This window comes from Carcharodon carcharias, chromosome 4 (assembly GCF_017639515.1).
Source record: "Carcharodon carcharias isolate sCarCar2 chromosome 4, sCarCar2.pri, whole genome shotgun sequence".
Classification (NCBI taxonomy): Eukaryota; Metazoa; Chordata; class Chondrichthyes; order Lamniformes; family Lamnidae; genus Carcharodon; species Carcharodon carcharias.
In genome coordinates, this window is record NC_054470.1 from 147,497,027 (window position 1) to 148,055,732 (window position 558,706).

General features: G+C 43.2%; 1 protein-coding gene across 1 annotated transcript; it reads left to right on the forward strand.

Annotated features, from left to right (window-relative positions):
* The first annotated feature begins 22,308 nt into the window (after nt 1–22,308).
* On the forward strand, nt 22,309–341,303 carry LOC121276884 (EGF-like repeat and discoidin I-like domain-containing protein 3). Its single transcript, XM_041185494.1, has 11 exons — nt 22,309–22,423; nt 92,940–93,068; nt 119,575–119,604; nt 151,275–151,403; nt 174,458–174,571; nt 194,580–194,761; nt 268,786–268,941; nt 289,400–289,544; nt 299,880–300,064; nt 337,393–337,548; nt 338,997–341,303. The coding sequence occupies exons 1-11, from the start codon at nt 22,354–22,356 to the stop codon at nt 339,141–339,143; spliced, it is 1,443 nt and encodes a 480-aa protein (XP_041041428.1). The 5' UTR covers nt 22,309–22,353; the 3' UTR covers nt 339,144–341,303.
* The last annotated feature ends 217,403 nt before the right edge of the window (nt 341,304–558,706 follow it).

Genomic DNA, 558,706 nt, shown 5'->3' on the forward strand with positions numbered 1-558,706 from the left:
AGGGAACTTTCATTGTACGCTCCCCCGCGCATGAGCACACTTCAGCGCTTGCGCTCCTCCCACACCCGCCCCTGAGCTTTCGAGCACACGTTTTACACTGGCCGGGTGTTAATTGGCCAGCCAGCGTGAAGTTGTGCTCGGGCCTGATTGTAGGCAGCGGACTGTTGCGTGGCCGGTCCTGGGTCCGATCGTTGCAACCGCCCAATAAGTGGAAAATCCTCCCTTATGCATGGAAGCGGGGAGGCAGCAAACAGGGAGGCCAGGCGTTGCAGCTGGGATGTATATCAGTCAAGTCTTTTCCTGTCGTCATTGTACATCCATGAATTATTGTCATTATTTTATGAGTTAATGAAGGATCTTGCCCCAGGTTTCCCTATTTACTGGACCATTTTCGAGGTGATATAGCTCTCAGAGCAGACATGAAAGAATAGCATGGAGTGACTTATGTTAAATACTTATTTTGTCTGAGAAAATATATGACCTTGGCTTACACCCCACCTGCCCTGCCCCCACCCCCCCTCTTATTGGCAATATAGCTTATATTTGAACTTCATTATCTGAAAAATTTTACGTTTGAACTTGTCACACTACTCCAGAGAATATTGTGTTTAACTACCACCATTCTGGCTCATGCACTGCCTAGTATTCCTATATTTGAGATATCTTGTCAGAAAAGAAAGGAGCTATGTTCCGTTAGCATCTTCGAGTGCCAAAGGGAAAAGCATAAATATAAAAATATATATATAAAAACAAAAAACTGTGGATGCTGGAAATCCAAAAAAAGCAGAATTACCTGGAAAAACTCAGCAGGTCTGGCAGCATCGGCGGAGAAGAAAAAAGTTGATGTTTCAAGTCCTCATGACCCTTCAACAGAACTGAGTAAAATTAGGAGAGGGGTGAAATATAAGCTGGTTTAAGGTGGGGGGGGGAGGGGGGGGGTGTTGTGGTTGTAGGGATAAGCAAGCAGTGATAGGAGCAGATAATCAAAAGATGTCACAGACAAAAGAACAAAGAGGTGTTGAAGGTGGTGATATTATCTAAACAAATGTGCTAATTAAGAATGGATGGCAGGACACATAAGGTACAGCTCTAGTAGGGGTGGGGTGGAATAAGACTAACGGCATAAAAGGTATAGATTTAAAAATAATGCAAATAGGTAGGAAAAGAAAAATCTATATAAATTATTGGAAAAAAACAAAAGGGAGGGGGAAGAAACAGAAAAGAGGTGGGGATGGAGGAGGGAGTTCAAGATCTAAAGTTGTTGAATTCAATATTCAATCCGGAAGGCTGTAAAGTGCCTAGTCGGAAGATGAGGTGCTGTTCCTCCAGTTTGCGTTGAGCTTCACTGGAACAATGCAGCGAGCCAAAGACAGACATGTGGGCAAGAGAGCAGGGTGGAGTGTTAAAATGGCAAGCGACAGAGAGGTTTGGGTCATTCTAGCGGACAGCCTGCAGGTATTCTGCAAAGCAGTCGCCCAGTTTGTGTTTGGTCTCTCCAATGTAGAGGAGACCGCAATGGGAGCAACGAATGCAGTAGACTAAGTTGGGGGAAGTGCAAGTGAAAGGCTGCTTCACTTGAAAGGAGTGTTTGGGCCCTTGGACAGTGAGGAGAGAGGAAGTGAAGGGGCAGGTGTTGCATCTTTTGTGTTTGCATGGGAAGGTGCCGTAGGTGGGGTTGAGGAGTAAAGGGTGATGGAGGAGTGGACCAAGGTGTCATGGAGGGAACGAAATCTACGGAATTCCGCTGGGGGGGGTGATGGAAAGATGTGTTTGGTGGTGGCATCATGCTGGAGTTGGCGGAAATGGCATAGGATGATCCTTTGAATGCGGAGGCTGGTGGGGTGATAAGTGAGGACAGGGGGGACCCTATAATGTTTTTGGGAGGGAGGAGAAGGCGTGAGGGTGGATGCGCGGGAGATGGGCCAGACACGGTGGAGGGCCCTGTCAATGACCGTGGATGGAAAACCACTGTTAAGGAAGAAGGAGGACATGTCAAAGGAACTGTTTTTGGAGGTAGCATCATCAGAACAAATGCGACGGAGAGAATGGGATGGAGTCCTTACAGGAAGCAGGGTGTGAGGAGCTGTAGTTGAGGTAGCTGTGGGAGTCGGTAGGCTTGTAATGGATATTGGTGGACAGTCTATCACCAGAAATTGAGACAGAGAGGTCAAGGAAGGGAAGGGAAGTGTCAGAGATGGACCATGTGAAAATGATGGAGGGGTGGAGATTTGAAGCAAAATTAATAAATTTTTCCAGGTCCCGACAAGAGCATGAAGCAGCACCGAAGTAATCATCACTGTACCGGAGAAAGAGTTGTGGGAGGGGGCCGGAGTAGGACTGGAACAAGGAATGTTCCACATACCCCATAAAAAGATAGGCATAGCTGGGGCCCATGTGGGTACCCATAGCCACACCTTTTATTTGGAGGAAGTGAGAGAAGTTAAATGAGAAATTGTTCAGTCTGAGAACAAAGTTCAGCCAGATGGAGGAGAGTACTGGTGAATGGGGATTGTTTGTTGTTTTGTCATGGGCAATGTTACACTCTACTCTTAATATTGTTAACATTTCTTTATCTTTGACCATGAACCAGTGCAACCTTTGATTGTGAAAAAAGAAACAATGCAGGCATTGTATAGAGCTCCCTTCCTATGTATCATTGCAATAGGCGAGAAGCTGTCATCTCGCTGACATAGAATAACAATCCCAGTGCACAAGTTATGAAGAAAGAAAGTGACTGGTTTCCTTGTTAATGTTCCCTTTAGGAAATGTCTTCCCTGACACTTTCAGGCCTTGTGTAAAGGAGAGATGCAATCTCATTAAACTACTCTGCTTTAATCTGTTCAAATAATGTGATTAATTCTAAACCTCAGAAGACCAACTCTAGCTCAATCAGCCTGACTTTTCCATCGGCGGAGAAGAAAAGAGTTGACGTCAACTCTTTTCTTCTCCGCCGATGCTGCCAGACCTGCTGAGTTTTTCCAGGTAATTCTGTTTTTGTTTTTGTTTTGGATTTCCAGCATCCGCAGTTTTTTTGTTTTTAAGCCTGACTTTTCCGTTTTCCAATTTATCCTTGTAGTTGCTCTGAGTGAGATTGTCCCTTAGTACTATATCTGTAAGGGCACTTTTGCTCTCTAGACCTGAAATCATAAAGAAGTTGCTGTGAATAGTAATAAATTCATGTCAACAATTTTGATAATCTACAATGGATCAAAGGCGTTATCAGCCAAATAACAGTATATTTCCTCATGGTTATTTTTCACTAAAATTACTTGAAAGAAAAATGTAACCCAAAGCTGCCTATGTCTGAGAGGTGTGGGTACTTTACTCCTGAACCTTTGCCCTCCATTGCTCCATGTGTGAACTGCGGAGTAGCTATAGGTGTGACGCCACCTTTACAGGGACTGTTTTCATAGAATTGACTGGCAAATTGCAGAACCAGCTAACAAATACAGTGAAAGTTTTTCATTTTACTTTAGATATTGTGCTGCTCGGGTGGCAACATTTTCCCCCCGTCAGGGGGGATTTACGGCAGCGGACAAGGGTGGGCATGTTCCCGATTGGTGCCCCCGGTTGGGGGAGCGCCGCCATTTTATGTGGGCAGGACAATTAAGGCCCGCCCAGCGTGACATCCTCTAAGAAGCGCCATGCGCTCCCTGTGCGGGCGGGTGTGGGGTTCCCTCTTTCATGCATGCATGCGAAAGGACGCACAGATCTCCCTGAGGCAAGGTGCTGCCTCAGGGAGATCGGCTCAGATGTTAAACTTTAAATAAAGCTGAGAAAAACATCTTGCTGCCATATCCCCTCACTGTCACACGAGTTGGGTCATGTCCATATCTTTTATTTTGAATTATTCTTACACTTTTGAATCCCTCGTGAAACCTCATCCCGCCCGTGGATGAGGTTTCATGCTTTTTCTAAAGGCCACCTGGCCTCCTCACCCGCCAACCTTAAGGTTGGACGGGCAGGTCCATTAATTACCTTAATTACTTTTTTAAAGGCCTTAAGTGGCCATTGACAGTTCGGCAGGCGCGTAGCCGACTGAGCTGCGCGCCCACCGAACTGGCAATCTAAGTGACGCATGGTGATGTCGGGACGCCTGCCTGACGTCACACCACCTCATTTCACATGTTGGCAAGCGGGCCCCACCCCCGTTCACCAACCGGAAGATCCTGCCCATAGACACCATTCCTTTCTGACAGTAGATCAGGGTTCTAGATTCAAACTGATCAAAGGAAATTTGGAAAGAATGTCAGATAAACTTTCTTTGTACACAGCTAATCAACATTGGAAGTGATTTTTAATTTGGGTTGCAGAGGCTAAAGCCTTAAAGCCATTCAAGAGGCAGTTGGATACTGTGATGAGAACTGTTAGTTTTATCTCAGGCAGGAAGCTAAGTTGGGCCAAGGAACTTTGTAATATAAAAGCAAAACACTGCGGATGCTGGAAATCTGAAATAAAAACATAAAATGCTGGAAAAACTCAGCAGGTCTGACACTATGTGTGGAGAGAGAAATAGAGGGCAGAATTTTGCCATCAGCGAGCGGGGGCGGGGCCCGCTCGCCATTGCATAACATGATATGGGATGACGTCATCCCGCCCTATTTAAATTTTCAGAAAGGTGGGGCTCAGCAAAATCAGCTGCGGGACCACCAAACTGTCAATGGCCAATTGAGGCCAATGACAGGATCATTTAAACAATTAAAGGACCTGCCTGTCCAACCTTAAGGTTGGCGGGCAGGCCGGGAGCCCCGGCGGCAAATAGATAAAACATGAACATCATCCACCGGCGGGATGAAGTTTCATGTAGGGTTTCAAAAATTTTAATAAAGTTATTATGTAAATTATCAACATGTCCCATCTCATGTGACATGAGGGGGACATGTTAGGGATTTTTGTTTTCAATTTTTAATATTTTTCAACTTGGAAGCGATCTCCCTGAGACTTAGCCTCAGGGAGATGTGGGCTCTTTCGTGCGCATGCGCGAAAGAGCACATTCTCGCTTTTGGGGAATCCTCCCCGCCTGCACAGGAAGCGCATAGCGCTTCCCGCCGGACGTCACGCTGGGTGGGCCTTAATTGGCCCACCCACGTAAAATGGTGACGGGGCCCACTTCTCCAGCGGGGATTGTCTCCCTGCCCGCCAGAGATTGGTTCGGGCCCGCCCACCTGACAGGCAGAAAATTCTGCCCAGGGTTAACATTTCAAGTCCATGTGATTCTTCTTCAGGGCAAAAGAGAAGTAGAAATATGATGGAATTATACTGTTTAAGGGGGATGGAGCAGGTGAAGCTGGATAGAAGGCCAACGATAGGTGGGCGCTAACGTGAGGTTGACAAAGATGTCATGGACACAAGACAAAGGGAGTGTTAATGGTAGTGGTGAAGATAAAGAAGGTGCTGATAGTGGCATAATTGTAAGAAAGCAGAAGATGTTAATAGCAGAACAAGGGTCAGCACTCTGTGAAAGAACAACATAGAACAGATGACAGGTGGTTCTTTTTGTGGGCTGTGGTTAGGGGGTGGTGGCTGTGGAAAAAGGATTAAAAAATGTGAGAACTTTGTAATCAGTTTTTATCTAGTGATCTTTCTTTCTCTCCCTTCAGCCGTTGCCAGGTAAGAAGAGTTTGCATGCTATTGCTATGATCAGTGACTTCAACCTTCTATAACAACTAGTTTGCCTGCTGATAATTTCATATGTCGCTGAACATCAAACATAACTATTTACTTAATTTAAATTCTACATGGAGCCAAGCTTCTGAAAAAGTCCTAATTACAGCATTTAAATTAATGAAGGCAACACATTAGCTTATTGTTGCACTCAGTCCATCTGCCCTAACCTCAAGCTTTTTTCCTGCCTACTGGGTGAGTGGCTACTTCTTTTCTTTTGGGTTTAGTTGGTTTTTGTGCCGCTGACTCTCAAAGCTGACCTGGCACAACTGCTGTAAACCCTACAATTAATTCATCAAATTCATTAAGGCAGGTTGTCGGGAAGACTAAGTTAAAAAATTAGTCTTCCCGTTGGCTAGCCCTGGCAAAGTCAATGAGTTTACTCTGGAGTTATTACCATCTCCTTGAGTCATCCTAGTTTGGGGTCACTACTATATTGAATTAACTGGGGAGAGACCTGATTTAATGTTTGATGGGCCTTGGTCAACAAGCAGCAACTGCAAAATAAATGTATCAGAATTAAGACCAGCTGCTGAGAAGAATAGGTCAAAAGCAAGTTGGAGACAGCTTTTTCCAGTCAGTGGACATGAGAAAATAAGAAATAGGAACAGGCAAAAACCATACAGCCCATCAGACCTGCTCTACCATTCAATATGATCATGGCTGTTCTTGGGCTTCAACTCCACTTTCCTGCCTGCTCCCAATTTCCATTGATTCCCTGATTCAGCCTTAAATATATTTAATAATGGCATATCAATAACCCCCTGGGTAAAGAATTCCAAAGTTTCACAGCCCTTTGAGTGAAAAAAATTATCATCTCAGTCCTAAATGATCATTCCCTTATCACAAAACTATGCCCCTTTGTTCTAGATTCCCCAGCCAGAGGAAACAACACCTCAGTATCTATCCTGTTAAGTCCCTTCATAATCATGAATATTTCAATTAGATCACCACTCATTCTTCTGAACTCCAGAGAATATAGACCAAATTTACTCAACATTTCATCTTAGGGCAACCCTCTTATCCTAGGAACCAATCTTGTGAACCTTGGCTGTCCGTCTCCAATGCATTATATCCCTTCTTAAATATGGAGACCAAAATGCACAGTTTTCTAGATGCTGTCTCACCAAGGTCCTGTACAATTGGCTTCTTTATTATTATACTCCAATCTCCTTGTAATAAAGAACGACATGCCATTTGCTTTCTTAATTGCTTGCTGTACCTTCATGCTAGCTTTTGTGTTCCTTATATGAGCACATCCAAGTCTCCTTGAACATCAGCATCTATATGTTTAACACCTTTTAAATGCTGATGTTCAGAAAGACTTGGATGTGCTTGTAAAAGACACGCAAAATGTTAGCCTGCATGCAGAAAGTAATGGAGGAAGCAAGTGGGCATTAGAAATAAACTTTAAGAACTGCATCCTGTGACCAGATATGTTGCTCTAAACCTTGAAAAGCACATTAAAATTAATTTTATGAATTACATGTACCTTCATTACAGTCCTGGCTTCTCATTTGCAAAGCAGGGATGGACAATGTGTGCTAATCCCAAAGCAATTAATATTTAAAACCATTTTGTGCTCACTAAACCAATTGATTACATTTTGATTTTTCACTTTTCAATAATACATGAATTGCTGAAAAGAAAGATGTTGCCGAAATGTTTTACCTTGCATTCATCAGCACAAATGCAAGAATGCCAAATTCCAAACAATCGCAACAATTCATGTCAGAAGAGAAAAGGGTGCTAATTGGTTGGCAAGTTGACTCTGATTGGTCAAGGCACTGTCATGGAGAAAGCAGCAGAGAACTAAGTTTCCCCAAGATTCCAGGCAATTCAAAAAAGTTACAAGGCTTGAACATATTCCTTTTGTTTGCAAAGAACGGATCCCTGCTTATGAATGTATGTAACTTCTAGCAATCGTAAATGAGCTAAGTTAGGAGCTCAACTGTTATCTTAAATTGATTGAGTGTAGCTATTAGCAGACTCAAGATTGTTCAGCAACTGCTGCCCAATCATGGAACCATATTTAACAGTAGACATCTTGTTCTGGGTTTTACAAGAACCGGCTGGTTGAGTACAGTCTGTACTCTGCCTATTATGAACAGCCAGAAGAACATGACGTCTGAAGTGACCAACCAGTTGTTAGCATGTAAGCCCACTTACGTGGCATCACAATAGCAGTGAAATTCGGATGCGATATTGCTCAATTGTGTGAAAGGCAGAATGTCGTTTTGGACTGATGGTGAATGAATGCAAGATGAAAAGCTTTAGCAACATTTCTCTCTTTTCAACAATATTCAAGTTCTACACTAACAAGCGACTGATAATATGAAAATCCTACATCTGTAATCCTACAAATGTTTCTTTATGCTTATTAAATCCCAAAGTAAATTAATGAAGTCCTTGACATATTAGAAGCAAAATTTCCATGTCCTTTAACAGACAATATGGAAATAACATTTCAAAGCAGTGTACTGTAATGTATCTCCAAGTATATAAAACAAGTTCAGTTTAGGCAAGTGTGTCTTTGAATTTGGTATTGTTGAAGAATGCTGTTCAATTGTTCATATATAATTTCTCTTTTGAAAGCATGAAAGAGTTGACTTTGACGAATGTAGCTGTACAGGATATATGAGTTAAGCCTGGCTGCTTTGCTGCTAATTGTTTTGGGACTAGCATATCTTGTCCCTCCCTGTTTTGCAAATGATGAGTCAGGAGTATACATGAAGATACATGTAATTCAGTGAATTACATTTTTTTGCTGTTCCTTTGGGTAACACTAGATTAATGCCTTCTATCAATTAGGCAGTCATGAAAATGAACTTTATAACTGCTGTGTGTTGGCTGTACTAAAATTATTTTTCAAAGCATTGTGTTTAAAGCATTTTTAAGCAGAAATGTACAGTGGCTAATTTCCATTTGAGAGTTTAAGATACACATTTTAGGCAAACAGCCGCAGGTATAGATGTAAGTCAGCATAACTGCCTGTAACATCATCACTATTATGAATTCCACTGGAAGGATTTGATAACTGTAGCACTGAACAGTACCCATCAATGTTCAGAAAATTAATGCATTGCTACATGCACACAAATAGATGCTTGTTTTTTTTTCTCAGTTTACAGTTGTTCCTGAGTCCCATCTTATCTACATTTCCTAAGCCTCTGAGAAAGACAAAATATATTCAAAATAAAAATAATAGAATACTTCCAATTGTGAAGTGAACACACTTGATAAAATGTTTGACCTGCTAATCAAACCACCATTGGGTAATGATTTACCTCCCATTCCCCATCAAGGAAATTTTTCAAACAAACAAAAAAAGAAATTCTCTTGCTGCAAATTTAAGGGCTGCTATCACCATCATAATTGTCACCCTCGAAAACATGGACACATATTCAGATTCAACAATACATTTAAATCTAAATAGCTCAAGCATCTAGTTGAGTATAGATTGTCCCAAGATGCTTTTAAAGCATTTAAGCGCACATTTGTCAACATGATTTTAAAGAGGCATTGTGGTCATATTTACAATCTATTTTAAATTTTTTTGCAAAAGTTTTTGGTAGATGGGCTGGAATGGGGGGGTGGGGCAAGTGCTGTGATGTAGGACCTGTAGCTAATGCACTTGCAGGGCTTCTTCTGCAATTAATTTGAGGGTGCGCCAGATAAATGTGTGCTGTTTCACTGGTGTTTCCATTGATCTTCTGCTGAAGTTACACTGGGAGCCAGGAAAACTCCTGACTCTACCCCATTTAGAAGCAACCTAAAGAACACATTGCACCAGAATCATCTCAACTTCCATGTGATCTTTAGTATATTCTCATGCCAATAAAGGTAACAGTAGTGCAGTACAGAGGAGCTCTTCTGACTCTTGGGCTGAAATATGTTGTTAGTAAAGAGTAGAGGAAGCATTATGTTGCATCAACCGATGTTGTAGTAGCCTAGAAATGTTTGATGTTAAGACTGACTGTTCTGTTTCTCACCACTAACTTCCCCTTGTCTTATTAAGCATGACATTTATATAAAAAAGTAAAACTTTGTTCAATTTTCTTTCTAAATCACCTGAGTCACACATTGACCTTTTTGCACCCAGGAACTATTTAATTCTTTGGACATTCCCATAACACCAGATACATGTTAAGTACAAGACCTATCACAGGATCACAGAAGCCTTACCGTGCAGAAGGAGGCCATTCAGCCCATCGAGTTTGCACTGGATCTCTGAAAGAGTATTCCACCTAGTCTCGCTCCCCTGCCTTATCCCCGCAACCTTGCACATTATTTCTTTTCAGGTAGCAATCCAATTCCCTTTTGAATACCTCAATCAAACCTGCTTCCACCACCCTCTCAGGAAGTTCGTTCCAGACTTAAACTGCCCTCTGGGTGAAAAAAATTCTTCTTCACATCACATTTACTCCTTTTTCCAATTATTTTGAAGTTAGTTCTTGAAGCTCTCATGAAAGGGAACAGTTTCTCACTCTTTGCCCAGTCCATACCCCTCAGGATCTTGAATACCCCTATCAAGTCTCTTCTCAGCCTTCTTTTCTCCAAGGAAAATCATCCCAAACACTCCAATCTACTATCATAGCTACAGTTCTTTAGCCCTGGAATCATTCTTGTGAATCTCCTCTGTAATCTCTCCAGTGGATTCACATCCTTCCTCAAGTATGGTGCCCAGAACTGGATACAGTACTCCAAATGAGGCCTAACTAGTGTCCTATCCAAGTTCAACATGACCTCCTTACCCTTTACTCAATGGCCCTATTAATAAAGCCTAAGATACTATATACTATAAGATACTATATGATTTATTAAATGCTTTCTCAACATGCCCTGCCATCTTCAATGACCTATGTACATGTACACCAAGATCCCTCTGTTCCTGCACATCCTTTAGAGTTTCCCCCTTTATTTTATACTGTCTCTCCATATTCTTCCTGCCAAAATGAATCACCTAACATTTCCCTCATTGAATCTCATCTGCCATTTGTCTGCCCAATCCACCAACGTCTATGCCCTTTTGAAGTACAATGCTATACTCGTTACAGTTGACAATATTTCCAATCTCTGTGTCACCTGCAAATTTTGAAATTATGCCCTGAACACCACTGACTAGGCATTCATGTACATCAAGAAGAGAAATGGTACTAAAACTCCACTAGAAACCTTACTCCAATCTGAAAAACAACCATTTATCACTACTCTCCGTTTCCTATCACTGAGCCAATTTCTTACCCAAGTGCCTCCTTACCCTTTTATTCAATGAGTGTGAATTTTGCTTATAGGTCTGTTGTGTGGCACTGTATCAAATGCCTTTTGAAAATCCATATGCACCGCATTGACAGCATTGCTCGTATCAGCCTTCTCTGTCACCTCCTGAAAAGACTCCAGCGAGTTAGTTAAACATGATTTTTTTAAAAATTCATTCATGGGATGTGGGCTTTGTTGGCTGGGCCAGCATTTATTACCCATCCCTAGTTGCCCTTGAGAAGGTGATGGTGAGCTGCCTTCTTGAACCACTGCAGTTCATGTGGTGTAGGTACACCCACAATGTTGTTAGCAAGGGAGTTCCAGGATTTTGACCCAGCGACAGTGAAGGAACAGCGATATATTTCCAAGTCAGGATGGTGATGACTTGGGGGGAAACTTGCAGGTGCTAGTGTTCCCATCTATCTGCTGCCCTTGTCCTCCTAGATGGTAATAGTTGTGGGTTTGGAAGGAGCCTTGGTGAATCCCTGCAGCGCATCTTGTAGATAATACACACTGCTGCTACTGTGTGTTGGTGTTGGAGGGAGAGAATTCTTCTGGATGTGGTGCCAATCAAGTGGACTGCTTTGTCCTGGGTGGTGTCAAGGTTAATGAGTGTTGTGGGAGCTGCACTCATCCAGGCAAGTGGGGAATAGTCCATCACACTCCTGACTTGTGCCTTGTAGATGGTGAACAGGCTTTGGGGAATCAGGAAGCAAGTTACTGATCCCAGGATTCCTGGCCTCTGACCTGCTCTTGTAGCTACAGTATTTATATGGCTACTTCAGTTCAGTTTCTGGCCAATGGTAACCTCCACAATAGGAGTGGGAGATTCAATGATGGTAATGGCATCAAGGGGCCATGGTTGGATTCTCTCTTGTTGGAGATGTTGAGGATGCCCAGGGCAATTCCCTCCTGACTACTATCTGCCACGTCTGAATGGTGATGGTGATGGTGGTGGTGGTGTCTGGGACATTGGGCATAATTTCACCCATGTTGGGTGGGGCCCGCCAGCGATTTCATGCTGGCAGGTCAATTAAGACACGTCCAGTGTGAAATGCAAGCGGAAGCACTGCCTGTGCAGACAGGGGGGAGAGTGCAAGCAGGGCAAGCACGAACTTCATGTATGCACATGAGTTAAAAATAAAAACAAAAAAACTGCAGATGCTGGAAATCCAAAACAAAAACAGAATTACCTGGAAAAACTCAGCAGGTTTGGCAGCATCGGCGGAGAAGAAAAGAGTGCCATTTGTAAATCCCCCTGAGGAGCAAAGAACCAGATTGTATTTTATAACAATCAACAATGGCTTCATGGTCATCATTAGACTTTAATCCCAGACTTTTATTGATTTCAAATACCACCATTTGCCATGGCGGGATTCGAACCCTGGTCCTGGGAACATTACCCTGGGTCTCTGGATTTCAAGCCTAGTGACAATACCTCTCCTAACAATTTTCCCTTAATGAATCCATATTGGCTTTCCTGAATTATCCCGCACTTGTTTAAATGAGTATTGATTTTACCCTGAACTATAAGTTCTAGAAGTTTCCCTGCCACTGAAGTCAAACTGAAGGGTGTGTAGTTGCCGCTTTATCCTTGTACCCCTTTTTGAACAATGGTGTAACATTCACAATTCCCCAGTCCTCTGGCACTACCCCTGTGTCTAAGGAAGACTGGAAGATTATCACTAGTGCCTGTGCATCTTCCACTCTCAATTCCCTCAGCACCCCTAGATGCATCTCAGTCAGTCCTGGTACCTTGTATATTTTAAGTAAGGTTAGTCTTTCTAAGACCTCCTCCTTCTCAACTGTAAATTCTTTTGTGTAACTGTTACCTCCCCTCTCACCTCGGCCTGGGTATCATTGTCTTTCTTTGTAAAGACAGATGCAAAGTACTTGTTTAATACCTTCGCTATTTCTCCTGCCTCCACATTGCAGATCCCCTTTTTGATCCCCAATCAACCCTACTCTTTGTTTTACCACACTTTTATTATTTATATGCTTATAGAAGACCTTGGGATTCCCTTTTATGTTATCTTCCAATCTATTTTCGTGCTCTCCCCTAGCTTTTATTATTATTTTTTCACTTCCCCTCTGGTCCTTCAGTATTCAGCCTGCTTCTCCATTGTATTTTTCACCTGACATCTGTCGTACATGCACTTCTTTTTTATCTTCACCTCCATCTATCTTGTCATCCAGGGTGCTCTGGATTTACTTGTCCTATCTTTCCCCTTTAAGGAAATATCCCTTGACATTGCCTGCAATACAATTTCTTTGAAGGTGGTCCATTGTTCAGCCACCGCATTTTCTGCGAACACTTGATTCCAACTCACTCGACTCAGGTGCATTCTCATCCCATCGAATTTCAAAGTGTGGAACAGTTCCAATGGCCTTGAGTTACAAGTGTTCTATGTAAGATAAATTGGACCTTAATCTAACTAGTGGTCAGACCTGAAAGGGACACCAACTTGAAAGGGAGTGGTAATGGTAAGTTTGTGAGTAAATACCTGAGTTTTAATTTAACATGGCTCGATAAATTCACCAGATAAGTGTCAACTGATGGGCATTAAGTGACCAGAATGGATCCGGTAGGTAGAAATAAACCCAATCTTTCAATGCAGTTTGCTACTATCTATAATATTAATAAGGAAATTAGTTACATATTACTAGATCAATTAAATAAAATTCGCATCCGGTCTTCAGTGGCAGAAGCCCAATATTAGATTGATAATAGAGAAAAGGCAAACATTATCCAGAACTAAAGCAAATTCCTCCTTTAAAACAACTAGGAAAACATGCAATTGTAATGTAAATACTATTTTTAAAATGCCTTTGCCATCTGGGTTAAATACAGAACTGGCCAAACAAATTTCTGGGGAAAGGTCATTGTTCTGAATTGTTAACTTTGTTTCTCATTCCACAAACGCTGCCTGACATGCTGAGCATTTCCAGCATTTTCTGTTTTCATCTAATGTAATCCAAATATTTATTTAAATGAGACCATAAAATTAAATGTATTCTGGATTGCATTTCATTCTTCTTTGACTCTTTTCCTATCTGTTCTATTATTAGGGAAACAATTATTTTCTCAGCATTGAAAAAAGACTTCTTTTTGCTTTGTGTGCACTTACAGATGTAATAAAGCAAGTTTTATCAGAGTGCAAACTTCATCAAAGACCCCAGGATGCAAACTGTGATGAGTCATGTGAAATAGCCACCAATTGGTGCCTCCATGAGACAACAAACTGACAGTACCCAATAACTGTGCAAATTTTAAAATTAAAGTGGCAACTGGATTCAAATCAAATCAATGTAATGATTTACACTGCTACGACTGGTCCCCGGGTGAGGTTCCCCCAATTTGTTGTGATCCTGGACAAGGTACCCAAATTGTTATGCCCACAGGTGAGGAGGGATAAATTGGCTCCCTTTCTTTATTCAACCCTTTCGGTTGTTCACAATAAGGTTAATTTTAAAAAGGGTCCTTTCCCTTGTGGATACCTTTTCTCAGCCCAAATGTGTTTATGTTTGAAAAGGAACCAGTTTAACCAGGCTTTCTAGAGTTAAAGAAAGAGTGAGTGAGAAAAAAATAATAAAGCTGCCTCACACATACATACATACAGATTAGAAGTGAGAAATGGAGTCCAAAAATAAAAGTTAAAAAGATATATGAATCAGTTCTTTGGCTTATCCATGAGGAGTAGGTGGTGAAACGTTGTGGCCATTAAGTTGCAGTGATTCCGATAGCGCTGACTTTAGCAGTTGAGCAGTTGGTTTGGAGATTCTTGGATCTGCAGGTTAGCTGAAAAGAGTTGTCCTGTTTTCTTTTCAACGGTGCCTTTGGTGACTTTTGACTTGTTTCCAACAATCAGAGAGAAATAATTTTTTTTACCTGCAATGCCCAGTTGGTGTTCTTCAGCTGTGACCTTCACAGCACACACATACCAGAACAGAGCACCAGTCTAGTGCACTGAACTAGGGTTGCAGTTGGCTTTTTAAAAACCCTTTTCCTTGTGTATTCCTGGAAGGGAAACATGCCTTTTGCCCAGATCTGTTTTCTTTTCAACTCAGTTTATGTTCAGAGTCTGGCATATAACTCAATAGGAAGTGGTTTCAGCTGAGATCGTGATCATTTTCCATCATATCACTGCAACCACAGGAGATTACAGTTCAATTTGCATTGTATCTTTTCCTTTGAAAAGCCTCTGTCTGAAGTAGGCCATGTCACAGCTTTTAGGTACAACATTCCATTCTCTCTGAACTAGTTGGTCAAGTAAGCCACATAGGAATTTTCCAGCAAGTGGCTACTTTACAGTCTCAGCCAGCTTTTGCTTATATGCTCTTTTTAAAAAACACAAGTCTTACTTAAAAGTTTAATATGTCCATAAGTAATTTGGGCATAGGATTCGTGACAACACAAATCATATCAGAAAAAAATGCACCTTAGATTTTTACTTACCTCCTCTTCATATAACCCCCCCGTCCCAGTACCAGGTCTCTTGATAAAGCACAGCATACTTGATAAGAGGGACCCCCTCCAAGGAGGTCAATGAGAAACTCGAATAGGGTTTGCTGGGCAGCCTTCAGGAGACCTGGGAAAGCAGTGTGACTCCCATGGTTGGGTCGTTAAGTATATTCAAGGCTGAGATAGACAGATTTTTAATCAGTAAAGGAATCAAGGGTTATGGGGAAAAGGCAGGAAAGTGGAGTTGAGGATTATCAGATCAGCCATGATCTCATTGAATGGCAGAGCAGACTTGATGAGCTGAATGGCCTACTTCTGATCATACATCTTATGGTCTTATTTAATTTCTGAGCTGAATTGCAGAAGGCTCAGGGATAATGGGTGTCATTTGGCTCATTAATGAGCCTAATTGACATCCTGCTACTGGCAGCAGGGAATTCCGCGTCAGCCCTTTTCACCTTCCAACTTAATCAGAGGGGTTTTTCCACCAATGGGAAAGTGATGTGGGGGCCTCTCCTGCAACTAAGTGGGCCCAGTTGCCATGATACCCACCACAACAAGCTGTATTAAATCCAGCCCTATGATTTCCACCAGTCAGGCTCATTTAAAATCAAACCTACATAATGCACTGATATACTACATTATGTAGTGTTGTAATGTAGCTTGTCATCCAATTTGAGTTTCTCATTACAACTGGAGAGATTCCAAGTGAAGGTGACATATTTTCTCCTGACAGACTTTTTATAAATTTGGCTGATCACAACAAAATATTAGATACCTTAAATATTCCACCAACTGTAAAATATGAAAATGTGGTCAAATTGTTTAGAGAATATTTTCCACTGAACATTTTTATTATTCATTAACGGGATGTGGGCAGTTAAATTTGGCATTTATTGCCCAGATCTACTTGGCCTGGGAAGGTGGTTTGGCCCTTCTTGAACCACTGTAAGTGGTGGCTTGAGAAAATATAACTGAGTTTCTTAATAAGTTGCTTCAAATGTCAGGCAAGAGACAACCTTGGTGCAGGATTTGATTTGCATATAGGCCAGACCAAGTAAAGATGGCAGGTTTCCTTCTTTTAACATTTAGTTAACTTTTTAATCCAACAGCTTTGTGGTCACTTCTACTGACACCAGCTTTAAAATTGAATTTGAATCCTCTAACAGCCATTCTCTGAATTGCTAATCAGTCCTCTGAATTCTTAGTCCAGTAACAAGCACTACACTACTCCACAAACTGCCATGTATGACTAGCAATTCCATAACAAGGTTGAAAAAATATCAACATCATTATGATTTTTGTGTTTTATCAAAGTCTCAATGCTCCATGGCTCAACAAGATTTATTTTAGTTAAGTAACAGAACAAGAACATTCTTGACACTGGAAAGAGAATTCTACATAATTAAAGTTAAAATCATTGCAGATATAATCACACATAAGATACTTCCAAGTGGCCATAAAGAAACATAGGTTTAAAGTTATCTTCTTTCTCATCAGACACTTGTACTCGAAAACAAAATAAAGCACGTTTTATCAATGCCTAATATTTTAGAAAGGTAAAAGGGCATAGGCATGTAAAATAACTAGTTAAGTTATTAACTGGTGCATCCGTGAGGCACATTAGGTAAATACCATGCAATCATAAATACAGGAAAAATATCTTCAGCAGTGCTCCTAAGACTAATTGATGACACCTTAAAGGCAACATCTCTAACTCTAACATTAAACCATTTGCTGCTGTGATGTTATTGGTTGCAGATAGATCTAGTAATAGTTAAAATCAGCCTGGATATGATGATTGTATATGAGGTATGTAATGGCAACCTCTTTTGAAAAAGTTTATTGTGAACTATAATAGAACACTAGAACTGATAGTTTGACTCAATTGTTGTGGATAACTTAAAATATTACACCTTATCTTTAAATAAGAACTGCCAAAAGATTAAGCAATTTTGAGGTTTCAGCTCTATAGGAATAAGGAATATTTATTGGTCTTTGTGCTGCAGGGTAATATAGTTCAGTGCAGTCACAGAACATTTTAATCTAGAATGGCTGACAAATATATGAAATATTTATGCAGTGAGGGTGTAGAACTGCAGGAAAAGTGCACATCTTTCACTAAGTATCATAATTTTCCTCTTGCTTCCAGTGGGAATTACTAGATATAATGAAAAATAATTGGGTTATTGCTGATTGTATTATGAACCTGTGCATTTCCTGAGAGTAACAGAAAGCTTGTCTTCAATCTTGTACAAAACCATTTTAATTTATTCTGAAACAAATCCTGTAATGGTTAAATGTAAATTATACAATAGTTTAAAATATGATTGTTGTATTTCTAAAACAAAGATATTTAATCATATTTTATAAATGGAAAACTAAAGCTTATCACAATATTTTTAAAAGACAGAAGAATGAAGGTTAGGGAAAGAAATGTATTTAGTACATATAGAATCAGTTTGGACAGGATCAGAACTGTAGTGGGGGCATATTCATAATTCAGTGTAGAGAAAATCACATAGACATTTTAATCCAGAAAATGAACAAAAAATGTTAATGTGTGAAAGGGAGAAACTCAATAGTGGTACTCTTCTAAGGCTGGGCATTATTGAAGTAGAGCAATAGAACCTTGACATCTGGCCATATCATACCTGACCTGAAGAGTATGTACCTTTCCATTAAGCAAGGGGAAAATTAGTACTTGGTACTAACACTAGACCTTTGCTATTTCATTCAATTTTGTTGTGAGTTTTATTTACATCAGTGAGGTAAATATTACCAAAGTTGGTATTCACAAAGTGGTATTAACCCCATGTGATATCAACAAAAGCATATTTGTGATTTTTAATCTATTGACTATCAGGATTTCACAGAGATTCAGTAGATTGCACAGTAGCTTTTCTACTGCAAGAGGATAATTTTATTGTTTTGGCTTCAGTCACATATGGATACCATTTACTCACCTCTTAAGAGCCCAGGAGACAAACTTTGGATTATGAGAAATGGCAATACCTTTACATTTGCATCAGTATTTTCTTTGACAAGGACAGGCAACATTGGGAGGGATTTTCCAGCCCTATCCACCGCCAAGATCATCCAGCCCTGATGAAATTCAATAGACTTTTGGCTGGGCCACCAAATCTCCCACAGTGAGTGCAGCCACAATGGAGTCAGAAAATCTGAGCCATAGAATTTAACAGCACAGAAGACCATTTGATCCTTCTTGCCATTGCCAGTTATCTGAAGGAGCTATATCCTTAATTTAATACCTCTGACCCTTCCTAGTGGACTTTTAAAATGTTATTTTTCAAATATTTATCATTTTCAACTTAGTTTTGGGGATGTGGGTGCCACTTGTGATGACATATTTTGCCTGACCTTAGGGATTTGATGACAGGATGGCTTGCTAGTCCACTTTAGAGGGCAGCTAAGAATCAACTGCATTGGTGGGGGGTTGGAGTCACATTTCCTCCCTCAAAGACATTTGTGAATCAATTGTTTTTTTGTTATGACAGTCTAACAACTTCATGGTCACATTTTCAATTTTATTTTGAAAAACTGAACTTAAATTTCAAAATATCATGGTGGAATTTAGAGTCATGTTCCCTCGCTTATTAGCCCAGGCATCTGAGTAACCAGCTCGTCAATCTATGAAACTGCAACAATACCATACCTAACATGCTACATCCTTAATAAAATCTATTACGGATTATGTTTGTGTCATTATTTTTGGTCACACATTCTGGCTAGGGTTTTCTTAGCACGAGACAAGCCTCTACATGAGCATCCAGTGCGCACAGCATGGAACCACAGTAGCAGTAGCCATTCAAGAGGCCACTGCCAGGCCCTGCAATTAAGGACATGCTTCTCCATGCTGCCATCCTAATCATTTTGAGGCACCCTCACAGGGGAAATAAAAAAATAGTTTCTGTGCCAGGACAGGCAGGCAGGCCCTGGCGATCGGAGGGGGAAATCCTCCAGTGGTGACCTTGGGGCCTAACCAGCAGAATGGGGACCTCTCCTTGGGCCATGGAGACCCCAGGTGTGATGGCCACCCCCTCCCCAGAAAGTCATTGGGAGGCCGCCTCCATTCAGCTGGCGGCATCTTTATGTGGCAGTGGACTCATCTACTGCTGGCAAAATGGTAATCAATTCAACTTCAATTGGCCATTTAATTGGTCACCTGGTGGCTAATCCATTGCCGTTCCCACAACTGAAAAAAGGTCCCGGCGGCTGGACTGCATCAGGGAGCCCTCCTGATGCCATTCCCCACCACTTTCCTGCCTTCACGCCTCCCAGCTTGTCTCCAGGGCACTCACAAAATCCCGGCCTCTATTTCCTAACAATCCTTTGTCATTAAAAAAATATTTTTTTTGATAATCTTAAACTTATTCCATGTCGTAACCAAATTAATGATTAGTGGAAATAGTTTTTCTTTATTCATCAAAATTCCTCATAATTTTGAACATCTCCTGGAGAATTCCTGTGAATATTCTTTGCTTTAAATAAAAGAGCCTCAGGTTCTTTAGCCTTTCTTCATAACAAATGCCTCTAACTCTTGGTATCATCATAAGTGAATGTAGATAGATATATACGGCCCTGACATCCATCCTATAGGAAGCCAAAGCTTGGCACAATATTCTAATTGTGATCTAGCCAATTGCTTTGTACAGGCGGAACCCCATCCTTGCTTTTGAATTTAATGCTTTGATGTATAAAACCCAGGATTCTAGATACTCTTTTTTAATTTTATCAACTTTTCCTTCCAAATGAGCTGGTGTATTAATAAAGTTAGATCTGGGTATTTATTATGTTAACTTGTGCTGGTCCTTGTAATAGTTTTGTTTTGTCGTATAGTTCAACATCCATTCCTAGCTCTGAAGAAGTCATACGGACTCAAAACATTAACCGTTTTTTTTTCTCTCCACAGATATTGTTAGACCTGCTGAGTGCTTCCAGCATTTTCTATTTTCGTTCCATTCCTAACAATCAGGTAGAATTCCATTCCCACCATTATTAAAGTGTGAAAACATCTACCTTTGGTGCTTGGTAAGGTTCCCCTCTGTAGTCATCCCACAAAGAATTTTCACAGGAGACGATCAGAAGAATTTTCTCATCAGTCACTTTTTGAAAAACGTACTTATGTGAGTTGCGATATTTCAACAAGTGTTTTAAATATATAGTGCACAGGATCGATGGAGAAATGACAATTGACTGCAATTATAGATTACAACTTTATAACAGGGAATGCACAATGGAAAATAATACCACTGGTCGCAAACTAAAATCAGACTGGCGACAGTGCATGAGTGGGTTTTCAGTTCCATTACGGCACGAATAACTCACAGTACTCCTTCACGCACAAGTGAAAATATCATTAAAACAACAACTCTATCGTACACTCTTATTTACTCCAGATTTGTTTAGATTTGCAAAGCTTTGCATTTACATTTTGAGATTGTAAAATGAACTGAAACACACACACATTTAATATTAGTGAAATGAAAAATAAATATATCCACTTCATGCAAGCAGGATTACAAATAGACAAACAACTGTCACCTCAATGAATAAACGAAGTAAAAGCAAGGATGAAATCCATTTACTGGCTATTAAATGAAATGAGGGTGGGGGAAGGAAACAGCAGATCGAAAAGCATGGAGAAATTACAAAGTGGCTTGGTGCGTGAGACGGTGGCTGAGCAGCAGGCTGACTGCAGGTGATGAAGCCAGGGATGTTGAGGAATAGGGTAAGAGAAATTGGGGTGGTGTGGGGTGGAGAGGAGGGGAGTATCAGGGAGTGGAGCTCTATGGGATGGAGAGGAGGGGAGTGTCGGGGAGTGGGGGTTCTGTGGGGTGGATAGGAGGGGACTGTTGGGGAGTGGGGTTCTGTGGGGTGGAGAGGAGGGGAGTGTCGGGGAGTGGGGTTCTGTGGGGTGGATAGGAGGGGACTGTTGGGGAGTGGGGTTCTGTGGGGTGGAGAGGAGGGGAGTGTCGGGGAGTGGGGTTCTGTGGGGTGGATAGGAGGGAGTGTCGGGGACTGGGGTTCTGTGGGGTGGAGGGGGCAGGAGTGTCAGGGAGTGGGGTTCTGTGGGGTGGAGGAGAGGGAGTGTCGGAGAGTGGGGTTCTGTGGGGTGGATAGGAGGGGACTGTTGGGGAGTGGGGTTCTGTGGGGTGGAGAGGAGGGGACTGTTGGGGAGTGGGGTTCTGTGGGGTGGAGAGGAGGGGACTGTTGGGGAGTGGGGTTCTGTGGGATGGAGGGGGCAGGAGTGTCAGGGAGTGGGGTTCTGTGGGATGGAGGGGGCAGGAGTGTCAGGGAGTGGGGTTCTGTGGGGTGGAGGGGAATGTCAGGGAGTGGGGTTCTGTGGGGTGGAGGGGAGGGGAGTGTCGGGGACTGGAGTTCTGTGGGGTGGAGGGGAGTGTCGGGGACTGGGGTTCTGTGGGGTGGAGAGAGGGGAGTGTCGGGGAGTGGGGTTCTGTGGGGTGGAGGGAGGGGAGTGTCAGGGAGTGGGGTTCTGTGGGATGGAGGGAAGGGGAGTGTCGGGGACTGGGGTTCTGTGGGGTGGAGGGGAGGGGAGTGTAAGGGAGTGGTGTGTGAAGTAGGTGAGTAGTTTCCGGGTGTTGTTGGGCTGGAGGAACACGTGGAGCAGCGGCGCTGTGTCTCTCTCTCTCTCTCTCTCTATCTGTGGCAGTGGGCTGGCAGGAACAGTATCAGGCTGTGCTATCTCGGGCTATTCCTCATTGCTCTCTCGGCTCCCTGCTTGAACTGACACAGCATCATTCGGCGTCACTGAAAAGTGCCCAGTGTTTCAGCACATTCCCTGCAGTCAGTCGTTGACTGGAAGACAGCTCTCTCCCTCTCTCTCTCTCTCTCTGAGCAGACTGACCCAAGCCCAGCCAACAGCAGAGTGAACCGATCTGGAGACTGGGTGCGACAGCCTGGATCCGAAGCTGTGTTGAGTCAACATGAGAACACATCACTTCTTCGCCACTTTCATCCTGACTATCAGCCTGGGTATCCTCCACCTTGCCCAAGGTAAGTTTTATTCACGCAACACCTGAATTAGACCCACTGAACGTCCTTCTGTCTCTGTGATAATTCGGTTATCAGGACTCCAGGCAAACAGGACAGTCAAATATAAATCCCCTTTTAAATGGCAGCACTTTTAATGCCGGTAGTTCGTGACAAAAATCATTTCAAGGTTTTCTTCTATATATAAAAAGATCCCTCAGCGATGTTGGACGATTTCGATTAAACCGGGATAGGGTTAAGAGGGACGAGGTGTTTGTGTGTTTTGTGCGTCTTTTCATGTTTAAATCTGACAATTCCTCTCCGTTTCAGGACGTCATTTATCGCTGATTGCAGTTTGTGTAATGTTACTGGAGCTGAGGAAACTTTTAACCCTCTCAGCCCTGTTAATGAAAGATTCCGAGACCAAAAGATATATTAAGAAGAAACCCCCTCAGTTCACCATCTCCCGTCCGGGAGAAGTGAGAGTGAGAGAGAGAGAGAGAAAGGGGAAAGTGGTGTCAACAAAGCGCTTGATTTATTGTGTGATTTCTGCTCGGGTTTCCTAATTTGGGGTTGGATGTTTTACAGTAACTGGAATAGGATGTGAGTGGGGAGCAAACATACCTGCTTGCTGGTGTGAAGGGGTTGGCATGGGGCACACTGGGTAGACTGAGGTAATGGGCAGTGACCAGGGAAGCGAGCAAAGTGCGAATCAGATCGGGACATTTACACTGGCGATAGGTCTGACAAGGCAATTCTCCGTGTACTGTGTATATGTGTGCGTTGCTTCACCGATACTGGGCAGAGATGGTCGTTTTCTTTTGCAATCTAAGATTTTTTAAAAATCAGCTCAAAACTAAATAATGGATACTGGTCGGCAAACTTTAATGAAATGTCATTTTAAACAGGTCCCATGTCAGTCTTTTGTTAAACGCGCTTTCTTCTTTCGTTGTGTAACTCGACGTGTGGATATTTAATTCAGCTTTCCTTAGGTTTGGTCCTGTATCTTTTTAATATAAAAACCACTCATCCCCTCTCGCCCAGTTAGTTGTTTTTAAGAAAAAAAAATATTTTAAACCTCTTGACAGTGGGTTAAACGCACCCAGTGGAGGTAGGTAGCTGCTGATCCTTCGCTCTATCCCTTTCTCTCTATCTGGGGAGGACAAAGCTGAGAGAAATGTTGACTGCGTCAGTGGGAGTAGTGAGACTGACTGTCCACTCTGCACCGCCCCATTCATCACAAAAGAGCCCGGGACTGCAAAGACCCACACCAAGCAGTCAGACACCCATCAACAAGAGCATCAGAACTGAGAGACAAGCAAGAGGGCGCAGCAATCATGGATAACGTGTAATATCGAGCAGGATCGAAACAACTCCCGATGCCATCTGTAACATGATGCCATTTCCCGAAATGATCTTTAACAAAAAAAAAATATCCCAAAAGCGCCGGGGAGAGGATCGGCTTTCAGCATCGATTGTGGTTTATTTTGCCCCGCTCAAGTTATCTTGCTGATAACAGAAAGGCAACACAAAGCCGACTGATCAGCTCTGTGAACATTGAAGATTTTCCATACCGGATTTGTCCACTATTTAATCGCTGAAACAGAAATGAAAGACAGTCAGTTTTATTTAATAAGCATTGGACGAATTCTTACATTTGGCCGTCAAACATTTTTACTGTCCCTATTCAGCCTTTTTAAAATTATTTGTTTTCGTCATTGTTGAAGTGGGCCGTGGTAAAATCCTAATAATTTATATAAGTGGTCAAATCTTCAGAATTAAAACTAAACCCACGGCTCTGTCATCAAGCTGAATATTTTATTACCTTGTAAATTATTAATCACAATGCTGCTTTAAAACCCATGCTGCTGTTGTACGCATGTGTTCCTACACAGCATGCATGCATGTTTTCAGAACTTATTTTTAGGTAGGTTTTGACTGAATTCAACTCTTTTTTTCACTCACAATCAAGTAAAAGAGCTGTCGAAGCACTTCTGCAGAGGACAGAAGATTAAGATGAAGCGTACATGCAGTTTAAAATTTAAGGACTAGGTGTAACTGTTTATTGAACAATTTAAGATGATTTAAAACAGAACAAGGTCTGTTTTAAATTAGCCTTTTTATTTAAGCTGCCTATTAATGGAGTAGATTTTTTTTAAACTGTTTTGAAATTGAGGGTTTTCAAATACTTATTAAAAATATCAAAGCATTTAACAGTTAATGTGAGGGCGTATCCAATGTACAGAGCAGGTGGTTCACATCAAATTTGCTGTTATTCAGCTGCCTGGTGTTTTGTACATTTATTATTGTGAAAAACTTCTTATCTGCCCGACTTTTATTCTTAATTCTGTCTTTTTTTTCTGTAGTAGTCACTTTTAACTCCTCTCTGTTCTAGTCCCTTTCTGATTCATACCCTTGTCTGCACCAAACCCCTTTTAAAGAGAGGGATCTTATGAAGAAGATAACCTTTGTACAAATAACATGAAGTACATCAATAAGGCTGTCTGATATGTGCCTGTAACTAGCATATTATACTACTTGTGCCAACAAGACAATTAGCAAAATATAATTAGGATCTACACAACACAGCATTGACTTTATTTTTGGGGGGTATTTATTAGGTTATGGCAAATTTGCAACATTCTTGGAAATAAGCTTTTGCAATATGCTCCATAATTTTTAAATCTATGAACTCATATGTATATTGGCCAAATATAAGAAAATGGGAAGTTTGAATAAAAAAATAAAGCCCACAACACAATGGAAGTACTATTTCATAATAACTTCTCTATTGATTGTACAGTTAACAGTTGTCATTGTAAACATTAAAATTTACTTTGTTGAAGAAGTAACCTATCCCACAATCAGAGACTTTTATAATATGTTAGCTGTGAATTCCCCTGGCTCTTAAGCTTGTCCAATTATACAGCTTGTTTGTTATAGAATACAAGCTTATTCCTGTATTTCCATTTATGAATTGACTCCTGGATCACTGAAGAGCGATGTAGAATAAAGATAAAATTTAGAGGGAAAGTTTCCACAATCTAATTGATTGCACCTCTTATCGACCAGTTATTGAGCATCAAACTACTGATTATTTGCCAAAACTGTGAAAAGGTGAATGACACAGGAAAATCTTAAAACGGGGAGGGGTTTTAAACTTCAAACTTACTGGCAGCTATATCCTTTAGAGACCAGTCAGCTGTGGTACATCAAGCACTAAATGGGAAGGTGACGGCGTAGTGATATTATCACTGGTATAATATTCCAGAGACCCAGGATAATGATCTGGGGGCCTGGGTTTGAATCCTGCCATGGCAAATGTTGGAATTTGAATTCAATAAAAATCTGGAATAAAAAGTCTAATGATGACCATTATTTAACCATTATTCATTGATTGTGAAAATCTATTTAGTTCACTAATGCCCTTTCGCGAAGGAAATCTGCTGCCCTTACCTGGTCTGGCCTACATGTGACTCCAAACCCACAGCAATGTGGTTGACTCTTAAATGCCCTCTGAACAAAGGCAATTAGGGATGGGCAAAAAATGATGCCCTAGCCGCACCCCATGAATGAATTTTTAAAATGTTCGCTGAATCAGAATGTAGTCTGTGCCATTGCTTCTCTCAGGTTCTTCAAAATGATGGCTAATATGGAGGAATATATTTGTCATGTGAAGGGAGAGGCCAGTAGGTGATGATCAACATAAAGGCTTCCTTGACATTTGACCTGAAACCATGGGATTCCATGAAGCCTGGATCCTCATTTGACTGCATATCACTGTGCCCTGACTATCTGGTTTGTCTGTCTTGCTGGTGGGACAAGGTCTACCCAGGTATGGTGGTGGATGAGCCCAGGAAGTTGGTTGATAGACATAATTCTGTGTGTAAAACTGTGGCTTGACTAGTTTGTTCCCATCTTGGCCACCAGTACACAAATGTTCGTGAGGAGCAATCAGAGGGTTCACTGGGCTGAATTTGTCTAAGTCTTTTCCTGATATGATACATGAGTCAAAGCCAATATATCTATTTATTGCATGACTGGAGTCATGTGGAAGGCAAATGGATAGGTGTGGCAAGATTATGATTCACGATAATTCAACAGCTGTCATGTCTGGTGCTAGCCCATGAATTACTGGATTTATTTAATTCAGTTTTTACAGCTGGCTATGTTGCGATTTGAACTTATGAGTCCTTGATTACTTGTCCAGTACTATAACCACTTGGCTACCACCAAATTTAAAATAACTAAAGCTTAAGCATTTAAAATTCAGCATTTGAATGCATGTACATCTCTTTCATAATTCATTGTAAAAGTTTGGGATTACTTTAGGTTGTGTGCTTTGCTGCACAAATGTCCCCATCCATTTTTGTGTGAGTACTGGTGTACCTTGGCTGACTTTTGGAATTATCATTCAGAATTGGTATTAAATCAGAACCATCAATACAAGGTATGATCTGAGCAAAACTTGATCACAACTGTGCTCAAGTAGCATCCAAGTTGTCACTCATCCATAACTGCCAACATAGCTTAGTTGCCTATAAATCAGATGGCTGTAGATTCAAGCTATATTCCTGAGCCTGATCACATCAGCTAGTTGACACAGGACATTATTGATGGAGTACTGTCGATGGTTGCAGATGGTTACTCTGGTGGATGGAAATGATTCTGTGGCACTACCTGAAGAAGAGCAGGATGTTCCTCTCTGTTTTTACCAACATTTCTCCCTCAACCAACACCACCATGGTAGATTATCTGATTATTAGTTTATTTGCTCTTGGTGTGCAAACTGTCTGCCATGTTTGCCTATACAACAAAGGTAATTGCACATTGAAAGTAATCCTTTATTTGTAAAGTGCTTGGAACATCTTAAGAATGTGATAATCAGCTGAACAAATGCACCTTTCTTTTTTTGTTTTGTTGATCTTGTTTAGTGCAAGAAAAACTAATTTGCAATTTCAGTTTAAGTTATTTTGCGAAATGTTTTTAAGTAATTGCGCTTGCATCAGAAAAAATGTATTTCTTTGTTTCTTGGCATGTTGTTTCAAACCTGTCCCTCTCTGAGCTTTCATTTCAGAATGACATATTTTGCCCTATGAAATTTCTGGAAGATTGTCATAGTTGACATCATTTTCAGTCTTCTTTCTAAATGCCATCATGTCCTGGCCTGTTAAATGACTGCCAGTAGCCCATGATCTGAAAGTGCTGGGCAGATCACAATATGAAACACATCATTCCCAATAGCTTTTTAAAATTACAAAAGGCATACACTAAATATACAAAACTTGACATTTTCCATTTCAGTTGTTGAAACCCAATGGAGCAATGATTGTATAAAACTGGATTCAGGAATTTCTACACCCTCCTGACAATTCTGTATTTGAGTGCCTTACTGAGAAGATGAATCTTTTTTTTTAAAGTGTGTTTTAATATTTCAAATGAATATATTTTCTGTTTACAATTGCATCATAAAGAATAATTTCCAGATTCATTCAAAACACTTCAAATCCTATCACTATGCCAATGCTGTCCTAGCCGGCTTCTTATCTTGCACCGTCCATAAACTTGAGCTCGTCCAAAACTTTGCTGCCTGTACTCTAAACTTACCAGTTTACCCATCAATCCTGCCCTGATCTACATTGACCGCTGGCCTGACAACATCGTGATTTTGAAATTTTTGTTTTTGTTTCCAAATCCTTCCATGGAACGACCCTTCCCTACCCCCAGTCCCACAATCCTTCAAGATATCTGCACTCCTCTAATTCTAGCTTCTGGCATCCCTGTTTTTAATTGCTCCACCATTGGTTGTCTTGCCTTCAGTTGCCTATGCTTGAAGGTTAAGAATTCCTTCCTGCAACCTCTCTACCTTGGAACCTCTCTTCCTGTCTTCCTTTAAGACTGTCCTTAAAGCCTACTTCTTTGACTAGACTTTTGTTCACCTGTTCTTATATCTCTTTATGTGGCTCAGTGTCAGATTCTCTATGTTAACACTCCTCAGAAGCACCTTGGGATGTTTTACTATGTTAAAGGTGCTTTATAAGTACATGTTGTTGACGTACAACGTTTGTATGTAAAAATTACATTGGATCTGATGATTTGGAGAATATTAACATGCTAATAAAGGCTCCTAAAAGTCTCAGAATTTGTATCACAGGGAGTGTTTCAAGCAAGTAATATTGATGCAATTAAAGGGAAACTGGATACGTATATGAAGGAGGAGGGAATAGATGGTTACGATGATAGGTATGGATGCGAAGAGATGGGAGGAGGCTTCATTGGAGCACAAACACTGGTGTGGAATGTTTGGGCCAAAAGGCCTGGTTCTGTACTGTACCATATATTCTCTGTAATCCTATGTAAAAATCTACTGCAATGGAAAGGTTGAACAGATAACTATGACCATACCCTATGTGGCTGATAGAAAATAAGAGAAATTCATGATTAGAAGCTGTACCATGACAGAAACTGTTGGCCATTGCAGATTTTTTTACAAAAAAATGTCCCCATTAATACACAAAGGTGCATACTTAATCATTAATTTATATCCTTGGAAAGTGAGAAAACCGCTACCAAGAAAAAAATATTCAATACTCAGATTATGTAATCTTGGCATCTGTGTTCACTGGGGTAGAGCAAAATAGGAATACACTTAAATATAAGCAGAAAATATTGGAAAACAGCGGGGCCAGGCAGTATCTTTGGCAAGAGAAGGGGACCAAATCTTTCAGGTCTGTGACCTTTCAACAGAACTGGAAAATATTACAGATGAAACAGGTTTTAAGCAGGTATAGAGGCAGGGAGAGAGACTGAGAGGGCTGGAGGGAAGAACTAAGAGGTAGAAGGCAAGAGTGATTAACAACAGGGATGACAGTGCAAAGCAAAAGGGGTGGAAAAATAGGCTGCGAGAAAGTGTGAATGGCTTTGGTTGAATCATTATCAGCACCTGCTGCCTTGGTAGGTCCATTGTTTCAGTCATTCTTGCCCTTTGGAACAGATCTTTTTCCTATCTTGATTCTATTTTGTTCTCCCCCTGTCCTGACTCTTCCGACCTACATTTGTGATTATTATGAAATCCTCTGTCACTTTAATAGTTTCCAGTTTCCTGGCCCTAACAATCTCCTCTTCACCACGGATGTCTAGTTCTCTGGTTACCTCCAATCCCACCAGGGCGATCTGTGGCCCTCTCCACTTCTTCTTTGAACAGAGGTGCAACCAGTTCCCATCCATTGCCACCCTCACCAGCCTGGCTGAACTTGTTCGTACATCCAACAACTTCTTCTTTAACTCCGCTCACTTCCTCTAAATAGAAACTGTCGCTAAGGAGCTCTTATAGATCCTAGCTATGCCTGTGGTTCATGGATTACCTGGAACATTCTTCGTTCCACTCCCTCATCTCTTTTTCTGACACATTGATCACTGTTTTGGTGCCACACCCTGCTTTCAATCTGAACTGGAAATTTTTGTCAACATTGCTTCAAATTTTCACCCACTGTTTGCCTTCACATGATCCATCCCTGTCTCTTCCCTTCCCTTCGTTGACTTCTCTATGTCCATTTCTCAGAACAGGCTGTCTACCAATATTCAGGACACTATAAAGCCACTTTAGGTACCTTGAATTTACCTTCTTTCCGAATGTTTTCCTGTAAAGATTCTATTCTATTCTTCCCATGCCTCCTTTTACATCCCTGTTGCACCTGTTCTGACAATGCTACTTTCCACAAGAGCACTTCTGATGTCTTTTGCCTCAACCAATGATTCCATTGCACCATGGTTTACAAGACCCTTGACCCTGTCTGCCCCATTTCCCACTTCCCACACTTCTGCTCTCACCCCTTCTCCTTCCTCCCAGAACCACAGTTCCCCTATCTCTCACTATTCTGCCAGCCACCTTCCACATTAAACAGACCATCCTTTATCATGTCTACTACCTCCAGTGTGATGTCATCACCAGATACATCTTTCCCTTCTCCTTCAGCATTCCAAAGTGACAGTTCACTCCACGACACCCTGATCCACTCTTCCATCATCTCCAACATCCCATCCCCTTCCCAGTGCACCTTCCCATGCAAACACAGGAGATGCAATGTCTGCCCTTTAACCTCATATTTTCCCTCCATCCATAGCCTCAAACAGTCCTCCCAGGTGAATCAATGATTTGCTTGATTTCTTTCAATTTAGTACATTGTATTCACTGCTCACAATACAGTCTCCTCTACATTGGGGAGAACAAGCAAAGATTAGGTGATTGCTTTGTGAAATACATCCATTCAGTTCACATGCATGACCCAGAGCTTCCGGTTGCTTGCCATTTTAATTGTCCACTCTCTGACCTCTCTGGCCTCAGCCCCCTAAATTGTTGCAGCAAAGCTAAATCGAAGCTTGAGGAACAGCACCTAATCTTTTGATTGAGCATTTTGCGGCCTTCCAAACTTGATATTGAATTCAGGTCATAACCACTGCTACCATTTTTTCAGACAGCAGGTGCCAGTAATGGCTTTGCTGCTTCCACTTACAGCTCCTCGAGAATTATCTTTTGTTTCTTTCATTGTCCATTACCACCCTTGCACCACCATCCCTTCTGCCATTTAATCACACCTGCCTTCCACTTATCACAGGCCTAACCGTTAGTTCTTTCCTCCCCTCCCGCTTCCCTGTGTCCCAGCATTGGCTTAAAACCTGCTACATCTCTAACATTTTTCACTTCTGACGAAGGGTCATTGAAATGTTAACTCTATTTCTCTCTCCGTAGTGCTGCCTGACTTGCTGAGCATTTCCAACATTTTCTGTTTATATTTCAAGTTTCCAGCATTTGCAATACTTTTACTTTGTATGAATCAACTTAAGGCTGCTAAAATTAGATAATTGGAATATTTTTCCCTCCTTGCCTCTGCTAATAATAGTATTTTTGCTTTTTTAAGAGCTGCCAATCAAAATGGTGGGGAGCCTTTAATTAAACTGCAGATTACTTCATGCAACTCAAATTAATGGGAATAGCAGAAAAAAGGCCATACGTAACCATTAATGATGCTTATTCACATTTAAGCAGATAAAAAAGATTAATATATGATTAATTCGGTACTATTAAAAATGACCGCACAAAATGTTCAGGAAATCTACTTTAAAGACGAAGATTTGCCAGTACTGCAGGACCGCCTGCCTGTAAAATATAATTGTCTTTCTTATTCTGATCACTGTCTCATATCCATTAAGCGGTAATGTTCACAGACCCACTAAGTCGACTACTTAAAAGACCTTGAGAAAGGCACATAAAACGTACCATTAATTAAAGAGTAGCAATATAAGGTAAGAATAACAAGAACAGATATGAATTTACACATCTTGGAACTTACAACTTTAAAGGCAACAGTAACCATGCAGAGCAATGTAGATGAAAGGAAGGTAGAACTAAGAAAATATAAGTGAAATAAAATTACATCACCATGCCCTGATGGTGCATGGAAGGTAAAGCAAGAAGCTACTTGTGCAGCTAAAATCAATAATGTTAATTCATATTGTCATTATGTTTCTAGCTCAAGCTGGCACACAGCTGGAGGACATTGAGTGGCACAGTCATGGACTTACTAGAGAGGCATTCAAATACCTATAGTGTATTTAGTTTTCTTAATGTTGACTATAGAGTTTGGATTAAATGATTTGCAAAAATGTATGTGTTCACAGATTCTGCGCATAAGTTATTAGTAGTTTAGGTAATGACAATACAATATCCAAACGGATGTATGTTTATATATTCAGTATCCTCTGTGTTCTCCTCAGAAGAATCCAGTGAACCACAGTGTCTAGCAGGACAGAGTATGGTTCCCTTGTGGCAGATTGTGATATGGAAGAGTAAGCATTGAATGTAGCATAAGACACTGATGAAGAGGCAGGAAATAAAGTGATTAATGAGAGAGGCAAGTAGATGAAGGGCAGCAGTCTGATTTGCTTTTGGCCCATGTTAGTTAATAGCTCTGGTTTCCAGTAGAAGATGGCATAACATATGAACTTCATTGAACAGTTACGTGGCTCAATATCCATGGCAGTATAAGGACCGGAATAACTGTTATCTGCACTTTTGTGTGCATTTGATAGGGAACAGTACCAGTGCCAAATGCGGTCGTGACCATGGTACCATTGAAACAACAATAGAGGTTTCTGGCATGAAAGGTCACACTCCTATTTGTGGAATGTTAAAAATCCAAGATGCAGTTAAGGAAAGCTTCAGAACAGTGAGTGTTGTGGATAACCAAGACCTCCTAAAGGCCTTGTGTTCAACACTTTATGAAGAGGTGGCTTCCAACAGTGGCACACACACAGATGAGTATAGGAGCAGCCGAGTGATATCAGTAACAATTCAAAAAGCTCTGCTTTTGCTTCAAGAAACACTTCAGAAAGCATTGCAACTCAAGCAATTGAACTTCTGGCACTGATGGAGCACATTAGAGGTGGTTATAGATGCGGGCAGTTGCAGTGAGCCAATCAGTTTACTCAGAAACAAATTGCTGCTCCTTTTCCTAAACTGGGCAGGAACTGGAAAAATGATCAACACATTACCTATGTAGAAGCATGCAGATATTACAGCAGCAAACCACATTGAGCACATGCTTATGTGCATTTAATTACTACTTATACGCTTAAGTATAGAAAATTATTTATCTTTAATTGTATCTTGCAATCTCTCATTACTTTACATACAAACAGAAGATAGAAAAGATGAGCACAGAAAGATCAGCTAGTTCATTGAGTCTGTTCCATTGAGTAATTTTGCAACTAAGCATGACCCTCAATCCACCTGACAAATCACCAGCCAGGTAATCTCCTGGGAGAGATTAAAATAAAATGATCAAAAAACCCTAGATTAATTTAGGGAAAAGAATTCTAGGAAATTCCTCTCCTGAAGGTAATCAAAGCTGAGTTTCAGGAGATCATGATGTAAATTATTCAACATTCTGCCTACCTTTTCATATGCAGTTATACCTGTCTTTTTCAGGAACTTGTCCAGATCCAATTTTGAATGTTGTTATTAATGTAAAAATTTATAACATGGTTATGTTTTGCACTGTCACTTTAAATTCAACGTAAAATAACATAATAAGAAGGGACATGTGACTGCCTGCTAGTTCTGTTCAGCGATAAGCTAATGTGATCTGGTTACCATGGAGCAGGGGGCCCATGTCAGGTACTATTGAAATCCACATGCTAGATTTAACACCTGAAAACAAAGGACAAAGCAGTTGACTTTGCCATTGGTAGACTTGCAGATTTCAGGCAGCCTGACTAAAAAATCATGCATAGAAAGAGAGAGAGCAAGAGAGAGCGATAGAGTGTGTGAGAAAAAGGCAGCAGCCATTGCAAACAACAGGAAAAAGGCTGCTCACTATTACAAAAGGCAGAATGCTGGTGGAAATTTGTTCTCTTGTCAAAGAGAAAGAACCTGCAGAGATTTAAGGACACTGGACAATTTGTCCTGGCGAGGCTGGGAGGGGGAATCATTGGAGTGAGCCATCCTGCTGAAGGTCGGTTTGGTATTCTCAGAATATTAAGGGAAAGGACCTTTGATCATCACTGGACATTATGACTCAGTGAAATGGAGACAAGTGAGTCCATTGGAAGCTGGGGTTAACTTTGGACCAGGTCCTGTGTAAAGCATGCCATAATGTATACATGCGCCATGGGGTTATTGGTCCTTTAAAGTCATTAATAAGGGTTTTTTTTTGTAGTTTAGAGTGTTAATTACCTACAAAGTAATGTTTAGTTAAGGCTGATTTTAGTTTATTTGTTACAGTAAAAGTCTTAAAACTTGAAACCTTATTTTGCAATTTCTTAAAGTTGGTCATTGGGAATTAATGTTTTTAAAATCCATGGGGATTATAATAAAGTTTGTAATGAATACAAACTGCAAAAGTTGCTAACTTATTCTAAAGATCTGTGATCTTGCGTAAAAAGGAAATCTCCTGATATCTAAGCTGATTCCATGTTTATGTAACACATAAGCATGTTTCTTTGCTTGCCCTAACTTATCCAATTCAGAAAATTTGTTCACGTGCACACAGCGCAATCTCTTCACTATTTTAAATGCTTAAATCAAACCACCCTAAAATATACACTTTTCTACAGTGAGTAAAAAGAGAACTATTTAAGCCTATTTTAACCACAAATGTTTTTAAACTGGTTATTAATCTGGTGGCCCCCCTCTGAATTTTTTTTGTATGTCCCAGTGTGTGAGGGAAGCAGAAATGGACATAGTGGCCTGGAATTTATGCTAAGGTGCACACGTTTTTCACCACAATTTGCTTAAAATCATCTAAACCACTGCAAAATATTGAAGAATTTTCAAGTGCAAGTTACGTCAAGCGCAAATTGAGTTTCCACAAACTTTCGTGCCAGTTAAAGATATATTGCGCTAGAAGCCAGCCTTGCAAACAAAACTGACCGTGCACCCAGATTTAGTTAATCATCATTGGGGGTTTCCATTAAATGTATTTGTTTGCAGGCCTTCGAAGAGGTTCTTAAAATTAAACTTCTCTAGGTGGAACAGTGCTAATAAGCGCCATTTTTAAAAGGATTTAAATATAAACAAATATTTAATTCACTAAGAAACTGAATTCATGTATACCAATGAAATTAGTAAATGGTTCTGTATTGTCTTTTTGAAGTCAATTGCAGTTATTTAAAATCAAGGTACCCAAGAGGGCATGGGGGCAGTTGCAGTGCTGGTTAGCAGCCATGATGTGATGCAGTGCACATGGGTGCAGTGTGGAAGAGGTTCAATGACCTGCTGCGCTTAGGAAGGGTGAGTACTGTGTTGGCATGGATCAGTATGCAGAAGTGTTAAGGTATGGCTGTCCCCCCGTGGATCTCACTGGCATTAGAGTCTGAGTGCCCACTGTCAGTGACGCTGGAGCTGCCCAAAGGGGTAAGCCCTGGCTGCTTGGACTGAGTGCCTTGCGGCTCGAGGGCCACGACTCGGATGTGCCCTGCAAGGTGTTCCTCAGCTGGAGTTGGCCAGGCTGCAATGGTGTTGGAGGTAGAGAGTGGACTAATCAATGCTCCTCTGTTCTTTCAAGAGAAGACCAAGCAGATAGATCAGGGACAGGCGGAGATCCACCCAATCTGCTGCTGCCCACCAGGTTCGAGCAAGACCCTTGACCTGGAGCGCCAGCTTCACGAGCAATTGGGTGTGGAGAGGCGGGGGTGCTAGACAAATGTAAGAGCTCAGAGCACAGAGGTGAGAACCTTGGATTGTGCAACCATTCTAATGTAGTCTCTTCATTGATGAGAGCCTCAAAACTGGAGTCTCCATTGATAATTGAAAGATGATGGCACGATGGTGCAGATCTCCACTGTCTCACCAGGGTGCCTAGCATTCACAGTGACAGTGTGATGACTTTAACTAATAACATGCCCTTGTTCTCCCTTTTAGATTCGCCCAGCACACACTTGCCCTCTGGACCCCGAAGGACCAGCCCTGATGCCCGAGGACCACCGGGCATCATTTGTGCCTGCGTCACACCCGCTCTCCGAACCAGGCACCAGCGCAGATACCAGCACCTCAATGGGCATTTGATCGGTGGCTAGAATGTTGGTGCACAACAGCGAGGACACTTCACACTTGCTTGAGGTTCAGGCAGAGGCAGAGAGTGCCCAGGGTGCCGGAGGACTGCTGCAGACCAGGACGATGCTGAGTTGAAGGCAGATGATGAGCCTCTGGAGTCGTCCATTAAGTGGCAGATGCTGGATGTCCAACGGGGTGTGTGGGAGGATCTGGTGGAGATCCATGAGGGTATGCGTGCCATGGTCTCTGTTGTTGAGGGGGTCATGCCCAGCAAGAGAACTGTGTTGACCCTCATGGCCGAGTGTACTGCCTCCTCCATTGAGAGAGTGACGACTCTTATCCAGAGGCAGCTCCCTGGACAGAATCAGGGGTTCAAGAGGGCTGCATGCCCTCATACAGGCAATGACCTCAGCTGGTCAGTGCCAGTGTTGGAGATAGATGAGGCACCCAGTATCCCAGTTAGGTACCCGTCCATCAATGGTGAGCAAGGAGGTAAAGAGATGTCACGTTGGCGCATGAGCTGCTTGTCTCTGCGGGCTCTTCTCAGGATGTTCTGGATGACGGCAGCAGCTCTTCCACCCCTTGGCCAGTGGCTGTGGCACCTGATGAGGCTGCGGCAATTGGAGAGATGCCAGCTCTGGCACTGGCTGCTCCCTCCCAGGTGGGTCCAGCACAGGCTCCACTGGCCAGAGGACGACCGTTAAAGTCATCAAGGCAAAGAAGACAGGAGAGTCAGCAGGTTGCCTCCAATGCCGGTGTCAATGAGGGGAAGGGCAGGGCACATCAAGACGTAGCACTCGAAAATGCAAGTTAAAGGCACCATAAGCACAAGAGGGACAGTTGACAGGCGATTTTCTGTTCATTTATGTTTGGTTTACATGTCTGCTGATGTGGACATCAACATCAGTAATGGTAATGTCATTATGCATTCAATGTGACAATAGCATTAAATTTGCTTTGGTACTGATGGCCTGAGTATGCTTCACCTTTTTTCTTTCTGGGGCAGAGTACGCCAATATGTAATACTGGATGTAAGTGGCTAGATAATGTATTGCACAGGCATTGAGTGGACTTTGGGTGCAAATGAAAGTGTCATTTCAGATACCAGGGGTGGAAGCAGCAGCCCTGGTGTGAGTTAGAAGCAGATCTTTGGTAGCCTCTGAGGTCTGCCTCCCTGGAGGTTACTGATGTCTGCCTCCATGCCCTCAGCATTCTCCTCTCTGTGCTCATCTTCTGACACACCACTGGATTCACCATCTGTGGCTGCATCAAGATCCTCTTCCTTCAGTGGGTACCCCCCTTGCCACTGCCAGATTGTGGAGAGCGCAACTTGCAACCACTATAATGACACCCACTCTAAAGGGGTATTGTGGTGTACCCCCTGAATGGCCCAGGCATCAGAAACACATTTTGAAAAGACCTGTGGTCCTCTCTACCACCGCCCTTGTGGAGGCATGACTCATATTGTAAACTGCTTTGCCTCTGTTCTTGGGTGGTGGAGAGGTGACGTAAACCACCACTTCAATGGACAGCCCTTGTCACCCAGCAGCCATCCATCCAATCGGGCTGGAGCACTGAAGAGCCTCAGCACCTGGGAGTGTCTGAGAATGTATGCATCATGGGAGCTGCCTGGGTACCTTGCACAGACTTGTAGAATCTGCATCCTGTGGTCACACACTATCTACACGTTCATGGATTAGAATCCCTTCCTGCTGACAAAGGCATCCAGCTGACCCAATGGCACTTTGATGACTCTGGAGACAGGGGAACCTAGCAATTGCTGCAAAGCCCCTGGCTTGCTCAGCTTAGCTGGCTGGAACATAAGAACATAAGAAATAGGAACAGGAGTAGACCATTCAGCCCCTCGAGCCTGCTCCGCCATTCAATAAGATCATGGCTGATCCTTTTGTGTTTTGATTTCTACATTTCCATATAACCCTGATAATATTTAATTCCCTTGTCTAACAAGAATATCTACCTCTGCCTTAAAAATATTCAATGACCCCTCTCCACCACCTTCTGAAGCAGAGAGTTTGGAAGTCGCACAACCCTCTGAGGGAAAAGAATTCTCCTCAACTCTGTCCTAAAAGGGTGACCCCTAATTTTAAAACAATGTCCCCTAGATCTGGACTCACCCACAAAAGGAAACATCCTTTCGAGATCCACTTTGTCAAGGCCGTTCAGGATCTTGTATTCTTCAATCAAATCACCCCTCACTCTTCTAAACTCCAGTGGAAACAAGCCCAGTCTGTCCAACCTTTCCTCATAAGACAACCCACTCATTCCAGGTATCAAATTAGTAAACCTCCTTTGAACCGTCTCCAATGGATTTGCATCCTTCCTTAAATAAGAAGACCAAAACTTCACACAGTATTCGAGATGCAGTCTCACCAATACCCTGTATAACTGAAGCATAACATCCTTACTTTAATCCCTCTTGTAATAAAGGATAGCATTCCATTAACCTTCTTAATTACTTGCTGTACCTGTATATGTGACTCATGTACTAGAACACCTAGATCCCTCTGCACCTTAGAATTATGCAGCCGTTCTCCATTTAAGTAATACTCTGCTTTTTTGTTGGAGACACCAATGAGTCTTGAAATGAAGTTGGAAATGCTAAGAATGAAACCCCAAACAGAGATGAAGCTGCCAAGTGCCAATAATCAACCAGCAGCAAGCTATCACCAAAACTCTTCACTACTCACACTAGCAACGCTCCTTGGATGAGATTTTTGAAATTGTCAGCTGCCCGTTTGTCTGTTTAGCCCGTGTGATGAGCATGAACTCACATGGGCAATGTAAAATACAGCTTAATTGCCTTTTCAATGGCCTTAACTGGCCTCGTAATTGATGGCGGGCACGGCTCCAACTCCCACTCATGGCCACCGAACGAAATATCGAGCGAATACTTGATGACGTTGGGACGCTCACCCGACATTATCACACGCTAGTTTACACTCGAGTGTGTCGTGTGCACCACCACACGCTGAGCATGAAATTCTGGTCCTCAGCCTCATTCCCACACAACAGACTTTAATTCAGATATCACTTTAGTCAAGGGAACAAATGCAGTTCTCAAACAAAAATAAGTCACATTTTTAACATTGCATTCCTGTTATAATAAGGTCAGGCAGAGTGAAAATGGTTTTGTGAAAGGTAAATTGTGTTTGACAAATTTATTAGAGCCCTCTGATGATGCAACAAATAGGGTTGATAAAGGGGAAACATCAGATGCAATGTATTTGGATTTCCAAAAGGCATTTAATAAGATGCCACATAAAAGATTACTGCACCAAAAATGAGCTGATGGTGTTGGGGGTGATATATTAGCATGCATAGAGGATTGGCTGACGGACAGGAAACAGAGAATCAGATTAAATGGATCAGTTTCAGGTTAGCAAACTGTAACAAGTGGAGTGCTACAAGTGTCAGTGCTGGGGCTTCATCCTGAGTTGGAGGAAGGGACTGACTGTATTGTCAAATTTACTGATGATAGTTGGGAAAGGAAGTTGCGAGGAGAATACTCAGAATCTGCAAAGTAATATTGATAGCTTAAGTGAGTGGGTACCAATTTGGCTGCTGGAGTATAATGTGGAAAAAGGTGAGGTTGTCCACTTTGGCAGGAAGAAAAGTAAAGCAGAATATTGTTTAAATGAAGGGAGACTGCAGAATGCTGCAATACAGAGGGAGCTGGGTATCCTTGTACATAAATCAAAAAGTTAGTAAGCAGGTAATTAGGAAGATTAATGGAGTGTTCACCTTTATTCTAAGACAGATGGAATATAAAAGTAGGGAAGCCTTGCTACAACTGTATATGGTATTGGTGAGACTGCACCTGAAGTAATCTGCACAGTTCTGGCCTCCTTTAAGGGGGGATATACTTGCATTGGAAGCAGTGTGGAGAAGGTTCACTAGACTGATTGCTGGGATGAAGAGGTTGTCTTATGAGGAACGGTTGAGAAGCTGGGCCTACACTTATTGAAGTTTAGAAGAATAAGAGGTGATCTTATCAAAACCTATAAGATTCTGAGGGGACATCAGAGGTAAGATGCTGAGATGTTTCCCCTTATGAGGGAATATTAGGAGGAAAAGTTCAAAAAAGTGGTCTCCCATTTAAGATAGAGATGTGGAGGAATTTCTTCATTCAGAGGGTTGGTAATCTTTGGCATTCTGTCTCACAGGGGGCAGTGGAGGCTGGGTCAGTGAATATATTCAAGGCAGTGTTAGACATATTTTTGATCTACAAGGGAGTGAAGAGTTATGCAGGACAGGCAGGAAAGTGGAGTTAAGGCCAGAATCAGATCAGCCACGATCTTATTGAATGGCAGAGCAGGCTTGATGAGCTGAATGGCCTTCTCAAGTTCCTATTTGTTATTAGCTTATGATAAATGAAGGAATGTCGACCAGTTACAGATCACACCCTAAAACTGAGTATTATAACCAAACTGAGCCTATCTCTGGCTGTTGCTCATTTGATTCTGTGATGAGACTTTTATCCATGGAAGTATTTGTGATGTGTAGCGTATTGTTATAGTTCTTCCATCTTTAATGGGATCTATTGTAAGGCCTACTGGTCATTCCAAGCTAAAAACAGATGTCTTAGCATACCATATGTCTTCTCCGTGGAGTCTCTGGTTTATTCCCATGTGTTGCTGGTGAGTACAGTGAGTGTAGGAGTGTTGGCATAAGTACACTGTGTATTCATATCTGAGGAGCCAGCACTTCACCTACCCATCACGTTCAGAGAGCTCTGTGATATTTGCCTCAGAATGAAAGATATTCACACATTGATGAATGACATGTACCAATAGTAATAAGTTCACTGATACCTTTATGCACATAGTAAAAAAAAGCCCTGTATCTTGTTGAAAGTGGCAAAACTTCACCTGCTTCTGGTGATGTTGAAGTATATGTTCTCTGTCAACAGGACTTCTGAACATGTTGCTGCAACAGTTGATGGCACAGTGATCAGTTCTTAGGATGATTTCAGTCAGTGCTTAAAAAGACCTTGTGGAATAAAAGTTGAGCAGGGTACTGAGCTTAAATATTGCTTTTTAAAAATTCCTTCACAGGATGTAGGTTTTGCTGGCTAGGCCAGCATTTGTTACCCATCCCTAATTGCCCTTGAGAAGGTGGTGGTGAGCTTGATAGTGTTAATGTCCTTTCATGTCTTCATGGGCCAGTTGGCACACTTCCATCACTAGATCATTAAGCTTGTGTCTTACAAGGACTGTCCTCTGTGATCTCCAAGTTGTTTTTACTGGTGCAGTCAAGCTTTTCCTTAGGGTAGTTTGTTCTATGAGTCATGTGTCTACTATTTTGAAGTGCTTCTTGGCAAGCTTCTTCTTCATCTGTGCACTGTGCAATAACTGGCAATGCAACTGTATCCATTTTGTTAGGCTCCAAAATCTGCCGCACCAAATAGTGCTACTTTAAAATCTTCCTTCTCTTTATTAATGTGGGTCTGTTAATTCAATTTTGATTTATGTTCTCATCCCCACCAGCCACCTCCCCCTCCCTCCCATCCCCATAATCTCTATATGCACTTTTTCCAAGAATTTTAAAGCAGTCTTTCAGAAGAATTTTTTTTATGATAAATTGCCTATTATTATGGGAACAAATTATAAAGAGAATTTAAAACTGAATGGGGGCTCCATATATTAAAAATTGGAGAGAGTCCATTGCATTCTCTGAATTTGGGGGAGCCAGATGAACAGGACAGTAACATATGTTGTAATAGTTGAGCATTTGGTTATCGTGCCCTCTGTGATGGGGGCTTGTATATAACATTGTTCAATAATGGCTGCCTGCAGTTGAGCATGGATTGTCTTACTCCTTACTCATTGTCTTACTTGCTATTGATAGTAGTAGAAGGGAACAAAGTCTCCCGGATAGGAAGGAGTTTGCTTAAAAAGATGTGGTTAAACTGGGCCGAGTTATTTACAATAAGGATAATAAAAGCACGTTTGTCATTGAGGAAGTGCTAAGAGAGCACAAAGTGCCTTTGAGAAGGAGGACCAAATGATAATATTAGGCACCATAAGTCTGAAGTCAAGATAAAGGACAATGTACAGACAACATTTTGCCAGGCTAGGCCAATGCCTTATGCACAATTAGAAACAGTAAGTAAAGACCTGGCTAGATTAGAAAGAATATGGTCAAACACAGGAAAACCATGAGAACAAGTACATGTTGATTTCTTTGAAATGGAAGGGAAAGAATACCTTGTTTTGATCAATAGCTACAGCTATGTGTTGATTCTATGCCCAATACCACAAGTGCCAAAACTATTGAGGTTTTGAGAAGTTGATTTGCAATTTATGGGTTGTCGGAGGTGTTGGTGTCAGATAATGATTCACAGTTTACCTCAGAAGAGTTTGAAATATTCCTGAGTAAGAATGGAGTCAAACATACTCTAATACAAATAGTGCTGCAGAAAGAAGTATACAGATTTTGAAGGTGTCTTTGCAGAAGTGTTTGCTCATTGACAAGCTAGGCAGCAATGTCCACGGGTGGAATTTTACAGCCCTGTAGAGGAGAGAGTGGAGCTGTAAAATGCAGCAAGCTATTCAAAAGTCCATTCACTTTGTCAAGACTGTAGTAAAATCCTGCCAACGTAAAATTCCACCCCATGTTTCTTTTCGACACAGGCTATGGAATTTTCTGGAATTTTCTGTTCTCTCCAAGAATAACCACACCATTTGCAACAGGTTCCTCACCTTACAAGTTAGTGTTCAAACACACCTCCGAGGACAATGTTTTGTTTGCTTAAGTCTGACGTCAATAGCAAAGTAAAAGAAAAGCAAGACAAAATGAAAGTGAGTCACAAGGCATGAAATTTAGAGAGTTTAGTATTGGTCAGTTCATGTTTGACACATTCGGAGATGTTGAGAGAGCAGAGTCAAGTGATGGACAGAAAGAGGAAAAAGCCAGGTAGGTTAACTGAAAGTATATAGGAAAGAAGAAGAAAATAATTGTTCCCGGAATGACAGAATTGTTAGAGCACAGTAGGAGGCACTTTGGCCTATCGTGTCCGCATTGGCCCTCCGAATGAGCAATTCATCTAGTACCACTTCCTCTCGGCTCTCCCCACTGCCTTCTCCCCATGACCCTGTACACTCCTACCTTTCGGGTAACAATCCAATTACCTCTTAATGCTTTGATTAAACCTGCCTCCACCATACTCTTCGTGCATTCCCCATCTTAACCACTCACTATGTGGGAATGTTTCTCCTCATGTCTCCATTGCCAATTACCTTTCTTTTCAGTATTTCTTGTCAACTGATGATATTTTTGTTGAAGGCATACTGTGTGTTAAGGTTCTTTTTTTTACAATAAATTACTCTGGAAATATTGGTCATATATGTTTCAGTTGTGATTATAGTAGCAACAAATTTGAAACCCAATATTTTAAATTTTCAGGTATTGTTGATATTGCTTTGGTCATATTGTATTCTAGGAAATGGTGTGCATGTACCATTTGACATTTTAATGTATAAGTTACTTTTTTGAAGGTGGGAAGGGAGTGTAATATATTGTAATAGCCCAGCATTTTGGTATACGTTCCTCTCTGCTGCCCTCTCTGTTGGGGAGTTGTAAATAACATTGTTCAGTAATGGCTGCCTGCAGTTGAGCATGTGTAAGGGCGGAATTTTCCGTGCCTGCTGGCGTCTAGAATGTTTGGCAAGACAATGAGTAGACAATGTGGCAAGAAGGCCAAAAATTGGGTTCACGACAGCATGAAACCAGTTTGCAATTGTCCGTTCCTCCCGTCAATGGCGGGCTGCATTTCCCACCGTCAGACGTCAGGAACCACATTGTAATACATCTGCATATCATTATAAGCCCAGCCTACCGGAATCATCCCCCCTGCTGGATCAGCCAAGCACAATCACGGGGAAGTGTTTCACAACAGCATAGAAAGGCATTCACTTGGCGGACTGCACTTTGAGGGGAACTTGTAGGTGAGTGCACAGTAAGGTTGCACAGTGCTCACCAGGGTCACCTGTTGAACTTCAAGGTGGAGGCGACTTAGGCGGGGACAAGGGCTGCATTACGGTTGAGGCAACTTGGGAGGGGCAAGAGCCATATTGTGGTTGATGGTAGAACACAAGCATGTGCGAGGGTTGGGGAGGGAAGCGGCCACACATTCGGGAAACCTTGTAGAAAGTGACCATTCCTCCACAGCTGAGACAGATCAGGTGCGGTCACATTGACATGATTGGAGTTGGGCCTCTAGTTTATCTGCCCACTCAAGCAACGCAGAGGCATGAAAGTGCCACCAAGTGCTCCAGAACTTTTCACCCCTTGGGCACAGACTGCAAACTAATGAGCATCTTAGTGGACTGCAGAACAGTTGGATGACTGGACATGTTGTATAATCTCCTTGCTAAAGCTGGCCATGGAACAGTTACTGCTGGAGGTGCTCACAGCCCCTTGCAATGTCCATCATTCATGTTTGGACCAGTCTCCCCCTTGGTTCAAGCTAACAGCGCAGTCTTGCAGCGTGGGTTAGGAGAATGCCTGTGCCTGAGCTGAGTGCACAGCATGCAGTCCAGTGGGTGAAGCTGCTGTCAATCAGTCAAGTGAAGTGGGGTGGAGGTAGGTGGAGTTTAGGGCAGCCATGCAGCACACTAAACTCTGGCCATCCAATTGGTGGCCAGCACTCTCTGGGAAGCATTAAGGGGCATTCACACTGAACCAGGACAGGTTCTTAGTACACCCAAGCTAACCCACTCGTCTCCCTCTTTCATCCTGCAGGAGGAATACATTAGGAACATGGAGCCTGGTGTCCTAACTGTATGCCTTGTGGCGCACAGACAGCAGAGACAAAGGAGAAAAGAGCAACAGAGGTGCCTGGCTGGACAGAAGGAGAAACAGCACCCTCAGGAAGAACGGACAGCTGGGTCTCCCGCACACACCGCTGAAGAGCCACAGCGAGTGTTGCTGCTCAGTGCCTAGCTAGACCCAGGGTCAAGAGACGCCACTTTTCATTCCTGCAGATGACTGAGAACCTGTGTCGCCGAAGACTGTGCATGTCTAAGGAACTAGTTAGTCACATCTGTCAGCTACTGCAGCAGGATTTGGTGCCACGGGGGCATAGAGGCCATCCACTGCCCGTGACCGTGAAAGTGACCATGGTGCTCAATTTTTATGCCAGTAGATCCATTCAGGGCTCCACAGGCGACCTCTGTGGGACACACAAATGCGTCCATGAGGTCACAGAAGCCATCTTTGCGAGGGCACATAACTTTGTGTATTTCACCCGGCACTAAAAAGCCAGGATGCAAGAGCGCTGGCATTTCCTCAGACCTCAGAAATGCAGGGTGCCATTGACTGCACTCATGTGGCGATCTGATCTCCATGCCAACAAGCGATCAGTACATCAACCACAAGGGTTTCCACTTGCTGAATGTTCAGCAGGTGTGCGACCACCACAAACGCACCCTGCAGGTCTGTGCATGGTTCCCAGGGAATGCCCCTGGCTCCTACATCCTTAGCAGGCCTCAGAACCCTAATGTGTTCCAGGGTCTGCAGAGGCTGCAGGGTTGGTTCCTTGGGGACAAGGGCTACCCGCAGAGGCCGTGGCTGACGACACCCGTGCGGCGGCCTCAGGCTGCAGCAGAGAGAAGCTATGATGAGGCTCTTGCTGCAACCTGTATCTTGGTAAAGCAAACCGTCGGGTTGCTGAATATGAGATTCCAGTGCCTGGGCCGTTCTGGTGGAGCCCTGCAATATAGTCCACAGAGGGTGTAATACATTGTCATCGCTTTTACAACCTGGCGCTGCAACAGGAAGAGAAGCTGGCTGAAGAGGAGATCATGGAGCTGCACGTCTCCTCCGATGAGGAGAATGTCAATGGGGATGAGGGTGAGGAGGCCCTCAAAGGTGATGATAAAGGCGATGAGGCCATCACATTGGCCCGATGAGGTAGGTCTGCTCGGGAAGCCCTCAAAGCTGCTAGATTTGAGCAGGATGATGACAGCATGCAGTGAGGAGACACCATAGATCCTCATGTTGCATCTGTGAATGTTTGACTTCAGTTTGGCTGATGACTGTGCACATCCTGTCTTGGAGATGCAGCAGAGGCCCTAATAATCGCTCGATTCCAGGAGAATAATGATGACATGCAGTCAGAATACGCCATAGATTTTCACATAGCCTCTGTGAATGCCTGACTCCTGTCTGGCTGAGGGTGGCTCGCTTGTGCTCTGTGATCAGGGTCATATCATGGAGATGCAGCCGTGAAACTTTAAATGCACCCAATCCTTTGTCAGCCTTTGCACCTGACCCCTTCAGGAGCACAGTGTCACTGGTCATAGGTGCTGAAGAGATAGGGGCCAGCCCCACCTTAAAGGTGCTGACATCACTCAGAAAGAATGATGGAACTCTGAGATGCCTGCCCACAACATTCAGGCAGCAATGACAAGCACCATCGAGGTGCAGGCATCAGTAACATGTCCAGGGAGTGTGAGGCCGGACCATCACTTTGGTTTGTGACTGCAGAAAGCACAGGGAAGAGGCCCTGGACTGAGACACCTGCCTTCATCTTGTGCAGGAACCAAGGTATCATAACTGAGTGACACAAACATTGCTCATCAGAACTAGGAGCCATAGACAGGGAGATATTCTCTGGAGTTTATTTACAATAATGAATATTGTGTGCAAGTGATTAACACCCGTGCTGTGCAAATTACATCTTCTTAACTTTTCTAACCCTGCCGCTACGTCTTGGTGCTCTCCTGACATCCACAACAGTGGTGGAGGCAGCCTGCTGACTGGTATGCCTTGGCCTGTGATGTCCTTGGTGGCATCCTCTATAGGGCCGAGACCTGGAGGGCCCTGGCCTGCTTTTGGAGTCCTGCTGTGTGACAATGGCACCTTCCTCAGCTTGTGGAGCTGGAGCTGCTGGGGTCATAGGAAGAATGGATTCAGATGTACCAGACACTCCTGGAGTCACCTGGTTGGGTGGGCCCGGGGTTTTGAGCTGCTAGTCCTTAGTCCTCTTCCCTATAAATACTCAATGGCCCCTGGCTGGCTCCTTGAGAAGAAGGGGAAGTTGGAGTGAGATCGAGTTGCCCTGCACCCCTTTCACATACACACTGTTGGAGGCTAACTGTGCAACTGTGGCGTTCAGCCCTTGCAGCAGTGCAGGACCAATGTGCAGGACTCCATGCCAGCCTCCATCCTACCAGTGTTGACCTCGGTGTGTTGGCATGCTGGTCCTATCATCTCAGACTGAAGCCAGACAAACTCCTCCATCAGGCCTTGCAATCTGAGGAGTGCAGCGGACATCCGTTCCTAATGTGCCTGAGCTTGCCTTTGTAGCTCCAGTGGCTGAGGCATGACCAAGTCTAGAGGCTCGTCAATTGATCTGGACTCAGCAGGTTTTTTGTCTCCAGCAGCCCTCCGAGTGCCAGACGCCTGGGAAGTCCCTGCCATTGCCTGCTCTGGGTCAGACATTGTGATGTGCTCCCCAGTTTGTGATCCCAAGGCTATTCTAAAGCTAGCTCCCACCAAGGTGTGTGCCTCTGTGCTAGTGGTAAGTGTGGGTGGGTGCTGTGACGTGTCCAGTATTGTATGGCAAGTAGTATTTGCTAGGCTGACCAAATCCACAAGGGAAACTTGGCCACACGATCGCAACAATTTTGTAATTTGTATTTATTATGAGGAGGCTGGTGCACTGAAGTCAGAAGTAATGAATCACTACCACATTTAGAGATTTTAAAGATTTAATTAAAATATTTATGAACAAAAGAAGGAAAACCTTAAACACACACAAGTTTACAGTTACAGTTATAACAGTTCCCGACATTTCCACTTAACCAGACTCCCAACTACACACCCCTTTTTCAGCAAAAGTGAAATGGATTCCAAATTTATAAAGTCATCCAGCAATTTTATCACAATCACCTACTGGACAATGGAATTCCAAAGGCTTTTAATACAGCTTTTTTGGTTACTGGAACAGCAAACTGCTTCGTGGTGGCCAGAGGCTTTTTCCCAAGTCTGTTTCGCACTGCCAGCTTTGAAGATTTCACACGGCCGCACCTCACACAGCCTTCCATCCTTCCTTAAATATATTTTATCCCCTTTGATTTGTAAATCCCATTGTTTCCACTTGTCTTTAGAAGTTACTTCTCCTATAATATAACAATCTTTCATGTTCTCATTATGGCTAGCACTTCAGGGAAAAATCAATATAATAACCTTGCCTTATTTATCTTGCCAGTTGAAAACATTTTACATGTCCCTTTGAAAATCAAACACTTCTCTACTTATCTAAAAATGAAAATTTCACTCACACGGTCTCTGCTGAGATCTCATCCCAGTTTACTCATCTCCATTTCAAATGCCTGTTTTACACCTCATCTCTTTGATAATTTAAACCTTGCAGTCTAACTGTCTCTAGTTTAATTAAATTAGCCATATACACAGAACCATGCACACACACATACACGCATATAAGCCTGCTTTAAAGTATCCCACAATAATATTAGGAAAAATGTGATCACTCCGTGACAGGTCTTTAATGAAGTTGCCTTCGGGTTCCTCTCCAGAGGTTTCTCGGGGCTTGATTGGTGGTCCTGGGTCATGGATCCCCAGATGTGCCTGCAAAAGCATGGAGAGATAATTAGTGCAGAACAGGGGAAGTGACGTGACTCACAGCATTTTACTTGTTCATGGGGTGTGGGCACCACTAGTTGGTCAGCATTTATTGCCCATCCCTAATTGCTCTTATTCAGAGTCATTGCTGTGGGCCTGGAGTCTCATGTGGCCAGACCCAGTAAGGACAGCAGATTTCCTTACTAAAGGGAACCAAATGGGTTTTTACAACAATCAACAATGGTTTCATAGTCATCATTAGACTTATAATTCCAGGTATTTATTGAATTCAAATTCCACCATTTGCTGTGGTGGGATTTGAACCCCAGTGCCCAGAACATTACCCTTGCAGAAACTGATGCCATAGCCAACATTCCTCCCTCAACTGTTGCACCAAGATAAATTAATTAGCTACGTAATGATGTTCTTGGGATCTTGATGTCACCTAATTAGATTGGCACAGTTGCCTTCGGACTGGTGACTATATTTAAAAAGAAATGTATTCACTCTGAAACGAAGGGTGAGGACATTAAAGGTGCTATATAAATGCAAGTTTGTAATTTCTGTTCTCTTTCTTAATAGGAATGCTAATATTCATTTCAAAAATAGATACTTGGATGCATAGGAAGATTAGCTAGAATGTAACACAATTCCCTCTGTCTTCATGTTCCCTGTCATTACGAAAGCTGTAAGGGAAGCATCACATGTACTAATGTAATCAAATTGACACTATGTTTTAGGTTTGATTATAAAGCAGTGACCTAAATAAAACTAGTTGTGTAGATTGGCATCTTACAGTGACATCACTGTGAAACCTAAAAATCAGTGTTGTTATTGCACCACAACAGAGGCTTTGCTGCCCATGGCCAGCATCTTCCAGTTGGCGAGCGGGGGTTGAGACCTACTCGCCGAGGTATAAAATGACGCAGGGTGACATCGGCCACGTGTCCCGAAGTCACCCTGCATCATTTAGATTTTCAGTTCGACGGGCAAGCAGCCGAGTTAGATGGACAGTGTCAGATGAGGGGACATGGTAGGGAATTTTTTTTCTAATCTTTATTGAAAGTTTCAGATCGGTGCTGATTTCCCTGAGGCAGCACTTTGCCTCAGGGAGACCTGTGCGCTCTTTCACGCACATGCACGAAAGAGTGCACTCCCGGATGAGGGATTCCACCCCCTGCCCACACAGGGAGTGCATAGTGCTTCCTGGCGGGCGCCTCGCTGGTCTGGCCTTAATTGGCCCGCCCACATTAAATGGCGGCACGCCCCCGACTGGGGGCACCGATCGGGAGCGTGCCCACTCACACCCACTCCCGCGCTTCCCCCCTGATGGGGGGAAAGTGTTGCCCCATGTTTTCACATTTGGGCTGGCCTAGAAGCTTTGTCTATAGCTGTGCCATTTACAGTGGCTGGGTGGTTAAGCACACACTAAAGTTCTCAGCCCAGCGTTCTTTGATAACTGCCCTGTCTATCAGGACTGATTCCCCGTTCGAGCTGAGGTGAGTAGCTGCATGAGGGAGAACCATACACAATCTTCAGGGCTTTAGAAATGCCTCATGTCATGCTGGTCAGCATAGACATGAAGCTCTCTGGCTCGTTTGACCCACCATGCATCTTGCAACCTATGCAGCTTCTGTTGCAGGTTTCTTTTGCACTCCCAGACCGATTTCTTAGCAGTGCATGTACCTTTATTTCTTGGCCTTGCTACATATGCTGCATTTTTCTGTAGCAGTTCCTTAATTTGAGCTTCATTTTCATCAAACCAATCTCAATGGTTTATTTTCTGTGTTCCCAGGATATCATTGGCAGCTTTCAGGATTGTTGGTTTGAAGGATGACCATGTCACTTCAATATTATCACTTGGGTTTTCTTCGGAGGACAGCTGTTCCTCAAGCCTGAGCCAGAATTGTTTGTAGCATTCTGTGTTTGCCAGTTTTTGCACATCTAGTTTTCCTGAGGGTCTCTTGTAGGTTGATCTTTTTAGTGAGATAGTAAATTTCATCTTGGAGCATAGCATCCTGTGGTGTGTAGAGCACTCTGCTCCCCTCATGCTGTACTGTCAGGTGACGATAAAATCAATATGATGCCAGTGTTTAGATTGTGGATGCATCTGTATGCTTTTGTACTTTGCCTTCTGTCTAAAGGTAGTCTTGGTGATTGACATATTCCAATGGGTGCAAAGACTCAGGAGGAGCATGCCATTGCTTTGCATTTCCCCATATCTTGATTCCCTAGGACATCCCAAGCCTGACAGTCAGCATCTACCCTTGCACTGAGGGATTTGGTATGTGTGCACACAAGAAACACCCGTGTGTGAGATGATTACAGTGGAGAGGGATTGCGCTTGGCCAGCCCTGCTCTCCCAGTCCTTCACATCTGTTCCCCATGGCTTGACAAGTTAAGACAACTGGTGATGTGGTCGACTGAAGTAGATGATCTGCAGCACACAGTGTGCTTTACAGCGTTATGAACTTTACAGCTCTCCATACAGCTGTGTTGAGGTGCTTTCAGTATTAGTGAGGGAATATCATTTCCTCTGCTACATCCATCAAAGCAGCTTTATTTGTGCACATGAGAAAGGGTGGTTGGGGATAGGCATTCTCCCTCACATGTGGACACCAGTCTGCATGCTACCCTCACCTAGTTTGGCCTGAGAACCAACGCAGTTACCAGGATGTGGTCACCGCTATGCACAAGCAGCTACGTGGAATCAAAGGTGAGAGTTTGGTGAGTGTCAAGGATCAGGTGCAGTTACCCATCCAGCTATGAAGTAGGATGTGGCTGACTCCTGTACAAGGGGCTGCCTCTGACTCATACCCCACACACCCCCACCTCTGAGTTCACTGTCCCTTTATCCTCCCTAAATCTCTTTCTCCATCTAAACCACTCAACACATATTCATGGCCATCCCCTTGATGTTGCCATCTCATGTGACCTTCCTAGTCCCACTGTACCAATTATATATGAGGACATCTGAGATCACTGCCTTGTATTACACTCCACCCACATCCCTATTTAATACTCCTACCCTACTTTCTTCTGTCTCTGCCCTGAAACATACTATCCCAATTCACTTACAACTGTGCTTTCAACATCCCAACTGTCTAGCCTTGGGCCTCATTTGCCACAGCTTTTCTGTAGCTACTGATTTGCTAAACCACAACCTCAATTCCACTTTTGATGCCCTAGTTCTTAATAAAACTCTCTTTCTCCCTGGCTGCTTCCCCAGTACTGCCCTCATTTCTGATCCAGGATGATCCTAGAGTAGTGAGCAGTTTTAGCATACAATGAGCAGGATCCAATAGTGTTTTTATGTTTTATGTTTTATGATCTGTGAAGGGTGGCTAAACCAGTTGTCCACCATATCCTTTAATGTCTGCCTCTCTTTTACGTAATGAGCAGAAATAAAATCAAGACCATCCAATCGCTAATTCTGCCGTGTCCCTCTTTTCCACTAGCCCGCCGAGCCAAACTTCCTCTAGGTTCCCTACTGTCCTAGCCCTGAACTTGCACCTTTCTCTTGTTCCTCACCTTACTTATCTTATGCCATCTCTGAACTCACCTTGTCCATGAGAACCCTCTTTCTACTTCCTTGACCCTATTTCCACTAAACTGCTGACCTCTCAAATTCCCCTACTGGTCTCTCTGGTAGCTAATATTGTTAATGGTTTTTAGTGGTGTTGTCAATCTCACCTTTAAATCTACTGTCATCACCTATCTCCACAAAAGAACAATCCTTAACCTCTCCAAACTTGCAAACTATGTCCCATCTTGAACCTCTCTTTCCTCTCCAAAGTCTTTGAATATGTTGTTGTCTCTCAACTACGTCCATCTTTCCCAGAACTTCATGTTTGAATCTCTGCAATCAGGTTTCCACCCTGCCACAGTATCAAAGTAACTCTTATCGAAGTCTCAAATGATATCCTATTTGACTGTAACAAAGGTAAACTATAACTCCTCATCTTCCTCGACTTTTTTGCTGCCTTTGACACATTTGACTATTCCATTCTCCTCCAATGCCTCTCCATTGTCATCCAGCTGGGTGTGATTGCTCTCATCTAGTTCCATTGTTATCTATGTAACCGTAGCCAGAGAATCACATGCAATGGCTTCTCTTCCTGCTCCCCCACCCTTACCTCTGATGTCCCCCAAGGATCTATGCTTGGCTCCCTCCTATTTCTCTTCTACATGCTGCCCCTCATTGACATCATCCGAAAGCACAGCATTAGTATTCATGTGTACCACACCTAGCCCTACCTCACCACCACCTCTCTTGATTCCACCATTACTGCTCAATTATTGTTTTTCTGATATCTAGTACCAGATGAGCAGAAGTTTCCTGGAATTAAATACTGGGGAAACTGAAGCCATTGTTTTTAGTCCCCACTCCAAACTCTGTTCCCCAGCTCTCGACTCCGTCCCTCTACCTGGCAACAGTTCAAGGTTAAGCCAGTCTGTTCACAACCTTGGTGTCATATTTGACCATGAGATGAGCTTCCTACCACATAATTGCACCATCACTAAGACTGCCTATTTCCATCTTGGTAACATTGCCTGCCTTTGCCCCTGTCTCAGCCCATCTTCTACTTCATTCATGCCTATGTTACCTCTTGACTACTCCAGCATATTCCTGGCTGGTTTCCTGCATTTTATGCTTATAAACGTGAGATCATCTAAAGCTCTGCTGCCTGTGCTGCATCAAGTCCAGTTTAGCTATCAACCCCTGTGCTTGATGACCTTTATTAGACCCTGGTCAATTAAACAATGTTTTGATTTTAAAATCCTCACCCTTGATTTCAAATCCTTCCATGATCTCGCTAATCTCTATCTCTGTAATCTCCTCCGCCCCACAATCCTCCATTATAATTGTGCTCATATTATTTTAGCCTCAGGAGCATCCCCAATATCAATTGCTCCACCATTGGCAGCCATGCATTCAGTTTCTTCGGCTTTAAGCCCTGGAATTCTCTCCCTATACCTTTCCACCTCTCCCTATACCTTTCCACCTCTACCTTGCCTTTGTCCTTTAAGACACTTATTAAAACCTACCTCTTTAACCAAGCTTTTGATCATCCAACCTAATATCTCCTTATGTGGCTCAGTGTCATATTTTGTTTTGTAATGCTCCTGGGAAGTGCCTTGGGACACTTATTACATTAAAGGTACAATATAGATATAACTGCTTGTTGGTATTGCGACTTTAGGTTGTCTAGTTTATTTGAGGAATTTTCTGCATGTATTTTTGGACAAGGGATCCATGTATTTTTATGAAATATATGACTAGGTATTTACAAATTGTGTTGTTGGCATCAAAAAGCAGGTCATAAGTGCTGTACGTAGTCTGAATAGTATTAACCTGTCCAATTTAGACAATTGACAGGCTTTCTATGGCATGTAATTCAAATGTCAATTTTCTGCACCAAGCAGCTATGTCTAAGGGAAATATTTGTGTAGATATATATGGCACTTTGTGTAGTTAATTGACTGCATCAGCATCAATAAATAATAAATTTAAGGAGGAGATAGACAGCTTTTTAATTAGTAATGGGTTGAATGGTTATAGGGAGAGGACAGGAAATTGGAGTTGAGGCCGAAATGAGATCAGCCATGATCATATTGAATGGCAGGGCAGGCTCGAGGGGCTGAATTGCCCACTCCTGCTCCTAGTTCTTATGTTCTTATGTTCTTATGATAACTTTGGCCAATGGGTTAGTGTTTCTCATATGTCGGTACAGACTCAATGGGCCAAAGGGCTTCTCCTGCACTGTGTGATTCTGTGATTATATGCTGGCAAATATATTAGTGGTCATCGTTTTACTAAAAGGGTAAGTAAAATTGGATAGTGATATAAGTGGCTAGTAAATACGACTACTACTCGAAGGTTTAATGTGCAAAGAGTTCTGATTGAACAAAATTAACCACTTTTCAGTGACTTTATAAAAAGTCCAAGATTGTAATAGTTCCTAAAATTTTTTGGTCGATAGCTTAGTAGAAACCGAAACACAAAAGCTTCTAGATCTGACAAAATTGTAGGTATTTCCAAAGGTGGCAATTTAGACCACTAAAATGATTGCTGCAATTACTGGAACCCATCACTCTACAATAAACTTTCTAACTGGGATTTTGTGAAGCCATTTTGATGGGAAGCAGCTTGTTCTTGGAGTTCAGTAGATCTTCTGTGAATGAGGTTGATTAACTTTCTGCATTGAAGATAAAGACAGATTTTATTATTGAATATCCTAATGTTCTCTTTTGCACAAAAAATATCCTTTTAACCTGAAAGTTGTGCATGCAAGGGAGAAAGAAGTAACTTAAATTTAAAAAAAAACCTCCTTCCCACCACCTTGAAAAGATTTGACTAGAGTAAATTAGACATTTCATTTTATTATTTCAATGTTGCTTTTATTATGGTCAGTATTCAAATTAGCAGTTGTAATATGTTTTAAAATGGAAAATTAATCTAATCACTTTGGAAAATTAATATTGTAAGGTGCAACTAAGTTGTCTTAAAGACCATTTAATACAAGGTGTTGACTGTTTTCGGGCTTGATGTGTATATATAAGCAGTTTTTTAATATATAGTTGAATTCTTCCACAGAAATTGAATGTTAATTACATAATACCCTTAGAAATTCTCAAGAGCCTGAGCTGTTGAATGCTGAGCTGATTCTCAGTTCTGTTGTTAGAATATCAATTATATCACCCCAGTGCTTGTTAATAAATTGAATTTAAAAGAATCATTTTAACTCTTTCAAACAGCTCATGGGCCAGATTTTATGGCCTCCTGCTGGTGTATTTGAGAGTGGGGAGCTCGTAAAATAAAGTGAGTGGCCTTCCCATTGTTTCCCGCCACTACCGACCTGTCTACCATATTACCCCCTTGGGGGTTCCCTATGCCCCATCAGAGGTACAACCTCCCCATCCTCCAAGATCATAACACCTTTAACCATTCCCCTCCACCACTTCTCAAACCTGATGCCCCACCCCCTTCCCTGCAGCCTCGCTGGGGCCTAGAGCTAGGCCCGTTCAAAATTCCAGACTTAGCATGAAGTGCGGGCTCTATCAGTCTTCTTCGTGGGGATTGCTGGTAGTCCCAGCGGTAGCCGCTACTCAATTCTGATGCTTCTGGGACTACAGAGCTGCTGGCCAATCAGATTGGCTGGCAGCTCTCTAGGGTGGGACTACCTTCCAGATGGGAGTGTAAGTCCCACTCTAAAATAATTAAAGCTGCTCCATTGTAATGTTGCTGCGCAGGGGTGTAGTGCTGCCGGAGCTCACTGGAGTGCCATAGTGGCACTTCCAACCAGGGCCCGGGAAAGAGGGGTGAAGACGGTTCCAAACACCGGGTGTGAGGGGGGACAGGCCTGGGGTGTTAAACAGAGTTCTTGTCATCCAAGCTGAGCAGCCAGAGTTTAGGACCTGACAGACCGACTTAAAGAGAATCAGAACTTTCAGGTTGAGAGTCCAGATTTTTTGAAGCCGGTCTGTCAGGTCAATTCCACTCATTGCTGCACTGCTGCTGGGGAGGTTGGGGGGTTAAGGATGGGGGACAGGATATTGGGGAGGGTGGAGGGGGGAGTATTGGAGATAGGGAGGGGGAGGGGAGATGAGTTGTGTTGGGGAGGGGAGTGGGAGTGTTGGGGAGGTTGGTAGGAGGTGTGAGGAGGAGGTTAGGAACATAGAAACATAGAAACATAGAAAATAGGAGCAGGAGTAGCCAATTCAGCCCTTCGAGCCTGCTCCGCCATTCATCATGATCATGGCTGATCATCCAACTCAATAGCCTGCTCCCGCTTTCTCACCGTATCCTTTGATCCCTTTCACTCCAAGAGCTATATCTAACTCCTTCTTGAAAACATACAATGTTTTGGCCTCAACTACTTTCTGTGGTAGTGAGTTCCACGGGCTCACCACTCTCTGAGTGAAGAAATTTCTCCTTATCTCAGTCCTAAATGATCTACCCCGTATCCTCAGATTGTGACCCTGGTTCTGGACTCCCCACCATCGGAAACATCCTTCCTGCATCTACCCTGTCTAGTCCTGTTAGAATCTTATAGGCTTCTATGAGATCTCCCCTCATTCTTCTGAACTCCAGTGAATATAATCCTAATCGACTCAATCTCTCCTCATATGTCAGTCCCACCATCCCAGGAATCAATCTGGTTGCACTCACTCTATAGCAAGTACATCCTCCCTCAGATAAGGAGACCAAAACTGCACACAATATTCCAGGTGTGGTCTCACCAAGGCCCTGTATAATTGCAGCAAGACATCCTTGCTCCAGTATTCGAATCCTCTTGCTATGTAGGCCAACATACCATTTGCCTTCTTTACCACCTGCTGAATCTGCATGCTTACCTTCAGCGACTGGTGTATAAGGACAACGAGGTCTCATTGCACACTCCCCTCTCTCAATTTATAGCCATTCAGATAATAATCTGCCTTACTGTTTTTGCGACCAAAATGGATAAGCTCACATTTATCCACATTACACTGCATCTGCCATGCATTTGCCCACTCACTCAGCTTGTCCAAATCACACTGAAGCATCTCTGCATCCTCCTCACAGCCCACCCTCCCACCCAGCTTTCTGTCATCTGCAAATTTGGAGATATTACATTTAGATCCCTCATCTAAATCATTAATATATATTGTGAATAGCTGGGGTCCCAGCACCGATCCCTGCAGTACTCCACTAGTTACTGCATGCCATTCGGAAAAAGATCCGTTTATTCCTACTCTTTGTTTCCTGTCTACCAACCAGTTTTCTATCCATCTCAATACACTACCCCCAATCCCATGCACTTTAATTTTACACGCCAATCTCTTATGTGGGACTTTGTCGAAAGCCTTTTGAAAGTCCAAATAAACCACATCCACTGGATCCCCCTCATCAACTCTACTTGATACATCCTCGAAAAATTCCAGTAGATTTGTCAAGCATGATTTCCCTTTCGTAAATCCATGCTGCCTTTGTCCTGCCACTGTTTTCCAAGTTCTCAGCTACTAAATCTTTTATAATGGATTCTAGAATTCTCCCCACTACCGAAGTCAGGCTGTCTGGTCTATAATTCCCTGTTTTCTCTCTGCCTCCCTTTTTAAATAGTGGGGTTACATCAGCTACACTCCAATCTGTAGGAACTGTTCCAGAGTCTATAGAATCTCGGAAGGTGACCACCAATGCATCCACTATTTCTAGGGCCACTTCCTTAAGTACTCTGGGATGTAGATTATCAAGCCCTGGGGATTTATCGGCCTTCCATCCCATCAATTTCCCCAACACCATTTCCCTACTAATACTGATTTCTGTCAGTTCCTCCCTCTCACTTAACCCTATGTTCCCCATCATTTCTGATATGTTATTAGTGTCCTCCTTTGTGAAGACAGAACCAAAGTATGTATTTAGCTGGTCAGCCATTTCTTTGTTCCCCATTATAAATTCCACTCTTTCTGACTGTAAGGGACCTTCATTTGTCTTCACCAATCTTTTTCTCTTCACATACCTATAGAAACCTTTACAGTCAGTTTTTATGTTCCCCGGAAGCTTACTCTTGTACTCTATTTTCCTCTTCTTAATCAATCACTTGGTCCTCCTTTGCTGAATTCTAAACTGCTCCCAATCCTCAAGTCTGTTGTTTTTTAGCCAATTTATATGCCTCTTCCTTGGATCTAATAGTATCTCTAATTTCCCATGTAAGCCAAGGTTTGTCCAACTTTTCTGTTTTACTTTTGCGCCTGACAGGAATAAACAATTGTTGCAGTTCACCCTTGCGCTCTTTGAATGTTTGCTATTGCCTATCCAGAGTCATCCCTTTAAGTAACATTTCCCAATCCATCATAGCCAACTTGCGCCTCATACCATCGTAGTTTCCTTTATTAAGATTGAGGACCCTAGCTTCAGAATCAACTACGTCACTCTCCATCTTGTTGAAGAATTCTATCATATTATGGTTGCTCATCCCTAAGGGGCCTTGCACAACTAGATTGCCAATTATTCCTTTCTCATTACACAATACCCAGTCTAGGATGGCCTGTTCTCTAGTTGGTTCCTCAACACATTAGTCCAGAAAACCATCCTGTATCCGTCCAGGAATTCCTCCTCTATGGCATTGTTACTAATTTGATTTGCCCAATCTATATGCAGATTAAAGTCACCCATAGTTACAGATGTTCCTTTATTACATGCAGCTCTAATTTCCTGCTTAATGCCATTGCCAACATCACCACTACAGTTTGGGGATCAATATAGAACCCCCACTAACATTTTTTGCCCCTTTGTGTTTCTCAGCTCTTACCCATGCAGTTTCCACATCGTTGGAGCTAATATCTTTCCTCACTATTGCGTTAAATTTCCTCTTTAACTCATTAATGCAACTCCACCGGTTTTTCCTTTTTGTCTATCTTTCCTAAATATTGAATACCCCTGGATGTTCAGTTCCTATCCTTGGTCACCCTGCAGCCATGTCTCCGTAATCCCAACTATATCTTACCTGTTTACGTGTATTGCGTGGTTTATTCATCCACTTTATTGCAAATGCTCCTCGTATTAAGGCACAAAGCCTTAAGACTTGTCTTTTTAACATTACTTGTCCCATTCCCACTATTTTTCACTGAGGCCCTGTTTGATTCTTGCCTTTGATTTCTCTGCCTATCACTTTTCTTATTCCCCCTTCTGCCTTTTGTTCTTGTCCTTGATTCCCCTTCCTCTGACTCCTTGCATAGGTTCCCATCCCCCTGCCATTTAATTTAAACCCTCCCCGACCACTCTAGCAAATATTCCCCCTAGGACATCAGTCCCGGTCCTGCCCAGGCATAACCCATCCAGTTTGTATTGGTCCCACCTCCCCCAGAATTGGTCCCAATGTCCCAGGAATCTGAAACTCTCCCCCTCACACCATCTCTTCAGCCGCATATCCATCCAATATATCCTGCTATTTCTACTCTGACTAGCACATGGCACTGGTAGTAATCCTGAGTTCACTACCTTAGAGGTCCTACTTTTCAACCTACTTCCTAACTCCCTATATTCTGCTTGGACAGACACAGTCTACAGAGTCATTGGTGCTATGACATCGCCATGAAGCTATCCCTTTGTCTGTTAATCCTTTCAGCATTGTAGCATTTCTGGGCACATTACCCTCCATTATCACCCCTCTGCGACCTCTTTGTCCATTTCCTGTTGCACTTTCATGATGCTGGTGCTCCTCTGGTCATTGCAGCCCCACTCCATGCAGATGATTTAGTTACTCTGTCCCACTTTCCTCCTCAATCGTGAAGTCAAACTCAGAGTGCAAAGCACTTATGGAGATTTGGAGGCTTCATGGCTCAGTGCCTCTCTTCCCCCTAGTACTACCTGTGTTGTGATCTAATGTACCTTCCTAGTAAATCTATCTGTACACAGTCTTATCTTCAAATAAAGAGCACACATTATTGTTTCACCTTGTGTATGATTGGTACATTTACGGTGAAGAAGGAGAACATAGTAGCCTTACTTGCTGCAGTGGACCTGCCGTCCAGTATGGGCTCACAATCTGTAATCCCTCCAAATGTCAACATTTTTGCTTAACTGAACCTCAGCCTGCCTGTTTAACAGTGCAGCTGTGTTCAATGGCTGCCATTTCTAGCCAACGCTCACTGGCCACTGAGCTCTTGCTTCATTTGAGCAAGTGAGCCACTGATGCTCAGTAGAATCTATGTGGCCATGGGAAATTTAAAAATCGGTTGCAGTTGGCCACTTTGCAGCCTCAATAGCCTGCCTTCTGCCTTCCTGAGGGTTGCTGATCCTGCTGCCCAACTGCTCCTAGGAAATTTAAGAAGCACTGCAAAGAGAAATGCTCTAAAAAGATCTGCACAGACTTCCACCATTTTATCAACCTCCCAAACATCGCCTCCAAGCCCGTCACCAGGGGGCCATTAAAATTCTGTCCGTAGTGTTTACCACCACATGTGATAGTGTATTTACCCACTGAGGCAGCTGTACAGCGATACTCAATTCCTTACCCTTGCTAGAAGATAGAAATTTGGGTTAGTGCAGAGTGTGGGATAACACATTTATATTACCTTTAACTAATGTTACCAAGCAATTGGTCTCATAGTATTGACAAGCAATTTATTAGACATTTAATTGTTGGCATAAATGCAGACTATAGAATGTGCACAAAGGTAATCTTGATCATTTTTTTCCCAGAAAAAGTAACTGGATATTTTAAATTGTGTGGCTTTACCTTTTATCTTCTGCATGTATTTAACCTTTTTGCTCATGTGATCCCTCAAACATTTGCAAATGTTAGATAGAGGGCATCATGAAGACTAATTTATCACACACACAAATGTATATATAGATGTGTATATATATGTGTGTATATGAGTGAAAGATTAGCATACAAAACTGTAATGCAACACTTGGCTTCCTTTAAATAGGTGCTCGGCAGCAACATGACCAACCAGGCTTGGCAGGCGGTGGCAGTGGTGGTCAGTGCCAATACTACGCAGAAGAGGTTGGCCATCCAATTTGGTTAGAGGATGAATGATCTCATCCATGCAGCCAGGGTATGACAACCGTCTTATCACTCTAAACTCACACACTCAAGTCCATCACACATTCATTGGCATCTTACTCACTGCCAACTCAAGGGACATCCATCACCACCATTCTCACACACATACTCTCACATGTGCACCTGGCCTCATCTCCTCTAGAGACTGCCCCCCTCAGCCCTTACCATCTTGAGGCTACTTGCACAGATCAACATGTGCCCCCACACAAACCCTGGGATACCCTCCTTCTCCAGTTCAGCCCTTGTCCTGCAGCCTCTTCCCTTGCCTTAGGCTACTTCTTCCCCTTTGCCAAGCAATCCCTAGCCCTGCAGCCATTGAAAAGCCACCCACATATGGCTGGTCTGGTAGGTAGAGACCTGCTGTGAGCTCCCCTAAAAGTGTTGTGTTGCTGTCTGTGAAGCCTGGCACTGATGACTATGAGGGCTGACCGAAGCAAGATAAGCAAACAAACCTTGAAGTCCCGAACGAAGTGCAGCCTGTCAGGTACACGTTGTTTTGTGCTGCTGGGAAACGTGTCTGCATGTTTTCCTGCCGACATGGGTGGATGATCAAGCAGTGGGGGGGGTGATGATTCTGGGGGGCAGGTCTAATAATGATATGCTGATGTATTACAGTGAGGTTCCCGATGTGCGATGGTGGAGAATGCAGCCCACTATCAGCAGGCTGAGCGGATGATCACAAACTGGTTTCATGCCGTTGTGAAACCAAGCGCACCATGTTGTCCGTTCATGCCACCGAACACGCCCAATCCGGCAGGCATGGAAAATCCCGGCTGTTGTGAGGGTCAACCAGGACAGAAAAAACTGATAGCCCTATGGGAGAAGGTAAATCAGCAATGGATTCATTAGCTCGAATAGGAGAGTCTTTCTTCATGCCTTTAAGGTACCTCTCACTGCCTTGGCAATCTTACATTTCTCATCTTGGATGTTCATATCATTTTTTTTATGTAGGTACTCTCAATCCCTCTTGCTCTTTCTCTTAAAGTGAGTTGGTAAAAGCTATGGTCCTGTGAACTATCTCAGTATTCTTGGGTCTTAGTAGCCAATGTCTTTTCCAAACACTTGGAATGGCTGAATAAGATCCTATAACTGCAAGTGCAAAGTTTTTGCCAAAGCCAAGCAGCAGTACAGACATTCAAGGAAAAGGAAATAACAGATGGCTGGGGGTGAAGTAAGAGCTATACAGTGGGTGGAAGAGATGTTTGTTTCAGACAACCATTAAATGTAACTCAGGGAGATTTGAACTATAGATAGTAATTCTAATGACTTGGATTGAAAAAAATCAAAATAGGATTATTTGAGTCCTTTTCTGTCTACAACATGGAAAAAAATCAGCCAAAGGAATATATTTGTGAGAAATTCATCATGTTATAATTATTTTCCACCTCAGTGTCCAATTAAGGATGGCAGGCAGATTCCTCAGGTTGCAGACCCAATCAGAGGACATGCAGCCTAGAAAGAATGGCAGCCACCCTGGCAGAGGTGGGCACTACCACTGAGGATGGGAACCATGAGGTGCCCTATCAAGATGTATTTACTTGTTGAAATTAAATTGCCCCCTCAGCTGACAGGCCACCCCTATGGAGGGGAATTCCCTCACAGGATGGCCTGTGGCTACAGCTATAGCCCATTGACCCCTGCGTGTCCAGTGGGGTGGGGAACTGAAAGAGGCCTCGTGATCTATCTGACCAGCTGGAAGCAAGCCGCCTCCAAGGAACACGTTGAACTACTGACAGTTCATCCTTATATCTAAATTTCCTCTGTGGGACCGGGAAGATTCAGCAAGTGTCAACTTGGTGAAGCCATAACAGAGAAATACATGCAAGTTACAGAGCAAAAGCAACATTCTATAAATGGAGCTAACTGACCTCACAGCTAAAAGATCAGGGAAAAGCTGTGCATCCTTGCTGCACTCAGTCATGAATAGTCGTGGACAATTAAACAACTTACAGGAGGAGACGACTCCATCAAAATCCTCATCCTTGATGATCATGGAACCCAATATGTGAATCCAAAAGTCAAATCGTGATGCTTTTGCATCCATCTTAAGGCAGAACCAATGACTGAATAATCCTTTTCCGCTTCCTCCTGAGTTTTCCATTATTACAGGTGCCAGTCTTCAGCTAATTTGGTTCACTCCACCTGACATTAGAAAACACCTAAACGCACTGTACACAGCAAATGTTACAGGCCCTGAAAACAAGTTGTTGACAGTGCTGAAGACCTGTGCTCCAGAACTGACTCTGCTCCAGAACTGACTCTGCTCCCATCCATCTTGTTCCAGTACAGCTGCAAAACTGGCATCTAACCGGCAAAGTGGTAAATTTCAAGTATTTCCTATCAACAAGCCAGTTACTGCCATATCAGCCTATCCCAAGCATAGTGATGAAAGAAGTCATTAACAATGCTATCAAGCTTACTCACCAAAAACCTGCTAACCAATGCTCAGTTTGGTTCCATCGGGGCCACTAACCTTGAGGCCTCATTTATAACCTTAATCCAAACATGAAACTAGTATAATTCCACAGAGGAGATGAGTGACTGCCCTTGACATCAAGGCAGATGCAGTCGAGTGTAGCACCAATGAGCCCTGGTAAGCATGAAGTCAATGGGGATTAAGGGAAACCTCCCCAGTGGTTGGAGTCACACCTGGAACAAAGGAGGATGGTACTGATTGTTGGGGATCAATTATCACAGCCCCAGGATATTGCTGTGGGGTTTGTCAGGACATCTTCCACTCCAACGATCCTCAGCTGCTCCTTCAATTATCATCTTTCCATCATAAGGTCAGAAGAGAGGATGTTTGCTCATGATTATACATTGTTTAGCTCCATCACAATTTCTCAGACAGTGAAGTAGCCCATCCCAACATACATCAAGAGCTGGGCACCATCCAGGCTTAGGGCGGAATCGTCCCAGATTTGCACGAAGTGTGGTAGTGGGTGGAGAAAATGACGTTTTACCTGGCAGCCTCAATGGTGGCTTTTCACGCTATATTGTACCAAACCCACTGTATTAATTATGCATTCCCGGGATATACACCATTTCAATGGCGGCCAGGCTCCAATTCGCCTGCCATGCTATCACGTCACTGCTTCATCAGGCCAGGCACCACATTTAAAGTACAGCCATGCTCAGTGCTTCCAACCCAGGGCTGCAGCAAAGAAGACATGGCCCCAAAAGGCAAGAAGACTGTAGCCCTCGAGCGCCTTTCGGATGCCGTGGATGCCTGCTGTGATGTTCTCTACCCCCACTCTGGCTGCAGGAGGGGCAGCTACATTACCACTCCAGCTTGTTAGGCGATGAGAGTGGTGATCAGTGCCAATGCTGCACAGAAGAGTTTGGCCGTCCAATTCAGTTAGAGGATGAATGATCTCATCCATTCAGCCAGGGTATGGCAACCATCTTATCACTCTAATCTCACACACTCAAGCCCATCACGCATTCACTGGCATCTCACTCACTGCCAGCTAAAGGGATATCACCACCCATTCTCACACACATAACCTCACATGTCTACCTGGCCTCATCTCCTCTGTAAACTGTTTCCTCGGCCATCACCAACTTGAAGCCACTTGCACAGATCAACATGTGCCCCCACATACACCCTGGGAGAGCAGTACAGCTCTCATCCTGCAGCCTCTTCCCTTGCCTGAGGCCACTTCTCCCCTTTCCCCAAGCAAGACCTTACCCTGCAGCCATTGAAAAGCCACCCATATATGGCTAGTCTGGTAGGTAGAGACCCACCCATGAGCCCCCCTAAAAGTGATGTGGTGCAGTCTGTGAAATCTGGCGCTGATGACTGCAAGTGCTGACTGAAACAAGGTAGGCAAACAAACCTTGAAGTTCCAAGCGAAGTGCAGTCCACCAGATGCACGCCTCATATATCCTGTTCTAAAATGTGTCAGCATGTTATCCTGCTGACATGGGTGGACGAGGCAGCGGGGTGGGTGGCGGGGTGCGGGCGGCGGTGGTGCTGAGTCCGGCACGCTGGCCTTATAATGATATGCAGATGCATTACAATGAGGTTCCTGATGTCCGATAGTGGGAACGGGACCCGCCATCAGCAGGCAGAGCGGGCGATTGCAAACTGGTTTCACGATGTTGTGAAAATGATTTTTGGCCAGTTCACACCATCGAACATGCCCGACACCAGTGGGCACGGAAAATCCCGGCCTTAGGCTGATAAAATCATGGACCTTTCCTACCTATCAGCATTGTGAGACTACCTTCACCACATGGTCTGTAACTGAAGAAGAAAGCTAATCACCAACTTTTCAAGGGCAGCCAGGAATGGGCAATTGACAGTGACAGTGACATTCATCCTGGGATTTTTTTAAAATTAACCTTGCAAGAATCTCTGGTAGTTATTGGTTCTGTAGGCCTAGACTATTCTGGTATTTATCATGTTGCTTAATCCAGCTTAGTTTGGAACTTCTGACACTATACACCCTGGTTTAAAAGCTGCAAATTCTTCACAGGACAAATTACAAATTGTTTTTAATTTTAATTTTAGAGTTGAATGTATTCCTACATCTTGAGATATAATGGAGTGTCTGTGAAATTAAAAGAAATGTCCCTGGAGTCTAATGATTCAGCTGGCCACTGATGTAAGTGATCACAGATGAACCCTAATGAAATTTTTGCACATAATACAATAACATCGCAGGCAATTTTTGAACAATGTTCTCCTACTGAAAACCACTGAGTGAATTTGAAATTGAACTAAATTGTGGGAGAAGTACCAGAATCAGAATTTTCTTTCTCTAGGCCCTCTTGTGTATTTTAGTTGAATTTTCAAAGAAATGCGTAATTTTATATTTCACTTATATTTTGTGGATATTTGCATGCTGAACATAATAAATAACTGGAAGAAATATGTGGAGCAAACAATCATTTGCATACACCATGCATAAGCTGAAAAACTGGTTCAAAGTTGCTATTGTGCATCTCAAAGGATGAATGTCATTTAAATTTGAGCTTTACATAAATTAAGGAATTATTTTTAGTATACATGTATTCTTCAGGGAATCTCTTCAGTGTTTGACTTCCTTTTCTTTATATGCTGGATTTTGCTTGCTTGGTGAGTATGCACATGCATAAATTTAGCACTTCTTAGTCATTGAAGTGTCAGGCTATTCTGAAATACTGTGTTGTGGAGGCAATTTTCCTAACAGCTATGCTTGAGGATAACTGTACAAGACATAATGCTTATACTTCAGCATTTCAATAGCTGCGGGATTTAATGGGCAACTACATTGCCTTGAGGAGCTCTGTCAACGCTGACAAAGAGGTCAGTGGGTCCATTGAATTTTATCCCATGTAACTGAACTGAGATTAGTGACCACTTAATTGTCTGCTATAGGACAAGGAACTGATGGCATAATTTGCCTGATACCATCACTACTTAGGCTGTTCCTTATTTCTTGCATATCTATACTTGAAATAATAATTATATATATATATCATCTTTGAAGAATACAGCTACAGCATATCTTCACATACATAACTAATATTGGTGCTCTGTAGGCCCAGTAGTCACTAAATCACTAAATAAAATAGCTGAATGCTTTAATTATCAATCTTTTTAGAATCATCAATATTAGAAGTCTAAATAAAAAATGTACAAGTTTAGAAAAGCAAGTAGTACAATATTTGTTTTTGGAAAAAGCTTTCATTTCACAGGGTAAGGTCTGTGCTCTTTCCTGAGCACTATAGCACGACTTTGTTTCCTTGGGAGAGAGCAAACTGTCATGAATACTATATTTCCTGTTCTGTCTGTCACTTCAGATAGCTTGAAAGAAAATAGGACAAGCTGGATTAGAAATAAATTAGTAAATTTAACACTTGATGGTATGCCCATAAGGAGCGAATATATTTTAAAACAGACTCAGCTGGTTTAATTTCATATATGGCGATAAAGCCCAAACTTTATGTAATTCTTCTAACAGAAAACAATAAACTGCATCAATCCTGTTGCCTTGCTGGGTTTCTACATAATGCTTCCAAACAGTTAATTGTTATGCATAAGCAACAGAATGCCATGTTCTTGAGGAGCTACTGCAATAAGATAAGGCTAATCTTACTTGTAATTCTACCCATCAGCTTATCATTGATTTGTGTAGCCTAATTCATCCTAGAACTAGTAAGGTAATTGGTGTGTGACAAATGTGTAATTGAAAATCCAAATAGAACATTCATTGAGGCTAAGTTAAATATCTCAAATAAGGTGGGGTAGTTGGCAGTCAGAGGGGGTAGTTGGGTCAGGTCGGGCGGTGGTTTGGGTCAGATTGGGCTGGTAGTTGGGTATGATTGTTGGGGTTAGTAGTCAGGTTGGGTCGGATTGGGGTGTGTAGTCCAGTGGTCAGGGAGGTAGTTGGGTCTGGTCCATTTGGGAAGTTGGGGCCAGTTGAGTCGGGTCGGTAGGGGGGTAATCTAGTTGGATCAGATTGGTGTGGGTAGCCAGTTGGTTGGAATAAGGGAGTAGTCTGTTAGGTCAGATCAGGGTGGTCGAGATTTTTTTTAACTTTGTTCACGAGATGTGGACATCACTGACTAGGTAACCATTTATTGCCATTTCCTAATTGCCCTTGAGAGCTTGAGTTAGTTGGGTCTCATCCAGTTGAGGGGGTAGTCAGGGGGTCGGGTGTTATTGGAGAGTTGGTTGTGTAATTACCCAGGTGTTAGACTAGGTTTTAATCTGTCTAAGATTTCCTGGGTAGCCATTCAGGTAAGTACCACGGAACTGCCCAAAGTCACCGACGCTAACTCAGACTTGGAGACATTAGTGGAAGGTCCCAGGGAGCAGGGGAATTGCCCATTGTTAGTTATAATTTCCTGGGCAATTCCCATGTAAGTCCGTGCATCAGGACTTCCACAGGATTCCAGAGACTGGAAGATTTGGCACAATATTTTGAGGGAAACTTGAAAATGTATCCAGGTTAGCAGGGTAGTAATGTGTAGATGATGTTCATGCACCTTTGTGAGCTCCAATCATTAATTCCCTCATCAGATAGGATACCATTCATTGAGTGTGAATGAATCCTTCATTGACAGATTTTTTGGAAGCTGCCATGCTGCATTTATCCTCAGGAATTCTGTCCTCCCTGACTTCTTCAAAGAATGGATGGATTCTGGAAAACAGGACAGTCCCTTTGCTGCCATGGAAATTCACCTCTTTATGAAGTACCAGCACCTGTTGAAACCTCTGCCAGAGTAGCCATTGAGAGAGCTAGCAGTGTCTTAAAGGGGCACTTTTCTTGGCTTGAAAGATTAGAAGCAGCTTTGCAATACACTCCAGATTATGTATCCTACATTGCTGCTGCTTGCTGTGCGCTGCATTAGATCCAAAATGTATCTGGGCATGAAGATTCTTGGGAAGATGCCCATAGCTGCTTTGGAGGCAGGAAAGCCTGGAAGAGAGCATTAGGAGGCTTGTCACTTAAACGCCTCCTCAAAACCAGCTTTAGGGAGTTCAGAACTCAACTTATCAATGAAGCATTCTCATCTGTTTAACACAATTGATTATTGCTCAGAGTGAGGTAACTTTCTCTTCCTGCATCTTCAAATACACCACAAATCCTTCAATCTTATCACAGAAGCACAGAAACTTTAAGTGCAGAAGGAGGCCATTCAGCCCATCGAGTCTGCACTGGCTCTCTGAAAGAGCATTCTACCTAGTTCCAGTCCCCTGCCTTACCCCCATAACCTTGCACATTTTACTCTTCAGATAGCAATCCAATTCCCTTTTGAATACCTCGATTGAACCTGCCTCCACCACCTTCTTAGGAAGTTAGTTTCAGACTCCAACTACCCTCTGGGTGAAAAAAAAACTTTCTCACATCACTTTTACTCTTTTTGTCAATTATTTTGAGTCTGTTCCCTACATCTTTATCATGATTCATTCATTCTCAATTAGACTTCTTAATTAGCCCAATGGGAAATTTTCATTTTCCATGAAAATCTTAATCTGATTAAATATATCAGCACCACGAAGTGTACCCTTTCCTGTTTGGCTGTAATCGCAAAGAATAGCAGAGCATACATGCACTTTCTCCATTAATGGAAGGAACTCAATGGTATTATTAGCCAAGTCTACTCGTTCCTCACAATACACTTCTAAGCAGCTAAATGAGCTCTCCTTTCTCCCAGTGGAAATCATAGAATCATAGAAAATTCATGGCACAGAAAGAGGCCACTTCGCCCATCGTGTCTGTGCCAGCTACTTATTTTACAGCGTTTGATCTGTAGCTCTGCAGGTTACAGCACCTGAGGTGCGTATCCAGACAGCTTTCAAATGAGTTGAGGGTTTCTGCCTCTACTACCCTTTCTGGCAGTGAGTTCCAGATTCCTGCTACCCCTGGGTGAAAAGAAAATCCTCTTCTCCCCTCTAATTTTTCTACCAATGACTTTAAATCTTTGCCCCCAGGTCACTCTCTGCTAAGGTAGATAGGTCCTTCCCATTCAGTTTATCCAGGCCTCTCACAATGTTGTACATCTCAATCAAATCCCCTCAGCCTCCTCTGTTCCATGGAGAACAACTCCAGCCTATCCAATCTTGTCTCATAGCTTCATTTTTCCAGCCCCGGCAATATCCTTGTAAATCTCCTCTGTACCCTCTCTAAGGCAATTACATCCTTTCTGTAATGAGGTGACCAGAACTGCGCATAATACTCAAATTGTGGTCTAAATAATGATTTATACAGTTCCAGTATTACCTCCCTGCTCTTATATTCTATACTTTGCCTAATAAAGGAAAGGATTCCATATACTTTCTTAACCACCTCATCAGCCTGTCAGGGACCTGTGGACATTCACTGCAAGGTCCCTTACTTCGCTACACCTCTAAGTATCCTCCCATTAACTGTGTAATCCTTTGCTTTGTTTGACCTCCCCAAATGCATCACCTCACACTTCTCCAGGTTGAATTTGTCACATTTCTACCCATCCGACCAGTCCATTGATATCTTTCTTCAGTCTACAGCTATCCTCTTCACTATCAAGCACACAACCAATTTTTGTGTTGTCTCTAAATGGCTTGATCATTTACCCTATATTTAAATACAAATCATTAATATATGCCACAAAAAGCAGGGGGCCTATTACTGAGCCCTGTGGAACCCCACTGGAAAGGCCATCCAGTTGCAAAAATACCCATCAATGATTACCCTTTGTTTACTGCCACTGAGCCAATTTTGTATCCAGCTTGCCACATTCCCCTGGATGCCATGGGCTTTTTTTTTAACCAGTCTACAGTGTGGACCTTGTCAAAAGCCTTGCTAAACTAAACTTATTTTAGAGATTCTTCTAGATGTAACTCAAGAACCAGTGATACAAAATTCTGATACAAAAGCTTCCGAAGACTGATGTCATCTTCTCATGACAGCTTAATCTTGGAAGGAAGCCATAGCTGTCTCAATCTCAAGAGCTTCTGCCTGTCAGCCTGTTGTTGCTTTCAAAGTGTCACTTGTGTAGCGCTGGCAGAGTGCCTGGTCTGTATTGCTTCCCTAAGAAACAGCAGCCTCTTGGTTGCTTGCAGCCATTATCATTCTACTGGGCCCTAGATGAAGGTTTCCACTGTTTGCTGGGATGACTGGTCTAATCATATTTATCAGGTCTGAAAATCCCTGAGAGACACTGGCCTGCATCCTAGCGCTCAGATTTGAAAATAATCAGTGCTTCAATGGATGAAGAGACACCAACTGGCCCTGAGCCACTTCTAATATGGGATGGTGGGGCTGTTGCAGACTCCAGTCAACGTTCCATGGGCTCCATTGATGTTTGCAACAAGGACAAAGCTCCCCCAATGTACCTACACATGAAGGCTGTAGAATCCAGAGCAAGAACTTGGAGCTTCAGGACATTTTCACACTGACTTCAATTCCTGTGTGTGCTGTTCCTCCAACAATATTTTTCTCTGGTAAGTATCCATGAAGTCTGAGTTCCATGACTCTGAAGCCAATGACAAATATCCTTTCTGTTTCACTGATTAGGAGAATTACTACTCCGAGGGCTCCCTTGTGTTCTGTGAATCTCATGATGTCACATCCTCACCAGTGTTACTTATTTTTTCCTGGCTGAACATTCCTGAGCAAGTGACTCGGGGTGAGATCAGAAGGTGCTAGGTTAGAGGCAATTTTGGCAGAGGATCATAGAAACTGATTTTGTTGCTGGGACTGTTAAGCAGTTTTGTTCTCAACATGCTCTTCCTCCACATCATTGAAGTATATCTTTCCTCCTCTTGTCCTCCTCTTCATAACCCATAGCTTCTTGTTGCTTGATTTGCAGGGGAGAATTAATTTAGAATAAGGCATTAAGAAGATAATAAAGGTATTGTAGCTTTTAGCCATGTGCTGCTTCACAGGGAAAATATGGTGCACCCAATAAGCAACTGCCTGGTCGCTTGTCTCTCTCAGCTGGAGGAGAGTTCCTCCCCAATAGCCCATGGTCTGTTCTCCACAGGGGATCATTTCTCTATCTGAAGGTCCCCTCCAGTGCCCTAGTTTTCATGGGTGTTGAATGCAAGCTTCTCCTGCAACAAGATTGGTCATTTGAAGAATATCTGCCTGCTCATCAGTTAAAGTGGAGGAAAGGCTGTAATAATTACTATTAGGAAAAATGACAACACATACTTTAACATCTAAATTCAGTGTCTTCACTCCCCTTTAAAGAGCAGTTTGAATGTTTACTATTGCAGCCATTATTTTTAGAGGAGGAACAATACCTTGGAGCTTATGGTGCCCAAGGAAGGTAAATGAAAGTGGTCAAAGGTAAAGGAAAGTGGTCAGTATGTCACTGTCCATTTTTTATTAGCCATTGAACCTTTCCAGCTTTGATTTCAATTCTGGGGATGAGAGGGATGGAAGTCAGTGTGACCATCACATTCCTTCCCATTATTCTGTGATTTACTTACTCCGGTACCCAGCAATGTTTTTCTCCTTTGCTACATCTCATCCAGGACCAGAACACATATTTTAAATGTATTACTTTAAAAGTGAACAATCCATCAATTCACTGAGTCAAGTATTATGCTGTTTCCTGCAGCCCGTTCCCCTGCCCCCCCAACTCCCCAACCCCACAACACAGACACCCCCGGTCAACCGCTGCAATTTTTAGTGATTCTTGGCTTTTTAAATACTATAATTACTAAGGTGCCCCAGCACATTGTGGTTTTGTCACATTGGATTTGTGCCACTTAACCTTCACTAATGGATTTTTAACTGGTCTGGATGAATGCTGGATAGCATTAGTAGGCATCTCTCCTGGCTAAGGCCACAACACTGGTGTAAGTGACCCATGGACTTTCTGGGCCATGCTTTTCATTGTAAAAACTTCTAAACTGTGAAGACATATAAAATTGGCAAGCCAAGCTGGAAACTGGAAGAAATTTCCTTCCCACAAAGCAGAATATATCACCTATGTGGATCAGTTATAAATAATGTGAATTAAGTGGGAAATTAACTGATGGTACTGTGACAAAAATGCAATTTGTTGTATGTGTTTTTTCTTATTTTCTTTTAGTGCTAATGTTAACTTAAAAATGTATACTTAGATTAATACTATAGTACTTTATTGAAGGGAAAGCAGATGGTGATATGTCAATGTTTTGATGATCTGTGAGAAGACAATTGGATACTTATGTTCAGAAAAGTTAATTAAGTTAGAGCAGTGTCACCCACCCCGAGATGATGTATATTTCTGAACCTCTTCAAAAATCCCATTTAATAATGGTTTTACCTTTATATGGCTTGTAAATACCATGATGTTATGCAGCCAACTTTCAAAGGGTGTGTGTTTTTTTTTTCAAAGGGATTGTGAATGGAAGAGCATGGCATATTTTATGTGTTAGCAATATGGTTCATTTTATGATGCACGGAGGTAAATTAGAATCTGTAAGCTAAGGTTTACAGAATTATTATTGTGATGATGTGTTCTCACTGAGGAATAGGATTATTTATCTTCTTCCAGAGAAGTAGCTAATTTCAAATTCAGTTAGAAAGATTCAGTGACTTCCCTGGCAAGTTAGTTTAATTAGCCCTGTGTGAACTGTTTCCAGACTTGTAGTTTTGTGTTGAGCAGCATCATGCCTGTATCATTGCTTCTGAAAATAGTTGAACTTATACAATAGGGGTTGTTAGAGAAAGTGTACAGTCCAACTGATATCGGTCTCCTAAAGCAACATGAGCTGTGGCATCCATCCAGCAGTATCCAGCAACCTATTTCCAATCGGAGAGCGATTCTTTGCCTCACAACATATTAATGTAATAATTAAGGTGTCCCAGATATTAAATGCATAAGGTTGAATTTCTGATGATAGGGAGTGTGGGATTTTCTAAGATTACTGTGTCTTTTGCTAAGAGAACCAGAGATGGGTATTTGGGGGCAAGGCCAAATCATATCTCTTAGAGTGGGAAATAGAACTGAAATAGTTAAACCAGCATGATTAATTTGTTAAATCTGTGCTTGCTACTGCAATGTGCACATGTACTTAATACACTCCCAAATATGGTATTTTTTTTTCAATAACTTCCAGAAAAACAACAATCTGAATTGATATAGTTTCTTTAATGGAATTAAGGGCTTTATGCAGGATTGAAGGCAAGTGGGTGTTGAGCGTTGTGAAAATGTAACTCACAATTCATATGTTTTAGAATGTAACTTTTTGCTTCAGGACCTTAACTTTTAGGATGGAGGTTAATTGTTAAATGTAAGATAAATGGAAATCCGACTGAGAAACTGGTAATAACTTTGATGTAAATACAATTCAAACAAGCCTGGGTTTATTACGCTTAAAAGGTAAGCTATGGTTATTTTACAGGGCCATGGGTAAAGTTGCGAAACCAATAAATAGTGGGGGGTCTTCTATCTTAGTTAAAAGGAACCAAAAGATCTGCTCTTACTTCAATAAAAGATTTAAATGATGTATGTAGTTTCAAGATGCAAAGAAGCTGAAAGAAGCTTTCTAAACATGGGGTTTCTTCATGGAACAAGTGAGCCTGTAGAGAGGATCATAAGACTCCATTAGTAATATAAATTGTTTATATGGATTACAGAATCAAAGAATGACATTGAAAGTAAAATAATTTGTTTACATTTTTGTTTGAGAACATCTCAAAGAATGCCATGTTGTCGTAGAGATGGGACGTGGAGGTAGAAAGTTATTTTGTTTAATTTATGTGTGTGTTTGCTGTAGGAAGCAAGCAGTTCAACTGGGGAAGAGGCACAGGCAGTTGCAGCTTTGCTTTGGTATAAACTGCATCTCACCAGATAGAGAGACATGATGGAAGATGAAAGTCAGTTAGACCTGCACTTCAAGTAGAGAAAATATTAACTTCATCATTTACCATGTGGAATGTGGAAGGGGGCCAATCTCAGTTTGGTTTTCGTAAGGGAAAAAGCAGTTGGAAGATTTTCTCTAGCTTACAGCTAATGGAGGAAACCTACAGTGGTCCTCACAGAGCCTTATGGCAGATATCAGTCAACAGAGCTAGCTTGGATAGCTCTAGAAAGGCAATTGGGCAAATGCCAGAAATCCGAACAAGGACCTGAGGCATCCATAATCATGAGGTCCGTGAAGGAAAAGTGGAGGGTCAGGTAGCCAAAAAGCTAATGCAAGGACTCCCACAGAATCTTCCTTAGAGGATAGCTAGAACACTAAGACAAATGAAAATGAATTCTAGAGAGCTATAGCATACCTTTGGGTTAGTTTCTAGAGAAGTGAATTCACCTTCAAGATTGTTGTACAATATAAGGGAATTCTTGGGGGGAAGTAAAAAGTAAAACTGAGTTCATTATATAGATGCAAACTATAATGTTAAGTTAATAGTGTTTACTTTGTTTAATTTTTTTTTGATATTCAGTTAAGTTTGTTTTCATTTCAAAATGTGAAACCTTGTGGTATAGTTCTGTTGGTTAATTGCTGGGTATTTGGATTTCTTCTTTAAATGTAAACAGTCCCTAAAAGGATTGTAACATGGGGAAAGAGTTGGAGAAGATGATCAATCCCAAATGTGGCAACCATTTTATGCACAGCAAGATTCCACAAAGAGAACTGAGATGAATGACCAGTTAATCTGTTCTTGGCAATGATTAAGCAAAAACATTGCTTAGGATATCAAGGGATAGTGCTTAACCAATTAGATTTATTCTTTAAATAACTCCATGGGAACTTTGGCGTCTACCAAAAAAACGATTTGCTTCCACTAAAGTTCGATGGGTTCTAAAATGGCTTATTAGTCCATTGTGTGATCTGCAAGCTCTGCCACATAGGATGCAGGTGGTGCACGAAGGGTTGGGAAGATGGGGGTGATTTCGCCTCTGCGAGTTTGCCACAAACTCTTTCAATGTGTTTGAAGCCTTCCCAGATGAGCCTCCTCCATTTGGTCGGTCACAAGCCAGGGTTTCCCAGGAGATGTTTGACCATTTCAGGGCTGCTTTGATGACAACCCTAAAGCATTTCCGCTGTCCTCCTGGGAGTCTCCTGCTGTGACCAAGTTCAAAGTAGAGTAGTTGCTTCCAGAGTCTGGTATCAGGCATACAAATGACATGTCCCACCCAGTGGATCAGGTTTTGAGTGATTAGTGCCTCGAAACTAGGCAGCTTGGCTTGGAGTGGGGGCTGCTATAGGACTGCCTTTCTTGCCAATAGATTTGGAAAATCTTGCAAAGACACTGCTGGTGGTACTTCTCCAGTGCTTTCAAGTGCCTGCTGTAGGCTGTGCAAGTCTCTGACACATATAGCAGTACGGGACTCACTGCTACCCAGCAAACCATCATCTTAGTTTCAGGTTTGAGATCCTGGTCCTCAAATACCAATTTTGTCAGTTGGTCTAAAGCTCAGCGGGGACAATGGAGGTGATGATGAACTTTGTCATCTGTGTCACCTTCATCAAGAGGAGATTCCCAAGATATGGAAAATGGCCCACATCTTCCAGGATCTTTCCATTGATCTTAATTGAAGAGGGGGAGGTGATTAACTGTGGGAGCTGATTGAAAGAGGACCTTAGCTTTCCAGGTGTTTAGTGAAAGGCCCGATTTCGCTTTTGCTTTAGAGAAAGAGATGACAATGGCCTGGAGCTCAATTCCTGAGTGACCGCACACACAAGTGTCATCTGCATACTAAAGCTCAATGACTGAGGTTGGAGTGTTTTGGTTTTGAATTGAAATAGATAGAAGATGGTGATAAAATTCTGAGGGCAGCCAAATTTGAGGATGTACTTCATAAATCGGAGTCAAAGACTTTTGTGAGGTTGTAAAGGCCATGTGGAGCTATTTGTGCTGCTCCTTGCACTTTTCCTGAATTTGCCCCATGGTGAAGATCATGTGGTTGGTGCCTTTCGATGGACAAAACCGCACTGTGACTCTGAAAGGACTTCCTTGGCTACTGGGAGGAGAAAGTTGAGGAGGATCCTTGCAATAATTTTCCCTGTGGCAGATAGCAAAGAGACTCTTCTGTAGTTTCTGCAATTGGAATTCTTCTTGATTATAATCATAGAAACATAGAAAATAGGAGCAGGAATAGGCCATTTGGCCCTTCGAGCCTGCTCCACCATTCATTATGATTATGGCTGATCATCCAACTCAATATCCTGCTCCTGCTTTCTCCCCATATCCTTTGATCCCTTTTGCCCCAAGAGCTATATCTAACTCCTCCTTGAAAACATACAATGTTTTGGTCTCAACTACTTTCTGTTGTAGCGAATTCCGCAGGCTCTCCACTCTCTGGGTGAAGAAATTTTTCCTCATCTCAGTCCTAAATGGTCTACACCATATCCTCAGACTGTGGCGCTTGGTTGTGGACTCTCACAGCATCAGGAATATCCTTCCTGCATGTACCCTGTCTAGTCCTGTTAGAATTTTATAGGTTTCTATTATTTTTATAGATCTCCCCTCATTCTTCTGAACTCCAGCAATATAATCCTAACTGACTCAATCTCTCCTCATATGTCAGTCCTGCCATCCCAGGAATCAGGAATCAGTCTGGTAAACCTTCACTGTATACCCTGCATAGGAAGAACATCCTTCCTTAGATAAGGAGACCAAAACTGCGCACAGTATTCCAAGTGTGTCTCACCAAGGCCCTGTATAATTGCAGCAAGTCAGTCCTGCTCCTATACTTGAATCCTCTGGCTATGAAGACCAACATACCATTTGCCTTCTTTACTGCCTGCTGCACCTGCATGCTTACCTTCAGCGACTGGTGTATAAGGACACCCAGGTCTCGTTGCACATTCCCCTCTCTCAATTTATAGCCATTCAGATAATAATCTGCCTTCCTGTTTTTGCTACCAAAGTCACATTTATCCACATTATACTGCATCTGCCATGCATTTGCCCACTCACTCAGCTTGTCCAAATCACATTGAACTATCTCTGCATCCTCCTCACAACTCACACTCCCACCCAGCTTTGTGTCATCTTCAAATTTGGAGATATTACATTTAGTTCCCTCATCTAAATCATTAATATATATTGTGAATAGCTGGGGTCCCAACACTGATCCCTGCGGCACCCCACTAGTCACTGCCTGCCATTCAGAAAAAGACCCGTTTATTCCTACTCTTTGTTTCTTGTCTGCCAACCAGTTTTCTATCCATCTCAATACACTATCCCCAATCCCATGCGCTTTAATTTTATACGCCAATCTCTTATGTGGGACTTTGTCGAAAGCCTTCTGAAAGTCCAAATAAACCACATCCACTGGCTCCCCCTCATCAACTCTACTAGTTACGTCCTCGAAAAATTCCAGTAGATTTGTCAAGCATGATTTCCCTTTCATAAATCCATGCTGACTCTGTCTGATTCTGCCATCATTTTGCAAGTGCTCAGCTATTAAATCTTTTATAATGGACTCCAGAATTTTCCCCACTACCGACATCACACTGACTGGTCTATAATTTCCTGTTTTTTCTCTACGACCCTTTTTAGATAGTGGGGTTACATTAGCTATCCTCCAATCTGTAGGAACTGTTCCAGAGTTTATAGAATCTCAGAAGATGACCACTATTTCTAGGGCCACTTCCTTAAGTAGTCTGGGATGTAGATTATCAGGCCCTGGGGACTTATCAGCCTTTCTCCAACACCATTTCCTTGCTAATACTGATTTCTTTCAGTTCCTCCCTCTCACTTAACCCTGTGTTCCTCAACATTTCTGCTATGTTATTTGTATCCTCCTTTGTGAAGACAGAACCAAAGTATGTATTTAGTTGGTCAGCCATTTCTTTGTTCCCCATTATAAATTCCCTTATTTCTGACTGTAATTGACCTACATTTGTCTTCACCAATCTTTTTTTCTTCACATACTTATAGAAACTTTTACAGTCAGTTTTTATGTTCCCCACAAGCTTACTCTCGTATTTTATTTTCCCCTTCTTAATCAATCCCCTGGTCCTCCTTTGCTGAATTCTAAACTGCTCCCAATCCTCAAGTCTGTTGTTTTTTTTTTTAGCCAATTTGTCTGCCTCTTCCTTGGATCTAATACTATCTCTAATTTCCCTTGTAAGCTATGGTTTGGCCACCTTTCCTATTTCACTTTTGCGCCAGACAGGAATAAACAATTGTGCAGTTCACCCATGCGCTCTTTGAATGTTTGCCATTGCCTATCCACTGTCATCCCTTTAAGTAATGTTTCCCAATTCTTCATAGCTAACTCACGCCTCATACCATCGTAGTTTCCTTTATTAAGATTCAGGGACCCTAATCTCAGAATCAACTACGTCACTCTTCAACTTGATGAAGAATTCTATCATCTTATGGTCGCTCCTCCTCAAGGATGTGAACTAGATTGCCAATTATTCCTTTCTCATTACACAATACCTAGTCCAGAATGGCCTGTTTTCTAGGTGATTCCTCAGCGTACTGGTTCAGAAAACCATCCTGTCTACACTCCAGGAATTCCTCCTCTACAGTATTGTTACTAATTTGATTTGCCCAATCAATATGCAGATTAACGTCACCCATAATTACAGATGTTCCTTAATTGCATGTGTCTCTAATTTCCTGTTTAATGCCATTCCCAACATCACCACTACAGTTTGGGGGCCTATATACAACCCCCACTAACATTTTATGCCTCTCCGTGTTTCTCAGCTCTACCCATACAGATTCCACATCGTCGGAGCTAATATCATTCCTCACCATTGCATTAAATTTCCTCTTTAACCAGCAATGCAGCTCCCCTGCCTTTTCCTTTTTGTCTGTCCTTCCTAAATACTGAATACCCCTGGATGTTCAGTTCCCATCCCTGGTCACCCTGCAGCCATGTCTCCATAATCCCAACTATATCACACCTGTTTACATCCATTTGCACAGTTAATTCATCCATTTTATTGCTAATGCTCCTTCCGTTAAGGCACAAAGCCTTAAAGCTTGTCCTTTTAACATTACTTGTCCCATTCCCATTATTTTTCACTAAGGCCTTGTTTGGTTCTTGCCCTTGATTTCCCTGCCTATCACCTTATTCCCCTTTCTGTCTTTTGTTCTTGTCCTTGATTCCCCCTTCTCTGACTCATTTCATAGTTTCCCATCCACCTACCATTTTAGTTTAAACCCTCCCCAGCTACTCTAGCAAATATTCCCCCTAGGTCATGATCACACAGTCCCTGAGATCCCCTGGCATGCACTGTTTTTCTTAGCTGAGAGATATGAGGTTGTGAAGCTAAGCCAGGAGAGTATGTCCGTCGTATTTCTGAATTTCAGAAGAGATTCCATCTGCTCCAGTGGTCTTGTTGTTTTTAAAAATTGTCTTTAAAATTAACACCTAAAACACATAGCTGTGTATAACTTTTAGTTGTTAATAGTACTCACATTTAATAGTAAAATAAATTATAGTATACAAAGAAATTATTCTAAGTTTATTAAGGAAGTAAATTAAATTAAACATAAGTAACAATGGCAGGACAGGTGTTATATTGCAATGGTGTAATGTGGGAGGTCTCGGATGCCAAGGTGATACAGGACAAATAGGTCTGCAGAAAGTATAAGCAGCTAGAGGTATTCTGGATCAGGATTATTGATCTAGAAGCTGGACTGCAGAGACTGTACAACATAAAGGAGCAGGAGAAATACTTGGATACTTTGTTCCAGATGATGGTCACACCTCAACTGTTTTGGCCAGTGGTCAGGGACAGGAGAATGTGACCTTGAGAGAGGCAGGTCAGGGGACCAAGCAGTAAGTAGTGGAGGAGCCTCAGTCTTTGCAATTGTCAAACAGGTTTGAGGTGCTAACAACCTGTGTGGTTGAAAGCGAGGTCTGCATGGTGGATGAGCAGGCTGGCCATGGCACCATGATATAGGAAGCTGTTAAAGCGGCGGGGAGCAAACAGGAATATAGTGGTAGTAGGGGATAGTATAGTGAGAGGAATTGACACTGTTCTCTGCAGCAAAGAGTGAGAGTCCAGAAGGCTGTGTTGCATGCCCGTTGTCAGGGTTCAGAACATCTGATCAGGGCTGGAGAGGAACTTGCAATGGGAGGGGAAGGATCCAGTTCTCATGGTCCAGGTAGGTGCAATGACATAAGTAGGACAAAGAAGGAGGTTCTGCATAGTCATTATGAGAAGCTAGGTACCAAATTAAGAAGCAGAATCCCAAAGGCAATAATCTTTGGATTGTTATCTGAGCCATGTGCAAATTAGCATAGGGCAAATAAGATTAGAGAGATGAATGCATAGCTGAAAGACTGATGTGAGAGAGTGGGTTCCAGTTCATGGACCACTGGCAGCAGTACTAGAGAAAGTGGGGTCTGTACCGTAGGGATGGTCTATACCTAAACCATGCTGGGACCAGTGTTCTTGTGAATCACATAGCTAGGGAAGTAGAAAGAGTTTTCAATTAAATAGTAGGGGCAAGGGATAAAATGTGGGAAGGTGTGTTGTAACCGAGAGTAGAGACAAAGTAAGAGAGGAAGATATTAATATGGGAAATGATGGACCATGACAGGAACCGAGAGTACAAGTTTAAGAGTAAACCAACAGATAAGGCTAAAGGTTACAAAAATAATAAAAGGCCAAAACTTAAGGCTGTGTATCTGAATGTAGCATTTGATAACAAAGCAGATGAACTGATAGTGCAAATAGAGATAAATAAGTATGATGTAATAGCCATCAGAGAGACATGGCTGCAGAATGGCATAGATTTGGACCTGAATATTGAAGTGTATGTGACTTTTCGGAAGGATAGGAAGTTAGGAAAAGGTGGAGGGTGGCTCTGTTAATTAAGGGCGACATTAGCACAATAAAGAGGGATGACCTATGTTCAGGAAACCAGGACATAGAAGTGGTTTGGATAGAGATGTGGAATGATAAAGGCAAGAAGTCATTCATGGGAGTAGTTTACAGGTCCCCTAACAGTAATCACATGGTAGGCCCAGGTATCAAAGAAATAATGGGAGCTTTTCAGAAAGGTATGGTGGTTATCATGGGGGATTTTAATCTATATATAGACTGGAACAATCAGATGGGCAAAGGTAGCATAGGTGATGAATTCATAGAATGTTTTTGGGAGAATTCCTTAGATCAGTACGTTCTGGAGCCAACCATGCAGGGAGCAGGCTATACTAGACCAGGTATTGTGCAATGAGTTAGGAATAATTAATGACCTCATGCTGAATGCACCCCTAGGTAGCAGTGATCATAATATGATTGAATTTTACATTCAATTTCAGGGAGAGAAGAGTGGGTCTAAAACTAGTATTTTAAACTTCAATAAGGGTAATTACAGTGGCAGACATTTAAGTGGATACTTCAGAATAGACAGAGTAGATAAATTCCAACACAAAAGAAAAATTCGAAGGGTGGGGATCCATCATCTGTGGTTAACTAAAAAAGTTAAAGATAGTGTCAAATTCAAAGAAAAAGCATGTAATTGTGCAATGATAGGTGGCAGGTCAAAGATTGGACAGAATATAAAGAAACTCAAAGAATGACGAAAAGATTAGTAAGAAAGGAAAAATTAGAGTATGAGAGAAAGCTAGCTAGAAACATAAAGACAGATAGTTAGAGTTTCTATAAATATTTTAAAAAGAAAAGAATTAACAAAGTGAGCATTGGTCCTATAGAAAGTGAGTCTGGTGAGTTTTAGAAGGCATTTGATAAGGCGCCTCATCAAAGTTTATTGTGGAAAATAAAAGCGCAAGGTACAGGGGGTAACATTTTGACATGAATAGAAGATTGGCTTGCTAACAGGAAACAGAGAGTAGGCATAAATGGCTCATTTTCTGGTTGGTAGGCTGTGACGAATAGTGTGCCACAGGGATCAGTGATGGGGCATCAACTCTTTACAATTTATATAAATGACTTGAATGAAGAGGCTGACGGTATGGTTTCTAAATTTGCTGATGACACAAAGGTAGGTAGGAAACTAAGTTGTGAAGAGGACATAAGGCAGCTACAAAAAGGTATAGATAGGTTAAGTCACTGGGCCAAGGTCTGGCAAATGGAGTATAATACGGGAAAATATGAGGTTTTCCATTTAGGCAGGACAAATAAAAAAGAGGCTTATTATCTAAACGGTGAGAGATTGCAGAGCTCTGAGATGCAGAGGGGTCTTGGTGTCCTAGTGCATGAATCACAAAAAGTTACTATACAGATGCAGCAGGTAATTAGCAAAGCTAATAGAGTGTTATCATTTATTGCAAGGTGAATTGAATACAAGAGTAGGGAGGTTATGTTTCAGTTGTACAGAGCATTGGTAAGATCACATCTGGAGTACTGTGTGCAGTATAAGTCTCCTTATTTAAGGAAAGATGTAAATATATCACAAGCAGTTCAGAGAAGGTTTACTAGATTAATACCTGGAATATGTGGGTTGTCTGACAAGGAAAGGCTGGAGAGGCTAGGCTTGTATCTGCTGGAGTTTAGAAGAGTAAGAGGTGACTTGATTAAAACATATAAGATCCTGAGGGGACTTGGATGTGGAAAGGATGTTTCCTCTTGTGGGAGAATCTAGAAATCAGGGGTCACTGTTTCAAAATAAGGGGTCACCCATTTAGGACAAAAATGAAGATTTTTTTTCTTTCAGAGGGTAGTAGGACTTTGGAATTCTCTTCCTCAACTGTGGTTAAGACAGAGCCCTCGAATATCTTTAAAGCAGAGGTAGATAGATCCTTGATAAGCAAGGGGGTGAAAGGTTATTGGGATAGGCAGAAATGTGAAGTTGAGGTTAAAATGAGATCGGCTATGATCTTATTGAATGGTGGAGCAGGCTTGAGGGGCTGAGTGGCCTATTCCTGCTCCTAATTCATTTGCTCGTATATAACTGTCAAATGGCTTTTTTAATCTCTCTCTGGACTGGGGTAGAACCAAGACCGGGTGGTCTCTCTATCTGGTACTCCTGGGGCAATAGCGTTTTTGTTGAAAATTCACCCTTGTATGAAATAAATAAAATCATTGCCTGTTCCCAATTGAAGCAGCAACCAGGTTGTGGAGAGAGGTGTATTTTTGATTCTTTTCCAGGCAAAGCCGCTCGCCTGTGTAAAGTTAGAAAATGCAAATTCAGCTTTGAGTATTGATGTTATACATGCAGTATTTAACTAATTGATATTATTTGCAATGCTATTTGATATTGAGGCACAGTATTTGGTGAGATTGCAACCTCACTTTTGTGCATTGTTTACAAATTACATTATTATTGATTTTGCAATGCAAATTTCCAGGAATTGTGAGAAGCTAGAAATTGCAGAACAAAGGTTAAATCAATTTTATAAACATTTGTAAAAGTCATTTCATTACAGAAAGGGATAGGTGGTTGAAGTTCATAACCACCAAAAATTGGTGCGGGGAATCACAGTTTGCAAATAACCTGTATCCCTTCATGGCATTAAATTCATGCTGCCTTCTGTTTTGAATGATTGCCATGTGCAGCCAGCATGGCTCACATTGTTCATGGGCTGCTCCCATTATCCAGGGGCCCAAGATTGTGAGTGGCCAGGCAGTCAAGGCAGTCTGCTCTCTTAGAGGGAGGCGTATTGTGGCAGAAAGATGTGGTGGGAGCTTTTTAAAAAGCCAGAATGAGCTATGAAACCTTCAGCAATGGCTAAACATGCAAGAGGATGAGCACTCAGGTTTTCTGACAATAGTCTGGTGATTTTGTTGCAAGAGATGCAAAGCAGGACATTTTGTATCCTCAGAAGGCTCTCTCGATATATGCTGAGGAGGCAGTGGGAAGAAGTAGCGGCAGGCATGTTGGGAGTATAGCTCCAAAAGCATGGATGCAGTGTGGGAAGGAGTTTAATGATTTCACTCGAGTTGTGGAGTTGAGCGAGTTAATCTTCCAATGGCAGATACTACCAACTGCACCATCACAACCCCAGCACCTGCCTACCAACTTTATCAATCATTAGCCAATCCTTCAAATCATATGGTTTACCTCACCCTCACACACATAGCACTGTTATAAACCTCAAATCCACTGGCAGCTATTCAACCATGACAGCCACATCACCCCAAACACATTGCAGCTTGCTCACTGGCACACTTCCTTCGTTTTTGCAAGAGAAGGTGTCACACAACAGGAGGCAACAGGAAAGGACTGGAGGAGGACAAGCATGTCTTCATATTTTAACCCTCATGAGGAGACAGGGTTAGCCACCATAGGAGAGGAATTCCTGAGGCCATGGTCACCAGCGGGACTGGAGAAGTCAATGGCCAGGGTATCTGCTTATATTATCCTTTTCCACTCATCCCACTTCTCCCTTATCCCACTAGCTCATCTAAGCAAGAAACTGCAATCGGTATAAACATGCGCTTATTTCTTCTTCTCCCCACACCACAATCCAACCCTTGTCCCGTTTTGCTAGTGGTGGCAAATTTACAGGCTGCCTCCTGGATTGCCATCCAATTCAGGACGGAGATCTGCACCCCAGAGGTGCCAAACCAATGAGATGACCAGCAGCTTGGCAGCCTTGGCAGTGCCACTGGTACTGGTGGTCACTGTTGAGGTTGCAGCATGAACGAGACAGTACCTAATGTTGAAAGAGATGGGAAATGTATTTGGGTAAGCTCGGGCTAGGCAGGCAAGCCAGATGGCTGGTGCAGGAGAGAGGGCAGTGAATGGTCATTTTGCAGTGGCAGTGCATTAACTACTGGGCAGGTATTGCTGCCGAAAGGCCTGTTCTTGGGCCAGCAGGTTGCCCAAAAAGGAGGCTCCTGCCCCTCAGGAACCCACTGGAAGACTGACCAGGTTTACGAGATGGTCGTAGGCCCTCCTGACGTGGGCAAAATGCCCACAGGGACAGCAATTGGCTCTAGAATGGGCCCTTAATTATTGGTCACCTAGTAGGGACTGTGCGTTGAGGCTCCCACAACCTGTAATAGATCATGATAGTGCCAAGACATCGCACTCCCACCGCACCCCATGCTTTCCCGCACCATATTACCAGGCCTCCCACCTCCTAGCCTGTCACAATATGCTGGGAAAATTCAGCCCTACCATTCCATTTTATAATCAGCTCAGATGCTAACATTGCACATATTTTAAAGAGACACTGGGTAAAAGTGCACAGGAGCCAGGGCAAGAGGAAAGGATAGCATAGGTGCCATCTCACCTAAGGACAGGGTTATGCCACTTGTTCTTCTATGGAAGAGCAAAATAAGGACTTCAATGAGCCAGGCTACAGAAGAAAGCTAATGGGTGTACATAGCTAAATGCTTTGTAGACTACAAAGCCTGCTATAGAGTCTGTGCTCAGTGCCAAAGACCATGGAGAAGTCAGGCACCAACTTGACACAAGGCTTTGTGCAGGGGTTGGAGCCCATCCTTTCCAATATGGAACGGAGGCCACCTATGGAACCCCACATCATGCAGCATCATTTGGCCGTTGCCTCAGAATCCATTATAGGCACAAGTAGCTTCTGTCAAAGGTCTGCATGCTGTAGTGGAAGCTGAGACTCCAGTCTGCTTTTTGAGACAATTGAAGGAATGGAATTCCTTTTCATTTAGAAAAATGGAAGATCTCATATGAGGCTCATTCAAGGCAATGTGCATACAGTCTATGGCATGCTGCGTCATAAGACCATAAGACCATAAGACAAAGGAGCAGAAATTAGGCCATTCGACCCACTGAGTCTGCTCCGCCATTCAACTGTGGCTGATAAGTTTCTCAACCCCATTCTCCCACCCTCTCCCCATAACCTTTGATCCCCTTACCAATCAAGAACCTATCTATCTCGGTCTTAAATACACTCAATGACCTGGCCTCCACAGCCTTCTGTGGCAATGAATTCCATATGAGGAAGCCTGCAATTTATGCAAACCCTTGCTTGCTCTGCCTGCCTGCCTCTGGCAAGAGTGATTGAGACAAATGTATTTGTGTGTGTCGAAAGTCTCAGTGATGTTTCTTATATTGCAGACTGAGATGTTGTTTATATTTCCAGCAACAGCCTAGGAGAAGCCAGAGACAGAAAAGTTAAGAGCCACTCTCACCATGAAAACCACAGGCAATGCTACCCTTGACATGCTTCAATGTTGCTGTTCTGACACATTTCAGTCACAAACCTCTTTAGTGAAGTGAAGACATTTCATGCATAGGTTGCTCACTGAAGTTGAGGCAAGAGAATTGCTCCCTCACGACCCTCGGTGGGTATGAACTCCTGTTGAGAGCCTTCTCCTGCTGTCTCCCACCCCCATTCCTCACCTCCCCTTTTAGCAGTTTATCCGGTTCTGTGGGATCTCTCTTCACTCTTCCAGTCATATCTAATGTCAAGAGCATATCAGGTCACCTAAAAATGTCTGAAAGTAACTGCTTTCAGCACTTGTTTTTAAATGATCTGGAAAGTACTTTAGCACCAGCCAGACTATTTCATGTGGTGTTCAAACTTTTGTCAAGCATAGGAAAGCTTCAAATTGTTCTGTTCTGGTTAGGGACCACTAACTTTTTGTTAATGGTAGACAGAATATTCATATTTGTAGACAAAGATTCCATGGTTTTAAACAAACAAAATAAACTTTACTACAAAAAGTCAGAAAAGTAAAAAAATTTACAATATCTATCTTATACGCTAAACATTCAGAATTAACATGAGGTAAATATGACTTAACAAGCAAACTCTGCTTGAACACCCCACACTGCACATTAAATAGAAGATGTGACTAAGACAGATCCCACAGATTTCTTAGTAACCCACCCAGATTGTTAGTGATCACTGTGAGTCACAAAATATTGTTAAAACTCTGTCTCCCTCACGAGGGATTTCCACTCTTTACTTTCAAAGATCTAGCCTCTGAATTCCCTCAAAAGCTGCTCCAACTCAGACTGTCTTAATGACTGCTCACCTCCCGATGGCTCAACCTCTCCTCCTGAGACTGTGTTCACAAAGCTGCAGTTCTGCCTCTAATTACCAGCACAATTCCAACTCTTTTGCAGACTGCTAGTTTCGCTAAACTGACATAATCCCTGGGTTTCTCCGAACTCCAGTCTCTCAGCTGCACCAAGCTATGAATAGCTTCCAAGGCTTCTCCTGAGCCTAACTGCTTCCAGCACAGAACCAGTGGCCTTCTGCCACCTTCTCCGCTTCCCAGAACTTCTCTGAGCCCAAGCTGCCTGGAGCACCTTTTCTGTATCCAATATCTTTTCCTGCTGCGGCGCATTCAGATAAATTGAAACCAGAGAACCTGACGCAAGTTCTGTCGAAGGGTCATGAGGACTCGAAACGTCGACTCTTTTCTTCTCCGCCGATGCTGCCAGACCTGCTGAGTTTTTCCAGGTAATTCTGTTTTTGTTCCAGAGAACCTTCTTCAGCACCACACATCTCCTTCATGATGTAGCTTTTCAAAGTTCACCAAATGCTTTTAAACTAACTTTGTTCAACCTCCCAAAACAAAACAACTGTCTGGGCTACCCTTCTTTGCAAGCAGTGTAGGTACCTAATCTCCAATTCACCAGCTGAGTAAGACCACCTGCTGTTTTATTGTCTTACCTTTCTAGCTGTTAACCACTTAAGTCCACATGGCTCCAACCTATTAAGTGCAGTAGACTCAAAGCTGCTTTAGTTGCATTTATCCTATTTTCTACAGTTAAACATTACTTATAAAATATCAACATGAACCATAAACTAGATATTCATCACAATGTATAATGGCATGAGCCGCCAGAATAAATAATCCAGCAGTTAATCTATAACTAATTCACGATCCCTTTTAATAGTTATAGCAGAGGCTCTTTCATTCTATTGAAAGTAATGTTCAGCTGAGGGCGATTAAGACTGGGGGCTGAATTTTTAGCTCGTTGGGCAAGCGTCCCAACGTCATCGCGCACTCATGCGATATTTCGGTTGGCGGGTGCACATTGGAGTCAGCAGCGCACCCACCGACAATTAAAAGGCCTATTAAGGCCATTAAATGGGTAATTAAAGGAAATTTTTCATTGCCCGTCCAACCTTATGTTTGGCAGGCAGGCGAAAGGCCAAGCGGCCTTTGCATTTTTTTGGAAACCTCATCCACAGGCGGGATTAGGTTTCCTGAAGCAAATAAAAATTAAATAAAAAAATTTAAATTTAATTAATAACATGTCCCTGCTCACGTGACAGAATTACAGGAGGGGACGTGTTTCATAACATATCAGAAAGCTTTATTTTTTATTTTGAAAAATGTTCAGCCTCCTAAGGCAGCTCTGTGCCTCGGGAAGATTTTCAAGCGCGCACCTGCACAGATGCGCAAAGTTCGCGCTCGTCCTTCTCCCCCCTGCCCCCGGCACAGGCAGCACTGAGCACTGCTGCTCGCATTTCACGCTGGATGCCCGGCAGTGTGAAATCGTGGTCCAGCCCCGATCGCTGGCGGCAGCCAGCTTCTCGACTGCCCCCCCCATCCCCGCACCGTTGAGCCCACCTGACGAGGGAAAAGTCCTCCTCCAGGTATTGGCTGGGGTGTGGAGTTCGGAAATGGCAGTGCTGGAGTCATTGAGCATTGCACACTGATTGATGTCATAATCTGTCTGGTTTGTGTGCTGCTAGTGACTATTAAGTGTGCATGCACAACTCCCTATACCAAGATGCCATCCTGTGCAATTCTTGACAGAAATGTACACACAGTTATCTCTGACGCCATCTTTGAGCACTAGGTGACCACATAATATCTAAAAAGGCAAATACAGCTCAATTTAATCACCATAACCTTTAATCAGTGATATTAGTGACCTAATTGCTTTTGTAATTTCAAACTTAACACTGAAGAGATTTATTTTCTTCAAATACTGTAAATGTACTTTCTCCTTCACTCCCTCTCTTTCTAACTTTCTCTTGCCCCTTCCTCTTAGGAAGACCTTGTAGTGATCCAACTATTTATTCTGAAGCAATCTCGCTTTGAGAGTGGCTTTAAAGATTTATTGCAACTTTTATTAGATTGAAAAATACTATGAATGGCCCTGACATACCTGCAAAATAATACATTCCCTGAAATTCTGGAATTTTACAGCTCTCTTGCCCAATAGGGGGGCTCGAGCAAAGTGCATTACTTTTATGTAAGATTTGTTCCTTAATGGATCTTGAGGTTTTGTTTGGTGATACACATTCATCCAAGTTGGTGATTACATCGCATTTCATGTCGGTGACTGAGGCTTTACCATGCTTGTTTAATGATACATTTTGGGACCTAACAGTAACTGTGAATTCATATGAGCCTCCCCATCACCACCTCCACCCCCACCAACACCGACCCCCACCCCCCCTCCCCTCCCATCCCAATTAAGTCTACTAATAAATGTACTGTGTATTGCTATTTGTGGGCATCCCTGATGGTGATGTCGATTAGTACAGTGAACTGTTGAGCCTCACAGCCAAGAAAGTCATAAATAGGATTGCTGGTACATGTAGAATTAGCTGTTCTTAGGGTAGTGGTAAAATACTTCAGTTATCTTCAATGTCCTTGTGTCAGGAAAGGATGATTTGGTTGCTCTAACCTTAAATCTTGTGTAATAGAGAATGAGTTGCATTCCTTACTATAGTCCTTGTGATAGGCTATTGTGAAAATATGCAGATTTTACATTGGTTTTTACTCTCGGATGCTGTCATATTTTTGTTCCTGTGTACCTAGACTGACTTTGAAGTAAATTCTCAAAATGAGATTTTAGAGATAGGTATCAGTTCTGTTACTGTTAGATACTAATTGTGAGGTTTGTTGTATTTGTCCATATCTGATTTGGAAACTGGAGATTGTTGATTGTCATTAGAGCTAAGTCAGGAAAGGAATACCCAGGTTTTTAGCCTATCTGCAGTTAAAGAGAACATCATTCTGACTTTTTAAATGTGAAGGGAAGTACCTTTACAGACCATAGAGAAGTATTCTTGTGTGTGCTATGTATAGCAAAATTCTAATTGTTTTCTTCATAAATAGCTTGCTGTAAAACATATACTTTACCTTTCAGATTTCTATGAATGAGCATTTACTGTGGGAAAATTTTTCCTTTGAAAACACTCAGTTGCATTGTCATAAAACTAAGCTGACTTATAATAACGCAATACTATCCCAATATTAGGGTTTGAACCTAATGTTACTTGGTAGTATTTTTTAGCATTGCAAAGGTCCACTGTAGCACCATGTATAGGTGTAACTTGCAAGTGCAATTGGACAGTTTTAAAATGGTATATGGGAAGCTGAAATGTTCTATCATTCATTTTGGGATGGATTGTTGAGATTTATCCAAAGGTTTTAACATGTAATAGGTGACTTCACTGCTGCATTGTTGCCTACATGGCGTCGACATTCTTACTGAACATTCAGTTGTCACAATTGTGATATGTCAATTTGTCTTGATCTTATATAATCTTCTTGACCTTGCCTTGGAGACAAAAAACAAGTTACTATAGGCCAGTAACATCTGTCATTGGGAAAATGTTAGAGTCCATTATAAAGGATGTAATAGTAGAGCATTTAGAAATGCACAATATAATCAAGCAGAGTCAGTATGGCTTCATGAAGGGGAAATCATGCCTGACAAACTTTTAGAATTCCTTGAGGAGGTAATAAGCAGGATAGATAAAGGAGAACCAGTTGATGTAATATATTTTGAGTTCCAAAAGGCAATCAACAAGGTACCGCACATAAGGCTACTTAATAAGATAAGAGTGCATGGTGTTGGGGGTAGTATATCAGCATGGAGAATTGGCTAACTAATATAAGACAGAGAGTTGGGATAAGGGGGGCATTTTCAGGATGGCAACCTGTAACTAGTGGAGTGCCACAGGGATCAGTGTTGGGGCCACAATTATTTACAATATATATTAATGACTTAGATGAGTGAAGTGAATGTACTATCGCCAGGTTTGCGGATAACACAAAAACAGGAGGGAAGGCAAGCAGTGAGGATGAAACAAAGAGTCTGCAGAGGGATGTAGACAGGTTAAGTGAGTGGGCAAAATCTTGACAGATGGAATATAATATGGGAAAATGTGAGGTTATGCATTTTGGCAGGAAAAATAGGGGAGCTGAATATTATTTAAATAGGACAGAATTTTGCTCTTAGTGGGTGAGCTCAGCAGGGGTGGGTGGGGGTGGTCAGGAAACCGATGGCCGCCCATGATCGGGGCCGGACCATGATTTCATGCTGGCAGGCCAATTAAGCCTCGCCCAGCGTGAAATGCGTGTTGCAGTGCTCAGCTGCCTCAGGGAGATGAACAGTGTTGAAAATAAAAAATAAAGATTTTTAAAATTGTAACAAACATGTGACTCTGTCACATGAGCAGGAACATGTTAGAAATTGGGATGAATTTTTAAAAAAATTTTTAATGACAGGTCAAAACCTCATCCCGCCCGTGGATGAGGTTTCGCAAAAAATGCAAAGGCTGCCTGGCCTTTTCACCTGCCTGCCAACCGTACAGTTGGACGGGCAGCAAAAAGTTTAAATCAATTGGGTTGTTAATGTCCTTAGTAGGTCTTTTAATTGTTGGTGGGCACACTGCCAACTCCCATGTATGCCTGCTGATCAAAATAATGCATGAGTGCGCGATGACATGGGGCGCTCGACCGACATCATCATGAGTCATTTTAGGCACGAGTGGGGCGGGCGCACATCCGCCTGCTCAGCGAAAAATCCTGGCCACAGAGAAAGACTGCAGAAAGCTGTAGCACAGAGGGATTTGGGGATCCTCGTGCATGAATCCCAAAAAGCTAACATACAAGATCAACAGGTAATAGGGAAGGCAAATGGAATGTTGGCCTTTATTTCAAAGGGAATGGAGTATAAAAAGAGGGAAGTCTTGTTAAAACTATACAAGGCACTAGTTAGACCACACCTAGAATACAGTGAACAGTTTTGGTGAGTCCCCTTATCAAAGGAAAGATATACTGGCATTGGAGGCAGTCCAGAGAAGGTTTACTAGGTTGACCCTGGGATTTCCTTATGGGGAGTGGTTGAGTAGGTTGTGCCTGTACTCATTGGAGTTTAGAAGAATGAGAGGCGACCTTATTGAAACATGTAAGATTCTTAGGGGGCTTGGCAGGGTAATGCTGAGAGGTTATTCCCCTTTGTGGGACAGTCTAGGACCAGAGGGCATAATCTCAGAGTAATGGGTCACCCATTTAAAACAGAGATGAGAAGGAATTTCTTTTCTCAGTGGGTAGTGATTCTGTGGAATTCTCTGCAGCTGAGGGTTGTAGAGACTGGGTCATTAAGTATATTCAATGCTGAGATAAACAGATTTTTAATCAGTAAGGGAATCAAAGGTTATGAGGAAAAGGCAAAAATGAGTTGAGAATTATCAGATCAGCCATGATCTCATTGAATGGTGGAGCAGACTGGATGGGCCAAATGGCCTACTTCTGCTCCTACGTCTTATGATCTTAGCACGTTTTATCATGACAAAACCCTTAATTATTAACCTTTCTTTCTTCTATTAACAGGGAAAGTGTGTGAACCCAACCCATGTGAGAACGGAGGCACCTGCATGACAGGGTTGGCAGATGAATCTTTCTCATGTGAGTGTCCTGATGGATTCACAGGTCCCAACTGTTCTAGTATTGTGGAGGTTGGTAAGTGCAAGCACGGACCATGACGACACCTCTTTCTTGCATGTCTGTCTTTGAGCTACTAGCAGTCACAGAATGTTGACATTCATCGCTGACTGCCTGGCTGATGTTACTTGTGCACCAATTGTGCTTGTTGCCTTGCCCTGTGTTGCCTGTATTTTTTAGTGCTTGTGCTTGTTGATATTTGCGCTATTTACAGAGTTGCTACAAAAGAATCACCGTGAAATGCTCTAATTGAATGGTTTTGCTATGTAAGAATAATTTTAAGACAATCATGTTTAGCGATCATGTAATCTTTATTAAGATCATCTTTTTCAATATTAATTAAATTTGACCATGCCCTATTAAGGATGATATTAAGTTTTACATGGATATTACTGTTACTGTAGCTGTTTCACAATCTATATATCAATTTATCTTAATAGTAAAAGTAAGACTCACAAGAATGTCATTGCAATTTCTTAAGTATAATTAATATATCGTACAAATGGAGGGCACTGAGATCCATCTTGTAACCCAGCGATCATAGTACTGATCATAACTGGAAAGTTCAGTCAGCATAATTATGCTGTACATATTCTCTGCTATGTAATCTAAATGATATAAAATCCATTAAATATTTCATATAGTGCTCTTCCTCTGAGCTATACAACATGTGCATGTGTGCACTGCTTTGACTTTCTTTTAAAATTTTAACATTACTAAGAATCTCTGTGGTTCTATGTGGCTTAAAACTGAAATTATTGGGACTTTTAGAAACATTTAAGTCAAAGAGACTACACATAATCCAACCATTTTACATTTAGGTATGACTAATTCCACTTGGACCACTCAGCACCAGACCTCTTACAGCCATGGTCCAAGCATGGATACAAGCTAAATTCTAGAGGCATGACTACCCTTGACATCAAGGTAGCATTCAACTGAGCATAACACCAAAGGCTGCAGTAAAATTGAAGTTTAATGCAGATCAGGAGGTAGCCCTCCAGTGGCTGCAATTAGACCTAACACAAAGAAAGATGGTTGTGATTGCCATAGAGTAATTATCTCAGCCCAAAGACATAACTGCAGGAATTCCTCAGGGCAGTGTCCTAGGCCCAGCTATTTTCAGCTGCTTCATCAGTGGGCTTTCCTTTCATTTTAAGGGCATGAAAGAGGCTGCTTCCTGCTGATTACATAGTATGAGAATCCAGCCTCCTACTCCTTGACAGTCGATGGTGTTACCGTCACCGATTCCCCTATCATTAATGTCCTGAGGGTCACCATTTACCAGAATATCAGCTGGTCCAGCCAGAAAAATGAGATGGCAACTTGAGCTAGTCAGAGATTAGGGCCTGAATCTTATGGTTGGGGTGTAGGGGCGGGCCCCACTTGCCGGCACGTAAAATGACGCACAGTGATGTCGGGTGTGTGTCCCGATGTCACCACGCATCATTCCGATATTCAGTTCGGCAGTCGCGTACGGAGTCAGCTGCGCACCCGCCAAACTGCCAAAGGCCTGTTAAGGCCACTTAAAAACCAATTGAAATCATTAACAGGGCTGCCCGTCCAACTGTAAGGTTAGTGGCCAGGTGGCCTTTGCATTTCTCATGAAACCTCATCCATGGGCGGGATGAGGTTTCCTGAAGGATTTATAAATTAAGTAAAATTTTTTATTGAAATACATAAACATGGCCCACCTCATGTGACACTGTCACGTGAGGGGACATGTCTGAGTAATTTTTAAAATTCTTTTTTTCCATTTTTCATTATGGCATTGATCTCCCTAAGGCACGGAGCTGCCTCAGGGAGATTTCTGCGCTCTTTTGTGCCGGCCCCAACCCTCCCTCCTCCCCCACCCGGACAGGAAGGGCTGAGCGCTTCCAGATGCACATCATGATGGGTGGTCACTGGATCGGCTGTGCACCCGCCTGTGCCTGCTCCCACCCAGCCCACATGATGGTGAGAAAATCCTCCCCTAGGTTCTGTTGTGATTGACTCACCTCCTGATCCCTCGATACTCTCCACCATGTACAAAGCATAAGTCAAATGCATGATGGAACATCCTCCTCTTATCTGAATGGGTGCAGCTGCAACAACATAAACTCAACAGCATAAACATCTAAGCAATCCACTTGATTGGCGCCTCATTCACTAGCCTAAAAACCTACTTCCCCATTTTGCCATATTCTGGTTGCTATGTGCATTACCTATACAGTGTACTGCAGAAAATTTCTAAGTAGACTTCAGCTTTACCTCCCAAATCCACAGCCTTCACCACCTAGAAGAACAGTAGGTGAATGGGAATACAACAATCCTAACATGGACATATATCACTGCCATTTCTTCAAAGCCACTAAGCTAAACCCTGTAGTCTCCTAACATCATTGTGGGGATATTGTTACCACATAGACTGTAGTAGTTCAAGAAGAGAGCTCACCACCACCTTCTCAGAAAACTATGAATGGCAATAAATCCTGAGCTTGTCTTCAACACCCACATCCTTAGAATGAATGTTTAAACAATTGAACTTGAAAGAATCTCTGGCTTTGAATGGTATTCATTGAAACAAAGGCTTGCATGGATTTAGCTTTCAGTTAAACCCTTGTTGGAGACATCGCAGACACAAAGGACAAAAGTGCAGATTGATTTTTTTTAAAGTCATTTCTCCTCTGGCTTTGTCCCAGCTTTGGTGAGAAAATACAAATGGAGATTGTCTGAATTACAATTCTGATTAGGATTTCTTTTAAAAACTTGCTGACAGAGGATCAGTAGTTGGTAGAACGAATGCTACTTTGGAAATTTTATTTATAGGGTAATCTTATTCTTATGAATCATTTTTGTAAGAAATGCTGCTCAGCATATTGGTTTTAGCATGATCAACACATGAATATTGCAAACTGAAGAAACCACCCATGCCCACAAAATCTGACTTAAGCCATTTTTTTAAGCCATTTAATCTGGATGCTGGAGATAATATTAGAACTTGATATCTTCGTCTAGTTAAAGTTTTAATGAAGTTTTGGAATTCATGTAACAGGTTTTCTTATAGTAAAAACTTGTGAAGCAAGCTTTGGACTTGCAGTACTCCAGTGGAGTAAATAAGTAACGTATAAAAGAGTATGGGAGAGAAGACAATGCATTTAAATTTTAGAAATTTTACATTGATTTCACTTACCATTGGTGTATCTTTGTTAAGATATTTTTGTCCTGGAATTTTTACTTTAGTACCGATGCCATTCCTATTCCATTTCCACCATCTATTGGTCCCAAGCCAAAAAGATGGGATTTATTTTGTTCTCTGACACCTGTCATTGTTGTTGGTGGCTGGGAAAAGATTCTGCAGCATGACTACTAACCCTCTTTTTAGACATTCATCTCTCTTCCTTTCTTTTTAAAAATAAACTGAGTTATTTTAAGAAAGTTATCAATTTCCATGGGTACAATAGTGCAATGGTAATTTACTAGATGAGTAATTCAGAGGCCCAGGCTAATGCTTTGGTGACAGTAGTTCAAATTTCACCAAGATGGCTGAGGGATTTCAATTCAAACAATGAATAAATCTGGAATAAAAATCTAGTCTCAGTAATGGTGACTGTGAAACTATTGGATTGTTGTAAAAACCTATTTGGCTCATTAACGTCCTTGAGGGAAGGAATCTGCCATCCTTACTTGGCCTGGCTTACATGAGAGTCCAGACACACAGCAATGTGGCTCCTTACCCTTAACTACCCTCTGAAATGGCCTAGCAAGTGACTAAGTTGTATCAAACCATGACAGAAAAGCTGAAAAAATATGAAAAAAAAAAACCCTGACAGACCACCAGAAATGATAAAGGCACATCCTGCCCAGTCAGCCTTGCAAAGTCCTTCTCACTAACGTCTTGTGGCAAAATTTGGGGAGCTGTCCTGCAGATTAGTCAAGCAATAGCTAAAGTCATACTCACAGAATCACACCTTGCAGCCAATGTCCCAACTCGTCCATTACCATCCTTGCCCTGGCTTACGTAAGAGTCCAGACACACAGCAATGTGGCTTCTTATTCTTAACTGCCTTCTGAAATGGCCTAGCAAGCCAGTAAGTTGTATCAAACCATGACAGAACAGCTGAAAAAGCATTAAAAACCCCTGACAGATCACCTAGAAGACAGGACAGATCCACCAGAGGTGGCGTAACAGGGTATACAGTCAGGAAGGCATAACCTTGGGAGGTGGTGGTACAATGTATGCAGTCAAGAAGGCATAACCCTGGGAGTCCTCAACATTGACTCCAGACCCCATGAAGATTCATGGCATCAGATTAAACCTGGGTAATCACCAACCTCCATTCCTCAACTAATGAATCAGTACTCTTCCCTGTTGAACACAACTTGGAATAAGCACTGATGTTCACAAGGGCACAGAATCTACTTTGGGTGGAAGACTGCAGTACTCAGTAGTACCACTAATAACCAAGCTGGCCAAGTGCTGAAGGATGTATCTACCGGACTGGGCCTGCAGCAGGTGGTAAGGAAGCCAACAAAAGGGAAAAAACAATTTAACCTTGTTGGGTCTGTCGCAGATGCATCTCTTCTTGGCAGTATTGGTAGGAGTTACCACCGCTAAGTCCTTGTGGAGACCAAAAACATTCTTCACACTGAGGAAACCCTCTATCATGTTGTGTGGCACTATCACTGTGCTAAATGGGACAAATTCAGAACATATCTAGCAGCTCAAAACTCAACACCTATGGTACGCTGTGGGCCACTAAGAGCAGAAGAATTGTATTGCAGTACAATCTGTAAGGTTTTGATCTGGCATTTCCCTCATTCTACCATCACCATTAAGCCAAGGAATCAACCGTGGTTCAATGAGGAGCAGCACCAGGCATAGCTAAAAATGCGGTGCCAACCTGGTGAAGCTACAACACAGGACAACATACCACTAAACAGCAGAAGCTGCATGTGATCGAGCTAAGCGATTCCACAATAAACAGATCAGATCAAGGCTCTGTAGTCCTACTACATCAAGCCATGAAAGGTGGTGGACGATTAAACACATAACCAGAAAAGGAGGCTCAAAAACCATCCCCATCCTTCATAATGGAAAAGCCTAGCACATCAGTACAAAAGACAAGGCTGAAAAATTTGCAACCATCTTCAACCAGAAGTGGCAAGTGGATGATCCATTTTAGCCTCCTCCTGAAGTCCCCTACATCACAGATGCCAGTCTTCAGCCAATTTGATTCACTGCATGTGATATAAAGAAAAGTCTGAAAGCACTGAACACAGAAAGTCTACCTCTGTTGCAGTCATATAGGATATAATTTTGACTTTGATATAAATTGTTTCGGTCTAACAGGGGCAGAAAATTGATTAGCGGGATTCAAATATGCAGTGCTGAGAAGGATGGGAACATACTTGGGAGGTGACAACACAGATTGTCGAGCACAAAGGAAGATAGGTGCGATGTTGGTGGCCAATTATCTCAGCCCCAGGATGTTGCTACAGGAGTTCCTCAGGGTAGTGACCTAGGCTTAACCATCTCCAGTTGCCTCATCAATGACTTTGCTTCCAACATAAGGTTAGAAGTGTAGATGTTCACTGAATATTGTTCAGTGTTCAGTACCACTCATGACTCTTCAATCCTGAAGTAGTCTGTGCATGCGTGCAGCAAGACTTGTGCAACATCTAGATTTGAGTAGATAAGTGGCAAGTAACATTCACACCACACAAACACCAGCCAACGATCATCTCCCAAAAAGATACTCCAACCATCTCCCCTTGACATTGAATGGCATTACCATCACTGAATCCCCACCATCAAAATCCTGAGGGTTACCATTGGTCAAAAAATTAACTGGACCAGTTACTAACAACACTCAGAAAGTCCGACATCATCCAGGACAAAGCAGTCCACTTGATTGGCGCCCCATCCGCCATCTACAACATTCACCCCTCCACCACTGACGCACGGTGGCAGCTGTGTACCATCTAGAAGGTTCACGGCAGCAACTTGCCAAAGTTTCTTTGACAGTACCTTCCAACCCAAAGACAAGGGCAGCAGACATATGAGAACAACACCAAGTTTCCAACCAAGCCGTGCACCACCCTGACTTGGAATTATATCATTGTTCCTTCACTGTCACTTCCTGCAGCACTGTGGGTGTACCTACACCAGGTAGACTGCAGCAGTTCAAGAAGGCAGGTCATCACCACCTTCTCAAGGGCAATTAGGGATTGGTAACAAATGCTGCCTTGCGAATGACACTCACATCCCACGGATGAGTAAAAACAAAATAGTGTTATCCAAATGTTTGCTACATGGTGCAGAGAAAATTGAAAACACACAATAGAATCTTCCTGTGGTTACTGGCTATGTTAAAACTTACTAATTTTGTTAGTTTTTTTCTTGAATTTGAATCAAACAGTTTAGTGGAAATTGGGTGTGGCAAGCATTTTCCTTTTTAGGACAACATTAAAGAAAAATATTTGCAGAAAACATTAGATGTAATCATCAAAACGACTTTGGAAGGAACAAAGGGAGTAATAGAGCAGCAAGAGAAAAATGTAATATACTTCAATAAAAGCAAAATAATGCAGATGTTGGAAATTCAAAACAAAAAACAGAAAATGCTGGAAAGACTCGGCAGGTCTGGCGGCATCTCTGGGGAGAGAAACAGAGTCAATACCCCAAGTCTAATATGACTCTTCCTCAAAACTTCTTCAGAGCTGCCATCTTGAACTGCTGCAGTCCATCTGGTGTAGGTACACCCACAGTGCAGTAAGGAATGGAGTTTCAGGGTTTGGACCCAGTGACAGTGAAGGAACAGAGATAGAGTTCCAAGTCGGGATGGTGCATAGCTTGGAAGGAATCTCTCCTTTGCCAAGAAACTCTGGGCAGCATTTTCCCCTCGGTGAGCGGAGGGCAGGGCCTGCTCGCCGACGCACAAAACGATGCATGGTGATGTCAGGCGGGCATCCCGACATCACCGCACGTCGTTCAGATATTCAGTTCAGCATGCATGCAGCCGACTCGGCTGCACGCCCGCCGAACTGGCAAAGGCCTCTTAAGGCCTGTTAAAAAGTAATTAAAGTAATTGACTGAGCTGCCCGTCCAACCATAAGTGTGACGGGCAGGCGAAGAGCCCAAGTGGCCTTCGCATTTTTCATGAAACCTCATCCACAGGCGGGATGAGGTTTCCATGAAGGGTTTATTATTTAAATAAAAATCTTTGAAACAAATAATGGAAATGTCCCAGCTCATGTGTCAGTTTCACATGAGGGGACTTGTCCTTAAATTTTTTTCCCACCTTTATTCAAATTTCCATGACTTAAACAAATCTCCCTAAGGCACCTCTGTGACTCAGGGAGGTCTCTGCACTCTTTCGTGCACAGGCGCAAAAGAGCGCAGGGAACCACTCAGGAAATCCCCGCCCACCCACACAGGGAGCGCTCAGCACTTCCAGGCGTGTATCGATTAAAGGGCCAATTAAGGCCCGCCCACCTAAAATGGTGGTGCGGACCTGATCAAGGGCGCCAATTGGGTTCACGCCCGCCCCCGCACAATTGGCCTCTGTTTCTCTTTCCACAGATGCTGCCAGAACGGCTGAGTTTTTCCAGCATTTTCTGTTTTTGTTTTGAAAATAATATATTTACTAGTAATTAATATACAAGTATATGATACTTTGAGAGAATAGGTTATATAACATAGACCTCTAGGAAGAATCTGCTGTAATTTGTTCATTTATTAATGTTGTCTTCTGAAATTATGACCCCATTGGAATTGCAAATGAGCTAGTAAGCAAAGAGGTTAGCCAATTCAATAATTTCAAATCCTTGCCCCAGTTTCAACGAGTCATAGCCATTATTATTATTATTCAGGAAACAGGCGACAAGCATTACTCAGATGAAAAGAATGAAAATTAAGATGTAGTAAATCAGGAAGTTGGGTGGCACTAAACAGATAAAAGCTAGAAAATTCTAGGAGGAATGAATAACGAAGGGAAGTAAACAGCTCCACAATTCCGAGGTCCCAACAATAGGAAGCTATGTGATAGGTCCTGATTTCAACATAGTTATGAAGTAAACCACATAGCATGGCATGTTTGGAACTTGGAAGGATTAAGGGAGAATTTTTCAGCAGATAATAATACTTTAGCAGAGAAGCCTTAATGATGTTAGCATTAATAAAATAGAGAAACATTACAGTTTGCGCTCCGGTGGTCGACTCTGTGTTAAGCACCACCTCGTGTGGCTCAAGAGCCACATTTGCTGCAGATAAAGGCAGTGGGCTGAGAAGGTGCAGGATTTTCTGGCCCCTGTTTTCTTTGGGGCCTCTTTTTGGGCAGCTGAGCTTTTTGTTTCTGCTCGCCTCTTCCAATCCCTTCCAAACAGTCAGCCTCAAGAGATCATAGCCATCAGTGACTGTATCTCAATTGTCAGTGTCAATAGCCACCATCTTCATATCTCACTTGCAGGGTTCCTTGTAGCAGAGGCATGGTTGCTCACGAAGTCATGACCCAGTAGCCAATTCACCATTCAGAAAATCTTTAGGTATACTGCCATCATCCATTCGATGAACATGACTGAACCGACGCAGTGTCTTAGCAATGAGCGTATGCTCCTGGACCTCTGGGTTTGTGACTTTGTCCCGCCAAGAGAGACTGTGGATATGTCTGAGACAGAAAAGATCGAAACTGTTCAGCCTTTTCTTCTGCCTAGCATATGTTATCCAAGTCTCACCACTGTAGTGGAGTGTACTGAGGGCTCAGGCTTTGCGGTTTGATGTTCTCAGTTAGGTTGCTGTGGTTCACACTCTCTTACTCAGCTTGGACATAACAGTTGCAGTTTTTTGTGTGTGTTGATTTCAGCATCAAGTGACAGATTGCGATGATTGTGGAGCCTAAGATATGTGAAGCTATCAACAATCCCCAGCGTCACAGTGTCAATGCTGATAGATGGCGGTATGACAACGTCCTGGACCATGACATTTGTCTTCCTGATGCTGACGGTCAAACTAAACTCTACAGCCATGGGAGGGTCTGTCCATTTGTCGCTGCAGATGTTCCTCTGTATGGAATGTTAGTGAGTCATCGTCAGTGTTGAGTAACTCTCTGATGAAGATTGGTGCACCTCTGTCTTGGATCTCAGGTGAACAAGGCTGAACAGCTTCCCATCAGTTCTGGTATGAAAGTAACACCCTCTGTAGATGACCTGAAACCATTTAACAGCAGCAAAGAGAAGAATATGTCAAAGAGCACTGGTACCAGACCACAACCCAATTTGACCGTACTGGGGACCTCAAAGAATTCTGATGTTGCGCCATCATAGTTGACCTTACTCAACACGTGGTCATGAAAAGAGGTACTCACTTTCAGCAGCTTCGGCAGGCAGCCAATTTTTTCCAACAGCGTAAATAGACAGTCTCTGCTCACATGGTCAAATTTCTTAGTGGGATCAATGAAGGCAGTGTATAGTGGCCTCCTTTCTTCATGGCATTTCTCTTGCAGCTGCTGGACTCATGTCAATTGTAGATCTTCCAGTTCTGAAACCAGACTGGGATTCAGGACAAAAACAAAAATACCTGGAAAAACTCAGCAGGTCTGACAGCATCTGCAGAGAGGGATACAGTTGACGTTTTGAGTCCATATGACCCTCCAGATGTTTTCAGCCAAGATCTGCAGACTGACAAGGGCAACATGGGTAATTGCTTTTCCTGCGATGCTCAACGGGGTGATGCCTCAATAGATGTTGTAATCATTGCAGTTGCCCTTGTTCTTGTACAGGATTACAATCATAATCAATCATATCCTGGCTCACTGGCTCATCCCCCCCAGCAGAGACAGAGAAGTTCATGCACGTGTTGCAGGAGTGCCAGTTTCTTGTGCTTGATGAGTTCAAGTGGTAAAGCATCAGCACCTGGAGCTTTGCCCATTGGAAAGCGAATAAGTAGCTTTGCTAATCTGCTCCATTGTTGGATTGATATCCAGCTCTGTCATTACAATCAGGCTTTCTATCATAAAAACAAAATACTGTGGATGCTGGAAATCTGAAACAAAAACAAAAATAGCTGGAAAAACTCAAAAGGTCTGACAGCATCTGCGGAGAGGAACACAGTTAACGTTTCGAGTCCGTATGAGTCTTCATCAGAACTAAAGAAAAATAGAAATGACGTGAAATATAAGCTGTTTAAGGGGGCCTGGGACAGGTGGAGCTGGAGAGAGGGTCAGTGATAGGTGGAGGCAAAGAAGAGATTGCCAAAGATGTCATAGACAAAAGATGGTGATATTAGCTAAAGGATGTGCTAATGGTGACATTAAGGGTAGAGAACAGGACGAGCAAGTGACAGATGGCCCTAGTGGGGGGTGGGGTAGGGGGAAGGGATCGAAATAGGCTAAAAGGTGGAGGTAAATCAACAGATGGAAATAAATTTAATAATAATAATAGAAATAGGGGGAAAATAAAAATATATTAAAAAAATATATAACTTATTAGAAAAAAGGAGAATCAGAAAGGGGGTGGGGATGGAGGAGAGAGTTCATGATCTGAAGTTGTTGAACTCAATGTTAAGTCTGGAAAGCTGTAAAGTGCCTAATCGGAAGATGAGATGCTGTTCCTCCAATTTGTGTTGAGTTGCCCATAGAAGTGAGCATGGAGACGAAGGCTGCGGAAGAAGAGGTCAGCATCGTGCCGAGCCTGAAATTCATTGAGGTGAGGGCATAAGGGTATGAAACTGAGTCCTTTGCTGAGCGCTGAACGTTCAGCATCAGAGAGGGGAAGGTCAGGGGGTATGGTGAATACACAGCTGGAGCTGGAATTAGAAGACTGAAGCTTTCTATCATGTTTAGAGCTCCCTCAGTGACAATGTTCTCCCTAGAGTACAACTCAAGGTAATGTTCCACCCATCGTTTCAACTGTTTATTGCTATCAGTGATGACCTCCCCTGCCTTTGTTTTCAATGAAGTCATTTTCTTTGGTGATGGATCTGTTGATTTGTTGATCCCATCATACATGCCCCTGGCATTCCCTGTGTCGAAGGACATCTGGATATCCTGGCAGAGTTGTAACCAGTAGTCATTGGCATACCACCTAGCAGCCTGTTGAACTTTACTTCGAGCGGCTCTTAGTGCATTCAGAGATTTCTCGCTTAGATCTCTCTTGATATGAATGAGAGTGGATTACTTGGCTTCAGTGATAGGCTCCATCACATTGGTGTTAGCTTTGAACAGGCAGCATTTTCCACTCTTGCTTTTCATTTGTTGAGAGTGAAGCATTGTAGATGGTGACACGGAGTATGTTCTGTTTTGCTTCTGTACTCTATGTGGAAATGTTGGAGAGCGCCAGCTTAATCGAATTGTGGAAATGTTTTTTTATATCTGGGTAGGCAGAATGGCTGACGTTGATAGTATTTCTACTTTGACTGAAAGAACTTCAAGGGTTGGGCCTCACCCTAGTGCACAGCCAGCGCTGTGGTAGCTGCATGTAATGAGAATGTTGTTCAGATAGTCACATCTGGTGATGATCACAGCCAATTAATGCCTGACCTTGGATGTCTCCAGGACACATTGTGGCATGGTTTGTTATCAAAGAAGGTGCTAGTTACACAAAGTTCCACAAAACTTGTGGTAGCAGGCAAAGCTCAAGTAGCCTCTGTTCATTCTCATTTATCTTTCCCAGCCGTGATGTCCAAGACAGGAGGGCCATGCCTCATGGTTCATGCCTGCTCTTGCATTGAATTATTCCGATAGATAAAGATGTTCAAAAGATGTCTTTGTCTGTTTCTCTACTGTATTTTGTATCTTGCTTTTGTAATTGAAAGTTATGGTTGTTGTCCTTTGTCTCTCAGGATCTAATCTAAGCTGCTGCCAGTGTCAGCAGAATAGTAAGTGCTGATGCCACATGTAGGCTGCTAGTGTCTCATTCACGCTAGTATGAGGTACTTAAAATTATCCCCATGAAGCTTTGGCCTTTTATACGGAACTACATTTATATCTAATTCATACTAAAAATGTTGCATTTGCACATATATCCTGTCAAAACAACATTACTTCCGTCCCCATGTTTTGTTTCACACTTTGTGTCAATTTTTCCCAAAGTAAATTCCTGCAGCTATGTTAAATATATATTTGTGGTCACCGGGTGACTGCTGTTTTTTACTTTTTCCATGTACTAACATGCTCTGCCCACTGGGTGGCCATACTTGAAGATTTCAGGACTTGGGCCAGAATTTTTCAAAAAATTATGTTTTGAATTTTTATCTTTTTTAACAACTTTACTTTTAACTTTTTTGAACAACATATTTTTAATTTAATTTTCTTCTATTTTTCAGTCTCTCTTGCCGTCTTCTCTTCTGAGCCGAATTTACAGTTGTTTAGGCCTTACTGCCTTCAAGCCTAGAACAATTTTTTCCTGTCATCATATTATGACCCATCCTCTGTTCCCTTCCCCTCCTTCCCGGAGGCTGGAAGCAAGCATTTTTTAAAGTGCTCTTAGCACTGATGTATATTTGTTGTACTGGAATGACTTAAAAGCATTCTTACACATATCTTAGAGGTAATAAACTGGGGGAAAATGCTAGGCAGGCAGGTACACAGAGGTGAATATTCAAAGATGAAGTGGAGATATTAGAATAGTGAAGGTGACTTTGCAGGGCAAAACAATGAGGGTAAAGACCAGGGAATTTTAGGGAGTACATGTAAGGGAGGGAGATGTTAGGGAGTCATTGATAATCAGATGTTAGAGAGAGGGCAAGAAATAAGATATTTGATTGGTAGAGGAAATGTTAAGCAAACAGGATGACAATGAATATGCTGTGGAGCTGCAGGCGGATGTTTGGGATGTGGATGAGGGTAAATGAGTATGTTAGGGGACAGGAGGCACATTAAGGAGGTAATGATGCTGTTAGAGGGGTGAAAGCAATGGAGTTCAGCCTAATTTCCTGGCTAGCCATGCATTCTGATGCAGCATCACTCCTGAAAATTTATATTAAAAAATGCCTGCTATCCTGAAACCTGGTCCCTAATCAGTCCTGAGAATAGTAAAGAAAAATTCACAGCTCCTTTTTAAAAAGGCCATTGAAAATATTCCTGACTCATTCCTTCTCTTTAGATTGTGTTCTCATCTGTAAAATCTTCCCAATGCAACTCCGTTCCTCAGAGCTTGTTCCTATCTGGAATATAAACTCATTTGAAAATATTACCTGACCCAGTCCTGGCAGTAATATAAATGTGTTTATAAATATTCCCACTCAGTCCTTGTCCCGCCTGCAGCTGAAAAGATTATTGATTAAAAATACTCTTAGCGTATTCCCGCCTGCTGCATAATTAATAATGCTCACAGGTTCTATTTCATTAATGCCTATCGGAAACCATTTTGTATTTGTTCCTTTAATTTTATGAATAAATTTTGCTCCATTTATTTAATACATTTTGTGGGACTACATTTTATGACAAATGAAAAATATTTATCATTTGCAAATTTATAAGAATCTCATTCAATTAAATAGCTGTTGCTTTAAGTAATTTGGAAATTTATCAAAATGGTAGATTAAATGTCCAGCACCATGGCTACCAGGTTCTTTTATTTATTTTTACAAAATCAAATACATTCCATTAATTGTTTCTATTTAAATTTGTGCGGGATTACAGTAAAGGGCTTCTGCTTTTATGTTAAATACATTTTCAGGGCATGACTCAGTTCCTCTGTCTTCCCATCAGAAAAGTGACAGGAGAGATACTAATATTGTTATGCATTTCTTGTCACACAGAACCTTTGTTCCTGTTGTCATGTTTTTGCCACACTCTGGTGTCAACTTTCATATTTGTAATGGGAACTGCCTGTTAACTTGTCATGCTGTAATTACATCCTGTAGCCTGTAGAAGTGCTGCAATGTCTCAGCGTTGTATCTACTCTATACTGTCAGGAAACTCCAATGCTCCAACCGGTTATTTGAAAAAAAATTCTGCCTTTAATTGCCAGTTTGATACAACTCAGTGAGTTGCTCGGCTACTTCAGAGGACAGCTAACGTAAATCATGTGGGTTTCGGTCTGGAGTCAGGTATAGGCCGCACTGGGTAAGGACAGTGGGTTCCTTCCATAGACAACTTTATATTGAAGCAATTAAGTTTTAATGCTAAACAGCTTGTTTTTACTGAAAATCAGCTTTTCATTTCCAGATTTTTTAAACTTGAGTTCAGATACTCAAACTGCTTTGAACTTAGGTTCTCCAGATTACTAGTCCAACAACATAACCACCACACTATTGTACTCAATAACCATGACACTGCTATGAGTTTTGCAAGTTAACTATGAATAATATTGTTGGATCCTTGGCCACTAGTTTAGTTGGATTAATGGATCAGGTCTGCATGCCTGTTTTGGGATGACAATTGGTACCATAGAGATCGCAGATCAGTAGACGGTTTTTATGTAGAACATATTCTGTTTATTTACAAAGGAACTCAGTAGCTACACTTGTGTACTTACAACTAAAACCCTGCCTCTACATTACAGACTCTTACTCTAGGCTACTAACTACTGACTACAGACTGCTAAGGTAGCCCACGCTACTCTGTCATTGGATAATAAGATCATGTGATCTATTATAACATTCTCCTTAAAGATATATTACACAAGAGATTATCACATCCCACCCCCTTTATTCAGAAATATATTTTACAGTTACAAATACACTTTTTCTCAAAATATAAAATTATTTACACAGATAAGTAATTTACAAATTTAGTCTTCCTGGGAGTTTCCTTATGCGTGTAGGATGTCTCAGCCCTACAGCTTCAGATATTTTGTCAGGAACCTGCTTTTCTGGTGTCCGAACAGCAGGTTCTTCAGTGGACACCTGTAAATCTGTTTCCTTAACTCTTGCAGGTGCAGCCAACCCTTCAAACACATCTGTACTCAGTTAGTTCTTTCATCAGGAAATGTTGGTGCAGTTGTGAACACTGGAGGGATCATTTCCTGATAGCTTATTTCTCTCCTCCTTATATGATCTATATGTCTCTGAATAATTCGATCTTCTATTTTCGCGTGGTAAGAAAGAGGTCCAATGACTTCACTTATTTCACCTGATAACCATTTATGTCCTTCACCAAAATTTTTCACATATACTGTCTCTCCTACGGTAAACCTTCTGGCATGACTATGCCAATCATATACAGTTTTCTGACTTCCCTGGCTCCTTTCCACCTTCCCCCCTAAATTTGGCACTATTATGCTCAATTTTGTCCTGAGACGACAATTTATCACAACTCAGTAGGTGTGATACCTGTTATCGTGTGAGGGGTTGTTCTGTAATGGAAAAGAAAACTTGCCAACTTGGTCGCTATGGAGTCTCCAGTTAATTTCTTCATACCATTTTTGAATGTTTGAACAGTTTGCTCGGCCAGTCCATTCGAAGAAGGGTGGTATGATGAAGTTTTTACATGAGTAATACCATTGAGGCTGATAAACCATTGAAACTCAGCACTTGTAAATGCTGTGCCGTTGTCTGATATGAGCACTTCTGGTCATCCTTTGATGGCAAAACTTTGTTGCAGCTTGTCAATTGTAGCAGAAGATGTTGGTGACTTTACCTCATATATGTTCATCTATTTTGCGTGAACATCAACAATAAGAAGAAACATTGTTCCCATAAAAGGTCCCACATAGTCAATATGCAATTGCACCCAGGCCTTCCTGGCCACTCCCACGGGTGTAACAGAGCTGCTGGAGGTAACTTTTGCACTTACTGACACTGCATACAGCTTTTCACTAAGCTCTCTATTTCTCCATCCATTCCAGGCCACCATAGATAGCTGCATACTATGGTCTTCATTCAGGAAATATCTGGACTATGTAGTTCAGTTAACAATGGCTCTTGTCCTTTTGGAGGAACAATCACTCGAGCTCCCTGCAATACGAAACCATCCTGGCTGGTTATCTCATGTCTCTGTGAAAATACCGTTTCATTTAATCAGATTCCTGTTTTTGTGGCCAACCATGAAGAACTTGCTCTTGTACTTTGGATAAGGCTGGGTCTCGTCTTGTCCAATCTCTAATCTATCTAGCACATACCGATGATGAATCTAAGAAGTTCAATAATAAAACAAGCTCTTGAGGAACTGGAATATTCGCATCATTTTCTTTCAAAAGCAAACGACTAAGTGCATCAGCGTTTGCAATCTGATTTGCAGGCCTGTGGATGGAAGTATACTTATACACTGCCAGAATCAACCCCATCTCTATATTCTTGCTGAGACTATGGTTGTATAGCCTTGTCCTCAATGAACAATCCTAGCAAAGGCTTATGGTGATACCATAAATGTTTGTAAAATGATGACCATGTACATACAGGTGAAATTTCTTGACACCAAAGATGATTGACAAACCTTTTTCTATCTGTGAGTATCCCTTTTCCGCTGTGTTGAGCATTCTTATTACATATCTAATAGGTCATTCTGAGCCACATTAGATGGGGAGCACTGCTCCCACTCCATAAGGAGATGCATCACATGTCAGACTAACTCTTTTCTTTGGTCAAAATGTACTAATAGAGTGGATGAGTGCAACAGCTGTTTCACTTTTGTGAAAGAGTCTTTCTTTGGTGTTTGCCAAGACCACTGTTGTTTTTTCTTGAGTAGGTAATACAGGGTGCTAGTTCTGTCGACAAATTGGGCAAAAAGCGTCCATAGTAATTGACCATTCCCAAGCATGATTTTAGCTTGGAGGTGCTCCTTGGTGCTGGGCCTCTCTAATAGCTCTCATTTTTCCCTCAACCAGGTGGAGGCCCTGTGCATCTACCCTATGACCTAAATAGACTACCTCTTTTGCTTACACTTTTCTTATTTAACATGCACTCCACCTGTGAAAAATGCTTCAAAACTTCTTCCAAGTTTGCCAAATGCTCATTTTAAGTGAATCCTGTCACTAGAGCATCATCTAAATAAACCACAACATGAGGCAATCTCTGCAGTAGGTTTTCCATTATTCTCTGGAATATGGCGCATGCAGAGGATACACCAAAAGGCAAACGGCTATATGGTACAATCCTTTGTGTGTATTAATTGTGACAAACTTCTGGGAGGCCTTCTCTAACTCCAATTGTTGATAAGCATGACTCATATCAAGCTTCGTGTAGGTGGTTCCATCTGCTATCTTAGCTACAAGTCATCAATTTTTGGTATAGGGTGTCTTTCCAATTTAGCCGCTTTATTGACAGTCAATTTGTAGTCCCCCAAGTTTGAACACTTTGGTCAGGTTTAAGTATGGGGACTATTGGTGCTGCTCATTCTGAGTACTGCAGAGGTCGTAAACTCCCAGTTTCTCTAATCTATCAAATTCAGCATCTACCTTTTTCCACATTGCATAAGGTACTGGCCTTGCTTCATAAATCGGAAGGGTCGAATCTAGATCAACATGAATTTTTGCTTGTAGCCCTTGGATCTTCCCGAGTTCATCTTGGAAAATCAAGGTGTATTTTTGTAGTAGCTCAGTGGCTGCCAGTTGGAAGATCTCAGTCCAATCCAATTTAATTTCCTTCAGCCAGTTTTGTCCAAGGAGACTTGGCCCTTCACCTGCTACCACTATCGAGAGTCATTTCACTGATTGACTTCCAGACTGTACAGTAACCATGCTTATGCCTTTAATTTTAATGTCTTCTCCCATGGAAGGTTTCAATTTGGCATTTGTTTCTTCCAAACTTAATTTACATTCCCATTGTTCAGGTGTTTAAAGGGGTGCTCACCTATTACCTTAGAGGAAGCTCCTGTATCCACTTCCATTCTGATAGACCTATTATTCACCCTCACTGTTACATAGATTGGTTCTGTTCTTCCTACCTTTAAATTATACAATGAATAAATATCGGAAATGGTTTCTTCTATGTTATGAATCTCATGGGTTTTTTTCTTTTGATTGAAAATCTGCCTGATTCCATCCTTGCAATGTTTCATGAGGTGTCCATTTTGATGACAGTAAAAATATTTGACTTTTTTAAACTTCCATTCATTACAAGGTTGTCTGCTTCCATCTCTCTAACCATTATTCCATGTTTTCACTGCTAAGTCATTTCTTTTTATTTGTCTGTAAGCTGTGGCTGCTTCCTGCTTCTCATCAGATCTGTACATTTTCAAGCCATTTTTGGTTGGGGCTCCCTGCCCAATGTGGGCAACAGTGCCATTTTGTACTCCCTGTATGGCTTTTGAGTCCCTCATTGTGCCTTCCATGGCCAGTGCTATTTCCTGTCCCTTCTGAAAATCCAAATTTGAATCAGGCAGTAATCTCTTCTGAATTGAATCTTCATTTATACTGCACACCAAGCAATCTCTAAGCATTTCATTTATAGATGTATCAAACTCCTAATATTCTGTTAACTGTTTCAACGTGCCACATAACAAGTGACTGCCTCCCCTGGGGCTCTTTTTCTTGAGTTAAATTTGAACCATTGAATCATTACCTAGGGCTTGGGCTGCTAATGATTCTTCACAAGGTTCGCTAAATCATCAAACCTTTTCAAATCCGGTGCACTGGGTGCTATTAAACTTCAGATCAATCCATAAGTCTTACTCCCACATGTGGATAAGAGGATCGTGCACCTCTTCTCCTCCCCCGCAATGTCATTTGCTTGGAAAAGAACGCGAGGCATTCAACATAATGAGACCAATCGTCCACTGTTAGGTCAGAAGGATTAACTCTTTCAAACTGTGGTATGCTTCAAGGGGACTGCTTTGACGATTAGGACAGAAATTCTACTTACAATTACTGTGTGAAGTACGACCCGATTTCGGTTTACTTGATTTCCTTCCTCGATTTTCTTGCTTTTTTTTCTCATCCTTCCTTTTTCTTGCTTTTTCACCTCATCACCAGTTTGTTGGATCTTTGGTCACTCGTTTAGTTGGACTGATGGTTCTGGGTTGCACACTTGTTTTGGAATGACCGAGTTGCTACCATGGACAGAGTAAATCAATAGACGGTTCCTTTGTAGAACACATCCTATTTATTTACAAAGGAACTCAGCAACTACACTTGTGTACTCACAACTGTATCTACATTAAAGACTCCTAATCAAGACTATTAGCTACTGACTACAGAGGTGGTACAGACTACTAAAATAGCCCATGCTACTCTGTCATTGAATAAGATCATGTGATCTTTTATTATAACATTCTCCTTAAAGGTATATTGCACATCAGATTGCCACAAATATAAAGATAAAAGCATTCCATAAAATAAGAACAGAATAAATGACTTAAAAGAGAACTGAATTATATTTGCAAAACTTGTTTGCATTATCCCCCTTGCTCTAACTCTGCTTTACCTGAAGATAATGCTTAGTGTTGATTCCCCATGCACATGACAGTACTATTAGTGCACATGCATATATGATTTATATACACACAATAAAACACAACTCAGAGAATATGGCTGCTCACTCACCTGTCTCTACTGCCTTTGTGTTTCTGTTTCACACTGCATCAGTTCTTTTCATTCATTTTCCCTCTTTCTCTTCTACTTCTCCCCTCTTAAGCCTTTTTGCTTTTTTCTCACGAATGTGATTTATTATGGTGAGATGGGAAAAGGAGCCAGAAATAACTGATAAATGCATTTGGAACAGGATTATAAAGAAAACGCGGTTTTCAGTGGTCCCATTTCCATTGCCTCCACCCCATCATTCACCATCACCCTCTCCTCACCACCAGCACCTCCCATCACACCCATGATGGCCTTTTTGTCAAAGAAGGCAGCCTCTTTTTTCTCCCTTTTCACCCAATATGACTTCTAGTACGATATCCATTCGCCTGGGCATGGATGGCTGAAACCCTCCATTTTGGGAATATCGGAATTGCTAGATGAAACAAGATCAAGGTCTGCCTAATTTGCTTTCTACAATCTTTGAAGTTTCATGATATAATGATAATGCAGCTGATGACTAATTATGATAGTCAATTACTATAAATTAGTCTACAACAGATCCAGAGGATGAAGAAAACCCACCAGTGGTGGAATATGTTGGGAACCACAGGACCCAAGTAATTTATTCCTCCCTAGAATGCTACATTTTGCGAGAGTGTAGCTGCTTTAAACCCTCTTCATCTGCCAGGTGAGCATGCAGCCTTTAAATTCCCGTCAACTGTGCAAGCACTCCCTCAGGCAACCCACTGTTTTGATGGAAGCTTGCACAGATGGATAATTACTATAAATCACTTATATCTGGTGAAAACATCTGTGCAAGTTCAGTCAGTGAGATCATTTGCATCATGCTATGACTGCCATTCTTATGTAAATCGATATTTTTACCCTTTGTTGGGTAAAGTTCCTGGCAGTAATTTTGAATGGTGCAATTGGCAGACCCATTTTGCATCTCTTCCATTTCTTTTTATTTAAAATGGATCTTGACTTTAATGGTAAAAAGAAATTGGCAGGGACATAAAACGGGCTGTGGATTTGCCAATGCTAGTTTCACGCTAAGTCACAAAGTCAAAATTAACTCCCACCCCCTTCTCTGTAAAATATTGACTGGGACAAGAATCATTTTTATTGTCTTTCCAATATTGCCAGCATTTGATATAGCCGTGGGGTAATTCATCAGATCGATAGTTTCAGAATTATATTTTACTGCCGTAAAATGATTTAGAGAGCATTTTTAGTTGAAAAGGACTTCAAGCTGATTATAGATATATTAAACTAAATCATAAGTATTGCCAACAAGAGCTTTAGATATAATTACAAATGCATTAAACTATTTGGTTAATCACTGCTTTATAAATTTGGGTAAAACTGAGAAGAAAAGCTATTTTTAAAAGGATCTGGTGGAGAAATTTCCTTTGGGATCACTTGTAACCCCTGTTTGCAAACCCCACTGACACATGTAAATGAGTTTTCTAATGAATTTTTATCAATGTTACAGGAGCTGAGAGGGAGAAACTTGCAAAAATCCATCCTTTAGTGCAGACTTTGATACTAAAACCATGCTATCAATGATCAAAAAGCCTAAAGAACCCCTTGTTTATCTGGGGATAGTGTGCATCATAAACAGATCAGCAAGGCAGTTTGGCCCTATCTTAGTTCACCAAGCAGAATGTCCTAAGCTTTCCCTCACTGCAGAATCCAAATAATTCTTGAACTAATTCAGAGGTTCACTTTCTGAGGGCAATTTTGACTTTGTGTTAAATGGGCAATATTGGTTCGCTCTTCTGTTAAATGCCACGCCTGATAATTGTTCTTATTGCATTCAAAATAATTTCCTGATTCACCTTTTCCAAGCCATTTGCTACCTCAAACAACCTTTTATAAAACCACCTCTCGTATATTTTCATCCAAGGCTGAAAAGCCTGAGTTTCCCCAGACTTTCTTGATAGTTTATACCTGAAAGACTAGGGGTGGAATCATCCCAGATTTGCACTAAGTGAGTAAAGACCTTTTACCAGCTGGCAACAATGGTGGATTTTCATGCCGTATCATCCCCTTCCCGCCTCATCAATTATGCAGTAATGAGAAACACACTGGATCGCTGGCAGGCAGCTTCCGATATGCCCACCACACTGTTATCTCGCCACTTCCTTACACTGGGTGCCATATTTAAACTGCAGCCCAGGGCTGCTCTGGTGAAGACATGGCCCCAAAAGCCAGGAAGAGTGCAGCCCCCTGATTTAGTGATGCATCCCTGGGTGCTGGATGCCATGGAGGCCTGCCGTGATGTCCCTACCCCTGTTCTGGCCGCAGGAGGTCCATCAGTCCCACATTCCGGCTTTGAGGTGGTGTCAGAAGTGGTCAATGACAACACTGTACACAAGAAATCGGCCATCCAATGCAGGAAACGGTTAAATGATCCCATCAGTGCCACCAGGGTAAGGCAACCATCTCATCAATCTCAACTCACCCACCCACAAGCCCATCACACATTCACTGGCATCTCACTCACTGTCAGCTCAAGGGACATCAGCACTCACTCTCGCACCCACAGCCTCAGATATCATCTCCTCTGGAGATCACCTCCTCATCCTGTCCATGGCTCTACTCAGCACACAGGCACACCTGGCATCCTTCTCATCTGCCCTTGCACCTTGTATCTGTGGGAAACCTAAGACCTGCACAAATCCTAGCACTCTTGCTTCCTGGCTTTCCTGATACCAGGCAAAATGCACAAAGTTCAGTGCCTTTGTGAAGATGGTGTCCATGACCTCCTGGATACACTTGTGTCTGAAGGTCACCGGTGGAGCTCTGGAACGAGCCACTGGTGTAGATTCCCTCCATGTCCCTATGGCACCAAACGCTACAGCAGGTAGCATACATGACCGACCCTAGACATGCGCAGTCATTGGCAGCACTGGTTCTCAGTCATTTGCAGGAATGAAAGGCACTGTCTATAGACCCTGGGTCTAGCGAAGCACCTACAAGCAATGACTCGCTGTGGATCTTCAACTGTGTGCGCAGCAGGCCCTGCTGCCCCTTCTTCTTGAGGGAGGTGCTCCCCCCTTTGTTGAGCTAGGTGCCTCCGCTGCTCTCTTCTTCTTCTTCTCTTGTCTCTGTAAGCCATGAGGCACACCACCAAATCACCAGGCTCCATGATCCTGGTGTTCTCCTCCTGTAGTTCAAAGAGAGAGATGTGTAGATTAGCTTATGTGTCATAAGGACCTCTCCTGGTTAAGCCTGAATGCACTTCATGCATGCCGGAAAGTGCTGGTCACTATTTGGATGGCCAGTGTGTAGTGCGTTTAATGGCTGTCCGAAACCCATCCCACCTTTACTCCACTTGACCGATTGGTGGCAGCTTCGGCCACTGGACTACATGCTGAGCTCAGCTCAGGTGCAGGCATTCTCCTAACCCGCACTGCAAGGCTGCGCCTTTAGCTTGAACCATGATGGATATTGGTCCAAATCTTAATAAAGAGCACCTCCACCAGTGGCTGCACCATGGCCAGCTTTCACAAGGCGATTCTCCAACTTGCCCACCCGGCCAACTGGTCTTGGGGAAGATATACTAGAATGGTATCAGGGATGAGGATTACAATCGCAGAATATACTGGAGACGCTTGTGCTGTTTTCCTTAGAGCAGAGAAAGAGTGCTTTGACAGAAAGGTTTGAAATGTTGAATATTTAGATAGAATAAACTAAGAGAAACTCTTCTCAACAACTGAAGGGTTGACAACAAGAGGGCACAAATTTAAGGTGATTGGGAAAAAAGGCAACATAAGGAAAATGTTTTTTATGCAATGATTGGTTAGGAGTTGGAATGTGCTACCTGATAGGGTTGTGTATATAGATTCAACAGTAGCCTTACACCAGCACTCTAAATGCTTATTAAAATCTCAATTTTTTTCCAAAGGCTTAAGTGTTGCATTTGATTAAATTTAAACCAAGGTTTTGGAATTTCAGTTTGAGATATGCAACTAGAAATTTTTGTTTTCACATCAACTCAATGTAAAAGAAAAATACAAATTTGAAGTTACTTTGATATAACCAAAAGCTGTTGAAATTTCTTCTCATATTATGGAATCATTGAATGATAGAGCACAGGATACCATTCAACCCAATCTGTCTGTGCCAGCTCTATTTTAAAGATTTGTTCATTGGTGGGATATGGGTGTCGCTAGCAAGGCCAAGCATATTTCCAACCCCTCATTGCCCTGGAGAATATGGTAATAAGCTGCCTTCTTGAAATGCTGCAGTCTATACACTACCATCATCTTGAATACAACTAAAGGGTTTGCTAGGCCATTTCAGAGGGCAGTTAGGAGGGAATCATATTGCTGCAGAGCAGATATATTCCATACCAGATAAGAATGGCAGATTTCCTTTCCTAATGGACAATTCTGGTACTTCCATGGTTACCATTACTGATTCTAGCTTTATGTTCCAGATTTATTTAAATGATTGAATTTAAGTTCCCCAGTTTCTGTGGCAGAATAATCAGTCCATGCCTTTGGATTACTAGTCCACTAACATAGTCACCATGATCCTGGACTCCAACTGGCGGAGCTACCCTATATTCACAGCCATACAAGCATGTAAATTAGGAGAAGGAGTAGGCAATTTGGCTCCTCAAATCTGCTCCTCCATTCAATAAGTCCAAGGCTGATCTGGTTGTCGCCTCAATGTCATTATCCTGCCTATACCCCGATATGCTATGACTCCCTTGTTGACCAAGAATCTATCTACCTCTGCCCTTAAAAATATTCAATGACCCCGCCTCCACCACTCTCGATGGAAGAGAGTTCCGCTGACCCACGACTCTCTGAGGAACAACATTTTTCCTCATCTCTGTCCTAAATGGGAAAGCCCTTATTTTTAAACTGTGCCCCTTAGTTTTGTTCTCTCCCACAGGGGAAATATCCTTTCAGCATTCACCCTGTCAAGTCCTCTCAGGACCTTATATGTTTCAATAAGATCAGCTCTCATTCTTCTAAACTCCAATAGGTATAGGCCCAACCTGTCCAATCTTTCCTCACAGGATTACACCCTCATCCCATGAATCAATTGAGTGAACCTTCTCTGAACAGTTTCTAATGCAATTATATCCTTTCTTAAACTGTAAACAGTACTTCCGATGTGCTCTCATCAATGCCCTGTACAACTGTAGCAAAACATCCCTACTTTTATATTCTGTCCCCCTTCTCCTACCCCATAGCCCTGTACATCTATTCCCTTCTAGTATCTATTCCACTTTTTTTATTTTGAATGTTTCTATTGAATCTGCCTCCATCATCACCCTTCACCATCATCAGACAGTGCGTTCCATATCACAACAACTCACTGTGTAAACAAAGTTTTCTCATGTTGCAAACATTGTAACATACTGGACAGTATTCTCAGCTTTGTGGCATTGTAGCAACAAAACAAGATATCTATCCGCAACTCTCACTCCATCCCACCCCATTACCTTTTTAGAGGTTATTTGTGATGCAGTGTGAGCTCCCAGTGTGAAAAGGAAACCTGCCATTAAAAAGCTGGCAAATCCTAGAAACAATGCTTCAGCACCAGAAAAGCAGTTAAAAACGGAGAAAAGCTCTGACACACGATCTTAGCCAGGTCTTCGGTAGGCCTCACCTGAGAATAAAGCCTACAACTGTATGCGTATAGGCCAAATTAAAGGGAAAGGAGGCCTTTAATCAGCCCTGTGCCCCTATCCAGAAATATCTTGGGACCTTATGACCCTGTCATCACGTTTCATCAGATAATTATGGAGAGCAATGATAACTGGACTAGAAGTGGCAGAGTGAGCCCCTCTCCCTAAGTCACCAGTGTTTCCATGTGGCAGACAAGGAAAGAGTAGCCAGTGACAATCACAGCATGCACAGTAGGTGGGGGTGGACATTACCATCCCATTTTCATACTATTTTTGCTGCAATCCAATTCAATGTTAAACTATGTTTACATATGAACATACAAACATACAAATTAGGAGCAGGAGTAGGCCATTTGGCACCTCGAGCCCACTCTGCCATTCAATAAGATCATGGCTGATCAGATTGTGGCCTCAATGCCACTATCCTGCCTATCCCCCAATAACCTTTGATTCCCTGGTTAGTCGAGAATCTATCTACCTCTGCCTTAAAAATATTCAATGACCCTGCCCTCACCATTCTTCGGGGTAGAGAGTGCCAAAGACTCATGACCCTTTGAGAGAAAAAAAAAATCTCCTCATCTCCATCTTGAGTGGGAGACCCCTTATTTTTAAACTGTGTCCCCTAGTTCTAGTCTCTCCCATGAGGTGAAACATCCTTTCAGCATCCACCCTGTCAATCTCCTCAGGATCTTATGTGTTTCAATAAGATCACCTCTCATCCTTCTAAATTTCAATGGATACAGGTCCAACCTGTTCAACCTTTCCTCATAAGGTAAACCTCCACCATCTCGCCTATCAGTCAAGTGAAAATTTTCTGACCTACTTCTAACACATTTATATCCTTTCTTAATTAAAGATACCAAAACTTTACACAATACTCCAGGTGAGGTCTTGTCCTATACAACTGTAGCAAAATACTTGTTTTATATTCTATTCCCCTCACAATAAACAACAACATTAAATTTGCCTTCCTAATCACTTGCTGTACCTACATACTAACTTTTTGTGATTCATGTGCCAGGACACCCAGATCCCTCTGTATCTCAGAGTTCTGCAACCTCTCTCCCTTTAAATAATATGCTGCTTTTCTGTTCTTCCTGCCAAAGTGGACGAGTTCACATTTTCCCAACACAAACTTCTATTTCTGCAGGTTAGAGCCATTTGAATTGAAATGCTAATAAACTGCAGGAAAGCGTCCTTGATTTTAGAAACAGAGTTTTCAAGCATGTTTCAATAAAGTTATCAATTATTTAATGTGTTAAGAACTTATGCTTGAGTTTAAATGTCAGATTGGCTTGTATTGACCTTAACATTGAACTTTCATTAATTTGACAAACTTGAAATATTTGTAATGGTGTTTGAATGTTTTTAGATTGAAAGCAGCCACAGTTGATTAAGTGTTGCAAATATCCATGCATGAGTACTTTAGCTGACAGCCGAACTGTGTTTTGATCATTTCTATCCATTTACTGACTCTGTATTTAATGCCAACAGCTGCAGATGGAGAGGAGTCAACTACAGCAGGTGGGATTTTGCTATATGCTGTGTGCAAAGTGGTCATTTCATTTGAATATGCATGCTACCTGTTACCCGTCAATCCTGCATGTGCAGTTCTGCTCAAGCGTAGTTTAATCCACTTTAACTAGAGCCAGTTAAACAGTCTTACTGACTACGCAAAATACACTTTCTGGGTATTCATGGCCATTAGTCTGAAACTGTTGGGCATAGCCTGTATTAAGATACAAATTAAGGCAGGCACATTCTCTTGCACAGCAAGCATATTCTTGGTGCGGTTCCTTTTTAGAATGTTGTTACATCAGCCAATGTCCTGGTGAACAATTTTGTCAAGAAACTGATTGATCCACCTGGAATACAAGTGGTCATATTTACACTTGTCTGCATGTTGAATATGTTTGTGGTGCACCTCCCTTTTATTTATTCCCTCCTGTCACACAACCTCCTATCTCACTCCATACATCCCGCAAAAATGCTTCTGCATGCTGGTATGGCTTCCATGTTGTTTCCCCTCTCCTTAAAGAACCTGCACAGACTTTATTCTTTCAAGTTGATCAAACCAGTATTTATTCCTTTGGTTGAGTCCTCCCTTGGGTGCATTTAAGGAATTTGGAAGAGAAGCTTCCTCCACCATGAGTTCAGCCTGTAACACTAAGTTCGTTTGGGATAGATTCTAACTTTGGTGTATTGCCTCAGCTCATATCCTTAGCCTTACACAGCAGCCAGCTAGAAGGAGCATGAGTGTAATAGATAGGATTTAGCAAGTAATGGTGTGTACATGTTAGAAATCAACTCTGTTTCCATATTGACCTATGTATTCAATATATATATATTTGAAATGTGTGTCTATTTTTCCTGTACTAATAAAATCAGGCAGCTGAGATGAAGTTGTTACTAGTGCACATTCAGTGAAAGCTGCATAAATGGGCACTCACAAAAAACACACTTGCACAAAAATGACACTTATTGAGAGACCCAAATAAATTACATTGTAAAAGATGCAAGTGCCACTTTGAAACCACGGACACTTGCAAATTATAAACTAAAGACAGCCCTGTGCGTACCAAGTCCCTAAATACTTGTCACGCTTCAAATGTTCAAAGTGCATATTTGGTATGAGTCTGAAGATCATAATGACCAATGAATGGTTACCCATGCCAGGTTTCTCTCCCCCAATCCAGGGTTTGGATCCCCCCCCCCCCACCCAGTATCTGGTGTTTGAATTTCCCACAGTTCTTTTCCTTACTGGTATCTAGGATTTGGTTCCCCACTTTCACTGATGTGCCTGCTGATACCTGGGTTTGAATCCTCCTACAGCAGCTGACAGTAAATACAATAGATAGGTTGATAATTAGCCATAGTTCACAAGAGACTGTAGGCATCAGAAGGAGAGAGAGAGAGAGAATTGGTTATTCAGCTTGAGGGTACCATTCTACTTCAAGTATCGGGCAGGCAAGGGGGCAGGTCCCAAGTCTACCTTGAGTTTGAATAGGAATTGAACCTGTGCTGTTGGTCTTATTTAGAACCATCTAAACACTAGCCATCTAGCCAATTGAGCTAACAGGTTCCCAGTAAATACAATAACCATTTTGAAAATGAGGACACCTGCAACAAAAGGACAATTGATGCCAGTACCTCAGTACCTTAAGTATTCATAATTTACAGATTTCACTGCATTATTAGGGAAATGTTGAATATCGAATTGCTAAGGAGATTACATCTAAAGATATCTATTTATTGCTGGAACATCGAAAGACATTGTATTGTGTTTTATTAGAAAGGTGTAATTAATTCAGTTGCAGATTATTATATTATGACAATTATTTTACTTGTTCAGGCCCTGTAATGTAGTTTCCATGTGTCGATCATCCTAAAATATCAAACGAAAATGAAAATCACTTGAACTACATAGCAGTTCTTTAAGCACCTGAAAAGTGAAAAAGATAGAGCCAAGTTTAAATGTATTGGAATGTGAGCAAACTTTTGAAAGCCAAAAAAATGAAAAACTGCTGGATGTTTGCAAAGATCATCTCTGTTGTGGGGCGTTGTTTACTGATCGGTGTGTCTTAACGAAGTCTAAGTAGTCTTCCGTAGGTTAGCTGTAAGCCTTTATTAGCTACTAGAACTACTTAAACATGCACAGTAAAGGGTACAAGCTCGGAGCTGTCTCCATGCTTAGATCTACGCATGTCTCTGCTCAACACCACACTGACCCTGGGTTTGGGTCACGTGCCTTCAAACATCACTGTGAGGGCCGTACTGTGCTCAGTTCCACATTGAGCCTATTTGTGATATACCCTTATACTACACCTCCCCCAAGTCTTTATAAAATGTATTTAGAGCTATAATAGTTTACTTCGTGTTTTACATCGTTATCACACCCATATTGACATTGCTATTACTATGTTATCACTAATACTTCATTATCACTATCACTACATTATCACAATCCCACCCCCCCCTTCAAGTCCTTGAATTTAACATTTCAGGCAGTCTGGAGGCCTTGTAACCCTTCCATATCTTTTTTGCAATCCTGTTGGAAGCGTGATATGCTCTGTCATTGCTGGTTTTCCCTGTTGATTTGGATGTTGAACTAGCATCTGAGTTTCTTTCATTCTTTTCTTCCATTCCTTCTCATTGAAATGCATTTGGTTGGTTCGGCTATTATGCTGATCAGTAGTTGCTGCTACTCTAATTCATTTCTTGCAGGGTGGATGAACATTGTGCTTGTCTCCTTGTCACTTCTTTGGCCGGGATTTTCCATCCCCATCACGGCGGGACCCACTGCAGGAGATTTGGCAGCCCAGCCGAAAGCCCATTGACTTGCCGCAGGACCAGACAATCCCGGCGGCAGATGGGGCCAGAAAATCCTGCCCTTTCTCTTCTTCTGTCATTGTGTGGGTTGACTCGATGTCCTCTGTGGCTAAGGAAGGGTCTTCCTGTGAGGAGAATAAGGTTAAGTGGTATGCTCACCTCTGCTTTACATTGTCGGCCATGAAAGGCTGCCACCAGGTTCCAGCATCTCTTGTGGCTTTGGCATGCTGACTGGGGTTACATCATATGCACAATAGTTGCACTGTTGACCTGGTGTATCGTTGCTGGGGTTAGAGGTAGAGGCTCCTCAGACTGCTGATCACCCTCTTATACCTCTTCCACTGGAGGTGTCGTGGTTACCTCCTGAGTGGTTGGCTGGGCTGACCATTGAGGGTTTTCAGGGACCTCTATCGAGAATGGACAACTTTGCCCTGCAACTATTTTGGTAAGTTTATTTATCTTTGTCTCAGAGTTATCTGTGGAATTCTTATATAAGTTTGACAACTTCACATAGGCATTCAGTTCTGTTCAGAATGTTTATTGACTGGTCACTGACAGCTGTGTAGACTCTTTCAGTTCAGTTGTTAGATCCTCAATATATTTCTTAGAATCCTCCTTCTCTGCTTTCAAATTCTGGGCTTGCATTTCCACACTATGCCTCATATCCATGATGTTGTTCAGGTTGGATTGGAGTTCAACAATTTAATCAGTTTTGGTTATTAATTCTGCATTTAAGCAACTGTTCTGATTCTTCAGCAATTCCTTCTCCTGTTCAGGTATTTTTCAGAATGTTTAGTAGAGACATCTGATACTTGAAGTTCATCAAGTATTAATTGAAGATCTCTCTTTGTTGAATTTGTTGGTACAAGTTAATCATTTAAGCGTTTCAAGTCCTCTTTCAAGTGTTCTACTTCCTGTGAGTGACATTCCAGTGTTCTCACCAGCTCTCATTTTTCCTTATCAAACTCTTTCATGTGTAAAAGTTGATTCTCTACACTGATCAATTTTTCTTTAGCAGAATATAATTCCTCCATGCTATCCTTTAAGTTCACATCCTGTAATTGCATTTCTGCCAATTGTTTTTGAAACACCTCATGCTCTCTTGTGAGAACTTCTACCTTTGCTTGCCATTCTATGTTCTTGATTTCCACCTATTTGTATACCTCTTTGGAAATGTCATGTTTTTCCAAGGTTCCTTCCAAGTGTGCAACTGTTTCCTTCAGAGCTGCAGTCTCTTCCTTGTACCTCTTCCTCCTGGAGTGCAAAACATTCTTGAGTCTTCTCTGCCAACAGCTGCTTCAATTCCTTCAGAGTGGCATTAAATTCATTTTGTTTCACTTTGCAATTTTCCAGAGGAACAAACTCTGACCTGAGGGATCATTGAGGCATGTGAAGATCCTTCAGTAGGTTTTCCTTTTCATTGCAAAGCTCAATTACTTGGTCTTGAGTTTTCTTGTAACTTAACAGTGCCTCATTGAGTTTGTTCTGTTGTTCCACCATCCTGCTGTTCAAGGTAGTCTTTATTCTTTCAAGTTGCTGAAGGGTTCTGCACTGTTTTTGAATTTGATCTTGAAGGACAGTTAACTGTCCTTTCAACTGTTTATTTTCTTGTTCAGCTCTTGGCTTCGCACTCTGCGTTTCAGCGTATTGCCTTTTTCACTGCTGACAGTTCCAACAAAGCTTTTTCTAAAATAGCATCTAACTTATTTTTTTAACTCCTCATGTTTTTCCAGGAGCACTTATCGGTTCTACATAGAGTCTTTCAAGGCCGCAACCTTTTTGTTTCTGCCTTCTATTGTGCCTGGCTTTACAGCTGGTTGAATTTTCCCAACTTCCACTTTGATTTACCAACAGGGGAACTGATTGTTATTATTTCCTCCTGTTACCTTTCTGATGCCTCAGAGATTTGTTTGTTCAGATCTTGAACAGTTTGGTTCATTGAAGACTTCAGCTTATCATGCGTTTTCAGAGATGAATACTCAGCTTGAGTCTTGTGTTTCAAATCTTTCAGTTCAGCTTTGATATGAACATTTTTGGTTTTACTTTTGCTTCATCTTGCTCTGCCTGTAGAAGGGCTTTGTCCTGGTTGTTCACTGCCAGCTGGAAATGTGTTGTGGTCTCCAAAAAGGTATATCTTTGGGACTTCTGGAAAGTTCCTACCTCTCAGGTGCCCTTGTGTGGTTTGTTTGGGTACTGTCTTTGTCCCTTTTGTCGCTTTGCTGGGGGTTTCCTATCCCTCTTTTTAAGCTCTGCATGCTTTTCAACTTGAAGATTAAAACAATTGTCAAAGGCTGTTATCAGTTCCTTAAGGCTGGTTGAGGATTCATCAATGCCAAGAATTAAGATTACTTCATCTGCAAATTCACCAAACCTGTATAAAAAGGTATTAATCTGGACTTCTTCTGATTTTTTTTACTGAGACCCAATGTACTCCTGTAATTTAACAATTCTCTTCTCAAGGATGCCACAGTTCCCATTAGGTTTGGCCCTTGGATAAGTCCAAACTGATCTGGTAAGTTAGATTTTTGACCAATGGCTACTTAATATCTTTTGCAGTTACAGCATTAAATGTTGCTATTTTATGAATGGCTGTGCAGTAATGTTTTTTTCTCTCTGCTCTTCTTTCTGCAGTTGTTGGGTTTCAGCAGACTCCCGTTGTACTAATGTGGGCTTTTTTTTTACGAACATACAAAATAGGAGCAGAAGTAGGCCATTTAGCCCCTCAAGCCTGCTCCGCCATGAATAAGATCATAGCTGATCTCTTTGTGTTTCGAGCTCCATGTTCCCATCTACCCCCAATAATCTTCGATTCCCTTGCCTAATAAAAATCTATCTACTCTGCCTTAAAAATATTCACTGACCCTGCTTCCACCCCCTATTGAGACAGAGAGTTCCTAAGTCACACAACCCTCTGAGGGAAAAAAATTCTCCCCATCTCTGTCCTATAAGGGCAATCTCTAACTTTAAAACAGTGCCCCCTAGTTCTGAACTCACCCACAAGAGGAAACATTCTTTCCACATCCACCTTTCCAAGACCATTTGGGATCTTATATATTTCAATCAAGTCACCCCTCACTCTTCTAAACTCCAGTGAAAACAAGCCCAGCCTGTCCAACTTATCCTCATAAGATACCCATTCTATCCATTTTATGTATCAATCTAATAAATCTCTTCTGAACTGCCTCTAATGTACTTACATCCTTCCTTAAATAAGGAGACCAAAACTGCACAAAGTATTTGAGATGTGGTCTCACCAATGCCAGTATAACTGAAGCATAACATCCTTTTTTTTATGTTCAATTCCTCTCATAAAGGATAACATTCCATTAGTCTTCTTAATTACTTGCTGTACCTGCATACTAACTTTTTGTGACTTGCGCACTAGAACACCTAGATCCCTCTGCACCTCAGAATTCTGCAGTCATTCTCCATTTAAGTAATACTCTGCTTTTTTATTCTGTCTGCCAAATTGAACAACTTCACATTTTCCCACATTACACTTCATCTGTCAGATTTTTGCTGACTCAATCAATTTATCTATATCCATCTGCAAACTCCTATATCTTCTTCACAACATACTTTCCGACCTATCTCTGTGTTGTCTGAAAATTTAGCTGCCATGCCTTCGCTCCCCTCATTTAAGTCATTGATGTGAATTGTAAAAAGTTGAGGCCCCAGCACTGATCCCTGTGGGACTCCACTTGTCACATCCTGCCAATCAGAAAAAGACCCATTTAAGCAAACTCTCTGTTTTCTGCTAGCCAGCCAATCTTCTGTCCATTACACCTTGAGCTTTTACTTTACACAATAACCTTTGATGTGACATATTTTCAAATGCTTTCTGAAATCCAAGTACAGTACTTCTACAGGCTCCCCTCTATCCACCACACATGTCACTCCTTCAAAGAACCCTAATAAATTGGTTAAACATAATTTCCCTTTCATAAAACCATGCTGACTATTCCTGATTACCTTGAGTTTTTCCTAAGTGCCCAGGTATAACCTCTTTAATGATTTCTAACACTGTCCCCTTGACAGACATCAAGCTAACTGGCCTATAGTTGCCTGTTTTAAATGTACTCTCTCTGTAGAACCTTCAAAACTAATGCTGTTGGCCAGCAATTTATTCCTCTAAGCTTTTGAATTCCATTTGAATGCCTTTTTTTTCTCTGCCTTCAGTTTTTAAAACTTTTTTTAATCAATGGAGCTGGCTGTGGACCCTTGTTGCAGTTTTCTGAATTTCAAGATCGTGCCGCTGTTCACTCAGAAATAAAGGGATGTCCTGCACCTGTTGGTTCTGGTGGGCTCCACACAATGGCGATGGTGCTCTTCTTGACAAAACAAAACAATGGCTGCCTGGATAGGCTGCCAGCAGACTTTTTGTTCAGTGTTTTATTTTTTAGACTCAAGAGTCTGCTGAATTGGAGCATCTGCTTGATTTTTACTGAGCTGGGACAGTTGTGATGTTCCCCAAATATTTAATTAATTCTTTCTTCTTTCAGATGGGCTTGGATGCCATATGTTCAGGCTCCAACTCAGGGATCAGGTTTTAGTGATGGGTTTCTTTCAAATGGTACTTCTGACACTGAATTACTTTAAAGAGTTCTCAGGACGTGCTGCAGCCTGGAATTTTAAAAGATATTGCTCACCCTTGCAGGTTGCGTTGACTCTGCACTCTGAAGCTATTCTTCCAAAGGCAATTCAGTGGAGTGGTCTGTTGCAGTAAGGAAGTTTAAATCTCTGTCTTCGGCTTCCAGGCCTTTCTCTGGAGCTTTTTCTGACACGTTTTCTTCTGTGCCTCTGCTCCTTTAGGGGCTTCTTTTCAGGCCAGAATGCTGTGTTGATTTTTTTCTCAGTCTTCCAGCATTCCGGTTGGTTCTGCATTTTAGTGAGATTCTGGGTTTTCATCCCCTCACTGCCACCATGTTGTAGGGTGTTGCTTACAGTTCAGCATGCCTTAAATAAGCCTCCAGTCTTCCGTAGGTCAAATTTAAGTCTTTATTAACTTCTAGGACCATTTACACGTATGCAGGAAAGGCTACAAGCTAAGAGCTGGCTCCAAGCTTAGGTCTACACATGTCTCTGCTCAGCACCAGACTGACCCCTAGGTCTGGGTCATGTGCCTTCTTACATCACTGTGTGGGCAGTAGTGTACTGAATCCCACATTAACCCTATATGTGCCAGACCCTTATACAACAATCTTGGTCAACCAACTACAAAAGGAGCATAAAACAGCTCAGTGAAACTGGCAAAAATCACAAAATGGAGGGAAATCAGTTGGAATCTAATGGGATACAGAACATAATCTTTGGCCTCTAAACTCATTCAGGATAAACCAATCACATAATTTATGTTTAATGGTCTCAAAGTAGAGTGGTTTGTGCTGAGAGTAGGGATATAGCGTACTAGATTAGAAGAAATATATGTGGATTAATGTCTCAGAGAAAAGGTAGTCGGGGAAAGAGAGAACTGGACCAGGGAAGGGCAGTCAGAAGTTGGAGTGATGGAAGAGTATAAAAGGGCATCCAAGAGAGAATGGTCCTTTTGAGCTGATGAATAGGGAAGCTAATTGAATGGGATCTTTCTTGAAGAATGTTGGGCTAGGATTTCTATTCATTGATTATAAATAAACAAAAAATTCAGCCTGTTTACCAAAAATGAATTATGTATATCTGGTTCCAAATTAGCCCAGTACACATTCTTTAAAAGAGATGCATTACCTTCATGAAATTTTCTGGGATAATAAATGAAAAGTGTGGAGTTAAATGCTAATTCATGAACATTGGATGGCAGCCATTCGGAGGCTTATGACTAATTGAAACACTCAAGGTGTAGAATACTATTAACACCTGACTTAACTTTAAACAAGCATTTCCCACAAGGCATTCAAATTATGGATTTTTTGTATCGTTCGTCAAAACACCACAAAATGGCTGTTTGAATAGTTAGTTTTGTTTTTGTAAATATATTTTAAATAAGTGAGGCATGTAATTTATTGCAAAACACAAATCGCTATTTTGCAAAAAAATGCATATTTTTTAATAGAAGCTAACCATGAGCAGTTATATTTGACTCCAGAAAAAACAGATTGGTTTGAAAAAATGCCTGATCTGTGTATATAGGAAGTTTTTAATGATCAGTTCAAATTTTTGATGTGGCTTATTTTGTTATGTGCTTATGGTGGGCTAGAATTATGATGTGTGCTCCAAACATTGCTCCCACACAAAAGATGCTGGTTGCATAACTGGCAATATTTTGCGTACTTTTAACGCAAGTGTGAAGATATGTGGCACTTATGTGAGGCCTTTAACATGCAATAAGCCCCAGGGTGCTTCCCAGGGGCATAATCAGCAAATAATGGATGCCAATCCATAGAAAGAAATGTAATAATAGATCCAATAGGAAAATAAGGAGAAAATTCTTGACTCAGTAAGTGGTTAGAATGTGGAACTCGCTACCGCAGGGAGCGGTTGAGGCAAATAGCTTAGATACTTTCAAAAGGAAACTTGATTAGTACATGAGAGAAAAGGACATTAAAAAAAATTGAAAAATGAGATGAGGTAGATGGTATAGGAGTAAACTAGCGTTGAATATAAACGCCAGCAGAGATTTGTTGGGCCGAATGGTCTGCTTCTGTTTGTATGCACCATGCACTACTGTGTAAGGCCTGATCAAGGAGGTGAGTTAAAAGGAGGTGATGATGTGGAGGGTTTAGGGTGGGAATTCTTAAGTGTGGGACCTAGATGAACGGAGACCACTGGTCAATGGTAGGGGTAGGGGGTATACAGAGCCGGAGGAACATAGATAACATAGATTTCTGAATAGGCTACAGGGCGGGAGGAGTTTGCAAAGATAGATGTTGTAAGGAAGAGTAAGAGGCGACTTGATTGAAAAATATAAGATCCTGAGGGGTCTTAGCATGGTGGTTGTGGAAAAAATGTTTCCTCTTATGGGAGAATCTAGAACTAGCGATCACTGTTTTAAAAAAAGGGGTTACCCATTTAAGACAGAGATGAGGAGAAGGTTTTTCTCTCAGGGGGTCATGAAGCTTTGGAACTCTTTTCCTCAAATGGCAGTGGTAGCAGAGCCTTTGAATATTTTTAAGTCAGAGGTTGATAGATTCTTGATAAGCGAGGGGGTGAAAGGTTATTAGGGTAGGCAATAGTTTGAAAACTCCTCCCACCCTGTAGCCTATTCAGAAATCTATGTTATCTATGTTCCTCCTGCTCTGTATTCCCCCTACCCCTAACATTGACCGGTGGTCTCCGTTCACCTAGGCCCCACACTTAGGAATTCCCACCCTAAGCTCTCCACATCATCTCCTCCTTTTAACTGTAGTAACAATCAGATCAGCCACATTCTTTTTGAATGGCGGAGCAGGCTTGCAGGGCCGAGAGGCCTACTCTGCTCCTAATTTGTATGTTCACATAAGGCGGAGCCTGAGCCCAATTTCTTGGGGAGTCTTCTGGCACTAGCCAAAGCTGAAATCTAAATGCTGTAACATTATTCTCATTAGCCATTTGATGCACCTTTCTGCTTTTATCACTTTATTAACCTGTGTTGCTACTTTTAGTGATTTACGTACCTGTAACCCCAGATACCTTTACCCCTCTGCATTATTTAGACACTGACTTCCCAGAGCTTGTTGCCTCCTCATTCTTCTGGCCAAAATGTGCCCCTTTACTTTTATCTATGTTGAAGTTCATCTGCCAATCACATGTATATTCTGCAAGTTTATTAATGCCTTATATTTTGTGACTGCTTTCCTTCATGTTAGCTTTGGGCCCCAAGTTCTTTCTGTCTGCCCTGTGTATTAATATATAAATAGCTTCCAGTACATGCAAATGCAGACAGAAAGAACATGTACACACATTGTGTCTGTTACAGCTAAACAAAGTGAGTGACAGCCATTCGCTGACTCATTCCTCAGGATAATGCCTGGTTTAAATTTCAAACAATGCTTGGGAGTTAACTGTCAGTCACCATCACTGGTGCATTCTCCTTGACAATGCCTCTACCAATCAGTGTCCACTTGCCAACCAATCAGCATTCTCTTCTCACGCAGTATAAATTGTTGTTTTCCCTTTATGTTGGTATTTTTGCAAAATGCCCTGATGAGTGCAAGACAGAAAGCTTCAATGTGTCTCTTTTTTCAACAATACATCAAGTTCTGTACTACCAAACAACTATTTGAAGAACTTTAAATGTAAAATATTTCACTTCCCATTCTTAAACTTCAAATATGGTGATATACTATTTGCATCATTTCAACTGGATTTCCAGTTCCTGATCATGCTCCTGTTCACCTGTACTGTGGAGTAAAATGTCATGTGCCATGACAGTAGCTCCTTCCAGAAGTCCAAGTGCCTTATGAAGTCTTTCCTGAAATCCCTCACGATCTAGAGGTATTCCAAAAGACATATGCAACCGTCTTTTTACCCCAAAGTAGAAAAGACTGAAGAGCTCCAAAATATCTGCTGATAAAATATGATATTAAAGACAAAAATTAAAGATTATAAAACTTTATTTTTTGAACTTTGAAAGAATATGATGATTATAGATTTGAGGTTAGCTTGATATCTTACCTTAACTTGATACAATTTTATGTACATTTTCATGTGGGGTTTTATGAAATAAATTCTTATTTGTGAAGAAAAAGGTGTAAATACAAGCATAAAAACAGAAAATCTGGAAATACTCAGCAGATCAAGCAGTATCTTTGTAGAGAGCAAGCATTAGAGGCTAGGATTTTCCCCATGGCTTTGGAATCTTGCCCTCATAGTCAAATTGGGATCAGAAACCCATTTTCAATGATGAACAGTCATCTGGCTTTGAGTTTCCTTGAATTGCCCAATTAGTGGTTAGAGGACATGTGCACTGTCCAATTAAAGATGGTGGATGGGCTTTCGAAGCTGAAGAGCCAAAAGTAGGCCCCCAAGTACTGAAGAAACAAGAGGACGCCTTTTCCAGTAAGTGAGAGAGCTGGCATAAAAGGCGGAGGTGCCCTGTCTCCAACTTTTTTAACTTTAAAATAAAAGTCCCCTCAGACCACCATTGTTGGGATGGGGGAAGGTGTATGGGGTTGGTTGTTGAGGGAAACCTCTCCACAAGGCAGTGTGCGACTGAAGCCAGGAATGTTGAAAGGGCCTCTAGGATTGCCTGGAGCCCTGGTCCACTGGTCATTTGCTGGTTGGCTGCCTCCAGACAGTCATAGTCTTCCACGATGCCTTGGAAGGCATGAAGGCCAACTGGACAATAACAGTTGGCCTCTGAAAATAAACTTTGATGGGCCTTTAAGTGGCTCAAATGGCTACATGCTGCTTGCAGCACATGGTGCCCCCACCTCCCCATCACAATTCTGACTCCAGGAAAATGGTCCAGAGGCAGGATGAAGATGAGGAGAATCAGCATGCTGGCACACAGCGTGAATTTACGTGCCCGCTCACCCCTACTGAGGCCTAGAAATTTAGCCCAATGTTTCAGTCCTGTTGAAGTATCATCGACCTGAAACATCGGGAATTCTGTCAGCCTGATGGGGTTCCTGCTCACTGTTCAGAGAACAGGTATCAGTGAGGCTGAACAGAATCAAGTGACTTTCAACACTTAAATGGTCACTGTCGGGTCTTCTCTGTGATCGAGGTCCCTGGCCTGCTGTGAGCTGCGGGCCAATCAGAGGCCAGCAGAACTTCATGCCGCCAGCAAGAGTGGTGACTGCAGGCAGCACTGTCATAATCCTAGGCCCAGGATCATCGTAGGATTCCAGACCAAACATGAGTGAACTCAGGATGGGAATCACGGGGTGGGGTTGCGGGAGGTGGGGAGGGAGATCAGAGGCAAGGAGAGGTGGTGGCGATCAGCGGCCAATCGCTCCTGCCTGATGCTGGGCCTCTCAATCGGACACGGCTGAATTGACATCCCGCTGCCAGTGGCTGGAAATCCCATGTCAGTCCCTTTCGACATCTGAATTAATTGGGGGAGGGTTTGCCACTGCCTGGAGATGGATGTGGGGCCTCTCTCACGAAGAAGTGGGCCCAGCTGCTATGTTTCCCACCGTGACAGGCTGCATTAAATCCAGCCTGTTCACCCCATTTCTCTGTCCACAGATTTTCTAGACCTGCTGAGTATTTTCAGCATTTCTTTAATTTCAGGTCTTCAGAATCCACAGTATTTTGCTCTTGTATGAATATAAGTATGATGGCTGATTGAGATGAAAGTCAGATCTACAATTGTAGAAGAGAGTTTTCAACCTCACTTTATTCATCTTCGTTCATCAATCTTTATATGCAAATAGACCTGTCATCTTTATGGAGTTAAATTTGTGCCTGTGTAAAAATTCTGAATTTAGCCAAGTCCTCTTCTGGATTTGTTTTCTCCTCCTTTTCGACAGCTGGACTGATTGTTGGTCCAGTTAACTTGCTATCCTGATCTTGATTGTTTATCACAGTTTTTTGCTAATTGTTCATTGACATCAGGCTTTAAAGCTTTTGTCTAACAATTCTTCACAACAATTTTCTTTCCATTCCCTAGCCATCAATTTCAGCCTTCTTCCTGGCAACCCCAGGCTGTATCCGACTGTTTGTAAACTTGAGCCCACATTTTTGCTCCCGGGCCACATGGCTAAAGAGGGGAGAATTCTCAGCTCTGCAAGACTGATCTTTAAAAATAGCAGCACGCAGCTCTGATTTTCATTCCGGGGGGAATGGGCTGGATTAGAAGTCAGGCCTGCCACCCCACAGAACAAGTATAGAGGCTGCCTCTGTGGCCCGGCACTTTGTTATATTTAATTTTTTTAAAAGATTGAAATGAAAAAACAGCCCTCCAGCCCTTACCCTTCAACCTTTCTCACTTCCCTTACACTCCCCATGCTCCATCCAAGCCAACCTATGCCACCTCAGTCCCCTCTATTCATCCCCATGGCACCTCATACCAGCTTGTGCCCCCCCCACATCCCCGTTGCCCTTTACAGCTCCTTTGCCAACTTAGCAGCAATTCATGCCAGCCCATGTCCCCACCCACCACCCTTTTCCCTTACCCCCTTCATTCTAGCTCACCTAGTATCTACCATAGGCAAACCTCAGAAGCCATGCTGATGTAAAATAAAGTTATGTGTCTATTGATGACATCCCTATTCAAAAAAACACTCTGATGAAAAAATTCAATACATAGAAATTTCTTCAACTGATCTCTTATGAACAGAAACATTTCAATTTTATAACTACTTGGAGCTGTCAACCAAACTGATCACTTAACAGGTAACGCACTGTGATAATGTTAGTTTGTAAAATTAGTCATTGCAACACAAATCCTATAATGAGAGCCGACAGGCTTTTGTCAATGGACAGATGGAAATATCAAGCACTGATATTTTTTGAACTCCTGACTATTTTTAAATTTAAAGCTCAGAGAATTAAATTCATTGATAGTTTTGACAGTTCCTATGAGTTTTGACAGTTGTGGGCGTGTGCCCAACACACATGAGCGTGGAATAGCATGTGATATTTTGGTCGGCAGATGCCCGCTGACAATTAAGAGGGCTGTTATGCGCGTTAATAAATTAGTTGAAGTGAATTTTTCCCTGCCTGTCCTACCTTACAGTTGGTCAAGCGGGCAAAAATGCCAAATGGCCTTTGGACATTTGAGGAAAATCATCCACGGGCAGGATGAGTTTTCCAATGTTAATTAAAAATATAATAACAATTTTAAAATCTCATTTTTAACATGTCCCTGCTCATGTGACAGAGTCACATGATGGGACATGTTTACCTAAATTTTAAAAATCTTTATTTTTTATGTTAGAAATCTTCAGCTCCCTGAGACAGCTCTGTGCCTTCAGGGAGCTTTCACTGAGCGAACTCACGTGCATGCGCTGACTTCCACACTGGTGCCCCTCACCTCCCCCCCTCCCCCCATCCACACCCCCCCCCACCACCCCCGCCCCCCACTGCCCCAGTCCCAGGCAGCACTGAGTTTTTCAGTGTATGATTTACACTGGCTGGCCGTCAGTTAGCCAGCCAATGTGAAATTGTGGTTGGGGCCAATCCCACCTGCTGTGCCCACCTGACGAGGGGAAAATCTCCCCCTATGAGTTTTGACATTTCATTGACAGCTTTGACAGTTTTTAATAGCTTTACAGTTCTTTGACAGCTTTGACTGTCATTTGACAGTTTTGAAAGTTCTTTGTTAGCTTGACAGTTCTTTGACAGCTTTGACAGTTCCAATGAGTTTATGCACTTTTTACACATAATCATGTTTATTTTTATAATCCCAAAGGATGCCTTACTTCTCACAAATGGTGCCTTACCTCTCCCAAAGGTGTCCCGGCACCATTTCTAAAGGGTTACCTTACCGCTCCAAGGGGTATACTGGCTAGCCAAACAAATCAACCAAGTTCAGACCAGCTGTTACCTGGTCTAATCTGCACACATTAGGCAGAATTTTACCCTTGATGGGTGGGTGGGCCTCACCAGCTCAGCAGCAGGCGGGCAGCCGATTGCTGTCGCTGAAACGGGCCCCGCCGCCATTTTAATTGGGCGGGCCAATTAAGGCCCACCTAGCTATGTGCTTCCTGTGCGGGGGTGGGAGGGTTTCCCCAACTGTCAGAGTGCGGGTATGCACGAAAGAGCGCACATCTCCCTGAGACTAAGTGCTGTCCCAGGGAGATTGGTGAAAGATTTGTAAACTTCAAAAATAGAAAAGTAAAAAAATTATTAACATATCCCCCTCATGTGACAATGTGACACGAGATGGGACATGTTAATAAAAAGCACAAAAACTTTATTAAACTTTTTTAAAACAAACATGAAACCTCATCCTGCCAGTGGATGAGGTTTCATGTTTTCTCAGGAGCCCAATGGGGCTCCTGGCCTGCCCGCCAGCCTTAAGGTTGGATGGGCAGGGCCTTTAATTGGTTCAACTACCCTGTCAATGGCCTCAATTGGCCATTGACAGGTCAGCAGGCGGACAGCTGTTCGCGCTGTCCGCCCGCTTTCCTGAATATTTAATTGGGGGCAGGATGATGTCGGGGGAACTCCCAACGTCATCCTGTGTTTTCAACTACATATCCCTGCCAACACTAAGGTGCCCTCCTCCCACCTTTGTAAGATTGCCTGATTCTGCCCCCTCTCAGCTCATCTGCTATCAAAACCGTCTTCTGTGTCTTTGCTACCTCTAGACTTGATTATTCAAATGTACTCCTGGCAGGCCACCCACATTCTACCTGTCATAAACTAGGAATCATCAATAACTCTTCTGTCTGTGTTCTAACTTGCACCAAGTTTCATTCACCTCAAGTCCCTGTTCTCACTGATCTGTATTAACTCCCAGTTGAGCAATGCCTCAATTTTAAAATTCTTATCCTTATTTTTAAATCCCCCTATGACCTTGCTCCTCCCTAACTCTATAACTTGCACCATCTCTAAAATCTTCCATGGTATCTCCAAACCTGGTATCTTGCACGTATCTCATTTTGGTCACTTCACTACTGGTGGCTGTGCCTTCAGCTGCTGAGGATTGAAGCTCTGGAATTATCTCCATAAACACTCTGCCTCTCTACCTCTCTTTCCTCCTTTAAGATAATCCTTAAAAACTATCTCCTTGACCAAGTTTTTGGCCATCTTCTCTAATAGCTTCTTATGTGGTTTGGTATCAAATTTTACTTGATAATGCTTCTGTGAAACATCTTTGGATCTTTTACTACCTTAAAGCCACAATATAAATGTAAGTTGTTGTTGTTCCATCAGCCTGTTGTTCGATTGACTCTTGGCACGAGTCATTGCTGGTTGCCAGGTTTCACCATTTCCACTGATCCTGGATCCTTCCAAATGACATTCATTTGTGCTGCCTGCTGATGTTACACAATATTCAGAGGTATCAAGTGTGTCCCAGTGCAGAGAAAGGGCTCAGCATAACAGTCTGGATTTGCTCGAAGTTCTCCCTGAATAGAAGTACACCCAATTCTGAGTTCCCACTACGTGTGCTGGACTCTTGGATTTTGATTGTTGAAGACACTTTTGGACATCCAATCAGACAGGGAGTTGATGGAAGACAGGGATCACTAAACGAATGACCCCTGCATGATGAAATAGCCAACTGGTGTTCTGTGTTGACTCACAGGTTCAGAATGAATGTCTAAGTTCATGTTACTGATGACGTTATATAAAAAAAAGCCTGACTACCAAATACTGCAGTTAGGTCAAGGTTAGCCACTATGAACCCTTGACTAAAATGTCTAGGTTGATAGTGGGTGTTGAGGAATGATGAAAAGAGTAGCTTTGTGAGTGTGGTGAAAATCATTGAAAATCGCGTCCTCAGGTGTTGATGTGTATGAAGTTGCCTGATTCTGACTGTATATGAACATTGAAGAATGAGAAAAGCTATAGGTTATCAAACATTTCTAAACACTATTGAATTAAAGAGAATTCATTAGTTGAAATAAATGGGGCAAGTCATGGATATTCAAAGTTCAGACAGCATCTGTTTAACAGGGTCTTGTAGGAAATTAAAACTTCTCTTTGAGGCTTTGTCGCACTGTATTAAGGTTCTGTAAATATGTAATGTTTTGATGATGGGTGGAATCTTGTGGAGGTGACAGGGTCTTGGCTGCTGGTCGGAGAACTGGCAAGACCAGGATGACCAGGCAATTCAGCTTTTTGTCCCCCTTCCAAGGTCAGGCCCAGTGCATTTTGTCCCAGATTCCTGTGTCTCTGCAGGCCTTTTTTGGGGGGCCAGCATCCTAAGTATCCCTTATCTTCTTGGTGTGTGTGTGTGTGTGTGTGTTTCTATGATTAAACTGGGAGAAGGTTAATAAAGACAGCTTGTCTGTGAAAGCGGGGAAATAAAAGGTAAACAGCTAAATGCATGCATCTGTAATGAAAGGCTATGGTGAGGTTGAATGTACAAGTTAAAAGATTGGGTTTGAAATTTGCATTATAAGATAAGTAGGAACTTGACTTTTCAGCTGTTAAGTTTCAAAGGTAGTTTAGAAGTGACAAGGGACTTTCACAACATACAAAGGTTTCATACGTAAAGAAGAGAGGGTTATTAAATTTTATTTTATCTGAAAGTGGAAGCAGTAGGAAGACTGGAAATTTATATTTTGGAAAATTGAGTTCAAAGAGGTGCTTAGACCAATAGTGTCTAAGATTAAAAGGAAAAAGTATATTTAAGGAAAGGTGTTCAGTTGAGTTGAGGTGGCAATGTGGGGCAAATGTCCTGAGACCAGCTCTGTGCTGAGAAAAGTTGTGAATTTAAAGGAGCCATCGAGTTTCAAGTCAGAGAAGTCTTTGTTTTCAGAGAGCAGTCTGTTCCTGAACTTGTTTCGGTTTTTTTCCACAGCAGAGTGGAAAAGAGTGAGAAGTCATGTGGTATGCTTTATTAAAGTAGCAACTGTTTTTGCCTTGGGTAATATTACAGAATTGTGTTGGCTAAAATTCTATTAACATCGAAACATAGAAAATAGGGGCAGGAGTAGGTCATGCAGTCCTTCAAGCCTGCTCTGCCATTCAATATGATTATTGCTGATCCTCTATTTCAACACCATACCCCCCATTTCTCCCCATACCCCTGAAGCTGGAGCTGTTGCCAAATAGTTTACTTGTGTGATTTGACCAAATGGGGCTTTTTTTGGGAGATGTTTTGCAAGACTGTTTAACTGTGTAATTCAATCTTGTGTGCTGAAGTTTTTTTTCTTTTTGCTAATAAATCTTTTAATTTTAAACATCCTAAAAGCGTTACCGGGATCTTATGCTTCTGGGATGAGTAGCTTTCACCTCATTTTCAAAATACAAAAAAAAGTTATAATCAGTAAGGCAAGTTTCCCTCTGGGATTTGGCTTGCTCGGCGATTGACATTGGCTGTGGCCATAACATCTTCTTCAACTGGAGATGGTCACCCTAGGGAATTTGGCTTTTTGTCCCCCTTCCAAGGTCAGGCCGTGTCAGGCCAGGTCACCCCACATCATCCCTTTGCAAGCAGGCCCGCTGCATCGTGTCATTGGTGGGCTTTTCTCTGGGATCAAGGATCCTGGGGCAGAAGTCCCACCCACCAATTGGTCAGCAGCTCTGCTATACTCAGCAGCACCTCCAGGGAGGCGGTGGCTGCTTCCAGTACTACACCCATCTGAACGAGGATTAGGATCGAGGAGGGACCCATGCACAGGTGAACTAAGGTGGGAAGAGTGTCATAGGGTGGGGGTAATGGGGGAGAGGAGTTGAAGGGAGTCAGCAGCAAGAGAAGGGTGTGAGGCTTAGTGGGCCCACCCTTTCCAATGCTGGGTCCCTCAATCAGAAACTGAGTGCCTTTTAATTGTGGGAAGAGTGGGGAGACTTCATTTAAAAAGAGCAGGGAGACTTCATTTAAAAAAGATCAGGGAGAGTGAGAAGAGCTCAATTTAAAAATTGTGGGGATAGCGAGGAGAGTTCATTTTAAAAAGAGCAGGGAGAGTGAGGAGAGCATATGTGAGACCAGTGGTCGAGTGACTTCACGAACCATAAAGTGACACGAGTGCAGAGAAAGCATTTGATTGGTGAGTATTTCTAGTCTTTAAAGTAATATTAAGATCATTAGTTTGTGTTTAGGTCTCTAGTTTTTTTTTTCTCTCTCTTTTTCTTAAAAATAGCTTGTTAAGTAATAGATCGAAACTGGTGTAAAAAAAAAATTACAGAAAAGTGTAAAGAGCGGGGGATTCTTCAATCAGGGATACTAGAGCAATTAATTAATAAATTAAATAAAATACAATAGTGATGATACCAAGGCAATCCAGCGTGAACACATCTGTAGTAAGTATTTGCGGATCGAGGAACTTTGGATCCGAGTTGAGGAGCTGGAGTCCGAGCTGCAGACATTGCACCGCATCAGGGAGGGGGGGGATGTTACCTGGACACTTTGCTACAGGAGGCGGTCACACCCCTCAGATTAGGTCATTCTAATTTGGTCTGTGATCAGGGACAGGAGAGTGGCAGCTATGGGAACACTACCAGGGGGTAGTGTTCAAGGAGCCTCAGCCCATGCAATTGTACAATAGTTACAAGGTTCTCACAAACTGTGTGGACAAGAGCAAGGAATGCAGGGAGGATGAATGAACTGATCATGGCACTGTGGTACAGGGAGCCATTCAAGTGGGGGGAGGAAATAGGAACGTATTAGTGGTAGGGGACAGTATATTTAGAGGGATAGATACTGTTCTCTGCAGCAGTGAGTGTGAGTCCCGAAGGCAATGCTGCCTGCCTGGTGCCAGGATGATGGACATCTCCTCAGGGCTGGAGAGGAACTTGGAGTTCGAGGGGAGGGACCCAGTTGTCGTTGTCCATGTTCGTACCAATGACATTGATAGGACTAGAAAGGAGGTTCTGGTGAAAGAACTTGAACAGTTAGGAGCTAAACTGAAAAGCAGAACCTACAAAGTAATAATCTCAGGATTACAACCTGAGTCGTGGGCAAACTGGCATAGGGTAAATAAAGTCAATGAGTTAAATGCATGTCTCAAAGATTGGTATGGGAGGAATGGGTTTCAGTTCATGGGGCATTGGCACCAGTTCTGGGGTAGAAGGGAGCTGTTCCAGTAGGATGTGCTTCACTTGAACCTTGCTAGGACCAATGAATCGAATAACTAGGGCTGTAGAGAGGGCTTTAAACTAAATGGAGTGGGGGAGGGTTCTGGAGAGGGCATATGTAGGCTTACAAAGTCAGAGAGAAATAGATAAGCAGATATGTAGGAAAATTTCAGAGAAGTGTAAAGATAATAGGGTAGTAATCGTGGGGGATTTCAACTTCCCCAACATTAACTAGGTTAGTCATAATGTGATAGGTTTAGAGGGAGCGGAATTCTTAAAATGCATCCAGGAGGGCTTTTTAAACCAGTACGTAGAAGGTCCTAAAAGAGAGGGGGTGGTCCTGGACTCAATTTTAGGGAATGAAGCTGGGCAAGTGGTAAAGGTATCAGTGGGAGAGCATTTTGCAGATAATCATCATAATTCCGTTAGATTCAAGGTTGTTATGTAAAAGGACAAGGATGGGCCAAAAATCAGAGTTCTAAATTGGGGGAAGTCCGATTTTAATAAGATCAGATATGATTTAGCCAGACTGGACTGGGAGCAGCTATTTTTAGGTAAAGCTGCATCAGAGCAGTGGGACTCATTCAAGAAGGAAATAGGGAGAGTACAGGGCCAACATATTCTAGTAAAGACAAAGAGTGGGACCAACAAATCCAGGGAACCCTGGATTTTGAAGGATTTACAGGATTAGAAAAAGAGAAAAAGGGAGACTTATGGCAGATACCAAGGGCTCAAAAGAGCGGAAGCCCTAGAGGAGTATAGAATGTGTAGGGAGGAACTTAAAATGGAAATTAGGAGAGGAGAAAGGGGGCATGAAAAAATATTGGCAGGGAAAATAAAGGAAAATCCAAAGTTATTTTACAAGTACATTAGAAGTAGGATGATAACCAGTGAAAGAGTAGGGCCAATTAAGGACCAAAGTGGTAATTTGTGTGTGGAGCTGGAAGACGTAGGTAGGGTTCTAAATGAATACCTTGTGTCGGTGTTCACAAGTGAGGGGGATGACACGGGTAAGGAAATTAGGCAGAAGAACTGTGATATAATTAAAGAAATTAGTGTAGAAAGGGAGGAGGTTCTAAGTGGTATGACAGGCTTAAAAGCAAATAAATTGCCAGGCCCGGATGAAATGTATCCCTGGCTGTTGAGTGAGGCAAGGGAGGAGATAGCATTAAGTACATATACATATGGCAATAATTTTAACTACCTCCGGCCACAGGAAAGGTGCCAGAGGACTGGAGGACAGCCAATGTGGTACTGTTATTCAAGAAGGGAGGAAGGGATAAACCAGTGAACTACAGGCCAGTCAGTCTAACCTCAGTGGTGGGGAAACTATTGGAAGCAATTGTGAGGGACAGAATTAATTTACACTTGGAGAGGCAGGGATTAATCAAGGACAGTCAGCATGGTTTTGTTAAGGGGAGGTCATGTCTGACCAATTTGAATTTTTTGAAGAAGTGACCACGTGTGTAGATGCAGGCAATGCATTTGAAGTAGTCTACTTGAACTTCAGCAAGGATTTTGATAAGGTCCCACATGGTAGACTGATAACAAAGGTGAGAGCTCATGGGATCCAAGGCAATTTGGAAAATTGGATCCAGAATTGGCTGAGTGGCAGGAAGCAGAGGGTGATGGACAAGGGGTATTTTTGTGACTGGATGCCTGTGTCCAGTGAGTTTCCACAGGGATCGGTGTTGGGTCCCTTGCTGTTTGTGGTATATATAAAGGATTTAGATTTGAATGTAGGAGGGTTGATCGGTAAGTTCGTGGATGACATGAAAATTGGTGGGGTGGTAAATAGCGAGGAGGATAGCCTTAGATTACAGAAAGTTAAAGACGGGCTGGTCAGATGAGCTGATCAGTGGCAAATGGAATTTAATCTAGATAAGTATGAGGTGATGCTCTTGGGCAGGACAAACAAGGCAGAGGAATACACGATGAATGGTAGGACCCTGGGAAGTACCAAGGATCAGAGAGAACTTGGTGTACATGTCCACCAGTCCCTTAAGATAGCGGGACAAGTAGAAAAGGTGGTTAAGAAGGCATATGAGGCACTTGCCTTTATTAGCCGAGCATAGAGAATAAGAGCAGGGAGGTTATGCTGGGACTGTATAAAACGCTGGTTAGGCCACAGCTAGAATATTGCATACAGTTCTGGAATCCGCATTATAGGAAAGATGTGATTGCACAAGGGAGAGTGCAGAGGAGATTTACCAGGATGTTGCCTGGGCTGGAGAGTTTTAGTTAGGAGGAGAGAATGGATAGACTGGGGTTATTTCCCCTGGAGCAGAGAAGCTGGGGGGAGACATGATTGAGATGTATAAAATTATGAGGGGCACAGATAGGGTAGACAGGAAGGAACTTTTCCCCTTGGTGGAGGGATCAATAACTCGAGGCATAGATTTAAGATAAGGGGCAGGAGGTTTAGAGGAGATGTGGGGAAGAATTTTTTCTTCCAGAGAGTGGTGGGAATCTGGAACTCACTGCCTGAAAGGGTGGTAGAGGCAGAAACCCTCAGAACATTTAAGAAGCATTTGGATGTGCACTTGCACATGGCATACAAGGCTATGGGCATAGTGCTGGAAAATGGGATTAGAATAGTAAGGTGATTGTTTGACCGGCGCAGACTCAATGGCCCGAAGGGCCTTTTCTGTGCTGTAGACCTCCATGACTCCATGGGCAGAATTTTGCCGTTGGTGAACAGGGGGCAGGGCCCGCTCACTGACACGTAAAATGACATGGGATGACATCAGGTGGAACCCCCAATGTCAGCCTGGCCCATTTAAATTTTCAGGAAGGCGGCCCTGCAGCAAAATCAGCTGCGGGCCTGTCGACCTGTCAATGGCCAATTGAGGCCAATGACAGGATCAATTGTACAATTAAAGGACCTGTCTATCCAACCTTAAGGTTAGCGGGCAGGCCAGGAGCCCCAGCGGCAAATAGAAAAAACATGAAACCTCATCCACCGGCGGGATGAGGTTTCATGTCAAGTTTTAAAAAGTTTAATAAAGTTATTATGTAAATTATGAACATGTCCCATCTCATGTGACATTGTCACATGAGATAGGACATGTTAGGGAATTTTTTTCTTCTATTTTTCAAAGTGTAAGCGATCTCCCTGAGGCAGCACTTAGCCTCAGGGAGATGTGCACTCTTTTGTGCGCATGAGAAATTAAGGGGATGTAAATAAGGCAGTACATTAATCATGGGTGACTTAAGTCTTCATGTAGATTGGGAAAATCAAATTAGTAGCGGTAGCCACAAGCAAGAATTCATAGAGCATATTCAGGGCTGTTTCCTAGAACAATATGTTATGAAACCAATCAGGGATCAGGCTTTTTTGGATCTGGTGATGCGTAATGAGGCAGGTTTAATAAATGATCCCAGAGTAAAAGATCCCCTAGGAAACAGTGACCATAACATGGGAGAATTTAGCATTCACTTTGAGAGTGAGAAACTTGGATCGGAATCAACTGTGCTAAATTTAAATAAGGGTAATTACAAAGGAATGAGAGCAGAGTTGGCTGGAGTGGACTGGGCAAGGGGTTGAGTAGAAAAGACGGTTGATGAACAGTCGCAGACTTTTAAGAAAATAGTTCATGACTCATGACAAAGATATATCCCAGAGAGGAGGAGTATTCTAGGAAGGGGATAAACCAACCATGGTTAACTTAGGAAGTTAAGGATAGTATCATATTGAAAGAAAAATATGCACTGTGGCAAAGAGTAGTGGTAAGCCAGAGGATTGGGAATGTTTTAAAAACCAACAAAAGATGATCAAAAATTAATAAAGAGTGACAAAATAAACTTTGAGGGTAAACTAGCAAGTAGTATAAAAAACAGACAGTAAGAGCTTCTTCAAATATATAAAAAGAAAGAAAGAGATCAAAGTGAACATAGGCCTCTTAGGGAATGAGGCTGGGGAAATAATAATGGGGAACCAGGAAATGGCAGAGGAGTTGAATAAATACTTTGCATCAGTCTTCACAGTAAAAGACACTAATCGCATTCCAAAAATACTAAATGATCAAGCGGCGGAAGTGGTGGGGGCGTGGGAGGGGGGTCGTGGTGGAATAAATACGATAACTATCACTAGAGAAAAATTACTAGGGAAATTAATGGGGCTAAAAGCCAAGGAGCCCTCTGGACCTGATGGGTTGCATCCTAGGGTATTAAAGGAAGTAGCTACAGAGATAGTGTATACACTGGTAGTAATCTTCCAAGAACTCTTAGATTCTGGAAAAGTCCCAAAGGATTGGAAAACTGCCAATGTAAAATCCTTATTCAAAAAGGGAGGGAGGCAAAAAACAGGTAACAATACGTTAGTTAGCTTAACATCCGTCACTGGGAAATGTTGGAATCTATTATAAAAGATGTAACAGCAGAGCATTTAAAAATGCATATTATAATCGAGCAGAGTAAGCATGGCTTCATGAAAGGGAAAACATGCCTGACAAATTTATAAGAATTCTTTGAGGAGGTAACAAACAGAATCAATAAAGGGAAACCAGTAAATGTAATATATTTGGATTTCCAAAAGGCGTTAAATAAGGTACTGCACATAATAAGGTACCACACATAATAAGGTACTTAATAAGGTAAGTGCCCATAGTGTTGGGGGTTGTTTATTAATATGGATAGAGGATTGGCTAACAGAGGGTTGGGATAAGGGGGGCATTTTCAGGATGGCAACCTGTAACTAGCGGAATGCCACAGGGATCAGTGCTGGGGCCACAATTATTTACAATATATATTAATGACTTGGATGAGGGAACTGAATGCACTATCGCCAAGTTTGTGGATGACACAAAAACTGGTGGAAGGCAAGTGGTGAGGCTGACATAGAGTCTACAGAGGGATATAGACAGGTTAAGTGAGTGGGAAAAAACTTGGCAGATGGAATATAATGTGGAAAAATGTGATGTTATGCACTTTGGCAGGAAGAATAGGGGAGCTGAATATTATTTAAATGGAGAAAGACTGCAGAAAGCTGCAGCACAGAGGGATTTGGGGGTCCTTGTGCATGAATCACAAAAAGCTAATATACAAGTTCAGCAGGTAATAGGTAAGGCAAATGGAATGATGGCCCTTATTTCAAAGGGAATGAAGTACAAGAATAGGGAAGTCTTGTTAAACCTATACAAGGCACTAGTTAGACCACACCTAGAATACTGTGAACAGGTTTGGAACCCTGATCAAAGGAAAGAGAGACTAGCATTGGAGGCAGTCCTCAGAAGGTTCACTAGGTTGATCCCGGGTATGGAGGGATTTTCTTCTGAGTAGAGGTTGGGCCTGTATATTTTGGAGCTTAAAAGAATGAGAAGTAACCTTATTGAAGCACTTAAGATTTTTAGGGAGCTTAATAGGGTAGATGCTGACAGGGTGCTTCCCCTTGTGGGAGAATGTCGAACCAGAGGGAATAATCTCAGAGTAAAGGGTCACCCATTTAATGCAGAGATGAGAAGGAATTTCTTCTTTCTGCAGGCAGTGAATTTGTGGAATTCTTTACTGCAGAGGGCTGTAGAATCGGAGTCGTTAAGTATATCCAAGGCTGAGATGGACTGATTTTCAATCGGTAAAGGAATCAAGGGCCGTGGGGAAAAGGCAGGAAAGTGAAATTGAGGATTATCAGATCAGCCATGAGCTCATTGAATGGCAGAGCAGACTCGATGGGCTGAATGGCCTATTTTGCTCCTACGCCTTATGGTCTTATGAATGAAGGATCCCACCAGAGTCCACAAGCATGCACGCAAGGGGTAGCTTGTCTCTGCTCCCCATGTGGTGAGGACCCCGCCTACCACTAGGTTAATACCAGGGGCGGCAGGTTGAGCCATTAGGTGGGCATTAATTGCCCATTTAAGGGCCTCATTTGTCGACAGGCGGCAACCCCGTCAGGGAGTTAATCAGGGTAGAGGCAGAAATGTGGCCAGGTCCCACCCTCCTGTCAGATTAAATGACCCCTGCCGCCAAACTTACTATGAGGGAAGGCACAAGATTCCACCCATCTATGTCTGCAATGTTTCCAATGATTTCATTCAGATGATGTTGTCTAGACATGTTTGTTCTATTCTTTTGAATTGTTAATTTCCACAAAGATGTATTTATAATTGTTCAAAATGCTATTGCCCATTCATTCCAATATATGCACTAAAGTATACTGAATTACTGCTTGTTCTGTTCTCAGAGTGTAAAAAGCTGCAGTCTTTAGCTCTTTGCTTTACCATTTTATCCGCTGAGTTCTTATTATACTGATATCGATTCGTCATAGCTGTAAAGTTTTAATATGCTGCTGGTAAATACAGTAGTCCTGAACAACTAGGTTTCCTTTTTGGCTGCAGTTCAATTTAATAGTTTATGGGTATATAATTTATGCCTTCCCCAAGGGTATAATAAGAATTCTCACGGCTGCACAGGAACATGAGAGACTTTCTGTACTGCAAAATAGGAAATAGTCTTTCTGATAGTCCTTCATGACTGAATTAGTTCAATATTACTCTTAGAACAATGTTAATTCTGTGACATCACCTCCATTTATAGGGAATATAATCTTTTGTCGTGAGAATACAGAAATGATAAGTACTTATAAGAAATCTGTGCAATGTAATTCCTAAGTCGGTGCAATGTAATTATTCGGATATGTCCCCTCATGTGACCGTGTCACATGAACTGACACATATCTATGCATTTTAATTAAAAATTTTATTAAAGTTATAAAACCCTCATGAAACTTCATCCCACCTGTGGATGAGGTTCCATGAAAAATGCGAAGGCCGCTGGGCTCTTCACCTGCCCGCTAACCTTATGGTTGGATGGGCAGTCCTGAGAATCAGTTTAATTAGTTAATTAATGGCCTTAATAGGCCTTTGATAGTTTGGCGGGCATGCAGCCGAATCCAATGCGCGCCTGCCAAACTGAGGATCAGAATGATGCACGGTGATATCGGGGTGCATGCCTGACATCACCACACGTCATTTTATGTGTCGGTGAGAGGGGCCCGCCCCCGCACATCGACCAGAAGATTCAGGCCTAAAATTCCATTTGACCTTTCTTAACTCAGAGGTACAGGAGTGCAAATCAAACTTAAAGTTTAAAGCTAAAACTCATTCGTAACACCCACAAGTACAAATATAACTTACTTGAGTTATCTCTATTTCCTAACAGCAAGATGTGATGAGTGGTTTGCCACAGGGATCTGTGCTGGGACCTCCACTGTTTACAATTTATAAATGATTTCGATGAAGGGACGGTGGGATGGTTGCCAAATTTGGTGATGGAACAAAAATAGGTAGGAAAGTAAATTGTGAGGAAAGCATAAGGAGGATACAAAAAGATATAGGTTAAGTGAGTGGGCAAAGATCTGACAAATGGAATATAATGTGGGAAATTGTGAGATTGTCCATTTTGACAGGAAGAATAAAAGAAAAGCATATTATCTAAATGGTGAGAGATAGCAGAGCTCTGAGATGTAGAGGGATCTGGGTATCTTAGTGCATGAATTGCAAAAGGCTAGTATGCAGGTACATCATGTGATTAGGAAAGCTAATAGAATGTTATCATTTATTGCGAGGGGAATTGAATACAAAAATAGAGAGGCTATGGCCTGAGTTTTTCCATCGGCAAGTTGGGGGTAGGGCCTGTTCGCAGACACGAAAATGACGTGGGATGATGTCGGGGAACCCCCGACATCGTTCCGCCCCATTTAAATATTCAGGAAGGCGGGTGGACAGAGAAATCAGCTGTCCGCCTTCCGACCTGTCAATGGCCAAATGAGGCCATTGACAGGGCAATTAAAACAATTAAAGACCCTGCTTGTCCAACCTTAAGGTTGGCGGGCAGGCCAGGAGCCCCAGCGGGCTTCTGAAAAAACATGAAACCTCATCCACCGGCGGGATGAAATTTCATGTCTGTTTTTAAAAAGTTTAATAAAGTTTTAGTCAGATTTATTAACATGTCCCATGCGCAAAAGAGTGCACTTTGACAGTTGGGGAATCCCTCCCCCCCAAAACAGGAAGCGCATAGCTTCCTTAATTGGCCCGCCCACTTAAAATGGCGTTGGGGCCCGTTTCGGCGGCGGTGATTGGCTGCCCACCTGCCGCTGAGCCCGTGGGGCCTGCCCACCCATCAAGTGCCAAATTCTGCCCTTCATTTATATAGAGCACTAGTGAGACCACACCTGCAGTACTGTGTCCAGTATTGGTCACATTATTTAAGGAAGGACCTAACTGTGTTGGAAGCATTTCAGAGAAGGTTTACCAGGCTACTACCTGGAATGGGTGGGTTGTCTTTCGAGGAAAGGTTGGACAGGCTAGGCTTGTATCTGAGGGAGCTTAGAAGAGTGAGAGGTGATTTGGTTGAAACATGTAAGATCCTGAGGTGACTTGACAAGGTAGATTTGGAGAGGATGTTTCCTCTTGTGGGAGAATCTGGAACTAGGGGTCACTGTTTAAAAATAAGGTGTCACCCATTTAAAACAGAGATGAGGCGAAATTTTTTCTCTCAGAGGGTCATGAGTCTTTGGAGCTCTCTTTCTGAAAAGGCAGTAGAAGAGGAGTCTTTGAATATTTTTAAGGCAGAGGTGATAGCTTCTTGGTAAGCAAGGGGGTGATAGGTTATTGGGGGTAGGCGGGACGCAGGTTTAAGGTTATTATCAGGTCAGCCATGATCTTATTAAATGGCAGAGCAGGCTTGAAGGGCTGAGTGGCCTACTTCCGCTCCTTGTTCATATGGTTGTGGGCCTTTCTTTGAGATCTAGTTGCGTTGTACGTGTCGAAGTTTGATGGCTTAAAATAGGCATTGCTTTATTTTGGGATTGTGAATATGTGGCTCGTTGTGAATTAGGTCTAGATTCTTTGGCACAAGATGTTTTTGGTCCTAGAGATGGGGGGAAATAAAGCAATTTAATGCAAACAAACAATTTGAATGCCTATAGATCAGTAGAGACAGCCAGTAATGTTAGCATGAGAGGTGCGGTGTAGAAATAAATAGATGCCTAATTCATCACCTGAGACTTTGGAACTCTCTTCCTGAAAAGGTGGTGGAAGGAGAGTCTTTGAACATTTTCAAGGCAGAGGTGGATAGATTCTTGGTATCAGCATAAGGTGGGATGCAGATTTGAGGTGACTATCAGATCAGCCATGATCTTATTAAATGGTGGCGCAGGCTCGAGGGGCCAAATGGCCTACTCCGGTGCCTTTCTCGTATGTTCGTACAATTATTAAACTCTTAACCACAGCCTGTAATCTTAAAGAACCTGTATATAAAAAAATGCAAAATACTGCGGTATTGGGAAATCAAAACAGAAAATTATTCAGAAATAATTCAGCAGGTCTGGCAGCATCTATGAAGAGAGAGAATTCCAGCATTTTCTGTATTATTGCATAAAAACGATTCTTGTGGAATTCAGGACCAGTGATCGTTAACAAATATACAAAGGTATTCATTAAAATTCAACAACCACCCACCCCCCCAGCCACCCCCCCCCAACCCCCTCCCCTCCCCCCCCCCCCCCCCCCCCCCCCCCCCCCCCCCGCCCCAGCTAAGAATTGTAATTTATGGCGTGAGATTTTTTATAACTAGTGATCTAAACTCAGCAGCTGAGTTGAAATCTAATAAGAAATTCAAACTTGAAGCAAAAAACTGCAATGTTTCACAGTAATTTCCATGCAACACTGAAGGAGACCACAAATGTTTCTGTGTTTCAGTTAAGATCTGGTGAGGTCTTGCAGTGATTCATTGGGCAAAAATAGTGCCTGATGTAGGACTGAGTCATAATGACAGGGTGTCCAAGGATCAGTGTATCATGTGTGTTTTTGATGTGCTTGGATGAATTTGGGATCTACAGTTGGGCTCAGCATTCATGGTAATCGGGAAAGGCAATTCAGGAAAGGCAACTATCCTGTGGAAGTTAGATGGGAACAGGACCAGGACCTGTTTCATTAGCTTAATTGTAAAAGAATGCCAGTGTATATATGCGACGGTCACAGCATGGTATCATTGTCCAAAGTAAACACTCGATTGTCCTGCAGAAACTATTACAGTTTACAAGTAATAAAATATTTACGTCTGCAGATCCAGCAATGGTAATGATGACAAAATGGTCATTGTTTACCATCATTACCCCACTGAAATGGACGGCAACTTCTGGAGTTTGTGCATACACAGAATAAGGTGGAAATCCAGAAGTTGCTGTAAGTGATTCTACACTCCCCCAAAGGTTGCAATGTTGAGGTCCTCCCCCGTTCCACCTCCACATAGTGTAATCCCTAAGCAACCAGAACAGATTACACCTTGTTGAATGAGCTGTAGCTGAGTTTTTAACAGTGTTCTAAGTTCATAGTGTCTGTTAAACATACTAACTGGCTTTGAAAAGTTAATTTAATACTTGTGAAATGTCAAATTTCTCCAAATTTATGCCAAAAAATCCACATATTTTAAAAAATATTTAAAAGTTTGTTAATGCTATTTTAGCATTTATCTTCATCATTTATCTTGTTACCTGAAAATTTAAAGTAAAAGAGAAGAATAATCAGTGCTTTTAACTCCTTAGTTTGCTGTTTGTGAGAACACTATGATGTGATTAGTTGCTTACCCAGCTTGCAGACATCACTGCTGTTGGATGCCTGGAGAGCCCCTTGATTTGCTGCCAGATTTAAACTGACATCGGAGAAGGAGAAATCTACACCACAGAGATCGGCAGATTTTTGTTGCTGCTTTCTTTGGGGTCAGCAACGAACACTGTTGCTTCACCTCTCACCAAAAAATACAGTCCATTAAGAATTTTCAATGAGTCAAATTAACCGGCTTTGAAATAAAAACCAGATAATATTGTTCACGCTTTGCTATCTGAGTGGAGAACCAGCATGTTTTTTTTAATGTACACTTTCTTGCTTTCCCCCACTGTTTAACTGTTTTCCACTCTCTCCACCCTCCTCCCTCATCCCCCTTAAAGTTTTGATGAATAACGACTCATGAATCTATGGGCAAGATCACTCCTGTCGCTCTACTAACATTTTCATCCTGTTGTGAACCACTACAGATGAGTCTGAACCTGCCATAACATTCACACTTTTGCACTTTAATCAAGGACTGTGATTAGGAACAGAGACTGGCTGTGTTTTCAAGCTTATCTTTAAAGGCTGCATGCAGGTTTGGTTTGTACAGAAATCCATGCTGGTGAATGAAGGAACAAAATTGCTCCCTTCACCATCTTGTCCTCCTTTGTTTTATGTAGTTAAATTAAACATATGCCTTTAAGCAAATCTGTCAAAAAAGAATGTCCTTCATAACTGATATTCTGCTTTATTCTTTTTGATATGCAGGAGCTTGTCAACCCAATCCATGTCATAATGGCGGGATTTGTGAAGTGAGTGACACTTACCGAGGTGACACATTTATCGGATACATCTGCAGGTGTCCTGATGGATTCAGTGGAATTCATTGTCAGCATAGTGAGTCCTACTCCAGTGACATATGTTCTTAAGATGAGGTCTATAACTATATTAACAGGTGACATACTGGTATAAGCAGAAAGTTATACTTAATGCAGCGAATACGAACATGCTATAATTGCTAACCATTTTCTTCTTGATAATTTATCATTGTTACTTTAATATGCAATTGTTGGAGTTTTTAAAAAAATTCTTTATGTCTTTTTAAACAGAAGAAACCTAGAATATTGTTTTAATGAATACTGGCTGTGTCTTGTTTTGCAAAATACCTCCATTTAATTTGAAGGTCCATCAGCTGCCTCACTTCACAGGTTTGCCACAGTAGATATGGGATACATTATTCCAAGGACATCATGATGCCAACTAGAAGGAAAATACACCAGATGCTGAAAATCTGAAAAAAACACAGAAAATGTAGGAAACTGTCAAAAAAATAAGGCGACATCTATTGCAAGAACATATAAGTTAGCGAAAGGCTATTTTAACCTCACCTCCCAATGCAGACTTAAGATTGGGGGAGGGGAGAATTTGCACTTACTTGAAATCAGGCGTGGGTAGGCAGAAGAGAGAGGTTAATTTAAATATTGAAGCAATATTATCGGGGAATGCAATCTCTAACTAACTGTGAGATGACCAAGGGCTGCACCTCGAGCAAAACCTGCTGACCGCCTGTTTTAGAAAACAGTCACAAGCATGTGTTTCCAGATCCACCTGGAAACTTCAGTCAGACGATGTCTAAGGGATGGGTGCTCTGGTAATCAGAGCAATTGATAGTTCAAAATTGTCTCATAAACTTACTAGACAATGCAAGTTTTATCCTATTTAACTTCTGAAAAGCTTTCATAATCTGAATAATTCTATTAGTTACTTGGTGGTAGCACCCTGACTCTCACCCAAACAGTTGTGGATTTTAGCTTCACTCTAGAGACTTGGGGCAGAATTTTTCATATGGTGGGCGGGCTTGGCGGGAGCAGGTGGGGGCGGTCATGGAGCGGGATTTTCAGCTGGCGTGCGGGGGCGGGCCCGACACTCCGATGCTTAAAATGACATGCGATGACATTGGGCATGCGTCATCACGCAGTCCTGCAATATTTCATTCAGCGGGCATGCGCTGGAGTCAGTTGCGTGCCCATCGATATGTAAACGGCCTATTAGGACTAGTAAGAAAATAATTGATATCATTAGTAATGCTTCCCGTCTAATCTTAAGGTTGGCGGGCAGGTGAAAAGGCCAAGCGGCCTTCGTGTTTTTTAGGAAAACTTATCCACGAGCGGGATGAGGTTCCTAAAGCTTCTATGAAATAATTTTTTTTAAAATTCCTAAATATAAAAACATATCCTATCTCATGTGACACAGTCACATGAGGGGACATTTTAAATAAATTTTTAAAACTTTTATTTAATTTTTTGAACATCGATTCAATCTCCCTGAGGCAGCTCCGTGCCTCAGCGAGATTGCTGCGCTCTTTTGCGTGCATGCACGAAAGAGCACTAGCCCCGACTCTCCCTCCTCCCCCCGCCCACACAGGTAGCGCTGAGCGCTACGACTCACGTATTACACTGGACAGGCCTTAATTGGCCTGCCCGCATAAAATGGCAGTGCGGAGCTGATCCGCGACCGCCCCCGCCCACTCCCACCGAGCCTGTCCGCCATACGAAAAGTTCTGCCATTGTGTACATAATGGCCTGAATTTTCAGGTCAACGGGTGCAATTGGTGGGCTCAGGATTGGCCGGGAAATGGACCACTGACCGCAATTGGCCCCTGACTGTGATTTCATGCTGGTTGACTAATTAATGGCCAACCAGTGTGAGATTCATGCTGAAAAGTTCAGCGCTGCCTGGGTGATGGCGGGAAGAGGGTGGGCGATGATGTCAACTTGGGCATGGGCCAGCGCTGACAGAAAGCTTCCTGATGGCAGAGAGCTACCTCAGGGAGCTGAAGACCTGAAACAGCAAAAATAAGGGTTTTAAAAGCTGGCAAAAATATCCATGCGTTTCAATCAGTTAGCTGAAAATTTAACTTATGAAAATGCTGTCCACGGAAATTTATTTATATTTTATCTCATCACAGAATCTCATCCCGCTCGTGGATAAGGTCTGTTGAAAAATGCAAAGGCCGCTTGGCCAATTCGCCTGTCCACCAACCAGGCCACGTAAAATGACAGACAATTGCACCATTAATGGGCTTAATTGCCCTCCTAATTGTCAGCGGGTGGACTTCTGACCTTTGCGAATATCGAGCGAGCGCGGGATGACGTCGGGACACTCGCCCAATGTCGTCTCGTGTGATTTCACACCCAATCAGATCGGGCACACTCCCACCTGATCAGTGTAAAATTCTGCCCACCATTTGGCACTTCAGTCCAAGTTCTTTCTTCCTATCTTCCACCTGCCCACTTACCCAGTATTTCTAGTCACCTCACAACAAAACCCTAATGCCATCTTCGTGAACCACTTCTGTATTATACACGGGTGCTTGATATCTTTAGTAAAGTACAGTCTCCCCATATTTTTCCTTCAGCACTGGCATACTGACTGCTGAAACCTGAGCACAATATTCATAAAAGCCTAACCAGTGATTTGTAGGAGGCCTAGCATTACCTTTTTCCGTGATTTCCACAGTTAAACAGACTTCCAGCAACCGGTGATGGATAAATCACTTGGATTAAGAATAGTCAATGAAAGCTTACAGTGTGAAGTGGAATCAGTTTATCCATTTGTGCCAGAACCACATCATCACTGCATCAGAATGTGATGTGCATCAATTTTGTCATTTTCATAAATTAGAAACGGTCTCTTGACCATGACAAGGCTATGTTACTGTCATTTATGAAATCCCCACAAACGGTTAGCAGACTTGCATTCTTACAAGTATTGATGACATAGCATAATTATCCTATATTTTAGCTATGATATTTACATATAAGATGAATGGTTAGTGTGGAAACTTGGCCTGTTATCCTAAGCGAGTTACGTCTGTGTAACCATAGCACAGACAAAGCTTTTTCAGCTTTATTCTGCCAGCTCTTCTTTACATAACTTTTGAGAAAAAGTATCAGCTGGATGAGAAAATTGTTGCTTGTGTTTTTTTTTTTCATAATGAACTGAACTGTTTAAAGTTGCCTGTTAAAAAGGAGGCCAATTGTTTTTGAGCAGACAGTGCCTGATAATTTAGATCCACAGCCTTCCAGGTATAACTCTACTCAATCTGCTGTTCAATATTAAGTAGTTTAGTATCATGGAGATTTATGGCCCCAATATGTTTTATATAGAGCTCCAGCCCTCAGAAATTAACTTCAATATAAATAAAATAATTTATAAAGGATTTTTCTAAATTAATGAATAAACAATGGTGGTAACTTGTATTGATTTATGTTCCCTGAAACTCTTTAGGTCATGATAACTTTAATTTTACAGCAGTCACATTCTGAAAATTCTGATTATTTTTTTCCTATTAATTATTCCTTTCTTAAAAGGAGAATAATATTGTAGAAGGTTTTTTCTGTGTCAGTAGGCAGATTTATGTAAAATTATTCCATTGTACACATACAATTGAAAATCTTTTTCATGAAGCTTAGAAATCTAATTTTAATTCAGTTGTTTTCATACAGGAGCACAGAAAGGGCACAAAATGGAGAGATCCCTGTGGAGTATGCATGATATCCAGAACGCGGTTTTGTAATATGCTCATAAAAAACAATTTCTATCCATCTTGTTTCCAAGAGCTATTTAAAATTCAGTGCTAGGGAGAAAATTTATGAGAATTTGTTCCTCTATTCTCATGATATACCTGTGATGGTACTGCTGGATTAAAGTGAGACTCCTGGGGGTAGAAATTGTTGGGTACCTAAATTTGGGTGGAAACCCTGTAGCTTCTGTGCTGTCGCTGGTGAAGAAGACGACCATGCACAATTTATCCTCGTGTATCAACAGAACATGACCTGTATGCTGGGAGTGCCACTGGCATGCTCCAGCAGTCAGTATGCCAGTGCTGAAGGAAAAATATGGGGAGACTGGAGCACAGTGGTAATGTCATTGGACTAATGCTTTGGGACATGGATTCAAATCCCATCATTGCAGCTGGTGGAACTTTAATTCCGATAATAAATCTGGTATATAAAGCTAGTCTCAGTAATGGTGACCATGACAACTATCATTGATTGTTTTAAAATCCCTTCTGGTTTACTAACATCCTATAGGGAAGGAAATCTGCCATCCTTACCTGGTCTGGCCTACAAGTGACTCCAGAGCCACAACAATGTGGTTGACTCTTAACTGCGCTCAGTACAAGGATGATCAGGGATGGGCAACAAATGCTGCCCTTGCCAGCAATGCCCACATCCCATGGAGGAACAAAGGAAAAAAAGGCAACTGCTAGGGTTGCTATCACTGGCCCTATGGTGAGCTCGGGAGGGAAATGAGTGTGGGCTGGCACCAGCAAGGCCAGGGACCAAAATCATGGGCTCTGGTGCTTCTCCTGTTTCCAGGCCTCCCTTCCATCCTCCCCTTTAACTCTCTTTCTCACATCATTTGGGCACCCAGAATTGGGACCCATAGTCACAGTGGGGTCAAACTATTTTATACAGGTTTAGCAACACCTCTTGGTTGTTGTACTCTGTGCCTCTATTTGTAAAGCCTATTGAAAGCTCAGGTTTCAGCATGCCACACTTTAAACCATGGCTTTGTCAGACAGTTACACACAACTTGGCTGCTCATGTTATGCAACCAGTTACGCTTCTTTGAACTTGGCCTAATGCAATATCTGGACAGCAACATCCAGAAGACTTGAACCTCACCAGTGTCTCAAATAACAATCCCAGGTAGAAATGAGAATATCTTGAACAAACAGCGATGGCTAGGATTTTGTCCTCGTCGGGCAGGTTCGGCAGGGGTGGGTGGGAATGGTTGGGAGGTCAACTGCCGCCTGCAATTGGGGCCATACCACAATTTCACGCTGGCGGGCAAATTGAGGCCTGCCCAGCACAGAGCTGCCTCAGGGAGATGGAGATTTTAAGAAACAAAAATAAAGAATTTTAAATTGTTAAAAAAAATGTCCCTCATGAGCAGGGACATGTTATAATGAAATGTTTAAGTTTTTATTTAATTTTTAATAGCTGCTGGAAACCTCATCCTGCCCGTGGATGAGGTTTCCTAAAAAATCCAAAGGCCGCTTGGCCTTTTCGCCTGCCCACCAACTGTAAGGTTGGACAGGCAGCAAAAAATTTCTTTCAATTATAACTTTAATGGCCTTAATAGTCCTTTTAATTGTCAGTGGGCACACTGCCGATTCCCATGCACGCCTGCTGACCAAAATATCACACGAGTGCGCTCATCCAATGTCATCATGTGTCACTTTACACTCATTCAGGTCAGGCGCACGCCCGCCCAACAAGCGTGATATTCGGGCCCTGGCTTCACTTCAAGGCACAAAAATAGAAAAACCTTCCAGTGAATCAGTATCCACCAATTCAGCCGCAATAATGTACTATTTCTATCCACACTAGTGGGCTTTGTTAACAGCAAAACTATCGGCGGGATTTTCTACACCTGCCTGCCGCCGCAATCTTCCAGCCCCACTAAGTCAGTGGGCTTCTGACTGGGGCACTGCCTTGCCTGCAGCAGGTCCCGTCTGCAACAGGGCCGGAAAATCCCGGCCTGTATCTTGCATTGAGTGATAAATATTTGCTCATTTTAAATTGAAATGAGCCACACTTAAAAACGCCCAGCACTGGTCATATAATAGGAGAGCAAAGTACTGCAGATGCTGGAAATCTGAAGTATAAACTGAAAATGCTGGAAATACTCAGCAGGCCATACAGCATCTGTGGAGAGAGAAACATAGGGCATGAATTGTCTCTTCTAGGACCAGGTCCCGTGGCAGGGGCTGGAACGGGGATCATTTCCCGCCGCAAAGGCTGCCAGGGGTTTGCGTAGTATTGCACGATGTTGGCCTCGTTAATTATGCAGTCAGGTTTTTCACAATGTTTTGGACAGTGGGCCGGGCTGGATGCCGTGCACCCCGCCATCACATCCGGGTGCCTATGTAAAAGGCGCCTGGACAGTAGCCTACACAATGCTGATTGAGGAGGTGGCCAGAAGAGGACAGGGAGCTCCGACACCCAATTTCAGTGACGCCTCCCTGGATATCCTTGACTGAGTGGAGGCCAGATGGGTAGAGGGGGCCCAGCAGGTAGATGAACCCCACAGGAGAGCAAGTCTGCAGGGCAGTCAGTGACCAGAGCCTCCAGCAGAGGACTGCCCTGCAATGCTGAAAAAGGATGAATGGCCTCACCTGTGCCGCCAGGGTAAGTGAACCCTCAACTTCTCACACTCACCTCAATGAATGGTGCAAGGGACATAGGCCTCAGTGACAACGTGATAAGGTGATGCCTCATAGCCCCACTGCAGCCCATCTACTCTGCAAGTGGAGAGGCCACTGTGGGTCCCTCACCCTTCCACACAGAGACCTCATATGCTGTCTGGGAGGGAGGTGGGGGAAGGGGATCAGACATTGAGGGCACCAGCAAGCACCGCCAATGGCATGCATCTCTGAGCCTCATCCTTATATCTGCATGAGCTCACTGCTCTGGAGCATGCTGGCCAGAAACCTTCAGGACAATCAGATGGCACACAATCTAGTGGGTTATTTGTAAGACTGGAAGCATGGGAAATATACATGAAAACCAATTGCTCTCAACCCCATCTCTCTTTACGCAGGAGACATTAAACCATAATCAGAGAGAGAGAGAGAAGATGGAAAGGGGCCAGCCACAGTTAAACAACTGACCAACTTCGAGAAGCAGGCAGCCCAGCTGGCAGTGATGGAGTGGGACAGATCCATCAGGATGGAGATATCGGCTTGTGGCCTCCATCTAGTATGGACCCATACGTGTCAGAGAAACCTCAGGGTCAAGGGTGCCTCCATGTTGGAGGCAGCTCATGCAGTCACTTGCTCTCTCCTCTCTTACTTACAGATGCCACCAGGAAGAGGGGAAGGCCTGAATATGCTGAAGCCCTTTCCAACACAAACACAAGCCCGAAGAGGAGTGAGGACATTGGTGATGAAGAAAGTGCACCTGTAGAGGTGATACAGCAGACATCTGCACCCTCCACCAGAGATACACAACTCGGTGGGTATTAGTTCTAGTTTAGGAACTGTCTCACATTCTGGTGGTCACTGCACAGACACATGTCTGCAGCAGGAGGAGACAGGATCAGCCGAGGTCACTGGCAATTGGCTGGGGAAGAGACATCCACGAGGTTTATGCCTGATGATGGGCCTCTGAAATCAGCCTTCAAAGAGATGCTGGAGAGGCAGCAAGAGACAGGGTAAAATCAGGCAGAGATGTCAGAGGTCCTCAACAGAGTGGCACATGAGGTGGATGAGTCCATCTGCCAGCTGGCTGATGAAGTGGTGCCAACATGTGCACACATGGAGGTCTCCACGGGGAGGGTGATGGACTTCATGGAGAACCTAGTCTAGCCGATTCTGTCGGAGATTCGCGCAAACCTGCACTCCATCACTGTAGCCTTGGATGAGCTTCCGCAGTGGCTATGGGAGAGGGGGATGGGGCACCTCGAACTCCCTCAGATGCCCCTTCTCCTTGAGGAGTCAGGCAGGGGCTTTCAGGCACCCAAAGGGAGGAGGACCTAGGACATCCACTCAGGACTCTCTGAGGGTGTCCAGCCCGTCTGAATCCCCTTTGCCTGTGACCCCTTCAACCTTGTCATCTGTGACCGCAGAGGGAGCAGCTGGCCCATAGACCGACAGCCAAAGTAAGCCATGGCCCTCTGGGCTTCGAGTCTCCAAAGGACAGCTGCCAAGGTCATCCAAAGCAACAGGGTAACTGGTCGGCAGGCTGCCTCGACCCCTGCTGCGGATATCGAGGGAGCACTAAGAAGAAGTAGGAGGAAAGGAAAAATTCAGAATTCACAAGTGGTTGCATGAGTGCACCACGATTGTAAATATAGTTTACTTGCACTTTGATCATGTCTAAGTGTTGCTGATTTGTGATAGTGTTTAAGCCTACGTGCACCCTGCCCCCTCCAACATCTTCCAAGTGACACCCCTTTACCCCCAGAATCAAGGATTTGTAGAGAGGTGAAGGTATTTAGCAGGGCTTTTATGAACTATGTACAACAAGTCTCCTGGAACACTGAGCCTTTGCACTTCACATTCTCTTCTGTCCCAAGGCCCTAGAATTGTAAGTACTATATGCTGGGGCTCCCCTTCAGTTTTTCAGTTGAGCTGACCTGCATCTCCTCCCATGCACAATGACCCAATCCCCATGGAACATCTCGCGATCTCCATCATGAGGCTCTGTATAGTTTCAAGCAGTCATGGTGTTAGTAATGTTTGCGGTTAAGTCCAATACCTTTCTCCCACCCTCCTTCACCCACGCCCTCCCCACCCGATAACTATTGACCGCCCCCAGGAATCATTTTTGACCTCCCCACATTCACCCTTCAACCCTCCCCCATCACCTTCCATCCCATACAGGTAAATGGAAAAGTGCCCTACCTTCCCGAAGATCCCACCCCCATTATGACAGACATGCTCCTCTCAGATCCCCGAATCTGTGTCACCTTTCACATCATCTCAGACAACCCTTAGCGCCCCTTCACTCAACATTGCTGCACCCTCACCCTCCCACCCTACCAGCTCCCACTGTCTGCACTTCAACACGGCCCTTCCCACCTTCCTGCTCCATACCAGCTCACCCATTCCACAACCTCTGCAGCATCCCTCTCCCTTTTCCCTGCCTCCGCCAACCTCCCTCACTGCTCCCTAGGCACCCAAACCTGTCCAATCTCTTGATTCCTCTTCTCCCTGGCTAGTTCCATACCAACCATCACCCCCCCCCACCCACCCCAGTATAGACCCTAGCCACCAATGCAGTACCTCCTGCAGCCTTCCACCTGCAGCTTGAAGATCTGAGCCCTGGAGAAGAAGTTGCTGATTGAAGACCCGAGCCCTGGAAGAAGTTGTTGGATAAAGATCCAATGCCTGGGAGAAGTTGCTGCGCCAAGAACAACCTCCTCCTGGATGCTGCTGTGCAGAGTAGATTCACGTGATTGGTGCTCCATCCACCCAATGCTGCATGTGATGTTCCAAGTCCAGTTGCTGGAGGCCTCCATCTTCTCCTCATCTCCACGAACTGCCCCAGGCCTTCTTTAAGTAAGTATCGACATGAACACGCCACATTGGTCCAGATGTGTTCTGGACTGGCGTGATTTCCTGCTGGCGGCAAGGAAGATCAGGAGGGTTGGGGGGGCTGAAATTTGATTGGCCTTCATCTACATCCCTTTAGTGAGATGCAAATCATTTCATATCTGCCTCTGGCAGGAATTGCGACCTTCCATGGCAGGAGGGAGCAGAAGATCCCGCCATCAGTTTACACTGGCGGGAAACCGATTTTTCAGATCCCGCCACATTATCCACACACCCCTGCCATAAACCCTGCACCGGGGTGGGGGTTTCGAGGGTGGCGGGGACTGGAAAATTCAGCCCAGAGTCAACATTCAGGTCCATGACCTGTACTAGTTCTGACAAAGGATCACTGACCTTTGTTCCTCTCTGCACGGATGCTGCCAGACATGCTGAGCTTTTCCAACACTTCCCGTTTCAATTGGAGCAAAAATAACCCCTTTTGCCAGCCCACCAAAAAGCAATCAGACTCTTGTGAGCCTCTCATTCCTCTTCAGCAAGAAACCCAGCAACAGCTGCCTGAGAGCTGGCTTGGCACAACGTTAGACATAAATTTCCAAAAAGAAAATACACACAATTTGCTGACTCAAAAAATATGTCAAAGCAATAAATTGATTACTTAAAAAAAATTAGTAATTAATGAAACTGACCATTAACAAGTGCCAAGCAGCAGAGCTAACTAATAAAATCTTTTTTTTTTTTTGCCTTTTTGATCGAAAGCAGAGCTGGAAAAAGACAGACTAGATCCCAAGTCCTGGTCACCAGGGAAGAAGAAGGGGACCTGGGCTTAGCTAAGGAGTCTGGTTTAACTAACACCGACCTCTGGTGGCACACAGGCCAAGCTGACCTCAACGGAATTCAAGTGAAAGTGGGGGTCAGAAGCAGGTTGCTTTTCAGCCTGGATTTTCCTCCTCTCCCAGCCCAGTATGAGGACAGGTTTTGTGGAGGGAGGAGGAGGAGGGTGTGTGTGTGTGTGTGTGTGTGTGTGTGTGTGTGTGTGTGTGTGTGTGTGTGTGTGTGTGTGTGTGTGTGTGTGTGTGTGTGTGTGTGTGTGTGTGTGTGTGTGTGTGACTCCCACTCCCACTCTCTCTCACACTTACACACACACACACACTCTCTCTCACATACCCTCACTTACTTACTCACTCTTACACACACACCAACTTACCCTGACACACTCAGGGCTGAATATTACAAGGAATGGGCAGCACACTCACCCGCCCCCAACCCCTCTCAAACCCTCTCTTCCTTCCCACCCTTTGATGAATGTAGTTAAAAAATCGGGCTGCCCCTGCCCACTCCTTCCCAACTGCCCATGCCAAATGTTTCATAGTATGGACGATATATTATCAGGGTCAATTAGCTTGGTAACAAGCCTAATTGACCCTTACCACCTATTTAAATCTGGTGGGCGGGCTGCCGATTTCAGTACCCACCCACCCCCATGTTATGGAGTGAGCTCAGGGGTGGGTGGAATGTTTGTGGGGTGGGCACTTACTCTATTTTAGATGTCCCTGTGCCAGAAACGTGCCTGGTGACGCATGTAAATTGCAGCCCAAAATCTTAAAATTGAAAGGAGTCTATTTCCTTTCCCTATTCTTACTTCCAAAATCTATCACTTCACATTTTTCTATGTTGACCTGCATCTGCTCAATGTCTGGCCCTTCCTATATTCTACTGGCCTATGTCCTGCTATTGTCTTTCACAACTGGCACTCACTCACTCATCCCTGGGCCCAGGAGGTTTGGAGATTAATATCAATGGCGATGAGGTCGGGACAGCTGTGAAATGGCAACATACGACTCCTCTGGGCCCTGTCAGAGCCTCATTGTTGCTTCAGCTGCCATTCCTCCTGGCCAACCTATCTTGGCTCCTGTAGTCCTTTAGTGGGCTGCGTCTGCACAGCAAGCTGAGAGCGTGGTTGAGGGCAGACTACATCACCCAGACTGCCTCTTGGTAAATGGTCGCACGGACCCGGGCTTTTGCTCCAGGTCGATTGGTCCTCGAGCACTGGAACTTTTTCCTGGAGTGGAGTGTCCACTGTACATTTGTTTATAAGCACATTGAGGTGTGAGGTAGCCATTTGAGAAATGGGGTGATGCTGCCCAAGCCCAGGCCCTCTGAAGGCTTGGGGCCTGTTGATTAGCACTGTGTGTATTTCCCTCTCCCAGACCCCGAGTGACAGCCCATATTTATTTTAAGATATACTTCTGACCCTCCTGGTTTCCTATTTAGCTAATTAAGAACCATAGAGTGTTACAGCACAGAATGAGGCCATTCAGCCCAACATCTGTGCCGGCTCTTTAGTAGAACTATCCAGTCAATTCTAGCCTGCTATTCTTACTACTTAACCCTGTAATTTTTTTCTCTTCAAACATTTAGTGTATCTTACTATTCAGTCAGCTTCCACTACCCTTTTGGCATGTGCGTTCCAGATCACAACTAGCTGTATAAAAATGCCTCTACGTATCCCTCTGGTTGGCTTGCCAATCATCTTAAGTCTGTGTCCTCTGGTTTCTGACCCTCCTGAAACTGAAATTAGTTTCTCCTTATTTATTCTATCAAAAATGTTCATGATTTTGAATATCTCCGTCAAACCTGCTCTTAGCCTTCTCTGCTCTAAGAAGAACAACCCTAACGTTTCCAGTCTCTACACATAACTGTAGTCCCTCATCCCTGGTACCATTTTAAATGAATTTCAAAACAGATAAATGTGAGGTAAGAAAAATAAGCGAGTCACACGTTACATGGAAATTGAGTATTTAAATGGGGTATGGGAGCTAAGCAATCTATCTGGGAGTACAAATACAGCAATTACAAAAAGCAGTGAAGCAGCTTCAAAAGGCCATTTTAGAAAAGGCAAAGCAAGCGCTAAGGTTTATTTCCAGAGGGATAGATATGAAATGCTAAGCTTATATTGAGCCTTGGTCATTGTGTACAGTTCTTCTCACCATATTATAGAAAGAATATAGAGGCACTGGGAAGGGTGCAATAAGGATTTACAGGGATGACCTCAGAAATGCTAGGTAAGGATGTAAGGATGAACAGCCAGAGTCTCTTTTCTCTTGAAAAGAGAAGCATGATGGGTGAAAGGGATCTGGGTGTCCTCGTACACCAGTCAATGAAAGTAAACAGGAAGGTGCAGCAAGCAATTAAGAAGGCAAATGGTATGTTGGTCTTCATTGCAAGAGGATTTGAGTTCAGAAGTAGGGATGTCTTACTGCAGTTATACAGGGCCTGGGTGAGACCACACCTGGAGTATTGGGTGCAGTTTTGGTCTCTCTACCTAAGACAGGATAGACTTGCCATAGAGAGAGTGCAGCGAAGGTTTACTAGGATGATACCAGGCATGGGAGGACTGTCGTATGAAGAGAGATTGGTTCAACTGTGCCTGTGTTCACTAGAGTTTACAAAAATGAGAGGGAATCTGATTGAAATGTATAAAATTCTAATGGAGCTAGACAGACTAGATGCAAGGAGGATGTTTCCCCTCGCTGTGGACTCTAGAACAAAGGGCCACAGTCTCAGGATACGAGGCAGGCCATTTAGAAGTGAGATGAGGAAAAAATTTCTTCACTCAGAGGGTGGTCAACCTGTGGAATTATCTACTGCAGAAAGCTGTGGAGGCTGGGTCACTGAGTACATTCAAGAAAGAAATTGATATTTTTTTGGATATTAGGGGCATCAAGGGGTATGGAGAGAAAGTGGGAATATGGCGTTGAGACAGAGGATCAGCCATGATCATATGGAATGTTGGAACAGGCTCAAATGGCCTACTCTTGCTCCTAGTTTCTATGGGCAGAATTTTCCCATTGGCATGTGCCATCGCGATATTTTGGTGGGTGGGCGCATGGTAATATCTGATGCGTGCCCGCTATTAACGGGCCACATAAGGCCCTTGAGGCACCAATTGACGGCAATTTTTCAGGGCCTATGTGATCTTCAGGTTGTTGCATGGGTGAAATGGGCAGGTGGGTAGAGACATATATATTAACCTCATCCGTGGGTGGGATAAGAGGGGTCAGTGGGGTCGCGTCAGTCAGATATATAATTTGGAAAGTTACTGATACTTGCCTGTGTGAACAGAAATACTTCAAAACTCATTCCAGCTGCTTGGACAGGGCTCACAACCTTCAGGTCAGCACTCTGCAGTGAAGATCCTTTTTGGGGCCTGCAGGTTTCAGGGAGCCTTCTCTTAGCCTGGGAATGGGAGTTGTGCTCTCCACTGGAGGCACCTCCTCTGAGGAGGAAGGGAGAGCCAGAAGGGTGAGGAAGCCAGGAGAGCACATTCAGGCTCCAGGGGAGACACCTTTGGGAAGAGAGGCACAGGCACAAAGGGTGCAGGACCAGCAGGAAGTGCAAGGTGGAAGGGGCCGCAGGAGACGCCACTATCCTGCTGCTAGGGTATACAGGCGGCGAAGCAGCTACCTCAATATGTCTGAGGTGCAGTGCCAAAGGAGGCTCTGTCTCTCAAGGGAGACAATCAACTCTATCTGTCAGATGTTAGGCCCTGAGATCTCCGCTAACTGTGTGGGTGGACACCCCAAGCCAGTGGCTCTGAAGTTCACAAGTGCCCTCAACTTCTATGCCTCTGGCTCTTTCCAGGGCTCAGTGGGCGTTCTTTACGGTGTCTCCCAATCAGCTGTCCACACTTGTGTCAAGCAGGTGACAGACGCTCTATTCAGGGGTGCATTGACATTCATTCACTACTGCTGGGAACAGGCCAGCAAGACAGAGCGAGCCAGAGGTTTCGCGGCCATTGCTGGCTTCCCCCGCGTCCAGGGTACTATAAACTGCACACGTGTGGCCATCAAGGCGCCAGCAGGTGAGCCCGGTGCCTTCGTCAACAGGAAGGGTTTCCACTCCATGAACGTGCAGATAGTGTGTGATCACAGGATGCTGATTTTACAAGTCTGTGCAAGGTACCCAGGCAGCTTCCATGATGCCTACATCCTCAGACACTCCCAGGTGCCGGGGCTCTTCAGCGCTCCAGCCCGGCTGGATGGATGGCTGCTGGGTGACAAGGGCTATCCCCTCAGAAGGTGGCTCATGACACCTCTCTGTCATCCAAGAACAGAAGCTGAGCAGCGGTACAATAGGAGCTATACCTCTGCAAGGGCTGTGGTGGAGAGAACCATCAGTTTTCTCAAGATGCACTTCCGATGCCTGGACCGTTCAGAGGGCACTCTCCAATACCCTCCCAGATTGTGTGTTGCCGATAGTGGTTGCTTGCTGAGCTCTCCATGATCTTGCGCTGGAAAGGGGCGATGCTTTGGACGAGGAAAAGCCAGATGCAGTTGCTGCAGCTGTACACGATGAGTCCAGCAGTGATTCCAAGGATGAGCACGCACAGGGAAATGCTGAGGGGATAGACGCTGACCCGAGCATACTCCAGGGAGGCAGGGACACCCGGGAGGCTTTAATCCAACAAACCTTAAGCTAGAACAACACAGGTGGGCCTCCAACAAAAGCGTGTGCTGCAGGCTCCATACTGGATTCCTGAGTGCCAAATCTGCCTGGATAGGAACATTAACTAAGGCCCTTGTCAATAAAGCTCAATGTGACACAACTCACTCATAACATCATGGGTTACCATCCACCTGCCATGGTCACATGTCTGAATTTAATGATATAACAAAATGAACTTAAGGAAACAAAATGACAAAGGTGTTAAACACCATACCAACTAATCTTGACCTTATTGCGGGGCAACAGAAAAGCACCAGTGAGAAACTCGCGGTGTACCTAAGGTGCTTTAAATCTATGATTTGGGTGCTATGTGTAGGTGCCGTCCCCTCACTGACACTGGCATCTGAGACAGCATGCTGACTCTGCTGTCCTTTTGGCCTCGATGACCTTGGTGGTCGTCCTCTGGCCCGTGGAGCCTGTGCTGGCCCTGCCTGGGAGGGAAGGAGCGGCCAGTTCCACAGCTGGCATCTCCCCAGTTGTCGCAGCCTCATCGGATCTCACGGTCACTGGCAGCAGGGGTGGAAGAGCTTCTGCCCTCATCCGGAGCATCCTGAGAGGAGCCTGCAGTGACGACAGGCAGCTGCTGCACTAACATGAGGTCACTTTGGACCTCCCTGCTCACCGTAGATAGATGGGCACCGAGCTGGGCAAGTTGGTGCCCAGACCATCCCCCACACTGGCACTGACCAGCTGAAGTCAATGCCGATGTGAGGGCTTGCTGGTCCGAGCGTATCCGCATGAAGCCCAGACAGGTCTCCTGGAGGAGCCTCCCCATGAGAGTCACCACTCTCTCCATGGAGGACGCCTGGAGCTTGGCCATGAGGCTCATTGCATTGACGATGGTCCACGTAGACTCCTCTACCACGGACACCAAGCCAAGCATAGCCTCATGTATCTCCCCAAGATGCCCCCGCACACCTGGCCGCATTTCCTGCACCTGTTGCATTGCCAATGACTCCAGAGGCACATCATCAGGCCCGGACTGAGCATGTGCCTGGTCCCCTGCAGTCCTCTGACTGCTGGCACCATGGACACTCTCTGTCTCCTCCAGCTCCTCCAGCAACTGTGAAGTGCCCTCACCACTGTGCCCCAGGACACTAGCCGATGACCTAATTCCCACCGAGGTGCTAGTATCTGCGCTGATGCCTGCCTGGCAGAGATGGTGTGACACTGGTGGGTCAGAGACTTCAGGACCCTGAGGTATGAAAGGGGGCCCCTGTGCCTCCTGCTCCCAGCCCTGATCTGCTGATGCTGAAAGGAAGAACAAGGAGATTTGATTAGTTAACGTGGACACAATGTCAATGTGCATCCCTGTCCCCTGGATTATTATGCACTCATCCTTCCATAAGCAATGGTCAAGCCATGTTGCAAGCTTCAATCACTGAACATTCAGCACTGTCATGGCTGCTGGGACACTAATGCTGACCTCACTACTGGGCTAACATACCTGCCCGTGGCACCCCAGCCTCACCGACATCGGTGGACCTGGGCACATGGCACCTCTCCAGATTGAGGGCCTCCTGCTCGAACCTGGTAATGATGGCCAAATGGGCCAGCCCTCTACCAGTCCTCAACCGCTCGGCATCATTATGAACATTCTTCTCCTGAAAATTGATTAGTGCTACTTGTACCTGGACTCTCTTGACTGCCATCCCACCTCAACCAGAGTGGGACATTGCAGGGCTCCAGTGCCTCCTCACCCCGCAGCTGCTGCACACTCACACAAATATTCCAGGCCCCCCTCCCTCCCCCCTCAGCACCCCCAACCCCCTCCCTTGGCCAAATGCAGCCTACATCACATTTGGCACCACATGGTCCAACCTTGCAAAGCAAGTAGGCACAAGCACATGGAATGCAAAGGGCAGCAGATGGATTGGCGCCCTACCACCTGGAAGCTCCCCTCCCAGCATGTCAGCACCCTGACTTTGACATGCTTTGCAGTCCCAGCACTATGCCGAGGTGCAGATCGTCCAGGTTGACCCTAAAACAGTAATGTGGGTGTCACTGTACCACATGCAGCAGGTACAGAACACATCTCATCACCACCCTCACAAGGTAACCTCGGCATGGGCAATATCTGCTGGCCCACCCAGCAAAAGGACACATGACGTCAATGATTCAATGCAGTAACTGTACTCAGAGTTGGGGTGGGGTGGGCACCAGGAGGGAAAGCCTACCTGCTGGTTAAGTGACCAATGCCAACATGGTACTCACTCTTCCTAAGTGTAAAAGGCTGTTGAAATGCTTGCAGCACTGGATCGAGGAGCGCCGCACCACATAGAGGGATCTCACTACCTCCGCCACCCCCTCCCAGGCAGGTTCGGTCATGTGGGGTTGGGGGTTGGGGGGGGGGGGGGGTGCTCCTCCACCTGTCCCTGGGAATGAGGACCTCCCACCGTGCTGCCACCTCCTCGTCGAGGACAGCAAGGTAATTGTCTGAGAACAAGGGGCACAGTGCCCCCCTGCCCTACCCTCCTGCCTGGCCTGCTCACCAGTAGTGCTCTGGGGAGTGCTTCTTCTGGCCATGTTTGACAGCCTTTGCAAGGCTGCAGGAACCTTTTAAACAGGCCGCTGGGTCACCTGTTTAATTGGCATGAGATGGCGGCACCGACCCGATCGCGGGCGGCGATCATGTCTGCGTCCGCTTCCACATGGCCCGCCCGATAGGCGGAAAATTCTGCCCTATGTTTCTATGACCTAACAGAGCTCTTTAAAATTCTGAAAAGTTTTGATAGTGTAGACACAGAGATTATGTTTCTACTTGTGGAGAAGAGCAAAACTGAAGGCCAACAATATAAGATAGTCACCAAGAAACCCGTTAGGAAATTCAGAAGAAACGACTTTATCCGGAGCATGGTGAGAATGTGGAATTCACCACCACAGGAAGTGGTTAAGCCAAATGGTATAGATACATTTGAGTGGAGGCTAGATAAGTATATAAGGAGAGGGCTATACTGATAAAGTTGGATCAGGAAGGATGGGACGAGACTCGAAAGAAGCATAAATCTAACCTGGACTAGTTGGGCTGAATGGGCTGAAGTTCACAGTTTGACATCTCAAAGAGGTTATTAAAGGATTAGTTGTCTTTGATGTGAAACTATGTATCCAAGTCTGTTTGTTTTACAAGACATTATGTACTTGAGACGATTTAAAAGTTTTCAATGGGCTTTCAAGTATGGAAGTGTTTGCTTAACATAGTGATTTAGATACTTAGAAGTTTATCTTATTTCATCTCAACATAGCTCCTGGGGCCTATGGTGGATACAGGGTAAGTTGGCATGGAAGGTGTAAGGGCAAAGGGTGATTGGTGGGTTCACATGTGTTGACCTGAGTTGGCATTAAGTTGACATTGGGACTATAAGGGGTCATGGGGGTGGGTGCGAAGGGCGTGAGTTGGCATGGATGGGGGAAACAACTGGGACAAAGTGCCAGAGAATGAAGGCAGGCCTTGTAAACCCCCTGCCTCAGCAGCCCCTGTGACCACCTCCAATCTGTGTCCGGGGGGCAGTGGCCCAATTCCATCCTACACTGCCCACTACCCCTCCCAACCTTCCAAAACAAAGATCCTGAGGCGGGCGTGGATAGTCAGGAAGTTTCCTAACTCACGTTACCCACCTCGGGAGAGAAAATTCGGGCTAATATTTGAATGAATCATAAAATAGGCAGCCCTTAGTCCTGCCCAAAGCCTGCAGAAGCCTCATGAAAATGTTTACATTGAGGACCTCGATGCAGTTGAGGAACTAAATATTTAGCAGCTAAGTCAGCTGTCCTGCTCAGTAAAATGTTCCTTACAAGCTTTACAGATAATTTTTGAGGGGCTAGGAGCATGTGACCTACTCCTCCCTTCCCTCCACCCTTCAGGGACCCATTTCCGTCTCCAATTTCTAGTTCTCTTTGCCTTCCCACCTTCCAAATTGATGACGTGCCTGTGTTTGTTCGTCAAAGGCAACTCCCCAATATTATTCTTATCAGGCCCAACCATGGAAATGTTGCAGATCTCACAGCGAACTTCATTGGGGGAACACTACACTCACTCTGCCCAATGTACGCCATTGTACCTAAGTAAGATTCCATCTTTTTCAGCTGAATACCACTGGCCTCAAAACATATTGAAATGTGTGGCAAATGCTAATCCTGGGTAATAAATGATTGAACAAGTGTAAAGGACAAGCAATAAGTGCTTTTTGAGCCATTTACCTCAACAGTTCTCGAACATCTGAAACATTCTAACCATTTATTTTTCACACCAAAGCTTGTTTGTATTCACTGCCTTTGATTTTAGCTCCATGGCACCACCTACATGGACTTAAGGAAATCGAAATGTCTTTTTATGCAAGATGACCAAATAACTGACACAATCCCAGAAACATGTGGCAATGTTGACTTTGATGCCAATACAAACTGAATTGTTTAAATTGAAAGAATCACATTTACTCACACATGAGCTCTTACAGTATAAGTCATGTACACCTAAAACATCTAATGTTAAGCAGTCTATAAATCTGAGCTCAGATTATTTCCAAAGGATCTCTTAATACAGTACCTAGAAATTCAGCCCAACCCAGACTGATAACAATTCATGGCCCTGGGCAAAAAAAAAACATTGATAAGCAGAGTGCTATTCTGAGCAATAAATTATCATTGAGTTCAGCTTTAATGTTCTTTATCTATTATGTCTTCTGTGTGGAGAGATCTCATGATGCAGTAGAGGTTTACAACACAGAGATAAAAACAAAAAAAATTGGATGCTGGAAATCCAAAACAAAAACAAAAACAGAATTATGTGAAAAAACTCAGCAGATCTGGCAGCATCGGTGGAGAAGAATAAAGTTGACGTTTCGAGTCCTCATGACCCTTCAACAGAATTGAGTAAAATTAGGAGAGGGGTAAAATATAAGCTGGTTTAAGTTGGGGGTGGGGGGGTGAGGGGAGAGAAGTGGGGGGGGGGTGGTTGTAGGGACAAGCAAGCAGTGATAGGAGCAGATAATCAAAAGATGTCACAGACAAAAAACAAAGAGGTGTTGAAGGTGGTGATATTATCTAAGAGAATGTGCTAATTAAGAATGGATGGCAGGACAAGCAAGGCACAGCTCTAGTGGGGGTGGGGTGGATTAAGACGAATGGGGCATAAAAGGTATAGATTTAAAAATAATGGAAATAGGTGGGAAAAGAACAATCTATATAAATTATTGGAAAAAACAAAAGGGAGGGGGAAGAAATGGAAAGGGTGTGGGGATGGAGGAGGGAGTTCAAGATCTAAAGTTGTTGAATATTCAGTCCAGAAGGCTGTAAAGTGCCTAGTCGGAAGATGAGGTGCTGTTCCTCCAGTTTGCGTTCCCCAACCTCGGACGGTCCGCTTCTACCTCCTACCCAAAATCCACAAACAGGACTGTCCCGGCAGACCGATTGTGTCAGCCTGTTCCTGCCCCACGGAACTCATTTCTCGTTATCTTGACTCCCTTCTCTCTCCCCTTGTCCAGTCCCTTCCCACCTACATCCATGATTCCTCTGACACCTTACATCACATCAACAATTTCCAGTTCCCTGGCCCCAACTGCCTCCTCTTCACCATGGACGTCCAATCCCTCTACACCTCCATCCCCCACCAGGATGGTCTGAGGGCCCTTAGCTTCTTCCTCGAACAGAGGCCCGAACAATCCCCATCCACCACTACTCTCCTCCGTCTGGCTGAACTTGTTCTCACACTGAACAATTTCTTCTTTAACTCCTCTCACTTCCTCCAAATAAAAGGTGTGGCTATGGGTACCCACATGGGCCCCTGCTATGCCTGTCTCTTTATGGGGTATGTGGAACATTCCTTGTTCCAGTCCTACTCTGGCCCCCTCCCACAACTCTTTCTCCGGTACATCGATGATTACTTCGGTGCTGCTTCATGCTCTCGTCGGAATCTGGAAAAATTTATTAACTTTGCTTCCAATCTCCATCCCTCCATCATTTTCACATGGTCCATCTCTGACACTTCCCTTCCCTTCCTTGACCTCTCTGTCTCAATTTCTGGTGATAAACTGTCCACCAATATCCATTACAAGCCGACCGACTCCCACAGCTACCTCGACTACAGCTCCTCACACCCCGCTTCCTGTAATGACTCCATCCCATTCTCTCAGTTCCTTCGCCTCCGTCGCATCTGTTCTGATGATGCTACCTTCAAAAACAGTTCCTTTGACATGTCCTCCTTCTTCCTTAACCGAGGTTTTCCACCCATGGTCATTGACAGGGCCCTCAATCGTGTCCGGCCCATCTCCCGCGCATCCGCCCTCATGCCTTCTCCTCCCTCCCAGAAACATGATAGAGTCCCCCTTGTCCTCACTTTTCATCCCACCAGCCTCCGCATTAAAAGGATCATCCTCTGCCATTTCTGCCAACTCCTGCATGATGCCACCACCAAAGACATCTTCCCTTCACCGCCCCCCCCAGCGGCATACCATAGGGAACTTTCCCTCTGGACATCCTGGTCCACTCCTCCATCACCCCCTACTCCTCAACCCCCATCTATGGCACCTCCCCATGCCCATGCAAAAGATGCAACACCTGCCCCTTCACTTCCTCTCTCCTCACCATCCAAGGGCCCAAACACTCCTTTCAAGTGAAGCAGCATTTCACTTGCATTTCCCCTAACTTAGTCCACTGCATTCGTTGCTCCCAATGTGGTCTCCTCTACATTGGAGAGACCAAACACAAACTGGGTGACCGCTTTGCAGAACACCTGCGGTCTGTCCGCAAGAATGACCCAAACCTCCCTGTCGCTTGCCATTTTAACACTCCACCCTGCTCTCTTGCCCACATGTCTGTCCTTGGCTTGCTGCATTGTTCCAGTGAAGCTCAACGCAAACTGGAGGAACAGCACTTCATCTTCTGACTAGGCACTTTACAGCCTTCTGGACTGAATATTGAATTCAACAACTTTAGATCTTGAACTCCCTCCTCCATCCCCACACCCTTTCTGTTTCTTTCCCCTGCCTTTTGTTTTTTCCAATAATTTATATAGATTTTTCCTTTCCCATCTATTTCCATTATTTTTAAATCTATACTTTTTATGCCCCATTAGTCTTATTCCACCCCACCCCCACTAGAGCTGTAACTTGCTTGTTCTTCCATCCATTCTTAATTAGCACATTCGTTTAGATAATATCACCACCTTCAACACCTCTTTGTTCTTTTGTCTGTGACATCTTTTGATTATCTGCTCCTATCACTGCTTGCTTGTCCCTATAGCCACCCGCCCCCACTTCTCTCCCCCCCACCCCCTCCCCCACCCCCCACTTTAAACCAGCTTATATTTCACCCCACTCCTAATTTTACTCCGTTCTGTTGAAGGGTCATGAGGATTCGAAACGTCAACTTTATTCTTCTCCGCCGATGTTGCCAGACTTGCAGAGTTTTTCCAGGTAATTCTGTTTTTGTTTACAATGCAGTGTTGGAGCATGTTTTCTATTGTACTTCTCCTTTGAAATTTTTTGTCGATATTGTAAGCATTTCTGCTACAAGCTTGTGTTTGAAGAGAAAATATGGCCAATGATGTGTCATCTCCACAAATATACAAGTACGGTTGACTTTGTGTGTGTAACTTTAGTGCAATATGCTAAATGGTTTCGTTAAGGAAGAAGAACCTAGCCAAACAAAACCCCCAAAATCACTCTTATGAGTAGTTATTTTTGGTCAGAGAAGAACAAATGCTTGAAACAGTGAATTTTATATTAAAATTATTCATCAATGTTAAAGCAAGGTATAAAAAAGAAATTCTCTAGGAAATCAACTGTTTCTGTACAGTACATAGGTAATTTCACAAGGATTACTTGAAAATGCCTTGAGGCTTTTTATGATAATCACTATCAGTGTGGTGAAACATAGTTACTTCATACTGTTCAAATCACTAGCACAAACACTTTATGGCCCCAGCAGATTTGGGACACTTGATCAAAGAAAGTCATCTGTCTCAAGTTCCACCTGACAGAAGAGAGGCAGATAGGTTTATGGCAAAGACTGGGGCAGGAGAGAGAGGGGGCAGCTTTTTGGACCATTGTGATTTGAAAATAATTGCACTAACAGGGAGACACAGGAAGAAATGTATAATGCTGAGACCCTATTAAATGATCAATTAAAATGGTTTGCAAGCCAGATGATGCTGTTATTTTTATTAAACATTAAATTTATTGAAATGGAGTCACAATAGACCTTACAGTTGGTGCAGCTTTGAATAAAATACTACACATAGTGATTGGTGACAGATTAAAAAGGATATATCACATCAGATGTATTGCAACAATTAAGAAAGTTTTATAGATAAACAATGTTATGTTTTATTATAAGCATAAATTGTCCTCAGCTGTATAATTTTTGTTCTTTGTCCTCACAGATATAAATGAATGTGAGTTTGAGCCATGTAGAAATGGCGGTATTTGTACTGACCTCATTGCAAACTATTCCTGCGAGTGTCCAGGAGAATTCATGGGCAGAAACTGCCAGTACAGTAAGTCATGTGCTTTTTGAATGATTAAAGTTATGGAACACCTGTAAATATTTCAAGAACAATGTAACTTTAATATAGTGGTAGATTTTCTCCTGTGGGAATCGAGACCATGTGTAGTATGTAGATCGAGCAGGCTGAGGAAGGTGGGGATAATTTGAGTGTACCAAGAAGCAGGATGTGGGAAGGAATGAGGAGACTGATAGAGGATGGGCAGAGATGTGGGGAGGCACTGGGTATGGAGATTAGGATGGTGAAGTGGAAGGAAGGGGAAAGAAGAAGTGGAAGAAGGAGGTCGGGGAGGGGATCAGGAGGCAAGTAGAAAATGGGGAGGGATGTAGGAAGGCAAAGGGAGGGGAGGGGGCAGGTGGATGAAGGAAAGAGATAGGAAAGAGGGAGAGAAGGAAGATGGGTAAGGAAGGATGGAGAAGTGAATTTCCAGCATCCGCAGTATTTTGCTTTTATTATCAGATGGAGGAGCGGTTGGCTTCAGTCAGCTAAGTGGTGTTTCAGTGGAGGAGGGCATTGGGAGATGTCTCAGGTGAGCTCTGTAGGCTTCAGTAACCAAGATGATGCTTAGCATGGTGGGGAGGTATGGTTGCTAATGCTCAGTGATGATGACTTGTGTGTCTCCAAATATCCAGGTGTTGTTCATTTTAGGGAGCAGAGAGGTTCACATTAGCTGTTTTGCCTCAAAACACTGTGGTTTAAGATTCCTCTTTGCCCTTAGCTCATAATCCAAAATTACTTTTCTCCATGGTTTTTGTGGTGCATTATTTTATTTTGGTCCAAGCACCATCTACAAATGTTATGCCTTTATACATCTAATATCCAGCCAAATGTCTCTTGTCAACATACAATGCAGCAGCAAATGAGCTAAGATAGGGGCGAAGTTGGGTGATGTGACCGAGGTGGAAATAGGCTGTTTTATTGGTGTCACAAATCAGAGGTCAGAAGCTCATCTCAGGATCAAATGTAACACTGAGGTTGCAAACAGACTGGTTTAATCTCAGACAGTTTCCAGTGTGAGGGATGGAGTTAGGGAATGGAGTTTGGCGTTGAGACCAAAAACAATGGCTTCAGTCTTCCCAATATTTAATTGGAGGAAATTTCTGCTCATCCAGTACTAGATGTCGGATAAGCAGTCTGATAATTTAGCAACAGTGGAGGAATCAAGAGGTGGTGAGGTAGAGCTGGTTGTTGTCAGCTCACATGTGTTTTTGGATGATGTCATCAAAAGTCAGCATGTAGTTGGGAAATAGGAGGGGGCCAATAATAGATCTTTGGAGGACACCAGAGTTAATGGTGTGGGAGCAGGAAGAGAAACCATTGCAAGTGATACTCTGGTTACAAGTAAATAGATAAAAATGGAACTAGTTGAGGGCAATCCCACTCAGCTAGATGACATTGGAGAGACATTGGAGGACGATGGAATAGTCAACCGTGTCAAAGGCTGCAAACTAGTCGAGAAGGATGAGGAGTGAACATTTACCTTTGTCCCAGTCACATAGGATATAATTTGTGACTTTTCTATGCATTGTTTTGATATTGTGGCAGGGGTAGAAACCTGATTGGAAGGATTGAAATGTGGGACCGAAATTTTCATCTGGATGTGGAGGTGCATTTCGGTTTGCAAATGGCCACACATAGTTTTATTGGAGGAAATCTGATTTTCCGCCACTGTCCCAGCCCAACGCCATTTTCCCCTGCCTTTTAGCAAGTCGGGAATGCCAAGTGTGCAATACACATACCTGTCAACGCTGTGGTTAGGTTCCCCATTATAAATGGGGGTTAAAAATTGGATGTTCTCCACACACCATTTTTGTCTGGTGGTGTGGGGTTTTGGAAGCTCATTAAAAGCATACCAGTTTGTGAAGAAAATGGATAGCCTGCTGAGGAGTTAGGAACATTCTGAAAGGTAAGTGTAAAGCCAGATCATTTCACAAAGTACTTCGTGCAAACTCATGAACAGGCCTAAGGCCATCATTTTCAGCCCTGAAAAGTGCCCAGTCTACCTCAGATTACCCTCGAAGGCAAGGCATCTCAAAATTTGAGCAACAGGTAAAGCTAGCTGTTTCACGCTGCTACTATGCAGTTGCAACATGAGTGGTATTCGCCACTAACAGGATGCTGCCATCAGGCCAAAAGATGTTCTGCCTATTGCACAAATGAATAATGTGGTATATGAATTTCAGTGCCAGTGAGATGCCACGTATGTAGGTCATACGTTCCAAAGACCGGCGGATCATATCAAATGGCATGTCCCAGCTACTGTTTGAACTGGGCAAGGTACACACCGTACCCAACCAGCCCATACTTGCAAAACTCAAAACACAGTGTCCGACATTAGATTTGATTCCGCGGTTAGACAACATTTACTAAATAATCCTCAGTGCGCTAAGAATTACACTGACGAGCAATTTAAGATTGTCACTCGGGCTCACAGAGTGGTGTGTACTGGAAGCTACATATATTAACACACGGGCTGTGTTCTTAGCAGACAGAAAGAACATGTACACACATTGTGCTTGTTTCAGCTAAACAAAATAAGTGACCGCCATTTGCTGGTTCATTCCTCAGGGCAATGCCTTGGCCAATCAAAGACAAGCTGTCTGGTTTAACTTTCAAACAATGCTTGGCAGATAACTGTCAGTCACCATCAACTGGTGCATTCTCTATGGCAATGCCTCCACCAATCAAAGTCCACTTGTTAACCAATCTCTTCTTATACACTATAAATTTGTTGTCTCCCTTGGATTTGTATTCTTGCAAAATGTCCTGATTAGTACAAGACAAAAAGCTTTGACAAAAATAATTCTCTTTTCAGCAATACTTTAGTATAAAATGTTTTCACACCTTCAGATGTCACTATTAAGTGCTGCATTTTAATGTTGACGTAGTCTTAATGCAGTGATCCATCATGGAGATCTGCCCTTTAATGGTAAGTTGATCCCTACATTGACATGCCTTGTGTAATTGTTCACAATCATTAAAGTACATGGGCAAAGCACCATAATTCAGTGAAAAAGGAAAAAAAAAAGGTGACCTCTACTGTCATGTTTTTGTGCTGTGGCTTAGTTTAACTGCCATATCTGTTGTTTAAAAAAACTGCTTTTGAAAGTAGAAAAATGTTCTGCTTCAACACTCCCTCTATTGATTGACAGGCACTCTGCTTTGAAATGGGAGTGGTTTCTGTTCTGTCAATGGAGCTGGAAGCTCTTCTTATGACAGCTGCTGTTATGAATGCTTGCCTGGGTTTCAAAAGCTTCAGCTCAGCAGCTGGCCTTAGAACTATTAAAACTTTTATGAGCTCATAATGACCGAATGTGCTTGTGATGTTTGTTTACAAACCTAATTGATGCTTAGTGGATTACAAAATTCTTTTCCCTTGAGATTTTTGCCTAATATAGTGTGCTTGCATTCAGGGTGTTCTTAGATTATTAGGGATTTGATGTTTTTTTCCAATGATTTTAAAATACTTCCCATTGCTATTGCATGGCTCCTGAGGATTGTACATAGTGCATACTGAGTGAGTGGCTATTGAGGGTACATAGGGGGCATAGAGAGGGCATGTGGTGGCATAAGGGGTGGGTGGGGATAAGGTTTAGGTGGTCTTTTAAACAATGTTGAGAGCTTGGCTGCTGTGTTGGTGAACTGAGGCCATCCTTCTAATTGGGTTACCTCCCCACCCACACTGTTGATGCCCTCCGTTGTGGATTACAAGATGCACTGTGAATCCTTCCCCTGTGTGAAAGGACAAAATTGTCATGTGAAGTCACACATGGGTCAAGTCTACAGCTTGTGAGCCATGAAAGTGCACAGATTGGACTCCCTGAGCCCAGTCAAAGATTTAGCCATGGATTTCCAGGAAAGATGGAAACAAATTTGGCAGACAACAACACATTCAAGGTCATTGGAGAGGAAAGGGAGGTTGGAGTTGGGACAGAGGGGGTCAAGAGCTGTTATTTTGAGGAAAGGAGTGGGCAGATTTAAAGGAGAGAGGAACGCCTCCCTAAGGGAGACAACCATCGACAACATTGGCTAACATGGGGGCCAGGAGGGGAAGTTGGGTGATCCACAGTACAGTGGGAATAGGATGGAGGGAACAGGAGGTGGGTCCCATGGACAAGATGAGCTTAGAAAGGGCAGAAGGGGAGATAGGATAAGATAGAGTCATAAGGGCAAAGAAGGAGGCTATTCGGCCCATTAAGCCTGTGCTACCTCACTGCCGAGCAATCTAATCAATTCCACTCAACTGCTCTAACTCCATAGCCCTGAATGTTTATTTCCTTCAAGTGCCCATCCAATTTCCTTTTCAAATCATTGATTGCTTTTAATTTCACCACTGTCATGGGTGTGATGTTGCAGGCTATTACCAATCACTGTGTAAAAATGTAATTCCTCATATTTCCCCTGTATTTCTTGGCCAAGACTTTAAATCTGTGTCCCCTAGTCCTTGTACTATCAGCTAATGGGAACACTTTTTCCATGTCTTCCTTATCGAAACCTGCCATGATCTTGTACATTTTGACCAAAGCTCCCTCAATCACCTTTGCTCCAAAGAGAACAACTCCAGCCTTTCCAACCTGACCTTGTTATTAAAATCGTCCATCCCTGGAACTATTCTGGTAAACCTGGCTGTCAAGGACCCTCACATCCTTCCTAAAGTCTGGTGACCAGACCTGGACACAGTACTCTAGTTGGAGCACAGCCAGAGCTTTATAAAGGTTCAGCATAACTTCCCTGCTTATGTACACAATATCCCTATTTGTTAAGCCCAAGAACCCATATGCTTTGCTAAATACTCTCTCAATATGTCCTGCCACCTTCAAAGATCAATGCACATGCATCCCCGGGTCCACCTCTTCCTGCATACCCATTAGAATTATGCCATTAAGTCTATGATGCCTCTCCCTATCCTTTCTGCTAAAATGCATTACCTCACAATTTGCTGTATTAAGTTCCATCTGCCACTTGTCTGACCATTCCGTTAGCCTATTTATGTTCTATTGCATGTGATTTGTATTATCATCTCTGCCACTCTTCCATATTTGTTACCATTAGCAAATCTTGATTTTTTTCTCCATATTCCAGGGTCCAAGTCATTTATACATAGCAACAACAGCAGTGGTTCTAGTACTGTCCCTTGGGGAACATCTGTCTATCACCCTCCAGTCTGAAAAATAATCATTGACCACATCTCACTGTTTTCTGTACTTAAGCTAATTTATTTTTAACAAATTGGAAACAGGCCCTCCTATTCCATGAGCCTTAATTTTATTTATCAGCCATTTGGGTGGTCCCTTGTGAAATGGTTTCTTAAAATCCATCTAGATAACATCCACTGCATTCCCTTCATCAACAGCCTCTGTTACTTCATTAAAAAATTCAATTAGATTGGTCAAGCATAATCTGCCTTTTACAATTCCATGCTGGTTCTCCTTAGTTAACTCAAATCTCTCCAAATGCCTGTTGAATTTTCCCCTGATCATTATTTTTAAAAGCTTACACACTATTGATGTTAAGCTAACTGGCCTGCAGTTGCTAGGACTGTTCTTACATCCTTTCTTGATTAAGAATGTCATATTCACCACTCTCCAATCCCCTGGCACCTCTGCATATCAATGGAAGAATGCAAGATTATGGAAAGACCTTCCATTATCTCCACCCCGACTTCCTTTAGCAACCTGATGTAAGCCATACGGACCAATTGACTTATCTACTCTAAGGATAGCCAGTCTTTCCAGGACCCCTTTCCTCTCAATTTCTACCCTATCCATTGCCCCTGTTACCTCAGCTTCCATCAATATATTATCAGATTCCTCTCCCTTAGTAAACAGTAAAAGTTCTCATTAAATATTTTAGCTTTACACTGTCTCTCTAAACGTGTATCACCTTCTTTCACCCTAATAGGACCAACTCCACCTCTTTACTAGCTGTTTATTGTTTACATGTCGGCAGAAGATTTTTGTGTTCCTTTAGGTTGACTGTCATTCTATTCTCATATTCTCTCATTGCTAGTTGCATTCTCCTCTTCACATATCAATCTATTGTATTTGGCATAATTCCCACATCCTTATCTTGTGCCAGTGAAAATTTCCAAAAATGGGAATGGGAACGCATTTTGTGGAATCTGACCACACCCTCCATTCTTAAAGGACTCCTGAGTCATTCCAACTCGGTGAAAATCCGGGCTTTACTGCCTGTAGGTTGTCCATCTCCTGCAACATATAGACCAGGAAACTTTCATCTTCCTTGATGTTCCACAGTGACACCAGCTGCTTCAAGTGCGGAAATCCTGAGCTTGAGTAGAAGGAGCTTTTTTAAAATTCATTTTCAGAATGTGGGCATCACTGACTAGGCCATTTATTGCCCATCCCAAATTCTCCTTGAGAAAGTAATGGTGAGCTGCCTTCTTGACTCGCTGCAGTACTTGTGGTGGAGATCAAGTGGGATGTCACGGGCAGTCATTCTCTCCTCACTTCTTACACACGTGTTCCCCAAGACAGGTGAGGTGGCCTGAGATTCCCGCATGGCGCATGAATTGCAAGCAACAGGTCTCAGATATCCATCCATGATTTAAAAAAGGCCTAGTCCCTCTTTAGCAATCCAGTATTACCTTGTTTAAACTTAATTTTAATACCTCTAGACCTGTTCTGTGCTTATACTCTTATTAATTCACTTGCTGCTACACGAAACCCAGCTTTGAGTTTGAAACAAATGCCCTACTTTAGAGAGAGAAAAGAAAAAAATACTCACCAACGAATCCTTTACCCACTTCCCTTTAATGTGACACTTTTACTTTCTTAAGAACACAGTCGGTTCACCTCTGAACCCACAGACTGTCCAGGCTGTGCATTTATATTTCTTGAGAGAAACGAGAGAAAATTACGAGTTCAGGGCAGGGACAGGATGTGCATTAGAGAACATTTGGTCAGCTGGGCTAGTGGGAGAGAGAGAAGCAGCAGAGACAGTTGGTTGAATGGACTCAACCTTAGTGAAAAGACCATCCATGAGCACCTGTTGTTGGTGGTGAGGGTGGAGGAGACAAGGGACAGGGGTTCAACAAGGTGGTTTGCAGTGGAGAAAAGAAGTTGGGGGTTGTCTTTGCACTCCAGTGTGATCCTGGAATAATGCATATTTTTAGCAGGCCAAGCACAGGACCCGATAGGATTTTATGTGATTCAGCCAGACCTGGAGGTGTCCTTTCAAGTTGATGGGTGGATTCGTCCCAGATTTGCACTAAGTGTAGCTGCGGGTGCGTGAAATGAGGTTTTACCCGTTGGCTGCAATGTCAGCTTTTTACACCATACCATCCCAAATCGGCCACATTAATTATGCATTCCCAGGAAACACGGGCTCTCATTCAACCACCACGCCATCACCTCACCACTTCATCACGCTGGGCACCATATTTAAAGTCCAGCCATGTATATACCACTTAGTGCTTCCAGCCCACGACAGCTGCAAAGAAGACATAGCCCTGAAAGGCAAAAGGACTGCAGCCCTAAGGTTCAATTATGCATCCCTTGAGTACCTTTTGGACACAATGGAGGCTCGACATGATGCCCACTACCCCCAGTCTGGCCATAGGATGAGCAGCAACATCACCAATCCAGCTTGGGAGGCAGTGGCAATGGTACTCAGCACCAACACCCTGCAAAAGAGGACAGCCTCCCAGTGCTGCAAGAGGATGAATGATCTCTTCCATTCCACTAGGGTAAGTCACTCTTCTCGTTACTCTCAACTCACACACTCACAAACCCATCACACATCCACAGGGTCTTCGCTCACTGCCAAGGGACATCAACATTCACTCTCTTACACTCAACTTCATTGTCCCTGTCTCATCCATGGGATCACTCATCACCCACACATGCCAGGCAGACTTATCATCTGGCCTGGCAGGCATCCTGCTTACTCTGTCTCCACCTCTACTTATGCAGGACAAGCTGGCACACAACAAGGGGAGAGGTCACTTACCGATCGAGGGATGCCTGAAATCAAGGTCCTCATGGACTTTGAAAACAGAGCCATCCAGCTGGCTGGCAAGGATCTGGACTGGTCCTGTGAGTTCAGTGGTGCTGTACCAGGTGTGAACCCAGCAGTATTGCTGCATCTGTCAGCTAACCATGCTGTGAATAATGTGTCCTGTTTCACAGGCCACTGCCATGCACCAATTATCTCCCCTTGCCTTTGCAGGTACATCTGCCAAACAGCCGACAGAGTCCAAAACCCAGAGCCTCCAATCAAGCCCCGAAGAAACCTGTGAAGAGGAATCTGAAGGCACCCTCCTTCAAGTACCGTCACAGCGCTCACCCACACCCTTGACCAGTGCAGAGACACACACCTCGGTGGGACTTAACTTTAGAGTGGCCTCAGGATTACAACCTGGTGACCACATCACACTTTCTGATCCACATCAGGTGGTGGCAGGGACTTCCCAGGTGTCCGGCACTCGGAGGACTGCTAGAGGCCAGAAATTTGCTGAGTCCGAGTCAGATGACAAACCCCTGGCTTCAGTCAAATCTCAGTTGCTGCACTCCTCAGATTGCAGAGTATGATGGAGAAGTCCATCCACCTTCAGCCTGAGGTGATAGCACCAGCATGCCAACACACTGAGGTCAACACTGGTAGGATGGCGACATTCATGGAGATCTTGGTCCAGGACGTGCTCCTGCACTGCTGTGTGGCTGAACTCGATCACTGACGCCATAGTTGGCCTCCAACAGTGTGTATGCGAGAGTGGTGCCAGGCAGCTCGATCTCACTCCAGCTACCCCTTCTCCTCAAGGGGTCAGCCAGGAGCCCTGGGGTGTGCACCCATACAGAGGATCAGCAGGTGCACACCCCAGGGCCATCCACCCAGCTGACTTTGGGAGTGTCCGGCCCATCCGAATCCCGTCTTCCTGTGGCCCCAGCAGTTACAGATCCACAGGCTTAGGAGGGTGGCATAGACACACAGCAGGACCCCAAAAGCAGGACAGGGCCCTCCAGAGGACACCCATCAAGGTCATCACAGACAGGATACAGCAATCAGCAGGCAGCCTCCACCTCTGCTGTGTATGTCTGGAGGCACCAAGACATAGTGGCAGGGTTAGGAAGGTTAAGAAGATGTAACTCTTTCGAGTACAAACCCGTTTCCATCTGTTTCAGATGAAGTTACGTTGTTTCATAGTTTGCCATTGTGAGATTTGAACTCTTGATTCATAGTTTGCCATTGTGAGATTTGAACTCTTGATTTTGGGGTTACAAACCCAGTACCATAACCACTTGGCTATTTGCACAGCCTGGGCACAGGTGTTAATCACTTGTACACATTGTTCACGATTCTCAATAAACTCAAAAGAATGTCTCCCTGCCTATGGCTCCTTGTTTTGATGATCAGTGTTTTTTTGTCATTCAGATGTGAAACCTTCCTGCACAATATAAAGGCAGGTGTCTCAGTCCCTGTGCTTTGTGTGGCCTTCAGACTAAAGTGATGGTCCAACCTCACACTCCCTGGAAACATTACTGATACCTATACCTTGGCTTATCATTGCTGCCAGAATCTAAAGAGTAGGCATCACAGAGTTCTCTCATTCTCTCTGTGTGCTCTCAGCACCTTTATGGTGGGGCTGGCCCCCATCACACTAGCATCTGTGACCAGTGATGCTGTGCTCCTGAAGGGATTAGGTGCTGAAGGCTGACAAAGGATCAGATTCTTTTAGAGTTTCATGGCTTTGACCCTGATCAGAGAGCGCAAGTGAGCTGCCCTCAGCTAGACAGGAGTCAGATATTCTCAGAGGCTATGTGAAGATCTATGGAGTGTCCTCACTGCATGTTGTCATCATCCTCCTGCAATTGAGTGACTATTAGGGCCCCCCAGTGCATCCCCATGACAGGAGCATTCTCACAGAGGTTACGCATGCTGCCATAAGCCAGACTGGAGTTAAACATTCATAGATGCAACGTGAGGACCCATGTGAGCTAAATGTGATCAAAATAGGAAAGCAAAAATGTAAACCCAGCTCCGTGCCTCAGAGAGATTGCTGCACTCTTTTGCATGCATGCGTCGACTCTCCCTCCTACCCCCCGCCCACATAAGTAGCGCTGAGTGCTACTGGCCACATGTTATGCTGGGCAGGCTTTATTTGGCCCACCCATGTAAAATGGCGGCATGCAGCCGATCGCAGGTGGCGATTGGCTCCGCACCTGCTCCCACCTAGTCTGCCCGCCGTAGGAAAATTCCCCCCTATGAGTGACTGTTGTATAGTCAGTATATAGTTTTTGCTGAAACTATTTATGAAGAATTGTTTACAAAAGCTTCTTGGTAAGCACATGGTCCTCTGGACATAGACTATTCTACGTCTTGCTCTCTTGGAGCCTCTTAGTCATTGGACACTTATGCCCTGCTTACATTCCATCAAATTCCAGTTAGATTTAACAATCTGCCCTGTCAAAAAATGACAAACATTAAAATAAATATTTCAAGCGCGTTTTGGAACTGAGACAAGTTTAAATGTGTTAATTTAAGAATGGGAGCACAAAAGCAAAGACAAAACAGAAGTATAGCATTATTTGAATCCCATTTGTCATAAGCAAAGAGCAAATGCATTTAAAATATTTTTAACAGATAATAAAATTGTTCAGCATCCAATTCTTTTTAATATTTAAAAAAAAGGTACTATTACTCACTTAGAGTGAAAGACAACTCTGCCCTGCACTTCTCAATCTTTAAAGATCAGCAAGCACTCATCAGTACAAACTGATGATTTTCTGCACATGTTACATTCAATGCCATTAATTCTAATTTGCCAGTGTGATCATTAATAGTCCTCATCTGTCCACTGGAATAGATTCAATAATTTATCTGCTGGAAATCTTTATCTTTAATGGGCCTTGATCAGATTTGTGTTTTCAAATATCATGCTTGATTTCAGCCCAGTCAGAGCATTGACAGAAACATTGACCTTAACATTAACCCTACCATTTCCCCTTCAACTCCGATATCCACCTGTTCCCCCTGCTGTGATGGCCAATTGCCTTCCCTCCTCCCCATTCCCACGCCCACAAGTCATGATTTCTTAATCCCTGCCAATTACCAGGAACCGTCCCCATGGATGCCCAGCTGTGGCCTCTTGTCACTGATTTGCACTCCCAGCAGCCAGTTAAACTTCACTTTAGCAGGCTGCAGGAAGGAAATGGATCCAAAAAAAATGATAATGAGGTCCTGCTGTTAATTTCGACAGGACCTCCACAGGCCCATGTTTGCTGAGTTCTTCAGCCAATCTCGTCAGAAATATCAGTGCTTTGGCTTCAACTGGAATAGGCCTGAGAGTGAGCATTCCTGGCTATAAAACATTATCCAGAAAGAGCAATTGTTATGACCAATGCAGTTGGTACAGCTGAGTTATTTAAAAATCCCAGAGGGAAACTTTAAACAACTGTCATAACCTATAATTTTAAGTGTTATGTTTCAGATGTGACTCTAAATTTAGGAATCAGACCACCAGTTCTTAAGGTTTTACATTAAAATAAAGGAAACTTTTATTAATTTACACAGCTTAAAATAGACATACACATGGCTACAAATTACTACTATCATAACTTTTAACAAATTCCCAAACTAATCTCCATTTAGGCAACAGCAGTGCATAGACTTAACCAGAAACCAGACAAAGCATTTTCACCTTACAAATTCAAAATGAGGCTCTTTCACTTGGTTCCTGTGGAGCCAGTTGGAGGCTCACATTATTACAGTATTAGAACATATGGATGATTATGTAAGGTGGTATTCTGGCTGAAGCGCTTGTTTTAAACTAACCCACCCAGCAAGATTACTTCAATGAAGGGTAAGGTTGGACAGGATCAGGCATCTGACCCAAACGCACCCCATTTCTGCCAGATGGGTTGGGTTCAAATTGGGGTTTGAGTCTTCCTGGATTAAGCTGAAATAGTTAAGGACTCTGTGACAGTATTGGAGGTCCATTGCAGACCGCCATATGGTGAGAAAGAGATAGATTTGCAGATAATTCTGAGAAGTTTGCAGAATCAAATTATAAATAATGAAATACTTTAACCACAAAAAGGCTGAGTGTAAAAAAGCTAAAGGTGATCAAAATAGGAAGACAAAAATATTCTGATTCTGAAAAATGTAAAGGGGCAAAAGCCTGACCATCGAGTAGAAAAACATTAATCATAATATTAGCTTTATAGTCAAAACGTGCAAAGAAAAATTAGTCAAAGACTAAGTTGTTGGACTGGAATGGAATAATTTTTAGATGGCGGAAAGGTAACCTAAACTAAATTAATCGTTGGAAGATGAAACAACAGATCAGTGGTGAGAAGGTTATGCACGAGATGGATATGGTACAAATTAAAGACAGGAAAAAAGGCGTCATTTAAATCTACAGTTCCATAGACAAATAAAGAGATTGGGGAAAATAAGTCTCGTGATTAAGATCTGTGATAAAATAATGCTGTTAAGTACAAAATTAATACCAAGAGTCAAAGCAAAAGCAGTGAAGTAAAAATGGAAATTAAAAAGTCCAGAAATAATATGAAGAAAAGGTGGTCAAGAGAAACAGGCAGGTCATTCAGAAGTCCCCCTGGGGTCTCGCTCATAAATCGGTATTCTATTTTGGAGACTGATGAAGGCACTGGTTCCTCCAGAGAGTGCAGACAGAGCCAAGCTTCTGGCACCACAAGCAGCCTGTCTGTACAGGAGGGGAGGAAGGGAGGAAGAGCAATAGTAATAGGGGATCCTATAGTCAGGTAAACAGATAGGCGCTACTGTGGCCATCAACGTGACTCCAGGATGGTATGTTGCCTCCCTGGTGCCAGGGTCCGGGATGTCATTGAACGGCTGCAGGATATCCTGAAGGGGGAGGGTAATAAGGCAGAGGTCATGGTACATGTTGGTACCAATGACATTGGTAGAAAGAGGGATGAGGTCTTGCATCAAGAATTCAAGGAGTTAGGCAGTAGACTAAAAAGCAAGACCTCTCGGGTTGTAATCTCTGGATTACTCTCAGTGTCACGTGCTAGCAAGCTCAGAAATAGGAGAATAATGCAGATGAATATGTGGCTTAAGAGTTGGTGCAGGAGGGAGGCTTTTAGATTCCTGGATCACTGGGACCGTTTCTGGGGAAGGTGGGACCTGTACAAGCGGGACGTTCTACATCTGAACCAGAGCAGGACTAACATCCTTGCGGGCTGGTTTACTATGCTGTTGAGAGGAGTTTAAACTAATTCAGCAGGAGGAGGGGACACAGAATGTTAGCAGAATAGGGACACATCATAACACAGTAAAACAATCAAGTCAAAGGGAGTACAGCTGCATTAAGCTTCAAGGGAGTAAGGCAAGGCTGCATGGCCTCTACTTTAATGCCAGGAGTATTGCAGGTAAAACGGATGAGTTAAGGGTGAGGATTGATATGTGGAATTGTGATATAGTAGCCATCACAGAGACGTGGTTGAGGGAAGGGCAGAATTAGCAGCTCAACATTCCGGGATATAGAATCTTCAGGTGAGACAGGGGAAGGGGTAAAAGAGGAGGAGACATTGCATTATTAGCTAAGGAGTCAGTTACTACAGTAAGGAGAGATGATATCTTGGAGGGGGCATTGAATGAAGCCTTTGTGGGTAGAGTTTAGGAATAAAAAAGGGGCAGCCACATTGTTAGGTGTTTATTATAGACCCCCAGATAGTCAACAGGAAATTGAGGAGCAAATATGTGCACAATTTGTGGAGGTGTGTAAAAATAATAACAATAGGGTAATTAGGTGATTTCAACTTTCCCAACAGTAATTGGGATAGGCATAGTGTTAAGGACTTGGATAGGGTCGATTTCTTGAAATATGTACAGGAGAACTTTTTAGTCAATATGTAGAGGGTCCAACAAGGGACGGTGCAGTGCTGGATCTAATTCTGGGGAATGAAGTCGGACAGGTGGCTGAGGTGGTGCTGGGCGAGCATTTTAGTGATAGCGACCACAACATGGTACCGTTTAAGTTTGTTATGGACAAAGAAATCAATAAGTTGCAAAAAAATGTTTTCGATTGGGGGAGAGTGGATTTTAGTAAAATAAGGCAGGATCTGGCCAAGGTAGACTGGGAGCAGTTACTTGTCGGGAATCTACAGAAGAACAATGGGGGGTGTTCAAAAAGGAAATGGGGAGAGTACAGGCTCAACATACTCCCTCTAGGGTAATAGGAAGGAGTAACAAGCCCAGAGAACCGTGGATGACCAGAGATATTCAGGTTACGATGAGAAGGAAAAGAGAGGCTTTTAGCAGGTACAAGGGAAGCAAATCAGCAGAGGCATTAGTGCAGGGTGGAGCTCAAGAAAGCAATTAGGAGAGCAAAGAGGGAATATGAGAAAGCTCTGGCTGGTAAAAATAGGGAAAATCCCAAGATATTCCGCAAGTATATCAATGGGAAGAGGATAACCAGGGAAAGAGTAGGGCCCATAAGGGACCAAGGGGGCAATCTATGGGTGGAGCCAGAGGACATCGCTAGAGTGTTGAATGAGTACTTCACATCCATCTTCACCCAAGAGAATGAGGATGAAGGTATCGAACTCGGGGATTGAGACTGCAAGTTTCTTAAGCAAATTGATATAGGGAGTGACAAGGTATTGGAGGTGTTGGCAGGCTTAAAAGTGGACAAATTTCCAGGTCCAGATGATTTGTGTCCCAGACTGCTGAGGAAGGCAAGGGAGGAGATCGTAGGGGCTCTGACCCAAATTTTTAATTCCTCTCTGGCCATGGGGGAGGTGCTAGAGGACTGGAGAACAGCTAATGTGGTTTCGCTTTTTAAGAAGGGTTGTAGAGATAAGCCAGTGAACTACAGGCCAGTGAGTCTCACATCAGTGGTAGGGAAACTACTGGAGAAAGTTCAGAAGGAGAGTATCCATCTCCACTTGGAGAGGCAAGGTTTGATCAGGGATAGTCAGCATGGCTTTGTCAGTGGGAGGTTATGCCTAACAAATTTGATTGAATTTTTTGAGGAGGTAACCAAATATGTAGGTGAGGGTAGTGCAGTTGATCTAGCTTGTATGGATTTCAGCAAAGCCTTTGACAAGGTCCCTTATGGGAGACTCATAAAGAAGGCAAATGCACATGGGATACAGGGTAATTTGACAAGGTGAAATCAAAATTAGTTTAGTTGTGGGAGGCAGAGGGTGATGACAGAAGGATGCTTTAATGACTGGAAGCCAGTATCCAGTGGCGTACCACAGGGATCTCTGCTTGGTCCCCTATTATTTGGCATTTATTTAAACAACATAGGTCTATGTTGGGGGTAGGATTAGTAAGTTTACAGATGACACAAAGATTGGCTGGGTGGTTAACAGTGAGGTTGAGAGTCTTGGGCTACAGGAAGATATTGACGGGATGGTCAAATGGGCAGATAAGTGGCAGATGGAATTTAATCCTGAAAAGTGTGAGGTGATAGACTTTGGAAGGAGTAATTTGACAAGGAAGTATTCAATGAATGGCATGACACTAGGAAGTTCTGAGGAACAAAGGGACCTTCGCATGTGTGTCCACAGATCTCCCAAGGCAGAGGGGCATGTTAGTGGGGTGGTGAAAAAGGCATATGGGACTCTTGTCTTTATCAATCGAGGCATAGATTACAAAAGTAGGGAGGTCATGTTGGAGTTGTATAGAACCTTAGTGAGGCTACAGCTGGAGTATTGTGTGCAGTTCTGGTTGCCACATTGTAGGAAGGATGTGATTGTACTGGAGGGGGTGCAGAGGAGATTCACCAGGATGTTGCCTAGGATGAAACATTTAAGTTACGAAAAGAGGTCGGATAGACTTGGGTTGTTTTCATTGGAGCAGAGAAGACTGAGGGGCGACCTGATCGAGGTGTACAAGATTATGAGGGACAGGGTGGATAGGGAGCAGATGTTTCCCTTAGTTGAAGGGTCAGTCACAAGGGGGCATAAGGTCAAGATGACTGGCAGGATGTTTAGGGGGGATGTGAGGAAAAACTTTTTGACCCAGAGGGTGGTGACGGTCTGGAAAGCACTGCCTGGGAGGGTGGTGGAGGCGGGTTGCCTTACATCCTTTAAAAAGTACCTGGATGAGTACTTGGCATGTCATAACATTCAAGGTTACGGGCCAAGTGCTGGTAAATGGGATTAGGTAGGTAGGTCAGGTGTTTCTCACGTGTCGGTGCAGGCTCGATGGACCAATGGGCCTCTTCTTTTCTGTGATTCTGTGAATCTGTGAACATACAAGGAAATAAGGACATTTGTAATCATATCATAAGCTAAAGCATTGCCTTGCCACATAGAGACAACAATTAACAATTGTTTAGTCTCTGTAATTTACAACAGGATGAAGCAGGGTTCTGAATGAGGATATGGAGGACAATCTAACTGATGTAAATATTGAATGAACTAATGAGACTTAAGTCGATAATTCATCAGGCTCAGATGACATACACCTCAGAATACTGAGAGGAGTCTGTGAGGTAATAACAAGTACCAACAATAATTTTTCAAAATCATTTTGAGAAGGGTATCATATGAAAGGAATAATAGGTGTTTAATGCCACACCACAGTTCCAAAAAGGCAAGTGATTATTTGGCTAATTATAGACCAGTTAGTCTCACATGAATAATACAAAAACTGCTAAAGACTATAATAAATGGTTGTTTCAAAGGTAGGAGCTAATCAAGGGCTAGTGCCATGGATTTGTAAAGAGCATTTGATAAACTGACAAATGCCAGGGATTTCTATTAGATTCTCTCTTGCTCTTCATGTACATAAATAATTTGCATTTTAAAAAATTGATAACATGGGATTAAAGGGCATGGCAATCTGAGGAAGAATCCAGGAGATATAATCAAGTCTGGGAAGAGGGGAAATATGCAGCAACTAAAATAAATTTTGAAGCAGTACATTGTTGGGTAAAAGATTAGACAATGGAAATATTTCCTGAATGGTAAATTTTCAATGAAGTGGAGGAACGGAGAAAGGTGGAAGAAACCTAAAAGAAAGATATGAAATTCTAGATTGTTTTTTTGAGATGTGAATTATCCTTTACTTTTGAACAAGGTGAAACACAAGCAATATTATTGAACAAATCACACATATCATTAGGATAAACTCTTGTTTTTAATCGCCCTTCTCTGGTACCTTTTTCTTACTTTTGCCAGTCATCCACTTCTTTCCATATGTTGTTTGTCACATATGCCATGTTTCATAAGCACTACAGCATATTACAAACAGAGAAGCAATCATTTACAGCTGGTTTATATTGTCTTGAATCTGGCCTTTCTCAAAGTCTAGGAGCCAGACGTTTACAAGAGGGTACAACTCACCTCTCATTAACCACAGGAATTTATATACATATATAATTATGTGAATTTGCCTATTTAAACTACTACCCCAGAGACATAGGACAGGTTAAAGTAAAGATTTATCTTGGCAACTAAATATCATAATCATATCTCATCAGGAATGTCACAGGACATTCATTGGTGTCAATTTTTTGCTGTTGCCTTCTCCATTGTTCTTTCATTAATAGGTTTATGCAGAAAACAGCTGGGCTTATGCCAATTCAAACACTTTGGATGTGAATTTGGTTTCGGCAGCAGTTACATTAGCTTTGCACCCTCTTGTTACTTCCGGCGCTGTACGTCCTCTTTGAGATGGATACCTTGCACGTGTGTCCACTGTGCGCACTGGAAGCATGTAAAGTAGCTCCACCCTGTTTATCCTACAGGCTGATTAGACTTCCTAATTTGGACCACGGAGGTCCATTGAACAAATTTTTGCATCACTCGCGGAGAAGAAATCCAAAGCTGCAAGTTGGCCCTCATAAGTTCTATTTAAAGGGCAAGGCACATAACTTGCAGTTAAGGTTCTTTGAAAAACTCCTCCTACTGCAAAGTGTCTAAGTGTGCACTGGAGTATTTTTGAGAGGGTGTTGCTATGTACTTCGAGACTTGACAGAGAATGTTGTGGAATCCTTATAGGGAGGATAGAGAATTGGGTGACAAAGGCTGCAACAGATTTGGGGGCTTTAGTTGCAGTGCCTCTGGGCCTGCAGCACAACAGGGAGATGGAGCAGAGGCTGTGAAGAGGGCAAGGTCTACATCTTGCCTTCTGCCAAGTTGGAACCAGATGCCTCTATGTTCCTTGACAGTGACAGGAGGTTGTCTGCCGGATCAGCCAATGTACCCAGCATCTCGGTGTGCATGCCAATCTATGCCACCCTATCAAGGTTCTCCTCTGAGTACTCGGCAGCAGAACTCATCTGTGACCTCTCCCTCTGGTGAAACAAACCATCCCTTACCACTAGCCTAGCTGCAGCCTACTCTTGCCCAGTCACTCACCATGTGCTGATCCCAATTCTATAGTACCGTCCTAGGTATATGCAGTGCCAGTATCTGAAATAGTGGCTGTGAGTGTCAGATCGAGTGATGGGGCTTTTTTTATCAATGCTGTGCTTTTTCTCTGCCTCTTCCTCCTGGAACAGCTGTAGCTGGGCAGGTGGTAGTTTTTGTGCATCTGAAAGCAGAAAATCAGAAGGGGAAGGTTTGTATGAAGGAATGGGATTGGAATGGATTGCAAGGGTTCCATGGTCACACCATCTGCTGCTTGCTCATCATGCCAGGTAGCAGGATGAGTGTGCGCTGGGAATTGAGAAGGGGATGAGGCAGGAAGATGCTGCTGATATCAGTGATACCAGATGATGCAAACACTGTTACAGCCAGTTCCATGATGCTGAGAGCCATCTCCTCCATAGGGCTTAGGAGATGCGGGCGACCTTGTCCCTGCCACCCCTGCTATGCTTCCTTATATTGTGTGTCATCCTGTCCTGCAAGAGAGAGGACTGAATGTCAGTGTTGTGTCATGTTGTGTTCAGGTGATGTGCCTGCCACAGCTGAACAACTGGAGATATAGGGCGGCAGCAAGAGGTGGTTTTGGCAGCGTCAATAGGTGTGTGAGGGTAAGCTGGAGAATCTGGATTTTAGCTGTGAGTCCTGAGTGCCAGGGAGTGCTGCTGGGTGAGTGATGGGGATGTGCAACATTGACCTTCACCTGGGAGCAGGAATGAAGGTGGGAGGGTGTGGAATTTTGCACCGCTAGCCTGCGTGCTGGCTCCATCCTGCCCCTGGGCCATTTTCTCAGAGGCCGGATGGGTGGGGCAGTGGGTCGCCTCCTAAGCTAATTAGAGGTCTATTGTTGGAGGCTGCCTAGGATTTTCCAATTGACTTCCAGGTTCTGCAGGCGGCAGGGGACAATACAGCTGCCTGAGGCAGCTTCCTAATCGCAGACTAGGGGATGCAGCTCCTCTGGTAGGCATACAGGTCCTTTCTGCCTGCCTGAGTTCAGCAGCAGCCACAGGCCACCATGTGGAATGGTTTATTCTCCACAGTAGGGCCTGACTGTAAAAGCATTTTTTAGTTTAAATTTGAAAATAGTTGGAGAGAGGGCACCTCCATTTTGAAGCGCCCTCTTCCTGCCTCACCGGTAGGGGCATAGTGCTGCTGCTTTCAAGCTGGCAAGCCTTCTAACGTGCCTCCAGCTTTAATAGTCCTTCCCGCTCTCTGGTTACTAATCCACCAATTCAGGGAAAATCACAGGCGAGTGATTGTTTCCCGCACAGTGAGGGCATCTGACCCTTATTTGAACCTGATGACAGGGTTCGGAAGCCTGCAGGAAAATCCTGCCTTTTGTGTTCAATTGGAATAATTCACTGGGAAAGTGGTAATGGATTCATAGGTTTTGATCATGGAGGATGGCCAGAAGAAAGTGTATTGATAGATGGATGAATAGCAATGCATAGCTGTAGTGTAAAGTCTTATATTGCAAATTCTTGCAACAATGCTGCTGAACAAAAATAAACTGGCTTATGATTAATAACAACTGTTTTCATATACAAAGATTCTTTTATTTAAAATAATCAGTTTACCTTTACAATTCACCTTTGTTGCTATTTTGCCTCCTTTTTGAACTAATTCTTACCTGTTTGTCATTACGAACTGCTTTTGCTATTCTTTGTCCACAGAATGTTCAGGACCACTAGGGATGGAGGGAGGGATTATATCCAACCAGCAGATTTCAGCATCCTCAACACACCGCGCTCTGTTTGGCCTGCAGAAGTGGTACCCATACTATGCCAGACTGAATAAAAAAGGTCTTGTAAATGCTTGGACTGCCGCAGAGAATGACAGATGGCCATGGATTCAGGTAACAGATGGGTGTACAATGAGGGACAGACTAAAACATAATTTGCAACTTTCTTTTCTTAGATGTTGACTATGATAAAATGTAAAATAGTAGACCCTAAAACAGTCATTTTTTTAATTATATTTTATTTATATAAGACCATAAAATTAAAAACCAATCATTTGAACCTATAAATTAATGTGTTATTGTCTGCCTTTTTGTTATCCTAACATATGGCTAAACAGTATTAATCACTGTCGAGTTGATTGCTAAAATGGCTCCTAGACAATGAAAGCAGAATTACAAGCCAATTTGTTAAAGATTGCATATAAATTATCAATTGGATTTTATGCTTCATCATTTTACTGAACTGGGTTTATTTATATCCTCCAAATGGTAAACATTGTATCCTGAAAGAAAGCCATAGCTATCCAATATTGTAAAGCAGTTTGATTCATTGGTATGTCTAACCACGTAATTGTAGAAGCTGTCAGTATGAAATACGATGATTAAATCAAATGAGAGCAAGAGTGCATCTTTCTTTTGTCTTTCAAGCTTAGCTTTATGGTCAGAACTATCTTAAACAAGTGCTAAATATTACAGGAACACAAAATAATTACAGTGGCACAAAATACAGATCATGTGTTAGGTGCTCAAACTGCTCCTCACTGCATGGAGTGAGGAGCTGGAAGGATTCTAATCAAGGAAATGATAAACTAAAGGGGGATGCAGTTCTACGTACTAGATATCAGAGTCAGGGGTGGAATTGGTATGGGGGAATTGTACATGATGCAATATTAGGCATGGAATTATGAGGTATCATGGGTTAAATGGAATGGGTCTAAGGCCATAAATATAGTAACAGTCAGCATGCTGGATGGAACGATTCCAGGGTAACTCTCAAATTATTGCAGAAAGAGAAGGTTGTGAAAAGACCAGTTGAAGAAGGGAAGTAGCCACGTCCAGCTGAAAATAGTTTGTGTAATGCTAGACCTCTCTATGCTCCACTAAGATCAAAGCCCATAAATATATAGTTATTTTAGATTAGTTGCCACACCACACTCTCCTAGTTCGAAACTACACACTACTCCTAGGATCATCCTGGAAAGCAAAGATAATCCCGAGCTTCTATTCTCCAATGCCAATCATTTCCTTGAAATCCCCTCACCTGTCCCTCCACTCTCACCTCCAATGACTAGTACAAAGAGCTCATGGAGCTCCTCATCAATAGGAAATCACCAATCATCCAAGTGACATCTGCGCCACACTAGTACCAGGCAATGACCATCTCCAACAAGAGAGAATCTAACCATTGCCTCTTGACATTCAATGGTATTAACATTGCTGAATTCCCCATTATCTACATCCTGGGGATTACCATTGACCAGAAGATGAACTGGAAGAGCCATATAAATACAGTGGCTACAAGAGCAGGTCAGAGGCTGGGAATTCTGTGGAGAGTAACTCATCTCCTGACACCCCAAAGCCTGTCCATCATTTACAAGGCACAAGTTAGGAATGTTATGGAATACTCTCCACTTGCCTTGATGAGTGTAGCTTCAACAACACTCAAGAAACTTGACACCGTCCAGGACAAAGCAGCCTGCTCGATTAGCTGCCAATCCACCACCTTAAACATTCACTCTCCCCACCACCAATGCACAGTAGCAGCAGTGTGCACCATCTACAGGATGCACTGGAGCAACTCATCAGGGTTCCTTTGAAAGCACCTTCCAAACTTGCTATCTCTACCACCTAGAAGGACTAGGGAACAAGATGCATGGGAACACCACTACCTGCAAGCTCCCCTCTAAGCCACACACCACCCTGACTTGGAAATATATTGCCTTTCCTTCACTGTCACTGGATCAAAATCCTGGAACTCCCTTCCTAACAGCACTGTTGGTGTTCCTACAATATATGGACTACAGCAGTTCAGGAAGGCCCTTTGCAAGGGCAAAGGGGGGATGGGCAATAAATGCTGGCCTAGCCAGAGACACCCACATCCCATGAGCCAATAAATAAATCAATCACATATCCACACTTATTCCCATCTCTCCCCCTTTCTCACCAAGCCATTGATCTCTACAGCTTTTGGCATGGTTGGCCAAACCATCTTCCTCAGGTTATCTCCTCTGTTGTCTGGTGGTATTGTTCTCACTTGGTTCCACTCTTAACTATCCAGATGTAGCGAAAGCAGATCCAGCAATGGCCTCTCTTTCTGTCTCTGTACTGTTACTTCTGGAATCCTCTAAGAATCAGTCCTTGGCTAGCCCCTCTTCCTCATCTGCATGCTGCCACTTGATGATGTCCACCTGAGAGAGCAGACTAGAACTCGGTTTAACATCACTTCCAAAAAAACGGCACTTCCAAAATGCCTGCCCTCCCGCAAGCACTGCCCAGGAGAGTCCACCTAAATTTTTGTGCTCAAATCTCTGCAATGAAACTTAAACCCATGACCTTCTGACAACTGGGAGATTGAAGCCACCATTTTGAGCCAATGCCACAAAATCCTTTGCTAATAAATTCCATCCGTCTTCCCAGGTGTTATCTCATAAGTAATGTAAAGCCATGTCAGACTGGATAAAGAAGGGTTTGACTAACAGTGCAATAATAATCCCCTTAGCCAATATTGAAAAATATTCAGCATCCAAGCTCCTATGCCTGTTGATTTCCTTGATTGGGGAGACTAATCACATCAGTCCTGCACAAGTGCATCTTGTCAGTCCATGTTGATCAAACTCGAGCAGATGGCTGTGAGCATATCTGATTTAATCCATCTTTTTCTAGTCCCAGGCTGTGAAATGTCAATGATGAGAGGATAGAACAACTCAATATGACATTCTTATAGGTAATGGCTTCTGGGTTAGGTCCAAAGTGATGACAATAGCTTAGTTTTACCTATATTGAAGATGCAGAGTTATCCTAATAGTTAAAATGTGTCAACTTATTCAACTTTAGTCCCTATTTATTGGCTTAGAGGTGGATATGCGTACATTTTGGGGGATAAATTTGATTGCATAACATTGTTTCTAGTGGCACTACACTGGGGGCAAGCAGAGCCATGGGCTTGACCTGCATGGTCTGTGCCGTGTTCTTCACTGATGTCAATGGGGAATTACATGTGGCCCACAGTTCTGTTCACCCCTGGGAAAGCAGCATAAACACAAATGAACTTCTCTCCTTTAGATCTTTTATCTCTCTGGATATATTTTCGTCACTTGTCATATTTAATAATTGTGGATAAAATTAACTTAGCAAAAATTATTGACACAGAACAGAGGTCTCAAGCTGCCCATTTAAAAGTTGGTTGGTGTTGAGAGGGCAGCGTCAGAGATTATTTATATGACAGTTAGGTTAGGGAGAAAAATATGTTGATGACAGCTGGCACGCAAAGTTGCCCTGGTGATGTGTTATGGTGTTATGCTGTCCCTGGTATGAGATTTTATTCCAGTAACAATGAGCTAAGGGGCAGTAATCCAGGTTCAGTGATTCAGGTTGATGTCACTATTTTCTGCAGAACCATTGGGACGAATCTTACCCACTTAGTTTTTGATGGTATGTTGGAAGCATATCTGGGTCGGCAGTCTGACCCTGCAAGTAACCTGCCATCTGGCTGAATTTTGCAGGGGCCCCAATTCAGAGGGTGCCTCCAGGATTGGCATCTATGTACTGGGTGGAAGGAGCAGTCAGAAGTTAGAATGAGGGCTAATTATTTAAAGGGCACCAACAGCTCGCACAGTGGCAGAATCATGCATTGTCATGGAGTCATGGAGCCATTGAGGTCTGCAGCACAGAAAAAAGCCCTTTGGTCCATCAAGTCTGCGCTGGTCAAATAAGTACCTAACTATTCTAATCCCATTTTCCAGTACCAGTCTCATAGCCTTGTATGCCATGGCTTGCATGCATGCCTCATGCCATTGTTTGACAGAAAATTTACAGAATCAAAAGAAGGAAGATGCCTGAAAGGGGAAGGAAGGCAGGTCCTCTTTCCAGAGTGGCAGGAGGAGGCCAGACAACCTCAGAGTACGTGGAGCCCATGTCCCTTTGTAAGGATTGACAATACAGCTGGTTATTTCTGCAACTGGCCTCAATGGAATGACACCAATTTCCTTTTGCTGCAAACTATCCAAACTACTTGCTGCAATAAGTTGCTCCTGTCAGCACTGGCCTAACACAATGGCTGGTACATTGAGTTCCAGTTTCCCCCTTCATAGTGCTGTAATGATGCTGGATTGAGCCCTCAATGTCTGCCTGCTGTGAGCTCCCCTTCCTTACCTTACTTCATTGCCAACACAACGTGCGAATCATGCAACATTGAGAAAAAGTCATTGTATGTGTCAAATGCCTCTTTATTGGCTTCTTAATTGTCCAGATTGGCTGCACGTTTCACCCATGGGTGTTCTCAAACTGGGAAATCGGAGGGAGGTGGGAAGACATCAGGTTATCAGCCCAATGTCTTTCCTCCCCATTTTCCTGGCCCCACCACCCCAAACCCACTTACAACAGTCTGGGAAAAATTCTCCCCATTCTATTTAAATGTAAGCATAGTTCAACACAAGACACCATAATATAATTGGGCAGTTCCTTTGTTTTTACCCACTAGCGCAGCGTTTTTTTTTTCAACTCCCACTATCGTAGTGCTTTCTGTAGCAGAAAGTATATTTAAAAACTCAATGTGCATGGTCATTAAATGTAATGTATAATATTACTGAAAAATGTATGTTGTACTTGAGTGTAGGAATAATGAGAAGAGAGGGGAGTCATGAAGAGTGAAAGAGTGGTGATTCATTGCAGGGAGAAATCACAAGCGGAAGAATTTTAGGGGGCCAATAAATCTGAACTGGGATAAGAAAACGCTAAGATATATGGACCTAAGTTCTGATTTAAAGCTAGTAATTTAGCTTTTTTTATATTTGTTCAGGGGATGTGGGTGTCGCTGGCTAGGCCAGCGTTTATTGTCAATCCCTAATTGCCCTTGAGTGGTGAACTGCCTTCTTTAAACGCTGTAGTCCATGTGGTGTAGATACACCCATGGTGCTGTTGTGGGCGTGGCGGGGGGGGGGGGGGGGGGGGGGGGGGGGGGTGCGTGGTGGGGGGGGGGAGGCGGTGGGGAGGAGGCCGGGGAACTCCCAGTAGAAATTCTACCCTGTCATCTACTGCATTCTTTATAGAAATCTGACTTCTCAAAACAACTCTATATTGAATTTGTCAAGCATGACTTGCTTGTAATAAATCTACACTGTTAATGCTTGATTGACCCATGTATTTCTAAACCCCCACTAATTTAATCCTGAATTATGAATTCTAAGAGCTTCCCCAAAACTGATGTTAGACTAATTGAGCGATAATTACTTGGGCTCAGATTTTCGTTCCAGTGTCAGGTGCAGAGAGATGGGAGAATTTAAGGCTCCATGAACCCGACCTTTAAAAATGGTCGCCCAGACAGCACATTTTCACTCTGGGGGAGCAACTGGATTAGAAGTCAGGGCAGATGACCCTGGAAGAACTGAGAAGGCTGCCAGGTGTGGAGGCAGGCTTGCCGGAGGGCCTACTTCGGGGATCCAGAACTGTGTCAAAAGTTTAAAAATAAAGAATAAAACATGAAACACCCCTCCAACCCACATCCTCACCCCCTTCACTCACCCCAACCCACTCCGCATCCATGCCACTTGAAGTGCTCTCCTACCCCCATGACCTCTCATGCCCACCATGCCAAGCTATGCCCCCCACCCACCCTTTATGACCTTCATGCCCCCAATATGAACTCCAAACAACCCCTATGGCCCCTCATATGGTCCATGCTAACCCTCCACGCACCCCATGACCCTTTTAGCCCCTATGCCAACTTAAGTGTCAACTGATGCCAACCCATGTCCCCCACTCACCACCCCTTTCCCTTACACCTACCATGCCAACTCACCTAGTATCCATCATGAACAGAGCTCAGGATTCATGCAGAAGTGAGATAAAATTAAGTTCTGTAAAATAAAGTTCTAAGTGTCAATTGCAGACTTCATTGTATTGAAAAAACACTCCCCTTCATTAAAAAAAAGATTTACTGCATTTCCATTCTTTCAACTAAATAAAGCCTTATAACAATAAACATTTCATTTAAATGCACAATCCCTTATAACAAGAATTAGAATTCATAGCCCCGCATCAAAGAGTCTAAAAACACTCGTAGCTGTCAATCAAACTATGAAATGACAGGCACCCTATCGTGATAATGGATGGTTGTGAAATCAGTCACACAACACTAATCCACTAATAGAAACTCAGGCTTATGTCAACAGACAGAGTGGAATAGCAAGCAATTATTTTTAAAAACTTCAGACATTTTTTTCAAAGATTTAAAGGACAGGACTTTTAAATGCCATGACAGCTTTATAGCTCTCTGTGATAGGTACTTTTGACAGGTCCTCTGGATACTTCTGACACATCCCTTTGACATATCCTCTTGACAGGTGCTTCTGACAGTTTCACAGTTGATTTTGATAGACCTGTTGACAGTTCCAATGGGTTTGACAGTAAATGGGTTTATGCACTTTTAATGCACATTTATGTCTACTTTTAACAATTCCAGTGGGCACCTTACATCCTCCAAAGGACACCTGACCTCCACCAAAGGGTACACTTCCATCACCATCAGAGACTTTACCTCCCCAAAGGTGTCCTGGGACCAGATCCAAAGGGGTATCTTACCTCTCCAAAGGGGTACCCTGGCTGTCCAAATGAATCCACAAAGTTCAGACCTGCTCTAATTTGCATACTTCGGGTTTCACACTCCAAGGCTACCAAAATCCCATTTGACAGGAGGCAGCTGATGATTTAAATGTCCAGTTGCCTCCATAAACAGTGCATGTGCAATTTTGCACCCGCCCCCATTCTCACCCATGCAAAAATGGAAATTGCCATGTTCAGGGTGGTTTTGAGGGTTTTCCGCTTTCCGACATGGCAACAATCTGGGCCTTGGTCTCACACCCTGGGATTTAGGGTGGAATTATTCCAGATTTGGCCTAAGTGCAGTAGCGGGCAGGAAAAAGAACATTTTACCCACTGACCGCAATGGCAGCTTTTCATGCCGTATTGTCCCAATCCCACCTCATTAATTATGCATTGCTGGGAAACATGTGTTTTCATGCTGGATGGGCTCTCATTCGTCCGCTATACCATCACTTTGCTGCTTCACCATACGGGTGCCATATTTAAAGTGCAGCTGCGTGCTCACCTCTCAGTGCTTCAAGACCAGAACTGCTATATGGAAGACATGGCCCTGAAAGGCAAGAAGACTGCACCCCCTGATTTAATGATATGTCCCTCGAGTGCCTTTTGGGTGCAGTGGAGACCTACCACAAAGTTCTTTACCCCTGCTTTTGGCGAAGGCCAGTAAGCAAGGTCACCAATCCAGCATGGGAGGCGGTGGCAGTGGTGGTCAGTGCCAATGCCCTGCAAAAGATGACAGACACCCAGTGCTGTGACAGGATGAATGGTCCCATCCGTTCCAGCAGGATTAGTCACTTCTCATTACTCTCAACTCACACACTCACCAACCCATCACATATCCACAGGGATCTCACACTTCAAGGGACAACACCACTAACTCTCACACACACCCTCACATCTTTCTCAGGCTCCTATCCTCTCAAGTTCACAAACATTCCATGCAGTGCCAGGTGTCCTGCTCACACTTTCTCCATCTGTTTTCATGCAGGATAAACTGGCTCACAACAGCAGGAAGAGGTCCCAAATTGGGTATGTAGTGACCCGCATTAGGCCTCTCACTCACTTTGAGGACCATGCCACATGTTGACTGGTGAGGACATGGACCGTGCCTGCAGCAATGGTGAGGTCAGTGGCGAACACCCACGCAAGCTCCTGCACCACATCATCCCTCACTCACCGCAACAGTGAGTGCTCTCTCTCCTGCTTTTGACTCTGCTGCCACGCACTATTCATCTCTACTTTGGTTCATGGGGAGCTCTGCCAAGTGACCGACACCCTCAGCCAGCCAGACCCTCAGCTCCATCCAGGTCCTCACCTCCAGCCAAGAGGACAGCTCCCTCCTTTCAAGAGCTGGAAATAAGCAGCCTAGAAGACTGTGTCATGAGGTCGCAAGTTCAGCCGAGCTCCTCAGTACTTGTAGGACTGCTGGGGAAGAGGAATCTGTGAGATCTGAGTCAGATGACGAGCCTCTGAATTTGGCCTTCCAGCTCATCTTGGAGAGTCAGCAGAAGGCAGAGGAACATCACACAGAGCTGTTAGAAGCCCTCAATAGAATGGCACACAAGTCAGAGGAGTGCATCTACCTGCTCACTGAATTCATGGTGCCCACATAAGCGCATATGGAGGTCTCCATGGGGAGGATGGTGGATGCCATGGAGATCCTGGCCCAGCAGAATGCAGAGATGCACACACACCTGCACTCCTTCACGATAGCCACAGGTGAGGTCCTGCAGTGGCAACTCGAGAGAGAAATGGGGCATCGTGACATCCCCCCAGGTGTTCCTTCCTGTCAAGGTGTCAGGCCAGGGCTCCCAGGCACCCTGGGGGAGGAGGAGCGGCTGCCCCCTCCTTCCAAGACCCCTTTGCCTGTGACCCTCTCAACTTTGTCCTCTATCACTGCAGAGGGAGCAGCCACAGCTCTCCAGAGGTCCCACGCTGAAGTTATCAGAGGCAACAGGGCCAACCATTAAACAGGCTGTCTCCACCTCTGCTGCAAATGCCAGGGCAGCACCTACAGATCTGCAGCATTCAAAAGTTAAGAAATTCACAGTTGCTTGCACAAATGAACATCTATTGTCACTTTACAATCTGAAATTATATTCATTTTCACTGAATAATGTGTAATGGTGTCTTTCAGCTTCATTGACAGGCTTCACAAGGCCTCCCACTGCATCTCCCTCCCTCATCACCACCCCCATCCCCCACTAGCAGTTCAGCTGCACCAAGCTGACCCATGAGTGATCCTGGAGGGAGAAGTGTGTATGCGGCAAGGCCTTTCGGAGCCTCATGCAAGCAGTCTCCCACACACGCAGATCCTTCCCACATCACACTCATCTCAATGTCCTGAGCATTTTCAATGCTGCCTGCTGGGGGTCTCTTTCAGTTATCCATCTGATCTGACCTGCATTTCTGCCCAAACACTGATCACACTCCCATGCAGCACCTGATCTCACCCGCCACGACTCTCATTTCACTTTTGACTTAGCAAGCATGGTGCATCTAACATTTTTCTTCAGGTTCCCTGTCAATTCCCCTCCCCCAATCACCCAGGTCCTTCCCCCCATGACTCCACTGGCATCACCTTCCACCATCCCTCTGTCATCTACCAGCCACAACCCTTCATTTCCGGGGATGTCCTGGTGAATGTGCATGTTCCCTTCCTTCCCGAAAATCCCACCCCCATCCACATTGACCTCCCTGACCTCCTCCTTCCCAGCCCTTGGAACCCATTCCACACCCCTGGACTCTACCACCACCACCACCACCACCCCCTGCTCCTGCTGGACTCCCCCCCACCTTTAATCCTTCCCCCTTCCTGACTCCTTCCTCCACCCTTCTTCTGCCACCCTTATTCCTTCCCCTCTCCAGACTCCTTCCTCTCTCTGGACTCCTCCCTCCATCCTTAGTTCTTACTTCAGCCTTACTCCTTCCCCCTTCCTGACTCGTTCCTCCCTCCAGACACCTTCCTCCCCCGGACTCCTTTCCCTCTCCAGACGCCTTCCTTCTGCCTGGACTCCTTTCCATCTCCGGACTCTTTCCCATTCACCTTCCTCCCCCCTTACACCTACGTCCCCAGTTGTTGTCTTCTCCTGCATTACTCCTCCCCTCGTACTCCCTCCCCCCTCCTCCCTGGCACTCCCTCCCCACTCCCAACCTCATACCCCCAAAACCTTTGCTCTCCGCTCAAAAGTTCACACCGCCCGACGCCTTCACTCCCCACCTCTCAACCTCACCTCGCACCCCCCCCAACCCCAACCAATACCTTTTCCTCTCCAAAGCGACCCTAGATCTTCCTCTCCAAAACCCCAGTACATCTTCCTCTCCCAAAAACAGCTGGACATTCCTCTCCACCCCCTCGACGATCATCCATTGTGAGCAGACCCTCAACGGTGACTTTCCACCTTCTGTGCGCTGCTTTGCAGCAGATGTCTGTCCATGAGAATCCACCCAGCATGCCATGGACATTCCTCCAGGGTCCCATTGCTGTTGGGCTCCAGCATCTTCTGCTCCTTAAATGTCCGTGATGTGAGCAAAGACCTGGTGGTAAGTCTCATTTTCTGCATGTCACATTTATCAAGATGTGTTCTGCACTGACGTGTTTTCCCACCATCGTGCTCGGACCATCCAGTGTCGAGCGGTGATCCTGGCAAGCTTGGCTTATAATGACATGCAGTTGTATTACAATAAGGCTCCTGATGCCAATGGCAGGAAACACGACCCATCAATGATGGGCAGAGCGGACGACTGCATGCTGCTTTCATGTGTATCCGATTTTTGGCCTTCTCTCCATATTGTCCACTCACGCTGTCAAACACACCTGATACCTGCGGGCACAGCAAATTCCGCCCTTAGGTTCACTTTTTCCACAAAGGATTGTGGGATTGAGTTATGTTTAAGGATTGTACTTGCAAACAAAATGAATTTCCAAAGCTTTATAAAGGAAAGATGCCGGGCTAAAGGCATTGAATAAATGTATCAAAACCAGCTGGACAGTTTGTGAAATTCACTGAGGATCAAATATCTCATGATGGCTTATTAATCAGAATGTTTCCCATTTATCGTGAAAGCAACATGAGATGACCTTGTTGAACTCAAATCCCCAGGGGTTTATTGATGGTCTTACTGGCAAATTATTGTAGGGAGGAAGTTAGCATCTGAATTCTCTCCCAGCTGGTAAGCTGCAGTGGAACACTGCAGGAGTCAGGTCAACTGGGTTCTGTGATACACATCCAGAGCTGGGAGCTGAAAGTGCAGCGAAAGCAGTGTGAAAGATGGCAGGCACCAAAATCAAGTATGGTTAAATGGACAGGGAACAACATTGATGTGATAATGTCATGTCTGACTTTAGCAATTTGATTGGCCAGTAGAAAGAAATAAATAGCCCCGTTACAGACACAGGTCAGCCATTTATTGGGTTCAGAGGCTCAAGTTGTTCCTGTAATCAGTCTGATCATTTCATTTTAATGCAAGCTGACTCACATAACCATATACCTATTTTCATGATAGTATAATTTGGCAGTGGAAGATATATAATAATAACATCCTTTTCTAAGCCCAACCTGATAATCATAACTTTTGCTCATATATACGTCAATCCTTCCAAAGTAGACCGAGTGAACACTCGGTGAGTTGAGGCCAGATATGAATGATTTATTTCACAGCATGTGAACATACAGAGCATGCATATTCTAGTTTGCTTCTCAAAATAAAGAAAATAATAAAGAAAATAATAAACTCACCACAACAGTACTTTACACTTAAGAGCTGTTTTGCAGGTATTTCCATTATTATCATGGGCAGGATTTTCCCCTCATTGGTGGGCACGGCGGGCAGGCCCGAGAATGGCCGCAAGATAGGCCGCCACCCGTGATCGGGCTCCAAGCACAATTTCACGCTGGCTGGCTATTAATGGGAAACGTGGGCTGAGAGCCTCAGTGCTGCCAGGGTGGGCAGGAGGACCATGAGCGCTAAAGTCTGCGCATGCGTGGGGGAGCACTCACTGACAGCTCCCTTAAGGCACAGAGCTGCCTCAGGGAGCTGAAGATTTTTAAGATGTTAAATAAACATTTTACAAATGCTATAAATGTCTCCCCATGAGTGACTCAGTCCCATGAGAAGGGACTTGTTAAAAATGATGTTAAAAATTTTAATTTCTTTTTTAGTAAGCGTTGGAAACCTCATACCGCCCGTGGATGAGGTTTTGTAAAAAATGCGAAGGCTGCCTGGCCTATTCGCCCATCCACCAGCCGAACAGTTGAACGGGCAGTGAAAAATACAAATTAATGACTTGTTTAAGGGCCCTAATAAGCCTCTTAATTGTCGGCGGGCACACTGCCACTTCTTGGGTGTGCCTACCAACCGAGAGATCGCAAGAGTGTGTGATGACGTCAGGACGCTCACTTAACATCATTGCACACTATTTCACTCCTGTTCAGGTCGGGTTCGTGTCCCGCCCGCAGGATTAAACATTTTGCCCCATCTTTTCTGGACAATTGTTGACTCTAAACCCCTGCATTTTGGTCTTCACTAGGGAATAGAGCTGCCCCTCCATACAGTCTCCATTTTTTCTCCTCTCTAATCAGCACAAGTCTAGTGTCAGCATTCAGTCACTCACCAGAATCATGTCACTTAACTTGGCAATGACCCCTACTGCATTCAGATAAATTGAATTGTTACAGCAGCAATAAGTGAAAACTATCACCAGAATGGCAAACTATCTTTCAGTGTCTGGAACATGTTTGTTCAGACAGTTAACTGAGTCATACCCTATATCTCCAGCCCTGTGATCTTACGAATTGAAGCCCCACAGCTATGCTTAGATGTACTGTAGCATTTTAACATATACCAAGCTTCCCATCATGGCAACTTTGTCAGAAACCCTGAAGCGTTACACATCCATTTGTCCAATTATCATGGCACAAGGTTACTCTATACAGACCATGGTCCTGAGAATTACTGGAGCAGACTTACAGTCAGAAGCCTGGGTTTCTCTCAGCCCGAATGCTGAGATTTTCCAGGTTCCCCGTCCATGCGGCAGCCTAATTGACAGGCTTGGCTGCCTAACAGGTGAGGAAAGCTCTGGGAAAGGCTGCAGCCAAGGAGCTGGTAGGTTTTGTGGAGGTGGACCTGGTGGGAGAGTAATCACAGATGGTGGTGGGGGATGGGGGGGTGTGGATTGCGTGTCACTGGGGGATCGTGTATGATCTCAGGAGATCAGGTAGATCACAGATCATGCAGGAGATCATGGAGATTGGAGTGGCGTGGGGATGGTGTGTAGAGATATTTACAGGATGAGTTTGTTGGGCCTGGAAGAAACACTCCTGCTCCTTCTGGCCCACGAGCAGTGTGGTAAAGGAGGATTATACCGTATAGATTGAGACCTTCTCACTTCCTTTTACCTTCAGGGTTTCTGGAGGCCTGAGAAACTTAGACAACAGCAGTGAAATATTCAAACTTACTTAAAATGAAGGCTCCCAGCTTCCTAAAAAGGTTTCAACAACCAGCCAGCCTCCTGAAAATGGGCTGGTTACACAGCCCTCATCTCAGGAGAATTGTATTGAAAATGTTTAACATTTTTACTTCCCACCTACCTTTGGGAATTAATGTTACCTCCACTCCACCACCTCCAGCCTCCCCCCATGTGATCAGCTGGGTCAGACTTACCAGACTTCTTTCTTGACAATAATGATATGCTTTTTCATCTTTCTTGAATCTGGATGGGCAAAGAGGGTTGCTCAAGGTCAGAGGTCACACTTTCCCAAGTATTGACATTCTGGTAATGGCACCTTTTCTGGTTAATTCGGCACCTTACCCTTATACTCCAATGTCATCAGCATGCACCTTGCCTGACTACTTCCTCACGATGTATTTTATTCCTCATCCACTCCCTGACCTTTACTTCTTCTATGCCACCCTATGTCAACTCTGTTCAGGCACCAATCTGCTCATGTTAGTCTTGTTGAGAATTTGCAGCATCCATGTCAAAGCAACACTTTCTCCTTACTTTGGTCTTGTAGATCTCTTGCTTCTGGATCTATCCTGTCTCTAAATACAGACCATGTGTCCTTTGGCCTGAGGCTGAAGTCCTGCTATTCGGCCCTCGGTTCACTCAATCTACTTGCTAAATTTTAGAAAGATTTGTAAATTTACAACAGCATTGGGGCATTTCATTAACTCTGTACAGCTAATGTGATACACAAGATGAATATATTAAACTGGCACCACTCATTCTCAGTCAGTAGTATCACAGGATGGTTACATCACAGAAGGAGATCATTCAGTCCATCCTTTCCATGCTGGCTCTCTGTAAGAGCAACTAATCTAGCACCATTCCCCTGCCTTTTCGCCATAGCCCTGTAATCCTTTTCTCTTCAAATAATGATCCAATTTTTTTTGAAGGCTTCAGTTGAATCTGCCTCCACCACACTCTCAGGCAGTGCATTCCAGATCCTAATCACACAGTGTGTTAAAAAAGATATCCTTGTGTTACCATTGCTTCTTTTGCCAATCATGTTTTATCAATTTCCTCCGGTTCTCGATCCTTCTGCCAATGGGAGCAATTTCTCCCTATCTATTCTGTCTAGGCTGCTCATGATTTTGAATATCACTATTAAATCTCCTCTCAAACTTCTTTTCACTAAGGAGGACAGACCCAGTTTATCCAATCTATCCATGTAAATGAAGTTTCTAATCCGCCAAACCATTCTCGTGAATCATTGCTGTACCCCATGTAATGACTGCCCAGATTCCTGAAGTGTGGTGCCTAGAATTGGACACAATTCTCCAGTTGAGACCAAACCAGTGTTTTAAGTGAGAATGTGAGTATGAGAATTCCAAAGGGTGGTGATACTTTGGAATTCTCTACACTAGAGGTCTGTGGAAGCTCAATCAATGAGCAATTTCAAGATAGAAATCAATAGATTTCTGGATACTAATGACATCAAAGGATATGTGGATAGTGGAGGAAAATGGCGTAGACAGAGATGATCAGCCACAATCTGTTTGACTGGTGGGGCAGGCTTGATGGGCCAAATGGCCTGCTCCTGAAGCCAAGCATCCCATATACCTTTTTCACCACTTTCTCAACCTGCCCCGCCAACTTCAATGATTTGCGCACATATACCTCTAGGTCCCTCTGCTACTGCAGCCCCTTTATTTCATATTACCTCTCCTTTTCCTTCCTTCCAAAATGTATCACTTTCATGTTTCTCTGCATTAAATTTCATTTGCATATGCCCACCTTTCCATCAGCCTGTCTATGTTCTCTTGAAGTTCATCACTATCTTCCTCACAGTTCACATTACTTCCAAGTTTTATGTCATCCAGGAATTTTGAAATTGTGCCATCTATATCCAAGTCTAGGTCATTAATATGCAATGAAGGAGCAGGGCCCTAACACCAACCCCCAAGGAACTTCACAGTCAAAAACAGCCATTCACTACTACTCTGTTTCCTATCACTCAGCCAATTTTCTAGAAATTAAAGCTCCTAAATTGACCTGTTCAGCAAAAACAGCATGGAGTCGGGTCAGATGACCAGATTATACCTCGCACTTTTCACATCAAGCCTGGCGGATTGAGAAAAGCTGTTTCTGGCCTGAACTTTGCACTCGTTGGGCCCAGGAGGGGACGGGAAACAGTACCCTGATCGCAATCAGCCTCCAACTGTGACTTCCCACCAGCCAGTATGAAACGCCTGAGAAAGGCTCAGCACTGCCAGTGGGGATGGGCGCCGATGTCACCGCGGGTGCTGGTGAGCACTTCCACTGAGCTCGCTGAAGGCAGACTGATGCCTCAGGGAGCTGCAGACCTCCAACTAATAGAACAAAGCACAAAAATGCTGCAAAAAATGTCCATGCAGCACAATCAAGCACATGAAAGTACACCTCATAAAAATGCTGTCCCCAGATATTTCTTTTTATTTAAAATCCTAACGGAGATTTCATCCTGCCCTTGGATGAGGTTTCATCAAAAATGTAAAGCCCGCCTGGCCGATTGGCCCATCTGCCATCTGCAAAATTGGATGGGCCACAAAAAGTCGCTTACAGTTGGGCCGTTAATGGGTTTAGTTGCTCGCTTAATTGTCGTTTCCGACTTTTGCACACGCCTACTGAGCAAAATATCGCGAGTGCGTTGGGACACCCATCAATGAGTTCTTTAACAACTAGCATTTTTCTATTAATGTCTCTGAACAGAGAAGGTTCTTGGAGCATTTTGCGGCGCAGAGTGAAAGACCCTGTCCTCAAGTTGTGGAATGGACCTCTAACTCTGTACCTTCTGATTAAAAGTAAGAACGTGACAATCTGAGACAAGAGGGGACAGGTTATAACAGACGTAGTGTAATGCTGTCATCAGACTGTGCTCACTGCTCACAAAATACCATTGGATCTGAGGGAAATCATTCAGTCTGGTCTCAGGCAGATGAGTTACACCATTTAGCATCCTTTAAATGAAATTGTGCAAGTTTAAAGATATGCTGGGGCATGTGGTCTGAGAGCAGCAATCTGTTATCACACTAAAGCAGTAATGAAGGCCCAGGAGAAATGAAGTTCTCCACTAATAGAACTCAAATTTTCCCATTACATTGATGCCTATGTGCCACAGAAAGCTGTTGATTGTTCCATGTTGCACCAAATCTGACATTCCAATCTGAATGCCAGATTTCAGATTGCCACAGTTACTTGATCATAGTCTAGCACTGGCATCAAAGGCCAGTTCAAATGTATGAGCTGTAAATCTCATTGGAATTTTTGGTGGCCTGAATAACTAATCAACTGAGCGATTTCAGTCTATTGACTCCCACACCTGACCTCTTCCTTCCCGCTGTCTCTCTGGCTGTGGCCTTGAACCACAGGCTTTCCAGTCTGACAGGCAACTAACCTATCAGTCAGGCTCGCTGTCAAGTGAGAATCCTGCAGGAAAGATTTAAAGAGCATCTTGCTACTGGTTTTAGCAGGGATGTCTGGGAAGCCCGTTTTTAGGTTTTCCATCCAGGAATTTTGACACCGTCCCTTCCCCTCCTTTGCACTCTGTCACATCCATACAGCTATACCTGCGGATTTATGGGAAATGAACACTACTTTCAAAAACAAAATGGAGAATGGGCAACCAGTTTTGAAACAAACTGGAGTTGAGTGGTCAGATGACCTCCCTTCATGACTGCCAATACATAGAACTACACAAGACTGCAAGTTAGCCCGCTTGTCTGGACGGGGCATTAAAATGCAAATGATCTTTTAGGGCATTTTATTGAGAGTACATTAAAATGAAACGGATGTTTCTTGTGGATATAATAGCTGCCGCTAGTTCATAATGACCCTACAGATTTCTTGACTGCAGAATGGAATTCCACAGATTGGTTGTGAATAGACCCCATTCCCCATTCAATCACAAGGTGATGCAGAAGGCTGAAACTCAAACCTTATTGTGTGTCAATGCTCAAGTCAACAGCAACCATTTGTGGGGACAATGGAAATATACATACTATGGTCACCTGACAGAAACCAGGTTGAGACAAAGAAATTTATTAACACACATTTTTGGAAAGCAGTTTCAGTCACTCAGTCTGGGAAACAAGGAAACTCAGAGGGAGTAGATCTAGCCCAGCAAAGAAAGAACCATGCCTAAAATTCACTTGCAGGTAGAGAATTGGGGTTAGTCTTTTTACCTACCAATTTGAAGAATCAAACCAGATCTTCACTTACAGGGGCTTGACTGCCCTTGACTGAAGCAAAGCCAGAAATCTGTTTCTACAAGTAGCAAGCCACTGTGAATCTGTTGCCAGAAGCATCCAACCACCTGATTGGTGGTTCAGGCCTGCAACGTTCAAGCTCCCATGTCAAAAGACTCAAGTATAACCGTAAATTTTGGGGCTTTTTAAAAACCTAGTGCATGCTACCTCTTTTCTGATCACTTTTGTGTGTGTGTCAGTGTGCCTGTGAATGTTTGTTGTTGCGAATACATTCGGGTGTTGAGAAATAAACATTTTGGTTTTTAAAACTTATGAGAAAACCTGTCTTTCTTGTGATCTTGAGTGTCACAGCACTCAACGGGTTAAAACACTTTTTATTTAAAATGCATCACCCTGTGGTCAGTTGAGAGGTGGAAAAAAGGAAAACCATGCTGCCATCTCTCCCCTGTCTGTAATAACTCTCAATAGCTCCAAGTAAACATCAAGGTCATTGTATCTGTTGAATCAATATAAAAGTGCAATTTATTAATTATTGTGCCTTGGAGTCAGAATTATAATATAAATCACAGCATGGTTAAAGTAGCTTAGTGATTGGAGTAGTAGCCTGACAACCTGGAAATCATGTGCTTATATCCATGCACAGCCATTTGTGAAATTGAACTCAATAAATCTGGCTGTTTATGGGCTGGTACTAAATTAATGATCACAAATGCTGCTAGTTTGTTGAAAAAACGGATTTATTCATAATCCTTCAGGATACAATCTGCTGCCCTACATCCTGTCTGGTCTACACATGATTCAGTCCCACACTATGTGGCTGACTCTTAATACAGTCAGGCTAATGAGGGATGGGCAATAAGTGTTACATTGCCAAGAGCAAATAAAAGAAAACCCTGGCATGCCAGCCTGCTTGTAGGACTGGACAGGGCAGCGCCTCACAGAATCCTGCATCCTTCTCAGCAAATTTTGCAAACAACAGCATGGATACACAAATCCTAGACTTGTGAGGTTAGCGAATATGTCAAAGAACATCAGTGAGGCTGTCACAGAGGGAAGCAGAAACCTGCTTGTCATTATCAAAGATGTCCTGTACTTTGTAAAGAACAGGTGACATTGGACATGTATCAGGACATGCTCCTGTTGCTTCTTAGCAAGAAGCAGATGGATTACTGGAAGGAAACCTCTTGCCCCTTTTCTCTGATAATTTGGAACAGTAATTTTCCCTCTTTACTTCAGTTTTAATTTGGAGTCCGATTTAAGGTTATATTTGTTTAGTCTCAGTTTGCTATTATTTAGCATGTGCATGTCTTGCATTGCTATTTTACAGGTGCTACATTTGTCTTCCACCGGAATGTTAGTGAATATCCTCTTCCCATCCATTTATTTAATTCTTCCCTTATTTCTTTGAAGGTGACTTTTTTAAAGTAATAAACTTAGCTACGAGTCTGAATCCTAGAACATTTTAAACTATATGATTCTATACTCACCACTTCCCCTCCCCCACCCAGCATGCTATGACATCCTGACAATCATACAGATGGCATGCATCCCAGATTTTGCTGTCAGCAGTGAAGGGATGGTGCACTCTGTTAATTGTTTAAATTGAGGTTAAGTGTATGAAGGTGGGGAGCATTCATTGGATAATTGGAGATGGTGCAGAAAAGGTTCAAGAGAATGATTCCAGGATGTGGAATTTCAATTACTTGGAAAGATTGGAGAAGTTGGGACTGTTCTCCTTGAGCAGGAATGTGATAGGCAAATGAGTAGTGATATTATTTCGAGTGTGAATTAGAGAAGGAACTGAGAAGATGATTGGATGACAGATGAACAAGAAATAATAAGAGAAGAGGGAAGGTGCTGAAGAAGGAGAACAGAGAGAACGAAGAGAAAGAGAGAGAGAGGAGGGAGAAGGAGAGGAGAGAAGGGAGAAGAAGGAGAGAGGTGAGGCAAAAGCAAAAATAAGAGAATTATGAAGGGTAAAAGGGAAAGTAGGGAAGAACGCGAGGAAGGCCTACGGAAGGGGAGGGGGAGAGGAGAGGAAGGCAAAGGGGAGAAGGAAAAAGAGGAGAGGGAAAAAAGAGGAAGGCACGAAGCAAAAGAAGCCCTGTCCTGGCCATGGCTTATGTGCTGTAACCACTCTATGATTCTATGAAAGGAGGCAAAGGATTTTCCCAATCCCGGCAGCAACCCACCTTCTAGACCATTTCCGGGTGGTGATAACTGAAGCAGCACGAGTCAGGCCCCACATGGTGTTTTCTGAGAGCAACAGGAGGAGGCCTGCCAGGCAAACAAAGGAGGAAGTACACGAGGGAGGCCAGCAGCCACAGGCTGGTGAACAGACCCTGGGTCCAGTGCCAGTAGCCCTTCAACAATCTTATGCAATTGGCAAAGTGAGTATGAAACAAAGCTTTCAGCCATGAGAATCTTACAGGGATGGCACACTTCTGAGAAGGAGGGCCACAAGACAGGCAGTGAATAGGCCTGCTGAGGAGATTATTACCCACTGCCAATCCCCTCTAAAGGGAAGTGATGAAAATAGACTAAAATCTACTTGCAGGCAGAGAATTGGCTTTTCAACTACCGATATCAAGCATCAAGCTAGATCTTTGCTGCAGGGGCTCAACTGCCCTTTGACTGAAGCAAAGCCAGAAACCTTCTGCTGCAAGTGGTAAGCCACTATGAATTTATCAATCCTCTCACGAGGGAAATGACCAAAGCCTTGTAATTGTAGGAGAATGGTAATATAAAGCTTGGGAAAAAGCAAGGGATGTAGCATCACTTCAGATAAAAGATCAGTATGGGCGACTGGGAAGGTTGAGTGTTGCTGACCTCTCTATCCTCACATTGATTACACAATGCACAAAAGAAGAATTGTGAAGGGAGTGGAGTGGCCAACCTGACAATTCTGACAAAGATGGTGGAGGAGGCCGTGGACATTGCAAGGGTCACAGTCGTGCAGTAGACAGGACATAACCAGGGATGGTGATGGAGGAATCCAGAGTATCTGATGAGAGGTATGATTCTGTAAGTGTGGCAGTGTCAGAGCATAGATCAGATCTCCAAACTTCGGCACCAGTCCCCAAATCTAGATAGGAGGACTTTGTACGATTGACTGAGCTGGTTGCGTGTATGCCATGTCCTAATTCAATGCCTAGGTTGCAACTGAGTGACTTTTCTGGTTTTATTCATCATATTCATTGTAGTGACTTAATACAAATGAATGGCTTGCTCAGCCACTTCATAGGGCAAGTAAGAGTCAAGCACCAGATCAAGTGAGAATTATCAATTGCTGAAAAAAGAGATAGTTGTCGAAGCTTCTCGATTATTTGGCAAGTGCCAACAATCAGCACTCTCTTCTAATGGAGTGTAAGCTGTTGTTCCCTTTACAATTAGTTTTCTTGCAAATTCTGTCCTGATGAGTGCAAAATGAAAAGCTTTGACAGTATGCCACTTTTTTCAGCAATACTCAAGTTCTGTACTACCAAACAACTGTGGATTATTATAAAAGCAAGGAAGAGTCATACAGACTCGAAACGTTAACTTTTTTTTTCTCTCCACAGATGCTGTTAGACCTGCTGAGTTTTTCCAGCATTTTCTATTTTTATATGAGGATTATTAGTTCAGGCCTCTGGATTAAAAGTCCAGTAACATAGCCAGAATCTTTGCAATGCAATTTGAGTGTAGATATTGGAAATGTTTTGTTGCCAGTTTTTTACATGTTGGTTGCCCGGATGGCTTGCATCCCAGGTTGTTAAAGGAAGTGAGAGTGGAAATAGTAAAAGGGTTTGCCACAATATTCAAGTCTTGCCTAAATACTGGGGTAGTGCCAGAGGGTGAAAGAGTGGCAAATGTGAAACACTTATTCAGGAAAGGGTATAAGGGCATTCCTAGTATCTGTAGAAAAGTCAGTTTAACATCAGTGCTGAGTAAGGTTTTAGAAACAATTAGGGCAAAATAATCATCAGGCATTTGGTGAGGTTTGAATTAATCATGGAGAGCAGCACAGATTTGTAAAAGGCAGTTCATGCTACACTAATTGAATTTTTGAAGGAAGTAACAGAGAAGGTAGAAGAAGGGAAAGGGATGGAGTTGTCCATATGGATTTTAAGAAAGTGTTTGACAGAGCACCATATAAAATGCCAGCTGACAAAATTGAGGTTCATGGAATAGGAGATTAAGTGTCAGCTTGAATAAACAATTGGCGTAAGGACAGAAAATAACCAGGTCATGGTAAATGATAGTTTTTCAGACTGCAAGATGGTAGACCGTGGTTTTTCCCAAGGTTCAGTGCTAGGACCACTGCTTTAAGACCATAAGACCATAAGACATAGAAGCAGAAATTAGGCCATTCGACCCATCAAGTCTGCTCCGCCATTTAATCATGGCTGATAAGTTTCTCAACCCTATTCTCCCGCCTTCTCCCCATAACCTTTGATCCCCTTACCAATCAAGAACCTATCTATCTTGGTCTTAAATACACTCAATGACCTGGCCTCCACAGCCTTCTGTGGCAATGAATACCATAGATTCACCACTCTCTGGCTAAAGAAGTTTCTCCTCATCTCTGTTCTAAAAGGTCTTCCCTTTACTCTGAGGCTGTGCCCTCAGGTCCTAGTCTCTCCTACTAATGGAAACATCTTCCCCACGTCCACTCTATCCAGGCCTTTCAGTATTCTGTAAGTTTCAATCAGATTCCCCCTCATCCTTCTAAGCTCCATTGAGTATAGACCCAGAATCCTCAAACGTTCCTCATATGTTAAGCCTTTGATTCCTGGGATCATTCTCATGAACCTCCTCTGGACTCTCTCCAGGGTCAGAACATCGTTCCAGAGATACAGGGCCCAAAATTGCTCACAACATTCTAAATGTGGTCTGACCAGAGCCTTATAAAGCCTCAGCAGCACATCCCTGCTTTTATATTCTAGTCCTCTCAAAATAAATGCCAACATTGCATTTGCCTTCCTAACTACTGACTCAACCTGCAACTTAACCTTAAGAGAATCCTGGACTAGGACTCCCAATCCCTTTGCAGTCCAGATTTCTGAATTCTCTCCCCATTTAGAAAATAGGCTATGCCTCTATTCTTGCTACCAAAGTACATGACCTCACACTTCTCCACTTCCCCACGTTGTATTCCATCTGCCACTTCTTTGCCCATTTTCCTAACCTGTCCAAATCCTTCTGCAGCCTCCCCGCCTCCTCAATACTACCTGTCCCTCCACCTATCTTTGTATCATCTGCAAACTTAGCCAGGATGTCCTCAGTTCCTCCATCCAGATCACTAATGTATAAAGTGAAAAGTTGTGGTCCCAACACTGACCCCTGTCGAACTCCACTAGGCACCGGCCGCCATCCTGAGAAGGACCCCCTTATCGCCACTCTGCCTCCTGCCAGACAGCCAATCTTCTATCCATGCTAGTACCTTGCCTCTAACACCATCGGCTCTTTTCTTACTGAGCAGCCTCCTGTGCAGCACCTTGTCAAAGGCCTTCTGGAAGTCCAAGTAGATAACATCCATTGGCTCTCCTTTGTCTAACCTACTCGGAACCTCCTCAAAGAATTCTAACAGATTTGTCAGGCATGACCTCCCCTTGATGAAACCACACTGACTTTGCCCTATTTTATCATGCACTTCCAAGTATTCTGAAATCTCATCCTTAATAATGGACTCTAAAATCTTACCAATGACCAAGGTCAGGCTAATCGGCCTGTAATTTCCCATCTTTTGCCTCACTCCATTCTTAAATGGGGGGTTACATTAACGATTTTCCAGTCCTCTGGGATCCTCCCTGACTCGGGTGATTCCTGAATGATCACCACTAAAGCCTCCACTATCTCTTCAGCTATCTCCTTTAGAATTCTGAGGTGTAATCCATCTGGTCCAGGTGATTTATCCACCTTCAGACCTTTCAGTTTTCTTAGCACCTTCTCCTTGGTAATGGCCACCATACTTAGCTCTGCCCACCGCCCCCCCCATCCCCCCCGACTTTCTTGAACTTTGGGGATGCTACTCATGTCTTCCACCATGAAGACTGATGCAAAGTACCTAATTAGTTCCTCCACCATTTCTTTGTTCACCACTACTACTTCTCCAGCGTCATTTTCCAGCGGCCCAATCTCCACTTTTGCCTCTCTCTTACCCTTTATATATCTAAAAAACTCTTGCAATCTTCTTTTATATTACTGGCTAGTTTACCCTCATATTTAATCTTCTCCCTCCTTATTTCTTTTTTAGTTGTCCTCTGTTGGTCTTTGTAGGCTTCCCAATCCCCTGGTTTCCCATTGCTCTTCGCCGCATTGTATGCTTTCTCTTTAGCTTTTATGCTGTCCCTGACTTCCCTTGTCAGCCATGGTTGCCTTATCCTCCTTTAGTATGTTTCTTCTTCCTAGGGATGAATTTTTGCTGTGTCTCCCAAATTACTCCCAGAAACTCCTGCCATTGCTGTTCCACTGTCTTTCCTGCTAGGCTCATCTCCCAGTCAATTCTGGCCAGGTCCTCCCTCATGCCTCTGTAGTTGCCTTTATTCAACTGTAATACCATTACATCTGATTCCAGCTTTTTCCTCTCAAATTGCAGGGTAAATTCTATCATATTATGGTCACTGCCTCCTAAGGGTTGCTTCACCTTAAGCTCCCTTATCAAATCTGCCTCATTACACATCGCTAAATCTAGAATTGCCTGTTCCCTAGTGGGCTCCACTACAAGCTGCTCCAAAAAGCCATCACGTAGACATTCAACAAATTCCTTTTCTTGGGATCCACTACCAACCTGATTTTCCCAGTATACCTGCATATTGAAATCCCCCATGATCACTGTAACCTTGCCTTTCTTACACACCTTTTCTATCGTGTATCTTGTGCCCCACATCCTGACTACTGTTCAGAGGCTTGTACATAACTCCCATTATGGTTTTTTTACCTTTGCGGTTCCTCAACTCTACCCACACAGATTCTACATCATCTGACCCTACAGCATTTCTTGCTATTGATTTAATTTCATTTCTTACTTTTTTTGATATGACTTACAAATGACTAATGTCCTATGCCCAACCAACTTCAGCTGCTTCATCAATGACCCCCCCTTCATCATAAGTTCAGATGTTCGCTGATGATTGAACAATGTTCAGCACCATTCACAACTCCTCAGATACTGAAGCAGTCCATGTCCACATGCAGTAAGAGCTGGACAACATTCAGGTGTGGGCTAATAGGTGGCAAGTAAAATTTGTGCCACACAAGTGCTAGGCAATGATCATCTCTAACATGAGAGAATCTAAACATCACCCTTGATGTTCAGCGGCATTACCATTGCTGCCACTATCCATGTCTGGGGTTTACTGTTGAACAGAAACTGAGCTGGACCAGCCATATAAATGCTGCGGCTACAAGAACAGGTCAGAGGCCGTGAATTCTGTGGAGAGTAGCTCACCTCCTGACTCCCCAAAGCCTGTCCAGCATCTACAAGGCACAAGTCAAGAGTGTGATGGAATATTCCCCGCTTGCCTGGATGAGTGCAGCTCCCACAACACTCAAGAAGCTCAACACCATCCAGGACAAGGCAGCCTGCTTGACTGGCATCTCATCCAGCACCTTAAACATTCACTCTCTCCACCATTGATGCACAGTGGCAGCAGTGTGTACCAGCTACAAGATGCACTGCAGCAACTCACCAAGGCTCCTTTGACAGCACCTTCCAAATGCATGACCTCTACCATCTAGAAGAACTAGGGCAATAGATGCAAGGGAGCATTACCACCATCTACAAGTTCCACTTCAAGCCACACACCACCTTGACTTGGAACAATATCACGGTTCCTTCATTGGGCAAAAAACTGGACTTTCCTATCTATCAGCACTGTGGGTGTACCTTCACCAGATGGACTGCCGCGGTTCAAGAAGGCAGCTTACTATCAGTTTCTTCTAATTAGCAATTTAATAAGCAATTAGGATAGGGAACAAATGCTGTCCCTGCCAGTGGCACTCTCGTCCCATGAAAGAATACTTTTTTAAAAAATTGGATAGGGAATACAGAGTAAAATTTCAAATTTATCGCTGATATTAATCTTGGAGGTGTGACAGAAAATGAGGATGATACCAGTCAAATGCAACAGGCCAATGATAGTCAAGCAGAATGGGCAGACAAGTTACAGATGGAATTTAATACAGAGAATTGTGAGGTGATGCATTTTGGCAGAAGGGATAGGGAGACGCAATATAGACTTAATGACACAATTCTAAAAAGTAAGTATTCCGGGATAGCGGGACCTTGGGGTTCACATGCATAGATCTTTGAAGGTGGCAGAACATATTAAGAGAATAGTAACTGAAGCACATGAGAACTTGTAAAGGTATTGAATACAAAAGCAGGGAAGTAATGCTGAACTGTTATAAAGTTCATAGGCCATAACTTAAATATTGTGTCCAGTTCTGGTCACCATGCTTTAGGAAGGATGGGAGAGTCCTTGAGAGGGTACCAAGGAGATTTACCAGAATGGTTCCAGGGATGGGAGATTTTAGCACAAGATCAGATTGGAGTTGCTGGGTTGTTCTCCTTGGAGCAAAGGAGAATGAAAGGAGATTTGATAGGGGTGTACAAGATTATGATAGATTTAGATAAGGTTCTCAAGGAAAAGCTGTTCATGGTACAAGTCTTGAGGACTCAAATTTAAGGTTTTGGGCAGGAGATGCAGGGAGATTGTGAGGATTTTGTTTACGCAGCAAATGGTAATGACCTGGAACTTGCTGCCTACCAGGGTGGTGGAAACAGAGACAGTGAATGATTTCAAAAGAAAATTGGATGGGTACTTCAGAGAAACTAACAGGGCTACAGAGATAGAGCACAAGAATGGGACTGACTGGATTGTACTGCAGAGAGCTGGCATGGACCCAATGGGCTGAATGGCCTCCTTTTGTGCCTTAATGACTCTATGGCTAGATTTTACACTCCCATACCGGCATATATGAAGGCGGCGGCATGTAAAATCTAGCAGGTCATTTGTCTACCGCCTATTTGCCTGCCCTTGCCCCCAACACAATTATACTATCAGCTGGATACACATTGGGCTGCCCATCTGCCATTGGGCCAACTGAGGCCCTTAGGTGGGCAATTAATGGCCAAAAGGGCCTCATCCCACTGTTTGTGCAATTTAACTAGCAGGAAAAGAGACTTATGCTAAGTACCCAGCCCAGCAGTTTTCCCTGCATGGGCTGGTGCTGGATGGTGGCGGTGGGGGGAGGTCCCTCCAGGGTCCGTCAGAGGCCCTCCCCACAGTGTTACCATTCCCAGGTTCCCCTCAAACCCTGGTCCTCTCTCCCCCTTCACCATGACCCTGAAACATTTATCATGTCCTGATCTGATGCTGAATGCATCTTCAAGCTTTGAATGCAGTCCCAGCAGTTGTTGTTGCTCTCAATGATGCTGCTAGTACTGGAGACCTCTGATTGTCCATCAGCTCTCTGAGGTGAGAATTCCTGTTCCTGGGGGGAGGCGCAATTCCTGCCTCAACTCATTTAATAGCCAACCATTAAATTGACGCAGGGCAGTTGGCCCCAGCATCAGTGGGCTCACCCCTGACCTTTAGCTTCGTGGATGGTGGGGGATGGGGGGGTGGGGGGGGGTGGGTGGTGGTGGGGGGTGGGGGGCGGAGTGGGGGTTGCGATGCTCCATCCCAATGGCTCTCTGGTATAGCAGTTGAGCTTGAATCCTGCTCAGACTAAAATGGAAAATCATATTTGCTGCAACTGAAATAATGAAACACAGAATCTTGAAACATGCAATTCCTTAGAAAGGAATTTCTTCATTGATACTGATGCAGTATCAGCTGATGGCAACATCCGTATGATAATTTTTTAATGCTTCTTGAGCATGTTATGACCCACTTAGCCAAATATAAGTGTGTCGCTTTGTTCATTGAGCTGTGCCTGACAGTTATAAGAACATGGCTGATTGCCAGCAGAGCAAATCCCATTTTGGTCAAGCGTTCATACCTTTAGTGATAATCCTGACTTTCATAAAGAATGGCTTTTCATTCAGTTCATCCAGATCATCCTTTCATGGAAACCTACAATTGTTCCTTTTCTCTCCCGACCCCGCAACCTCCCCATCTCATCTCATTAATTTCTGAAGGATTTTATTGCCTCCACAAACTGGAAAGCCTTTCCTGGTATTTATCACACTTTGCATGAAGAACTGCTTTCTCGGTGAACATTTTTAGACAGCTTATATCAATGTTCCCTTGTCTTGTAGCCAGGAAAGTAATATGCCGCAAGTAATTATTGCAATTAAATTTAGAATCTTCAGTGTTGAATTTCTTCAGGAATTCTACTGATCAGGAGATCCATGAAAATCCCAGAGATGTGGTGGCAACCCATTTTTGCAGTTTCCCTGGCATTTTGTTTGTATCTTTCTCTTACGTTACATTAAATGAATGGGAAAGCCCCTGCCGAAGTTAATGCTGTTACTTGTCTTTATAAGGCCTCCTTTCTAAGGTGAAGGATCCAAACATATTTTGGCCGTCACTTACAACTTAGCTCTCTGACAAGAGGAATCAGCTTTAAGACCTTTCTCTGCATCACCTTCAGGGATTAGGGCTGTAAAATTGGGCAGCACTGATGCAGGCACTGCAAAGTCTCAATTTGAAAAAATGATGCACATGGAGCTATCGGATATTTCTGGCATGGCCAGCACACCATCCCATACTGGGAAGGGCACTAGCACGGGTGTGCTGAGCATGCACAGGAAGCTTTGCATTGGACAGATCTGACAACAAACAGCCATTCTGGATGACTTGACACACATTCTGGGAAATTGGACCATGCAGGGCTAGTGAATGGCTGCGTTAATCATGAGGAACTCCTCACCAACCTCCCACCCCCAAGACCAACACTGGCACTACTTAAAGGACCAAGCATGCAATTTGCAGGTGAGGTGCTTTTGACTTAGTTCTGCTCTGGCATATTTTGTGGGAATACTGTGGGACATTTTTGGAGGTGTTGCTGTAAGTTGCTAGATTTGGCAAGGAGTGTTGCTACATCCTTACAGAGAGGGCAGAAGAGCTTGTGACCTTACCACACAAAGGCTACAGCAGTTGTGAGGGGTTGCAGAGTTGCAACATTCATGATAGACAAATGGAATTATGGTTAGAGAGAGGTGAACTTCTGTACAGAGGGAGGAGGAGGAAGACTGACCACAGAAGGCCTAACACACCAAGGGTTTTCTGGGAGCACTTCTACCTCCACCTCAGGAGCTATGAGGTACCTGAGATTCACCAAAGAGGTGGCTACAGAACTGTACCACCTCCTTCAAAATGGACCTTCAATCTCTCGACCAATAGCCATCAAGGTCACTTTCATTCTCATCTTCTATTTGACTGGAACCTTCCAGGCAGAAGCAGGCAACATTGTGAACATTTCCCAGTACAGCATCCATCGCTGCAACTGAGATGACAAAGACTCTGCATGAGAGGAATGGCGAGTTCACCATTTTCTGTCTAACAGAAGAGAAGCAGGAGTGGGTGGCGATTAATTCATCGGCTGCACCGATAGTTGTGCAGGCCCCATATGTAAATAGGGAAGAGGGTTCCACTTCATTAATATGCAGTTAATATGCGACCATCATGTTAGTGAGTGCCCACTATCCTGGCAGCAGCCACAATGCCTTCACCCTGAGGCAGCCTTCTGTTTCTGCCATCTCCAGGTCACCATGATGAATCAAAGGCTGGCTGCTTGGAGAGAAGGGATACCTGTTGTACACATGGCTGATGATTCCCTTCTGCTACCCAAACAGGTAAGGGCAATGTGCCTACAATAAGAGCCATGCTGCCACCAGAAACACTGTGGAGCAGATCGTCGGTTCTTAAGCAATGGTTCCACTGCCTGGAAAACTCAGGGAGAACCCAACAGTACTCCCTGGAACACGTTTGCAAGTTGGTGATGTCCTACTGCATTCTCCAGGGCACAGCCTTTGCCACCAGGGATAAGGAGGCCACCTCGGGCGTAGGAGTAGGTTAATGAGGAGGCATCCGGGGCCTTTTTGCTTTGAAAGTGTCTATTCAGACTTCATTTCCTTTAGGATGTCATCCCTCCTTTGAATCCATGCACAACATTCCATTACAGCATCCTTTTGGCCAAAGTTCTGCACTAAAAGTCACCAACAAAAGCCTTTTCATAACATCTTCACCCAACAACGCATACAATTATATAAACAAAAACGAACTGTTCACCCTTGTACATTACCCTAGTATCTGTCTTTGCCTGTCCCGCTCCTATGCAATGCTGCCCCCAATCCCTGCAGCATGGCTGGTGGAATGCTGTTAACTTTTCCACTGGGTGAGACTGTAATTGCCACTATTGTGAATATTTAATGCAGTTTTCAAAGGGTACATCCTTTTAAAATTGTGATCAGACTCAGGGGAAACAAAACCTTCCTTGACACCTCAAGCTCAAATTTGCATTTTTATGTTAAGGGCAAAAACATTGCCCCACTAACAGGTATAAACGTACTTGTGCATTTATAGGGTATGGAAAACTAAGCCAGCTTTTGAAATATGATGTCTGCCTTATGTATTGTATGACATTACATTTAGTTTTTCAAGTGCCAGAGCTTAAAACCTATTATTGTTTTGAAAACTACCTATGTCAGCAACTCATCAAAGCAGAGTCAATCAATGAATGAGGGACTGAATTAATGAGCCATTGGATAATTACAATGCGTTTTGTTGTGAGAGAACCCTTCCCAGAAAGGTTTTAACAATTAACTTAATGTAAATGATGTGCAGTATGTCATTTTTAATTTAACATTGCATATTAACTCCGATTTCCTATGTAATTGGAAGAGAGCAGCTTCAGAAAGGCAAATGAGAAAATATGCTTCGCTCATCCTCCCAGATGCTGTCGGAGAATATACCAAATAGCTTGTGAGGAATCCAACATATTCTATCCTCGACCCCCTCCTAGTAAACATATTTCATTCCTGTTATGGCACAGCCGATGGTGAATGCTGAGTTGTTCAAATCCGAGGGAAACTTGAAACAGCTACCGCAACTAATTTTGCAATTTATATGTTTTGAGATGCATGCCTTGAATTTAGTAATAATAAGGCCGCCAAGTCATAGAGGTTTCTTACCAAACTAAATTAAACCTTGATTAATAGAAGAGATTATTTTAAATACATACATGGATCGACAAATTACAACTATGATAACTTCTAAATCTGCTAATTAATCTCACTCCCAGTTACGCTTTAATTAAGGCAACACTAAGACACAGATTGTAAAAAGCCCAGGCAAAGAAACATGATACCCTGAACAATCCAATTCAAAGTGAGTTTCCTTAACTTCAGTTCTTTGCAGACAGCAGCTTGAGGTGTAGATGCTGAAGGCTTTGCATGCTTGTTGGATCTTAAAATGCCTACTCTTACACATAGCCTTCGCTCCTTTATACATATTTCCCCTTTGAATGCAAATTCCCGTTGTTTCACTATGTCTTTGGACTTTACCTTTCTAATAATAAAAATCTCTCATAGTATTAATTTTGCTAGTAATCATTGGGAAAAATAAACACAATGGGCTGAATTTTTCCATTGGCGAGCGGGGAACGGGGCCCGCTCGCCGACGCAAAAATGACATGGAATGATGTTGGGCGGAACCCCCGACATCATCTTGCCCCATTTAAATTTTCAGGAAGGCGGAGGCACAGAGCGATCAGCTGTCCACCTGCTGACCTGTCAATAGCCTATTGAGGCCATTGACAGGATAATTAAAACAATCAAAGGACCTACCCATCCAACCTTAAGGTTGGCGGGCAGGCCAGGAGCCCTGGTGGGCTTCTGAAAAAACATGAAACCTCATCCACCAGTGGGATGAGGTTTCATGTCGGTTTTTAAAAAGTTTATTGAAGCTTTTGTGAAATTTATTAACATGTCCCATCTCATGTGACATTGTCACATGAGGGGGACATGTTAATGATTTTTTTATTTTTCGATTTTTAAAGTTTGAAAAACTTTCAGCGATCTCCCTGAGGCAGCACTTAGCCTCCGGGAGATGTGTGCTCTTTCATGTACATGCGCGAAAAAGCGTACTCTCACTTTTGGGGAATCCCCTTGCCCGCACAGGAAGTGCATAGCACTTCCTGTCGGGCGTCACGCTGGGTGGGCCTTAATTGGCCCGCCAACTTAAAATGGTGACTGGGCCCGTTTCTCCGGTGGGGATCAGCTCCCTGCCCATCGGAGATTGGGTCGGGCCCGCCCGCCCAACAGGCAGGAAATTCAGCCCAATGTTTCTGAACTTCACCTGCTAGGTGACACATCTTAACCCTGCTTTGAAAACAATCTAGTCTAGTTTATTTGAAAATGCAAATGTCTTTTTACACCTTATATTCTAAACTTCATTCATGTTTACCTGCTTAACATTTCAAACTTAGCTCATCTTTTAAAACATCAAAGCCTTCAGACCAGCTGCCTTTAATCCAATTAAGTATTGCTCTCTCTCACACTCACACAGACGGACACAGATACCAAGGGCAGAATTTCTTGCCTGCCAGGCCCAACCCAATCTCCAGCTCCCTGCCGGAGAAGTGGGCCCTGCCGCCATTTTATGTGGGCGGGACAATTAAGGCCTCGCCCAGCGTGATGTCCAGCGGGAAGTGCTATGCTCTTCCTGTGCGGGCGGGGGGGATTCCCTAAAAGCACGAGTGTGCTCTTTCGCGCATGCACATGAAAGAGTGCACATCTCCCTGAGGCTGCACTTAGCCTCAGGGAGATCGCTCACACTTTTAAAAAGATTTAAAATAGAAAAAAAATAATCGCTAACATGTCCCCCTCATATGACAATGTCAGATGAGATGGGACATGTTCTTAAATTACAGTAAAACTTTATTAAACTTTTTAGAACCCTGCATGAAACCTCATCCTGCCGGTGGATGAGGTTTCATGATTTTTCGATTTGCCGCCGGGGCTCCTGGCCTGCCTGCTAACCTTAAGATTGGACGGGCAGGTCCTTTATTTGTTTCAATGATCCTGTCAATGGACTCAATTGGCCAATGACAGGTTGGCAGGTGCACAACTAATTTTGCTGTGCCCCTGCCTTCCTGAAAATTTAAATGGGGCGGGATGACATTGTGGGTTCCGCCCGACGTCATCTTGCGTCGTTTTACATGTTGGCGAGTGGGCCCCTCCCCCAGCTCGCTGACGGCAAAATTCTGCCCCACCAGTTTACAATAAATTGCAGTAATATTATTATATCTTCCTGACATCCCCCTCCTTATTGAAAAATGAACTGTCATAATTTAAAAAGACGGTTTCATTTTTATTAACCCATCTTCTGCTATCTCCTACATTTGTCTATATAATTACGCTACTACATTACCAGATGCATGCATCAACATAACTATGGGATGTAACATATATTCCTTTGTATCAACAGAAATCATTTCTGTTCAGTGTCCAGGTTTTAAATGTCCAATTTTCCCTTTAAGCTTCAACTCCTGATAATGCATCTGCAACCAGATTTCCTTCTCCCACAACATATATAATCTGTAGGTAATCTGTAGGTTGCCGTAATAAACTCCATCTGAATTACCTTGCACATCGGCTTGAAATTTGTCCAGAAACTTTAAAGGACTGTGGTCTGTAAAAACAATTGTTTCTGGCAAATTGTTTGCAACATAAATCTCAAAATGCTGCAATGCTTAGCACCAAACCCAAAGTTTCCTTTTCGACCGTTGAACATCTTCTCTGTTGTACGTTCAACTTCCATGAAAAATACCTATCATTTTCCAATTCCAGTATCAACTTCTTGTAACAGTACGGCCCCAATGTCTATATCACTTGCGTCAATGGCCAACTTGAATTGTTTGGCGTAATTGGGTACTGCCAAAACTGGTGTCATAGTTAATACAGTTTTCAAACTGGCAAATGCCTTCTGACACTCCTGTGTCCATTGAAACTTCTTGCTCTTCTTTAATAGTTCTGTCAATGGAGCAACCACACTGCTAAAATTTGGTACAAATTTCCAATAAAACCCACTCATGCCCAGAAATCTCAAAACATCTAATTTTGTTGTAGGCTTGGGGAAATCCACGATAGCCTTGACTTCCACATCTGTCAGAGTTACCTTACCTGTCCAATGGTATGGACAAGATACATAACCTGCGTTTTTGCAAATTCACTTTTAGCCAAGTTCACCACCAAATTAGCTTCTTGTAATCGAGTAAATAATTCTTCCAGATGTTGTAAATGCTCCTCCAATGTCTGACTAAAAACTATCAAGTCATCAATATTAACAGCACAATTGCTTAGATCCGCAATTGCTTTGTTTGTCAGTCTTTGAAATGTTGCAGGTGCATTTTTCATACCAAATGGCATGACTTTAAACTGATATAGCCCATCTGGCATCACAAAAGCTGATATCTCCTTTGCTCTCTCCAATAACAGTACTTGCCAATATCCTTTTAGCTACTCAATCTTTGTGATAAATTTTGATTGTCCCACATTCTCAATACAATCTTCCAACCGTAGTATAGGATATGAATCTGCTTTTGTCACCGCATTCACCTTTCGATAGTCTACACACAATCTTTGTGTTCCATTCAGTTTTGGTACCAGCACAGTAGGAGAACTCCAGTTACTGCAACTATACTGAATTATATCATTTTGAAGAATGAATTCGATTTATTTCTGTACTTGTTATAACTTTGCCAGATTTAATCTATAAGAATGTAGCCTTAGCAAAGATAAAACTTCTACAGAGACATCATGTATAGTTAAATTCATCCTCCCCAACTTATTTCCACAAATAGATTTGTGTAACTGCAATAGCTTTTCCAAATCGCCTTGACACTTGTATGGAAGGTAACTCAAAATTACTTTTAAATTTTCAAGCACCCCTTCATTATCCAGTTTGATTAGAGGAAAATCAATTTCAGAATCCTGCATTTCTACCTCTTTCTCATTACCTACCACCAATAACACCTCCTTTTGGTTCTCTTCCCTGGCAAAGTACTTTTTAAACATATTTACATGACACAGCCTTTGCTTCTTTCTTCTATCTGGAGTATTTATTAAACAATTCACTTCACTCAGCTTCCTTTCAATCCTTAAGGCCCATTAAATCTTGTCTCTAACGAATCACCCAGTACTGGTAAAAGAGCTAAAACTTTCTCCCCAGCAACAGAACTATGAGCCATGGCTTTCCTGTCTGCCATCACTTGCATCACTTGCTGTGATATCTTTAAATATTCCCTAGCCAACTCACATGCTCTGTCCAATTTCTCCCTGAAATTTGATACATAATCCAGGAGAGTAGTTTCTGAATTTTCACCCACCAATTTCTCATGAATCAATTTCAGTGGTCCTCTCACCTCATGACCATAAACTAGTTCAAAAGGACTAAAACCAGTTGATGCATTATGAGTGTCCCTAATAGCAGATAACAAGATTCGAATTCTCCTACCCCAATCCTGTGGATAAACCCAACTTCATTGTAGTTTTTAAAGTTTGATGCCATCTTTCCAAATCCCCTTGTGATGCAGGATGGTAAGCTGTTGACTTCAACTGTTTTATTCCCAAACTGTTCATTACTTCCTTAAACAGCTGTGACATGAAATTTGAACCCTGGTCTGATTGCATTTCTTTAAGTAAACCATATATTGTAAAAAATGTAGTTAACTCTTCCACAATTTTCTTCATTGGAATATTTCTCAAAGGTATTGATTCAGGATACCTGGTAGACACATCCATTATTGTCAGTAAGTGCTGATTTCCACTTTTAGTCTTAGAGAGAGCTCCTACACAATCAATGATGGCTCTAAGTAAAAGTCCTCCAAATGCTGGAATTGGAATTAAAAGTGCTGGCTTAATCACTGCTTGTGGTCTCCCTATCACCTAACATGTGTGACATGTCCTGCAGAATTTGACTACATCCCTATGGAATCCAGGCCAATAAAAATGTTTTGGTGTCTTCACCTGTGTCTTTCTAATTCCTAAATGTCACCCCATTGGAATTTCATGAGCTATCCTCAGAATCTCATGTCTATATCCAAATGGTAGCACAACCTAATGTACCTCCCTCCAGCTTTTATTTGCTGAAACATGATAAGGCCTCCATTTTCTCATTAAAACATTACCCTTAATGAAATAACTTATGGAATACAATTTACCTCTGGTTCCGAGTAAGCTGTCTGATATAAATGTTTTATTTGCAAATTCTTTTTCTGTAACTCCACTAACCGCTTGAGTTAAACACTTTGGCTGAATTGTCTTCCAGCCTCTCTTCCTGAACAACCTTATCAAACATGGTGCCAGCTAATTGGACTTCCACACCGTCCTCCAGCCTTTGAACTTCCTGTTCTTGTTTCAACCTATGAACCTGTGATCTTGTTATCACACAATCTGGAAACAATCGAGGATGCTCTCTCTGCAACACTTCTGTTGACTCTTCTACAGGCTGCTCAACTACCATAGGCATCACCCACATCTGTGACCCAGCTATATCAGTATCTAGAATAAATTGAACCCCTGCAATGGGCAATTTTTCCACTACTCCAACAATCACCTCACCTGTTTTCCACTTCCTCTTTAAATTTACCTTCCACAATGGAATAGGTTTAGCATCTCCATAAACGCCACTTAATATCACCTGTTCCTGCAATACTCCCTCTGAACAACAAATGTCACTATCTCACAACATTAAGGATTGACTAACCCCTGTGTCTCTTAAAATTTTAACATCTTTACCTACTCCACCCTGTACACATGCAAAGACTTTCCCTTCACATACAAAATCTTTAAACATTTCTGCAACCTGCTCCCCAGAATTCTTTTGGGTAAATTGTCAACACGTTCCCACTTCTTTATCTATCACTGATTCGTCCTGTTTTACTTTTACACAAAGCACTGGCTTTTCCTGTGCCTGAACCTCAGAACCCACAGTACTTTTACTTCCAGAACTTTTCTGCATCACAATAATTGCAATAAATTTCCCCTGGTAATTTCCAGCACATGGATTTTGTATGTTCAACTTTATTACAATTAAAATACCTCAATTATCGAATGTCGCTTCGCCCTCAGCATCTTCCTTTCCATTCTGAGAAAACATTTCCTGCAAATTTCCACCTATTCCCTCCCTTTGCTGACTACTGACCTTCCTTTCACCTTCCCATTTTCCATCCTTTTCTGATTTAAATGGGTGACAAAAAAAAGGTGTAGCTCTATGAACTAACTCATAATCATCAACTATCTCTGCTGCCTGTCTTACCGTTTCAACTCTTTGTTCCTCCACATGAGTTCTCACTACTGACAGAATTGAATCTTTAAATGCTTCCAAAAGAATTATCTCTCTAGGAGCTACATATGTTTTCTCTATCTTTAGTGCCCGTATCCACCGGTCAAAATTACTTTGTTTTACACTTTCAAATTCATTATAAGTTTGCCCAGATTGTTTCCTCATATTCTTAAATTTCAGCTTGTATGCCTCAGGAACCATTCATATGCACTCAAAATAGCCTTTTTTTACCACATCATTGTTCACCAGCATTTCATCTGACAGTGAAGCATAAACCTCATGTGCTCTAGCCCTCAACCTGAATTGTAGCAACAATGTCCAGTTTTCCTGTGGCCATTTCATTTGGTTAGCTTTCTTCTCAAATGAAATAAAGAATGCCTCCACATCTCTTTCCTCAAACTTTGAAAGATCTTGTACAAATTTAAACATCTCCCAATGGGTTCTGGTCTGGAAATAAGTCCTTCCTCACCTACTGGTGTCTCTTTATTAACTGTTTGTGTTTTAAGCCTGAATTCTCTTTCTCCCTTTTTCTCTTTCCTCCTTTTCTAACCTCGCCATTTCTAATTCCATTTGTTGTTCACTTTCTCTCTCCTGCCTTTCTGCCTGTTCTCTTTGAAATGCTTTTCCTTTTTCTTTTTCTGCTGCCTCTAGCTCAAGTTTTTTTAATTTCCTTTCCTTGTTCAAGTTCAAGCTTCTTCATTTCTAACTGAAGTCTCACTGCCTCCAGCTGTGACTCACTAGTGTCAGGTATAATTTCCATCTTTAAATGCTATACCTTCAACTTATCTGCTTTCTTCACCCCTGCAGGTAATCCGATTTGTAATTTAGCTGCCAAATTTTAAAAAATTTGTCTATGGGATGTGGGCATCGCTAGCTAGGCCAGCATTTATTGTCCATCCCTAATTATCTTCGAGAAGGCGATGGTGAGCTCCCTTCTTGAACCGCCGCAGTCCATGTGATATAGTACACCCGCAGTGCTGTTAGGAAGGGAGTTCCAGGATTATGACCCAGTGACTGAAAGAATGGCGATACATTTCCAAGTCAGGATGGTGACTGACTTGGAGGGGAATTCTAGGTGGTTGTGTTCTCATCTATCTGCTGCCCTTGTCCTTCTAAATGGTGGGTTTGGAAAGTGCTGTCAAAGGAGTCTTGGTGAATTCCTGCAGTGCATCTTGTAGATGGTGCACACTGCTGGTACTGTGCATTGGTGGTGGAGGGAGCGAATGTTTGTGGATGTGGTGCCAGTCAAGTAGGCCACTTTGTCCTGGATGGTTTCACGCTTCTTGAGTGTTGTTGGAGCTGCACTCATCCTGGCAAGTGGGGATTATTCCATCACACTCCTAACTTGTGCCTTGTAGATGATGGACAGGCTTTGGGGAGTCAGGAGGTGAGTTACTTGTCACAGGATTCCTAGCCTCTGACCTGCTCTTGTAGCCACAATATTTATATGGCTGGTCCAGTTCAGTTTCTGATCAATAGTAACCCTGAGGATGTTGATAGTGTGGGATTTAGTGATGGTAATGCCATTGAATGTCAAGGGGTGATGGTTAGATTCTCTCTTGGTGGAGATAGTCATTGCCTGGCACTTGTGTGGCACGAAGGTTATTTGCCACTTGTCAGCCCAAGCCTGGATATTTTCCAGGTCTTGATGCATTTGGGCATGGACTGCTTCAGCATCTGAGGAGCCGCCAGTGGAGCTGAACATTGTGCAATCATCAGCGAACATCCCCACTTCCAATGTTATGATGGAAGTTAGGTCATTGATGAAGCAGCTGAAGATGATTGGGACGAGGACACTACCGTGAGGAACTCCTGCAGTGATGTCCTGGAACTGAGATTACTGACCTCCAACAACAACAACCATCTTCCTTTGTGCTAAGTATGACTCCAACCAGCAGAGAGTTTTCCCCTGATTCCCATTGACTCCATTTTTGCTCGGGCTCCTTGATGCCACACTCAGTCAAACGCTGCCTTGATGTCAAGGGCAGTCACACTCATGTGTCCTTGGGAGTTCAGCTCTTTTGTCCATGTTGGAACTAAGGCTGTAATGAGGTCAGGAGCTAAGTGGCCCTGGCGGAACCCAAACTGGGTGTCAGTGAGCAGGTTATTGCTAAGCAGGTGCCACTTGATAGCACTGTAGGTGACCCCTTCCTTTACTTTACTGATGATCGAGAGTAGACTGATGGGGTGGTAATTGGCCGGGTTGGATTTGTCCTGCTTTTTGTGCGCAGGACATACCTGGGCAATTTTCTATTTAGCTCAATAGATGCCAGTGTTGTAGCTGCATTGGAACAGTGTGGCCTGGGGCGCAGAAAGTTCTGGAGCACAGGTCTTCAGTACTATTGCCGGAATATTGTCAGAGCCCATAGCCTTTGCAGTGTCCAGTGCCTTCAGTCATTTCTCATTATCATGTGGAGTGAATTGAATTTTCTGAAAACTGGCACCTGTGATGCTAGGGATATCCAGAGGAGGCCGAGATGGATCATCCACTTGGGACTTCTGGCAGAAGATTGTAGCAAATGCTTCAGTCTTATCTTTTGCTTTGATTTGCTGGGCTGCCTCAGCATTGAGAATGGGGATATTTGTGGAGCCTCCTCCTCCAGTCAATTGTTTAATTGTCCACCACCATTCACGACTGGATGTGGCAGGACTCTAGATCTTTGATCTGACCTGTTGGTTGTGGGATCACTTAGCTTTGCCTATAATTTACTGCTTATGCTGTTTGGCACACAAGTAGTCCTGTGTTATAGCTTCACCAGCTTGACACCACATTTCTAGGTATGCCTGGTGCTGCTCCTGGCATGCCCTCCTGCACTCTTCATTGAACCAGGCTTGACCCCCTGGCTGGATGGTAATGGTAGAGTGAGGGATATGCTGGGCCATGAGGTTACAGCTTGTGTTCGAGTACAATTCTGCTGCTGCTGATGGCCTACAGCGCCTCATGAATGCCCAGTATTGAGTTGCTAGATCTGTTTGAAATCTACCCCATTTAGCACATTGATAGTGCCACACAACACGATGGAGGGTATCCTCAATGTAAAGGCGGGACTTCATATCCACAATGACTGTGCAGTGGTCACTCCTACCGATACTGTCATGGACAGATGCATCTGCAGCAGGCAGGTAGGTGAGGATGAAGTCAAGTATGTTTTTCCCTCTTGTTGGTTCTCTCACCAGCTGTCGCAGACATGGTCTAGCAGCTATATCCTTTAGGTCTCGGCCAGTTCGGTCTGTGGTGGTCCTACTTAGCCACTCTTCGTGATGGACATTGAAGTCCCCCACCCAGAGTACATTCTGCACTCTTGCCACCCTCAGTGCTAAATGCAAGTGATGTTCAACATTGAGGAGCACTGGTTCATCAACTGAGGGAGGGCGGTACATGGTAATCAGCAGGAGCTTTCCTTACCTATGTTTAACCTGATGCCATGAGATGTCATGGGATCCAGAGTCAATGTTGAGGACTCCCAGGGCAACTCTCTCCTGACCATATACCACTGTGCCGCCACCTCTGCTGGGTCTGCCCTGCCAGTGGGACAGGACATACCCATGGATGGTGATGGTGGTGTGTCTGGGACATTATCTGTAAGATATGATTCCGTGAGGATGAGTATGTTTGTTGAATAGTCCATGAGACAGCCCTCCCAATTTTGGTACTAGCCTCCAGTTGTTAGTAAGGAGGACTTGGCAGGGTCGACAGAGCTGAGATTGCCATTGTTGTTTCCAATGCTTAGGTCGATGCCAGGTGGTCCATCTGGTTTCATTCCTTATTCGAAACTTTGTAGCATTCTGAGTGGCTTGCTAGGCCATTTCAGAGTGCCTTTAAGAGTCAGCCACATTGCCGTGGGTCTGGAATCACATGTAGGCCACCAGGTAAGCGTGGCAGATTCCCTTCCCTATAGGACATTAGTGAACCAGATGGATTTTTACAACAATGGACAATGGTTTCATGATCATCATTGGACTTTTACTTACAGATTTTTATTGAATTCAAATTCCACTAGTTTAATCAACAATTTTATTTTGCTTTACTTGTCTCCTCTTTTTTCTGCCCACAAGTTGTCAGTGAATGCATCTTCACTGAAATATCCTACCAGCTACACCACTAATCTCAAACTCTGCTGAATGCATCACATCTTCAAAACTCACCTATCAACAATCTTTATCAGTCAGAGCTTATACCTAATATTCATAGCTTCGCCTCATCCTCACACACTTAACACTGCTTCAGGGCATACCACGTCCGACTGCATGCGCACACTTCCAGCTAGTCACCTTTGAATGCCAAATTAGGCAAACATATTGCACATAACTCACTTACATCTCTCATGCAAGAAGTTAGTGCACAAAAGGAAGCATCAGGAATGGGACAAGGACAAGTGTGCTTGCAAGCTTAAACCTCCATGGAGGTAACAGGTTGAATTACTGTAATGTCATAATTAGTGTTTGCCATTTTTCCCATAGATTTTAATATGAAAGTATACTCCATACCTAAATGAAAAGTTTTGATAGCTTATTCTGTAAGCAATTGCATATAAATTGAACCTTGAAGCCACTTGGTATGTGTTATTAAAATAACAATAAGATCATGCTATTCCGTTAGGTGAAGTATATTGAAATTAAAAAGCAAATTGGAGGGAGTCATTGAAATGTCCAATGTCATTTTGTTTTATCTCCTCTGAAACTATAGAAAGATTTGCTTTTGCTTCGTGAGAAGGTTTATTGTACGTTTAGGAGCAATCTTTGATCCATAATCCTTTTATCTTTTAATCCATTCCAGCTTTTCAGCATTAAATATATATAGATTATTGTAAACACTGGAATATGTTGTACAAGCCTGTTAATGGATCAAGCTGTAATGAAAGAAATATCCCTCAGTTTACAAAGCAGGCATTCCTTCTAGGCATGCGCATACGAAGGACACACAGTAGGGAGCAGTAAAATGCCCAGTTTATGAATGCAGGCCAGATACAACATGCCTGAACAATACTCAAAAGTGCAATAGACAGTTTTCCACTGTGTACTCTTTTGTGAAACAAATGGTGGAAATAAAATGTGTTTCTATGTTTTTAAATGTTTTGTTTCCATTAGAACTATCGCAAGGAGTGAACACGAATTAATGTTATGTGAAGTCTCTTTTAAGACCAGAGGTGGCCTTTAGGAGTTTAGGGGAATCTAGTTCCTCTGTGTGAATGTTTACCTTTAATTAACCATAAAAATTGTGCCATTTTGTGAAATGCAATAATTTGTAGCCTTATCTAATAGCATCCGGGAACCATTTTAACCCCATAATTTCTGTAGAGCTTGAAAGCCCTACTTCAGGCCCCCCTTTTGGTACTTGGTTACCCTGCCCAACTAAACCAACCTAATCCTATGATGTCCTGGGTCCTCGGCCCCGTTGTGGTGATCAGGCACGCAGTTTGGAGGACTCGGGATGTATCCTATATCTTATAATACTCCTGGATACTGATTCTCGAACAGCAAGTTTCACTGTTCCTTAAGCAATACCTTTGCTTTTTTCTTCTCCTGTTTCTTCCTACATGCTGCACATGCTGCAATTCTCCAACCTATAGCTAACAATAACTGTAACATTACCAAAACATGGGAGATAGTTCACATCTAAGGGTGGGTTTCAACACTTACTCCCCAGTTCCACTGTCATTCCCACCAAGTCTGACCCACAGATCCTTTTCTGTATCTTTCTTCAAAATCATTAAGCCCTGTTTCAAAACATGGTATTGTTGCACTACTCTGCCTAAACTCTCCTTAATTTCTCATAAGTGTTCAGGTAAGTGGGGAAAAGGCACCCCCATGGGGTCTTCACATTGTTCCAGGTCCTCGCCTATCTGATCTGTAACATTTATAGTAACCAGTTCTCTCGATTTTATATACACCAGTCTAGTATGTCCAATAGTAAAGGACTAGGAACAGTAAAGTAGAAATTTGGCATCCTGATATTACACGTACGATCTGCATATTGAAATTTGACTTCGGTGGTAGTGACGCAGTACCTCCCTTGGCCTCTGTACCCTGAGCAGGTATAGTGATGATCGGTGTGGGATACTTCCAGCATACATCCTCTGTCCTATTATAGCCACACTCATCCTTTGTGCCCTGGCCGGTGGGGTATGGGCAAATGGTTAAACTGCCTTTCCGGTGACACCTGCTCAGGAACACTCCTCTAATTGTACCATTCTTCTTAATGGGATAAATGTCCATTGGGTAATACCTAAAATAGATTTTCCCTCGGATCAAGCCAATGTTTTCTACTTGGCACAGAGGATATGGTTGAGCATCTGACTTGACCATGGGGATAATGAGTACCAGCCCCACCATTGGGGTAGTACTTGTTACACAGCCTTGTACCACCGGGTAGACCCTGGTCATACCTTCTTGAACCGCTGCAGTCCACCTGATGCAGGTACATCCACAGTGCTGTTAGGGAGGAACCCAGTGACAGTGAAGGAACTGTGATATATTTCCAAGTCAGGATAGTGAGTAACTTAAAGGGGAGCTTCCAGTGGTGGTGCTCCCATGTGTCTGCTGCCCTTGTACTTTTAGATGGTAGTGGTCACGGGCTTGGAAGGTGCTGTCTAAAGATCTTTGGTAAGCTGCTGCAGTGTATCTTGTAGATGGTACGCACTGCTGCCACTCCGTGTTGGTGGTGGAGGGAGTGGATGGGGTGCGAATCAAGTGGGCTGCTTTGTCCTGGATGGTGTCTAGCTTCTTGAGTGTTGTTGGAGATGCACACATCCAAGCAAGTGGATAGTATTCCATCAAACTCCTAACTTGTGCCTTGTAGATGGTGGCAGGCATTGTGGAATCAGGAGGTGAGTTACTCATTGCAGGATTCCTAGCCTCTGACCTGCTCTTGTAGCCACAGTATTTATATGGCAAATCAGTTCAGTTTCTGGTCAATGGTAACCCCCAGGATGTTGACAGTGGGGGATTCAGTGATGATAATGCCATTGAATGTTAATGGGCGATAGTTAGATTCTCTCTTGTTGGAGTTGGTCATTGCCTGGCACATGTGTTACTTGCCACTTGTCAGCCCTTGCCTGGATATTGTCCAGGTCTTGCTGAATTTAAACATGGACTGCTTCAGTATCTGAGGAGTCATGAAAGGTCCTAAGCATTGTGCAATCATCAGCAAACATCCCCACTTCTATCCTTACATTGGAAGGAAGGTCATTGATGAAGCAGCTGAAGATGGTTGGGCCGTGCACACTACCCTGAGGAACTCATGCAGTGATGTCCTGGAACTGAGATGACTGACCTCCAACAACAACAACTATCTTCCTTTGTGCTAGGTGTGACTCCAACCTGTGGAGAGTTTTTCCCTGATTCCCATTGACTCAATTTTTGCTCGGGCTCCTTGATGCCACACTCAGTCAAATGCTGCCTTGATGTCAAGGGCAGTCACACTCATGTCTCCTCAGGAATTCAGCTCTTTTTTCCATGTTTGAACCGAGGCTGTAATGAGGTCAGGAGCTAAGCAAGTGCCACTTGATGCTACTGTTGATGACCCCTTCCATCTCTTTACTGATGATTGAGAATAGACTGATGGGACAGTAATTGGCCAGATTGGTTTTGTCATGCGCTTTGTATACAGGACATTCCTGGGCAGTTTTCCACATTGCCAGGTAGATGCCAGTGTTGTAATTGTAATGGAACAGCTTGGCTAGGAGCATAGCAAGTTCTGGAGCACAAGTCTTCAGTACTGTTGCCAGAATATTGTCTTTGTGGTGTCCAGTGCCTTCAGCTGTTTCTTGATATCACGTGGAGTGAATCGAATTGGCTGAAGATTGGCATCTGTGAATCTGGTGACCTCCAGATGAGGCCGAATTAGATCATCCACCTGGCAGTTCTGGCTGAAGATTGTTGCACTTTTGCACTGATGCGTTGGGTTCCCCCATCATTGAGGATGGGAATATTTGTGGAGCCTCCTCCTCCAGTGAGTTGTTTAATTGTCTACCATTATTCACAACTGGGTGTGGCAGGACTGCAGAACTTAGATCTGATCCGTTGGTTGTGGGATCACTTAGCTCTGTCTATCGCACGTTGCTTCTGCTGTTTGGCATGCAAGTAGTCCTGTGTTGTGGCTTCACCAGGTTGACAGCTCATTCTTAGGCATGCCTGGTGCTGCTCCTGGCATGCCCTCCTTGCACTATTCATTGAACTAGGGTTGATCCCCTATTTTGGTGATAATGGTGGAGTGGGGCATATGCCAGGGCATGAAGTTGCAGATTGTGGTTGAATAAAATTCTGCTACTGCAGATGGCCCACAGTGCCTCATGGATGCCCAGTCTTGAATTGCAAGATCTGTTTGAAATCTATCACATGTAGCACAGTGGTAGTACTACACAACATAATGGGGGGGTATATTCAATGTGAAGATGGGACCTCATCTCCACAAAGACTGTGTGGTGGTCACTCCTACTGATACTGTCATGGACAAATGCATCTGTGGCAGGCAGATTTGTGAGGATGAGGGACAGGCTTTGGAGAATCATGAGGTGAGTTACTCACAACAGCATTCTTAGCCTCTGACCTGCGCTTATAGCCACAGTCTTTATGTGACTGGTCCAGTTCAGTTTCTGGTCAGTGATAACTCACAGAATGTTGGTGGTGGGGGAATTCAGCAATGGTAATTCCATTAGATGTCAAGGAGAGATGGTTAGATTCTCTTTTGTTGAAGATTCTCATTGCCTGGCACTTGTGTGCTGCAACTGCCACTTATCAGCCCAAGCCTGAATGTTGTCCAAGTTTTGCTGCATTTGGACATGGACTGTTTCAGTAACTCAAAAGTCACAGATGGAATTGATCATTATGCGGTCATCAGTGATCACACCCACTTCTGTTTATATCTTGGAGGGAAAGTCATTGATGAAATAGCTGAAGATGGTTTGGCCTAAGACACCACCCTGAGAAACTCCTGCAGTGACCCCTGGAGGCTGAGAAATTTAGCCTCCAACAAGCACAACCATCTTCCTTTTATGCTAGGTGTGATTCCAACCAGCGGAGTTCTTTCTACCCGATTCCTATGGACATCAATTTTGTTTGGGCTCCTTGATGCCACACTTGGTAAAATGCTGCCTTGGTTTCAAGGGCAGTCACTCTAACCTCACCTCTTGGGTTCAGCTCTTTTGTCCACGTTTAGATCAAGGTTGCAGTGAGGTCAGATGCTGAATGGCCCTGGTGGAACCCAAACTGAGTGTCAGTGAACAGGTTATTGCTGACTACATGGTGCTTGATAGCATTGTAAATGATACTTTCCATTACTTTGCTGATGATCAAGATTGAATTCATGGGGCAGTAATTCACTGGTTTGGATTTGTCCTGCATTTTGTGCACAGGACATACCTGGGCAATTTTCCACAGTGTTGGGTAGATGGCAGTATTTAACAGCTTGGCTAGGGGCACAACTAGTTCTGGAGCACAAGTCTTCATTACTACAGCTGGGATGTTGTCAGGCCCCATAGCCATTGCTGTATGCAGTGCCTTCAGCCATGCCTTCATGTGGTGTGGAGCAAATCAAATTGATGATTTACATCTGTGATGCTGGGAACTTAAGGAGGAGACCAAGATGTATCATCCACTCAGCACTTCTGGCTGAAGATTGTTACAAATGCTTCAGCCTTGTCTTTTGCCCTGATGTGCTTGACTCCACCATCATTGACCATGGAGAAAATTGTGGAGTTTTGTCCTCTGGTTAGTCATTTTTATTTATTATTCTTCTTCAAGGGACATGGGCATCACTGGCTCGGCCAGCATGTTTATTGCCCACCCTAATTGCCCTTCAGAGGGTGGTGGTGAGCTGCCTTCTTGAGCTGCTGCAGTCCATTCAATAATAGGTGATGCCATTGAATGTCAAGGGAAGACGGTTGTACTTTCTCTTGTTGAAGACGGTGATTGCCTGGCACTTGTGAGGCACGAATATTATTTGCCACTTATCAGCCCAAGCCTGAATGTTGTGCAGGTCACTCTCCATATGGGCATAGACTGCTTCAGTATCTGAGGAGTGGCGAATGGTGCTGAGCTTTGTGCAATCATCAGCAAACATCCCCACTTCTGACCTTATGATGGAAGGAATATCATTAATGAAGCAGCTGAAGATGGTTGGGCCTAGGACACTGTCCTGAGGAACTTCTGCAGTGATGTCCTGGGACTAAGACGGTTGACCTCCAACAACCACAACCATCTTCTTTTGTGCTAGGTATGACTCCAACAGTTTAGTTGTACACCACTATTCATAACTGTATCAGTTGGTTATGCAATTGCTTACCTCAACTGCTGCACGCTACCTTCACCGTTTGGCATGTACTCAGTTTTAGATGTGCCTGGTGCTGCTCCTGGCATGCCCTCCTCCATTTCTCATTGAACCAGGGTTGATCCCCTGCTTCATGGCAGTGGTAGAATGAGAGATATACCAGGCCATGAGGTTACATATTTTGCTAAAATGTAATTCTGTTGTTGCTGATAGCCCACGCAACATTGTGGATGCTCAGTTTTGAGCCGCTAGACCTGTTCTTTCCCATTTAGCTCAGTGGGTCGTGATAGACAACAAGATGGACGGTACCCTCTGTGTAGAAAGAGGTTCTGCTGAGGGAGGATGAACTAAACTGAAAAGCAGGACCTCAAAGGTTCACCTCTGAATTACAACTTGATACACAAGCAAATTGGCCTTGGGTAAATAAGATGGAAGAGTTAAATGCATCGTTCAAAGATTTTGATAGGCAAGGTGGTCAAGAGTTATGGGGGACAGGCAGGAAAATGGAGTTGAGACCATAACCAGATCAGCCATGATCTTATTGAATGGTGGAGCAGGCTCAAAGGGCTGACCGGCCTACTCCTGCTTCTAAGTCCTATGTTCCTGTTGCTGTGGGAGAAATGGATTTTGATTCATGGGGCACTGGCACCAGTAGTGGGGAAAGTGGGAGCTGTACCATTGGGACGGTCTTCACCTGGACAATATTGAGATTAGTGTTCTGACAAGTCATATAATTAGGGCGGAAGAGACAGCATTAAACTAAATAGTGGGAGCGAGGGGTCAAATTTGGGAAGATGTGATAAATTAAATAGAGCAGACAAGGCAAGAGAACAAGGTAGCAATAAGGGAAATTATGAGCAAAGTATAGCAGGGGGTAAAAAGTGTACAAAGCTAGAGTGATGAGCAGATAAGGCCAGAGGTTAACGGAAAGAGTAAAAAGATAGAAATAAAACTCTATATCTGAATGCATGTAGCATTCCTAACAAAATAGGTTAATTGACAGCTCAAATAGACATAAATATGTATGATCTGATAGCCATTACAGAGACATGGCTGCAAGATGACAAAGACTGGGACTTGAATAATCAAGAGTTCATGACATTTAGGAAGGACAGGAAGCTAGGAAAAGGTGAGGGGGTAGTTTTGTTAATTAAGGATAGCATTAGTACAAAAAAGGGAGATGACCTTCATTCTGGGGATCAAACCTTAGAGTGAGTTTGGGTAGAGACGAGAAATAGTGAAGGTAAGAAGTCACTTGCGAAAGTGGTTTATAGGTCCCCTAACAGTAGCCACACTGTAGGATGGGGTATACAGGAAGAAATAATGGGAGCTAGTGGGAAAGGTACAGTAATAATCATGGGTTATTTTAATCTGCATATTGATTGGATGAATCAGGTTGGCAAAGGTCACCTGGATGATAAGTTCACAGGGTATTTTTGGAACAGTTTCTTAGAACAGCACATTCTAAAGCCAATCAGGGAGCAGGTTTTCTAGATCTGATTTTGGGCAATGAGACAGGATTAACTGAAGGAGTAACATTGAAGCACTGTGGATAAACGGGACCCTGTAAACGTTCTGTAATTGTATTTCCAGAAGGCATTTGATAAGGCGCCACATCAAACATTATTGTCGAAAATAAAAGCTCATGGTATAGAGGGTAACATATTAGCATGGATAGAAGATTGGCTGGCTGGCAGAAAACAGAGAATATGCATAAATAAGTCCTTTTCTGATTGGTAGGAGAATCCCGCAGGGGTCTGTGCTGGGGCCTCAACATTTCACAATTTATATCAATGACTTAGATAAGGTGAGTGAAAGCATTGTAGCTAAATTTGCAGGTGACAAATATAAATAGGAAAGCATGTTATGAAGAGGACATAAGGAGGTTGCAGGCAAACATAGATAGGTTGAGTGAGTGGGCAAAAATCTGGCAGATGAAGTATAATGTGGGAAAATGTGAAGTTGTTCACCTTTGCAGGAAGAATTAAAAAGCAGCGTATTACTTAAATGGAGAATGACTACAGAATTCCGAGGTGCAAATGGGTCTAGGTGTTCTCATCCATGAGTCACAAAAGGTTAGTATGCAGGTTAGCAAGTAACTAAGAAGACTAATGGAATGCTATCCTTTATTACAAGAAGAATTGAACATAAAAGTAAGGATGTTATGCTTCAGTTATACAGGTCATTGGTTTCACCACATCTCAAATATTGTGTGCAGTTTGGTCTCCTTACTTAAGGAAGGATGTAAATGTGTTGTAGGCATTTCAGAGGAGGTTTACTAGACTAATACCTAGAATGAATGGATTGTCTTATGAGGAAAGGTTAGACAGACTTGGCTTGTTTCCACCGAAGTTTAGAAGGGTGAGGGGTGACTTTATTGAAATGTATGAGATCCTGAATGGTATTGATAAGGCGGACATGGAAAAAATGTTTCCTCTTGTGGGTGAGTCCAGATCTAGGGGACACGGTTTCAAAATTAGGGGTTGCCCTTTTCTGACAGAGATGAGGAGAATTTTTTTTCTCTGAGTTGTGCAACTTTGGAACTTTGTCTCTGAAGGCATTGGAGGTCATTGAATATTTTTAAGGCAGAGCTAGATAGATACCTGTTAGGCAAGGGAATCGTAGGTTAACAGACGTAAATGGGAATGTGGAATTCAAAACACAAACTGATCAGCCAAGATCTTATTGAATGGCAGAGCAGGGTCAAGAGGCCGAATAGCCTACTTCAGCCCCTATTTTGTATGTTTGTATGTTTTTAAGTAACGACCTCATAGTGAAGGTGCCCCTAGGTAGCAGTGATCATAATATGATTGAATTTCACATTCAGTTTGAGGGAGAGAGGAGTGGATATAAGACTGGTGTTTTAAATTTAAGTAAAAGCTATTATGAGGGCATGAAGACAGAGCTGGCTGAAGTGAACTGAGAAATTATGTTAAGGGATAGGTCAGTAGAGATGCAGTGACAGACATTTAAGGAGATATTTCAGAATACACAGGAAGGATACATTACACAGTGAAAAAGAAGGGAAGGATGCACCATCTGTGGCTAACTAAAGCAGTTAAAGATAGCATTAAATTGAAAGAGAAAGCATATAATTCCACAAGGATGAGTGGCAGGGCAGAAGATTGGACAGAATATAAAGAACAGCAAAGAATGACTGAAAGATTAGTAAGGAGGGAGAAATTAGCGTACAAGGGAAAACTAGCTGGAAATATAAGAACAGATAGCAAAAGTTTCCCAGGTATTTACAAAGGAAAAGAGCAAGTAAAGTGAGTGTTAGTCGTTTAGAGAATAAATCTGGGGAATTACTAATGAAAAATAAGGAAATGGCGGATGATTGGAACAGATATTTTGCAATTATTTCTGGGATATTATTTGCATTCTCTACAGTGAAGACAGATCTGGTCTAGAAGATGTAAATAACATCCTATAAATAATGCTGAATCAGGTGGTGAAAGAGAGGGAGGAACTTAAAATAATCATAGTAACCAGGGAAAGAGTAATGAGAAAATTATTTGAATTAAATGTTGACAAGTCCCCAAGTCCTGATGAATTTCATCCTAGGGTCTTAAAGGAACTGGCTGCTGAGATAGTTGATGCAATGGTTTTAATTTTCCAAAATTCCCTAAATTCTGGAAAGGTCCCATCGGATTGGAGAATAGTGAATATGACTCCTCTATCCGAGAAAGTAGGGAAACAGAATCCTGGACACGACAAGCCAAATTGCTTAACATCTGTCAAAGGGAAAATGCTGGAATCTATTATTAAGGAGATTATAACGGAGCACTTAGAAAATCTCAATGGGCCTTAATTTTCTTGGAATGGCAATAAGCATCAGATTGCCACTCCGATCCCAGTTACTTACCTGAAATCCTGTCTTGTCCAACCTTCCCAAGCCTGGCAAGATCCAAGTAGTGCAGTGTATCTCCGGGGTTGGGAGGCTGGGCCTCAGGGGGGAGGGTGGGGGACGGTGTGGGTGAGGTCGGGCCTTGGGGTGGGTGTTGGGCCACAGTGGGGGCCTTGGGGTGATGGGGGTTGGGCTGCAGGATGGGGGGTAGTCAGGCCTCAGGGCTGGGGAGGGGTGCGGCGGTGGGAAGGCACATCATGTCAGGTCAAGCCAGACCTTGGAGGGGTGGGGGTGAGACTCAGGCCTGGCCGGGGTGTTGAAGAGTCCCTGTGAAGTTGGGGGTGTTAGGGGTGTGTCGGGAGACCCATGGGGGGGGGAAAAGACGTGGGTGAGTCCCATGGGGTATGTGTAGGGAGACCCATGGGAGGTCGTGGGTGTGGGGAGGGTCTTGTGTGGGCTTGGTGTGGGTCTGTGCGATAGTTCCCCAGAAGTTAGAAGAGGTTTTAATTCTTCTAACTTTTTCTGAGTAACTATTTGTATAACCTTATTGGAACCATCCAAAGTTTGTGATTTCAATCCCATTCTTCAGATGGTTCCCAGTGCAGGGCAACTGCCCAGAGGAAGTTTGCACTTCTAGGCAACTGCCGTGCATACATTACCTGGGAACCTCCAAAAGGGTTTCCCCAGCGTACCTTTGGGGTACCCCCCCCCCAAACCCCCCTCTCCACCACCCCTCCATAAGAAGCGTGGGAGCCCAGAATTGTAATCAAGCAGAATCAATGTGGTTTTGCGAAAGGGAAATCATGTTTGACTAATTTATTTGAGGAAGTAACAAGCAATGTGGATAAAGGGATTCTGCAGATGTGCTGCACTTAGATTTCCAGAAGGCATTTGACAATGTGCCACATCAAAGATTACTACGCAAAATAAGAGCTCATGGTGTAGTTAGTGACATAATAGCATGAATAGAGGATTGGTTTAGCTAACAGGAAACAGAGTAAGCATAAATGGGTCATTTCAGGGTTGGCAGATGGGATGAGTGGTGTGCCACAGGGATTAGTGCTAGGATCTCAACTATTTACAATTTATATCAATGACTTGAATGAAGGGACTGAAGGTATGGTTGCTACATTTGCTCATTAAACAAAGATAGGTAGGAAAGTAAGTTGTGAAGAGGACATAAGGAGTCTGCATAGGGATATATATAGGCTAAGAAAGTGGGCAAAACATTTGGCAAATGGAGCATTATGTGGGAAAATGTGAACTTGTCCACTTTGGCAGAAAGAATAGAAAAGTAATATACTGTTTAAATGAAAAGAGATTGGAGAACTGAGGTACAGAGGGATCTGAGTGTCCTGGTACATGAAACACAAAAAGTTAGTATGTATGTACAGCAAGTGATTAGGAAGGCAAATGTAATACTGTCACTTATTGCAAGGAAAATGGAATATAAAAGAAGGGATGTTTCTCTACAGTTGTGCAGGGCATTGGTGAGCCCACAGGGAGAATTTCCTCAGTGTCGGGGCAGTTGGGCGGGAGCGGGCCTGCAGCTGATCGCCGCCTGTGATTGGCTGGGTGCTGCCATTTTGCGCAGACAGGCCATTTAAGGCCCGCCCAGTGTGACATGTACCCGGAAGCACTGAGCATTCCCTATACAGGCAGGGGGGAGGAGTGAGAATCAGGGCCTGTGCACATGCACACGAAAGAGTACAGAAATTTCCCTGAGGCACAGAGCTGCCTCAGGGAGGTTAGTGTGATTTTTAAAATATTTTAGTAAAGAAAAAAAAACAGTTAAGATATGTCTCCTCATGTAACAGTGTCACATAAGCTGGGACATGTCGATGAACCTTAATAAAAACATCTATTTGATTTACAAACCCTTCATGAAACCTCATCCTACCCATGGATGAGGTTTCATGATAAATGTGAAAGCTGCCTAGGCTTTTCACCTGCCCGCCAACCTTAAGGTTGGACAGTCAGCTCAATTAATTAGTTTAATTAGTTTTAAATAGCCTTAATAGGCCTTTGACAGTTCAGTGAGTGCGCACCCACCGAACTGAGGATCAGGATGATGTACGGTGACATTGAGACGCACGCCCGACGTCACCGCTCACCAACCAGAAGGTTCTGCCCCACATCCAGAGAACTGTGTACAGTTTTCATCTCCATATTTAAGAAAGGTTAAAAATGCATTAGAAGCAGTTCAGAAAAGGTTCACTTGACCGATACTTGGAATGGGGGGGGGGGTTATTTTATGAGGAAAGGTTGGAAAGGTCAGGCCTGTATGCATTTGAGTTTAGGAGTATGAGAGGTGATCTTATTGAAACAGATAAGATCCTGAGGGGTCTTGACAGGGTGGATGCTGAAAGGATGTTTTCCCTTGTGGGAGAAGCTAGACACGGTTTAAAAATAAGGGATATCCCATTTAGGACAACAATAAGGGGAATTTTTTATTCTCAGAGGGTTGTGAATCTTTGGAACTCCCTTCCCCAGAAAACAGCGGACACAAGGTCATTGAATATTTTTAAGGCAGAGGTGGATAGATTCTTGACTAACAAGGGAGTCAAAGGTTATTGGGGGTAGGCGGGAATGTGGAGTTGGGGCCACAATCAGGTAGGTCAGCCATGATCTTATGAGCAGGGGCAGGCTTGAGGGGCCAAATGGCCTTCGCCTGCTTCTCCTAATTTGTATATTCATATGTGTGAAGTTGGGTCTTTGTCTCTGGAAAGATTGGGCACTGTTCGCTTCTACCAATACTGTCATGGACAGATGCATTTGCAACAGGTAGATTGGTGACAGCAAGATCAAATAGAATTTCCCTCTTGTTGGTTCCTTCACCACCCGCCACAGGCCTAGTCTTGCAGATATGTTCTTCAGGACTTTGCCAGCTCAGTCAGTAGTGGTGCTACCAAGCCACACTTGGTGATGGACATTGAAACACCCTGCTTAGAGTACATTCTGTGTCCTTGTAACCTCAGTGCTTCTTCCCAGTGATGTTAACATGAATTCATACCTGCCTTCTGCATCTAGGCACCAGCCTGAGAAACCTGCGCGATCGGGGCCCTTCTACTCCACCAGGACCTCTCCCCTGGGTGCCCTGATCCCTCCACAAGGCCTCCAAGCTCCTGCACTACTCTAAAATGCCTCTGTTGAACATGTCAGCTTACTTTATCCCCCTACCCTCCCCCATACTGCCAGGAGACCCCAATCTCCCCACCACCCTGAGGTCTCAAATTCAACCCTCACCTGAGGCCTGTGATCCTCCACCCACCTTCCACTGGATGCCTCAACCACCCATCCCTCAGGCTCCAGGCCTTCTCCCCAAGATTGGCAATCCGATTGAACACCCCCACCCCCCAACCCCCCAATCTATCTACCCCCAGCCAACCATTTCTCAACTTGTCTCCAGATGAACCCCTCCAATCAACTTCCATCCAACCACCAGCCAGCCCATTTCCGGCATGGACTTGCCTGCTGATCCAACCATCACTGACCAGCTTCCCACACAATTGGAGGCCTAGCCTGCCAATTGGGCAGGTCTTCAGACAGAGAACTGATCAGGGATGTCAGTGAGTGGGTGCGGAGCAATCCTAAACTGCGGGTCCCCCAGTACTTTCTGACCCACCCACTCCCTATGTGTTAATGCCTCCGAGAAATGTAAGTCAAGGAAACAAAAGGAGTTTATCCACTTACTGATACAGGAGTGGTCTATCTTTTTATACCAGAAATGATTGAATTTATAAAGGTTCCTAAATCTCTTCCTGTGTAAAGTGACAGTTTGTAACCTCTGCTGATTTGAAATAAAAAGGAACAGTTAACATTAAGTGCAGTGGGGATAGATTGACTGAAAAGCAATGGCACTGCCCTTTATTAGATAAGTACAAGTTAGGGGAGGCAGTAGTGTAGTGGTATTGTCACTGGACTGGTAATCCAGAAATTCATGGTAATTCTCTGGGGACCTAGGTTTGAATCCCATCATAGCAGATGGTGGAATTGGAATTCAATAAATATCTGGAATTAAAAGTCTGCTGATGACCACAAAACCATTGTCAATTGACGTGAAAACCCATCTGATTCGCTAATGTCCTTTAGGGAAGGAAATCTGCTGTCCTCACCTTGTCAGGCTTACATGTGACTCCAGACCCACAGCTATGGTGGTTGACTCTTAACTGCCTTCTAAACAAGGGCAATTAGGGATGGGCAATAAATGCCAGTGATGTCCACACCTAATGAATAAAAGGAAAAAAAATGTTATGTTGGAGTTTGCAGGAATGAAGCTAAAACCACCCTATCCTTCAAAGGCTGTAGCATTTTCAAAGTTCTTTTAAATTCTTTTAATTTTTTTAATGTCTCGTATAGTATCGGTTAGCTTAGTTTGCTAGATAACTAAAGTGTAGTGTAGGATGATGCCAACAGTATGGGTTCAATCCCCATTACTCACTGAGGTAGCTCTTAACTGGGACCTGTCTCCTCACCTTACTCCACTAAGGTTATCATGGCATGGGCTATGGTTAGCAGCCCTTGGACAGCCAAAGTGCTACAAAGAGCGAGGGAGGATGTCTAACACCCCTTGTTGAATATGTCGCTCCTCTTTGATTCTTCATTTTCATTTCAGTGTTTTATTTTTCTGTATCACTTAGCCTCCATTCTTTGAGTAGCTCAGAGCCCTCTTTTTTTTTCCCAGTGTGCTTACTTTATCTTCAGTGACCTGGCCCTTTAGTTAATAGCTTGATATTTTGAGATTCCATCTGGGAGAGTTAAAGCTGCTCAGCAACTGCTTCCATTTTAGCTCCAAGCTTTTTTCAGCTGCTTCCCTATCTAGACAGCACATCTTGATCGTACCACTGATGGTAAACAGAAGATCAGGAGCCTAATCTCCATTGGAATGTTTTGCAAGGCCATTATTAGATATTTCTGCACAAATCACTTTTTTTTCAATGTACATATACGTGCAGCAAATGTGACAAGTTTAACTGGCCCATATTTTCTTCTATGTAGTACACTTGGGAGTAACAAGGACTTCGAAAGTAGTTTGTAGACATGCAAGATGTGCTTGAAAGAGCAAACAAGTAAATCTAATCAGTAATTTGGGAGGGAGAAGATGTGGCCTGGCAGAAGAGGAAAGAGAAAATGGGCTGGTATTTTCTACAGCCTTAAGTGCAAGATTGGAATGCAACTTATTAGGAAGGAAGAGTGGGTGAGTGGAATGCTAGTCAGTGGCCAGGAAAAATGTGTGCAGCTTGGAAAATGTATGCTTGTTTCTCTTTCCAGTGACCAAGTATTTCTCTGTGCATAATTCTGCAGAAAGCATGGCCCTGTACTTTGAAAAAAGCTCAAAGAAATGCCACATTGCATAATCAGAAGTGTTAGTAATGGCCAGCTCTCGAATTCCCAGTGGTAACTCTGTGAAGAATTCATCCCTGGCACTATGCTAGCAGATCACTGTAACTTTAATTTTTTTTAATTTCAGATAAAATTATTCAAACCTCTTCAAATTGTTTTGTAAAATTTAACCCGGGCAGAAATTGGACAATGTGCCAGTTTTCTAAGTGCTAAAAGGACTGATTTTTTTAGGGTTTGCTCCCAATGAAAAGTATATACTTTTTAAATTTCACTAAGGGCCAGGCAGAGCAGGAGTGCTCTGGCAAGCTACACAGCAATCCCAAAGACTGTTATCTACCACGATTGCCTTCCAATCGACCTTCCTCTCGCCCCTCCCCACCCTGGTCATCCCTGTAAACTGCTACCAGAAGTTCAACCAGACCAAGTTACTTCATGGTAAAACAGTAAACTCACTGTGGAGGCATGACAGACATTGACGGCTTGCTGCAATAGTTAAAATGAAGAAGCCCAAATAAGGCACCCATGCAGTCTCAGGCCTCCTGGCTCGGGTGGGTACTCCATGCACGTTCTGCTCTTCCACAATCTCTTTCTGAGCCTGACCAAAAGGTAGCTTTAAACTTGAAAGAGATTGACTACCTGTAACTTTTATCACCCAACTTTACAGTCAGAATCAAGTCTGTTAGACCACCCTTGCCAAACACATGGGACCTGCAAGAGCAATTTTATTATTGATTGATGAGATAGACTAACAAAGTGCTTTTTGTTTACAGTCAGTTGAAAAACAACAGCAAAGCTTAGCTCCAGCTTATTAGTCATCAATTGTCTAGGTGTTTCTTCCACTAACATCTGTGAATGTGCTTTGCTTATACTCTGACATTGTGAAACAACAGTCAACAAAACCCAAAACATGGCAAACTCAGGCACCCTACATTAACTTCCAAAAGAAAATGTCAGCTGTCATGGAGTACACAAAGAAGAGAACTGAACTTGCATTGATAACAGTCATGTCCATAATACATCCAGCAGCCTTTACAATCAATACATTCCACTTCAGGTGCAGTTACTCTTGTTACAAAGCCAGCTTGTGTGCATCCAAAATACAAATGAATGAAGGCCCAGATAAGCTGCTTTTGGTGATGTTGGTTAACGTGGAATTTATACTGCCCATCCAACCTAACAGTTGGCGGGCAGGTAAAAAGGCCAAGCGGCCTCAGGTTTTAGGGAACCTCATCCACAAGCGGGATGAGGTTTCCTAGAGCTAATACTAATTAAATAAATCCTTTATTTTGAAAATAAAATCATGCCCCATCTCATGTGATGCAATCATATGAGATGGGACATGTTTCATTAAATTTTTAATGTCTTTATTTTTTTTTTTAAAGCGCTTCAATCTCGCTGAGGCAGTTCTGTGCCGCAGGGAGTTTGAAGTACTCTTTCGCGCGCATGCACGAACTGCGCTCTGGACTCGACTCTCCCTCCTCTGCCCGCTCACACATGTTACAGTCAGTGCTATTATTCAGGATCTATGCAGGGCGGGCCTTAAATGGCCCACCCGCATGAAATCACAGTGCGGAGCCAATCGCGGACGGCGGGAGGCTCCCCAACCACCCTAATCCACTCCCACCGTGCCCGCCCGACATGGGAAAAATTCAGGCCAATGTTATCATTTATGACGGGAATTGATTAGGGAGGTTATACTTCCAGTACAGGGCACTGGTGAGACCACATCTGGGTTATTGTGTACGGTACTGGTTTCCTTATTTACAGAAAGATGTAAATGCATCAGAAGCAGAAAAGAGAAGGTTTACTTGACTAATAAAAGAAATGGGTGGGTTGTCTTATAAGGAAGGGTTGGACAGCTTAGGCTTGTATCCACTGGAATTTAGAAGAGTAAGAGGCGACTTAATTGAAAGCTTTAAGATGCTGAGAGGTCTTGACAGGGTGAATATGAAGAGGATGTTTCCTCTTGAGGGACTGCTCATTGAAGACAGATGAGGAGAAATTTTCTTCTCTGAGGGTACTGAGTCTTTAGTACTCTCTTCCTCCAAAGGTGTTGGAAGGTGTCTTGAATATTTTTAAGGCAGGGCTAAATAGATTCTTGATTAGGTAGGGGGGTGAAAGTTTATCAGGGGTAGGCAGAAATGTGGGGTTGAGGTTACATTCAGCCGTGATCTTATTGAATGGTGGAGCAGGCTCAAGGGGCCGAGTGACTTACTCTTGCTCCTAATTTATAAATTCATAAATCAGTTGTTGCCATCACTTTTACCCTTTCTGATACATTGATAATGACTCACTTTGAATAGATTTTTGGTGTTATTTCTTTGTTGCACAATAAATAAACGTAGGATGTTAGCTAAGTTCTCATCTCCACTTCTCTGAGTAATTCTGCACAAATGTGATCCTTTCCAAGTGACTTGTTGTTTAGATGAGCTGTACGTTTATAAGTTTTTCATCTCAATGTAAGTTTACTGATTCCAGTTTAGGCATCTTCTCAATGGAGCTGTATCCTGGAAATGGAGTCAGGGAGTCATAGGGCAGAAGGAAGAATTAAGCCCATGTTAGGTGGGGGCGTCGGGAAACCGCGATCGAGGCCGGAAGGCGATTTCACACCCAGCATGAAATGCAAGCGGCAGCGCTCAGCGCTGCCTGTGCGGGCAGGGGGAGGAGGGCGTTTTTAAACGAATAAATAAATATTTGAAAAATGTAATAAAACATGTCCTCTCATGTGACTCTATCACATGAGCAGGGGCATGTTATTAATTAAATTTTAAAACTTTTTATTTGCTTTTGGAAACCTCATCCTGCCCATGGATGAGGTTTCCAAAAAAATGCAAATCCAAAAAAAATGCCACTTGACCTTTTTGATGCCCGTTAACTGTAAGGTTGGATGGGCAGCGAAAAATAAAACTTAATTGATTCTTTAATGGCCTTAACAGGCCTTTTAATTGTTGGCATGCATACTGCCTGCTGCGGTGTGTGCCCGCTGACCGAACTATCGCGTGACTATATATTGCCGTTGGGACGCTCACCCAACATCAATGCACGTCTTTTCACGCTCGAGTGGGTCAGGCGTGCAACCATCCGCCAAGCTAAAAATTTTGCCCAAAGAGTAATTTACGGCACAGAAGGAGGCTATTTGACTCATCAAGTCCATGCGGCTCCCTGCAGATCCCATTCCCATCCAATAATAAAAACAAAAAAACTGCGGATGCTGGAAATCCAAAACAAAAAGAGAATTACCTGGAAAAACTCAGCAGGTCTGGCAGCATCGGCGGAGAAGAAAAGAGTTGACATTTCGAGTCCTCATGACCCTTCGACAGACTTGAGTTTGAGTCCAAGAAAGAGTTGAAATATAAGCTGGTTTAAGGTGTGTGTGTGGGGGGCGGAGAGATAGAGAGAGAGAGAGGTGGGGGTGTGGTTGTAGGGACAAACAAGCAGTGATAGAAGCAGATCATCAAAAGATGTCAACGACAATAGTACAATAGAACACATAGGTGTTAAAGTTAAAGTTGGTGATATTATCTAAATGTATGTGCTAATTAAGAATGGATGGTAGGGCACTCAAGGTATAGCTCTAGTGGGGTTTTTTTTATATAATGGAAATAGGTGGGAAAAGGAAAATCTTTATAATTTATTGGAAAAAAAAGGAAGGGGGAAACAGAAAGGAGGTGGGGATGGGGGAGGGAGCTCACGACCTAAAGTTGTTGAATTCAATATTCAGTCCGGAAGGCTGTAAAGTCCCTAGTCGGAAGATGAGGTGTTGTTCCTCCAGTTTACGTTGGGCTTCACTGGAACAATGCAGCAAGCCAAGGACAGACATGTGGGCAAGAGAGCAGGGTGGAGTGTTAAAATGGCAAGCGACAGGAAGGTTTGGGTCATTCTTGCGGACAGACCGCAGGTGTTCTGCAAAGCGGTTGCCCATTTTACGTTTGGTCTCTCCAATGTAGAGGAGACCACATTGGGTGCAACGAATGCAGTAGACTAAGTTGGGGGAAATGCAAGTGAAATGCTGCTTCACTTGAAAGGAGTGTTTGGGTCCTTGGACGGTGAGGAGAGAGGAAGTGAAGGGGCAGGTGTTGCATCTTTTGCGTGGGCATGGGGTGCTGCCATAGGAGGGGGTTGAGGAGTAGGGGGTGATGGAGGAGTGGACCAGGGTGTCCTGGAGGGAGCGATCCCTACGGAATGCCGATAAGGGGGCTAAAGGGAAGATGTGTTTGGTGGTGGCATCATGCTGGAGTTGGCGGAAATGGCGGAGGATGATCCTTTGAATGCGGAGGCTGGTGGGGTGATAAGTGAGGACAAGGGGGACCCTATCATGTTTCTGGGAGGGAGGAGAAGGCGTGAGGGCGGATGCGGGGGAGATGGGCCGGACACGGTTGAGGGCCCTGTCAACGACCGTGGGTGGAAAACCTCGGTTAAGGAAGAAGGAGGACATGTCAGAGGAACTGTTTTTGAATGTAGCATCATCGGAACAGATGCGACGGAGGCGAAGGAACTGAGAGAATGGGATGGAGTCCTTACAGGAAGCGGGGTGTGAGGAGCTGTAGTCGAGATAGCTGTGGGAGTCGGTGGGTTTGTAATGGATATTGGTGGACAGTCTATCACCAGAGATTGAGACAGAGAGGTCAAGGAAGGGAAGGGAAGTGTCAGAAATGGACCACGTGAAAATGATGGAGGGGTGGAGATTGGAAGCAAAATTAATAAATTTTTCCAAGTCCCGACGAGAGCATGAAGCAGCACCGAAGTAATCATCGATGTACCGGAGAAAGAGTTGTGGAAGGGGGCCGGAGTAGGACTGGAACAAGGAATGTTCCACATACCCCATAAAGAGACAGGCATAGTTGGGGCCCATGCGGGTACCCATAGCCACACCTTTTATTTGGAGGAAGTGAGAGGAGTTGAAGGAGAAATTGTTCAGCGTGAGAGAGGAGAGTAGTGGTGGATGGGGATTGTTCGGGCCTCTGTTCGAGGAAGAAGCTAAGGGCCCTCAGACCATCCTGGTGGGGGATGGAGGTTTAGAGGGATTGGACGTCCATGGTGAAGAGGAAGCGGTTGGGGCCAGGGAACTGGAAATTGTTGATGTGACGTAAGGTGTCAGAGGAATCACGGATGTAGGTGGGAAGGGACTGGACAAGGGGAGAGAGAAGGGAGTCAAGATGATGAGAAATGAGTTCTGTGGGGCAGGAGCAAGCTGAGACCATTGGTCTACCGGGGCAGTTCTGTTTGTGGATTTTGGGTAGGAGATAGAAGCGGGCCGTCCGAGGTTGGGCGACTATCAGGTTGGAAGCTGTGGGAGGGAGATCCCCAGAGGAGATGAGGTCACTGACAGTCCTGGAAACAATGGCTTGATGTTCAGTGGTGGGGTCATGGTCCAGGGAAAGGTAGGAGGAAGTGTCTGTGAGTTGACGCTCAGCCTCCGCGATGTAGAGGTCAGTGCGCCAGACAACAACAGCACCACCCTTGTCAGCGGGTTTGATGACAATGTCAGGGTTGGACCTGGGAGAATGGAGTGCAGTAAGTTCAGAGAGAGACAGGTTAGAATGGGTGAGAGGAGCAGAGAAATTGAGACGACTAATGTCGCGCCGACAGTTCTCAATGAAAAGATTGAGAGAAGGTAAGAATCCAGAGGGAGGGGTCCAGGTGGAGGGAGAATATTGGAGATGGGTAAAAGGATCCGTTGAACTGGGAGAGGACTCCTGCCCAAAGAAGTGAGCCCGGAGACGAAGACGGCAGAAGAAGAGTTCAGTATCATGCCGAGCCCGAAATTCATTGAGGTGAGGGCGTAAGGGTATGAAACTAAGTCCTTTGCTGAGCACTGAACGTTCAGCATCGGAGAGGGGAAGATCAGGGGGTATAGTGAATACACGGCTGGGGTTGGGATTGGAAGAAAGGGTGGGGACGGAGGGACAGGCAGGGGTGGAGGGTCCTAGATGGGTGTTGGTGTCGATGAGTTGTTGGAGCTTGCGTTCCTTAGCACTTGAGAGAAAGAGAAAAAGTTTCTTGTTGAGGCGTCGGATGAGCCGAAGGATAAAATGAAACTGGGGGCACGCGCAGCTTTGAAAAAGGGTACGGTGGTGCTGCTGGAGGGAGAGGTCGAGTGTGTTCATATGGCGGCGCATGGCACTGAGTGTGGATAGCATCCAATCCCATTCTCCGCTCTATCCTCCTAGCTTTGAAAGTTTATTTCCCTAAAATGTTCATTCAATTTCCTTTTGAAATCATTGATCATCTCCATTTCCACCACCCTCATGGGCAACAAGTTCCAGGTTATTTCAACTTGTGAGTTTTAATTATTTTGTCGAAGTGCCTACTTTTCCTAATTTTCCAATTTGGTGACAAGCAAAGTATCCTTTGTTTTTGATGGGACCTTCACTGGGGTGTTTACAGTTTCTTTATACTCTGATAGAGTGCCCTCATATCTCCCCTTACCATTTCTTTGGATTGAAATGTTTTGCAGTATAATTTATTTTGTCTTTACATTCTTAGAATTTAATTGCCTTATTGTTTTCTTTGACTTCCCGATTATCATCTGGACCAAATGCATTAAGGAGATTGAGTTTGGCCTTTCTCTACTCAGTGATTGCATACCAAGAAGCGTTAGAACTGGAGCACCATTCATTTTTGCATTTCATATGGTCTAGTACCTATTTGTAAAACACTGGCATCAGTATCCTGAAAAATAAGTATCAAAGCAATCAAAGCCTCATTAACTCTATCGCAGCAGCTCCTTAATAAAGAAGTGTCTTAGGTACAGAAGTGAATGATGCCTAGATTTGAGTCACCAAACTGCCTTGCATTACAGTTTGGATTGAATTTGAGATCAAATTGCTGACCTCAGTTAGGATGCCCACAAAGCTACTGAGTGAATGAATTAATCTTTTCTTGCCAAATTATCAAAATAGGAGGTTTGCCATCAAGTTATGCACCAACAATTGTTGATTTACTGCAAACCACAATTATCACAACTTTATTTCAAACATTGTATATAGAACAATTAATATATATATTTAGACAGTTACCTAGCAATTTGACTAATACAAAATTAATTACTTAGAGGATGTAAAAGCAGCTCAGTGTATCATTGTAACTCAGTCTTAACAAGTTTGTTGAACATGAAATTAACATTGAGACCAGTGTCTCAAATTGTGAGATTACCCGAGAAATAAACTTTTTAGAAAGCTGTCAAGTTAACAGCAACGGATCATCAGTCTATTGAGCAGATGGTCTTTGTGGTAGTAGCTAACAATGTTTCCAGAATATGGACGACCTTGTCTTTATGAGCGACATGGTTGAGTTGATCTTTCTGACTCCCCTGGGATGACAATGCCAATTTCTGGAATATCAAGTTGTCGAACCTTTGGTGGTTGGATTATCTGTTTCGCTCGGATCTTCTGTTCAGGCTGAATCCATCTTACACACGAGTGATTGTGTCTAAGCCAGGAGGCTTCACTCTCACTATCCTTGATCTCACACAACCTGTACAATTAAGTGGCACACACATCTCTGACTATAAATTGCTGGTACGGCTGTAAAATTTGGCTTAAATAATTTCTCACTGTGCCTTCAATATACTTTGTAATTGTTAAGATACCCTTCTACATCTGTTAGGTAAAGATTACCACTGAGAAAAACAGAAGAATGATCTAACCACCAAGGAGAATCTAAGGTCCACTTGGAATTGTGCCAAGCACTCTCTTTACATACTTTAAATTCAAAGAAAAAACGCTCTCTGTTCAGTTGACCAATCTGCTTAACATTAGAACCAAGGGTTTTACTTCTTTTGGTGGCAATAGTTTCTCATATTAAGTGTCTTGGAAGATGTCATAGCTAATGATGCAAGGATAATCAGGCATACCAAGTTTTATTTTCCCACTAACTCCTTGGTGTTTCTTTTAATAAAGGGCCCTACACAGGATCAGATATGACATACCATATTTATGTCCCTCAACAAGCCATTGCTGAGTACCATCCTTAATGTTAGCTATTTATTGCTGATCAGAAATAATGGCCTTAGAATTCATTCACATAGCATTGTAGGCTTTCCTTCATTGCACAAGGACTGACAGCGTCACGAGCCACTACCTGCACCACGTTAAGTTTTAATATGGGCGAGCTGCGTGTGCCCGAACATATGGGGCAGAACTTCATGTCCTGCAGGCGGGCGCAAGTTTGACCCGATTGGGCGTAAAATAGCACGCGATGGCATTGGGCGAGCATCCCGACGTCATCACGCACTCGCACAATATTTCAGTCGGCGGGCGCGCGCGAGAGTTGGTAGTGTGCCCACGGACAATTAAGGATCTTATTAAGGCCATTAATGTATTAATTAAGTACGATTTTTCACTGCCCGTCCAACATTACGATTGGCGGGCGGTCAAATCGGCCAGGCAGCCTTTGGATTTTTGAGGAAACCTCATCACCAAGCGGGATGAGGTTTCCATAATTAAATTAAAAATAAAACGTTTTTACAAAGTTTTTATAATCTATATGTTCATGCGAGGGAGCCTGATGTGTGGACAATTTTTCCTGCATTTCCAAATCTTTATTTCATGGTTTTAAATTCTTCAGCTCCCTGAGGCAGCTCTCTGCCTTCAGGAAGCTTTCATTGCACACTCCCTCGCGCCTGCGCTGACTTCAGCACTCGCCCTCCTCCCGCTCCATCCTGGCAGCGCTGGGCTTCTCAGCGTTAATTGGCCAGCCAGCACAAAATGACACTCAGGGGCCTGTTTCCCAGCCACTCCCGGGCCCACCCACCGTACCTACACACGACCCGAAAATCCTGCCCATGGATACAGCATGGTCCTGACATCATACAGCCCAATAGGTTGATCTGATGCTAGAATGCCTAAACTGGATAACACAGATCCTGGCAGAATCTATGTTGTCCACCCTTGAAAGAAGAAGCCTGAAGCTGCAAGATTGCCCTGTATTAACATTCTTTAAAGGGCCAGACATCCTGATTGTAGGCAAGTAAAATTTATGGTATCTTTTCCATGGAAAGGGTCTGAAAGTACCCTGGAGTGTCTTTAGAGGTGTATTTGATGACTGGCAGGGAAATGGAGCAGATGCTGCAAAGAGGGCAAACTTTGTGCCATGGATTTCTCCTTGTGCCTTGGCAATGACAGAAGACTGGCTAGCTGTCCAGCGCACCCAGCATCACGGTTGCATGCTCACTAAGTGCTTTCCTGTATGTATGCCATCTAATCGAGGTCCTCATCTGAGTCCCCTGCAGCAGCCTACCAACTCACCCTCCTGCAAGCTGGCAAAAGAGTCATTCTTTCATCCTGGCCTGCTTACAACTTACACATACCCAGTGTCTCACCATGTGTTGAGTCCATCCCCATGCTAGCCTCCAAGGTAAAAGATGCCAGTGTCTGTGCTGGTGGTTGTGAGTGTCAGATAAAATAACAGGACTTCTTCACCAGTGCTGTGCTGTTAATCTCTCCCTTCCTCCTTGGGCTGCTGTGGCTGGGCATGCAGTAGCTCCTGGGGCAGAATCTTCCATTCTGGAGTATAGGTTGCGAGGTGGTCGCAGAAGTAAGAGTGATTTCCACTTGGGAGCGGGATGGCTGGCGATCTCACGCTGGCTGGCTCATTAGGTATGCATGCACAAGGAGCTCAGCAAATCTCGCGGCGGAGCGGGCAAGAAGTCATCGCCCCCACCCTCAGCTCAGGAGCTTGAAGGTCCAGATGCCATATTTAAAGGGCACCCAAGCAGGCATTCACTCACTGAAAGCCAGGAGCATCAGCCTGGCTGTCGGTCGAGAGGGGGAAACCTGCTACAGATACCAGAATGTCGCAGAGCAGAAGAGTGGCCCCATGGCTCAGCGATGCCTTGCTGCAGGTGCTCCCCCAGGCCATCTGGGAAAGACAGGAGGTCCTGTTCCCCAGGAATGGCAGCCAGAGGCTCTTCCATCTGACCAAGGTCGCCTGGATGGTGGTAACAGGCAGGTAAATGCCAGTGGGGCCCACAATCAAACCTGGGTGCAGTGCTGAAAAAGGATGAATGATCTACTGCTCACTGCAAGGATAATGGCATTACTCACAGGAGCATTAGGCAGTGTAAATGTTCGAGCGCAGAAGAATGTCAGATAGGAGGATCTTGTGTAGGGCTCAGCAGCAGGTGGAATGTATGGACTGAATGTGTGGCAGCCACTTCATGTGTCTCCATCTCACCTGTGGATGTCAGAGCTGCATCTAGGCATAGCAACAGAAAAAGAAAGATAAAAACATTTTGCAGGCACATTTGCAGCACAGGTGTCCAATCACCATACAAATGATTCACACTTATAAATATAAGTTTAATTGCATTGTGTTCAGATTTATTGTATTCTCATTATGCTGCTAGTTGCTGCAATGGTCATGGATTTAAGGGTTTGCATTTTGTTCCCTGTCATGCTGAAGTGATTTTACCCATATATCAGTTATTGTCTCACATCGTTAGTAGTGTCATCACTGAGATCCTGAAATGAGTATGTTTCAGCCTTGGCCCTCAATCGTGAATGTGCGGCCTAGGTACACATCAGGCAACCCAACAGGTACTGCTCACTCATTTTTGAGCCCCCTGAGAATGCTGCCAGCTCAGTGTTTGCAGCCAAGTCATTGCATGTCCTGCTGATGTCCTGATGTGAGTAGTGAAGAGGATGTAAAGAGGCCTCAAGGGGAGTAAGACAGGCTAAGTGAGTGGCCAGGAACATGGCAGATGGAGCATGAGGGGCAAAAGCATGAGGAGTAGAAAACCAGAGTCTTTCCTTGCTCCTGAGATAGTGAGAATTGTGGATGGCCAAATGGAACTGGCTGTCCTTGTTTAGAAGTAACTGTAAACATGCGGGTGTAGGCAGCAAGGAAGGAACAACTGCAAAGTTGCCAGTTTACTACAGCCTTGGTGAGACCTCACGTAGGGTATTGTGTGTCCTGTTCATCCTTGCCTAGGGAAGAATAGCCTTCTCATAAAGGCTTTGCAACAAAGGTTCACCGGACTGATTCCAGGGACAGGGGGATTGTCCTGTGAGGTGAGAGTGAGAAGAATGGACCAGTATTCTGGAGATTGTAGAGGACTGGGAGGCTGTCCTTGGGAGGCATAAATACCTTTTACAGGGCTCTAGTGTGGATGGTAGGAAGGATGTTTCCCATAACAGGGGTGCCCAGAACAATGGGACACAGTCTCAGAGTAAGAGGTAAGCCATCTAGGACTGGGATGTGTAGGAATTTCAACACTCAGAGGGTGGTGAATGTTTGGAAGTCTTCACCCTACTGGGCAGTGAAGACTGACCCAAATCTTCCGATTAACATCGGATCAGTTCCAACCAACAATAATCACAGGAAAAAATACACACTTACTTACCAGCATTTTTTAAGGCCAGGCTTCCAATGCTGGCCACTCCCTGAAGCCTCCATTGCAGAAAACCAGGCAGGACTCAGTGCAGTGCTGGGGAGGTCAAGCCCTGCCCCTTTTTATGACAGTAGCTGACGGACTCTGATAAGTGAGAATTTAAATGTCCCAAAAACTTGTTTTAATTTCGCTTAGTCAGCTCTGTTTCACAGCAGAAAATGAGCTTTTCAATATCTACAATTATTAAATATCCCATGCCTGACATGTCTAAATCAAATTACTTGTAGTTCTTTGAATGAACATGTCAAGACTGAGTGAAAAACCCGTGGCCTTAAGATTGCCTCAAGTTGCATAGTCTCACTCCATTGACAGTGCTCACCCCACCTCACCCTGACAATGGGCAGAGTTTAGGCCTCGATGGGTGGGCAGGCCCCATTGGCTCGGCAGCGGGCGGGCAGCCGATCACCGCCGCCGAAACGGGCCCCACCGCCATTTTAAGTGGGCGGACCAATTAAGGCCCGTCCAGAGGGTCACACAACAGGAAGCGCTATGCACTTCCTGTGTGCGGTTGCTCTTTTGCACATGCGCGGGAAAGAGTGCACTGCTCCCTGAGACTAAGTGCTGTCTCAGGGAGATTGGTAAAAGCTTTATAAACATCAAAAATAGAAAAATAAAAAAATTATTAGCATGTCCCAATATCACATAAAGTTTATTAAAGTTTTTTAAAACAGACATGAAACCTCATCCCGCCAGTGGATGTGGTTTCATGTTTTTTCAGAAGCCCGCCGGGGCTCCTGGCCTGCCCACCAACCTTAAGGTTGGACCGGCAGGGCCTTTAATTGGCTTAATTCTCCTGTCAATGGCTTCAATTGGCCATTGACAGGTTGGCGGGTGGACATCTGATTTCGCTGTCCGGCTGCTTTCCTGAATATTTAAATGGGGCAGGATGATGTTGGGGGTTCCTCCCGACTTCATCCCACGTCATTTTCACATCGGTGAGCAGGTCCCGCCCCCAACTCGCTGACGGAAGAATTCTGGCCAATGTTCTCCTGCCTCACTCACCCCGACAATGTTCTCCTGCTTCCCTGACCCCGGCAATATTCTCCTGCCCCACTCACCCTCTTTGACACTCTAGCTGATTTACTTAGAGTTCCTCTGGTTTTATACCTGCTATGAAAAACTGTAAATAAATCCAGGTGAAAAATAGGCTAATATAGGGCAAACAGCTCAAGTCTGCATGGTTTTGGCCAATCACAAAGCAATCCAGGCAGGATAGAACTGGCAATTGGAAGTTTAAACTTCCCAAGTAAGTATTGACTAGTCTTTGACTATCTGGAGACAGAAAGATGTGGGCCCTTTTACACGGCTCTGCAGGGCCAATGCAGGGCCAGGGTGTCCAGGACAAAAGGACACAGTCGCAAAGTGGGAGGTAGGCTGTCTAGGACTAAGATAAGTAGGAATTAATGTAGGAATGTACTGAGTGTTTGGAAGTCACTACCACATAGGACATACTCTGTCATTGAGTATGCTGAACTAGTAGATCGTTAGACTTTTACCTAAAGACCCAGGACCCTCGAGGATATAATTGTCACATTGTTGTCATTCCATGGGCACGAGGAGCTAATCCCTTCATACCTCCCTCCATCCTCCCCTCCATTTCTCACCATCCAACCCCCTCGCCTCGCCTTTGTCAACTTGAGTTGCCCATTGGCACAGGGTTTATTGCAGCTGTTGACCTTGCTGGGATCTCAATGAAAGCTGAGTCAGGAAGCAAAACTTATATGCTGCTGTCATTCTGAAGGCACATATTTCTCCCTCATGGAGAACTTAATTCGGAGGGGGAGCTTAATTCTGTTGAGTTGGCTTTTTAATGAGCATGCCTCATATGCAAAGTGTCAGAAACTTGCAAAAATGTATCCCGCCGTTGGGAACCTGATTAACCCACAATTAAGTTCTTCCTCCTGCCTTTCTTCCTGCCTTAGGCAGGCCCGAAGATTCTGCCCATTTAAAACAGAGATGAGGAGGAATTTCTTCTCTGAGGGTAGTCAGCCTGTGGAATTCTTTACTGCAGAGCGCTGTAGAGGCTGAGATAGACAGATTTTCAGTAGTGGAATCAAGGGTCATGGGGAAAAGGGAGGAAAGTGGAGTTGAGGATTATCAGATCAGCCATTATCTCATTGAATGGCGGAGCAGACTCAATGGGCTGAATGGTCTACTTCTGCTCCTACGTCTTATGGCCTTATGGTCAATGCACCTACATCCTTCCTTAAATAAGGAGACCCAAATTGCACACAGTATAACTGCCCTGTATAACTGAAGCATAACATCCTTACTTTTATGTTCAACTCACCTATAAAGGATAGCATTCCATTAGCCATCTTAATTACTTGCTGTACCTGCATACTAACTTTTTGTGACTCATGCAATAGAACACCTAGATCCCTCTGCACCTCGGAATTCTGCAGTCATTCTCCATTTAAGTAATAGTCTGCTTTTTTAGTCTGTCTGCCAAACTGAACAACTATACATTTTCCCACATTGTACTCCATCTGCCTGACTTTTGCCGACTCACTCAACCTAGCTATATCCGTCTACAACCTCTTCATGTCCTCTTCACAACATATTTTCCCACCTATTTCTGTGTCATCTGCAAATTTAGTTATCATGTATTGGCTCCCTTCATCTAAGTCATTGATACAAATTGAAAAAAGTTGAGGCCCCAGCACAGACCCCTGTGGGACTCCACTCGTCACATCCTGCCAATGCAGAGGTCGCCAGTAGAATTGAGAAGAAAAAATTAGTGCTGAAGGTGAAGGTAATGGTGCTGAAATCATGCAGATGCGGTGAGTAGAATGTTTGCCCACCTCCACTGGATGGACACAGGCATACCACAAATCACAGCTCCTAAACACAGAAATTGAGACACAGGAACTTCATTTGTTTAAATAGACATCACTATAGTTTTGATTAAGTTAATTGGATTTTTTGTGGATATCTTTAAGCCAGAACTCCATTTTGAGAACACATCATGCAATTTACAGGACAATTTCCTACAAAACTCAGGCCTTTCAATGTAGATTTCTTAATGGCAGCTCAACTAATATGTTTTCCATATCATTCCAACTACTATCGAGTCTGTTTGTGCACTGCAGTTTAATTCTGCATTGGAAACTTGGGGCAGGATTTTCAGCTTGGCGTGCCAGCGCACGCCTCACATGCATGAGCGTGAAATAGCACACAATGATGTTGTGCGAGCGTCCCAATGTCATCATGCACTCGCATGATATTTTGGTCGGCAGGCGCACGCAAGAGTCGGCAGTGCCCTCACCCACAATTAAGAGGGCTACTAAGCTCATTAATCAATTAACAAAATTGAGTTTTTCGCTGCCCATCCAACTTTACCGACAAGCGAATAGGCCAGGTGGCTATTGCAATTTTTGCGAAACCTCATTCACAGGCGGGATGAGGTCTCCAACAATGACTGAAAAAACATTTTAAAATTTTAAAACTTATTTTTCACATGTCCCTGTTCATGTGACAGAGTCACATGTGAGGCCATGTTTTCCTTATTTTTCGAATCTTTATTTTTCATTTTAAAAATCTTCAGCTCCCTGAGGCAGCTCTGTGCCTCAGCGAGCTTTTGGTGAGCGCTCCCCAGCGCATGTGCAAACTTCAGCGCTCGCATTACTTCTGCCCCCACCTCTGCAGCGCTGAGGCACCCAGCGTGCGTTTCACACTGGCTGGCCATTAATTGTAAGCACATGAAAAACACAAGCATTGCATAAGGAAGGTATCACCTTTTCACAGAGACAGAAATTGTCAATTTGATTCTCAACGGATATTGTCTGACGTTCATGTTTGTCTCTGTCGGTAAAGAGAGTACCAGCCATAACCAAAAGGTTGCGTTTAACATAGTTTCATGATCCTTTCACCAATTCTATTTCTCATACCAACACCATGTGTATGCATGACTTCTAATTAATTTTAATTTGAGGATTCAATTGCAGTTTTCATCTCTCCCATCACATTCAGCATATCAAGTTATGGAACTCAACCAATTATATTCTGCAGTGTATTGTAACAGCTATCTTAAACTTCATCTTACATACAAAAACCACAAGCGTTTGACTGCTCTAGCCTCTAGCATGACGTATAAAGCAGTGTCTGACTGCACTGTTGGACACCCTTTGATGTAAGTGCATCTTGTTTGCCAGCAAGGGTTTGCATATCAAAAAACCACAAACCTCTCTTTTTCATTGTAGTACAGGTTTAGAAAATTAATTTATGTAAATTCAACAAGAAGCTGTAAAAGATAGCCAATTATTTAATTTAACCAATCAAAATTTCTAGTCCTGTTGTGGGTTGACCTGGTTCCTTAGAGATCTTCCTCCAAAATAGATTCAAACCAGTTCTTTTTATTAACAAAAAACTGGCAACTGATCTGCCCCATCCCTTTCTGCATTTGAGTTCCCTTGGAAGATGAAGCTAGGAATGAAGATTGTGATTGGATAATTGTATGATCAGTTGGGATGGCATGTTTTTACCTCAACATGTTTAATAGCATTACATATTGTGAATGACATATTGACAAATATCCATTTATTTTGTGACCATCTTGTGATCCCAGTTTGGAAACTCCTAGCCTGTGCCAATTTTAAAATCAGCAATTTCTTTCTTAACTAGATATTTATTGAGTGCTATTTAAAGGCATTTCATCATCGCACAGTCTCAGCTGCGTTTGCTGGAGCACAATCTGCATGTCTACTTTTTGTTGGTAGGAGAGGTTCTTCTCCAGCCTTCATTGTAGCGTGTTAATTTTAAACCTGTATAGAATTTGTAATTTACTGTACTGCACTTTTAAAAGATTGGTATGCAAATCATTGCATAGATTTTAATGCTATGATTGTGGTCCAGTGCCAGAAAACATAAACAACACCTTACAGCAACTTATATCTATATAGCACCTGGATAATAAAATGTCTTATGGCACTTTACAGGAGCCTTATACAACAAAATATGACACTGAGCCACATAAGGAGATGGGTTTTGAGTAGTGTCTTAAAGGAAGAAAACCAAATAGAGAAGTGGTGACATTTAGGGAGGGAATTCAAGGGATTTGGGCATGGGCAGCTTCACCATTGGTGATGCGATTGTTAGAACCATATCTTCAAGAACTGTTTTTCTTTTAAATTTAGAAGGATATTGCATTATTTGGACAATTGGGATTTTTTTTTAAAGGTCATAAGTTTGCCTTGGAGTGTGAACAAGCATGCCTTTTCCAAGCAATCACCTGACCAGCATGGCAATTGTGGAGGAGAGCTATTTGTTTATTTAAACAGCAATCACATTAATTGATGGGGGAGAAAACTGTTTTAAAGGCAAAGGCCTGGTGATTTACTGGAAATCACCTGACGGAGGAGTTTTATGTTTTGAACTTATTGTTTTGCACTCAGTTGGGAATGAACTGAGAAGGGGAAAAGCTGCCTAACTGGTGCTCTCCTTGCCTTACTTGAAATCTAGTGTGGTTATCAGTATCCAGCTAGGATTTCTCATCTTAGGGGAATTTGTTTGTATTTGGAAACCTGAGAGGCTAAGATGAGAACGATTGATCTGGTTCTATTTTCCTTCATGTCGAAGCTCCATTGGTGAGAACCTCCAGTCACCTACTGGGATTAGCGATCCGTCCTCACATGAGGGAGCACAGATCGACAGCGTCAAAATCCTTTGAACTTCATCCTTTTCAGAAATCTTTTTCTTCAATTATCTATCTCTGCAGAGACCCTATTTGTTTGTCCTTTTTGTGTATATGTGTGTGTGTGTTTTAAAAAGGATAAATAGTTACACTTCCAGATTACAAATTGTATGTTAACCAGTTCTTGCAACTTGTTTTAAAAAAAGAGGTTCTGTTTTTGTTATAAACCAATCATTCTGAATTCATTGAAAGAACTATGGTCAAAGTCCTTTTTATTCTGGGTCTAAAAGTATCTAAGGTAAATACGTGGCTATTTTAGTAAGCAAATTAAACATTTACGCTAATGATACAACCTGCAGTGTAGTGAGGCTAGATAAACTCCATCCTGGTCATAACATGATTCAAATCAGGAATGTTTAAGAAGCCGGAATTAGATGGACACAAATATCTTGGTGGGTTTTGGGGCTGGAGGAGATGATAAAGATAGAGATAGGTGAGGCCATGGAGGGATTTAAAAACAAAGATGAGAACTTTAAAATCAAGACACTATCTGACCGAGAGCCATTGCAGGTCAATGAAAACAGAGGTGTTTGGTGAGTGGGACTTGGAGCGAGTTAAGCCATGGGCAGCAGAAGTTTGCAGAGGGTAGAAAGTGCAGACCAGTCAGGAGTGCATTGGAATAGTCAAGTCTAGAGGTAATGAAGCTGTAATAGCAGATGAGCTGATTGATGTTACAAAGGTGGAAATAGTAATGGTGCCAATATAAGGTCAGAAGCTCATCTCGGTGTCAAATATGACATCAAAAATCTAAAGCTTTTTAAGGAGTCAAAGCTTTATGGCCTTGTAATTTTGTTGATTTTTTTTCCCCTCAGATTAACCTGCAACGCACTATGAGAGTCACAGGATTGATTAGCCAAGGTGCTAAGAGACTTGGCAGCCCAGAGTATGTGAAATCATACAAGATTGCTTACAGCAGTGATGGCAAAACCTGGACTACTTACAAAGTAAAAGGCACCTATGAGGACATGGTAAGATGAAAAAATTGAAATGCATTTCAGTCATATGCTTTTATTTCAACATCTAAGAGTAAGTTAGACTTCAGGATTTGTGGAAATTTGATTCAAGTACATTTTGTTCTTTCCATGTACTTCAATTCTCTGTCTTCACTTTTCTTATCTTTATGGTAATTTATGCTGTGGTACAGTTTTCCAGATAGCAGCAGCCACATAGTACTTGAACCAAATGACTGTAGGTTTTTTTGGGCCATCACCGTTTTAAACTCAATCCAGTCCCTCCATATTCTAACACAATGGTAATAAGGTGCTCTGGTTGTTTCTATCTTTTTGCATCCCAATCTGGAGTGCTAAAGCCAGTTCCCTCACTGTCAGGGAATCTCAAACTAGGGGACATAGTTACAGAATAATCGGACACTCATTTAAAACTGAAATGCGAAGGAATTTCTTCTCTCAGAGGGTAGTGAATGTCAGGAATTCTCTACCCCTGCGAGTTGTGGAGGCTAGATCACTGAAAGTGTTTAAATACTTAAAAATACTTTAAAATATAGATTTTTGAAATATTGGGGAGCTGAAGGCTATGAGGGGTTGGCACGAAAGAGGAGTTGAGCCCTGGGGCAGGTCAGCTAGGATCTTATTGAATGGTGGGGCAGGCTTGAGAGGCTGAATAGCCTACTCCTGCTGCTATTTTTTATGTTATGTTCTTATGTTGTATTACATGGAAATGACAACATGGAAACCATCAGTTCACCCAGCTAGCCTGTTTTCATGTTTTTCCTGAACTTTAGCATTAGTTTTAATCACATATGCTCACCCTATTCCTGTATCCTATTATTCCCTTGTTGGCATTGCCTTTGCTTCAATCACTAATGCTATGCTGCTGCTACCTTCTTAGAACAAATTGGATAATTGATCCTGTTTTGTATGATTCATAACACCATGCCGAGTGCACTTACCGACTGAGTCAAGGGCAGCTCAAGTAGGTTTTTCATCACTGTTAAAAATTGAAATGTTCGGCTTTTAGGAGTTAATCAATTTTCTTCAGACAATAACAAACTATTTTTTGGAACAGAGCTAGCTATGCAACAAAATGTGGTCTCATTTAATTTCGCCTGCCTCATTTAGATAAATTGACAGACTGAAGTGACATAGGTAAATTAAAAACTCCAATTTCTTTATTTCCTGTATTTGTGAGGTAATTATAAGTCAAAAGTTTGAATAGCTGGTATTAACTTATATTGCTGAATCTTAGATTATATCATTAAATTAACCTCAACAATTACCGGTAAGAGAACATCAAACTGAGAATGATTAATGTATTTTCTGCTAGATGCAAATCCTGCTTAACTGGATGGATAATTTATCCTAACAACCTTGAAGTCCTTAATAGAATGAAGGGTCAATGTGGAACATAAACATATTGGTTTGTTTGAACAAACTAATATAGATTTTTCTATTTGCATTATTGTTTCCAAACTCAACTATCAAAAGAGACTTGTGGTTACTTGCTTTTTTCTCTCTGTTCTGAACAACCTTTCAAAAACTTTTTTGAAAATTTCCCCTTAAAAGGTATTTTAAAGGTATACAGAACCCACTCTCCAGTTATTTATTTTACAATGACAACGGAGTGTTGGCCTGAGACACATTCCTCCTTCCTGTATGTCTTGTGTGGTGGAGAAAGTAATGTTTCTTGAAGGCTGTTTTAGCTAGTCCTGAAAATATACCAAATGGTTTGCTTAATGCTTCTGATGTTTAGTAAATAATCATTTTTCCCTTACAGATAGCACCAAAGTAAACAATAGTGAGGCATTAGGTGGATCCAGACTAAGCAATGCAATAAGGACGAAACTAGGTTTAGTGTGCATTTATGCAAACACACAAGGCATGGTAAATTTGAGCTTCAGGCGCAGATAGTCACATGGCAACATGGTGTTGTGGCGATAACAGAGACCTGGCTCAAAAAAGGGCAGGACTGGGCTCTAAATATTCCTGGATGCAAGATGTTCAGTAAAGATAGTGAAAGAAAGAAAGGAGGAAGGGTGGCAGTATTGATTAAGGAGAGTATTACAGTGTTAGAGAGAGACGATGTGCTGGAGGGGTCAAGGACAGAATCTATTTGGTTAAAGTTAAGAAACATTCAAAGTGTCATTATATTACTGGGTGTATACTATTGGCCCCAAATAGTGGGAAAGATATACAGGAGCAAACTTGCAAGGAAATTGTGGAGAGGTGCAAAAACTATAGAATAACGACAATGGGAGACTTTAATTATCTTAATATAGTCTGGGTAGTGATAGTGTCAAAAGGAAGAAGAGTTTTTGAAGTGTGTTCAGGAGAATTTTCTTGATCAGTATAGTTCCAACCCAACAAAGAAGGTGGCATTGGTGGATCTATTTCTGGGGAATGAGGTGGGTCAAGTACACCAAGTGTCAATAGAGGAACATTGAGGGATCGGTGATCATTGAACCATGAAGTTTATGTTATTTTATGAGAAAGGAAAAGCTTTTAGCTAGATTATAGGTACTTAATTGGAGGAGAGTCAATTTCAGTGGGATGAGAATGGATCTATCTGTCCTGGGTATTGGAATCAAAGTATGGCAAGTAAAACAGTAAAGAAACAATGGGCTGCCTTTTAAAGAGGAGGCAAACAAAGCCAGGCCTTCCTGGATGACAAAAGAGATAGAGAATAAGATGAAGCAGGAAAAGGGGAGCATATCACAGATGTCAAATTTATAATTTAAACAAGAACCAGACTGAAAATAGGATATTCACAGGAAAAGTGAAAAAGAAAATGACAGAGGTAAAGAGGGAATATAAGAAACTTTGGCAGCTAACGTAAAAGGGATCCAAAAGTCTTCAATAGCTATAAAAAAGTACAGGGACAGGGTCAATAAGGGCCCAAAAAAGGGGCACTGGAAGTAGAGGGCATGGTTGAAATACTAAATGGGTACTTTGCAACTATCTTTGCCAAGGAACACGATGTTGCCAACATCATAGTGAAAGAGGAGGTAGTGAGATGCTAAATGGTCTTTCAGATATTAGAAAGGCTGACTGTACTTTAAAATTGATAAGTCACCAGGATCACATGGATGCACTTGAGGATGCTAAGGGAAGTAAAGCTGGAAATTGCAGAAGTTCTAGCCAAAATCTCAATCCTCCTTAGATACAGGGTTGTGTCAGAGGACTGAAGAATTGAAAATCTAATACCAGTGTTGAAAAAAAGGTGTAAGGATAAACCCAGCAACTTGGACAAATATGGATTAATTAAGGAAAGCTTTCCAATGGGAAAATTGTGTTTAACTACCTTGATTGATCTTTATTATGAGGTAAAAGAAAGGATTGATGAGTGCAATGTGTTTGACGTGGTTTATATGGACTTCGAAAGGCATTTGATAAATTGCCATATAATGGGCTTTTCAGCAAGTTGAAACCCATGGAGTACAAGGGACAGGGCAGCAACGATACAAATTTGGCTGAGCGGGAGTAGTGGTGAACGGTTGTTTTCAAACTGGAGGGAGGTATAAAAGTGGGGCTACCCATAGATCACGACTAGGACCACTGCTTTTTTTGATATCTATCAAGAACCTTGACTTGGATATAGAGGGAAAAATTTCAATTTTTTAAATACTCATTCATGGGGTGTGGGCATCAATGGCTAGGCCAGTATTTATTGCCCATCACTAAATTCTCTTTAGAAGGTGGTAATGAGCTGCCTTCTTGAACCTCTGCAATCCATGTATTGTAGCTACACCCACAGTGTTAGGAAGGGAGTTCTGGGATTTTGACCCAGCAAAAGGGAAGGAACACCAATCAAGTTCCAATTCAGGATGGTGTGTGGCTCAGATGGAAACTTGGAGGTGGTGGTACTCCCATGCATCTGCTGCATTTGTCTTTGTAGGTGGTAGAGATCATGGGTTTGGAAGATGCTGTCTAAGGAGCTTTGGTGAGTTTGCAATGCATCTTGTAGATGGTTCACACTGCTGCCATTGTGTGTTGGAAGCAATGAATGTTCAAAGTGGTGGATGGGGTGCCAAGCAAGCAGGCTGCTTTGCCCTGTTGAGCTTCTTGAGTGTCTTTGGAGTTGCAGTCATCCAGGCAAGCGGGGAGCATTCCATCAAACCCCTGTCTTGTTCCTTGTAGATGGTGGACAAGCTCTGGGAGTCAGGAGGTGAGTTACTTACTGCAGGATTCCCACCTCTCGCCTGCCCTTGTAGCCACAGTATTTATATGGCTAATCCAGTTCATTTTCTGGTCAATGGTAACCCCCAGGATGTTGATAGTGGGGGATTCAGTGATGGTAATGCCATTGAATGTGAAGGGGCGATGGTTAGATTCTCTCTTGTTAGAGATGGACATTGCCTGGCTCTTGTGTGGCATGAATGTTACTTGCCACTTGTCAGCTCAAACCTAAACATTATCCAGGTTTGCTTTATTTGGACATGGACTGCTTCAGTATCTGAGGAGTCACGAATGGTGCTAACATTGTGCAATCACTAGCGGCCATCCTCACTTCTGACCTTATGATGGAGGGAAGGTCATTGATGAAACAGTTGAAGATGATTGGGTCTCGGAAACCACCCTGAGGAACAACTAAGATGATTGACCTTCAAAAACCACAGCCATCTTCCTTTGTGCTAGGTATGACTCCAACCAGTGGATTATAGTCCCCCTGATTACCATTAACTTCAAGTTTACTAGGGCTCCTTTATGCCACACTCAGTAAAAATCTGCCTTGATATCAAGGGTAGTCACTCTCACCTCACCTTTGAGTTCAGCTCTCTTGTCCATGTACTGAGGTCAGGAGCTGAGTGACTCTGGCAGAACCCAAACTGAGCATCAATGAGCGGGTTATTGCTGAGTAAGTGCTTTTTGATAGCACTGCTACCTTCCATTTCATTGCTGATGATCAAGAGTACACTGATGGGGCGGTAACCGGCCAGATTGGATTTGTCCTGCATTTTTGTGGTCAGGACATACCTGGGCAATTTTCCGCATAGCCGGGGAGATGCCCGTAATGTAGCTGTACTGGAACAGCTTAGTTAGGGGCAGGGCTAGATCTGGAGCACAAGTCATAGAGTCATAGAGCCAGAGAGGTCTACAGCACAGATAAAGGCCCTTCGGCCCATCAAGTTTGCGCCAGTCAAACAAGTACCTAACTATTCTAATCCCATTTTCCAGCACTAGGCTCATAGCCTTGTATGCCATGGCATTGCAAGTGCACATCCAAATACCTCTTAAATGTTATGAAGGTTTCTGCCTTTACCACCCTTTCAGGCAGTGAGTTCCAGATTCCCACCACACTCTGGGTGAAAAAGTTTTTCCTCACATCCCCTCTAAACCTCCTGCTCCTTACCTTAAATCTATGCCCCCTGGTTATTGATCCCCCTGCCAAGGGGAAAAGTTCCTTCCTGTCTAACCTATCTATGCCCCTCATAATTTTATACACTTCAATCATGCCTCCCCTCAATCTCCTCTGCTCCAGGGAAAATAACTCCAGTCTATCCGAACTCTCCTCCTAACTAAAACTCTACAGCCTAGGCAACATCCTGATAAATCTCCTCTGCACTCTCTCTAGTGCAATCACATCCTTCCTATCATGCGGATTCCAGAACTGCACGCAATACTTTAGCTGTGGCATAACCAGCATTTTATACAGTTCCAGCATTACCTCCCGGCTCTTATACTCTATGCCTCGGCTAATAAAGACAAGTATCCCATATGCCTTCTTAACCACATTATCTACCTGTCCTGCTACTTTTAACGGAGCAGTGGACATGTACACCAAAGTCCCTCTGATCCTCAGTACTTCCCAGGGTCCTACCTTTCATCGTGTATTCCCGTGCCTTGTTTGTCCTGCCCAAGTGCATCACCTCACATTTATCCGGATTAAATTCCATTTGCCACTGATCAGCCCATCTGACCAGCCCTTCTATATCCTCCTGTAATCTAAGGCTAGCCTCCTCACTATTTACCGCCCCTCCAATTTTCGTGTCATCCGTGAACTTACTGATCAACCCTCCTACATTCAAGTCTAAATCGTTTACATATATCACAAACAGCAAGGGACCCAACACCGATCCCTGTGGAACCCCACTGGACACAGGCATCCAGTCACAAAAACACCCCTCGACCCATCACCCTCTGCTTCCTGCCACTCAGCCGATCCTGGATCCAATTTGCCAAATTGCCTCGCATCCCATGGGCTCATACCTTCGTTATCAGTCTCTCATGCGGGACCTTATCAAAAGCCTTGCTGAAGTCCAAGTATACAACGTCAAATGCATTGCCCTCATCTACACACCTGGTCACCTCTTCTAAAAATTCAAACAAATTGGTCAGACATGACCTCCCCTTAACAAAACCATGCTGACTATCCTTGATTCATCCCTGCCCCTCCAAGTGTAGATTAATTCTGTCCCTCAGAATTGCTTCCAATAGTTTTCTCACCACTGAGGTTAGACTGACTGGCCTGTAGTTCACTGGTTTATCCTTCCTCCCTTCTTGAATTATGGTACCACATTGGCTGTCCTCCAGTCCTCTGGCACCTCTCCTGTGGCCAGAGAGATATTGAAAACTATTGCCAGTACCCCTGCTATCTATTCCCTTGCTTCACTCAACAGCCTGGGATACATTTCATCCGGGCTTGTAAATTTATCTAATTTTAAGCCTGCCAGACCACTTAGAACCTCCTCCCTTTCTATGCTAATTTCTTTAATTATATCACAGTCCTTCTGCCTGATTTCCATACCCATGTTGTCCCTCTCACTTGTGAACGCCATCACAAAGTATTCATTTAGAACCCTACCTACGTCTCCCGGCTCCACACACAAATTACCACTATAGTCCTTAATGGGCCCTTCTCTTTCCCTAGTTAACCTTTTACTCTTAATGTATTTGTAAAATAACTTTGGATTTTCCTTTATTTTACTGCCAATGTTTTGCATGCCCCCTTTTTGCTCTCCTTATTTCCTTTTTAAGTTCCCCCCTACACATTCTATACTCCTCCAGGGCTTCCAATATTTTGAGCCCATGGTATCTGCCATAAACCTTTTTTCTCTTTATCCAATCCTGTATATCCCTCGACATTCAGGGTTCCCTGGATTTGTTGGTCCCACCCTTTGTGTTTACTGGAATATGTTGGCCCTGTACTCTCCCTATTTCCTTCTTGAATGAGCCCCACTGCTCTGACGCAAATTTACCTAAAAGTAGCTGCTCCCAGTCCACTCTGGCCAAATCAGATCTGATCTTATTAAAATCGGCCTTCCCAATTTAGAACTCTGATTTCTGGCACATCCTTGTCCTTTTCCACAACAACCTTGAATCTAACAGAGTTATGATCACTATCTGCAAAATGCTCCCCCATTGATACCTCTACCACCTGCCCAGCTTCATTCCCTAAAATTAAATCCAAGATCGCCCCCTCTTTTGAAGGTCTTCTACATACTGGCTTAAAAAGCTTTCCTGGATGCATTTTAAGGATTCTGCTCCCTCCTAGTCTATCACACTATGACTAACCCAGTTAATGTTGGGGTAGTTGAAATCCCCCACTATTACTACCCTATTATTTTTATACTTCTCTGAAATTTTCCTACATATCTGCTCTTCTACTTCCCTCTGACTGTTTGGGGGCCTACAGTACATTCCCAGCAATGTGATTGATCCTTTTGTGTTTTTCAGTTCTACCCATATGGCTTCATTTGAGGAGCCTTCTAAGATATCATCCCTCCTTACTGCTGTAATTGATTCCTTGAACATATTGTGATACCCTCTCCTCTTTTACCTCCTTCCCTGTCTCACCTGAAGACTCTATACCCTGGAATATTGAGCTGCCAATCCCGCCCCTCTCTCAACCATGTCTCTGTGACAGCAATGACGTCATACTTCCATGTGTTAATTTGTGCCCTCCACTCATCTCCTTATTCGTCAGACTCCTTGCATTATAATAAATACCATCCAAACTTGCCAAACTCCCTTGTGGCTTAACTGGCCTATAATTGCTCTACCTTCCAGACTCACTTGCTTTCTCTTCTAATTTTGGCTATGCATCTCCCTCTGCTGAACCTCCTCTCAGGATCCCATCCCCCTGCCAAGTTAGTTTAACCCCTTCCCAACAGCACTAGCAAACCTCCCCTCAAGGATGTTGGTCCCATTCCGGTTCAGGTGCAACCCATCTGCCTTGTACAGGTCCCTCTGCCACCAGAAACCTTCCCAATGCCCCAGAAATCTAAAGCCCTCCCTCCTGCACCATCTTTCCAGCCACGCATTCATCTGCACTAACCTCCTATTTCTGTACTCACTAGTGCACAGCACCAGAAGTAATCCAGAGATTATTACCTTTGAGGTCCTGTTTTTTAATCTGCTTCCTGGTTCCTAAATTCTATTTGCAGGACCTCATCCCTCGTTCTACCAGTGCGTACCACGATCTCTGACTGTTTTCCCTCCCCCTTTGGAATGCCCTGTAGTCGTTCAGGGACATCCTTGACCCTGGCACCAGGGAGGCAACATACCATCCTGGAGTCATGTCAACAGCCGCAGAAATGTCTGTCTATTACCCTTATTATCGAGTCTCCTACCACTATTGCTCTTCCCCTCTATTTCCTCCCCCACTGTGCAGCTGAGCCATTCACAGTGTCATGAGCATTGCTACACTCCCCAGAGGGACCATCACTCTCATCGTTTCCCAACACACAAAAATGGTTCTCGAGTGAGATGCGCCCTGGGGATTTCCTGACTACCTGCCTGACACCTTTCTTCTGACTGATGGTCACTCATTCCCTCTCTGTCTGCACTTCTATAAGCTGTGGGGTGACCGCATCTAAAAACGTCCTATCCATGAAACTCTCAGCCTCACAGATGCACCTCAGTGCCTCCAGCTGCCGCTCAAGCTCTGAAACTCGGAGCTCAAGTAGCTGCAGCTGGTGGCATTTCCTGCACACGTGGTCAGTCAGAACGCAAGGAACGTCTAGGACTTCCCACAGATTGCAGGCAGTACTTAACACGGGACTTAGTTGCCCTGCCATGCCTCGAGTTGAAAAAAAACCTTACTTTAAGTTATATACAGTAAAAAAAAATTGAATTATTTCTGTACTTTAAATAAAAACTAGAACACTTACCTTTCCTTAGCTTAATCTATTTTAAACTGGAGAAAAACGTTTACCCACTACTCACCAATCAGCTCTCACCTTTGTGCTGACGTCATTTTTTTGAAGCTTCCCTGCAATTGCGCTAGTTCTGACCTTTCCACCGCTTTCTTGTGCTGTCTTGTGATGTCACTCTTGTTATTTTCGACAAGAACTGACTATAGGTCACTCTTGTCAGACTGCTTCACCGCAACGCTGACTGCAGGACACTCTTCCCAGACTGCTTCACCGCAATGCTGACTGCAGGACAGTCTTCCCAGACTGCTTCACCGCGATGCTGACTGCAGGACACTTGCCAAATTGCAGGACACTCTTCCCAGACTGTGGGACACTCTTCCCAGACTGCAGGACACCCTTCCCAGACTGCTTCACCGTGATGCTGACTGCAGGACACTCTTCAGGTGTATTGTCGGAATGTTGACAGGGCCCATAGCCTTTGCAGTATCCAGTGTCTTCAGTCATTTCTTGATATCATGTGGAGTGAATCAAATTGGCTGGAGACTCGCATCTGTGATGCTGGGGCTCTCAGGATGAGACCGCGTTGGACTATCGTTTCAGCACCTCTGACTGAAGTTGGCTGTAAAGGTTTCAGCCTTATCTTCTGCACTGATGTACTGGGTTCCCCCATAATTGAGAATGGGGATGTTTATGGAGCCTCCTTCTCCAGTTAATTTGCAAATGACACAAAAGTTGGAAGTGTTGTGAACTGTGAGGAATATAGTTATCAGCTTCAAGAAGACTTAGGCTGGTGGGATGGGCAGACACATGGCAGATGAGATTTATTGCAGAGAAATGTGAAGTAATACATTTTGGTAGGAAGAATGAGGAGAGACAACATAAAATACAACTCTAAAGGCGATGCAGGAACAGGGAGACCTGGGGTACATGTGCACAAATTGTTGATGGTGATGGGACGGTTTGCGAAAATGATTAAGAGGGCTTACAGATGCTAGGTTTTATATATAGAGGCAAAGAGTACAAATGCAAGGAAGGTATGATAAACCTTTATACAACACTGGTTCATCCTCAATTGGAGTTTTGTGTCCAATCCTAGGCACCACACATTTTGGAAGGATGTCAAGGCTGTTGTATATTGTAACAGCCGAGCATTTGTTATATTGCCCACTGTTGGAGGAGGTGTAAATGAAGTTAATTCAATAATGGCTGCCTGCTGTGAGTCCACATGTTAATCTTTTCTCAGTGCAAAACTCAACAGAAAGGTGGCACGTGGCTGGGATGGAATTTTTTTAAAAATTTCATTTTGGAAATTAAGGATCGAAGAACATTGGGCTGGATTTTACAGCCCCCGCGGGTTGTGTTTTTGGCAGTAGGGGGAATGTAAAATATGTCAGGAATCCAGCCCATCTCCTTCCTGTCCATGGAACCTGTTCCCCATCATATGGGTGGCAGTTAGGGTTCCCACTAGGCTGCCCACCTTTAGGCCTATTGATGCCCTTCACTGCCCAAGTAAATGACAATTAAGGATCTCAATCTCTGCTGCCGTAAAACCCTGGGCAGTGGTCGGCAGGCCAAGGTGCAAAGGCCATTTTTGAAACGGCTTCTTTGAAAAGGTAGGAAGGAAGTTGGGGGGTGGTGGGGCCTCATCAATTAGCGGGTGGCCTCTGCCCATCGGGGGGTACCCATTCCAAGATGTCAACCCCCCCCCCGTCCCCGTTTTCTTTCCCTCCCACCTGCCCTGCAAAACATGCCGTCCCCCAACACTCCACTCCCTTTCCTACCTCCCTTGGCTCCCCGATGCCTCCCTGCTCTAAAAGCCTGGGATTTACCTATCCCCAGTCATCATGATCTTCTTCCCCAAGGCCTGCTTTCAGCCCCGACAGTGCCCACTACCGAATTCTGCCGCTGCTGGGACTGCTGCAGCTGCCAGCCAATCAGATTGGGCAGCGGTTCTCAAGGGTGGGATTTCCTCTCCATTGAGGGGCGGAAGTCTGACCCTTAGCCTGTTTAGCCCCTCCCCAGCATGTTATCATTATGGAGCAGGCTTTCCAAATGTCAAAAACAAAAACAGAATTACCTGGAAAAACTCAGCAGGTCTGGCAGCATCGGCGGAGAAGAAAAGAATTGATGTTTCGAGTCCTCATGACCCTTTCTAAATGTCAGTCTGTTTGGGACCAATTTTCCCTGCCCCTGCCCACCATGGTGAAATCCAACTCATTGTGATGTCTTTTTGGAACTCCTGAAGTTGATTTTGAGGAAGTTTAAGCAATTTGAAAGATTGCTCTTTGTGCACATTGATATTCAGGTGCATAGGGAGTCAGCACAATACATAACTGAAAAAATGGCATTGACTACATATTTGGGGACAATGGGTGAATTCAGCCCTAACATCGAGGACCGATGTAATTATGACTGGAGTTACACATTTGACTGCATGTGAATAAAATAGGAGCTGGAGATGAAGTAAATGCTGAGGCCAAATGGTTTTGAGGTAAGGCCTAACCAATGTTGCCCTCGAGGCCCCAGCAGTATTGATTATTCTGAAGGTAATGGGATTCTGGACTCATATTCTGGCACAACCAAGAATGAGATTGCACTGAGATTTGCATTTCATGAAAGGAAGCAAATACCAAGTGAGACTATTGCAGATTACATTCTCAAATTAAAGAAACTTTCTCATCCCTATGAGTAAGGTGCAAACTTGGAAATCAACCTTAGAGAATATGTTCAAAGGAGGCTAAAAGAACAATAAAATCCAGGCTAAGATTTTGACCAAAGGTAATAAGCTAACATTGAAGGAGGTCTGTGATGAGGGCACAACCATGGAAACAGTGAAAAGAGATAGTTGCAAATTGCAAGTGAGCTCTCTTCCTGAGGTGGTTAGAGAGTTTCAGCAGATTCCAGTGAGATCCAGGCTAAAGAAACCAAAATCACAGTTTTCAAGTCAGAAGTTTAAATGCTTTTGCTGCTATGGTAGCCAGCAACCATTTAAATGCCCCGAATTTCAGTCAAATTCCCATATCTGTGGAAAAGTCAGTCAGTCATACTACATGCAGGAGTGGAGGAAACAGTGAAGCTCCAGGTCATAGCCATTCACCGAGTTGGAGTCATGGTAGATCTAAAGCTAATTTAGAGCCTGGAAATCCTTGAATGCACATATGATAGATATGGAAAAAGTTGATGTTATTAGGCAAGAAGATCAAGAGTTGTATCAGACAGAGAGCAAGAAAAACAGTACATAGAAGATGAGAGTGATAGGGCTGAAGATAAATTTCCAGCACCCACGATAGAAATGAAAGTCGGAAATACGCAACTTATTTTCATCATTGATTCAGCTCCAGCCATGTCTGTTTTCTCAGAAGGAAACTTCAGGAAGTCTGTAAGTCGCATTTTCTTGTGCAAAACTGGTGTGAAACTGACTCATTGTTCCAATAAGAGTACTCCAGTGGTAGGTGAGGTTAATGTTAGGGTGGAAATAATGATACAGCCTATCACTTGCCATTGGTAGTAGTAGAAGGGACCAAAGTCTCCCTGATGGGAAGGAACTTGCTTAAGAAGATGTAGTTAAACTGGGCTGAGTTATTTATAGTAAGGATAATAAAATCACGTGTATCATTGAGGAAGTGCTAAGACAGCACAAATGATAAAATTAGGCACCACAAGGTTGAAGATAAGATAAAGGACAGTGTAAAGCCTGCAAGGACAGGCATGTGCTTTATGCACAGATACAATACACCTTGCTGACACAGTTGAGTGCAACAATGAGCACAATTGGAACTCTCCGCTGAACCCTCCCCTGGCCTCTTGTCCTTGCAAACATCTCTTGGCCATACATCCACTGACTGGAAAGCTCACAAGCTGGTTGAAACTATCTATGCAGCACCTCACCTACCATGATGACCTAGTCAACTCACCAACTGCCCGCCTTCCATCTCAGTGTCCCATCTGAAGCATCATTCCAGAGCAAAACCTATCAGCACACATCATTTGGATCGAGGAATGGGAAACACAGGAAGTCACTAACAAGTTCCTTGTGACAAACCCCATCTGTCGAATGGCAGGCTTTGAACTGCCACGGTGACAGTGGTCCTTGCTAAATAGGTTCAGGACAGGCTAGCTAGGGCCCCTGTGCAGCCAACCTCCACTGGGGTCTTAGTACAAACCCCTTAGGCACTTGTGGAAAGACCCAGTAATGCTGCACATTACCGAAGAGCGTCTCCTCTACAGACTAAGTGGTGGAGGACTAATCGCCTTAAATTCAGTAAATGAGGAGGCTATCGCTTGGCTTTGGGGATTTGCATTCGCTAAATAAATAAAATAATATGCACAGGTAGAAACAGTAAGTAAAGAGCTGAATAGGTTAGAAAGAACAGAGGCAATTAAGAAAGTGAAGAGCGGGGAATGGGCCGCACCCATGGTGATAGTTCAAAAAGCAGATGGGTCATTTGGATTTCTGGAGATTTTAAGCAAACAGTAAATAAGGTGTTTGAGAATGATAGTTACCCACTGCCTACCAGTGAAGATTTGTTTTCTAATTTGCCAATGGAAAGGTATTCAGTAAGATAGATCTGTCAAATGCATATTTGCAATTAGAATTAACTGAAAAAAGCAAGTAATTGCTTACCATTCATATTCCATTAATAATCTGTCTCTAAACCTTGGTGTAATAGAGTCAAGCTAATGTACGTGGAAGGAAATACCCAGTCAGAAAGCGAAAGAAGCCAGATAGTTTGATAGAAAGTATGTGGGAATGGCGAAGAGATAACTTGTTCTTGTCATTACTTCTGGTCAAATTATATTTTTGTTAAACACTTACTGGTGTTAAGGAAAAACATTTTTTTTAACATGTGTAAATTACTCTGGCAATATTGGTCATATGTGTTTTGGTTGGGATTATAATAGAAACATAAGAAAATCAACTTTTTAAATTTTCAGGTATTGTTGATATTGGCTTAGTCATACTGTATTTTGGGAATTTACGTACATGCACCATTTAACATTTTAATGCACAAGGTTTTTTTTAGATGGGGAGGGAGGGTAGTATATTGTACTATCTGAACATTTTGTTATTTCTTTATTCATTCATGGGATGTGGGCATCGCTGGCTAGGTCAGCATTTATTTCATTCTCTAATTGTCCTTGAGAAGGTGGCGGTGAGTTGCCTTCTTGAAGTGCTGCAGACCATGTGGTGTAGGTACGCTGTTAGGGAGAGAGTTCCAGGATTTTGACCCTGTGACAGTGAAGGAACAACGACAGACTCAGACTCATAGAAGTTTACAGCACAGGAGGAGGCCATTTGGCCCATCATGTCTGCACTGGTCAACAAAGGTCTGACTACACTAATCCCATTTTACAGCGCTTGGCCCATGGCCCTGGAGGCTATGGCAACGCAAGTGAATATCTAAATACTTAAATGTTACGAGAGTTTCTGCCTCAACCACCCTTTCAGGCAGTGAGTTTCAGATTCCCACCACCACCTGGGTGAAAAGATTTCTCTTCAAATTCCCGCTTAGCCTTCTGCCTCTTACCTTAAATCTATGGCCCCTGTGTATAATCTTCTATCAGGTGCCCTCTCAACCTTCACTGCTCCAATGAAAACAACCCCAGCCTATGCAATCTTTCCTCATAGCTCAAACCCTCCAGCCCAGCCAGCATCCTGGTAAATCTCCTCTACACCCTCTCCAGTGCAATCACATCCTCCCTATATTATGGTGATCAGAACTGCACAAAGTACTCCAGTTGTGGCCTAACCAGAGTTTTATACAGTTCCAGCATAACCTCCCTGCTCTTGTATTCTATGCCTCGGCTAATAAAGGCAAGTATCCCATATGCCTTCTTAACCATCTTATTTACCTGCCCTGCGACCTTCAGTGATCTGTGGATATGCACACCAAGGTCCCTCTGATCTTTAGTACTTTCCAGGGTCCCACCATTCATAGCGTAATCCCTTGCCTTGTTAGCCCTCCCCAAGTGCATTGCCTCACATTTTTCCGGGTTGAATTACATTTGCCACTGCTCTGCCCACCTGACCTGTTCATTGCTATCATCCTCACTATTTACCATCCTACCAATTTTTGTGTCATCTGCGAACTTCTTGATCACACCCCCTACATTTAAGTCCATCACAAGTCAGTACATTTATATGCACCACAAACAGCAAAGGGCCCCAGCACTGAGCCCTGCGGAACCCCACTGGAAACAGATTTCCAATCACAGAAGCATCTCTCCACTATCGCCCTCTACTTTCTGCCACTCAACCAATTTTGGACCCAACGTGCCATTTTGTCTTGGATCCCATAACCTCTTACTGTCTTGACCAGACTGCCATGAGGGACCTTATTAAAAGCCTAGCTAAAGTCCATGTAGACCACGTCAAATGCATCACCCTCATCAGCATTTCTGATTACCTCCTCAAAAATATTTGATCAAATTTGTCAAACATGACCTTCCCTTAACAAATCCATGCTGATCATCCCTGATTAATCCATGTCTTTCCAAGTGCAGATATATCCTGTACCTCAGAATTCTCTCTAGTAGCTTCCTCACCACCGAGTTTAGACTGACTGGCCTGTAATTCCCCAGCCTTTCCCTTCCTCCCTTTTTTAATAATGGGACAATGTCAGCAGCCCTCGAGTCCCCTGGTACCTCACCTGTGGCTAACCAGGATTTGAAAATTACTGCCAGGGCCCCTGATATCTCTTCCCTTGCCTCCCTCAACAGCCTAGGTACATCTCATCCGGGCCTGTGGATTTATTAATATTTAAGGCCACTAAAATTGCTAGTACCTCCTCTCCCTCTCTGTTAATTTTCCCTAATATTTCACAGTCCTCCACCCTGATGTCTATACCTGTGTTCTCCTTTTCCATTGTGAAGGCCAACTCAAAGTTTTTATTGAGGACTGTACCTAAATATTCTGGGTCCACACACACATTACCTCTATGGCCCTTAATTTTCCCTACTCTTTCCCTAGTTATACTCTTGTTCTTTATATATTTTAAAAACCCCTTTCAGTTTTCCTTTATTTTACCCACCAATGCTTTCTCATGCACTCTCTTAGATTTCCTAATTTCCTTTTTAATTCCCCCCCTGCTCTTTTTATACCCCTCTAGTGACTCTGCTGTTTCGAGTACTTGGTATCTGCCATAAGTTTCTCTTTTCTCCTTAACCCTAAACTTTATGTCCCTTGACATCAAGGGTTCTCTGGATTTGGTCTCCCCCTTTGTCTTTACAGCAACATATTTGCCCCGTACTCTCGCTATTTCCTCCTTGAATGCCTCCCACTACTCTGACACAGTTTTATCTGCAAGTAGCTGCTCCCTGTCCACTTGGGCCAAATTGTATTGCATCTTAGTAAAATTAGCCTTTCCCCAGTTTAGAACTTTTATTCCCAGCCCAACCTTATCCTTTTCCACAACTATCCTGGATCTAACTGATTTATGTTTACTATCTCCAAAATGCTCCCCTGCTGATATGCCTTCTACCTGCCCAGGTTCATTTCTAAATATTAGATCCAGAACTGTCCCCTCCCTTTTGCTTTCTATGTGCTGGCTAAAAAGTTCTCCTGGGTGCAACTTAAGAATTTTGCTCCCTCCCTACCTTGCACACTTAAACTATCCCAGTTAATAAAAATACCTGGAAAAACTCAGCAGGTCTGACAGCATCTGCGGAGGGGGATACAGTCGACATTTCAAGTTCATATGACAAAGGGACCCCTTTGTCATTTTGTCTATGACATCTTTGGCAGTCTCTTCTTGGCCTCCACCTATCACTGGCCCTTTATCGAGCTCTCCTGTCCCACCCTCTTCTACCAGCTTATATTAATCTCTTTTCTATATGCCTTGGTTCTGATGAAGGGTCATATGGACTCAAAACATCGACTGTATCCCTCTGGGCAGATGCTGTCAGACCTAGTGAGTTTTTCCATGTATTTTTGTTTTTGTTCTAGATTTCCAGCATCCGCAGTATTTTGCTTTTATCCAAGTTAATAGTTGGGTAGTTAAAATACCCTACAATTACTACCTTATTATTCTTACACTTCTCTGAAATTTGATTACATATTTGACCCTCTATGTCTCCCTGTCTGTTTGGGGGCCTATAGTACACACCCAATAGCATGTTTGCCCATTTTGTGTTTTTTGCTTCTACCCATATGGCCTCATTTAATGATCCTTCCAAGATATCACCCCTCCTCACTGCTGTAATTGATTCCTTGATCAATATTGCGACCCCCTCACCTCTTCTATCCCCCTCTCTATCTCATCTGAATACCCTATAACCAGGAATGTTGAGCTGCCAATCCTTCCCATCTTTTAGCCAAGTCTCGGTCATTGCTATGATATCATACTCCCACATGCCTATCTGTGCCCTCAATTCGTCTGTCTTATTCCTCAGGCTCCTTGCATTAAAATATATTCCATTTAACCTTGCTAAACTCACTTCTTTCTTATCTAGCCTACGTTTCCTCTGCCCTCCAGACTCACTCACTAATGTTTTAACTTCTAATTCCATCCCATTTCTTTAACCTCTAATTCCATTCCCATTTCTGACCTTATGATGAAAGAATGCTCATTGATAAAGCCGCTAAAGATTTTTGGGCCAAGGATACTACCCTGGGGAACTCCTGCGGTGATGTCCTGGAGCTGAGATGATTGACCTCCAACAACCACAACCATCTTCTCTTGTGCTGGTATGACTCTAGCCAGCACAGAGATTTCCCCCTGATTCCCATTGACTCCAGCCTTGCTAAGACGTAAAGACAGAGTAATAATAAGAGAATAGAAAGATTGGATTTAAATTAAGAGAGAAAAAAGATAAAGGAAAAATATAGTGATTTAAAAATATTGCCCTCTCTACTGCCCTCTCTGTTGGGGAGAAGTAAATAAAGTTAGTTCAATAATGGCTGCCTGCTGTGAGTCCACATGTTAATCTTTTCTCAGTGCAATACCCAACAAAACCTTTTTGTGGATGCAGAAAAACTTTACGAGAATGGTTGCAGGGATGAGAGACTTCAGTTAAGATTACAGTTGTAGATTGGCAAAGCTGAGATTGCTCTCCTGGGAGAAGGTAAGGTTGATAGGAGATATTTAATAGTGATGCTCAAAACCATGAGGGGTCTAGACAGAGTAGAAAGGGAGAATTCAAATTGCAGATCCAACTGAGGCATTCAAAACATTTGGTTAAGTACCTGAAGAGAAAATAGTTGCTGGGCTAAGGGGAAAGGACAAAGGACTGGGCCTAAAGAGTTGCTCTCTCGAGAGAACTTCATGAACAGGATGGGCTGCATGGCCTCCTCCAGCCCTGTAACCATTCTTTGGTTCTATTCAATAATTCAATTTGTCATTTAAAGAACAAATACCACCATCAGTGTCCTAAATAAAAGCATGACAAATAATTATTCACCTTTTGACTTTGTTGAGTTTTGAAACATTTTGAATAAGCAGGTCTGATGGCATAATTGGGACAACTAGCCTGAGGGAGCTACTGATACTGACATTATGAGGGTGCTGAATTAATGACCCTGAATTTGAGCAGGGTATCTCATGCATGTCCCATTAGTTTGACAATTTCCTTCACCCTTCAGCTCAAAAGGTTTTGCGCTATAGTTTGCTGGAAGTGAGCTGATAATGGCATGGTGAGGGCAATGTGGCATCTGGGACTTCAGTGAATGATGGTAGCAACAGCCTAGCTCTTTAAACCATGAGATTTAAGGATTGAGAAAGAAAGAGGAATGAATGAGTTGGAAAGGGGATGAATTGGAGTTAAACAAGTAAAGACAGTAATAAAGAGAGGGAAAGAAAGATTAGATTTAAGTTAAGAGAGAAAAAAGACAAAGGAAAAATAAGAAGATTTAAAATATTAAATTTTAACAACTGCCAGCTATTTACTACCTGTAGAAGACTCCGCAGTTTCAGTTGTTCCCTTTCTGAACTGTGAGGATGAGTGCAGGAGCCTAATCTCATTATTAAAAACTTATGTTATGTACAAACCCTAACTTTCTGTGTGGAGTTCAATTGGCATTTAAGGCTTAAGTGCAACAATTTCCCAAAGCAGTGGGGATGGTGAAAGCAAGCTCCGGTTTTTGCAAGTCCACTGGTTAAATCTTTCAAATTGTCCAGCAGCTTGTGGTGATTTGCATTTCATGGCAAATCGCTTCCTGATCACAAGTTGCTGGCCGATTTGCGCATTAGTAATGATGTGCACATTAAACTCACCATTAGTTTAACTAAGGGGTGGTGGTGGCATAGTGGTATTGCCATGGACTATTAGCCGAGAGACCCAGGGTAGTTTTCTGAGGACCTGGGTTCAAATCCCACCACAGTAGATGGTGGAATTTGAATTCAATAAATATCTGGAATTAAAAGTCTAATGATTACCATGAAACTATTGCTCACTAAGGAAATCTACTGTCCTTACCTGATCTGGCCTACACATGACTCCAGAAAATGTGGTTGACTCTTAAAAATGACCCTGAACAAGGGTAATTAGGGGTGAGCAATAAATGCTAGCCTAGCCAGTGAAGCCCACATCCCATAAACAAATTTTTAAAAGAAATTCTGGCCACTATCACATTACTGTTTGTGGGAACTTGTTGTACACAGATTGGTTGCAGTGCACAAATTCCTCCATTACAGTAGTGATGAGGCTTCAAAAGTACTTTATTGATGTAAAGTGACTTGGAACATTCTGTGGTTTTGAAAGGTGTACACAAGTCTTTAATTTTTCATTTGCTTGCTCTAATTATGATGCTAGGGCTTTGCTGCACCTTGCATGTAAGAACAAAATTGGGCTTTCTATCTTCCAATTTCTATTATCTACCATAGGGTCCCCTTTATTACAGTGGAATGAACATGATCCACTTTACAAGTAACCCTGCATTTTCAAAAAGGTATTGCTGGTGGTAATAACTCTCCTATTAGTTTTCTAACATAATATATCGAAACAGACAACCATCTAAGAAGTATATGAGAAAAAGTGATTGCACTCTGACATTTGTTTCTTGCTATTGACTGAAGCAGCGAATGGTGCCCTCTAATTTGATGCGTTTCATTAGGCTACTCCACTTTGATTTTGAAATGTATCTTCCAATACTCTTGCAGATATGTTCAGGCATGCGATAAATTCTGCTTTAAAGCTAGCCTAGGAGCTGGCCCTTTTATTGAGATGCTGACTTGTTTCATTATGTTTAAGCATTTATAAAGGCATATGCTGTTTCACTGATGTACTTAATTATTGTACAAGTTAATCTGTTTTAGTGTTAAACTTTTGTGTGAACAATCTGATAGTTGTAGTGGGCAAAAGTTCTGTTGCATCAATAAATCAGCTGAGTAATTGAGACACATCGCACCTTCTTGCTAAAATCCATTCAAATTCTGCAGGTTTTCCGTGGGAATGTCGATAACAACTCTCCACATGCAAATTCATTTAATCCTCCTATAGAGGCCCAGTACATACGACTGTATCCTCAGGTCTGTAGGAGACACTGTACATTGAGGATGGAGCTGCTTGGCTGCGAAATGTCAGGTAATCTTAACTTAACACTCTGCACCATGCAGTTGCATACACCTATTTTAAAAGGTTTGCTGCAAAAGGGATTAATTTTGTTGATGAAACTATGAATTATATATAAGCTTTCCTGAAGTAGGATTGTTCCACTTCATGCAATTCCTATCAAAATTCCAGTGGTAAGCAGCTGCGATTAAGCACCGGTTATGAATTGTAATCACACAAACAGTCATTCACAGGTTCAAGTGAAGGCTTATGGAATCGAGACCTAAATTTGTTGGTCTACTGGCAAAGGACCACACAGATGAAAAGTCTTCTGCTATTATTAGAGGGTAAAAATTGGCATGGAATTAAATGTGTATGAGGAGTCTAGCAGACTTAAATTTATTTACAGAAACCAATCATCATGGAAACAAGGAGCGGAACGTTCCCTTCCAGAGATTAAGTGCCATAGCGGGCAGGTGTTTCCCACTAGACAACGTGGCAGGAAATCGCACCAGATTTCACACTCAGAAGCTCATTAATTATGCATCGGCGAGTAGCTTTCCGAATCACATGGCGGGGTGGGCACTGACTCGTCCGCTCCACCATTACCTAATGAGGTCAAAGGTCCTGGTGCCATATTTAACTGCCACCCGAATATACACATTACTCTCAGCAGGCCAACTGTGTGCAGGAAACTTCTTGATATGGCCCCACCGAAGAAAAAAGCTGCTCCTGGATTCGGTAATGACTCCCTTGAGGCCCTCATCCATGGAGTCCGCCAGCACCAGATGTCTTCTACCTGAGGGATGGCACCAGCCTCACCTTGTCAGCCTGGGAAGTGGTTGCAAGGAAGGTCAGCTCGTTGGCAATCTGCTTGAGAAAGAGGATGAATGATCTCATCTGCTTCGCCAGGGTAAGTCAACCTTTAGCTCACACCAATCTCACACTCTCATAATGGCATCATGCATTCAACAAGATACACTGCTCAGAGACCTCACACAATATTAGCAGAGGACAGGTCATCACCGATTGTCTCACGGACACTTCAGCATCGCCAGCATTTCATCATCCCTGCTTCCGAACCTCTCCTCCATCTCCTCACGACATTCCATTCCATTTATCTTCATGCAGGCCAAACTCGCCCACAGCCGGAGTGATATCGCAGACAGGAGGAGGGGCGACAGTAGTCCAGGAGCTGTAACATTTTGAGAAGGATGCCGCTGAGCTGGCAGGCAAAGGCAGAGATCACATCTGTGGGCAAGGCGAGATCGGTCTCTCCCAGGTTGGATGAACCCTCCATGAGTTGCTCACATCCTGACATTCTCAGTGAGCGACATGCAATGTTGTATTCTGTCTGCTTATGAACTAACTCTATCTTCTCTCTCTTACAGACACCAGCAGGCCCAGAAAGAACACCATAAGCCACAGTCCCCAGGCCACCTCAGAGGTAGATGCTGAGGATGCATCAGAGGAAGAACCATCACTGCATTCACCTGCACTGTCCACCAGCACAGAGGCACATACTCTGGTGGGCTACGGAACTACATTAGGCTCAGGGTCACATTCTGGGGAACACCTCACTGACACGTCTGCACAGCAGTCAGAGGCAGTGACAGCCCATGTCTCTGGCTCTCGGAGAACCGCTGGGGAATAGCCACTCACTGAGTCTGAGTTGGATGATGAGCCACTGGAAGCTACCATCTCACACATGCTAAAGTTGCAGCAGAAAACGAGATAGGGTTGTAAGAGGCAGTCAACAGACTAGAGCGAAGGATGGAGGAGTCCATCCACATCCTGTCTGATGTTGTGGTTCTGACATGCGAGTGCTTCGAGGTCTCCATGGGAAGGGTAGCGGCTGCCTTGGAGACTTGGATCCAGCAGATCCTGCCAGATTTGTTTTCAGACCTGTGCTCCTTCACTATAGGCATTGGTGGGATCTAGCGGCTAGGCAAGACTGGGGAGGGGGTTAACGGCAGGGCACCTTCTCCTCAGGGAGCCACGCACTCACAGTGAGGAAGACCAGCAGCTGGACACCCCAGGACTAGCCATCCAGGTGACTCCAAGAGTGTCCAGCCGATCCCAATCCCCTCTGTCTGTAACTCTATCACCTCCATCTGTTCAGGCCGAGGAGGGTGCACCTGCCCTTCAGCTGGAGACCCAAAGCAGGCCAGGGCCCTCCAAATCTCAACCCTCCAGAGGATGCCTGCCAAAGTCATCAAAGACAACAGAGTGTAGCAGTCAGCAGGCTGCCTCCACGTCCACTGCAGATGTCAGAGATGCACTAAGACATAGCGGTAGGCTTAGAAAAATTAAGAAACTTTGACATCACTTCTGGGTCACAGATGTTTAACCATGGAAAAACTCAGCAGGTCTGGCAGCATCGGCGGAGAAGAAAAGAGTTGACGTTTCGCGTCCTCATGACCCTTCGACAGAACAGTTCATGGTCATCATCAGACTTTTAATTCCAGATTTATATTGGATTTAAATTTCACCAGCTGCCATGATGGAGTTCAAACCCGGGTCCCCAGAGTATTACCCTGAGCCTCTGGAGTACTAGTCCAGTGACAATACCACTATGCCACTGCCTCTTCCTTCTTTCTGAGAAATGATAGGTCCAACATATTAATGAACACTGAGAAAGCGTTGCAAGTAGGTTTTGAATGTTGTACTCACCTCAAAGTCATAAGCGAAGTGAGGGCAGACAGCTGCATACCACTTGTATCAGATTGTGATTTGGACCGGACTTATTTCCTGCTGGCATGCACGTAATTGAGAGGGAGAACGTGAGTCCAGTGAGTAGCGTTTTTAATGAGCACCCATGACATGGAAATACATGCAAATTGTGTTCCCTACATGGATCAGCAGGAAACCCGGTCCACCATCAGCCCACCATCAAAGTGGTGAGGGGAAATTCTGATTTGATTGCCCGCCATCGGGAATCTGATTTTTGCCTCTCTCTGAAATTTCTGCTCCTACCTGCCATGAAACCAGCCATTGGCAGGACTGGAAAATTCCGCCCAATGTTGCTATTTCTCCATTTCAAATCACAATGTATATGGCCTTTTCTGAATAGCATGAGAAGGTGGAATATAAATGCAAGTTTGCTTTTTCTTTCAATAAGACTCCTATCTGGGTTGACTTTTTTTCCTGTCCGACTTCACTTCCCATCCCTATTGGGGGAATTAAGTGGCTTTTATACTCTGGCCTCTCTACCCTCTCCCCTTTATCACCCCTGCAAAGAATAATTACAATGAACTAATCAGAATCCAGCTGGCATTAAAAGTTTGCTTACAATATCCATGGTCTAATTATACTTACAATGGTTTCTCACTCAGAGATTGTGATGATTTGGCAAACGAAAGGAGAAAACCTTTTTAAGGGTTTGAATTAAGGCAAAACTGGATTCAATGGGAATCAGGGGGGAAAACTCTCCACTGTCTGAAGTCATACCAAGCACAAAGGAAGATGGTTGTGATTGTTGAAGGTCAGTCATCTCAGTTCCAGGATATCACTGCAGGAGTTCCTCGGGGTAGTGTCTTCGTCACAATCATCTTCAGCTGCTTCACCAATGACCATCGCAAGGTCAGAAGTGGAGATGTTCGCTGATGATTGCACAATGTTCAGCACCATTCATGTCTCCTCAGATACTGAAGCAGTCCATCTCCAAATGCAGCAAGACCTGGACAATATCCAGGCTTGGGCTGACAAGTGGCAAGTAAGATTTGCTCCACACAAGTGCCAGGCAATGACCATCTCCAACAAGAGAGAATCTAACCATCGCCCCTTCACATTCAATGAATCCCCCACAATCCACATCTTAGGATTACCATTGGCCAGAAACTGAACTGGACCAGCCATATAAATAATGTGGCTACAAGAGCAGGTCAGAGGCTAGGAATCCTGTGGCAAGTAAATCACTTCCTGACTCCCCAGTGCCTGTCCACCATCTACAAGGCACAAGTCAGGAGTGTGATGGAATACTCTCCACTTGCCTGGCTGAGTGCAGCTCCAACAATATTCAAGAAGCCTGACACCATCCAGGACAAAACAGCTTGCTTTATCGGCACCTCTTCGACAAACATTCACTCCCTCCACCACCCTTGCACAGTAGCAGCAGTGTGTACCATCTACAAGATGCACTGCAGGACCTCATTAAGGCTCCTTAGGCAACACCTTCGAAACCCACAGCCGCTACCATCTAGAATTGGTTTCTTACATGGAAAAGAAAAATTTGCAGAACAATGGTGAAACAGCAGTTGAGTGAAGTGAATTGGATAGTTCTTCTAAGGAACTGGCACTGGCAGGGTGGACCAAATGGCCTTCTCAGCAGTCACACCACCACCTGGAATTTCCCCTCCAAGCTACTCACCATTCTGACTTGGAAAAATATCGCGTTCCTTCACTGACGCTGGGTCAGAATCCTGGAACTCCCTCCCTAACAGCACTAAACCGCAGCAGTTCAAGAAGGCAATTCACCATCACCTTCTCAAGGACAATTAGGGATGTGCAATAAATGCAGGTCTAGCCAGCAATGCCCACATCCCATTTTTTAAAAATTAAGGTGCAAATTGAGGTTCCCTTAGTTCCCATGAATGAATTTAAAAAATCTAATGTATTCAATACCTTATGTGAACATTCATTGTCATTTGTAATAAAAAGTATATTTTATTTTGCTGAACAGCCATTTTGACAAAATATATATTAACTTCAAATATCTATTTATCTTTACCTTTTTTCGATTTAACAGTCACAAAGAAAAATTGGACATAATTTCCATTCTCTTGCAGTGGTATAAACTGCAGTATAAATCACAGTGCTGAATATTCATTTTTAAAATTCATTCACTGGATATGAACATTGCTGGCTAGGCCAACATTTATTGCCCATCCCTAATTTCCCTTGAGGAGGTGGGGAACTGCCTTCTTGAACCGCTGCAGTCCCTGTGGTGTAGGTACACCCACAGTGTACAGGTTGCTCCAATTTTTGTAGTGTTATAGCATAGGAGAAGGCCATTTGGTCCATCCTGCCAGTGCCAGCTCCTTAAAAGAACTATCCAATTCACTTCACTCAACCGCTGTTTCACCATTGCCCCACAAATTTTTCTTTTTCATGTAAAAAATCAATTTACTTTTGAAAGTTAAAGCAAGCTGTGCCCGGAATGACTTTAATCCTCATCTTCCCTTCTGTCTTGCAGTCCCTCATTGATTGACGAATTGTGCCCTCTCCATCCTGCTCTCTTTCACTGGCTAACTCACCTGTTCCCCCCCAACCCGCTCTCCATCGCTGACTGACCTGATCTATCCAGCTCTCCCTCACTGACTGACCGATTGTCCTTCCTTTTGTCTACGCTTTCTCAGTGCTTGATCGATTGTCCCTCCTACTGACCTGCCCTTCCTCAATGGCTGACCAATTGTGCCTCTCTGACCCACCCTCCCTCACTGACTGACTGATTATTCCCTCTGTCCTGCTCTTCCTCAGGCCTACAGCAGAAAAATGAGATTTGCCACTATAGTGATGTTGCACCTTCGCATGTTCATTTGAGTGCATCGAACAATTAATGACCTTGTAACTTCAGTGATGGGAGAAGGTCAGAGAGGGGACAATTGGTCAGTTAGTGAGGGGAGCAGGCCAGAGAGGAGACATTCAGTCAGTCTGAGGGAGAGCGGGGCAAAACTGATTGTTCCTCTCTGACCCACCCTCTCTCAGACTAACTGATTGTTGATTTTAAAAACAAAAGCAAGGCTCGGAAGAAGGGTCACAAGGACTCGAAACATTAGCTTTGTTTATCCCTCTACAGATGCTGCTAGACCTGTTGAATTTTTCCAGCATTTTCTGTGATTATTGATTTTGCCCTGCAAAAATCTCCTCTCTGACCTGCTCCCCTCACTAACTGATGAAATGTCCTCTCTCTGACCTACTCCCCCTCACTAACCGATCAATTGTCCCCTCTCTGACCTCCCATCACTGAATTTACAAGGTCATCAATTATTCGATGCACTCAAATGAACATGCGAAGATGCAACATCACTATTGTGGCAAATCCCTCATTTTTCTGCTTCAGCTAATTGGGTAAATGGATCACCATGAAGAGAAATAATAATATTCCAGGATGTTTGTTTGGGGCACAGAGAAATGTAAAGACTGTTAACTCCCTGACTATGCCCCACCCCCTCCCCCACCCCCAACTCCTGGCCCCCAACCACTCATTTTTAATTCCTATCATGTTAGGATATGATCCATAGATGTCAACAGCCTCTGATGTCTTGCCAACACCTCATTCTTCATCTGTAATATTGCTCGGCAGTTGACAAACATGCATGTTCCAAAAGATATTCAGTACTCAAAGGGGTTAATCTATGACATTTCATTTTAATGTTGTTTGGAGAATATTCAATCACTAAGACAATCACCATCTGCGTAAATGCATTTTGTTGCATGAGTCATTACAGCATGCAAAGGTGGAGACACTAGTTGGCGTGCTCTCCTCCCACTTCCAGAGATGTTGGAACCAAGTTCTGGATCCTATCTACTGCTCTGGGAATTGAACTTTGGCCTTCTCGTCTGTGTGAGTTAAAATCCACCATGCAGCAAGCACTCAAGTAACTTGTAAGGATTTTATGTCAATGGTTTAGTTATTTCCTTGGTTATTTAAGCATCTTTGAATATTGAAATAAGTTATACTCCTTTAAGTATTACTTTGCTCAGTTTTAGAATTGTACATTTCTCAATACCTCCAGTATGAGACACCTGCAGAAAAAGGGTTGATCTTTGGCAGATATTAGGATTTTGGGACCAATTTTGCACAGAAAGGATTTGGAAAGGAACTACATTTAAATATCAGATTTTTAAAATAAAACAAGTTTAAAATAAAATATGGAGTTGAAAAGTGGTTAAAATGCTAATGAGCTAAGCATTAATTTACTTCCCTACAGACTAAATAATTTGTTCCCTGTTCTCAGTGATTAGCAAGTGCCTCGCCTGTTATGTTTAGAAGTCACTGATCCTAAATGTATTGGAGGGATCATCAGCCATAGGTTCTTCCCTCTGGTTATGAACACATATAAATTAGGGGCAAAAAAATCTGACACTCATGTTACGTAAACTGAAAGCCACAATGAAAAACTTTTGACCGACTCAGAAGCTCTTGGAATAGAGGAGAGTAAGTAGAATTTTTTTGAAGTAAGTCAAGAATGATCCACTGATAGAGAAAGTGTGGGGTCTTCATTAATTTGTATTGTTACACAAAGTCAAATATTAATTGAAGGTAATGACTGATCAGAACAGTTGCTCTGTGTGAATGGCTGAAAAAATAAATAGATGAATGTTTGTTCTTAGCCATGTTTCCACACAATGTAAACTAGACATATTTCTGAAAGATCACAGCAGCACACGAGAGCAAGAGTAAAAGATGGGGATAAATTTAACCTCACCCATGATTGGCAGTAGATGATCAGGATGAGTGGGGGCAATTATTAAATGGGTAACAATATGAAACACAACCACAGCACACCATGGACACACCTACCTCTGGTTACATGACGGCAGGTTTGAGGTCGGTCCAGTCTCTACCCTACGCAGGTGGGCTTAATGTTGAGAATATTTAAATGAGCCTCTGTTCCTCAGATTTTAGCAGCCATCTCTCTTGCTCCCTGTAATCTCTTCTCCCTATGATCTCACCCCAGTGATCTCTCTCACCCGTGACCTCTACTCTCCAAGATCTCTCTCCTGCCATTTCTCTCAGCTGTGATCTCTCCCTTCCCCCAATAAATTTCTCTTGCCTCCTCAGAAACTTAGAGTCCTCTCCCCGCACAATCATCAACTCCCTCCTGGCTTTTGTCCCTCTGAGCCTCTCTCCACCAACACCTGATCTCCAATTGCAGAGGGAGGTCCGCAGTGATCCCCTGCTGCCAGGCACAAACTCAGCATTTCTAAGCTTCCTGGGCACAGACAAGTGTCCCCACTCTCTCTATGCCACCATGTAAATATCGGTGCCAGTTCATATGTTACACTCCCTGTTATATTATTTCTCACAACTAGATACAAGGCACTGTGAATCAACTCAGAAATAAGGGCCCCACACATAGGTGCAATTAACATCATTGAATCTAGGAAACTATTTAGAGCACTCCCATATTTGTAATACTCCATTTGCACCCACATTAGTACCTTTACATCTACGGGAAATTTGGAACTAAAATCAGTGAAGTATACTACAGAACAGCACAAATCAAGAGCAAGCATATGTATTGCTGCTTTCAGTAGATAAGTGTAAAGCAGTGTTTCTGCAATATCATTACAATAAAACATGATATATGCACATTTGACAGTGCTTCACAATGTTTCATAATGGAAAAAATTGCCACATAATTAGTATCCCCAGTGGAGGCATTTTATACATTTCAGGGAAATTGCAAAGAACAATTAAATAGATTACCACACTGAGTTTCTAAACCTGAGTAAATGTAAGGCAGCTAATATGAATATATACCAATGTGAGGATTTTCAGTGAAGCTATTTTTGTTGCTGAATTTGAACATATTTGTTTCAATAACTTGATAAATACGCGTATCCTGAACTGCCAGAGTTACAAAGAATCTGTCATGAAGGCGTGAATTCACCAGGAAGTGGCAGAAAACTGTGGCCCCAAAAATACAAAACAGGTGATGGGACCAGGTTCGGGAACACTCCATAGGAGTCTTGCATTGTAGAAGAGGAAAACTCTGAGGCAGAGAGGATGTGACCTTTCTTTGTGGGATACAGTAAATCCTGCTCCAACTGATCCCACAAGGCAAAAACATAGCTTCCTTTACCTCCTTTGAGGCTGATTCTCTTTGTAACCACTTCAGCCTGATAGGATAACTGCAAGGGCTCCCCTGCTTAGGCCTAAGTTAACATTGCAACCTGGACTCAATGACACCATTAGGTTCCATCATAGAATTACAGAGGCAGGTCATTCGGCCTGTTGTTTTTGTGCCAGCTCTCTATAAGAGCAACTCAACTAATCCCACTCCACTATTCTTTCCCTGTAGCCCTGCAAATTGTTTTTCTCTTCAGGTGTTTATCCAATTTTCTACCACTGAGTGTCACTGAGCACTTCAAAGTCTGATAGGGGCCTTCATTTTCATTCCCAAGGTGGGTGCACAGAGCTGGGAAACATCCTGGTTCGCCACACCCACCTTGGGAAAAAGTACCCCAAATGGAGGGACCTTCGTACTGTGGAGCGGGTGTGGAATGGAGTCGGGCCTGTCATTCCCAGAGGCAGATTGGAAGCAGCCACAGGAGCTGCTGAGTGCTGAGGCAGGCTGGTTAAAAGGCCCGCCTTGGTTCTCTGGGTCTTCATCCCAGTTATTTTCTTAAACATTAGGTCTTCTAGTCCTCACACCCTGTCACCTCCCACCCATTCTCCACGCCCACATTCTTCTTTCAAAGAAGAAAGCCCCCCCACTCACTCCGAATGACAGGGGGTTTAAATAATTTGACAGCTTGACAGTTCCACAGACCTTATCCACCATTTGTAAGCATTTACATCTACTCTAAAATTTTATAACACACACTGCAGCTTGATGCCCTTGCTACAGCAAAAATGGGGTCTGAACTCAGCACTGAGTTCACATGATCCTCCTGTGTTTGGCTTACCCATACGTGAGAGTGACTTCCCAACCCTAATTCCAAACCACCACCCCCCCACCCAGTGAAAATGGTTTCTGCTGGATATGGGCGTGACAAGGAGTGACAACCTTTACCTATTGTTTGATTGTGCGCAGATGTCCATTATGTTACACGATGGCTTAATCTCTTGCCATGAAGGAGAGCACTGATCTATGACAAATGAGGCAGCTCAATGACTTGGCTGGTTAAAGTAGCGGTTAACTAGGTTAAACTTTAAATTTAAACTGAGGTGTATGATCTTAACTGGGATGACAGGATTGAGGATGCAACAATTAGCTTTAGCCCGCATGGATTAGGAAGTGGCAATCTGACAGCACCCCAATGCCTGATCATGAGCCAATAATTACTACTGGAAGTATACTCTTGTGAATTCCCAATAAAGACATGATTGAATAGTCTGCGACCGCTAACTATCTAGGCCCACATATTAATACAGTTGCACAAGATGACAATCAGCACCGTTAGAATGGTCTCCCAGTGAGGGGCCAATTCCTTAGCATTCGGAGGATAGAACATCAGAAGAATAATGAGGAAAACAAGCAGCCAGAAGATTTAGGATTGTTTTAAAACACAAAACATCCCTATGATGACTTCAATTAAAGTTTATGTCTAGTGTTGCTGAATTTTTGAATTTGTAAAAGGTAATATCAAGTAAGATGTGCCTGATTTGTTCTTTTTTAAATTTGTTCCTACTTTTAGGCTGTTCAGAGCCTCTGGGGATGAAGTCAGGACATATCCAAGATTATCAGATTACTGCTTCCAATATCTTTAGGACCCTAAATATGGATATGTTTACGTGGGAACCCTGTAAAGCTCGGCTGGATAAACAAGGAAAGATCAACGCTTGGACGTCAGGACGTAGTGACCAGTCGCAGTGGCTGCAGGTATTTGTTGTACTTTGAAACTCTGGAGCTCTTGTTATCCATGCACAGCTTAACATTTCCTATGTCTCTGCTACAATTAATATATTCAGAGAAAACTCAAGTTTAAAATAAATCTAAATGTAATCTAGTAAAGAATTGCTTGCTCTTATAATTTAGAAAATTTATTTTAATAAAATTTCAGTCAGTCTTTGAAGTTCACAGCTTATGTTCTCATATAAATTCTTATCTATTCTTAATTTCATCAATGAACTGAACGGCCTTTATTAATTTCTTCTTTGTTTTTCGAATCCAAAACAGTCCTCCTATAGGCAAGTGCTGATTCATTCTTTCTGAGTGAAGGGAAGAGTTAGGGATCATTCTATTCCATCATTTCACACAGAATTTACAAGAGCAAAACAGTTTATTGTTTGCTCCCCAGCCTCATGGCCTCCAGTGTAAAACCATTTCAGCAGCTCTTTATCCTGAATCCTTCACACTTAATTTTATATTACTCATGAATTCTCAACTATTCAAAATTGCCTGTTTTATCTAATTTGTCTGATGATTTATAAACCACCATACTCTTCCTTGTTCTAATGAAAATAGCCCCAGTTTTTCAAGTCTTACATAGTCTTTGTATTATCTCCATACCAGGAAATATCTTAGTGAATGTGTAATGAATGCTGTCTAATGCTTCCACATCCATCCCAAAGTACACAGCCCTGAACTACGCACAGTACTCCATCTTACAGAGATTTTATATAAGTTGACCATTACATTTTAACTTTCATATTTGTGCCTCTTGCCACAAAACTTAGTATTCTATTTGCTATTATTTTATGGCCTTATCCACTTGAGATACTTCTTTTGCTGTCTTGTGAACCTGAGCCCCCAACTTTCTAGGATTTTCCTGCATCACACAACCTCTGCTATCCAAAAAATAATTTATTAGTCTTACTGTACAGAATATCCCACACCACACTTACTGATGTTAAATTCCATCTATCAGTTTTTTGCCCGTTTTACCATCTTATTAGCATTTTTTGATTATTGGAATAATTTGTTATTCCTCATTAGTTAGATATTTGTTAGCTAGTACTCCTCCTCACTCTATATCCAAATCAGTGGCATACGCAATGAAGAGAAGACATCCCAGAACAGACCGCTATGATGCAGTACTGTCTACTTCCGAGAAGCTGCCTTTAACTCCCACTCGGTTTCCCAACTTTTAACTAGCCTTTAATTCAATTTGCTAGCTTTCCTCTAATTCTGTACTTCCTAATCTTCATCAGTAATCCCCGTATGATACTTTATCAAAGTCCATGCGCACCACGACTAATGTATTTCCCCAATCCACTGTATCTGTCACTTGCTCAAAAAAATCTATGAGGTTTGTAAAGCACAATCTTCCTTCCTTTCTAAATTCCATATGGCTGCTTCTAATTATTGTCTCTTCCTCTAGCTATGTAGTAATCTCATCTTTAATTAATGCTTTCAAAATGTCCCCTGACAGAGATGTAACCAAACTTATCTGTATTATCTCCCTTTTTGGAATCTGATAATGCATTGGACACACTTAAGCAGAATTCTGAAATATTCGGGATCATTTTAACCTAACCCACCTGGCAGGGAATTGAAGGGATTATTGGGTTGGTACTCACCACCCAATTTTACTCTCCACGGACATGACATTCTCTTACTTGTACTCTAATGTTTGATGATACATTTCAGAACTTGATTTGGTGATTGCTGCTTCTGTATGGTTGGATATATTAAAAACCAAAACTTACTATGCTTTTAGTCACATTTCCAAAACTTTAGTGAGCTTGCTTATAAAAGCACATTTTTAATATATGTTTCCATAAAGACAATATTGCATTGGCGAGGTACAGCAATAAGAACATTTGATATCAGGGTAAATGCCTGTTTAAAAAATACCTTTCTAATCCATTCCTAAGGTGATGCTTTGTCACACATTACTGAAGAGAGTGCTGATTGGTTTCCAAGTGGTAGAGGCGTTGCCATGCCTAGTAGCAGCGTGAAACAACTAACTTCACCTGTTGCTCAAATTTTTGAGATACCTTGTCCATCCAGCGCAATCTGAGATAGGCTGGGGGCTTTCATCGAACATCTAAATCTGATTCTTGCACATCATCACACACCTTGTCATTTAAAACTCCAGGAATTCTGCTTTTCAAAAATGCTCGGTGAATAGCTTCCTGTTAGACTGTTGCATTTGTGTTTAGAGTTGAAGTACTTGCAATTTCTGGAATGCTTTTTTTGAATGATTTCATTCAAAAGTGACGGCCTTAGGCCCATTCAAGAGTATGCGTGATATACAGTGTGAAATGATGTGATCAGGGTAGCCATTATCCTGCAGGATGTCTTTGATGCACCCTGTTTCAGCACCAAGCTTTCATGGTGAGTAAATGGCTCGGACCCTATTTACGAGGTTGCCAATAAGAGCAACCTTATAGCTGTGGAAATGTAATAATCTCAACCCGTATATTGACCAGTGAAGGTAGTCTTGCGGTAGACCGTGGTAGAGAAACCCCTGGCTGATTTCTCAATTCGTACATCAAGGAGAGGGAGTTCATTTGACTGCTCCAGCAGTAGCAACATGAGTGGTATTCGCCAGGATGATGCTGTCAAGCCAAAAAGACATTCTGCCTATCACACAAGTAATTAATGTGATGTATGAATTTCAGTGCCATTGTGATGCTAGATACGTAGGCTGTACATCCCAAAGACTGGTAGATCATATTAAACAGCCTGTCCCAGTCACTGTTCACAATGAGCAAGGTACAGACCATATGCAGCCAGCCTGTGTTTGCAAAACTCGCAACACAGTGTCCAACATTAGATGTGATTCCAGGGTTGGACCACATTTGCTAAATTGTCCTCTGTATGCTAAGAATCACACTGACTACCAATTTGGTCTCACAGTGTGGCGTATTTGCATGTACTGGAAGCTACATATGTTAATACACAGGGCACTGTTCTTTGCAAACAGTAAGAACATATACACAAATTGCACCTGTTTCAGCTAAACAAAATAAGTGACAGACATTCACTGACTCATTCCTCAGGGTAATGCCTTGACCAATCAGGGTATAGCTGCCTGGTTTAAATTTCAACAATGCTAGGCAGTTAACTGTCAGTCACCATCACTGGTGAATTCTCCATGGCAAAGCTTCTACCAATCAGTGCCCACTTGGCAACCAATCAGCACTCTCTACTCATACACTATGGGCAGAAATTTTCACTTGGCAGGCGGGCGCGCACCCGACCTGCTCAAGCATGAAATGACACGCGTTGATGTCAGCTGAGTGTGGCAATGTCAATGCGCAATCATGCAATAGTTCAGTTGACAGATGCGTGCCAGAGTCAGCAGCATGCCCACTGACAATTAGAAGGCCATTAAATAATCAATTAACTTAAATTTTTCACTGCCTGTCCAACCTAACAGTTGGCGGGCACATGAAAAGGCCAAGCAACATTTGTATTTTTTTGGAAACCTCATCCAAGGGAGGAATGAACTTCCTCTTATTCCTTTTATTACATTTTTATTTTCTTTATTTTCTTTTTTTAACAACACTTCATCTCCCTGAGGCAGCTTCGTGTCTCAGAGAGATTACGAAGCGCTCACTTGCACGCATGTGCGAAATTTGCACTCAGCCCACTTGCACTCCTCCCCCGTCCGCACAGCCAGCGCTGAGTGCTACCATTCGCTTTGCACACTGGGTGGGCCTTAATTGGCCCACTAGCATGAAATCACAGTCCAGTCCCGATCACGGGTGGTGGTCAGCTTCCTGAACCCACACACCAAGGGCAGAATTCTGCCCTATAAATTATTGTTTTCCCCTTATATTGGTATTTGTGCACAGTGTCCTGATGAATGTAAGCCGAAAAGCTTCAACATGTCTCTTTTTTCAGCAATACTCAAGAAAAAAAATAATTAATTCAAAAAATCAAAAAGACATAAATTTCTTTTCAAAGCTACATCTAAAATTTGAGATGGAGTGCAGACTAAAGCAAAACTAAAATGATTTCCAAGCCTAAAATATCATTACCCAGTGGAAATTGAAAAAGACATCATGGTATTTCTCTGGAAACTTCACCCACATCTGCAGGATCCTTCCGGTGGTCCTACATTGGCTGCATATTGAAGAAGAGGACTATCTTCTGAATGACAAACACACATGGCTATTCTGCTGGAACAATGATAGGCACGTGGGTGCAGTCTATTACGGCCTGGACTTGAGGAAGTCCTGCCGGGAGGGTGATGCCTACAGCCCTCTGCGCTTGAATGGCAACATCAGTCTCAAACTTAATGAAGCGCAGATGCCTTGTTTGGGAGGGCACCATCAGTTGGCTGATGCAGTTGTGGACTGCAGGTTGCAAAATCCTGCAAATGTCAACAACTGAGCCCTAGAATGAACCAGATGCAAAATCAATTAAAAGCTATGGTCACCTTGACCTCCATGGGCAATGGGTGGCCTCCTGCTCCTACTGGCTTTAGGCCATGCTCATAAGGGTGCCGAGGTCTGCGATCAAAGGACATGAGAGCTGCAGGCTCTGAAGTCACTGCTGCTGCGAGATATCCAGGAAGATGACCCTTGCCTATATATCCCGTACAGAGGGTAGTGCCTTCTTCTAGTTGCTGTCTTGGAGTCATCCTCTCTGTTGCATTCAGGTGCCTGTGGCTATGTTGCTTGCTGCAGCTGCAACTCCTCTTGCAGTTGCTATCCTTGCCATTCTGGCTGGTGAGCTGAACGCCACTTCAGCTCCTCCTTGGTGGTCTACCCTACTTTGGAATATGTAGATCCCATGTTCCTATGTAAGCTCACAGGTGGAAAGGTTGATAGCTATTTATAGGTCTCCAAGACTCCTCAAGGAAATGGCACCAAGATGTTTTTCCCAAGCAAAATCAATTATGCTTTCCTCAAGGACCGAATCCTGTAAACACAAGCCTTCGGCTATAGCTGACCTCAGGCTTACCACCTTCCCTCTCTATACAGGTGACTTCATGGTGGCTTTAGTGCTCAGTGATTTCCCACTGTGCACTCACCATTTTTAACCTGCCAAGTTGCCAATTCAGCAAGTGACTCGTGCACTGTTGGGAAAGAGCCATTGCAACCAGAAAATGTCTTTTAGTTGCAGTTTTAATTGCCTCATTTGACTTCTTGCTTTGGCCATGGGTTTCCAACTTCACTCCAAACCTGCCCATGGGAGAGATGATGGAAAGAGGCGGGAACACATTGGAAGACTGGCCCAATGGCATTCACTGTTGTTTTCCTGGTATCGCCACCTGTCCCAATCCTGCCTCTATCGACTTAGGAAAATGCCACCTAGAGAAGTTGAAGATGAGAAGCTGAGACAGTTGTTGACTCATATCAGTACAAATCCATTCAATATACTTAACTGTGCTTGGAACATTGAGCAAGTTGAGCACCCTATTATTTGAAGCTTACATGAGTCTTCACAAGGAAGCACAAGTTTTCTATTTCACTACGCTTACCGCCTGCGAAATATTTCCCTTTAATTGTCCTAAAGCTTAAGATTAGCATTGTTCAATATATCTTGCAAGTTCTGTGTGAAGTAAAATTGCTTTGAATCCTGAATACTGAAAAATAAATCTTGAAAATACTAAAATATGGAAGGGAAAGAGGTTTAAAATAAAACTAACATGAGACATACAGACATGGATTTCATTAGGAAAAATTTGCTACCACAAATAGCTGTGGTTCACATATGTGAAATTCTTGCACATATGCAGCTCTTGATTGCACACAGTGGTTAATTTTACTGGACATAGCATCATAGGTAAAATCAAAATGAACCTGTCCATTTGGGCGTTCCAGAATTTAGCAATTTTGTTTATTCTGGAGTAGAATTTGAGACTTCCCAAGGCTCTTTCATATATGTGAAAGACTATCTCAATTCACTTGGTCCTGTGGTTTAGCTTGTTGTGGGTTTTTGATAAAGGCTGATAGAAAGGATCATAACAGTGCATTCAAGTGACAGCATGCAACAAAATCAGTATTTTCAATTCCCCTGATCAGCCAGCTCTGAAGCCAGCGGCCAAGACCCTCATCGCATCCACAAGATTTTGCCCAATGAGTGTAAAATAGACTTCTTGTGCTTTTATCCAAATTGAACTGCAGAATGGCAATTACTATGGCAAAGGAATTATTTGTAAAGGTCAATTTATATTTTGTATATAACCTCATATTGGCTACCTCATAAGAGGAGAGATCAGCCTGGCCATTGTATGGCTTTTACATTTAGAAAAATTGTGTGTAATGTTTAGCATTGCCCTCACTAACTTCAGTGCACAGATATTACAAATCTGTTGTTATTCTGTTTGAATAAGCAAAGAGACAGAAGCTGATTTGTTTACAAGATTAATAATTGGCTATTGCAAGCACCCCTGCCAACTCAAAAAATGACAGATGGGCTGAAGGCCTATGTAATTAAAATATCTGCTAACTATTTATTAGATTAATTAAATACATGATTAACTGCAGTGTGGGAACATTATGATTTCTGAACTCCTGGGCCTCAGAAGTTCCATGAAGTTCCAGGAAGCTAATTGGTCAGGGATGAGTGATATGGTATATAAGGTTAGCATAGGAATTCTGTACTTTTCTCTTTTAAAAAAAGAAGCAGGAACTAATTTTGGAGCAGCTTTCCTCAGGAGATGAAATAGAATGAGTAAAGCTCACAGATCAAATTGTACATTGTTAGGGTGAAAGTGGTTTCAATGGCAAATTATTTCATTTAATATTTTTCTTTTGATCTTAATTTATGAAAACAATTTTCTCCACATGCCCTGCTCCATTTCCATCCTCCTCTCCCCATTCTCCATTGTGATTCCAAGGGTAGTAGCATTTCACTCAACTGATATTTTCTTGTATGTGTGTACTTGATAATTTTGAACATCAGTCATGTTTGCTATTTCAATCCTTGCACATGACTGCTGCATTCTTCACAGGCTATAAGTTCATAGGAAAATACCTGTGGTTGTAAGTGATTCCAAATGTTTCTTACTGGACTTTGAAATGAAAATATGAGCTTCCTGTAAAGAAAAAGAAATATTTGCATTTCTATACCGCTTTTCATGACAACCACACCCCAAAGCACTTCACAGCCAATCAAGTACTTTTTAAATTGTAGTCATTGTTGTAATGCAGGAAACATGGCACTAATATACTCTCAACAAACTCCCATAAACAGCAATGTGATAATGACCAGATAACCTGCCTTGTTGTCATGTTGATTGAGGAATACATGCTAACCAAGACACCAGGGCTAACTCCCCTGCTCTTCTTCGAAATAGTGCACTGGGGTCTTTTACATCAAACCCAAGCATATCAGTTTAACATTTCACCCAAAAGATGGCACTTCTAACAGTGCAGTGCTCCCTCAATACTACACTGGAATGTTGGCTGATTTTTGTGCTCTACCCAGGAGTGGGACTTGAACCCAGAACAATGTGACTCAGAGGCAAGCACTACCAACTTAGTTATGGCTAATGCACAATGGCCAGAATATTGCCGTCGGGCAAAGTGATGTGCGAGCCCAAAGTCATTGCGCATCATTTAGATCTTTCACTTGGTGGGCATGTGCTGGAGGTGGCTGGCTGGCGAAGAGCCCAAGTGGTCTTCGCATTTTCCAGGAAACCTCATCCACAGGTGGGATGAGGTTTCCTGAAGGTTTCATAAAGCTAATAAATAAATTTGGTGAACTTGACAAACATGTCCCAGCTCATGTGACATGTTTAAATAATTTTTTACTTTATTTATAATAAAATTTTTTAGCAACTTAATCTCCCTGACATAGCTCCTTGCCTCAGGGAGATTGCACGCGCTTGCACGAAAGAGCACTGGCTCCGACTCTCCCTCCTCCCCCCACCTGCACAGGTAGCGCTAAGCACTACTGGCCGCATGTTACACTGGGCGGGCCTGAATTGGCCTGCCCATGTAAAATGGCAGCACGCAACTGACCACGTGCGGCGATCGGCTCCACACCCACCTCCGTCCTCACCCGACCCGCCCGACATAGGTAAGATGCAACCTAATGTATTTTTTGGGATTAAGTAGAATCTAACATTTGTATTAAATCGGTTTCCAATAAGTTCAGCCACGAATATCAGGAACATTAACACTAGGGAAATGAGTAAGGCAAGAGTTTGGCTCCTTTGGCCGTGATGATAAAGTGCAGTTTAATTCTTCATATTTGGAGATAAGGCAGACATTTCTGCTTTATGGGTGGAATTGTCCACCCATATGTACTTTCTGAATTGATCACTCAAGCTGCCTTCTGCACCATTTCATTCCAATTCATAATGAAATATGTTAGCTACATTGTTATTAACAGATTCACAATCCTAGGGAGCCCACTTTCTGTTCAAAATACCCATCTGCCTTAAAATAATGCTTTTCTGTCTGATAGACTCCAGTTTTAACTACCACTGCTGATTTTGATTGATTGGTGAAGGGTTGTTTAAAATAAGGCAAATGACTTACTCCCACCAATCCTGCTTTCTTCCAACTGTGTCCCCATATTATCTTGCAGAAGAGCAAGACCACAAATCAATTTGTAATTTTAACCTAAAGTACAAGTCAGGATCAGTGCTGGCTCACATATCCACAAATTCCAGTAGATTGAAATGTGCCATATAAGAGAGAAAGTAACTAATGTTTTAAGATTCATACTGCACTAAACTTGAAAGGTGATTCTAATTATTCTTCTTTCTTGCTGATATACGTCCAATACCATGTGCTCTTTTTCAGCAAAGCTGCAAAGTTGGGTTAATATCACTGGATGGCAATCGAAGGTGATTTAAAAGAGACTGCTTACATTCTGAGCCAGTGAGAGAATTTGCAATATTTCCAAAGGAAAAATGGCCTTATATTTACACAATGCATTATCCATTCTTCAGCAGGTCAGGCAGCATCTGTGGAGGGAGAAACAGTTGATGGGCTGAATTTTACGGGACACCGTTGTTCTCCCACCCATCTCCCCCACGCCTTCTCATCCCCAGCTAAAATGCCGAGTAAGAATACTTCCACGATCCCTATGACTGACCCACAGCAATTTAAGACTTGGAGTAGAGTTAATTGCTTTAAGACAAGGCTTCTGCTCTTGTCTTTGGAGAAGGTCCCATCTCAGAGAGCTGCCAGACAATCAAATGGCCAGCAGCTTTGTAGTCCCAACAGCACTAGCTGGGAGTAGTGGCCACTGCTGGGATTACAGGCAGTTCCACAATGCCAAGGAGCTCAGGTAAGTCCTGGATGGGGGATCTCAGTGAGGAGGGTGTGAGTGGGGGAAGCAGCCTTAGGAGGCCAAGGTGGAGGGTTAAAGGGGGGGAAATGACATGGGAGGGGTGCCCCAGGTGCACCCGGGGGGCTTCCTGCTGAGTATCTTCAGCATTTTCTGGAAATGTCTGATTTGCTTTGAAAAGCATCCCTATAGTATGTGTAGGTATTGTACAACTTCCTCTTAACATAGAAGTGAGCATGTGCCATGAATAAATATTCCTTTTGGGGAATTGATGAGGGAGACATATGAGGATTTGGAACAATAACTTAAAACCAAAGTACTGTATTAGCAGAGATACAATATTAAACAAGTGAATGCTCTCTAAATGCTGACAGGAAATGGCAGCTGCTATAGGTTTTAAATGCCTGCATAAAGGGTTAAGCAGCCTCTAGAAAAATCATAGTTGCTGGCTCCAAAGCAAAATCAATAATAATGCTGGATGACTCTGTACATTAATAGCTTCTCTATTGATTTGACAACTAATTCCGACACTTAAATGTTTCCTGGTATGCTGCCTTGTGCTGAATGTCTGCATTCAGGCATTGCTAACAATGCAAAATGTATGGTGCTATTTAGTCATTACCATCTAATAAGAGTACACCCACCTAAATATGGCTTGGCATTTTCGGCAGAATCAATGGTATGCAAAACAGCAAGAACAAAAACATAAATTTACATAGTCCCTTTACGGTGTCAATCCTGGTTCAGTTGGTAGCCTGTTGCCTCTGAACCATAAGATTCAGGGTTCAAAATCTACTCTAGACCTTGAACACAAAAATCAAGGTTGAAACTGCAGTGCAGTATTTTTGGATGAGACGTTAAACAAAGGCCCCATCTGCCTGATTGGGTGGACAAGAGATCTTGTGGCTTCAAAGAGAGCATGAGTGTTATCCCTGCTGTACTGACCAATATTTATCCCTCAATCAACATCACAGAAGAACAGATTATCTGATCATTATCACATTGCTATTAGTGGGAATTTGTTGTATGCAAGTTGGCTGTTGTGTTCCTATTTACAACAGTGACTACACTTAAAAGTATTTCATTAGGAGTAAAGTGCTTTGAGAATATTGATAGTCATGGAAAGCACTATATAAATGTTAGATCTTCTTTTAAATGTTCCAAGGCATTTCACAGAAAGATTAGAAAGCAAAATTACTCAAAAAATGACATTTGATAAGGTGCCACATAACAGGCTTGTCAGTGACATTTAAGCCCATAGAATAAAAGAGACAGTAGCAGCACGGATATAAAATTGGCTGAGTGACAGGAAACAGAGGGTAGTGATGTACAATTGTTTTTCGGTCTGGACCAAGGTATCCAGTGGGGATTGTGTGGGTTGGTGTTGGGATCCTTGCTTTTATTGATACATATTAATGACCTAGACTTGTGTGTGCAAATTTCAAAATTTGTGGAAGATGTAAAACATGCAAATAATTATGAATGGTGAGGAAGATAGTGATAAACTTCAAGAGGACATAAATTGACTGGTAGAATGACAGTGACAGAATAAATTTAATACAGAAAAATATGAAGTAATTCCTTTTGGTAGGAAGAAAGAGGAGAGACAATATGAAATAAAGGGTACTATCATAAAGCAGGTGCAGGAGTAGTGGAACCTAGAGGTATATGTGCACAAATCTTAGAAGGTGGCAGGGCATGTTAAGAAAGTGGGTTAATGAAGCATATGGAATCTTGAGCTTTATAAATTTGGGCATAGAGTACAAAAACAAGGAAGTTATAATAAACCTGAATGAAACACTGGATTTTCTGTGCCCACCGGCATCAGGCGTGGCATGAGCGGACATTATGGCGCGATCAGTTTCATGATGGCTTGAAACTGCTCAGCCTAACTATGACGGGATGCGTTTCCGGCCATCGACCGTTGGGAACCTCATTAGAATACATTTTCATATCATTATTAGGCCAGCCCACCAGAATCATCTGTCCACATCAGCGGTAAAACACACCGACATGTTTCACAACAGCACATAAGCGACATGCACCTGGTGGGCTGCACTTTCCTTGGGACTTCATTCAGCACTCGCAGTCATCAGCGCCAGGTTTCACAGACAGCACCACATCACTTTTAGGGGCACACGGCAGGTCTCTACCTACCAGATCAGCCATATGTGGGTGGCTTTTCAATGGGTCAAGGTTAGGGCTTGCTTGGGGAAGGGGGAGAAGTGGCCTCAGGCAAGAGAAGAGGCTGCAGGATGAGGGCTGTACTTGGGAAGGAGGGTAATCCAGGGGGCACATGTTGACCTGTGCAAGTGGCCTCAAGATGGTGAGGGCTGAGGAGAAAGTCTCCAGAGGAGATGAGGCCAGATGGAGATGTGAGAGTATGTGTGTGAGATTGGGTGGTGATGCCCCTTGAGCTGGCAGTGAGTGAGATACCAGTGAATGTATGATGGTCTTGAATGTTTGAGTTTAGAGTGATAAGATGGTTGCCATTCCCTGGCTGCATGGATGAGATCATTCATCCTCTCTCTGCATTGGATGGTCAATCTCTTCTGTGCAACATTAGCACTGATCACCATTGCCACCACCTCCCAAATCTGATTAGTCACACCATTGCCCATCCTGCAGCCAGAGCAGGGGTGGAAGACATTGCAGGGGGCCTCCAGGGTGTCAAAAAGGCATTCCAGTGATGCAAAACTAAACCTGGGGGCTATAGTCTTTTTACCTTTCGTAGACATCTTCCCTGCAGTAGTCCTGGGCTGGGAGCACTGAGATGCATGCACGCGTCTGGACTTTAAATATGGCGCCCGGTGTAATGAAGCGGCGAGGTGATAGCATGGCAGGCGAATGAGAGCCCGCCCACCATTTCCCAGAAATGCATAACTAATTTAGTGGCTGTGGGACAATACAGCATGAAAACCCACCGTTGCGGCCAGCAGGTAAAACATCGTTTTACCCGCCCACTACCACAGTTAGTACAAATGTGGGACAATTCCACCCATTGGTTTGTCCTTGACTGGACTGTTGTGCTTGATTCTGGGCAGCATACTTCAGGAAGGATTTGCAGAGGATGCAAAGAAGATTCATGAGAACGGTTTCAGGAATGGGGAACTTCCATTACATGGATAGATTGGAGAATCTAGATCTGTTCTCCTTGGAGAAGGGAAGATTAAGAGGAGGTTGGATAGTGTTGTTCAAAATCATGAAGGGCCTGGACATAGTAGATAGGGGAAAAAAGTAGACATGAAGGAAAACTTTTTAATACAACAAATGGTTAGAATCTGAAATGCACTGCCTGAGAGTGTGGTGGAGGCAGGATAAATCGGGGCTTTCAAAAGGAAATTGGATCATTACCTGAAAAGGAAAAACTTGCAGGGCTATTGGAAAAAGGCAGGGGAGTGGTACTAGGTGAGTTACTCTTGCAGATAGCTGATACAGACACGATGGACTGAAAAGCCTCCTTCTGCCCTGTAATCTATCATTCCATAATGAGTTTCTACAAAACTTTTGGCCACCACCATCCAAACTAGAGTTCCAATGAGACAAAATTTCTGCCCACGTAGTCCATACTATATAAATAAATATATATTTTTTGCTATTCTTAATTTAAAAATGTGTCAGTCAAACTGCAGGCAAGTTCCCAGGTGTGTCCTGTAACTCAAAAATGATAATTTCTGCTAAGTTTACAAGGCAAGTTCGTAACCTAATGGCGTGACCCCTTGCTTGATTTGTTCAGTTTAATCAACATAACATTTTGTTTTTGGAATATTAAAAATCATCTAAATTCTACTCCATGTAATTAGATATTTTAAAATCATTTCCAGGCTATTAAAAACAATAAAAGTTGGAATTACATAACTGGTATCCAAAATGTTCCAAACTGGGATTATGACAATTTAATTATTGGAAAAATTATTATTTCAAACAAAGCCCTTTTTCTCTAAATTCACCAGTGCTCAAAGTATCCTCATAGATCAGGTATTCAGGAAGGTTTTAAAATTTAAGGTCATAGTATAAGACTATAAAGGCTGAATATACTATTGCCTATTAAAAAAAAACACACTCTAGTACTTGCATTTCATTTTGTTTGATATGAACAATCATAACTTGATACCCACACACAAGACACTTGCTAATGTCTAACAATAAATTCCTTCAAAGTCTCAGGTTCTCCATGGAGACAGCTACTGTGCTGTCTGCAGCAATGTCTACTCAGCGATAGCACTAATGGTGGTAGTCAAGTTCACTACTGCTCTCAACTTTTATGTGTCCTGCTCCTTTCATAATCGCACAGAATGTACCTGCAATATAAATCGATTTTATAACACACCAACTAGAGAATTGATCTATTGTTTCAGCAAGGCAGACTCATTCAATTTACGTACCACAGACCAACAATAGTGACTATTTAATGTCACATGACAGGGCCACCTATCTTCAGGGCATTGCTGAACTTCCCCAAGTTCTTCATGGGAAGAGAGAGTTGCTGGCAATGCCAGCATCTGTTGTCATCCCTAATTGCCTTTGGGAAAAGGGTAATGAGCCACCTTCTTGAATTGCTGCAATCTACCTGGTATAGGTATACCCACAGTGCTGTTAAGATGGGAGTGCCAGGATGTTGACCCAGCAACAGTGAAGGAACGGTGATAAAGTACCAAGTCAGGATGGTGTGTGTCTTGGAGGTGGTGGTGTTCCCATGCATCTGCTGCCCTTGTCCTTTTAGAGATCATTGGTTTGGAAGGTGCTGTCAAAGAGCCTTGGTGAGATGCTTCAGTGCATCTTGTATATAGAACACAATGCTGAGACTGTGATGGAGGAGCTGAATGTTTAAGGTGGTGGATAGGCTGCCGATAAAGTGGGCTACTTTGTCCTGGATTGTGTTGCGCTTCTTGAGTATTGTTGGAGCCACACTCACCTAAGCAAGTGGAGAGTATTCCATCACACTTCTGATTTGAGCCTTGTAGATTGTGGGTAGGTTTGATGGTGGATGGTGTGAATGTTACAAGCCTGAATATTATCCAGGTATTCTTGCATATGGACATCTTGATGTCACTGTGCGTCGTTCTGATCTTCCACTCAGCGGGCGGGCGCCGGAGTCGGCTATGCACCCGCCGAACTGTCAAAGGCCTGGTAAGGCCATTAATAAACTAATTAAAGCAATTGTCAGGGCTGCCCATCCAACCTTAAGGTTAGCGGGCAGGCGAAGAGCCCAGGCAGCCTTTGCATTTCTCATGAAACCTCATCCACGGTTGGGATGAGGTTTCATGAAAGGTTTATTAATTCAAATAAAAAAATTTATTAAAGTTCATAAACATGCCCCAGCTCATGTGACACTGTCTCATGAGGGGACGTGTCTGAATAATTTTATATTTTGTATTTTTAACATCTTTTGCACTGAAATTAATCTCCTGCAGCTCCATGCCTCAGGGACATTTCTGCGTTCTTTCACACGCATGCACGAAAGAGCACAGGCCCCGACTCTCCCTCCTCCTCCCGCCCACACAGGTAACGCTGAGCACTTCCGGGTGCGTGTCACACTGGGCAGGCCTTAATTGGCCCGCCCAAGCAAAGTGATTGTGGGTGGCGATCGGCTCGTGCCTCCTCCTGCTCCCGACCAGCCCGCCCGACAGGGAGAAAATTCTCCCCCATATTTTGTACTGCTAGATTAGTTCTGAATCTATCTTATTTAGCATGGTGGCAGTGCCACATAACATGACAGAGGTTATTCTCCCTTCGTCCCTACAAGTTCTGTGTGGTGGACACTCCTACCAATACTGTCATGGACGAGCCATCTGCAACAGGTCAGTCTGTGACAACAATGTCAAGTAGGTTTTTCTCTCTTGTTGGTTTCCTCACCACTTGCCGCACCCCAGTCTGGCGGACACCAGGGAACATAATCCCAGGATAAGGGGTAGGCCATTTAAGACTGAGATGAGAAAGAGTCTCTTCACTCAACGGGCGGTGGATCTTTGGAGTTCTCTACTCCAGAGGGCTGTGAAAGCTCAATCATTGTGCATGTTCAAGATAGAAATCAATAGATTTCTGGAGACTAATGACATCAAAGGATGTGGGGAGAGTGCGGGAAAGTGTCTTTGAGGTAGATGATCAGCCATGATCTAATTGAGTGGTGGAGCAGGCTAGATGAGCTGAATGGCCTTTCCTGTTCCTATGCCCCTATATTTCCTTCAGGACTCAGATAGCTCTGAAAGTAGTGGTGCTACTGAGCCACTCTTAGTGATGAACATTGAAATCTCCCACTCAGAGTGCATTCTGTGTTCTTGGCAGCCTTAGTGCTTCTTCCAAGTGGTGTTCAACATGATTCATAAGCTGAGGGGGAGGTGGTATGTGGTAATCAGCAGAAAGATTCTTTGGCCGTGTTTGACTTGATGCCACGAGGCTTCATGAGGTCCAGAGTCAATATTGAGGATGCCCAGGGCAACTCCCTACCAACTGTATACCATAGCCGACAGGACATGAACTACCCAGAGGTGGTGATGGTGGTGTCTGGGACACTGACTTAGATGTGGTTCAGTGAACATGACTACGTCAGGCCATTGCTTGACTAATCTGTGGGACAGCTCCCCCAATTTGGGCACAAGCTCCGCAGATGTTAGTAGGGGGACTTTGTAGGGTTGACTGGCAAGGTGTGCCACTGTCCAGGTCAATGCTGAGTGGTCTAGCCGATTTTATTCAATTTTGACTTTTTTGTAATGGCTTTGTACAACTGAGTGACTTTTCACTCTGCCATTTCTGATGGCAGCTAAGGTTGGGTATGTCTGGAGTCACATCCAGGCTAGATCAGATAAGGAGGGCGGATTTATATCCCTAAAGGATCAGATGGGTTTTTACAACAGTCTGATACTTTTATCGCTATTTGCAATGCCACAAGGGTGCCCATTCCAAGTTTTTACATCGCTCGGCTTTTAAAGCCAGATTTTTTAATTAATTGGATTTAAATTTCACCAGCTGCATGATGAGATTTGAATGCTTTCCCCGGAGTGTTAGACTGGGTCTCTGGAATACTCATCCAGGTACATTACCACTCTGCCACCATCCCCAATGTTGATGGTCATCCAAGTCTTACACTTCTGCAACTGAGGGAGAATCTAAACTGACTGAATCAGTATTCAGCTGCAAGCTGATCAAGAGCATCAGATCATGCAGTTTAATGCCTGCTCCACTGTCAGCAGTTACTATGCTTTCATTCATTCATTGAATCATGCTGCAATGACTGTGAAGTGTGAAAGACCAGAGCAATAATTTTATATTGAGTTTACATTTATCTTAATTTGCTTCATTACCAAGAGTTGTTTAAAGTTGTTTATTTGATATCCGTGCTGTGAGCTGGTTCAGGATGGTAATAGGTATTTAACTGATTACAAAAGAGATGTGATTAGCCCATTCTCTGCAGCTTGTTGCCAATATGCTATTGAGGCTGGAGGCCCAATTTCAGGTGATATTCTGGCATATGTACCCAGCAAGCTTCTAATTTCAGGCCCGAAAATGGCTCAAACCCAATTTCCACCCCTCAGTGGATAGGAAGGGAGAGCAGCCAAAGTAATGGTCCAGGTTTAAATCATTGACAAAAATAGGAGCACTGTTAAAGATACTGAAGAGAAAGTTTAAGAAGTTAGGCATCAAATTGAATAACAAGATCTCAAATGTTGTATTCTCAGATTAGTTTGTCTGTCACACATTGAAAAGGCTAAACAGAAAAAATTAGCAAGAGCAAACTGGTGCAAAGGAAAGGGGCATTGAAGTGACTTCCGCAATAAGGAAAGGCAATTTCAAAGGGACAGCTGTTGCCTGAACCAAAATGGAAGCAGTGGATTAGTGAAGAGGATAAATAGAGCACTGGGGAGGACTTAAACTGATATGCAGAGGGCTGGGGTAAATCTAGTTTTTAGGTCAGAGTGGGAGAGCAGGATTAATAAAACTAATGGAATAGAAGCAGAAGACTTTGCTTAAATAAACATTCTCAAGATAGTGTCAGAGATGAAATGGAAAGAAACTATTACATAGTGAGAATGAGAAACTCTTTTGCATATCTAAAAATAGAAAACCAAGAAAATAATAAAAATTAAAGTTCTCAAAGATTATTGTCAATGGATGCATCAACTAATAGAGTTCTGTAGGTAAATAGAATAACTAAAACTAAACAGAAGCTTTAAAATGAAGCGGATGATACTGTTTAGGCTAAAAATATTTTAGAAAGCCATGAGTAAAGAAAGTGTAGTGAGGAGGAAAAAAGGGACATTTAGAGACTATATAGGAATATGAAGGACCAGCAGATAATATAGAAAGAAATAGTGGAAAGTCTTATATTTACAAAAAAGTAAACAAATACTGGAAGAAGGTTGGACGGAAGCAGTCTAAATTTTAGATGAGAACGGTATAGCAGAGACAGTGAATATTTTGCATCTCTGTTTTGCAATGATGGTTGAAATGAGAACATAGGTAAAGGAGAGGAAGACATGGAAGAATTTATAGTTAACAGTAGAAAAGGAGTAGTTATGAAAAATGAACAGAACCCAAGATCAGCCCTGCTGGCATGTACCCAGGCAACAGGTGAAAGGGAAAGTCAGAGAGAAGATAACACAAGCACCAGGTGATCTACCCCCTTGACTGCTGCAGTCCGAGGTGAGGTTATTCTTTGTTGTGGTTTGACACAACTTAAGTAACCTGCTAGGCTACTTCAGTGTCAATTAGTCAACATTTGTAGGGGACTAGAGACACACATAGGCCAGACCAGGTAAGGACAGCAAGTTTCCTTCCTCAAACAACATTTGTGAACCAGTTATGGTTTTGTTTGATTGCCTTGTGAACTTTTTCTGGTTTTGCCACTGATCCTGAGATCATTGAAATCACCTGTTCCTTCTCATAACCACTTGTAATCTATTAACTCGGCTTTGCTGTGTAACTAACCAGTCCAGTATTGTAAAGACTCGCCTGTAGAAAAGAGCACTTTAAGCAAGGATACTGTTTTTGTTTTAAACTAGAGTGTAATACTTTTATACTGCGGACTACTGTGTACTATGAGTCTCCTGGTGAAAGGCTGTAGCATTTGCAGTAGGGCAAACAAATCCAGAGCTCCCTAGATGATAGAGGAAATTGGAATTAAGATAAAGAAGGAAAAGTACGCCTATGATAGGTATCAGGAAAAAAATACAATTGGGAACCAAGAGGAATACAGAAGGTTTAGAGAGGAGGTGAAAAAGTGTATTAGAGAAGCGAAGAGGGATTATGAGAAAAGACTGGCAGCCAACATAAAGTCTTCTATAGACATATAAATAGTAAAAGGGTGGTAAAAGGAGGAGTAGGGCTGATGAGGGACCTAAAAGGGAATTTACACATGGACGAAGGGGCCATGGCTGTGGTATTAAGTGAATACTTTGCATCCATCTTTACCAAGGTGGTAGATGCTACCCAGGCTATAGTGACAAACAATGAAACTCCATCACTGGAAGGGTTCAAAATTGACATGGAGGAAGTGTTGAATAGACCGTCAGTACTTAAAGTTGACAAGGCACCAGGACAGGATGAGGACAAGGATATTGAAGGAAGTGAGAATAGAAATTGCAGGGGCACTGGCTGTAATCTTTCAGTCTTCCCTAGACTCAGAGGTGATGCCAGAGGACTGCAGAATTTGCAAACATTATGCCCTTGTTCAAAAAATGTTGTGAGGATAAAACCAGCAATTATAGACCAGTCAGTGTAACTTCAATGGTGGGCAAGATTCTGGAAACAATTATTCGGGATAGAATTAGTAGTCACATGGATACATGTGAGTTGATAAGGAGGAGCCAGCATGGATTCCCAAAGGGAAATCATGTTTAATAAACTTGCTGGGTTTTTTTTTTTGAAGAGGCAAAAGAAAAGATTGATGAGGGTAATTCTGTTGATGTGGTGTACAAACGGTATTTGATACAGTACTGCACAGCCGACTTGTGAGAAAGTTATTGCTGATGGAATAAAAGGGACAGTAGCAATGAGTATACAAAATTGGCTGAAAAATAGGAAGCAGTGGGCAATGGCCAAAGGATATTTTTCAGACTGGGGGAAGGTTTGTAGTGGAGTGCCTGAGGGGTCGATATTGAGACCCTTGCTTTTCCTGATATATATTATTGATCTAGATCTTGGTGTGTAGGGGACAGTTTCAAAGTTTGCAGATGATATGAAGCTTGGGACTGTTGTGAACTGTGAGGAGGACAGTGTGGAACTTCAAGAACATAGACAGGGTGGAGTGTGTAGATAGGTGGCAGATGAAGTTCAATGCGGAGAAGAGTGAGATGATGCATTTTGGTAGGAAGAACATGGACAGACAATATAAAATAAGGGGTGAAATTCTGAAGGGGGTGCAGGAGCAGAAAGACTTGGATGTATATTGCATAGATCATTGAAGGTGGCAGGACGGGTGGAGAGAGTAGTTAATAAAGCATATAGTATTCTGGACTTTATTAATAGGGGCATAGAATACAAGGAGGTTATGCTGAATTTACATAAGACAATCGTTAGATCTCAGCTGGAATATTGTGTACAGTTCTGGGCGCCACATTATAGGAAGGATATGAACATATTGGAGAGAGGGCAGAGGAGGTTTACAAGAATGGTTCCAGGGATGAGAAACTTCAGCTATGAGGATAGATTGGAGAGGTCTTTGGAGAGAGGAAGTCTAAGAGAAGATTTGATAGAGATAGATTTGATAGGGGGTGGCGGTGGCATAGTGGTATTGTCTGATTGATTGACTGATAATCCAGAGACCCAGGGTCATGCCCTGGAGATCTGGATTCAAATCCCACCATAGCAGATGATGGAATTTGAATTCAATATATTAAAAGTCTGATGATGACCATGAAACCATTGCTGATTGTTGTAGAAACCCATCTGGTCCCCCTCCAGACCCACAGCAATATGGTTGACTCTTAAAAATGTCCTCTGAACAAGGACAATTAGGAATGGGTAATTAATGTGATGCCTACACCCATGAACAGATTTTTAAAAAAATCATGAGGGGGCTGGACAGAGTAGATAGGGAGAAGCTGTTCCTGCTTGTAAAAGGATCAAGAACAAGAGGGCACAGAATTAAAGTAATTTGCAAAAGAAACAAATGTGATGTGAGGAAAAAGCTTTTTCACTTAATGAATGCACTGCACTGCATTGGTGGAGGCAGATTCAATCAAGACATTCAAGAGGGCATTAGATGATTATTTGAATAGAAACAATGTGTAAGGGTATGGGGGAAAGGCAGGGGAAAAAGCAGGGCAATGGCACTAGGTTATAATGCTCATTTGGAGAGCTGGTATAGACATGATGGACTGAATGGCCTCCTTCTGTGCTGTTAAAATTCTGTTATTTTTATTATACATCTTTCACTAGCATTGTTTTGTTCACCTAATTTATCTTATAATTTTGTCTGGACCTTTGTCCAGAAGTACAGTCCAGCAAAGTGGCCATTTTTCACATAATTACTTAAAGAAAGGGTAGAGTCAATTAGAGAAGTAAAAGGAAATCATCTCATCGAGGAGGAAGATGCTAAAAAAATATTTTGTTTCAACTTCCATAAAAGTATGTGACAGTGAGAATATAAGAATCCAAGGGAAAAAGCTGAACTAGTTAGTTTGCATAGCTATGGAAAAAAAGTAGTGCTGAGAAAGTTTGTGGAACTCAAACTGGAAAAGACACCTGGCTGGGGTGGCATGTATTGTAGACTGCTGTAGAATTCAAGAGAGGTACCAGCAGAGGCCAAGACCGTGATGCTTCAAACAGATTGATATAGCAAAAGGACAAAGAGGGGGTTGCAACTGCAACAAACCGTTTCTGTTTTAAAAAGGGAGGAAAAGATAACCTTACTAATTACAGAGGAGGCAGCCTAACATCAGCTGTGCTTAAACTTCTAGAGGCATATTCACTGCTGAGGGGATAAAATACTCATTTAAAAGAAACTTGTAATAATTGAGGAGAATCAGTGTGAATTTGCAAAGGCAAGTCAAATCTGACCAAGTTAATAGAATTATTTATAGAAATAATAAAGTTCATTAATAAAGGAATTGCAGTGTTGTGTTTATGGATTGTCGACACGTAGTTGGTAACATACTACAGAGGAAACTGCTGATAAAACTTAGGCACGCAATATTAATGGGAGGTAGTAATTGGGTTAAATGAGCAAAACAAAGAGCAGCGTTGGATGGTCCTTCATTTTGGACTGCAGGAATGTTATCAGTGATGACCCCTAGGCATGCTTATTAGGACCTTTGTTCTTCTCAGTGTGTGATTGGCAATGCAAGATAGAGTTTGAAGGCAATTTACAAAATAAGGACCATGGTTAATTGTGTAGAGAATGAAGAGATTTGGTTCCCACTAAAGTGAGATAAGGAGAATATTTTTTACATAGTGAATGGTTATGATCTGGCATACATTGACTGAAAGAGTAGTGGAAACAGACTCAGCAATAACTTGCAAAGTGAATTAGATAAATACTTGGAGGAGGAAAATTGCAGAGCAGTGTCGAAAGGGTAGGGGAGTGGGACTTAATGAATGGCTCTTTCAAAGAACTGACTCAGGTACAATGTACAGAATGGCCTCCACCTGTGCTGTGACATTCTATGATTTCAGGAGATTAGTAGATTGGGCAGATAGATCATATGAGAGGTAAAACATTTTGTGAGGGAATAATATGGAGAAAAGTAGAGGGATGTAGGATTCTCATTCATAAATCTATGAAAATTTGAAGGAAAGGTTGATAAAACTGTAAAAAGCATATGGGATTACAGATTTAAAAAATAGGAGCATGGAATATAAGAAGCAAAGTGGCAATCCCAAACTTGTACAAATCATGAGCAAAGATTTCCTCCAGCTAAACATTAGGAAAACCGAAGCTATTACATTTAATACTCACTAAGAACTTCATTCCCGAAACATCAAATTGCTCCAACAGCCTCCCCCCCCACCCTCCCCCCCACCCACCCCCGGCCACTTTCTGAAGCTGAGCCAGACAGTTCAAAACCTTGGCTCCAATTTGACCCTGAGCTGAGCTTCTGACCACATATCGGCACCATCACTAAAACCCATCCACCACTGTAATATCACCATCTCTGCTCCTGCCTCATCTCATCTGCCACTGAAACCCTCATCCATGCCTGCATTACCACTAGACTTGATTATTCCAATGGTCTCCTGACCAGCCTATTTACCCTTGAGCTCATCCAAAACTCTGCTGGTCATATCCAACCTGTTCATCCATTACTCCTGTGTTCACTCACCTCCATTGTTTCCTGGTCTGGATGTAAAATTCTCAACCACATTTTCAAATTCCTGCATGGCATTGTCCCTCCCTATCTCAATAACCTCCTGAAGTTCCACATCCCTCTGTCATCTCTATGCTTCTCAGGAAATCGCATGTGCGTTATGGGTGAACTGCCCAATTTACGTCAAGATTCAGAGGGTAGCTCTTAAATCATCAGAGGCCAAAAAGCTCATTCTTCACACTAAATACATCATGGGGTTTCCTACCACCACCGAGCAACACCCCTCCTCAAAACACCATCTCCCTACCCCCTGGTCCCCATGCCAGAATTGCACTGTGTGTTTAAATTGGGCTATTGTTTCCTACATTACAGCAGAGACTACTCTTAAAGATGTACTTCATTGGCTGTAAAGCACTTTTGGATGCTCCTGAGGTTATGAAAGGTGCATTATAAATGTAAGGGTAGGATTTTCCCGTCCCACCCATGGTGGGTAGCGGCACAGGTGGAATCGATAAATGAAAAATCCCACTCTAAGTCTTTTTTGTTTTTCTACTTTGACTTTCTAATGCATTTTAGACAGAGGAAGCAGTTCAGGAGAATGTTCACTAGCCTGATTCCTGGGATGGAGGATTATTTTATGGGGAAAGATTGAGCACGTTGGGCCTATACTCATTTGGAGTTTAGGAGAATGAGATGTGATCTTATTGAAACATATAAGATTTTGAGGGGACTTGACAGATGCTAAGAGGATGTTTTCCCTCATGGGGAATCTAGAACTGGGGACACAGTTTCAAAATAAGGGATTTCCTTTTTAAAACAGAGATGTGGAGGAATTTCTTCTCTTAGAGGGTCATTAATCTTTACTCCAGAGAGCAGTGGAGGTGGGATCATTGATTATATTCAAAGCTGAATTAGACAGATTTTAGATCTTCAAGGGAGTCAAGGATTTTGGGGGACAGGTAGGAAAGTGGATTTAAAGCCATTATCAGATCAGCCATGATCTCATTGAATGGCATAGTAGGCTCGTCCTGCTCCTATTTCATGGGCAGCATTTTTCGGATGGTGGGGTTTCTCGTCCCGCAACCGGAAGAGTCTGTCGAGAACACATCCTTGCCGATACCAGCTGCCCCACAAATACCTTGTTCTCTGCGGGACATTAATTGGCTAAGGGTGAGACTTCCACCCCAATCTGGGGGAGAGGTCCTGTCTTAGCTGCCAACCAATTGGATAACTGGCAGCTCTGTAATCCCAGCAACACCAGGTCCAAGCACTGGACACTACTGGGACCACAGCGAAGTCCCCAAAGAAGTGCAGGTTATAGAGGCCGGACTTCAGGTAAGCCCAGGTTATCAGCGGGGATTGGCTGGCAGGCCCTAGTGATGGGGTTGAAGGGGAGAGGCCAAGGGTGAAGGCTAAAGGCATAACATTGGGGGATGCCTCCGATGAGCACAGGGGACCCCAAAAGAAGGTAACCCCCTTGTTTGACACCAGCCGACGCACCCAAGGCTGCCGGGCTACCTGCTTTGTGTGGGCCACTTAAGGGCCTCAATAGGCCCAAAGGCAGGCGGGCCACTGCGCTCATAAAATAGGAGACAGGTTGGGTGGACAGGCAGACTGCATTTTCGAGCCCCCGCACCCAACCTTCAAACCTGCCGGTGGAGGACTGTAAAATTCCGCCCCGTATGTTCCATATGCTAATTAATCTAGTTGGTACTCTTCATTTGGAGGATTGTGCTGGAACTTTGGGTAATATTGTTGTTTTACAAGGGATATCTGTAACACTGGATTCCTTGAGTACGTTTTAAGCTGTTGCAAAAGCGTTTTTATACTATTGCACTTCATTCCGAATTACCCTGTTCTTCAAGCATTGAAGTTTGTCTTTGAATTATATAATTCTATTTGTAATGCCATAGATCATGGCATATAAGGTGACATTTGAAGCTTCAAAACATCATTCCAAAAACGGGGGTTAACTTTAATGCCGAGTATAAAATATGAGCTGCCCATATTGGTGCAGGAGGATCCATTTCTGTTCATTGGTCATCATACATGTTTTGTTCTATGTGGACATGTCTTCAACACCCATGTATCATCTTGGTAACATGGCCTGTATCACCAGGTTGATCTCATGCGCCAACTTATAAGGTGAGTATAGCTCTACAACATGTATTTCTGAGCTGAAAAATTGAGACCAATTCCTAAAATGAGTAAAGGCCTAAACATGCACTTAATAGCTGAAAAATGGCTGGTTGACGTGGCAGGGGGAAGGGATGGGGAGGTGGGGGTGTGCGGCGGTGGCTGGGGGAGCGAAGGATTGACTTATAAGCCAGATATAGGCCTAAACATGCATTTCAGCAGTGTAAAATGGGATCGTCTTAAACTCTGGGTCAACTTATACACCGTGATCTACAGTATTCTTCTGAAATATGCTTTTATAATGAAAAACATTTGTTTTAAAGCCCGCAACTAACCGCTTCCTTAAGTACTTCAAAGCACTAATTTCTTTAAATGCAGTAATTTGTTCTGTTTATGAACATGGGATTTGTTGACCTATCTTTTGCATTTGCAAAGTTAAATAATTGCGTGTAGTAAGAAACATTTTACAATTATGATCTTTATCTCAAGAGAACAAAGGGTACTTATTTCTCTTAACCACAAAATTGCAGTATAAGATATGAAGACATTTTAAATACCTCAATGAATGTAGTATTAGCCCCTACTTTAATCTGCCCTTTGTTGTCTCATGGAAATTATCACCGTAGATTAAACCTGACATTGGAGGATCATGTTGATTTTTGTTAGGTGAAATATTGGCTTTTTAAGGTGGTGGATAGCCCTGCTAAGGTAAAACATTTCTATTAAGGTACTCAGAGCACATTAAACAAAGGCCAAGTATAGTACACTCCCTGCAGAGTAAAGGTCCCCTTAGACTCCCATCACCCCCATTCCCAATTTATATGCATTTGCCCACTTTTGGAGAAGTCTTTGAACATATCAACGTGGTATTTCTATTTTGCGTACTGGTGTTTTCATGAGGCACCTGCATTAGTACCAAATGTATCAATGGACTTGTCCATTGGAAACTGGCTTGGAGCTACTCAAGTTTATTTTACTTAGGACCCCTTGTGATCAGCACACAGAACAGACTTCCCATCGTCCATCTGGAATTGTAACCCAGGTGTAAGAGATGAAAGAATAGAGAGCAAATCCAACAGCCCCAGTCATCTTAAACAATTTCTCTGATTGGAAATAAATTCTTTTTCTGCCTAACAGCATGCAAAGTTGGGTGGAATCTTCTGATCCCGCCAGGAGTGGGAAACTTGGTGGGTGGGGAAACTTAATTTGGTGTGAGGCCAAAAATCAGTTTCCTGATGTTGGGATGAACTTTAGGAATTCTGTGCTTGGACTTTAAAGTGGGTTGAGATTCCCAGTGAACAATGTCGGGAAGCTCTTTTGCATGAATTAGTATGTTATGCAGGCTCATTAAAAAGACCAGCTCACCAGAATTAAGTTCCCCTTCCAAATTAAGTTCCCCGCCAGTCAGAAATTAGAAAGTTCACCTTTATGACTGTTTATGACTGCATGCACCTGGCGGGCTTCACTTCTTCCATGACCTTGAGGTGAGTAGACTTGCTCCGACCTTCTTGGGTACCATTCACAACTTGACTCATATCAGGTTCTGGTAGGAGGGGCTGCATGAAGGCTGGGCATAGGAGGCGGGGGAATGGGGGTAGGGTGGAACAGATGCTGGACATGGCAGGCAGGCAAACTGGTGAATGGGGGGGATGTTGGATGGAAGGATGGAGCAGAGGCTGGCATGGGAGGCAGGGGAATGGGGTTGGAGTGAAGACTGGACATGGGAGGCAGGCAAAGGGAGGAATGGGGGTAAGGTGGAAGGTGGAAGTCCTTGAACATATCAGCATGGCAGGGCGAAGGGAGATTAGGGTGAAGAGGGGCTGGACATGGGAGGTAGGCAAGGGGGGAGGTAGGGTAGAGTAGAGGCTGGGTGTGGATGTAAGCAAAGGGGGGAAGTGGGGACATTCGGGGATAAAAGAGACTGTCCAGGGAAGGCAGCGAGAAAATATGAAGGTGCAGTGACGTAGGATTGAGGGAAGGGCATTTCGTGTTGGGCCTGGGGTCCTGCAGCTGGGTGCGGGAGGGGTATTTAGGGGCAAGAATGGTTGGAGAGAGATGGTCCTACAGGGCTGGGTCAGTGTTGTCACTGGTGGGGTCCTGGGGTTTGTACTGAGGGTTCTAGGCAGTGGAGGGAACAATCACAGTGAGAGAAGGGAGTGAGATCCAGTATGATGGTAGGTCCAGGGTGATAGAGGGGTAGGTGAATGTTTCATAGGCGTGGGAGGGGGCATTAGTCCAGGGCAGTGGGGGGAGAAGAATGGTACTAGGTGAGTCAAGGGTGATGGGGGGAAGTTGGTGGGTGACAGGGGGAGGGTAGAAGGTAGTGAAGCAAGTCCAAAAACTAACATACACAATTTTGCGAGTGACAACAGTGCAACACTGTCGATGTAAAACTACGATACCTCAAAACAGGAAGAGGGGCTTTTCAGGTGAGTGGAGCTCAAGGTCAGCACATTTGGCTGACTAGAGGGACACCCTAATAATCATGAGGCAACTGGATGACAACTATGCTCAGTTGTGTTCTCCTCTCTATGGTGAAGTCCACACGGTGGCAGGTTTGTTCCCGACTCATGGGTCTCACAAACTGGAGATCGCGTCAATGGCTGAGATTTTGCAGCCCTGCCGTGGTGGGACCCGCTGCAAGGGATGCGGCAGGCCAGCCAAAAGTATGTTGACTTCCAGTGGGAGCAGAAGATCCTGACGGTGATTGGGGCTGGAAAATCGCAGGCTATGTGTAAAGCTGTCTGTCATTCTGTGCCATTTGCCATCTGCTGCCATCAGAGGCAGGGAAAAAGAGAGGGAGGGAGGTGGATACTTCCAAGGGGCAGGGTTGGTGGACAACAATAAATTCCAGACTCCAAACCTCCATCCTCCTGGGTGAATAGCCATAGTTGACAAGGGATCATGTGGTTAGTCTTCCTATGCTGCCGAGGTAATGGTCTTGCTGTAGACTCTCAAGAGTAGCGGAGGCAAGCTGAATAGTGTCGGAGGGAGGCTTCTCACACATGGCTCTTATCATCCAAGTCAAAGAATAATGTCTCCATGCACAGTTATGTATGAATGGGAGGAACACCCATCTCTGATCCTCCAGAAGATTCTTCACCTGGGGGGAGGGTTAGGATGGGGAATGCCATGTCTAGATGGAAACCAGGCACAGAGCTTGACACTGGCTTTGTAGCTCTGAGATGGAGGCAAACCTGTAAAGAACATGCTCACTGCATTTATTACTTTAGTTCATTCACAGATCTACTGAGGCCTGTTTGATGCAGACTCTAGGCAGCCCTGCCTTTCTACTGCTCTCATCCAGATGAGGAGCAGGAGTCACAGGTTGGCACAGGGCCAGCAGAAGCAACAGCCTGAGCAAGAGGCAGCAGGCCCTTAAGAAGATTAGGGTGTTGGCAAACATGGTCCACTGCAAGGGCGAGCCTTGGCTCAACCACAGGCATATCGCAGGTGGTGCTCTTATCTGGAAATGAACAAAAGGCAATGCCAGTGGTGTCTTCATTTGTCCCCGGTGTGTTTGCTCATATCTGACAGCTTCTCCATGATGAGCTGCGGCCGCAAGGACTTGGAAGGAATCCCATTCCAGTGGCATTAAAGGTCACCGCTGCCTTAAACTTCTTTGCCAGTGGCTGCTTGCAGGGCTCCAATGGGGACCTGTGCAATATCTCCCAGTCAGCGACACACAATTGCGTACGGGAGGTAGCAGTTGCCCTGTTCAGGAGAAGGCACCAACTTGTCCGATTCTGCCTGGATCCCAAAAGCCAGACTGCAAGAGTATTGGGGTTTGCAACCGTCATAGGTTTTCTGCAAGTGTAGGCCACAATTGATTGCACACGTGTGGCCTTGAAAGGCTCCCTGGCGACAGCGAGTCACGTTCATCAATAGAAAACGATTTCACTCTTTGAACGTGCAGCTCATATGTGATCACAAAAGGCAAATCCTGCATCTTTATGCTCGGTTCCTGGGGAGCTCCCATGATGCCAATATTCCAACCCACTCCCAGGCGCCACCTTGAGGGACCTTGGCAATTGCATGCCAGGCTCCTTGGGAACTAGGGACATCCCCAGAAGAACTGGCTGATGACGCCAGTTCACTGTCAGCAGAGCGTTGCTGAGAAGAGCTACAATGATGCACATGCCTCCACCAAGTCAGTGATTGAGCAGACAGTCGGCCTGCTAAAAATTAGGTTCAGATGTTTGGATGGCTCAGAAGGGGCTCTCCAGTACTCACCACAGAGAATGTCCCAGATCATGGTTGTCTGCTGTGCCCTGCGCAACCGCGCACCACAAAGTGGGGGATGTCTTGGCTGAGGGAGACATGGAGGACTAAGATGTCTCCTCCAACGAGGGGGACAGTGAAAGGGGTGGTGCCAACGAGGGCTTGGGGGTCGACAAGCCAGATGCAGAGGCCATAGCAGAGGGGTTACAATGCAGCAGAGAGGTCGGTGCCAATCTGATAGCTACCAGATTTCAGGCAGAGTAAGCTGCTGACACGTTTCTTTAAATTTTGGTTTTCTATCATCTGCTGGCTGGATGGCCGCAGCTCCTTTTTGGTTACAGACATTATACTTCTCTCTAATGTACTTGCATTTATAATAGCCAAATTAAATTCCACTAGTTACCTTCTGCCCTGCTGGTGGTTTGACCCTCTGCTTGTGCCAAACTATGCTAATATGCTGAGCCCTGATGCTAAATGTGCGCATTAGAACCTGCCTCATCTCCAGCAACCTCAGTCACCTGTACGTAGAACTGTGATTTCGCCCAGGTCCTCACAAAGTCCATGCGCATGGTGACTTGGAAGCAATTTCAAATCACACCTCAGCAGGGGATGCACTCATGTCAACCTCACACCTGCTCCCAAAAGGGCACAAAACTGGCAGAGAACTCTTCGAAGCAGAACCAGATAGGTGGGTCCACATGGAAGAGCAGCACAAGTACACTATTTGGCTCCTTGAGATCGCTCCTCCATGCATATTGATCAAGTAAGGTCATGTTATTGAACCCCGATTGCCACTCACCCATAGTAACCCTATATCCCTTGACAATTTCATTATGCCATGAAGGTTTGAGGCTACTTTGCAGTCCATGGCCTCACCTGCACTATGGGTCAATGAGTTGCAACCACTCTGAACCCTGCTACAAGCCTCAGTCTTAGCTTGCCTTACCGTGATCCATTATTGTGGTCACCCCAGCCAAGGTAAACTTCTTTCCTGCGTGGACCCTGCAGAGGTCTGTCAGAGCTGCTGATGCCTCACATGGATAACCTCACAGTCCTTGGCACGGTCCGACACACAGGCCCATTCTACCCTCTCTCACCTCATAGACTTAATACACTGGTCCTTCAATGATGTCTGATGCATTTTGGTTGCAATCCCTTTATGCTAGGTTGACTGCAACCTGTGATAAGGAGATGAGCAGGACAAACAAATCTCCATGTGAGGTCTGACAAAGGCTCCAGTCAACTGTGCACACAAACTTCTTAAATTCTACACTCAAATCCCTCTTGCAGTCAAGGCTAACTTGCCCATTGCCTCCTTATTCACAGCCTTCACCTGCATGGTAGCTCAAAATGACAAATCATCAAGAAAGGCCATTAACTGTTGGCTGTGTCAACCACAGCTTCCTCCAGACATCTAGGGCAGCCTTTGGTTTTCCACTGTTAAGAAGACAGTGTAGAGTTTCACTTTCTCAGCTCTGAAACGGCATCTACAGTGTTACCTTGCCACTAACAAAGCAGATTTAACTCCCTTGAGAGGTCCTGGCATTCACCCACGTCTGATATCAAGGCAACAGCAGCAAGAGATACACTGACCTCGCTGAACGTGTTTTCAAAGATCAGAACATGATGAGCTGCAAGTAATGGATTGCATGATGCGTGCCCAGGCAGCGCACTCACAAATGAAGGCCAGTGCTTAATCGTGCACATGTGGGATTATTGAGTAATGACTGTGTTGATAATGTGAGAGAAGTGAATCTATAGGAGTTCATTATCAGACTCTGAAGGGGCCCACATTCCAGACCATTAAATACCCGTGAACATTGAAGTAACTACCAGCAAGATGGAATCCAGGAAATTTCCAAACAGGCCAAGTGAGTATATATTTACAAGTGCCAAAACTATATACAACAGTTATACACCCATGACATCTGGGGTGTGCCTTCAATACTTCTTAACCTTTTATAGCCTACTGCTATGTCTAGGTGCAGCCCCGACATCCACAGCTGAGGTGGAGGCAGCCTGCTAACTGCTATGCCCCATTGACTACAATGACTTTGGCAGGCATCCTCCGGTGGCCCGAGGCCTAGAGGGCCCCAGCCTACCAAGGGTCTCCTGCTCAGGTACAGGTATACCCTCCTGATCTGCTGAAGGCTATGGAATCACTGGCAGAGGACACCCTTGGAGTGTCCTGTGATGAAGCCCCATGATGCCTGGCCAGTGCTCCTCCTCCCTGTGAAAGCCCAGTTGCACCTCCCTGATTCCTCGAGGAGAAGGGGCACCTGGAAGGAGGTTGAGGTGTCCTGTCCTCTTCTTGCCTAGCCACTGCTGCACTGCACCCATGGCCAAACTGATGGAATGTCGGTCCGAGCGCATATCTGGCAGCCATTGTGCGTTGTGCCGTACCTGGGTCTCGAAGGCGGCCTCCACCTTTCCATGGAGGCAACCAGGTGCTCACATGCTGGGGCCATGACAGTCGACAGAACATAGATGGACTCCCCTAGCCTTTGGTCCAGTCTACACATGGCCTCTGGCAACTTTGCCTGGTGTTTCCCTGCCTGTCTCTGCATCTCCAACATGTCTGTTAGGGCTGAGTCCAGAGGCACGTTATGTGCATGTGCCTGAGCAGGGTCCTGGTCTCCAGCATTCCTCCGAGTGTCAGAGATCTTAGCTGTCACTTCTCCCATCAGCTGTGGACCCGTGTCTGTGATGTGCTCACCAGATTGTGACCCCCAGCTTACTCTAGCATGTGAACCCATCGAGGTGAGTGTATCTGTGCTGTTGGAGGGTGCAGGTGAAAGCCGTGAAAGTGCACCCTCTGAGGCTTCTGAAGCATCCCCCTCAGGGTTTGGGTTGAAAATGGGTTGTGGCTGGTCTCCCCTAGTTTCCCTCCCCTCTTTTCTTGCTGGTACCTGAAATAGAGAAAAGAAAGAATTAGTGATTGACCAAGCAGGCTCCTTAATTAAATCAATGGGCTGGATTATACATGACCCCGCCAGATGTGTTTTCGGTGGAGGATGGGGGACATGTAAAATAGGACAGGTGCCAACCACACCACCTTCCCTCTCACCTCTGAGCTCACCTCCATTACATGGTAGATGGGCCCACCCACCTATCTCTGCGGCCTGCTCCTCATATTGGGTAAGGACTCGAATGTCTGGAATTCCACCTCCGATCTGGGCCCGCTAACACCTGTTGGGCGCTTTTCTTCTGCAGAAAGACAGAGGGATTGATTGTCACCACAATGGTTGCATGAGCAGTTCAGGAGCATGTATACCTATGGCAGCTGCTGAACCCTCCCCAGTGAGTGATTAAGAAACAGGGTGGCCTTCAACTGATTGAGAGCCTGAAGTAGCTGGCACACATTCAGTCCTAATTGCTGGTGAGAGCTGAAACACAAACTCCTGTGTAACGTTCCTTATGTGTGTAAATTTGCAATGAGAGTAAAAGGTGCACATACCCTGGCAGAGCACGACACATCATTCATCCTCTTCGACAATTCTGGCTATTTCTATGCTGGGCCACACAGGCACAAACCCCTGCTGCGTCCTCCATCCAGACTGCCGTGGTCAGATGGGAAGGCCTCCTGCTGCCATCCCAGGGAAACAGCACCTCCTGCCTTTTCTGAATACCCTGGAGGAGAGTCTACAGGGAGGCTTTGCAGAACCATGGAGCTACATGCTGCCTTCTTCTCTGGGACATTGAGGACAGCCAGACTGAAGCTTGTGGCCTGCAGCGAGCGAATGGCTGCCCAGGTGCCCTTTAATTATGGCATCTGGACCTTCGACCAGCAGGGAAGGCGACTACCTGCCCTCTCCCTCCACGAGATGCACTATGCTCCGCACAGATACATAGGTAATGAGCTGACCAGCACAAGATCGCATGTGGTCCGCCGTCCCACCCCTCCAACAGGAATCATTCCCACTTCTACCCATCACCGAACTTAGACTTCAGAATGGAAAGATTCGCCCATAGTGAATGAATTTTCAAAAGCCAGTAAATTTAATGCAAATTAAATGCAAATGAAACAATTGCAAATTGTGCAGGTTTTATTTTACCACAAAAAAAACATATTTAAAAACATCTTTGTAACGTAGAAAAAACACATTCCATATTGACTTCTTGATAGGATTGCTCCCTGACTAGATGATGCTGAAAATTAGCTATTTACAATATTGTAAATATTGTGACGCTCCATAGACAGTATGTGTGGTTAAATGCCTACATATGTACATTTTAAAATTTGAATCTCTTGCTTCTGAGACCAACTAAAACTAATCTGTAGTAAGCCCTTGTAAACCATTTTAATGGACCATGGGCATGTTTCAACTTCAGAGTGCTTGATTTCATACAAATATTCAGACTTTGTAAAGTTGAATTCCTCTAAAATGAATAATTTTGCGTGTGGACATAATGCAGTTTCATTCTAAAATGATTAGAGTAAAATCCAGCCATATGTTTTTAAGAGATAACAACAGCATTTTCTTAGCTCATTAATACTACTCTTGTTGTTAAGCAAATTGAAAGTTATGCCATAACTAAACAAAAATTAAAACAGCACTAGAAGGTGGGATTTGCAAAATTTTAGAGCACCTGGTCATGAGGACATTCCTGCTGCTGTGTGAAAGCAGCACTGAGAAGGCCTCAGGCACAAGGATGGTATCTGGTACCAGGTTCCATCATCTTGTTATCTGACTGTTTTGGATTCACTGACCTGAGAAAATCCAGGCACAGGGCCTGAGGCTGCATTCTTCAAGGCGCCTTGTAAATAAGTGCCCATCTGGCGTTGGAAGAGGAATATAAATGGCAGGGCTGGTTTCACATTTTCCTGTCTCATCAGCATAGTTCTGTAACCGCTCCCTTTCTCCACTCCCCTCAACACAGGAGTAATGTATAGGAAATCCCTGGTCTATATAAAGGGAATGGAGACCTGATGTAATGGCTCTTCTTCCTCCTTTTCCTCTGTTTTTTACTTGAAAACTTAGGGGAGGAAAATCAGCCCTTACACATCTAAGCAACATTTATGCTGGCGATTTGAATGCACTTGGGGACATATGGGAGCTGATTTTCAATTCCAGCACTTGAAGCACCACCCATCAGATGAAGTTTACCCGAGGCACAAACTATTTTAGTGCCCTACCCTCAAAAATGAAAATAATTTTTGTATGTTAGAAAACATACAAGTTCCAAAGGGACTGTGTGCATGTGTGTGTGTGTATATAGAATATTACGCTCACCATGCTGGGTCGCACCCGAACCGCCCAAGTGTAAAATGACACGTGATGACATCGAGCGCGCGTCCCAACGTCATCGTGCACTCACACGATATTTCGTTCAGCAGGCAGGCGCAGAAGTCGGCTGCGCAACCGCCAATAATTAAAAGGCCTATTAAGGCCATTAACAATCTAATTAAATTCAAATCTCCGCCTACCCGTCCAACCTTACAGTTGGCGGGCAGGTGAAAAGGCTAAGCGGCCTTTACATTTTTTAGGACACCTCATCCACAAGTGGGATGAGGCTTCCTAAAGCGAATAAACATTGAATAAAAACTTTATTTTGGAATTAAAAACATGTCCCACCTCATGTGACAGAGGGAACATTTTTAATTAAATTTTTACTGACTTGATTAATTTTTTTAAATAGTGCTTCAATCTCCCTAAGGCAGCTCCATGCCTCAGGGAGATTGAAGTGCTCTTTCTCACGCATGTGTGAACTGCGCACAAGGCCTGGCTCGCCCTCTACCTCCCCCCCTCCCCCCTACCCACAGAGGCAGTGCTCAACACTGCCACTCATGATCCACATAGCATGGGCCTTAATTGGCACGCCCGTGTGAAATCGTGGTGCAGAGCTGTTAGCAGGTGGAGGTCGGCTTCCCAACCACGTGTGTGTGTGTGTATGTGTGTGACAGTAGGACCTTGGGAAGCAGATTTTTATTCATTTCTAGTCTGCCACACCATTCAAGCTGAAAAATGGAGTGTTGGACTGATGAAAATCTGATGCTAGTCACAAAAATTAAACCTGTTAAGATTAAAAAAAAAACCTTGTAACTTCATAAATGATTACAATCTTTATTATTGATTTGTAACACATGGGTATTTTTACATTTTTAATCCAATTAGATTTCAAACGGGAAATCCCTCCAAAATAAGTCATCGTAATTATAGTCTCTTGGCACCAAATAGCAAACTTGCTTTTCACATTTAGAGTATCTGCTCTAATCTCACACATGGAAGCTGTTTGTCATAGAAGAATTAACGTATTTTATTCCAGAACAATTTATTACCTCACTATATTGAATTGAGGGTCATGTTTTTGGCATGACAATCAAATTCTCTAAATCTTTGAAAGGTTTGGCTTGATTTTAATGTATTTTGCATAATACTTAGAATACACACAGGTGCCTTTGTTTCTTCAATTAACATTTTGATCCAAGCCTACAAATTATATTTCATTGAAGTTTCTTCTTTACCATTACCAAAAAGAAAAGCTTAATTTAGGGTGGACACTTCCACTTTCAAATCAGATTCCACAGGAGTTGAGCATGTATATTACTTCAACTTATAATATATAAATAAAACCGTTCTCCTAATTCATTCAAAGTCATTTAATTCACATTATCTGTTAATTCAATTTGAACTTTGCAAAAGCAACTTTCATTCTGATTTTATTAAAATTGCTCTATCCATTTACGGAATCATAGAGGTTTCTAGAAAAAGAAAACCTTTAATTAACAGCAACAGCAACTTTAACGTAGAACATCATCCTGGAGCATTTCACAGGCATAATCACAAAAAATAGATGCTGAGTCAAAGGAGATGTTAATAGAGTGATTAGAAATTTGATCAGTGAGCTGGGTTTTAATGAGGAGATGGAGAGGAGGGAGGGGATTGTAAAGCTTGGGGCCTAGCCAGCTGAAGACATGGCAGCCACTGGGTTGACAGGGGTGGTGGTGGTGGTGGTGGCAGTGAATGAAGTTGTGGAGAGTGGAATGCAGAAGAGCCAGGCTGACCAATTTTAATTTAAGGTTATGGAGACCAGTAGCCATTGTAGATCATTGAGGGCAGGTGATCAGTGAGTGGGACTTGATGCAGGATAGGATGCAATTAGCCGAATGTTGGATGAATTGAAATGTACAGAGGATAGGGGATGGGAGATCAGCTATTTGAACATTGGAATTGCATTTGGCAGTTTTACTGGATCAGGAGTTGGTGGCCTCTGCGATGGAAATGTTATGCATTCAGAAGCTCAGTTCCTTATCAAATCGGATGGCAAGATTGTAAATAGTCTGTTGCAGACTAAGACAGTGGTTAAGGAGAAACTCATCAAAAATGAATGAAGACAAACAGTCTAACATTACAGAGACAGTGGAGGAAGTCAAGAGAGGTGATGAAGAAGTCGGGCTGAGGATTGTTAGCAAACATGTGGAAGCCAACCTCATGTTTTCAAATAATATCGCAAGGGGCAGCATGAGAAAGAGGAGGGGGCCAAGAATATATCCTTGGAATTTCTGGAGGTGTTGGTGTAGAGGTGGAAGAGGAAGCCATCAATGGTTACCCTGCTTATGAAATGACAAGCAAGAGTGCGACAAAGCAAGGACAATCCAGCTGAGAAGGACAACAACGAAGTTGTATTAAAAAACAGTTACATAGAGAAGTCCAGGAGAGATAATGCACTACTGCTGTCGTTACAGTTGTAGTGGATACCATTGAGACTAGGGGTGTTTTGGTTCTGTGGCAGTGCAGAAATATAATTAGAGAGATATAAGAGATATGGGGAAGGTAGGCATAGATTTACAGGGGGTTACATGTTCAAGAAATTTGAAAAGGAAAGAGAAATAAGAGATTGGCTGGTAATTTTCAAGACAAAGAGCTTGAGGTTGAGTGTTTGGAGAGAGTGATGATGGTTTTGAAAAAGAGGACAGTACCTGAGGAGAGAGAGCCATTTCCAATGTCATTTAGCACTGGAGTGAGGTAGAAAAGTTATGTGGCCACTTGTTTAGTGGGAAGGGGTCAAGAGAGCAGGAGGTAGCTTTCATAGATGAGATGAGATTGAAGAGAGAGAAACCCAAAACAGATAAGGATGGCCAAGTGAGAGCAGTGGTGACAACTGAATAGTGAGTCTCAGTACGTGTAAAAAAGAATCCATGTGATCCTTGATGTTTTGCAATTTTTTCAAATTAACTATGATCTGTGTCTGGAAATATAAATGAATTGTGTTTGTGAGTAGAAATGTAGTAATTTTTTGATGTGCCTTAATAGGTAATATTTTGAAAGATACAAATGAGGCTAGAGCTTACTAACTGCTTTGATAAATAAAATATTTTACATGGAGATAGCAGAAAAGTCACTGTTCCATTTTTCCATTAAACAAAAGTTTGGAATTTTTTTTCTTCTTCTTAAAAAGCTGGTGGAACTCTCTGCTCACCTGGAAATGTTTTTTATTTTCTATTTCTTCCACTTTCAGATTGATCTGCTTGTTCCAACGAAAGTGACTGGTATAATCACCCAGGGTGCAAAAGATTTTGGGCACATACAATTTGTGGGTTCGTACAAGATAGCCTACAGTAATGATGGAAGGAACTGGTCTATTTATAAAGATGTAAAACAACGAAAGGATAAGGTGAGTTTCAAAAATTTCCACATACTGAGTTGGTATAATTCAACAAGACCTTATTCAGTATTTCTTGAGTTCCTGTAGGATTTCTGAAGAGTTAGTTTGCCCTTCTTAATTTATTATTTAATGGGCAACTAAGATAATCAGATGAGTGAATCAAATGAGTGAGGATTCTGTTTTTCTGAAGGTAAACGATAAAATCATTCACAAGGCTTTCTTTAGTTTTAACACCTTGGTATTAAAGTCTGCGGGATTACCGATGATTCCATTACAAATTTGCATTTAAGACTGCATCAGGCAAATGTTCAATACAAAGGGAGGAACCTATTTGCAATATAGATGGAGGTCTTAACACTGATAAAGTTGATTGTTATTGACAACTAACTCTTGTTTGAACTAAAGACACTGGAAAATGTCAAAAGCCATCATAGTTCAATCTTGAGGCATCAGCTGTTGTCACATTGTTACATGATTCAAAATGTTAAATACTCAGGATCCGCAGCCATCTTTATTTGGAAGGTGCATCTAAAGGGATTTTAAGGACTTCACATTTATGATGCTACATCAATGCACATTGATGCCTTTTACTTTTCTCTCCCTGCCCTGGCTGAGCAAAATATTTGGATCTGCTTGCGTGAGAGTACACATGTAGTTAGGATTCCATCTAAATTAGTGGTTCAATTCAGTCACGGATGTAATAAATTTTCATTATCTATTTTTTACTCCTGCTTCAAATAAACCCAGAAAAGAACAAGAGAACAATCATTTGAATGTTGAAAGGGTTTCCTTGAAGTATCCAAAATAAACAAAGGTCAGAAAGTCCAGTGAACTGTTGAATGCCTGTGGGAATGAAAATCGGTCAGCATACCATGGATTACTGGGTTATTGTTACCAGCTGATGAAGAGAGACAGGGTCCTCCTGTTAAGTGAATTGGTATTTTGCTAGAGCAGTACAAAAATTAGTTTCAAACAAGTAATCCCCATAATTACATAGAATATACAGCACAGAAACAGGCCATTTGGCTCCAACAAGTCTCTGCTCATGTTTATAAACCTCATAAGCCTTTTTTCATCCCAACTACTTCATCTCAACCTTTCAGCTTACCTTTTCTTACCTGTCTAGTACCCTTTTGATAGTATCAATCATTTCCTATGGTACTGCATTCCACCTTTGAACCACTCTATTAGTCAAAAAAAATCTCCTTATTTCCTATTAGTAACTATCTTGTATTTATCTAGTTTTGGATTTTCCCACAGGTGGAAACATTCTTTCCACATCCACCCTGTCCAACCTTTCACAATTTTACAGACTTCTATCAGGTCTTCTCTGGAAACCTTCCTTTACCTCCCTGATATCTTGCAAAATGAACTGTTGATGGTAATGTTTAGTAGTGGATGAGGGATGGGTCATATTGTTTGTTTAGCAATAACACATTTTATTTTTCAATTGGCAGGTTTTCCAAGGTAATTTTGATAATGATACACACAGAAAAAATGTAATAGATCCTCCTATTTACGCACAATATATTAGGATCTTGCCCTGGTCATGGTACGGCAGAATCACTCTGCGGACGGAGTTACTGGGATGCACCGAAGAGTGAAGAATACTGGCTACTGTTAAGAAAGTTATCACCGTCCTTGGAATATCTCAACAAAAACTGCACAAACCTGTAAGATATTAAAGGGTTTTCATGAACAAATGTTCAGTTTATGATAGGAATGAGTCAAGTTAGCTGATCAAGGCCTGCCCTTTATCAGATTTTAAAATGGTGATTTTTTTTCCTTAAAAGTTTATTTTCATGTTTTTTGTTAATTTATACATAATGAAATAGACCTTTATGATTGCAGACCTTTTGACCCCCTCCCTCCACCCCCAAAGTTTGATTGACATGCCTAGGACTAAAATCGTTAATCATTATTGCAGATGCTAATATTGTCTCTTATTTATTATAAAGATTTTTTCTCTCTGGCTCCTAAGAGTAATATGCTTTTCAATAGTCCAGTTTCAGTTTATCTTTGTCGTTATAGTTCCAGACATTAAAACGATTAATTGAGCACTGATGAAGCTTTTGTTTATCAAATTGTGCATGTCACACATTGTAAGAGACTGACAATCCCTTTCAAGGTGCCATTTTTCCCACATGCATGAAATTATGCTTACAAACCTTCCTACTTATAAACTTCCTGATGAAAATGTATGTCTTGGACATGTAATTAAAATGCAAATGGAGAAAACCAGTAAAAGCATATTACGTTACTGTAATATACAAAAATAATTAGACAAAGTTTGTGACCCTGAAGATACAAGGACAATAAACTCATGAATGTACAAGACCATAAATGCTAATGCGTGGGTACCCGTCAACTACTTTTTGTTTGGGGTAGATGTAAAAGTTCCATTTCCAGCTTAAATTATTCAGTCACAAATTTTATTTTTCATGAAAAGAGAAGCACTTGCTGTCTAGGAGAAATATAAGGAAAAATAAATGATTCTTAACTGTGGACTTAAAATTGAGAGAGCTGTTGAAACATGAGTTGTCTGCCCACCCTCAATCTATTCAGTTCTGTTATGATTTAGATAAATGTAAAATGACCTTTGTTTATCGATGAACACACTACATGATGTCATTGTAAGTCATTCATTTTGAGTCATGTTATTTAGTAACTTGATGCACACAGAAGATTTTATCCCAGTGTTTAAATTCTGCAACATAGCAAATTAATTTATAACAAATTCATACAAAATTCACACTGATGTAATATGAGTGATTCAGATGCTGTTGTATGCTACCATCAGAATTTAACTACTGGAATATTAAATCCAGCATAGCCTAATCACAATGTTTCTTATATTTAATTATCAATATCTTCTCTTTAAAGCACTTTTATTTCTGACTAAAAATTAATGTAGTATAATAGCACTAAACTTACAAAAATCCAGAGTGTATGGATGGTAGGCATCTGTGTACTGGTAAAGGAAAAGGATCATGTAGTGTATAGAAGCCTTATTTACTGGGATTCCTAAATTATTCATCACTTGAATATATGTGTTTATATTGGGAATCTAACATTAATGACATCTAATGAGCATTTCAAATGTGCACCATTTTGTTGTAAGGTAATAAGTAAACCATGTGTTTGGCAGTTCTGTTAGTTGTTGCCTCTGTCTATGAAGCAAAGTTTTCACATGTGGCGCTGTCATTTATAGCTTTCATATTGTATCAGCACAGGACTGTAAAGCTTGCAAAAATATCAGATTGGAAATTCCAGTCAATTTTATCCTTTTTAATGCCTGACAACAGTAATTTTCACCTTGTTCCTGGATAGAATGGCAGAGATTTAAGAGCTTGAATAATAATGAGTGAATAATAATGAATAGTAATAATAATGAATGAAAACCAAGCCACAAAGTTAATTTCAGCCCTAATGCAAATTATTTGTTTAAACCCTATTTGAGAACTAAGATTATCTTGTTGGCCAGGTATGATACGCCCATGACTCTATCAAGATATTAATGTTAAACCCTATGCAGAATGTTCACAATCCTATTTCCGAGCAGGTAATTTAGAATGGTAGAAAATCTTAGAAATTGCGCCTTTGTTTCCGTTGCTATAATTTCATAAGACTGGTAAAGTTTCCTATTTCTCAGTTTAACCATAACAGCTTTACAAATCCTTTAATTTTTACAAGAGGTTGTATAGATTAGATTATTTTCTATTTTTCTGAATCTCTCCAGAGCTGCGGTATCCTTTTTACTGTGTCTCCAAAGACTGTTCTCTTAAAGAATATTGAAAATGATATTTATCCAATCACTGAGATCTAGCAGTACCCTTTTCAAATTCAATTCGGATAATTGAGTTCTGCTGCTTAGAATTGTGCTGGATATTGAAGACGGTAACATTTGTGAACATTTTATTCATTGCTTTTATGGCAAGCTTGAAAAAATTGAAGTTACATACTCTACACAACATTTGTTTTGGAATCAAGAAGTCGATCAGTCTGGCATTTATAAAGCTACATTTACATATTTGTCATGCTGAGAAGGAGGCTAACACAATCAAGAAGGAGGTTAGCACAACAAAATTTTATGGGGGAAGGTGAACCTTCCCAAAAAGAAAACACTGCATTAAGATTTAAGGCATTTTCTTTTTCACGGATGTGGATAATTTTAAATTGGCTCAATGAAGGTCAACAAAAGGTGTACTTCAGCTGTAACGTTGTAGAACAACAGAGGATTTGTGGAGAAATCAATCTTACTGCGAGCTATTCAAGCTAATAGACTGTTGGCGTGTCTGTGATTCTATAGCCTTCCTGGTCCCTGCAATGCATTGAGTAACTTAAGAATGCATTAATATGTAAATGAATTTAAAGGGAAAGTCAACCATCAAAATGATATTGGGTATAGAATCTGAATGGATTAAATTAAGATTTATGCTTTAGATTGAAATAGCATACCAGATGATAAATTCAATGCCATTTTTGGTAGCTGATTAAAGAGAATGTTTTCCCAGTATACACACCCCCACTACAATATCATCATGCTATTGACAAACATCAGTTAGTGAGGAAGTATGATATCCAATTAAAATTATACCTAAGATACAATTTCAACCCTACTTTATATATTGTTTTAAGTTGACTGGTACCTTTCAACAGATGTACTTTAATGAAGCTGGGCTTTTGGTTAAGCAACAGCCTTTTTTGGTGAGCTGAAAATTCTAAAAAAAAGTGAAAAGTATGTTATTAAATTAGATTTTCCATTTTTTTTTGACAAACTGAATTGTTCATGTTATTATCTGCTCCATATCATATTGCATTATACCATAGGGCACTTATTTGATTAGAAATTTGTATCCCTCAACTACATTTTGCCTCCTTGCTGAATTCTCTGTAATATTTCTCCCTATTTCTTCTCTCTGCCTCTCCTACTTCAGAAAAGTAATCTCTCTAGTTGTTTTCTCCTGTAGGCAGTCTTGGAATTCTTACTATTCACAAGTGGAAAAACTTCTATTAATACCACGTGCTTTTTCAAAGATGTATTAGCTTGTCTTTTTTTGAAATCTGTATCATCCTCCAAGATCCTCCTTAATGCTATGTGCCTCAGCAATTAACAGAGCAATGAAAACAGGGTACCCCAGCTCACACATTAAGGCTGCTAATCGGTGTGCAAAAGAGGTGCTTTTGGATATCTTTACCCATTTTTCTCTTGCATTCCCATTCTAAATGCCTAAGGGTAGAGCCATCAAAGAACATCCTTTGAGGAATTGAAACAAATCAAGTTCTATAACAATTTATTCATCAGAAACAAGTTGATGGACATATGTCACCAAGGTTATGGAAAATCTATATGAAATACACTAACTTATCCCCCAGAAGCCTACTTTACAATCTTTTTCCTCTGAACAAAAGAAAGAGTAATTTCCACTTCAAACAAACAACTGAAGATGCACAGAGGTGATGGCATAGTGGTATTTTCACTGGACTAGTAATCCAGAGACCCAGGGTTCAAATCCTGCCATAGCAGATGGTGAAATTTGAATTCAATAATAAAAATCTAGAATTAAAAGTCTGTTCTAAAAGCCCATCTAGTTCACCAGTCCCCTTTAGGGAAGGAATTCTACCATCCTTGTCTGGCCTGCATGTGACTCCAGGCCCATAGCAATGTGGTTGACTCTTAAATGCCTCCTAAACAAGGGCAATTAGTGATGCCCACACCCATAAATGAATAAAAGAAGGAACATCTAATTCATAGGGCTAAATTATGGCTATGGAGGCAGAGAGTCAAGTTGGAAAAACTTGCCAGACCCACCTCAGTAAAAAGTACACTGATAATCACACACAATTTTTACTCTGGGAGTGTGCAGACTGCAGCTGTGGAGTTGGAGGACCAGAATATTTTAGGCCCTCTAGCCTTCACACGCCCTCACCCTTCCCACCTGCCCACCGATGACACCTTATTCCTTCCAAGACAAATCATGACCCTCCCATGTTCATTCACCCAGTATGCACTATGGCCATAACCAATGAGCCATATAATAACAATAGCAAGTGTGGAACTGCGGAGGAGAAAAAAAACATACCCATTCACAAATCTTGGAAAAAAAAATTGCTGTTTCTACAATGCAATAAAGTGTCAGTTAGACAAACCATTAAATTATCTATAACAGCAGCTTCAAGCACTTCATACCTCTTAATCTTCTCCGAATAAACATTGAAACATTGACAAAAGATCACAGCACAAGCAACTTATTCTAACCACATAAAAATGTCAATGAAGCAAAGTCAAAAATTCACTTCAGTTGTTAAAACAGAACACCCTGGTAAGCTAATGCTTTAATTGATCTGGAGTCATGGCCAAGAGGTGTGAAGTGTTTGAAGCCTCTGTTACTGATACCTTAATGGCCTGTCTAATTGACACTTTTATAGGATTATAGGAACTGCAGTATATTTTTCAAAAGAAGATTTGTGAATTTTTTTTCAGCAGCTCCACACTTGATGTTGTTATTGTAAGGTTCATTGGTTATGTACATAATGCATACTGGGTGACTGGGCATGAAAGGGGCATGCATTGGCATTGAGTTGCCACGGAGAGCATGAATTGGCATCAATTTAGTATTGGCAGAAAGAGGGGCCGTGGGGAGTGGCTGGGGGACATGAATTCACACTGAGTTGGCATGGGGTACGGAAGGGCTTTGGGGGTATGGGTAAGACCTTTTAAACCTCTAAAAGGTTCCCGAGTCCAGACTATAGTTTATCTGAAGGCCATGAATCACGAATCATGGAGAAGCTGACCCAATTTCACAAAAATTGCAGGGGCTAGGAGATGCCTATGCCCACAATGGAGCCAGCCAGGCCAGGAGTACAGGGTGCAGTTCGCTACTCCCATCCTTATCCCAAGCTAGCAAAAATTGGAGGTGTTGGACTGAAAGCAGAAATCCTGGAATCAGGTGCCATTCACTATTTTAAAATGTTTCCAGAGTTACTTCAACAAAAATCTGGGCAGTAGAGTCTTAGGCACAGAAGGACTCCATTCGGCTGATTGTACCTGTGCCTCTTTGAAAGAGCTATTTAATTAGCCCTACTACACTCCACATTACCCATAACCCAGCATTTTTTCCTTTGCAAGTATATGCCCAATTCTGTTTTGAAAGTTACTTTTGAATCTGCTTCCACCACCCTTTCAGATACTGCATTCCATATCATAAGAACTCACTGTATAAATATAATTATCATCTGTCCTCTGGTTCTATTAATTATCATATAAATATTCAAGCACAGTGGATGGAATGACCTCCCGTGCTCTGTGATACTACCTTGAATCTGTGTCCTCTGGTCTTCAACCCACTTGCCAATTAAAACAGATTCACTATGTTACTCCATTAAAATCACTCATAATTTTGCACACCTTTTTCGAAAATTTGGAAAATTATTGACAAAGCTTAACGATGAGAAAATTTGTGAGTAGATCTTCCTGGTGAATTCTTGGGGGTAGAATTTCCACAGTTCCCTTGGTGGGAGATCATTGGAAGCTGCAGATAAATGTTTATGCCACTTATTCCAGTCTTCTGTTGAGAGCTCGCTGAAGTTACAGTGGATGGTTGGGAGAATCCTTTTGAAAATTGGTGACATATTTTGCCTAAAGTTGTGAATAGATGTGCTATAGTAGAAATGCATATTGGGTCATTCACATAACTGCTACCAAATTGTTTTCTTCAAAAATGCCAAAAAGCAAAAGATGGCACTATTCAGAGCCAAGAAAGGAACCTCGTGCAATTCAAAGACACAAATCTTTTCTGAATTGCTTCAGGACATTTATCAATTTACCCAACTTGTGTGTGGAATACTTTGAAAAATAGTTAAAGTGATTCAAATTGTTAAAGCTGTTGCCAAAATAAATAATTGCACCAGTAATTTATGCAAAATGCTTTTAAAAGATGTGTTAGCATTGTGATATGTTCAAGGGAAAATATTGTTATTTGTTTTTACCTATATCTCTTTTCAAGACATTCCTATTACAGAAGTTGACTTTCCCTTCCAGGACAATACAATAAGATCTGAAGTGAGGTTTTGACTGAATGTGATAGGCTTGTTTTATTGTTGTACAAAAAGTATTTACCAGTATATTGGAAAAAAATGTGGCTTAAGACCCGTCAGTAAGTTAAAAAGCATAAATTATGTAATAGGGATGAAATAACCACTGCAATCTTAGCAACTGTGTAATAATACTCTTGTTTTTGTATTAGGCTCCAATTCTGATGGTTAATGCAAAATCAGTACAAGCTTGTATGTTCTTCAGATTAACAATAAAACTTTGAAACATCCATATCTTGTGAAATGTGTTTTATTTGATTTATAGGTAATGGGCTATAATTATTGTTAAGGGCCATGTTATTCTAATATTTGCAGTGGGTGAAGCAGTAACCACTGATAACTGGTCAGTGGTAACCATAACCTCAACATATCAACCTCTGAAGTGATGTATTTATGTAAATCTACTTATGGTCTGTACCAAAATCATTCTATCGCCTCTCTTTATGACCCAGTTGAATAAGAGGCAATCAAAAACCAACCAAATCATTAGCAAAGTAATGAAAGACGTCATCAACTGTGCTACCAAGTGACACTTGTTTAACAATAACCTGCTCACTGATGCCCAGATTGGGTTCCACTAGGGTCACTCATCTCCTGATCTCATTACAGCCTTTGTTCAAACTTGGACAAAAGAGCTGAATTCCTGAGGTGATGAGAGAGCGACTGCCCTTGACATCAAGGCTACATTTGACCAAGAGTGGCATCAAGGGGCCTCAGCAAAACTGGGGTCAATGGGAATCAGGGGGAAAACTCTCCACTGGTTGGAGTCATACCTAGCACAAAGGAAAATAGTTGTAGTTGTTGGAGGTCAGTCATCTCAGCTCCAGGACATTACTTAAGGAGTTCCTCAGGGTAGTGTTCTCAGCCCAACCACCTTCAGCTGCTTCATCAGTGACCTTCCTTCCATCATAAGGTCAAAAGTAGGGATGTTCGTTAACGATTGCACAATGTTCAGCACCATTCACGACTCCTCAAATACTGAAGCAGTCCATGTCCAAATGCAGCAAAACCTGGACAATATCCAGGCTTGGGCTGACAAGTGTCAAGTAACATTTGTACCACACAAGTGACTATCTCCAACAGAGAGAATCCAACCATCGCTCCTTGATGTTCAATGGCATTACCATCACTGAATCCACCACTATAAACATCGTGGGGGTTACCATTGACCAGAAACTGAACTGGACTAGCCATATACATATTGTGGCTACAAGAGCAGGTCAGAGGCTAGGAATTGTGCAATGAGTAACTCACCTGCTGACTCCCTAAAGCTTGTCCACCATCTACAAGGCACAAGTCTGGAGTGTGATGGAATACCTCCACTTGCCTGGATGAGTGCAGCTCCCACAACACTCAAGAAGCTTGACACCATCCAGGACAAAGCAACCCGCTTGATTGGCACCACATCCACAAACATTCACTTCCTCCACCACAGATGCACAGTAGCAGCAGTGTGTGCCATATACAAGATGCAATGCATGAATTCACCAAAGCTCCTTCAACAACACCTTCCCAACCCATCTAGAATGACAAGGGAAGCAGATTGATGGGAACATCACCATGTGGAAGTTCCCCTCCAAGTCACTCACCATCCTGACTTGGAAATATATCGCTTTTCCTTCACTGTCGCTGGACCATAGTCCTGGAACTCCTTTCCTAACAGCACTGTGGGTGTACCTACACCACATGAACTGCAGCGGTTCAAGAAGGCAGCTCACCACCACTTTCTCAAGGGCAACTAGGGGTGGGCAATAAATGCTGGCCCAGCCAGAGAAGCCCACATCCCATGAATGAATAAAAAAAAGTATGTATTACATAAAGGTAAAATGAATGCAGATGGTCAGAATTATTTCATCTAGTCAAGAAGGTAACTCATTTCTATTAAACTAATTGTGATCAAACTTCAAATTGGATCTCCAGGCATTAATTGTTGAAAATATTTTAATGACCTCCATACCCTGCCATAATTTAATATTTGAAACATGATATCCATTATCATAAACTGTTATCAAGGACAGTGAGTTGTCACTGCCTTCAGCAAAGAAAGTAATGACATTAATCCTTAGCACGTCTTAAAAGCACTTTACAACAAATGGGTCACTTTTGATGTGCAGTCACTGTTATGGAGCAACGTATTAACAAACTTGTTTAAAGTAAGGCATCTATCCAATACTTAATAAAGGGATGTTTTGTCAGGAAAATTATTACCCTTGTGTGCAAGCTCTATAATTTGTACATGTTAATTTTTATGTACTATTGATCATGACAGTCTTTTCCCAGATATGCTTCAATGCTACATCTGGGTGGTCTGCCTTGGATAAGTTCCTTAAATCTTCACAACCCAATAATCAAGAACATGTTTATGAATAATCCTCATCCTAAGATCACATTTCACTGAATCAATAAATAATTTTTAAAACTTTTATAATTATAGAATAAGAACCTGAAAATAAATTACAAATATGTTGGAAACTTACTGTATGATTTTGTGGGGGGGTTTTGTGCTTACAACTCCTAAACAAGAAATCTAGGTGTTGTGCCAACTTGAGCATCAATAATCAAATCCAATGAAGTTAAGAAAATCACACCTTTAGCTCTAGAAAACAGCCCATTCAAATATGATCAAAGCAAGAAGCAATTCCAGTAGTAAGGCAAAAGCAGCCTGGCTAACAAGGCTCTTTCCTGTTAAATTTAGTGTGTCATGCACATGAGACTTGTTTTGGTTGCAAAGGAGGAAAATGCAGTTGGCTGGATACAGCTAAATAAAGAATTACTGCATCTCATTTAACATCAACTGGAAATCCAAACATTATTCTGATTATCTGGGAGGGAGGATGAGGGTAATCTCACACAAATATCTTAATTTAAAAATCTCCCTTCTCATGCCTCCTTCCCTGTATCTCCCATTCTTACTTGTAGTGTCAAGTGCAAAGCATTCATGGAATTTTTGATCAAACCTATGCACATGACTACCCCTAATGATGAACTCACGCTCTAGTTTCCAATCCTATTCTGGACAAACTCAGTTCATATGCTATTGAATCTAATCAGATCCAAATTCTAATAATGTTTCTTCCTTTCCCTTTAGCCCAATTATCACTGACATCAATAACAAACTTAATTCAGACATTATTTCCCAATACTTCAAAATTCTCTCCTCAAAATTCCACCCTCAGTCCTTTCACCCTCCAATTACCAGCTTACTTATATCTCTCTTTCCTCTCTTTTTATCTTGAATCTCTTAATTCCAGTTTCCACCTGCCCACAGCTAGTCCATCTTTGTGACACATTATTCCTCCAAAGTCCCTGCCACCCTCTCCTGCCACCCTCTCTCAGGAGGAAGTCCCGCCTTAGAGACCTTAGACACCTGTCAACCAGTCGGCTGGCTGGTAGCGCTGTAGTTCCAGAAATGCCAGCTGGGAGCGGTGGCCACTACTGGGACGATGGGCAGTCACTCCACACCGAGGGGTAAGTCCTTGGTTGGGGGTTTCAGTAAGGAGGGTGAAGAGTATGGGGGTCTGGAATCAAGAGGCCAGGGAGAGGGTTAAAGATGTGATGACCTTGGTGGGGGTGCCTCCAGTGGGTCCAGGGAACCTGCAAACGAGGTTCCCTCCATCCAACACCAGCCTGCACAGCTAAAGCTGCTAGCATCCCATTGGCACAGCCGTCCACCATTACCCTACCCACCACACACCCCCACCACCACGAGTAAAATAAGGGTGTGGACAGATGAGGTCTAAGAACCTGCTGTAAAATTTCAGACAGGTCGGGGATGGATGGATAGGCAGCACAAAGCCACCTGCTGATTTCCATGACCCCACCCACCCTCTAACCCACTGGCAGGGGAGTGTAAATCTAGCCATAACTACCACTGTGCCTCCTTTTATTCTAAGCATTCAGGGTCCTTGGCTTTATACATAAAGGCATAGGTTACAAAAGAAAGGAAATTATGCTAAAGCTTTATAAAGCACTATAAGCCTCAGGTGCAGCCTTGTGTTCAACTCTGGGCTGCACACTTTAGGAACAGTGCCAAGGCCTCAGAGAGGGATCAGAAGAGATTTGCTGGAATGGTACCAGGAATGACAGATTTGAGAAGCTGGACTTGTTCTCCTTAGGGCAAAGAAGGTTTGGGCTCACCACCAGCTTCTCAAGGACAGTTAGGGATGAGCAGCAAAGGCTGGCCTTGCCAGCGATATTCATATCCCATGAAAGAATTTTAAAAATTAATTGTTTTAATACGGTACATGAGGAGGAACTGTTCAAAAGGATTTTGATAAAGTATCATATAATAGAATTAAAACTAAAGCCCATTGGATTAAGGGGCATAACTTCCTTTCTTTTGTAACCTTTTCCTCTATTAATAAAACTAAGGATCCCATGTGCATTTTTAATAGTCTTCTCAATTTTTCCTGATACTGTCAAAGTTTTTTGCATGCAAGTCCCCAGGTTTCCTTGTTCCTGCACCCCCTTTAAAATTGTACCATGTAGTTCATATTCCCTCTCCTCATTCCATCTATAAAAATGCATCACTTCATACACATTTAAATTCCGGAATCCCTACTTAAATATTGAAACACGGCAGAGAAACTCTCCTGGCGTTGCTGCACAACCTTGTATCCCTCATCTGGGAAGAAAAGTGTATGCCAGGGTATCTCTGATTCTCTGTGATCATGACTAAATTCAAGGAGGGAGACAAGTCCAATTGCGGTAACTACCAAGAAGTCTCCTTGCTGTCTGCCACAGGGAAGATCATCGCAAGTTTCCTCCGCAATTGCCTCCTTCCAGTGGCTGAAGAGCTTCTTCCAGAGTTGCAATGCGGTTTTCATCCATTGAGAGGCACCACAGACATGGTCTCCAGTGCACGACAAATTCAAGAAAAGTAGAAGGAACAGCAACAACTGGTGTAAATGGACTTTTTTGAGCTTTGACTCTGTCAACCGTCAAACCTTCTGTAGTTTCTCCTCAAATTTAGTTACCCTCAGAAATTTGTCACCATCCTCTGTCTACTCCATGATGACTTACAAGCTGTAGTCCCCACCAACAGAACCACTACAAACCTGATCTCAGTGAAATCTGGGGTCAAACAAGGTTGTGTCAGTGCACCAACCCTCTTCCACTTCTTCATAGCAATACCTCGCCTCACCTCCAGAAAATTACCCACAGGCATATGACATACAAATACACGAAATAGAAATAGAAGTAGGCCATTCAGCCCATGAGCCTGTTCCGCCATTCATTATGATCATGGCTGATATGTTTACATTCCCATCTACCTCTGATAACCTTTGATTCCCTTGCCTAACAAGAATCTATCCACCTCTGCCTCAAAAATATTCAATCACCCCCACCTCCATCACCTTCTGAGGCAGAGATTTCCAAAGTTGCACAAACCTCTGAGAAAAAAAAATTCTCCTCATCTCTGTCCTAAAATGGTGGCCCCTAATTTTAAAACATTGCCCACTAGTCCCACAGGAGGAAGCATCCTATCCACCTCAACCTTGTCAAGACCATTCAGGATCTTATATACTTCAATCAAGTCACCACTTATGCTTCTAAACGCCAATGGAAACAAGCCCAGCCTATCCAACCTATCCTCATGAGACAACCTGATTATTTCAGGTACCAATCTAGTGAACCTCTTCCAGACCACCTCCAATGCATTTATATCCTTCCTTAAATAAGGAGATCAAAACTGCACACAAAATTCGAGATGCAGTCTCACCAATGTCCTGTGTAACTGAAGTGTAATATCCTTAATTTTATGTTCAACTCCTCTTATAATAAAGAATAGCACTCCATTAGCCTTCTTGATCACATGCTGTACCTGTATACTAGCTTTATGTAACTAATACACAAGAACACCTAGATCCCTCTGCACCTCAGAATTCTGCAGCCGTTCTCTGTTTAAGTAATACTCTGCTTTTTTATTCTTCTTGCCAAAGTGACAACTTCACATTTTCCCACATTATACTCCATCTGCCTGATTTTTGCCCACTCAACTTATCTATATTCGTCTGCAAGCTCCTTATGCCTTCTTCACAACATACTTTCCTACCTATCTTTGTGTCATCTGCAAACTTAGCTACCATGCCTTTGTTCCCCTCACCTAAGTCATTGATGTCAATTGTAAAAAGTTGAGACCCCATGTCATGAAAATATAATAATTTTCATAATATTATTGTGATTTATTGTAAAGAAAGGTTAATAGTGGGGTTTGGATAGGTTCTCTGTGAGTGTGGGATTTAATTGAATTGGAGGTAGCTGGCCTGGGGGCTTTGAGTCATCAAAAAGGAACCTAGGTTTGAAGTGCTAAATATGTAAACATAGCTGAAGTTTTAGAATGTGAGAATTTGCATTCTTTGATAAACCAGAGCAGTTTGAATTTCAAAGAAATGGTAGATGTTACAGAGATAAAAACAAAAAACTACGGATGCTGGAAATCCAAATCAAAAACAGAATTACCTGGAAAAACTTAGCAGGTCTGGCAGCATCAGCGGTGAAGGAAAGAGTTGATGTTTCGAGTCCTCATGACCCTTCAACATAACTGGTTCTGTTGAAGGGTCATGAGGACTCGAAACATCAACTCTTTTCTTCTCCGCCGATGCTGCCAGACCTGCTGAGTTTTTCGAGGTAATTCTGGTTTTGTTTTGGTAGATGTTAAACCCAGCCAGAAGAAGCTAAGCCAAAGAGTGTGTTTATTTTTCCCAAAGGCTACTGATAAAATTAGTACTATGAAAAGGTTTATATTAAGAGAGAGATAAAGTTCCAAAGGCATATCTGAACAATGGAGTTTGCATTAAAAAGGGAGAAACATGTATGAAGGAGATAAGGATATGCGTCAGAGGAAACAGCATTCTAAAGTCTAACACAAGTGTGAAAAGCCTCCAGCCTCTGTGTACATTCACAACAAAAACAGAATTACCTGGAAAAACTCAGCATGTCTGGCAGCATCAGCGGAGAAGAAAAAAGTTGACGTTTCGAGTCCTCATGACCCTTCGACAGAACTTGAGTTCGAGTCCAAGAAAGAGTTGAAATATAAGCTGGTTTAAGGTGTGTGGGGGGGCAGAGAGAGAGAGAGAGAGAGAAGTGGAGGGGGGTGGTGTGGTTGTAGGGACAAACAAGCAGTGATAGAAGCAGATCATCAAAAGATGTCACCAACAATAGAACAAAAGGACACATAGGTGTTAAAGTAGGTGATATTATCTAAACAAATGTGCTAATTAAGAATGGATGGTAGGGCACTCAAGGTATAGCTCTAGTGGGGGTGGGAAGAGCATAAAATATGTTAAAATACCTAAAAATAATGGAAATAGGTGGGAAAGATAAATCCATATAAATTATTGGAAAAAAAAGAAGGGGGAAACAGAAAGGGGGTGGGGATGGAGGAGGGAGCTCAAGACCTAAAGTTGTTGAATTCAATATTCAGTCCGGAAGGTTGTAAAGTGCCTAGTCGGAAGATGAGGTGTTGTTCCTCCAGTTTGCGTTGGGCTTCACTGGAACAATGCAGCAAGCCAAGGACAGACATGTGGGCAAGAGAGCAGGGTGAAGTGTTAAAATGGCAAGCGACAGGGAGGTTTGGGTCATTCTTGCGGACAGACGGCAGGTGTTCTGCAAAGCGGTTGCCCAGTTTACGTTTGGTCTCTCCAATGTAGAGGAGACCACATTGGGAGCAACGAATGCAGTAGACTAAGTTGGAGGAAATGCAAGTGAAATGCTGCTTCACTTGAAAGGAGTGTTTGGGCCCTTGGACGGTGAGGAGAGAGGAAGTGAAGGGGCAGGTGTTGCATCTTTTGCGTGGGCATGGGGTGGTGCCATAGGAGAGGGCTGAGGAGTAGGGGGTGATGGAGGAGTGGACCAGGGTGTCCCGGAGGGAGCGATCCCTATGGAATGCCGATAGGGGGGGGTGAAGAGAAGATGTGTTTGATGGTGGCATCATGCTGGAGTTGGCGGAAATGGCGGAGGATGATCCTTTGAATGCGGAGGCTGGTGGGGTGATAAGTGAGGACAACGGGGACCCTATCATGTTTCTGGGAGAGAGGAGAAGGCATAAGGGTGGATGCGTGGGAGATGGGCCAGACACGGTTGAGGACCCTGTCAACGACCGTGGGTGGAAAACCTCGGTTAAGGAAGAAGGAGGACATGTCAGAGGAACTGTTTTTGAAGGTAGCATCATCGGAACAGATGCGACGGAGGCGAAGGAACTGAGAGAATGGGATGGAGTCCTTACAGGAAGCGGGATGTGAGGAGCTGTAGTCGAGATAGCTGTGGGAGTCGGGGGGTTTGTAATGGATATTGGTGGACAGTCTATCACCAGAGATTGAGACAGAGAGGTCAAGAAAGGGAAAGGAAGTGTCAGAGATGGACCATGTGAAAATGATGGAGGGGTGGAGATTGGAAGCAAAATTAATAAATTTTTCCAAGTCCCGACGAGAGCATGAAGCAGCACCGAAGTAATCATCGATGTACCGGAGAAAGAGTTGTGGAAGGGGGCCGGAGTAGGACTGGAACAAGGAATGTTCCACATACCCCATAAAGAGACAGGCATAGCTGGGGCCGATGCGGGTACCCATAGCCACACCTTTTATTTGGAGGAAGTGAGAGGAATTGAAGGAGAAATTGTTCAGCGTGAGAACAAGTTCAGCCAGACGGAGGAGAGTAGTGGTGGATGGGGATTGTTTGGGCCTCTGTTCGAGGAAGAAGCTAAGGGCCCTCAGACCATCCTGGTGGGGGATGGAGGTGTAGAGGGATTGGACGTCCACGGTGAAGAAGAAGCGGTTGGGTCCAGGGAACTGGAAATTGTTGATGTGACGTAATGTGTCAGAGGAATCACGGATGTAGGTGGGAAGGGACTGGACAAGGGGAGAGAGAAGGGAGTCAAGATAACGAGAAATGAGTTCTGTGGGGCAGGAGCAAGCTGAGACCATCGGTCTACCGGGGCAGTTCTGTTTGTGGATTTTGGGTAGGAGATAGAAGTGGGCCGTCCGAGGTTGGGCCACTATCAGGTTGGAAGCTGTGGGAGGAAGATCCCCAGAGGAGATGAGTCAGTGACAGTCCTGGAAACAATGGCTTGATGTTCAATGGTGGGGTCATGGTCCAGGGAGAGGTAGGAGGAAGTGTCCACGAGTTGACGCTCAGCCTCCGCGAGGTAGAGGTCAGTGCGCCAGACAACAGCACCACCCTTGTCAGCGGGTTTGATGACAATGTCAGGGTTGGACCTGAGTGAATGGAATGCAGTAAGTTCAGAGAGAGACAGGTTAGAATGGGTGAGAGGAGCAGAGAAACCCCCTTTCTGTTTCCCCCTTCCTTTTGTTTTTTTTCCAATAAATTATATAGATTTATCTTTTCCCACCTATTTCCATTATTTTTAAGTATTTTAAAATATTTTATGCTCTCCCCACCCCCACTAGAGCTATACCTTGAGTGCCCTACCATCCATTCTTAATTAGCACATTTGTTTAGATAATATCACCTACTTTAACACCTATGTGTTCTTTTGTTCTATTGTTGGTGACATCTTTTGATGATCTGCTTCTATCACTGCTTGTTTGTCCCTACAACCACACCACCCCCCTCCACTTCTCTCTCTCTCTCCGCCCCCCCACACACCTTAAACCAGCTTATATTTCAACTCTTTCTTGGACTCGAACTCAAGTTCTGTCGAAGGGTCATGAGGACTCGAAACGTCAACTCTTTTCTTCTCCGCCGATGCTACCAGACCTGCTGAGTTTTTCCAGGTAATTCTGTTTTTGTTTTGGATTTCCAGCATCCGCAGTTTTTTTGTTTTTATCTCTGTGTACGTTCAGTTTGAAGGGGAGAAGTGTGAGTCGAGGACTAGTGTTGTAAACCTGAATAAAGGTAATTATAAGGGTGTGAAAGCACATCTAATTAAAGTGAATTGGGAAACTAGGTTAAAAGGTAGGGCAGTAGAGATGCAGTGGCAGACTTTTAAGGAGATATTCCATTAGTCTCAACAAAGACTTATCCCAGAGGGAAAGAAGGCACTTTGAGAAGGAAGTATCATCCATGGCTGAATAAGGAATTTAAGTGTAGTATCAAGTTGAAAGAAACACTGTACAAACCTGCAAAGGAGACTGACAGGTCAAGAGGATTGGTCAAGTTCTAAGAACCAGCAAAGAATGACTGAAAAATAATGAAGAAGGAGAAAAAAGAGTACGAGAGAGAGAACAATCTTTTTTTTAAAGTAGACAGTAAGAGTTTCTACAAATATTTAAATATGAAAAGAGTAACTAAAGCAAATTTTGGTCCACTAGAAAGTGAGTTTGGGAATTGATAATGGATAACAAGGAATTGGCAGATGTATTGAACAGATATTTTGTGTCTGCCTTCATTGTAGAATACTTAGAAAACTTGCCAAAGTTACTTGAAAATCAAGAGGTGGATGGATGGGAGAGACGAATTTAAAACACGGAAAAGGTGCTGGGAAAATTATTAGACCAAACGGCTGACAAGGGTCTTAAAAGGAGTGACTGCAGAGATAATGGATTCATTGGCTGTAATCTTCCAAAATTCCTTAGAATCTAGAGGTGTCCCAGTGGATTGGGAAATAGCAAATATAACACCTTCATTCAAAAAAGGAGGGGGACAGAAAGTGGGAAACTACAAGCCAGCTAGCCTAACATCTGTCATAGGGAAATTGTTAGAATTCCTTATTAAGGAGGTTATAGCAGAATACTTAGAAAACCATAATTTGAGCAGGCAGAGTCAACATGGGTTTGTGAAAGAGAAATCACGTTCAATTAATTTATTAGATTCTTTTGAGGAAGTAACAAGCCAGATGCATAAAGGGGACCCTGTGGTTGTGGGATGAAATCATCTCAGGTTTGCACTAAGTGCAGTGATGGGTGGGAAAAACAACATTTTACCCGTCGGCCGCAATGGTGGCTTATACTGCCCCAAGCCCACTGCATTATTATGCATTCCTGGGGTACACCCCGTTTTGATGCTGGCAGGCTCTGATTCGTTACCTCATCGCTTCATTATGCCAGGCACCACATTTAAAGTACAGCCGTGCTCAGTGCTTCTAGCCCAGGAATGCATTAAAAGAGATAGGGTCTCAAAAGGCAAGAAGAAAGCAGCACTTGAGCACCTTTGGGCACTGTGGAGGCCTGCTGTGATGTCCTCTACCCCTGCTCTGGCCACAGGAGAGGCAGCTACATTACCACTCTGCCTTGATAGGTGAAGACAGTGATGATCAATGCCAATGCAGCACAGAAGGCGTTGGCCATCCAATGCCGATAGAGCATGAATGATCTCATCTGTGCAGCCAGGGTATGGCAACCATCTCATCACTCTAAACTCACACATTCAAGCCCATTACTCATTCACTAGCATCTCACTCACTGCCAGCTTAAGAGACATCACCATCCAGTCTCACATGTCCATCTGGCCTCATCTTCTATTGATATTGCCTCCTCAGCTATCACCATCTTGAGTTCACTTGCACAGATCAACATGTGCCCCCACATTCACCCCGGGATACCCTCCTTCCCCAGTACAGCCCTCGTTCTGTCTCTTCTTCCCTTGCCTGAGGCCACTTCTCCCCCTTCCACAAGCCAGACTTTGCCCTGAAGCCATTGAAAGGCTGCCCACCTATGGCTGAGCAGGTGGGTAGACACCTGTTTTTTTTATTCATTCACGGGATGTGAGTTTTGTTGCCTGGACCAACATTTATTGCCCTTCCTACTTGCCCTTCAGAAGGTGGTGGTGAACTGCCTTCTTGAACCGCTGCAGTCCATGCAGTGTAGGTATACCCATGGTGCTGTTAGGAAGGGAGTTCCAAGATTTTGACTCAACGAAAATGAAGAAACGTCGATATATTTCCAAGTCAAGATGGTGAGTGGCTTGGAGGGGAACTTCTAATTGGTGCTGTTCCGATCTACCTGATGCCCTTGTCCTTCTAAATAGTAGTGGTCTTGGGTTTCGAAGTTGCTGTCTGAAGATCCTTGGTGAATTCCTATAGTGCATCTTGTAAATGGTACACACTGCTCCTACTGTGCACCATTGATGGAGGGAGTGAATGGATGTGGATGTGACGCCAATCACCTGGGCTGCTTTGTCCTCGACAGTGTCAAGTTCCTTGAGTGTTGTGGGAGCTGCACTCATTCGGCAAGTGGTGAGTATTCTATCACAGTCCTGACTTGTGCCTTGTAGATGGTAGACAGGCTTTGGGGAGTCAGGAAATGAGTTACTTGTCACAGGATTCCTAGCATCTGACCTGCTCTTGTAGCCACAGTATTTATATAGCTAGTCCAGTTCAGTTTCTGGTCAATGGTAACCCCCAGGATGTTGATAGTAAGGGATTCAGTGATGGTAATGCCATTGAATGTCAAGGAATGATGGCCAATTCTCTTTTGTTGCAGATGGTCATTGCCTGACACTTATGTAGCATGAACGTTACTTGCCACTTGTCAGCCCAAGCCTGGATATTGTCCAGGTCTTGCTGGATTTGGACATGGATTGCTTCAGTATCTGTGGAGTTGCAAATGGTGTTGCACGTTGTGCAATCATCAACGAATATCCCCACTTCTGACCTATGTTGGAGGAAAGGTCATTGATGAAACAGCTAAAGGTGACTGGGCTGAGGACACTGCCCTGAGGAACCCTGCAATGATGCCCTGGAACTGAGCTGATTGACAAACACAACCATCTTCCTTTGTGCTATGTATGACTCCAATCGGTGGAGAGTTTTCCCCCTGACCTCCACTGACTCCAGTTTTGCTTGCGCACCTCGGTACCATACTCGGTCAGATGCAACCTTGATGTCAAGGGCAGTCACTTTCACCTCACCTCAGGAATTCAGTTCTTTTGTCCATGTTTGAACTAAGGCTCTCATGAGGTTAGGAGCTGCGTGGACCTGGTGGGACCCAAACTGGACATCAGTGAACAGTTTATTGCTAAGCAAGTGCCGCTCGATAGCACTGTTGATGACTCATTCCATTACTTTACTGATGAATGAGAGTAGACTGATGGTGCAGTAATTGGTCTGATTGGATTGGCCCTGCTTTTTGTGTACAGGACATATCTGGGCAATTTTCCACATAGCTGGGTAGATGCCAGTGTTGTTGCTGTACTGGAACAGCTTAACTAGGGGTGTGGCAAGTTCTGGAGCACAAGTCTTCAGTACTATTGCCAAAATATTGTCAAGACCCATAGCCTTTGCACTATCCAGTGCCTTCAGCTATTTCTTGATATCACGTGGAGTGAATTGAATTGGCTGAAGACTGGCATCTCTGATGCTGGGGACCTCCAGAGGAGGCCGAGATGGATCACCCATTCGGCACTTCTGGCTGAAGATTGTAGCAAATGCTTCAGCCTTGTCTTTTGCACTGATGTGCTGAGCTTTCCCATCGTTAAGGCTGGAGATATTTGTGGAGTCGCCTCCTCCAGTGAGTTGTTTAATTGTCCACCATCTTTCACGACTGGGTGTGGCAGGACTGCAGAACTTACATCTAATCAGTTAGCTGTGGGATTTCTTATCTCTCTCTATCAATTGTTGTTTCTGTTGTTTGGCATGCAGTAGCCCTGTATTGAATCTTCTCCAGGTTGACACCTTATTTTGAGTTATGCCTGGTGCTGCTCCTGGCATGCCCTCCTGCACTCTTCATTGAACCAGGATTGATCCCCTGGCTTGATGGTAATGGTAGAGTGGGGGATATGCCGAGCCATGAGGTTACAGATAGTGTTCGAGTACAATTCTGCTGCTGCTGATGACCCACAGTGCCTCTTGGATGCCTAGTCTTGAGTGGCTAGATGTGTTCGAAATCTATCCCATTTAGCAAGGTGGCAGTGCCACACAGCACAATGGAAGGTATCCTTAATGTGTAAGCAGCACTTCATCCCCACAATGACTATGCGGTGGTCACTCCTACCGACACTGTCATGGACAGATGCATCTGCGGTTGATGAGGATGAGGTCATCTGTTTTTCACTCTTGTTGGTTCCCTCACCACTTGCTGCAGAGAAGTCTAGCAGCTATGTCATTTAGGACTCGGCCAGCTAGGTCAGTAGTGGTGCTACCAAGCCACTCTTGGTGATGGGTATTGAAGTCCCCCACCCAGAGTACATTCTGCATCCTTAAAAACCTCAGTGCTTCCTCCAACAGGGAGGAGCACTGATTCATCAGCTGAAGGAGGCCGGTACATGGTAATCAGCAGGAGATTTCCTTGCCCATGTTTGACTTGATGCTATGAAACTTCATGGCGTGTGGAGTTGATGTTGAGGACTCCCAGCACAACTCCCTCCCAACTGTATATCACTTTGCCACCACCTCTGCTGGGTCTGTCTTGCCAGTGGGATAGGACATACCCAGGGATGGTGATGGTGGAGTCTGGGACATTATCTGTGAGATATGATTCTGTGAGGATGATTATGTCAGGCTGTTGCTTGACTAGTCTGTGAGACAGTTCTCCCAATTTTGGCACTACCCCACAGATTTTAATAAGCAGGACTTTGCAAGGTCGACAGAGCTGAGTTTGTCCTTGTCATTTCCGGGGCCTAGGTCAATACCAGGTTGTCTGTTCAGTTTCATTTCTTTTTTGAGACTTTACAGCAGTTTGATACAACTGAGTGTCTTGCTCAGCCATTTGAGAGGGCTTTTAAAAGTTGACCATATTGTTGCCCGTGAGTCCCCCTAAAAGTGATATGGTTCTATCTGTGAAGCCTGCCACTAACAACTGTGAGCGCTGGCTGAAGCAAAGTAGGCAAACAAACCTTGAAGTCCTCTGTGAAGTGCAGCCTGCCAAGTACACACCTTATATATGCTGTTGTGAAACATGTCAGTGTGTTTTCCCACCGACATGAGCAGACAATCCATGCCGGGGGGGGAGGGGGGATGTCTCCAGTGGGCTGGCCTAATAATGATATGCAGATGTATTATAATGAGGTTGCCAATGTCTGATTGCGGGAAACACGGCCTGCCATCGACAGGCTGAGTAGGCAATTGCAAACTGGTTTTATGACATTGTGAAACCAATTTTTGGCCTTCTCGCCATATTGTCTGCTCACGCCACAGAACACACCCGACTTTAGCGGGCACAGAAAATCCCAGCCATGGTGCACTTGGATTTCCAGAAGGCATTTGACAAGGTGCTACATCAAAGGTTATTAAATAAGATACGACTACATGGTGTTACATATTGGCATGGATAAAGGATTGGTTGGCTAACATGAAGCAGAGAATATGGATAACTGAGTCTTTTTTGGGTTGGCAAACTATGACAAGTGGAATGCCACAGGGATCAGCACTGGGGCCTCAACTACTTACAATCTACATTGATGATTTGGATGAAGGGATTGAATGTATGTTAGCTAAATGTGTCGATGACATCATGAAAGGTAGGAAAGTAAGCTGACAAGAGGAGGTAGAGAGTTGCAAAGAGATATAGTTAGGTTAAGTGACTGGACAAAAATTTAGCAGATGGAGTATAAAAGTGGGAATATGTGAACTTGTCCACTTTGGTAGGAAGAATAGAAAAGCAGTATACTATTTAAATGGAAAGTGAATTCAGAACTCAGTGGTACAGAGGGATCTGGATGCCCTGGTACATGAATCACAAAACTTAGTATGCAGGTACAGCAAGTGATTAGGAAGGCAAATGGAATGTTGGCATTCATTGCAAGGGGAATGGAATATAAAAGTAGGGAGGCTTTACTGCAGCTGTACAGTGCCTTGGTGAGACTACATCTAGAATGCTGTGCATAGTTTTGGTCTCCTTGTTTGAAAAAAAACTTAGACTTGAATTTTCAGGATTGCGGGAGAACACATCCCAACCAACTCCAGCAGGCCTTATGCCACTTCACGCCCTAACTAGCATTGATTGGCATAAGGCAGGACTTCCGCACGTGACTGGGAGGAAATCCCGCCCTTGAGAGCTGCTGGCCAATCAGATTTGTCGGTAGCTCTCCAGCTCCTCCTAAGGAGGCACTGCAGGGAGCTGCCTGGAACTAAATGCCAGGAACTGGAAGAGAGGTAATGGCTGGCATCCCAGGGCGGGGAAGTTCGAGAAGGCCTGGGGGGTGGGGGGGATCGCCGGTGGGGGTGATCAGTGTTTCAGTGGATAGGCTGGAGGGGGATGGAAGGGTGGATGTCCTGAGGTCACTGAGCCTTAAGGGGAGGGTGCCCCCAGTCAGAAGGGGGCTTCTGTTGGAGGCACATCCACCCCCCTTACCACCTGCGATTGAATTCTGTTCATTTTCGGGTTTGCCCCCGATCTACCATCCTCCCACCAGCCTAAAAATTGAGGCAGGGTGGGAAAAGGCACTTAAGTGGCCAATAAGTGGCAACTTCAGGGCCTCAACTGGGGCAAGGACAGGCTTCCTGTCCGATGCCCTGCCTATGCCAGAGTATAATTGCAACCAGGCTGGGGCATGTGGGATCCCAGAAGAAATCACGTCCATGCAATTTCACCCTCCCTTGGAGGGGGGGGGCACACCGCGGCGTTGGTGGGGGTGCGGGAGGCGGGTGCACTGGGGGGTTGTTGTGGGGAGTTTAAAATTCTGCCTAGAATTGCATTAGAAGCAGTTCAGGGAAGGTTCACTCGACTCATTCCCGGGATGAGAACTAATGAAGAAAGTTTGAACAGGCTGGGCCTGTACCCATTGGAGTATAGAGGAATGAGAAGTGATCTGATTGAAACATAGGAGATCCTGAAGAGATTTGATTGGGTAGAAACCAGGAGGATGTTTCCACTTGTGGGAGAGACTAGAACCATGGGGCACAGTTTAAGAACAAGTGGTCCACCATTAAGGTCAGAGATTAGGAGAACTGTTTTCTCTCTAAGGGTTGTTAGTATGTGAAATTCTCTTCCCCAGAAAGCATTGGAGGCTGGGTCATTGAATTTATTCAAGGCCGAGTTAGATAGATTTTTGATAGACAAGGCAGTTAAAGGTTATGGGGAGAAGATGGAAAAGTGGAGTTCAGACCACAACCAGATCAACCATGATCTTATTGAATGGCAGAACAGGCTCGAGGGCCCAAGTGGCCTACTCCTGCTCCTAATTCGTATGTTCGTATGTAAGTTCCTATGTTCCTAGATCTCATTGTCAAAAGATGGCTAGCGCAGTGCCCCATGATTTTGCACTCTAACTCTACTCCAATTGGTTGCTGTAGTCATAATACAAGATTAGACAAGTTTAGCTAATCCAGAGTTACCAGTGTAGAATTTTGGTTTATAATGGACATTGTTTTATGGAATTTGATATTCTGACAATGGGAAGCCGGAAATTTATGTCATTGAGTTTTACTCATCACAATTTTACTCATTTTGAACATGAGTTTTGTTTGCTGTAGTTCGTAAAGACTCTTTGTAAATATATCCTGCGGAATAAATAGATTGCTTGCTGTAGTGTGCTGTTTAAATAGACCCCGCAGTTTGTTGAGTAAATAGACTTTGCTGTAAAATAGATTGTTTGCTGTATATAAAAACAAAAAACTGCAGATGCTGGAAATCCAAAACAAAAATAAAAATACCTGGAAAAACTTAGCAGGTCTGGCAGCATCTGCGGAGAGGAGCACAGTTAACATTTCGAGTCCAAATGACGCTTCAACAGAACTAAGTAAAAATAGAAAAAAGGTGAAATCAGACCTGCTGGGTTTTTTCAGGTATTTTTGTTTATGTTTGCTGTATGTCCTGCTGTAAATCTGACTCCACCTCCAACTCATTGGCCAACAGAAATGTGTTACTAGACACCAATTCAAATATGAGATTTTAAAAAATTCATTCATGGGATGTGGCGCGTCGCTGGTTAGGCCAGCCTTTATTGCCCATCCCTAATTTGCCTTGAAGTGGTGAGCTGCCTACTTGAGTCGCTGCAGTCCATGTGGTGTAGGTACACCCACAGTGCTGTTAGAGAGGGAGTTCCAGGATTTTGACCCAGTGACAGTGAAGGAATGGTGATATATTTCCAAATCAGGATGGTGAGTGACTTGGAGGGGAACTTTCAGGTGGTGGTGTTCCCATGTGTCTGCTACCAATGTCCTTCTAGATATTTGTGGTTGCAAGTTTGGAAGGTGCTGTCTAAGGAGTCTTGGTGAGATCCTGCAGTGCATCTTGTAGATGGTGCACACTGCTACTACTGTGCGTTGATGGTGGAGGAAATGAATGTTTGTGGATGGGATGCCAATCAAGTGAGCTGCTTTGTCCTGAATGGCGTCAAGCTTCTTGAGTGTTCAGCAGCATTACCATTACTTAATACACCACTATCAACACCCTTAGGTTACCATTGACCAGAAACCAAACTGGACTAGCCAGATAAATACTGTAGCTACAAGAACAGGTCAGTGGCTGGGAATTCTTTTGTGGGTAACTCACTTCCTGACTCCCTAAGCCTGGCCACCATCTACTAGATGCACTGCAGAAGTTTATCAAGGCTCCTTAGGCAGAACCTTCCAAATCCGTGATAGCTACCATCTATAAGGACAAGGGCAGCAGATACATGAGAACATCACCACCTGGAAGTTCCCCTCCAAACCAGTCACTATCCTGACTTGGAAATACATCACCATTACTTTACTGTCACTGGGTCAAAACCCTGTAAGCCCCCTCCTTAACAGCACTGTGGGTGTTTCTACACCACAGGGACTGCAGCGGTTCAAGGATGCAGCTCACTTTCACCTTCTCAAGGGCAATTAATGATGGGCAATAAATGCTGGCCTAGCCAGCAATGCCATGTCCTATAAATGGTGAAAAAAAACCTCTCCACTTGCCTGGATGAGTGTGGTTTCAACACTCAAGGAGCTCAACACCACTAAGGACAAAGCAGCCCACTTGACTGGCACCCCAACAACCATCTTAAACATTCACTTCATTCCACCACAGACACATGTGACAACAGTATGTACCATCTGCAAGATGCACTGCAGCAACTTGCCAAGCTTCTTTTGACAGCACCTTCCAAACCCGTGATCTCTGCCACCTAGAAAGACAAGGGCAGCAGATGCATCGAAAATCACCACCTGGAAGTTCCCCTCCAAACCACTCACCATTTTGACTTGGAAATATATTGTTGTTCCTTCACTATCACTGGGTCAAAATCCTGGAGCTCCCTTCCTAACAGCACTGCGGGTATACCTACGCCACATGGACTGCAGCAGTTCAAGAAGGAGGTTCACCACCACCATCTCAAGGAACAACAAATGCTGGCCAGTGACACTCACATCCCAAGAAAGATTTTTTTAAAATTGAATTGTTAAAAATAAGACTTGTTTTTGTTTTTCAATTAATGAAATAACTGGATCATTTTGTGGGAGCTATCTTGGAACACAGTAATCATCCTTTATCTTCTATATATTCTAGTCTGAATATTGGTAAGTTAGATATTCACCCACATCAACATGTATATACACCCATAGCTACAGAGAACACGTAAAACATCAAAAAATAGCATCCATTCGACCTGGGAATATTCTGCTTAATGAAGCAAATTAAAATAGTGAATTTTCTGTCTGATCTTTTTTAAAGAATTAGAAGTTCTGATTTTTGCAGTGAAGAGAAATGTGCAGATACAAAGGTTGTTTGAACAAGGTTAAAATATTCTCATTGACAGTTTGCTCGCAACATGAGTGATGTATTGCCACATGTCAGACTTGTTTCTAATAACATTTATCTTACTGCTGCAGTACCTTCTGCGAATCCAAATTTAATAAATGAGGCTGTTGCAATTTTTTTCTGGTAGAGATAAACCAAATAGTACAGTTTGCATTTAATTCATCTGACAGAAGTCTGGCATTGAACATTTGTTGTATATACCTCTTTGCAAGTAACTTGATTTCTGTTGGCCCCATAACAGTTTATCTTGTTTTTAACTGAAATTCACGCCGGTTTTTATGTTACCTTTTGTTAAGCTAGTTCTCTGGGGTAAATTGATGTTACTTTTTTACATTATCTTACTATATATGTTTGATTGCAGCTTTAATTTCAACAGCTGGCTTGAATTGTCAGGCTATTTGCCACCTAATTAGGATTATCTTAATTGATCTATAGTGTTCTTTCTCAGTCAAGCAGTTTGTGTTAAGGGTTAAAACTGCAGTCTTACAAACCAAAAACTTTTGTGGAGTTTTTATCTGTACTGATTGATTACCTAGAAAGGATTATGCCTGCAGAAATGGTCTGCAACTCAAGATACCTCAACTGCTAATTCCAGAAAATGGGTAACTTAAATTGGATAAATGCCTCTATTTAAATGATAATACATGTTTGTGAACTGATTAGAATCTAGCTGAAAAAATAAAGAAATGGTGCTGGATCTTGTTAGCCATTAAAATACTGGCTGCAGCATGAAAATTCCTGCCACTCTGGGCAAGCCAGTTCTAGAAGTTTTTAGGCCATGTTTGCGAATACTGAAAAAGTAACAAAGTACTTATCACGCCACCAGCCTCCGCATTCAAAGGATCATCCTCCGCCATTTCCACCAACTCCAGCATGATGCCACCACCAAACACATCTTCCCTTCACCCCCTCCCCCCTACCCCCCACCAGTAACACCCCCCCTCCCCACCAGTGGCATTCCGTAGGGATCGTTCCCTCCGTGACACCTGGTCCACTCCTCCATCACCCCCTACTCCTCAATCCCCACCTACAGCACCTCTCCATGCATACGCAAAATATGCAACACCTGCCCCTTCACTTCCTCTCTCCTCACTGTCCAAGGGCCCAAACACTCCTTTCAAGTGAAGCAGCATTTCACTTGCATTTCCCCCAACTTAGTCCACTGCATTCGTTGCTCCCAATGCGGTTTCCTCTACATTGGAGAGACCACACGCAGACTGGGTGACCACTTTGCAGAACACCTTCGGTCTGTCCACAAGAATGATCCAGACCTCCCTGTCGCTTGCCATTTTAACACTTGCTCTCTTGCCCACATGTCTGTCGTTGGCTTGCTGCATTGTTCCAGTGAAGCTCAACGCAAACTGGAGGAACAGCACCTCATTTTCCGACTAGGCACTTTACAGCCTTCCGGACTGAATATTGAATTCAACAACTTTAGATCTTGAACTCCCTCCTCCATCCCCACCCCCTTTTCCGTTTCTTCTCCCTCCCTTTTGTTTTTTCCAATAATTTATATTGATTTTTCTTTTCCCACCTATTTCCATTATTTTTAAATCCATACCTTTTATGCCCTTTTAGTCTTATTTCACCCCACCCCCACTAGAGCTATCTGTACCTTGCTTGTCTTCTTAATTAGCACATTCTTTTAGATAATATCACCAACTTCAACACCTCTTTGTTCTTTTGTCTGTGACATTTTTGGTTATCTGCTCCTATCACTGCTTGCTTGTCCCTACAACCACCATCCCCCCAACTTCTCCCCCCAACAACCCCCCCCCACCCCCTGTCCCCCACCTTAAACCAGCTTATATTTCACCCCTCTCCTATTTTTACTTAGTTCTGTTGATGGGTCATGAGGACTCGAAATGTCAACTTTGTTCTTCTCCGCCAATGCTGCCAGACCTGCTGAGTTTATCCAGGTATTTCTGTTTTTGTTTACAATATAACCGTACTAGGGCTCCCATTCATAAGCTCCGCTCCCCTGCCCTCCCAGACAATTAATTTGGGTTGAAGTAAATGTGCAAAACCTTTACTGTTCTATTTGATTTCCAAAAATCTCCCCATAACATAGTCTTTTAACACTGTTTTCCTCATGTAAATATGGGAAAAATGTTGACATTCCTGATTGGATGTCAGTAGTCCAATAACCCACAGGTGATTGAGAGAAATGATGGAAAAGTGGAGCTGGGTAATATCCGCATACATATAGAAGCTCACACTGTGCCTTGATGTCATAATGAGAAGCATGTAAATGAGAAAATCAAGACTAAAAAATTGATGGTCTGAGGGCAGAAGCTATAGGATGATGCAAATATGATATAGGGATAATGACTTGTGGGTAGATGTAAGAGCATGCATATAATTGGAATAAAAACTCTGGGGAAATGTGGTGTAAAGGGTTAACATCAGAAGCACATGATGATGATGTAACATCACACAATTGAGTAACAGTGATCTGGAGGGAGAAGTTCCAACCTCGTGCAGCGTTCCTAATATGTACATAGTAGCTGTAAATAAAGAGTAATAGTTTTAATAAGCCATAATCTCAAGCAGCTTACTTTGGGAGAGTAGGTAGGTCCCAAAGAACCCCAGCTAGACCCCCGAGCACATGACGAAACAGAAACAAAGCCATTGCTGGAGATGTGCTATTTCTGTTTGGATAGGTAATATTTAAATTGAGACAGCACAGAAGGGGGCCATTTGGCCCAGTGTAACTATACCAGACCAGGTAGAATCACTCTCTGGAGGTTAGAAGATTCAGAGATGATCTCATTGAAACATACAAGACTCTGAAGGGGCTTGATAGTGTAGACTTGGGTAGTTTCCCCCGACTGGGGAATCTAGAACATGGGAGCACAGTCTCAGGATAAGGGGTCAATCCTTTAAGACTGGGATAAGAAGAAATTCCTTCACACAGTGGGTTGTGAATCTTTGGAATTGTCCACCCCAGAGAGATGTGGTTGTTCCATCATTGAGCATTGGTAAGGCTGAGACAGACAGATTTTTGGCCTTTCAGGGAAACAACGGACATGGGGCATGAGTGGGGCAGCGCAGCTGAGGCAGAAGGTCAGCAATGATCATGGTGAATGGGGGAGCAGGCTCAAGGGGCAATATTGTCTACTCCTATTTATTTGTTTTTACAAAAAATGCTCTAACATTCACACAAGGATAGTATCATTAAACTGAACAACAATAGGAGGGAACATCATGCTTAACTATATCAAAATATATGAAGATGTCCAGAAGAATATGAAGGATCACAGGGGATATCATTTGTGACTTTGATCGAGGTTGCCACAAAAGCTTGAGACAAGCAAAAGCAAGTCTGGACAGGTTCGAACAGGAGCTCAGGTATATTGGCCCAATTTGGTGTTGATAATTACAGTGAGGCTAGCAGTGCTCGCTGTTATGGAGTGAAACCCATCTGACACATGAGCCTGACATCTGCACATGAGCCTTTAAACTTAGAAATCCAGAAGCTGCTATCAACGATACCCGGTTTCTTGATAGGCTGTACTGTCGCAATTCTTGTTGATAGATTCAGCACTAGAATCAATGTAATGCTGTGAAGTTGTGATACCTACCCAGTAGATACCATTAAACAAACCAGGAAAAAATCAGATTACTGCATTCCTGGCTGTAAGTGGATTTTAACCATATGGTAAGTGATAATTAATGTCAAACAGCCTGACTGATGCTGAAAATTTAATTTTAAACACCAACAACTTATAGTGCCATTAACATAATGAACCATCCCAAGGTGCTTCATAGGAACATTAACAAACACTGAGCTACAATAGGAGATATTAGGTAAGATGTCCAAAAGCTTGATCAAAGGGGTAGGTTTCAAAGAGTGACTAAAAGGAGAAAAGTGAGGTAGTGAGATGAACTAGTGCAGGGAAAGTATCCCAGAGCTTGGGGCCTAGGCAACTGAAGGCAATGCCAATAATGGTGGAGCAATTAAAATTTGAGATGCACAACAGGCCAGAATTAGAGGAACATAGATACCTCAAAGGGTTGGGGGGCTGGGCAGGATTACAAAAGAAGGGAGGGGCGAGGCCCTTTGAAAACAATGTAGGTCAGCGTGCACAGGGGTGATAGGCAAACATAACTTGCTATGAGTTAAAACACAGGCAGCAGGGTTTTGGATGACCTCAGGTTTACAGAAGGTAGGATGTGAGAGACCAGTCAGGACTGCATTATAGTCTAGAGGTAACAAAGCTATGAATGAGGGATTCAGTAGCAGATGAGGTGAGGCAGGAGTGAAGTCGGGAGATCTTGCAGAGGTGGAAATGGCAGCATAAGTAATGGCATGAATATGAGGTTGAAAGCTCATCCTGGGATCAAATGTGACATTAAGCATGCAAACAAACTGACTTAATCTCAGATTGTTGTCAAGGAGAGGGCTGGACTCAGGGGATGGAGTTTGAAACATGGGTCAAAAACAATGACTTCAGTCTTCCCAATATTTAATTAGAGAAAATTTCTTCTTATGGATACTGGATGTCAGATAAGTGGTCTGATAATTTAGCAGCAGTGGAGGTCTTGAGAGAGGTGGTGGTGAGGTAGAGCTGGGTGTTATTAACAAACATAAGTAATCTAATGCAATGCTTTTGGACGATGTCTCAAAGGGCAGCATGTCAATGAGAAATTAGAAGGGGACAAGGATAGATCCTTTGGGGATACCAGAGGTAATGGTGCGGGAGCAGAAAAAAAAGACGTTGCACATGATTTTCTGACAATGCTTAGATAGATAAGCATGAAACCAGGTGAGAGCAGTCTCACGCAGCTGGAAGACTGTGGAGACACACGGAGGACGATGTTATGGTCAACAGATTCAAACACTGCAAACGGGTCGAGACGGATGAGGATCATGTTTTGTATTTTATATGTCTCAGCGATATGAGGAGATGACACTTGTTTCTATGTGTTTAACAAATTTTATTCACATTGCTTTAAAACATCTATTACATGCTTATAGCTACGGTTTCCCGGTTTTTCTACAGTTTGTTTGCTTTTTTCTGAGTTCACACCCAGGCTTAACCAATCAAGCATAGTGAGTGTCAATAGTAAACAGACTCATGTAATCAAATACTGAACAATTGAACGCTACAGATAGAAAGTTTACCATTGTTACAGCTACATAAGTTGTCATTTGGTAAGAGCAGTTTCAGTACTATGGCAGAGGTGGTAAACTGATTGGAAGGATTCAAACGTGGAGTTCCAGGAAAAATAGGAATGGATTTGGGTGTGACAGCATGCTCAAGGACTTCGGGGAAGAAAGGGAGGTTGGAGATGGGATGATATTTTGTAAGGATGGTGGGTCAAGAGCTTTTTTTTTGAGGAAAGGGGTGATGATTGGCAGATTTAAAGGGTAAAGGGAAAAGATAAAACCGTTAACAATATTGGCTAACTCGGGAGCCAGCAGGGGAAGTTGGGTGACCAGCAGTTTATTGGGAATGGGATTAAGGAACAGAAGATGGGTCTCATGACATAAGGGGAGATGGAAAAGAAACTAGAGAATGACGCAAGTTCAGGGCTGTGGCAGTGTGGAGCATTAAAGGAAGTTTGGCCAGGTGGGCTAGTGGAAGGGAGGGATGTGGCAGAGGCAGCTGATCAGATTGTTTTGATCTGGTGGCAAGGAAGTCCATGAGCTCCTCACACTTATTTTTGAAGACATGGGTGGGGGGGACAGGGGGAATGAGTTTGACAAAAGTATGCACTCTTATTCCTTCAGAGTGTAATGAGTGTTGGAGATTATTTTAAAAAAATGTTTATTCCTCTTTTATTTCTCTTTCTCTTAGTCCCATCTTTTAGCCCAATCTTTATTTCACTTTCTGTGTATGACTTAAATCTATACTTGTTCATAAGTCCTGGGTTTAGACTCAGTGAGGAAGAAATTCATTCATGTCATGCCATTTCTATCATTGATACCATTGAAGAATACACATGGCCACACAGGTAAGGTTCCATATTCCTATCTGCCTCCAGGGAATCAATGTAATTCTGCATAGAGCCACTGGAAGCAGCGTAATGCAAACACATTTCTTCCTCTGCATGACTCTGTGACGATTCTTCATTCTGATTGGTTGAAAATTCTCACCATTTCTCATCCTACTCAAAGATTTCACAGATCCTCTCTAGAGGGCACCACCATGGATTAAATGCCCAATAATATCATGGGGAAGATATTTGTTATGTGGCACTACTTCTAGCAACACAATGCAGACATATGCCCATTCCATCATTTCTCAGGGGCAGACAGTGTTCTGGGCTGCTGGCTGAGGAAATAGTGCTATGCAAACAAATTTCTCATCCCAAGTCTCTGCTCAAAAGTCAGCACAAACTCTGAGGACAAATGTAAACCTAATGAATACCAAGTACTAAATAAAAACAAAAAACTGAGGATGCTGAAAATCCAAAACAAAAACAGAAATACCTGGAAAAACTCAGCAGGTCTGGCAGCATCGGCAGAGAAGAACAAAGTTGACATTTCATGTCCTCATGACCCTTCAACAAAACTAAGTAAAAATAGGAGAGGGGTGAAATATACCCCACCACCCCCCACCCCCCACCTTAAACCAGCTTATATTTTACCCCTCTCCTATTTTTACTTAGTTTTGTTGAAGGGTCATGAGGACTCTAAACGTCAACTTTGTTCTTCTCCACCGATGCTGCCAGACCTGCTGAGTTTTTCCAGGTATTTCTGTTTTTGTTTTGGAATACCAAGTACTATTTCTTCATCCATTTCTTCATTCATGCAAAACATGACTGTTGTAGAAGTGCTAACGTGCAATTGATCCTTTGATGGCATCACAGAATCATTGAATGGTTACGACACACAAGGAAGCCATCCGGCCAATCAATTCCATGCTAGCTCTCTGCAAGAGCAACTTAACTAGTCTCACTCTCCTGCCTTTTCCTCGTAGTCCTGCAAGTATTTTCTCTTCAGGTATCTCGTTTGAAATCTATCATTGAATCTGTTGCCAACACACTCTAACGCATTGCATTCCAGATCCTAACTACTCGCTGTGAAAAATGTTTTTCCCCATGTCGACCCTAGTTCTTTTGCCATTCACCTTAAATCAGTGTTCTGCGGTTCTCAATCCTTTATTCAAAGGATCTGTTTCTCCTTATTACTCTGTCTAGACCCCCTCATGATTTTAAACACCTCTATCAAATCTCCTGTTAGCTTCCTCTTCTTTAAGAACAGTCCCAGCTTCTCCAATCTATCCACATAACTGAAGTTTCTCATCCCCAGAATTGCTCTCGTAAATCTTTTCTGCACCTTCTCTCACACCTTCATGTCCTTATGGAACTGTAGCGCCCAGAACTGGACACAATATTCCAGTTGAGACCAAACCAGTGATTTCTAAAGGTGCGCCATAAATTTCTTGCTTTTGTGCTCAATGTCTCTATTTATAAACCCTAGGATCCCATATGCCTTATTAACCAGTTTCTCAATTTGCCTTGTCACCTTCAATAATTTTTGTACCTAAACCCTTAAGTCCATTAGCTCCTGCACCCTTTTTAGAACCATACCCTCTGTTTTATATTGCCGCTCCTCATTCTTCTTACCAAATGTATCACTTCACATTTTTTACATTAAATTTTATCTGTCATGTGTCTGCCAATTCCACCAGCCTGCCTATGTCCTCCTGAAGCTTATCACCATCTTCCTCGCTGTTGTTTAGTTTCTAGTGAATAATTATTTATCCTTGCCAAGTGATGAAATATTACCAAGTTCTGGAATTTCTCAATAGCTAACTAAGCGCATAAACCCAAACTGAATTATCTAACAATACATTACTCCTCCATGATGAGAGTTTCAAACATATTGAAGAAGTTGAAAGGATAATGTTTATCCAATTCTCTTACTCTCTCTGAAAAGGGAGAAAATGCACTGATTAGAAGCGGACACCTGCAGAGCAAAGGATTATCTGATTCATGCTCTTGGGAATCAAAGAAGGGCATGGAAAATGAAAGGCAACTAGTTTGCTAACAATGAAACCTTCTAACGATTGTAAATGAAGCTCTACTACTATCTAATTTACAGCCAATTATTTCAAACATGATGGGATACTGAGAAAAATCATGCTGTGCATTTGATGGCAAAATATGTATTCAACAATGATAATAAAAACTTACTCAAATTACTTCTGAAAAATATTTGGCTTTTTACTTTAATATTGGGGAAGTGCTACATTTAATAGCTATGTTATCTCCCTTCCTGTGGAATACTTAGTAGTGAAATACAAGATTTCGTTGGCAAAATCAGACAGGCAAAGAGTTTCATCCTGAAAACAAGGAGTTAACAGGATCCAACACATTTTGAACCCAAGTCACCAGATTAATACAACCCCTGTGGAGGTTGAACAATACAAATCTGTTGAAAAGATATGCTATCCAGGTACCCCGAGGCCAGCTGAGATTGACTGATAAATTTCTTTACCAACAACTGAGTAAATAGCCATAATTTGCTGTAAAGAGACATTGATTGATCCTAAAAGAGATTTTGGCTCTGCAGATGGGGGATTAAGTTGAGCTGGAAGGCTTGTGAAGAATTATTTTGATTTCAAGCCTCAAGCATGAGTAATCAGGAACATAACCCCATGCTTGGAAATAGCAGGAGAAAGAATCCAAGACTAATTTTCATACTCTCTTCAGTTTAAATTATTCACATGTTCCTTTCAGTTTAAATGCACTCACTGCTTTGCTTCTAGGCCTCTGCCAATATCTCCTTTTGATGGCACTAGAGAGCAAAAGACACCAGACATGTAGAGTGACCAACCTATTGGGAGGGATTGGTGTCTAACTTCTCCCTGCTCAGACACAGGCCTGAGCAGATTGGACAATAAGCTTCCCACTCCATAGTGCTGGACGATAATACAATCACCACCACTGTACTGCCCAGTTATGGTCCAATGTTAAAATAAAGTTGTTCAGTTTAACAATTATACAATTTGAACCATTAAATAAGACTTACAGCTAATTTCAGAGGGTCAGTTTCCCTACCCAGTTACCTCATCTGCCTTGCCTTCCCCGTCTGCTTTCAAAAACCTCCCACCCAACCCTGACAGTCTTTTTTCCATCTTCCCTTTTGTTCAGCATCCCATGTTTTGTTCTTCTTCATGTAAAGTGATCTGAGACATCTCCATTAAGCGCATTTAAATATTGCAATAGTTGGAAACAGAGCAGGTCCTCTTAGAAGCCATAAAATTGCTTTTTAGACCCCAATTTCCTCTATTAGCCTAATCAGCTTCCCCACTTCATCTATCACGTATTTCATGTTCTATACGTTGTTGCTTTCAGAATAATCTTCCAAAATCATTTTTGCTCTTTCAAAAGGCAACAGCTAATTTAAGGTAGATGGAAGGGACTTTTATCTCAGCACTTAACTTCAGCTTCGATGTCAGGAAAATGGTCTAGAGGCTTCTTTGTCTTGCATTTACGGCCAGAGTGTAAGCTAACTGCTGAATTGGAAAGTTGCTGCTTAAATGTGGGGTAAATAACCTCAGATAAAGCATTTTGTACACATGTATGGTTAATGACCTGATGTCAGGGCCTATGCTCTTACCCAGTCCTCTGCCCCAGTGCACTTCAACCATTCTGTCATTTTTTTCATCATGACACAAGTATATTGATATGATAAACCCCTCAGTGCATTTACTACACTGGCCTGGGAGCACTGAGAGCCAAAACAATAAATAAGATGCCAGAAAAAGTCACTGTTTGTGGGCGTTTGCCACTGTTGAATTTATGAGAACTGGTAATTTTCCATTAACACTGCAATTGACTGAAAGAAGCAATACCTACTCATCAGCAGTCAATGGCAAAATTACAAAGTAAAAGTACCTGTAGACTACAGAAAAATAAGTATTGAAAAGTATTGATTCAGTTGTTGCAGGCCAATTCTATTTTGTTCAATTGAATAATGAATTCAAAAGCAAAAACCAGTTATGCACGTGGAAATGTATGAAGCATAAACCCACATATGAACATACAAACCAGGAGCAGGAGTAGGCCACTCAGACCTTTGAGCCTGCTCTTGTATTCAATAAGATCATGGCTAATCTGACTGTAACCTCCCATCTATCTCTAGTAACACTTCACCCCTTTGTTTACAAAGAATCTATCTGCCTCTGCCTTGAAAATATTCAAAGATTCTGCTTCCACTGCCTTTTGAGGAAGGGAGTTCCAAAGAATCACTACCCTCTGAGAGAAAAAAAATCTTCTTATCTCTGTCTTAAATGGGTGACCCCTTATTTTTAAACAGTGATCCTTAGTCCCAGATTGTCCCACAAGAGGAAATATCCCCTCTGCATCCACCGTGTCAAGATCCCTCAGGATCAAGTATGTTTCAATCAAGTTGCAGCTTACTCTTCTAAACTCTGGCAGGTACAGAGCTAGCCTGTCCAACCTTTCCTCATAAGAAACCAGCCCATTCCCAGTATTAGTTTAGCAAAGCTTCTCTGAACTGCTTTTAATGCATTTCCATCCTTCCTTAAATAAGGAGACCTGTACTGTATGAAGTATTCCAGATGTAGTCTCACCAGTATCCTGTACAACTGAAGTATAACCTCCCTTCTTTTGTATTCAGTTCCCCTCGCAATAAACAATAACATTCTATTAGGTTTCCTAATTAATTGCTGTACCTATACACTAGCTTGCATACCGGCCACATATAATAAAACCAATTAAAAACTCCAATTTGTTGTAATTCATGTTCTGACCAGTAGACTTTAACTTTGCTCTGTCACTTGCGTGACAAAAAAGGTAATTATCATGTCACATTAATTGGCTTATACACATGAGGAGGCTGTTATAATGAACAAATGCTAATAGGTTAGATGAAGAGGGATGGGAGGAAGCTCACATGAGGCATAAACACTGACATGGATCGCCTGGGCCCAATGACCTATTTATTTGCTGTGCATTCGACATCATTCTATATAACAACCACAAAGTAATAGCAAGGTAAAGGCCTGAATTTATATAGTATCTTTGGCAACCTCAACATGAACTTGCACTGATATAGCACCTTCAACGTACTAAAATAACCTAAGATGTTTCACTCAATCATTATCAAACAAAAAGAGACACCGAGCCACGTGAGGAGATATTAGTATAGGTAACTAAAAGTTTGAACAAAACGTTAGGTTTTACATATGAACATACAAACGTAAGAACATACAAATCAGGAGTAGGAGTAGGCCATTCAGTCCCTCGAGCCTGCTCTGCCATTCGATATCATGCCTGATCTGATTATGGCCTCAACTCCACATTCTTACCTTTCCCCGATAACGTTTGACTCCCTTGTTAGTCAAGAATCTATCTACCTCTGCCTTAAAAATGTTCAATGACCCCATCTCCACTGCTCTCCGGCGAAGAGTTCCAAAGATTCATGACACAATGCTTAGGTTTTAGGGAACATATTAAAGGAGTAGAGGTGAAAAGGCAGAGAGGGTTAGAACTGTACATGAACAACAAGATGGAGTGATGAAAAGTGAGGATGTACAAGAGGCAAGAATTGAAGGAATACAGAGATCCCAAGAATGTTGTAGAGCTGTAGGGAAGGGGGCAAAGCCATGGAAGATTTGAAAACAGGATGAGAATTTTAACATAGACTTGCTGCCAGAGCAGGAGCTAAAGTAGGTGAGTAAACACAAGGTGTTAGATGAACATGACTTGGGGCAGAATCATCCACAATTTGCACTAATTGCGGAAGGAGATGGATGAAATGATGCTTTACCTGCCAGCTGAATGGTGGATTTTCACACCATATCATCCCAAAGCTGCTGTATTAATTATGGGCTGAATTTTTCTGTCAGCGAGAAGGGGGCAGGGCCCGCTCGCCGACACATGGGATGATGTTGGGGGGAATCCCCGATGTCATCCCGCCCCATTTAAATTTTCAGGAAGGCGGGGGCACAGCGCAATCAGCTGTCCGCCCACCGACCTGTCAATGGCCATTGACAGGATAATGAAAGCAATTAAAGGACCTGCCCAAGCAACCTTAAGATTGGCGGGCAGGCCAGGAGCCCTGGCGAGCTACTGAAAAAACATGAAACCTCATCCACTGGTGGGATGAGGTTTCATGTTGGTTTTAAAAAAGTTTAATAAAGTTTTTTGCTTTTTATTAACATGTCCCATCTCATGTAACTTGTTAATGATATTTTTATTTTTTCATTTTTAAACTTTGAAAACCTTTCAGCGATCTCCCTGAGGCATCACTTAGCTTTAGGGAGATGTGTGCTCTTTCACGCGCATGCGCACAAAAGACCGCACTCTCGCATTTGGGGAATCTCCCTGCATGCATAGGAAGCGCATAGTGCTTCCCATCGAGCATCATGCTGGACGGGCCTTAATTGGCTCGCCCACCGCCAAGTTGGTCGGGCCCGCCCACCCATCAAGGGCAAAATTCAGCACTATGTATTCCTGGAAACACGCAATTTCTATGGTGGGTGGGCTCTCATCCACTCACCACGCTATCACCTCACTGCATCATCACACTGGGTGCCACATTTAAGTGCAGCCATGTGCACACCTCTCAGTGCTTCCAGCCCACAACTGCTGCAGAGAAGACTCAGCCCTTAAAGTCAGGAGGACCTCAGCTCCCCGGTTTAATGACGTGTCCCTCAAGTGCCTTTTAGATGCCATGGAGGCCCGCCATGATGTCATCCACACCCACGCTGGCCGCAGTATGGACACTAATCTGTCTTGGGAAGCGGTGACAGCAGGGGTCAACGTCAATGCCCTGGAAAAGAGGACAGCCACCCAGTGCCGCAAGAGGATGCATGATCTCCTCCATTCTGCCAGGTCAATTCACTCTTCTCATCACTCTCAACTCACACACTCACAAGCCCATCACATACCCACAGGATCCTCACTCTCTCACACACACCTTCATTGTCCTCATCCCATCCAGGGGACCACTCACCACCACCACTCATCACCCAGGAATACTTATCATCCTGCCTGGCAGGCGTCCTGGGTACAATCTCTCCATCTCTACTCATGCAGGACAAGCTGGCACACAACAAGAGGGAGAGGTCGCAGACCGGTGGAGGAATACCTGAAGTCAAGGTCCTCATGGACTTTGAAAACAGAGCCATCCAGCTGGCCGGCGACTATCTGGACCGTTCCTGTGCTAATGGTGAGGTCGGCGCTGCTCTGCTAAATGAGGATCTAGCAGTGCAATATTCATCAGACAACCTTGCTGTGAGTGATGTGTCCTGTTTCACAGGCCCCTGCCATGCACTAATTATCTTCCTTGTTTTCACAGGCACATCTGGGAATCAGCCAATAGAGTCCACAACCAAACCCTCCAATCCAGCACCGAGAGAAGCTCAGAAAGGAATCCGCTGAAACCCTCGCTGAAGACCCATCACAGCGCTCACCCACACGCTCTACCAGTGCAGAGACACACACCTCAGTGGGACCTAGCTTTAGAGTAGCTTTGGGATCACAAACTGGTGAGCAGATCACAATTTCCCTGCAGCAGGTGGCAGCAGGGACTTCCCAGGCTTCTGCTACTCAGAGGACTGCTGGAGGCCAGAACGTTGCTGAGTCTGAGTCAGATGATGAGCCTCTGGACTCAGTCATGTCACAGTTGCTGGAGCCGCGGAGGCAAGCTCGGGAACATCAGGAAGGGATGTCCATTGCACTCCTCAGGTTGCAAGGCATGATGGAGGTCTCTGTCCACCTTCAGGCTGAGGTGATAGCACTGGCATTGCAACACTGAGGTCAACATTGGTAGGATGGCAGCCATCATAGAGACCTTGGTCCAGGATGTCACTCCTGCGCTGCTGCATGGGCTGAACTCCATCACTGAGGCCACAGTTGGTCTCCAGCAGTGTGTACACGAGAAGAGTGTGGGATAGCCCAATCTCACTCCAACTACCGCTTCTCCTCAAGGAGTCAGCCAGGGGCTCTTGGGAGCTCATAGGGAGGAGCATCAGCAGGTGCACTCCCCAGGGCCATCCAACCAGGTGATTCTGGGAGTGTCCGGCCCATCTGAATCCTCTCCTCCCGTGACCTCAGCAGCTCCAGCCCCACAGGCCGAGGAGGTGCTACTGCCACACAGCAGGATCCTCAAAGCAGGCTGGGGCCCTTCAGGTCTCAGCCCTCCAGAGGACGCCTGCCAAGGTCATCACAGACAGGTGTAGCAGTCAGCAGGCTGCCTCCACCACCACTGTAGATGTCTGTGGAGCACCAAGACAAAGCAGCAGGGTTAGGAAAGTTAAGGAGATATAGTTGCACAGCCTGAACTCCACTTAATCACTTGTACATACTGTTCACTATTTTCAATAAACTCCCAAGAACTTCTCACTGCCTATAGCTCCTTGTTCTGATGAGCAGTGTTCACGTCATTCAGGTGTGAAACCTTTCAGCACAAGATAAAGGCAGGTGTCTCAGCCCAGGACCTCTTTCCTGTGCTCTGTGCAGCCTTCAGACCAAAATATCTGGTCCTGCCTGGCACTCCCTTGACACATTACTGATGCCTGCCCCTCGAAGGTGTTTGGCATTGCTGCCAGAATGTAGTTGACCCCTTGTTGCAACAGAGATCTGAGCGCCACGTGAGCACATTCGGTAGTACCCTGTAGCTGTGGGAAAACTGAAATCTGGAAAATTCTAATTGCTCTTGCATCCTGACTCTCCTGGTCCCGGGTGAAATGCACAAAGTTGTGTGCCTTCGCGAAGATGGCATCCGTGACCTTGTGGATGCATTTGTGTGTGGATGCTCGTGATATCCCATAAAGGTGACCTGTGGAGCCCTGAAAGGTGCCACTGGCATAAAAATTGAGCGCCACAGTCACTTTCACAGCCACTGGCAGTGGATGCCCTCCATGCCCCTGTGGCACCAAATCCTGCAGCAGCTGGCAGATGTGAGCCACCAGTCCCCTAGCCATGCGCAGTTTTTGGCGACACTGGTTCTTGGTCATTTGCAGGAATGAAAGGCAGCATCTATAGACCCTTGGTCTAGCTAGGCGCCGACCATCAACAGCTCACTATGGCTCTTTGGCAGCGTGTGTGGGAGCCCCAGCCGTTCCTTCTTCGTGAGGGTGCTGCTCCTCGCTTTGTGCAGCCAGGCGCCTCTGTCGCTCTCTTCTTCTTCATCTCCACTCTCTGTACGCCATGAGGCATACAGCTAGTTCATCAGACTCCATGCTGCTGATGTACTCCTCCTGCAGGATGAAAGAGAGAGATGCGTGGGTTAGCTTGGGTATACTAAGAACCTCTATTGGTCAAGTCTGAAGGACCCTTAATGCATCCTGGAGGGTGCTGGCCACCACTTGGATGGCCAGAGTTTAGTGCACTGCATGGCTTCCCAAAACTCCAGCCACGTATGCACCACTACACCTGACCAATTGATGGCAGCTTTGCCCATTGGACTGCATCCTGAGCTCTCAGCTCATGTGCAGGCATTCTCCTAACCCACACTGCAAGGCTGCACTGTTAGCTTGAACCATGGGGAGACTAGTCCAAACCGGGATGCTGACATTGCAAGGGGCTGTGAGCACCTCCAGCAGTAACTGTTCCAAGGCCAGCTTTAGCAAGGAGATTGTACAAGGTGCCTGTCATCCAACTGTTCTGCAGTCCACTAAAATGCTCATTAGTTTGCAGTCTTGTACCCAAGGGGTGAAAAGCTCTGGAGCACTTAGTGGCACTTGCATGCCTCTGTGTTGCTTGAGTTGGCAGATAAGCTAGAGGCCCGACTCCACGCATGTCAATGTGGCTGCCTCTGAACCATCCCAGCTGCAGAGAAATCGTCACTTCATGCAAGGTTTCCTAATGCGTGGCCTCTTCCCTCCCCACCACCAGACATGTGCTTGTGTGCTACTTCATCGCATAACTTGCTCAATGCCTGGCAATTAGAAGGAGAAGGAACAGATGTGAATTCCTTCCAGCATGACAGCAGATTTACTCAACTTCAACCTATCTGCTTTAAAGACTGAAGCAGTGCCAGTTAATGAACAGAGGATGGCAGCTATTCTCGGATTTGACCTCAGCTATAGCAGAGCAAACATAAGAGGCAGAATTTTCCGGTCATGCCAGCAGTGGAGAACGAGACAACCAGGAGTAATTAACTTGGCGGGAGGCAAAAAAATCTGCTTCCCGACACAGAGATAAACTGTGTGAATTTTGTTTTCTCAACGTCAGGAACCCCATTTGCATGCATTAGCATCTCATGCGTGCTCACTAAAAGGCCACTTCGCCTGAATTAAGTTCGCCCTCCAAATTAAGTTACCCACCAATGAGAATTTAGAACGTTCAGTTTTATGACTACATGTAAGTGTCGTGCAACAGGCAAGCTTCATTTCTTCCACGACTTTGAAGTCAGCAGACGCTGCTTCCGGATTTTTGGGGACCGTGCATGACAGGTCCACTGAGGCCTCAATAATGCAGGCCTGCAGGCAACCCTGACTTGGTAATGGCTCTCATCCAGATGAGGAGAAGGGCCCACCGCAGATTGGCACTTGGCCAGGTGGAGCAAGGGCCTGAGTAGCAAGAGGTAGCAGGGTCACAAGAGGGTCAAGATGCTGGTGAACAGGATCCACTGCAACAGTGAGCATTGGCTGGACCATATGTATATCGAAGGTAGCGCTTTTATTTGGAAATGAGTGAAAGGCCATGTCGTATGTCCTGAGATATGATTGTTCACATCTGCCAACTTCTCCAGTATGAGCTTCAACTGCAAGGACTTTGGAGGAGTAATACGGAGCTCCTAGCCTGCAGTGGGAGTGTCCAGGAAAGGGTGAGGGAGAATGTCTTAGAGGGCAGGATCAGTGATGTCGACGGGGTGGGATGCAGACCTTGTGTGGGTCTCAATTGGGAAAAGAGGCATCTACCCTTTTCCAGCCAAGGCCCAAGCTGACCTACCTATCAAACTTTCCACCCATCATTGACCTCTTTCCTCCAGCAGAAAAATTGTGGCTAGGTGGGAAGTGGCCCTCAACTGGCATCAGGGAGAATGGGCTGCCCGAGGCTTTTCCCTCTGCCTGTTAAATCCTGGCCAGGTTGGAGGTGGGTGGCTAGGCAGCAAGAAAGGCACTAACACAATTTTATGGGCTCCCCTATCTGCAAATGCACCTGCAGGGGGCTATAAAATTCTACTCTTGGTCTCTCAGCAGCCACTCATTCAATCTATGTAAATCTCCATAACTGGGATTCATAATGAAGGCATCATGAAAGCTATCTGGATCTCAGCATATATTGCATTATGATCTTTCTGTGTTAAGGAGCTGAATATTAGTTGAATGGAAGCGCTTTCTGTTTATGCAGAGAATCAGATTTTTACAAATTTGTTCATTCACAAGCTCTGGGTATGAGTGGCAAGACCAGAATTTAACGCTTATCATTAATCACACTGAAAAGATGGTGATAAGCCACTTTCTTGAACCACTGCAGCCCCTGTGACAGAAGTATTCCCAGAGTGCTGTTATGTAGGGAATTCATAACATTAACCTTGATGGTGCATCTTCTGCTGTTGTGCTTCTAGGTGATAGAAGTCGTGGGTTTCAGAGGTAATGTCAAAGGAATCATGACAAATTTCCACAGTGTATGCCGGTGGCATGCCCTGCCATCACTTTGCATCGGTAGTGGAAGGACTGCATGCTCAAAAGTAATAGATTGGTTGCCACTTGTAAACATAAATGTTATTTGTTACTTATCAGTCCAAGCCTAAAAGTTGTCCAAGTCTTCCTGCATGTGGACTTCTATATCTGATGTAAAGAACCAATTTTTACTTTCCTTGGACTGTGGCTACAAAATTGGACTGTGACTTTAAAAGCTACCATTGCTGCAGTTGAAGGACATGTTCACTGGAATAGGATGAGGAGTAATTACAGTGTTGCTATCCTGGAACAGAGGGTGCCATAAAATAACAGGTTGGTGCCAGAAAGGAGCCCTGGACTAAGGGAAACTGCCTGATGACAGCATTTTACTTGGCTCCTGACCAGGTGACCAGGGTTTTGTGTGGCAACAGTGCAGGCAATACAGCTCCTAGCCTGCAAAGAGGGAAGACTTAAAACCTCTCTCTGTTCTGTTTGTAAGATTCCAGTAATCCTGCCATAGTAGCTAACTGGCTATTCTTCACATCTCTGTAACTTGCTTTATCTGAAAACCCCTGTCAAGAGGAAAAGGGGAAAAATCACCAGTAGAGACATTGAAAAGCAAGTTTCTCAACCAGTGAACCACAGACTGAAAGTGCTAGGAGATCACCTCATGTCATCAACAACAAACTGCAAGGAATTTGGAAGACATCAATCAAAATCAACCATCTAATCCTGTACTCCAGATTGGTGCTATTGAACTGTTTTATCTCACCTTTAAAATCCATGTTTTATGTACCTTATGTGTGTGTTTCTGTGTGTGTGTGTGTGCGGGTATATGTGTGTTTGTGTATACAGGGGTTTAAGAAGGGATAGAGTTTAAGTTATAGAGTTAGAAGTTAGCAGTTTGGATTTCTTTGTTTTGCCATTAGTTAAAGACAATTTGTTCAATAAATAGTTATTTACTTACTAAATTTACAAACCTGGCACTCGCATTCTGTTAACCTAAGTTAAACAGTTAGGTAGAATTGGGGCAATCTGGAGGTTTGGCCAAACTTTTCACATTTATTGCAGCTCAGGGAACAGTGGAGCTTGATATTCCAGCGCACTATCCCCAGTGAGTCATGACACTGAGTAGTTGTGAATGGTACTGAACACAACGCAATCATCACCCAACATTCCAACTTCTGACCTTCTGATGAAGCGATGACCATTAATGAAATAGCTGAAGATGGTGTGCATCTAGGACACTGGCCTTAGGAACTCCTGCAGCAATATCCTGGGGCCGAGATAATTGATATTCAACAACCAGAAACATTTTCCTTTGTGCTAGGTTTAGTCAGCGGAATTTTCCCTCTGATCCCCATTGACTGCAATTTTATTAGGGCTCCTTGGTGCCAGCTCAGTCAAATGCTGCCTTGATGTCAAGGACAATCACTCTCACCTCATCTCTGGAATTCAGCTCTTTCTCCCTTTAATTTTTTTTGTGGGATCTGGGTGTCACTGCCAAGGCCAGCATTTGTTGCTTATCCCTAATTGCCCTTGAACTGTGTGGCTGGCTGGACCATTTCAGAGAGCAGTTAAGAGTCAATCACAATAATGTGGATCTGGAGGCACACGTAAGCCAAACCAGATAAGGATGGCAGATTTCCTTCCCTAAAGGACATCAATGAATCAGACAGGTTTTCCTAACAATCGATGGTTGTTGTTATAGTTTATATTCCAGAATTATTAATTTAATTTAAATTCCACTAGATGCCATTGTGAGATTTGAACTCAAGTCTCCAGAGCATTAGCCTGGGCTTCTGGATTACCAGTCAATTGACACTATCACCACACTACCGTCCCCCAACCAAGGGAGACCAAATCTGTAATAAGCTCTCGGCCCATGTGGTCTTTGCAGATCCCTAACTGGGGTCGGAATTTTCCAGCACCTCACACTGGTGGGATCTTCCAGTCCCGCCGACGTGAACGGAGATTTCAATGGCTCACCGGCCCCAGAGCGGGGGGACCCACCATGGTGGGCCTGGAAAATTCCAGCCTGAGAATCAGTTATTGGTGAATAAGTGCCATTTGATAGCACAGTCAATAATACTTTCCATGGCTTTGCTGAGGCAGTAATTGCAGAGTTAGGATGCTTTGTGTGGACAGGACAAATCTGTTAAATTTTCCACATCATCAGGTAAATGGCAAGTGTTCTAGCTGTACTGGAACAGTTAATGTCAAAAGTCCTAATAATTATGTCCAGATCATCCTGGACTTTTGGCAATGTTGCTATCTTGCGATAGTTCTATAGCCTGTCTAGCTAGTGCTTATTTTCTGCAAGGAAAATTATGAGAGTGTTGCCCCATGCGGTTCAAAGCATCTGTCACTTTTTTATTTATCTATGATTTGCAGACTGACTGATTCCTCAGACATCCCTTGATGACATCATACAATGAAAACATCACAGCTATTAGAAGAGCCTGTGCCAAAAGGGGAGTCCTGCACATTTCAAAAAACCTCCAGATATTTTTAATATTAATTTATGAAATGTAGCAAGACACCATGTTCTTTTACTGTAGTTTTAGTGTCTTTGGGTTAGAAGAGAAGCCACATACTTTAAAACAATAAAGTGTAGATATACACAGCATACTCTCCATTACACCACAAGCTATCCTGATATCCAGAGAAGGAGTGAGAATCAAATAAATTGACCCAACATAGGGAAAATGTTCAAGATTGTGTTAAGAGGATGCTGTCAATTCAGCCAGGACCATGGCCATATGATCAGTGGAATGCAAGGAGTCAGGGCTGAGCACTGTTGATTGTGTACCTGAGATTGATATCTGACACTTTTCATTCAATTACCTTCAGGGGTGAGGGAGATGTTTCACAAGATTGTATCTTCCTGGAAATTTACTATTTCACCTATTCACCTCCCAGAGGAGATCAAATAAACTGAAGAGAGTCAATGACAGTGCAAATTGTGCATGGTCTGTTGAAGGAGATGGCTAAGTAATGTTATAGACATCTGATGGAGGGTGCAAAATTCCAAAACATTCATGTAGCAGAAAGACAGAAGCTTACAAGGATATAGTGTCAAAGTTCAGCAGGATCCTAAAAAAAAATTCAGGGTAACACAATTAGTAGAAGAAATCTCTGTTATGAAAGTTTCAGCGCCAGCTGTTTTACTTCAATGAGAACTTGCATCAATGTAGTGCTTTTAGCATAGTTCTATGTTTTAAAGCATTTCACAGAAGTGAAATTAGCAATGATCAATGATGGGGGAAGGATAGGAGTAGAAGCTGATTACAGAATCAAAGAGTCTTTGAGGACTGGAGACTGGTGGCAAAGTTTAATTTTGTTATTCAATCACAAATTGTGGGTATCACTGTGTGGTAATCTGATGTGTAATATACCTTTAAGAAGAATGTTGGATCCAGTGGTCTTTGGTTTGTTGGAGCTAAAGGACCCAGGTTGTATGTTTAATTCAGGGTGACTGAGCTGGTGCAGAGACAAAGAACATCAGGAGATTGTTGTTAGAATAAACACATGTTTTTTTTTAATATCTAAATTCAGCAGCTACATTTGTATTCTCACAGCTCAAAACTCTTTCTTTACTCTTCAGTGTCTAACTCAAGACTCTCCCGCTGGGGTAGCCCGAGCTACTCTGCTATGGGGCATTAAGATCATGTGATCTTACATTACAACGTTTGTCTTAAAGTTATATTACATATCAAATTACTACATCCCTCCCCCTTTACTGAAAATTACATTTTACAATTTTTCAATATATCAAGTTATTTACAAAGATCAATTATTTTCATGGTCAATCTCTCTGGGGGTTTCCTTAATCTCTCTGGGGGTTTATTTATGCTTGTAGAATGTCTCAGCTCAACAGCTTCTGAAGTTTGATTTAGAACCTCCTTTACTGGAGTCATCTGAGCATCTGGTTCTTCAGTAGGTTCTGTAAATCTGTTTCTTCCACTCTTTCAGCTAGAGTTGCCCACTCAAATACATTTGTACTCTGTTGAGTTCTTTCAACAGGAGATGTCGATTCAGTCTCGAACACAAGTGGAATCATTTCAGGGTATTTGGTTTCTCCTCTTATGTGATCCACATGTCTCCTAATTACTCAATCTTTGGCTTTCACGTGGTCAGAAAGAGGTCCAGTTACTGCACTTATCTCACTGAACAACTATGCTGGTCCTTCTCTAAAATTCTTCACAAATACTTTCTCTCCTATATTAAATGTTCTGCCTCGACTGTGGCAATCATGTCCCATATTCTGACTTTGGTGCCTACTTTCTACCTTCCCCCCAAAGTTTGGCATAATTAGGCTCAATCTCAATCGGAGATGTTGCTTCATTAACAATTCCACAAGTGTGACACCTGTTGTCGAAAGAGGGGTGGTTCTATAATGAAATAGAAATCATGCAAATTTAGTCGCTATTGAATCTTCAGACAATTTCTTCATAACAAATTTGAGCAGCTGAACTGCTCTCTCAGCAAGTCCATTTGAAGAAGGATGGTATGGAGATCTTTTCACATGAACAATACCGTTGAGGTTTGCAAATCAGTTAAATTCAGCACTTGTGAATATCGTCCCATTATCTGATACTAGCGTTTCGGGTAATCCATTAATTGCGAAACTTTGTCGTAGTCTGTCTATTGTCGCTGAAGATGTGGGTATCTTCACTTCATACATGTCCATCCATTTTGAATGCACTTCTATGATAAGTAGAAACATTGTTCCCATAAAAGGTCCCAAGTAATCGATGTGAACTCATGTCCATCGCCTTCCTAGCCATTCCTGGGAGTGTAATGGGCTGTTGCAGGTAATTTTTGTATTTGTTGACATTGCATACAGCTTCTCACTAAATTTTCTATTTCTCCATCCTCTGCCAGCACACGTAGCTGCATGCTATTGCCTTCATTTTGGAAATTCCGGGATGTGCACTGTGAAGTTCAGATAACAATGGCATTCGTGCTTTTGGAGGAACAATCACCCGGGCTCCCCACAATAAAATACTTTCTTAGTTGGTTATCTCGTATCTTCTCTGGAAATACAATTTCATTTAATCAGATTCTTGTTTTTGTGACCAACCATGAAGAACTTATTTTCTCACTTTAAATAAGATTGGGTCTCGGTTTGTCCAATCTTTAACTTGTCTTGCACATATTGTTGATGAGTCCAGGACGTTCAATAGCAAAATGAATTTCTGAGGAATTGGAACATTGTCATCTTTTACTTGAAAGGGTAAACGACTGAGTGCATCTGCATTTGCAATTTGACTTCTGGGTCTATGAATAAAAGTATATTCATATGCTGCCAAGATCAATACCCATCTTTTTACTTTTGCTATAAGGGATATAGCTTTGTCTTCCCCGAATAGTCCTCATAATGGCTTGTGGTCTGTTACGATAGTAAATTGATGACGCTGCACGTATTGATGAAACAACTTAACACTGAAAATGATTGCCAGGCCTTCTTTTACAATTTGAGAGTAATTTTTTTCTGCAGTACTGAGTGTTCTCAACACATATGCTATAGATCGTTCTGATCCATCATCCATTTGATGGCAAAGTGCTGCTCCAACTCCATTGGGTGATGCATCACACATTAATATCAACTCCTTTTTTGGGTCAAAATGAACGAGAAGTGTGGATGATTGTAACAACTATTTCACTTATGTGAAAGCTTCTTCTTGTGCTGTTTGCCATGATCATCTCTGGTTTTTCTTGAGAAAACAATACAGTGGTGCCAGTTCGGTCAACAAATTAGGCAAGTAGTGTCCACAGTAATTAATCATCCCCGAGAATGATTTCAGTTCATATGTATTCTTGGCTCTGGAGTTCCTTTAATGGCTTTCATTTTTTCTTCACCTGGATGTAGGCCTTGTGAATCTACCTTGTGACTTAGGTAAGTTACCAATTTTACCTGGAATGTGTACTATTCCTTTTTCAATCTCACTCCCACCTGCGAAAAATGTTTCAGAACATCTTCCAAGTGCATCAAATATTCCATTTCAGTGAGTCCAGTCACAAGAATGTCATCCAAATAAACTACAACATGGAGCAATCTCTGTAATAAACTTTCCATGGTTCTTTGGGATAGGGTGCAAGCAGAAGGTATGCCAAAAGGTAAGTGGGTATATTTATACAATCCCTAAGTATATTTATGGTGACAAACTTCCGAGATGCCTGCTCTAATTCCAATTGTTGGTAGATGTGACTTAAAACTAACTTCGCGTAAGCTGTTCCACCTGACAATTTAGCGTATTGTGGTAATCTGAGGTGCAATACACTTTTAAGAGAATGTGAGCAGATTGACCACGTGACTGTATTACCCAACTGCTGTGTAGTGCAGGCTACAACGTTAATCAGTAGTTTGGAATAGGGTCTGGTTTGAGAAGCGCACGTATGTTAGTGCTCTGTTACTTGTGTTAACAAACAGTATGTGTTTCATCTTACATTGGTCTCTGCATCTGCAGTATCTTGTTTACCAACTCACTCACCAGCAGATAAGCCTGCAACTAGGTTCATTGAGTAAAGCAACCCAACAGCAGCAACATAATGACTAGTGATAAGGAAGAACATGGCCAGTCGATGACACCAAAGAAAGCCGCGGAAATTCAACAGAAGTAATTCCGCTGTACCTTGCAAGGTAACTGTAAGTAAAGCCATCATAGTCAATGAAGTTATCTCCCTCCAGTATGCCACAGTTTGGCCATATCGAACCATTTGATCAGACCACCGATGGCTGGTCACATTATATTGAATGCTTTGTGTTCTTCTTTTTGGCCAATGACATATATGACAGTAAAACATGCAGCCTAATTCATAATCTAACGGCACCCAATGTCCCAGATTGCAAGAGCTTTGATGAGTTGGTAAATCTTGTGAAAAGCCACTTTTAGCCGAAACCCTTGGTAACAAGACAAGGTGTTGCGCCCCTGGAGAGACAGTCACTTGCTATGCAGCAGCCTTAAAACAAGTGACAGAGCATTGTGGGTTTAGAGTGTCAATTAATGACGTTAAGAGGCCGAGTAGTATGTGAGATTAATGAGGACGCCATTCAAAAAAGGTTTGTTGTCAGAAACGAATTTAGATTTCAGCAAGGCCCTGATAGTGGTAGCAGGGGAGGGTCCAAATCTACTTGGTTGGAACTGGCTTGAGGAAATAAAGTTGGAGTGGACCAAGATTTTTCAACTCAGAATGAAAGATCTGCAAGAATTATTACAGAAATATGCTTCCATTTTCAGGGAGGAGCTTGGGAATATTCAAAGGCTACAAGCTAAAATCCACGTCAATCCTGGGGGGTTACTCCCAGATTTTTGGAGGCAAGACCAGTCCCCTATGCATTATGAGAAAAAGTTGATGTTGAATTAGACAGGCTGGAAAGGTTGTGAGTCTTACAAACTGTAAAATTTTCCAAATGGGCAGCGCCCATAGTTCCAGTACTAAAGCCTGACCAGAGCATGTGAATATGCAAGTTAACCATTATCAAAGTGGCCAGACTTGACAGGCACCCTAAACCAAAAACTGATGAAGTGTACTCCAAGCTGGCAGGGGGAACTGCATTTATGAAACTCGACATGAGCCACTCTTACCAGAAAGTCAAGCTAGAAAAGGCCTCTTGGGATTTTGTGACTATCAACACATGTAGGAGGTTATACCAATATGAAGGTTACCCTTCGGAGTCTCATCAGCTTGTACTATTTTCCAATGGGAATGGAAAATTTACTTCAAAGTTTGCTCCATGCTGTGGTTTATCGCCTAGTTACAGGACTAAATGAAGAAGAAGACCTGGCTAACCTGGAAATTGTATTGAAGTATTGCTCACATGCCAGAGTACATTTGAAAAGAGAGAAGTGTATCTTCCAAGCAAAGTAAGTGGTTTACCTGGATCATGCAGTCGACTCACAGGGCCTTCACCCAGTAGAAGACAAGGTGAGAGCTATTCGTGAAGCGCCAGCACTGAAAAACATCATAGAATTCAAATCCTTCTTGGGAATGATCAACAATTATGGCTGTTTTCTTCCAAATTTGTCACCAGAACTGGCTCCATCATACGGGTTACTCAAGGAAAACCACAAGCGGACTTGGCAAGCTCCGCAGCAACAGGCTTTTACGACAGTAGAGCAGTTACTACATTCATTGGCCCTGTTGGTACATTTTGACCCAAAGAAAGAATTAATTTTGACCGGCGAAGCACTCCTTTTACGGAGTAGGGGCAGTACTCTTCTACCGGATGTCAGAAGGCTCCGAACGGCCTATTGGTTACATCTCAAAAACACTCAGCGTTGCAGAAAGAAGATATTCACAAATAGAGAAAGAATGCATATCCAATGTATTTGGCATTAAGAAGTTCCGCCAATACATCCATGATCGCTGTTTCTCCATTGTATTCAAACACAAGCCACTACTAGGCTTGTTTGGGGAAGATAAAGAAATACCCCCAATTGCTTCTGTATGCATCCAAAGGTGGGCACCGACTCTAGCTGCTTACTTTTATCCACTGCCGGGAAGCCAGATTGCAAATGCCGATGCACTGAGCTCATTACCTCTAAAGGACGGCAACGTGAATGTCCCAATTCCTCAAGAACTTGCCTTGTTATTAAACTTTCTGGATTCATCACCAGTACATGCCAAACAAATAAATGAGTGGACAGACCACAATCCAGTTTTGTCTCATGTAAGGAACAAGTCTTAGAGGGATGGTCTAACGAGCCAAAGTTTGACAAATTGAAGCCCTATTTTAATAGGAGATATGAGCTCACCTGCCAGAATGTCATCTGGCTGTTGGGAGCGAAGTCATTGTGCCTCCGAGAGGAAGAAAGCCATTATTGACCGAATTGCACAGCGCTCACCCTGGCATCTCCAGAATGAAAATGTTCATGTGCAGCTACTTACGGTGGCCAGGGATGGGTATAAAAATTGAAAACTTAGTCAAGAGCTGCATACAGTGCCAACAGGTACAGAAGTTTCCCCCTTCTGCTCTATTGCACCCAAGGGAATGGCCAGGAAGGCCATGGGTCCACTTCCACATTGCCTTTCTTTGGGCACAATGTTCCTCTTGATTATAGATGCTCACTTGAAGTGGATGGCTGTACATGAGGTGAGATCAAACACATCTGCAGCCATGATAGACAGATTGCATCAGAGTTTTCCAATACATGGGTTACCAGAATTAATAGTATCTGATAATGGAACAGCATTCACCAGTGGGGAATTCCAAAGATTTACAAGTCTCAATGGCATAACACATGTTAAGACCTCGCCATACAACCCTGCATCCGATGGTATAACTGAGAGGGCAGTCCATACCTTCAAGTCCAGACTGAAAACATTGGATGGAGACCCTATTGTAACTAGATTGCCACATTTCCTAATGAGCTATAGGACTATGCCACACATGACTGCTGGTATTGCCCCCGCAGAGTTATTGATGGAGAGATGTCTTAGGATATGGTTGAGTCTCATAAGGCCGAATTTAGGGAGGAAGGTAGAGAGAAGTCAGGGGGCCCAGAAAAATGAACACGCTTACCACAGTCATGAAAGAAACCTCACTGCTGGAGACACAGTTTTTGCAAAGAACTTTGGAAATGGGCCCAAATGGCTATAAGGTGAAGTTAGTGCTGTTACAGGACCCCTTTGCTTTAACCTATAGGTCAAAGATCAGATAATTATGAGACATGTAGATCACCTCAGGAAAAGAGAAACAGATCTATAAGAAAGGATGCGCCAAGTTTTCCCGTTGGAGTCTACACCACATGTAGAAGGAACTCCATTTGGTTTGGAAGTGCCTGTAGGATGCATTGAGACTGAGAAAGCCAAAGAAGCAAACTTATAGGTTCCAACTGGAGAGCCTTGTGGAATATGACTCCTGAGAAGGAGGCCTCAGATAAACCATCCGAAGTCATAGAAGTACAACGTTTAACACGTTTGAAGAAGCCTCCAGGGAGATTGAATTTGTAAATAGTTAATTTATGTAAATGGTTGATATATTGTAAAGATTGTAAATTGTACACTCGAGTGAAGGGGGAGGGATATGGTAAACTGGGGTGCAAAACACGTTTAAGATAATGTGAGCAGATTGAACACATGACTGTATTACCCAACTGCTGTGTAGCACGGGCTACACCATTAATCAGTTGTTTAGAATAAGGTCTGGTTTGAGAAGCGCACAAATGTTGGTGCTCTGTTACTTGTGTTAATAGAAACACGTGCTTCTTTTTACATTGGTCTCTGTGTCTGCAGCATCTTGTTTACCAACTCACTCACCAGCAGATAGGCATTCCACCATGTTCGCTGAGCAAAGAGACTCTACAGCAGGAACATAACACGTACAAATCTATTGACTGTTAATTTATAGTCCCCACATATTTAAATACTTCGGTCAGGTTTGAGAACAGGTACAATTGGAACTGCCCACTCTGAAAATTGTACTGGTTGTATCACCCCCAGTTTTTCTAATCTGTCCAGTTCTGCATCTATCTTTCCCTGCATTGCCTAAGGTACTGGTCTTGCCTTCATAAATCTTGGTTGTTGCCTTCGGATCTACATGAATTTTTGCTTGTAGCCCTTCAATTTTTCCAAGTTCTTCTTTGAAAACTGAAGCATATTTTTGTAGTAGAACTGAAAGTTCATTAGTTCTCAGTTAGGAGATTTCCATCCGTTTCAATTTAATTTCTTTCAGCCAGTTTCATCCAAGGAGACTAGATCCCTCAGTTGCTAAAACCATCAAGGTTAATCTCACTGTTTGGGTTCCATAATGTACTGTGACTTTACGTACGCCGTGGACTTGTATGTTTCCTCCTGTATATGTTCTTAGTTTGTCATCAGTTTCTTCTAAATTCAGCTTAAGTTCTCCATGATTCAAGTATTTAAAAGCATGCTCACTGATCCCATAGTGGTTGCACCAGTATCCACCTCCATACCGATAGGCTTCTCATTCATACTCATGGTTACATAGATAGGCTCCGTTCTTCCTACCTTTAAATTATATAATGAATAGGTATCGGGATTTATTACTTCAGGCTTTTCAACATTGTTTATCACATTGGGTTTTTGCTTTTGCCTGCTAGTCTGCCTTATTCTATCTTTACAATGTCTCATGAGGTGTTCATATCAATGGCAGAAGAAACATTCAATCTTTTTAAACTGTGGTTCATTATAAAGTTTTCTGTTTCCACATCTATTTCTACAATGCCATGATTTTGCTGCTAAATTATCCCTTTTAATTTGTCTACTAGTGATGGCTGCTTCCTGCTTCTGAGTAAAGCTCTACACTTTCACGCTCCTTATGGTTGAATCTTCCTGTCCAACATGGAGGACAGCACCATTTTGCACTCCCCGTATGGCGCCTGAGTCTCACACTGCACCTTCCGTTACCAGAGCGATTTCCAATCCCTTCTGAAAATCTAAATTTGTCTCAGCCAACAATCTCTTCTGAATCACACTTTCATTTATACCACACACCAAACGATCTCTAAGAATATCATTGATGGAAGTACCAAACTCACAATATTCACTTAATTGCTTCAGACTTGCCACAAAGCAAGCAACTGCCTCCCTTGCAGCTCTAATCCTTGAGTTGAATTTAAACCATTGTATGGTCACCGATGCCTTGGGTTGGTAATGATTCTTTATGAGGCTCACTAAGTCATCAAAGCTTTTCGAGTCTAAGGCACTGGGTGCCAACAGATTTTGAATTAGTTTGTATGTCTTACTCCCACACATGGACAGAAGGATCACGCACCTCTTTTCCTCCCCCAAATGTTTTTTTCCCGGAAGAAGACCGCAAAGCGTTCAACATAGTGAGACCAGTCATCCGAGGTTGGGTCGAAAGGCTCCACTCTTCCAAATTGCAGCATGCTCTGAGGGGATTACTTCGACGATCAAAAAGGAAGGTTTCTCTTACTTAAAACTACTGTGCAAGGTACAGATTTCAGTTCTTCTGGCTTCCTTCATTCTTCCTCACTTTTTACCTCATTTTTTTCCGTGGCTTTTCCTGCTCTTACTCTCATCGCCAGTTTGTTGGATCCAGTGGCTTTGGTTTCTTGTGGCTTAAGCATCCGGGCTGTATGATTAATTCAGGGTGACCGAGTTAGTACAAAGACAGAGAACATTAGGAGATCATTGTTAGAATAAACACATGTTGTTTATTTACAAACTAAACTCAGCAGTTACATTTGTATGCTCACAACTCTATCTTCACTCTTCAGTGTCCAACTCAAGACTCTCCCACAGTGGTAGCCCACGCTACTCTGCTATTGGGTATTAAGATCATGTGATCTTACATTATAACATTGTCTTAAAGGTATATTACATATCAGATTACTACAATCACATGATCTTTGTATCCAATAGCAGAGTAGCACGGGCTACCTTAGTAGTCAGTAGTCAAAAGTCTAGAGTTAGGGTCTATAGTGTGGAGACAGTGTTTGAGTTGTAAGCACACAAGTGTAGCAGCTGAGTTCCTTTGTAAATAAATAGAATGCATTCTACGTAAGAACTGTTTGCTAACTTACGCTGTCTATTGTACCAACTCGGCCATCCCGAAACAAGCGTGCCACCTAGATCCATTAGTTCAACTAAACTAGTGACCAGGATCCAACAAACTGGCGATGAGGAAACAGCATGAAGAAGCAAGGGAGGACGAGGAAAAAGCAAGAAAACGCGAGGAAGTAAGTCAAGTGAACCGAAATCTGGCCGTATCTTGCACGGTAATTGTAAATAGAATTTCTGCCCTAATCGCTGAAACAATCCCCTCGAAGCATGCCACCATTTGGAAGAGTTTATCCTTACAATCCAACCATGGACAATTGGTCTCATTATGTTGAATGCCTTTTTCTAAGCTAATGACATTGCAGGGGAGGACAAGAGTGAGCGATCCACTTAGCTGTATGCGAGTAAGACCTTTGGATTGATTCGAAGTTTGACGGCACCCATTGTCTCAGATTCGAAAAATTTTGATGACTTTGTGAACCTTGTGGAGAGTTATTGCCAGTCCGAGCTATCGGTAATGATGCAATGATTCAAATTTAACTCAAGAACTAGAACCCCAAGGAGACAGTTGCTTGTTATGTGGCAAGTCCGAAACAGTTAACAGGATATTGCGAGTTTGGTACATCTATAAACAAAATGCTTAGAGATCGTTTGGTGTGCGGTACAAATGAAGATTTGATTCAGAAGAGATTACTATCTGAAACAAATTTAGATTTTCAGAAGTTGCAGGAAATAGCACTGGCCATGGAAGGCACAGTGAGGGACTCAAAAACCATACAGGGAATGCAAATTGGCACTGTTCCCCATGTTGAGCAAGAAGCCTCAGCCAAAAAGGGTACAAAAATGCCCAGCTCTGATGAGAAGTGGGTAGCAGCCATCGCTTTCAGACAAATAAAAGGAAATGACTTGGCAGCAAAAACATGGGGAAGGATTTTTCCCTCATTGGGCGGGCTCAGCAGAGGTGGGTGGGGACATTTGGGAGGCATACCGCTGCCCAAGATCAGGGCCGGACTGCGGTTTCACGCCGGCAGGCCAATTAAGGCACGCCTAGCGTGAAATGCGAACGGCAATGCTCAGCGCTGCCTGTGTGGAGGGGGAGGAGGGCGAGCGTGAACTTAGTGCATGCGTGCAAGTGTGCGCTTGAAAATCTCCCTGAGGCACGGAGCTGCCTCAGGGAGATAAACATTTTTCAAAATAAAAAATCAAGGTTTCTAAGATGTTATAAAACATGTCCTCTCATGTGACTCTAGGCAGGATTTTCCTGTTGGCAAGCGGGGGCGGGGCCGGCTTGCCAACACATAAAATGATGCGCAGTGACAACGGGGGGAGCTCCTGATGTCACTGTGCCCCATTTAAATTTTCAGGAAGGTGGGGGTGCAGTGAAATCAGCTGCGTGCCCGCCGACCTGTCAATGGCCAATTGAGGCCATTGACAGGGTCAATTAAGTAATTAAAGGACCTGCCCGTCCAACCTTAAGGTTAGTGGGTAGGCCAGGAGCCCTGGTGGGGACTAGAAAAAACATGAAACCTCATCCACAGGCGGGATGAGGTTTCACGTAAGTTTTAAAAAATTTTAATAAAGGTTTTGTAAAAATTATGGACATGTCCCAACTCATGTAAAATTGTCACATGAGGGGACATATTAGGGAAATTTTATTTTTCTATTTTTAGATTATTAACATTTTGAGCCGATCTCCCTAAGACCAAGTGCAACCTCAGGGAGATGAGTGCGCTCTTTCGTGCATGAAAGAGTGCATTCTCGATTTTGGAATTCCCCCCACCCCCGCCCACACAGGGAGTGCATAGCGCTTCTGTGTGGACGTCACACTGGGTGGGCCTTAGTTGGCCCGCCCATGTAAAATGGCACTGTGCCTCCAATCAGGGGTGCCAATCGGAAGTGCGCTTGTGTGCGCCTGCCATTCAACATCCCCCCCGCCAACGGGGGGAAAATTCAGCCCTCTGTTACATGAGCAGACACATGTTATCAATTAAATTTTAATATTTTTGATCTATTTTTATTTTATTTTATTTCTATTTGCTGTTGGAAACCTCATCCCGCCCATGGATGAGGTTTCCTAAAAATTGGAAAGGTCTCTTGGCCTTTTAGCCTGCCTTGCCAACCATAAGGTTGAATGGAGAGAGAAAAATTTCTTTTAGTTATCTTTTTAATGGTCTTAATAGGTCTCTTCCTTGTCGGTGGGTCCGCTGCCAACTTTGGCACGTGCCCATCGACTGAAATATCACATGACAGTGTATTGACGTCGGGTGAGCATCCCAGTGTCATCATATGTCATTTACTGCACTGTGGGGTTGGGCACAGAACCAATCTATGTAACAGTGAGGGTGAATGATAGACCTATCAGATGGAGGTGGACAGAGGAGCTTCCACTACGTTAATAGGTGAGCATACCTTCACATACCTGAATTGTGGGGAACGTAAATTAAATTTGGAATGCCAAATTGAAAACTCGCACAGGAGAAGACATCAAAATCAGGGGCATAAGCAGCGTTATTGTACAGCATGGAAGTCAATCAATAAAATTACCCTTGATGGTGGTAGCAGATGAGGGGCCAAGCCTCCTTGGATGAAACTTTCTGAAAGAAATTAAATTGGATTGGGCTGAGATCTACCAGCTGACAGTCAATGGGCTACCTGAGCTACTACAAGAATACACATCCCTTTTCCACACATCCCTACCCCCACACCACATTTCTCCCAGGTGGGAGTGCATTTAAAAAAAGAAAAGTGCATGTTCCAAGCGAAAGAGGTTACTAATTTAGGTCACAGGGTAGATTTACAGGGCCTCCACCCGGTTGAAGGAAAAGTGAGAGCCATTAGAGAGACACAAGAACCAAAGAGCACCTCTGAGTTCAAATCATTCTTGGGGATGATCAATGATTATGGATGCTTTTTGGCTAATTTGTCGACAGAACTGTATTACTCTGTATTACCTACTCACGAAAAACCAACATTGGTCTTGGCAAACACCAGAGGAAGAAGCTTTCACAGAGGAGAATCAGCTGTTGCACTCATCCACCCTATTAGTACATTTTGACCAAAGAAAAGAGTTAGTTTTGACATGTGATGCATCTCCCTATGGAGTGGGAGCAGTGCTCTCCCACTGAATGGACGGTGGCTCAAAACGGCCTATTGGATATGTATCAAGAATGCTCAACACAGCAGAAAAGAGATACTCACAGATAGAAGAAGAAGGCCTGTCAATCATCTTTGGTGTCAAGACATTTCACCTGTATGTACATGGTCATCATTTTGTTATTATTTCGGACCACAAGCCTTTGTTAGGATGGTTCAGCGAGGACAAGGCTATACCACCCATAGCCTCAGCAAGAATACAGAGATAGGCATTGATCCTGGCAGTGTATGAGTATACTTTCATCCACAGGCCTGCAAATCAGATTGTAAACGCTTTGTCCTGTGCCTTTGAAAGAAAACGATGAGGATGTTCCACTTCCTCAAGAGCTTGCTTTATTATTGAACTTCTTAGATTTATCATCGGTATGTGCTAGATAGATCAGAAATTGGACAAGTCGAGACCCAGCCTTATCCAAAGTACAAGAGCAAGTTCTTCATGGTTGGCCACAAGAACAGGAATCTGATTAAATGAAATCGTATTTTCACAGAAGATATGAGATAACCAGCCAGGATGGTATCTTATTGTAGGGAGCTCGAGCGATTGTTCCTCCAAAAGGACGAAAGCCATTGTTAACTCAACTACATAGTGCACATCCAGATATTTCCTGAATGAAGACCATAGCACTCAGCTATCTATGGTGGCCTGGAATGGATGGAGAAATAGAGAGCTTAGTGAGAAGTTTTATGCAGTGTCAGCAAGTGCAAAGTTACCTCCAACAGCTCTGTTTCAACCCTAAGAGTGACCAGGAAGGCCATAGTGTGATTACAAATTGACTATGCAGGACCTTTTATGGGAAGAATGTTTCTCCTTATTGTTGATGCTCACTCAAAATGGATGGACATATATGAGATGAAGTCATCAACATCTTCTGCCATGTCAAAGTTTCACCATCAATGGACTACCAGAAGTGGTTGTATCAGTTAATGGCACAGCATCTACGAGTGCTGATCTTCAACGCTTTATCAGCCTCAATGGTATCACTGATGAAAAACTTCACCGTGCCACCCTTCTTCGAATGGACTGGCCAGGCGAGCAGTTCAAACATCCAAAACTGGCATGACGAAATTAACTGGAGAATCCATAGTGACCAAGCTAGCACGTTTTCTTTTCCATTATAGGACCACTCCACACATGACAATAAGTGTTACACCTGTGGAACTGTTGACGAAACGCTGTCTCAGAATGAGATTGAACTTAATAATGCCAAACTTAGGGAAGAAGGTGGAAAGGAGCCAGGGAAGTCAGAAAAATAGACATGACCGGCATGGTTGTGACAGAAAGTTTGCCGTAGGAGAGAACGCATATGTGAAAAATTTTGGAGAAAGACCCAAATGGTTATCAGGTGAAATAAGTGTAGAGACTGGACCTCTTTCTTACCACATGAAAGTGGAATACCGAGTCATATGGAGACATATAGATCATATAAGGAGGAGAGAAACAAAGTGTCAGGAAATGATACCTCCAGTGTTCACAACTGCATCAACGTCTCCTGTTGAAAGAACTAACTGAGAACAGATGTGTTTGAAGGGTTGGCTGTACCTGCAAGAGTTGAGGAAATAGATTTACAGGTGCCCACCGAAGAACCTGTTATTCAGACAACACTAGAAAAGGAGGTTCCTAACAAAATATCTGAAGCTGTACAGCTGAGATGTTCTATACTCATAAGGAAAGCCCCAGAAATACTGAATTTGTAAATTACTTATCTGTGTAAATAGCTTGATATTTTGAGAAAATTAGTAATTGTAACTGGAAAATGTGTTTCTGAGTAAAGGGGGAAGGATGTGGTAATCTGATGTGTAATATACCTTCAAGAAGAATGTTATAATGAAATATCACATGATCTTAGTGTCCATATGCTGAAGACCATACATAAGACTCTTGTTGGACCTCAGCTGGAATATTGTGGACAGTTCTGGGCACCATATTATAGGAAGGATGTGAACACATTGGAGAGAGCGCAGAAGAGGAGAAGAGGTTTACAAGAATGGTCCCAGGGTTGAGAAACTTCAGCTATGAGGATAGATTGGAGAAGCTAGGCCTGTTCTCCTAGGAGAGGGAAAGACTGAGAGGAGAATTGATAGGAGTTTCCAAAATCATGTGGGGGCTGGACAGAGTAGATAGGGAGAATCCGTTCCCATTCATAAAATGATCAAAAACGAGAAGCCACAGATTGAAAGTGATTTGCAAAAGAAGCCAATGTGATGTGAGAAAAAACATTTTCACACGAGTGGTTCGGGGCTGGAATGAACTGCCTAGAAGTGTGGTGGAGGCAGGTTCAATTGAGACATTCTAGAAGGCATTAGATGATTTTTTTAAACAGAAACAAAGTGCAGGGGTACGAGGAAAAGGCAGGGCAATGGCACTAGGTCGTAATGCTCATTTTGAGAACCAGTGTAGACACGATGGGCCGAATGGCCTCCTTCTGTGCCGTTAAGATTCTGTGATTCTGTGAATAGCAGAGTAGTGTGGGCTACCTTAGTAACCAGCCTTCAGTAGTGAGTAGTCTAGAGTTAGAGTCTATAATGTAGAGACAGGTTTTGAGTTGTAAGCCCACATGTGTAGCCACTGAGTTCCTTTGTAAATAAATAGAATGTGTTCTACATAAGTACTGCCTGCTGATCTACTCTGTCTATGGTACCAATTCGGTCATCCTGAAACAAACGTGCAACCCGAATTCATTAGTCTAACTAGTGACCATAATCCAACACACTGGCATTGCCCATCCCTAATTGCCCTTAACTGAGCAGCTTGCTGGACCATTTCAGAGAAAAAACATGAGTTAACCACATTACCATGGGTCTGGAGTCACATGTGGGCCAACTATTTTCATCTTTAAAGGATACTTACAAATCAGGTGTTTTAAAAAATAATAATAATCCAATTGTCACTAATACAGATGATAGCTTTTTATTCCAGAGTTATTTATTACCTGAACATTCTTCAGCCCCCCTTAGTGGCATTTGAGTTTGCATCAACATCTGCATAATCAGATCAAGTCTCCGGGTCATTAACCCAGGACATATTCACTATGCTGTCATTCCCTAAGTGTATCCCGGAGTGTGAGTGCAAGACACTAAAGGCTATGCAGCTGAAAGTGGAGCAGGGGGAATTGAGTGGGAATGCAAAGAAAACTAGAATCAAAGAGTATAGGGCATACAATGACAATGTAGGGCTGAAGGAGGTTGCAGAGTTAGAAAGAGGCAAGATTGTAGGTAGATTTATAATCAAGGACATAGATTCTTAATTCAACTTCATTTTGATTTGAGGGTTCAGCAATTCCCAAGTTTTACTTTCACCAAAACATTACGGCTGGATGGGCTTAAGAAATTTTTATATGCCTTAGCCCACCATAGTTTATATTTATAAAAAATATAAAAATTATAAGTGTTAAGTATAAACAAAGCGGAACAAAGCCATTTGAAAGAAAAATAGTAAAAACAACAATTTCTGATGTTCAATAAAAAACTGTGGAATACAATTCCTAAACCACCTATAAACTCTTGCAATCCATTTTTACCAATGGATCCATTTATAAATTGAAGCAATTACATTCTGCATTTCTCAAACCATCAGTAAAAATATTCTCCTATCCCATATAAAATGAATGTGACTTATTCTGCTGCAGTAAAAATATGGTAACAAGGTAGAACAAGTAATTTAGCTCTGAACCTTTGCACTGTGCAGAATAGGAATCATTTTACAAATTTGTGCTCCCAGTACAAAGCTGCATCTAGCTAGAAAACACATTAGGAGCATAAACTCAGAAAATTATCCCTGGCATTTACCAAAATATATAAACTTACCCCTCAAAACCTATACTGCATTTACCAGAGAATAACTGTCTACAAACATTGACAAAATAACAGGTGTCATGACAGCATTACAGTAATTTGCAAGTACAGGAAAATAAAATCTGTTTGTTATAATGGTATAACATTACTTTTTCTTTGCTCTTTCTTTTGTGAAGGCAATATATACTTGAACTGACGCAGGTGAAAGTCAAAAAACCTGAACAGATTCAATAAAACAGCCAAACCTTGCTCTCCTTGCTTTGGAAGATTTGCATAATTCATATTTTTTCCACATGAAGTTTACTGTTTTACACCACAAATGCTATCAAAACATTCTGAACAATTGCATGAGGCTTATACTTCAGAAGTACATCTGGCATTTTCAATTCAGGATGGCAAGGATGGTTGCTTGTTTTCAGATGAGTCTTCATGCAGACAGTTGTTCATTTCCATTGTGGTTTAAACTCCATTTAACCTAGATTAAATGTCAGTCTAAATGAGAGACCTGCAAAAGGCAATTTCCTGCTAATCTACTATTTACCAGCGCAAAAGGCTATGTTGTTTTTGGTACAGGATTCTGAATAAATTGAATGAGACCCAACCTGTGTACACAAATAATGCATTTTATTTTTGTGTCAGCAGCAGGCTTTCTAAGTTACTGACTCAACCAAAAGCAATGGTTGGCAGAATTAACTTCAAACTATAGCTCAGTCAAATCAAAATTAGTGTTGGATCCACTCTGCCAGATTACCACACAGGCTGTAGAGATCAAAACCCGCCTCTACATGTTTTTGGAGAGGAAGGAAGAATTGTTAAGAAAAGATGTAAAAGTGAGATTCGGACTTTCAGAAATACTGTTTTAAAAAATTGGCTGGAAAGGGTGTATGATTTTTGTCACTTTGACATAAGCATTATGAAGTGATTCACATCACCACATTCATATAAAAGCAAAATACTGCGGATGTTGGAAATCTGAAATAAAAACAGGAAGCGCTGGAAAAACTCGAAAGTTTCGACTCCAATATGGCTCTTCTTCAGAACATGAAGAAGAATCATATTGGAGTTGAAGCGTTAACTCTGTTTCTTTCTCCACAGACGCTGTCAGACCTGCTGAATTTTTCCAGCACTTTCTGTTTTTATGTCATGATATTGATTGCTTCCATGCAGAAAAAGTATAATTTGAGATCTATACATGCATGGCTGCCAGCTCGATTCTCTGCATACTTGGGAACACAGCCAGTCAGAAATACTAATCCTCAATGGCACTGTGTCAACTCTCCCCTGTTTCTCAGCCAAAATTGTACCCTCATATCTGTATCCATCACAATCTGCATTTACCCAAAGCGTTGAGTGAAAAAACCATCCTACCATGGAAATACATGAAGGTAATTTGAACCTTACTTGTTTCTCTTCAGAAATATTGTTTTCATTTGTTAGTTTACACAGAATCTGACAATTTAATTGGAGGTTATCATCTATAATGTTATTACAGTGAAAGTAAATGATTTATATGTGAGAAAAACATTTCAAATCTAATTTTACAGAAATTGATCTTTGGTTATCACTGTTAGAGATTTGCATCCTGTAAATTATATTTAGGACTTACTTGTAGGTACTTTCTGAATTTGAGGCTAAAAGTTATAGAGAAGTTTTATCACCCATTTAACATCGAGATGAATTTTTCACCTTCAGCAACCCCAGGACAAAGCTTTATAGATCAAGAGAGCATATTATGAATTTCTGTATATGTGTACCCTTCACTGATTTCTATCCATTAAAAATAGGGTCCCAGCATGTAATCGTGTTAAAACAGCAGCTACCCTTTAAGGGCATTTAAAGGGTTGTGCCCACTTAAAATTAAATGGCTGCATGTGGGATCAAAAGATTCAAGATAGATTTAAAATGTCTGCCACCCTTTGCTAAGCATGTGTGTGTTTGTGTGTGTGGGTTGTGGGCATTTGGGAGGTTGGTGGAGAGGGGAAGAAAATGTTAATAAATTTCACTGAAACTTTAATAACCTTTTTTAAACCCTGTATGAAACCTCATTCCACTGGTGGATGAGGTTTCATGTCTTTTCAGAAGCCCACCGAGGCTCCTGGCCTGCCCACCAACCTTAAGGTTGAACGGGCAGGTCCTTAAATTGTTTCAATTGTCCTGTCAATGGCCTCACATTGGCCAAACAGCTGATCGCACTGTGCCCCGACCTTCCTGAAGATTTAAATGGGGCTGGATGACATCGAGGGTACCCCCGACGTCACCCGTGTCATTTTTGTGTCGGCGAGTGGGCCCTGCCCCCTGCTTGCCGATGGAAAAATTCAGCCCCCAGGGTTGAGACCCAGGGCAGTGTTTTGGGTTTTGGGTTGGGACCCCCAACATTGGAGTCAAATGGCGCTCACCCAGCAGTAATTGCCCCAAAATTGGCCTATTAGTGGTCAGAGGGTGGGCTTGCTGTCTAAGGACACCAGGCAGGCTCTTGAAGTTGGAAGGTCCATAAGAGGGCCTCCAGCTCAGAAGGAGCAGCAACCTGGTGATCAGGTAAGAGAGAGGGTGGCTCCATCTTGAAGCTTTCTTGCTCCATTTTTAAAATATTTTTATATTAAAAAATGGACACAACAGCCAAACCAGCATTGTGGCCGCAGCTGTGATCAGGCAGGTGGGGAGATCTTCAAAGCCTGCCTGGAGGCTAGCTCCTGGTCTGCATGGGAGGCCTCCTCCATGCAGTTTACCTGGTCCCCGATGCCTCAGGAAAGTTCCAGTCAACCTCTGACATTAGGCATCAATAGACCTTTAATTATTGTTAATTAGCTTCCCACTGCTAGTGGGTGGACAGCCCTGCTGACTCCTATCCTCCATCCACGAAAATGGCCCTGGGGCAGAATGCTGCCAGCAAACTGGCACACCAGCTAGCAGTGAAAACTTTCATGCCTGCCTGCCTTCGTACTCCTCCCTCCCCCATATGAGGGTGAAAAGCTAGCTCCGAATGTTGTGTTTGTGGGCAAGTGATGAAGTGACACAGAATCACAAAAGGTGGCCATTTGATCCATCATATCTACACTGGCTGTCCGAAAGAGCAATTTATTTATTGCAATTCCCCGTAACCCTGCACATTCTTCCTTTTAAGATAACTATCTAATTCCCTTTTGAATGCCTCGACTGAACCTGTCTCCACCGCACTGTTTGATAGTGCATTCTAGATCCTAATCACTCACTAGGTGATAAAGTTTTTACTCATGTTGCAATTGCTTCCTTCCTTTGCCAATTACCTTAAATCTGTGCCCTCTTTTTCATGATCGTTTCATGAGTGGGAATAGTTTTCCCCTACACTCTGTCCAGATTCCTCATGATTTTGATTATCTCTGTCAAACCTCCTCTCAGCCTTCTCTTCTCCAAGGAAAACAGCCCCAACTTCTCCAATCTATCTTGGTAATCTAATTTCCTCATCCCTGGCATCATTCTCATGAATCTTTTCTGCACTCTGTCCAATGCCTTTCTTTCATTCCTAAAGTGCAGTGCCCAGAGCTGAACGTAATACTCCAGTTGAGGCTGAACCAATGTTTTATGCAAGTTTAACATAACCTGCTTGCTCTTGTAGCCCACGACCCTATTAATAAAACCTAGGATATTACATGCTTTATGAATGGCTCTCAACCTGTCCTGCCACATTCAATGGTTTATACGCATAAACACCCATGTCCCTCGGCTCCTGCACTCCCTTTAGCTTTTCATATTATTATTATATATTACTGTTTTATTGACTTTTAAAACACTTCATGAAACCTCATCTGCCCGTGGATGAGGTTTCATGAAAAATGTGAAGTCTGCCTGGGCTCTTCGCCTGCCCGCCAACCCTAAGGTTGGACGGGCTGCTCAGCTAATTGAGTTAATTACTATTTAAATGGCCGTTATAGGCCTTTGACAGTTCGGCGGGCGAACAACCAAGTCAGCTACGCGCTCGCCGAACTGAAAACCTAAATGGCGCGTAATGATGTCGGGACAACTGCCCGACGTCACCGTGCATCATTTTATGCGTCGGCAAGCGGGCCCTGCCCCCCGCTTGCTGACCAGAGAATTCTGTCCAATTCTGTTTTATGGGAGATTGGGAAAACCTCATGGAAATCCTCCCCCATCCTGCACGAGGTGCACTTTCATCATACTTTTCTTTCACATTTTTCAATCCTTCTTCATTGATTAGCTCAAGGGGAAACAACAGCAGATGAAAATAGAACTGAGGAGGTAGCAACGATATAAATCAAATGAAGAAAACTATGCAAGATCTGCCAATAAGAAAGCATTATATCTATATTGAATCTATATTAGGGTACCATCAACTAAACCAGCAAAACAGTGTGCGCCTGAATGTGTTTTGTTTGTTGTCAAAACAATACTGCGATCTTCAAAGGGACAAACAGTTTGACCCTTAGAATTACAGAATGTCCCCAGGTAAATATTTGAACTGCCTAACTATAAAACCTGTATATAAGCTTTTCAGTTTAATCAACTGATGCTGTGAATGTCACATGCAGTTTCCAACCTCCACAGAGAGATTTTCACCTTACTGTTCATTTCTATTTCCTGTTGCCATACATATGTAATGTCCACAGTTGGAAGACATTCACTTGATCACTTTAGATAAGCAATAGGGAGATTTATTTTCATACCACTGAGCTTAAAGCATTTTATATAGTTTTGAAGCGGTAAGCAAGTGAACTTGCTGCTCAGCTATTGATATAATTTTATACATTTTATGCGGACACCGTGGGGTCGCCCACCTGGCTTAAATATCAGGGGCAAGCCTGCCTCCGTTAGGCCAATAAGCACTGAGCCAATGGCCTGCTGTTCTCCAGTCTCAGCAGCACCACCAGAAGCGGTGGCCACTGCCAGGACAGCAATGATGGGGAGACATGGGGCAGAAATTTTCAATCGGTGTGCGGGCACACGCCCGACCAGCTTAAGCATGAAATAGCCCGTGATGACGTCGGGCGAGCGTCCCAACTTCATTGCACACTCATACGATATTTCGGTCAGCGGGTGTGTGCAAGAGTCAGAAACATGCCCGCTGACAATTAAGAGACCTATTAAGGACATTAAAGTTGTAATTAACAGAGATTTTTTGTTGCCCATCCAATGTTACAGTTGGTGGGCAGGTAAATCGGCCAGGCAACTATCGCATTTTTCAGGATACCTCATCCATGGGTGAGATGAGGTTTCTGTTATTAAATAAAACAAAATGCATGGACAGAATTTTCCTCTTGCGTATATTCAGTTGACTGATTCTGATGTATGGGCATTTTTTCTGGAATTTAAAATCTGTTTTATTGCATTTAAATTCTTCAGCTCCCTGAAGCAGCTCTCTGCCTTCAGGGAGCTTTCATTCTGTGCTCCCCCAGTGTCCGCACTGACTTCAGCGCCCACCCTTCTCCCACCCAGACCCTGGCAGCACTGAGACTTTCAGCGCATGTTTCACACTGGCTGGCCGTTAATTGGCCAGCCAGCATGAAATCACGGTCGGGGGTCCATTCTCTGGCTGTTCCCAGGTCAGCTGATCATGCGCACCCACTGAACTAAAAATCCTGCCCATGGAGGTGGATGCAAAGGCAAGTCGAGTGTTTCGCCGGGGTCAGGTTGGCAGGCCTCAGTGAGGGGGGTGGGAGACCAGGTTCAGGAGAAAAGGGAGTGGAAGGGAAAATGCAGAGTAGGGGTAACGTGGTGAAGGGGGCCTCTGCTGAGCACAGGGACAGGATTGACCCCCACCAGTTGGCCTCACCACATGGCATGAGCCCCCATCCCATAGTTGATAAAATACCAGCGGCAGCAGGAAGAGGCCCTAACGTAGCCTTAACTTGGCCACTCGACTGACTCAAGGGCAGGCAGGCTACCCAATGACACCCCCGCCATTGATAGATAAAATCCCAGCCAAGGCTGACAGGTAACAGGCAGAGTGCCACTGCCATCTTGTCCCATTTTAGGCCCCCCCATGCCTGCCGGCCTCCTCCTGAGGGGTGTGGAAGGTTATATTACCTATCCAATATGTACATACCATCTAAACTGAACATATGATTCCTGGATGGTACACAAATCAGAATTAAGTGAAAGGGTGGAAGGATGGGCTGACTATAGGGGATCTTCTTGGGGAGGTGGAGAACATGGTTGAGGCACAACATGGGTATGTTGCATTGGCTGCTGCCAATATATTGGTAGAGAAGGAGGCAATAGAGATATTGGAAAGGATATAAATAAAAAATAGGACAGTTTGATAGTTCTCAAAGTAGAAAAGTCATCCAGTCCAGATGGAGTGCATCATACATAACAGAGAGAAATAAGGGGTGAAATTGTGGAGGGTCTGGCCACAATCTTACTTTGATAGGAAGATGATGCTCAAGGCCTCGAGGAACACAAATGTTACACCCCTGTTCAAAAAGGAGTGAACTCAGAATATGTCAGTTTAACAGCAGTGGTGTGGAAACTTTTAGAAACCATACACTAGGGGCAGAATTTTCTGAGCCCGCTGGCAACGGGCATGATAGGTGGGGTACGCAGAAAATACGACAGCTGGCGGGCCATGTTTCCAGCCATCGGTCGGCGGGGAGCTAACTGTAATACATTAGCATATACTTGCCCGTCACAACGTCTGTCCACATCGGCGGGAAAACACGCCGACATGTTTCACAACAACACGCAGGCAACGTGCACTTGGCATCTTTCACTTTTGGAGAACTGAGGTGAGTGAGCAGCAGCTTTCTCCACAGCTCACCCGTTGCTTACAGGCCTCAGGGCTGTGGGGGAAACTGATGCCTGGCATCGGCGGTGACTGCCAAGTGGTGGGGGGTGTCTGGGGTCAAGTGCTGGCCAGCCTTGGAGGCAGCAGCTGAGGTGGGGGCGGGGGGGCTGGTCAAGTGCTGCCCTGGCGCTGTATCCCGTGCACAGGCAATCGAGATGGGGGGCAGGGTAAGCAAGGGAAATGGCCACAGAATAGGGACACCAGTAAAAACTGACCATGCCTCTGCAACTGAGACAGATCAAGCGCAGCCACAGTGATATGATTGGGGTCAGGCTCCAAACCTGCCTGCCCATGCAAGCAACGTGAAGGCACCAAAGGGCCACCAAGCACTTCATACATTACCCCACCACACCCACCCCCCCCACCGCCCAGGCACAGACTTTGAGTCTGCTACCACTTTATTGGACCGTGAAGGGGTTGGACTGCACACATTGTACAATCTCCTCACCGACACTGGCCATGTAGCAGTCATTGCTGGAGATGCTCACAGCCCCTTGCAATCTCAGCATCCTGGTTTGGACCAGTGTCCCCCATGTCGCAGGTTGACAGGGCAGCCATGCAGCGCACTCATCTCTGGCCATCCAAGAGGTGACCAACACTCTCCGGGAAGCATGAAGGGGCAGTCACACAGGACCAGGAAAGGTGCGAAGTACAGACATGATAACCATGTCCCTCTCTCTCTTTCATGCTGCAGGAGGACCACATCAGGATCATGGATCCTGGTGACCTAGCTGTATACCTGATAGTCCACAGAGACCATAAATGACAGAGGAGAGAGTGATTGAGGCACCTGGCTATGCAAAGGCAGGACCAGCAACCTCATGAAGAAGGGGCAGCAGTGAGCCGTGGCTGGTCGGTGCCTAGCGACAATCAGGGTCTATGGATGCCACCTGCAGATGACGGAAACCAGTGTCGCCGTTGACTGCACATGTCTAGTGACCTGGTGGCTCACATCTGCCACTTACTGCAGGACTTGGCGCCAAGGGGACATGGAGGGCATCCATTGCCAGTGGCTGTGAAAGAGACCATGGTACTCAATTTCTATGCCAGTGGCTCCTTTCAGGGCTCCACAGGTGACCTCTGTGGGATTTCACAATTCGTCACCCACAAATGCATCCATGATGTCATGGATACCATCTTCTCCAATGGCACACAACTTTGTGCATTTTGCCCGGGACCAGTTCAGCCAGGATGCAAGGGCCATTGGATTCGCCCTGATCTCGGGATTCTCACAGGTGCAGGGTGCAACTGAATGCGCTCATGTGGCACTCAGATCTCCATTGCTACACTCGGTGGGCTTCATCAACCACAATGGATTCCATTCACTGAATGTGCAGCTGGTATACGACCACCAGAAAAGCGTCCTGCAGGCATGTGCATGTTTTCCAGGGAGTGTGCACAATGCCTACATCCTGAGTCCTTTGCAGATCCCTGCAGTCTTCCAGGGTCCACAGAGGCTGCAGGGTTAGCTCCTTGGGGACAAGGGCTACCTGCAGAGGCCGTGGCTGATGACACACATGTGGCAGCCTCAGACTGCAACACAGCGACGCTATAATGAGGCTCATGCAGCAGCTCGCAACTTGGTGGAGCAGACCATCGGGATACTGAAGATGCGGTTCCGGTGCCTGGACTGGTCTGGTGGAGCCCTGCAATACACTCCGCAGAGGGTGTCATGCATTGTCGTCATCTGCTGCGCCCTTTACAACATGGCACTGCAATGGGGTGAGGAGCTGGCTGAGGAGGAGATGCATGTTTCCTCCAATGAGGAAGACGCTGATGGGGATGATGGTGAGAGGATCCTCGGTGGTGACAATGACAGGGATGAGGCTCTCGCACTGGCTAGATGAGGCAGGCTCACTTGGGAGGCCCTCATAGCTGCCAGATTTATGGAGGATGATGACATCATGCAGTGAGGTGTCCCCATAGACCTTCACATTGCAGTTGTGGACGTTTGACTCCAGTCTGACTTATGGCAGCGCCAATACCCGCGGTGATAATGCTCCTGTCATGGAGATGCAGTGGAGGCCCTAATGGTTGCTTGATCGCAGGAGGATGATGACAACATGCAGCGAGGACACTCCATAGACTTTCACATAGTCTCTGAGAATGCCTTACTCCTGTCTGGCCGTAGGCAACTCGCTTGTGCTCCATGATCAGGGCCATCTCAGAGACGCAGCCATGAAACTTTAGATGCATCTGATGCTGTGTCCAGCTTCAGCATGGCAGCCAATCAGGAGCTGGTGCAGAGCATCCCTGGTTGCAGATACTGGTGTGATAGGGGTTGGCTCCACCTTAAAGGTGCTGGGAGCACACAGAGAGTATGAGAACTCTGTGGCGCCTGCGCACTATATTCTGGCAGCAATGACCAGCGCTGTCGAGGTGCAGGCATCAGTAATGTTCCCAGGGAGTGTGAGGCTGGACCATCACTGTGGTCTGAAGGCTGCACAGAGCACAGGGAAGAGGCCCTGGGTTGAGACACCTGCCTTTTAACTTGTGCAGAAAGGTTTCACATCTGAGTGACAAGAACACTGCTCATCAGAACAAGGAGCCATTGGCAGGGAGACATTCTTAGGAGTTTATTGACATTAGTGAACAGTATGTACAAGTGATCAACAGCTGTGGCCAGGCTGTGGAACTACTTTTACCTAACTTTCCTAACCCTGCCGCTACGTCTTGGTGCTCCCCGGACATCTACAGCAGAAGTGGAGGCAGCCAGCTGACTGTAGTACCCTGTCTGTGATGACTTTGGCAGGCGTCCTCTGGAAGGCCCAGGCTTGGAGGGCCTTGGCCTGCTTTTGGAGTCCTGCTGTATGGTAGTGGCACCTCCTCGGCCTGAGAAGCTGGATCTGTGGAGGTCACCGGAAGAGGGGAGTCAGATGGTCCGGTCAAGCCCAAAGTCACTGGGTGGATGGCCCCAGATTATGTACCTGCTGATCCTCCTCCCTATGGGTGTCTGGGGGCCCTGGCTGCCTCCGTGAGCAGAAGGGGTAGCTTGAGTGAGATTGAGCTGCCCAGCATCCCTCTCTTGTACATACTGCTGGAGGCCAACTATGGCATCAGCGATGGAGTTAAGCCCACGTAGCAGTGCAGGAGTGACATCCTGGACCAAGGTTTCCATGGCAGCTTCCATCCAGCCAGTGTTGACCTCAGTGTGTTGCAATGCTGGCGCTATCAACTTAGCCTGAAGATGGACAGACTCCTCCATCGTGTCTTGCAATCTGAGGAATGCAGTGGATGTCCCTTCCTGATGTTTCCGAGCTTGCCTTTGCAGCTCCAGCAACTGTGACATGACTGAGCCCAGAGGCTCATCAACTGACTCAGATTCAGCAACGTTCTGGCCTCCAGCTGTCCTCCAAGTGCTGGCAAGTCCCTGCCTCCTCCTGCTCTGGATCAAAAAGTGCGATGTTCTCACCAGATTGTGATCCTGAGGCTACTCTAAAGCCAGGTCCCACTGAGGTGTGTGTCTTTGCGCTGGTGGAGGGTGTGGGTGAGCGCTGTGACAGGTCTTCAGAGAGGGTGCCTTCAGATTCCTCTTCAGAGGTTTCTTTTGAGCTTGATTCGAGGTCTGGGTCATGTGTTCTTTTTGGCTTTTTAGCAGATGTGCCTGTGAAAGCAAGGGGACTTAATTAGTGCTTGGCAGTGGCCTGTGAAAGAGGACACATCACTCAAGGCATGCTTGTCTGATGGATGTTGCACTGCTGGATCCTCACTTGATAAAGCACCACCGACCTCACTGTCAGCACAGGACCAGTCCTGGTCATCGCCAGCCACCTCGATGGCTCTGTTTTCAAATTCTGTCAGAACTTTGATCTCTGGCATCCCTCCACCTGTCTGTAACCTTTCCCCTGTGTTTTGAGCCAGTTTGTCCTGCAAGGATAGAGATGGGGAGAACGTATCAGGATGCACGCCGCGCCAGATGATAGGTCTGCCTGGCCTGTGTGTGTGGTGAGTGGTCCCATGGATGGGCTGAGGACAATGGCGATGTGTGTGAAAGAGTGAATGGTGACATTCCTTGCATTGGCAGTGAGTGAGGGTCCTATGAGCGTCTGGTGGGTTTGTGAGTGTGTGAGTTGGGACCGATGAAAAGAGTGACTTGCCCTGGTGGAACGAAAGAGATTATTCATCCTTTTGCAGTACTGATTGGGCTGGGTGGTCCTCCTCTGAAGGGCATTGGCGCTGACCACCACTGCCACCACCTCCCAAGCTCAGTTGGTGACATTGTTACCCATTCTGTGACTAGAGCGGGGGTACAGTGCGTCCCAAAGGGCCTCCACAGCATCCAGTAGTTGCTCGAGGATCCCGTCATTGAAGTGGGGGGGCTGCAGTCTTTTTTCCTTTGCTGGCCATGTCTCCCGGGCAGCGGTGGTGAGCTGGTCATGATGAGCGCTTTGCTGGTGGCTGCCTTTTAAAGGCGGTGGCCAGCTTGATGCAACAGTGGGTTGATGGCAAGTGGTTGAATGAGAGCCCGCCATGGAAATGGCATGTTTCGCAGGAGTGAATATGTAATGAGGTGGGATCAGGAAGATACGGCATGAAAACACTGCATTTTCATTGGCGAGTAGGACTACATTTTACCCGCCCGCTACTACATTTAGGTGCAATTCTGGGAAAATTCCACCCTAGCTATTAGCTCGGAGACAGGGAAGGAATGGGGAAGGGTACTGTTTTGAGGTTGGAAAACCCAGAAGAGGGCTGCTGAATTTGACAAGAACTGATGAACAAGTTCTCTTTGTGTTTCTAGCTGTAGCCAACTGAATTCTGAGGCTAACTGACTGTTGGGCAGGTGGGCACTAGGTTACAACTGGGTATTATGGCACAGCCGATGGTAAATGCTGAGCTGCTCAAATCCCAGAGGGAAACTTGAACCAGCTGCCACAGCTGTTTTGCAATTTGTATTTTTACTTCGAGACGCGTGCCTTGAATTCAGTAGTATTAAGTCCTTCAAGTCTTAGAGGGTTTTTACAAAACAATATTAGACATTTATAAATAGAAGAAAATATTTTAAGCATATGTGTAGGTCTACAAAATACTGCTATAATAACTCCTAAATGTCCTAATGAATCCAGCTCCCAGTTACACCTCCGTTTAGGCAATAGTAAAACAAAATAGATTTCAACAGACCCAGGTAAAGCACACAATATCCTGGACAGTTATATTCACAGTGAGTTTTCTTAACTTCGGTTCCTATAGAGAGCAATTTGATACATACAGGCTAGAGGCTTTTCACACTTGTTAGATCTTAGGATCCTTAGGATCCTTACACATAACCTCATCTCCTTTGTACATGCATCTCCCTTTTTAATATAAATTTATTTGTTCCAGTATGTCTTTGCAACTTATTTTTTCTCTAATATAAATCTTTCATCTCTTTAAAATTCAAACTTCCATGGCTTATCTAAAAATGCAAATGTTCCTCACACCTCACATCCTAAAACTTCATCCATGTTTATGTATTTAGCATTTCAAACCTAGTTTCCCTTCTGATAACTCAAAAACTTCAGACAAGCTCTAATTCAATTAAGTCCATCATACACATGCACATCTGCACAGAGAAACTAATCCAAACCCCACTACTAACCTCCCTTTACAATAAATCAAATAATATTATGAAAACTATTATATTTTCATGACACCCACTTCCTTACTGGAAAATGAACTATCATAATTTAAAAAGACAGCTTCATTTTCTTAATCCATCTTACATTATCTCCTTTACTTATCTATATACTCACATTATTACATTACTTGGTCCCTCCATTAACATATCAATATATATATACAAAACCTTTGTATCAACATAAATCATTCCAGTCCAGCATCCAGGTTTTTAAATGTCCAATTTTCCCTTTTAGCTTCAAACTCCTGACAATGCATCTGCAATTAGAGTTTCTCATCCAGCCACATGTATAATCTGTAGGTTAATTGTTGCAGTAATAAACTCCATCTGAATAGCCATGCACTTCTGTCTTGAAATTTGTCCAGAAACTTTAAAGGATTGTGGTCTGTATAAACAATTGTTTCTGACAAATTATTTGCAGCGTAAATCTCAAAATGCAACAATGCTAACACCAGACCCAGAGTCTCCTTTTTGATCATTGAATGCCTTATCTGTTGTACATCCAACTTCTGTGAAAAATTGCTCAATTCCAGTGTCATCTTCTTATAACAATATGGCCCCTCTGCCCATATCACTTGTGTCAACGGCCAACTTAAATTACTAGGCATAATTGTGTACAGCCACAACTGGTATCATAGTCAGTACAGTTTTCAAACTGTCAAATGCCTTCTGACAGTCCTGTGTCCATTGAAACATCTTGTTCTTTTTTAATAGTTCAATCAATGGAGCATACACACTACTAAAATTTGGTATAAATTTCCAGTAAAACCCACTCATGCCCAGAAATCGTGAACCTTCTCATTTTGTTGTAGGCTCGGGGAAATCCACAATAGCCTTGGCTTTCACATCTCTCGGAGCCACCTTATCATATCCAATGGTAAGGCCTAGATATGTAACTTGTGCTTTTGCAAATTCACTTTTAGCCAAGTTCATTACCAAAGTAGCTTCTTGTAGTTGACAAAACAATTCTTCCAGCTGTTGTAAATGCTCCTCTCATGTCCTAAATGTCCACCCATTGGAATTTTATGAGCAATTCTCAGGATCTCATTTCTATATCCAGATGGTTTAACAATCTAATGTATTTCCCTCTAGCTTTCACTTGCTAAACGGTGATAAGGATGCCATTTTCTCATTAAATCATTACCCTTCAGGTAATAACATTCTGGAATACATTCCACCTCTGTTTCTGAGTAAGCTGTTTGATATAACACTCTTATTTGCATATCCATTTTCTGTAACTCTACCAACTGCCTTGAGCTAAATACCTCAGCTACATTATCCTCAATTCTTTCTTCCTGAACAATCTTATCAAAGAACAACATCAGCTAATTGGAGTTCCACACCTTCTCCCTGCTGTTTAACTTCCTGTTCATCTTGTTTTAACCTGTGAGCCTGTGATCATGTTATCATACAATCTGGAAACAATTCAGGATGTGCTTTCTGCAACACTTCTGTTGAAAACACTTCTACAGGCTGCTTAACCACCATAGGCATCAACCACATCTGTGATCCAGCTATATCATTACCTAAAACAAACTGAATCCCTGCAATGTGCAATTTTGCCACCACATCAACAATCACCTCACCTGCTTTCCGCTTACCCTTTAAATTAATCTTCCACAATGGAACAGGTTTAGCATCTCCACGAGCTCTACTTATTATCATTGTTTCTGCAATACTCCCTCTGAACAACAAATATCACTATCCCACAACATTAAGGATTGACTAGCCCCTGTGTCTCTTAATATTTTAACATATTTACCTACTTCACCCTGTACACATGCAAAGACTTTCCCTTCACATACAAAATCTTTAAACATTTCTGCAACCTGCTCCTCAGAACCTTCTTTGGTAAATTGTAAACACGTTCCCACTTCTTTACTTGTCACTGATTCGGCCTGTTTTATCTTTACACAAAGATTGGTTTTTCCTGTGCCTGCACCTCAGAACCCACAGTACTTTTACTTTCTGAACTTTTTTGCACCCCAATAATCTCAACAGATTTTCCCTGTAATTTCCAACACACTGACTTTGTGTGCTCAACTTTATTACAATGAAAAGACCTCAATTTTTGAGTGTCACTTCTACCCTCAGCACCTCCCTTTTTATTCTGAGAAAAAACTTCCTGTAAATTTCCACCTACCCCTTCTCCTCCCTGACTACACATCTTTCTTTCACCTTCCCACTTTCTAGCTCTCTCTGATTTAAAAAGGTGACGAAAAATGTTTTAGCTCTATGAACTAACTCATAATCATCAGCTATCTCTGTTGCTTGTCTTATTGTTTCAACCCTCTATCCCTCCACATGAGTCCTCATTACAGAAGGAATTGAGTGTTTAAATTCTTCCAAAATAATTACTTCTCTAAGAGCTGCATATGCCTGTATCCACCAGTCAAAATTACTTTGGTTACTCTCTCAAACTCGATATAAGTTTTCCCAGGCTTTTTTCTCATATTCCTAAATTTTTCCCTGTATGCCTCAGGAATCAACTCAAATGCACTGAAAATTGCCTTTTTTAACCACATCATAATTCACTAACATTTCTTCTGACAGTGAAGCATAAACCTCATGTTCTCTACCCACCAACCTGGATTGTAACAACAATGTCAAGTTTTCCTGTGGCCGTTTCATCTGTTTAGCTACCTTCTCAAATATAATAAAAAAATGCTTCAACATCTCTTTTTTCAACCATTGGAGCTTGTACAAATTTAAGCATCTCCCCATTGTGTTCTCATCTGAAAATAAGTCCTTCTGCACCTTTTGGTGTCTCCAACATTTTAAGTTGGAATTTTCTTTCTCTCTTTTTTCCTCTTTTCTCCTTTTCTAACCTCATCATTGCTAATTCCCTTTTCTGGTTTTTATTTCTTTCTCCTGCCTTTCTACCTGTTCCTCTTGGAATGTCCTTTCTCTTTCCTTTTCTTTTTCTTTCTCTGCCCTTCCTTTTTCTGCTGCCTCTAGTTTCATTTTTTTTCATTTGCAACTGAATTTGAGCCCATTCCAATGACTCGCCCCTTGGAGAACTCAGTATCTCAGGTATTCCTTCAATTTCAAATGTTGTGCTATACTTTCAATTATGTCTAATTTCCTTCCCCCTGCAGGTAATCCTAGTTGTAATTTATCTGCCAATTCCATTAACTTCGCTTTATTTACCTTTTGCAAACCAACCAAAGTAATAACTTCAACTCCCAGCCAAGTGTTAGCAACTGCCAAAGCCATATTGCAGTCTCACCACTTATTTAAAAAAAACCTCACACCAACTCCCGAACTCAAAGTGCTTCTCGCACTCATAACCTTAAAATTCACCAATCCCAACCAATCAAGGAATTTCAAATATATCCTACAAAGAGCCCACATTTGGTTATGGCACAACAGATGGTAAATGCTGAGCTGCTCAAATCCCAGAGGGAAACTTGAAACAGCTGCCACAACTATTTTGCAATTTGTGTTTTTATTTTGAGACGCATGCCTTGTATTCATTAGTAATAAGTCCACCAAGTCTTAAAGGTTTTTTTTACAAAACTAAATTAAACCTAGATTCCCTTCCGATAACTCAAAAGCTCCAGTCTAGCTGCCCATAATTCAATGAAATACACCATACACTCACACATCCACACAGAGAAACTAATCCAACTCCCATTATTAACATACCTTTACAATAAATCACATTAATATTATGAAAATTACTATATTTTCATGGCACTTGGGCGCAGGCAGAGGAGGGAGAGAGGGATCAGAAGCCTCAGGGTGTGATTGGGAGAGTCAGTGCTGGAGGAGAACTCACATTTGGGGAGATGTCAGGAGGGTCAGTGGTGGAGGAGATCAGAAAAGTCAAGGGGAGATTAGGGAAGGTGGAGATCAGAAGGTTCGGGGGAGAGATCAGAAGGATCATGGGAGATCAGAAGGATCAATTGTGGAGGAGAGTGAAAGGATCAGGGACATTAGTGAAAGGGATATTAGAAAGGTTGGTGGAAGAGATCAAGCCACTGAAGAAGGTCAAAAGAGTTGGAGGTGGGGAGAGCACGAGGCCTTGTGGAGGAAATTGGAAGTGACATTGGAGAGATTGGAAGAATTGATAATAGGAGCACTGCTCTTTTTGGTACATAATAAAGATCTTAACTTGAGTAAACAAGGCCTAATATGAAGTCTACAGATGACACTCTCCTCCACAATTGATCCTTCTGATCTCCCATGACCCTTCTGATCTCTCCCCTGAACCTTCTGATCTCCACCTTCCCTAATTTCCCCTTGGCCTTTCTGATCTCCTCCACCATTGACCCTTCTGACATCCCTCCAAATGTGAGTTTTCTTCCAGCACTGACTCTCCCAATCACACCCTGAGGCTTCTGATCCCTCTCTCCTTCCTCTGGCTCTGCCCCAGTGGTTGGCAAGCAGGCATAAAGGTCAAGCGGCCTTTGTATTTTTTGGGAAACCTCGTCCCGCCTTCCTCCCAACAATTAAAAATAAAATAAAAATGTTAACCTTTATTTAATAACATGTCCCTGCTCATGTTATAGAGTTGCATGAGGGGACATGTTTTTCAACATTTTAAAATTCTTCATTTTTACTTTTCAAAAATCTTCATCCCTCTGAGGCAGCTCTGTGCCTCAGTGAGGTTTTTCTGCACGCACCCGCACATATGCGCAAAGTTCAATTCTGCTCACCATACTTTAGGAAGGATGCCAAGGTCCTAGAGTGGGTGCAGGCCAGATTTATGAGAATGATATTAGGGTGAGGGGCTTCAGTTGTGTGGAAATACTAGAGAAAGAAAACGATGATTTGAATTTATATTGCATCTTTTATGGCACAGGACTTCCTAAAGTGCTTGACAGTCAATGAAGTACTTTTGAAGCCTGGGCCTAAATCTTCCAGTCCCACCCACTGCAGGAATCATAGTGGGCAAGACGGATAATTTGACAGACCAGCAAAAAGTCTGTTGATCTTGGGTGGGAATTTCCAGTCCCACGGCAAAATATAGGAACAGTACAAGAATTTGAGATTGTTCTCCTTAGAGCAAAGAAGTTTAAGAAGAGATTTCTTGAGGTGTTACAAAATCATGTATGCTGTTGATGGAATAAATAAGGATTAATTGTTTACAATTGCAGAAGAGTTGGTAACCAGAGGACACAGATTTAAAGTGACTGGCAGAAGAACCAGAGAAAACATTACACAGTGTGTTCTGATCTGAAATGTGCTGCCTGAAATTTTCAAAAGTGAATCTGATAAATACTTGAAGGAGAAAACTTTGTGTTTTGCAGAAAGTGGGAGGGTATGGCACTTGTAGGTTAACTCTTTCAACAAGCTGGCAAAGGTACAATGGACCAAATAGCCTCCTTCTGCTCTGTATCATTCTATGATTCAATAATTCTAAGAAACTAGCAATCTCATATAGTATATCACCCTTAATATGGCAAAACATCCCAAGATATTCACAAAAGTCAGATCAACGAGTTGGTATTGAGGCATTTGATTGCTGTAAGTAGCCATGTGGCAACTAAATTTGATTAGAAAATACAAAATATCCAAAAGAAAGAGGAAGGTCAAATTAAAGAGGAGATAACAACCATGCAGCCTATTGAATTGGGATCTGGGATTCATCTCCTAATGCAGCAGGATAAAGAGCTTTTGAGGAAAATGACAATAGTTGACTATCTAAGCACATGTCATTTAATCATATAAACACATCAACGTGACAAAAATAAATAGATGCTCATGTTCAACTACCAGCAAGGACTCTATAACTGATCATATTGGACACTTGGACATGCCTGCAGTCTTTGACACAGTTGATCACAGTATACTCCTCCAATGTTTCTCCACCATCTTCCAGATAGGTGGGACTGCACTCTCCTGCTTCCTTCTTGGCTTTCTAATCATAGCCAAGAAATGAGTGCAGCTCCAACAACATTCAAAAGGCTCAACACCATCTGGACAAAGCAGCCCACTTGATTGACACCCCATACTCCGCCTTAAGCATTCTCTCCCTCCACCACAGGCACACAGTGACAGCAGTGTGTCCCTTTACAAGATGCACTGCAGCAACTTACCAAGGCTGCTTTAATAACACCTCCCAAACCCACAATCTCTACCACCTAGAACAACAAGAGCGACAGCTGCATGGGAACACCATCACCTGCAAGTTCCCTTCCAAGCCACACACCATGTGACTTGCTATTATATCCCCAATCCTTCACTATCATTTGGTCTAAATCCTGAACTCCTACTCCTGTGAGTGAACCCACAACAAATGGACTGTGGTGGTTCAAGAAGGCAGCCACCACCAATTTCTGAAGGGAAATTAGGGATGGATAAAAAATGCTGGCTTTTCCAGTGGTGCCCTCATCCCATGAATGAATAAAAAAATGAAATCTGCACTCCTCTAAATCTAGTCTCTGAAATATCACATTATAATTGCTCCACCACTGGTGGCCTTGTCTTTAGCTGATGAGCCCATAAATTCTGGAATTCCCCACAAACATTTCCACTTCTCCATCTCTCTTTCTTCATGTAAGGTTCTCCTTAAAACTTACCTCTTTTATCAAGATTTTGATCACCTACCCTAAGCATCGTGGCATATTATGTTAAAGATGCTGTATAACAATAGGGTCTTCTTATTGTTGTTGTTGTTTTTCTTCCATACTTTCAAAAGATGGATAAATTTGCAGGACCTCCACAATATTTCATCTGTCACCTCTTAAATGCTTGGTGTCCTTTCTGATGCCCGATAAATCACCTTTTTGTGCCTGTGAAGAACTAGCAACAAAAAAAATGTTGTCACTTTCAGACCCCCAGGCAAATCAGTTGGAAGCATTGATCCATTGCTAGCATGGCTCAGCTAATACATCCTCATATAGTCTGAACCACCATAAACACTGGTCTTCCCAAAAAAGTGAAGATAGTATGCAAGATCTTTACAGCTTCTCCCTGGTCTATTGTCTTAGTCTTGTTACCAACATTTTGTAGGCTACCTCCTTTATTTTGTTCAGTGCCTCCTCTGACATCACTTTGGCTACAAATTATGAACAATGCAAATAATATTGTTGTCATAATTTGTGCTGTTCCCATGTTTCATTAATAGTCACAAGGCAGTTTCTGCACATCTTGCTGTTTGATATATATTTATTTTGCCATAGATTGAATCATTTGTCATGCCACAGGACTAACAATTAGTCTTTTTTACACATAACACACCAGAAAGATGTACTGAATACCATTGTATACCCCTGATCTTTTTTAAGATGTATAAATATCATACTAAAGGATTTTGGTCAGGCATCTCCACAGATCGGCTCTTGTTTAGTTGCAGTAACTTCACCTGAAGTGTGGTAAAACCCATGTGTCCACATAAGTGGGGTTTCTTCTGCACTTCTAGCAAAGTTATATAGAAATCCATGGGTGGTGTGGTTGAGAATAAACCACAAAGTAAAACTTGAATTTTGCTGAAAAGAAAAACATATTGCTGAAGCTTTTGTCTTGCACTCATTAAGATAAATGCAAGAATACCAAATTTCAAACAATCATAGCCATTTATAATACAGGAAAAAAGGGCACTGATTGGGTAGTAAGTTGACTCTGATTTGGCGAGGTGTTGCCAAGGAGATGGTTACAAGGAACAATAGGCTCTCCAATCTCCCAGGTAATTCAAAAAATGAACAAGACTTGAACGTATTCATTTTGTCTGCAGAGAACAGATCCTGAGTGTGAATGTATGTTGCTTCTAGCAAGCATAAATGACCCACATTATGAGCCCAACTGATTATCTTAAACTGATTATCACATTCAGGGTTGTTTAGCAAGTGGTGTCCAATCATGGAATCACATCTAACAGTGGACATTTTGTTTTGGGTTTTACAAGCACAGGCTAGTTGCCTACTGTCTGTGCTCTGCTTATTATGAACAACTGAAGGAACATGCTGCTTGATTTGATCAGCCAATTACTGGGATGTACGACCTGCATACCTGGCATTAACACTGGCACTGAAGTTCATGCATGATATTGCTCAACTGTGTGGGAGATAGAAATTTTTTTTAGACTGACGGCAGCATCCTGTTCGTGGAAAATACTGCTCATGTAGCCATTGCATATTAGCAGCATGAAATGGCTTGCTTCACCTGTTATTCAAATAAAGTCTTCTGAAAGAAACAGATAATCAAGTAAATAGCATTTCATTTCTCAACTCCCAGTGGTACTTTCTGCCACTTAGTGAAAGTAAAAATCCAAAAATGCTTCAAAGGCATTTTTGAGATTCCTTTAACAGACACTTAGAGAGTTATAATATGAGCACTTTGGATATTGGAGCTCCATTCAATGCTGTGACGTGAAACTAACCAGTTTAAACAGGAGTTGGCAAACAGCTATGAACATGCCTGAAACAGGCAGCCTCTGACACCCCTGATCAAAAGCAGACATTTTGTTACAGGAAAATGTCTTTGAAAAAAGTAAATACGATTTCAAAAATGTCACTATAAATAGTATTTATTTTTTATCATTTGGGTCCATTTTAACTGGAAAAAATCCAGCTCTCCTCACCATCCAGGAATTCATTATTTTGTGTTGCATTTCGATCCCAAGCCCTTTGAAAAGCATAATTCTTCAGTAAGCATTCAGTATTATCAAATGTCTGTGGATATTTCCCCTTATGTTGGGCTAGATCTTCTACTAGCTTGTAGTTAACAGGCAGAAATTCTATCCCATGTTGCCTCCAGACAGAGAACATACCACATCTGCTGTGCAAGGACTAAATGTGCCTGAGCATATTTGAGCTGATCTCACCAGGTAAAGTGTGCTTGCCTATTATCATCATGTTGTGGTACTCTGGTTGTGTCTTTTGAAGGAGCTATAATGTTCGATGTTATGCTACTAACTGCCTATATTGCTCCAGGTGAGGCAGATGGGTCAGTGGGCATGGGGTACATGGAGAGGAGGGAGGGCAGGGGTAACTAGCCAATGAGGACAAGGATGTCAGGTGCTAGCATTGGCCTGAATTTCTATTTTAAGACCGCAATGGTGGCCTCTCTTCAGCTGTGTAGCTAGAGCACTGTCCAGGCACAGCTACCACGCTAGGGAGTAGCTGCCCCCTAAGCATTAATGTTGGAGCCCTAAGAACTTTATTACACAATTTATGCACAGGCTCTCTCCTCCTTCACCACCCAATCGGGTGCACTGAGTACTGAGGGTGTATTGTTGGCCTCAGAATTTCATGTCCAATTTCTTGCTAGGTAGGATCTCAATGCACTCAGTGCATTAACAGCATTATCTGTCCCTTTATTCAATCTACCTATCAGCTCTTGAGAGCCAAAGTTCCAACATGTGCTCCTTGAGCAGATGTTGCCACCAGGAGCATGAAGTTGTAGAATATCCTCTCATAACCTATTAAGAGCGTGCTGTGTAAATTGATTGGATTTGCCATTAATAATTGGTGCCACCTGTTTTTCTAGTTCACTGGGTTAAACATTAAATACACTAGGATTAAATCATGGACAATCCAAACTGGGGATTGACTACCTGTTAATCTCCAGAAAGCCAGGTGCTGAAGGATAGAAATTGAGCAAGTCTTCACAAATGTTTATAAGCATTTAATTACTGAGGTATGCATTGCAAACCCACAAACACCACAGTTTAATCTGTTCCTACTTACAGGAGTGCAAGTGAATCCCCAGTTAATGTCCACCACCTGCATACAATTAAAAATAATTAATATACAATCGTCACTGACACGAGTGACCTCAGCTGATGTTTTCATCATGGCACTGTGTCAGTTTAAAAATGAACATAATTCAGAATAATGGGTTCTGTATATATGTTTAGAAACTGTTACTCTGGTAAATATTCACCCTAAGCAGATAGCAAGATCATTAATATATAAGAGACAGTTGAATTTGAATAAGTCATCTATGATAGGAAAGAATTCACAAAAGTTAGTTTGTTGTATGTATGTCGGTGTTACAATTCAGAGATTGGTACAAATTGGCTCATTAGATTTCCCTACCTTTTGTATTGCATAAGCTATGTGTTCAAATGTTATAGATCTTTGTGAATATACCTTGTGGGAGATTTTGCTGCTAAAATAAATCTTATTCTCAGCAAAATATATGTTATATTCCTGACTCAGCAAATCAATACTTAAAATCATGCAATGTGAGATGTGACATAAAATAGTGATCAAAGGGCAGAAAGTGAAGGCTAAAATAAAGTATTTAATGGGAAGGTAATGGTGCATAACAGCTTACTTAAAATCATTTTGTTTCATTTGAACGGTTGGTTTCTAATGTCAACCAAGCAAAACTGCATTTGGTGCAAATCGAATCAAAAGCAACACTATAGCTGGTCTATAATTCTCAAATGATTTAAACATTGATTTACAGCAATAAAAATATGGGATACCAAGTTTAATTAATGTATGGTTCTGAGTTTTTCTTTTGATTTAAAAGGTAAATAACATTCCCATTGCAAGGAACTCAAATTAGACTTTAATAGCTTTTAATCCCAATCATATCCATTTTTACTTATTGAGAAAAACCTTTATACCTTTATATGTTGATTGAGAAAACACAAGTTGCATTGAGTGTAATTTGTGTTTAAATTCCACAATCTCTTGTGCCAGTATGCTGACATCACATGAATTGTGTGAAAGAAAATAGCACAATCAGGTGGAAACTCCAGGCCATGACTCTATATCATTGGTGCAAAGTAGATGCAGTAATGGTTGCAACACTGGGACACCTTCATCAGCCTTCACCATTCTTTTACTATAACTCCTTAAACTGCTAATTCCTATCCCTCAGCCATTTTTATAAAAATATTTTTCCAGGTTTTACCCTGAATCTTCACAGTTTTGACCCTGACTTGTTGTCTTTCATGTGGAACTTTATCAAATGCCCCTTGAAAATCTAAGTATACCACACCACATGGCCTTCCGCAATACACTCGGGATGTCACATCCTCAAAAAGCAAAAAGGTTGGTCAAGCAAGATCTTCTGAATATGTGCTAGTTGCTGTTTGCCAAGTAAACAGGGGGAAGGTTGTGGTGCAGTGATATTGCCACTAGTAATCCAGATACCTAGGGCAATGCTCTGGGGACCTCAGTTCAAATCCCACCATGAAAGATGGTGGAATTTAAATTCAATAGAAATATCTGGAATGAAAAGTCTAATGATGGCCATGAAACCATTGTCAGTTGTTGTAGAAACCCATTTGAGTCACTAATGTCCTTTGGAGAAGGATATCTGAAGTAGGCCATTTGGCCCCTTGAGCCTGCTCTGCTGTTCATTAAGATCATGACTGATCTGCTTGTGTTTCACATTCCCATTTACTCTTGATAACCATTTATTCCCTTGCCTAACAAGAATCTATCCACTTCTGCCTTAAAAATATTCAACGACCCTGTCTCCACCACATTCTGAGGCAGAGGGTTCCAAAGTTGCACTCCACTTGCCACATTTTTGCCCACTCACCCGACCTACCTATATTCGTCTGCAACTCCTTGTGTCCTCTTCACAATATACTTTCCTACCTTTCTTTGTGTCATCAGCAAATCTAGCCATCATGCCTTCACTCCCCCCAAGACAAAAAAAATTCTCCTCATCTCTGTCCTAAAAGGCCAATGCGCTATATAAATGAAGCATAACATCCTTACTTTTATGTTAAATTCCTGTTGTAATAAAGGGTAGCATTCCTTTAGCCTTCTTAATTACTTGCTGTACCTGCATATTAACTTTCTGTGACTCATGCACAAGAACACCTAGATCCCTCTGCAGCCTGGAATTCTGAAGCTGTTCTCCATTTAAATAATACTCTGCTCTTTTATCCTTCCTACCAAAGTGAACAACTTCACATTTTCCCACATTACTTATCTTATACTTCATCTGCCATATTTCTGCCCACTCACTCAACCTATCTATATCTGTCTGCAGTCCCTTTATGTGCTCTTCATGACATACTTTCCCACCTATCTTTGTATCATTTGCAAAGTTAGCTACATGCCGTCAGTCCCCTCATTTCAGTCATTGATATAAATTGTAAAAAGTTGAGGCCCCAGCACAGGCCACTGCGGGACTCTACTCATCACGTCCTGCCAATCAGAAAAAGACCCATTTATGCATACTCTCTGTTTTTTGCTAGCCAGCCAATCTTCTATCCATGCCAATACATTACCCCCTACACCATGAGCTTTTATGTTCCACAATAACCTTTGATGTGGCACCTTATCTAATGTCTCCTGGAAATCCAAGTACAGTATGTCTACAGGCTCCCCTTTATCCACAGTGCATGTTATTCCTTCAAAGAACTCCAATAAATTGGTTAAACATGACGTCCCTTTCATAAAACCATGTTGACTCCTCCCGATTGTCTTGATTTTCTCTAAATGCCCAGTTATAACCTCCTTAATGATCAATTCTAATAACTTCCCCATGACAGGTGTCAAGCTAACTGGCCAATAGTTGCTGTTTTCTGCTCCCCCACTGCTTCTTGAATATAGGGGTTATATTTGCTACTTTACAATCTGGTGGATTCTTTCCAGAACCTGGGGAGTTTTGGAAAATTAACACCAAAGCATCTACTACCTCATTAGCCACCTCTTTTAAGACCCTAGGATGAAGTCCATCCTAGAATGAGGACCGGGAGACCTGTCAGCCCATAGCTCCATTAGTTTGCTCAGTGCCGCTTCCCTGGTGATTGTAATTTCACCAAGTTCCCCTCTCTCCTCCGCCTCCTGATTTACAACTATTACTGGAATGTTTTTTGTATCCTCTATAGTGAAGACAGAAGCAAAATATTTGTTCATTTCATCTACCATTTCATTACTAATTACTGTTAATTCTCCATTGTCACTCTCTGGAGAACCAACACTCACTTTACTTATTTTTTTCCTTTTTTAATACCTGTAGAAACTTTTACTATCTGTTTTTATATTTCTAGCTAGCTTCTTCTCATACTCTAACTTCTTACTCCTGATTAACCTTTCAGTCATTCTCTGTTGTTCTTTATATACTGACCAATCATCTGTCCTGGTACTCATCTTTGCTGAGTTATATGTTTTTTTCCTTAAGATTGATGTTTTCCTTACCTTCTTTAGTTAACCACGGATGGTAGGCCTACCCTTTAGAATTTTTCTTTAGAGTAGGAATATACTTATTCTGAGTATTCTGAAATATCCCCTTAAATGTCTGCTAGTTCTCTATTGATCTATCCCCTAGCTTAGTATCCCAGATCACTTTGACTAGCTCAGCTTTCATGCTCACTCTTCTCCCTTTCAAACTGGATGTAAAATTCAATCATATTGCGGTCGCTGCTATCTAGGGGTGCCTTCACTCTAAAGTCATTAATTCTATCTCATTACACAATGCCAAGTCCAATATAACCTGCTCTATGGTTGGTTCCAGAATGTGCTGCTCTGAGAAACTATCTCGAAAGTATTCTATGAACTCCTCTCCAGGCTACTTATGCCAGTCTGATTTTTCCAGTTTATATGTAGTTTAAAATCACCCATGATTATTGCCATCCCTTTATCACAAGCACCCAATATTTCTTGTTGTATGCTTTGCCCTAAATTGTGGTTACTCTTAGGGGGCCTGTAGACCACTCCCACTAGTGACTTCTTTCCCCTACTAGTTCTCATCTCCACCTAAAATGATTCTATATCTGATCTCCTGAACCAAGGTCTTCTCTAACTGTTGCACAAATGCCAAACTTGATCAGCAATACTACCCTTCCCACCTTTACCTAGCTTCCTATTCTTCTTGAATTTTATATATCTCTCAATATTCAGGACCCAGTCCTTGTCACCCTGCAGCCATATCTCCATAATGGCTATCAGATCATATTTATTTACTTCGATGAGCACTATCAGTTCATTTACTTTGTTATGAATGCTATGCGCATTCAGATACAGAGCCTTTAGTTTTGTCTTTTTGTAATCTTTGTAACATCTAGTCTTGACTATTGGTGTATTCTTAAGTTTTATCTCCCTGTCCTTTCTTGCAATACTATGACCCTTATTTCCCATATTACTGTTACAGTCTCCTGCCTTGAATTTACCCTTGATTTGCCAATATCTACCCAAGCTTGATCCCTCACATCCCTTGTTTGGTTTAAAGCCCTCTCTACTTCCCTAGTTAAGCGATTCACAAGAACACTTGTCCTAGCATGGTTCAGGTGTAGACCATCCCAATGGTACAGCCGCCACCTTCCCCAGTACTGGTGCCAGTGACCCACAAACCAGAACCCACTTCTCCCATACCTGTCTTTAACTCATGCATTCATCTTGCTAAACTTATTTTCCCTATGTCAGTTTGCATTAGGATTATTATCTTTGAGGTTCTGCTTCTTAATTTGGTACCTAGCTTCTCATTCTGATTATGCAGAACCTCCCTCCTTGTCCTGCCTACGTCGTTGGTACCTACATGGACCACAACAACTGGATCCTCCCCTTTGCACTGCAAATTCCTTTCCAGCCCTGAGAAGATGTCCTGAATCCTGGCACCAGGCAGGCAACACAACCTTCTGGACTCTCGATCTTTGCTGCAGAGAACAGTGTCAATCTCCTCACTATACTGTCCCCCTACTATCACTACATTCCTGATTGCTTGTTTTCTCCCCCCACTTGAATGACCATGGTGCCATGGCCAACCGGCTCATCCACCTTGCAGACCTCACTTTCACCCATGCAGGTTGTGAGCACCTCAAACCTGTTTGACAATTGCAAAGTCTGAGGCTCCTACACCACTGTCTGCTCGGTCTCATTGCCTGTCTTACTCATGGTCACAGCCTCCTGTCCCTCACTGCTGACCAAATCAGATGACCCTAGTCTAGGGGCCTTCTGGAACAAAGTGTCCAGCTATTTCTCTCTCTCCCTTATGTTGTGCAGTGTCTGCAGTTTGGCTTCCAGATCAATAACCCAGATCCGGAATTCCTCTAGCTGCTTACACTTTCTGCAGAAATGTTTGTCCTGGATTGCCTTGGCATCCAAAAATCTGCACTCATTACCAGGTCTGGCCCACATGTGAGCCCAGACCCACAGCAATGTGGTTAACTCTTAACTGCCCTCTGAAAATGGAGTAGCAAGCCACTCAATTGTATGAAACTGCTTCGAAGTCGATAAGGAATGAAACCGGCGGGACCACCCGGCATCGACATAGGCACAGGAAACAACATTGGTAAACTTAGCTCTGTCGACCCTGCAAAGCCTCTTTGCTAACATCTGGGGTGTTTGTGACAAAATTCTCACAGACTAGTCAAACAACAGCCTCACATAATCATACTCACAGAATCGCAACTTACAGATCATGTCCCAAACACCACCAGCACCAGCCCTGGGTATGTCCTGTCCCACCGGCAGGACAGACCCAGCAGAGGTAGTGGCAAAGTGGTACACAGTTGGGAGGGAGTTGCCCTGGGAGTCCTGAACATCGACTCCACATGCCATGAAGTCTCATGGCATGAGGTCAAATATAGGCAAGAAAACCTCCTGCTGATTAACATGTACCGCCCTCCTTCAGCTGATGAATCAGTGCTCCTCCATGTTGAACATCAATTAGAGGAGTCACTGAGGATGGCAAGGGCACAGAATGTACTCTGCATGGGGCACTTCTATGTCCATTACCAAGAGTGGCTCAGTAGTACCTCCACAGACCGATCTGACAGAGTCCCAAAGGATGTAGACTGGGTCGCTGGCAGGTGATAAGCAAACCAACAAGAAGGAAAAACTTCCTTGATCTCATCCTCACCAACCAGCCTGCGACAGTTGCATCTGTCCATGATAATATCGGTAGGACTGACCGCCGCACAGTCATTGTGATGACGAAGTTCCATCTTCACATTGAGGCTACTCTCCATCATGTTGTGTGGCACTATCACCGTGCTAAATAGGATAGATTTCAAACAGATCTAGTAGCTCAAGAATGGGCATCCATGAGCCACTGTGGGCCATCAGCAGCAGCAGAATTATATTCAACCACAATATGTAACCTCATGGTGAGACATATCTCCCACTCTACCATTACTATCAAGCCAGGAGATCAACCCTGGTTCAATGAAGAGTGCAGGATGGCATGCCAGGAGCATCACTAGACATACTTAAAAATGAGGTGTCAACCTGGTGAACATACAACACGGTACTACTTGCATGCTAGGGTGGTACATGGTAAACAGCATAAGCAGCAAGTGATGGACAGAGCTAAGCAATTCCACAACCAACAGATCAAATCTAAGCTCTGCAGTCCTGCCACATCCAGTCGTGAATGGTGGTGCATAATTAAACAACTCACTGGAGGAGAAGGCTTCACACATATCCCATCCTCAGTGATGGGGGAGCCCAGCACATCAGTGCAAAAGATAAGGCAGAAGCATTTGCAGAAATCTTCAGCCGGAAGTGCTGAATGGATGATCCATCTTGACATCTTTCGGAGGTCCCCGGCATCACAGTTGCCAGTCTTCAGCCGAGTTGATTCACCCCACATGATATTAAGAAATAGCTGAAGGCACAGGATACTGCAATGGCTATGGGCCCTGACAATAATCCAGCAATAATGCTGAAGACTTGTGCTCCGGAAAATGCTACGCCCCTAGCCAAGTTATTCCAGGGACAGTACAATTACAACACTGGCATCTACCCAGCTATGTGGAAAATTGCCCAGGTATGTCTATCCACAAAAAGGAGGACAAATCCAACCCAACCAATTAGTGTCCCATCAGTCTACTCTCGATCATCAGTAAAGTAATGGAAGGCATTGTCAACAGTGCTATCAAGCAGCACTTGCTTAGAAATAACCTGCTCACTGATGCTCAGATTGGGTTCAGCCAGGGACACTCAGCTTCTGACCTCATTACAGACTTGGTTCAAAAAAGGACAAAGGAGCTGAACTCCAGAGGTGAGGTGAGAGTGACTGCCCTTGACATCAAGGCAGCTTTTGACCGAGTGTGGTATCAAGGAGCCCTAGCAAAACTGGAGTCAATGGGAATCAGGGGTAAAAACTCTCTACTGGCTGGAGTCATACCTAGCACAAAGGAAGATGCTTGCTGTTGTTGGAGGTCAATCAGCTCAATTCCAGGGCATCATTGCAGGAGTTCCTCAAGATGGTGTCTTCAGTCCAACCATCTTCAGCTGCTTCATCAATGACCTTCCTTCCATTAAGGTCAGAAGTGGGGATGTTCTCTGATGATTGCACCATGTTCAGAACCATCTGCCCTCCTCAGATACTGAAGCAGTCCATGACCAAATACAGCAAGACCTGGACAATATCCAGGCTTGGGCTGACGAGTGGGAAGTAGTATTCACATCACACAAGTGCCAGGCAATGACCATCTCCAGCAAGAGTGAACAAAAGCACCACCTCTTGACATTCAATGGCATTACCATTGCTGAATATCCCATTATCAACATCATTGAGGTTGCCATTGACCAGAAACTGAACTGGACCAGCCATATAAATACTGTGGCTACGACAGCAGGTCAGAGGCTGGGAATCCTGCACTCCCTCCACCAATGAGTAGCAGCAGTATGCACCATCTACAAGATGCACTGCAGAAACTCACCAAAGCTCCTTAGACAGCACCTTCAAACCCATGACCACTGCCATCTAGAAGGACTAGGGCAGCAGGCACATGGGAATGCCACCACCTGGAAGTTCCCCTCCAAGCCCCACACTATCCTGACTTGGCAATATATCACCATTCCTTCACTGTCACGGGGTCAAAATCCTGAAACTCCCTCCCTAATGGCACTGTGGGTGTACCTATACCACATAGTCTGCAGCAAATCAAGAGGGCAGTTCACCACTACCTACTCAACGACAGTTAGGGATGGGCAATAAAGCTGGCTTAACCTGCGATGCCCACATCCCATGAATGAATAAAAGAAAATTCTCACATTTATTCCTAATAATGAATTCCATATATTTGTATGTCTTGAAGTGAGATGAACAATGCATGCATCTGCTTTATCACTGTTCACAACCTTAGGATCCTATTTCACCGCAAGGTAAGCCAATGAGCCCATTTCTCCTCTGTCACGAAGATTACATACTTCCATCTCCTAACATTACCCATCTTTCCTCCAACTTCAGCCCATCTGTTGCTGGAACTCAGTCCATGTGTTTATTTGCATCAGATATTCCAACACTGTCATGACTGGTTTCTCATTTTCTACATTTTGTAAACTAAAGGTCCATCAAAATTCCATTGCTTCTCTCCTATTCTATACCAGCCCCATTCAGCTATGATTCCTCATCCCGCTCAGAGTCATCCAGCGCTTCCAGTTTAAAATATTCATTCTCAAGTATAAATCCTTTCACGGGCTTTCTCCTGCAAAGCTTTGTAACCTCCTCCTGTCCTCACTTCCCCTCCACCTCTTCAACCAATCTCAAGTTCATTAATTCTACTTTTTTTACTCTCTTGTGAATACTTGGTGGAGGTAACCATTCAGAACATGGTATCTTGTACCCATCCTCTATTTAACATTGATTGCCTATCTGTAAGAAAACTAATTTATTGGGAAGCTAACAAAAGTTAAAGCCTGTTTGGTCAGGATTGTGGGTCTGTAGCAGCAAGGTGCCAGAGTAAAATCCCTTAACTGTCTTATCCAATTCAGGCATCCCACCAGACCGCTAAATGTCACATCAGTACCTAGATCATGCTTCATAGGACGGAATTTTCCGAGCCCCAGGCAGCGGGCATGATAGGTGGTGTGCGTGAAGAATATGATACGATGGTGTGAAGGCAGATTGTGATCGTCCCCTCAGCCTGCCAACGGTGGGCCACGTTTCCTGCCATCGGCTGGTATATATTAGCATATAATTAAAAGGCCATCCCTTCAGGCTCTTGGAACCCAATGACTGCACACAGATGATGTGCACTTGGCAGCACAGCTCGCCTCAGGGGCACCAGAGGGGTGGTAGGGGTGTTGGGGGCAAGTGCTGGCCAGCCTCGGAGGTGACCATTGTCGGTGGGGGTGGGGGTCTAGTGCTGCCCTGGCACTGCATTCCACACACAGACAATCGAGATGGGGGTCAGGGTAAACAAGGGGAGTGGCCATGCATTAGGGACACCTGTATAAACTGACCATGCTTCTGCAACTAAGACAGACCAGACAGAGCAACAGTGATATGATTGGGGTCAGGCTCCGAGCCTGCCCACCCATGCAGGCAACGCAGATGCATCAAAGGGCCACCAGGTGCTTCATACCTTACCCCACCCCCAGCTCCCCCACCCCCCAGCACAGATTTCGAGTCTGCCACCATATTGTTGGACCACAGAGCAGTTGGACTGCACACATTGTACAATCTCCTCGCCAACACTGGCCATGTAGCTCACAGATGCTCACAGCCCCTTGCAATCTCAGCATCCTGGTTTGGACCAGTGTCCCCCTTGTCACAGGTTGACAAGGCAGCCATGCAGTGCACTCATCTCTGGCCATCCCAAAGATGACCAGCACTCTCCGGGAAGCATTAAGGGGCGGTCACACAGGGCCAGGAAAGGTGCTAAGTACAGCCATGATAACCACGTCTCTCTCTCCCTTTCATTTTGCAGGAGGGCCATGTCAGGATCATAGAAGACCGAGGAGAGAGCAACTGAGGCTCCTGGCTGCGCAAAGGCAGGAGCAGCAACTTTACGAAGAAGGGGCAACAGGGGCTCTCAGCAAGCTGTGGCTGGTCGGCGCCTTGCGACACCCAGGGTCTATAGACGCTGCCTGCTCCCTGCAGATGACTGAGAACTAGTCTCGCTGACAACTGCACATGTCTAGGGACCCGGTGGCTCATACCTGCCACTTACTGCAGGACATGGCGCCAAGGGGACATGGAGGGCATCCACTGCCTGTGGCTCTGCAGACATCTACAGCAGAGGTGGAGGCAGCCAGCTGACTATGACACCCTGTCTGTGATGACTTTGGCAGGCATCCTTTGGAGGGCCGAAACTTGGAGGGCCCTGGCCTGCTTTTGGGATCCTGCTGTGGCAGTGGCACCCTCCTCAGCCTGAGAAGCTGAAGCTATGGAGGTCACAGGAAGAGGGGAGTTGGATGGACCGGTCACTCCCAGAGTCACCTGGGTGGATGGTCCCAGAGAGTGCACCTGCTGATCCTTCTCCCTGTGGATGCCTGAGGGCCCCTGCTAATTCTGTGAGCAGAAGGAGAAGCTGGAATGAGATTGAGCTGCCTAGCACCCCTCTTGCGTACACACTGTTGGAGGCCAAATATGGCATTAGTGTTGGAGTTTGGCCCGCGAAGCAGTGCACGAGTGACGTACTGGACCAAGATCTCCATGGCGGCCGCCATCCTGCCAGTGTTGACCTCGGTGCATTGCAATGCCGGTGCTATCACCTCAGCCTGAAGATAGACAGACTCCTCATCATGCCCTGAAATCTGAGGAGTGCAGTGAACATCCCTTCCTGTTTCTCCCTAGCTTGCCTTTGCACCTCCGGCAACTGTGAAATGACCGAGTCCAGAGGCTCATCAACTGACTCAGACTCAGCAACATTCTGGTCCCCAGCAGTCCTCCAAGTGCAGGGAACCTGGGACGCCCCTTCCCCTGCCTGCTGTGGATCAGAAAGTGCGATGTGCTCACCAGATTGTAGTTCCGAGGCTACTCTAAAGCTAGGTCCCACCAAGATGTGTGTCCCTGAGCTGGTGGAGGGTGTGGGTGAGCGCTGTAATGGGACTTCAAGGAGGGTGCCTTCAGATTCCTCTTCAGAGATTTCTTCAGGACTTCATTGGAGGCCCTGGGTCATGAACTCTGTTGGCTGTTTAGCAGGTGTGCCTGTGAAAGCAAGGAGAGATAATTAGTGCATGGCAGTGGCCTGTGAAAGAGGACACATCACTCACAGCATGGTTGTCTGATGGATGTTACACTGCTGGATCCTCACTTGGTAGAGCAGCGCCGACCTCACCGTCAGCACAGCACCAGTCCCGGTCATTGCCGGCTGGCTGGATGGCTCTTTTTCGAATTCTGTCAGAACTTTGATCTCCGGCATCCTGCCACTGTCTGCGACCTTTCCCTTCTGTTGTGAGCCAGTTTGTCCTGCATAGATAACGATGGGGATGCCCGCCGGGCCAGATGATAAGTATGTCTGGCCTGTGTGGGTGGTGAGTGGTTCCATGGACAGGATGAGGATAATGATAGTGTGTGTGGAAGAGTGAATGGTGCTTTCCCTTGCACTGGCAGTGAGTGAGGGCCCTGTGGATGTGTAATGGGTTTCTGAGTGTGTGAGTTGGGAGCGATGATAAGAGTCACTTACCCTGGTGGAATGGAAGAGATTATTCATCCTTTTGCGGCACTGGGTGTCTGTCCTCCTTGGCAGGGCGTTTGCGCTGACCACTGCTGCCACCAACTCCCAAGCCGGGTTGGTGACTTTGCTGCCCTTCCTGTAGCCAAAGCAAGGGTACAGCACATCCCAGCGGGCCTCCCGGCGTGATGCAACAGCAGGGTGATGGTGGGCGGGTGAATGAGAGCCCACTCACCATGGAAACGGTGTGTATCGCGGGACAAGGTGGGCTCGGGGCTGTTTGGATTGAAATCCCACCATTTTCGCCAGCAGGTAGGACTCCATTTTTCCTGCCCGCTACTGTACTTAGTGCAATTCTGGGAAAACCCTGCCCGTAGTAATGTGTTAGAGGCTATTTTTAGTTCTGGGAAGATTAATGTTTAACTGTAGAAAATGGGATAAATGCAACTAAAGCCGTGGAAGACTATTACATTTAAAAGGCTGGGGCCATGTTGACTTAAGGGGGTAAAAGCTGGAAAGGTAAGATCATAAAACGTCAGGTGGACTCAGTTCTTTGGAGAACTGGAGATGAGGGGTGGGATTTTCCACACCTGCCCACCACCTGGATCTTCCGGTCCCACCGCAAGTCAATGGACTTCTGGCTGGGGCGCCGCCTCACCGGCGATGGGTCCCGCTATGACAGGGCCGGGAAAACCCTGCGGAGGTGTCTACACTGCTTAGAAGGAGGCGCAGCCCAGAGAGATGTTTTGTTTTGGAAATTAAAGCTACAATTAATTGAGAAGCATTCAATGAGCCCTGGAGCGCTATGTCATCATAGAAATGGATGGAGCTGAAGAAAGTTCTAGAGCTTCAATTTACCTGTGTGTTTGCTGGAGGGGCAAATGTTCTGCACCAGAGGAAAATGCTGCACTAAAAATTTGCTAAAATGTTATCAGTCTCCAGGCAGCAAAAGTGTTGCTGTTAGCTAGCTTTGTGTTTTTTTTTATTTGTTTATGGGATGTGGGCGTCGCTGGCCAGGCCAGCATTTATAACCCATCCCTAGTTGCCCTAGTTTAGAGGGCATTTAAGAGTCAACCATATTGCTGTGGGTCTGGAGTCACATGTGGGCCAGACCAGATAAGGACAGCACATTTCCTTCCCTAAAGGTCATTGGTGAACCAGATGGATTTTTACAGCAGTCGGCAATGGTTTCATGGTCGCTATCAAACTTTTAATTCCAGATTTTTATTGAATTCAAATTCTACCATCTGCCGTAGTGGGATTTGAACCCAGGTCCCCAGAGCATTATCCTGAGTCTCTGGATTACTAGTCAGGTATAGTTGGATCTCAGGAGAAGTCCCAGGAGCTGTTTGATTGCTCTGTACAGTTAAGGTTCAGGAGAAGCCCTGGGGAGCTGAAAAGGTGGCAAAAGGACACTAGCTCTATGCTGGAAATGGTTAGTGCTCAGAGGAAGCCCTGGGAGCCATTTATAGCTTGGTGTAGTTGAGAAGGTTGGAGCTTGGATGCCAGTCCAGTGAAGCTAGATGGCTATTAAAGAGCTAAAATTGTACCAGTAAGTAGAGGCTGGAGTGCAGGATTGGAAATCCAGGGGTGGTGAATGTCAGGAGCTGAGTTTGAAACCCTGGGAGGCATACATTCATTTAGACAGTCCTAGTCTGAGCAGCTTTTGAGGGAATTCAGAGGCTTGACCTTCAAAAGTGAGAAGTTTGGAGTCCCTCATGGGGGAGACAGAGTTTCAACGAGTTTGGTTGACCCACAGTGTTTACTGACATCTGGATGGGTTGCTGAGATGCCCATGGGATCTGTCTTGGTCGCATTTGCTATTTATTGTGCCGTGTGGTGTGTTCGATCACAATTTGTCTGTTAATTCACCTTATATTAACCCTGAATGTTAAGAGTACAAGACAGATATTGTAAATTGTTTTATCTTTTTGGCCTTGTATAGTAAAGTTTATGCTGTTTGTTCAAAACCCGTGGAATCTGATGGTTTTATGCTCATTGTAACTGTCTTTAATCTCCAACTTTGTCTACTTTAAATAAAAAGTTACTGGTCCCTAATCATACCATACCAAAAACTTTGGGGCCTGGTCCAGGATTATAACAATAAGAACATAAGAAGTAGGAGCTAAGTAGACCATTGGGCCCTTCGAGCCTGCTCCACCAATCAAGAAATTCATGGCTGCTCCTCTACCTCAACTCTACTTTCTTACACTATCCTCAAACAGTAATAAGAACATAAAAATATCACCCACGTAAAAAGTGTAGATGCTGTTGATTTTGGGTTATGGGCACATTTATAGGACAGGTGAAAGTACTGTCCTGCTCTAGTTGGGATTTTGCTGAGCATTTTCTCAATTTTCTATTTTTATTACAGATTTACAATATTTTTATGTCTTTTAGAGGAAAATATTGATTGTTTATTGGTGCTTGGGACATGGTCAGTGCTGGCAATTTATTGTCAGTTCCAAATTAGCCTAAGAAGATGGTACTCTTTGAACCTCTACAGTCTGTGTGGTGATCATTTCACCACAATGGTATTATATAGGGAATGCTAGGGTTCTGACACAGTAATGATGAAAGAGTGACAATATCGAGTGATTTCTCCTCTACAATTCTGCTGCGTTTCCTAGGGTCTTTCACGAGCGACACCTTACAATTGTTCTGATGCTTGCACACAAATTATCATACTTATTGATTCCAAATTCAAAACTTGCAGTGACAGGATTTGAACTCACGAGATCTAATGCACAAGTACAGCACCATATCCACTAGCTTGCTGAACAGAAGATAATAAACCATCATATGTCGCCTTAGCGGAAGATCGGCGGAAACCCTATTTATGCATCTAGCTGGGAATTCTGTTGATCTTTCGCAACTGAAGAAATGTAGTTTATATTCACATCATTTGGTACAAGATACCAGTCCAATGAAGCAATGTTCACATCAGAGCAAGGTAATTGCCTAGAATTCCAATGAAGGAGCTTACCACCTTATTAGGCAAAAGTAAATTGAGCTAAAAAGTCATAAGAACAATCAAAAATTAGATATAACACAGCTCAGCATGTGGTTTCACTGGAGCAAACTTGGGGAAATACGCTTGGTTCCGTTTCAGATGTTCCATGTTTCATTTTATCAGTCCGAAGGGAGTCACACAGGCAGCAGAGTCCAAGGGGCAGAGTGAGAAATTGTTGCTTCAAGACTGCGGATGATGGAAGTGTTTGAAAATTAATTAAGAAAAATTTGGCAACAGAGACTGGAGGATGGAGGTTAATTCAATCTGAGGCAGCAAATTAAGTGAATGGAAATGACCAGAGGCAAATGTAAGGTCTGAGTGTGCGGAGTTGCATGGGACATGACAAGAATTAGAATTAAATTATTATATTAGAGGGAGCAAGTGTCTCAAACAGATTTAGATGAATCAGGGACACTAGACACCATATTAGGCCATAATGAATGAATTGCTGTGCATCACCAATCTTAAGACAGATGAATAAGGTTTATATTTCCTTGTTCAGTTCCCCTGCACCACCACCCCCCTCCACACTGCCATCAATTAATTTTGCGCCTGCTGTTTTTTGACTGTTTTCCTTAGAGCCTTGAAATAGCTGATGGAGAAATTGCAACTGCACCTGAATTGTCTGCAACAAGGAGTACTGATTGGACTTAATATTTTACTCACTAAACCACATTGCAAGAATTAGGTGAGCTGGCTCTCTTGAATTAAGAAATAAGCAAGTATTTAGACAGCAATCATTGAAACTTTGGTCAGGGCTTTTACCGCGTTGGGCAGGTGCGGCGGGCAGGCTTGGGAGCAGTCATGCGACTGACAGCCACCCGCGATTGGGCTCCAACTGTGATTTCACACCGGCTAGCCAATTAACACTGAATGCCGCCGAGGTGGGGGCGGGAGGAGGGCGAGCATGGGTGCGTGTGGTGAAAGCTCCCTGAAGGCACAGAGCCACATGAGAAGGGAAATGTTATAAATAAAATTTCAACATTTTAATTTTATTTTTTATTCCTGTTGGAGACCTCATCCTGCCCGCGGATGAGGTTTCATAAAAAATCCAAAGGCCACTTGGCCTTTTGGCTCACCCGCCAATCAAACGGTTGGACAGGCAGCACAAAATCAGATTTAATTCACTGATTCAGGGCCTTAATAGGCCTCTTAATTGTCGGTGGGTGCACTGCCACCTCTTGCGTGTGCCCACCGAGCAAAATGTTGCGAGAGTGCACGATGACGTCGGGACGCTGGCCCGACATCATCGTGCGCTGTTTTGCTCTCATTCAGGTCAGGCACACGCCCGCCCTACAAGGAAGAATTCTGCCCCTGGAGCCAACAGTCAACAGACACCATAATCAGATACCAAACAATTGAACAATTGAATACTACACACATAACAATCCAGGCCTAGTGCATGGGCTGCAATCCAGTATACGCACTTTGTGCACTTGCACAAATTTGAACTACCTGACTCACGCTGGAAGTTTGCCAAGGAGCAGGACAGAGGTTTTGCCAGGCTGACAGTAGTTAGGGGGCTAAGTCCAAGAATTCCAGAAATGCAGTTCCCAAAAAATAAGTGACAGTATAGGAAGACACAAATTACTGGCAGCCTTTTCAAAGATTATGCTGGAGAAAAGAAATAGCTGGCTAAAATTGGCAGATGGCATAACAAATGGGAAGGCAGGAAGAAGATCCTGCGGGCAATGATGCAATGACAAAGCAACTTAACTCCCTCTTTGATGGCTGCCAAAGTGAAGGTGCATGAGAGAAGAATTGTCATGTTTAGGTGCCCATTGTAAAGAAGAGCAGTGCAGTTTGCCTGGTTAGAGTTTGTGACCACGACCAATGCTGGGTCAAGTTATGGCTTCATAATAGTATTAAGCACTCGGTAAATTGTCCGAATCTGCATGTAGCAAATTGTTACCAGTCATTCTGGTATACATACATTGCTGGCCTAAACTAAGCCCTAAAATAACTGTTCATTGTTTACTACACATATTACTACAACTGGGTAGATTTTCAAGCTGCAGTTTCTTGGCATACTGATATTTTAAAACAATGAACAATTCAAATGTAATCTAGCTGGAAAATACATGATTGGCTAGTGAAACACAGGTTGGGTTGTAGATTGGACAGGGGTGCCTGGAATTGTGCACACATCTTTAGCTTATAGCCCTCAAGATTGCTTCTCTGCTTTAAGTTAAGTTATTGCAAAAAATACAATAGGCCCAAAATGGAAGGGAATCCCAAGGTTATAATCCGGTTGACTCCCTTGGAAGAGACCATTGTGGCCATCCTTGCATTGAAGAGCATTAAGAGGCTTAAGGAAGGTAAATTCCGACAGCTCCATGAAGGCCAGTTTGAAACTATACTGAAGTCTAATTCTCGTTTTCACTCAGTCACATATGCAATCACCATGGCGTGGCAATAAATATTACCCGGTCAACACTACTCAAATTCTGAAAACTCATCATGTTAAAAATCTGCACCACTAGAGAACCACATATTGCAGGTTGCAGTGCAAGCTCTGTTTTGAGGTATGCCTTGGAGGCAGCATTTGAACATTTATTTCATTTCTCTCAATATAGGCCTGACGAAACAGCTTGACAGTGCAATTGTATTCTCTGTGGTCAGCTAATTCACTACCTTATGTATTTTATTGCTTATTCTTGTAATAAAACCAGGTTGCTTTCCTTTGATGACCTCCTATTTCTTGAGGTGTAGAATCTGAATGGACCACTGAATAATTTGAAATTTTTAAAGTGTTAAAGTCAAACCTTATACAACAAAAATAAACTGTTATTTTAAGATGTCGAATTATTTTCAGCAACCAAGCAAGAGAAAAACAGAAGCGAGTAGCTGAAGCAAGAAGTAAGTGAGCAGAAAGACCCTGATGCCCATATACATAAATCCCTAGGTGACAGCACAAGATGATAAGGTGGTTAAAAACACATATAAGCACACATATGAACATATGAATTAGTAGCAGGAGTAGGCCCCTCGAACCTGCTCTGGCATTCAATATGGTCATGGCTAATCTGATTGTAGCCTCAACTCCACATTCATGCCTACCCTCGATAAACTTTCACCACCATGTTAATCAAGAATCTAACTAGCTCTGGCTTAAAAATATTCAAAGACTCTGCTTCCACCGCCTTTTGAGGAAGAGAGTTCCAAAGATTCACGACCCTCTGAGAGAAAAAATTTCTCCTCATCTCTATCTTAAATGAGCAACTCCTTATTTTTTAAACAGTGACACTCAGTTCTAGATTCCCCCACCAGAGGAAACATCCTGTTCACATCCACCGTGTCAAGACCCCCCAGGATCTTAAAGGTTTCAATCAAGCTGCCTCTTACTCTTCTAAACTCCAGTGGGTAGAAGCCTAACCTGTCCAGCCTTTCCTTATAAGACAACCTGCCCATTCCTGGTATTGGCCCAGTAAACCTTCTCTGAATAGCTTCTAATGCATTTACATCTTTTCTTAAATAAAGAGATTAGTACTGTATACAATGCTCCAGATGTGGTCTCACCAGTGCCTTGTACAACTGAAGCATAACCTCTCTACTTTTGTAATCAATACTTCTTAAAATAAATGATAACATTCTACTAGCTTTCCTAATTACCTGCTGTACCTGCATACTAACCTTTTATGATTCATACACTAGGACACACAGATCCCTCTGGATCTGAGTTCTGCAATCTCTCACCATTTAGGTAATAAGCTTCTCTTATACTCTTCCAACCAAAATGAACAAGTTCACATTTGCCCACATTATACTCCATTTGCCAGATCTTTGCCCACTCACTTAACCTAGCTATGTCCATTTGTAGCCTCCTTATGTCCTCTTCACAATTTACTTTCCTACCTGTCTTTGTGTCATCAGCAACTTGAGCAACGATTCCTTCAGTTCCCTTCATCCATGTCATTTATATAAATTGAAAAAGGTTGAGACTATGGCGATGGTGCAGTGGTATTGTTGCTGGCCTAGTCATCCACAGACCCAGGGAAATAACCCAGGTTTGAATCCTGCCATGGCAGATGGTGGAATTTGAATTCAATAAAAATCTGGAATTAACAGTCTGATGATGATCATGAAACTATTGTCGATTGTTGTAAAAACCCATCTGGTTCACCTTACCTGCTCTGGCCTACAAGTGATTCAAGGCCCACAGCAATGAGGTTGACTCTTAAAATGCCCTCTGAAATGACCTAGCTAGCCACGCAGTTGTATCAAACCACTAAAAAGTCACAAAAAAGGAATGAAACCGGCCGGACCACCTGGCATACACTGAGGCACTGGAAAAAACAATGGCAATCTCAGCCCTGTCGACCCTGCAAAGTCCTCCTTACTAGCATCTGGAGGCTAGTGCTAAAATTGGGAGAGCTGTCTGACAGACTAGTCAAGCAACAGCCTGACATAGCCCTCCTCATGGAATCATACCTTACAGATCATGTTACAGACAACACTATCACCATCCCTGGTTATGTCCCGTCACACTGGCAGGACAAACCCAGCAGAGGTGACAACACATTTGGGAGGGAGCTGCCCTGGGAGTTTTCAACATCGACTCCGAACCCCATGAAGCCTCATGGCATCAGGTCAAACATAGGCAAGGAAATCTCCTGTTGATTACTATGTACCACCCCACCCCCCACCACCCCCCCACCTCAGCTGATGAATCGGTGCTCCTCCATGTGGAACACCATTTGGAGGAAGCACTGAGGGTGGCAAGGGTGCAGAATGTACTCTGGGTGGGAGACTTCAATGTCCATCACCAAAGGTGGCTTGGTAGCAACATTACCGACTGAGCTGGCTGAGTTTAAATGACATAACTGCGAGACTGGGTCTGCGGCAGGTGGCGAGGGAATCAACAAGAGGGAAAAATATACTTGACCTCATCCTCACCAAACTGCCTGTCGCAGATGCACCTATCCATGACAGTATCAGTAGAAGTGTGCACTGCATAGTTGTTATGGAAACAAAGTCCCACCTTCACATAGAAGGTACCTTCTATCATGTTGTGTGGCATTACCACCATGCTAAATGGGTTAGATTTCGAACACCTCTAGCAACTCAAGACTGGGCATCCATGAAGCGCAGCAGCAGCAGAATTGTACTCAAACACAATCTGTAACTTCATGGCCCGGCATATCCCCCACTCTACCAATACCATCAAGCCAGGGGATCAAACCTGGTTCAATAGAGAGTGCAGGAGGGCATGTCAGGAACAGCACCAGGCATACCTAAAAATGAGGTGTCAACCTGGTGAAGCTATAAAACAGGACTACATGTGTGCCAAACAGCATTAGCAGCAAGTGATAGGCAAGTCTAAGTGATCCCACAACCAACGGATCAGATCTAAGCTCTGCAGTCCTGCCACATCCAGTCTTAAATAGTGGTAGACAATTAAACAACTCACTGGAGGAGGAAGCTCCCAAAATATCTGATCCTCAGTGATGGAGGAGCCCAGCACACCAGTGCAAAAGATAAGGCTGAAACATTTGCAACAATCTTCAGCCAAAAGTGCCAAGGGGATGATCCATCTCGGCCTCCTCCGGAGGACCCCAGCATCACAGATGCCAGTCTTCAGCCAATTTGATACACTGTATGTGTCATCAAGAAACGGCTGAAGGCACCGGATACTGCAAAGGCTATGGGCCCTGACAATATTCCGGCAATAGTACTGAAGACTTGTGTTCCAGAACTTGCCATGCCCCTGCCCAAGCTGTTCCAGTACAGCTACAACACTGGCATCTACCCAGCTATGTGGAAAATTGCCCAGGTATGTCCTGTACACAAAAAGCAATACAAATTCAACGCGGCAAATTACCGCACCATCAGTCTACTCTCGATCATCAGTAAAGTAATGGAAGGGGTCATCAACAGTGCTATCAAGCGGCACTTGTTTAGCAATAACCTACTCACTGACACCCAGTTTGGGTTTCACAGGGTCACTCAGCTCCTGACCTTATTATATACAGCCTTGGTTCAAACATGGACAAAAGAGCTGAATTCCCGAGGTGAGGTAAGATTGCCTGCCCTTGACATTAAGGAAGCATTTGACAGACTGTAGCATCAAGGAGCCATAGCAAAACTGCAGTCAATGGGAATCAGTGGGAAAACGCTCCACTGATTGGAGTCATACCAAGCACAAAAGAAGATGGTTGTGGTTGTTGGAGGTCTGTCATCTCAGCTCCAGGACATCAGCGCAGGAGTTCCTCAGGGTACTATCCTGGGCCCAACTATCTTCAGCTGCTTCATCAATGACCATCCTTCCATCATAAGGTGGGGATGCTCACTAATGATTGCACTGTGTTCAGCTCCAATCGCTACTCCTCAGGGGGTATAACTGAAGCAGTCCATGTCTAAATGCAGCAAGACCTGGACAATATCCAGGCTTGGCCTGACAAATGGCAAGTAATATTTGTGTCACACTAGTGTCAGGCAATGACCATCTCCAACAAGAGAGAATCCCACCATTGCCCCTTGATGTTCAATGGTATACCATCACTGAATCCCCCACTATCAACCTCCTGGTGGTTATCAATGACCAGAAACTGAATTGGACTAGCCATATAAATACTGTGGCTACAAGACCAGGTCAGGGGCTAGGAATCCTGCAATGAGTAACTCACCTCCTGACTCCCCAAGCCTGTCCACCATCCATAAGACACAAGTCAGGAGTGTGATGGAATATTCTCCACCTGTGTGGATGAGTGCAGCTCCAACAACATTTAGGAAGCTTGACACCACCCAGGACAATGCAGCCCACTTGATAGGCACCCCATCCACAAACATTCACTCCCTCCACCACCAACGCACAGTGGCAGCAGTGTGTACCATTGAAGGACAATGGCAGCAGACACATGGGAACACCACAACCTGGAAATATCCCTCCAAGCCGCTCACCATCCTGACTTGGAAATATATCACCATTCATTCACTGTGGCTGTGTCAAAATCCCGGAGCTCCCTCTCTAACTGCACTGTTGGTATACCTACACCACATGGACTATGGCAGTTCAAGAAGACTGCACACCATCACTTTCTCAAGGGCAATTAGGGATGGGCAATTAATGCTGGCATTGCCAATGAAGCCCACATCCCATGCATGAATTTTAAAAAAATTACCAGAGTTGCCATGTGGACATCTACTGGTCAGGTGACAGGAATAGAGGTGATGGTTGGGCCAGTAAAATAGTGGGCAGCTGTGTTGGGGAGTGTTTTAATGCAGCAGATGATGTGTTCCAGTCAGGTCGAATCCATGAGGGAAACTTGATCCTGCTATCACAACAGTTTTGCAATTTGTATTTATTTTGAGATGCATGCACTGAATTTAGTTGTGATAAGTCCACCAAAACTTTAGAGAATTTTTAAAAAACTAAAATTAATATATTTATTAACAAGCACATTTTCAAGCACATACTTAGAACCACAAATTACTACTATAATAACTCCTGAAATCCCTAATTAACCTCACTCCCAGTTATACCCCCTTTAAGACAATAGTCCAAAAACAGACTTCAGGGGCAGAATCCTCTCCCCACTCTCTCCCCCCCACCAACCCCCACTGGGGGGGGCAGGGGGGGGAGGAGTTTAGGAGTGGGCATGAGGAGGCATGCCTCTGATCGGTGCCCGTGATTGGGGGCACGCTGCCATTTTACATGGGTGGACCAATAAGGTCCGCCCAGCGTGACGTCTGCAAGGAAGCGCTATGCGCTCCCTGTGCGGGTGGGGGGCTGGGGGGGTGGTGGGATTCCCTGAGCCCAGAGTGCACTCTTGCACACACGCACACGAAAGAGGCTAAGTGCTGCTTCAGGGAGATCAGCTCCTATCAGAAAAAAGTTTAAAAACAGAATAAATAAATTTCTCTGACATGTCCCCTCATGTGACACATGAGCTGGGGCATGTCCACAACTTTCATTGATAACGTTAATAAAAATTTAAAAACCTACATGAAACCTCATCCCGCCCGTGGATGAGGTTTCATGCTTTTTCTGAAGCCCGCCAGGGCTCCTGGCCTGCCCGCCAACCTTAAGGTTGGATGGGCAGGTCCATTAATTACTTTAACTACTTTGTCAATGGCCTCAATTGGCCATTGACAGGTCAGTGGGCACACAGCTAATTCTGCTGAGCCCTTGCTAACCTGAAAATTGAAATGAGGCGGAGTGACATCGGGAGGTTTGCCCGACGTGTCGGTGAATGGCCCCCCCCCACGCCCCCACCCAGCCCCCACACCCCCCCGGCTCGCCTACCGAGCAATCCTGGCCTAAAATTTTTAAACAGGTCTAACAAATTAACACAATACCCTGGAGAGTGGAATTCAAAATGGTTTCTCCAGCTTCGGTTTCTGTAGACAGCAGGCTTAATGCGCAAGTACTGGAAGTTCCTTGGAGGCAACTTCACATACTTCTTTAAATCTTACAATGCCTTCCCCTGACACATAGGCTTATTCTCCTGTGTGCATATTTCTTCCTTTCTAATTTCTAAATTTCATTGTTTCCATTTGTCTTTGGAACTTTACCTTTCTTATAATATAAATCTTTTCATGTTGCCAATACTCTCATTAACCTCTATGAAACTCAAATCCCCCTTCATCTATCTAAAAATGCAAATTCCTTTACACCTTAAATGCTGAGGCACCAACCATGTTTACTCATTAGCATATTAAAGACACTTCTGCACCTTACCTCTTTTGATAACTTCAGCTTGCAGTTTGCTTGGCCACAAAATGTAATTAAACCACACACACAGACAGAACAACACAACCCTCCCCCACCAAAAACCTACTTTACGATAAACCAGAAAAATATTAGGAAAATTACTTATTATTATGAAAATTATGAAAATGACAGGGAGTCTCACCGACTCACTCCTGTCAGCTGGGATGTTTCTTAGCAGCAAAAAAGACATGGACAGGGATGCTAATCAGCTGTCTGCTCCACAGAGACAGGCCACTAACTTGCATAATTAAAAACCTTAACTGAGGTCAATAAGCGGGGCCACTAGCATTTTTCCAACTGTGTGCTGGTTCCCCGTCCTCTTTAATTGAACGGTGGACTTAGAGCCGGCCAATTAGGAGGCTGCCTCTGGGAAAATTGTCGAGTTGATCCCGTTGCCGCTAAGTGTGGGCTTCCCTCACTTGTTCCCGACTTTGGGATCTGAAGCCCGCAGTAAAATTCAGCCGGATATTTCAAAAGTAGTTATTTAAGGTTGTTTGAACTTTCCAGTTTAAAATGAAATGGATTATCTGCTCATTTATCTCCTTATTTTATGTTGGATCTTGCTGTGCTAAAATTGGCACTTATATTTCCCTACATTACAACAGTGACTACACTTCACTGACTGTAAATCCCTTCGGGACACCATGAATTTGTGAAAGGTATATATATAAATGCAAATACTTCTACTATACCTGTCCATTGAAATTGCATTTTTTGCGAGGATGTGTGCTAGAAAGAAGCATCGAGTATGTTGTTGTAACACATCAGGATGAACAGATATAGTCAAAATAAGACAAGTAAATTTACTGATTTACTGCACAAATGATAAAGCTGAGAATATTCGCTTATCATTAAACCTGACAAGACGATGAAAGTAAGAGGCATGATACACCGATGAGAATGTTCTATGTGTATTTTACTATCAAGTATCGAGCAGCGCAAGCCACAGTATACATAGATGCACTCAAGCGTGCACACACACAGAAAACTACACAATTTCAAGCACAGGAGGAATTATAATAAGTCTGGCAAATATAATAACATGCACACAGCAGGGAGAGCTGCTCAGCTGTAAATGCTAAATGCCACAAGTGTAGAAAAAAATGGATATTTCACAAATGTGTCTTTCAACCAAAACCTACAAATGCTGAAAGAAGATGATGCATGACCTAGAAAGTGATTATGATCAGGAGAAAGTATGTCTAAATGAAATGTATTTTTGCTCACAGTAGGAAATGGGAACAGTGGCCATTAATGTTAATTGGATTGAAGTCATAGTTTGCAGGTACACAGACCAATGGAATAAATTGAAGCAGTACACCAAAATCAGTTCAAGGACAAGTTGGTAAGTTGATTGTCCATTGATCTGGAATCATTCGCCAAACCCAAAATAAGGTCAGGCAGACAAGGGATCTGTCATAAAAACAAAATACCGTGGATGCTGAAAATCTGATATAAAAGCAGAAAATACTCAGCAGGTTTGGCAGTATCTGTGAAAAGAGAAATAGAGTTATCAGGATGGATTATACACTGAGTGTGGTTTCCCAGCACCCCAGCGTAAATGTGAGCTTGTCTCCAGTTGGCAGGTTCATCCCACTTTAATTTTTTGGCTAATGGGCCTTTAATTGTTATGAGGTGAAACTTCTACCTCTCATAGGGCCGCTAGCCAATCAGAGACCGGGAGGTCTGCAGCACGGCAGCACCACCAGGAGTGGTGACCACTGCCGGTATTGCAGCTAGGCCGAGGAGCAGGCACTCAGTAACTGACCTAGGCCTTCAGTAAGTCTAGGATCTTGACGGGGCCAGGCTGGCAGGACTCGGCAAGGGGGTTGAGGAGGGGTGAGGGGCATGTTTTACAAGGCAGAGTGGGAGGGTGGATGTGGGGAGGGAAAACTCTGTGGGGGGTGGGGGGAGGATGCACACCCAACCCCCCACTCCCCTTCCACTGACTAGCAGCCCACAAGGTTAAACGTGCCAGGCTGTACTTTGGGCATAGGCCTCTCTCGCCACCCGTTAACTGAGCGGCTTTGGGATGAGGCCCTTAACCGTGCATTAATTGCCCACTTTTGGCTTAAATTAGGTCACGAGTATGCAGACCATCCGATACCTCCCCCATTGCTCATAAAATCACGGCAGGTCAGGGGCAGGGGTCCACTGGCGGAAACGCTGCCAATGGCATGGCGCCCTATTTTACAGGTCCATCCGCCTGCTTTCCCACCCACTGATGGGCCATAAAATCAAGCCCAACATTTCAGATGTGACCTTTCATCATCTGTCATCTCTGGGAAAAAGCATACCTTTTGAAATTTTAAGCGGTGAACTGTGAAATTAAAGCAACTCCTGATAGAAAAATTAAGACTCAGGTGTTAAAAGAGGCTTAATGTAACTGATAATTTTGGTTGCATGCCAAGAGACTGAAAAAAGAAGCCAAATCCAAAAGTAGTCCATAAAGGTAGGAAAGTGCTTTTGGTACTACATGATAAATTGAGGATAGAAGTGGAATTCTGGGAAAGATGGGCGTAATTAAAAAATAATAGGGCCAAAGATGTAGTGATCAATAAAAAAAAGGTTTGAATCAGATTTCAATCAATCCCAATGGCATTACCCATTGCTAACAAGTATCAATGTGTGACTCCTTTCAATCCTTGATGCAAGGTCAGGACATTAGCACATAGCTTTTGATGAAGCAAGCAATAAGCTAATGATATTTAATATCCTGCTTGGGCCATGCAGATTCACTCATATGTCTGCTGAAATTTTATCAGTGTTCCAGCAATAAGTCCATGAAGTTCCAAACAGAATACCAAAAGCAACAACTTGAAAGCACCATTAATGTAATAAAATGTCTCATGGCACTTCACAATGGCATAATCATAAATAAATGAACATCAAGCCAAAGAGGTGACCACCATGAAGGGTAGACAAAAACTTGATCCAAAATGTGGGTTATAACGTGTATCTTAAAGGAAGAGAGAAAGGTGGAATGGCAGAGGGACACAGGCAGTGGATTGTGTGTCTTAGGCAGCTGACGTGAATCTATACAGTCAGTAAATGTGCTCATGTTGCTGTGTGTTTACCATGAGACAGTAGTGAAATCACTAGCCCGGGCAAAGTGGGAAACATCTGTGGCCTGCGTAAGGCAACTGTGCAAAGTTGTTTGGGAGGTTTGACCTTGTTGTTTCTTGGAACAATTATAGCATATAAGTTCAAGGCAATCTTTTCTATGACAGTACTTCTAGTTTCCAGGTTTGGTTGCAGGAAGGTACACAGTTCCATGACAGACTTTTTCAAGAATAGGAATCTCCACATGCAGGCTTCCTTGCACATTTCCAGAAATTGTAATGCCTTGTAAACACTGGTTGAGTTTAATGGCAAAAGTCTATCTTCCTCCTCCTATTCTTCCACAATCCACACATCAAATGGGATGCACCAGAGGGTAATTTGTTTCTAGGCAGCTCACAATGAACTACATAGCAGACTGGATCCAGCTTTAGGAAGCTCTCAATATATTTCTGGTAAAACAGCTAAACAGCAAAGAATCAAAGAAATTAAGGAAAATAAATAGTATTTAATCACAATAAGCCTGAACAAGTAGATCTAATGTATTGGGCAGGTCCCAATATGTGAGAAGATTATCCCTTACATCCCCATTTTATATTAGCAAGGTGTACCTGGTGTGCTGTTCAGATTCTCCAACTGTATTATGGATCTATAATCCAATTCAAATAATTTTATAGCTTAAATGGGCTGGATTTTCAAGCGGTCGTCAAAACCCTGATGTCAGGCCCATAAAGGAGTCCAGAGAGCGCCCATGTTGGCAGTGCGCCCACCAGTGCAACCTTCTGGAAAGTGGTTTCCTAGTTGGTCATCTCTGTGCTCGTTGTCTGGCTCTAATTCCTACCACTGCCAACCCCACTCCCCCTACCGGCTATTGGGGCGGGGACGGGCGGGGGGGGTGGGGGGTGGGTAGTGGCGGGTGGTAGGTGCATTTCAACGGCATCGCACAATGGCCCCTAAGTAGGGACATAATTGGACTAATTGGTTTCCCATCTCCGTGGAGTGGATAACCGTTCAGGTTCCCACCCACCAGTGGAAAAGTTCCCCAGAAGTGGGAATGTGCAGGGAACAATCCAGATGCGGCTCCCCCAAATTTTCCTGGCTCACCACCCACAACCCCACCACCTCCAACCTTAGTTGTGTTCTTTAGAAGAATGAGAGGTGATCATATTGAAACATATAAGATCCTGAGGGGACTTGATAGGGCACATGCAGGGAATATGTTTCCTGGGGGAGATGTTTGTGGGGGAGACTAGAACTAGGAGCACAATTTAAGACTAAAAGTTCTCCCTTTTAAGATAGAGACGAGGAGACACTTTTTACCTCAGAGGGTTGTTAGTCTGTGAAATGCTCTTTTCCCTAAAAAGTAATGGATTCTGCGCCATTCAATTTATTTAAGGTTGAGTTAGATAGATTTTTGATAGACAAGGGAGTCAAAGGTTATGGGGGGGTGGGGGTGTGGTTAGATAGGAAAGTAAAGCTGAAACCACAGCCAGATGAGCCATGATTCTATCAAATGGTGGAGCAGACTCGAAGGGCCAAATGGTCTACTCCTACTCGTAAGTCCTTTGATTTTATAATGCAGACCAGCTGCAGTTGTCCTTGAAGGCCTGCAACTGCACCTTTGCTGCTGCAATGCCTATAAAGACAGTGGGCGGAATTGTCTCAGATTTGCATTAAGTACAGTAGCGGGTGGGGAAAACAACATTTTACCCGACGGCCACAATGGCAGCTTCTCATGCTGTACCGTCCCAAACCCGCCGCATTAATTATGCATTCCTGGGAAATATGCCATTTCAATTGCCCAGCACGCCATCACCTCGCCACTTCATCACACCGGGTGCCACATTTAACGTGCTGCCACACACATGCCTCTCAGTGCTCCCAGCCCAGGATGCTGCACAGAAGATAGGACGGCCCCGAAAGGCAAAAAGACTGAAGCCCTCCAATTAATGACGCATCCCTCAAGCACCTTTTGGACACTGTAGAGGCCTGCCATGATGTCCTCTACCCTGCTTTGGCCGCAGGAGGGGCAGCGGTATCACCAATTCAGAGTGGGAGGCAGTGGCAGTGGTGGTCAGTGCCAATGCCCTGCAAAAGGGGACAACCACAGAGTGCCACAACAGGATGGATGGTCTCATCTGTTCTGCTAGGGTATGTCACTCTTCTCACTACTCTGAACTCACACACTCAGAACCATCACACATCCACAGGGATCTCACACCTCAAGGGACAACACCGCTAACTCTCACACACAACCTCACATCTCCATCAGGCTCATACCCTCACATCCTCATCTTGTCCATGCCTCCACCCATCACACAAACATTTGATGCAGTGCCATGCACCCTGCTCACACTTTCTCCATCTGTTTTCATGTAGGAGAAGCCTGTTCACATCAGCAAGCAGAGGTCCCAGGTCAGGAGTGGTGTGGCCCACATTAGGCCCTTCACTCATTTTGAGGAGTGTGCCATTGCGCTGACTAGTGAGGACATGGACCATGCCTGTGGTGACAACGAGGTTAGCCACAAATACCCTTACGAGGATCCTGCACCACATCACTGCTCCCCCCCACCCCCTCAACATAAATGTCAGTGCTCTCTCTCTCCTGCTTTTGCTTGTGCTGCCATTCACAAATTATCTCAACTTTGGTTCACAGGGAGCTCTGCCAAACAACTGACACCCTCAGCCAGGTCCTCACCTCCAGCCAAGAGGACATCTTCTCCATAGAAGAGCTGGAAATAAGCAGCCTGTAAAATCCATCACAGCACTTACCCACACCCTCCACTAGGGCACAGAGACACACACTTTGATGGGACCTAGATCGAGAGCAGGCTTGTGTTCACAATCTGGTGGTCACTGCGCGGACTCGTGTCCACAGCAAGAGGATGCAGGTTCAGCCGAGCTCCACGGCACTCAGAGGACTTGCTGGGGAAGAAGCACCTGTGATGTCCAAGTCGGATGATAAACCTCTGGATTTGGCCTTCCAGCACACCCTGGAGAGTCAGCAGAAGGCGGGGGAACATTATGTAGTGCTGTTGGAAGCCCTCAACAAAGTGGTTTGTGAGCTGGAGGAGTGTGTCCACCTCTGATGAAGTAGTGCCTACATCCACGTGTATGGAGGTCTCCATGGGGAGGATGGCAGAGGCCATGGAGACCGTGGTCCAGCAGAACGCGGAGATATGTGCAGATCTGCACTCCATCACGGGAACCACGAGTGAGTTCCTGCAGTGGCAACATGAGGGGAAAACAGGGCACCTCGACATCCCCCCAGGTACTCCTTCCTTCAAGGAGACAGGCCAGGGCCCCCTGGCACCCAAAGGGAGGAGGAGCGGCAGCTGGACACCCCCGGGTCATCCATTCAGGAATGTCAGAAGCTGTCCTCTCCCTCCGAGTCTCCATTGCCTGTGAGCCCCTCAACCTCGTTGTCTGTCACCACACAGGGAGTAGCTGGCTAATGAGTGATCTGGAGGGGGAAGTGTGTGTGTGCCAGGGCCTTTCGGAGTCTCGTGCAAGCACTCTCCCAAGCACACCAATCCTCCTATTTCACACTCACCTCAATGTCCTGAGCATTTTCAATGTTGCCTGCTTGGGTTCACTTTCAGTTGACCATCTGAGCTGACCTGCATCTCCGCCCACTCAAAGATCACACTCCCATTCAGCACCTGATCTCGCCCACCACGACTCTCGTTTCCCTTTCAATTTAGACAGCATGTTGGTGATTCAGTTCTTCATTCACTCCCCTGTCCTCCCCACACCTCCCCACCTCGCCCCAGTCATCCATTTCCTTTCCCTCATCACTGTTGAGCCCCCAGCATCACCTTCCGCCTCCCCTCTGTGACCTACCAGCCACAAACCTTTTCCTTTGGAGATGTCCATGTGAACGTGCAAAGTCCCTTCCTTTCCAAAAATCTCACCCCCATCCACATTTACTTCTCCAACCTCCTCCTTCCCACCCCCAGGGTCCATGTCTGCATCCGGGTCCCCACCAACCTGCCTCATCATCCCTTCTACCCCTACCATCGAACCCTCACCCTCACCCTCCTACCCTACCACCCTCGGTCATTCTCACCATTCCCTCGCACCACGTCCACCCTCAGTTCCTTCTCCGTGAGGCAGTCATGGACTCATCAGAGCCCTCCCTTGCACATTTGCCTGGCCATCCCCCTCCGGATCCCTTCCCCCTTGGAACCCCTTCCCCCCTTTGAACGCTTTCCCTCCTTGGACTCACCCATCTTAGTTCTCCCCTCCCAGACTCCCCCTACAATTTCGTCCTTCCCCTTTCCTGACTCCTTTAGACACCTTTACTTTTTGCGCCACCCTTAGTCCTTCCCCAATTCCGACTCTTTCCTCCAGCCTTACTTCTTCCTCCAGCCTTACTCCTTCTCCCTTCCCAGCTCCTTCCTCCACTCTTACTTCTTCCTCCACCTTTACTCCCTCCCCTCTCCATACTCCTTCTCCCCTCCAAACTCCTTTACCCCCAGAACTCCTTCCCTTACACCTTCCACCCTTTTACACCTACCTCCCCAGTTGCCGTCTTCTCCCACTTTATCCCCTCCTCCCTGTACTCCCTCCCCGCCAGCCTCAACCTCCCCAACACCTTTGTTCCCCATTCCCAACCTCACACCCGACACCTTCGTTCCCCACTCCCAACCTCACACCCGACACCATTGTTTCCCACTCCCAACCTCAGCCCCCAATGCATTCATTCCCCCCTCCCAACCTCACCCCCCAACACCTTCGTTCCCCACTCCCAACCTCACACCCAACACCATTGTTTCCCACTCCCAACCTCACCTCCCAACGCATTTATTCCCTCCCTCCCAACCTCACCCCCCAACGCATTCATTCCCTCCCTCCCAACCTCACACCCGACACCTTCGTTCCCCACTCCCAACCTCACACCCGACATCATTGTTTCCCACTCCCAACCTCACCCCCCAACACATTCATTCCCTCCCTCCCAACCTCACCCCCCAACAACTTCGTTCCCCACTCCCAACCTCAGCCCTCCGAACACCTAACACCAAGACAACGATATAAGCCATACAGATAAGCCCTGGGAGTTAATGATCTCTTGCTGATAGTGTTGGATCAGGAAACAGAACAATGGATCATGCCGGAAAATGCAAATTTGTCTACCAGATGCTGAAAAGCTATGCCTTGACTCTGATGGAATAATTTGTTCATGTGTTTCTTATGCCGGGCTTAGACCACATTGCATTGAGTGACTCAGGGTGTCATCTCTGCCAGATTGGGCTGGCAACCATAACAAAACCCTTCTTCCAAGCTGCAAGTGTCAGTGCTACTATAGGGAGTCCCTACCAATGATTTTCTGGAGTTGCACCAACCAATAGAAGTGCCTTTCCAAATAGCTGAAGTCCAGATGCTATTTCAGAAGGGAGTTGTAAATGTTTATTTGTTTCAAAGTGTTTTGGATAAGAATTATGTCCCTAGTTTTAGAGTAATTATGCATAGATCATGAAGCTACCTGAATTCCTGAACATTTTTGGAAATGGAGGGAAATGAAATAGCAGGCCTAGTTATATGTGACATTATATCACTTTTATAGAGCAATATTAGTTTGGGTTTCCTCATAAGTGACTAGTGTGAAGAGTCAAAGAAACTGCACGCTTATTGGAGCAGGAATGTGAAGGGGAAGGGGATATGTTGTACCCAGTCAGATCAAAGCCCTCCCCAGGACAAGGAAACAATGAGGCAGAAGATGTTAACAACTCAAATACATTTAATATAGCAGGCACTAGCACAGTTCAAAGCACACAGGAGCACATTGACAGCTTAGTTAAGGGATTTCACCAGATGCATCACAGAACACTTGATACCGAATTGAAGGAGTTTTGGATGAGAATGGAACAGCAAGTTCTAGATGAGGATAGGAGGGCCTGACATCCACTGACGACTAAGTATTCAGCGCACCCCAATTTGATTCAGTCTGCTTTTAAAAGGAGAGTGCGAGCTGAGTTTGAAGAAAATGCAAAGGCTCTGTGGGCAGCCTTGCATAATGTACAATATGAGGAGTAGGGGGAGAGTCGTCCACTGAGTTCAGCCAAAATACGCACACCAATAGCACGATTTTTGGTCTCAGTTTAAAAATCTACCATTTCCTGTGTGCAGACAACCATGCATACCTGATTTATACAAACAAAAACTCTGATGCTCAAAACACTGATGGGCATGGAAGTCATCCCTCATTGACAAAAGAAACATTTATGGAACTCATTTACGTCCTGGCATCCATCAATGGGTACCTTTTCTGTCATGGCTGAACCAAGAGTGGAAAACCTCAGGGGTTTCTTCTGGGGCATTTGCCCATTGTTGCAGAGGTTTGCATTTAATGTGCACCTTCCTGGCCTTGTCATGACTATTCTCTGAAGTGATAAGCAAAAAGGCTAGGTTTAAGTGGCTGTTAATGAAATGGAATGGAAGGAAATTTACAGCGGAGTTCCCCAGGGGTCAGAATTAGGGCCACTGCTCTGATATGTAATTAATGACCTGGACTCGGATATACAGGGCAAAATTTCAAAGTTTATAGCTGAAACAAAATGTTAATGATAATAACAAGATTCAGGATGACACTGACAAACTGATGAAATTGGCAGACATGTGAGAAGTGGGAAGTGATACATATTGTTAGGAAGAAGGAGGAGAGACAATATTAACTAAATTGTACAATTTTAAAGGGTGCAGGAACAGAGACATCTGGTGTACCAATCTTTGAAAATGGCAGGACAAATTGAGAAGGATTAATAAATGCATATGCTTGATAAATGGAGGGATGGAGTACAAAAGCAAGGAAGCTAAACGTTTATAAAACACAAGTTAGGCCTTTCAGCTGGAGTATAGTGTTCAACTCAGTCCTTTAGGAAGGATGTTATGGCCTTAGAAGGTTGTAGAAGAGATTTACTAGAATGATACCAGGGATGAGGAACTCCACTAATGTGGAGAGACAGGAGAAGCTGGGGTAGTTATCCTTACAACAGATAAGGCTAAAAGGAGGAGGTATTCAAAATTATGATTTTTTTTTAAAAATTCACTCATGAGATGTGGGCATCACTGGCTGGTATTTATTGCCCATCACTAACTGCCCTTGCTCAGATGGCATTTTTATGACTCAACCACATTGCTGTGGATCAGGAGTCACATATAGGCTCAGACCAGGTGAAGATGGCAGATTTCCTTCCCTTAAAGGGATTAGTAAATCAGATGTGTTTTTATTACAATGGGACAATTCATGATCGTTAAACTTTTTAAATTCCAGATATTTATTTCATTCAAATTCTACCACCTGCCATAGCAGGGTTCAAACCTGGTCCCCAGAGTGCTAATCTGGGTCTCTAGATTACCAATCCAGTGACAATACCACTATGCCACTTCCTCCCCTTTGTTAGCATAAGTAAGCAGAAGGGTTAGTAGCCAGAGCACACAGACTTAAGTTGAATGGCAAAAGAATCAGAGGTCACATAAGGGACAAATCTAACCCAGCCAATTATCGCCCCATTAGTCTATTCTCGATCATCAGTAAAGTGATGGAAGGGGGTCATCAACTATCAAATGGCACTTACTTAGCAATAACCTGCTCACTGACACTCAGTTTGGGTTTCGCCAGGGTCACTCAGCTTCTGACCTCATTACAGCTTAGCTCAAATATGGACAAATGAGGCGAACACCAGAGGTGAGGTGAGAGTGACTGCCCTTGACATCAAGGCCACATTTGACCGAGTGTGCCATCAAGGAGCCCTAGAAAAACCAGAGTCAACGGGAAAAACTCTCTGCTGGCTGGAGTCATACCTCGCACCAAGGAAGATGATCACAGGGGCTGGAGGTCAATCAATAGCTCCATAGTCATCATTAAACTTTTAATAGATTCCAATATAGTAGGATTTGAACCCAGGTCCCCAGAGGATGGTTAGATTAGTGGCCCATTGATAACACCACTGCACCACCACCTCCACTTCCTTTGGTAGTGGAAAGAAAATCACAACACAACATGAATGCCTCTATCCCACAAATCTTTTGCCTCACTTTGGAGCAGCCTAACAAATAGGCGAGCAGCATCCCACCAGAAAAAGGTGAAGGCCTACTTAATAAACACAAATCAGGGTCCTGTGATTGACTTAAGACCATATTCCAATTGTATAGTTTCCACTGGGCAGACCACAATAAGAGAGAAAAACTTCATATGGGACACTGTAATCAGTGAAACTGTGTGTATACTGGTTTAACCAGATCCTTCTCCACAACCCTCCACCCCTACACCTACACCCCAACCCACTCCCCCACCCAGCTATTGTTTGTGCTCATCTTTAAACTGTCCCTGCTGGTGCAGATCCATGGAGGAACTGCCGGAAATCCTACCACCACCCCTCACATTCCTACCCCTCCCTCACCACCTTGATTGGCAAACTGCCTGCCCATTACGGAAACATGTGGGTTGCTCAGCAACCAAATTAAATTGAGGTTCAACGTTGGAAGTTGGTGAGGTGTCTTGTCATTTACATGGGATGGACATCCCGATTGCCATTGCTCTACCTGCAGGTAGACCCATTGTCTCCTTGTAATGAAAATTGGTCCCCATAGTCTTATGAAAAGTGACTGATTTTGATTCACTTTTAATTCAACAACAACAACTTATATTTATATAGCATTATATAATGAAACTTTGCAAGACGCTTCACAGGATCATTATAGATCAATGCATGACACTGAGCCACAAAAGAGATATTTGGTCAGATGACCAAAAGCAGTGTCTTAAAGGAGGAAAGTGAGGTAGGGAGGCAGGGCATTCCAGAGGCTGGGTCAAAATCCTGGAACTCCCTACCTAATAGAACTGTGGGTCTTCCTACGCTACATGGGCTGTTGCGGTTCAAAAGGCAGCTCACCACCACCTTCTCAAGGGCAACTAGGGATGGAAAATAAATGTTAGCCCAGCCAGCGAAGCGCATATCCCATGAATGAATAATAAAAAAAAAATTAGGACCTAAAGGACTGAAAGCACAGCTATGGAGCAATTTTAATTGGGAATGCACAAGAGACCAGATTGGAGGAGCACAGATATCTCAGCAGTTTAAAGGCATTCAGCTAATAAAAAACCTTTTTGTCAGACACAGAGCATTTTTTTCAAGATGTAATTGGCAATGGTGAGGGGACACAAATAGGTCAATGACTTAGAACTACCACCTCACATCATCACTACAATTCCAAGATCAAACAGCCTGCTCAGCATAATTAGCAGAGACCACAATTGTTGGCTGAAACTAGCGGATTAATAAGGGGAATGCTGTTCAGCATTCCACAGTTTGAAACACAGTGGACACTGTCTTTCAAAGAAACTAAAAATGTCTACCTACTAACACAGCACTTAAAAGGGGAATAAAGGGGACCTAGGGCAGACACACAGTATAGTAGAAACTTGAGTCCTAATGAAAAATATTAAAATGTATGAAGCTGCTGCTGGACGGCTGGTTTTATTCTTCCAACATAGCTCAGGAACACATTGTTTTTGTAGTTCATACTCAGTTGGTTCTTACCAGTTGGGAGGTCCCATTTATATTCTCCTCTGCAGACAACATATGTGATTATTTTCAGAGATAATATTGGTTTACCGTCACAACGAATTCAAACTTATTTTGAAAAAGATAGTTTGCTGACTATCTTAAACAGTTCTGTAGATTTTATTGAATTTAAATATTGGTGCTGCAGCATAATATGAAATCTCCTTTATCCAGCTTTTGTGAAGCTGAGATGTGTTAGGAGTGAAAAATGTTATCATATGGTTTAGTAAAAGGTGGAATGAAATGGTTCAAATGACAATATGCCTCAAATTCTGGAGATTGAGAAAAAGCAGAAAATAGCTGGGAATACATAGTCGGCCCATCAACATCTGTAAAGAAGCCTAAGCTGATGTTAAGATTGCTTCAAATCAATGGCTGTTGGCACGAACCTGCATTTTATTTCTAATGGAATTCAATTATGCCTGTCATATTAGAAAGTCTTACAAGCTCAAGTGTGTAGTTCTGGTACTTGAACTGCAATTGATGGAAAAGTGACAAAGTGGAGTATTATTGCTGTATTATTGAAACAACATTAGCCGTAGCTAAGTTCTGTGCACAGCTCAGAAGGAATCCTTTTGCAAATTGAAACATCACAATGCTCAGGCATCCAAATTTGAAAGTTTTGAGTGGAGAAATTCAGTCATCCTATGCTAATAGCAGGCTGAAAATAAGCAGTCCTTGGAATATCATAATGATATATAATTTCTCATGATGAAAACATGAACAGAATGAACAGAATGAACAGAATTCTGCACTACGACTTTACAGCTCTGTTTGTTGCAGTACAGAAATGATGAATCGCAACAACTTAACTGATGGCTTTGACATCAATACTAATGTATCCTTTAGGAATTCAGGAACAGGAGGCCATTCAGCCCTTCAAACCTACATTGTCATCCGATTAGATCATGTCCACTCTGTACCTCAACTGTATTTAGCCAACTTGGCTCTATGTCTCCTGATATCCTTAATAAAAAAAACACATTGTTCTCAGTCATGAAACCTCCAACTGTCCCCAGGATCCACATTTGTTTGGGGGAGAGAATTTGAAATTTCCTGTACCATGTGAAAAAGAGTTTCTTGATCTCCCTCTTAAATGCCTTGCTCTTAATTTTAAAATTATGCCCCCTCAATCACATGGGGGAGAATTTCCCCCCTGTCTTTTGGGGGGGGGGGGCGTGGTTTGTGCGGGGGCGGATGGGGGCGGGCGCGAACCCGATTGGCGTCCCCGATCGGGTCCACGTCACCATTTTATGTGGGTGGGCCAAATAAGGCCTGCCCAGCATGACGCGCACCCAGAAGCGTTGAGCGCTCCCTGTGCGGGCCGTGGGCAGGGGGGAATCCCTGAATCGAGGCCCACCTCTGTGCCTCAGGGTGATTAGTTTAAGTTTTAAAAAGCTGAATAAAGAAAAGAAAAAATTTTAAGACATGTCCCCTCGTGTGACAGTGTCACATGAGCTGGGACATGTCAATGAATTTTTTTTAAAAAATTTATTCAATTTATAAAAATTTCTCACCCATGAATGAGGTTCCATGAAATATGCGAAGGCCGCCTGGGCTCTTGAGGTTGGAAAGGCAACTCAGTTTATTGGTTTAATTAGTTTTTAAATGGCCTTGTTAGGCCTTTGACAGTTTGGGGGGGGGGGCGCAGCCAAGTCGGCTGTGTGCCAGCCGAACTGAAAATCTAAACGATGCACTGTGATGTCGGGACGCACGCCCACATCACCCCCCATCATTTTACGCCTCGGCAAGCCGAAAATTCTGGCCATGGTTTATTTACAACACATAGGGCATTTTCTGGGGTTCCCTGTATTCCATTTTCCGTTTTCTCCATTTCTATAGTTGTCAAGCATCCATGGTTTGTGCAGACCCCTGCACGTACTGGGGCTGAGACAACTGCTGGGGCAGAATTTTTTGACCCGCAGGCGGGCACGCGCCCGACCCAATCAGGAGTAAAATAGTGCGTGATGACGTCAGGCAAGTGTCCCAACGTCATTGCACACTCGCGCGACCTTTCAGTCAGCGGGCATGTGCGAGAGGCGGCAGCACGCCTGCCGACAATTAACAAGCCTATTACGGTCCTTAAGTGAATAATTAAGTTGCATTTCTCGCTCCTGGCAGGGTGAGGTTTCCAACGGATACTAAAAATAAAATTTTAAATGTTAACATTTTTTTTTGCATGTCCCTCTTCAAGTGACTGAGTCACATGTGGGGACAGGTTTATATCATATGTAAAAAAATTATTTTTCATTTTAAAATCCATCAGCTCTCTGCGGCAGCTCTGTGCCTTCAGGGAGCTGTCAGTGTGCACACCCCCATGCATGAGCACACTTCAGCACTCGCGTTCCTCCAGCTCCCACCCTGACAGAGGTGTGACTCTAAGGGCACCTTTCACAATGGCTGGCCGGTAATTGGCCAGCCAGCACAAAATCGCGGGTGGCAGTCAGTCTCACAGCTGTTCCCAGGCCTGCCCACTGTGGCCACCCAATGGGGGGAGCACCCTTCCTCTGGTTTTAGTACATTTAGTTTGGTACCTTCAGGATAACAATGTTGCAAGGTTGCTGCCAAGCATGCTGAGAGAGTTTACAAGTTTGGGGTTAAAAGGGGCCCGTGGGCACTTCATACCAAAACCTGCTCATCAGGCAGTGAAAGTAGCAAGAAAGGGTTTCTTGTGGAAGTGCTCTCTCACCTTGGGCAATGGGGGGAGCCAGAGAGTCTTGCCATGGGCAGCAGAAATATTATTATTATATCACTACTGATGTCAATCTGTTTTCATGGTTTTAAGACATAGCTGGAGCTCCTGTTTAAGATGCCTCTCAGTCAGCTTCTCTCAGTGAGTGACATCACTATGACATAGCTCCTTACGCACATGCTCAGTAGCTGTCATTAGAGTTAACCCTTTACTTTATAACTCCTGCCAAGTCTTCATCCCCATACTATTATACACACATTCTCCTACACCTCAGCCTAAAGTCCCTTCTCTTAAAGGGAAATTCTATTTAGTGGTTTCACCAGCCTTCCTGAATGGGTGTGGATCTCCTCCTGAGGTAGATCAGAATCCTGTTGCTCTGAGGTCTGTTCATGGGGCTTGTCAGTCCTGGTTTCTCCCATTTGTGGTTCAGTAGGTATGACACTCTCTTGAGATTCAAGGTGCTCTGCCCATGCTGTTAATGGTGTTCTGTCCATTGAGATTAGGGCAGATCTGCTCCTTCAAATGATGCCTGACTCTGTTTTGACCAGGCACAATCTCGGTTGTTGTAGCTTCTCAGTTACCTTTCCTGCATGGTTCTGGTCTCTGATCTATACCCTCTCTCCCCTTCCAAGAATTGGAAAGTCTTGAGTCCCATGTCTCTAGTTAAACAGGAATCCACCAAGGTCCCTTAGAAAGCACCTTTCAAATCCACAACCACTATCATCTAGAAGGGCGAGGGCAGCAGATAGATGGGAACACCACCACCTTCAAGTTTCCCTCCAAGTCATTCACCATCCTGACTTGGAAATATATCGCCATTCCTTCACTGTCACAGGGTCAAAATCCTGGAACTCCCTTCCTAACAGCACTGTGGGTGTGCCTACACCACATGGACTGCAGCAGTTCAAGAAAGCAGCTCATCACCACCTTCTCAAGGGCAACTAGAGATGGGCAATAAATGTTGGCCCAGCCAGCCCACATCCCGTGAATGAATAAAAGAAAAGCATACAAGTTTGACTTGCACAGTAGGCTTCTTCCTTCTTCCTGGCTTGATAAGGGTCGTCCATTGTGACATTTGGTAGTGAGGTGTGGGGGAGGAAAGGAAGTTGGATCTTTAGTTTGTGGCCCATCAGAAGCTCGCATGAGGCAAACCCATTATGTGATGTTGTGGATGAATAACTAAGCAGAGCGAGTTCAATGTCATCATTCTTCTTCAATAAGTCTATGACAGTGCATACTCCTCACTCAGCTTATCCATTAGACTGTGGGTATTTTGGGGAGCTTGTGGCATGTACAAATCTATACAACCTTCCAAAGGATTAAAAGCGCTTGTTGGCAAATTGTGTTCCGTTATCAGAGATTAAGTCAGGAATGCCATGTGTAGAGAACATTTTCTTCAAAGAGGTAATGAAGTCTTCAGAGGTGTAACCATTTAGCTTTTTCACCTCTATTCAGCAGGAATAATAGTCTGCCACTTTAAGAAAAATTTTCCCTTTCTAGTTAAACAAATCCATGCTAAAGCATTCCCTAGGCCTTGATGGGAAGGAGGAGGGCAGAGGCGGCTCTTTCTGCTCCTGCCTGTGGACGGCATAGGTGACGCAGTTGGAGACCATCTGGTCTATTGAGTGTGAAATCCCTGGCTGCCATACAGATTGCTGGCTTGACACTTGGTTATGCCAAGATGCCTATGGTGGATCTTCTGGAGGACTTCCAGGTGGAGAGCTCATGGTACCGCCCCACTCTTGCACCATATAACAGGAGGTCATCTACAACACTTAAGTGGTGATGCTGTTTGAAATATTTCATCAAGACAGGGTTGCTTGGGATGTACTGTGTGAAATTTGTGCAATTCCAGCTTATTGCCAACAAATGTTTGGTAGTCAAGGCCATAAAGGTTTCAACTTCTGCTATGAAGGCTTTGTCTCGCAGTACTTGGTAAGTAGCAGGTGTCCTGGACAATGTATCAGCTGTACTCTGACATTTACTCTGTACATACTCTGTAGTAGCATCGTATCTCATGAGTCGACGTTGGAATCGCTGAACCCTGGGTGGCATCTTTGTGATTTCCTTCGCATTCAACATCGTTATTAATGGCTTGTGATTGGACTCAATCTTAAAGTGCAGGCCCAGTACATAATCAGAGGATTTCTCACATGCCCATCGCTGCAAGAGCTTCCTTTTCAATCGCAGCATAGTGCTGTTCAGTCTCGGTTAATGACCTGGATGTGTAGTAAACTGGTATTCTTTTGCCATCATTTTGGACCTGCAATAGCACTGCTCGTAGTCCCAATGCAGATTCATCAGCAGCCACAATAATGGAAGTTCTGGGTCATGGATTAGGACCGCTGAGGATATGAGCATCATTTTGATTTTTTTGAATGACTGCGGCTGCTTATAAGGGGGAGGCGATGACATTGTGGTATTGTCACTGGACTAGTACTATAGATACCCAACGTAATGCTCTGGGCACTAAGGTTCAAATCCCACCACAGATGGTGAAATTTGAATTTAAAAAATAAACCTGGAATTAGAAGTGTAATAATGACCATGAAACCATTGTCAATTGTTGTAAAAACCCATTCGTTCACTAATGTCCTTTAGTGAAGAAAACTTGCTTTCCTTACCTGGTCTGTCCTCCATATGACTCCAGACCCACAGCAATGTGTTTGACTCTTAAGTGCCTTCTGAAATGGCCTAGCAAGCCACTCAATTATCAAAAGTAATTAGGATGAACAATAAATGCTGAACGCCCATGAATGAATAAAAAAAGAAAAATGCTCCGTCCAGCACTATGCCTGCTCCTGTTGTTAAAGATGCCTCGGGGATTTATTTATCTGGGATAAGCGAGGTAAAATTTTGCCTGGTTGGGTGACCATGCCCATTAACCTTAGCAGCTCTATTACATTTTTAGGTGACGGGAATTCCTTTCTGCTTTCGTTTTCAGTGGGTCTGCGGTAAACCGAGTTGTTTGTATAAAGTTTTGTACATTCATTCATGGGATGTGGGCTTTGCTGGCTAAGCCAGCATTTATTTCTCATCCTTAATTGCCATTGAGAAGGCGGTGGTGAGCTGCCTTCTTGAACTGCTGCAGCCCATGTGGTGTAGGAAAACGCACTGTACTGTTGGGGAGGGAGTTCCAGGATTTTGACCCAGTGACAGTGAAGGAATGGCAATATATTTCCAAGTCAGGATGGTGAATGACTTGGAGCGAAACTTGCAGGTGGTGATGTTCCAATGTGTCTGCTGGTAGTGGTCACAGGTTTGGAAGGTGCTGCCTAAGGAGCCTTGATGAGTTCCTGCTGTGCATCTTGTGGACGTTACATACTGCTGCCACTGTGCGTCGGTGATGGAGGGTGTAAATGTTTATGGATGTGGTGCCAATCAAGCAGGCTGCTTTGTCCTGGATGGTGTCAAGCTTCTTGAGTGTTGTTAGAGCTGCACTCATCCAGGCAAGTGCAGAATATTCCTTTACACCCCTGACATGTGCCTTGTAGATGGTGGACAAGCTTTGGGAGTCAGGAGGTGAGTTCTTGTTGCAGAATTCCCAGCCTCTCGCCTGCTCTTGGTAGCTGGTTTCTGGTCAACTGTAAAATGATGTTTGTGTTTAACATTTATGCTTTTTTGTAAAAGGACATTTTAGTTAAAAAGAAGTGTTGTATAAAAAACCTGACTGTAAGGTGTGCTAAGTCCTGAATGTATTGCCCTTTGGTGTAGAATAAGGAATAAAGGAACCTTTTTTTTACAGAGGAAGATGGTGTTCAAAAGCAGATTGCTCTGTGTGTGTGTGTGTATTCTTAATTGTTAAGAAGTGACAAAAAACTTCAAATGTCAACCAGGATCATCATTATTAGGGGCTTTAGAGGCTTTTGATCCAGCTACTATGGACTTTGTAGTTTACATCGAGCAAATGGAATCGTTTTTCACTGTGAATGAGACTGAAGAGGAAAAGCAGGCCTCAGTGTTTCTTACAGCCATCAGAATGAAAAAAATTCAATTTACTGAGAAACCTCATTGCTCTTGATAAGCCAGCAGATAAAGGTTTTAAAGGGACTGTGGACATTTTGAAAATCCCAGACCAGAAATTATTGGTGAGAGATTCAAGTTTCACTGAATAGAGTAGCATGAGAGTGAGTCAGTTTCCCAGTTCCCTAGCTGAGTTGAGAAAATTAGCAGAACATTGTGACTTTGAAGATGAAATGGAAGAAGCGTTGCATGATTGCTTGGTTTGTGGACTAAGAAATGAAATAATTCAGCGTAGATTGTTAACAGAGCAAGTGTTGACACTGGAGAAAGCATTCAAGATTGTGCAAAGCTTAGAAATGGCAACTGGAGATTTGAAAGTGCATTCTAACAATGATGAAGTTAGAATAGTAAAGTCAGGGTACACGCGCTTTCGAACATGTTATCGCTGTAATGGAATAGGGCATAATGCAAAAGCCTGTAAGCTGAAAATTGCTAATTGTCACTACTGTGGAAAAAAAGGACACATACAGCATGCATGTAGATCAAAAGCTGATAACAGTAAAGCAGTACCACCAAGGAAAGTGCATCATGAGGAGCACACAGGCAAGTCACACTTGAAAGTAAACAGGCAAGTTTCACTTGGAAACAAAATGCAAAAGTAATGCGGGTCCAGATGAGACAGAAAGTGAAACTAACAGCAACAATGCAGAAGAGCAATTGTATTGCATTCAGTCTGATCTGAAACTAGATGAAGGACTAAAAGTTGGCATTGCCTTAAATGAAAAATGGTTGAAATGAAGGTTGACACTGGAGCAGCTGTTTCTATTGCTTTTTGGCCAGGATTGCATTGGGATGTAGTTAAATCCTATAGAACATGTCACACATGTCAGATAACAGGGAAACCACAAACACTGATTAAGCTGGCACCTTTACTTCCAATACCAGCATTTGGGGAACTGTTCACTATGGCCATGATTGATTGTGTAGGACCTCTTCCTAAAACTAAAAGTGGAAATGAGTACTTAATGACAATAATGGGTATGTCCACCAGGTTTCCTGAAGCGATACCTATAAGAAATATTAGAACCAAAAAGATTGTGGAGGAATTATTAAATTTTTTTACAAAATATGGAAATACAATTTTCAAGGAAATACAATCAGATCAAGGGGCAAATTCCATGTCACAGCTGTTTAAAGAATTAATGAACAGTTTGGGATGAAACAGTTTAAGTCACCAGCTGGAGTCACAAGGGGCTTTGGAAGGATGGTATCAAACTTTAAAAACTATGATAAGAGCACACTGTCAGGATTATCCTCAGGACTGGGGTGGAGGAATTCCATTCTTGTTATTTGCTATCAGAGACAGTCCTAATGCGTCGATTGGTTTTAGTCCTTTTGAACTAGTTTAGGGTCATGAGGAAAGGGAACCACTGAAGTTGATTCATGAGAAATTGGTGGGTCAAAATTCAGAAACTATTCACCTGGATTACATATCAAACTTCAGAGAGAGCATGTGAGTTGACTTGGGAACATTTAAATATATCACAGCAAGTAATGAAAATGAAGGTAGACAAGAAAGCTCACAGTTTTGTTGCTGGAGAGAAAGTGTTAGTTCAGTTACCAGTACTAGATGATTCATTAAATGCAAGATCTGGTGGGCCTTACATGATTGAAAAGAAACTGAGTGAAGTAAATTATTTAATAAACACCCAGGCAGAGAAAAGAAAGAGTGGATATGTCATGTAAATATGCTAAAAAGTACTTTGACAGGGAAGAGGAACAAAAAGAGGTATTAGTGATGGTGGGTGATGAAAAAGAAGTAGAAGTGCAGGACTCTGAAATTGATTTTCCTCTAGTAAAATTGGATAATGAGGGGATGCTTGAAAATTAAATGAAATATTGAGTTACCTTCCAAATTAGTGTCAAAGTGATTTGGAAAAGTTGTTGCAGCCACACAAACCTATTTGTGGGAATAAGGTGGGAAAGTCAGATTTAGCGATATATGATGTGTCTGTACAGGGGTCATCTTCAATAAGGCAACATCCAGCAAAGTTATCACAAGTACAAAAAAAATTGACTTCATGTTTCAAAATGACATCATTGAGTCTAGTTGTAGTAATTGGATTTTGCCTATTGTGCTGGTACCGAAACTGGATGGAACACAAAGACTGTGTGAGGACTATTGAAAGGTGAATGCAGTGACAAAAGTGGATTCCTATCCTATAACATGATTGGAAAATTGCATTGAGAAAGTGGGACAATCAAAATTTATCACAAAGATTGACTGGCTAAAAGCTTATTGACAGGTACCATTGTCAGAAAGAGCAAAGGAGATATTGGCTTTCGTGATGCCTGATGGACTATATCAGTTTAAGGTCATGTCATGTCACTACGACATTTCAAAGAATGACAAACAAAGTAATTGCAGATCTAAGCAATTGTGCTGTTTATATTGATGATCCTATAGTTTTCAGTCAGATGTGGGAGGAGCATTTACTGCATCTAGAAGAATTATTTTCTCAATTACCAGAAGGTAATTTGGTGATGAACTTGGCTAAAAGTGAATTTTCAAAAGCACAAGTTGCGTGTCTAGGCCATACCATTGGACGTGGTAAGGTGGCTCTAAGAGATGCGAAAGTCAAGGTTATCATGGATTTCCAAGTGCTTAGAACAAAATGGGAAGTTTTGAGATTTCTGGGCATGAGTGGGTTTTACTGGAAATTTGTACCAAATTTTAGCAGGGTGGTTGCCGCACTGACTGAACTATTAAAAAAGAAGTTTCAATGGGCACTGGAGTGTCAGAAGTCATTTGACAGTTTGAAAAACAGTATTAACCATGCCACCAGTTTTGGCAGTACCCAATTATGCCAAGCAATTGAAGTTTATGCAAAGATTTAAAAACAATGGGAGCTGAGGGTATTTTTTTATTCGTTCATGGGATGTGGGCGTCGCTCTCTAGGCCAGCACCTATTACCCATCCCTAGTTGCCCTCTAGTTCAGAGAGCGTTTAAAAGTCAACCACATTCTTGTGGGTATGGGTCTGGAGTCACATGTAGGCCAGACTAGGTAAGGGTGGCAGATTTCCTTCCCTAAAGGACTTTAGTGAACCAGATGCGTTTTTGCGACAGTCAGCAATGGTTTCATGGTCATTAATACACTTTTAATCCTAGATTTTTACTGAATTCATATTCCACCATCTGCCATGGTGGGATTTGAACCCAGGACCCCAGAGCATTACCCTGGGTCTCTGGATTACTAGTCCAGAGAGGTGATTTAAAAAGAGTGGGAGTTGGACTCGGGGCTGAAAGTGGCGCGAGCACAGAGTGAGAGTGCCAGGGAGAATTGGAGCTGAAAGCAGTGTGAGGACGTCACGATTCAAAAAGTGATGTCATAGGGGAGGCAGCTGATTGGTAAATAGGGAAAGGTGAGTACTTCTACTTCTACTTCTACATTTTCTACTAAGTAAACTGCTGCAGTACATTGGCTTAAATTAAATAAGGTGAGGACTTTGGACTGTAGTGGGAGTGTTTGGAGTGGGATAAGACCCCTACCATTTACAGAGAGTACCTAACAAGCTTAATCTAAAGGAAATTCATGGCAGCAGAGCTTGCACCTGTGATATACTCCTCCTGTACTATGTGGAAAGTCATGGACACTTCCAGTGTCCCTGGCGACCGTGTGTGTGCAGGATGTGTGTCCAGCTGCAGCTACTGGCTGACTGCATTTTGGAGCTGGAGCTGTGGGCAGATTCACTGAGGCGCATCCACGATGCTGAGATTATCGTGGACAGCACATTTAGTGAGGTGGTCACACCGCAGGTAAAGACTGAACAGGCAGAAACGGAATGGGTGACCACCAAGCAGAGCAGAGCAAGGCATGTAGTACAGGAATCTCCTGTGGGCGTCCCCCTCTCTATCAGATATACCATTTTGGAAACTGTTGGGGAGGCGACTTCTATGGGGAAAGCAGCAGGAGCCAAGTCCATGGCACCACAGGTGGCTCTACTGCACAAAGGCGGAGGAAGAAGAGGGCCTATAGTGCTATAGTGATAGGGGATTCAATAGTAAGGGGAACAGACAGGTGCTTTTGCAGTAGCAAAAGAGACTCCAGGATGGTATATTGCTTCCCTGGTGCCAGGGTCAAGGATCTCTTGGAGAGGCTGCAAGACATTCTGATGGGGGAGGATGAACAGCCAGTGGTCATGGTACAAATGGTACCAACGACATAAATAAAAATAGGATGAGGTCCTACAAGCTGTACATAGAGAGTTAAGATGTAAGTTAAAAAGTAGGGCCTCAAAAGTTCTAATCTCAGGATTACTACCAGTGCTACATGCTAGGGAGAGTAGAGATAACAAGTATATCAGATGAATACGTGGCTGAATACGTGGGGTGGGATTCAGATTCCTGGGACATGGAGACTGGTTCTTGGGAAAGTGGAACCATTACAAACAGGATGGGTTGCATCTGGGCAGGACCAGGACCAATGTACTCAGGGGGGTGTTTGCTAGTGCAGTCAGGGAGGGTTTAAACTAGAATGGCAGGGGGATGGGAACCTGAGCAGGGACACAGAGGAGGGGGAACAAGGATAGAAACGAAAGACAGAAAAGTTTGAAGCAAAAGTGGTAGGCAGAATAAACAAGGGTGAGAAACAAATGGGGCCATTGTGCAAAATAGAGTTAAGATAACTAACAGGGTTAAAAAGACAAGTCTAAAGGCATTGTATCTTAATGCACGGAGTATTCACAATAAGGTAGATGAATTAACAGCGTAAATAGATATAAACGGTTATGATATGGTTGCAATTACGGAGACATGGCTGCAGGGTGACCAAGAATGGGAACTGAACATTCAGGGGTATTCAATATTTAGGAATGACAAACAAATAGGGAAATGAGGTGGGATAGCATTGTTATTAAAGGAGGAAATTAATGCAATAATGGGGAAGGATATTGGCTTGGAAAATCATGAGGTGGAATCTGTATGGGTGGAGATAAGAAACACCAACGGGCAGAAAATGTTGGTGGGGTTGTCTATAGACCCCAAAACAGTAATAGGGATGTAAGGGAAGGCAGTAAGCAGCAAATTAGAGACACATGCAATAAGGGTTCAACTGTAATCATGGGTAATTTTAGTCTACATACAGATTGGACAAACCAAACCGGCAATAATACTGTGGAAGAGGATTCGCTGGAGTGTGTGCGTGATTTTTTTTTAGACCAATACACTGAGGATTCAACTAGAGACCAGGCTACCCTAGATTGGGTATTGAGCAATGAGAAAGGATTAATTAACAATCTTGTTGTGCAGGGTCCCTTGGGGAAGAGCAACCATAAATGATAGAATTGTTCATTAGGATGGAGCGTGAAGAAGTTGAGTCCGAAACTAGGGTCCTGAATCTAAATCAAGGGAACTACGAAGGTATGAGACACGAACTGGCAATGATGGATTGGGGAAACTTGCTAAATGGTTGACAGTGGATAGGCAATGGCTAATATTTAAGGAGCATATGCATGAATTACAACAATTATTTATTCCGTCTGGAACAAAAACTAAAACAGGGAAGGTGGCTCACCCATGGCTTACAAAAGAAATTAGGGATAGTATTAGATAGTATTAGATTAGGAGACACATAAAATTGCCAGAAAAAACAGCAAACCTGAGGATTGGGAACAGTTTAGAATTCAGCAACAGTGGACAAAAAGATTGATCAAGAAGGGGCAAATGGAGTATGAGGGTAAACTTGCAAGGAACATAAAAACTGACCGTAAAAGCTTCCAGAAACATGTGAAAAGAAAAAGACTAGCAAAGACAAACATAAGTCTATTACAGTCAGAAAAGGGGGAAATTTTAATTGGGACAAAGAAATGGCAGAAGAATTGAACACATATTTTGGTTCTGTCTTACAAAAGAGGACAGAAATAATTTCTGAGAAATTATGGGATCCAAGGATCTAGTGAGAGGGAGGAATTGAAAAAAATCAGACCAGTTAACCTAACATCAGTATTGGGGAAAATGCTAGAGTCTATTATAAAAGATGCGGTAACAGAGCACTTGGAAAGCCTTAACAGAAGTAGACAAAGTCAGCATGGGAAGGGAAATCATGCTTAACTAATCTACTGGAGTTTTTTGAGGATGTAACTAGTAGAATAGATAAGGGAGAACCAGTGGATGTGGTGTATTTAGATTTCAAGAAGGCTTTTGATAAGGTCCCACATAAGAGGCTAGAGGGCAAAATTAAATCACATGGGAATTGGGGGTAATATACTGGCATTAATTGAGAATTGGTTGACAGATCAGAAACAGACAGTGTGAACAAACGGGTCTTTTCCCAAGTGGCAGGCGAGCAAACACTCCTTTCAAGTGAAGCAGCATTTCACTTGCATTTCCCCCAACTTAGTCTACTGCATTCGTTGCTCCCAATGTGGTCTCCTCTACATTGGAGAGACCAAACGTAAACTGGGCGACCGCTTTGCAGAACACCTGCGGTCTGTCCGCAAGAATGACCCAAACCTCCCTGTCGCTTGCCATTTTAACACTCCACCCTGCTCTCTTGCCCACATGTCTGTCCTTGGCTTGCTGCATTGTTCCAGTGAAGCCCAACGCAAACTGGAGGAACAACACCTCATCTTCCGACTAGGGACTTTACAGCCTTCCGGACTGAATATTGAATTCAACAACTTTAGGTCGTGAGTCCCCTCCCCCATCCCCACCCCCTTTCTGTTTCCCCCTTCTCTTTTTTTTTCCCAATAAATTATAAAGATTTTCCTTTTCCCACCTATTTCCATTATATAAAATAAAAAAAAAAAACCCACTAGAGCTATACCTTGAGTGCCCTACCATCCATGGTGACTAGTGGTGTTCTGCAGGGATCAGCGCTTGGGCCCAGCTATTCACAATATATATAAATGACTTGGATGAGGAAACCAAATGCAATATTCCCAAGGTTGCTGACAACACAAAACTGGGAGGGGTTGTCAGGGTGATGCAAGGAAGCTTCAGGGTGATTTAGACAAGTTGTGTATGTGAACAAACTCATGGCAGATACAGTATAACATGGATAAATGTGAAGTTATATGCTTTGGTGTGAAGAACAGAAAGGCAGAGTATTATTTAAATGGTGATATATTGGGAAATGTGGATGTATAAAGTGATCTGGTTGTCCTTGTACACCAGACAATGTAAGTAAATGGCCAGGTGCAGCAAGCAATTAGGAAAGCAAACAATATGTTGGCCTTCATTGCAAGAGGATTTGAGTTCAGAAGTAAGGATGTCTTACTGCAGTTGTACAGGGCCTTGGTGAGACTGCACCTGGAGTATTGCATGCAGTTTTGGTCTCCCTACCTAAGAAAGGATATACTTTCCATAGAGGGAGTGCAGCGAAGGTTCACTAGGCTGATGCCGGGGATGGCAGGACTGTCGTATGAGAAGAGATTGGTTCGACTGTGCCTATATTCACTAGAGTTTAGGAGAATGAGAGGGGATTTGATTGAAACATATAAAATTCTAACAGGGCTAGACAGACTTGATGCAGGGAGGATGTTTCCCATGGCTGGGGAGTTTGGAACCAGGGGCCACAGTCTCAGGGTACGGGGCAGGCCATTTAGAACTGAAATGAGGAAAAATCTCTTCACTCAGAGGGTGGTCAGCCTGTGGAATTCTCTACCACAGAAGGCTATGGAGGCTGGGTCACTGAATATATTCAAAAAAGAAATTGATGAATGTTTGGATATTAGGGGCATCAAGGGGAAGGGAGAGAAAGCGGGAATATGGCATTGAGATAAAGGATCAGCCATGATCACACTGAATGGAAGAGGAGGCTCAAAGGGCCAAATGGCCTACTCCTACTCCTAGTTTCTATGTTTCTAAGTTGGCTGTTGATGCAAGCAATATCAGTATTGGGGCCATACCATTACAAGAGGATGACATTGGAATTGAAAAACCGATAGGGTATTTTTCATAAAAATTGAATGCACAACAGAGAAGATATTCAACAGTTGAAAAGAAGACATTGGCCTGAATTTTTCTGTCAGTGAGTTGGGGGCAGGGCCCGCTCGCCAACGCAAAAATGATGTGGGATGATGTCGGGGAGAACCCCAGATGTAATCCCGCCCCATTTAAATATTCAGGAAGGCGAAATCAGCTGTCCACCCGCCGACCTGTCAATGGCCAATTGAGGCCATTGACAGGGTAGTTGAACCAATTAAAGGTCCTGCCCATCCAACCTTAAGGCTGGCAGGCAGGCCAGGAGACCCAGCGGGCTTCTGAAAAAACATGAAGCCTCATCCACTGGCAGGATGAGGTTTCATGTCTGTTTTTAAAAAGTTTAATAAAGTTTCTGTGCTTTTTATTAACATGTTCCGTCTTGTATGACCTTGTCACATGAGGGCAACATGTTCATAATATTTTTATTTTTCTATTTTTGAAGTTAATAAACCTTTCACCAATCTCTCTGAGACAGCACTTAGTCTCAGGGGGAGTGCACTTTGCCAGTTGGGGAATCCCTTCCCCCCCCCACACACAGGAAGCTTCCCGACGGGCAGCCCGCTGGACGGGCATTAATTGGCCCACCCACTCAAAATGGCGGCGGGGTCCGTTTCAGCGGCAGCAGTCAGCTGCCTGCCCACTGCCGAGCCAGTGGGGCCCGCACACCCATCAAAGGCAAAATTCTGCCCATTGGGTTTGGTGTTAGCAATGCAGCATTTTGAAATTTATGTTGCAAACAATTCATCAGAAACAATTGTTTATATGAACCACAATCCTTTGAAGCTTTTGGACAAATTTCAAGACATAAGTACAAGGCTTTTCAGGGGGAGTCTATTATTACAACCATTTAATCTACTGATTATACACTTTACTGGTAGAGAAAATCTGTTCACAGGTGTGTTATCAAGAGTTTGAAGTTTAAAGGGAAATGGGACATTTTTAAAAAACCTGGTCACTGAACTGGAATGATTTCTATTGATACCAAAGGCTTGTGTATATATATTGTTATGTTAATTCATACATCTGGTAAGGTAGTAGTGTACTAAGTATAGGAGATATTGTTGGGTTATTAAAATGGAGATGGGTTATTAAGAAATGAAGCCGCCTTTTTAAATTATGACAGTTCTTTTTTCAATAAGGAGGGGGATGTCATGAAGAGATATTAATGTCTATAATGTGATTAGAAATTATTGTTAAATTGAAATTGTAATAGGGTCTGTGTCTTTGTATGTGTTTTACATGTGTGTCTATGTGCATCTTAATTGGACTTAAGCCAGCTAACCTGGGTGCTTTGATATATAGTAGTTTTGAAACGTTAATTAGATAAACATAAGGAGGAGAAGGTAAAGTGTAAATTTGCAATTGTTGAATAAACCATTGAAAAGGATGGGTAAAATCTTGCACCTAGCTAGGAGACACCAAGCAACGTGTTTATATCATTAATAAAATTGGTGGAATGAAAGGAGTATTGTTAGGAGAGGTAAAATTTAAAAACCTAATAATACAATGGAAAATTTAGATATAAACAGAAAAGAGTTTGTGTGTGTAAGGCAGAGGCATTTAAGATCTAACCACCCAGTAAGCTTACAACTATGTCTGCAAAGGAACCAAATTGAAAGGAACCTCATTTTGAATTTGTAAGGTCAAATGTACTTTGCCTGGTGTCTGTTTAAAGTCTATGGGTTACTGTTGCCTTGGTGACAATTTGCCTGGGAGTGATTAATTTAGGAATTTGTTTAAAAGTTGTTTTAGTAGTCATTTGTAGACATGTATGTGTGTGTAATTTATTGTTAACTTAATAAATGCTTAATTTAGTTTTATATTAAAAAAAACCTTTTGAGGCTTAGTCTTGAATTCAGAGCTGCATCTCAAACATATCAATTGAAAATATAGGTTATGACAGTTGTCCAAGTTTCCCTCTGGAATTTAAACAACTCAGTCTTTACCAACTGCTGTGTCATAAGAAATATCAAAATGTTGGGATAGCTTAAGGGTGCTCATCTTCAGGTTATCAACCCGTAGCTGTAATTTACTATTCCAGCTCCATTCCTTTTGCCCAATTCATGGATCCATCTTAGCACCGAGATACTTCTCAACCTCTCAAAGTGATCTCTCGAAGAGATCTTGCTGGAGGCAATGGTCTTCTTTTGAAAACATATTTATTTACATACTAACTATTTACAGAGATTAAGTGTGACTAAGACATAGCTGGAGCTACTCTCTAAGTTGCCTCTCAGTCAACTCCTCTCAGTGAGTGACATCACTGTTACATATTTCCTTATGCAAGTGTCCTTAGCTATCATTAGAGGTAACCCTTTACAGTAAAAGCCATCACATAAGTTGTTGCAATTCATCATATCTTCACTGCAGAAAGCAGAGCTCAAGAATCTTAGCACAGAATTATGTTCATAGGTGAACTTTTCATCGTGAGCAATTATACATCATTATGATATTCTAAGGACCACTGACATTTACTACAGCTACTTACTTTCAGCCTGCTATTAGCATCATATGACTGAATTTCTCCTACAAAGTCACGTCACTTGTGCTGTTGTTGAAGCACTCACAGATGTTTCCTGTCAAAGGCAAAATCGCAAGTGTTGGGTGATGATCTTTAGCTCGCTTTCAACAGCAAATTTCATTATGCATGCAATCAGGGCCAGCTTTAGATGCAGAAACCTATTAGAAGGGGCAGAACTTGCATTTGAATCATTGATTTGGAGCTCACACTACACTTTCCAAGACTGAAACTGGATAGCAAAGATTGAAAACAAAAAGAGCAACTATTATAATTAGTGACCTCAAAAGATTTTTGTTAAAGATTATAAGGGCCGGATTTTCCTGTCATTCACTGTATTGTGGTAGAGCAATAAGAATAGAATTGATAGAATAGTTTGTGCTCAAGACTTACGGTAATAACATATGAAAAGCTAAGATATTTAAAACAACCCTGCAACTTATATATTCTGTACCAATATTAATGTGTGCCCATTTTTTAAATCACTTAATCAAGTTTATTGTGAATTTTTTTCTCTCTGTTGATGTTAAATTCACTTTGCAAATACGTAATGGCTTTGCCTGCATTAAACATTGGCTAAAAATTGTTACGTTACTTGAAGATATGACCTAAAAATGATACTCAGTGAGATTTTGACCATCCTGAGTCTGTGTGAAGTTTCAGGAGCCATAGAAATCCAATATAGTAAAAACGTTTTTAAACCATTGAAGCAGTGATCTTGGTTTTATGCAAAGTCAGTTCAATTCCACTTTGCTTTTTTGAGTTGTCAGCTTATTTGGGGCTTTTTTATTAAAACTGGTTTTCAGCTTTTCTTTGAAGCTGTCAGCCCATGTAGCTTCTCCACTATCCCATGTGCTGCTTTTGTCTCTTTTCTTCACTTTATGCACCATTCCAATTCTCTGTTGCTGTAATGCTGATCAGAATCTTGTGCCCTCTTGCGTAGCAAGTTTTGGTGGTAGAGTGGCATTTAATCAGGTAGGCGGGTGGTGGGTGGGAACCCTGCTACATTCCCACCTCCATCCCAGCTAAGTCAATGGTGGAAATGCCCACGTAAGAGCCTAATCCCACTGTTACTGGTATTAACTCAGTGGCAGGCAGACTCCCCATGGGAAGCAGGCCAAGCAAATCTGTGTAGGGTTGCTTGTGGTCTTCCAGAGGAGGCCCTCATTCAAAGGCACTCAATGCCTGATCGAGGGAGCCAACATCACATGTGGGAGTGGGGGGGAGGGGCGGTTTAAAACCAACCCCCTCCCTCACTGATGACACCCATCCCCTCCCTCCCCCACCTGATGAGCCCCCCCCCCACCATCACTCACCTGTGGCCTAGGATCAAGTGATGATCCTAGGCCTTGGGTAGGCGTTGGGCCTGCAACAGCCACCACTCAATGGCAGCACTGCCATCCAATAGAGCTCCAGGCCTCTGATTGGCTGGCAGCACTTGGCTGTCAGCCCCAAGGGTCCTTTATATTGGGCGAAGGCCTGCCCTGGGCCTGTAAAATGCCGAGTGAAACAAAATGCAGCAAGCCCACCAAAAAAGAGGCGACACGGGGCTCTGATGGACTCTCCAGCTGGCAGCTGATACTGCTATCGCCTCCACAAGATTCCAGGTGCAAGCTCTAATTAGTATTAATAAGACTTGTGTGTAAACCTTCGGAATTTAGGCATTGATTCCTTAATTGCTCATTTATGAACAAGAACATCATTAACATACGTTAAACATGTTTACATGCAACAGAATTTAAAGAGTTTGGGTGAAAGCTTGCAACCACTTCAATAGACATTATTACAGAAGATGAACCTACCTTAAACACAATGCTAATTTATCCCTGAGATAGAATTGCAAATTCAAGTCATTTACATTAATAACAGAAAACAATACATTTTCATAACATCAACAGCAGAAGTATCTCATGATTTCATAACAGAAATTCTCCTTCATTATATCAGTGACAAAGTAAAAGGGAATGAGCAAACATGATGCTCCTAGTTTTACATCAAGGATAGCCGATTGTGATTCTTATGTAAATCAATTAGCAAATTCCCAGGCCCCATTGGAGATTGGCAAGAGCCCAGATTGTTAAGAGGTTTTAGATTTACTCTGGGGCAGAGTAGTGCTTATTTGGGTTAGCTCAGACAGAACTTTCAAACAAGCATCAAGACATAGCTTGGCTACTGCTGAGAAAGGCACTACCTGTCAGATCCTTCCTACACGTCCAGAGTCTCACCGCCTCTGGACACTGCTTTTGAGTGAACTCTTTGGGGTGAACTGACTCCTCTCTTTGTCCCGCTCCTGGGTTGGTTATAGCAGAGTTTGAATTTTTTAAAAAAGATGTGATACTGCCAATTCAATATGTACTTTACTGCATATTGCTTGATGTAGGAAATAAGCCAGCTAGGTTCCTTAAGTTAACAAGACTTATTTTTATTATTAAAACTCACTCAGGTAAAAATGCAGAAACTATTAACAAAAGGTTTAAAATATACAAGCACGTCCCACTACCCACTAATGCAAAAACAACACACACTCACCTCCAAGCATGCAAAAAAGAAATAAAACTCTGAAGAGTATCAGAATGTTAAAAGTTGGGCTGAAGTAACAAGTAATGTGGGGGAAAAAATCATGGATTGTCCAGATGCTTGTTTGCAGCTGAAGGATCACTTTCCACAGTAGCTGCTGGTACTTGGATTTCTGATTGGAGCACTCAGTCTGCCACCAGTGGCTGGTTGATTCTCTTTTCCCTTGGAGACAGTGGTGTTGATTCGGTATCTTCCTTTAAGAACTCTTGGTTTGCAGCAATGAGGTCATCCGGTGGGTTTTGAAATCACAAACAGCTCAGCTTTGATGAGACAGGTTTTAGAGAAAAAGAGAAGACTGTTGCCCCTGTGGCAGTCTCTCTGACTATTAGTTCAACTCCAGTATATTTTTCAACCAAGAGCTGGGTCACATGACCTTTCTCTGGTTTCAATCTGAGCTGACCTTAGCCACTGTTTCTGAAAACTCCATAGATTTCATAAAGCAGCTTGTGTCCTTCGCAAATGCAACATAGAAGCAACTGTAAGCCAGAGTACTTTGCTTAGCAAAAGTGTTCTTTTCGAAAAGTTCAACATATATATGTCCAGCTGATAACCTTATAAACTAATATTTTATATAACACACCTTTATAACAAAAAGGATGACCTTGGACTAGTTCTGGGGTAATTGAATGGCTATTCAATACAGCGTAATAAACATCTGTGAAGCGTGTTTTTGGTTGTGCCATCAGAAAAAGGGGATGCTCTGTTTTGTGGTTTAAAGTATACGTTGACTACAAAGATAGAATTTAGTCAATAGTGCTTTTAGTTTCTGTTACACGAAAAGTCTTAAACATGAAATGTTGTTCTTTCATCCTTTCAGATGTTAACTGGAAGTTTGAATTTCTATTTTAAAAGTTATTGGTCTGTTCGGTAAGGAAATGGTCGCAAACTGACCCTGGCTCACAATCTGGTGAGCACCTCACAGATAAGCAAATGAAGATGATGGTGGTAGTGACAGTCAAGACTACTGAGAGTCGGAGGGTTACTGGAGGCCAGCTCCTTGCTGTACTCCAGGCTAATAATGGGCCTCTGATGAGGGTCACACTCAGGTAAGCTGGAGTTGCAGGGACAGATGGGGGATAATCTGGCAGAGGCATTGAGAGCATGGTCGATGGAGGAGTCCATCCAGGCCATGACCACTGCCATGACTCAGGTGGGTGAGTACATTGCTTCTTCCATGGAGACATTGGCAACTGTCATGGAAAGACAAACCCACAAGACCATTAAGTGGATGCCTGGCGTAAGTACCAACCTGCAGACCCTTGTTGGCACTATGATAGCAGTGTTGCAGTGGGCCAGCGAGAGGTGAACAGTGCCCTGTGACATCCCTCCAAGAGCACCTCAGCAGCAAGCAGGGGAGTGCCACCCCCTCCTAGAAGAATGTGAAATCAGCCAACTGGAAAAGTTTGTCAAGATTGTTCTGTGTATTCTGAATCAAATCTGGTTGTGTTTTTCAGGTCTGTGAGATTCAGTCATTGAGGGTGTCATGATCTTAAGCAGGGTAAGAATGAGTAGACTGCTCAGCGGGTGTGTCACAGGCATGATGTGTGGCTGCCTCGATAAATCAGGTCATTATGTCAGCATAAATGGATGGGGCATGCGGCTTTTGTATATGATAGAGATTTAACACCAATGGTTGAGTGAGGAAGGCCTTTGCCTGGCTAGCCCTCTTTGTATAACTGGTGTTGAACTTGAGAAAGGACAAGGTTGACTCACTCCTCCCTAGCATCTCTACCCCTCTGGCATCTGCACCATATGGATATTGATGTCCCTGTCCTACAGCTATCTCCTCCTCCCCATTGCCATCACCAGATGAGGTGTTTGCCTCCTCTTCCTCATCTAGGTTCAGGTGAACATGCATGGCCAAATTGTGGAGGAAGCAACACAACAAGATGATGCATCAGAATCTCTCTAGATCATATTCAGGAGACCTGTCCTGCAAAAACAGGACCCTTCCAGTCAGTGGAAACGCATCTTCAATAACACTATCGCCTGCCCTATGATGGGTCATGTAGAACCGTGACTGGCATTATTCCTTTCCTCTGTTTCATTGCAAGGGTTTCTTACAGGTGTAATGAGCTAGGTGCAGAAAGGGTGCCCCAGGTCCCCAGAATCTATCAATGAAGCTGTTGCTCTAGCCTGAACAGCAGTGGCACCTGGGAGTATAGTAGTATATGGGCATCATGATTGCTTCCGGGCTACATGGCACACGCCTGAAGAATCCTTTTCCTGTGATCACACATGATCTTGACATTCAAAGAGTAGAATCCCTGCTGGGAGACCTGTCTCATTGCCTCTGCATCATTCTCCTGACTAACATCAAGAATATGTCAAATCCAAGTGGATTGAGCATTACAGGGTGAATTAATCCCATTGCTAGTACCAGAAAAGTCAGTCCACACTTTTGTGCTGCCCTTTAAGAGATGAACTTCAGCTCCTGCAATGGTTGTGCCCACTTTAAGTGTCAGGCCCTTTGACTGCCAAAGGTCAGCTTCCTGAGTGAGGTTCCGCCCTACAGAGCTCCAGCCAGTCCCGTGGCAAATTATTAAGATTTGTTCAGAACCCAATAGACTAAACTTCTAGGCAGGCCAGATCCAATGACACCAGCTCAGGCAGATCCCCTCAGTTGCCAGGTTTCACTGGGCAGGTTTCTGCAGCCATGGGAGGCCTGTGGGGGTTTCATATAATTCGGAAGGCACAACTAAATTGTTGGGATTGAGCTTCAATTGCTTAAATAGGCTCATTAACAAGCCTAGTTCCCTTCTTATCCTGAGCTTTCCTGCATTAACACCATCCAATCGCCGACCATATCATGAGAGATTTTCCTGCTGTCAGCAACTTGAGGCGTGGCCTCCAGTATGATTAAGTGGCTCCCGGCAGAATCTTCTCCACTGCGGTGAGGTGGATTAAATTCCACTCAATGATTTCAAAGGAAATTAGATGGGTTCTTGAGGGAAATAAACTTACAGGGCTATGGGAATAGAATAGAATGGGACTGATTGGATTGCTCTACAGAGAAGCCGCATGGACTCAATAGGCTGAGTGGCCTCCCTTTGTGCTGGAATGACTCTATGGGCGGAATTCAATGCCCTTCTCTGAGGTGGGTTTCGAGGCGGGGGCATTTAATTGGGCTAGAGGATGCAGGGTGGAAAGCCCACCACCTTCCCATATCTGCCTTGATTAAGTCCAGGACGGAAGGTTGTGGATGGTCACCTAAGGGCTTCATACCACAGCTGTTGATATTCAGCCAGCAGCAGGCGGGATAGTCACAATGCAAGGAGACTGTAAAGTAAATCCTGTTGGATTTGTTTGCAGCCTGCTGGTGGGGTCATCTGTTGTAAGGAATTCAGTGCCTGATCAAGGGGCCTGGCATCGGGAAAGGGGTTGCCCACTGAGAGCCACACCCTGCCCTTTGTTCCAACACCTCATGCCTCCACTCCAGCCAGCGACCTTCTCCCCATGACACCAATCCTGCGCTAATTCACCTTTGGCTTGTGTCCCTTGTTGACTCTGGGCCTCTGGTGTATGCATTGCTGGCAGCTACCACTGTTCCTGGTGGTACTGACAGCAATGAGGAGCTGCTGGCCTCTCTTTAGCAGAATTTCCACCCCCAGGGGTGCTTGATCCTAGACAAGGCACACTTAAAGGCATTTAATATGGTGGGCCTTCCCCAGCAGAGACAAAGCAGGGGCTCTCACCTTATGACTCTATGATAGGAGTGGTGTATTCGGGTTGGAGAATTTCAAATTTTTCATCCTTGTTAAAAATTTACAGGCCAGTCATTTTAACTTTGGTGGTGGGAAAGCTTTTAGAAATGATAATCTGGGACAAAATTAATAGTGACTCACCTAAATGTGGATGAATGAAGGAAAGCCAGCTTGGATTTGTTAAGGGCAAATTGTGTTTAACTAACTTGATTAATTATTGAAAAAAGAGACATGCGGTCAAAGCTTTTTGTCTTGCACTCATCAGGACAGATGCAAGGAGGGTTGCCGTGGAGATTCAAATGTGGCTTTCAAAAGGGAATTGGATAATTTTCTGAAGAGAGCTACAGGGAAAAAGCAAAGAATTAGAACTGGTCGAGTAGCTCTTACAGAAACCCAGCATAGGCATGAGGGGCCAAATGGCCTCTTTCTGAGCTGTAACCATTCTATGATTTTATGATTCTACTAACTTGCAACAATGTTCAACTTGAAATAATGGCTCCAGAAGAAAATGTTCTATTCCACATAGTTGGTTAGATTTTCCTTAATCATCCCGGCAAAATTTGGGGAGCCTTACAAGTGGTTCAATTTTCTTGGAGCTAACTCCTGCTACTAATTCTGCCATCCCCAGAGAGAGAGGTGATGGTACTCCCTTAGGCCGTGGCAGAAAGTCCGCTGATACCTTTTTTTTTTGAAGAGGGCTCAATAGTAGGCCTCAAATCCATACCATTTTAGGCCTCAGCCCTGTCTAAAACCTAAAAGCTACAGGCCCCTTGTGGCTCTTCAGGGTTTTTCCACCACTTCCAAAAGATTTTTCCTCCTATAGTAATGCTGTAGGATTGTCAGAATATTCCTTGTAAAGAGAAACAGCCATTTTAGGCAAAACAGACTATCCCATTTATGCTGGGGCATTTAAAATTGTTCTCTTATGTGTTCTGCTGTAATTTGCCTTTAAAGCATATCAGCATTACATCACTGGGAGGGAATTGTATCACGTGATCCAGTCTTTTTAAGTACAGCTATTCCATCATCTGCAATGCTTATGTTTGGTAGACCAGTGTGTACCAATTTATCTACTCTTACCCGTTCTACTCTCTCAGAAACTAGAGAGCAACTCTTAAAACTACAAGAGAAGATGACCAACATGCACGATAAAAATGCGGGTACAGAATTGCCAACGGTACAGTTTGGGACAACAAGTTTGCATCCAGAATCCCACAAAAGGTACATGGCAACCAGTTGATGTGACAAGGATTTGTTCAGAACCAAGTTCCTATGACACAAAGGCAGAATGATGAGGTGTAACTGAGGACAAATCAGATCTATTCCAGCTCCACAACTAGTGTACAGTCCTATTGCATCTAGGCCTAGATCCCAAAAGCAAACAGGTACAACATCCAAGAATGACAATCCCACAGATCAATTGTGAGCAATTAAAGAAACCTCCAGACAAGGTTACCATCACAAGATCTGGACCTACCAGCAAATTACCTTTACTTTTTAGAGACTCATAGATCCATCAGTTCTATGCACTTATGTAATGTTAACTAAACATGAACATGCATTGTAAATAGTCATACATCTTAGAAGGGGGGAATGTATATTTAAAAAGAAAGGGATGTTGTAATATGCCATTATGGGATGTCAGCATAACATCACCAGAAGGGACATGTGACATGTGTCATGTGTTCCAGTCTTAGTTTCACTTTTGCTTTGAGCAGAGCACACACACACACAGAGCTCTTGATGTCTTCAAGCTTTATGCCTATGTATAACTGTTCTCATGTGCCTAGTCTTAATAAATGAACCCACAACATGTTTACCCAATCCCTTATGAGTGATTGGTGCCTTCTGTCTTGTAAGTAAATTAGCCCAAGGTATTTTATCATTATAATAACACAACATTCTCAGCAATCACCAAGGTTAATTTTATCAAACTTGTTATAGTTGTCCTTCACAGCAGCCTGTTATGACAAAAAATAAAAATTGTGTAGCTCAGATGCAATAAAAACAGAAAATGGTGGAAAAACTCAACATGTCTGACAGCATCTGTGGAGAGAGAAACAGAGTTAACGTTCAAGTCTATATGACCCTTCAGAAAGGTCATTCAGACTCAAAATGTTTCTCTCCCCATAGATGTTGTCAGGCCTGCAGAGCTTTTCCACCATTTTCTGTATTTATTCAGATTTTCAGTATCCGTAGTATTTTGTTTTTAGCTCAGATGCAATATTTTATATAATTCATAAAAATATTTTACACATTTTTCACAAACTACATCTAGAATGCATGCTCTTAAATCTGCACAATAGTTGCAATGCAATAGCACGGGTGATTTAATAATGTGTTTCAGAGGTATTCAGTGAAGTGGCTCAGATGCTTTGTTATACAAAGGCTGCATGTTAACCTATTGAAGCATCATTACTGCATCAAGTCACATCTGTGACACTATTATCTCCTACAGTAATTGCCAATAACCTTTTCAGAGCTGAAGTGACCATTTACTGCAAAGTTCAAGCTTCAACGCATTTTCATTTCTTTTATTCCCACCCTCTATCCACTTCACTAAATTGCATTAGTTTGTTTGTGAAAATATTAATCTGCTTGGAAGATGGAAAAAAACCAATGCATAAAATTAAGGCAATGATAACAAAGTAATGTTCATTCATTTTTGAAACACATTTTAACACACTACACAATACATGAATATAGTTTCCAACAGAACATATGTTTAAAACTTGTATTTTGTAAAATCAGAACAGTATCATTTTGGAGGGCATTATGGTCAACACCAGCTCTTGTTAGCCATTTCTTGGGTCAGTACTGAGAACCTATGGTTGATAATGGCCATAACTGCTTATTAAAACAATGTTGTTATCAAACCTGCTAGATTTATTGAGGGAGAAATTGGCTTACCCCCGAAAACTGACCTGGAAATTGCAGTGCTTTATTAACCCACACCCGTTCATTGTGATTCAGGTAGCACATTAAGTGTTCCCTGCAACTTTACATGTTTGCTGCATGCAGCTAGAGCTCCTCCCACTGTTCAGTGGCACATGCATCAGTATAGGGCATGGTACAAAGAGTGGTGAATGCTACTTAAAGGCAGTTTGTGCCTTCTAGAGGATAGGTGCATTATGGTTGCAAGAAGTGATGGGAGTCATTTGAAAACTGTATCTGTGCTGTGATATTTTAGGAATGGCTGAACATGTGAGAAAATGTATATCAAGGTTCCACTCTTGGAGAAAAGAAGCAGAAGTCTTGTACCCACATTCGCATATAAATTCCACCATACAGACACTCAAAAAGCAGTAGGACTAGGTAGTGCGACCTGTTTGGTGTTGACAGCACCATCTTCTTCCAACACCTCTCACTATCGTCCAGCTGGGTAGGACTGCTCTCAACTGGCTCTATTCTCTTGCCCTTTACCTTTTTTCAGTCAATATAGGGTAATTGAGTCATTGCTCTATAAAATTTATATCTCTGTGAAATTTGCCCACAGGTTTGTCCCTTTATCTCCTTCTCACTGTTTGGGGGTCTATAGCAAACAGTCATAAGAACATAAGAAATAGGAACAGGAATAGATTATTCAACCCCTCGAGCCTGCTCCACCATTCAATAAGATCATGGCTGATCTGCTGGTGTTTTGAATTCTTCATTCCCATCTACCCCCGATAACCGTTAATTCCCTTGCCTAACAAGAATCTATCTACCTCTACCTTAAAAATATTCAATGACACTGCCTCCAGTGACTTCTGAGGCAGAGTTCCAAAGTCGCATAACTTTCTAAGAGAAAAAATTCTCCTAATCTCTGTCCTAAAAGGGCGACCCCTAATTTTAAAACAGTGCCCCATAGTTCTGGACTCACCCACAAGAGGAAACATCCTTCCCACATCTACCTTGTCAAGGCCATTCAGGATCTTGTATACTTCAATCAAATCACCCTCACTCTTCTAAACTCCAGTGGAAGCAAGACCAGTCTGTCCAACCTTTCCTCATAAGACAACCCACTCATTCCAGGTATCAATCTAGTAAACCTCCACAGAACCTCCTCCAATGCATTTACATTCTTCCTTAAATAAGGTGACCAAAACTACCCAGAGTAGTCGAGATGCGGTCTCACCAATGTGCTGTATAGCTGAAGCATAACATCCTTACTTTTGTGTTCAATTCCTCTCATAATAAAGGATAGCATTCCATCAGCCTTCTTAATTACTTGCTGTTCCTGCACTCTAACTTCTTGTGACTCTGTACTAGAACACTGAGATCCCTCTGCACCTCAGAATTATGCAGCCATTCTCCATTTAAGTAATACCCTGCTTTTTTATTCTTCCTGCCAAAGTGAACAACCTCCAATTTTCCCACATTAAACTCCATTTGCCAGACCTTTACCCACTCACTCAACCTATCTATATCTGTCCGCAACCTTCTCATGTTCTCTTCACAACATACTTTCCTACCTATCTTTGTGTCATCTGCAAATTTAGCTACCATGCCTTCACTCCGCTCATCTAAGTCATTGATGTAGATTGTAAAAAGTTGAGGCCCCTGCACAGACCCATGTGAGACTCCACTCATCACATTCTGCCAATCAGAGAAAGACCCATTTATGCATGCTATCTGCTTACTGCCAGCCAGCCAATCTTCAGCCCTACACCATGTGCTTTTATCTTCCATAATAACCTTTGATGTAGCACCTTATTAAATGCCTTCTGGAAATCCAAGTACAGTACATCTATAGGTTCCCCTTTATCTACAGTCATGTTAGACCTTCAAAAAACTCCAATAAATTGGTAAAACATGATTTTTCTTTCACAAAATCATGCTGACTCTTCCCGATCGCCTTGAGCTCTTCTAAATTCCTAGCTATAACCTCTTTAATGATCGACTCTAACACCTTCACCATAACAGATGTCAAGCTAACTGGTCTATAGTTTCCTGTTTTCTGCCTCCCTCCCTTCTGGAATAGAGAGGTTATATTTGCTACTTTCCAGTCTGATGGAACCTTTCCAGAATCCAGCGAATTTTGGAAGATTAACACCAGTACATCAACTACATCATTAGCCACCTCTTTTAAGACCCTAGAATGTGGTGCATCAGGACCCAGAGACTTGTCAGCCTGCAGCTCCATCAATTTGCTCAGTACCGTTTCCCTAGTGATTTCAGTTTCACCAAGTTCCTCTCTCTCTTTCACCTCCTGATTTGCAGCTATTACTGGAATGTTTTTTGTATCCTCTATAGTGAAGACAGAAGCAAAATACTTGTCATTTCTTCTGCCATTTCCTTATTATCTATTATTAACGCCCCAGTGCCACTCTGTAGAGGACCAGCACTCACCATAATTGCTTTTTTCCTTTTTAAATACCTGTAGAAAATCTTGCAATCCATTTTTACATTTCTAGCTAACTTCCTCTCATACTATAATGTCTTTGTCCTGATTAACCTCTTAGTCATTTTCTGCCATTCTTTACATCCTGACCAATCATCTGTCCTACCACTCATCTTTGCTGAGTTGTATGTTCTTTTCCTTAAGTTTGATGCTTTTCTTGACTTCTTTAGTTAACCATAGATGGTGGGTCCTTCCCTTAGGATTTTTCTTTATAATAGGAATGTACTTATTCTGAATATTCTGAAATATTCCCTTAAATGTCTGCCACTGCTTTTCTAATGGTTTATCCTCTAGCCTAGCTTCCCAGTTTGCTTCTGCTAGCTCAGCTTTCATTCCCAACTAGTTGCCCTTATTTAAGTTTAAGATATTAGTCTTAGATCCACGCTTCTCCTTTTCAAACCAGATATGAAATTCAATCATGTTGTGGTCATTGCTACCTAGGGGTGCCTTTACTCTGAGATCATTTATTAATCCTGATACATTGCAAATACCAAGTCTAATAAAACTGCTTCCTGGTTGGTTCCAGAATGTGCTGATCTAATGAACTATCTTGAAAGCATTCTAAGAACTCTTCATCCAGGCTACTTCTGCCAATCTGATTTTTCCAGTTTATATGTAGATTAAAATCACCCATGATTATTGCCATCCCTTTAGCACAAGCACACAATGTTTTCTCTTGAATACTTTGTCCTACATTGTGGCTAGTCAAAAATATAATACATCCTTTTCTGTCCCTTAACTATTTGAACCTCTAGTATACCCTCTGTAGAACTGTAACATTTTAATTGAGCAATACCTCCACTACTCCTCCTGTCTTCTTTTATTCTTTGTTCCTCCTGAACACATTTCAGGCAAGAATGTTTAGTACCTATACCAGCCAATGTTTAAACCAATGTTCCATTATAGACACTATATCATAACTGCATATTTCATCATATGCTTGCAGCTCATCAACCTTAAGTGTTACAGTCCTTGCATTAACACACATGCATGCTGACATTATGCTAGTCAGCTTGCTTTTTACCTCCATCTAACTCCTGCTCTTTCTACCCCATTCTTTGTTCTCTTTTTGTTTGCCGCGCTAGTTTTCTGTGCACCACGTCTCTCCTCTTTGCTACTCCACTCTGATGTTTCTCCCCCTGAGTTGTGAATGGTTTCACTGTTGTGGGGCTTGTGTGTCCATATCGTTGATGATAGATAGATTAGGAAGAAACAGTTGGCATGAGGATAAATTACATAAACACAGGGCAGGATTCTTCAGATGGTGGGACATCTTGCCTGCCACTGATAAAGTCGGCAGGGAATGCATTCCTGCTGAAGTCGGCATCCTTGCAGCCATTTAAGGCTCCAGGGTGTATTATTTGGCTGGAGGCAGGACTTCCATCCATCACTGGGAAGGAATTGCCAGCCAATCTGATTGGCTGGCAGCTTTGTAGTCCCAGCAAAACAACCGGGAGAAGTGGCCACAGCTGAGAGTACACCAAATCCCTAAGCGCTAGGAGCCCCAGGGCACACTTAAGTGTAGGGGTCCTATTTGGGGACAGGAGAGGAGGCCCTGGTTATGGGGAGGAGGTGGTGGGGCAATGAGTGCAAGGGGGATGTGAGTAAGGTTGGAAAGGCCAGGGGCAGGGAGCACTTGAGAAAGGCAGACCTTGAGAGGAGCCCCTGGAATAGGAAAGACGGCCTTTGAGGAAGGAATCTTTTCTGCCCAACACCCAAGCAGGATTATTTGCCAGGCATACCCCCTTCCTTGACCTCCTCAAAATTGTGGCCAGGTTGCAAGTGGCCCCAAAGTGGCTAAAAATTGGCCATTTAAGGGCTTCAGTTGGGGGGAGGGTGAGCTGCCCCAGGCCTCACATACCCTTCATAAAATCTCAGACAGATTAAGGTCAGACGGGTAGGTGGTGGGAAAGCCAATGGGGGATTTTTACAGCCGCCCCCCTCCACCCCAGTAGGGGGGGGCTGTAAGATTTTTTCCAGAGGATTTGTTTGGATACGAGGAAATATGTCTACTGATGGAGGGTCATTGACGTCTAGAACAAGTTGCTGGCATATGTGGTGAGTGCAGATTCATTGCAAGGATATAAAAGTCAGCTAGACAAATCAAGGATCAATTACATTAAGCCAGTTTCAGCTCCTTTTGAAGGCTTCAGTCAGACTCACTTCAGCTCTCATTTCTCAATTGGCATGTGTTTTACTGAGGCATTCTGAGGGCACAATAGGTATAATTCCCTGGGAAGCCCAGGAACTGCCCCAAACATGCCCTGTTGCCATTGAGATCTAGGTGGAAGATTCACCAGTGGATTCGCCCACTGGAATTTAAAATATAATTGGGCAAAATCCTGAAGAAACTAGTTGTTCCACCCAAGATTCCTAGCTTCCCTCTCCCTGGTTTTCTGCCCACTGGACTAAAGAATTTTGAGGCTCAATTTGACTTTAAAAATATAATAAAAGGTATGGGAAGAAAGCAGGAAAAGAGATGTGTAAAAACAGCCCCTAAATAACTGAATTGCTTGTGCCTGTGCTAACATTTTTGTGTTTCTTTCACTTCTCCAGCTTCACAACATGCACTTCAATCTCCCTAATTAATGGTAAGGTCTTGGTGAGAAAGATGCCTGTTTATATGGGCACAACTCAGGTTTAAAAATCACGAAGGTTGGTGATACCAAGATGAATTCAGGGCTTGAAATGCAGATGCACATGGAGAAATCATGAATGTATTCAGGCATATACCTATGCTCAGCTGATTGTATTCAGGCATATATCTATGCTCAGCCATTACTTCAAGGAATTCATCAAAATGATTTGACAAAAAAATCTCAAGATATGTTGAAGTGGCCTATTGGCGATGGCTAAATGAAGTACAGGCTTGAGGGGTTTACTAATTCCTGAGTGAAACACAAATTGACAATAATATAATGTAGATTGACAAAAGAAAATTCAAATAATTTAATGAAGATGGAGAAGTAACATGTCTTTAAACATTAATTCTTCTTCTGTTAAGACATTACTTCATTGCTCAAAGGACTAAGTCATTTTTCATAGTCCCCTTGCTATTTATTTAATAAAAACAAAAACAAAAATCTGCGGATGCTGGAAATCCAAAACAAAAACAGAATTACCTGGAAAAACTCAGAAGGTCTGGCAGCATCGGCGGAGAAGAAAAGAGTTGATGTTTCGAGTCCTCATGACCCTTCGACAGAACAGTTCTGTCGAAGGGTCATGAGGACTCGAAACGTCAACTCTTTTCTTCTCCGCCGATGCTGCCAGACCTGCTGAGTTTTTCCAGGTAATTCTGTTTTTGTTTTACTTATTTAATAAACCTGTTCTAATCAGAGATAGTGCATGGTATCCCATGCCAGTTTTGCCTGATCAACACATGAATTTTGCAAGTATATGTTCATAGACATAGGAATGTTTTCCTTTTTTGTTAAGGTGGTTGTTTTCATATTCCAAAGTCACTTGGAAAAAAAACTGTTTTCCCAAAAGTGTTTATTTTAAAGATTTTACATTTCTTTTCAGATCATTCAAATCTGATTTGAGGCGATTTCTAAAAAATATGCCTCACTTGTCATTGTTACCATTCGATCCAAATGACATGATGCTAATGAAGTTCTAATTTTAGAACTGATTAAAAATCAAGTGAATTTATCTACACTCACTGCCAGACCACATGTTATGAATGTCCTTAAGCAGCTTTGCAACTTTGTGAAAGTGCTACAGGGCTATTTTGTTAATTAGAGTATAGGAATGCATTGAATAATTGGTTCTTTTTCTTAAATTAGACCCCTGTCAGCCATTTTATCTAAGATTTAGGGCATAAATCTGCTAAACATCTGAGGATATGAGAGTTGATTTTAGCCTTGCCACCTGGCAGCAAAGTTACACTTAAGGATGGTGGGAGGGTAATCAGCTGGAAGGGATGCAGGGTGTAGGGTCCCCAACCAAACTTAATTAAGTGATTAGGCTCGACTGCCAGAGGGCTGCTGCTCAAAGCAGGCTGATGTTTACCTTGTTGGGAAAAGTTGCAGGCAGTTGATGGCATTGGCACTACAACGCCATTTTAACTTACAATCATGTGAGACCCTCACAGTGACTCGACAACACATCCAGGCAACAGAGCAGGGTCAGAAGAGTCAAATGTCAATATTGAAATTCTATTTTTCTGTGAAATCCTTATACACCAGGTGGAGCAGGGATACTCTCCCAGGCACCTTGGAAGGAATCATTGGACCTCTACAGCCCCAATCTTGCTTTCAGTACCAGCATCTTTGTTCAAATGTATTCCACTGACTTCATGCTGGTGACTGTTCCCTTGCATCATTGAAGTTTGCATCCTCGGTCCCTGACCCAATTTCCGATTCAGCCTGGTGGCTTTGATATCATTCCTGTGCTGGGAGGAAATGAAACCCAGGATTTAAAATGGCTGGGGTCTTCCCCTTGAACTCTCCCTAAGGATTTTCCCTCATCCTGCCCACTCAATTCTAATCCTATACTTTCAGTAATTTCAGAACAAAGCAAGGCCTGAGAAATCATCCATTGAAACCAACAGCAATTACCCTCTTAAGAATTATTTACAATATCTTTGCTAATAAAAGATTATCTCTGATTAATGCCAACAATGACACACCTAAAGGTCATTATCAAGAGTGTTTTTGTGGCCTTCAAATTACTGCAGATGTACAAGCTTGGATTTTTTGATCATTGTTATTTTAACCAGTAGTAGCCTATTCCTGTACTCAAATGCAAAAGTTCTAAAGGTATAGGCAATGAGTTTTCATTATATCATAGCCCCATATGATAAGCAATTCAACTCTAATCTGTAGCATTATTAGGGATATTGGAAATTACACTTTTCAGACTTGAAGAAGTCTTAAAGGGGGCATTTAATGACTAAATCTATTGCAACTTGCTTTTTTTGTCGTTTTCATTCCCAATATACAAATTGAATGCTGGAAGCAGCAGTTTATTCTTATTTCTGTACTAATTAAATTTGCACTGTACCATTGATAGCTAGGTTGACCCTGGTACCTATTTGAAGCATTGTGGACCTTGAATACACAACTCATACTGCTGGATCCATATCCCTATTTAATAAGAACAAGTGAACGTCTGCTTTCTGGACTTGAAAAGTTTGCTGTATTTTAATGTTCAGGTATAACCTCCATTTGCCTTGCATATTTTTTGCTAAAGTGCAACAATATCAATTCAGAGCCTCATGCCTAAGTTATCCCATAGATTTTACATTGAAGCAAAACAGAAATCGTTTATGTATTATTATTGTTATTATTATCTTCTCTAGACACAGGGGTGGTGCCAGAGGACTGGAGAATTCTGAATATTACCCCCTTATTCAAAAAGGAGTGCAAGGGTAAAGTTAGCAACTGCAGACCAGTCAGTTTGACTTCAGTGGTAGGGAAACTTGTGGAAAATATAGTTCAGGACAAAATCAATAGTCACTTGGACAAGTGCAGGATTATTAAGGGAAACCAGCATGGATTCATTAAGGTAAAATCATGTTTAATTAATTTGCTCAAATTTTTTGAGGAGGTAACAGAGAAGGTTGATAAGTGCAATGTGGTTGATGTGGTGTATATAGATTTTCAAAAGGCATTTGATACTTTGCTACACAACAGGCTTGTGAGCAAAATTCTAGCTCATGGAATAAAAGGGAGAGTAGGTGCTTGGATAAGGAATTGGCTGAGTGCAAGGAAACAAAGTGTAGTGACTAATGGATGAGTTTCAGATTGGAGGAAGGTTAGTAGTGGAGTTCCCCAGGAGTCAGTGTAGGAATTTTGCTCCTCTTGATATATATTAACAACCTAGACTGCAGTGTGCAGTGCATGATTTCAGAATTTGCAGATAATATGAAGATTGGAAATGTTGTCAGCTGTGATGAGGATATTCTTATACTTCAGAAGGACTTTGACATGTTGGAGAATTGGGCAGACAAGTAGCAGATGTGAAGTAAAAACAAAAAACAAAAAACTGCGGATGCTGGAAATACAAAACAAAAACAGAATTACCTGGAAAAACTCAGCAGATCTGGCAGCATCGGCGGAGAAGAAAAGAGTTGACGTTTCGAGTCCTCATGAGCCTTCGACAGAACTAGTTCTGTCGAAGGGTCATGAGGACTCGAAACGTCAACTCTTTTCTTCTCCGCCGATGCTGCCAGACCTTCTGAGTTTTTCCAGGTAATTCTGTTTTTGTTAAGTAGCAGATGTGGTTCAATGCACAGAAGTGTAGGTGATTCATTTTGGCAGGAAGAATATAGAGTCACAGTTTGAAATAGAGGGAGAAATTATAAAGGAGGTGCAGGAACAGAGGGTCCTTGATGTATATCTACTTAAATTATTGAAGATGGCAGGGCAGGTTGAGAGATCAGTTAATAAAGCATATAGTACCTTTTGCTTTATTAATAGGGGCATTGAGTACAAGAGTAAGGAGGTCATGTTGAACTTGTATAAGACATTAGTTAGGCCTCATCTGGAGTACTGCATCCAGTTCTGGATGCCATACTTGAGGAAGGATGTGAAGGCTTTGGAGAAAGTACAGAGGGGATTCACAAGAGTGATTCCAGGGATGAACCGGTTGAGGCTGTTTTCCTCGGAGAAAAGAAAGCAGAGAGGAGACTTGATAGAGATATTCTATCAAGGGTAAATAGTTCTGTTGAAGAGTCATGCGGACTCGAAACGTTAACTGTGCTCCTCTCCATAGATGCTGCCAGACCTGCTGAGTTTTTCCAAATATTTTTGTTTTTGTTTTGGATTTCCAGCATCCGCAGTTTTTTTGCTTTTAAATAGTGAGGAGCTGTTCCCACCCAAGACAGTATCAAGAACTAAAGGGCACAGATTCAAAATATTGGACAAAATGAGTAAATATGACGTGAGGAGAAAATGTTTTCACCCAGAACGTGGTTGGAGCCTAGAATGAACTTCCTGAAAGGTTGGCGAAGGCAGGTTTGATCGAGGTATTCAAAAGGGAATTGGATTGCCAACTGAAAATAAATAATGTGCAAGGTTACCAGGATAAGGAAGGGCAGTGGGATGAGGAGGAATGCTCTTTCAGAGAGCCAGTGCAACTCAATGGGTTGAATGGCCTTGTTCTGCACTGTAAATATTCTGTGATTCTGTATGATATGTAACAGGCCCATAGACCTCCTGCGATTAGTTAAGCTCCATTGTTTTGATATTTTTTGATAATCTCGATAATCAAGCTGAGTGGCATTTATTGATTGTAAGGTAGCCTAATTAGATTTTGCCCTTGCCCAATTAAGTCTGTAGTAGGAAGGCTCATAGATGGCCTTCCTGCCCCACCACCAATTGAGTCTCTTAAGTGGGCAATTAATCCACACTTAAGGGACGTAGCTTGCTGCTGCTGGTATTCACCCAGTAGCAGACAGTATTTTGGTAAGGAAAAACAAAAATACCTGGAAGAACTCAGCAGGTCTGGCAGCATCTGTGGAGAGGAACATAGTTAACATTTCGAGTCCGAATGACCCTTCAACAGGACTAAGTAAAAATAGAAAAGAGGTGAAATGTAAGTTGGTTTAAGGGAGAGGGGTGGGACAAGAAGAGTTGGATAGAGGGCCAGTGATAGGTGGAGATAACCTAAAGATGTCATAGGCAAAAGGACAAAGAGGTGTTGAAGGTGGTGATATTATCTAAAGGAATGTGCTAATTAAGGGTAGAAAGCAGGACGAGCAAGGTACAGGTAGTCCTAGTGGGGGTCGGGTGGGGGGAAGGGATCAAAATAGGCTAAAAGGTAGAGAAAAAACAATGGATGGAAATACACTTAAAAATAATGGAAGTAGGTGGGAAAAGGAAAATCTATGTAAATTATTGGAAAAAACAAAAAGGAGGGGGAAAATCGGAAAGGGCGTGGGGCTGGAGGAGAGAGTTCATAATCTAAACTTGTTGAACTCAATATTCAGTCCGGAAGATGTAAACTGCCTAGTCAGAAGATGAGGTGCTGTTCCTCCAGTTTGTGTTGAGCTTCACTGGAACAATGCAGCAAGCCAAGGACGGACATGTGGGCAAGAGAGCAGGATGGAGTGTTGCAATGGCAAGCGACAGGGAGGTCTGGGTAATGCTTGTGGACAGACCGAAGGTGTTCTACAAAGTGGTCACCCAGTCTGTGTTTGGTCTCTCCAATGTAGAGGAAACCGCATAGGGAGCAACGGATGCAGTAGAATAAATTGAGAGAAGTGCAAGTGAAATACTGCTTCACTTGAAAGGAGTGTTTGGGCCCTTGGACAGTGAGGAGAGGGGCAGGTGTTGCATCTTCTGAGGTTGCATGAGAAGGTGCCGTGGGAGGGGGTTGAGGTGTAGGGGGCGATGGAGGAGTGGACCAGGTGTCCCGGAGGGAATGATCCCTGCGGAATGCCACCTGGGGGGTTGAAGGTAAGATGTGTTAGGTGGCAGCATCATTCTGGAGTTGGCGGAAATGGCGGTGGACGATCCTTTGAATGCGGAGGTTGGTGGAGTGATAAGTGAGGACAAGGGGGACCCTATCATGTTTCTGGGAGGGAGAATAAGGTGTGAGGGCGGATGCGCGGGAGATGGGCCGGACACGGTTGAGGGCCCTGTCAACCACCATGGGTGGAAAACCTCGGTTAAGGAAGAAGGAGGATAATAATTTTCCCACCTACTTCCATTATTTTTAAGTGTATTTCCATCCATTGTTTTATCTCTACCTTTTAGCCTATTTCAATCCCTTCCCCCCACCCGACCCCCACTAGGGCTATCTGTACCTTGCTCGTCCTGCTTTCTACCCTTAATTAGCACATTCTTTTAGATAATATCACCACCTTCAACACCTCTTTGTCCTTTTGTCTGTGACATCTTTTGGTTATCTCCACCTATCACTGGCCCTCTATCCAGTTCTTCTTGTCCCACCCCACCCCTTAAACCAACTTATATTTCACCTCTTTTCTATTTTACTTAGTTCTGTTGAAGGGTCATTCGGACTCGAAACGTTAACTGTGCTCCTTACCACAGATGTTGCCAGACCTGCTGAGTTTTTCCAGGTATTTTTGTTTTTGTTTTGGATTTCCAGCATCCGCAGTTTTTTTGCATTTATCTTAGTATTTTGGTAAGGACTTATCTAGGCTTCAAGTGACTTGAGATAATGATAAGTTTTGGTAGAACTATTTATTTACACTATGTGTAAGGAGTCATAATGAGCACATGGCATTCAGGAGACAGATTGCTCTGCTCCTAGCTCTCTTGGAGCCTCTCAGTCATCTGACCTGCGATGTCACAGTTACATCATCATAGTCTCATCAACATATTCATTAACCTATTACTCTACATCTCACTCCACGTGTAATCTCAGCTGTTACATTCTTTTGTTAAACTATTTACTTTACATTAAACTATCTACATTCCCACCTTCACTCTCAAAGTCATAGGGTCACAGGTTGAGCCCATCAGATGTTTTGACAACTCTCCTTGATCTCATCTTGAGTATCCATGTTTGGGGTTGTTGGGGAACAGCCGGTTCTGGGCCTGCATGAAATTTCTGGGGGTGTTGTCTGTAGAGGCCAAGTCATCAGTGTCACCATGATAAAACTGGAAGGATTGGCTCCTTGTGGTACCCAGGGGAATCGGAGCCTTTCTGTTCCATCTTAAAATTCTGAGTGGCATGTTGATGAGTTATGACAGTGGCTGCTGGGTTTGGTGTGTGACTGTGCCTTGTATCTGATGATCCCTGATCCAGACCTTCTTTCCCGGTACTAGAGTGGGCATCTGCAAGCTGTGTTGGTGGTTATAACAAGTGGACTACCTGTCTTTGGGCATTTGCTCATGGCATCTAATTTGAACATGGTCACAGGACAAGACATTGGGTCTGAATTGGTGCTGGAGCAAAGGAAGTTATGTTTTCAGCCCATCACCTATTTGGCTGGCGAAAAGCCATTCATCAGTACAAGGCTCTGTAATTGGGCAAAGTGAGCTCAATGTCCCTGTCCTTCATCAGCATTTTGATGATCTTTATGCTATGTTCTGCTTCACCATTGGCCCGTGGATGGTGTGGTGAGCTGGTAACATGGTGGAAGCTGTATTCTGCAGCGAATCGATGAAAATGGTTATTTGCAAACTGTGGACCATTGTCTGACACTACCTTATCTGGGATACCATGCGTAGAGAAGATGTGTTTGAGGGCTTTAACCACTGCTTCCATGACCATGACATGACTTCCACCCAGTGACAATAATGACCGATCGCTAGAAGATAATCCTTGCTATCGAAATTGAAGAAATCCATGCCAAGCCTTTGCCAGGGCTTGGATGGAAATGGTGAAGGCGACAACTGTTCAGTCAATTCCTGGCTATTAATAGTGCAGATATGACATGTGGAAATAAATGATTCGATAGATTTTGATATTCCTGGCCACCATATCGATTGTTGTGCCTGAGATCAACACTTAGCTGTACCCTAGTGACCAGCGTGAAGTTTGTGGAAAATATCCTCTCTCATCACCTGTTGGGTTATGAGCCTTTCATTAAAGACGAGGAAGTCGACAACAATCGTGAAATGCATTTGCTGCTCGTGGTATATTCACAATGCCTGGTTGTTAGGAAATATTCAGGTCCGCCTTCATGGCAATATACTCAGACCTGGCTACATTCTGTGTCCTTCAACTGGACATTCCTGATTTCCTGGAGTCTGCTTCCCGAGGCTGATCGAATGCCTGTGGAGTACGTTTCCACCTCGGAGACCAGCACCAATTGATGTTCCGTGATCAGCTGTAGCTCTTGATAGCATGTTGTCTGTAATTTGACTCTTGCCTGGTGCATACTCCGTGATATGGTTGAATTACTTGAGTCTTAGCCGGAAACTCTTGTATCCTTGGTGGCAATTTAGCAATCTCCTTGGTATTGAGAAGAGTGACCAGAGGTTTATATGGTCCATCTCTAATTTAAATTGCAAACTCATTAAATAATCAGAAAATTTTTCACAGGCCATGTGACAGTCAGTGCCTCCTTTTTGATTAAAAGTAAAAACAGAAAATGCTGGAAAAACTCAGCAGGCCTGACAGCCTCTGTGGAGTCCATATGCACACTCAAAACATTAACTTTGTTTCTCTTTCCACAGACACTGTCAGACCTGTTGAGTTTTTCCAGCATTTTCTGTTTTTAATTCAGATTTCCAGCATCCGCAGTATTTTGCTTTTACCTCCTTTTTAATTGGTGCGCACCGCTGTTTGGTTTCTGTTCAGGATCTAGAAACATAATAAACTGGCTTTCTGCTGCCATCCTGCTAGATCTGCAGTAGAACTGCCCCAAGCCCCTTCACTGAAACATCGGCCATTTTGGGTCGTAATGTGTGAGTATTTCCGAGGCTAGCAACTGCTTAATCTTGAGAAAGACATTCATCTGCTCGGCTACCTAATACCACTACTGAACTTGCCTCAGCAGGTCCCTTAGGGGCTCATTGGTTGCGCACAGGTGTGGGATAAATTCCCTCACCTGGCTGACCATGCCTAAAAATCGCTGGAGGTCTGTAAGAGTCTTGAGCTGCAGAAACTCTGTAATTGACCTGGTCTTTTGGGGATCAACTGGTTATCCCTTTCTGATAGATGATGTGACTAAAAATCAAACGGCATTCTTACCAAATTTGCATTTATCATTCAAGGTGAAACTGACTTGTTAAAGCACCTTTAAAGCCTCCTGAACCCTATGGTCATGTTCCTCCTCAGTAGCACCATGGATGAGCTAGTCATCCATGTGACAAATGGTGCCCCATGTGCCTTCTAGGATGTTGGACATGGTATGTTGAAAGATTTCTAGTGCGGAGGACATGCCAACAGGGGAATGATTGAAACGAAACCTCCAAAGGGGGTGATAAATATAGTTAACACCCTTGATTTTTGGCTGATGGGGTTCTGCCAAAACCCACTGTTGTCAGCCAGCTTTGTAAAAAGGACACTTTTTGACACCTTGGCCAAACTGTCATCAACAGTGCATATCGAGTGGACCTCTCTTTGGACAGCTTTATTTAGCTGTGTCAGGTCAACACAGAGCCTGATATTGCTGCTAGTTTTGAGGATGGTAACTAACTGTGAGCATCACCTGGTAGGCACTGTAACAGGAGAGGGAAGTCCTTGACGCAGCATCTTATCAAGTTGCTATTTGACCTTGCCGACCAGTGTGTGTGGCACTCTTCTGGGGTAAGCAAACAGACGGATTGGGCATCTGAGGACAGAGTGATGAGATACTCACTTTTTAATTTTCCCAGTCCCCGGAATAATCTCAGGCATTCATTCCTGAAAACAGCTCCATTGTCCGGACATGTTATCTCTTTGACCCTTTGTATGAGACCGAGGCCCAAACATGCTAGGGAAAGTTGTTGATTCTGCAGAATATGAAGGGGTTCATTAATTGCATTTAAGGGTCATAGTGACCTGACTCTTAACTGTAAGGTTTGTGCTCGCTGGTCCCTGTAACTTAATTTTTGACTGTTGGAAACCCATATTATAAAACCAGTGAAGTCGGTCAGATAAGACTATGACTGCAGCCCCTGTGTCAAGTTTAAATTTTGTTCTATATCCTTTGACATCCAGCTCTGTAGGCCAGAGCTGCTTGCTGAGGTCTCTTATTTCCTCCAGGAAGTCTTCATGCCGACTGTCCCTCATATCAACCAGTTGGATTTCAAACAATGTAAAAACTGTTTCTTTTACTGTTCCTTTTAATTGTGGTTTAAAACTGCAAAATCATTTAAAATGCCCAGTCCTGCTGCAGTGAAAGCACTCGGGCCCCATTGGGCCCCAGTCTTTTAGGGCTGAAGTGTTTATCAAAGGCTGCCACTGCACACAAAAGTGTGTAGATCTAGTGTTTGAAGTATTCCATATAACCCTGAGGCTGTTTGGGACCTTTTGAACTGCTTCTTCCAGCGCTCCCATTGCTGGGCTTGCAGAGAAACTGCATAAAATTGAATGTGTTTTAGGAAGGTTGCTGAAGGGATGGTGGTTGCTCAGTGGCTATCAACATCATGTGCCTCTCCCAGTGCCCTCACTGCAGTCTCTCTTGAGTCTAACTGTTGTCGTTCTGAAGTGAATCTTCTAGTTTTATTAGTCATCATCTGTGAGTTGCTGGTCCGCAGCTGCAGTTTACTCAACCGGGGCCTCCAGCACTGCCACCATCTTAAGGATTTGTCTAGGCTTCAAGTAACTTGAGATAGTCGGTATAAGCTTTGATAAAACTATTTACACTCTTTACAAGGAGTCATAATGAGCACGTTGTATTCAGGACACAGACAATTCTGATCTTAACTCTCTTGGACCCTCTCAGCCATCTGACCCCTGATGTCACAGTTACATCATTAATATCATCATAGTCTTATTAACATTTTCATCAACCCATTGCTCTACAGGCGGGGGACTCACCATGTGGGAAACCCAAATATTGAACCTTGTCAGGGTTGCTTGCAGGTTCCCACAGGGGTCTCTCCTTTAAAGGCACTCAGTGCCTGATCAAGAGACATGGCATTTGGGGAGGGGCAGGCCCGCTGAAAGCCACCTCCCTGCCCTTGCTGCTGATACCCCTCACCTGGTCCCTTGTGACACCACCCTGCAACCTGCCTCCCGCCACCACTTGCCTATGCCTGGGTCTATCATTGATCCTAGGGCCGGAATATTTCAGCCCCCTCCCCACCCCCTCCTCTGCGGCTGATTCCGCTGTGGGGCTGGCAAGCCATTGAAATCTCCATTCACATTGGTGGAACTAGAAGATTTCGCTGGCGTGGGGACCTGGAAAATTCCGGCTTAGGCTGCAGGTGGGTATAATACCGGCAGCAGCCACCCCCTCCCCTGAGGCACTGCTGAGCAATGAAGAGCTGGCAGCTCTTGGTGGGCGGGACATCCATTCCTGGGATCCTTGGTCTCGCTGCTGCTCCATTAAATGCCTAATTGGCACTTAATTCAGTGGGCCTTCCCGAAGAGAGGCAATGGGGGCTCTGAACAGCTCCAGCTGGTGGGCGAGACACTCATCGCCTCCATTGAATACCCCCAGTGGGAACAGAGTTAGAGAATCAGATCATGATTAGACAGAGTCAACATATATTTATGAAATGTAAAAAGTGTTTGATAACACTGCAGAGTTCTTTTGATCTGTAACCAGCATGGTAAATAGGGGGAATCACTGAATGTAGTGCATTGGATTTTTGAAAGACATTTGATAAAATGCCACACAAGAGATTATTCACAAAGTTAGAGTTCATAGGATTGAATGCCACACAAGAGATTATTCACAAAGTTAGAGTTCATAGGATTGGGTACTCTTTTAATTTGTTCATGTGATATTGGCCAGCATTAGACCAGCATTTATTGCTCATCCCTGCTCTTGTAGTCACAGTATTTATATGGCTAGTACAATTCAGTTTCTGGTCAATGATAGCTCCCAGGATGTTGATAATGGGGGATGGTATTGTGATTGAATGTCAAGGTTACGGTCTCTCTTGTTGGAGATGGTCATTGCCCGCTACTTGTGTGAAGCAAATGTTATTTGCCACTTGTCAGCCCAAGCCTGGACATTGTCCAGGTCTTGCTGCATTTGGACATGGGCGCTTTCAGTATCTGAGGAGTCGCAAATGGTGCTGAACATTGTTCAATCATCAGCGAACATCCCCACTTCTGACCTTATGATGGAAGGATAGTCATTGATGAAACAGTTGAAGATGGTTGGGCCTAGGTCACTACCTTGAGGAACTCCTGCAGTGATGTCCTGGAGCTGAGATGACTGACCTCCAACAACCACAATCATCTTCCTTTGTGCTAGGTATGACTCCAACCAGTGGAGAGTTTTCCCCCTGATTCCCATTGACTCCAGTTTTGCTTGGGCTCCTTGATGCCACACTCAGTCAATTGCAGCCTTCATGTCAAGGGCAGTCACTGTGACTTCACTTCCATGGCTAAATTCTCCCATTCCCTTCTATGCCTTTGTTTGGAGAGCCTCCCTGTCTGTCTGTAGAAAGATGAGCTCCTTCCTCCTATCCTCCTCTTGCACCAAGGTCTCCAGCCTTGCACCTGAGATCCTGGGAGCCCTCTCTCTGGCCTGTGGCTCAGTTGTTCTGGTTCCTTCTGCTCAGGGGCTCTTACCCAGCACCCACTAAAACCAGAATGCACCTCAGTTTTAAGAGGTGCTGACAAGCTTTAAGAAATGCACTCTTGTTTTAATTGCTGCTAGCCTCACATGAACACCTACTCAGCAGCATGATTAGTGTTGGGTTAAAAACCGCAATCATGGAGATGAGATGGCAGCATGAAATCATCACTTCCATTGTGCCTATGGTCATCCCACATCATAATCTCCATGTCTGCTAAGGGGCCTTATCAAACATTTCACCCAATATTTAAAAGAACACTTAAGAAAAAAATATCTCTTTGCTGCAACATTTACATGTTTGTTGGAATTTATTTTGCATTAAATTTTCAAGTGTCTTCTAAAGCCTTTCCCAAATGTCTTTGCAGCAGAGCAAAGGAGATTAGTGGGGGATTTGATCGAGGTGTACAAGATTATGACAGGTTTAGATAAGGTAGACAAAGAAAAGCTGTCCCATTATTTGGTACAAGGACTCAGGAGCATAGATTTAAGCTTTTGGGCAAAAGATGCAAGGGTTGAGGGGGGTTTAGATGAGGGTTTTTTTATGCAGAGAGTGCATGACTTGGAACTTGCTGCCTACAAGGTTGGTGGGAGCAGCAATGATCAATAATTTCAAAAGGAAATTGGAATGGTATTTGAGGGAAATAAACTTACTTGGTTATGGGTTAGTGCAAGGGAATGGGACTGGCTGGATTGCTCTGCAGAGAGTCGGCATGGACTTGATGGGTCGAATAGCCTCCTTCTGTGCTGCAATTAATTTATGACTCTGTGACAGTACCTGAATTTCAATATCTAACTGGATTTATTTGAATATACACCTTGCAGGTTTGGCCTACATTCACTAGTAACTTTTACATCTGACATTTACACCAGCTTTAATTAACTGCTTCTCACATTCCGAATCTGATAAATAGCATTTGAAATACACTGTAGAGGTAAAAGTCATCCTTATGGAGGTGTTTGACTTATAGCATTCCCATTTTAATTTCTGAAGCAGTTAATCAGCAAGTACAGATTGGTGCTTTTTATGTCGGCAACATAATGAGGCATCAAATGGTGTCTGCTATTAGTTAGGTTTTCCCCTGCACCCTTCAGCTCAAAGAATTTTAGTCCATTAAGTTGCTGATAATGGCAGTGAAGGAAACAGAGCACTTGGAACATAAGTGAACAGGGCAATCAACAGGGGCCCATTCTCCGGATGGTCGTACTCCAGAATTACCCCCTAAAATGCACTGGAGGACCCCTCAGGAGTCCCCATGCACTGACTACACAGGAATTGTCTGGGAAATTTGGACTTCTGATAGGCAATTCCCCTGCACCTGGAAGCCTCCAAAACTCTGAGTTAAAATTGGAAATTTCCAAAGGTTCTGACTCTCTTAGCAGAATAGTTGCCCAGGAAAAGTTAGAAGGATTAAAAGCAGTTCTAACTCCTGACTAACTATATCACTGAACCTCCCCTCCGCACTCTAATTCCCAAATCCCCTCTATCACCACCTGACTGCTGCCTCCCTACCCTATCACCTCCTGACTACTCCCTGACCCCCCCAACTACTCCTGAGAGGAGTGCTGTAAAAAGGGGGGCGTGGCTTGGTTTCCCCGACAAACCTGCACTATGAGGAAGGACTCTCAGAACAGGTAAGCTCCACATTTCTGAGGAGACCCTGTTCGGAAACCCAGGCGAAAAATGTGGAGCTCCAGGGCAAAGTAATTAAATAGGAATGGAGTGGCAATTTAATGGTGATTTCCACTTCTCAGAAGATTCGGCCCAGGGCATCATTTAAGCCAGTGGTAAGAATTTTCTCCCCGTCAGGTGGGCTGGTCAGGAACAGGCGCAGGCGGGAGCAGAGCCAATCGCTGCCTGCGATCAGCTGCACGCCACCATTTTATGTGGGTGGGCCAATTAAGGCCTGCCCAGCGTGACGCATGCCTGGAAGCACTCAGCGCTACCTGTGTGGGCGAGGGGAGAAGGGAGAGTTGGGGCCTGCACAGAGCTGCCTCAGGGAGATTAATTTCATAATGTGAATTTTAAATAAAGAAGCTAAAAACTCATTTACACATCTCCCCCCGTGACAGCGTCACATGAGCTGGGACATGTTTTTGAAATGTTCGAAATTATTCATGTAATAAACCCTTCATGAAACCTCATCCCGCCCGTGGATAAGGTTTCATGAAAAATGCGAAGGATGTTTGGGCTCCTTGACTGCGCACCAACCTTAAGGTTGGACGGGCAGCTCAGTCAATTACTTTAATTACTTTTTAACAGGCCTTAACAGGCCTTTGCCAGTTCGGCAGGTGCACAGCCAAGTCGGCTGCATGCGTGCCGAACTGAATATCTGAATGACGTGCGGTGATGTCAGGATGCACACCTGATGTCACTGCGCGTCATTTTACGTGTTGCATGCCGAACAGAAATTTCTCCCTAGTGAGATTTAAGGGTTATAAAATAAACCGTGAAAGGACTGAGAAGGTGAATGGATTAAAGGGGGTGAATTCAATGCCAAATCAGGAACAGAAAGAGAAATAAGGAGAAGGAAAGAAAGGTTGGATTAACAGAAAAAAAAGATGCAGAAGGGAAAAGTAAGAAAAAAATGTTTTAAATTTGACATTGTTAAGCCATTTGACATTTTTTTAGGCATAAATAATGACCATTAACCTCACTGTTGCATTTACAAATACTGGACCAATATCAGCTGAAGGAGATTTAATTTGAATTCATCTAAATTAAATCATCACATATAAACTAAACAAGTCTGAAAAGCTTATTATTTGTCTATACTGTATTGTTTGAAATATTCCATTGACAACTGTAAACCCAAATTGCATTTATGTACTTTTATATGAATTTTCAAATTGTGAACAACAATTTGGTTAAAAAAAATGATCTTAGTTAAATATTTTGAGTTTCTGTAACATTTACTTCCCAGTGTTGTCCATGTCTGGCAGTTATTTTCAGATTTCAATGCCAGTAAAGTGTTAAAATTATAACAAGTCCTCTAGAGAGCTGTTGCCAAATTCTTCAAAGCCTGCTTTGTCATGTAGTTTTTACAAAATATTTCAGCAGTAAAAAAAACATAACACTTAGCTTTTTTTTTTGCACTAAATATGAGAACATTTGAAAGCTGGAACAGGAAAAGGCCAGTCAACCAACAGCGCGCTCTTCCTTCTAAGTCTTTAGCCACATTGATCATATTAGATACTGTTTTCTTGCCCAAACCCATCGGAATTTGTTTTGCTAAACAAGGAATGGATTCAATTCTCTTTTTGCTTTTGCTGCTGGGTTACCTGGGAAATCCATGATAGGTCCATTTTAATTGGAAGAATTGAGGCTGGCAATCACCCTTCAAACTTAGGTGAATTGCCCAAATGGATAGTGGAATTCAACTGGAAAAAGAAAACAGGCAAATAAAATGCCCTTAGGTTTATTTACGGCTGTATAAATCAGCCATTAAAGTACAAAAGTAATAAAGCAATTATAGATTTGGATGACATTATTTGACTCACAGTGAGCATAAAAGTTAAGTGCTGTATGTCGCCTTAGAGGTGCCATTATACAAAAGATATTGTGCACATTCCAAGGCTTCAATGTGGATTGATCATGATGATGCTAGGGATGGAAAGTTCTGAAGGAAGGTCATTGACCGGAAAGGTTCACTTTGTTTCTCACCCATAGATGCTGCCTGAACTGCTGAGCATTTCCAGTGTTTTCTGTTTTTATTTCAGATTTCAAGTCTCCACAGTATTTTGCCTTTCGTATGGGAAATTTTGGTTAAGAATAAGTGTTTTAAAATACTGAGACTTTTTCTACCAAAGAAGAGAAACTTTAATTTTTATTCTTCCATAGGATGAGGGTTTCGCTGGCCAGGCCAGCATTTATTGCCCATCTCTAATTGCCCTTGAAAAGGTGGTTGTGAGCTGCCACCTTGAACCACTACAGTTCATGTGGCATACATGCACTCTCGTTGCTGTTAGGAAGGTAGTTCCAGGATTTTGATCCAGTGTCAGTAAAGGAATGGCATATAGTTCCAAGTCAGGATGATGCATGGTTTGAAAAGGAACTTGTGGATGGTAGTGTCCGCATGTACCTGCTATCCTTGTCCTTCTAGGTGGTAAAGGTCCAGGTTTGGCCGGTGCTGTTGAAGGAGCCTTGGTGAGTTGGTGCAGTGTATCTTGTAGATAGGAGATATTTGCCACTGTATGTCAGTGATGGAGGGAGTGAATGTTTAACTTGGTGGATGGGGTGCCCATCAAATGGGCTTTTTTGTCCTGGATGGTGTTGAGCTCCTTGAGTATTGTTGGAGCAATACTCATCCATGCAAGTATCCCATCACACTCCTGACTTGTACCTTGTAGATGGTGGAGAGGCTTTGGGGAGTCAGGAGATGAGTTACTCTCCACAGAATTCCCAGCCACTAACCCGCTCTTGTAGCCACAGTATTTATATGGCTGGTCCCATTCAGTTTCTAGTTGATGGTAACACCCAGGAATCAGCGGTGATAATGCCATTGAAAGTCAAGGGGTGATTATTAGATTCTCTCTTGTTTGAGATGGTTATTGCCTGATACTTGCATGACACGAATGTTACTTGCCACTTATCAGCCCAAAATTGATTGTTGTCCAGGTCTTGCTGCATATGGACAGATCTGCTTCAGATCTGAGGAACAGCGCATGGTGTTGAACATTGTGCAATCATCAGCGAATATCCCCACTTCTGACCTTAAGTTGGAAAGAAGGTCATTGATGAAGCAGCTGAAGATGATCAGGCATCAGCCACTACCCTGAGAAACTCCTGCAGCAATGTCCTACACTGAGATGATTAGCCTCCAGCAATCACAGCCATTTTCCTTTGTATGAGGTATGACTCCAACCAGTGGTGGGCTTTACTCTGATTCCCATTGACTTCAATTTTGCTGGCGCTCCTTGAAGCCGTACTCAGTTAAATGCTGCCTTGATATCAAGGGCTGTTAATCTCATATCACCCGTGGAGTTCAACCCATTAACAGAGGGTTGTTGGAGCACAGAATGAATGAAACAGGGAATTTTTAAAGCAACAACCATTGCATCATTTAGAGAAAACCAGCTAAATATTTGAAGCAAGGAAACACAAAGTGGCCTCCTTTTGTTCTGTAATTGTCTAATAAAGTTTTAGGGAAAGGCCTGCTCCAGAGACTAGAGCACATGATATGAGCTGAAACATTGGTACAGTACTGATGGAATTCTGCACTACCAAAAGTGCTATAATTCTCGAGAATTTAAATTGAGGCCTTCCCTTCCTTCCATGGTTGATGTAGAAGTTTTCACAGCCCTATTTGGTGAAAAGTAGGGGAGTTACTTCAGTGCCCTGGCCAACAATTATTCTTTACCAAAATAGCCTGGCATAGTTGTGCGTGTTCGGCAGCAGCGGGATAAGGATGCATTGGACCCTTGCAATGGCCAACTGGGCTTGGGGTGGGCAGGCTGCAAGGAGATCCACGGTATAAGTATCACTTATCAATGTTCTTTTCTCATTTCCAGGAGAAGAATTCTCACAACACTGCTGAGCAGATGAGGATTGGTGGTGGGCCAGCCCAGCAGTGCTGGTTGTTGAGTGAGTGATGTTACGAACATGGCTTGCCATTGCGTGTGGAATGATGAGTGCTTGATGATCTGGGGGACAGGCATGTATATTGACATTGTCCGCAGGCTAACCGATCAAATTTCCTTTCTCTTCCTTTCAGCATTAGCGATGCAGGGGCCGGGACCCGGAGCAGCAGGGGCCTCCTCTGACACTTGAGGGCCATGAAGGGTCAACATGGCAAGCATCGCACTATCTCTGCCAGGCAGGCACCAGCGCAGATACTGGCACCCCAGTGGACATCAGATCTTTGGCTAATGTCCCAGGGCATAGCAGTGAGGGCACTTCACAGTCGCCGGAGGAGCTGGCGGAGACAGAGAGTGCCCATGGCGCCAGCAGTTGGAGGACTGCAGGGGCCCAGGCACATGCTCAGTCTGTGGTGTGGCAGATGATGAGCCTCTGGAGCTGTCTGCAATGCAGCCAACTCATGAGATACGGCTGGGTGAGCGGGACCATCTGGTGGAGATACATGAGGCTGTGCTTGGCTTGATGTTAGTGGTGGAGGAGCCAACGTGGACTGTAGCCGATGCATTGAGCCTCATGAATGAGCTTCAAGTTTCCTCCATGGAGACAGCATCAACTCTCATGGAGAGGCAGCTCCAGGGACAGGATCAGGAGTTCCTGGGATTGCACTCGGACCTGCAATCCCTCACAGTAGCATTGACCTCAAGTGGTCAGTGCCCGTGTGGTGGCTTGGGCACCAGGTCTCCCACCTCAGTGCCCATCCATCTACGGTGAGCAGGGAGGGCCGAACGGACGTCATGTTGGCAAAGCAGATGCCTGTCATCTCTGCGGGCGCTTCGGATGAGGCCGGCAGCTCCTCCACCCCTCTGCCAGTGACCGGGGCACCCAATAAGGCTGCGACAACTGGGGAGATGCCAGCTGTGGAACTGGCAACTCCTTCTCAAGCGGGGCAAGCACAGGCTCCATGGGCCAGAGGACGTCCACCAAGGTGATCGAGACCTACAGGACAGCAGAGAGAGTAGGCTGTCTCAGATGCCAGTGCCAGTGAGGGGCACAACAAAGATGTAGCACCCGCAAATGTAAAATGAAGGCACCTTAGGCACACCCCGGGTTAATCACTGGAGGTTTTTTGTGCCCCCCCATGAATTCCTTCTGATTGTGTTTGCAGCATGACACCATTTTATTTGTATTATGTTAACTCCGTCTACATCTTCTTCGTCCACTGCATTCCCCCATTGCATTGCAATATTGTGGAGAGCGCAGCATGCAACCACTATCAGGGGCACTAGATCTGGGAGATACTGGAGTGCGCCCCCTGGATGGTCCAGGCATTTGAAGCGCATTTTGAGAAGACCGATGGCTCACTCCACCACAGCCCTTGTAGAGGCGTGGCTCCTATTGTAGCGCTGCTCAGCTTCTGTCCTTGGATGGCGGAGAGGCATCATAAGCTACCTTCTGAGGGGATATCCCTTGTCACCCAGCAGCCAACCATCCAGCCGGGCTGGAGCACTGAAGAGCCCCGGAACTTGCGAGTGTCTGAGGATGTAGGCGTCATGGGAGCTGCCTGAGTACCTTGCGAACACATCCAGAATGTGCATCTTGTGATCACAAACTATCTGCACATTCATGGAGTGGAGGCCCTTCCTATTGATGAAGGCACCGGGCTCACCTGCTGGCACCTTGATGGCCACATGTGTGCAGTCTATTGCACCCTGGACATGGGGGAAGCCAGCAATGGCTGCAAAACCTCTGGCTCGCTCTGTCTGGCTGGCTTCATCCCAGCAGTAGTGGATGAAGGTCAATGCACGCCTAAACAGAGTGTCTGTAACCTGCTTGACACAAGTGTGGACTGCTGATTGGGAGACACCACAAAGGTCACCCACCGAGCCCTGGAAGGGGCTAGAGGCATAGAAGTTAAGGGCAGCTGTGACCTTTAGAGTCACGGGCATGGACAGTCCACCAACACAGTTAGCAAAGATTTCTGACCCAATCATCTGACTGGTAGTGTTGACCATCTCCCTTGACAAACGGAGCTTCCTTTGGCATTGCACCTCAGACATATTGAGGTAGCTGCTTTGCCGCCTGTATACCCTGGCAGCAGGATAGTGATGTCTTCTGCGGCCCCTTCCGCCTTGGGCTACCTCTTGGCCCTGCACCCCTTGTGCCTGCGCCTGTCCTCCCAAAAGTGGCTTCCCTGGAGGCTGAATGTGCACTCCCGGCTTCCTCCCTCTTTTAGACCTCCCTTCCTCCTCAGAGGAGGTGCCTCCTGTGGAGAGATCACCTCCCATTGCCAGGCTCAGGGACACTTCCTGAAACCTACAGGCCCCAAAACAAATCCTCACTGCAAAGTGCTGATTTGAAGGTTATGAGTCCAGCCCAAGCAGCTGGTATGCGTTTTGAACTTTTCCAGCTCACACAGGCAAGTTTCGGTAACTTTTGTACAATAAATTTTAAATCTCTAGAATCGCGACCCCACTGAGCCCTCTTCTCCTGCTCGTGGTTGAGGTTCATACAAATTTCTGCTACCCTCCTGCCCATTGTGCCCATGCGACGAGCCGAAGATCTCACAGGCACCGCAAAATCCCCATCAATTGGAGCCTCAAGGGCCTTAAGTGGCCCATTAATTAATAACGGGCACGCAACAGAGATCATCGCGCGCCCGCCCACCGAAATATCGTGATGGCACGAGGTGACGTCAGGACGCTCACCTGACATCACTGCATATCATTTTATGCATCAGCGTGCGAGTCCTACCCCCTGTACATCAAATGGAACATTCTGCCCATAGGAACAGGAGTAAGCCATTTAGGCCCTTCAGCCTGCTTCAGCATTCATTGAGATCATAGCTGATCTATGATCTAACTCCATATATGCACCTTTTCCCTTATTCCTTAATTCCTTTGGTTAACAAAAATCTATCAATCACTGATTTAAAATTAACAATTATTCTAGCATCAACTGCTATTTGCTGGAGAGTTCCAAACTTTTATCACCCTTTGTGTGACAGTGTTTCCTAGTTTCACTCCTAAAGATCTTGCTTTAATTTTTAGGCTGTGGACCCTAGTCCTAAAACTGAGGACATAATTTCTCTCTAACTACCTTCTCTGTTCCACTTAATATCTTGTAAACATTGTTCAAATCACCCCTTAACCTTCTAAATTGAAAGGAATTCAACTGTTTTTTGTTTAGTCTCTTCTTGTAGCTCAATCCTTAGTGTCCAGGTAGCATTCTAGTAAATCTAGAAAGTTCCAGGTATGGTCTAACCAGGGTTTGTGTAACTGAAGCATGGCTTCTAATGCCTTGTATTCTATTCCTCTAGAAATGAAAGCAAGCATTCTGTTATCCTTTATGATTACTTTCTGTGCCTTTTCACAACATTTTAATGATCTGAGTACCTGTACTCAGTATGTATGGGCCTCCATTGCTTCTGTTTCTGTCTTTCCATCGTATAGTAAATACCCAGTTCTATTCGTTTTAGTTCCAAACTGAATTACCTCACATTCGCCTCTCCTATGCACTGTCACAACCCCAGCTACTTCTCAAAGTTAGAAAGCCTGAACTTGAGCAGCCAGAGCACTTCCTGCACAAATGATTATCTAGAACACACAGGTGGTATTCCCACCTGGCATAGGATGCACATTCAGCTGGTCTCAGCTTCCCTACCATATTCCTGGAAATTGATCAGCTACCTAATGCAAAGCAGTCACACAATTGTATCCCCACCAGTCTTGTAATATTCACCTTTCCTTATAAGCAGAAATGATGTTCAATGTATTGCGAATATGAGGTATTGTAAGATAGTTAGGAACATAGGAAGAGGATTAGGCCATTTAGCCTGTCGAGCCTGCACCACCATTCAATTAGATCATGGCTGATCATCTACCTCAACACCACTTTCCCATTCTAACTCCAAGTCGCGTGTTGTCATTAGTCTCCAGAAATTTGTCAATTATTGCTTTGAACATGTTCAATGACTGCCTTTCCACAGCCCTCTGGGGTAGGGAATTCCATAGATTCACAACCCTATGAGTGAAGAAATTCCTCCTCATCTCAGTCTCAAACGGTCTACCCATTATTCTGAGATTATGATCCCTGGTTTTAGACTCACCAGCCAGGGGAAACATCTTATTTACGTCTGCCCTGTCATGCTCTGAAAGAATTTTGTAAGCTTCAATGAGATCACCCCTCATTCTTTGAAACTCAGGCCCATTCTCCCCAATTTCTCCTTATAAGACAATCCCACCACCCCAGGGATTAATCTGATGAACCTCTGTTGCACTTCCTCTATGGCAAGTGTATCCCTCCTTCGATAAGAACCGTACACTTTTCACCAAGGCTCTATACAACTGAAGCAAGCATCTTTACTCCTGTACTCAAATCCCCCCTGCAATGAAGGTCAACATACCATTTGCCTTCCCAAATGCTTGCTTCACCTGCATGCTAACTTTTAGTAACTGATGAACAAGGACACCCAGGTCCCTTTGGACACCTGCACTTCCCAACCTCTCACCATTTAAGAAATATGCTGCCTTTCTGTTTTTTCTACCAAAGTGGATAACTTCACACTGATTCATATTATATTCCAGGTGAGGCTAAACTTTCTGAACCTTAGAGCCACAAATGATAACCTTCAGACATTTGAGAGCCACAAGTCACTGACAACCTGTTGTTATGATCCCCAACTGAAGTTACCACTGGACAAGCCTGATCCCAGGGTGGAGCCCAGCTTGATGGATCCTAACTTTTAATTTGTTTGTTTAGATACGTGGAGAGGGACTACTGAACAGAATCACCGGAATCAGCTAATGCGCTTTTAACAAAAGCATTAAACATTTATTAAACAAGAAAAGATGAACTATATTACAAGACTCCTTCACCCACAAGTATACCTTTACAGATATATACAGATTTGTAAGGATAACACAAGTTAGAAAAGCTATCTTGTACTCTAATATTCACAGTAAGTATACCGTAAGTAAGGCGACATATGGTCAGACACACCACACTTTGAAACCAAGCAACAGATGCCTCAACCACATGCTATGGATCTCCTTCTCAACTCCCCCTAGACGCTTGTCACATTGTGAGTCAACTAGTCTCACTTGACTCTGTATTTCACACAAGGACTTCCAATCTCCACTCTTGAAGGACTTGCTTTGGGATCTTCTCCCAAACTGGTGCTTTCTCTCAGACGCCTTCAGCAAGGGTTCATCTCCAGGGTTTCGACCTTGCCTTCAAATGTTCCTCTCCCCAGGTCACCACATGCATTAAAGCTTTCTTCCACATGCTCTCTCTCACTGACTCAGCTGTCAACAGCACCCCACTGCTTCGCATGCCCATAGCAGAGAGTTACAAACCTTCTGTTGTCTCTTTGGACCTTCTGGCCCCTTGCATGCTGTTCTTGTTTTAAATCTTCTTTCTGCAGCATTTGTCTATTTTAATCTGAAGCGTTGATTCTTTCCCTCTGCCCCTCACTCTTAACTTCACTTAACAGGACCTTTTCCAGGTTCCCGTCCTTCCTTTGACTAGAAGATCTGCTTGGGACTTTCTCCTGTTTCTGTCCCACTGCTTTGGCCTTGGAACATTTTGGTTCTCTTGGGAAGTCTGCTCTCTCTGTAGTTGCCTCTCCCAGTGCCCAATCTCTCCTGGCAGCTGTATTCAAACCAACTTTGGCTTGGGACTGGCTATCTGTACCTTCTAGGCTGCTTCTGCCTGGCAGCTGTCTTCAAAACTGAACTGAACTCAAACAGTTTCCAAATCAAAATGCTGTTTGTAGTTTCTTCCGTGTGTGTGTGTCTGTGGGAGGGATCTGCCTCTCTGGACACCTGTTGCTAGGCAACAACCCAGTTTCTCTCCTCTTGTCTGTTTAACTTAACTGCAACATTCGTAAAACTCTCATTAAAAATGCAGGCACCTTTTAAAGTGAAACTAAAACACAATTTGACTTTACCTTAACACACAGATACAGGAATACAAATCAAACTTAAACATTAAAGCGAAAACTCATTTCTAACACCCACAAATACGTATATAACTTACTTAAACTATCTCTATCTCCTAACACTGTACATGTATTCAATATGACTGCTTGCTTAAATTAAACTCCACCTTATAAAAATATTATAATAGTAATATCCCTTAAGTCAGATGATAGTTATGGTTATCAGGGCTAATTACTGCTAGAGGTAGAGGCCTTGAGAATCTCCCAACCTGGATACAAGTTTTTGAAAATCAAGTAGTGACAAGGGCTGCATGTCAAAGGCTCAGTAGCGAATGAGTAGGTTAAGGAATTAGAGATGCTGCTCCAAAATGGTGCTGATTGGGTCACGTGGTCCTAGGTCAGGCCAGCAGGAAATTATGTGAAAAGGAATTGACCAACGTCAAAGTGTATTCACCTTTTCTAACCTGCCTCATTTCTGACACAGCATGTGACCAATGCACCATAGGGGAAAGAGGCATTGCAAATGTGAAAGGCTCTTGAATGCCTTTTTGACTGTTTTAATGGCTACCCATCTCAGCCATAGAGGTTTCTGACTTAATTCCCACCCTTAAAAAGCTGGCAGGTAGCAGGAAGACTTCAGAATAGTCAACCCAACAGCAATTCCTGCTATTTTTCCAGGCTCAGATCCCGCCTCCAACGGGCTGGGTAAATTCCACCTGAAGTGTAAGTTACTTGCATGACTTATCAAACCATGAAATGGTTGAATTTGTACACCTTTTAATGTTTGGAAATATTGTCTGAAACATCAGATTTGATTGAAGGGATTAGAACAACGTACCTCAGCTATGAAACTTAAAGAATCCTACAATTTGTCTTTCAGCAGTTTCAGTCAGAGAAATCTTTTGCTTCTGTCACTGAGTCCATACCATTGGGACACAAACTTTGTGTGTAAAAGAGCTGCATGTGGCTCATGAGCCACATTTTGGCCACTCCTGTTGTATTCCATCTGCCATGTTTTTTCATTTAGCCAGTGCAAGTTTTCTTGAAGACTCCTTGCATCCTCCTCACAATTTACATTCCCACCCAGTTTGGTGCCATTAGCAAATTTGCAAATATTACAATTGGTCCCCACATCAAATCATTCACAGAGATGGTGAACAGCTGTGAACCTAGAACTGATCCTTGTGGTACCCAACTATTAACAGCTTGCCATCCTGAGAATGATCTATTTATTCCTACTCTCTGCTTTCTGTCTGTTAACCAATTCTCAATCCATACTAGTGTATTTCCCCCAATCTCATGCACTCTGATTTTATTTACTAACCTCCTGTGTGGGACCTTATCAAAAGACTCCTGAAAATTCAAATACACCATATCCACTGGTTCTCATTTATCAATGCTACAATATCCTCAAAAAAATTCCAACAAGGTTGTCAAAGGATTTCCCTTTCATAAATCTATATTGACTTTGCCCAATTTTACCATTCTTTTCTAAATGTCCAGTTATTACATCGTTTATAACAGATCCTAACATTTTCCCTACTACTGACGTCAAACTAACAGATTTGTAGTTCTCCATTCTCTCTCTTCCATCTTTCTTAAATAGTGGGGTTACATTTACTACTTTCCAATCCACAGGAGCCATTCCAGAATCTATAGAATTGTGAAAGATAAACACCAATGCCTCTATTATCTCTCTAGCCACCTCCTTCAACACTCTGGGGTGAAATTCATCAGATCCAGTGGTAATAATCAATCTTCAATCCAGTTAACTTTTCAAGTATTACCTCTTTATTAATGCTAATTTCTTTCAGTTCCTCAGTTTCACAAGTCCCATGGTCACCTAGAATTTCTGGGAGATTTTCTGTATCTGTCCCCACATGTAATGGGCCCACATTTGTCCTAGCTAATCTTTTCATTTTCACAATGCTAAAGAAGATTTTACAGTCCACCTTTATGTTCCTCTGTAGTTTGCATTCATGTTCTTTTTTCCCTTCCTTAATCAGCATCTTGGTCATCCTTTGCTGGATTCTAAATTGCTCCCAACCCTCAAACCTACCAATTTTTCTGACTTACTTATAAGCCACTTTCTTTTATCTAATGCAATATTTAAGTTATTTTGTTAGCCATGCTTGATTTACCTTTCCCTTTGGGTGTTTGTGCCTTAGATGAATGCATATCTATTGTAAACCATGTAGTATTTCTTTAAATATTAGCCACTGCCTGTCTAATATCAAATCTATTAGTGTTTTTCCCAATCCCCCATAGCCAACCGGCCCTTCATACCTTCATAATTTTCTTTCTTCAGATTTAAGATTCTGGTTTCAGAATGATCTATATCGCATTTGAACTTAATGCAAAATTCTATCATATTATAGTCACTATTTCCCAAAGGATCATTTACAGCAAGGTTATTGATTACACAACACTAAATCCAAAATAACCTGATACCTAGTTGGCTCCTCAACGTACTCCTCCAGATACTCATCTCGTACATACTCCAGGAATTCTTCTTCCAGAGCATTAGTGCTGATTTGATTAACCCAGTTACATGCATCACTAATTTCCTGATTTATACCATGCCCCACACTACCACTACAGTTTGGTGACCTATAACTGCACCCGCCAATGTTTGTTGCCCCTTGCTGTTTCTTAGCTCCACCCAAAAACTGATTCTACATCTTGATTCTGTAGCCTAAGATCCTCTCTTGTTAATGTACTGATCCCATCCCATATTAAGAGTGCTACACCACCTCCTTTTACTTTTTGCCTACCCACCTAAATGCCGAATATCAGGCTAGGTAATGGTTACCATAGAGACAAGGGGCCAAGTTCCAGACTTACTGAGACCCAAGGGCCATATTTCACTCTCGAGTACAAACAGAGAGACAACTATTCTTGCTTTGTGTAGACTCCCAAGCATTCTGACCAAAAACCTCTAGACAGAGATTGAAAGAGAAAGTGAATGTTCCAGGGAGAAGGCGGGGAGCAGCTGCTGCGGGCAGTAGAGGGAAAAAGCTGTTTTTTTCTGTTAGATTCCATTCAGAATGTGTGTGTAAAGATATTCTCTGGTTAAAGAGTCAGACCCATGAAAATTTAAGGACTCTGATAGATTCACACTGGTGTGGCAGGGGGTAGGAAACAGTAGAGTGAGCCATGCTGCTAGAAGTAGGTTCAGGAATTCTCAGAAGACTGATGAAAGAACCCTTGATGGTCACTGAATGTTATGATTCAGTGAAAGGGGGAGAAGTGAGCCCATTTCAAGCTGGGAGTAATTTTGGATTGTGATCCTGCAAAGAGCATGTTGTAATATATACATGCAGTGTGGGGTTATCGTCCTGTTAAGAAACTGATAAGGGATATCTTTTCTGTAGTTTAGAGTATTAGTTGCCTGCTCAGTAATGGTTTATCAATGTTGCTTTTAGTTTGTTTATTACATTAAAAGTCTTAAAACTTGAAATCTTCAAATGCAATTCATTTAAGTTGGTCACTGGGAATTCAAATACGTTTTCTTTGGGCATCCATCTCCTCAGGGATCGTAACAAACACCATATACATCCTGGTTAGCAGGAACTCCACGCCCTGAAAATGGTGGAAAGAGGAGTGGGTGGGAAATGCAATGCAGTAATGGTTTGTTGGGCTTTTCCAGGAAAAGAAATTGGCTCGCTTACCAGCTAGCTTCTCTGAGCGGTGCTGACTCTGTAATTCTATAACAAATAAAATAAATTTATTTCAAGGCCACTATGATTGTTCTCATGGGTTATCCGCAGTAGTGGTCTAGGCAAATCTTTAAGTTGTGGAGGATTAGCAAATTTATTTGAATTCTATCTAATTCACTCTGCATGCTTGTTTAGAATGTTACACTCCATGAAAGATCAACATTGCGCATTACATAGAGCTCAATGAATAGCTTTTCACTTTCCCAAGCTCCTTGGCTGATATTATCATCAGGATTTGTTGACTGGCATATATCAGGGTATTTCACTAGATGAGTATCTCAACCAGAAAGGAGCTTGCAAGCCTTTGAAATGTAAGTGTTTTATTTTTATTGTTCTCCATAAATAGTTCTGGCTTTCATTTCCTCAGGAGTCATATGCCTCTTTCAGTATGTTCTTAAAGGTCATCTTAAATTGTAATTAGATTTATTTTCAACAAAAGTCTTTTAATATGATAAATTAGGGATAGAGGTACTTAAATTCAATAAGGTTCTGCTTCACATATAACCTGAATTATTATAATTCCAGTCTGACCCCAATCTCCATAGTTCAGCATTTATTGTTTAGTTTATTGATTTGGTTTCTCCAGAGTGTTATTTTGGACTTTTGCCAATCCACCCCTCAGGAGCCTCTTGAAAATGCCAAAAATCTGTTTCAAAGAAATGAATATGTGAAAAAGATGTTTGTATACCTAGTGTGAATTTGTTACAAACCTCATAGAGACTGATAACTTTAAAAAATCTAAACTTCCAATTGATAGCTGAAAGGATGATACAGCAAGATTTCACAGTTTAAGACTTTTACTATAACAAACCGACTAAAAGCACTATTTACTAGTCACTATTTTACAGCTTATACTGTAAGCTAATGAACAGAACCTCTTTTATTTTTAAGACAACTGAAAAACATGCTTCACAGGTATAACTTGCACTGTCCTTTGAGTAGTCATTTGATTTCCAGACCCAGGCCAAAGTGATTCTTAGATCCTGAGGGCTAACTTCCTTTCCCTGGCCTGGTAACATTTAACCCCAGAATTGTTTTTCATTGTGAAGGATTTTCCTGGCCATTCTTCCTCTAGCACAGGCTAGGCAAATCTTCTAGCCTTGTTTCAAATCCTCACGAATTTTGTACTTTCAATTCATGTGCGAGTGCCCACCTACATTCCTGAACCATAGGGCAGAGATTTTTGCTCAGCGGGCAGGCGCGCGCCCGACCCGCTCGACTGTAAAATGATGCATGTTAATGTCGGCTGAGCATGCTGACATCAACTCATAGTTGCACGATAGTTTGGCACACACAGGAGTTGGCAGCGTGCCCACCGAAAATTAAAAGCCCTGTTAAGGCCATTAAATAATCAATTAAATTAAATTTTCCACTGCCTGTCCAACCTAATGGTTGGCGGGAAGGTGAAAAGGCCAAGCAGCTTTTGCATTGTTTTGGAAACCTCATCCGTGGGCGGGATGAGGTTTCCAGAAGCAAATAATAATAAAAATTTTAAAATTTAATTAATAACATGTCCCTGCTCGTGTGTCAGAGTCACATGAGGGTACATGTTTTATTGCATTGTTATTTTCTTCATTTTCTTTTTTAAAAACGCTTCATCTCCCTGAGACAGCTCTGTGCCTCAGGGAGATCATGCAGCGCTCACTCGCCCACATGCACAAAGTTCACGCTCAGCCTGCTCGCCGTCCTTCCTCCACCCACACAGGCAGTGCTCAGCACTGCCGCTCCTGTTTCATGATGGATGGCTTCCTGACTGCCCCACTCAGCCCTCACCGAGCCCGCCTGTCAAGGGCAAAGTTCTGCACATGGAGATTTTCAGCCTCTCGCTACTCTCTCTGTCTTTCCCAGATCCTGGAAGACTATCTGAACCTGTGAGTTTCTGGGATAGCTTAGAAAAAGAGTGAGACTGACTACTCACTTGTCCCTCACTCCACTTTTAAGATCTTGGATTGACATGTGGTTGAATTACTGTTTCAATGGTACATTGTTTTTCCTCAATTGTTAAAAAGACCATAAAAGCATAAGGCATGGGAACAGAAGTAGGCCATTCAGCCCATCTGATCTGCTCTGTCATTCAATGAGATCATGGCTGATCTGATAATCCTCAACTCCACCTTCCTGCCTTTTCCCCATAAACCTTGATTCCCTTACTGATTAAAAATCTATCTCAGCCTTGAATATACATAACGACCCAGCCTCTACAGCCCTCTGCAGTAAAGAATTTCACAAATTCAATACTCTCTGAGAGAAGGAATTCCTCCTCAACTCTGTCTTAAATGGATGGACCCTTACCCTGAAATTATGGCCCCTGGTCGTAGACTCTCCCATAATGGGAAACAACCTCTCAGCATCAACCTTGTCAAGCCCTCTAAGAATCTTATATGTTTCAATAAGGTTGCCTCTCACTCTTAGACCATAAGACCATAAGACATAGGAGCAGAAATTAGGCCATTCGGCCCATTGAGTCTACTCCACCATTCAATCATGGCTGATAAGTTTCTCAACCCCATTCTCCCGCCGTCTCCCCGTAACCTTTGATGACCTTACCAATCAAGAACCTATCTATCTCGGTCTTAAATACACTCAATGACCTGGCCTCCACAGTCTTCTGTGGCAATGAATTCCACAAATTCACCACTCTCTGACTAAAGAGGTTTCTCCTCATCTCTGTTCTAAAATGTCTTCCCTTTACTCTGAGGCTGTGCCCTCGGGTCCTAGTCTCTCCTACTAATGGAAACATCATCCCCACATTCACTCTATCCAGGCCTTTCAGTATTCTGTAAGTTTCAATCAGATCCCCCCTCATCCTTCTAAATTCCATTGAGTATAGACCCAGAGTCCTCAAACTTTCCTCATATGTTAAGCCTTTCATTCCTGGGATCATTCTCGTGAACCTCTTCTGGACCCTTTCTAGTGCCAGCACATCCTTCCTGAGATACAGGGCCAAAAATTGCTCACAATATTCTAAATGTGGTCTAACTAGAGCCTTATAAAGCCTCAGCAGCACATCCCTGCTTTTATATTCTAGTCCTCTCAAAATAAATGCTAACATTGCATTTGCCTTCCTAACTACCGATTCAACCTGCAAGTTAACCTTAAGAGAATCCTGGACTAGAACTCCCAAGTCCCTTTGCACTCCAGATTTCTGAATTCTCTCCCCATTTAGAAAATAGTCTCTGCCTCTATTCTTCCTACCAAAGTGCATGACCTCACACTTGCCCTCGTTGTATTTCATCTGCCACTTCTTTGCCCATTCTCCTAACCTGTCCAAATCCTTCTGCAGCCTCCCCGCCTTCTCAATACTGCCTGTCCCTCCATCTATCTTTGTGTCATCTGCAAACTTAGCCAGAATGCCCCCAGTTCCTTCATCTAGATCATTAATGTATAAAGTGAAAAGTTGTGGTCCCAACACTGACCCCTGCAGAACTCCACTAGTCACCGGCTGCCATTCTGAGAAGGACCCCCTTATCCTCTTTCTCTGCCTCTTCTAAACTTCAATGAGTACAGGACCAACCTACTCAACCTCTCCTCATAAGAAAATCCCTCCATACCTGGGATCAACCTAGTGAACCTTCTCTGGACTGTCTCTAATGCCAATATATCTTTCCTTACATAAGGGGACCAAAACTGTTCACAGTATTCTATGTGTGGTCTAACTAGTGCATTGTATAGTTTTAGCAAGACTTCCCTATTTTTATATTCCATTTCCTTTGAAATAAAGGCCAACATTCCATTTGCCTTTCCTATTACCTGCTGAACTTGTATGCTAGCTTTTTGGGATTCATGCACAAGGACCCACAAATCCCTCTGTGCTGCAGCTTTCTGCAGCCTTTCTCCATTTTATTAATATTCAGCTCCTCTATTCTTCCTGTCAAAGTGCATAACCTCACATCTTCCTAAATTATATTCCATCTGCCAAGTTTTTGCCCACTCACTTAACCTGTCTATGTCCCCCTGTAGACTCCTTGTGTCTTCCTCACCACTTGCCTTCCCACCTATTTTTGTGTCATCTGCAAACTGGACGTTAGTGCCTTCATTTCCCTCATCTAAGTCATTAATATATATTGTAAATAATTGTGACCTCAGCACTGATACCTGTGGCACTCAACTAGTTACAGGTTGCTATCCTGAAAATGACCCCCATATCCCAACCCTCTGGCCAGAATTTTTTGCTCATCGGGTGAATGTCCCAACGTCGTTGCACACTAGCACAACATTTTGGTCAGTGGACATATGTGGAAGTCGACAGTGCACCTGCCAACAATAAAAAGGCCTATTGAGGCCTTTAAAGTAATAAATAAGTTCAATTGTTCGCTACCTATCCAACCTTACGGTTAGCGGGCAGGCAAAAAGGCTAAGCGGCCTTTGGATTTTTTAGGAAACCTCATTCACTGGTGGGGTGAGGTTTCTAACAGCAAATAAAAATTAAATAAAGGTGTTTAAATTTCATTCGTCGCATGTCCCTGCTCATGTGACAGTCACATGAGGAGACATGTTTTTTTACCATTTCAAAATTCTTTATTTTTATTTTTTTAAATCTTCAGCTCCCTGAGGCAGGTCTGTGCCTCAGGGAGCTTTCATTGCACGCACTCGCATGCATGTGCAAACTTGCACACTCACCCTCCTCTTCCCCATTCCCCGCCCCCCCCAACAAACAGACAGTGCTGCAGTGCATGTTTCATGCGTGAAATTGCGGTCGCAGCCCGATCGTGGGCTGTAATTGGCTTCCCGACCACTCCCGCTCACCCTCGCCGAGCCCACCCGACGAGGACAAAATTCTGCCCTCTGTCTTCAATTAGTTAGCCAATCCATGCTAATATACTACCCCCAACACCATGGGCTCTTAACTTATTGTGCAGCCTTATGTGCGGTACCTGATCGAACGCCTTTTTGGAAATCCAAATATAATACAGCTACTGGTTCCCTTTATCTATCTTACTTTTTACCTCCTCAAAGAGGATAGAGAATAAATCAGGAGATGCTGTTAGGGGGCCTATAGACTACTCCCACGAGCATCTCCTTCCCCTTGTTATTTCCTATCTCCACCCATATGGATTCTACATCTTCCGATCCAAGGTCATTTCTTGCTCTTGTACTTATTCCATTTCATACTAACAAAGCTACCCAACCACCCTTTCCTTCCTGCCTGTCCTTTCGAAAAGTCACTATCCCCTGAATATTTAGTTCCCAGTTTTGATCTCCTTGTAACCATGTCTCCATAATGGATATAAGACCATACCCATTCACCTCTGTGCCTTTAATTCATTTATTTTGTTCCAAATACTATGTTTTTAAATAAAGTATCATTAATTTTGCCTTTTTACCACTTTTTCTCCCTTTGATCCTATTTGTTGCTGTTTTTTAATGTTTGTACACTCTGTCCCTTCCTGTTACACTCTGGGTATCATTACCTACTAGATGCCCTGCAATGCTGCCATATCCTTTTGCTTTGCAAGCCTATGTATCCGCTCCCCAGAACCGCCCCACCGCACCCCCCCCCCACCCCCCCTCCCTCCCCCCACACCACTCTTCTATTTAGTTTAAAGCCGTCTCTACAACCCTGGCTACTCAATTTGCCAAGACACTGGTCCCAGCATGGTTCAAGTGAAGCCCGTCCCACCAGAACAGTCTATCCCAGTCCTAGTGCTAGTGCCGCATGAACGGAAACCCATTCCTCCCACACCAATCTTTGAGCCATGCATTTTAACTCCTTGACTTTATTTACTCTATGCCAGTTTGTCTCAGGTAATAATCCTGAGATTAAACCTTGGAGGTTCTGCTTTTTAATTTAGCTCCTAACTGTTCAAATTTTTTCAGCAGAACCTCCTTTCTGGTCCCATCAATGTCGTTGGTACCAACATGGACGATGGCAACTGGATCCCTCCCCTCCCACTCCAACATCCTCTCCAGCCCCAAGGAGACATCCTTAACCCTGGCACTGGGCAGGCAACGCAGCCTTCGGGACTCATGCTCACCGCCACAGAGAACGTTATCTATCCTCCTAATTATACTGTCCCCTACCACTACCCTGTTCCTCCCCCAACTTGAACGTCTCTCTGTTCCATGGCACTGTGGTCAGTTCGTTCATCCTCCCTGCAGTGCCCGCTCTCGTCCTCACACCTTGCAAGAACCCTGTAACTGTTGGATAATTGCAGGGGCTGAGGCTCCTTGAACGCTACTCCCTGGGTCCCCAAACCTGCCTCACCTGCAGTCACACCTCCTGTTCCTGATCAAAGACCAATTTGAAATTACCTAACCTGAGGGGTGTGACCACCTCCTGGAGCAAACTGTCCAAGTAACTTTCCCCCTCCCTGATGTAGTGCAATGTCTGCAGCTCAGACGCCAGCTCCTTAACTTGGATCCGAAGTTCCTTGAGCTGCAAATGTTTACTACAGATGTGTTCGGTCTGGATCACTTTGGTGTGCAATCATATTCACATGCTGCAGCAGCAACACATTACCCATCCAGCCACCTGTATTGTATTTAATTTAATTTATTAATTGATTACTCTAGTATCCCTGCTCTTTACAATTTATTGTAATTTTTTTTACACCAGTATTGATCTTATACTTAACGAGCTATTTTTAAGAAAAAGAGAGAAAGAAAAAGACTAGATACCTCAACAAAAACTAAGGACCTTAATTTTACTTTAAAGACTAGAAATACTCACCAACTCTACTCACTACTCAGCTGCACCCTGTAGTTCACGACATCACTCTGCCACTAGTCTCACTGAATTCTCCCTGCTCTTTTTAAAGCGAAGCCTCCCTGTTCTCCCCTGTCTTTTTAAAATGAAGCTTCCCCACTCTGCGCACTCTTTTTAAAATGAAGTCTCCCTGCTCTCCCCATTCTTTTTAAAATGAAGTCTCCCCGCTCTATTTAAAGTGAAACTTTCCTTACTCCACAAAATAAGCGTCAATTTAGCAAGCATTTTAAGCCATTTATGTGTGATTCAGCAGTAGACTTTGGTGTGCTCTGGTTGGTTCATTTGATGTAAATGTTAGACAGGCATAGGAATTTGATTGTAGTGAGTTCATTTTACAGGCATGAAATTGATTCCTAAGGGGCCCATTCATGAAAGACACACTAAGGAGGCGGTCAATGAGCTTTGCCACTGTTGGAGCCCCAAACCAGGGCATGAACATCTCTGTTTGTTGTTGTCAAGGTCACCATGGCCCTTAATTTTTGCACTGTCGCCTTTCCAATTTGCAGCAATGTGACATTAGTGACATCTCCCAGCTTGCTGTGCATCCTGTATCAAAGTGATCAACAAGGCTCTCCAGAGCAGCAGGGACACATATGGGGAGACTATGGCATAGCAGTAATGTCACTGGACTAGTAACCCAGAGGCCCACTCTACTAAGTTGACACAGGTTCAAATTCCATCATGGCAGCTGGTGGAATTTGAACTCAGTTAATAATTTCTGAATTAAAAGCTAGTCACCTTAATGATGACCATGAAACCATCATCAATTGTGGAAAAAACCGATCTAGTTCACTATTGTCTTTTAGGGAAGGATATCTGCCATCCTTACCCTGTCTGGCCTATGTGTGACTCCAGGCCCGCAGCAATGTGGTTGACTCTTAATTGGCCTAACAAGCCACTCAGTTCAAGGTCAAATAGGGATGGGAAATAAATGCTGGCTTAGCCAGTGATACCAATCCCATAAAAGAATAAAAAACATACACCACATTCCCATTAGAGAAAATCAGCGTGAGAGAATACTTGACTTTGTCTGCAATGCATCATCCCTCAAAGTGATCAAGGTGCCAGAGACCGCACTCGCATTGCCTTTTGTTTTCCCTATCACCAACCTGGCATCTTTCTCAATTTGAAAGAATATCACTTCCTGCATGAGAAGCTTAGTTGCGGCCACAGGCAGTGCATCATTCATGTTTGTAGCACTGCATGCAGTTCCAACAAAATAAGCAATGTCCTTTCTGTACTTTAGTATTCCCTCTCTTCCTTTTTCCTCACACCGCCTGTGCTGTTCACTGTTCCATCAACTTTTCTCAACAGTAATATATACACAGTGCAGGGATATAAACGGCTGCATAGTTCAGCATGAGGCAACTTTAATAACCTTAAAACAAGCAATTAATGAGCTAGATCCAACTTACATATAGGAAAATGTGTTAATTTCATGGTAGGCAGAAACCCCATGGAGCAATTTTCTGAGAAATGCTGCAAATGTTAAGCCATATGGAAAAAATTTCTCAACATTTTGCTCAATTTACTTAGACATTAACACATTGAGGAATTTCCCAAGTCCATTGTGACCACAAGTAGAAAAAACTACACTATGATTAGCCCTTATTATACTAATGGCAAACAGTCCATGAGCATCACTAGAGCCAGATTGTGTTTGGAAATTCATTTTAAGCCAATATAATGTAAAATTGGGTGGTATGTAAAACAGATAATTGATTTATCTTGTTCGGTCACACCAGGTGAATTAGATTAAAATTACCCCATGTTGTCATTTATATCATTGTCTTTTGTGGAACCTTGCTGCGCACAAATTGACTGCCATGTTTCTTTATATTACAATAATGACTACACCTCAAAGGTACTGCATTAACTTTCTTCTATGCATATTATAATGACCTGGCTGTATGAATCTGCATGAGTAAGTGAATCCTTTTCTGTATGACTGTAATCTCTGTCTTTTACAGTGGAGAATGTGGCTTTGGTTAAGGTTGCCTCAATGTTGTGAATAGACTGGAAACTATATTGTAGGAAGTCAAAGGGAATTTTTGCTGGCAGTGGCTACAGACCTGGGTACCAGAAAATGTTCATCAACCTTGCAGAAGAAAGGAAAATTAGAAGTGGGATGGCTTTTGCAAAGGACAGGGGGTCATTTTTTTTTTCTTTTCAAATTTAAAAAATAAGTGGAATAGTGCCTGAGCAAAGAGCCATTTATGAAGCTGACCAGCATCGGAACAAGGGGAGGTAGCTATGTATTCAGGACTTGGCTGGAGTGAAACTTTGAGTGAACAGGAAATAGGTTTCGTAGAGATAAGCTAGGTGAGAGTTGGGGGGGAAAATGGAGAAGTATTAAAAGAGTAATGTGGGGTCAGGATTGAGATAGGGAAAGAATTTGAGAGAGAACAGAGGAAGGAGGAGGGCAGCTAAAGCTGCCATGAGTTTAGGCTTGGTCTTAGACACAAAAATGTCCGCAGGTTTCTTGCATATGTTGCTGGAGTTCAAGATGAAATGTTTAAGTTAGCAGGTCAATGGTGCTTATTGGTCATTGAGATGAGAATGTTGGGATATTCCTTAATTTTCAGGATCGCCTTGCATTCGTAAGAGAATTTGACCATTGGAAGGGTATTTCTTATGGTACCCAAATCAGTTCCAGTGATTCACATTCAGGCCTGTCATGCAGCAATTAAGCTTGAATCTGGATTCATCAAGCTTAAGGGAACAGAGATATATTTACACCAGGGCAACCAATATTGGTGGATAATGGAAAACAAGATAGGCCATGACACTAATCTTTGGAGGATATACCATGACTCACATCCTCCCAATCTGAAAGACATCCAGGGAATTATTTTCATGTGATCAGCATCTTAAAATATCTATTTGCTGGGTGAAAAATTGAGATCATAAGACCACAAGACATAGGAGCAGAAATTAGGCCATTTGGCCCATCGGGTCTGCTCCATGACTGATAAGTTTCTCAACCCCATTCTCCCGCCTTCTCCCCATAACCTTTGATCCCCTTACCAATCAAGAACCTATCTATCTTGGTCTTAAATACACTCAATGACCTGGCCTCCACAGCCTTCTGTAGCAATGAATTCCATAGATTCACCACTCTCTGGCTAAAGAAGTTTCTCCTCATCTCTGTTCTAAAAGGTCTTCCCTTTACTCTGAGGCTGTGCCCTCGGGTCCTAGTCTCTCCTACTAATGGAAACATCATCCCCACGTCCACTCCATCCAGGCCTTTCAGTATTCTGTAAGTGTTAATCAGATCTCCCCTCATCCTTCTAAACTCCATTGAGTATAGACCCAGAGTCCTCAAATGTTCCTCATATGTTAAGCCTTTCATTCCTGGGATCATTCTCGTGAACCTCCTCTAGACCCTCTCCAGGGCCAGCACATCCTTCCTGAGATGCGGGGCCCAAAATTGCTCTCGATATTCTAAATGTGGTCTGACCAGAGCCTTATAAAGCCTCAGCAGCACATCCCTGCTTTTATATTCTAGTCCTCTCGAAATAAATGCCAACATTGCATTTGCCTTCCTAACTACCGACTCAACCTGCAAGTTACCCTTAAGAGAATCCTGGACTAGGACTCCCAAGTCCCTTTGCACTCCAGATTTCTGAATTCTCTCCCCATTTAGAAAATAGTCTATGCCTCTATTCTTCCTACCAAAGTGCATGACCTCACACTTGCCCTCGTTGTATTCCATCTGCCACTTCTTTGCCCATTCTCCTAACCTGTCCAAATCCTTTTGCAGCCTCCCTGCCTCCTCAATACTACCTTTTCCTCCACCTATCTTTGTGTCATCTACAAACTTAGCCAGAATGCCCTCAATTCCTTCATCTAGATCATTAATGTACAAAGTGAAAAGTTGTGGTCCCAACACTGACCCCTACTCATCACCACTAGTCACCGGCCGCCATCCTGAGAAGATCCCCTTATCCCCACTCTCTGCCTCCTGCCAGACAGTCAATCTTCTATCCATGCTAGTACCTTGCCTTTAATACCATGGGCTCTTATCTTACTGAGCAACCTCCTTTGTGGCACCTTGTCAAAGGCCTTCTGAAAGTCCAAGTAGATAACATCCATTGGCTCACCATTGTCTAACCTACTCGTTACCTCCTCAAAGAATTCTAACAGATTTGTCAGGCATGACCTCCCCTTGATGAAACAAAGCTGACTTTGCCCTATTTTATCATGCACTTCCAAGAGATCTCTACTCCCTTCACCTTGCCTTGAGATTTCTTGAGTTTTCCACAAGGTGTGGTTTAGCCTTGGTCTGCACCGCGATAACTGCAGACCAAGCACAGAAATAATCAAGGTTGTGTTCCTGGCTCTCCCACCTCACTTTCCTGTTATTGCCCAAGAAGGACACTCAGACACAGTGAACCTTGTGCCTGGACCCCCTTCAAACCCGAGGGACTGAAAAGGGAGGGCAGAAAGGTGCAAAAGACCTCAAAAGGTGAATGATCCAATGTATCGATCTTTGGACCAGAAGGCCTTCTGATTGCTGTTCTTTATCAGCAAAAAGATATTCAAGGGAATAATTCTCTGCTGCAATTCTAAACCTCCTGTTAGAGCAAACCTGTGCCTTGAGTGTAACATATTAACAACCCATTTATACTGTATGAGAAGAGGGTGCTAATTTGTTGGCAAATGGGCTCTGATTGGTAGAGGAATTGCCATGGAGAATGCACCAGTTGATAATGACTGGCAGTTAACTGCCAAACGTTGTTTGAAATTTAAACCAGGCAGCTTGACTGTGATTGGTCAAGACATTTCCTTTTAGGGCAGTGTCTTGACAAATCAGATACTTCTAAACAACTATAATAACAGCAACATTCATGATCCAGACTGTTAAATTCAAGCACTCAAAACCCTGGACATGTGAAATACAATTTGGGTATGCTGCATTCTATGGTGCCCAAGGCAAGAGGGGGCTGAAAAATTCACTGCTACCATGTTAATTTGCTCCTTGATTTTCATCTCCACCATTCTCTCTAACCATTAAGCATATTCCTCATTATATCATATGCCTTATTTTTTTGTAACAAGTGTCTTATGTCACACTGATCAAATGTCTTCTGAAAAAACAGATATACAACTGCTCCATTTTCAAACAATGCTTGGCAATTAATTGCCAGTCATCATCAACTGGTGCATTCTCCATGGCATGCCTCTACCAATCACAGCCCATTTGCCAAAAAATTAGCACCCTCTTCTCATACAGTATAAAACACTCTTATCTATTTGTTGTGTGATTTCTTCAAACCATTCAGTTAAATTGGTCTCATACAGCTTTCCCTTTATCAATTCACATCTGATGTTCTTTATTAACCCTTGTCTTTCAATGTAGACCAATCTCCTCATGACATCTCTCACTGTGCCACCATAAATGCAGCTGATGTTTGCTGGAAACTCCTTTTATGCACAAGAAGACTCTCTACCAAACTTCTATCAAAGTTACAGCATTGGAGAGGGACGTGCTGAAAGGAAATTCTTCCCCATGTGTTTACTAATATTACTCTTTGTATTAGGGACTCTCAAAGGTCAACCACAACTGAGGTAAGGCTGACTGACCTATATAACTGGCCTTATCAGCTCTCTCTTTCTTGAACAAGGATGTAAGAATTGCTACACCTAGTCCCTTTAATAGTTTCCTTTGGAGTACTAGAGTTGGATTTTATAGTGATGGATAAGGTAGCCACCCCTCCCACTTCTCCGTAAATTCGGGCGTCATGACATCGGGTCAGGTCAAACACCTGTCTGAAATAATACAACTACTGGGAAATCAATCGCCCACCAGCCTTCTGAAAACAAGCACATATTAGGCAGTTAAACTCATTAAAGTGGCAATCAAATGAATGTTTACATGGCTCGTGCAATTTTTCAGGATGTGCATGGGCCAAAGAAGGGGAGTGAATCTCAGCAGGTTTGCATGGATGGCATCAGGCACTATGTAAGGGCTGGAGAAGGATTCACTCTGAGAAGCTGGAGACAGCAACTGATCCTACTGCTAGAACTGAGGGGCTTTTGAATTTTCAATCTTGGGTCAACTTTCTAAAAGCAGGCTGTAGAGGGGAGTCATATGGCGGAATTTTCTGTGCCCGCTGGCATCAAGTATCATGGAGGCTATGAGCGGACAGTATGCTGGAGAGGCCAAAAATCGGTTTCACACTGTTGTGACACATGTTTGCAATCGTCCGCTCTGCCCATCAATGGTGGGCTGCGTTTCCCGCTATCAGATGTCAGGAACTTCATTGTGATACATCTGCATATCATTATAAATCCAACTCACTGGGATCATCCCCCCATGCTGAATCATCCAAGCACGACAGTGATTGCACGCTGATGTGCTTCTCAACAGCATACATAATGTATGCACCTGGCGAGCTGCGCTTAAAGGGGAACCTGGTGGTGAGTGCACAGTAACATTGCGCAATATTCACGTGGGTTGCCTATTGGACTTCAAGGTTGTGGCGCTGCGCATTCAGGCGAGGGCATGGGCAAGTCGCTTTTTCCCAGCTGGCTGACAGTGCAATGCTGGGTCAAGGGCCGCATTGAGGTTAAGGCGAGTTGGGGGGAGGGACAAGGGCTGCACTGCGGTTGAGGCAAGTTGGGGGTGTGCAAGGACTGCACTGCAGTTGATGGCAATGCATGGTAATGCACAAGCACATGTTGTGGGAGGGTGGGTAGTGGGGAGGGAAGTGACACCACATTAGGGAAATCTTGTATAAAGTGACCAACCCTCCGTAGTTGAGACAGTTCAGGTGCAGCCACATTGACATGCTTGGAGTCGGGCCCCTAGCTTATCTGCCCACTCATGCAACATAGGGGCCTGAAAGTACTGCCAAATGCTCCAGAGCTATTCACCTCTCAGGCACAGACTGCAAACTAATGGGTGTTTCAGTGGACTGCAGAACAATTGAAAGACTGGGCACATTGTACAATCTCCTTGCTAAAACTGGAGTAGTCACTGACGGAGGCATCACAACCCCTTGCAATGTCATCATTCAGGTTTATGCCAGTCTCCCACATGGTTCAAACCAACAGTGCAGCCATGCAGTGTGGGTTCGGAGAATGCCTGCACCTGGGCTGAGAGTAGTGGGCAAAGCTGCCACCAGTCAGTCAGGTGGAGTTGGGGGCAGGTAGGTAGGGGGGAGGGGCTGGAGTGCAGGGCAGATAGGTGGCAGATGAAGTTCAATGTGGAGAAGTGTGAGGTGATGCACTTTGGTACAAAGAACATGGAGAGACATATAAAATAAAGGATACTATTCTAAAGGGTGTGCAGGAGCAGAGAAACGTGGGTGTATATATACATAAGTCATTAAAGGCAGCAGGACAGGTATAGAGAGCTGTTTCTAAAGCATACAGTATTCTAGGCTCCATTAATTCTAGGATTATAAGAGCAGGGAAGTTTTGATGAACTTAACAAGACACTGGTTAGACCTCAGTTGAAGTATTGTGTACAGTTCTGGGCACCACACCATAGGAAGGATGTGAATGCATTGGAGAGAGTGCAAAAGAACTTTACGAGAATGGTTCCAGGGATGAGACATTTCAGTTATAAGGAAAGATTGGAAAAGTTGGGACTGTTTTCCTTGGAGAGGAGAAGGCTAAGAGGAGACTTAATAGAAGTTTTCAAAATCATGAAGGATCTGGACAGAGTAGATAGAAAGAAACTGTTCCTGCTTGTAAACAGATCGAGAACCAGAGGGCACAGTTTTAAACTGTTTTGTAAAAGAAGCAAATGCGAGGTGAGAGAAAGCCTGGAATGCACTGCCCGGAAGTGTGGCGGAAGCAAAGTTTGAGGCATTCAAGAGGGCATTGGATGATCATTTAAATAGAAACAATGTGCAGGGTTACAGAGAAAGGGCAGGAGATTGACACTAAGTTAAAATACCCAGATAGCCGCTGCAGACACAATGGGCTGAATGGCCTCCTTCTCCACTGTAACAATTCTGTGATTCCATGGTTCTGTGAGGTGGGGTTTTGGGCAGCCAAGCAGCGCACTAAACTCTGGCAATCCAAGTGGCGGCAGGCACTCTCTGCAATGCGTTAAGGAGCCTTCAGGTTTAGTACACCCAAGCTAACCCACACATCTCTGTCTTTCATCCTGCAGAAGGAGTACATCAAGAGCATAGAGCCTGGTGACCTAGCTGCATGCCTTATAGCATACAGACAGTGCAGACGAAGAAGAGAGCGACGGAGGCATCTGGCTGGCCAGAGGGAGGAGCAGCATCCTCAAGAAGGACGGGTGGCTGGGGCTCCTGTGTACACTGCTGAAGAGCCACAGCGAGCCATCGCCTAGGGTCTATACACAGCGCTTGTCATTCCTGCAAATGACCAAGAACCAGTGTTGCTGAATACTGCGCATATTTATGCAACTGCTCAGTCACATCTGCCACCTGCTGCAGGATTTGGTACCACGGGAACGTGGAGGGCATCCACTGCCAGTGGTCATGAAAGTGACAGTGGTGCTCAATTTTTGCGCCAGTGACTCATTTCAGGGCTTCACAGGTGACCTCTGTGGGATATCACAAGCCTCCACCCACAGAAACATCCATGAGGTCACAGAAACCATCTTCATGACAGCACACAACTTTGTGCATTTCATCCGGGATCATGAAAGCCAGGATACAAGAGTATTGCGGTTTGCCTAGATCTTAGGTTTCCCACAAGTGCAGGGTGCTATCAATTGAACTCATGTGGTTCTCCGATCTGTGTGGCAACAAGCAGTCAACTACATCAACTGCAAGTGCTTCCATTCACTGAATGTTCAGCTGGTGTGCAACCACACCAATACATCCTGCAGGTCTGTGCATAGTTCCCAAGGAGTGTTCATGTCTCCTACATTCTCAGTAGGTCTCAGATCCCTGATGTCTTCCATGGTCCACAAGGGCTGCACGACTGGCTCCTCCAGGGCAAGGGCTACCCTTAGAGGACGTGGCTGATGACACCCATGCAGTGGCCTCAGACAGCAGGAGAGAGAAGTTACAATGAGGCTCATGCTGCAACTCGCACCTTGGTGGAGCAAACAATGGGGATGTTGTGAATGAGGTTTTGGTGCATAGATCAGTCTAATGGAGCCCTGCAATACAGTCCACAGAGGGTGTCATCCATTGTCATCACCTGCCGCGCCCTTCACAACCTGGCCCGGCAACAGGGAGAGTTGCTGGGGGAGGAGGAAATAGAGAAGCTGCACATCTTCTCCAATGAGGAGGATGTCGATGGGATGAATGCAAGAGGTCCTCAAAGGTGAGTATAATTATGATAACGCCTTTACACTGGCCAGATGAGGCCAGTGTGCTTGGGAGGTCCTTGTAGCTGCTAGATTTGCAGAGGAGGATGGCAATGTGCAGTGAGGAAACACCATAAATCCTCACGTACTTTATGTGAATGCCTGACTCCTGTCTGGCTGATGGCAGATCACTTGTGCTCTGTGAACAGAGTCATATCATGGCAATGCAGTGAGTAAACTTTAACTTATCTTGATACCATGGCAGCCTTTGTGAGCTGAACCCTTCAGGACCATCAAAGGCCACCAAAGGATCTGTGGGCCAGCCAGGGGCATTCATGAACTGCAATAAAACACAAGCCAACTATCTGCCAAGGATACCATGAAATGAGATTCCGATGCCTGGACCGAGCTGGTGGCGCAATGCAGTATGCGTTGGCTTGGGTCTCCCTGATTGTTGCAGTTTGCTGTGCCCTTCACGCCTTGCTCTCCAGAGACATGAGGGCTTGGCAGAAGAGGGTCTTGTGGAGCAACTCAGATGACGAATCTAATAAGGAACTAGGAGATGATCAGATGGGTCCAGACTGGCCTGTCGCTCAACCTGAAGGCCAATAGGGATTGGATGTCAGGGCGACTCAGAAGTCTCTGAGGCACTTCTCCTGAGGATGTGGAGGCCTTTCAACACCAATATCTGTGTTCCCAATTATCTGCTTTGTGACCCCGTATGGCCAAACCAAGCCAACAGCACCAAGGCCAGCATTGCAGATTGAACCGGTGAAGGTGTCTCTGAGGACCTGCACTGCTGCAGATCTTACCAAGCAGCCAAAGGCTTGCAACCCTTTATACCAGCACCTAATGGTAGGATCCCTTACAACATAGGCTCATACATTTTTGGTCACAAGCATTTAATCAAGTTCCTCAAATCTCTCACACAGAAAACTGATGCAAAGAAACAGCAGTGATAACCCATTGCGATTTCTTATTTTTCTCACATGTGATACATCATGATGATCCTACTCTGCTGCCAGCTGTGCTGGAGGCAGGCTGCTGACCTTGATGCTCCATTGGCCTGGATGGCACTGGGTCCAAATCCTGGAACTCCCTCCCTAACAACACATGGACTGCGGCATTCAAGAAGGCAGCTCACCACCACCTTCTCAAGGACAACTAGGGGTGGACAATAAATGAGGCCTAGCCAGCAGTGCCCACATCCCATGAATGAATAAAAAAAACATTGGTGGGTTTCTTCTGGCCTCCTGAGACTGTGATAGCCCTGGCATTGGGAGGGACTCCTGCACAGTGACAGGAGCCTCCTGTGTTGCTGCAGCAACCTGAGATGCTGGTGTCACCAGCAGAGGGCTGGAGGAGCTGCTGTTACTATCAGGAGCGCCCTGAGAGGAGCCCTCAGATGCACACAGCTGCTGCTCACATACCATCATGAGGTCCACTTGTACTGCCCTCCTTGCCTGAGAGAAACAAAGACTTGGTACGGATACCAGGCACGTTGTCCCCCTCGCGCATTGACGCTGCCTGCTTTAGGTCAGTAACAGTGCAATGGCTTATAGGTCTGCATGTATGCCCAGAATCTCCAGGTTGTTCTAACAGTTCTGGCTCTCCATGACAGTCACCAATGTCTCTCAAGAGGAAGCCACACAAGCAGACAAAAGGAAAGGTGCAGCACTCATGGCCTGGATGGACTCTTCCACTATCCCAGGGCATACATTCCCTCTGGAATCTCTGACAGACCTTCATGCACTTCACACTGTACATTCAGCATCTGCCATCTTACAACTCTAAAGGTTCGTCATCGACCTGCAATTCAGCACGCAGTTGGGCTCCCACATTCCTTTCAGTGTCAGAGGCCTGAACTGTTACAGCCTCCGACAGCTGGTGCACACTTGTGTGGTGCTCAGACAAACTTATGCTCCCCTTTCGATCAACAAGCACATGCCCATCGAGGTGTGAGTAACTGAGCTAGTGGAAAGTGCAGACCAAGGATGGGACAGTGATTCCCCTGACGTCCCCTTCTCTTCCTCCTAGATCAACGTCGGCTGTCTGGGATGGTGGCTGCTGGGGCCGATGACTGATCTGTTGGACAGAACAAAACAGTGAGCACTGCTCAGCATTGCGGATGAGGTTGGAAATGAGCTCACTACATCTCAGACACCTTTGCTATGTAAACCATGACACAGAGTGATGCCCTCCCAGCCTTCAGATGAGATTAATTCATCCCTTTCACCGCGACAGCAACACAGCCAGCATCCTCTTGTCTCGGGCCAAGTGATGGTTCCTCGAATTCTCACCACTCCACCCCATCATGCACTCCAGCCTCTCTGTGGCCAACAGATCTGCACCCCATGTGTCTGGCCAGCTGCAGGATGTCCTCCATCTGTGTTATAATTTGCCAGGTTGTGTACTCCTCGACTGGTCCTCCACCTTTCCCAGGCATTAAGGGGCCTCTTCTCCTGCGGTGATGATGGAAGAATGATGAGTTTCATACTTGGGGAGATCAACTCCTCAGAGTGTGGCCCACAACCTCTGGTGACTTACTCCTCCATGTGGTGATGTTCCTTACATGCCACTTTTCCTTTCCAACCCCTGCCCCCCACCAATGCCAGGCAGGGTACCGAGTCTCTTAAGATTCATAGAATGGCGAGAGTACAAAGGAGGCCATTCAGTCTGTCATGGCTGTGCTAGCTCTATGAAGCGGCAATTCACTTCAAACCACTCCCTCAACTACTCCCCATAGGCCTGCACATTCTTCCTTTTCAGGTAATAATCAATTTCTCTCTTGCATGCCTCAATTGAACCTGCCTGCACCATACTCTTACACAAGGCATTCCAGATCCTAACCACTAACAGCCTGAAAAAGTTGCTCCTCATGTTGCTATTGCTTCCTTTGCCAATTACTTTAAATCCATGCCCTCTGGTTCCCGATCCTTCCACCAATAGGAACAGTTTCTCCCTATTTACTCTGTCCTTGAGTATGTATTCTGGCCATGTGTCATTCATTCATTCACTTCCATGCCACTCAGTTCCAAATCCTACGCTCCCAAAGATGCCCATATCGAGACTTAGGTTTGTCACTCACCACTGGAGAAGGAGAAGGACATTTGGCCTCCTGTGGCACTGCAGCCAGGCTCTTTGGACAACCCCATGCCTACTGACCTCCATGGCCATCTCCACCCAGGCTTGCTTGCTCTAGTTTTCGATCGGATCCTCACACGAGGAAGCCGAGCCTGGACCGCGCCGAACGCTCCCCAACAACGCGACGGGAAGCCCCATCCGAGGGCTTCTTCCAAGGCTGTGGCATGAGACCCTCCTTCCATTCTGTCATAGCCTGAAGGAGGACAGGCAGAATGTCATCATCAAACCATGGGGCCATATAGCATCTCCCCTCCTCCATCACTCCTGGCAGCTAATAATATGGGAGTCGGTCACTCTGATCCGGTGGGAGTTTGTGCAGTTACCCTGGAGGAACAGTTCTATCTTTCTTACCTGGGGTGTCGCTGGCAGGGATGGCAGCTGCTTCAGAAATTACCAGATAAATGCCAGATGTTCTGTATCCAAGATCTACAAATTCCCCTTCACATTTTCCAGCCTGCTGCCTTTCCTCAGAGCTGATGGAGAGCAGATGTCAGGTGTTGCCCCTCAGTGTGTCAGCAGCGTTGTCGGCAGCCCTTTAAATCTAGTGCCGGAGCCTCCTTCTGGTTCACAGTCCAACCCCACCGTTGCAAGAAGCCTTGCCCTAGTCCACTAATTTGCCAGCAGCTCCACCAATCATCTGCTAATTGGCGAGAAATCCGGTTGGCTGCCTGCTGATTTGTGGCAAGAACACTGAACTGAGAGAAAAATGACCATTTCCTTGCCTCCTCCCAGTGCTGCATGGAGATTTCACCCCTGGTTCGAAGGAAAGGTGGCCAGCAGCCCCTGTCACCCGTCACATGAGAAGACAACTTGTCCGAATCCCCTCTTTCTGCTGCTATTGTGGCTGCAATATGGGATGGTACAGATCTTTGTGGCCACATGAATCCTAAAAGGCTGTACTCGCTACTTTAGCCATTTGTAAACAAAGGTAGCGGCATAAGGGCAGACCCTAATTGATTGCCTAAGGTGTAAATGCACCTGCCTGGCATGTCTTTTCTAATCTCCTGCTCCTCAATCTGCAAGTATAAAGGGATGCCTAGAGGAATAGGTTGGATATTTGCAAGACCTAATGAAATATCCCTGAGGAGGCAGGCACGACTAGCAGATGGAATGCAGTTTTAAGAAGCTGACAGCATCGGTGGAAATATCACCAAACAAAACAGCAAGATAGTTGAATAGCAATGAAGAACTAATATTAGTGGGAACAATGCACAGCAGGTACTGGCAGTAAGTCGAAAGAAATCAGGCTTCTTTAAAGGCGAAGGCCCAAAGTGATGGCAGAGACCTCATTTGCAGGCTGGGATGTGGTGGGGGTGGGGGGGTGGGGGGGCAGGTGGGTGCTGGTGGTGGTAATTTTGACTTTGTGCAATAGTGAAAAACATGTGACCTGTGATGGTGCACTGCCAACCAATTTTATATCTCTGTTTTTTTATTTCTGTTGAAGCCAGTGGAAATAAAAATTAAGAAAGATGTAAAATGGGCTGTTGACTCATTATTATCCATTTTACACTATTGCACAAAGTCATAATTATCACCAACATGTGAAGCAATGGAGGCACCTGCAGAGCACATTATGAGGCACACCATGCATTGGACACACAGCAGGCCTCAGTGCTCCATGATCTGGAATGCAAATATTATATTTTCAGCAGCACTACAGGCCCAAAGCTCACACTTTCTATTCCATCACTGATACATGTTTTCTTGGAAGTATAAGGCGTTTAAAACAAACTGTTCCATTTAAATCACTGCATGAGATTTTAATCACCTTACAAATATAAGAACATCTTTTTTTGAGAAGCCAGAAATAAATGCAGATATCAAAAGAGTGACATAAGAGAATCAAGATTGATATACATGGAACTATGGTGAAGTTATAAAGAGCTAATATTACCCTGTTATGCTTTCCTTTGTACCCTGTGTACTTGGAATTTTTGCACAGATCTGTTGAAATGCAGAAGTAGATAAATCTTCATCCCAGCACAAACATGCAAATGTAACTCTTTCTAAACCTAAACTATCCTGTTGTTCCCACAGTAAATAAATCTCATTTGTCCCTATGTAGCTTTAAGAAGCTTCAGTTTTTTTTCAGAGCCCTTAGGCAAATAATAATAATTCAATCATTTATGGAGCATGTCATCACTAAAGACCTTTCAGTGTTACACATTTTATCTTGAGCTGCGATGACAGTTACATAGGGAGGCACATGAGCTATTTTATGTCACGATTATCTTGCAAACAGGAAATGAGATGAATGGTTAGTTTGGTAATATCACCACCGTCAACATCCCTTTGTCCCTTTGTCTATGACATCTTTGGCAGTCTCTTCTTGGACTCCACCTATCACTGGCCCCCTATTGAGCTCTACCTGTCCCAACCACCCCCCTCTACCAGCTAATATTTCATCTCATTTCTATATGTCTTAGTTCTGATGAAGGGTCATATGGACTCGAAACATCAACTGTATCCCTCTCCGCAGATGCTGTCAGACCTGCTGAGTTTTTCCAGGTATTTTTGTTTTTGTTCTAGATTTCCAGCATCCGCAGTATTTTGCTTTTAGGCTAGTTTGGTAATGTCAGTTGAGAGAGGAATACCAGCCAGGGTAATGTCTTCATTAATGTCAACCTGATCAACTGAAACAGGGACTAGGGTTTAGAATTTTTATCTAAATTACAGTGCCTCAGACAATGCTGTGCAATACCGAGGAGCTGTTGCATTGTCATAAATGCTATTCTTCAGTTGAAACATCAATGCAAGATCCTGTTGGTCTGTTCCACTAATCAAGATAGAATATAATGGACTAATTATCCAATTGTGTGTGGAACCTCTCCTGCTAGAAGTATGAATCAAGAAATGATATACTTTCTGCTTGTGAATTTAGATGTGAGTATGCCATTAGAAAATTGGCCCTTCTGGATGCCACTATTCAAAGAAGAGAAGATCAGTGCCCTAAACATTCCATCAATATCAACCCACTAGAATTTCAACCCAGATGATGAGCGCAAACTTATTACCCAGAACATTCTGGCCAGAAGTAATAGTGCTACCAACTGAATCAAGCTTACAGAGAACCGAGATTGCAAAGAATACATAACTGATATTAGATGCGATATTTGACTCTGTACAAAAATTTTACCAAATTTAAAATCTGCAATCCGGTTTATTTTTCAGCCTTTAGATCTTCCCTTTGCACATATAAGAAGCTTATGTCTCCCAAAGGTTATACATCCCTTGACAATTTGCTTTGGCCAGCTTGGTAAGAGTATACTGGTGTTTTGTGCCACACGGTGGTAGGACATGGACTCACACTTGCAATCTTTCACATGACAAATCCCTGATTTTTATCTGAGGGGAGGGAAAAATTGGACTTGTTACTTTTGAATTCACCTTCTCTAATTCTGTTATCACAGTTTATGTCAAGAGTCCATATTATTCATGTATTTCAGCATTTTAGAGACCTGAATTGTATTTCATTCTCAAACTTATTTTCTCTGTTGAGATCAAACCAAAAATCAATATATCTTCATAACTTAGCATTTTGAATTTTGATATCCTTGCTGCACTTTTCTGAATGTAATATGTTAATGTCCTGTTGAAGGTAAAATAGCCAATTACAGATGAAGCCTCATCAATGAGTTATAGAGGGTTACAATGACATCTCTCAATATGTAATTAAATGCCCTTGAAATGCATCCTAAAATAAAATTAGCCTTGTTAACAACATCCTTACGTTCACTGACTAACTGCTGAAATGATCAATAATCAGATCCAATTTTTACATCCTTTTCCACCTTTTTTAGGAGTCACCTAATATGTCTATTTCTTGTAACAAGGTGTGCTTACTTCTAAATCCACACTAAATGATTTTTGCCACTGCTCAGCTCACTTGTTTAATTTAACCAGGTCATTTTGGATGCTGCCAATCTCCCTTGCGTTAGTTTCCTGACTACATAGGTTGGTGTCACTAGCAGATTTAACAATATTATTAGAAGTAACCTACTAGTGAATAGTATGAGTAGCACTCCTGGGATGTATCCTAGTTAATAAATAAGGTACTTCCAGTGAGATTCTATTTGACCAGCTCTGCTGTTATTATATTTGCATTGGACTTGATAGAGACCCTTTTTGTAGTGACAGTCTTATTAAAAATGTAATACTGTCAAGTGGAAATCCTTTGTTAAGGGATTTTCTTTTGCTTTATTGCTGTGCTTGCTTGGATTCCCATACTAGAAACATCTTTTTTTTAATATTATAAGGCTATTGTATGACTTTCTTGTCAGACAGTTCCATTATTCTCGGGGTTATTTCTCCTTTAAATCAGATTCCTAAATCTTTTGAGATCAAATTCCCTTTGCATTTATATTGCACTATGTTGAAATATACTTGTCATTGTATTTGCCAGCTGGTAAAGAATTCTTGAGTGTGCCCAAGACAGCAGATAGGAAAAAAAATTGATGTGGTACCATTCGGCTAAATAGGGCATGTTCTTGAACCAAAATAGGAACTAACAAGAAAGATATCTGGGACTAAGGTGCTGAGGGATGTAAAGGAAATTGGGTTTGTTTCCTTTGGAAAAGATGAGACTTTAGATAGAGTTTAATTGAAATTACACAATTAAAAAGAGAATGGTCAAAATTGTTTATGATAACAAAGGGTTCACGTACTAGGTAACACAGTTAAAATTCAGAAATCTTCTTGTAATAGTAGTAGAAGGATCTTGTACCTAAAAGGTTAACATGGGACTGAGTATAGTGCCATCCACACGGTGATGTAAGAAGGTGCATGATCTAGAGCTAAGGGCAGTCTAGAGATAGGTAGCAACATGTAAGGACCTAGTATGGGGTCCTCTCCATACCTTTACCCTCTGCTGTAAATATGCACATAGTGCAGTCATGTTAATAAAGACTTCTTTGTAACTTCAACAAGACTGCTTCATGATGTCCAAGCAGTACATATCACAGGTAGTGACAACAGAACAGATCAGTAATATAATGTAATATTTTCTATGCTCTGTTATTCTGATGGAAGCTAGATTGTTCTGAACCTAATGCAAGCTCATGACTGAATCTTCATGTCCCCCCACTTAGCTCTCAATTTTCCATGGGAGAACCTTTAACAGGCCACCCATTGATACTCTGCCCCTCAAACAGCTCCAGAATACACGTACCCTCCACACCTATATCGAATCATCTTTATTGTTAGAAATAGCTTTTGGGGGGCTAAAAACCCAGTCACACAAGGAAAAAAATTGAACTTACAGACCAGATAAGGTAGCTGTGATGTGCTGCACAATGTGAAAACTGCTAGGGAAAGCATAATAGGAAGTCTAAGGTGCTAATTGGATTTCGTCATGACCATATAAAAGGCATTTCTTCAAAGAGGTCCAGGAGCTAAGAGGTTGTGTCTGCATGTATGTAGCCCTCTTCTAATTAATGAGTGGTTCAATTTTAAAATAATTCAGCAGACAAGCTTTAGGCTTAAACAAGATAAGGGATAGTTTATTACAAAACTACTGCTGAAAATTACTTAAGGAAAAGTCATAAAGTTATTAACTAAAATACAGACACAAAGATTAAAAGCAGATAAGGATACTTTTTTTATTCTTTCATGGAATATAGGCTTCGCTGGCTGGGCCAGAATTTATTGCCCATCCCTAGTTGCCCTTGAGAAGATGGTGGTGAGCTGCCTTCTTGAACCGCTGTAGTCCATGTGGTGTGGGTACACCCTCAGTGCTGTTACGGTGAGATTTCAAATCGGGGTGAGATTTCAGAGTGAGATTTCAAATCAGTCTCTGTGAGATATCATTGCAGGCCCATTGCTTGAGTTCCTTCTTTCTGGAATAAAGGCTTTGAAACATAGGTTCAATTTAGCAGCTGCGATAGCTTCTGCAGTCAACTAGTAGGTGTGCGCCTTTTTTAGGTGGATTCAGCAGGTCAAGCAGGTTCTGGAGAGAGAGAAGTTCACTAGTTCTTCAGTCATGAAGTCATGACACTTAAAGATTGCCTAGACTCTATTGGCAGAACAGCAGTTAATTTCTTAATGCCTTTCTCTTTGACTCCAGGTGGCAGAGAGAAAACCCTTGTGATGTCTCTGTGTTCTTCTCAGGGGTTCCTGACTGTTTCAGCTGAGAGCTGTGTGCTGCTATTGTCTCTCACACTACCATTCAAGATATTTTCTTACACCCTTTATACAGTTTGAAAAACGAAAAGTGGCTGCTATGTTAATTTTCAATGAGTCATTATTTTACTGTGGTCATTTGAAGTCTCTTCATGCCTCCCGTTCTCTCAGAAGCCAAGGAGTTTTCACACGTTTTTGGAGGATAATGAACATCCCTGGAAGATCCTTTTACATTTTAATGATTCTTCATAGCCAGCCATGGAGATACAAGTCTGACAAGGTTTGAACAAACACAGAAAGGGGCCAAAACAAAAATAAAAATACCTGGAAAAATTCAGCAGGTCTGGCAGCATCTGCGGAGAGGAACACAATTAACGTTTCGAGTCCATATGACTCTTCAATAGAACTAAGTAAAAATAGAAGAGAGGTGAAATATGAGCTGGTTTAAGGGGGAGGTGGGACAGGTAGAGCTGGATAGAGAGCCAGTGATAGGTGGACATAACCAAAAGATGTCACAGGCAAAAGAACAAAGAGGTGTTGAAGGTGATGATATTATCTAAGGAATGTGCTAATTAAGGGTACAAAGCTGGACAAGCAAGGTACAGATAGCCCTAGTGGGGGTGGGGTGAAGGAATCGAAATAGGCTAAAAGGCAGAGATAAAACAATGAATGGAAATATATTTAAAAATAATGGAAATAGGTGGGAAAAGAAAAATCTATATAAATTATTGGGAAAAAAGGTGGGATCGGAAAGGGGGTGGAGATGGAGGAGAGAGTTCATGATCTAAAATTGTTGAACTTAATATTCAGTCTGGAAGGCTGTAAAGTGCCTAGTCGGAAGATGAGGTGCTGTTCCTCCAGTTTGCGATGAGCTTCACTGGAACAATGCAGCAGGCCAAGGACGGACATGTGGGCATGAGAGCAGGGTGGAGTGTTGAAATGGCAAGTGACAGGGAGGTCTGCGTAATGCTTGCGGACAGACCGAAGGTGTTCTGCAAAGCGGTCACCCCGTCTGCGTTTGGTGTCTCCAATGTAGAGGAAACCACATTGGGAGCAACAAATGCTGTAGACTAAATTGAGGGAAGTGCAAGTGAAATGCCACCTCACTTGAAAGGAGTGTTTGGGACCTTGGACAGTGAAGAGAAGGGAAGTAAAGGGGCAGGTGTTGCACCTTCTGAGGTTGCATGGGAAGGTGCCGTGGGAGGGGGTTGAGGTGTAGGGGGTGATGGAAGAGTGGACCAGAGTGTCCCGGAGGGAATGATCCCTGCGGAATGCCGGTAGGGGGGATGAAGGGAAGATGTGTTTGGTGGTGGCATCATGCTGGAGTTGGTGAAAATGGTGGAGGATGATCCTTTGAAAGCGCAGGCTGGTGGGGGGATAAGTGAGGACAAGGGGGACCCTATCATGTTACTGGGAGGGAGAGGAAGGCATAAGGGTGGATGCGCAGGAGATGGACCGTACACGTTGAGAGCCCTGTCAACCACCATGGGTGGAAAACCTCGGTTATCTCCCACGCTCACGTATCACCCCTCCAGCCTGCGCATTCAAAGGATCATCCTCCGTCATTTCTGCCAATTCCAGCATGATGCCACCACCAAACACATCTTCCCTTCATCCCCCCTAGCGGCATTCTGCAGGGATCATTCCCTCTGGGACACTCTGGTCCACTCCTCCATCACTCCCTATACTTCAACCCCCTCCCACAGCACCTTCCCATGCAACGTCAGAAAGTGCAACACCTGCCCCTTTACTTTCTACCCTTAATTAGCACATTCCTTAGATAATATCATCACCTTCAACACCTCTTTGTCCTTTTGCCTGTGACATCTTTTGGTTATCTCCACCTATCACTGGACCTCTATCCAGCTCTACCTGTCCAACCCCCACCAACCACCCCAACCCTGCCTTAAACCAGCTTATATTTCACCTCTCTTCTATTTTTACTTAGTTCTGTTGAAGAGTCATATGGACTCGAAACGTTAACAGTGTTCCTCTCCGCAGATGCTGCCAGACCTGCTAAGTTTTTCCAGGTATTTTTATTTTTGTTTTGGATTTCCAGCATCCGCAGTTTTTTGCTTTTATCACAGAAAGGGGTCATGTTGCCTGTCCATTGTTCAATTTTGAAAAAGGCGTTTAAACTCAATGTAAAGGTTTAAAAAACAGAAATCTACTTTTAGAACAGTTGTCCTTAAAATCCATGAGAACAAAATTACATGTTTGTGACAATTAAAAGATTGCAACTTTCACATTGCACAGCAAGCATCATATGCTATTGTCAAAGATTGGCGATAAATTTAATATGGATAAGGGAAATGCCTCTTTTTGTTTCAGTATAATTTCAAAGGAGGTTAATTAATATACCTAGTCTGATTTTATGCCAATAAACAATCAGTTTCCTGTGGCATTACTTCTGAGGTGCAGTCAATATTAGACAAAGTCAGCAGCAAATTTGCACACAGACCATAAAGTAGATTTTATGAATTTGTGCCCCTGGCAAGGAGATTTTGACCTCGGACTAGGAATGCAAGCATTGAGGTCAGCGCTTGGAAGGTACATAATGGGAATGCAAGTTCATTAAATCAAACCTCGTATCTACCTATTGACTTACAATGGGTAACATAAATTTACCCACTCTGGTGCATCCAAATTCCATGTCGTGTGTCCTCTGCCCAAGGGCAGGTTCTTGGCTCATTGTCTGCTGGTGCTTTCTTTTGAGCCATTTTCTTGGTAGTGTTTATCAGTGGTGACTTGCTATTGTCTTCCACTCTCAGGGACAGGGCAAGGATGCAGGTCCCCAGCCTACCTCAGCCAGAACAGGAATCAATCCGGCACTGTTGGTATTATTCTGAATCACACACTAACCGTCTCGCTATCTGAGCTAACCAAGCCCCTGCATCCAAGTAACTTTTCCAAATTTCGTGGAACACATGGGGACAGAAATTTCCCCCCGTCAGGGAAGAAGTTCAGGATCGGGTGCATGGAGGCACACCAATTAAGGCCCACAAAGCATGACGCTATGCGCTCCCTGTGCAGGTGGGGGGGTGGGGGGGGGTGGGGGGGGTGGGTTCCCTCAGCCGAGAGTGCGTTCTTTCATGCATGTGTGCGATAGAGCACATTCATCTCCCTGAGGCTAAGTGCTGCCTCAGGGAGATTGGCTCCACACTAAAAAATGCTAAAAACAGAACAAAAAATTGCCTGATGTGTCCTCTCTTGTGACACTGTCACATGAGTTGGGACAGGTCCATCACTTTTAGTTACACTTTTATTAAATTTTTAAAAACTTACGTGAGATCTCATCCCGCCCGTGGATGAGGTTTCATGCTTTTTCCAATGCCGCCAGGGCTCCCAGCCTGCCCGCCAACCTTAAGGTTGGATGGGCAGGTCCACTAATTATGTTAATTATTTTGTCAATGGCCTTAATAGCCCATTAACAGGTCGGTGGGCATACAGCTGATTCGGCTGAAACCCTGCCAACCTGAAAATTGAAATGAAGCGGGTTGACATCGGGAGTTCTGCCCAACATCACCTCACCTCATTTTACACGTTGGCGAGAGGGCCCCCCCCTCCCCCTCATTTTACACATCGGCGAGAGGCCCCCCCAGCACCCCCCACCCCCACTTGCCAACTGGGAAATCCTGACCATGGTCACAGCACTCAGCTGATTTGCTGGATGAAGTATTTGGAATATCTTATAGTTACAACAAAAATAGTTTTCTTTACTCTCTTTGAAATCAACAGTATTCCTTGTTTGATGATGTCAAGTAAAGTCAACAGCATTATGACACCTTCACTTGTAATTCAGTTTGAAGGGAAGCAATAAACTGCTCCCCTCACAGTTCCACCAAATTACAATGTGCGTTGACTTTGAATTCCCTCCCACTTACTTACTGCTCTCTTGCACAGGCTTTTAAATAGAAAGTGAAATAACATAGGTGAAATTATTTCATCTGTCACTACAACTAGTAAAGAAAGATCCCAGACTCACAGGGATAGAATTAGTTTTCAGTTTGAGTGGCCATCGGGTGAGTGGTACAACATGCCGCCTTCCCAATGTCCTCAGTGAGAGATCCAATCTATTTGATGGCTGGGCCTCAACAACATGACACCTGCAATCTATAAGTGCTGAACCTGAATATCAAGCTACAAGTTTGGACTTAAAGGGTAGTGGGCTATGAGGCAGATGGTGAGGGCTGCAAAGTCTGGCCAGCAGTGAGCAGGAGGATTTTTGTGGGGCCAGGAAGAACATTCATTGCCATGGCTATTTTTCTATGTTTTCAGGACATACACCGCTTGGAACTTGGAAATAACATTAGGCTTCTACAAGCAACATAGGGAGCCAATTTGCATGTTGGATAATAAGCTCAATGCCTCAATTTTCAGAGTTCCACCACCTCCTTCCTGCCAATAGGAGACCAAGAACTAAGATAGTTAGGTAGACAAATATATAGATAGACAAATTGATAGATAGATATGCTCCAGCTGGATTTAAACATTAAAACAAATAAATCACAGCACTCTTTATTAACAATTGCATTCGCTTTTGAAATTTCATTCAGTCAAAGGATGATGTACAGGAGGTGATATGATAAATGCAACAGATGTATCTCAGGATTTGCTGCAGCTTATCCTATTACAAAAGGAGCTACTAAATCAGAAAGTCTAAGAAAATATACAAAATACATAAGATTTTAATCTAATGGTACCATTCTGCCCCAGATACTGGTTTGACACTGGAACCTCCTCTGAAGCAGTGTGAGCCAGGAGCACTGCTAACCACACAGCACACTTGAATTGTGGGAAGGCAGAATACTTTTCATACACACTTAAATACATATGAAAGGTCCCACTCACCACAGCTTGAGTATCAGTCAAATGATTAATCTTAGTGATGAGCTGACTGCTCTGTCAAATCATTGGTCTGTTAAAACCCAAGCAGACCATCCAAGACCTTTTTAAACACTTAAGATTGTAATATGAACTGTTCTTTTTCTTGCTGTACAAGTGTGATGCTCAAATGATGATTTCATGTCCAAGGGCCAAAACTGAACTGAAGCTGTTTGGCTTTAGTTATGTGGATATTTGGTATCACAGCAAAGAAATCTAAAGGTTAAAAGCAAAATATTGCAGATTCTGGAAACCTGAAATAAAAACAGAAAATGGTGGAAAAACTCTGCAGGTCTAGCAGCACTTGTGGAGCGAGAAACAGGGTTAACGTTTTGAGCCTGTGTGACTCTTCTTCAGAGCTAAAGAGCAGAAGAAATGTGATGGATGTGATGTGATGGTTAAATAGAAGGTCAGGGATAGGTGGGAGCTCAGGAGAGATTGATGAAGATGTCATACACACAAGATAAAGGGAGTGTAAATTGTAGTGTTAAAGACTAAAGAAAATACTGATAGTGGCATAAGATAGCATAATGTGTTAATCGCAGAACAAGGGTCAGCAGTTTGTGAAAACACAACATAGAAACAAGTGACAGATGGCCCTCTGGGGCTAGAGGGTGGGTGGGTGTGCAGTGGAGGGGGGAGGGGTGGGTGTGGTGTGCTGGGGTGGGGGAGGAAAGAAAAAAGATTTTAAAAGTCTAAAGGTTTGCAGGGACATAGCATGTGCAGAGTGTACTGCCCTATTAAATGGAAAATCATACTCAAGATGATGAGGGGTTTTGATAGAATATAGGGAGAATCAGTTTCCATAATCAGAAGGGTCAGTAGCCAAAGGACAGCGATTTAAGGTTTTCTTTTTATTTATTAATTTACAGGATGTGGGCATTGCTGGCAAGGCCAGCATTTATTGCCAATTGTCCTTTTGGAGGTGGTGGTGAGCTGCCTTCTTGAACCGCTGCAGTCCCTATGGTGTAGGTACATCTGCAGTGCTGCTGGTGAGGCAGTTCCAGGATTTTGATCCAGTGACAGTGAAGGAATGGCGATATATTTCCAAGTCAGGATGTTGTGTGACTTGGTGGTATTCCCATGTGTCTGCTATCTTTGTCCTTCTAGGTGATGAAGGTTGCAGGTTTGGAAAATGCTGTCGAAGGAGCTTTGGTGATTTTCTGCAGTGCATCTTGTAGATGTTACATACTGTGCCAGTAGTGAAGGGGTGTTGTTTCAGGTGGTGAATGGGGTTCCAATCAAGTGGGCTGCTTTAACCTGGATGGTATTGAATTTCTTGGAGCTGCCCTCAGTCAGGCAAGTGGGGAATATTTCATCACACTCCTCACTTGTGCCTTGTAGATGATGGACAGACTTTGGGAGGGTCAGGACATGTGAGTCACTCGCCACCGAACTCCTAGGCTCTGACCTTCTCTTATTGTCACAGTATCTTTGTGGCTTTCCCTGTTAGGCTGCTGACCACTGGTGACCACCCCAGAATATTTATTGATGGTAATGCCATTGAATATTAAGGGGAAGTGGTTAGATTCTTTCTTCTTGAAGGTGGTAATTTCTTGGCACATATGTCCACTATTCAGCCTAAGCCTGAATGTTTTTGTAGTCATGCTGCAAGCAGGCAAGGACTGCTTCATTATCTGAGGAGTTGCAAATAGAACGATGCAATTATCAGCAAACATTCCCACTTTTGACCTTATGAGGGTAAGTCATTGATGGAGTTAATTGGGCATAGGGCACTGCCTTAAGAAACTTGAGCAGCGATGTCGAGAGGCTGAGTAGCCTCCGACATCCATCCTTTATTGTGCTAAGGCTTCGGCAACGGAGAAGCTTCCCCCATTCTCAAATTGACTTCAGCCTTACTTGGGATCCTTTGTGCCATACTGGGCCAAATGCATCCTTGATATCAAGGGCAGTCACTCTCACCTCACCTCTGGAAATCAGCTGTTTTGTCCACGTTTGGACCAAAGTTATAATGAGGTCTGGAGTTAAGTGGTTCTGATGGTACACAAACTAAGCATCAGTGGGTAGGTTATTGGTGATAAATGTCACTTGATAACTCTGCCGATAGCCCCTTCCATCAATTTGCTAATGATTAATAATGTAGGCTGATGGGGCATTATTTAGCCAGATTGGATTTGTCCTGCTTTTTGTGGAGATGCATGATTGGGCAATTTTCCACTTTGTCACATGGAGGCCAGTATTGAAGCAGTACTGGAACAGCTTGGCTAGGGGGCACAGTTAGTTCCAGAACACAAGCCAGCAGCACCACAGCTGGAATGTTCTTGGGATTTACAGCCATTGCTGTATTCAGTGCATTCAGTTATTTCTTCACATGCAGTGAATTGAATTGGCTGAAGACTGGATGCTCCTTCTCATTTAGTTGTTTAACTCCCCACCATCATTGCAGAACCTTGATCTGATCCATCATTAGTGGGAAACAAAAACAGAATTACCTGGAAAAACTCAGCACGTCTGGCAGCATCGGCGGAGAAGAAAAGAGATGACGTTTCGAGTCCTCATGACCCTTCGACAGAACTTGAGTTCGAGTCCAAGAAAGAGTTGAAATATAAGCTGGTTTAAGGTGTGTGGGGGGGCGGAGAGAGAGAGAGAGAGAGAGAGAGAAGTGGAGGGCGGGGTGTGGTTGTAGGGACAAACAAGCAGTGATAGAAGCAGATTATCAAAAGATGTCAACAACAATAGAACAAAAGAACACATAGGTGTTAAAGTTGGTGCTATTATCTAAACGAATGTGCTAATTATGAATGGATGGTAGGGCACTCAAGGTATAGCTCTAGTGGGGGTGGGGGGAGCATCAAAGATTTTAAAATATTTAAAAATAATGGAAATAGGTGGGAAAAGAAAAATCTATATAATTTATTGGAAAAAAAAGGAAGGGGGAAACAGAAAGGGGGTGGGGATGGAGGAGGGAGCTCAAGACCTAAAGTTGTTGAATTCAATATTCAGTCCGGAAGGTTGTAAAGTGCCTAGTCGGAAGATGAGGTGTTGTTCCTCCAGTTTGCGTTGGGCTTCACTGGAACAATGCAGCAAGCCAAGGACAGACTTGTGGGCAAGAGAGCAGGTGGAGTTTTAAAATGGCAAGCGGAGAGAGAGAGAGAGAGAGAGAGAAGTGGAGGGCGGGGTGTGGTTGTAGGGACAAACAAGCAGTGATAGAAGCAGATTATCAAAAGATGTCAACAACAATAGAACAAAGAACACATAGGTGTTAAAGTTGGTGCTATTATCTAAACGAATGTGCTAATTATGAATGGATGGTAGGGCACTCAAGGTATAGCTCTAGTGGGGGTGGGGGGAGCATCAAAGATTTTAAAATATTTAAAATAATGGAAATAGGTGGGAAAAGAAAATCTATATAATTTATTGGAAAAAAAGGAAGGGGGAAACAGAAAGGGGGTGGGGATGGAGGAGGGAGCTCAAGACCTAAAGTTGTTGAATTCAATATTCAGTCCGGAAGGTTGTAAAGTGCCTAGTCGGAAGATGAGGTGTTGTTCCTCCAGTTTGCGTTGGGCTTCACTGGAACAATGCAGCAAGCCAAGGACAGACATGTGGGCAAGAGAGCAGGGTGGAGTGTTAAAATGGCAAGCGACAGGGAGGTTTGGGTCATTCTTGCGGACAGACGGCAGGTGTTCTGCAAAGCGGTCGCCCAGTTTACGTTTGGTCTCTCCAATGTAGAGGAGACCACATTGGGAGCAACAAATGCAGTAGACTAAGTTGGGGGAAATGCAAGTGAAATGCTGCTTCACTTGAAAGGAGTGTTTGGGCCCTTGGACGGTGAGGAGAGAGGAAGTGAAGGGGCAGGTGTTGCATCTTTTGCGTGGGCATTGGGTGGTGCCACAGGAGGGGGTTGAGGAGTAGGGGGTGATGGAGGAGTGGACCAGGGTGTCCCGGAGGGAGCGATATTGTTTTAGCTCTGCCTGTAACATGCTGCTTCCATTGTTTAGTATGCATGCACGTAGTGCTGTGTTAACTTCACCAGGTTGGTACTGCATTTCTAGGTGCACCTGGTGCTGCTGCTGGTAAACACCTCTATACTCCTTATTAAACCAAAGGTGATCCCCTGGCTTGGATTACAGTGGCAAAGTGATGGATATGCTAGGCCACTAGGTTACAGGCTGCGGTTGAGGTTGAATACAATTCTGCTGCTGATGGCTCACAGTGCATCTTGGATACCTAGTTTTAAGCTTTTCGATTTGTTCTGAAGCTACCATGACCTACAAAGTTGTAGTGCTGCACAACACAATGGCGGGTATCCTCATCAGAAATTGGGTTTTCACCTCCACTGTGAGATGGCTATTCCTATCAGTGCCTTCATGGACAGATGCATTCGAGACATTTAGATTGGTGAAGGTAAGGTCAGGCAGAATTTTCCTTTTTGTTGGTTCTCTGAACACCTGCCACACCACCAAGCCCAGAATGGCAGATATGGCCTTCAAGACTCAGCCAGCTCAGTCAGTAGTGGCGCTACTGAGCCAATCTTGGTGATGGACATTGAATTCTCCCACTCAGAGTACATTCTGTGTCCTTGCTACCTTCAATTTTCCAACATACCCTTGCTCTTTCCAAGTGGTGTTCAGCATGGGGGAGTACTGATTCACCAGTTGAGGGAGGGCAGTAGGTGGTAATCAGCAAAAGGCTTTTTGCCCATGTCTGACCAGATGCCATGAAAATTCATGGGATCTGTAGTCAATGCTAAGGACTCCCAGGCCACTAACTCTCAACTGTAAACACTATGTCAAAAGTACAGGATATAACCAGGAATGGCGACACAGGAATCTCTGACATTGGCTGAAAGGTATGATTCCCTGACTATGACTGTATCATGCTTGTTTGACTAGTCTGTTGTGGGACAGTTCTCCCAATTTTGGCACAAATCCCCAGATGTTAGTGAGGAAGACTTTGCAGCATTGACAGGGTTCTGATTTTAGAGCGTATGTCAATGTCATGTTGTCAATCCAGTTTTATTGTTATTATGGCTTGATAGTTTTGATAAAAGTGAATGGTTTGCTAGGCCATTGCAGAGGGCAGTTAATTGTCATCTACCTTGTTGTGGGTCTGGAGACACATATTAGCCAGGTCATTTAAGGACAATGGACAATGGATTCCCTAGTCAAAAGGACATAAATGGCAAAAAAGCAATGGGAGAAATGAAGAGATTTTTGTTTACTTAAGAAGTTATTGTGAGCTGGAATGCATTACCCAAAAGGATGGTGGGAAGCACTTCAATATTAATTTTCAAAAGAGAATTAGATATATACCTGAAAGGAAGAAATTGCCAGAATATGAGGAATGAGCAAGGGAGTGGAATTAATTGATAGCTCTTTCATAGAGCTGGCATGAGCAGAATGGCCAAATGGCCTCCTCCTGTGCTATAAAATTCTATGATTCTATAGCATTTGCTAAAACAGCCATTATAAACATTATCACCAAGTTACAGAATTTAAGAGCATCCAAGAAAGCTATGACAGGAGCCATTTCTTCACAATGCCCTTTTATTAGCACAACAAAGGGCTTCAATCACATCTGTAGAAGAACCTTCCTTACATAAAGCATAACATTCCTATGTTATACACTCAAGATTCATGATCCACTTTTGACTGATGAATTGAATGTCAAATTTAGGTGAGTATTTTGCTGGAGCTGTGGCAGTTTAAACTAGTGTGAAGCTGCACAATCAATTCTATTTGTTGCTGTTACTGCTCGACAAAGAGATCTATTAATATTATTTGTGAGCTCTTCCAACTCTGCCTTAAAGGATAGCATTTCAAAAATAATGCATACACATGGTATCAAATGTCAATTATTTTAACATTAATCATTGTTAAAATTTTTCTTTGTAAGCCTTGGCTCAGTGGTAGCACTCTCACCTCTCAATCAGAAAGTTGTGGGTTCAAGAGACTTAAGAACATAATCCAGGCTGGCATTTCAGTGCATTTGTAAGGGAATGCAGCACTGTTCAAAGTGTTAATGATGAGACATTTAACCGAGGCCTGATCTTCCCTGCCAAGTGACATAAACATTTCCATGATACTATTCATAGAAGAGCTGGGAGTTCTCCCTCAATGTCCTGGTCAGTTTTTTCCCTTAACCAACATCGCTAAAACAGATTGTCTGATCATTCTTGTGTATATAATTTGGCTACCATATTTCCTTACATTCCAGGAGTGCCTTCACTTCAAAAAGTATTTCATTGTCTATAAAGTCCTTTAGGAAGTCCTGAGGTCATGAACGGCTTTACATAAATGCAAGTCCTTTAATTAACAGCAGTTTGGATAATACTCATGTCCAACAATAATGATTTCCTAAAGTTATTAGTATTTCTGACTGAGAACCTATAATTCAATGGCAAAGACAGAATGTTATCTCTTTTATACTGGTTCCTGGAGATTGTACTTCAAAACCATCCAGAATAACATTTACATCAGCCTCAGACTTGGTGCAGAATTTCCATTTGAATATTGGATTATATTTTTACAAAGTACTATTCCACAGCACTGCAGGGAATTTTGGAGATCTTTGTAGTATTTATAAATGATATTATTATTGTGTTAATTGCACAAGATTCTGTAAATGTATTCATTCCAGGCTGCATCATTTTAACAAAGGGGCATTGTGGCCAAGAGGCATTGTTATATAGGTGAAGAAATTTAAATTCTGCAGAATTTTTATGTCTGAAATTCATATTAACAAATTCATAATAATGTTATATATTTCATATTGTATCATAATGTTAACTTATTTATTTCCTAATGTTCCACATTTAATTTGCAATCATTTTATTGCAGAATGAATAATTTATCTATCCTCTGATGTTTATAAACATCAACGTCCCTATTTCTTTTTGACTGATCAGCAAAGTTCTTAATAGATCATTTAGGAGCTGGCCTAAGCCTATGAATGACTACTTTATAAAAAATTCAAGGTAAATTTAATTAATGTGGCTTAAATATTTCTGGAATCATTCAATTTGGCTGAAATATGTTACCTTTGGCAGAAATTCAGCTTTTAATCATTTGAAGCCTTGTTATTATCAGACTTACTGCAAGGTAAGCACTAATGCATATATATTATATTATATTCAAGTACAGACTAAATAATTTTAACCAAGTCCGTAATACTCTTAGCTCTATACCAATGCTATCAGATCCATTTTTTCTGCTTTTTCCCACATAGGTTGAAGCATGATTTAAAGGAGGAAGAAAGATCTCCTGTACCAAATATTGCTCTTCCTACTCTCGTCAGTTGTGATTGCTATGGGTCACATAAGCATAATGTTTGAAAGCACTGGCCAATTGAAATCAATCAAATCCATTTACTTTCCATGGACTGTTCCAATAATCTATATTAATTCACAACATAGAAATCCAAAATGGCAGATACCTGTTAGGCTGAAAGCATCCTAAACAGGTAGGAGTTATTGACGTGATCTTTACTTCTTCACAGACAAAGCTGAGGAATTATTTGTGTAGAGATTACTTCCGTTAGCCTTGATGTTTCATTTAGGAAGTAAAACCCTTTGCGGGCGGTCAGATGACACTAATCTATTACATGACATTGGACTTCATGGTTTATCATGCTACCTAAACCTGCCAAGAAACACACTGCAGCCAATTTATTACTCCAAACACATTTTACACAGAAGAGCAGCATTAACAACATATTGGACATTTCTGGAAGCATTTTTATTACAACTTGACAAGAATAATTTTATTTCAGACAAGGCAATTTAAAGCAGTATTATTATGGACAAAATGCCATTATGTATTTTTTCTGCAAAACCAGTGCTTTTGCGAGTGATTTCCAATTGCGATACATTTTGCAGATTTGTCCTGTTAAGTGCTAATGACACAGGAACAACATGTGAATACTTTCCCGATTGTGCTGCTGTTCTTCAGTTTTTCCACTGGAGGAAACCCTCTATGCATTACAGAATAAATAAAAGTTGACAGCTAAAAACAAACTTGGTTTACAAAAAGCAGCCTGAAGTGTGACATGAAATTTATCAAATAAGTGAGGATTAATTAGTCAAACATTACAGGAGTTATGAATCATGATTTCAATCCCAGTGTTCAATAAATTGCATAGGAAAAGTAGAATCTTCCATTTATGTTATGAAAATTATCTTCAATTTATATTATAAATATAAAACATCATAATAACCCTAGAGGCTCAAAGCAAGACAATACAATTAAGCACATTTTCTAATGAACAGCCTTGTACGTAGATGCGCACACAGAAAAGTTGTGCTGAATTGTAAGTTATATAATTGGATTGGATTGAGTTGACTTGGCCTTGCCAAGGAAATCGGAACAGGAGTAGGTCATTCAGCCCATTGAACCTGCGCCATTCAGTTAGATCATGGCTGATCAGCTACCTCAATGTCACTTTCCCCGCACTCTCACCATATCCTTTGATGTCACTTGTCTCCAGAAATCTAATGTTTCTGTCTTGAACATGCTCAATGACTGAACTTCCACAGCCCTCTGGGTTAGAGGTAGGAATATTAATCACACCACTGTGCCCCTGCCCGACTAAAACGCCATGGCAGTGATAAGTCCAGTTTAATAGGATCGCTCCTTCGTGCACTAATGTTCGGCACTATAAGAGGGAATGATAGATGTTCAAACCGCTTCTATCTCAAATTCCCCATTTCTGCTGCTGGAGGAAGGGAGCGACCGGACCGAGGCTTTGGCACATCCTCGCTGGGTGGGACCTCCCTCACCTTACAGTCTCCTGCCACAGGCAAACAGGAAATACAACTCCGGAGTGCCTGCTCAGCCTCTCAGTAGAAGAGATGTGAATTGAGAGTAAATTACATGCAATTACATTTTGGAAAGGGATTAAAAATATAGCTTTGCCCCCCACAAAAAAAGAGTTGCAACAGCTTTCAGTGAGAGAGAGAGGAGCGGTAATATTAGTCAGTCTACAAATTATCTTTATCAATAGGACTTCTCAAACCCAAAGTAACAAAACACATCAAATAAACCCCAGTGAAAAAACACCTCCACACTTAATCGCACCCATTCAAGAATGGTATTATAGAGAAAGCTGGCGTTGTGCTGGATCTTTCAGGTCAGGTAAGATTCCCAACCCTTCCTGTGCAGCATCTGGTCGGATTAGAATGAGCAAAGGAACCGCCCGCTCGACAACGCCAGCCTTTGACTCTGAACGTCGCCTCTCCCAAAGCTGAACTGGAGAGCGAGTTTAGGTCATCGAAAGCTAAACTTAACACACCTCCGACCTTTCTAGAAGTGGCTGCACCGATTCTGCTCCCGTGCTGCT

What these genes read in the sequence shown, in the direction of transcription:
- LOC121276884 (XM_041185494.1), top strand. Translation starts at nt 22,354, where the DNA reads ATGAGAACACATCACTTCTTCGCCACTTTCATCCTGACTATCAGCCTG. An exon ending in TGGAATTCATTGTCAGCATA is followed by an intron (nt 151,404 to 174,457) that starts GTGAGTCCTACT and finishes TTGTCCTCACAG; the next exon opens with ATATAAATGAATGTGAGTTT. An exon ending in GCTTGGCTGCGAAATGTCAG is followed by an intron (nt 289,545 to 299,879) that starts GTAATCTTAACT and finishes TCCTACTTTTAG; the next exon opens with GCTGTTCAGAGCCTCTGGGG.